Here is a 576716-nt window from a genome sequence, read left to right on the forward strand (position 1 = left end):
TTCAGAAATCGGAATGAGGAACTCGGAATGAGGAATGCGGAACTCAAAACGCGGAACTTGGAATGTGGAATTCGAAAATTTGTTGTTTTTGGTGCCTTCGGAGGAAAAATCGTGATTCCGCGGTCAGAAAAATTGCTGTTTTGGTAGCCAACTTTTTTTCAATCCGAATGCAAAAATGGAAGCTTGGACCAGATTCGTGGTTCAATTTCGTGCTTAGAAATGGTATTTCTTGGGGGTTTTGAAATTTTGGTGTTTTTGGTGAATTTGAAGGAAAAACCGTCAGAAAAATTGCTGTTTTGGAAGCCAATTTCTTTTCAAACCCGAATGCAAAAATGGAAGCTCGGACCAAAACACGAAATTTCTTTTAATAGAAAAAGTTTTACAACAACAATTAAATTTTTCCCCCTCCCCCCCTCCCTCCAAAACCCCCCTCCCCCCCGGACTTCCCGGAGCAAACACAAGGTATAGTTCCTTAAACAAAACAGTCATACATTAAATTTTTAAAATCTAACACAATTATAATCTTTCTCTCTCACATAACCTGACTTCTTCCATTAAAATCAAAAATAACATCCTTCATTCAAAAGCAATCCGAAATTTCTTAATCTGATATCTATTTTGAATATAATCAATCCAGTTCTTCCATTCATTTAAATATTTTTCTTGAGTACTGTCTTTCAAGAAGGCTGAGATTTTAGCCATCTCAGCCAAATTGGAAACTTTCAATATCCATTCTTCTATTGTGGGTAATTCTTTTTTCTTCCAATATTGTCCAATCAACAGTCGTGCTGCTGTTATTAAGTTCAAAATCAACTTAGTCTCAATCACTGTACAGTCCGTTGTTATTCCCAAAAGGAAAAATTGCGGTAGGAACTTTATCTTCTTCTTCAGAACATTCTGCATAATCCACCAGATTCTTATCCAGAAAGACTTAATTTTCTTACAAGTCCACCATACATGAAAATATGTAGCATCATCACAATTACATCTCCAACATTTCGCTTGCATATCTGGATACATACATGATAATTTTTTAGGATCTAAATGCCATCTATAAAACATCTTATAAAAATTTTTCCTTAAATTCTGCGCTTGCGTAAATTTAACATTTCTAACCCAAATTTTTCCCATGTTTCCAACATTATTGGTTCTTGAATATTCTGTGCCCATTTTATCATACAATCCTTTATTAAATCTCTTTCTGAATCTATTTCTATCAACACAGTATACAATCTCTTTATATGCCCCTGAGTTTGATTTCTAATTTGTTTAACCAGATTTTCTTCATTTTGAATGATACCAATTTTCTGATCTTCTTTCCATCTAGCCTTTAACTGTCCATATTGGAACCAAGTATAAGTCCTCCCTTCTTCTTTTAATGTATCCAAAGATTTTAGTTGTAAATTTCCCTCTCATTGTATAAAAGATCTTTATAAGTAATCATTTCTTGTTCCTGTTCTATATTTATATTCTCTACTGCGTGCGAGGACATACCCATATAGGAATTTTGTAATTTAACTTATAATAATATTTTTCCAGACACGCAGAAGAGAAATTCTCAACACATGATTCTTAAAAGCTTTATCTACTTTCTTATCATACAATAAATATGCATGCCAACCATATAATAAATCATAACCTTCTATATTCAAAATCCTTTCCTCCGTCAAATTAAACCAATCACTTATTACCGTAAGAACAACTGCTTCATAATACAGTTTTAAATTAGGCATTTTAATCCTCCTCTTTCCGTGTATCTTGCATTATTTTCATTTTGACTCTCGCTTTTTCCTTCCCATATAAATTTATTAATTCCAATCTGCCATTCATCCAAATTTTTATCTTTCTTAATTATTGGTATCATCTGAAACAAGAACAAGAATTTAGGCAAAACATTCATTTTATAGCTGCTATTCTCCTAACAAAGATAATTGTAATTTTTCCAAGTATTCATTTCCTTCTGAATTTTTTTCCATAACACATCATAATTATTCTTATACAATTTTCCATTTGATGAAGTAAGAAAGACTCCTAAATATTTAACCTTTTTTACAATTTCAAATCCTGTTATTTCCTCTAGTTTTTCTTTCTGGTTCTTAATCATATTTTTGGTTAACACTTTTGTTTTATTTTGATTCACTTTAAACCCTGAGACCCTTCCATATTGATTAATTACTTCCAACAAATATACACTCGAATTTATAGGCTGAGTCAACATAACAACCAAATCATCTGCAAATGCTCTGACTTTATATTCATATCTTCTAATTCTAATACCCTCTATCTTCCTTAACTCTCTTATCTTATCCAATAAAGGTTCCAAAGATAAAATAAACAATAAAGGTGATAAAGGACACCCCTGCCTTGTTCCTTTCGCAATTTTAAAACTATCTGTCAAACTACCATTAATTATTATCTGAGCTGTTTGCTCTCCATAAATTGCCCTAAGTATTCGTATAAAACCATTTCCAAATTGCATTTTGTCTGTTAATTTAAATAAAATTCCCAATGCAAACGATCAAAAGCTTTCTCTGCATCCAAGAATATAAACGCTGCCGAATCTGATTTTTCTTTTCCAAATATTCCAATAAATTCACTATCTGCCTAACGTTATTCCTCATTTGTCTCCCTTTATAAAACCAGACTGGTCAGTGTGAATCCTTTGTTGTACAATTTTCCATTAACCTATTTGCCATTATTTTTGCAAAAATCTTATAATCATTATTCAAGAGTGAAATCGGTCTATAATTCCCAGGCTTAGTACAATCCTGATCCTCTTTTGGTATCAATGAAATAAAAGTAGTCCTCCATGATGGTGGTACTCCTCCTCCCATCAGTATCTGATTAAATAACTCCATAAGTGGACCAACTATCTCATCCTGTAACTTTTTATAATATATTGCTGTAAGTCCATCTGTGCCCGGGGATTTCCCTATTTTTAATTGCTTTATTACCCAAATAATTTCCTCAGAAGTTATAGGCCGATTCAACTCTTCCCTTTGTTCATTAGTTAAACCTTTAACCTTATATTCTTTCAAATATTTATCAATATCCATATTCAATATTGTATCTCTGGCATATAAATTTGTATAATATTCCAAGAAAGCTTTTTTAATTTTATCCTGTTGAAATCGCACTTTACCCTTGTATTCAATTCCTTCAATAGTACGTGCTTTCTGTCTTTTCCTTAACATATAAGCCAACCACCTCCCTGATTTATTGGCATTACAAAAAGTATTATGTTTAGCATATTGTATATTGGTTGCCACCTGATCTGCCATTAACATATTAAATTGACTCTGTAGTATCTTTATCGCCTCAGTAGTTTTTAAATCATGTGGATTATATACCAATAATTGTTGTTTCCTCTGAATTTCCTCTTCTAAAGCCCTACGCTGTTTTTCTCCTCTGTCTACTATTAATATATATCAAATTTCCTCTCATAAAGGCCTTGCTTGCGTCCCACACCATTTCTATCGAAGTTCCTTTACCCAAATTATAATCAAAAAATTCTTTATTTGTTTTTTACATTGATTTACATTATCCTCATATCTAAACAAATTTTCATTTATTCTCCATGATCTTCTTCCACCTTCATATTGCAACTCCATCCATACTGGACTATGATCAGTTAAACACCTTGGAAATATCTTTGTTTTCCTAACCCTAGAAAGCAAGTCATTGGTAATTAATATAAAATCAATACGTGAAAAAGATTGATGCCTATCCGAAAAATAAGTATAATCTCTATCATCAAAATTCTGCCATCTCCATATATCTTTCAACTCAAAATCTTCCATCAAATCAAAAAAAGATTTAGGCAATTTTGCATGCATAGGAATTTTCTTAGAAAGAGTTCTTTTATCTTTTCTAATGTCCATTACACCATTCCAATCCCCTAATATAATAAATGTTTTATAGTCCCAAAAAGTCAATTTTTCATGTAACAGTTTATAAAATTTTTCTTGTTGTTGATTAGGTGTATATATGCCAATCACAAGTGTCTTTTTTCCTTCTAAAATCAATTCAATAGCAATATATCTTCCTTGAATGTCCGTTTCAATTAATTTACTTGATATATTTTTCTTCAAATATATAACTATACCATTTTTCTTATTCAGAGCAGAAGAAACAAAATGTTTACCTAATTTCGAATTAATCAAATATTTCTGATCTGATAATTTTATATGTGTCTCTTGCAAACATATCACATCATTTTTAAATTGTTTCAAATAATGGAATATTTTTCTTCTTTTCTGTGCTGAATTTAAACCATTAACATTCCATGTCAAAAATTTATTTGCCATCACTGGCCTCTTGAAGCTTCTGAGCAATTAGCTGAAGACTCTCACTCTTCGGCTTGGCTCCTCCCACAGCTTCAGTAGTAGAATCCCGTTCCTGTCTTTGAAGTCGTTCCTCTATCTCCTTACGCCTAATAGCTCCCCTTGTCACTCTTTGTTCTTGAGATTGTTCTTGAGGTACTGATATCACAGGTGCAGTTTCAGCTTCCCCACTCTGTTTCTCTTGAAGACTTTTATCCACTGTTTCTACATCCACTTTCAATACATTAAAAAGAAAATCTTTTGCTTTCAATTCAGTATCAATTCGATATCTCCTGCCTTGAAAAAATACTGTTAAACCAATTGGAACCTCCCATCTATATTGAATCTGATGCTTCTTAAGCTCTTGTGTAAAAAACCTAAAATCCCTTCTATCCTTTAACATTTTAGCAGGGATCTCTTTCAAAACCAACACCTCCTGTTCTGCTATTTGCAATTTCTTTTGGTATGTAGCTTGCAAAATCTGATTTCTTATTGTAGAAGTTAAAAAATAAATTACAATATCTCTTGGGAGCTTTTTCTGCCTCGCTACCCAAGAATTAACCCTATATGCCTTATCAATTTGAAAATCAACTTCGAGGGTCCATGCCTAACATTTCAGCTAAGGCTTCTGATATAACTTTTTAAGATCTTCTTCCTTCCGGTCTTGAAGACCCCTAATTCTCAAAGCCTTCTCCAACGCTCTATATTGCAATACCACCACATGATCCTCATTTTATCCACTTTATTTTGAAGCTCTCCAACTTTATTATCCAAATACTGATTTGCTTGACTAATTACTTCCACTTTATCCTCCATTACTTCCAAATTTTTTGCCAAACCTTGAAAAACCATCAATAAATCTTCTCTAATTTTTTTATTAGTCTCTTTAATTTCTTCCCTAAGTTGATCCTTCACACCATGAATATTATTCATAATTTCTTTAAATCGCTCTTCAGAAACTCTGTTCTGTTCCTTTAATATATCTTCTAAATTAGTTTCAGACCCCCTTCTCGTCATGGGAGCTTTTGGTGGCTTAGAAGCCATTTTATTTTAAGTAAAGTCTCTAATTAGAATTATAAAATCTCAAAGTCTCAAAAAGTCTCCAATTAAAGTTGTAAAATAAAAACTTTCACCTTGCCTCCTATGGAAAGCTTCTATTCAGCTAAAATCCACAAAGACGAACTTCGCTTTCTCTCACAAGCAGCCTCCAATCCACTTCCTCTCAGACGCCATTTCTTCCTTCACTAAGTTCAAGTGAGAAAAAGTTTTCCCCTTTTTTAAAAAGAAGTAGAAGTCAGCTCTCTTCTTGCTTCCCCAGTAATCGATCACTTGTATTTGTCCCGTCTGCTTTTAGTTATTCAAAACGGAATCAATTGAGCAGAAGTGGGCGTTTTCCTCTTGTCCTGCCTAATTAGCAGTATCGAGCCGAGTCTGGAGTATGGCTGGGTTAGGCAGGCACCCCTCCGAGACTCTGCATAAGAAAGCAGAGCCCCTGGGGCAATCTTTTGCTATCCAGCCGCTCTTGCTAATCTCTTTCACCCAGAGAAAAGCTTTGAAGCTGGCTAACAGCCGTTCTCCGCTGTTTCACCAGCTTTTACAGAATCTCAGTTCGGGATGCCATTCCAGACGTCCTCCGGGGAAAACGAAACCACCAGAAGTCCAAAACACGAAATTTAAAAAACCCCAAGAAATACCATTTCTAAGCATGAAATTGTTCCCCGAATCTGGTCCGAGCTTCCATTTTTGCATTTGGGTTAAAAAAAAATTGGCTTCCAAAATAGCAATTTTTCTGACCATTTTTTCTTCACCGTTTTTCCTCCGAAGGCACCAAAAACACCAAATTTCAAAAATGCCGCGGTCAGAAAAATTGCTGTTTTGGAAGCCAATTTTTTTTTGAACCTGAATGCAAAAATGGAAGCTCGGACCAGATTCGGGGTCGAATTTCATGCTTAGAAATGGTATTTTTTTGGGTTTTTGAAATTTCGTGTTTTTGGTGAATTCAGAGGAAAAACCGTCAGAAAAATTGCTGTTTTGGAAGCCAATTTTTTTCCGAACCCAAATGCAAAAATGGAAGCTCGGACCAAAACACGAAATTTCAAAAACCCCAAGAAATACCATTTCTAAGCATGAAATTGTTCCCCGAATCTGGTCCGAGGTTCCATTTTTCCATTCGGGTTCGGAAAAAAATTGGCTTCCAAAACAGCAATTTTTCTGACTGCGCGGCATCACGGTTTTTCCTCCAAAGGCACCAAAAACACCAAATTTCAAAAACCCCATGAAATTCCATTTCTAAGCATGAAATTCGACCCCGAATCTGGTCCGAGCTTCCATTTTTCCATTCGGGTTCAAAAAAAAATAGGCTTCCTAAACAGCAATTTTTCTGACGGTTTTTCCTCGGAAGGCACCAAAACCACAAATTTTCAAAAATGCCGCGGTCAGAAATATTGCTGTTTTGGAAGCCAATTTTTTTCCGAACCCGAATGGAAAAATGGAAGCTTGGACCAGATTCGGGGTTCAATTTCATGCTTAGAAATGGTATTTCTTGCCGTTTTTGAAATTTGGTGTTTTTGGTGAATTCGGAGGAAAAACCGTGATGCCGCGGTCAGAAAAATTGCTGTTTTGGAAGCCAATTTTTTTTTGAACCCGAATGGAAAAATGGAAGCTCGGACCAGATTCGGGGTTGCTCAAGTGTGATTTTGGGTTTCCAGACCCTGGGGAGCATGAATATGTGTTTCTTTTGCAAATCTGAGCTCCTTGTAAAAAGTTTGGTTTTCTGGTTAAATTGAGTCCCATTACCATTTCTGAGATACAGCTTGCTCTAACTTCTTAGGGAAAGCTCAGATGTGAAAATAAAGTGTGATTTGTAGTTTCCAGACCGTGAGGAACAGGAATATGTATTTCTTTTGCAATTCTGAGCTCTGTGTCAAAAGTGTAAATTTGTTTTGAAGTCATTGTTTCTTGTAAAAGAGTAATGTCATTTTCTCTTGCTATCATTATAGAATTCAGGATATTTTAATGAATGAAAATGGTCAGTCTTAATATTGTAGGCACAGAGAACTTTGCCGCAAGTAAAGCTGAGCTACAATAAAGGCTCTGGGATCTATTGGCGGTGGACATAACTGAATATTTGAAGGACACCTAGTTTCCTTTTGGTTAAATATTTTAATGTAAATATTTCTTAGTGGAAAATTATTTTAATAAATTAATGTAGCAACTTCCAAATTTTATTTATTTTTAACAATGAAAAGTTTAATAATTATTCAGACAGTACAAACACATGCGCACGAAACCTTAAAACACTTTAAAATATTGGCTCACACTTTTATTAAGCTATGTTTATTTGCATGGAAAAATATTTACTAACTATAGGCATCAACTATCCAGAGAAAATGTTTTTGAATTGAGATTGAAAAAGATATCTAAAAACCTTTCTGTGTTTATTGCAACAATACAAGAGTACCAGACACTCCTGCTTAATAAAATATGTAAAGGTAATTGTGAAAACAAAAATTGGTTACAAAACAATTTTTTCTGTTTATTTTTTTGTGATATAATTATATTACAATATTTTGTCCTACAGTTTTTGAATATTCTAATACTGTATTTGGTAACTGGGTTTACATATTTCTTTTTCAAAGCATTTTACAATTTATACATAATTTTACAGGTTCTGCCTGCTTTCATCATAACCATGTTGTCATATAGCTGCTCTTAATATTTGGTTCTTCCTTCAAGATGCTGATATCCTGCTCATTGTTTAGCATTTCTCTGGGGAAATCTGAGCCCTGCCCCTTGGTGGTTTTCCAGTCAGAAGGAGCAGTTTTGTTATTCAGCATAGAGTCGAAAGCCTCCTTTCTACCTTGCTTATTACTGTGAACTGTGCACTTTGCACTGAGATCATGTTTATTTAGCTCACAGTTCATAGCCAATGATTTATCTCCCAGTTCAATTACTTTCTTATGTTCTTCTGCTTGTTGATGGGACATTTCTTCAGAAATTGAATAAATGTTATTTGTACTGTGCTCAGTAGAGCTATTATTTGATTGTCTATGAAACAACCTAAGCTTTTTTACATCAGCTACAAAGTTTACTTTCCTTTGTTTTTCCTTTGTGGACTCAGTTGGCATCATTGCTGACCCATTGCTTTGGTTGTGTGCTTTAGAGACTTTTGCCACTACTCTTGGGTGAATCATTGTAGTTATTTTGAAAAGACTGAGGTTTTTCTTCATGATTTTTTCATTTCCTCCACTTTCACTTTCTTCATTAGATTCTGTCAAGGAGGAGACTTCTGTGCTTGTTTTAGAGTGTTGTAAATTAGCCAGTTTGTTTCCTTTTAAAAGACCCAATACTTCAAAGCGAAAACTGGAAATATCTTGCTTTAATTCCTGAAGAGGTAGAAGAAACATTATATATTAATAATTTTATTTTTGAACTATAATGCAAGTCATACATTAAACAGGTCTCAGTTGAAACTTTGTGATTCATTGTTTTTAAGTTGTTCATTTAATAACAATTAAATGAACTTACCTTAAAATTCTCTTCTGTTAGTCCCTCTTCAGTTTTAGCATCTCTTATCATTGCTGCTATGTATCTCTTAACCAAATTCCTCATCACCTCCTGAAATATAAGTACAGGTTGTCAAGGTTGTTGATTAGTATTTAATTAACAAGATTGTTCTGAAAAGTCTAAATGGTGAACCTCTGTGGCTAATGATATCATCTTCATCACACTGGCAAGGGAGTTTCTGTTGTCTCCTTGTTGTCTTCCATGTCCTAAAGATTGGGACTTTGTAGAGATCCAAGGTCATGGTTGCCCCAAAGGTGTTTTTTTTCAGGAGGCAACTAGACTTCTTTGGTTTTTTTTCTTTGAAGACATTTTGCTTTACATCCAAGAAGCTTCTTCAGCTCTGACAGGATAGTGGGAAATGGAAGGATTTATATTACTTGCAGACATCTGTCTTTCCATTCTCCACTATCCTGTTAGAGCTGAACAAGAAGAAGAAGCTTCTTGGATGTGAAATGTCTTCAAAGAAAAAACAAGAAAGTACAGTTTCCTCCTGAAAAAAAACCACCTTTGGAATAAAGATTGGGACATAGTTACTGAATTATTATAGATAATAATTATAGGCAATATTTATTATCATCTGTTGAAAATGCTCTTGTAGAAATCGAAAGACAAAGTTTTTTTTTAAATTTTGAATTTATATCCCGCCCTTCTCCGAAGACTCATGGCGGCTTACATTGTGTAAAGCAATAGTCTCATCCTATTTGTATATTTATATACAAAGTCAACTTATTGCCCCCCCCAACAATCTGGGTCCTCATTTTACCTACCTTATAAAGGATGGAAGCCTGAGTCAACCTTGGGCCTGGTGGGACTCGAGCCTGCAGTAATTGTAATTGCAGGCAGCTGTGTGTTAATAACAGGCTGCATTAGCCTGGTGAGTCACTTCCCAGCCCAGCAGATTGTTCCCCAATCTGCCTTATCTTAGTGAATAATAAATAAACAGCTCTGTCTCTCCTTATGAACTTCAGCTTTAATTATACTAGGTTGTGCACAAAGCAGTGACAAAATGCACTTGAGTATTATATATGTAGGAAGGATTTTTCAAGTCTTTTGTTATAATTTACATAATAGAAGGTGTATTTTACTGTCTTGAGTTATTTGTAAAAATAATAAAGGTGGGATATATATACATAAAAAAATACAATGAAGTTTAAATAAAATCACATCTTCTTGACTACTTGATTGCTGCACACTCAAATACAGAGATGTTAAATTAGGACTGCATTCATAGTAAACTCTGTTAGTTTAATTTTAAAATATTAATACATAATCCATTCTGTGATATTTTGCCATTACTATTTAAACATATCATGGCATTTAGTGACTATCTTGTAATTAATCTCATGCTGATAGGCTTGTGGGAAAGGTCAAATTGCATGCTATCTAAAGAATAAGGGACCTGAAATAACATTTGTCTAATATGTTAGAGCAAATTAGACAAATGTGCTTTTTAAGGGCATATTTGAAAATAGGCTTAAAAATCCATGGATACCAATGACCACTTTTAACAAGAAGAACATCTTAATGATGTTCTTCCATTAAAAGTGATCAGTGGCATCCATGGATGAAAACATTTTTGACCCTTCTTTCAAATATATCTTTTAAAAGCACATTCAGATCTTTTTTAAAAAATAAAATAAAAATGTTTTTCTCATAAATATATTTTAATTTTTAAAATTTTCAATTTTTAGCCCAAATCTGCAAAGATGACGTTAGGAAAGCTAAGGCTCATAATTAACTAAAATTTGCAACAAATGTCAGAAATAATAATTAAAATGTTTCTTTCAACATGGAAAAAACAAGAAGGCAGGAAGAAAGCAGAACTGCTTCATTCAATCCTTGCATCTGTCTTTTCACGAAAGGAAAAAATAGTCCAATCTATCAAAAGCAGTACCATAAAGGACAGATTAGGAATACAAGTCAAAATAGACAACAAAATGGTAAACTCAAGGTTGACTCAGCCTTCCATTCTTCCAAGGTCGGTAAAATAAAGATTCAGATTGTTGGGGATAATATGCTGACTCTGTAAATTGCTTAGAGAGGGCTTTAAAACAAAGTGGTATATAAGTCTAAGTGCTATTGCTGGATTAGTTCAAATCATCACGACATGGATTACATTCCAGGGTTCTGAAGGAGTTGGCAGACTTGATTTTGGAAGCACTAAACATATTTGAAAGAGTCTGGAGCACTGGGAAACTATGAGAGGACTGGAAAAGAATGGATGTGGTTCCAATATTTTTAAAAAAATGGACTCAGGAAATTACAGACCAATCAGCCTGATATCAATACCTGGGAAGAACTTGGGAAAGATAATCAAGCAATGGGCCAAGTAAAGCTAGAAGCTAGAAGCTTACTAGAAGCTAACACGAATATGACAAAAATTGAACATGCCAGAGACTAGAAGCTAACACGAATATGACAAAAATTGAACATGCCAGAGCTTTTTGCATTCTTTGACAAAATGGCTAAATTGGTGGGCCAGGAAAATACTCTGGACAGTTTACTTACTGTAGATTTCAGTAAGGCATCTGACAAAGTAGACCACAACCTAGTTCTTGATCAGATAGAAAAATGTGGCATAAACAGCATCACCACTGGATTAGTGACTGGCTGACCAAATGCACTCAGTGTGTAGTTCTCAGTGGAACTGCATCTACATGGAGGGAAGCATGCAAAAGGATAAAGTACAAAGAAGTTATTTTCCAACTTATTTTCCAAAGCACCAGAAGGAAGGACAAGAAACAATGGATGGAAACTAGGAAAGAAGCAACCTAAGGAGTTGCTTTCTCTAGAAAGTCTCTCAGGAAAAATTTCCTGAGTGTGAGAACAATTAACCAGTGGAACAGATTGCCTTCAGAAGTTGTGGGTGCTCCATCACTGGAGGTTTTCAAGAAGAGAATGGTCAGCCATTTGTCAAGAATGGTATAGGATCTCCTGCTTGTGCAGGGGGTTGATCTAGAAGATCTTTAAGGTTCCTTCCAACTCTGCTATTCCATTAAGGTCATTATAAGGTCCCCTACCTTATGCCCAATATTCTTCAATATCTTTAAAAACTATTTGGATGAGGAGATAGAAAGGGAACTCATAAAATTTGCAGATGACACCAAGGTGCCACCCACCGGGGGGGGGGGGTTGGTAACATCTTAGAAGATAGACTCACATTCAAAAGGATCTTGACAGACTTCAACATTGGCCTCTATCCAACAAAACACAATTCAATAGTGAGAAAAGGTAGTAGTACTTGACTCAATAGCAGTAACTATAAAAGAGATATAAGAATCCTACAGAGTAACTACTTAAATATGAGCCAGTAGTGTGCTGTGAAAAAAGCCAATGCAGTCCTAGTCTGTATGAACAAAGGGGTCATATTAAGATCACATGAAGAACTAGTATCACTTTATACTGAAGAACATGAAGAACTATAGTATCACTGTTTCAATGTTTGGAATATTGCCACCAGTTTTGATCACAACAATACAAAAAAGATAGTGAGAATCTAGAAAGAGTGCAGAGAAGTGTGACAAAAATGACTAGGGGATAGACTAACTAATGAAGACTAGGGTGACATGACAACAGTTTTCCAATATTGAAGAACTGAATAAAATAGTGTTGAAATATATTTGGCAGGGCAAAAATGCGAGGATAAAATTAAAATTGTTGCAAGATGCCAGAATACGAGGTGGGTGCCTAATTGGGAACTATACTATCAAGCAATAAATTTGTTGTGGATCAAGGAATGGATAACACTGAAAAATACTAGAATATTGACCTTAGAAGGACATGATTTGTTGTTGGGATGGCATGCTTTCTTATGGTACAAGGAAGCAAAAACACAGGGGTACTTCAGAAGACATTTTATATGAGAGGCCTTGTTATTAAATTGGGAGAAGATTAAGAAACAACATTATTTAAAAATTCCAGTCTGGTTATCAACTATTGAAGCATTCAATAGTTCATATTGAATATTCAATAATGTTTAGAAAGAAACAAATGGTTAGATATAGGGAACTATTTTTTTTTAATTAAAACGTCTTACAAAAATTTTTACCTTTACATCCCCTCCTCCTCCCACCAACCCACACCCTTCCCCCTCCCCTCTCCTCCCTTCACCCAGTCCCCCCAACCCTCCCAGACTTCCTAGAGCAATATATAGGATATAATATCTAACAATCATAAGCTAGAATACACAAACTATCCATAGATTCCCATCCATCCCCTAGAACCTTAACTCCCCTTCTCCATAGTAAAGAAAAAGAAAAAAGAAAATATACAGTACATTCTATTCATTCATAGGCTATTTGATAGTTCTTAATCCAATATTTGTTTTAAAGATAGTCGATCCATCTTCTCCTTTCCAATATCCATCTTTCTTGTAAATAGTCTTTCTGGTACACTGAAGTTTCTGCCATCCAGTAAGTTCACTGCTTTTAGCGTCCAGTCTTCAATGATAAGCAAATGTTCCATCTTCCAATATTGCACTACAATATTGGAAATTGTAATCTAGCTACAATTTACGCCCTTAAATGTTATCTTCTTCTTCAAAATATTTTGTATAATCCACCAAATTTATATATCTACCATATGTAATAATAAATAGTATCAGCCCAACCAAATCTCCAACATTTAAATTATAAATTCAAATACGTACACGCCAGTGTTTAGACTCTAGATACCATCTCTAAGAAATTTTACAGTTTTCCTCTTACATTTTTAACATATAAATTTAACATTTAACCCAATTTTCCCTTTTACCATACAATCTTTAACTAATTCCATTTCTTATTCTATTTGTATCAACACCTTATATAATCCCTAATCAATTTTTACCCAGAATAACTTAGTTTTTAACAAATTTTATTTATTTATTTTTATTTTTATTTTTATTTGCATTTATACCTCGCCCTTCTCCGAAGACTCAGGGCGGCTTACACTATGTTAAGCAATAGTCTTCATCCTATTTGTATATTATATACAAAGTCAACTTATTGCCCCCAACAATCTGGGTCCTCATTTTACCTACCTTATAAAGGATGGAAGGCTGAGTCAACCTTGGGCCTCGTGAGACTTGAACCTGCAATAATTGCAGGCAGCTGTTGTTAATAACAGACTGTTTAGCAGTCTGCGCCACTCAAGGACCCTTCCACCATATATAATCAAATAACATTTAAATTCCAAATACCATCTACAAAACCTTTAAAACTTAACTAGTTCCAGTCCTTATTCTATTTTTATCAACACCTTATGTTCCCAAAATCAATTTTTAACTTATTTTCTAATAGACCCACCACTTATAATCAAATAACATTACTACAAATTCTTCTTCAGGATTTAAACACATACACAGTACTTTTTAAATATATTCAAAAATTTTGGTTATGATTTACCCTTTCCCATAAAAAGAACTCTTTTCGCTTGATATTGCTGCTTCTTTATTCTTTGTTCTTTTCTTCTAATATCTATTCGAATCAATCTTTGCTCATTTAAATCCCCTACTTTTTCCAGTGTTTCCTCTTCAGCAATTGCCATCCCAACTTTAAGTTGTGTGTGCTTTGCTTCCTTCTCCCGCTTTTTCCCAATCTCTACTTCACTTCCCATCTTAGCTTCTAGCGGTGGTGAACTTCCAGCCTTTAATACATTAGTATAAAAATCTTTTGCTTTAAAAACTGTGTTAAGACGATGTTTTCTTCCTTTATAATTAACTGTTAGTCCAGCTGGAACATCCCATGTAAACTGCATCTGATGATTTCTAAGTTCATCCACCAAGAAAGTAAACTCCTTTCTAGATCTTAACATTTTAGGAGGAATTTCTTTGAACACTAATATCTCTTGTCCTGATATTTGAATTTTATTTTTTATAAAATACTTGTAAAATTTCATTCCAAATCCTCCTAGTTGTAAAATAGATAACAATGTCTCTTGGTAACTGTCTCTGTCTGGCAACCTAGGAGTTAACACAATAATTTTTTTTGATTTGAGTTACAAATTCTGCTGACTGTTCTTCAAATATATGTGCAAAAGCATCTGCAAACATATCTTTTAGGTTCTCGCATTTATTTTCTTTGAGACCTCTCACTCTCAGGGCAAACTCCATCGATCTATATTGCAACGAAACCAACTCCTCATCTGCCCTGTTCATCTTGGTCTGGACCTCCTCTATTTTATTTTCCAAATTCACATTAGCTTGATTAATTTCTTCCACTCTTCCATCCAACTGAACCATGTATTCAAACAATCTTTGAAATACTGCCACCACATCTTCCCTTATATCCTTATTCCTAGTTTCAATAATATCTTTTATTTGAGATATTTCCTCTTCAAGCTCCATACATTTTTGATCTATAACAGAGGTTTGAAAGTCTAGAGCTTCTTCTAAAAGACCTTTTAAAAAGTCCTTCAAATCTTCTTGTAGCTTTTGCATTTGAACTGGCAAAATCCCAACATCCTTAATAATACCAAGCTTTGTTTGCTTAGTAGCCCTTTTTCACTTTAATAACCGTCTCTATAAATTCAATAAATCTTCAAATCTTTTCATAAACTCTGTATTTGGGTTAGGTAAATCAATTCTATAGTCCTTCCATTCAGTTTAAAATCTCTTCATGTAAATGTAAAATCTGGCAAGTTTAAAGAGGACTGAGAGCGCAACAATGTTAACAAAGACTTCCTTAAGTTTCACTTTCACACCCTTTTAAGTACAGGCACCATTTCCTTTGTTCTTCTTAAATGCAGTCTGAGAACGGAGTTAAGGTCTGGTACTTGCCATTGCCAGCGCTCCTGTCATTGCTCTGTCTGCTTTAATCAAATTAAATCTTCATCTTGAAACAGAGGTAGTCGTGGTTATTTTGTTCTGCTCAAAAGCAGAAGTGTCCTGGATCTGGAGCTCTGTTGGGCTTTCCAGGGAGCTCTCACCCTTCTAGCCCCAGAATTATTCCTGGGGCTTTTTGGGGAGCTCTACCTCCGCCCAAATGCTCACCTTTCCTGATATAGCGAACTATTGAATGAAAAGGGTGAATTTAAATCTGTGCAAGAATTTGAAGTACAAGGTATAAAAAATGATTAGTTTTCTTATTTGCAAATAAATTCTAGATATGATAAAGATTCCAAGATGGAAGATTACTAACCTAATGTGACTAACCTAGATAAAATTTTAACAGGCATTGATGAAAACATAATTAAAAAATTATACAGATATTTATTAGAGGTTAAACTGGAAGAACAAGTTAAAGAAAGAATGATTGCTCAGGGAAAAAATTTTGGACATGGGATTGACTCAGAGAAATGGCAAAAATTGTGGTTGCAAAATTATAAAATTTCAATGTCAACTGCGTATAAAGAGAATTTGTATAAGATGTTTTACAGGTGGCATCTATCCCCAACGAGAATAGCCAGAATGTTCAAGAATAAATCCGAGAAATGTTGGAAATGTCATCAGATACCGGGCTCATATTACCATATGTGGTGGATCTGCGTAGAAGCTAAAAGGTACTGGACTAAAATCTATACATGGTTGGAAAAAATGATAAAAAAACAGATAGATTTTAAACCAGAGTTTTTTTTAATTGGGGATCATACCTAAAACATATAATAGAGAATTGCGATACTTGATTGTGAATGTAGTAACTGTCGTGTCCCACTCCTCCGCTGACGGCTGGGTCCGGGAAATCCGAATCAGGCTTGCCTCTGCAGCTCTGCCCAAAGTCCTAGCAAAGTCCTCAGAGCAGGCAGGAGACCAGTAAGTGACTTCAGCAAGATAAGTTTGACTTTTGCCTGACTCAGAGACTGCCAGAAAGTAGCTCCTTTATATAGGCCATGGGGTGTGGCTCCATGACTCAGCACTCATTAAGGCCTGCCTCCTTCCTCTGTTGCCTCCGCCTCTCCAATCTTCTGATGCGAGGGTCACTCCAATCAGCTGTTCTTGGGAGTAAACCCTCCTCAGGCTCACCTGCTGTGGAGGAGGGGGAGGGGTCTAGCTGCTCCGTTTGCCTGGGCATGGAGTCAGGGCTGGGGCAGGGAGATGCTCCTTCTTCTGCAGTTTGTGGGGGCATGGAGCCAGGACTTGGGCCGGAAGGCATACATTCCTCAGTGTTGGGGAGCAGGTAAGAAGGCCCCGGCTGCTCTGAGGGCGGGCAAGACACAACAGTAACAGTGGCTAGAATTGTGTTTGCTAAAAACTGGAAAAATGAGAAAATACCAATGCAAGAGGAAGTTATTAAGAAAATAATGGGGACTTCCGCTTGGCTCCGTTGGTGATGGCGACAGTCTTTTAGACCGCCAGCCTCTGGATCTCGTGGAACCTCTAAGACAGTGCAAATCAGATGCCTAGCGGTTCAGAAACACCACCCCCCCAGGAGAAGAGGGGGAGGTGAGCAGAAGGGCTAAGTTAGAGTTTCCCCAAAATTCCTGGGGTGATACCAGGAGTTTGAAGGGTAACGCGCCCTATAAAAGCCTGAAGTGCTCCGGATCCGAGGTGTTTCTGCCTCCGGCGGAATTAATCACCGCGTCCAGCTCTGGGACTGATATTGGATTACAAAAGGATTTTATACTGGACAGAACAGAAGCAGGAGGACTGTAATTGCAAGTAATGATTCTTAACTCTCTGCTATCTTGTTTCAACTTGAAAATAAGAAGGAAATGGCGCCATGAGCTTAACAAGTTAATGAGCGGAAAGTAAAAGTGAGAAAGCTGTTGTTACTTCGTGTCATGCTGCCAGAGACTATTGGAAGTTTTTAAATATAGGTATAAAAGGACAAAGGCAAGAGGTTTTAAGACTGTGTTTGTAGAAGACTTAAAAAGAATTATTATTAACTCTAACCTTAGGAAAATAAAAATTTAAAAGAAGTTGGCAGCCAAACAAATAAAAACAACTGTTACTAGAAGTGCTGGAGTATCCCCAGCCCACACAGCAGATACAAAAGCATTAAATTTAGAAGCATTACAGGAAAATTTGAAAGATTTTGTGAAAGAATCCCTGAATGATGCTATAAACCTGCAAACTTTTCTTATTGAAGAGAAATTTAAACAAATGGCAGATGAGATGTCAGAAATGAAAAATCAGATGTCAGAAATTCAAGAAGGAAATAAAGAAATTAAGGAAGGATTTGTAGCAATTCAAAGTCTGGCCTTAAATTTGATTCAATTGGAGGAAGAAGTAGAGGAAATTAAGCAATCTAATTTAAAGTTGGAAAATAAAATGGAGGAAGTTCAGGTTAAAGTGGAGAAAGCAGATGAATTTGCTTTAAGAATCAGAGGGTTGAAGGAAAATAAACAAGAGAATCTCAGAGAAATATTTTCTGAAGCCTTTGCAGAGATAATAGGTGAACAACCAGCAAATGTGGCATTTCAAATTGACAAAACTTATCGTGTGAATTCTTGGATTGCTAGACAGAAGCAGCTGCCAAGAGATGTGGTCATTTATTTTACAACCAGAAGAGTTGTAAAATGAAAATTTACAAGCCTCCTATAAGGGGGAAAAAATTCAAGTAGCTGGTCAAGAAATTTTAATATTGAAAGAAATTCCTCCTAAAATGCTGAGAAGTAGAAAGTAGAAATATGCATTTCTGGTGAATGAACTTAAAAAATGACAGATAGAATATAGATGGGATATCCCAGCTGGGATTATAGTGTTTCAAGCAGGAAAAGCACATCACCTTAATACAATTTTGAAAGCGAGAGATTATTACGCTAATGTACTAAAAGCTAGAAGTCCACCATCACCAGAAGGCAGGAGAAGAGATGTGCATGAAACAAAGAAGGGAAAAGAGGTGAAGCAGGCACAAGATCAAACTGGAGCTATAGTTATGGAGGAAGATTTACTGCAAGTCTTGGACATATCTAATGTGGGATCAGAAGGTGCAAAAGAACAAAGGCTGACAAGAGCAGCTATTAAACGTAAGGAACAAGAAGCAAAGGCCCAACAAATTCAAGTGGTACCTACCAAAACAGAAGCAGTGGGAGGAGCAAGGCTGAAAGCTAAGGCTGATTTGAACCTGATGCTCCAAAAGCTTCAGATTGCCAAAAATGGCAATTAGATTTTTATCTTGGAATGTTAATGGTTTGAATTCACCACAGAAGAGAAGGAAGATATCTCAGTATTTGAAACAATTTAAAAATGATATAGTTTGTCTACAGGAAACACATATTAGAACTTTAGATCAAAAATATCTGATAAACGCAAGGCTGGGTATACACTTTGTTGCTTCGGCTCCAGAGAAAAAGAATGGAGTAGTTATATATGTAAAGAAGGGTTTAGCAGCAAAGTTATTTGAGACGGACAATCAAGGAAGATATATTGCAATTGAACTTTTACAGGAGGGGGGAAAATACTTTTAATTGGTGTTTATGCACCTAATCAACAACAAGAAAAATTCTTTGCATTTTTACATAATAGAATAGTACATTGGGATTACAAATCATATATATTAATGGGCGATTGGAATGGAGTAATGGACACTTGAAAAGATAAAAAAGGCCTACAAAATATCTCAAGTCGTGCGAAATTGCCAAAGGCTTTTTTTGATATGATGGAAAATTTAGAACTAAGAGATATTTGGAGAGAATGTAATGTTGAAGAAAAAGATTTCACCTTTTTTTTGGATAGACACCAATCCTTTTCTAAGGTTGATTTTATTTTAATTACTAATGACTTGCTTTCTAGAGTAAAGAAGACCAAGATATGTCCAATAATTTTGTCTGATCATAGTCCAGTCTGGATAGAATTTGATCAGAAGAGAAGAACGTGCTAGAAGAACGTGGATGTTGAATGAGAATTTGTTTAAATATGAATAAAATGTAAAAGAATGTAAAAAACAAATGAAAGAATTTTTTGTTATGAATATGCAGAAGGGCACACCAATAGTGATGGTTTGGGATGCAAGTAAGGCTTATATGAGGGGAGTCCTTATACATATGAATAATAAATATAGAAATAGATTGCAGAAAAAGAGAATGGAGTTAGAGAAGGAAATTAAAAAGAAAGAGCAGCTACTTATAAATAATCCAGGAGATAAAAAAATAAAAGAATTAATAAATATATTACGAGGACAATTTAATATGATGGCAGATCAGGTGGCAACCAATTTACAATATGTAAAGCATATTACTTTTAATAATGCTAATAAGCCTGGAAGGTGGTTACCTTATTTATTAAGGAAGAAACAGAAAACGTGTATAGTTGGTAAGATAGAATATAGAGGTAAAGAAGTATATCAACAAAATTTGATTAAAAAAGCTTGTTTAGAATTTTACACAAAGTTATATGTTACAGATTCGATTAAAGATATAGATATAGAAAGATATTTACAGGAGCAAGACATTTATGAACTCACAGTAGAGCAAAGGGAAGTTCTGAATCAACTTATTACTGTAGAGGAAATAATCTTAGCAATTAAACAGCTTAAAATGGGTTAAGCGCCAGGAACAGATGGCTTAACGGCCGTTTATTATAAAAATTTACAAAATGAAATGGTAGAACCGCTTAAAGAATTATTTAATGGAATTCAACTTGGAGGAGAGGTACCTCCTTCGTGGAGGACGGCCTTTATTTTGTTAATACCGAAGGAAGACCAAGATTGTAATAAACCAGAAAATTATAGGCCAATAGTGCTTCTAAATACAGATTACAAGATTTTTGCCAAGATATTAGCAAATAGATGAATGCCAGTTATGAGTCAAATAATTCATAGTGATCAATCAAGATTTATCAGAGGGAGACAAATAAGATATAATATGAGACAAATTGTAAATTTATTGGAATATTTGGAAAGAAACAACCAAGTTTCAGCAGCACTCTCTTTTTTGGATGCTGAGAAGGCCTTTGATAGATTGAATTGGCAATTTTTATTTAAGTTAATAGAAAAAATGCAATTTGGAGACTATTTTATACAAGCAATTAAAGCAATATATCAGAGGCAAACAGCACAAATAATAATGGTAGTTTAATAGAATCTTTTAGAATTGAGAAAGGGACGAAACAAGGATGTCCCTTGTCTCCATTGCTGTTTATTTTAACTTTAGAAATTTTATTGAATAAAATACATGGGTCGAATCAGATAAAGGGAATTAAAATTAAACATCAAGATTAAAAGTTAAGAACGTTTGCAGATGACTTGGTTGTTACTTTATCTCAACCTATATATTCAGCTATATATTTAAAGGATAATTGATCAGTATGGTAAGGTATCCGGATTTAAAGTGAATCAACAAAAGACAAAGATGATAACTAAAAATATGAATACACAACAAAAAGAAGAATTAGAAAGAGTAACTGGATATGAAATAATAAAGAAGATCAAATATTTAGGAGTATATATTACAGCCTCGAATGTGAAATTATATAAAAATAATTATGAGGTATTGTGGCAGAAAGTACGAAAGGAATTGGAGAATTGGAAGAAGTTACAATTATCTTTGTTGGGAAGAATAGCAGCAATAAAAATGAATGTTTTGCCTAGGTTTTTATTTTTGTTTCAAATGATACCAGTTCTTAAAAAGGATGCAAACTTACAGGAATGGCAAAAAGGGATTAGTAATTTTGTTTGGCCGTGTAACGGGGTGAGCTCCCGTTACTTGTCCCAGCTTCTGCCAACCTAGCAGTTTCGAAAGCACGTAAAAATGCAAGTAGAAAAAATAGGGACCACCTTGGTGGGAAGGTGTTCCATGCGCCTTTGGCGTTGAGTCATGCCAGCCACATGACCATGGAGATGTCTTCGGACAGCGCTGGCTCTTCGGCTTTGAAACAGAGATGAGCAGAACCCCCTAGAGTCGGCAACAACTAGCACGTATGTGCGAGGGGAACCTTTACCTTTACCTTGGATGGGTAAAAAATCGAGAATAAAGTTAAAAAATAATGCAAGATAGGGGGTTGAAAGAGGGGGTTTAAAAATGCCTAATTTGAAATTGTATTATGAAGCAGTTGTTCTCTCATTAATTAGTGATTGGTTTAACTTAACAGAGGAAAGAATTTTTAATATAGAAGGTTATGATTTGTTATATGGATGGCATGCCTACTTATTATATGATAAGAAATTGGACAAGACTTTTAAAAGCCATATTCTTAGAAATGTTTTGATAAGGGTGTGGAAGAAATATCAATATATGCTAGATTACAAGATACCAATATGGGCAATTCCCAGACATATGATAGAGAATATAAATATAGAACAAAAACTGGAAGTGGTTACCTATAAGGAACTTCTTATTGTAGAAAAGGGTAAATTACAATTAAAATCTCTAAATAAAATGAGAGAAGAAGGGATAAATTATACATGGTTTCAGTATGGACAGTTACAAGCCAGATGGAGAACAGACCAGAAAACGGGTATTATGCAAAATGAGGAAAATTTGGTAAAACAAATTAGAGATCAAGGTCTCTAAGGGAATAATTGTAAATTTTTTTTTTTTGGTAAAACTTTTTCAATAAAAAAGGAGAAAATAATCAAATGTTCTGAAATGAGTAAATTGACATTTGAAATTAGAGAACAGGAAGATTTTTTTAAAAAATTTACATTTATATCCCGCCTTCTCCGAAGACTCAGGGCGGCTTACAGTGTGTAAGGCAATAGTCTCATTCTATTTGTATATTTACAAAGTCAACTTATTGCCCCCCCAACAATCTGGGTCCTCATTTTACCTACCTTATAAAGGATGGAAGGCTGAGTCAACCTTGGGCCTGGTGGGATTCGAGCCTGCAGTAATTGCAGGATGCTGTGTTTTAATAACAGGCTATCTTACAGCCTGAGCCACCACGGCCCCTGATGGACATTATCGTTTACTGGACGATAAACAGTATTATAAGTTATATTATATTATAAGTTATGAGACGTATTTTACCAATGGTTACAAAAAAAATATGGTAATGAACTTTGATACAGGTTTCTATAATTGTTGAAATACACAAAATATAATGTATTATTATTGGTTTGATTTAGGATGAAATGAATGATACAATATAAGCTATAATAATGCAATAAAATTTAGAACATTCAGTATGAAGCAAGTGAAGAAATATTTACAGTTAAATAAATGACTAATGGATCAAACAATTGGACACATATTAGATTGTGAAATATGTAAAATGTGAAATTGGATAAATTATAAGTTATGAATATGATGAAAATGCACAAAAGATTTGTAACCAACTGACACATTGTTGTATTTGTATTGAAGATGTTTTTATGTATGTCTGTCCAGAAAATAAAAAAATTAAAAACAAAGACATTTTAACCATGAGAAGCTAGTTAGGAAGGGGTCCAAACTGTATGTCCCCAACAGCTTGAGGCTGCAAGTCTTACAGTGCAGCCACGATTCATGACTGGCTGGCCATTTGAAAAACCCTTCACCTGGGCCGAAGACAGTTCTGGTGGCCGAAGATGAAAAAATTCCCTGCTCAGCCCCAACAAGCTATGCATCCATGGTGCCTGCATCAGCATCCTGAGAGAAGCAGAGAAGAAATGCCTCTGCTTGAGTGGGGGTGGGGGGCCCAGGAGAATGGTGAGACTCGGGGAGTAGGTCAGGTGAAGCTGGCTGATTCAGGGCTATTGAAAAGCTGCCCCCACACTTCCCAGAAGTTTGTGTGCCTCGGCTTCAGATGGACGCTAGCCAGATGAATAACTGGTAGGCAGATTTTTTTTTCCTATTTTCCTCCCCCAAAACAGCTGCGTCTTATACTCCGGTGCATCTTATACTCCGAAAAATACGGTATATAATGAGACTCTAGAACAGGCAAAACTACCAAAGACATGGATGGAGGTATTGATAATGCTTATCCCAAAAGATGATACAAATCCTCAACAAGTTATTCAAATGATATTTGAATATCGTCAAAATGCTTCAGGTATGAATTTTTTAAAAAAACCCAAGTTTTGGCAGGAAAGCTCATGAATAAAGGTTTTGGGAGTGCAGATGGTGTAATTCACTTGGATATCCTTAAACTATAAAATCAGAGCATCACATTACATAACTTTGAAACAATGATTAAGCAGAATTTGATAGGACAAGGAGCCATCCCAGAAGCAATTGCAAATATAGATTTCATTGTCTTATACCATCTGCCATACAGTTCAGATGTGCTATGTGACTTCTGCCTTTTCTCAAAATATGCAAGCATCTGTTTGATTCCCAGAAGGGGGCAGGAAGAATAGTTAAGTCCTCAGTAAGGGACAAAATGTGGAATTCTTCATAATGCCTCTAAGAAATTTGTCCATTGCTAGTATAAGTGTGCAATGAATTGTGGGGGAAAATGCAGGTAACACAAATGCTCATTCCAAGGATTTTCCCCCCTATTTCATATATTAACTATCTATATTTAAACTAAAGTAATAGAGGTGCAACTATTTCATTCCTCATTCCTCTTTGACAAAGTGACAACATTAGTGGACCAGAGGAATGCTGTGAATATAATTTACTTGGACTTCAGTAAGTCATTTGATAAAATAGACTACAACCTACTATTTGATAAGTTAGAAACCTATACTGTTAGATAGCATCACCACCAGATGGATTTGTAATTGGCTGAACAACTGCACTCAACATGTAATCCTCAACAGAACTGCATCTACATGGAGGAAAGTATTCAGTGGAGTACCCCAATGCTCTGTTTTAGGCCAAGTACTCTTCAAAATCTTCATCAATGATTTGGACAAGGGGATACATGGGAAACTCATCAAGTTTGCATACAACACCAAACTGGCAGGAATAGCCAACACTTCAGAAGATAGGCTTAAGATACAGAAGGATCTTGACAGATTTGAATTTTGGGTACTATCTAACAAAATAAAATTCAATGGTGAAAAAAAATAAGATTCTATATTTAGGTAAGAAAACAAAATGCACAAGTACAGTCTAGGTGGTACCTTGCTCAATAGTAGTGAGAGGGATCTTGCGGTCCTAGTGGACAATCATTTAAATATGAGCCAGCAGTGTGCTGCAGCTTTTTAAAAAAGCCAACACAGCTCTAGACTGCATAAACAGAGGGATAGAATCAAGATCACATGAAATATTAATACAACTTTATAATACCTTGGTAAGGCCACACATGGAATACTGCATCCAGTTTTGGTTGCCATAATGTAAAAAAGATGTTGAGACTCTAGAAAGGGTGCAGAGAAGAGCAACAAAGATGATTAGGGGACTGGGGGCTAAAACATAAAGAATGGTTGCTGGAATTGGGTATGTCTAGTTTAATGAAAAGAAAGACTAGCGGTGACATGAGAGCAGTGTTCTGATATCTCAGGGTTTGCCACAAAAGAAGATGGAAAAGCTATTCTCCAAAGCATCTGAGGGCAGGACAAGAAGCAATGGATGGAAACTAATCAAGGAGCGAATCAACGTAGAACTAAGAAGAAATTTCCTGACAGGAAATTAATCAGTGGAACAACTTGCCTCCAGAGGTTGTGAATGCTCCAACACTGGAAGATTTTAAGAAGAGATTGGACAACCATTTGTCTGAAAGTGTTTCCTGCCTAAGCAGGGGGTTGAACTAGAAGACCTCCAAGGTCCCTTCCAACTTCCATTCCATTCCATTCCATTCCATTCCAATGTTTTGTCTTAAATTTCTTGTACAAATATATACCCTGTTCTGTCCCCCCACCTCAGTCCAGGAGGCACAGGGGGGGGGGTGCCGCGGATCTTATAGGCGTTACGGAAATCTGGTTGGGCACTGAAGGGGGTGTGCCCCTTGTTGAAATGTGCCCACCGGGCTTCCGTGCATTCCATCAGCCGAGGGCTCAGGGTAGGGGGTGTGTGGCGGTTGTTATTAGAGAGAGTCTAGAGCCGAGGGAGACCACTGTACCTCAGATTGCCGGGTGTGAATCCCTCTTTGTGAGATGGGGTCATAGGTGTCAGATGTGCTTGTTTGTCGCGTACCTGGCTCCTTGCTGCGTGACAGCTGCCCTGCCCGAGCTCCTGGAGGTGCTTGCCGGGGTGGCAGTAGAGACCCCCAGACTTTTAGTCATGGGGGACTTCAACTTGCCATCTTCCGGTTCGTCATCGACAGCAGCTCGGGAGTTCATGGCTTCCATGACGGCCTTGGACCTGACCCAAGTAGTGGATGGCCCCACTCACATCGGGGGAGGCACACTGGACCTGATTTTTATCTCTGGTCAGTGGTTGAAGGATCTGGACTTGAGGGATGTAGTCACAGAACCTTTGTCATGGTCAGATCACTCTCTCCTTCGCCTGGACTTTCTGACCGGCACTCAACACTGCAGGGAGACGGAACCAATACGTTGGTTCCGTCCCAGGCGCCTGATGGACCCGGAGAGGTTCCGGACGGAGCTTGGGCCGTTCCCTGAGGGTCTGGCTCATGGCACGGCTGAGGAACTAGTTGTGGCCTGGGAACGGGCTGTGGCTGGGGCTTTAGACCGTGTCGTGCCTCTGCGGCCTCTGACCCAGCGTAGATCCCAACCGGCTCCTTGGTTCTCCGAGGAGCTGAGGGGGATGAAACGCTGGAGAAGACGCCTAGAGAGTTCCTGGAGGTCTAGCCATTCAGAGGCTGATTGGACACTAGTTAGGTCCTATAGTAGGACCTACCTAGTGGCACTGAGGGAAGCGAGACGTTGCTACGCCTCCTCCCTCATTGCGTCAGCAGATAACCGCCCAGCCGCCCTGTTTCGGGTGACTCGTTCCCTCCTTCACCAGGGGGAGCGGGATGACCCGTTGCAGGGACATGCTGAGGAGTTTAACGGTTATCTATACGATAAAATCGTTCAGCTTCGGGACGGTCTGGACCAAAATTGCGAAGATTCAGATGGGGCGTCTGAGGGCGGTCTTGTTGACATTGTTTGGGATGAGTTTGACCCTGTGGCTCCCGAGGACATGGACAGGTTGCTGGGTAGGTTGAATGCCACCACGTGTTTACTGGACCCGTGCCCCTCCTGGTTGGTACTGGCCACTCAGGAGGTGACACGAGGCTGGCTCCAGGCAATTAGGAGTGCTTCTTTGTTGGAGGGAGTCTTTCCGGCCGCCTTGAAAGAGGTGGTGGTGAGGCCCCTCCTCAAGAAGCCTTCCCTGGACCCAGCTGTTTTAGGTAATTATCGTCCGGTCTCCAACCTTCGCTTCGCGGCGAAGGTTGTAGAGAGTATGATGGCATGTCAGTTTCCCCGGCACCTGGATGAAACTGTCTATCTAGACCCGTTCCAGTCCGGTTTCCGGCCCGGATACAGCACCGAGACGGCTTTGGTCGCGTTGGTGGATGATCTCTGGAGGACCAGGGATAGGGGTTGTTCCTCTGCCCTGGTCCTATTAGACCTCTCAGCGGCTTTTGATACCATCGACCATGGTATCCTGCTGCGCCGGTTGGAGGGATTGTGTTCTGTTTCCCTTCCCCCAATACTCCCAGCAAAGAGTCCGTCAGAGGCCTTTCTTTTTTCCTTTTATTTACATAGATACATGTCCTGGCCACGTCTACCCACGGGCCTGCCAAGTTTCTGGAGATAACGAGGAAATTATAGATAAGGCCAGAATTACTCACGAATATATTCTTCCCTCCATTAAAACAGTTAGCTCGCGCCAATTCATTAGCTCGCGCCAACTCATTACTTTGTCCAAGACAAAAAACCAGAAAGTCCCGCCTCCTATTTATAGTCTCTGCAGATGTCACTGCATGACAATTATGACTTGGCTTTGTCCCAACTCTTCCGCTGCTGCGCACGCCGATCAAGCCTTCGTAATCTTGCGTCCCTCCAAAACTGTTCTTGGGGCGTTGCCAAATCAGAAGAAGGCCCGGGAGAATCAGGCCTTGCCGGCCCCTCCCTTTGAGTGGGTGCCAGGGAGGGAGAGGGCTCAAGAGAAGCAGGGCTTGCCAGGTCTTCTCCCTCATTTTCTGAATCATCCGAGTCCAGGAGTCTGGGTCCAGGAACCTGGGTCACAACAGATTGGGAGTGGGAGGCACCGTTTATCGGTGGTTCTCCTCCTATCTCTCCAATCGGTCGCAGACGGTGTTGACAGGGGGGCAGAGGTCGGCCCCGAGGCGCCTCACTTGTAGGGTGCCGCAGGGGTCGATCCTCTCGCCCCTTCTGTTCAACATCTATATGAAGCCGTTGGGTGAGATCATCAGTGGCTTCGGTGTGAGGTATCAGCTGTACACTGATGACACTCAGCTGTACTTTTCCACACCGGGCCACCCCAACGAAGCTATCAAAGTGCTGTCCCGGTGTTTGGAAGCCGTACGGGTCTGGATGGGGAGAAACAGGCTCAAGCTCAATCCCTCCAAGACAGAGTGGCTGTGGATGCCGGCATCCCGGTACAGTCAGCTGAGTCCGCGGCTGACTGTTGGGGGCGAGTCATTGGCCCCGATGGAGAGGGTGCGCAACTTGGGCGTCCTCCTGGATGAACGGCTGTCTTTTGAAGATCATTTGACAGCCGTCTCCAGGAGAGCTTTTTACCAGGTTCGCCTGGTTCGCCAGTTGCGCCCCTTTCTAGACCGGGATGCTCTATGCACGGTCACTCACGTCCTCGTGACGTCTCGTCTGGATTACTGCAATGCTCTCTACATGGGGCTCCCCTTGAGGGGCACCCGGAGGCTTCAGTTAGTTCAGAATGCGGCTGCGCAGGTGATAGAGGGAGCCCCTCGTGGCTCCCATGTGACACCTCTCCTGCGTAGACTGCATTGGCCACCTGTGGCCTTCCGGGTGCGCTTCAAGGTTTTGGTAACTATCTTTAAAGCGCTCCATGGCATAGGGCCGGGCTACTTACGGGACCGCCTGCTGCTACCGAATACCTCTCACCGACCCGTGCGCTCTCGCAGAGAGGGACTCCTTAGGGTGCCGTCGGCCAGGCAGTGCCGTTTGGCGACACCCAGGGGAAGGGCCTTCTCTGTGGGGGCTCCCACCCTCTGGAACGAACTCCTCCCAGGACTTCGTCAACTCCCGGACTTCCGAACCTTCCGCCGCGAGCTTAAAACACATCTATTCATCTGCGCAGGACTGGACTAGATTTTAAATTTATATTGGTTTTAATGGGTTTTACTATTTATATTGTTCTTTTTAATTAATTCGGCTATGTAGAATAAGTTTTTTAATTGTTATTTTACTTTGTATTTATATGTACCTTTTTATTTGCCTGTGAACCGCCCTGAGTCCCTAGGGAGATAGGGCGGTATACAAATGTGATAAATGATAATAATAATAATAATAATAATAATAATAATAATAATAATAATAATAATAATAATAAATGACTCAATTAGCCGGCAATTTAGTCCACGGCAACTATCAGCTCTGGCAGAAAACCAGCGAGCGTCTACCAAGGTTTTCTTTTATCTTCCTTGATGCCGGCGTGTCAACCAGGAAGTCAGGAACAAACAGCAATCCAAGCCAAATGCTCAGTCAAATAGTTCAGCTCAAGTTTTCTCCAGTCAGTTTGATTTGTCCGTCACAAAGTAATAGAGCAGCCTCTCCTGCTTTTATACCCTGTGGGGTGTGGCTCCGTGACTCAGCACTTTCTAGGCCTGCTCCACCCCTTCTTCTGTTGTTCCTGCCTCTCTTGTCTATGAAACCTGGGATTTAACCAGGACTGATTATCCACAGCTGGGTCTGAAAGCATTGCCTGGGCGGGGAGAGATACAGGAGACAGAGGCCTCGTTTCTTCCTCCACCTGGCCTGCCTCTGGCTCCTGGAGCTGAGCCAGAGAGGCCAGCCCTGAGGACGGGAGCCCCGATGGCCCTTCCCCCTCACTCTCTGAGTCACTCTCTGGCAGGGGGCCAGGCCCGGGGGGGAGAGGGGGCTGGAGCCACAACATACCCACCCAAATGAAATAATTGTCTCTTTTGCCAGAAAATGTATTTTTCTCAATATCTAAACTCTAGTGACATGATGGCAAATGCATCTGATTTTGTGACATTAATCAATTAAATTGTACAGGACAAAATAAGAAATTTGTCACCTGATACTGATGATGTCTTCTCAAATTATCTGCTGCACGTCTCTGAAAATGAAAAACATGTCATGAACTGGTACATATGAGCATCAATAGGTCCCATACGTTTTAATCAAAATTTTCAATGAGGGACATTGGACATCCTCCAAGAAGACATGCTGAGTAGTGGTGGTGGTGGTGGTGGTGGTGGCATTTGCTTCTCCTACCAACAAACAGTTGAATTTGCTGCTGGATGTTAACATCTTATTTGGCTGGGAACTATTTTCACTTTCCATATGGAAGCTAACAGCAACTTTCTGAATAGTGACTCTGACCAGATTGGATTTACCTCTACAGCAGGGGTGTCAAACTTGATTTCATTGAGGGGAACCTAAGGGCTGTGGTTGACCTTGGGGGGCCTGGTGGGCATGGCTGACTGGATGGATGTGGCTGACTTGGGATGGAACAAGTAATACCAGCTAACTTGATGTGAGGACAATTTGGTGGTTCAAAAGCTCGCCTCCCAAAACTGCTGGCAGTCAAGTACATGCACGCACATACACATATTCCACGTTTGGGTACATTTATTCAAATAGGAAGGAGAGGGCCTTCTCCCCAAGCCCAGGTATGATTGGCAGTTTCTAAGCTCAGATGTGGATAAGTCTCCAAGCTCGGAATGGTGTGTGTGTGTGTGTGTGTGTGTGTGTATGTCTGTGTGCACAACACACCAAAGGAGACGTTCTTCTCTCAATCCCAGACATCGTTGGCATTTCCCTGTCTGGTGCACCCTCCCAACGCCCCTGCTGTACGTGGAAACATGGAGAAAAAAGTTTGCAGGAAGCATTTTTGTTCTAATCCAACTTCTGCCTTGAGAGATCCAACTTCTGCCTGGAGAGCAAGAGGAGGTGGTAGGGTAGCAGTGTTCCTGGTCCTGCATGAGGGAGGCTGGCCCTTCTCGAAAGGGAATCCCTGTTTCTAATTATGAGTGGTAAGGATGCTAGCTTGTTGGGGCAGTCTTCCCTCATGCTGCTTCCCCACCATCCCCTCCTCCGCTCCAGATATGTTCCTATTGGTGGGTATTCCCGGCGGGAAAACATTCAAACCCTATTGGCTATCACCTAGTCCAGGTGTGTATAAAAGGAGGACTTTCTGCCTGTATTCTTTGTTGAAGTCACTCTGAATTAAAGAGCTGTTGTCACTGGTCTGGTCTTGTGTGTCCTCCATCACCCGATCTAACATTTGGCGACGAAGGTGGGATTGAGGACAACACGAGCCAGTTGAATGGACCAGCAACGGGAGAACCAGTCTGGCAAGCGTGAAGAGAGACCAGGGATCATCAAGATGTCCAAAAATGCCAAATCTCTGACGCCGTTTGACCCATCGGTCGAGAAATGGGGATTGTTCATGGCACGATTCCATTGTTTCCTGGAAGCCAACGACAATCACGGCTTACCGGACAATCGAAAAAGAGCACTATTCCTCCACAATTGCGGGCAAGCCATTTTCAATGTGGCGGAATTGCTTACCGATCCAACCCCGGTGCAAATGGTGGACTGGAATGTCCTGAAGGACACACTCCGAGCCCATTTCGTGCCGGCTCTGTCTAAATACGCCCAGCGGTTCGAGTTCCGCCAGCGGTTGCAGCACGAGGGAGAATCCATCAGCGCATACATTGCTGCCCTGCAGAAAGCAGCCACCCCCGGTGAGTACAAGGGATTTTTAGAAGAAGCCCTATTCGAACAATTCATTTGTGGGGTAAGAGACCCCCGATTGCGGTGGCAACTACTCTCCAAGCACGACTTAACCCGGCAAGTCACGATTGATGAAGCCAAAGGGCACGAGCTGTCCAGCAAAGCCGCTGAAACTATGCAACACCCCGGAGCAAGTAACGCGCTAGCCCTCGCAACGCCAATTCACCAAGCAGTCGCCCAAGTTGAACCCCAAGAATTCAACCAAACTGAGGATGGGGACGAAGAGATGGGCAGTTTTTCATACGGATCAATCCAACCGTGACAGTGGAAACATATGTTCCAGCTGTGGGCAAGATCATCACCGGAACAGCTGCCGTTTCTGCGATGCACTGTGCCGCTGGTGCGAGAAGAGAGGCCACCTAGCCCATGTATGCAGAGCAATGCAACCGATTCAACCTTCCCGCCAGAGAGACCGTGCGGAATGGAAGTTGGCTGGCCAGCCGCCATTTCCACGCAGGCATGGCCAAAATGGCCGCCCAAAAAAGAGCGCAAATTCAAACCAAGTCACAATCGGCCAGGCAAACGCAAGACCTGAAGACAAAACGTTTACAATGGTCGGCATTGACGGACAATGGATCAAGATGGAGATCGACACTAGATCATCCATCACGATCATTTCCTGGAACACAGTCCAAGAGTCACTCCCGCACATCAAAAAGCATTGACTACAACCCCAACAACTCCAGGTGTGAGATTTCCAGGCATCACCACCATCAATGTTACCTATGGTCCCTATCAAAAGAAGCTACCCATCACCATTGTCCACGGACACCTCCCGAGCCTCCTGAGCTGGGATTGGATCTGGGCTCTAGGGATGGGTCTCTATGGGTTTAGGGAGATTCAGACCAGCTGCGAGAGCATGAAGGACGACCTGCTACATGAATTCCAGGATGTCTTCACTGGAACCCTGGGCAAGTACGTGGGGACCCCTGTCTCTTTCAACCTGGACCCTGGGATAACCCCTATTAGACTAAAAGTCAGGTGGGTGCCTTTTGCCCTTAAACCAAAAATAGACAAAGAGCTGGACAAACTAGTCCAGCAGGGGGTTCTCATCCCCATCAACCATGCTCGATGGGAGACTCCCATAGTAACCCCCATTAAATCTGATGGGTCCATCCGCATCTGCGGGGACTACAAAGCGACCCTAAATAAGGCACTACAAAAGAGTGCCTATCCTGTGCCAATCGTGCAATATCTACTGCACTCCCTGGGACCAGGAAAGATTTTCGCAAAACTAGATCTGGACCAAGCTTACCAACAGCTGCCCATCAATGATGCCACAGCAGAGGCACAAACCATTTTAACCCATAGAGGCGCCTTCAAATGCACCCGGTTACAATTAGCCGCCAATAATCCACAACAAAAGGCCCCAATGGCTGGGAGGAGCTGAAAGTACCTCCGACCAGCATGCTTCCCCCACCAAAACTGAACTGCGCAAGTTAAGCAGACACAGGGAACGCCCTGGCTATTTATGCGATTACGTATGCTAATTTATGCAAGATCAAGGCAAAGTGCTTTCTGGGGGTGGGGAAGAGTGTTGTATATGTTCCTATTGGTGGGTATTCCCAGTGGGAAAACATTCAAACCCTATTGGCTATCACCTGGTCTAGGTGTGTATAAAAGGAGGACCTTCTGCCTGTATTCTTTGCTGAAGTCACTCTGAATTAAAAAGCTGTTGTCACTGGTCTGGTCTCATGTGTCCTCCATCACCCTATCTAACATCTTTCTAGGCAGAAGTTGGACTCTTGGAGGAAACTGCTACCAGCAAACTTTCACTGCATCAGCATTAGGGTTGCCCTCAAAGGGCCAGTTGCATGTAAGACTATTGTATCATATTAGTTCAGGAGTGTATTAACGTCGGCCAAACAGGATTAACATTTCAAATATGAACAAATATTTCAAATAAATCTGCAAAATTAAATTTAAAACAAAGAACAAACATAAGCTTTTAATATGCAAAAACAAATTTAAAACAAAAAAAACATCAGCTTTTTAGTTCTCTCTCTCTCATGCTGCTTTGTCCGAGCTGGATGCTTGGCATCTTTTATTGGCTACAAGTTTGTCTATGTTTGGAGTTAGGTTCTGAGCTGTGGAAACTCAGGATAGAGTGGAGGTGTGCATCAGTGAAAACACCTGTGTGCGTTTTTGTTCACCCTCATCATGGGGAAAAGTTGCTCACACAGGTGTTTACTTCCAAACATGCACAGCATTCAAGCAGTTTGTAGACAGAGTTAGGGCATACATTTCAGGGATGAAGCTGGTGAATTGTGTTGGCCCTACAGGATGATATTTTGCCTTAAGTGTTACACTGGAATTCTATCAGCTCCATCAGCTCCATCAACTCCATCTGCATGTTTACTCCACATCTGCATGCTTTCTCCACATCAACTGCAAATGGATTGCTGAGCAATCCAAAGTTGAATGTTTGTGCTTCAAAATCAATAAAGCGACGTGTAAACCCCATTTGACGTGTGCTCAGTTTATCAACAAAATCCGAGAACACGGCGGTGATGACTTGGCTGATGAGCATTTGGCAACAGGGAAAGTGACTCAAGTTTCCTTGCCGCATCTGAGCCTTCCACAGCCACAGCTTTACTTGAAAGGCTTTCACTGCATCATACATGTCCATGATCACACGGTCCTATTCCTGAAGCTGAAGGTTCAGTGCAGTGAGATGCTTTGTAATGTCACACAGAAAAGCTAATTCACACAGCCACATTATTGGGGAGTCTTTTCCTTTGCTTTCAACAAACTTACAGATTTCCATACACAACTCAAAAAAATCTATTGAGCACTTTTTCTCTACTTCTGTGCACACTTCAATCATGCAGCACTTCAAAAACTCCCCTAACCCTCTGTAAATGGCCAGGCTGATTTAGCTATCTTTTCTACCACTATAAAATTAGTGTCAGATTGCCTCCGATCAATACTCAAGAAAGGAAAACCCTGACTCCATTTGATTATAGAGAAAGTGTTGTGTCCTCCTCGCCTCTTTCTGAACAATGGCTTAATTAGCCGGCTCTTATCAGCTCTGGCAGCAAAAGAATCAGCGTCTGCCAAGAGCCCTCGATAGCTGCCAAGACACTGGTGAGTCACAACCTTCAGCTCTAGTCAATCCGTGGATTTGCCTGATACAAAGAGACACATGCCGGCACCCCGATACAGCCAGCTGCAGCTGCAGCTGACTATTGGGGGCGAGTCATTGGCCCCAAGGGAAAGGGTGCGCAACTTGGGTGTTCTCCTGGATGTACGGCTGTTGTTCGAAGATCATTTGATGGCCGTTTCCAGGAGAGCTTTTCACCAGGTTCGCCTGGTTCGCCAGTTGCGCCCCTTCCTTGATCGGGATGCCTTATGCACAGTCACTCATGCTCTCGTGACCTCTCACTTGGATTATTGCAATGCTGACTACATGGGGCTCCCCTTGAAGTGCACTCGGAGGCTTCAGTTAGTTCAGAATGCAGCTGCGCGGGTGATAGAGGGAGCCGCACGCGGCTCCCATGTAACACCACTCCTGCGCAGGCTGCACTGGCTGCCTGTGGTCTTTCGGGTGCACTTTAAGGTTTTGGTTACTACCTTTAAAGCGCTCCATGGCTTGGGGCCTGGGTACTTACGGGACTGCCTACTGTTACCCCATGCCTCCCACCGAACCGTATGCTCACACAGAGAGGGACTTCTCAGGGTGCCGTCCGCCAAGCAATGCCGGCTGGCGGCTCCCAGGGGAAGATCCTTCTCTGTGGGGGCTCCTACCCTCTGGAACGAACTTCCCCCTGGCTTGCGCCAAATACCTGATCTTCGGACCTTTCGCCGTGAGTTGAAAACATATTTATTTACTCGCGCGGGGCTGGCTTAAGTTTTTTGTTAGATTTTTTAAATTTTAAATTTAAATTTCTAGATGAATTTTAATGGGTTTTTTAGATTTTAAATGTTTTTAAATTTTCGGCCAACTGTATAATAAGTTTTTTAATTTTGTTTTTAATTGTTATATTGTTCTGTTCTTATGCTGGCTGTAAACCGCCCTGAGTCCTTCGGGAGAAGGGCGGTATAGAAATCTAATAAATAATAATAATAATAATAATAATACATCAGCTCTTGCTGCCTTTTATATCCTGTGGGGTGTGGCTCCATGACTCAGCACTTCCTAGGCCTGCCCCTCCCCTGTTTCTGTCGTTCCCTTCTCTCCTGCCTACGAAACCTGGGATTGAGCCAAGCCTGATTGCTGTCAGCTGGGTCTGCAGGCGTGGCCTGGGGGGGGGAAGAGTCAGGAGAAGGAAGCCTCGTTATCTCTTTCACCTGGCCTGCTTCTGGCTCCTGGAGCTGATCCAGGGAGGCCGGTGCTTCCGAGGTAAGTCCTGACGGCCCTTCTCCCTCACTGTCCAAATCACTTTCTGGCAGCAGGCCCGGCTCTGAGTCACTTTCTGGCAGCAGGCCCGGCTCCAAGGCACTTTCTGGCAGCAGGCCCGGCTCCAAGGCACTTTCGGGCATGGGGCCAGGTTCGGGGGTGGGAGCCACAACAGAAAGGTACTTTTACTGAGCACGTCTGATTGCAATAGAAGAAAAGCTAGAACTGAATAGGTGTGGCTTACAGATACATTTCCCCTCATTCATCCCTCCTCCCTCCAAAGGTCAGACAGATCTAGGCCAATGCCTTTCCCCTTATGAGTCACGTGGGGTTCCTTTGGTCTGGTATGCAGAGTCCATTGCTGGCTTCGCGCGTCTCACAGTTTGAATCTATGACTTCCTCCTCTTCTCAAATGAAAGCCAACACTCTTAAAGAGCCCCAACCCCATTTATCATGCATGAAAGCAAAGTAGCAATAAAACATTGGAAAAGATCATAAACACTTAACAAGGTAATAAAAGAGCTAAGCACTCTACTAAGTAATAAAACACTTAAACAGTGGAGATTGACGAGTGGAGGCTGACATTCAGCCCTCCTGCAACAAGGACGTTAGTCCTAGGAAAGAATAAAAAAACAGGTTAAGGTTTATCAGGATATTTCTCATAAAATTGAACTATCTTTTTGGTAGCATGCACGTCTTCCTTGTTCACCCATCCAGCTTGGGACAAGGGGAAATGTTTCCAAGCAACTAGATATTGGATTTTATTTCTATGTTTTCTAGAATCTAGGATTTCTTTCACTTCAAAATGTTCTCCTTCTATGAGAATTGGTACTGGGGGGGTGGGGAAGTAGACATGGCTCTAATGGGGGATGTGTGTTCAGGTTTCACTAAACTAACATGGAAAACAGGGTGAATTCTTCTCAATGTTTTTGGTAGTTCCAGCTGGACAATTACTGGATTGATAATTCTCACAATGGGGAAAGGACCAAGGTCCAAGTTTCTTTGATTTTTGAGTTGTCTGTAAATATTTGGTGGACAGATAAACTTTGTCCCCTACTTGATACTTCTTTTCAGGAGCCCTTTTTTATCGGCATGTTTTCTGTGTGAGCGATGCACGTCATCAATAGCTTTGCGAGTTATTTTCCAGGTACTTTGTAGTTGCTCTATCCATTCAGCCAGTGATGGATTAGAAGGTTTCTCTTCGGGAAGTTCTGGGATAGGGACAAACTCTTGACCAGAAGCTACCTTGAACCGAGTGAAACCCGTGCTATTATGAACCATTATAGGCCACTTCAGCAAAAGGTAGTAGGTCTGCCCAATTATCTTGTTGATAATTAATGTTTATTTATTTATTTATTTATTTATTTATTTATCAAACTTATATACCGCACCATCTCCCGTAGGACTCAGGGCGGTTCACAGGCATATTAAAAACAATATAAAAACAATATAATAAATAAACATTAAAACCCAGTTAAAACTAAATATTATCATAGCCTGATCACTAAAAAAGTAAAAACCAGTAAAACCCCCATTAAAATTTAAACTAAAACATTTTGTTCTTAGGCTAGTCCCGCACGCTGAAATAATAGAGTCTTCAGTTCACGTCTGAAGGTCCGGAGGTCAGGGAGTTGTCGTAATCCCGGAGGAAACTCATTCCACAGGGCTGGTGCTGCCACAGAGAAGGCCCTCCCCCTGGGGGTCGCCAACCTATATTGTTTGGTCGACGGCACCCTGAGGAGACCCACTCTGTGGGAGCGCACAGGTTGTTGGGAGGCAATCGGCGGCAGAAGGTGGTCTCGAAGGTATCCCGGTCCTAAGCCATGGAGCGCTTTAAAGATGGTAACCAAAACCTTGAATTGCACCCGGAAGACTACCGGTAGCCAGTGTAGGCCGCGCAGGATAGGTGTTATATGGGAGCAGCGCGGTGCTCCCTCTATCACCCGCGCAGCCGCATTCTGGACTAACTGGAGCCTCCGGGTGCTCTTCAAGGGGAGCCCCATGTAGAGAGCATTGCAATAGTCCAGGAGGGAAGTGACGAGGGCATGAGTGACCGTGCGTAAGGCGTCTCGGTCAAGGAAGGGGCGCAACTGGCGGATCAGGTGAACCTGATAAAAAGCTCCCCTGGCGACGGCTGTCAAATGATCCTCTAAGGACAGTCGATCGTCCAGGAGAACACCTAAGTTGTGCACTCCCTCCCTGGGGGTCAGTACTTCCTCCCCCACAGTCAGCGATGGTGTAAGCTGACTGTACCGGGACACCGGCACCCACAGCCACTCAGTCTTGGAAGGGTTGAGTTGGAGCCTGTTCCTCCCCATCCAGACCCGTACGGCCTCAAGACACTGGCCCATCACCTCAACGGCTTCATTGGGGTGGTTCGGGGTGGAAATGTACAGCTGAGTATCATCAGTGTACAGATGATAATCCACCCCGAAACCACGGATAACCTCACCCAGCGGCTTCATATAGATGTTGAACAGGAGAGGCGAGAGAACAGACCCCTGAGGCACCCCACAAGTGAGGCGCCTTGGGGTCGACCTCTGCCCCCCTGCCAACACCATCTGCGAACGGTCAGAGAGATAGGAGGAGAACCACCGATACACAGTGCCTCCCACTCCCAATTCCCCCAACCGTCGCAGCAGGATACCATGGTCGATGGTATCAAAAGCCGCCGAGAGATCTAATAGAACCAGGACAGAGGAACAACCCCTGTCCTGGGCTCTCCAGAGGTCATCCACCAACGCGACCAAAGCCATCTCGGTGCTGTAACTGGGTCTGAAGCCGGACTGGAACGGGTCCAGATAGACAATTTCCTCCAGGTGTCAAGGAAGCTGATTTGCCACCACACTCTCAACAACCTTCGCTAAGAAGCGAAGGTTGGAGACTGGACGATAGTTCGCTAAAACAGCCGGGTCCAGGGAGGGCTTCTTGAGGAGGGGCCTCACCACCGCCTCTTTCAAAGCGGCGGGGAAGACACCCTCCAACAAAGAAGCGTTGGTAACTTCCTGGAGCCAGCCTCGTGTAACCTCCCGAGTGGCCAGCACCATCCAGGAGGGACACGGGTCCAATAAACATGTGGTGGAGTTCAACCTGCCCAACAACCTGTCCATGTCCTCAGGAGTCACAGGATCGAACTCAGCCCAGATAACATTCTCAAGACCTGTCTCCGCCATCCCACCTGAATCTATCCAATCAGTGTCCAAGCCGTCCCGAATCTGAGCGATTTTATCAGACAGATACTGAACAAAATCCTCAGCGCGACCCTGTAAGGGGTCCTCCCGAGCCCCCTGCGTGAGCAGGGAGCGGGTCACCCTAAACAGGGTGGCTGGGCGATTATCTGCCAATGCGATGAGTGCGGAGAAATAGTTATGTTTCACCGACCTGATCGCCACTAGGTAGGTCTGAATATATGACCTTACTAGTGTTCGGTCAGGTTCGGAGCGGCTGGACCTCCAGGCGCTCTCTAGGCTTCTTTTCCGGCGCTTCATCTCTCTCAGCTCCTCGTTATACCAAGGAGCTGGTCGAGTTCGTCGCCGGGTCAGAAGCCGCAAATGCACGACGCGATCTAAGGCGCCAGCGGCAGCCTCATCCCAGGCAGCCACCAGCTCCTCAGCCGAGCCGTGGGCTAACTCCCTCGAAAATGGCCCAAGCTCCATCAGAAACCTCTCAGGGTCCATCAGGCGCCTGGGACGGAACCATTGAACCGGTTCCGTCTCCCTGCGGTGAGGTGTAGCGGTCCGAAAGTCTAGTTGAAGGAGTAAATGATCTGACCATGACAAGGGTTGAGATATTAATTCCCCTATCCCAGATCATTTAGCCACTGTCCCGAGATGAAAATCAAGTCCAGTGTGTTACCCCCAACGTGGGTGGGGACCGCAACTACCTGGGTCAGGTCCAAGGCCGTCATGGAAGCCATGAACTCCCGAGCTACCATTGACGAATCGCCTGCCGACGGCAAGTTGAAATCCCCCATGACCATAAGTCTGGGGGTCTCAACCGCCGTCCCGGCTATCATCTCCAGCAGCTCGGGCAGGGCTGCCGTCACGTAGCAAGGAGCCAAGTACATGATCAGCAAGCCCACCTGCACCCCCCGGCCCCACCTCAGGAAGAGGGTTTCACAACCGGCTATCTGCGGGACAGCAACCTCCCTCGGATCCAGACTCTCGTTAATGACAACCGCTACCCCCCCACCCCTACCCTGGGCCCTCGGCTGATGAAACGCACGGAAACCCGGCGGGCACATCTCAGTGAGAGGAAAACCCCCCTCCGTGCCCAGCCAGGTCTCCGTAATGCCCATTAGGTCCGCTCCCCCCTCTTGAATAAGATCGAATATGAGGGGGGCCTTATTCATGACGGACCTAGCATTACATAACATCAGCCGAAGGTCCAGGTTCCGGGGGATATGTAACATCTGAGATATTCTTCCAGTACCGAGTTCGAGCGTTCACAAGATCCATTAGTTTGAGGATGGTGGGAGGAGCTTAACCCTTGGGTGGAGCCAAGAAGTCATAAAAACTCTTTCCAGAATTGGGAAGTGAATTGCACCCCCTGGTCTGAGATAATTCATTCAGGGACCCCATGTAATCTGTAGATGTGCTGTACAAACAATTTTGCCAAGGTTTTAGCTGAGGGTATTTTAGGACACTGGATGAAGTGCACTTGTTTGGAAAACAAGTCCGTCACTACCCAGATTACTGTATTGCCCCCACTCTTGGGCAATTCCACTATGAAGTCCATGGATATTTCTTTCCATGGGGCTCCTGGGCGAGCAACTGTCCTGATGGTTTTCCTGGTGGTCTTTTTGCTGCTGCACACACAGTACAACTTGCTATGTAAGATTCAATGTCCTTTTTAAGTCCTGGCCACCAGAATTGTCTTTTCAGAAGGTGTAAGGTTTTCTTTTTTTTTTAATTGAAAAAGTTTTACAACAAACAAGTTTTTTTAAAAAAATCCCCCCCTTCACCCTCCACCCTCCCCCTTCACCCCTCCCCCCAGAGACTTCCCAGAGCAAAATACAGGGTATAACATCTAACAAACATACCCTAAAATACTACAAAAACCATATCCCATAATCCCTTCTCCCCCATTGATCCCTTAACTCCCCATTCCCCTTTTAAACTAATACCCAAATACAATACCATCCCTACCATCACTCATATGCTATTTGATACTTTTTGGTCTGATACTTATTTTGAATATAATCAATCCATTTTCTCCATTCCACTATGTATTGTTCTTGTGAGTAGTCTTTCAAATACGCAGATATTTTTGCCATTTCTGCTAAGTTTGAAACTTTAAGTGTCCATTCTTCAATTGTAGGCAGTTCTTCTTTCTTCCAATGTTGCACCACCAAAAGTCTCACTGCTGATATTAAGTTCAATATCAATTTAGTCTCTATTACTGTACAATCCGTGATTATGCCTAGTAAAAACAGTTGTGGCATAAACTTTATCTTCTTTTTCAAAATGTTCTGCATAATCCACCATATTTTAATCCAAAACGATTTAATTTTTTTACAAGTCCACCATATATGATAATAAGTAGCATCTTCACAATCACATCTCCAACATTTGGGTTGCACATTTGGATACATACATGCCAACTTCTTAGGATCTAAATGCCACCTATAAAACATCTTATAAAAATTTTCTCTTAAATTTTGTGTTTGAGTAAATTTAACATTCCTAACCCAGATTTTCTCCCACGTTTCCAACATTATAGGTTGTTGAATATTTTGTGCCCATTTTATCATACAATCTTTAACTAATTCCATTTCTGAATCTATTTCTATCAAAGCATTGTATTATTATTATTATTATTATTTTATTATTTATTTGATTTTTATACCGCCCTTCTCCCGAAGGACTCAGGGCAGTGTACAGGCAAGATAAAACCAACAATACAATATACAGGTTAAAATACCATTTAAAAAACTTATTTAAATTAGCCTGAAATTAAAATTTGCCGTAAACTAAAAACCCCGTTTAAGAATTAATAAAATTTCACATTAAAAAATCCAATTTAAGCCAGCCCCGCACGGATAAAGAGATGTGTCTTCAGTTCGTGACGGAATGTCCGAAGGTCAGGTATTTGGCGTAAACCCGGGGGAAGCTCGTTCCAGAGTGTGGGAGCCCCCACAGAGAAGGCCCTTCCCCTGGGGGTCGCCAGCCGGCATTGTTTGGCGGACGGCACCCTGAGAAGTCCCTCTCTATGGGAGCGTACGGGTCGGTGGGAGGCGTGTGGTAACAGCAGGCGGTCCCGTAAGTACCCAGGTCCTAAGCCATGGAGCACTTTAAAGGTCGTAACCAACACCTTAAAGTGCACTCGGAAGGCCACAGGCAGCCAGTGCAGTCTGCGCAGGAGCGGTGTTACATGGGAGCTACGCGTAGCTCCCTCTATTACCCGCGCAGCTGCATTCTGGACTAACTGAAGCCTCCGAGTGCACTTCAAGGGGAGCCCCATGTAGAGAGCATTACAGTAATCCAAGCGAGAGGTAACGAACGCATGAGTGACTGTGCATAAGGCATCCCGATCAAGGAAGGGGCGCAACTGCCAAACCAGGCGAACCTGGTGGAAGGCCCTCCTGGAGACGGCCGTCAAATGATCTTCAAACGACAGCCGATCATCCAGGAGGACACCTAAGTTGCGCACCCTATCCTTTGGGGCCAATAACTCGCCTCCGACAGCCAGCTGTGGCTGCAGCTGACTGAATCGGGATGCCGGCATCCACAGACACTCCGTCTTGGAGGGATTAAGCTTGAGCCTGTTTCTCCCCATCCAGACCCGTACGGCTTCCAAACACCGGGACAGCACTTCAACAACTTCATTGGGGTGGCCCGGGGTGGAAAAGTACAGCTGGGTGTCATCAGCGTACTGCTGGTATCTCACCCCGAAACCACTGATGATCTCACCCAACGGCTTCATGTAGATGTTGAACAGCAGGGGCGAGAGAATCGACCCCTGTGGGACCCCACAAGTGAGGCACCTCGCGGTCGACCTCTGCCCCCCTGTCAACACCGTCTGCGACCGGTCGGAGAGATAGGAGGAGAACCACCGATATACGGTGCCTCCCACTCCCAATCCCCCCAACCGGCGCAGCAAGATACCATGGTCGATGGTATCGAACGCCGCTGAGAGGTCTAATAGGACCAGGGCAGAGGAATAACCCCTGTCCCTGGCCCTCCAGAGATCATCCACCAATGCGACCAAAGCTGTCTCCGTGCTGTATCCGGGTCGGAAGCCGGACTGGAACGGGTCTAGATAGACATCTTCATCCAGGTATTGGGGTAGCTGTCGCGCCACAGCACTCTCTACAACCTTCGCAACAAAGCGAAGGTTGGAGACTGGACGATAATTACCCAAAATAGCTGGGTCCAGGGAGGGCTTCTTAAGGAGGGGTCTCACCACCGCCTCTTTCAAGGCGGCAGGGAAAACCCCTTCCAACAAAGAAGCGTTGATAATCCTCTGGAGCCAGCCTCGTGTCACCGCCTGAGTGGCCAGTACCAGCCAGGAAGGGCACGGGTCCAGTAAACATGTTGTGCCGTGAAGCCTCCCCAACAACCTGTCCACGTCCTCGGGAGCCACAGGGTCAAACTCATCCCAAATGGGCTCAACAAGACGTGCCTCCTCTCCCTCGCTTGGATCATCCCAAATTCGGTCCAGACCGTCCCTCAGCTGAGCGATTTTATCGTATAGATAACCACTAAACTCCTCGGCTCGTCCCTGCAAAGGGTCATCCCGCACCTCCTGATGTAGGAGAGAGCGGGTCACCCGAAACAGGGCGGCCGGGCGGTTATCTGCCGATGCAATGAGGGTGGAGGCGTAAGAACGCCTCGCTTCCCTCATTGCCACTAGGTAGGTCCTAGAATAGGACCTAACTAGTGTCCGATCAGCTTCGGAGCGACTGGACCTCCAGGTGCTCTCCAGGCGTCTTCTCCGGTGTTTCATTTCCCTCAGCCCCTCGGAGAACCAAGGGGCCGGATGAGATCTATGCCAGGTCAGAGGCCGCAAAGGCGCGACACGGTCCAAGGCCCCGGCCGCGGCCTGTTCCCAGGCCACGACCAGTTCCTCAGTCGTGCCGTGGGCCAGATCCTCAGGGAATGGCCCAAGCTCCGTCAGGAACCTCTCGGGGTCCATCAGGCACCTGGGAAGGAACCACCGTATAGGTTCCGTCTCCCTGCGATGGTGAATGGCGGTTCGGAAGTCTAGGCGAAGGAGAAAATGATCGGACCATGACATTGGTTCTGTTACTAAATCATCTAACACCAGATCATTTAACCACTGTCCAGAGATATAAATCAGATCCAGCGTGCCTCCCCGTGCGAGGGGCCATCATTTACTCGAATCAGGTCCAAGGCCGTCATGGAAGCCTGGAACTCCCGAGCTGCCGTCGATGACAAGCCAACTGATGGCAGGTTAAAATCCCCCATGACTATAAGTCTGGGGGTCTCAACCGCCACAGCAGCAAGTACCTCCAACAGCTCAGGCAGGGCTGTGGTCACGCAGCAAGGAGCCAGGTACGCGATCACCAGGCCCAGCTGATTCCTATAGCCCCACCGCACATAGAGGGATTCACAGCCGGCAATCTGAGGAACAGTGGTCTCCCTCGGCTCTAGATCTTCCTTAATAACAACCGCCACCCCCCCACCCCTACCTTGGACCCTCGGCTGATGAAATGCTCGGAAACCTGGAGGGCACATCTCAACAAGGGGGACACCCCCCTCTGGGCCCAACCAGGTTTCCGTAATGCCCATAAGGTCCGCGGACTCCCCCTGAATAAGATCGCAGATCAGGGGAGCCTTATTAACCACGGACCGGGCATTACATAACATCAGCCGAAGATCCAAGCTCTGAGGATCATGGCCACCCGAGGAACGGGTAGGGACTGAGGGGCCGGAGCACGTGATCGCTCTCAGACATCGAACACATGCTCCCACAACTCGGTACGGCCCCTCCCCCCCGCCATATCTGCCTCTCCCACTTACCGTACAGATCGAACAACCCTCTAAACCTGGAACGTCCTCCCCCCCTGCCTTCAGACAAGATGGAATAGTGTCGCAAACTAGCACAGGGGCTGGATCCCTCCCCGACGGGTTATCGCCCCCACCCGTCAAATCCCTCCCCCCCCTTAAAAAACCCTTATTTAAAACTATTTAAAAAACCCCACAAATTCTTCTTGGCCGCATGCCACCTCTCTGGGTCCCAAGACCCTTCGTTAAGGTAAGCCCTCGATAGCTTGGGGGGCCATTCCTGCGAGGCGGGGGAACCTCGCAGTCGTAGTAGTTCGGCAAATGAATATCTCATGGAGAAGTAGTCCATACAATCGCGGTAAAATGTCCATCCTTAGCCGTCGGAGATGTTATCGTCGTATCCAAAAATCGCCGGGACCCACCATTAGATGGTCAACCATGTGGGTCCTAGTCCGTAGGAGTCCGTGGGACCACAAGCTAAAAAGGTCTCCCTCGAATTCCCGGCTACGCACCCTTCACGGGAGAACAACCCGTGTAGTCCGTGTAGTACGATAATTGAAACGACTCCGCCGGTGCCCTCATGCCGTTCATGCCTCCACCACTAAGCTGGCAGATTAAACCTCTGGGCCCAATATGGTCCCAGCGTGCCGCTATGCCGCTGGTAAAAATTGTCTAGGCCAAGCCCCCTCTCCGTCGCTGATGGAAAGAGCAACTCAAAGAGAGGTAAACCGCTGATGGCAATTGCAGTATTTTGGCAGGCCATGGCAAAAGTCAGCAGTGGGGGAAAAGCGATGTTCCAGTCCATGAAGGGGGGGGGGCGATGTTCCTGCCCATCCAGGTTCCATCCCAGCAAACACAATTAACAGCAACCCAAAACACCCGGTATCCAGCATACCACCTTCGATGCCCTCCGTCGGTGTTCGGGGTGCTCCTTCGTTGGTATCCTTCCACGGCCCAAACGACCGGAAAAACAGCTGAATCATGCCGGGCGTCTCCTCAAACCCCTCCCCAACATGGCTGCCGCTGTTCGCTGCTCCGAAACCCCTCCGGCTCCGTACTCGGCAGCCGAGAGATCAATGAAGCCCAAGGACCTCACTCTCGGCGGCCGAGAAGATCATAAGTGCGGGGCCAGCGTGCAGGCAGCTAGGCGAGCGGCAGAACGGCATCACGGCCCAAGGATTTTCCAGCCGCCGTCTCCATGAGTTTCAAAACGCCGCCATAACGCGCATGCGCAGAAGAAAAATCCTTTTAATATGCATTTGACTTTGATCTCTAATTTGTTTTACCAAATTTTCCTCAATTAGCGCAATACCACTTTTCTGGTCCGCACTTCATATAGATTGCAGTTGTCCATACTGAAACCATGTATAATTTTTCCCTTCTTGTTTCAATATATTCAAAGATTTCAGTTGTAATGTACCCTTTTCCACAAAAAGAAGGTATGCAGTCCCCTTTTGTTTTTGTTCTATATTTATATTCTCTATCGCATGTCTGGGGATTGTCCATATAGGTATCTTATTATCTAATTTATATTGATACTTTTTCCAAACCCTTAACAAAGCTTTCCTGAGAATATGACTTTTGAAAGTATTACTTTCTTATTATATACTAAATAAGCATGCCATCCATATAACAAAACATGACCTTCTATATTCAACATTCTTTCTTCCGTTATATTAAACCAATCACTAATCAATGATAAAACAACTGCTTGATAATATAATTTCAAATTAGGCATTTTTAAACCCCCTCTTTCACATATATCTTGCATTATTTTTAGCTTTATTCTCGGTTTTTTACCCATCCAAATAAAGTTGCTAATTCCTTTCTGCCATTCCCGCAAATTTACATCCTTTTTCATGGACCCAAAGTGTCCAGCCATTTTAGCATCATGGCAGTGCTGAAGTATGGTTTCCCTTGCTGATGCAGGGACATAGAGTTTCGCCCCCACCCAGGCCAGTCCATCACGGAGAGTACATTCGTGCGAAAGGGCTAAGAACCAGTTGTCTGTGTCCAAGGCTTCCTTTAGTAACTTGGTGAGATCATCTGTTAGTGCTGCATTGGTTTTTGCTTTGGTTCAGGTAATGGCTGGGGCTGCTAGTTGTTGAACCGGGAGTATAGGGCGGGCCACTTCTGTGCGAGCACTATTGTATTGAGGCAAGTGGGAAAGAGCATCTGCCAGGAAGTTCTTGCCCCCCAGAATATATCGCAAGAAGAAATTGAAACTGTTAAAGTATTGGGCCCATCGAACTTGCTTTGGTGATAGTTTTCTGGGTGTTTTCAGGGCGTCTAAGTTTTTATGATCAGTCCACACCTCAAAAGGGTGTTTAGCTCCCTCCAAGAATTGTCTCCATGTTTGGAGAGACCAGTGAACCGCAAATGCTTCTTTCTCCCAGGTGGACCATCTCCTCTCTGTTTCAGTGAGTTTTTGAGATGTGTATGCACAAGGTTGAAGTTCTCCTTTAGCATTGTTTTGGAGTAGAATGGCCCCCACTGCTACATCACTAGCATCTGCTTGAACCACGAATGGGGACTCCATGTCAGGGTGCTTGAGGATAGGTTCGGCTGCAAATAGTCGTTTCAACTTTTCAAAAGCTGCTTGGCACTCCATTGACCGTTCTAGTGGTAAGGATGGTTTGGGCTTTGCGTTTCCTTTTGTTTTCAGGAGATTGGTGATTGGCAGGGTAATGTCAGCAAATGAGAAATGAACTGGCAATATAAATTGGCAAAACCCAAGAAACTCTGCAACTGTTTGCGGGTGCGAGGGGCTACCCACTCTAGTACTGCTTGGAGTTTCGCAGGATCCATTTCCAAACCCTCAGAGGATATACGGTATCCCAAGTAGTCCATTTTCATTTGATGAAATTCACATTTAGATAGTTTTGCATAAAGTTCTGTGGCCAGTAATTTTTTGAGTACTGCTCTTACTAGTTTCACATGTTCATCCATTGTCTCTGTGTAGATAAGGATGTCATCAAGATAAACAAGAACCCCGTTAAACAAATGTTCATGGAGCACCTCATTTATCAATTGCATGAACACTGCAGGGGCCCCTTGCAGTCCAAAAGGGAGCACTTGAAATTTGAAGCAGCCAAGGGGACAATTGAAAGCAGTTTTCCACTCATCCCCTTCCTTTATGCGCACTCTTTAGTAGGCTTCTCGTAAGTCCAATTTTGTGAAGAACTTCCCCTTTGCCAAATGGGCCAACATATCCTTCATTAGTGGCATGGGATACTCGTTTTCTATGCACACACCGTTTAAATTTCTATAGTCCACTATAAGACAATAGGTGCCATCTTTCTTCTCCCGGAATATCACCGGAGCCGCTACTCGAGGTTGGGCTGGTTGAATTAATCCTTGCTCCAAATTCTTGTCTATAAAGTTCCGCAACTGTCCTAGTTCCTTTTGTGTCATGGGGTAGGATTTCGGTTTCGGGAGCTTTACTCCTGGAACAATTTCTATGGCACAGTCCGTAGGCTATGGAGGGGTAGCATGTCTGAGGCCTTTTTGCTAAAAACCCAGTACTCTTTAGGAATCTTTTCCTCACCCTCTAGTCGCTCCATCACAGACCCCAGTAATTCGGCGGATGCAGACTTTTTTACTTTGGCAACTCTTTTCCCCGCCTTCTGTGACTTGGAGCGGAAGTGCAGAACCCCCGTTTTCCAGTTTATTTGCGGGTTCCACTTCTGGAGCCAAGACAGTCCCAACAAAACCGGTTGGTCCACCCCGTGTCATGATAAAGTTCATGGTCTCTCAATGGTCTCCTATGATCATCTCTATTGGTTCCATTATAAAATGGGCGGGGCCATCCCCAACCACTGATCCATCTAGCTGGCAAAAGGCGATGGGCCTACTCAAGGTTTTTAATTTTAGTTCCATCCTCTCCACCACCTCGGGGCTGATGACATACCTGGTACATCCTAAGTCTAAGAGGGAACATTTCCCTCTTAGACTTTTCCCCCTGTACTCCCGAGGATGGGACATGCAATTTAATTGGGATCATCAGGGGCCCCCCTTTCCAACTCACCAGAAGATCTTCATCAGATTCGGAAGTAGACTAGTTGTCATTGGAAATGATCGGAGTCCCCAGCTCTTCCTGGGTAGGAGGAGCACTCTTGACGACGTCCGCTCCCCTTTTTGCGGCCTCTCGCGTCTTGGGTGCCAGTTTTACCACTCCTTTTTCGCCGCCTGCTCGCCCTTCGCCTTTGGTCAGGGGCCGGGGCCCAGGGACGCCCCATTCCCTGAGGCCCCGGAGTCACCACCTGCGGGCTGGATCTGGTTTGACATCCCTGGTCTATAGTATATAGAGTTTAACTCTTAAAAAGCTTTAGTTAGGATTTTTTTTAAAAAATGATGGGACTTTTCCTTTTCCTTTTTTTATTCACACCTTCATTGTGAAAAATATTATTTTATTGTTCTCTGCAGCCATTTTGTTACAGTACATTTAAACTTTTTGTCTTGGAAAGGAATTCTTTTCATTGGTTGTGTAAGCTGAGATACAGGAGAATCTGCTCTATATTAAAAATGTGAACAATGCACAAATTTAAAGATAAAGCCTAGTGGGTTACCTTAAAAATGTTTTTTAATCTTCAAATTCAAATTGAAAGCTTGATAAAAAATATCTGGGTTTCAAATCAACCTAAAGAGGGTACCCAGATGCAAACAATTGCAAGCACACCAGACCTACAATTAGATGGACTGGAAATTAAGTCCTTGCTGGCAAATTTGAAGAAGGAGAAGTTTGGCTGGAAAACAGAAGGTCTGTTGCAGAAATTTGAAGAAGTTCTGGATTTTATAGGCTTAGAATTGGCAGATTCAATGAATGATGAATTGGACTCTCTTAAGATTTATTATATTTGATTGGTATTTATTATATTCGATTGGTAAACAATTTGGACTGGTGTCACGGTTCCAGAAAAACCTCTTCTGCATCAAAAAAACTCAGAAGCCATTGTCTTTCAGAGTTCTTTACTAGCATAAGGAAACTGGCACACGATGAGTGAAATTCCAAAACTGAACTTCCAGATTCTTTTCCCAGTTATACAAACCCCAAGAGTCCCACCCCCCTAACTAAATAAACTAAATAACTAAATAATAGCCGGGCTATTTACGGGACCGCCTTCTGCTACCGAATACCTCTCACCGACCCGTGCGCTCTCACAGAGAGGGACTCCTCAGGGTGCCGTCAGCTAGGCAGTGTCGTCTGGCGACACCCAGGGGAAGGGCCTTCTCTGCGGGGGCTCCCGCCCTCTGGAACGAGCTCCCCCCAGGACTTCGCCAACTCTCGGACCTTAGAACCTTCCGTCGTGAACTTAAAACACATTTATTCAGGTGCGCAGGACTGGATTAGATTTTTTTAGCTTTTAAATTTTAAATTTTATACTGCTTTTAATTGGTTTTATTATTTTTAGTTCAATTGGCCGGTTAAATATTTCATTTTAAAATTTATTTTAAATTCATTGTCTATCTATGTATTTTAATATGGCTGTACACCGCCCTGAGTCCTTCGGGAGAAGGGCGGTCTAGAAATTTGATTAATAAATAAATAAATAAATAACCCCTTTGCTGGTCACATGGTCCCACGTTCTCCCAGTTCATTCGAATATCTTCCCGCCACTCCTCCTGCAGATGTGAACACCATCCGACCTTGACCGCTTGAAGAATGTTACCATACCCCTCAACCCCCCTTCTTCCCCTCAGGGGAAAAATGTGGCAGCGTCTGGAACCCTAAGGCCTAGTATGGTTTCCAGGCCTGACAACTGGACTTTCCTGGGAAGATGGATTAATTTTGGAAAATGGATGTATTATATTATAGTCAGACAACTGACAAGATTTTATATTTTGTTCACAGTGAGACTGCTTCAACAATGGAGGTGATGAGCTGTCCAGTTGATGTCACAGCAGGAACAGCTGGAGAATAGCAGAGCTCCGCCGGGCTCTGTGAAATGCAGCTGGCAACTGCTTGTCAGGAGACCTATGGGGTCAAGCTGCCCTGGAGGGGTGGTGAAAGAAGGATTTCACTCAATTTCCTCGTTGATCCAAAGAAAGGTCTCAAGAACTGTACCAGGACAACAGGGATGATGGCCATTTTGATCAGTCACAAGCTGGGACAACCGGGACATTAAGATCTTGTGCTGGAGCGGTCCGTGGATAAAGCAGTGAAACTGGGTGAGATGACTTCCAACTTTACCTTAGAGATAACCCAAGTAAAAAAATTCCAAAAAACAATATCCAAATGCAAGCAGCAAGAGAAGATTAAAGACTAAAAACTAAAGAGAAAGATCAAAGATTAAAGACTCAGATGCAAAAGAAATACATAAAGGATTCTTTGAAACACAGAAAGCCTAGAAAAAGTTTAATAATATTGTGAAAAATGATTATTGGGAGAAACTGCTTTTCTAAACTCTATCTTTAACCCACTTGATTGGTTGACAATCAGCTGTTTTGACTTTTACACTCTGTTGAATTCTGGAATTGGGAGCAGGGGAGTCATCTACTGGAGGAAGAAGATTACTGCAATGTGGGAAACCAGTGAAAGTGATGAAAGAAATAGTAACAATAACAGAGTTGGAAGGGACCTTGGAGGTCATCTAGTCCAACTCCCTGCTCATGCAGGAGACCTTTGAACCACCGAACTGCCGAACTTTCTGATTGACAAGCTCAGTGTCTCAGCTAATGAGCCACCTAGCCTGATAGAGAACTGGACAAAAAAGGAGAGAAAGTAAACAACACCTGGAAGGCTATTTGACCTTGACTTTATCTTAGTAGGCAATTTGAATGCTTGGAAATATTTAATGAGCTTTTAGAAGATCTTTAAGGCAAACTGAACTGTAAATACTAAAACTTTATTGAAACTGTTCATTGTAAGGTAGATTTGAAAGATTTAAGAAACCTGATTGGCCAAGTTGGTTTACTAACATCACTTGATAGATCATCCTGTGAGGCAAAAGAAGAAAAGCAATGGAAGGAAAAATAAAAAGAAGAAAAGAGATATAAGACTTTGAAATTTGGACAATTGGGAAGGTGTAAACTGAAAATTATAAAGTATAAATTTATAGCTTTTAAAAGACTAGAAATTTAGGGAACATGGAGGAATAATTCTGGGATTGACTAAATTCTGGGATTGACTAAATCTGGGATTGACTAAATAATTACTTTTTTGGAGTTTTTGGATATTGGGATACTGGAATATTAGTAATGAGTAATATTGAGTAATTTTTAATATATTAAAATGGCTCAGCAGGAGACAATAAAATTCTACGAAAAAATGTTAGTGATAGTTAAAACTATTTACGAAAATGTGACAAAGAATCATAATGAGATGATGGGATTGTTCAAAGTTAAAGATGTGAATGTAGAAGACCCTCAACAAATGGTGGAAAAAGATGAACATAATATTCAGAAAACAGATGAGCAATTAGAATAGAATAGAATAGAATAGAATTTTTATTGGCCAAGTGTGATTGGACACACAAGGCATTTGTCTTGGTGCATATGCTCTCAGCGTACATAAAAGAAAAGATACGTTCATCAAGGTACAACATTTACAACAAATTAGAAGGAAATTAGAAGGAGTGGTATCTGGATTTAAAGTGAATCAACAAAAGACAAAAGTGGTGAATTACAAATTAGAAGGAGTGAATACAAATTAGAAGGAGTGGTGAATACAAATTATTAATATTATTAATAATTTGTTTAATTAATTTTATTAATTAATTAATTTGTTCAATTAATTTTATTAATTAATAAAATTAAATACAAATTAGAAGGAGTGGTGAAGGAGATAAATCAAAATAAGTTACAGGAAGACAAAAGCAATGAAAAAACAGTAACAATAAATACTAAAAATCAAATAGGTAATTCCTTAAGAGCTTACAATAGAACAGAGGAAAAAAGGAAGCTTTTCCAAAAATAATGAAACGGTTATGGATGGGTATCCAAATGATGCAGCAGAAGAAGATAAGGGGTAAGGCAGAGGGAACATTCAGTCTGTGCAAAAATGTTAGAAAGAAATACAGGACCCTGAGAGAGAAATATAAAAGAATCACCAAAAAGTCAATAAATGATGAAATTCTAAAAAAGCTGAGAGATGATGGATAGAGACATAATATTTTGTAATATTGTGACTTTATTAAAAACTAATAGAAATGTATAAATTGGCAAAACAGTAGCACATATATAGATATATAATAGAATTTATTATGACCACAAATATATTAAGGTTAGGAGGTAGTAGACTATGATTAGGGATATTTAAATGTATTATTATGATTAACAGTGTGCTAAAAATATACTGGAATTTAAAGCTTTCAAGGGCTATAAATTCAGGGGAATTAGAGATATAATCCCGAGACTGATTAAATCTTATTAATAATTGGTTTTATTGGTGATTATAAAAAATTGAGATATTGGAAATATGGTGGAACATTGCATAATATTTAAAATATTAAAATAGTGATTTAACAGGGGTCAACAAAGGTTATGTTGGAAGACAAAAATTATGTATATGTAATTGTATTATTATTGTTAGCATTGTGTAAAAATATATTGTTGGTTGTTAAAGGAAAATAAATAAAACATATACAAATAACAACAACAATGGATGTAGTGGAAATATTTACAGCAGAGGTTTAGGCAGGGTGAAATGTAAAATTTGTTACTACCAGTTCTGTGGGCGAGGCTTGGTGGTGGTGGGTTAATGTGACTGGGTGGGCGTGTCCAACTTTTTTTTTTAACTTTTAAAAGCATTTTTTCTACAACTTCTTTGGCTGAAGAGGTTGTAAAAATGCTTTTAGAAGCATCTGATGATCAGGCAACTCAGTTGGGATCGCCAGAGGAGCCTTTTAAAAGCATTTTTTCTTTGGCTGAAAAAATGCTTTTAAAAGTAAAAAAAAAAAAGCCTCTGATCCCATGGCTCAGCTGGGATCATCAGAGGCTTTTAAAAGCATTTTTTACAACCTCTTCGGCCAAAGAGGTTGTAAAAAATGCTTTTAAAATGCTCCTCTGATGATCCCAGCTGAGTTGCCTGATCATCAGAGGCTTTTAAAAGCATTTTTTCTACAACCTCTTTGGCTGAAGAGGTTGTAAAAAATGCTTTTAAAAGCCTCTGATGATCCCAGCTGAGCCATGGGATCAGAGGCTTTTTTTTTTACTTTTAAAAGCATTTTTTCGGCCAAAAAAATGCTTTTAAAAGTTTAAAAAAAACACTCTGATGATTGCATGGCTCAGCTGGGCATGTGGGGTGGGCAGGGATTTTTGCTACCGGTTCTCGGAACCACCCACCGCCATTGCTACTAGATTGGGAGATCCGGTCTGAACCAGGAGCATTTCACCCCTGGGTTTAGGGGATTGGAAGATGGGATATTGTTGGGAAAAGTTCCAATAAAAATCTTACAGGAAAGTTTTATTATTAAGAACCAAATGAAAGTATTTTAACAATTTAACAAGAGTTGAAAGAAACCCTGTAGATCATATAGTCCAACCCAAGCCGAAGCAGGAGACCCTATACTATCCCCCCAAAATGGCAATCCAATCTCTTCTTGAAAGCTGTTGTGGTCCATCAACAGCCTATGGTGCTGGCAACAGAATCAGACAGCGATGAGGCTGAAGTGAGGCCAGTACCATTGGGAGGTGAGGTGCGGACTCCAGAGCCTCCAGAGACTGATAATAGTGAGGAAGAGGAACTGGAGAGCCTGTTCCTAATGAACGCATGAGAAGAGCTGCCAAAATGCAAGAGCAGCTCAAGCAGAGAGGACAACTCGGGAGTAGGGCCAAGAGATGATTGGCCCCTCCCATAAGGCTTAATAATAGACCAGCACCGGTTTTCAGTTTGCTGGAAAACAACGTTGTAGGTGCGTCCTCTGCTTTGTGTTTTTGTGACTTCTGGACATTTATCAGGAAGGGTCTTTGGCAGTTTGCCTAATTGGAATCAGGTTTGAGATAACTGAAGAATTTGTGTTTGGGAGGCCTTTGCTTTACTTTGAGTTGAACGATGCTGGGAATGAAGTAATTCCCAGCTGTTCGAATAAAGTTTATTTTATCATTATACCTACTTGGGTCTGGGTCACAACAGTTTGTTTTCTGGCCCAAGAGGAGAAGTATCAAGAAACCTCTAACAATGGAGGAGCTCTGTGCCAAGAATGAGCAGCTTCGGGGCGTGGCCATGACCGTGGTGGGGTAAGGACCTTTCCTTCACTTCACAGGGCTTATTAATGAAGATTTATGAGGATTTATGTGTTTGGAATGCATCGTTACGGATGAAAGTTAATAAATCGTGAAGTGAAAGTGTTAACAGCCCATCAGACTGAATTTAAAACCGGTAGGTCATCTGAAACTGTTTGAATTATGGAGTTTTTACAGCGTGGGGGTGACCAGCCGGCCGGCAGACACGATTAAGTCTGGAATAAAGTGCTGTCTTTCGCTTTTGCTATTATAAATATCGTGTTCTGTGCTTTACTGCTGAGGTCAAGGTGTGAATATTAAAGACTGAATTTGTCAAGGAGAAGAATTTAATTGAAGATTAAATTAATTTTTTGTGTGGGAAACTTGACTGGAGCAGCAGGATTTTACTGGGCGTTGTCTTCTGATGGATAATTTTTTTTGAGAGGAAATTAACAGCTTGTTTATGTGCTTTTATGATCACAGACAATAAAGGAGAGGATTTTTCTCCGAAGTTTAAGTTGGAATGAAGCAGTAATTTTTTCTTTCTTTTTCCTTTGCTGACGTGGAGAAAAAATGGCGCTGATTATTGTTTAAAAGCTGTGAAGTTATCTGTGCTCTCTGTGGAGTGACTATGAGTCACAAGCTGTTGAGAGATAAACTTTCGAGTGCAAAATAAGCCGCTTCGGCTCCAATTAAAAAATTGCTGTCCCTTGATCTTCATTAAGACCCTCTGCAAAAGTGGTTTGAAATACTAGTTTGAAAACTTTTTAAAAACTTTTTAAAATGACTCAACAACCTTCAGAAATGCAGCAAGTTGCTGCAGCTTTAAACAAAATTGGGGAAAAAATAGCAGGATTATCGGAGCGTATGGATAATATGACATTGGAAATGACATTGGAAATGAAAAAAATGAAACAAGAAATGAATGAAAATTTTGCAAAGCAAACAGTAGAAATGACAATTATTAAAGATGAACTTGAGCAGATTCATGTACATGAGGCAAAAGTGGATCGGCAAATTGGTGAAATATTTTACAAAAATGAGCAGCAAGACAAGAGAATTTGTCTCCTGGAAGAAGAGATGAGGAAATATAATTTGGTTATCCGAGGGATTCCAGAAGAAAAGGTAGATAATTTGAAACAGCGGGTTTTAAAATGGATTAATGATCTCGACACGCAAATTACATTTACAATAGCAGATCTGGCAAGTGTTTTTAGAATTGGCTATAGAAGGCAAAATGGCTCCAACAGGAATGTGCTTGTCAGGTTTGCAAATCTTGGTGATAAGCTGGAAGTTATGGCCAAGGTGAGAGAGATGGGAGATGCTTTGAAGTTTGAAGGGAAGACTATTCAAGTCTTCCCGGATATATCAAGAGAAGAAAGGGCATGGAGATTTTTTTAAAAACCAATTACCAAGGTTTTGAGAGATAATGGAATTAGATATAACTGGAGGCCACCACAACAATGGAAATTTTTTTATAAAGGAAGGATGCGTACAATTACCCCAGACATAGATGCAATATTATATTTACGGGAGCTTGGACTGATCAAGGAGGAGGATTTAATGGAGATAAAAGATCAAATGCTTAAGATGGGTGGAATACACGTGGAAACATCAACCCCAGAAGAAGAAAAAGGGGCTATTGGGGGGCAAGACCCTAAAGGGTTAAAGAGGAAAGAAATATCACCTGTGTTGGTTGAACAGAAGAAAAGTCGTGAGGATACAGCAGGAGAAGAAGCAGATAAGAGTCTTGGAAAATGTGAAGCCGAATGCGGGAGAGAGCCATCACTTTCTTTTTTCTTGAGTGACAAATTTAAATAGACAGCCCGAAAGAAGTGACCCGGACATTGGCACGTCCCCTCTCCCCCATTCTCTTTATAGAGGCGAAACCGACGAGGATGTGGGGGAAGAAGATTGTTTGTTTTCTATTGTTTGTTTTGTTTTTTGTCTTTTTCTGTTTTTTTTTATTGTTTTCTTTATGCTAAATGTTGGTTATATGGGAGTTTAATGTTGGGTTTTGGGCACAGAAAGGAAGAGGCGGGGATAGGATTGAAAAATTTACAGTTTAAATGGGAGTCATAAAAATAATGTCATGGAATGTGAAGGGTACAGGAATCAGATTAAAGAAGAAGATTGGAATTTAAGATTAAAGAGATTTACCACATATTTTATTTTACAAGAAACCCATCAGAAATCTGAAGATTCAAATAGAATGTATATAAAAGGTATGCAAATATATGAAAAGCATTTGGAACTTCAAAAGCTAGAGGAGTTGCAACACTGATATCAGATAGGGTGTACTTTGAAAACATCAGGTAATTTTGGATGAAGATGGAAGATATGTAATAATTGTTGGAAATCTTAATGAGGAAAAAGTGACACTTGTTAATTTATATTTACCGAATGAGAAACAAAGAGAATTTCTTGAAAAATAACAAAATTTTGGAGAATGAAAGTGTAGGAAAGTAATTGTGGCTGGGGATTTTAATTTAATCAGAGATAAAATAGATAGTACTAACCCCACTCTGTGGAGGAGCAAATAAAATGGGGATTTTAAATACGTGGATGCTCGAAACAGGCGTGGTGGATGTGTGGAGAGAGGTCAAAGGAATGGAAAGAGTATATACTTTTTCTCTAAGATATATAATACATATTCTAGAATTGATTATATTTTTCTTTCTAAAGATTTGTTGAATAATGTGGATAAGGTAGATGTGGAATTTTAAAGATTCTGATCATGCAGAAGTTATGGTGGATTTAGATTTTAATTTTGAGAAAAAGAAGTTATTGGAGATATGAGGAGAAACTGTATAAAAATGAAAAGGATAAAAATGGATACTTAAAAATTGGAGGAAAGTTGGAGATTAAATGATAATGGGAGGTTAAATTTGAAATTGTTTGGGATGTGATGAAAGCTGTTTAGAGGAGAGTATTAAATTATCAAGTAGGAAATATAAAATTATAAAATTAAAATGGAAAGAGATAAAAATCAGATTAAAGAATTGGAAAATCAATTTTGCTTACTAAAGAAAAAAATTCTTCAGGAGCTTAATATGTTAAGAAATAAAATGATAGAAGAGGATACAGAGTTGGTAAAAGAAATTTGAGATATTTAAATAGGAATTTTTGAATTTAGTAATAGAAATTCTAAATTATTGGCAAAGATGGCGAAAAATAAAAGAGAGAAGAGAGAAATTGGAGCTTTGATAGATAATAAAGGTATAAGATGTTACAAAAATTAGAGAAATGTGAAGTGGTTAGAAATTTTTTCAGAATCTATATTCAAAGAAACCAGTTAATCGGGGAAAATTGCAAAGTTATTTAGAAAAATATGTGGTGAAAATTGATCAAACATATAAGGAATTGATGGAAGAAGATATAACACAAGATGAGATTAATGGAGTTATACAAAAATAAAATTAGGAAAGCTCCAGGTGAGGATGGATTACCTGTTGAGTTTTATAAAGAATTTAAAGAATTAATAATACCAAGATTGCAAAAATTATTCAATGGAATATTACATGGTGGAGAAGTACCTTCGTCATGGAATAGAACGGTAATATCCCTAATTCCTAAACCAGATAAAGATTTAGAAAGGATTGAGTCCTATCGGCCCATTTCTTTAATTAATCAGGATGCAAAGATATTTACTGCTATTATAAGTAAGTAGATTTATAGATAGATATATAAGTTATAATCAAGTAGGTTTTGTGAAGGGTAGATACATGAGTGATATTGTTAGAAGAGTATTAAATATTATAGATGTAGCTGAACATAATGGTGATAAAATTGGTATAGTATCATTGGACATTTTTAAAGCTTTTGATTCCGTACAATGGGAAGCTATTAAAGTAATTGTGGAGGCTTTAGGCTTTGGTAACAAGTTTATACATGTTATTTCAAAATTGTATCAAAAAAGTAGTGCAAGAGCGAAGGTGAATGGAATATTAACTGAAGAGATAAAATTAGAAGCAGGTACGAGACAAGGATGTCCCTTGTCCCCAACATTATTTTTATTGGCTATGGAAATCCTAACAAAAATGATAGAAAAAGATGAAGAATTAGAAGGATATAAGGGGTATAAGATAAATTTGTATGGATGATACTTTAATTATTTTGAAAAATATAGAGAAAGACCTGAAAAAGATATATAAGCATTTGAAAGAATTTGAGGAAATGACAGGTCTGAAAGTAAATTGGTCAAAATCAGAATTATTGATGGATAATAATGGTAATGCGCGCGAGAATATGCAAGAGCAATTTGGGATAAGGATTAAAAATACATTGAAATATTTGGGTATAGTGCTCTCACTCAAGGTTAAAGAATTGAAAAAACTTAATTATGATGTGGTGATGAATGAAATTGAGAAGAAGATAGATAAATATAAAATGTTAAAGTTGTCTTGGTTTGGTAGAATTGCAATGTGTAAGATGATGTTGCTGCCCAAGTTTAACTTTTTATTCGAGATGCTACCGTTAAATTTGACAGAGAAAGATATTGAAGGATATCAGAAAAAATTGGACAAATTTTGCAATGGTGGGAAAAGACCTAGATTAGTGAAGAAAATGTGGTATCAAAATCAAAAGGAAGGTGGATTAGGAATCCCCAAATTATTTAATTATTACTGTTTTTTGTTTTTTTTTTTGTTTACATTTATACCCCGCCCTTCTCCGAAGACTCAGGGCGGCTTACAATGTATAGGGCAATAGTCTCATTCTATTTGTATATATTTACAAAGTCAACTTATTGCCCCCCCAACAATCTGGGTCCTCATTTTACCTACCTTATAAAGGATGGAAGGCTGAGTCAACCTTGGGCCGGGCTCGAACCTGCAGTAATTGCAGGCTTTATGTTCTTAATAACAGGCCTTACCAGGCAGAGCTAAACCGGCCCCTGTGCATATGGTATCCGGATAGTGGTAAAAATACTTAAAGGTGAAGATAATCATTGGAGAGACTTAGAGTTAAGGGATATAGAGAAATTTAGATCAAGGTGGTTTTTAGATAAAGCAAACTTAAAATGTGTAATTATAAGTTATTGGTTAAAGGGATTAAGTAAAATGTGGAATAAATTTGTTAAAATTTTAATTCCGGATATAATCTTTTTGGGGAAGACAATTGGAAATTGGCCGATTAAAAATAATATAAGACGTAATGAAGTGATTAAAGATGAAAATATAGAAACTATTAGAGATTGGTTAAAAGTTTTAGAAAATGAAAGGAGGAACAAAGAAATTATTGAAAAATTAGGGTTAAGCTGGTTTGAAAAAATACAGATAGAAAAATGGACAAAAAAATTAAGGGAAAACTATTCGATAAATAGATGTGAAACTGAATTTGAATATTTAGTATCTCGGATTATGAAAGATGAAATTGGGCTAAAGGGACTCGTTAGCAGGGTTTATAAGATTATAAACTCTGATGAAAAACTACAAAGAGTGATGAGGACAAATTGGGAAAAAGATCTTAATATTGAAATACCAGAATCAGATTGGAATGTGAATTGGAATAGTAGAATTATGAGAACCTTATCTATAAGGATTAAAGAGCATAATTATAAAGTTGTTTGGAAATGGTATTTGATTCCAGTAAGATTGTCACAAATGGATAAAAAAATTAGTAAAAAATGTTGGAGATGTGAGATGGAATTGGGGACTTATGAACATATGTGGTATAAATGTGATAAGGTTAAAAAGTTTTGGCAACAATTGGAGAAAATGATATTTGAAATGATGGGGAAAGTAATAACATTGAGAGTGGAAACTATATTATTGTTGGTAATTAAGGAAATAGAATTAACAAAATATGAAAAAGAATTGATTAGAATTATGATTATAATAGGTAGAATTATAATAGCTAGATATTGGAAACTAGATGTGATTTTTAGAATAGAAGAGTGGAACTCTGAAATGTGGAAATTAGCTTTAAATGATAAAATGACATGTGATATTAAAATTAGAAGTGGTGTGTATAAAGAAGATATTTTCTGGAAGACTTGGAAAACATTTGTGGACTATGCGCTTGGAACATTGGACGCTTCGGTACTTGTACCTCGAGAACGTGGATTTTGGCAATCATGAGGATATATCCGAAGACCCAAATCTTCCTCTCTTTTTTTATGTATAGCACAAGGGTGGAAAATGTATTTTCTTTTTTTGTTTGTAATGTTAAAAATTTATAAAAATAAATAAATAAATAAAAAAGAATGAGCAGCTTCAGCAACAAGTAGCTTTGTTATCTGCACAGATGGCTCAGTTCCAAGCTTCAGCTTCTCCCTCTCTCCATAGAAGAGGTCATATTGCTGTGCCAGACAAGTTTGATGGTACTCAAGCCATGTTTCCTGCTTTTATGGGACAATGCCAGTTTTTTATCAGCCTGAAAAGGGAGGACTTTCCCACTGACCCGGATAAAGTGGGGTTTGTACTCAGCCTGCTTTCAGGCTTTGCAGCTCGCTGGGCCACACCCCTGCTGGTGCAGGCTAGTCCTTTGTTGGACGATTTAAAGGGGTTTTGTGAGCATATCAGACTGATATATGAGGACCCCATCAAAATGCAGACTGCCACCAGATGACTGAAGACTCTGAAGCAGGCTGGAAACCGCTGCAGGAATGTATCAGTGACTTTTGGCTGCTTAGCCAGATTCAGCCTGGAATGAGGCAGCTCTTATGGATGGCTTATCGGAGGAGTTGCAGGATGAGCTGGTCCGGGTTGATATCCCTCTGACCCTCAATGCACTGGTACATCTGTGCCTTAGGATTGATGCCTGGTTGCAGATACGAACCAGTCACTGTGCCCGCCAGGAGACCCGTGTGGTGCCAGTCAGGCATGAGACCCTGGCTCCACGGGAGGTGCCCATGGAAATAGGCGCAGCCAGACCCCATCGGTCGGTGCCTGAGTAACATAGATGGCGATCAGGGGGGTTGTGCTTGTATTGTATTGTGGGGAACCTGGGCACATAGCTGCCTCTTGCCCAAGAAGCAACGAGGGAAGCCAGCTCCTGTGCCTGCCCCAAAGCCACAGAAAACCTTGTCAGGAAATGCCCTGAGCCCGATCTAGGATTGGGCACGCACCAATACTAAGGAACACTCAGCAGACATGGACCCCGGACACCCCCCCCGGCACCTACTTTTGGCGGCAAAAATCTTCTTGTCCAATAGTCAGCAGGGGATTCCGGCACCCGCCTTGGTGGACTCCGGAGCCACAACTAATTTTATGGATGCGGCGTTTGCAGCCAAATATTCAGTCCCTCAGTGTCCGTTGGATTCTCCCATGCTCGTGGAGACCATTGATGGCTAGGTGCTTCTGTCTGGGCCTATTACAGCCACTACGCAACCCTTGCGCCTGACCATCAGGTCTCATAAGGAGGCCATTCAGTTTTATATTACCTCCGGCTTGTATTTTCCCATGGTTTTGGGCTTGGCTTGGCTCCGGACATGTGACCCGCAGATCTGTTGGTCCCAGAACTTAATTGCTTTTCCACACCTGCAATGTATGGACCCATCCGCCAAGTCTGCGCAGACCAGCTGTGGGTGTACTTGCCTTCCGACCTTGAGGACTTTGCGGATGTTTTCAGTGAGAAGGAGGCAGACCAATTGCCCCTGCACCCGCCATATGACTGCCCCATTGATTTGATCCCAGACGCGCCACTTCCAGTGGGGCATTTGTATTCGATGTCAGACCCTGAGTTGGCCGCATTACGGGACTTTGTGGACAAAAACCTGGCTCGGGGCTTTATCCAACCCTCATCATTGCCATTGTCTGCGCCGGTCCTGTTCACTAAATTGGATTTGCGAGGGGCCTATAATCTTGTTCGGATCCGTCCCAGGGATGAATGGAAGACAGCGTTCGGCACCTGTTATGGACACTTTGAGTATACGGTCATGAGGTTTGGGCTCCTGCTGTCTTCCAACATTTCATGAATGACATTTTTAGGGACCTCTTAGACAAGTTTGTCATCATTTATCTCAATGACATTCTGATCTACTCCCCCTCCCAGGAAAGCCATCAACAGCACCTCCTCCAGGTCATGCAATGTCTCTGGGAGAATCATCTGTATACGAAACTGGAAAAATGACAGTTTTTCCAGTCCACCATCGAGTTTCTGGGGCATCGCATCTCTCCCGAGGGCATCGCTATGTAGTTGAGCAAGGTAGAGTCTTTGTGTAGTTGGCAGCCTCCTCAACGAGCGAAGGATGTCCAGCGCCTTCTTGGGTTCACCAACTACTATTGGACCTTTATCCCCGGCTTTGCTACCTTGACCGCACCCCTCACTTGGCTTCTGCAGAAAAAGCTCCCGTTCTGGTGGGGTACCCCCGATAGCAGGCATTCCAGGCCTTGAAACAGGCCTTCATGAAGGAGCCTATCTTGAAGCATCCTGACCCCCATCATCCATTTGTGGTGGAAGCAAATGCATTGGATGTTGCTGTTGGTGCAGTGTTGCTCCAGGCTCGCACGTCCAGCTGTACTCTCCTCCCTTGCGCATATTATTCCTGGAAGCTCAACCCTTCTGAGCGCAATTACACCATCTGGGAGAAGGAGTTACTGGCCATTAAGATGGCATTTGAGGCCTGGAGACATCTTCTGGAGGGGGCCCAGCATCAAATTGTAGTCTGGATGGACCATAAAAACCTGGAGTTCCTACATACCACCCAGAAATTGAACCAACGGCAGATTCGGTGGTCCCTCTTCTTTGTCCGGTTTCATTTCCGCATAACATACATCCCCTGTAGCCGCAACCAAAGGACGGATGCACTCTCGAGAAAACCAAAGTATTTCCACATCGAAGACCCGCTTCCGCTCCGGACAGTGTTGCCTGTAGAATCTTTCTCCACGGTTCAGGAACCAGTGGATTTATGGGCTCAGATACGGGGAGCGCAGCAGCACGATGCTTATGTAGAGCAACGCAAGGAAGAGGTAGAGCCCGACTCTCCATGGACATTTCATGAGGAACTTTTGCGATACCAAGACAGGCTCTACGTGCCAGTAGGGCCACTTCGGGGACTTATCTTGTCACAGTGCCATGATAATCCTGCGGCGGGGCATTTCGGCCTCTTTAAGACACTGAATCTAGTTCCTTGTACTTTTTGGTGGCCTCGCTTGTGACACGATGTCCAGGCTTATGTCATGTCCTGTGTTCACTGCCGACAGACCAAATCAGCAACAGGAGCCCCTCCAGGGCTACTCCAGCCATTGCTAACACCAGAGAGACCCTGTGTTGTGACCCAGGTTCCTGGACCCGGACTCCTGGACTCGGATGATTCAGAAAGTGAGGGAGAAGACCTGGCAAGGCCTGCTTCTCCTGGGCCCTCTCCCTCACTGGCACCTCCCAAAGGGAAGAGGAGGGGCCGGCAAGGCCTGATTCTCCCGGGCCTTCTTCTGATTTGGCAATGCCCCAAGAACAGTTTTGGAGTGATGCAAGACTGCGCAGTCGTGACCGGCGCGCACAGCAGAGGAAGAATTGGGACAAAGCCAAGGAATGATGGTCATGCAGTGACATCTGCAGAGACTATAAATAGGAGGCGGGACTTCCTGGTTTTTTGTCTTGGACAAAGCAATGAATTTGCGAGGGCAAACTGTATCAATGGAGGGAAGAATATATTCATGAGTAATTCTGGCCTTATCTATAATTTCCTTGTTATCTCCAGAAAGTTGGCAGGCCCATGGGTAGACGTGGCCAAGATATTTATCTATGTAAATAAAGTAGAAGAGAATGCCTTTGACTGACTCTTTGTTGGGAGTATTGGGGGAGGGAAACAGAATATTTTGTCCAAGACCCCGACTAAACCATCTTCCACCAAAGATGGACCAGCAGCAGGTACAGCAGCAGTTACAGCAGCTACAAGCGGCAAATCAACAGCTACAGAAGCAAGTGGTTCACTTGGCAGGCCAACTTGCTGCCGGGAATGTGCCTGCAGCCCCCCCCAATCCTCCCACTCCTCCTCCTCGTCGCAAGTGCCCGATAACCATGCCGGATAAGTTTTCTGGGCAGCCTGAGATGTTCCCGACCTTCTTGGGACAGTGCCAGCTCTACATGGCTATGCGGCCAGAGGATTTCCCAGATGACCGGGCTAAGGTGGCCTTCGTGATTAACCTTCTTTCCAGCTCGGCTGCCCGATGGACCAACAGCATTTTTGGCAGCACCTGCGCATCATGTACGAGGACCCCGTTCGGACGCTGACGGCAACCAGGCGCCTTAAGGAACTCCGTCAAGGGAAACGCCCCCTGCAGGAGTACATCGCCGAATTTCGTCTTTAGTGCCAGGACTCTGACTGGAATGATGCAGCGCTGGTGGACGCGTTCCAGGAGGGACTCTCAGAGGAACTGCAAGACGAGCTGGCCCGGGTGGAGGCGCTGCGGACCCTCGACAACTTGGTGCCCCTTTGTCTCCGCCTCGACGCCCGTCTGCAATGTCGACCATCCCATCGCGCCCCCGGGACCCGCCGACGACATCTGCACCCCCGCTTCCTGTGCCACCAGCAACCTGGGTCGCCCCACGTTTTGTAACCGCTGCGGAAGAGCCCATGGAGTTGGGAGCGGCCAGACCTCGCCTGACAGCCCAGGAGCGGAACCGGAGGTGCCAAGGGGGATTGTGCCTGTACTGTGGGGAGCCTGGCCACTTCGCTGCTTCTTGCCCCAGAAAGCGAAATGGGGCATGCACGCCGGTCCCCGAATCACAGCGTGACCAATCGGGAAACGGAGCAGGCCCAACCTCGGGGAAACCCTAGGTCGGGCACGTACTAAGCCCCCACTGGATGTTGCGGAAGTAAGACTCTGGGCCCCCTCGGCATCTGATTCTGGACACACGGATATGGTTGGGGAACCAGTTGGACGGGCTCCAGGTGCATGCGCTGGTGGACTCACGGGCCACAACAAACTTTATGGACCAGGCCTTTGTGACCCAGTTTGCGGTCCCCGTGGTTCCGGTGGACCCTCCGATGTGGGTAGAGACAATTGATGGGCGAGAACTGGTGTCCGGCCCCATTAAATTGGCCACCCAGCCTTTGCGCCTGGCTATTGGGGACCATGAGGAGGCGATCCAGTTTTATGGCGGACCTTCATTTTCCCTTGGTCCTTGGGTTGGCCTGGCTTCGGACCCATGATCCTCAGGTGGCCTGGTCGCGGAATGCCATCTCTTTCCTGAGTCTGCAGTGCGTCGACCACATCCACCACACCTGTGCCGGCCAGAATGTCCCCACCGCTGCCATCTCCTTTCCTCCTCAGCTGATGGACTTTGCCGACATGTTCAGCGAGAAGGAGGTGGACCGACTACCCCCGCATCGGCCCTACGATTGCCCCGTGGACCTTCTGCCCAACGCACCACTGCCTATGGGATGCCTGTATTCCATGTCGGAGCCTGAGTTGGCCGCCCTCAGAGACTTCCTGGACAAAAATCTGGCCCGAGGGTTCATCCGGCCTTCAAAGTCCCCTCTCTCGGCCCCGGTCCTCTTCGTGAAGAAGAAGACAGGGGACTTGCGCCTGTGCTGTGATTACCGCCGGCTAAACGCCATTACGGTGCGGAATCGCTACCCCCTGCCGCTCACCCCGGAGCTGCTGGAGAGGTTGCGGGAGGCCACGATCTTCACCAAGCTTGATCTCCGGGGGGCCTACAACCTGGTGCGGATGCGAGAAGGAGACGAATGGAAGACGGCATTCGGCACCCGATACGGACAGTACGAATACACTTGTCAGGCCTGGAAACCATATTAGACTTTAGGGTTCCAGACGCTGCCACATTTTTCCCGAGGGGAAGAAGGGGGGCTGAAGGGTATGGTAACATTCTTCAAGCGGTCAAGGTCGGATGGTGTTCACATCTGCAGGAAGAGTGGCAAGAAGATATTCGAATGAACTGGGAGAACGTGGGACCATGTGACCATCAAAGAGGTCAGGGGGGTGGGACTCTTGGGGTTTGTATAACTGGGAAAAGAATCCGGAAATTCAGTTTTGGAATTTCACTCATCGTGTGCCAGTTTCCTCATGCTAGTAAAGAACTCTGGAAAACAATGGCTTCTGAGTTTTTTTTATGCAGAAGAGGTTTTTCTGGAACCTTGACATTCCAAAACTCCTAACTTTCTTTTGCTAACGGTACCCTCTCCTCCGCTCAGAGGGGGCCCGTTAGGGGGGTGCTGGGCCCCAGCCTCCGCAACCTCCTGCAAAGACCCAGCGAAGATGGAAGAGCAGCAAGCTGAAAGCGTAGAAGGAGCACAGAAACTTGAATCTAACGATTTAGCTGAAATCACCTACTTCCCATCGGAAGATATGACTCAAAAACCCGAAGTGGTAGAGCCTGCTTGTCAGCTTGGAGCACGGCCCAAAGACTCCGATTCATGGGTAAGCTGTCGTTCGGGAGAAAACATTTCCCCGGGGCGGAATGGAGAGCCCCCTCCCTCTTCTCAACCTCACTGGAGGACAGTAAAACCCGGAGAATCGGGAGAGTCACTGGATTGGGACCTGAGAAACCCCCTGAAATCCCAGTCCCTATTAGACCTCCCTGAAACTTTTGAGCATTTGGAAGTGAGGCCTCGTATAAGCTCAACTCACCCACCTCGAGAGCCTTTAGCTCAGCCTAAATTCACCTTCCCTCCCACCAGAGAGGGAGAAATTACTGAAGCTCAAAGCCGTTCCGATGAACGCAGGAGGACCTCCCTTCCCTCCTTCAGACGGCAGGGAGTTCAGGCAGCACCAGGGACTTGGGGAGAATCGCAATTCCCCCCTCCAATTGACTTTTCCCGCCAACAGAGGCCTACGCTGCCTCCAGCAGCTTCTATTCCTCCTGGTTGGGCATTTTATCCTGGACAAGGGTGGATCCAATACCAATGGCAACCAGCCAGTTCAGCACCTTTCTTTCCTGGGGGCCCCAGGCCGATTTTTGCCTCGTCAACTGAAGCATTTCAAGGACTTCCTTCTCAGCAGCCAGGGGGAATTCCACCCCCCTGCACAACTCAGCAACCAGCCACAACAGCAACGGCCATCCCCCAAATCCCTCTTCAACCGCAAGCAGGCCAGCTAAACCCACCTGCACCCCCTCACCCAGCCCCTCCCCCTTTCAAGCCAACCTTTGATGGAAATCCACACCACCTGGCTTACTTTCTCAGCAGAATTGAGGCTTACGTTGAACAATATAGACATCAATACCCATCAGAAAGAAGCCTAATCAACGCCATCTCGGATGGTATGAATGTGGGGCTAGCCTCAGAATGGATAGCTCAACTACACAATGAACGTGCACCAGAGCTAAACCATGTTCACGGATTTATGGCACTGCTTCGCAACCGGTTTCAAGATGATGACCTAATTGCAGAATGTGAAACCACCTTAAAAACGATGAAGCAAGGTAACAAGCCACTAAAACAATTTGTATGGGATTTCAGAAGGGTTGCTGGCAATCTTAGACATTGGCCAGATCGAGTTCTCCTCCACTACTTCAAAGATGCCATTGATCAAAACATCAGAAAAGCCTGCTCCACCAGAGGAATCCCAGAACAACTAAATGACTGGTACAACGTGTCCATCGCTCTGGACAGAGAATTCAACCCCCTCCAAAGCCAATCACCAACTACAACTCCACAACGACCACCTACAGGACCCTCCCTCTTAAGACCAACCACACCCTCCACCTTTCAGCCTTCAACAATAATCAAATGCTACCGTTGTGGAAAACTAGGACATCGGGCGTCAGTTTGCCTAGCCCCAACACCCCTCCCACAGTATCATCCACCAACTGCTACCCGACCACGCAAACCGATTGGTGGCGTTCCAGCGACCCAAATCACACAACTGGTTCGCTTAGAAATTGGAGCCCATCATGAACTTATAACATTCATAGTAATTCCAAAGATGTCAGAATTCATCATCCTGGGTTTAGCTTGGTTGGACAAATGGGAACCCACAATCAAATGGGAGGATGGATTCAGGAAAATTATATGGACTTTCAGACCCTTAGACCCAATTCCCCCTATCCAAAATGACCACCAGAAGGAACCAACAACCACCATATCCAATCCATCTCCTAATGAACCACGCATCCCTAAAGCATACATGGATTTATCAGACGTTTTTAGCGAGGATGAATGTAACCTCTTACCCCCCCACCGACAAACTGATTGCGCAATTGAATTGCACCCGGGGGCAAAATTACCAAAACCCAAAATGTATTCAATGACACCAGCCGAAATGTTTGAACTAAGAAAATACATTGACACTAACCTAGCCAGAGGGTTCATTGAACCAGCTGTAGCTGCGCCTGTGCTATTTAAACAAAAGAAAGATGGTTCACTTAGATTGTGTATTGACTTCAAAAATATCAATGCAATTTGCATACAAAACACATACCCTTTACCACTTATGCACGATTTGTTGAACCACTTATCAAAAGGCAAAATTTTCACCAGATTGGATTTAAGGGAAGCCTATTACCGGGTCCGCATCAAGGAAGGTGATGAATGGAAAACGGCTTTCAACTGCCCCTTGGGCAGTTTCCAATACCATGTCATGCCTTTTGGCTTCCAAGGAGCTCCAGCTGTTTTTATGCAACTAATTAATGAAACCCTGCACCCCCACCTCTACAATGGGGTTCTTGTCTACTTAGATGATATTCTTATCTACACAAACAATGTCGAAGACTATGTCCGGAGCTGTGCTACCTGCGCTACCATGAAGTCCAGACCAGGGAAACCCCCTGGACTCCTACAACCCATAGCCGAACCCACCAGACCCTGGGAAGAGATTGCCATGGATTTTATTGTTGAACTCCCATCTAGTGGGGGAAATACAGTGATATGGACCGTAGTGGACTTGTTCTCTAAACAGGCCCATTTCACTGCGTGCAGCAGATTGCCATCGGCGAGAAAATTAGCAAAGCTCTTCGTCAAACACATCTACAGACTGCATGGAGTTCCTAAAAGAATAATATCCGACAGGGGTGTTCAATTCACAGCCAAGTTCTGGAGGGAGTACCTATGGTCCATTGGGTCGTCTCAAGGACTTAGTTCTGGGTTCCATCCGGAGACCAATGGAGCGGCTGAAAAATTGAACTCGATGGTGGAACAATACATACGGTGTTATGTAAATTACCAACAAGAAAACTGGTCAGATTTGTTACCATTTGCAGAAGTCGCATATAATAATGCTGTACACAGCAGCACGGGGTTAACTCCTTTTCAAGTAACCACCGGCATGGACTTCGTTCCAATGCCTGAACTCCCTGTGCAACCCCCCACTTCCGTTTCCCTAACGGACTGGATGAATTCGTTGAAAAAAGGTTGGGAAAATACAAAAAAGGCCTTAGCTGTGACAGCTCGGAATTACAAAGCCCAAGCTGACAAACACCGTTCCCTTCAACCTCCTTTTCGCATTGGAGATAAAGTCTTTTTATCTACTAAGTATCTGAGGTTGAGAATACCCAGCAGAAAATTCGGTCCAAAATTTTTGGGTCCTTTCCCCATTGTAAAAATTATTAATCCCGTGACCGTCCAACTCAGGCTCCCTCGAATGTGGGGGAAAATACACCCGGTATTCCATACCAGCTTATTAAAACCTGCTAGACAGTCTGGTCTGAGACCTCAACCTGCCGCTCCCCCACCACCCTTGATAATCCAAGGTGAAACCCACTATGAAATCAAGAAAATCCTTGACTCTAGACTATACAGAGGTCAATTACAATATTTAGTCCACTGGAAGAGATATCCATTATCTGAATCTACTTGGGTCAAAAGTTGGAAAGTAAATGTGGACAATTTGATTAAACAATTTCACGACACTTTCCCTGACAAACCAAAAAAACCTCTTGGAGAGGGGAGGGGGGGTAGAAGGGAAGTGTGGACCACTGACACTCTTCTTTATCAACTCTTTGTTTTCTTTCCTAGGATATAGCTTCTTTTCCAAGGGGGGACGCCTGTCAGGCCTGGAAACCATATTAGACTTTAGGGTTCCAGACGCTGCCACATTTTTCCCCTGAGGGGAAGAAGGGGGCTGAGGGTATGGTAACATTCTTCAAGCGGTCAAGGTCGGATGGTGTTCACATCTGCAGGAAGAGTGGCAAGAAGATATTCGAATGAACTGGTGTCAGCCTCCACTCCAATCTTCATATGCTTTGGAATGATTATACCAGTAGATAGAATGTAAAATGTTTATTTCTGTATTATAAAACTCTTTAGGAAATGAGATGTATCATACCACCGTACAGGGTAAGGGAAAGGAGCCTATTAAGAGTGTCGGCTGACATAACAGGGGGGAGGGATGATTAACGACTGAGTGTTATCAGCGCGCGTTTTTCTAACAGTCACTGCATTCCTGAGATGACTGACATCTAGAGACCTGTGGAAGAAGATTACCACGAGGGGCTGAGAAGAAGCTGGCATTGGACCAAACCAGCCTGACCTCCGGGAGGAGGAGGGACAAATGGGGGGATATGATATGTTAGCCATATTTTGTCTCAGTTCCAACTTAGCTTGGCTGCTATCATGATTGTAAAAAGTAAAAGTACTTGTCTTTGTTCCAAATGAAGTCAAGGTGTATTCTTTCCTAATTATAATCGGAGGTAGCCTGACATTAAGACATTAAGAACCTATTTTAAAGCACCCTGACATGGATGTTCCTTTTGTAATACAAGCTGATGCAAGTGATGTAGCAGTCAGAGCCGTTTTGCTCCAAAACAATACTGATGGTAAACTACAACCCTGTGCTTTCACTTCGCGAAAATTGACTGAAACTGAAAGACGATGGGCTATTTGGGAAAAGGAAGCATTTGCAGTTCATTGGGCTCTACGGACATGGAGACAATTCTTAGAGGGTTCAAATCATCCTTTTGAAGTTTGGACTGATCACAAAAATCTAGAAGCTCTAAAGACTCCTAGAAAACTTTCACCTAAACAAGCTCGCTGGTCTCAATATTTTAACCGTTTTAATTTCACTTTACATTACATTCCTGGGGGGGAAAACTTCTTAGCGGATGCTCTCTCACGTTTGCCCCAATACAATTGCACTCGTTCCGAGGTGGTTCGACCAATACTTCCCGTGCAACAGTTGGCAGCCCCAGCAATAACTAGAAGCCACTCCAAGGCTGACCCCTCGCTCACAGATGAACTGACCAAGTCGTTTAAAGAAGCTTTAAACACCGATGACTGGTACTTAACGCATTCCCACGAATGCACACTCCGTGATGGACTAGCTTGGATTGGAACAAAACTATATGTTCCTCTATCACTCAGAGAAACCATCCTACAACGATGCCATGATGCTAAAATGGCAGGACATTTTGGATTTGTAAAAACTTTGCATCTTCTTAAAAGACAATTTTGGTGGCCAAGTCTTAAAAAAGACGTTCAAGCATATGTAGCAAGTTGTCCTATTTGCGCATCATCCAAAAGACCTCCGGGAAAACCTCCTGGACTGCTTCAAACGGTAGCCAGACCAGGAACCCCATGGAAAGAAATATCCATGGATTTCATAGTGGAATTACCTGAAAGTTCAGGCAATACTGTTATATAGGTGGTAACTGACCTTTTCTCCAAACAAGTCCATTTTATTCCATGTTCAAAAATACCCTCCTCAAAGACTCTAGCAAAGTTGTTTGTACAACACATTTATAGACTCCACGGAGTTCCTGATCGCATCATTTCAGATCGAGGAGTTCAATTCACTTCTCAATTTTGGAGAGAATTTTTACGACTCATTGGCTCCGCCCAAGGATTGAGCTCCTCCCATCATCCCCAAACTAATGGAAGCTGTGAACGTTCGAACTCTGTACTAGAACAATATCTGCGATGTTATGTTAACTACCAACAAGACAATTGGGCAGATCTCTTACCGTTTGCTGAAGTTGCCTACAACAACTCAATTCATAGTAGCACAGGATTTACTCCTTTTAAAATAGCTTCAGGTCAAGATTTTGTTCCTATCTCGGAACTCCCAAAGGAAGAAACTACTGTTTCCTCTTTGTCAGAATGGATAGATCAAATACAAAGCACATGGAAAATGACTCACAAAGCGATCGACGACGCTCATCGTGCGCATAAAAAACAAGCAGATAAAAAGAGGTCCCCTGAGAACAAATATCAAGTGGGTGATAAGGTTTATCTATCCACCAAATATCTTCAAACCACTCAAAAATCTAAGAAACTTGGACCCAAATACGTGGGACCTTTCCCCATAGTAAAAATCATCAACCCCGTAACGGTACAACTAGATTTACCAAAAACACTTAGGAGAATCCACCCCGTTTTCCATGTGAGTTTGCTGAAACCTGAACACACGTCTGCTTTCCGTCCTAACCGTACACCCCCTCCTATACCAATTCTCATAGAGGGAGAACAACACTTTGAAATAAAAGAAATTTTAGATTCAAGAAAACATAGGAATAAGGTTCAATATCTTATTTCCTGGAAACACTTCCCGTTATCCGAAGCTGAATGGGTGAACAAAGAAGATGTTTGTGCATCGGAAAAGATAGCACAATTCTATAAAAAATATCCTGACAAACCCTAACTTCTCTTTTTTCTTCCTAGGACTGACGTCCTTGTTGCAGGAGGGCCGAATGTCAGCCTCCACTCCAATCTTCATATGCTTTGGAATGATTATACCAGTAGATAGAATGTAAAATGTTTATTTCTGTATTATAAAACTCTTTAGGAAATGAGATGTATCATACCACCGTACAGGGTAAGGGAAAGGAGCCTATTAAGAGTGTCGGCTGACATAACAGGGGGGAGGGATGATTAACGACTGAGTGTTATCAGCGCGCGTTTTTCTAACAGTCACTGCATTCCTGAGATGACTGACATCTAGAGACCTGTGGAAGAAGATTACCACGAGGGGCTGAGAAGAAGCTGGCATTGGACCAAACCAGCCTGACCTCCGGGAGGAGGAGGGACAATTGGGGATATGTTAGCCATATTTTGTCTCAGTTCCAACTTAGCTTGGCTGCTATCATGATTGTAAAAAGTAAAAGTACTTGTCTTTGTTCCAAATGAAGTCAAGGTGTATTCTTTCCTAATTATAATCGGAGGTAGCCTGACAACTGGGAGAACGTGGGACCATGTGACCATCAAAGGGGTCGGGGGGGTGGGACTCTTGGGGTTTGTATAACTGGGAAAAGAATCCGGAAATTCAGTTTTGGAATTTCACTCATCGTGTGCCAGTTTCCTCATGCTAGTAAAGAACTCTGGAAAACAATGGCTTCTGAGTTTTTTTTATGCAGAAGAGGTTTTTCTGGAACCTTGACAACACTGTCATGCCATTTGGGTTGACCAACGCTCCCGCCGTTTTCCAGCACTTCATGAACGACGTGTTCCGAGACATGTTGGATTGGTTCGTGGTGGTCTACCTGGCGGACATCCTGATTTACTCCCGGTCCAGGGAAAGCCACCTTCGACACGTCGGTCTGGTTCTGCAACGCTTGCAGGAGCAACAATTCAATGCGAAGCTGGAGAAATGCGTCTTCTTCCGGACTTCCATAGAATTCCTCGGGCATATCATCTCGCCCAAAAGCATAGCCATGGACCCACACAAAGTAGAAGCTTTGTGTAGCTGGGAAGCCCCTCATCGGGTGAAGGATGTTCAGCACCTGCTGGGCTTCGCCAACTACTACCGGACCTTCATCCCGGGCTTCGCCACACTGACAGCTCCACTTACCCAGCTCCTCAGGAAGAAGGTCGCGTTCCAGTGGGGTCCCCCGCAGCAAGAAGCATTCACAGCCCTCAAGAAAGCCTTCGTCACGTAACCCGTCCTGAGGCATCCCGACCCGCTCTGGCCTTTTGTGGTGGAGACGGACGCATCCAATGTGGCTCTTGGAGCGGTGCTGCTACAGGCTCCGACGAATGGCGGCACACTTTTTCCCTGCGCTTAGTACTCCCGGAAACTCAATCCTTCTGAGCGCAACTACACCATCTGGGGAAAAGAGTTGCTGGCTATCAAGGCTGCATTCGAGGCTTGGTGACACCATCTGGAGGGGGGCCGACATCAGGTGGAGGTCCGAACGGACCATCGGAATCTTGAGCACCTCACCACAGCTCGGAAGTTGAACCAGCGGCAGATCTGGTGGTCGTTGTTTTTTGCCCGGTTCAACTTTCGCGTGACCTACATTCCCAGCGGTCACAACCGGAGGGCGGATGCCCTGTCCCGCAAGCCGGAGTACCTCTGCGCCAAGGACCTCCTTCCTCCACGGACGGTGCTGCCGGCAGAAGCCTTGGCCGCAGCACGGGAACCAGTGGACTTGCGGGCCCAGGTGCGAGAGGCGCAGCGCCAGGACGCCTGGTCGCAGCAAAGGAGAGCGGAGGTGGGCCCTGCGTCTCCTTGGACCTTGGAGGACAGCAGAGGAAGCGTTGGGACAAAGCCAAGGAATGATGGTCATGCAGTGACATCTGCAGAGACTATAAATAGGAGGCGGGACTTCCTGGTTTTTTGTCTTGGACAAAGCAATGAATTGGCGCGGGCAAACTGTATCAATGGAGGGAAGAATATATTCGTGAGTAATTCTGGCCTTATCTATTATTTCCTCGTTATCTCCAGAGACTTGGCAGGCCCGTGGGAAGACGTGGCCAGGACATTTATCTATGTAATTAAATTAGAAGAGAAGGCCTTTGACTGACTCTTTGTTGGGAGTATTGGGGGAGGGAAACAGAACACCCTGGGGTGCCATTTCCATGGACTTCTTGATGGATTTGCCTCTGTCTTCTGGATTCATGACCATGTTTGTGGTGGTGGACATGCTGACGAAGATGGTGCATTTCATTCCATGTCGTGGGTTACCGACAGCTCGTGCCACCACCCGCATGTTTATCCAACACATCTTCCGGCTCCACAACCTACCAGATAGGGTCGTATCGAACCGAGGGGCTCAATTTACTGCCCAGTTTTGGAAAGGACTGATGACGGCCTTGGATGTAAAGATTTGCCTGTCGTCAGCACATCATCCGGAAACTGACGGCGGGAGTGAGAAAGTGATCGGCATTCTGGAGCAATACCTGCGCTGCTTCGTGAAACAGCAACAAGACAATTGGTTGGAGTATTTGGCAGTAGCAGAGTTTGTGTTCAACAACTCGCAACACACCTTTCCTGGCTAATGTCGGATATCACCCTCGGTTCTTTCCCCTCACACAACTCAACTCCCCAGTACCCCAGTACCAGCAGCTAATGACAGAGTCGGAGTTGCAGGCCATCCATCAGTTGGTGTGACAGTATCTAGAGAAAGCCAAGGAGGACTACAAAAGAGTCGCGGACCGATCTCAACGGACGCCACTGCCACTGGCTGTGGAAGATTGGGTCTAGTTGTCCACCAAGCATCTTCCGTCTGACTGGCCAGTCAGGAAGCTAGACCACCAGTACCTTGGTCCATTTCAGTTTGAGGCGGTAATTAACCCGGTTGCCTACCGCCTGACCTTGCCATGCTCGATGCATGTCCACCCAGTGTTTCATAGATCCCTACTTGTCCCAGAATGGCCTGCCTGTCCACTCCATCAACCTGACCATCCTCAACCGGCACCACAGGATGGAGATGAACCACCCGAGTACAAGGTTGCCAGCATTTGAGACGTCCGGTGGCTCAAAGAACGGTTCCAGTATCTCATTGAATGGAAGGGATATGGGCCTGAGGACTTCACCTGGGAGGATGCAACCTCTGTGTATGCACCTGCCTTAGTGAAAGCCTTCCATTACCAATTCCCGTCCCAGCTGCATCCGGATCATCAGTCCCGCGGGAAGGGCCCTGCGGTGAGGGATAGTGTTGTGGTCCATCAGCAGCCTACAGTACTGGCAATGGAATCGGACAGCAATGAAGCTGAGGTGAGGCCAGGGCCATTGGGAAGTAAGAGGCGGACTCCAGAGCCTCCAGAGACTGATAATATTGAGGAAGAGGAACTGGAGGAGCCTGTTCCTAATGTACGCATGAGAAGAGCTGCCAAAAGGCAAGAGCAGCTCAAGCAGACGTAGGGACTCTGTCTTCTCCCTGATCTTTGGACCTTTAAGCGCAAGCTCAAGACCTTCTTTTTTCACCAAGCGTGGCTGGCCTGATTGATTTTAAATATTGTGCATTTTTAATGGGCTTTTAACAGGGTTTTTTTATCTTTCTGTAATTTTTATTTAACTATTTTTAACATACGGCATTTAAATTAGATTTTAAATTTGATATTGTATTTTAAAATTTTTCTGGTTTGTTGCTGTTTTTATCTGTTGTACACCGCCCTGAGTCTTCGGAGAAGGGTGGTATAAAAATGTAAATAATAAAATAAATAAATAAATAGGACAACTCGGGAGTAGGGCCAAGAGATGATTGGCCCCTCCCATAAGGCTTAATAACAGACCAGCACCGGTGTTTCAGTTTGCCGGAAAACAACGTTGTAGCTGTGTCCTCTGCTTTGTGTTTTATTTTATCATGGACTGAGTTTGTTGCTACCTACTTGGGTTTGGGTCACAACAAAAGCATCCAGTGATGAACCTCCCACAACTTCCAAAGACAAGCAGTTTCATTGGTTGATTGTTCTTACTGTCAGAAAAATTCTCCTTATTTCTAGGTTGAATGATCAATTTCCATCCATTATTGGCGTTCAGGTGCCTTGGAAAATAGCTTGACTCCTTCTCTATGGCAGCCCCTCAAATATTGGAACACTGCTATCAGGTCTTCCCTGGTCCTTCTCTTCACTACATTAGCCATGTCCAGTTCCCGTAATTGTTCTTCATATGTTTTAGTCTCCAGTCCCCTAATCATCCTGGTTGCTCTTCTCTGAACCTTTTCTAGAGTCTCAACATCTTTTTTATAATGTGGTGACCAAAACTGGATGCAGTATTCTAGCTGTGGTCTTACTAAGGCTTTATAGAGTGGCATTAGTACCTTACTTGATCTTGACTGTATCCCTCTGTTAATGAAATTTAGGATTGCATTGGCTTTTCTGGCTGTCGCTGCATACTGCACTTCCCCCACCCACCACCATACATGTACACGCGACCCTCCTGCACGTGCGCACATCTCCCGCATGCGCCCAGCCTCCCCTGCACATACCCAAAATCAGCTGGCTGGTGGGAGGCATGCATACAAGTGTGTAGAGCTGAGCTGGGTGATGGCTTGCGTGTCTGCAGAAAGGGTTCCGTGTGCCAGCTGTGGCATGTATGCCATAGGTTCACAATCAGGGATCTAGGGTGTTAGCTACTCTTGTCAGCTTAGTATTATTGCAAATTTCCCTTTCTATTCCCTCATCTAAGTTGTTTATGAAGATTGAAGCATACTGGGCCTAAGCAGAACCTTGTGGTACCCCACTGCATGTACCACATGTACATTAAGGACTACTCGTTGAGTACAGTTTGTCAGCCAGTTACAAATCCATCTGGTGGTGATGGTATTTAGCCCACTTTTTTCTAGTTTACCAAGAAGTAGGTTGTGGTCTACTTTGTCAAATGACTTGCTGAAGTCTAAGTAATCCCCTTCATGGATTACTGCCTTATCGTGGTGAAGGGGCATGAAGCTATGAGCTATGCCGTGCAGGGATATCCAAGACGGACAGGTCATAGCAGAGAGTTCTGACAAAACGTGATCCACTGGAGAAGGAAATGGCAATCCACTCCAGTATCTTGAAAACCCCATGGACAGTACAAAAAGGAAAAAAAGATATGATGCCAGAAGATGAGCCCCAGGTCGGAAGGTGTCCAGTATGCTACTGGGGAAGAGCAGAGGGCTAGTATTAGTAGCACCAGAAAGAATGAAGCGACTGGGCCAAAGCCGAAAGGACGCTCAGCTGTGGATGTATCTGGTGGTGAAAGGAAAGTCCGAAGCTGTAAAGATTTTTTCTCCATAGGAACTTGGAATGTAAGATCCATGAATCAAGGTAAGCTGGACGTGGTTAAACAAGAGATGACAAAACTGAACATTGACATCTTAGAAATCAGTCAACTAAAATGGGCAGGAATGGGTGAATTTAATTAAGATGACCATCAGGTATACTACTGGGGGCAAGAATCCCTCAGAAGAAATGGAGTAGCCTTCATAATCAATAAAAGAGTAGGAAAAGCAATACTGGGATACAATCCCCAAAATGACAGAATGATCTCAATTTGAATCCAAGGCAAACCATTCAATATCACAGTAGTCCAAGTCTATGCCCCAACCACTGGTGCTGAAGAAGATGAAATTGACTGGTTCTATGAAGCCCTATAGCACCTTATAGATATAACACCAAAAAATGATGTCCTTATCATCATGGGGGATTGGAATGCTAAAGTAGGAAGCCAAAAGATAACCAGAATAACAGGCAAGTTTGGAGTACAAAATGAAGTAGGGCACAGGCTGATAGAATTCTGTCAAGATAATACGATGGTCATAGCAAACACTCTTTTCCAACAACCCAAGAGATAACTCTACACATGGACATCACCAGACGGTCAACACAGAAATCAGATTGACTATGTGCTCTGCAGCCAAAGATGGAGAAGCTCTATATAGTCAGTAAAAACAAGACCAGGATTCGACTGTGGCTCAGATCATGAGCTTCTCCTTGCAAAATTTAGGCTTAAATTGAAGAAAGTAGGTAAAAGCCCCAGGCCACTCAGGTATGAACTAAATCATATCCCTGATGGATATACAGTAGAGGTGACAAATAGATTTAAGGAATTAGATCTGATAGACAGAGTGCCTAAAGAACTATGGACAGAGGTTTGCAACATTGTACAAGAGGTAGCAACTAAAACCATCCCAAAGAAAAAGAAATGCAAGAAAGCAAAATGGCTGTCTGAGGAAGCTTTGCAAATAGCTGAGGAAAGAAGGGAAGTGAAAGGCAAGGGAGAAAGAGAAAGATACACCCAATTGAATGCAGAATTCCAGAGAATAGCTAGAAGAGGTAAGAATGCATTCTTAAATGAACAGTACAAAGAAATAAAAAACAATAGAATAGGTAGGACCAGAGATCTCTTCACGAAAATTGGAGATATGAAGGAGATATTGGAGAATATTGGAGATATTTCATGCAAAGATAGGCATGATAAAGGACCAAAGTGGCAGAAACCTAACAGAGGCAGAAGAGTTTAAGAAGAGGTGGCAAAATTACACAGAACTATTATACAAAAAGGAGCTTAACGTCCCTGATAACCATGATGGGGTGGTCACTGATCTTGAACCAGACATACTAGAATGTGAAGTCAAATGGGCTTTAGGAAACCTGAACAACAACAAAGTTAGTGGAGGAGACAGTATTCCAGCTGAGCTATTCAAAATCTTAAAAGACGATGCAGTAAAAGCGCTACACTCAATTTGTCAGCAAATTTGGAAACTCAGCAGTGGCCACAGTATTGGAAAAGGTCAGTTTACATTCCAATTCCAAAGAAAGGCAATGCCAAAGAATGTTCAAACTATCGCACCATTGCACTCATTTCACATGCTAGTAAGGTTATGCTTAAAATCCTACAAGCTAGGCTTCAGCAGTATGTGGATCGAGAATACAAATAGAATGAGACTATTGCCTCACACACTGTAAGCCGCCCTGAGTCTTCGGAGAAGGGCGGGATATAAATGTAAACAAAAAAAAAAATTACCAGAAGTACAGGCAAGATTTTGAAGAGGCAGAGGAACTAGAGATCAAATAATAATAATAATAATAATAATAATAATAATAATAATAATAATAATAATAATAATAATAATAATAATAATAATAATAATGATAATGATAATAATTTAATTTTTATACCGCCCTTCTCCCGAAGGACTCAGGGCAGTGAACAGGCAGATAAAATAATACAATATATTACAATAAAAACACTCTTTAAAAAACTTATTCAATATGGCCTAAAATTTAAAATACAATACAAAATTACTGCAGGTTCAAGTCCCACCAGGCCCAAGGTTGACTCAGCCTTCCATCCTTTGTAAGGTAGGTAAAATGAGGACCCAGATTGTTGGGGGGCAATAAGTTGACTTTGTATATAATATACAAATGGATGAAGACTATTGCTTAACATAGTGTAAGCCGAAGATATCCCGGTCCTATACCAACATATGCTGGATCATGGAGAAATCTAGGTAGTTCCAGAAAAACATCTACTTCTGCTTCATTGACTATGCTAAAGCCTTTGATTGTGTGGATCACAACAAATTGTGGCAAGTTCTTAAAGAGATGGGTGTACCAGACCATCTTATTTGTCTCTTGAGAAACCTATATGTGGGTCAAGAAGTGAGAACTGGACACAGAACCACTGATTGGTTCAAAATTGAGAAAGGAGTCCATCAAGGCTGTATACTGTCACCCTGCCTATTTAACTTATATGCAGAGCACATCATGAGAAAGGCGAATCAAAAGATAAATCAAAGACTGGAATTAAGATTGCTGGGAGAAATATCAACAACCTCAGACATGCAGATGATACCATTCTAATGGCAGAAAGTGAAGAGGAATTAAAGAGCCTCTTGATGCGGGTGAAGAAGGAGAGTGCAAAGGTAGGTTTGTTTGTTTGTTTGTTTGTTTATATATATATATATATATATATATATATATATATATATATATATATATATATATATATATATATATATATAGGTCTTTGATTGTTCGGGTTTTCTCCCGTGTAAAATTGGAAGTGTCTTGGCGACGTTTTGAAGTCTCATTTGTCATCTTCAGGCTTCAGCCGTGCTTCTGGGAGCAATGTGTGATGCAGCTGTTTCTTCCTTTTAACTGCTAGTGGGGTTTGAACTGATTGGGTGGGAGCTTGGCTGTGCTCTGATTGGATGGGGTTTTCTGTGCTCTGATTGGCTGGGGTGTGTCCTGGACACAGGACACACCCAGCCAAAACCCATCCAATCAGCAATCAGTTCAAACCCCACTAGCAGTTAAAAGGAAGAAACAGCTGCCTGCTCCCAGAAGCACGTTGAAGCCTGAAGATGACGAATGAGACGGAAACGTCATGACACTTCAATTTTACACGGGAGAAACCGAACCAAAGACCTATATACAAACAGTGAAAACCTCAGAAAACAAATATATATATATATATATATATATATATATATATATATATTTCTAGACCACCATATAAAAGACAATATTACAAACATTAAAATAATTTAAAATGAAATATTTAAATTTAGGCTAACTCCTTAAAACCCATTTAAAATTCCCAATTAAAACTATCAGGCCAGTCCTGCGCGATGAAACAGCCATGTTTTCAGCTCGCGTCGGAAAGTCCGGAGATCAGGGAGTTGGCGAATACCAGGTGGTAATTCGTTCCAGAGAGTTGGAGCCCCCACAGAGAAGGCCCTCCCCCTGGAGGTCGCCAACCGACATTGTCTAGCCGACGGTACCCCAAAGGTTGGCTTGAAACTCAACATTAAGAAAACTAAGATCATGACATCTGGCCCTCTCAATTCCTGGCAGATAGATGGGGAAGAAATGGAGGTAGTGACAGATTTTATTTTCCTGGGCTCGAAGATCACTACAGATGGGGACTGCAGCCAAGAAATTAAAAGACGCTTGCTCCTGGGGAGGAAAGCTATGGCAAATATAGACAGCATACTAAAAAGCAGAGACATCATTCTGACAACAAAAGTGCGTATAGTCATGGCTATGGTTTTTCCAGTTGCAATGTATGGATGTGAAAGTTGGACCATAAGAAAGGCTGAGTGCCAAAGAATTGAGGCTTTGGAACTCTGGTGCTGTAGAAGACTCCTGAGAGTCCCTTGGACTGCAAGGCAAACAAACAAGCCAGTCCTAGAGGAGATCAACCCTGACTGCTCTTTAGAAGGCCAGATCCTGAAGATGAAACTGAAATACTTTGGCCACCTAATGAGAAAGAAGGACTCACTGTAGATGAGACTAATGCTAGGAAAGATTGAGGGCAAAAGAAGAATGGGACAGAGAATGAGGTGGCTGGATGGAGTCACTGAAACCGTAGGCATGAGCTTAAATGGACTCCAGAGGATGGTAGAGGATAGGAAGGCCTAGAGGAACGTTGTCCATGGGGTCGCAATTGGTTGGACACAACTTCGCAATTAACAACAACAAAGTTTAAGTCCACAGCAGGAGTGAAATGCTCCTGGTTTAGACCGGCTCGCGCGATCCAGTAGCAATGGTGGCTGCTAGTTCGGAGGACCAGTAGCAAAAATCCCTGCCCCCGCCTCCCCTGCCTCTGCTGAGGCACACCATCAGCAGAGGTGGGTTTTTTTTTACTTTTAAAAGCTGGTTTTTCTTCAGCCGAAACATGCCTTTAAAAGTAAAAAAAAGCCCTTGAGGATCCCGCCTCTCAGCTGAGATTGGCAGAGCCTTTAAATTAAAAAAAAATTTAAAGTCTCCTCTGGCAATCTCACCTGAGTTCCTCATCAGCAGAACCTTACTTGTACTCTTACTTGTAGAAAACATGTTTTCTAAAGTAAGAGTAGAGATTCTAAGGCACTTACCTGATTACTGATGAACACATGGCTTTTTTTCCAGCCCCAAAGCCCCAGTTTCACTTTCAGCCAGACAGAATCAATTGCTTAGCTAATCTATTTCCTCAGTGATCAACTAATGCTGGCTGGCTTTGTTGGCTGAGGAACTCTGGGAATTGAAGTCCACAATAAAATAAAATAATAAAATAAAATATTTGTGCAGCTTTCTGAGATTTGGTGTGTTTCTGTAGTGTTTCACTCTAACTACACAAACACACAAAATCTCAGAAAGCTATTATATTTGTTGTGTGTGTGTGTGTGTGTCAGTTGTGTGTGTGTAAAGTGTGAAAGTTGGTTTTTGAGCTTTTTGTGGCTGTGTGAAGTATGAAGTGCAGCTGCTTTTACATTGTGTGTGAGTCAGTTGTGTTGTGTTGTGTGTGTGTAAAGTGTGAAAGTTGGTTTTTGGTACCTCTTATGATTTTTTTATACTTTATTATTTTTATTATTTATCGTTATTGGCCACGCCCACCCAGTTAAGCCACGCCCACAGAACTGGTAGGGAAAATTTTTAGATTTCACCCCTGGTCCACAGAATTTCGCTGGTCTACTAATTTAGTCACTATGTTGAAGAATGAAATAAGATTGGTTTGGCATGGTCTATTTTTAATAAACTCATGCTGATTGCTAGTTATTACTTCACTCATTTCTCGATGTTGGCAGATCTGTTTTTCTTATTATTTTTTCCTGGGTATTGATGTTAGGCTGATTGGTCTGTAGTTTCCTGGGTCTTGATCTCTGATGGATTGGAGATAATGATTGTAGGATTTGTGGCAGATAAGAAACTATTATACACTTTCTATGAGTGTATAATATAGTAACAGATATTAACAGAGGGTTTTGAAGTTTAACTGCTGTTGATTTACCTGTTAATTATTTTGTTTTTACATATAGTAGATAGATGACAGAGTAAATTTGTTGTAATTAGATGTAGAAATTTATAGATTGTGGGCCTCTTTCTAAGAGGGAGAAACTAACACTGTTGCAATATATTTCTCATTAATCAATCAGGGAGGATAATGGACTGGACTGGACTGGACTGGACTGGACTGGACTAGACTACTTTATTGGCCAAGTGTGATTGGACACACAAGGAATTTGTTTTTGGTGCATAAGCTCTCAGTGTTCATAAAAGCTATAAGTGATAATCATGATCATAGTCATCATAAAAATACATTCATCATAAGTCATAAGATACAACACTTAGTGACAGTCATAGGATACTAAGTAAGCAATCAACATAATTCATACTAAGAAACTAAATAAAAATAAAAATATAAATCGTAAAGATACAAGCAACAAGGTCATAGTCATAAGTAGAATAGGAGATAGGAAAGATGAGAAGAAGAATAGTAATACAGCCTTACTTAATAGTTTGACAATGTTGTGAGAATTAGTTGTTTAACAGAGTGATGGCATGGGGGGTGGGAAACTGTCCTTGTGTCTAGTTGTTGTTCTGGTGTTCAGTGCCCTGTAAGTGTTGTTTTGATGGTAGGAGTTGAAACAATTTTATGTCCAGGATGTGAGGGGTCTGTAGATATTTTCACAGCCCTCTTTTTGACTTGTGCAGTATACAGGTCTTCAATGGAAGGCAGGTTGATGTAGCAGTTGTTTTTTCTGTGGTTCTAATTATTCGTTGAAGTCTGTGTCTGTCTTGTTAGTCTGTCTTGATAAGATATATCTGTCTTGCTTCTGGTTCAGTTATGGCGATACAGACACAGAGGAATGGGCTCCGCGTTCCCTGTACTGAACTCTTCATGTTTGTGAGCTTAGGAGGGAGCCTAAGCCGAATAGAATAGAATAGAATAGAATAGAATAGAACAGAATAGAATTCTTTATTGGCCAAGTGTGATTGGACACACAAGAAATTTGTTTTAGGTATATATACTCTCCGTGTACATAAGGAGAATAAAATAAATTCATCAAGATTAAAAAGATACAACACTTGGTGATAGTCAAGGTTACTAATAAGCGATCGTATCGTACTAGGAAACAAAACCCCCCGATATAATTGAAAGATACAAGCAACATGGTTATAGTAATAAGTTGGAAGAAATAGATACTAGTAGACAGAGAAGAATAATAGTAATGCAGTCTTAGTAAATTATTTGACAGTGTTGTGGGAATTAGGTGTTAAGCAGAGTGAAGGCATTTGGGAAAAAACTGTCCTTGTGTTTTGTTTTGGTGTGCAGTGCCCTATAGAGTCTTTTTGAAGGTAGAAGTTGAAACAATTTATGTGAGGGGTCTGTCGATTTTTAAACACCTCTCTTTTTGACTTGCGCAGTATATAGATCCTCAATGGAAGGCAGGTTGGTAGCAATTGTTCTTTTTTTTTGCAGTTCTATTTATCCATTGAAGTTGGTGTTTGTTTGTTTGTTTTGGTTGCAGAGCCAAACCAGACAGTTATGGAGGTGCAGATGACAGACTCAATAATTCCTCTGTAGAACTGAATCAGCAGCTCTTTGGGCAGTTTGAGGTTTTTGAGTTTGCATAGAAAGAACATTCTTTTTTGAGTTTTTTTGATGATGTTTTTGATGTTAGGTGTCCATTTTAAGTCTTGAGATATGATAGAACCTAGAAACTTGAAGGACTCTACTATTGATACTGTGTTGTCTAATATTGTAAGAGGTGTTAGTATGGGAGGGTTTCTCCTAAAGTCTACCACCGTTTCTACAGTTTTGAGTGTGTTCAGTTCCAGATTGTTCTGCTTGCACCACAAGGCTAGTTGTTCAACCTCCCATCTGTATGCAGATTGAATGTTGTCTTGAATGAGACAAATAACTGTTGTATCATCTTAAAACTTCAATATTTTAACAGAGGGATCTTTTGAGATTCTGTCATTGGTGTGTAGAGAGAAGAGAAGTGGAGAGACCACACAGCCCTGGGGGGCTCCTGTGCTAATTGTGCAGGTATCTGATGTACCTGCTGCTTCCGGTCTGTTAGGAAGCTTATGATCCATTTACAAGTGTGGTCAGGTACAGCTAGCTGATTTAGTTTAGTTAGAATATCTTGAATGATGGTATTGAATGCTGAGCTGAAGTCTACAAAGAGGATCCTTGCATAGGTCTTTGGAGATTCAAGATGTTGTAGGATGTAGTGAAGAGTCATATTAACAGCATCATCTGTCAATCTATTTGCTTGGTAGGCAAATTGCAAGAGATCCGTGGTTGTTCTCAAGTGGCTGAGCACTAGACTTTCAAAGGTAACCTCAGATATTAGAACACATTTCTTTGGCACTGGAATAATAGAGCATTTGAAGCAGGAAGGAACATAGCCCATTTCTAGTGATTCACTAAAGATGTGGGTGAAGATGGGGGCCAGTTGGTGAGCACAAGTTTTTAAGCAAGAATGAGTTATCTTGTCTGGACCTGGTGCTTTTCCTGGCTTTGCACTTCATTCTCTGTAATCTCTGTAATCACCTGTACATTCTCTGTAATCACCTCATTCTCTGTAATCACCAGAGGTGATGGGTAGGTTGTAGGAGGCTTAGCTGTTGTGTGTCTGAGATGGGGATTGTGGAGATGGGTGGTAGTAGTTTTCTCTCAAACCTGCAGCAAAAGATTCAGATCATCTGCCAGTTGTTGATTTCCTTCAGCTTGGGAAGAAGGCAAAGAGGGGTATCCTGTGAGGTCAGGGAGAGTCGTAGCTCTTCTGTCTGGCCTGCGGTCTTTTTTCCTCTCAGCCATGGCAAGAAGAAGAATCAGCCTAGGCTAGCTGTCATTGCGAACAGGTGTGTGAGTGGGCGCTCTGTGGAGCACAGCCAATTTCCATTCATCTGGCGATTTCAAAACCGAAGTTGCTTTGGCGGGGCAACAGGGGAGGAAGGGCATTCCTTTAATCAAATCTGGATGGTGGTCTGAATTGGGAATAATTCTTCTGGAAGGAGAATGGAGAAGACTCCAGCTAGTCCCTTGGACTGCAAGGTGATCAAACTGGTCAGTTCTAGAGGAGATCAACCCTGACTGCTCTTTAGAAGGCCAGATCCTAAAGATGAAACTCAAATATTTTGGCCAGAAGAAAGGACTCACTAATGAAGAGTGTAATGCTGGCAAAGATTGAGGGCAAAAGAAGGGGACAACAGAGAATGAGGTAGCTGGATGGAGTCACTGAAGGCTTGAGCTTAAATGGACTCCAGAGGATGGTAGAGGACAGGAAGGCCTGGAGGAACATTGTCCAAGGGGTCACAATGGGTCAGACACAATTTCGCAACTAACAACAACAACAAAATCCTTTTTAACATTCATAATCATGTTAAAGTCTCCAATTAAGCATATGGTTGTTGTTTTTTTGAATTTATATCCTGCCCTTCTCCGAAGACTCAGGGTGGCTTACATTGTGTAAGGCAATAGTCTCATCCTATTTGTATATTTATATACAAAGTCAACTTATTGCCCCCCCAACAATCTGGGTCCTCATTTTACCTACCTTATAAAGGATGGAAGGCTGAGTCAATCTTGGGTCTGGTGGGACTCGAGCCTGCAGTAATTGTAACTGCAGGCAGCTGTGTGTTAATAACAGGCTGCATTAGCCTGGTGAGCCACTTCCCAGCCCCAATTCTCTTATTTTGTTGTGTATCTGCTCTGTTTCCCTCCCCCAATACTCCCAACAAAGAGTCAGTCGAAGGCCTCCTTTTCTAATTTATTTGCATAGATAAATGTTCTGGCCACATCTACCCACGGGCCTGCCAAGTCTCTGGAGATAACTAGGAAATTATAGATAAGGCCAGAATTACTCACGAATATATTCTTCCCTCCATTGATACAGTTTGCCCGCGTAAATTCACTGCTTTGTCCAAGACAAAAAACCAGAAGTTCCGCCTCCTTTTTATAGTCTCTGCAGATGTCACTGCATGACTCATCATTCTTTGGCTTTGTCCCAACGCTTCCTCTGCTGCACGTGCCGGTCACGTCTGCACAGTCTTGCATCACTCCAAAACTGCTCTTGGGGCGTTGCCAAATCAGAAGAAGGCCCGGGAGAATCAGGCCTTGCCGGCCCCTCCTCCTCCCTTTGGATGGGTGCCAGGGAGGGAGAAGGCCCAGGAGAAGCAGGCCTTGCCAGGTCTTCTCCCTCACTTTCTGAATCATCCGAGTCCAGGAGTCCGAGTCCAGGAGCCTGGGTCACAACACTATCCCTCACTGCAGGGCCCTTCCCCCGGGGCTGACGATCGGGATGCAGTCGGGCTGGGTTCTGCTCATGGAAGGCCTGCACCAGGTCAGGGGCATGAACGTCGGAGGCATCTACCCAGAAGAAATCAGTCCCGTATCCCTTCCACACAATCAAATATTGGAAATGACCCTTCAGCCAGCGGGAATCTTGTACGCTGTGGACTTCGTATTCCTCCGACCCGTCCTCAACGACGGTGACGGGTGCTGTTGGGCACCAAAGGGGACTCGGTGTGGCATCAGGAACCAGAAGGGACCGGTGAAAGACGGGGTGGATCTGCATGGATCGTGGCAGGGTCAGTCGGTAGGCTAGTTGATGACTGCCTCGACAGGGAACGGGCCGATGAATCGGTGGTCCAACTTCTTTACCGGGCGGTCAGATGGGAGGTTTTTGGTGGAGAGCCATACCCGGTCTCCGACCGCCAGCGCGGGCATTGCCCGTCGGGAGCGGTCGGCGGATCGTTTGTAGTCCTCCTTCGCCCGATCCAGCTGCTGACGTACCAACTGTTGGACCGCATGCAATTCCTTCAGGAAGGTCTGTGTTTCGGGAACAGGAGAGTCCGGTGGTGCCAGAGGGAAGAGCCGCGGATGGTACCCCACATTGGCAAAGAACGAGGTCATCTGAGTAGAGGTGTGCTGAGAGTTGTTAAAAGCAAACTCCGCCAGGGACAGGTAATCGGCCCAGTTGTCCTGCTGCTGGTTGATGAAGCAATGGTTCCAGGATACTGATGACTTTCTCTGTACCCCCGTCGGTCTCTGGATGGTGTGATGACGACAGACACACCTGCACCTCCAATGTGGCCATCAGGCTCTTCCAGAAGCGAGCTGTGAAATGAACCCTGCAGTCCGAAACCACCCTGTCCGGTAGACCATGGAGGCGGAAGATGTGCTGCAGGAAGAGACGGGCTGTTCTATGGGCAGTCCGTGGCATGGGATGAAGTGTGCCATCTTGGTGAGCATGTCCACCACCACCAGCACTATGGTGAACCCAGAGGACGGCGGCAGGTCCGTCAGGAAGTCCATGGAAATCACCCCCCAGGGTCTGTCGGGTGTCGGCAAGGGCTGGAGGAGCCTGGGAGGGGCCCCAGTGGCGGCCTTCGCTTGCCGGCACAGTATGCAGGATGTCACGTAGGCATGTACATCATGCCACACTCGGGGCCACCGAAAGGTCCGTGTCACCAGGTGGAGGGTCTTGAAGAACCCAAAATGTCCTTCTGCAGGGTTATCGTGGCACTGGGTCATGACGAGGGCTCGGAGTGGTCCTGTGGGCACGTATAATCGCCCCTGAAACTTGAGTAAGTCCTCCTCCAAGCTCAAAGGAGACGCGGGGCCCACCTCCGCTCTCCTTTGCTGCGACCAGGCGTCCTGGCGCTGCGCCTCTCGCACCTGGGCCCGCAAGTCCACTGGTTCCCATGCTGCGGCCAAGGCTTCTGCCGGCAGCACCGTCTGTGGAGGAAGGGGGTCCTTGGCGCAGAGGTACTCCGGCTTGCAGGACAGGGCATCCGCCCTCCGGTTGTGACCTCTGGGAATGTAGGTCACAGGAAGTTGAACCGGGCAAAAAACAACGACCACCGGATCTGCCGCTGGTTCAACTTCCGAGCTGTGGTGAGGTGCTCGACATTCCGATGGTCCGTTCGGACCTCCACCTGATGTCGGGCCCCCTCCAGATGGTGTCGCCAAGCCTTGAATGCAGCCTTGATAGCCAGCAACTCTTTTTCCCAGATGGTGTAGTTGCGCTCGGAAGGATTGAGTTTCCGGGAGTACTAAGCGCAGGGAAAAAGTGTGCCGCCATTCGTCGGAGCCTGTAGCAGCACCGCTCCAAGAGCCACATTGGACATGTCCGTCTCCACCACAAAAGGCCGGAGCGGGTCGGGATGCCTCAGAACGGGTTACATGACGAAGGCTTTCTTGACGGCTGTGAATGCTTCTTGCTGCGGGGGACCCCACCGGAACGCAACCTTCTTCCTGAGGAGCTGGGTAAGTGGAGCCGTCAGTGTGGCGAAGTCCGGGATGAAGGTCCGGTAGTAGTTGGCAAAGCCCAGCAGGTGCTGAACATCCTTCACCTGACGAGGGGCTTCCCAGCTACACAAAGCTTCTACTGTGTGTGGGTCCATGGCTATGCCCTCGGGCAAGATGATATGCCCGAGGAATTCTATGGAAGTCCAGAAGAAGACGCATTTCTCCAGCTTCGCATTGAGTTGTTGCTCCTGCAAGCGTTGCAGAACCAGACCGACGTGTCGAAGGTGGCTTTCCCTGGACCGGGAGTAAATCAGGATGTCCGCCAGGTAGATCACCACAAACCAATCCAACATGTCTCGGAACACGTCGTTCATGAAGTGCTGGAAAACGGCGGGAGCGTTGGTCAACCCAAACGGCTTGACAGTGTATTCGTAGTGTCCGTATCGGGTGCCGAATGCCGTCTTCCATTCGTCTCCTTCTCGCATCTGCACCAGGTTGTAGGCCCCCCGGAGATCGAGCTTGGTGAAGATCGTGGCCTCCCGCAACCTCTCCAGCAGCTCTGGGATGAGCAGCAGGGTGTAGCGATTCCGCACCGTAATGGCGTTTAGCCAGCGGTAATCACAGCACAGGCGCAAGTCCCCTGTCTTCTTCTTCACGAAGAGGACCGGGGCCGAGAGAGGGGACTTTGAAGGCCGGATGAACCCTCGGGCCAGATTTTTGTCCAGGACATCCCTGAGGGCGGCCAACTCGGGCTCCGACATGGAATACTGGTGTCCCACAGGCAGTAGTGCGTTGGGCAGAAGGTCCACGGGGTAATTGTAGGGCCGATGCGGGGGTAGTCGGTCCGTGTTGTGTCTTGCCCGCCCTCAGAGCAGCCGGGGCCTTCTTACCTGCTCCCGAACACGGAGGAATGTATGCCTTCCAGCCCCAGTCCTGGCTCCATGCCCAGACAAACTGCAGAAGAAGGAGCATCTCCCTGCCCCAGCCCTGACTCCATGCCCAGGCAAACGGAGCAGCTAGACCCCTCCCCCTCCTCCACAGCAGGTGAGCCTGAGGAGGGTTTACTCCCAACAACAGCTGATTGGAGTGACCCTCGCATCAGAAGATTGGATAGGCGGAGGCAACAGAAGGAAGGGAGGGGCAGGCCTTAATGAGTGCTGAGTCATGGAGCCACACCCCATGGCCTATATAAAGGATCTACTTTCTGGCAGTCTCTGAGTCAGGCAAAAGTCGAACTTATCTTGCTGAAGTCACTTACTAGTCTCCTGCCTGCTCTGAGGACTTTGCTAGGACTTTGGGCAGAGCTGCAGAGGCAAGCCTGATTCGGATTTCCCTGACCCAGCCGTCAGCGGAGGAGTGGGACACGACAGTCTGCCTCCTTCTCACTGAACACGTCGGCGAAGTCTGTCAGCTCAGAAGGCAAGGAGATGGCAGCGGTGGGGACGTTCTGGCTGGCACAGGTGTGGCGGATGTGGTCAACGCACTGCAGACTCGGGAAAGAGATGGCGTTCCGCAACCAGGCCATCTGAGGATCGTGGGTCCGAAGCCAGGACAACCCAAGGACCAAGTGAAAATGAAGGTCCGCCGTGACATAAAACTGGATCGCCTCCTCATGGTCCCCAATAGCCAGGCGCAAAGGCTGGGTGGCAAATTTAATGGGGCCGGACACCAGTTCTCGTCCATCAATTGTCTCTACCTGCATCAGAGGGTCCACCGGAACCACGGGGACCGCAAACTGGGTCACAAAGGCCTGGTCCATAAAGTTTGTTGTGGCCCCTGAGTCCACCAGCGCATGCGCCTGGAGCCCGTCCGACTGGTTCCCCAACCATATCCGTGTGTCCAGAATCAGATGCCGAGGGGCCCCAGAGTCTACTTCCACAACGTCCAGTGGGGGTTTAGTACGTGCCCGACCTAGGGTTTCCCCGAGGTTGGGCCTGCTCCGTTTCCCAATTGGTCACGCTGTGATTCGGGGACCGGCGTGCGTGCCCCACTTCACTTTCTGGGGCAAGAAGCGGCGAAGTGGCTGGGCTCCCCACAGTACAGGCACAATCCCCCTTGGCGCCTCCGGTTCCGCTCCTGGGCTGTCAGGCGAGGTCTGGCCGCTCCCAACCCCCTGGGCTCTTCCGTAGCGGTTACAAAACGTGGGACGACCCGGGGTGCTGGTGGCGCAGGAAGCGGGGCTGCAGATGTCGATGGTGGGTCCCGGGGGCGCGACGGGACGGTTGCCGTTGCAGACGGGCGTCGAGGTGGAGACAAAGGGGCACCAAGTTGTCGAGGGTCCGCGGCACCTCCACCCGGGCCAGCTCGTCTTGCAGTTCCACTGAGAGTCCCTCCTGGAACGCGTCCACCAGCGCTGCATCATTCCAGTCAGAGTCCTGGCACAAAGAACGAAATTCGGTGATGTACTCCTGCAGGGGGCGTTTCCCTTGACGGAGTTCCTTAAGGCGCCTGGTTGCCGTCAGCGTCCGAACGGGGTCCTCGTACATGATGCGCAGGTGCTGCGAAAAACGCTGTTGGTCCGCCAGCAGAGGGTTGTCCTGGAGCAAGAGGGGCGTGGCCCATTGGGCAGCCGAGCCGGAAAGAAGGTTAATCACGAAGGCCACCTTAGCCCGGTCATCTGGGAAATCCTCTGGCCACATAGCCATGTAAAGCTGGCACTTTCCCAAGAAGGTCGGGAACATCTCAGGCTGCCCAGAAAACTTATCCGGCACGGTTATCGGGCACTTGCGATGAGGAGGAGGAGTGGGAGGATTGGGGGGGCTGCAGGCACATTCCCGGCAGCAAGTTGGCCTGCCAAGTGATCCACTTGCTTCTGTAGCTGTTGATTAGCTGCTTGTAGCTGCTGTAACTGCTGCTGTACCTGCTGCTGGTCCATCTTTGGTGGAAGATGGTTTAGTCGGGGTCTTGGACAAAATGTTCTGTTTCCCTCCCCCAATACTCCCAACAAAGAGTCAGTCAAAGGCTTCCTTTTCTAATTTATTTACATAGATAAATATTCTGGCCACGTCTACCCACGGGCCTGCCAAGTCTCTGGAGATAACTAGGAAATTATAGATAAGGCCAGAATTACTCACGAATATATTCTTCCCTCCATTGATACAGTTTGCCCGCGCCAATTCATTGCTTTGTCCAAGACAAAAAACCAGGAAGTCCCGCCTCCTATTTATAGTCTCTGCAGATGTCACTGCATGACCATCATTCCTTGGCTTTGTCCCAATGCTTCCTCTGCTGCGCGCGCCAGTCACGTCTGCGCAGTCTTGCATCACTCCAAAACTGTTCTTGGGGCGTTGCCAAATCAGAAGAAGGCCCGGGAGAATCAGGCCTTGCCGGCCCCTCCTCTTCCCTTTGGGTGGGTGCCAGTGAGGGAGAGGGCCCAGGAGAAGCAGGCCTTGCCAGGTCTTCTCCCTCACTTTCTGAATCATCCGAGTCCAGGAGACCGAATCTAGGAACCTGGGTCACAACAGTATCTTTTTATAAAATTCTTTTTGATTATCATTTGGTGCATATATTGAGATCAATAATATTGTTTTTTGTTCTGTTTTTATTTCGATCATTAAAATTCTTCCCTCCTTATCTGTGTATATTTGTTTTGATTTCAGTTGTTTTTTAATGTATATTGTGATTCCTCTTTGTGTGGGTGTGTTAATGATATGTAAACTGCACCTATTCTTGTTTATTCTAGTAGTTTTCTGTGCTGTTTCTTGATGTGTAGTTCTTGTAAATTTATAATGTTCATATCTAATTTTTGTAGTTGCGTGAATGTATGAGTTCTCTTAGCTAGTGAATTTTTCCTGTTTTCTTTTCTTTTTGTTCCTTGTTGTTCTCCTCTGTTTGGTATTCTTCCTGGCTCTTGCTCTCAACTTCATCTCTACTCTCTTGTTCTTCTGATGAAAAATGATGTTCAAAAAATTATTGAGCCTTATCTAGAATATCTATCTTGAATTTTTTCTCCTGCCAGGAGATCAGAATACCTTCTGGTATTAACTATCAGAACATGACATTATATTTGTTTAGTTGTGATGTCAGGAATTGATAATTTCTTCTTTGGCGTCTCACTCATCTTGGCATTTGTTTAAGGGTTATTTCCTTTCCTTTCTATAATATCAATTTTTCCCTCACTTTTTTATATATTTTGTCTTTTATCGTTTTTTTGTGAATCTAACATGTACTTCTTTCAGCAACTTGTGCCTGTGTGCATAGTTCGTGTGTACTCTGTACACTTCATCGATGTCTCTCCGTATGTCTTGTTTGTCTCTTTGTACTGCCTCTGCTAAGATTTTTGACATAAAGGATTTTCTCCCCTAAATCCTTTATTTTCCATAATGTTTTGAAATCTGAGGTAGAAGGATGCTTTTTCCATCTCCAGAAATAATATTGATTTTTTCTAAGTCTCTATTAGTTGTCATATATTTTTGTTCCAACGTTTCTATTTTCTTTCCTGTTTGTTCCATTTTTGTCTCTACTGTTTGGATCTTTTGTTTGTTTTTGAAGATGTTTTGTTGAATTTTTCTATTTTTTAATATCTTCTTTCATTTCTCCCATGTTGGATTTAAGGTCTTTGTGATTCTTAGTGATTGTGTCAGCCTCCGCTCGCTACAAGTTACTGCTTTATTGCTAGGAGTTAATTAGTTTATTGCGGTGGGTAATATATCTTTTGATTGTGGTCTAGCTTGCTACGGCTGTCATAGTAATGGGGGGAGGAGACAATGGAGGTTGGAAGAGAAACTAAACTTTAAAATGAATAGTTTTCTTCAAATGGGTTCATAGTTAGAAGGTGGGCTGATAACACACAGCTAACGGCCCGAGCATACCAGAGGGAAGTGAAACCATCTGAAGATGCACCTCACGTGGCACCTAAGGGGAACATGGATTGGACAAGACTGACTGGACTACCAGGGGGAGGGCTTGAGGCTTATTTCTTATATCTGTATTCCATGCCAATTACCTCTGAGTTTGCTTTTACTTTGTTTGCTTTCAGTTCATGCTCTCTACAAACCATGGAGTGGGGTTTTTCTTTTTTATTGAAAGGAGGCATTCCTGACATTAAGCAAGCTCTAACTCTTCAGCCATCCAGGAACCACACCATGGGGGCTGAGAAAAAAATGTCTGACCAAGGCAGCGACCAGGAAGATATGGGAGCTGCTGGTTCCTCTCTCCCTCAGACACAACCCAGCTGGGATGCTTCGGAATGGCTGGCAAAATTACAACTCGAAGAAAAGCTGGATGGTCTTTAGGAGTGGGGAGGCTGCCGGCACCGGGGGGAGGTCCCTCCTGGTGTGACAGTAACCAGACGTCGAGGAGGAATGCTCACCTGGCAGGAAGAACAGAAGGAAGATCTCCTGATCACCAAAGCGGTACAGCTGCTGAGAGAAGCCTCTGAGAGTCAAAGAGCTCATGAAAGGTATGAATTGCCTGCCCATGGACTCTCTGGAAGGGGAGGAGATGAACGTGGCCAGGGGGGAGCTCCACAAATATTATCTTGATTACTTTCAGTTGAATATTTATTTTATTAAGTCTGTGTAATCTTCACTCAGTCTTACATCATTCTCTGTCGATCGCCCCCTTTTTATCCTATCTGTCCTTTAGCCTCCTCTTCAGTTCTCTCCATTTGTAAAGTTTTTATCAGTCTCCAAAAATATCCACAATATCCAATTTCGACAGTCTTAATTAGCAATCACCAATCCTGTTGTTTTCCGCTTCTATTCCTTCTAGACAGCCATTAAATCCATCATGTCTCAAATCGCCGCTCAAATTCCACAGTTAATTATATCAAATTTTTTCAATCTTTAAAGTCTTCCATAAGTTTCACAGTACTAATAACAATAAAGAGATAAACGTATAGAGTTTATAGTCACCAGTTCACTCAGTCACAAAAATGTATCCAGCCAGAATTTCTTTCCTCTTTTCATCTGTTACTTCTCCTTTTTGCACTGTTACTGCTTGTCAGTTTATTTCCTTCGCTCCTCTCTGTCCTCCTAGTCGCCGTATTTATTTGGCAGTATTCCTGCCTCTAATTTTAGAATCTCAATATTTCAGCTCCACCATATGACAATATAGTTGTACCTCCTTTTTGGGGTTTTCTCTCCTATCAATTGCAGTTATGTTATTTTCTCGATCTTCGCTTCCTACTCCTTGGCTGTCAGCACTTTGGGCCAGCCAAAGAGGCTGGTTTCTTCCCTGCTGGAATCAAGAGGTTTCTCCTGAGCCTTCGGAGGAATTGCCTTTTTCCCCAAGGCCCTTTTTTCTATCAATCTCTCAGGGATTGATAGTGCCTATTTTAGGCTTCCTGGGTGGGAAATTCGGGCTTCAGGAATGGAGCCTCGTTCCCTCACTCCATTCACGCTGACGTCACTGCCGGAAGTCCCAGAATAAATAATTGTAAGTAATGCTGTTTTGAGTGCTCTGTGCTGTTCTAAGTGATATGTCCCTTTATATCGGGTCATGTGACCGTGTGGGTGATGTATGAAAGAAAATCATCAGGACTTTAAGTTGCTCATTGTAGAACTGGGCTGCATCTGATACGGTAGGGTAGGGTAGGGTAGGGTAGGGTAGGATAGGATAGGATAGAATAGAATAATCATAGGGATGGAAGGTATCTTATAGGTCTTCTAGTGCAATACTCTGCCCAAGGTAGAGACCTTGTACCTTGTACCTTGTACCTTGTACAATGGCTGTCCAAACTTTTTTAAAAACTCCAGGGATGCAGCACACACAATTCTGGGAGGCAAACTGTTCCATTCATTAATTATTCTCATTGTCAAGACATTTCTTCTAAATTTCAGATTAACCTGCCATCAGTTGGCTTGTCATCGACGGCAGCTCGGGAGTTCCAGGCTTCCATGACGGCCTTGGACCTGATTCGAGTAAATGATGGCCCTACGCACTCGGGGGGAGGCACGCTGGATCTGATTTATATCTCTGGGCAGTGGCTTAATGATCTGGTGTTAGATGACTTAGTAACAGAACCAATGTCATGGTCGGATCATTTTCTCCTTCGCCTAGACTTCCGAACCGCCATTCACCACCGCAGGGAGACGGAACCTATACGGTGGTTCCGTCCCAGGCGCCTGATGGACCCCGAGAGGTTCCTGACGGAGCTTGGGCCATTCCCTGAGGAACTGGCCCATGGCACGACTGAGGAACTGGTCACGGCCTGGGAACAGGCCGCGGCGGGCCTGGACCGTGTCGTGCCTTTGCGGCCTCTGACCCGGCGGAGATCTCGTCCGGCCCCTTGGTACTCTGAGGGCTGAGGGAGATGAAACGCCAGAGAAGACGCCTGGAGAGCACCTGGAGGTCCAGTCGCTCCGAGCTGATCGGACACTAGTTGGGTCCTATTCTAGGACCTACCTGGTGGCAATGAGAAGCGAGGCGTTTCTCGCCTCCACCCTCATTGCGTCGGCAGATAACCGCCCGGCCGCCCTGTTTGGTGACCCGCTCTCTCCTACATCAGGAGGTGCGGGATGACCCGTTGCAGGGACGAGCCGAGGAGTTTAGCGGTTATCTATCGATAAAATCGCTCAGCTGAGGGACGGTCTGGACCGAGTGGGATGATCAAGCGAGGAGAGGAGGCACGTCTTGTTGAGTCCATTTGGGATGAGTTTGACCCTGTGGCTCCGAGGGGCGTCGACAGGTTGTTGGGGAGGCTGCGGCACGACATGTTTACTGGACCCGTGCCCTTCCTGGCTGGTACTGGCCACTCAGGCGGTGACACGAGGCTGGCTCAGAGGATTATCAACGCTTCTTTATTGGAAGGGTTTTCCTGCCGCCTTGAAAGAGGCGGTGGTGAGACCCTCCTTAAGAAGCCCTCCTGGACCCAGCTATTTTGGGTAATTATCGTCAGTCTCCAACCTTCGCTTTGTTGCGAAGGTTGTAGAGAGTCCCGTGGCGCGACAGCTATCCCAATACCTGGATGAACATGTCTATCTAGATCCGTTCCAGTCCGGCTTCCGACGCGGATACAGCACGGAGACAGCTTTGGTCGCATTGGTGGATGATCTCTGGAGGGCCAGGGATAGGGGTTATTCCTCTGCCCTGGTCTTATTAGACCTCTCGGCGCGCTCGATACCATCGACCATGGTATCTGCTGCGCCGGCTGGGGGATTGGGAGTGGAGGCACCGATATCGGTGGTTCTCCTCCTATCTCTCGACCGGACGAGACGGTGTTGACGGGGGCAGAGGTCGACCGCGAGGGGCCTCACTTGTGGGGTCCCGCAGGGTCGATTCTCTCGCCTGTTGTTCAACATCTACATGAAGCCGTTGGGTGAGATCATCAGTGGTTTCGGGTGAGATACCAGCAGTACGCTGATGATACTCAGCTGTACTTTTCCACCCCGGCCACCCCAATGAAGTTGTTGAAGTGCTGTCCCGTGTTTGGAAGCCGACGGGTCTGGATGGGGAGAAACAGGCTCAAGCTTAATCCTCCAAGACGGAGTGGCTGTGGATGCCGCATCCCGATTCAGTCAGCTGCAGCTGCGGCTGGCTGTTGGAGGCAGTTATTGGCCCCAAAGGATAGGGTGCGCAACTTAGCGTCCTCCTGGATGATCGGCTGTCGCTTGAAGATCATTTGACGGCCGTCTCCAGGAGGGCCTTCTACCAGGTTCGCCTGGTCCGCAGTTGCGCCTTCCTTGATCGGGATGCCTTATGCACAGTCACTCATGCCCTCGTTACCTCTCGCTTGGATTACTGTAATGCTCTCTACATGGGGCTCCCTTGAAGTGCACTCGAGGCTTCAGTTAGTCCAGAATGCAGCTGCGCGGGTGATAGAGGGAGCTACCGTAGCTCCCATGTAACACCGCTCCTGCGCAGACTGCACTGGCTGCCTGTGGCCTTTCGAGTGCACTTTAAGGTGTTGGTTACGACCTTTAAAGCGCTCCATGGCTTAGGACCTGGGTACTTACGGGACCGCCTGCTGCTACCACATGCCTCCCACCGACCCGTACGCTCCCATAGAGAGGGACTTCTCAGGGTGCCGTCCGCCAAACAATGTCGGCTGGCGGCCCCCAGGGGAAGGGCCTTCTCTGTGGGGGCTCCCACTCTCTGGAACGAGCTTCCCCCTGGTTTACGTTAAATACCTGACCTTCGGACATTTCATCGCGAACTGAAGACCCATCTTTTTATTCGCGCGGGGCTGGCTTAATTGGATTTTAAAAGGGAATTTTACAAATTTTAAATGGGGTTTTAATTGATGATGATTTTTTAATATCAGGCTAATTCTGAATAAGTTTTTTAAGGGTATTTAAATTGTGTATATTTGTATTGTTGTTTTTATTTTGCCTGTACACCGCCCTGAGTCCTTCGGGAGAAGGGCGGTATAAAAATCAAATTAAATAAAAATAAATAAATAAATAAATAGATCTCTCTTTAATTAGCTTCCACCCCCCTTCTTGCCCTATCCACAGGTAGGTACTAAAAGTTGACCATCTCTTCTCTGTGATAGCCTCTCAATATTGGAAGACAACTATCATGTCACCCTTCTCTTCATTCGTTAGTTCAAACTATAATTTCAATAAGCCAGCTACTTTTGTTGGTATTGGACAGTTGGGTCTCTTTTAGGCAGGGGTGAAATGCTCCCAGTTCGGACTTGATAGCCTGATCCGGTAGCAATGGTGGTGGGTGGTTTGGAGAACTGGTAGCATAAATCCCTGGCCTCCTGCATGCCCAGCTGAATCGCGCGATCATCAGTGGGGTTTTTTTTACTTTTAAAAGCATTTTTTCTTCGGCCAAAAAATGCTTTTAAAAGTAAAAAAAGCCTCTGATGATCGTGCGGCTCAGCTGGGATTGTCGGAGCCTTTTAAAAGCATTTTTTTCTATAACCTCTTCGGCTAAAATGCTTTTAAAGAAAAAATGCTTTTAAAAGGCTCTGGCGATCCCAGCTGAGTTGCCTGATGGTCAGAGGCTTTTTTTCTTTTAAAGGCAAAAAAAATGGTTTTAAAAGAAAAGAAAGGCTTCTGACAATCAGGCAACTCAGCTGGGATCATCACAGCCTTTTAAAAGCATTTTTTAACAAGCTCTTTGGCCAAAGTGGTTGTAGAAAAAATGCTTTTAAAAGTTAAAAAAAAAGTTCCCCTAGGGGCTTTGTTTTTGTTATGCAGAGTCCCAAAGGGTTGAATCTCATTGAATCCTGCTATCTCCGATCTTCAGTGCGCTCCTGCAAAAGCAGGAAAAGAGGAAGGTGTCCACCTCTGCTCAATTGATTTCTTTTTGTGGATTTCTACATGCAGACGGAAGAAGCACGAGTGAACAATTATTGGATTGCAAGTATTTTTGATTTCTGACTTCTACCTTTTAAAAAGAGAAACATTTTTTCCTTTGTTTTAACTGACTCTTTAAAATGGCGTCTGAGAGGAAATGAAAGTAAAGTGAAGTAAAGTGAAAAGGAGCAAGCTGCGTAACTAAGAAGCTAGGAAACACTATTTGTGGATTGTAACGAATTGAGCTCTCCTATACTTAAAGGAAAAATGGCGTTTACTTGCTGAAAGTGAAAGTGAATGGAGACTTTATTTTATTGTGCTGGACTGTGGACTGTTGGATTATATTAGTTTGAATGGATTCGTGACTTTATACAGGATTATACAGAAAGAATGTATTTAATTATTCAAAATACGAATTGATAAAAATGGGGACGTTTTGGATGAGAGCTTGGAGAAATTAACCAGTGTAATCAGTACTTGGAAAATGGAAGGAGGTGCAAGCAAAAATGGATAAAAATGAAGATATGATCGTGAATAAACAAGATGTAAAAAGGCTCTGGCGATCCCAGCTGAGTTGCCTGATGGTCAGAGGCTTTTTTTCTTTTAAAGGCAAAAAAAATGGTTTTAAAAGAAAAGAAAGGCTTCTGACAATCAGGCAACTCAGCTGGGATCATCACAGCCTTTTAAAAGCATTTTTTAACAAGCTCTTTGGCCAAAGTGGTTGTAGAAAAAATGCTTTTAAAAGTTAAAAAAAAAGTTCCCCTAGGGGCTTTGTTTTTGTTATGCAGAGTCCCAAAGGGTTGAATCTCATTGAATCCTGCTATCTCCGATCTTCAGTGCGCTCCTGCAAAAGCAGGAAAAGAGGAAGGTGTCCACCTCTGCTCAATTGATTTCTTTTTGTGGATTTCTACATGCAGACGGAAGAAGCACGAGTGAACAATTATTGGATTGCAAGTATTTTTGATTTCCTGACTTCTACCTTTTAAAAAGAGAAACTTTTTTTCCTTTGTTTTAACTGACTCTTTAAAATGGCGTCTGAGAGGAAATGAAAGTAAAGTGAAGTAAAGTGAAAAGGAGCAAGCTGCGTAACTAAGAAGCTAGGAAACACTATTTGTGGATTGTAACGAATTGAGCTCTCCTATACTTAAAGGAAAAATGGCGTTTACTTGCTGAGAAAGTGAAAGTGAATGGAGACTTTATTTTATTGTGCTGGACTGTGGACTGTTGGATTATATTAGTTTGAATGGATTCGTGACTTTATACAGGATTATACAGAAAGAATGTATTTAATTATTCAAAAATACGAATTGATAAAAAATGGGGACGTTTTGGATGAGAGCTTGGAGGAAATTAACCAGTGTAATCAGTACTTGGAAAATGGAAGGGAGGTGCAAGCAAAAATGGATAAAAATGAAGATATGATCGTGAATAAACAAGATGTAAAAAGGCTCTTTTTAAAAAGTTTAGATGAAGTGCCTGAATCTGTGTTACAAGAGGATGCCTCCCGAACCGGAAAAATTCACAGGGTTAATGCTTTCCAAGAGTTCTCTTTCCGGACTGATGGAATATATGGCAGTAACTTGTGGATTGTTGGACATAAGGAACTATTAGGAAATATTGTGATTGACTTTTTAAAAGGAGTAATGAAGGAAAGACAGAGACTAATGCATCAAAAAAAAATGCCAAGAGATAAAAGTATTATCCTTGAAAGAAGCTTTTTTTGAAATATTAACAGATAAAAATATTACCGTTCCTGAAAGACTATATGTGAGAAAGATCTGGAAGAAATGGGTTGATTATATGTTTCACACCTATCATAAAAGACTAAATATTTGGATTTACATTGGATTTTGATGAGGAAGGACTAAAGTTGAATAGATACTGTAATTTCTTGTATTGAAATTATATAATGTGTTGTACTGAATTTCAAATAGAATATTCTCGAAAGATCTTATGTAAGAAAGATTTTGGGGGAAAATTATATGGTTATAGAAGCTATAAGGGAGATATTCTCGAAATTGGATTGGATTTTTAGGCATTACCTGGTTTTCAATACTTTAGGATTAATCTGTTCTATTGACTTATATATTTTATTACTGTTAATTGTTAAAAAAATTTTTTTTGAAGGATTTTGGTTATGTAAGGAGGAAGTCAGAGCTAGAGAGGGAAAATTGGTATAATAGTTTTGGGGGAAATTTTTTTTTAGCATATATTTGTTTTATTTTTAACTATACCTTGTGTTTGTTCCGGGAAGTCAGGGGGGAGGGGGGTTTGTGAAGGGAGGGGGGAGGGGAGCTGGGGGAAAGGGGAAAAAATTTTTTTGTAAAACTTTTTGAATTAAAAAAAAAAGTTGGCCACGCCCACCCAGTCACATTCCACCCCCCCAAGCCATGTCCACAGAACTGGTAGTAACAAATTTTACATTTCACCACTGCTTTTAGGTAATGCCTCCTTCTTCATCATATCCTTTTAATGTCAGTGTGTTTTTTGTGTTTTGGAGTTTACCCTTAGTTTTACATAAGTGTAGTGATGTTAACTGGTTAGAGGTGGGAGAGAAATGGAAGTTCCCTCTTTGCCCTACTTTTAATTCAGTTTCCCTGTGTTCCAAAGGCAGTACTAAGGAAGGAGGAAGGGCTAAGGTGCATGGACTTGCATCATGGCACACTGGCTAAAATAGTTCTTTTCCACTGGCTTGAACTCTTTCATAATGGAGGTTAATCAGTAACTAAACTTGAACTAAACTCCAACAACTAGATTTCTCCAAGGAGGAGTTCCTACTGGGGCTATGAGTGTGTACTCAGTGCATTTAAACAATATATTAAACACCAGAAAATTTAGCCAGACCTGTCTGTTCTGCCCAATAATGTTTTCTTGAGCAGTCAGGCTTTATCACCATAAACCAGTGAAATATTTATATAACTATAAATTTTGGAGGAACTAATTGTAGCAACTCTTGTGTTATACTTTAAGTTATACTTTAAACATCTCAGGACCCCTCCACAATTGGATAACAGCTTTCCTGTCAAACAGACAAGAAGTGATCAAAATTGGCAATACTCTTATCAAATCCTGTTCCTGTCAAAAGTGGCGTTCCCCAAGGCAGCGTTCTTGGACCAACACTCTTCATATTATACATTAATGATCTCTGTGACCATATTACAAGTAATTGTGTTCTCTTTGCTGACATTACCTTACAGATGACCCCCACCCTGTTAAAGACCTTGGAGTTTTCATATCAAATGATCTAAGTGCCAAAGCCCACTGCAACTACATCGCAAAAAAGGCTTTAAGAGTTGTAAACCTAATCTTGCGTAGCTTCTTCTCCAAAAACACTACACTACTAACCAGAGCATATAAAACATTTGCTAGACCAGTTCTTAAATATAGCTCGACTGTCTGGAACCCATACCACATTTCTGACATCAATAAAATTGAACATGTCCAGAAATATTTTACAAGAAGAGTTCTCCACTCCTCTGAATACAACAAAATACCTTATGCCACCAGACTTGAAATCCTGGGCTTAGAAAATTTAGAACTACGCCGCCTTTGACATGACCTGAGTTTAACTCATAGAATCATCTATTACAATGTCCTTCCTGTCGAAGACTACTTCAGCTTCAGTTGCAACAATACATGAGCACACAAAAGATTTAAGCTTAATGTTAACCGCTCCAATCTTGATTGCAGAAAATACAAGTTCAGTAGCAGAGTTGTTAATACTTGGAATATACTACCTGACTCTGTGGTCTCTTCCCAATATCCCCAAAGCTTCAACCAAAAACTGTCTACTATTGACCTCACCCCATTCCTAAGAGGTCTGTAAGGGGCATGCATAAAAGCACAAGCGTGCCTACCATTCCTGTCCTAGCGTTTCTTTTTGTTATATCCAATTAATATAGTTATTACATACTCATGCTTATATATATGCTCATATATTGTATAGTTATTTCATGCTTATGCTTATATATACTGTGTGACAAAATAAATAAATAAATAAATAAATAAATAAATAAATAAATAAATAAATAAATAAATAAATAAATATTTTTACTATCTTGAATAAAAATGAACAAAATTATATTTTGGATAGTACTTCCTATGTGGACCCAGGGCAGTTGCTTACATGCTTTGCAAAAGTCTTATTTTAAATTCCTATTATTTAAGAGACTTTTTGGCATTGTCAAAAAGCAGAAATATACATTCTTCTAGTTTCTGTAGGTAAGACTATCCATTCTCATAAGGATAAGGAATGAAATGGCTAATTTTGCTTACCCCAATGGTTCCAAAGCTTTTGGTTTTTTTTTTAATGTTTTGCCTGCATAGTTGTCTCCATAGCCATTTTAACAAATACCATAGAGATTTTGGACTTGGTATGACATTGAAAGGCGTGGGTAAAGTTCCTCCTTCTTCAAAGTAACTCATCCATAGCTTTGTACGAGCAAATTTCCATTCAATATCTGCATGATCCTGAATGAAAACATGAAAACACATTTTTATCTAATATTGGATAGGTTTATTGAATTAACACTATTAGAAATAAAGATAGAAGAATTGAAATCCAACATTCATCTATATTGATTTTTATACTGTCCATCACCTTTTCTTATAAGCAACTTGCCATGTTTTAAAGTGAAATAATAATAATGACTCAATAAATGGATAAAAATGCAAAATCTAGTCTCAATGTCTGGTTGATCATGTGACCAAACCTAATACTAATAAGACAAAGGAAATATGTATTAAACTAAACTAAACTAAACTAAATATGTATTTTCCCAATGCAGTTTTTTTTATTTTTTTTCTATTTAATCTATATAATTATGTTAGGATTATATTATATAGCTTTCTATTCTTTAGCTATATTGAAAATGGGGAAATAGTCAGAGCTGGTTTTGCATTTCAAACATGTCAAAATGATATACTCAATAAAGCAGTTCTTTGAGAAAGCTGAAAGTCTCAGAGTTGCTGGATTGGTTGGGTTCATTATTCAGAACCTTGACATTAAACCAGCTCTCTTTCTTAAGCTTTAATTAGCTACAAAATCCTCCAGGGTCCTGAGCCCCAGCTGCCTACTCAATCATCTTTGGGAGGACAGAGAAGATTCAGGGAAGATTGTAGAGATGAAGGCAGTGCCGAAGAGACATCAAGAATGGCATCCGCTATTGGAAGAAAGAAGAATTACCTACAATTGAAGAATGGACACTTAAAGTATCAAATCTGGCAGAAATGGCAAAAAACTCTGCTTATTTGAAAGACTATACACAAGAAAAATATATTTTAGAATGGAAAATGTGGATTGATTATATTCAGAATAAGTATCAGATAAAAAAATATCGAATAGCATATGAGTAAATTTAGGAAATATTTTGTATTAGATATATTTTTGAAGGAGAGGGGAATTGAGAGTGTGATTAAGTGTGGAGAGACTAGAGGTTATAATTTAGGAATTATTTTAGATTATGATTGTTAGTTTTGATACCCTGCATTTTGTTCTGGGAAGTCGGGTGGGGGCGGGGGTATGGGGAGGGAATTGGGGGTTGAGGCTAGTGATGGAGTGATGGTGAATGTACAGGGATTATTGAAGATGTATAAATATAATTAATGTAGGGTCGGGTCTGCCCAGTTACCATTTTAGAACGGTGAGGAGGGAGAAAAGAGAGAGTAGGAGGTAGGAAAGAGGAGAAGAGGAAGGAAGAGGGGTAGAAGAGGGAGAAGGAAGGTATAGGGTGGAGGGAGGAGAGGATGTAGATAAGAGAAGGAGAGGAAGGTTTGGAAAGAAGGCAGAAGAAGGTAGAAGAGGGAAGAGAGTTAAAAAGGGGGGTGGTGACTGGGCAAGCCCAACTAATTGTATATAATTGTACATTGGATGAATTATTAGATATGAATGTAAAAATAAAACTTTAAAAAAAAGAAAAAGAAAAAAAAGAATGGCATCCGCTGGTCCACATCTGCTCTGTGGTTCACATCTGCTCCCCCAGTCACCCCAGCCCGTGGAGCCATCCTATGCTTCCAGTGTGGCCAGCAGGGCCATAGGGCAGCTGAATGCTTGGTACCCACTCCCCCACCAAGAGGGGGAGCACCTGCTTCCACTGAGGCAAAGAAGCTGCAACAAGAGGGAAGGGAGAAGTCAAGCATGGCACACCAGGTCATAGAGCTCTCCTTCTCTCACAATGAGGGAGAGGGAACCCCAGCCAAGGGGGAACAGCAGCTGGCCCCTTATGAGAGCAAAGATGAGGGAGAAGATGACCCAATGGTAAGTGGAGCCATCCTCCCCTTCTCTATCCCAGTGAAGGTCATCGAGCCCAGGTTGGGAGCCCAGGGAGAATTGAAGGCACTCACTGATACAGGCTGCACCCGATGCTTGATGAGCATGCCAACAGTGCTGAAACTTGGAACATGAGTGAGAAAACTGCCCCAATCCATGAATTTCAAATAGGTGGATGGTTCACTGATAGGAGGCTCCCCTGTGATGCACCTAACAGAACCAGTATGTATCCACTTCATGATAGCACCAAAGATGATGGAGGTGGTTATCCTGGGACTGTGTCCTTGCTGGACAAGTGGAGCTGTATGATATGGTGACAAGATGGGGAGAGAAAGATGAGATTGAAGAAGGAGCTACCTCCCCTTGTTAAAGGCCCTAGTTGAAGAGCCGAGCAGTAGAGAGAGGAAGACCAAGTTTTTGAAGGCCACCTCGGAGCAGCTGCCAAGAATTCTGCTTGTTCCTACAGAGTACAGAGACCTTGCAGAGATGCCTTTCCGGAAGATGGCGACCAGGAAGGTTGCACCGGAGAAATGCTCTCTGTAAAAGGGCTCTTTTGAGCTCTTAGGAGAGCAGTTTCCCCGAAGATTCTTTGCTGGCGATACTCCAGAGCCGAAGGTTTTTCCAGGCTGCCGTGGATTGAGGCTGCCGAGGTTCTTCCAGGCTGCTGAGGACTCAGGCGGTGGGCGAAGAGTCGGAGACCGCCTGAGCCTGGACTGCCGCAGCCGTGAGGCCGTCGACTCAAAGAGGCTGGAGCCGCCCGCTACCGCCGGAGCCGCCGCCAGCCCTGTGACTGCCGCTGCCGCTTGTGCCACCACCGGAGCCGCTGCCAGCCCCGAGACTGCTGCTGCCACTGGTGCCGCCGGAGCCGCCGCCGGAGCCGTCGCCAGCCCCGTGAGTGCCACCGGAGCCGCCGCCAGAGCTGCCGCCAGCCCCGGGATTGCCGCTGCCGCTTGTGCCGCCGGAGCCGCCGCCAGCCCTGAGACCACCGCTACCGCATTAAAGGCGGCTAGAGACACCTGAAACCACAAAAGCCACCCCACCAGACCCGGGACTGCCGCTGCCGCTGCCGCTACCGTGAGTCGCACCGCTGCCATCACCGCCCTCCATCATCGCCCTCCCTCATTGCTACAAACTTTAAATTTCCCACCAAGGAGATAAAAGCCCAGCAACATTTACAACAACCCTAATCAACCTATCCCCCAATCGGCAGGACTGCTGCAGGACTACTGGTGAGTTCCTAGGAGACTCCAGTCTCCCGGCCTCTACTGACTTTTTGAATCTCCCGCCATTACAGCCACCTGTAAAGAAGCTTCTTCAACCACCCTATCTCACCATTTTAAATTTCCCGCCAAATCTCACTGTTACCATAGTGACTCCCCATTACCATAGCAACTGCTAAATTGACTACCATTTAAAGTTAAAGAGACAGATATAAAATCAAAGATAATTGATTAAGTGACAGACACTTAATCATTACTAAAATAAAATAATAATAAATAAATAAAATAAAATAAAATAAAATAAAATAAAAATAAAAATAAAACAAAACAAAGGAATAAGAAAGATCATCATTATGCCAGCCAGAAAATCAAACGCTGATAAAATCTTAGAATCAAGATTAACAACTATTGAACAAAACATAGATAAAAGATTACAAGCTATTGAACAAAACCTAGAAAAAAGAATTCAAAATATTGAACAAAACCTAGAAAAAAGAATTCAAAATATTGAACAAAACTTAGAAAAAAAAATTCTATCAGTTATTGAACAAAGTTTCACAGATTTGATAAAACAAATTTCAACACTAAAAAATGAAAACTCTAATGATCTAAATCTCTTCCAAACTCATCTATCACCACAAAATATACAACTTACAACTCAACCTAGACATCAAATTAATACAACACAACCCAAACAACAAACAACTACTAATCAACTAATCAGAGATGCAATGGAGAGAGGACAAAAAATAAATAATGCAATATTATTTGGACTTGAAAACACAAATGAACCAGATATCAATAAGATTCACAACATCATTGGAAATTATAATTCATCAACCATCTCCCCAAATGAAATAATTGCTGTCTCCAGAGATGGACCAGAATATAAAAACAGCGATGGGACAACAGCACCAAGATTTTGTAGAGTTATATGCACTAATGAGGACAGTAAACGCAAATTCATAAATACTATAAACTCAATTGCTAAATCCAACCCTACCTACAGTAAACTTAGATCACGTCCTGACCTATCCTTTCTACAAAGGATACGCTCTCGTGAACTTCGCACAGAACTTAAAAGAAGACAAGACAATGGTGAATCCAACCTATACATCGACTACCATGCTGATTGCATAAAAAATAAAACCTGCAATCAAAAAATCACCTCCAAACCCCCCATCACCCATAACAATCAACCAGCCATCCCAGTATTCAATCAAGTACCCATCCCCCTACCTCCCATTCAACCAACCATCTTACCAGCTATCCAACCAACAGCCATCCAACCAACAATCCAACCAGCCATCCAACCAACCATCCAACCAACCATCCAAACAGCCATCCAAGCAGCCATCCAAACAGCCATCCAAACAGCCATCCAAACAGCCACCCAACAATCCACCCAACCAGCCATCCAAACAACCATCCATCCAAACACCCAAACTACCATCCAACCATCTATACAACCATCTATTGTCCACAACCCCCAACCTACTAACACCCAAAACTAGGTATGCACGCCCCTTACCTCTTCAACACCAATCATATCAGATCTCAAATGCAAATTGATAAATGCAAGAAGCATAGTCAACAAATTACCTGAATTTATCCTCTTATTAAACAGTGGCACATTTGATATCATTTTTGTTTGTGAAACATGGCTGAATTCATCCTTCCTGACTCCATTATCTCAAACAAAGAATATCAAGTCTATCGATCAGATCGGGAAAACCAAGAGGTGGTGGAGTGGCTATCTTTACAAAAGACACTGAATCTAAAAAATATCCAAGTAGCACATAAACTCTCTCTTCCTGAAACTATAGTATGCGACCTATCCCTTGACACTACTCTTCGATTCTTACTATGCTACAGAGCCCCCGACTATGACATTACCCACGCAAATATGCTAACCTCAATGCTAACATGGACTACCTCTTGCCCATACCCTCTTATCTTCCTTGGTGACTTAAATCTACCTCTCATTAACTGGACAACCAATGAATGTTCAACTGACCCAATCCATACTACACTATACAACGCTGTTACAAACCTAGGTCTTGAACAACTTGTAACTAACAATACAAGACTCAACAACTGCCTTGACCTCATCTTCTGCAACAATCCAAACTCAATTTACGGACTACAAATTAAAGAACCTTTTTCAAACAGTGACCACTGCATGATTGATTTTTGTCTCAATATACGTCCATACTTAAATCGTCATAACACCAGAACTCCCAACTACAACTTCAAGAAAGCCAATTACGACCTTATAAACAACGATCTTTCACTTCTGAACTGGCAAAATCTGTTTGCAACCTGCATAACCGCTGATGACCTCTATAGAATCTTCCTACTTGAAATCAATAGAGTCATTAAATTATATGTACCACGAATGACTACCATGTCCAAGAAAACAAACTACCCATATCAATAAAAAGCTTCAATCAAAAAAAATCCTCTGGAAAAGAAACAAAAAGGCTATGTTACAAACTTCAGAAACCGTTACAGAAACATATGCAACCAAATAAAACTGAATGCACAAATTACCACACCAAGCAAGAAGAAAACCTTCTACGCACAAATTCCAATCGTGCCTTTTATAATTTTGTCAACAGTAAACTTAAAGATTCAAGATCCATCCCACCACTAAAAGATTCTAACAACAAAGAATGCAATGACGAAACAGTCAAAGCAAACCTCTTCAACATTTTCTTTGGCTCAGTTTTTGTTAACTCCGATAACACATATCCAACATTCCACAAACGAACCAGCAATGACTATGATGATTTAACTCATATAGATTTCACAGAAGACAACGTTGGTAAAGCTCTTCACAACTTAAAACCATCGCTTTCTATTGGACCTGATGGTCTATGTGCATATTTCTTAAAAAAACTTTCCATTAATATAGCTGAACCCCTAAGTATTATCTTTGATAAAGCTTTCACTACCAGTTCTCTTCCCAAACTTTGGTCACTAGCCACAGTCATCCCCATCTTCAAAAAGGAGACCCCAGCTTAGTCGAAAACTACAGACCGATCTCCCTTTGCTCGTCACCTGCAAAGTCATGGAATCTATCATCAATCAATCCATTACCTCACACTTAGAAACTAACAACCTACTCTCCAACAAACAATTTGGTTTCAGGAAAAGTTATCATGTAACTTACAACTTCTCCACTGCAAAAACATATGGACTTCAAATCTAGATCAAGGCAAATCAATAGATGCAATCTACATAGACTTCTGCAAAGCTTTTGACTCAGTAGTACACGATAAACTTCTCCTTAAACTAACATCCTATGGCATCTCAGGACCCCTCCACAAATGGATATCTGCTTTTCTGTCTAACAGACAACAAGTGGTCAAAATTGGCAATGCTTTATCAAATCCTGTTCCTGTCAAGAGTGGCGTTCCTCAAGGCAGCGTCCTTGGACCAACACTCTTTATTCTATACATTAATGATCTTTGTGACCATATCTCAAGTAATTGTGTTCTCTTTGCTGACGATGTCAAACTATTTAACACCACAGACAACACTTCTATCATTCAAAACGACCTTGACCATCTAACCGCTTGGTCTAAAATTGGCAGCTCAAATTTCAACCAGCAAATGCTCAGTCTTACATATAGGAAAAAGAACTCTAAAACTAAGTACATACTAGATGGACATTACCTTACAGACGACCCCATCCCGTTAAAGACCTTGGAGTTTTCATGTCAAATGATCTAAGTGCCAAAGCCCACTGCAACTACATAGCAAAAAGCTCTAAGAGTTGTAAACCTAATTTTGCGTAGCTTCTTTTCCAAAACACCACACTACTAACCAGAGCATATAAAACATTTGCTAGACCAATTCTAGAATACAGCTCACCTGTTTGGAACCCTCACCACATCTCTGACATCAATACAATTGAACGTGTCCAGAAATATTTTACAAGAAGAGTTCTCCATTCCTCTGAAAACAACAAAATACCTTATCCCACCAGACTTGAAATCCTAGGCTTAGAAAACTTGGAACTCCGTCGCCTTCGACAAGACCTAAGTTTAACTCACAGAATCATCTATTGTAATGTCCTTCCTGTCAAAGACTACTTCAGCTTTAATTGCAATAATACAAGGGCAACCAATAGATTTAAACTTAATGTAAACCGCTTTAATCTAGATTGCAGAAAATATGACTTCTGCAACAGAATCATCAGTGCTTGGAATACTTTGCCTGACTCTGTGGTCTCTTCCCATAATCCTGATAGCTTTAACCAAAAACTTTCTACTATTGACCTCACCCCATTCCTAAGAGGACCATAAGGGGCGTGCATAAGCGCACGAACGTGCCTACCGTTCCTGTCCTATTGTTTTTCTTTTCTTTTTCCTATATATGTTTATATGTGTATATACTATATAATCTTTTTGTATGATGTTGTGACAAAATAAATAAATAAATAAAATAAATAAATGTTCAGCAAGAAAGAGCATGATGTGTTACCCCCACCCCCACCTGACCGACTGCATAGTCGAGATCCTGCTGGGAGTGAAACTCCCCAAGCCAAAAATGTACTCCATGACCCCAAGAAGGAGTTGAGGAACTATATTGACAAAAACCTGGCCCGGGGTTTCAGCCAGCCAGCCAAATCCCATGTGATGGCCCCTGTGCTGTTTAAGGAGGACAGGTTGATGAGCCTATGCATGGATTTCAGGGAGATAAATGGAGTGTATGTGGAGAATATGTAGCCCCCCACCTCATGAAGGATATGTTAGGGCTCTTAGCCAAAGGGAAGATCTTCACTAAACTGTACTTGAGGCAGGTATACTATAGGGTGAGATAAAGGAAGATGATAAGTGGAAAACCACCTTCAATTGCCCAATAGGAAACTTCCAGTTCAAAATAATGCCATTCATCCTTCAGGGAGCCCCCGTGGTGTTCATACAACTGATCAATGAAGTGCGGCATGATCACCTGTTTAAAGGGATCCTGGTATCACTGAATGACATTCCATCATCTCGAGATGATGGAAGAGCATGTGAAACTAATGCAACAGGTACTCAAAAAACTTTTGGTGGCCAATCTGTATCCCAAACTATGCAAATGTGAATTCCACAAGCCTCGCTTAGACTACCTGGCCTACTGATGGACCCGGGTAAGATGAAGACCCCCCCGGACCCTGAAATAGATTAACAGAGTTGGAAGGGACCTTATAGGTAATCTAGTCCAAGCCCCTGCCCAAGCAGAAGACTACACCATTTCTTTTTTTTAATACAAGTTTTATTAGTTTTTTTAATTCTCCCCCTCCACACAGACACAATTCATGAATAGAGTATTGAAATTGTCTTATCTTATACAATTCAAAATATTCAAATATATTTTTCTTAGTTACAATTTTTGCCAAAATATTCTTTTTTTCCATAGTTTTTTATTCCTTTCCTAATATTTCCTTGCTCATTTTATTAAATCACATCTTTTTTCACCCTTCGTTTTCTAATTTCTTCATTTTTATTCATATTCATTCCCTTTCATTCCTTTTTTAAAAAACTATTTCAATTTTTATTCTTCGAATATTTTCCTCCGTTTCCTCTTCACAGCAATCTTTCCCTCTCTCCTTTCTTCGTACCTACTTTCTTCTCCCCTCCTCTCCTACCCCTTCTCTACTTCCCTTTCTCTTCTCCTCCTCCTCCCTACTTTCTCCCTATCTAACCTTCTCTCCTACACTTATTTCCCTTGCCTTACGTCCTCTCCTCTTCCCTTTCTTCTTTCTCTCTCCCACTTTCTCACTTCCGTCTCTCTTCTTATCTCTCTCCATTGCTGTATCTATTTTCAATATCTCTAATGTCCAGACATCCCCAGTTCTCTCATTTATTACACATATTTTCCAAACCTCCTCTCCTATATTTTAAACGTTAACATTGTCTTCATCTTATTCCATTTATATCATACAATCAATTAGTACAACTTTCCACCTCTTATTTTCTTAATATTTCTATTCAAGAGTCAATACTTACTATTTTCTTCCAACAATGTACATCATTTGCTAACATTTCAATTTTATTTCCTTTTACATCTTAAATTTCAATCATCTTAATTTGTAAATCGTGCCATTCCAAATTTCCTGTGCTGAGTTTTCCATTCTTTTATAAATTTAAAATTTTTCTTAATCATCAACTTCAATTTTTTCTCATTCCATGCATTGTCCAACACACACACACACACACACACCAAAAAAAAAAAGAAGGAAGCAAATTTATCACTACTTTGATTTCTTTTCTTTTATTCATTTTTCTCCTATTTTTAACCATTTTCTTTCAGTCTCTCCCAGATCCCATCTCTTAATATTTTTCTCCTTCTTCCCTTCTTTCATTTTCTTCTTTCTCCCTTTCTTGTTTCTTCTTTTCCACTTTTCTCTAACTTTTATTCTTTTGATGTCCCCCCTCATTTTTTCTCTATTTCCTCCTCTTCTTTTTAATCTTTCACTGCTAATCCCAGTGTAATCATGTTTTTTTCACTGTTTTTCTCACTTTTTAAATTTTCCTTCTCAATCTTTTCTTTTTCACACACACCCTTTTTAAAGTTTCTTTCCCTCTCTCCATTTTCATTTTTTCACTATCAGTCCTAATATGGTCATCTATATTGTCCTCACTAATTTCTTTTCCAGCATTATATCTCATAATTTCCTCATCTTCTCTTTTTTATTTTTAAGCCATAATTCAGCTTGTTTGTTTCCATTCAGACCATCAAAAGCATCTCCCATAATTCCTTCCAATTCTCCATATTTTCAATACAAGGAGAAAGACTGTCCATATATCTCTTTTCTTCTTTATTTTTGGGAGAGTCCAATTCCAAAATATTTTAAAACTGTTTCATTTTAAGTTTTTATTTGTTCTACTTCCCCTTTTCTTTTACAATCTCACCAGCTGTGAAAACAACTTCTTCCTGATTTTCCCACGTTGATCCAGATGGTTGATACTTTCTATCCTCCAGCAGATGTCTCTTTCCAATTCACAAATACTTCAGCAACAAAATGTCCGTTGTTAATCCACAAAGTTTTTTATTCCGTCTTAGTTCTTTTGTTAGCAAACAATGTTTTCTTTCAATTTTCTGTTCCTTTTAATATTTAATCTCTTCCAAAGCCGAATTAAAATTCAGATGGGAAGGGCTTTAATTACAAAGTTCTGTTTTACTTTTGTTTTCTTCTATTTATACTTCCACATGCCAATTCAGCTGCTGATTTCTAATTAAGAACTTCTTTTAAGCTTTAATAGGTTTTCTTCTTACCTATGCGTTGGCAAATCACTTTTCCAGTAAGAATACTCCGTTATATCACCTCTCTTGCTCCAATCTTTTGGTGTGGCTGCCCCAGCTTGTGACAGCTCTAGTGAGTGTCTTCCCATGCCGCAGAGTCAGAGGCTAATGTCAGCATCCAGGAAATTTGCCGCTTCCCTGTTCGCCCCAATCCATACCTACCTTCTTCGCTGTCTCTCCAAGACAGCTATGGTCCATTAAGGACCCTCAAAACAGCTGGAATATCGGCGTTTCTCTGGAGCCCCGGGGAATCACCATCCCACAGTGGCATTAGACATGCCCCCTCTCAGACTACACCATTTCTGACAAATGGCTGTCCAATCTCTTCTTGAAAGCCTCCAGTGATGAAGCTCCCACAACTTCCAAAGGCAGGTTGTTCCATTGGTTCATTGCTCTCACTGTCAGAAATTTTTTTAGTCTCCAGTTCCCTAATCATCCTGGTTGCTCTTCTCTGAACTTTTTCTAGAGTCTCAACATCTTTTTTATAGCGTGGTGACCAAAACTGGATGCAGTATTTGTTGTGTCTGTGGAGCTGCTGAAGGAGTATTGAGTGTGCTCACGTGATGCAATCTGATTGGTTTATTTCTGCATCCTTTCAGGTGAGAAAATTAGGGCTTTGCTATTGGTTGTTGTTTTGGACAGCTCAGTATTTTAAGAGCTGTCAACGTTTTTTCTAAGGTTGATTCTGTTCTGGAGTTGCCTTGTTGTCAATAAATGGTTCATGTTACAAGCCGTCTCCTCATTCATGCCAACCCTCACTGAGATTACAACAGTATTCTAGGTGTGGTGTTATTGAGGCTTTATAGAGTGATATTAGTACCTCATTTGATCTTGATTGTTAATGGAATTTAGGATTGCATTGGTTTTTTTGGCTGCTGCCACACACTTCTGGCTCATATTTAGCTGGTTATTAATTAAGATTGCAAGGTCCCTCTCACTTGTTAGTTGTGAAGTTGTGTCTGACCCATTGTGACCCCATGGACAATGTTCTTCCAGATCTTCCTCTACCATCCTCTGGAGTCTATTTAAGCTCACGCCTACTGCTTCAGTGACTCCAACCAGCCACCTCATTCTCTGTCGTCCTTTTCTTCTTTTGCCCTCAATCTTTCCCAGCATTATGCTCTTCTCCAGTGAGTCCTTCCTTCTGGCCAAAATATTTGAGTTTCATCTTTAGGATCTGGCCTTCTAAAGAGCAGTCAGGGTTGATCTCCTCTAGACTGTTTGATCACCTTGCAGACCAAGGGACTCTCAGGAGTCTTCTACAGCACCAGAGTTCAAAGGCCTCAATTCTTTGGCGCTCAGCCTTTCTTATGGTCCAACTTTCACATCCATACATTGCAGCTGGAAAAACCATAGCCATGACTATACACACTTTTGTTGTCAGAATGATGTCTCTGCTTTTTAGTATGCTGTCTATATTTGCCATAGCTTTCCTCCCCAGGAGCAAGCGTCTTTTAATTTCTTGGCTGCAGTCCCCATCTGCAGTGATCTTGGAGCCTAGGAAAATAAAATTTGTCACTACCTCCATTTCTACCCCATCTAATTGCCAGGAATTGAGAGGGCCGGATGCCATGATCTTAGTTTTCTTAATGTTGAGTTTCAAGCCAACTTTTGCACTCTCCTTCTTCACCCACATCAAGAGGCTCTTTAGTTCCTTTTCATGTCCGCCATTAGAGTGGTATGATCTGCATGTCAGACGTTGTTGATATTTCTCCCGGCAATCTTAATTCCAATTTTTGATTCATCTAGCCCTGCCTTTCTCATGATGTGCTCTGCATATAAGTTAAATAGGCAGGGTGACAGTATACAGCTTTGCCTAACTCCTTTCTCAATTTTGAACCAATCAGTGTTTCCATGTCAAGTTGTCACTGTTGCTTCTTGCTTATAGGTTTTTCAAGAGACAAATAAGATGGTCTGGTACTTGCTACTGCAGGCAGGAATCCCTCAAGAAATGGAGTAGCCATCATAGTCAATAAAAGAATAGGAAAAGCAGTACTTTGATACAATCCCCAAAATGACAGAATGATCTCAGTTCGAATCCAAGGCAAACCATTCAACATCACAGTAGTCCAAGTCTATGCCCCAACCATAAAGAAGCTATATACAGTCAGTAAAAACAAGACCAGGACCTGACTGTGGCTCAGATCATGAGCTTATCGTGGCAAAATTTAGACTTAAATTGAAGAAAGTAGGGAAAAGCACTAGGCCCATGATGGCGAACCTATGGTACGCATGCCAGAAGTGGCACGCAGAGCCATGTTGCCCGGCACATGTGGCATCACCCATTCCTCTTCCGGGTTTCCAGGGCACTCATGCGCACCAGCCAGCTAGTATGCTGGTTACTGGTGCACAAGCACACGCGATGATCAGCTGGCCTTCATGTCTTAGTGCTGTCATTACCTGCATGCAGCCTGGGACATTCACCCCTTGCCAGCCAGGAGCCCTGCTGCCAGTCGCTCCCCTGTGCCCGGTTGCCTTCCTGCCTTGTCACCGCCACTGCCAATGCGAGAAAAGGCCCCAAAACTGTGCTGCCTGGGATCCATGTGGGCTGCTGCGGGGGGAGGCCAGGTATGGCTGGCTGGATGCTGCCCTGTATGCAAGGCTGGCAGGAGGAGCTGCCACTGCCTCTTAGTCATTCTCTCTCCTTGCAAAATGCCTTGAAGAGGAATTCAAGACCTCAACAAACAATATTTTTAATGATAACCAGTCTCCAAAAGAGCACAAGGTGGCCAAGAAGGCTTCCCAATCTGCGTAACCCAAGGCGGCACCAGCTGAAACAAAATACTCACTTTTCTTATTGCTGCCTATCTCGCCCTGCCCCTCATCATCTGCCTATACATCGAAGCTTGCTCACGGCTGCCTTTCGCTTTTCTACCCCTTGGTTGCCTGGATGCCCATCTGCTCAGGACATGCCGGGCTGCGGCAGGGTTTTTCCTCTCCCTTCACCCCACGACGCATGGAGAATGGGGGCAGCGGGAGTGACCCGCTTAGACCTTTTCTGGAGGAGATGGAAAGGCCCAAGGCAGTGACATCGTCGGTGTAATCATTATTCTGAGGCAGGGCTGTTTGGCCCAACTGATTCTTGCTGTGTCTGTATGCAGTGGGCTTTCTGGTGAGCTGGCGGGGCTGTGCAGTTACCGCAGTGGCTTGTAAAGCTTGGGCTGAGCCTGTGGGCCACCAGGTCTGGAGCCGGCAGCAGCTTCTTCCTGTCACTCAGCCCTTGTCTTGATGTGACTTTTTCCGCATTCAGTCCTGAAGGCTAGCAGAGTCTTCCACTTTGCATGTGCTCAGAGGCAGTCTGCAGTCCTCTGTATCCAAGTCTTGGTGGGGCAGAGAAGGTGGTGGCAGGCCATTCACATCATATAAGAGACAGAGGCTGTTCCTGGAGCAGCCAGGAGAAGGAGAAGCTGCCCCAGGAGGTGAGGTGAGCTGCCCCAGGAGGATTGGAGGAGAGTGCAGCTCACTGCAGATCCACTGGCAGGGAAGCAATTGCAGTAAGCCGTAAGAGGTGCGCTGGCCAGGAAGCAGTCATGCTCCCTGGCAGGTGAGGGTTGCACCAACCTTTGCTGGTTTGAATGCCCTGCCTGCTTCACTTGGTGGGCAGCATCCAGCATATCTGACATGGTTGAATGCTGCCCAGAGCACATGGCTAGCAGGCCATTCGTGCTAGCAAAGTTTAGTTCAGGAGGCTTTCCAGGCCCAAAACAGGGCATGGGGGGGTGAAGCACATGTGCGGGGGTGTGCACACCTGGGGCACATGTGCATGCGCAATGCAGGGTGTATGTGCGGGGGAGTGGGGGGGTGTCATGCATGGGGGTTCTCATTGCATTATGGGTGCTGGCGCACACACACTTTTGGCACGCAACAAGAAAAAGGTTCACCATCACTGCATTAGGCCACTCAGGTATGAATTAAATCATATCCCTGATGAATATACAGTAGAGGTGACAAATAGATTTAAGGAATTAGATCTGATAGACAGAGTGCCTGAAGAACTATGGCTGGAGGTTCGCAACATTGTACAAGAGATAGCAACTAAAACCATCCCAAAGAAAAAGAAAAGCAAGAAAGCAAAATGGCTGTCTGAGGAAGCCTTAGTACTTGGTACCAGTGCGCTTGGGTACAAGTATTGGGTGTGTCATGCTTGTAAGGGCAGCTACTATACTGGCACATTTAGTGGCAAGGCATTGGGGTGCGCCATGCTTGGAAGGGCAGCCATGATACCAGCATACTTGGGTGCAAGGCGGGTGGGTGGGGTGCCGTGCTTGGAAGGGCAGCCATGATACCAGTGCGCTTGGGCGCAAGGCATTGGGGGTGTGCCATGTTTGGAAGGGTAGCCACAGTCCCAGCATGCTTGGGTGCAAGGCAGTGGGGGGGGGGCGCTTGGAAGGGCAGCAATGATACCGTTGCACTTGGGAGCAAGGCATTGGGCATGTGCCCTGCTTGGAAGGGCAGCCATGATACCAGCGTGCTTGGGTACAGGGCGATGGAGGGAGATGTGGATACGGCAGGGATATGGCTGGAGCACTCGTGAAGCATACCTGTACTTGCCTTTTCGGGGCAACAAGCATTTTGCCATTGCGAGAGCGCCTCATGGCTTCCAGCTCATGGGCTGCCCAATGCCTCATGGCCTGCCCAATGCCATTTTTTTTTTTACATTTATATCCTGCCCTTCTCCGAAGACTCAGGGCGGCTTACATTATGTAAGGCAATAGTCTCATTCTATTTGTATATTTATATACAAAGTCAACTTATTGCCCCCCCAACAATCTGGGTCCTCATTTTACCTACCTTATAAAGGATGGAAGGCTGAGTCAACCTTGGGCCTGGTGGGACTTGAACCTGCAGTAATTGCAAGCAGCTGTGTTTAATAACAGGCTTCTTACAGCCTGAGCCACACCGCGGCCATGAGGCTTTTGTCTCATGGCCTGCCCAATGCCTCATGGCTTTTGGCTCATGGCTTCATGGCCTGCCTGGCACTGTTTCCAGTGAGAATCTACCTGAGCAAGGTGTCTCAGAATCAGAGAGAGGGGGAGATAAACAGAGAGGGAGAGGGGGACAGAGAGGGATACATAGAGCGTGGGAGAGAGATCACCAGTTGTGAATCCCACCACTGGTCACAACCGCTAATCTGCAACACCCATTGGCATGTGATTTATTGAGCTTTTTTAACTCCTGTAGGCCAACCATGGATAAATGCAAGAAAAGAAAAGTGTCAGAAAAAAACAGAACAATTAATCACCATAGGAACAGTCATTTGTTTTCACTGCTGATGAGACTGGTTTAATATGTGGTGAGAAAATTTCAAACAACAAAAAGTGGAATGTTGCAAGACATTTCCAGAATAAACACCCTGCCTTTGTTGAAAAATATCCGGAAGGAGATGAAAGGAAAAAAGCCATTTCAGAACTGCTGCAGAAGTTTGATTGGAGCAGAAATCATTTCAAGACATGGACAAATTCAGCAAATTCAACTACATATGCTACCTTTGTGGCCACCCAGGAAATAGCCAGGCACGGGAAACTGTTCACAGATGGAGAATATATGAAAAAATATTTTCTTAAGATTTCAGAACATCTATTCTTGGACTTTAAAAACAAGCAGGAAATTGTGCAGAAAATCAAAGATATGCTTCTCTCTGCGAAGACTGTCAAAGACAGAATCATAAAAATGACAGAAAACATCATCAAACAGCAAATTAAAGACATTAATTCAGCTGTGTTGTACTCAATCACCTGTGATGGGTCGAAAGACAAAGGTGATATTGAACAAATAGCGCTCTTCTATCAATATTTGACCTCTGCTGGGCCACAGGAAGTAATGATTGAGTTGATACTACTAAAAGGCTGAACACGGGGGGAGGACATCTGTGATTCTGTCTTGGACTACAGTATCTAAGATCCAAAGAAATAAAAACCACACACCTGGTGTCAGTGGCTAGTGATGGGGCATTGAGTATGACAGGAGTGAAGAACGGCTTTGTAGCTTTACTGCAGAAGTTGCTGAATAGGACACTGCTGACAGTTCACTGCATCCTGCACCAAGAGACATTGTGCACCCAAACATTCCCTCCAGAATGCACAGAGGTAATGAATGTTGTCATTCAGATTGTCAATACAATAATGGCAAAAGCTTTAAATCACCATCAGTTCATCCGTTTGCTACTGGATGAGTATGTATTCTGATCTCCTTCTCTCTACACAACAAAGTCTGGTGGTGGTCCAGAGGGGAGATGTTGAAATGCTCTGCTGAGGTGAAAACTTTCCTGGGCAGCAAAAGCCTGATTTTTCCTGAGCTGGAACAGCCAGAATGGTTGGAAAATCTACACTTCATGGTGGATATGACAGTGCACCTGAATATGCTGAACACAACTCTTCAAGGGAAAGGAGGCACAGCCCTGAACATGCTGGAGGTGGTTTTGCCATTTGAGTGCAAGTTGACATTCATTGCCAGAGACTTACAGAGAAGTACAGTGTCTCACTTCCCCTCTTTGAGACAATACAAAGAAGCTCACAATATTATAAATTTGGAGTATTTGCAGTCTGCAGTCTCTGCAATGCAAACATTATTTGGGAAACAATTCCATGATTTCAGAGAGGGGAAAAAACATATCTTCCTTCCCTGTAACTGCCCTGATCATTGATCCATCCCTATTGAATGTGACTGCATTTGCAGGTGTAAGTCAACCTGATCTTGAGATGGAACTGGCTGACAAATATATGTGGGTATCCAAGTTCCAAGTCTTGGCATCTATTGAAGATGTTGCCCATCAGAAGGCTAGACTTGCTAAGGATCACAAATGGAGTGAAATTGAAAACCTTCCCAAAGCGGACAAAGTTTTCTTCGATATATGGAATACAATCGCTGACACATACACCAACATGTGAAGGGCCGTGGTGGCTCAGGCTGTAAGATAGCCTGTTATTAAAACACAGCAGCCTGCAATTACTGCAGGCTCGAGTCCCACCAGGCCCAAGGTTGACTCAGCCTTCCATCCTTTATAAGGTAGGTAAAATGAGGACCCAGATTGTTGGGAGGGCAATAAGTTGACTTTGTAAATATACAAATAGAATGAGACTATTGCCTTACACACTGTAAGCCGCCCTGAGTCTTCGGAGAAGGGCGGGATATAAATGTAAATTTAAAAAAAACATGAAAAAATTTGCATTTGAGACAAGGGTGCCCGTTATCACCTTTATTATTTATTCTAACATTAGAGGTACTGCTAATAAAAATCAGAGGCAAACAAGAAATAAAAGCCCTGAAAATAATAAAAAAAAGAGTATAAAGTCCAAGCATTTGCAGATGATTTAGCATTTATTTTAGAGCAACTGTTACAGACAGGACCCAAACTAGTGCAACAAATAGAAGAATATGGTAGAGTAGCAGGGCTTAAAATCAATAAATCCAAAACTAAGGCAATAACAAAGAACCTCACTAAACCTCACTAAACCTCACTACCTCTGCAGACCTGGATGAACTCACAGATACTGTAACATCATATGTCAGCTTCTGTGAAGACCTATGTGTACCTACAAGGAACTTGCGAATACACAGTAATAACAAACCTTGGTTTACACCTAAACTTAAGCAGCTACGACATTCCAAAGAGGAAGCCTACAGAAAAGGTGATAAAATGCTGTACAATCAGGCCAGAAATGCACTAACAAGGGAGATAAGAGCAGCAAAAAGAAGCTACTCTGAAAAGCTAAAGAATCAATTTTCAGCAAATGAACCAGCAAACATGTGGAAAACTCTTAAAAATATCACCGGCTATGGCAAACCTCCTTCCCAGGCTGAAGGTAATCAACAACTGGCAGATGACCTGAATGAGTTTTACTGTAGGTTTGAAAGGAAACTACAGCCACCTATCTCCACAACCCCCATCTCAGACACAGCAACAACAGCCAAGCCTCCTACAACTGACCCCATTTCATTGGGTTCACAACCCCTAGTGATCACAGAAAAGGAAGTGCAGGACCTATTTCACAGACAAAAGCCAGGAAAAGCTCCAGGCCCAGACAAGATAACTCCTTCTTGCTTAAAAGTCTGTGCTGACCAATTGGCCCCCATCTTCACCCATATTTTCAATAAATCACTAGAGATGTGCTATGTTCCTTCTTGCTTCAAACGCTCTACCATCATCCCAGTGCCGAAGAAGCCCACCATCAAGGAACTGAATGACTACAGACCAGTTGCTCTAACATCTGTAGTCATGAAAACCTTTGAAAGGCTAGTGCTTTCCTACCTGAAAACCATCACGAATCCGCTTTTAGACCCCTTGCAATTTGCATACCGAGCAAATAGATCAACAGATGATGCTGTTAATATGGCTCTGCACTACATCCTACAACATCTTGAGTCTCCAAAGACCTACCGTATATACTCGAATATAAGCCGATCCGAGTATAAGCCGAGGTCCCCAATTTTACCCCAAAAACTGGGGTAAACTGGGGACTCGAGTATAAGCCGAGGGTGGGAAATGAGGCACCTACCGGTTGGGGAAACCCTCCCTCCCTCAGCTGAGAAGGCTGGCGGCTCCCCCGCCCCGCCCTCTCACTGCACCGTCAGGGCTTCCCCGCGCCGTCCGGTAAAATGTGAAAAAAAGAAAAAAAAAAAACTCGAGTATAAGCCGTATATACTCGAGTATAAGCCGAGGGGCTTAAAAAAAAAACAAAACTCGAGTATAAGCCGTATAGACCCGAGTATAAGCCGAGGGGACGTTTTTCAGCACAAAAAACGTGCTGAAAAACTCGGCTTATACTCGAGTATATACGGTATGCAAGGGTCCTTTTTGTAGACTTTAGTTCAGCATTCAATACCATCATTCCAGACATTCTTCTAACTAAGCTAAACCAGCTACAGGTACCGGAACAGACTTGTAAGTGGATCACAAGCTTCCTAACAAACAGGAAGCAGCAGGTGAAGCTAAGCAAGATCACATCAAATACCTGTACAATTAGCACAGGGGCCCCCCAAGGCTGTGTGCTCTCCCCACTTCTCTTCTCTCTGTATACCAATGACTGCATCTCCAATGATCCATTTGTTAAGCTACTGAAGTTCGCAGATGACACAACAGTGATTGGTCTCATTCGAGACAATGACGAATCCGCATATAGACGAGAGGTCGAACGACTAGCCTTGTGGTGCAACCAAAACAATCTGGAACTGAACACACTCAAAACCGTAGAAATGGTGGTAGATTTTAGGAAAAACCCTTCCATACTTCCACCTCTCACAATACTTGACAACACAGTATCAACAGTAGAAACCTTCAAATTTCTGGGTTCTATCATATCGCAAGATCTCAAATGGACAGCTAACATCAAAAACATCATTAAAAAAGGACAACAAAGAATGTTCTTTCTGCGCCAACTCAGTAAGCTCAAACTGCCCAAGGAGCTGCTGATCCAGTTCTACAGAGGAATTATTGAGTCTGTCATTTGCACCTCTATAACTGTCTGGTTCGGTTCTGCAACCCAACAAGAAAAACACAGACTTCAGAGGATAATTAGAACTGCAGAAAAAATAATTGCTACCAACTTGCCTTCCATTGAGGACCTGTATACTGCACGAATCAAGAAGAGAGCCGTGAAAATATTTGCAGATCCCTCGCATCCTGGACATAAACTGTTTCAACTCCTACCCTCAAAACGACGCTATAGAGCACTGCACACCAGAACAACTAGACACAAGAACAGTTTTTTCCCGAAGGCCATCACTCTGCTAAACAAATAATTCCCTCAACGCTGTCAGACTATTTACTGAATCTGCACTACTATTAATCGTTCCATAGTTCCCATCACCAATCTCTTTCCACTTATGACTGTATGACTATAACTTGTTGCTGGCAATCCTTATGATTTATATTGATATATTGATCATCAATTGTGTTGTAAATGTTGTACCTTGATGAACGTATCTTTTCTTTTATGTACACTGAGAGCATATGCACCAAGACAAATTCCTTGTGTGTCCAATCACACTTGGCCAATAAAATTCTATTCTATTCTATTCTATTCTAAAAAACAGGAAAGTGAACTGGAAGATAGAATGGGCATTCAAACAACCAAAAAAGTAAAATATCTAGGAATTTGGCTATTAGCTAAATGTTCATCAATCAAAGAGTATAATTACAACAAACTAATACTACAGATAAAAAAGGATGTGGAAACCTGGAAAATATTACAATGTCTCTATTGGTGTTTCCAAGTAGCACCAATAAATTAGGGAAGAATTTCTTCAAAGATTTTGTCAGCTTCCACTTTATTTAAGTGTATTTCTCCTACTAGACTGTTTTACTGTTTTATTACTTCATTAAAGGTTTTCTTCTTACTGAAGGTCTTACATGATTTATGGAGGAGGGGGGAGTTTTGTAATCTGTTACCAGCGTTCGGCTGACATTGCATGTGTGTGTGGGGGGGAGATAGTCTTTCAAACAGATGTTTGAACTGATTTGCCAGGTGAATGTAATGGGGGTTGCCTGCTTCGCATTCCATTCAGAAGATTGACAGAGGGAGAATATTGGAAGTGAAACTACACGTGGCCAAGGAGGAAGACGACATTGGATTATGACTGTTTGAACTCTAGTGGGAGGAGGGTTCAGGAGAGGATATGACATCTGTGTTTTAGAATACTTTCAGTTCTGGCTTAGCTTTGTTTGCAATCTGACGTGTTTAGTAAAAATTACCAATTTCTTCAAAATGATGGAGTTGGGTCTTTATTTTCTTAAACACTGATCTGAGGCAAGCTGACAGATTTAAACAAACTAATAGTGAAATATATTTGGCAAGGGAAAAACCTAGGATTAAAATAAAATTATTGCAGGACAGCAGAGAAAAAGGAGGCTTCAGACTCCCAGACTGGGAGACATACTACTAGGCAACAACACTCACTTCAATTAAAGATTGGATTGAATTAAAAAATAAAAGAACTTTGACATTAGAAGGGCATGACTTACAGATAGGGTGGCATGCCTTCTTATGGGATGGAAAAAAACATTCTATAGCTACTTCCAGAGACATCTAACTAGAGATGTACTGCTACAAGTATGGCAAAGAATAAAAAAGAACCGTTACAATAAGATTCCAGATTGGCTATCAACTATGGAGGCATTAATCTACCCGAACGTATTGGACATAGATAAAATAAAAAGATATAAGGATCTACTAAACAACCAGTGGGAACTGAAAACAAGACACGAACTAAAAGGACAGGGCATAGACATTGATTGGTGGCCATACACGCAGATACTATCTAGATACAGGAAGAATTTAGAACAACATGGATTTAAAATGAACCACAAGAATTAGACAAGATTTTACTTGGCACAGAGGACAAACTGATTAAGAAAATTTATGATTATTTACTGAGATATAAAATGGAGGAGGAGGTAGTAAAAGAAACTACAATAATCTTGGCCAAAAATTTTGGTTATAATATTGAATTGGAGAAATGAGAGAAATTATGGAATAAAAACTATAAATTGATGATGTCTGTAGCCTACAAGGAAAACATGTATAAAATGTTTTATAGGTGGCACCTTCCACCAGTGAGATTGGCCAAAATTTTCCCCAATACTCCATCAACTTGTTGGAAATGTAAACAAAATCAGGGAACATACTACCACATGTGGTGGACGTGCCCCAAAGTAAAACAATATTGGAATAGAATAAGAATATATTTAGAAGAGATAACCAAACAGCGAATACAGATGAAACCAGAACTATTTTTGTTAGGAATACTTCCAGGAAATTATGACAAAAAATACAATACTTAATTATAAATATCACAACAGCAGCGAGAATAATATATGCACAAAATTGGAAAAATAATAATATACCAACAGAAGAAAATTGGATAAGAAAAGTTTTAGAGTGTTTAAAAGTTTTAGAGATGGATAAACTCACAAAAGAAATACAAGATAAGGAGGAAACAGAATACTACATGGGATAAATGGTATGAATGGTTAGAGGAGAGGTATAAAGGGCAAGGAAAGATTAAATGAGGAAGATACAGGAATTTGAATGTAGTAACAAACATGTGGAAATGGAACTAATGGAATGTATGATTATAATTTAGTACATTGATATTTTCATATATATATATATATATATATATATATATATATATATATATATATATATATATATTTGTTTTCTGAGGTTTTCACGGGTGTTTGTATATAGGTCTTTGGTTGTTCGGGTTTTCTCCCGTAAAATTGGAAGTGTCTTGGCGACGTTTAAAGTCTCATTCGTCATCTTCAGGCTTCAGCTTCGTGCTTCTGGGAGCAATGTATGATCGCAGCTGTTTCTTCCTTTTAACTGCTAGTGGGGGTTTGAACTGATTGGGTGGGAGCTTGGCTGTGCTCTGATTGGATGGGGGTTTTTCTGTGCTCTGATTGGATGGGGGTGTGTCCTGTGTTGGTGGGGGCTTGGTTGTGCTCAGTCTAATCTGTGCTGCAGGGGGATTTGAGCTGGTGAGCTGCATAGCTGTTGTTTGGCTTTGTGGTCGTGCTACATCTTCATAGTGGGTGTCAGTCTGCTGCATGAATGGATTGGAGGGGTTTGAAATGGCTAATGTTGCAGCTGCGGTCTGGCTTCTGGTCCTTGGTCGTGCTTCATGATCAGTGTGGGTTTGGGTCTGCTTTCTGGGTGGATGTGCGGTGGTGACATCCTGTGTGGACCTTGTGAGTGTGGGTCTGGTGTCATTCCTCGTGTTAGGGACTCGTTTGTCAATAAGGCGGGTTTCCAAATGGCTGGTAGGCGGAGGTGTCATCTCGTTTGTTCATGCTGTGTGGGCGTTTTCTATCTCAATGGCTTCTCTGATTATTCTGTTGTTAAAGTGTTCAGTTTTGGCGATAGTTCTGGTCTTTTAAAGTCAATATCATGTCCTGTGACTTTAAAGTGTTGGACCAGGGAAGAAGTTGGTTCCTCTTTTTTGAATGAGTTCTTGTGTTCTTCAATGCGTGCACTTATTCTTCTGTTGGTTTGTCCAATGTATGTGGTGGGGCAGGCGGTGCATGGGATTTCATATACTCCTTGATTTTCTAACTCAATTTTGTCTTTGGGGTTTCTTAGGATGGTGGATATTTTTCTGTTTGTGCAGAATGCTGTCTTGATGTTGTGTTTGTGGAGGATCTTGCTGATTCTGTCTGTGGTGCCTTTTATATATGGGAGGAGGGCTGTGCCGTTTTCTTGTTCTCTGTCTTGGATTTTAGTGGGGGGTTCTTTTTTGGATTAGCTTGGTAATCTTATTTGTTTGGAATCCATTGGATGTTAGTACGTTAGTGAGAGTGTCTAGTTCGGGTTTTAGGTGTTGTTCATCAGCTAAGCATTTTGTTCTGGAGATGAGTGTCTTGGCTACGGAGTTGATCTGTGCTGGGTGGTGGTGTGAGAGTGCGTGCAGATAGCGGTTTGTGTGTGTTTTCTTCTGGTAGATGGTGTGTCCTAGGGAGCCATTGGGTTTTCTGTAGACTAAGACATCCAGGAAGGGAAGTTGGTTATTAACTTCTGTTTCCATGGTGAACTGTATTTTGGGGTGTAGGCTATTGAGGTGTGTGAGGAAGTTGTCAAGTTTTTCTTTCCCGTGTGGCCAGATTATGAAGGTGTCGTCTACATATCTGAGCCAGAGTTTGGGTTTGTGATCAGATTTTTCTAGAGCTTGGGTTTCAAAGTGTTCCATGAAGAGATTGGCAATGACAGGTGAGAGGGGTGATCCCATGGGTGCTCCTTCTACTTGTTTGTATTTTTGTCCATTGTAGATGAAGTATGTGTTGGATAGGCAGTGGTTGGTCAGATCTAGGATGTGCTTGGGGGGGTTATATTTGTTTTGGATAGCACAACCAAGCCCCCACCAACACAGGACACACCCCCAGCCAATCAGAGCACAGAAAAACCCCCATCCAATCAGAGCACAGCCAAGCTCCCACCCAATCAGTTCAAACCCCCACTAGCAGTTAAAAGGAAGAAACAGCTGCGATCACACATTGCTCCCAGAAGCACGAAGCTGAAGCCTGAAGATGACGAATGAGACTTCGTCGAAACGTCGCCAAGACACTTCCAATTTTACACGGGAGAAAACCCGAACAACCAAAGACCTACATACAAACACCCGTGAAAACCTCAGAAAACAAATAAATATAAATATAAATATAAATATAAATATAAATATAAATATAAATATAAATATAAATATAAATATAAATATAAATATAAATATGAATATATATATATTAATTTAATATATATATATTATTTATAATAATATAAATAAATATTAGAATCACATGTATAGATAGTAAATCGAAATAAGGAAAATAGATATAAAAGAAATGAATACTGATGTGGAAATGTAAAGAAAAAAATTGTAAAAAAAAATTTTTTTTTTTTAAAACTGTTCAATAAAAATTATATAAAAAAAGAAAGAAAAAATATGGATCTGGAGTCCTGTCAATGTTCAGATCTACATACATTTGTGAGCAGGTCTTCTCCAACATGAACTACATAAAAAACAAACATCAGTCATGCCTCACAAGACAACAGCTTACAATCCTGCTGTAAGGATTGCCTCTCCTTCTAACTTAAGAAAGTAAAAACTCTTGAAACATAGTATTTCAAAAGGAACCTTTTATTAAGCAGAAATGACAGCAATGGATTCAAAGCAATGTCTGAATACCCTTAGGCAAGACAAGTAGGATTAAAGCAATAGAGACCCATTCCTTTAGCCAGAATGCAGAATTTTAGTCAATACCTGTGAAGAATGTGTGTGAATATGTGTGAAGATGTTTTCTTTACCAGATGCCCTGAGAACCGGATAAGCATGTATTCCCATTGTTATCCTCCATAATCCTTTAAAGTGAAAAATTCCACATGGCTGTCATAAACATTCCTCAATGTCAGGGCACTTTGGCACCAGGATATAGGTTGTAAAGTATCTGTTGACACAGGCAATGCTAATAAATCGAATCCAAGCCCCCCCCCTTCTCCCAATTGAATCGCAGTACCACTTTTAGGGATCTGACACTTCCGTTAAGATGAAGGTGACTTTTTACAGCCCTGATGCGCACACGCTGTGCACTGAGGTTCAGGAGAAAAAATCACATTAACCAGGTAAGCTAAATATTTTAATTGGCTATTATTTTGCAAATATATATTGTATATTGTTCAGTGAGATAGTCCTTTTTTAATTCAGGTTGAGAAATGACTCCATTGGATGAAAAACAACCATCACCCATGTCTCACAGACAAGCCCTCCTGCATGAAGATGCCCTGATGTATAGATGCTTTGCACTGAGCAAAAATCAATTAACCACTTTAATTAAATATTTTAATTATATTTTACATTGTTCAGCTCAATAGTCCTTATTTTGTTCAGTTTGATAGCTGACTGCACCCTCCAGTATACGTGTTCAAAATGTTTTGTGGCTGGGATTCGACCAGAAGCATCATGGTGAGACAGTTGGGGATTAGCAAGCTCTGATGAGCTTCGCAAAATCCCAGGCTGACAAACTGCTGTCCAGGGTGTTTGGACCAGATCTATCCTGTAGGGATGGAGAAGAAGAAGAGGCACCTCAGACGACCAAGAGGAACTGCCAAGTTCCTCAGAGGTCAGAGGAAACTCTTTGACTCAGCAGCGGGGGCGGCGGCCATAGCAGCTGCTATTAAGCTGGGGCAACCGGACTAGGTTTTTGAGCAGGAGCTCAAATTTGGATGGAGTATTGATGCTGGGTGAGTGATTGCCAGCTCACAGGTAAAACAAAAAAACCTTTTACATTGGTAAAAGGTGTCCCAGCATGGAAATAGCGGCTAATTGTAATAGGGGAACATGAATGCAGGAAGAAAAACAAAGCAGAAGTTTAAAGCTTTAAAGCCCGAAATGGAATTTTGAATTATAAATATGTGGAGACAGTCAAAATATCAGAAGAAAAAACCCATAATAGATGGAGAGAGGAACTGGAAAGAATTCTAAAATGCATTTTTGACCACTGAAGGAAGAATAGAGGGATTTATAAAAATAAAGCCCCGTAACATAAGTTTTTTTTTTTTACTTTTCCTCTCCCTTTTTAAATTGGACTTGGAACTGGATTTTAAACTGAACTTTGGGGAATAAAAGATTAAGAAGAAAAAGATAAAATGGTAAATATTGGCAACGTGGATTTAATAAGTAAAATGGATATCTTTGTAGCTTGTTGATTGGAATTGTGGATTGGAGAGAAACACCTTCAGGCAGAGGTAAAAATTACAACACAACTTGTATTTTGGAAAAAAAGTCTTTCAAAGTGATAAGACCGGTGGGAACTTTTGAGGAGGATTTGTATGCTTGCAAGCTGTTTGATTTCAATCACCAAAGAAGGTGGAATAAAATAAAACTTAAAATTGGAATAAAGACAACCCAGAAAGTACAAAATGGCGCAGGAATTAATTGAAATGATTAAAAGGATGCATACATCTTTAAAAATGGAAATAAATGAAATGATTACAATGTTGCATGAAAAACCTAAATTGGATAAACTAGAAACTGTGTTGGAATACACCCAAGAGGTTACAGAAATTATAAAGAAGAAGCAAGAGAGTGATATTGAAGACAAAAACATTGACTGTGAAAAATCAACTAATTATGTGGGGAGAATGAATTTGAAAGATTACATTGGGATTAACAATGATAAAAATAGAGAGGGTGGAAATAGACAAGGAGAGACGGAAGAGGGAAGAAAAAATATAAAAACCTCAAATGATTACACTGGGATTAACAGTGTGAAAATAAGGAAGATGGAAAGGGGAAGAAGGAGAGCAGATGGAAATGCAGGGCAAATTAGGAGAGTAGAGAAAAATAGAGAGGGTGGAAAGAGATAAGGAGAAAAAGAAGGGTGGGAAGATAAAAAATATAAAAAAGGTAAATGATTATACTGGGATTAACAGTGGGAAAGTAAGACAGATAGAAAGGGGAAGGAGGAGAGCAGATGGAAATACAGGGCAAACCAAGCAAGTAGAGGATTTTAAGAGAAACAAGAAAAAAAGAGAAAGAGAGAGAGAAAAGAAGTTGATGAAAAGGGAAATACATTTTATAGATTTAGAATTATAATTGAAACAAAATTTATAAATGAATTTTAGCAAGTTCAATATATGAGATTGTAATACTTTAAACGTTTTTAATAGTAATAATGGAATTTAGCTAAAACATCTGAAATTATAGAATATTTTTAACGGTAATTATGGAACTCACTTAAAGCATTTGAAATTATATTATATTATGAAGATCAACTAAGTTTTTGACTATGGTTCACTATGAAGAGATATAAACAAATATATACATTTGAATATTAATATTTGTAATTGGAACAGGAAAATTACTTAGAATTATAATTGAAATAAGATCTAAAAGTATAAATGAATTGCAGTAAATGTAGTAAATATGAGATTGTAATATTTGAAATGTTTTTAATTGCAAATATTCAGTCAAAACATTTGAAATTATATTATATTGTAAAGATTAACTTAGTTTAAAAAGCAATGGAAATGAATGATTTTAATGTTATATAATTAAGTGAGTTGTAGTAAGGTATTTGATTGCAGTATCTCAATAAGTTGTATATGTAATTGATGTATGAACATCAATTTTTGTGATTGGAATAATGGAATTTAGGGAAAATGATTGAAACTATATTTTAAGGTGAAAAGGGAATAATGGGAAAATATCTGAATAGGATGATTTAGTGTCAGGGTTAAATATTAGAAAAAATGATTGATTTGAAACTAAAGGGTTTTAACTTAGGGAAAGTAATGAGAGGAGGAAAAAAGAAAAAAAATTGATTAATGATTAGAGATTAGGGCAAATGGTAAGACTAGTTATATAATAGAAATAAGGAAAATAAAATAAAAATTAAAAAGAATATTATGGCAAAAAGTGAAACATGTAAATTGCATTGGAAGATAACTAAAAGTTGTACAAATTTGGGACTCGGCCAATACTCTGTTCAGAAAAAATGCATTGTTTGTTTGTGTGTGTTTATTAAAAAATAAAAAAGTTTAAAAAATGTTTTGTGGCTGGGTGGGAGTGATGTTGAGTTGGCCATCCCCAAAAGGCATGGTTGGGGGGGTATCATGTGACCAGGTGGGAGTGTTGTCTAGTAGGCCATGCCCATCCAGCCTTTGCTGCTCCCAGTGTTTTCTTTTCTGTGGGAAAGGGGTCCAAGTGGCTCTTTGAGTGTTTAAGGTTGCCGACCCTGCAAAATGCTAAAGCCTTTGATTGTGTGGATCACAACAAATTGTGGCAAGTTCTCAAAGAGATGGGAGAATCAGACAATTTTATTTGTCTCTTGAGAAACCTATATGAGGGTCAAGAAGCAACAGTGACAACTGAACAGGAACCACTGATCGGTTCAAAATTGAGAAAGGAGTTCGGCAAGGCTGTATACTGTCGCCCTGTCTATTTACCTTATTGTTATGGTCCACCAGCAGCCTGAAGAGCTGGCAATGAAGTCAGACAGTGATGAGGCTGAGGAAGAACATGGGCCAGTCCTGGAGGCTGGGGAAGGCCCGGATGAGGGTTCTGCATCAGAGGCAGAGGTGGGGCCAGGGCCATTGGGGAATGATGTGCGGACTCCAGAGCCTCCAGAGACTGACAATAGTGAGGCAGAGGAACACGAGGAGCCTGTTCCTAATGCACGCATGAGAAGAGCTGCTAGAAGGCAAGAGCAACTAAAGCAAAGAGGATGACTCAGGAGTAGGGCCAAGAGATGATTGGCCCCTCCCATAAGGCTAAAAAACCAGCAATGGCCTTTGGGCTCTTTGCAGAAAACAATGTTGATAGCTTTGTCTTGTTGCATTTGTTTCGTATCGGTGTATTCTGAACTTTTGCCAAGAAAGGCCATTGGCAGTTTGCCTAATTGGACCAAGGTTGGTAATAGGACTGAGGAATTGTGTTGGGAGGAATTTGCTTTAATTTAGTTGAACTATGCTGAGAATGAGTTAATTCTCAGCTGTTCTAATAAAGTTTGTTTGTTTTTAAACTGACTGAGTTTCCTACTACCTACTTGGGCCTGGGTCACAATGCTTATATGCAGAGCACATCATGAGAAAGGTGGGGCTAGCTGGAATTAAGATTGCCAGGAGAAATATCATCAATCTCAGATACCACTCTAATGGCCGAAAGCGAAGAGGAACTGAAGAGCCTTCTGATGCAGGTGAAGAAGGAGAGTGCAAAAGTTAGTTTGAATTAAGATAACATTAAACATTAAGATAACTAAGATCATGGCTCCCGGCCCTCTCAATTCCTGGCAAATAGACGGGGAAGAAATGGAGGTAGTGACAGATTTTATTTTCCTGGGCTCCAAGATCACCGCAGATGGGGACTGCAGCCAAGAAATTAAAAGATGCTTGCTCCTGGGAAAGAAAGCTTTGGCAAAGTTAGGCAGCGTACTAAAAAGCAGAGACATCACCCTGCCAACAAAGTGTGTATAGTCAAGGCTATGGTTTTCCCAGTTGCAATGTATATGTTCTGTTTCCCTCCCTCCAATACTCCCAGCAAAGAGTCAGTCAGAGGCCTTCTTTTCTCCTTTTATTTACATAGATATATGTCCTGGCCACGTCTACCCACGGGCCTGCCAAGTTTCTGGAGATAACGAGGAAATTATAGATAAGGCCAGAATTACTCACGAATATATTCTTCCCTCCATTGAGACAGTTAGCCCGCGCCAATTCATTGCTTTGTCCAAGACAAAAAACCAGGAAGTCCCACCTCCTATTTATAGTCTCTGCAGATGTCACTGCATGACAATTATGACTTGGCTTTCCCCCAACTCTTCCGCTGCTGCGCACGCCGATCACATCTGCGCAGTCTTGCATCACTCCAAAACTGTTCTTGGGGCGTTGCCAAATCAGAAGAAGGCTCCAGGGAATCAGGTCTTGCCGGCCCCTCCTCCTCCCTTTGAGTGGGTGCCAGGGAGGGAAAGGGCTCAAGAGAAACAGGGCTTGCCAGGTCTTCTCCCTCACTTTCTGAATCATCCGAGTCCAGGAGTCCGGGTCCAGGAACCTGGGTCACAACAGTATAGTTGTGAAAGTTGGACCATAAGGAAGGCTGAGCGTCAACGAATTGAGGCTTTGAACTATGGTGCTGGAGAAGATTCCTCTGAGTCCCTTGGACTGCAAGGCGATCAAACCGGTCAGTCCTAGAGGAGATCAACCCTGACTATTCTTTAGAAGGCCAGATCCTGAAGATGAAACTGAAATATTTTGGCCACTTAATGAGAAGGAAGGACTCACTGGACAAGTGCCTAATGCTGGGAACGATTGAGGGCAAAAGAAGAAAGGGACAGCAGAGAATGAGGTGACTGGATGGAATCACTGAAATAATTGGCGTGAGCTTAAATTGTCTCCGGGGGATGGTAGAGGACAGGAAGGCCTGGAGGAAAGTTGTCCATAGGGGTCGCAATGGGTTGGATACAACTTCATAACTAAGAGAAACAATCATGGGACTGCAATGATAGCAACTAGGACTTCCAAAACTGCTGTTGTAAGTTGATGGAGTTATAGGATGGGTATGCCTTATGACTGTGCCATTTAGCAACAGAATTCCTGATCCCAATTACTATCAGTAAGTGAGGATATCTGTATGCACCAAACTTCTATAGGAAAAATTATTGGATAAGTTTGAAATAAATCACATACTTCTGGAGGAACAGATAGAGTTTAGCTCAGATTTCCCTTTGAATTAGGCTAAAATGCTTAGCCAAGAAATATACTAGCAATTCTACTCTTCATTTATAAGTTATATTCATCAATTTTAAATTATTATATGATTCAATTTCTCTATAACATTATAAATGCCATTATTACCAAAGGACTATTCTGCTCTTTAGATTTCATGAAGACTCAGATGGCAGAAAGAGATGTGGTGGTGCAATGATTGGAATACAGTATTGCCAGTGGTGGGATTCTGCCGGTTCTAGGTGGTTCGTCAGAACCGTTTGTTAAATTGCCGGTTTGCCCCGCCCCTTGCCCCTCCCCTCCCCACCATTACTTACCGGTGTCTGTCAGCGGCCGCATGGCGCTTGGATCCGGTGCGCAGCGAGGCCACTGACTGAAGCAGGCCTCCATCTAAGCGTCTCTCTAGCCAGTGATTAAAGCGCCTCGCTGGCCACGTGGCCAGTGAGGCACTTTAATCGCTGGCTAGAGAGACGCTTGGATGCAGGTAGGCTTCAGTCGGTGGGGGCTTTAATCGCGTGGCGCTTGGATTGGGTGGGGAGCGGGGTGCATGGATCCAATCTGACAGAAGCCTGCCTGCATCCAAGCGTCTCTCTAGCCAGCCCATTAAAGCACCTTGCTGGCCAGCGAGACGCTTGGATACAGGCAGGCTTCGGCCGGCAGCCGCGTGATCAGGAGGGCAGAGGTGGATAGATCGGGGGGGGCAGCTGCCCTGCCTGCATCCATTACAAGCGTCTCTCTAGCCAGCCCATTGAAGCACCTCGCTGGCCAGCGAGACGCTTGGATACAGGCAGGCTTCGGCTGGCAGCCGCATGGCGCTCGGATCGGGAGGGCAGAGGTGGATAGATCGGGGAGGGCAACTGCCCTGCCTGCATCCATTCCAAGTGTCTCTCTAGCCAGCCCATTGAAGCACCTCGCTGGCCAGCGAGACGCTTGGATACAGGCAGGCTTCGGCCGGCAGCCACATGGCGCTCGGATCGCGAGGGCAGAGGTGCATAGATGGGGGGGGCAGCTGCCCTGCCAGCATCCAAGTGTCTCTGTAGCCAGCCCATTGAAGCACCTCGCTGGATAATTTTATTCAGCTGACACTTGACTCCCTACAGCTATTTTTTCACCTTCTGCCCAAAATCCAGCTCTCTGCAAAAGATTGAATGTTTTAGCCTTGTTCTCACTGGCTCTGTCACTTAATACGATGGCTGTACTAATAAACTAGCATCTAAAGTTGCAACAAAGGGGCTGCAAGACAGAAGGCCTGCCAACAAACCTTGCAGACTTTGGATCCTGGTTTATTAATATAGCCCCTGGATACAGAAATGAAACCAGCCTCTGGGATATATCCTAAATAAATGGACACCTTGTTGAGCTTTATCCAAAATATCACCGGGCATCGTATTGATAATATCTATCTATCTATCTATCTATCTATCTATCTATCTATCTATCTATCTATCTATCTATTTAGCTATCTATAATCTATTTACCTATCTATCTATCATCTATTTATCTATCTATTTATCATCTATCCATCATCTATTTAGCTATCATCTATTTAGCGATCTATCATCTATTTCTTTTTTATTTACATTTATATCCCGCCCTTCTCCGAAGACTCAGGGCGGCTTACATTGTGTAAGGCAATAGTCTCATTCTATTTGTATATTAATATACAAAGTCAACTTATTGCCCCCCCAACAATCTGGGTCCTCATTTTACCTACCTTATAAAGGATGGAAGGCTGAGTCAACCTTGGGCCTGGTGGGACTCGAGCCTGCAGTAATTGCAGGCAGCTGTGTTTAATAACAGGCTATCTTACAGCCTGAGCCACACCGCGGCCTATTTAGCTATCTGTCTATCATCTATTTATTTAGCTATCTATCATCTATTTAACTATCTATTATCTATAATCTATCATCTATTTAGCTATCTATCATCTATCTATCTGTATCTATCTACCTATTTATCATCTATTTATCTATCATCTATCTATCATCTATTTAACTATTATCTATCATCTATCTATCATCTATTTAGCTATCTATCATCTATCTATCTGTATCTATCTACCTATTTATCATCTATTTATCTATCATCTATCTATCATCTATTTAACTATTATCTATCATCTATCTATCATCTATCTAGCTATCTATCATCTATCTATCTGTATCTATCAACCTATTTATCATCTATTTATCTATCATCTTTCTTTCTATCTATCCATCCATCCATCCATCCATCCATCCATCCATCTTTCTATTTTTCTATCATATTGAGCTGAATGAAATTGCTCAACTGTTTTAAGTATGCATCAAAAATATACTGCTCTTTTCCAATTCCCATTCATACCATGGCTAAATGAAAAGAAAAAAACCTTGAAGACAATCTTTTCCCCCAAAACAAAGAATAGAATTACCATATTGCCAGCAAATGTAAGATGGGACATGCAACCTCTCGCCCTCCAATTTTAAAGAGAATTTTTTTCAGGAGCAGCATAGATTTCTTTTGGTTATAATGCAGCCATAACTCTGAGATACATTTTTATACCTAAGAGCTAATGGCTAATTTACCAATTACTGCAAAGACAACAAAGCACAAATCAATATGATAACTCTATCCCAATTGTGGAAGAACTGAGATGACTCTCTGGGCAGGTGTAATTGACAATTACTGTGATGCATTTTAAATAAAAAATCGTACATAACTGCTTGATTGGGAAAACAGTGTCATTTTATGAGACTCCACAACCGAATTCATATACAGGAAATTCTCAGGCAAGAAATGTTAGAATACCAGGGCAGGGCCAGCCTACCCTACCCCATTTGGAGAAAGAGCGATGGAGAGAAAGAGGGGGGCAGAAAATGATGAAGGAGAGAAAGAGAGATGAAGGATAGAAGGGGAGAAAGATGAAGGAGAGAAAGGAGGGGGAGAAAGATGGAGAGAAAGAGAAGGAGGGAGAAGGAGAGATTAAGGAGAGAAAGATTGAGAGAAGGGGGGAGAAAGATGAAGGAGAGAAAGGGGGGGAGAAAGATGGAGAGAAAGAGGGAGGGAGAATGGATTTGTTCTGGTAATTGGTTTAACAAGCATGGCACTGAAAAAGTGACTTATGACTGTTTTTCACACTTACGAACATTGCAGCAAACTGTCATTAGGGCAAAGAAGCTATGTTACATGACCACCTGGCCACGTCCACCCGGTCACATGAAGCACCGCAGTTGTGACATGAGTGACATGGCTATTAAAAATGCGGCAACAGGCATAAATGATGACCGGTCATAAGTGTGAGGACTGGTCAAAAGTGTGAGAACCTGTCAGAAACCACTTTTTTCAGTCCTCTGGGTAGTCCCTATGTGCATTTATGACGATCTTCACATTTATGCTTGTTGCAGCATTCTTAACCGTGTCACTCATTTCACAACTGCTTCTCTTCACTACGGTTACAAGATAGGGTGCAAAACATAAAATGTGAGGACAGTCATAAGTGCAAGGACTGGTCAAAAGTGCAAGGACAGGTCAAAAATAACTTTTTCAGCCCTCTGAGTAGTCCCTTGCACATAGGGACTACCCAGAGGGCTGAAAAATGTGATTTCTGACAGGTTCTTGCACTTTTGACCAGTCCTCACACTTATGACCGGTCATCATTTATGCTTGTTTGCAGCATTTTGTGCATAGGGACTACTCAGAGGGCTGAAAAAGTTATTTTTGACCTGTTCTCACACTTTTCACCGGTCCCCACACCTACGATTGTCCTCACATTTTACATTTTGCACCCTATCTTGTAACTGTGGTTAAGAGAAGCAGTTGTGAAATGAGTGACATGGTTGCTAAAAATGCTGCAATGGGCATTAATGTGAGGATGGTCATAAGTGCGCGGACCGGTCAAAAGTGTGAGGACTGGTCAAAAGTGCGAGGACTGGTCAGAAATGACTTTTTTTAGCCCTCTGAGTAGTTTCTATGCCCATAGCCATGGCCACCCGGTCAGATGACCAGCTAGCCACACCCATCCAGTCACATGACCAGCCAGCCACGCCTACCTGGTCACATGACCAGCCAGCCACACACCACCCGATCACATGACCAGCTAGACACACCCCAAAATAAGCCACGTCCACAGAAACGGTTGTTAAAAAAATTGAATCCCACCACTGAGTATTGCAGGCTAATTCTGCCAACTGTCAGAAGTTTGATTCTGACTGGCTGAAAGTTGACTCAGCTTTCCATTCTTCTGAGGTTGGTAAAATGAGGACCTAGATTGTTGGGAACAATATGCTGACTCTGCTTAGAGAGGACTGTAAACCACTATGAAGTGGTATATAAGTCTAAGTGCTATTGCTATATTTCAGGTTACCTCACAAAAGAAATTCCCTTGAGGGCAGGAGTATGATGGTATTATATTATCTTTATGTTCTCCAAATGCCCCAATGTCCAAACTTGGCCACTGGATAGCTCTACAGTTGAATGAGTGAAAACTGTTTAAGTCATTATTTTCTAGATAATAGGGAGGCAAAAGGCCTACTTGGATTATGTAAAACCAGTGCCTCACCACTGCAGCTCATGAAATAATTTCATTTTGCCAAATTGTATTTGCTGCATTAGACAAAGCACATTATTTTATAGGTTCATATAATAATATGGTTGCACTGGGGAGTATTCCGTTCAAATCCTTATAAATATATTTCAAACTGTTTGTTTCATTTCAAATGTAGCTCTGTGACTTAAAAAAGGCATCACCAAAGAGGAGGCTAACTTGCTTATAATGTTCTACTTATAACGTTATAAGTATATAACAATTTATGCTAAATTGGCTCATTTAATAGAAGTTAATATTTTTTAACTTCAGTTGGAAAAAAAAATACTGGACAAGAAAGTGAATTCTCCAAAGAGGTGATATCAGCATCTAAGAAAACCAAGCTTGTCTTGAACAAAGAAGACCAAAGGAAATAGGCCTCCTTTCCATGTAATACTGTATATTTGTATAAATATATTTGTAATATTGTATATTTGTACTGTATATATATACAAATACTGTATACTTGCAAATACCCTTTTTATAAAATGAAAACTTATTTAATGCATAAAGAAGGCCATTTACCCTAATTAATTTTATTGTTCTTCTTATATTGGTTATGAAGGAGGAATTTTTATTTTTTTATTTTATTTATGTAGAAAATTTATATAGCACTACTTGCTCGCAGCAACTCTAGGCAACTTACAAGCAATAAACAAGTATAGAAAAAAATAAAAATAAAAACACAATACCCCTCTCCCTAGCTACAAATGCAGTCAAATAAGCCATTTGATCAGGGGTAAAATGCTCCCGGTTTGGACTGGATTTCCCAATCCGGTAGTGATGGTGGCAGATGGTTCGGAGAACTGGTAGCAAAAATCCCTGCTCCCCCCCATGCCCAACTGAGCTGTGTGATCATCAGAGGTGTTTTTTTTTTTGAAAGAATTTTTTCTTCGGCAGAAAAAAAGCTTTTAAAAGTAAAAAAAAAGCCTCTGATGATCGCGTGGCTCAGCTGGGATCATCAGAACCTTTTAAAAGCATTTTTTCTACAACCTCTTCGGCCATGTCCCATTGGCTGGTACATTAGGGCTGATGTTCCTTCTGGTGGGGCACCAAATGGTCCCCATATCCAGTTGACTGGGGAGACTTGTACTGTGCCAATGCGGTCATACCCACCCAGGTGTGCTGACCTGTCCACATTGACCCAGCCACTCTCACTATCCGCATCAAACTGGATGCACCAAGTTTTTTTTTTTTTTTTGTTTACATTTATACCCCGCCCTTCTCCGAAGACTCAGGGCGGCTTACAATGTATAGGGCAATAGTCTCATTCTATTTGTATATATTTACAAAGTCAACTTATTGCCCCCCCAACAATCTGGGTCCTTTTGTGCTGAGTCATCTGTGCCAATGCAGCCATGCCATTCTGTCTGTTCCCAGCCATCTGCACTGACCTGGCCATGGTGAATTGCCCTAGACACCTGTGGAGGTATGGAGAAATATAATGAAATATTTAGTTTCATTTCTTTTTCTTACCTTATGCCTTTAGTTCCCTTGGCTTAGTATTTCTTACTCCCTTTCTGTACTGCTTACCCAAAAAGGCAATAGTATGATGAGAACAGGTAGCCTTTACGTATTGACCACTTGTTCAACAACTGTTCAAAGATATGACAGCACTGAACAAGAGGTATTTATGACTGGTTCTCAAAACCATGCCATCCATCTGTTAGATAGGGGGTGCAAAATAAGAGGAGGAACCCAGGTGGAAGTTTCAGCCCTTTTATTTCTAGCTGCGATCAGAAAAGCCTTGCCAGCAGGCTGCCAGAACTCTCTTTTAAAAGAGAGCTGTCAGTCGGCTACTGACAGCAATTCTTTTTTCCCCACCGCTAGATTATCAATCAGCAGTGGGCATGCAAATAGGTGCTTCGTACATCAGTATGTGACACCCCTCTCTTCCTAGATGTAACCTAACCAGTCAGGTTTGGACTTGAGTTATGTAGTCATGCAGGTAGGCAGGGTGCTTGAGGGCATGACCGGACCTGCTCAGTTCATTTGTTCTAGCAGCGGCTGCCTGGGCAGTCAGGCCTGCTGTTGCTCTTGAGTCCTTGAAAGGAACCTCCTGGAACAGTGCCATGGGCGTGGAGGACTCCACCCTGGCTCCTCCTTCTCTGGCTCCTGGATCACTTCGCTGGACTCCCACTTCTTCAGATAAGGGCTTGAGTCTAGGATTTCAGTGTTATTTGGAGTTAGGGCACTTTTCTATTGTGTGAGTTGCCGGGTGCCAGTTTGTATGTTGCTTGGGGTGGAGGATCATTTTGCAGTCGAGGATGGCCTGGGTCTAGTTGGACCACTGGGTCTTCTTGTTGCCTCAACCAGGACTCTCCCAGTTTATTCTGGAGTTGGTCAATGTGCCTTCTCCATACCCGGTCATCCTTGAGTTCCACTTAGTACAACTTTGGCCCCATTAAAGTTACTACCCGAGCTTGTACCCTGTGTAGTTTTGGGCAAATACTAGATCTCCCTTTTCGAATGCCCTGGTCTGCCTGGTCGAGTCCAGGGGTGTCTCGTGGTGATAATGGGGGTGCAGCCTATCTAACTGTGACTTTGATTTCCATCTCATCAATAACCCTGCCAGACTTCTGTTAGTGGTTGCACTGTGGGTAATATGTTGGCCTAAGAGAAATTTGTCTATTTTGTCCAGAAATTTGTCCAGGGCAAAAAGTGTCTCTTTTTTAGTGTCTCTTTGATCAGTCGCACCATTTGTTCCTTTTGACCATTACTTGACTGAACGGGGCAACCAGAGCATGCCTAATTCCTTGTTCTGCCAGGAACGATTCAATTGCCTTTGTAATCAATTGTGGTCCATTGTTGGATACAAATACGTCCAGTAACCATGGGTTGCAAAGGTTTTCCTTAGGGCCTGGATAGTTGCCTCTATAGTTAGGCATGGTGACTACCTCTAGCCATTTTGAATAATCGTCAACCACAATTAAGAATGTTTGTCCCCCCCATAGGCCCTGCGAAGTCGATATGAATCCATGACCATGCGCCCTTAGGCACTTCCTGCTCCCTGATGGGTGCCCAAGGTGGAGCTGGCCGGTTTTCCTGGCACAGTGTGTAGGTGGCCACCCATTCTGTAATATCCCGGTCCAAGTTTGATCACCATATATAACTTCGAGCCAACGCCTTCATTCTTACAATCCCCTGATGACCCTCTGGGGTTTTAGCCTGATCGGGGTAACACTAGGGTCTAGGTTAAAAGATACAGGTTTTCCTGTATATTTGCCTAGGCTCCTGTCGAAAACATCCCCAAAAATCTGCCAGCAGGTTGTAGGGTTTGCTTCCACTGATTTTGTGGATGCCGGTGACCCCTAATCCCAGGGGCTTGAACCACTTGATGCTCAGCAGGGTGAGTCTGTCATTTTTGATGATGGTCAGGGGAAGTTGGCCACAGAACTTGTTGAAAGTGACTTTCACTGATGCTTTTCCCAGCACTGGGATGCTATTTCCTTGGAAATCATTTAAGGTGAAGTTCTGCAGTTTGAGTTGCATTTTTTCTATGGTCGGGATGAGGCTCTTCAGTGTCCACCAGGACACAATGGTAAAGAAGGATCATGTGTCTAGCTCCATACTGCAAGGTGTTTCTTCTATGGGAATGGTGTCATGATATTTATTGGTGTCACATGCATCTGAGTGCCCCATGGTCATCTGATTTATTCCCCTCACTTCTTGGTAAGGTTCTTCCTGGCATTTGTTCCTTTTGAACCCTGGCTTTGCTTGCCCTTGTGTCCTTAGGCCAGGCTGGGATTAGGTTTGGTAGGGAATAGGTTGAGCGATTCTGCAGGCCTCGGCTATGTGGCCCTTTCTCTGGCACCGGCGGCAGATAGCCTGCTCTGTTTCCCCCCCCCCAATACTCCCAGCAAAGAGTCAGTCAGAGGCCTCCTTTTCTCCTTTTATTTACATAGATAGATGTCCTGGCCACGTCTACCCACGGGCCTGCCAAGTTTCTGGAGATAACGAGGAAATTATAGATAAGGCCAGAATTACTCACGAATATATTCTTCCCTCCATTGATACAGTTTGCCCGCGCCAATTCATTGCTTTGTCCAAGACAAAAAACCAGGAAGTCCCGCCTCCTATTTATAGTCTCTGCAGATGTCACTGCATGACAATTATTACTTGGCTTTATCCCAACGTTGCTTCTGCTGCGCACGCCGGTCACGTCTGCGCAGTCTTGCATCACTCCAAAACTGTTCTTGGGGTGTTGCCAAATCAGAAGAAGGCTCCAGAGAATCAGGCCTTGCCAGCCCCTCCTCCTCCCTTTGAGTGGGTGCCAGGGAGGGAGAGGGCTCAAGAGAAGCAGGGCTTGCCAGGTCTTCTCCCTCACTTTCTGAATCATCCGAGTCCAGGAGTCCGGGTCCAGGAACCTGGGTCACAACATAGCCTCTTTAAACTGGCAGGTGTCCTAGCATGAAACCTCATGCATCCAGAGCAATGGGATTGTTTAAAGTAATTGTCTTTTGGGCTTGCCCTTCTTTCCAGGTATATACAGTGCACTGCTTCCTCCTCCCACTCCTCATCGTATTCTGGGACCTCAGTCGCTCAGTCTGGTTTCCTTTGTGTGCGATGGACTCTGCTTGTCTTTTGGATGTCAGCAGCAGAGTTATCTGATGATTCTGTGGCTCTGGCATCTTTTTTTTTTTTGAAAAAGTTTAGCCACTATTTCAAGGTTTTTTCTTAAAATCAATCAAAGTGCCTCTTCGTGAGCTGTTGTTCACTCATCCGGCTTCAATATCCTGTTCAATTTCTCCGCTTCAACCTCCTGCATGTTCTTTTGGCAGCTGGTGATGGCTGCGATCCTCATCGCAGGATTGAAAGACAATGGCCGGCGCTACAGGGAATTTGCAACTTCCTTGTTCACACCGGCGGCTCCTTCTTTCTTCGCTGTCCCTGCAGGACAGCTATGGCCCATAGCGGACCCCCATACGACGGAATTTTTGGCCCTCCCCCCAGAGTCCGGGGGTTTGCGTCCATCTCGTCGCGACGTCGGCCACGCCTCCGGCTCTAGCATCTTTGACCACATCTTTGAATGTGACCCCTCTATGGATTAGCAGTTTCTTCTGTAGGGTCAGGTCTCTCATGTCCAAGTTGACTCAATCCTTCATCATCTCTTCTTGGTTGTCAAATTCGCATTTGTTTGCAATTTTCCACAGTTTTGCCACACAGTCATTTATCTTCTCTTTGCCACCAGTGATAAAATTCATTTCAGCTCACTATTGGGCTTGCAGTGGGAGCATAGTGGTCCTTCAAGACGTTCTGTAGGGTTGACCATGCTATTGATTTAATGTCCACGGGTGATGCAAGGGTCTTGTAGATCTTCATGCTGCAGTAGGTGAGAAAAAGGGCTCTTTTCCTGTTGCCATCTTCTTTGGGAATAATGGTAATTATTGCCTCTGTCCAAGTTGTCAGGATTTTTGCATTTTCTAGAGCATTGTTATATCGTTCTAGAATTATCTGTCCAAATATTTCCTGTGAGTTTTTATATATTTCCACCAGTAGTCCATCTGGACCTGGTGTTTTATTATTATTTTTTTTCAGTGCCAATTCAAACTCAAGTTTAGTTATTGGTCTATTTAATATTTCTTTTTGTTCTTCTGTAATTTTGTTCATTTCTGATCTTTCTATATATTGTTTAACTTTTTTTCCCTCTATATCTTCCTGATTATATAAATTTGAAAAAAGTGGATAATTTTCTTTTTAGATTCTCTTCTGTATGGCAGTACCCCATTCTCATCTTTGAGTTGATATATCATTCTTTTATCTTTTTCGTTTTTCAGTTTGTATGCCAGCCATCTACCAATTTTATTCGCAAATTCAAAATAGTTTTGTTTTGCCGTTTTTATTTTCTGGGCTACTTCCTTTTGAGTTATCAGATTTATTTTATATTTGGTTATGTTCCATTCCTCTCTTACTTTTTTATTTTGGGGATCTTCCTGTAATTTATATTCTGCTTTCTTTAGTTCTTCATATAATTTTTCTTGCTGTTATCTCCTTTCCTTGTTTTTTCTCCCTATATATGCAATAGTCAATCCATGTATATATGCTTTTGTCGTATCCCAAATGTTTTGTAAAGAGGTGTCTTCTTTTTTGTTTATTGTAAAGAATGATTCCAATTCCTTTTCTAGCATTTGTTTGTACTCTTTATCTCTACATATATTTTGGTTCATTGTCCATCTTCTAAATGTTTTTTGTCCCCTCCATTTTATGATTATTGGATTGTGGTCTACCCATTCATTTACCTCTATCTCTATTGTTTCTAAACCTGTCCGAATATCTGCAGTCATCCAGGCCATAGCTATTATAGACCAAGATTGGTGTGGGTAGGAGTAGAATGTATATCATGTATTTCCCTCCATACATCTCTCAATTTTAATTCCGATGCCATTTTAAAGAATTCTTTTGGTAATATTTCTTTCCTTTTTAAATTTTTCTTGTTGCTCTAATAATCTACTATAGAGTTATAATCTCCAATTCGACAAATATTTTCATATTCTAAATCTATTACTTTACTGTATATTTTTTTAAAGAATTCGTGTTGGTTTTTGTTGGGGGCATATATTACTATTAATAATGATTTTTTTTCTTCATTTCTAATTCTACCATTACGGTTCTATCTTCGTCGTCTGCATAGATTAGCTTTGATTTTATCCTTTCTTTTACATAGACCGCTACTCCTCTTTCCTTTTTTTTTGTATCAATAATGTGTATAATTTTCCTAATTTTGGATTCTCTAATAGTTTTTGATATCCTTTTTTAATATGTACCTCTTGAACACATATCACGTCTGCTTCCAATTTTCGTAATTTTGTGAAAGTTTGTGTTCTCTTCTTTGGTGCATTTAGTCCATTTATATTTACTGAAAAAAGTTTGATTGCCTCTTCCATTGCCTACTGTTGTTGTTTTCTTTTTATTCCTTGTCTCCATCTGTGTTCTTACTTCCTCCTCTTCTCTTTTGTCTCGTTCTTTTTCTGACTCTTTCTTATTTCTCTTTCTTGCTCCATTTCTTCTATTTGCTCTTCTTCCTGGTTTTTGCTCTCTGTTTCTTCTTTACTTTCCTGTTCCTCTTCCTGTGTAAAGTGCAGATTATAAAATTCTCTTGCTTTCTTTAATTCTACTTTATATTTTTTGCCTTGCCATGTTATTAAAATCCCATCTGGTGTCAGCCAGCTAAACATCATTTTGTACGTAATGAATTGAGTTGTTAGAAATTGATATTGTTGGCGTTGGTTCCTAATCCTTCGTGGTATTTGTTTTAAAATTATAATTTCTTTGCCCTTGTAGGTCAGTGTTTCTTCTCGTGATTTCTTATACTTCATCTCTAGTTGTTCTTTTTGTAATTCTAATATGTAATTCCCTTGCCAATCTGTGTCTTATATAATTAGTATGTACACAATAAATTTCATTTATTTGTCCTCTTATTTCTGTCTTATCTCTTTGTTCTATTTCTGACACTATTTCTGCCATCTTTTCACCCAGGTCTTCATTTTAGAGAACTTCTATTGTTTTGGAAGCACAGGAAATACATGGCTTTCTCCATTTCCAACACTGCTATCGAGTCTGATAATTCTTTATTTAATTGAAGAGATTTCTGCTCCATTGTCTCCATTTTTGTCTCTACTTGATCTATTTTTGTTTCCATTTTTTAATTCTTTGTTCATTTTCTGTTATTGAATGTCCCCAATTTTATCATTCATATTTTTAATATCCTCTTTTACTTCTCCAATTTCATTTTTAATTTCTGTATGGAATATTTTCATTTCTTCATGATAATCTGCAATTTTCTCTTGTGTTTTTAATAGGGCTTCTTGAATCATCTGGAACATGTTTTGCAAACTATTTGCTGTCACTTCCGGTTTTTCCTTTTCTTTTCCCATCATATTGTCTATTGTTCTCTGATTTAGTGGTGATGCCACTATATAGGGTTTGTAGTTGGCTTTTTCCCTGTTTTAGATAGGGTTGTTACGGTTGACATAATGCTATGGTTGTTTTAAAGCTCGTGTAAAGTTTTGCCACACTATCATATAATTATTAAACGTTAATTTTTTTTAGATACTCTTATTTCTATCATTTTTACTCATTCAACAACAATTATATTTCAACTTAATCTGAGTTCATCTATTATACAATATATTTAAATATTAATTTACAGTATATTTAAACAATACTATTCTTTTAATTACTTTTCTTCTAATTCTATTTGTTCTTTATATACTATTATAATTCACTTAATGACTTATTCATTCATTCAATAATTCTTTATGCTCTATATCATTCCACTCTTTCAATCTCAGTAGAATTACAATAATTAAATATAAATTTAATACATTACTTTTTCTTACTTTACTACATATCTCTATCTATCTATCTATCTATCTATCTATCTATCTATCTATCTATCTATCTATCTATCTCTATCAATATGTCTTTTATTTTTATTTTGTACTTCTTTGTCCATCTTTTCCCTTCTCATATTTAGCTTCTGGTTATAATTTTCTGCCGTGCTATTACATCAGTCTCTTTCAAATCTTTAGCTCCACCCTCAAGTACATCTATCCATTTCTTGTCTTTTCTTTTTGCTTTTTATATCTCAGTTTTTACAATCACCAGTCACAATTTAGATTTTTCAGATTTTTCAAATGTAAGTTTCTAAGTTTCTTCTTAGCCTCATGAGATAATTTTGGTTTCTTCCATTTTTTTCCACTCTCCGTTTCCCTCTGTCCCAGGGGTCCTATCTTTGCCACTAATCTTCCTCTCATTCTGTTGTTTCACTCTCTGGAATCCTCCTTTGTTCACACTAACTTCTTTTCCCGTCTGTCTTGTACAGCTTTGTCATCCAATTTGGTCGCCGCTTTATTGGACTTGTCTTGTTTGTCCCTTTTGCGTCTCCCTTGCTCTGCACCTCCATTTCTCCATTTTTTTTCTCGTCTCCTTCTTATGGGCCCACTCCGTTTGCCACTCAAAACTGTTTTTTCCACTCTTTGCTTCCACTCTATATAGCCACCATTGCTCCTGGTCCACCTTACAGGCTGACTTCTTCTCCACTGGTTTTAAGAAGATTTGTCCCTTGTCCTCCCAAATGATTGCATGTCGTCCGGGGGCTTCGGATCTTCCCCTTTTGTTTCCCAATCTCTACAGAATCGAGAATGCCATAGAAGAGCTCCTGGTAAAGAATTTTTGGGTTTCGGTTACGGCACCCTGTTCCCTCACCCTCTTCACAATGACATCACTGCCAGTAAACTGGTTTAACTGGTTTATTTAGTTATCAAAGAATTGTTTTAGGTTACTGTTTTATTACAAAGAGGACTCTTTGTAATTTTGAAAAGGTTGTGATTTTATTGTGTTGATACTTTCTATTTTGCAATTAGCCCAATGAAATACTATATTATGGTATTTACATTAATATAAATCTCTTTCATCTACTTCCTTTTTCCTAAGGTACATAATCCAATACCATCTTGAAGAGAATTGTTAAGAATGAAAAGAATAGCAGACTGTTTGAAATATGTTTTCTGAAAAAAGTGGCTGACTGTGTTATAGAACAGAGAAAAAGGTTTGTGAAAGGTAAATTTGCTTCTCGAAACAGCTGCCTGTCTATTTCTGTGGTTGGGGGGAAGATAAGAGGAGGATGTATTAGAAGGCAGACTCTCACATTGTAGAATGTATTACCATAGGAGGTGTGTCTGGGCCAAATTCTCATTGCCTTCTGGAAGGCAATTAAAATCATTTTATTTTCATGAGTATTTAGTTCATAGAATGGTTTTTGTTGGCTTCTGATTATGGTACTATTATTTATTTTATTAACTGCATTCTGATAATCAGCACCTAGAAATGAACAAGGTGATTACTAGAAGCCAGCATGGTTTGGTCATGTCAGACAAACCTTATTGGCTTATTTCATAAAGTGACTATATTACTGGACCAGCAAAATGCTATAAATATAATATACTTGGACTTCACTAATGCATTTGATAAAGTAGACTACAGCTTACTTCTTAGTAAGACAGAAAAATATGGGATAAACAGTACCACCACCAAATGGATTTGCAATTGTCTGACCAATCATATGCAGTGTGTAGTCTTAATGGAACTACATAAATATTGAGGGAAGCAATATTGAGGGCAGCTAAGATACTGCTTTGGGCTAATACTCTTCAACATCTTTATAAATTATCAAGAGAAGCAGATTAAAGGGGAACTAATCAAATTTGCAGACAACACCAAGATGGGAACTACGATGACACTTTGGAAGATAGATTCAAGATAGATTCAAGATTCAGAAGGATCTTGACAGCCTTGAGCACTGAGGCCTAGCTGAAGCAAATGAGGTCAGGAACAGCCCTATGATTTTATAAGCACTCAAAATGTCATCATATGACTGCACAGTGGGTGTGTACTGTGTGGCATAACTTTTTTATAGTGGGTTTATTGTAATTTAAAACAGTCTTTAAGCAACTGTTTGTTATTTGAGGACTACCTATATGTATTCAGCTGTAAGTAATTGAAAAAACAGGTAGGTCTCAGTTAAAAACCATAATTGTGACCAGTATCTGCATCACTAAGGGCTATTGTCACTAAGTATGACTATGACTGCCACAGGCTTATGATGTCTTCTCATTTGGTTGTTAAACAAAACACTGTAGTTACTAAGCAAGTAATAATAAGCAAGATATCACATGACCATGACTGGTGATTTTACTCTGTGTTTTCCATTAATTATGCTTATTGGAAGCTAGTTGTGAAACACAAGACTGGTGACACAAATAGTGACACAAATGGAGATCATGTGGCTGTGGGGTCATGTGACAGTTGTAAATGCATGGGCTAGTTTGTTACACTAGCCTCACTTGGAATAGTCACTAAATGAGGCAGTCATTGGTGAGGGAGAAGCAGGTGATAATGCTCAGCATAGTTTGATATGTTTAAACAGTTATTGATTAGTAGGGATATTTTGGTTAGGAAAAGTAATTTATATACTAGACTTTGCTGGATTGGTTTGGATATATGAATAGAGTTGTGAAGCTCACTAGTAGTCTTTCTGAAATTTGCAGTAAGTTGGTGTTTGTTTTTCTGGAGGTAGAGAATCTAAAATTGTAAACATACAAAAAATCATTGTCAACATTTCAGAATAAAATGCAAAATATTAAGTACTCACAGCAATAAGTTGGTAGGAATTATTCATCATGGCTATCAACATATTAAGCAGGACCACGAGTGAGATGACGTTGTAGGTGCCAAACATAGTGGCTCCAACAAACTCAGTGAATTCATGTCGAGCTTTAACATTGGTCACATACAAATTGATGAGTCCAAAGACTGACCAAAATAGTGACTGGAGAGTTTCAAATAAACTGGAAAAGAAAACAAACAAAAAAAGCAGCAAAGAATCATTATTATAACTTATTCCAGGTGGTTAGAGACCTACAGATATAAAGTAATAAAATGTAACTATTGCTTTTAAATAAAATATTATCTCATCATAAATTAAACAAGCCAATTCAATTACATAACAAATTCACTATGACAGCCAATTTTGTTGCTCTTGATCAGGAAAATGCACAGGATGACAATATAAGAATAGGATGACAATATAAGAATAGGATGCAGGCTTTTCCAGAAAATGCAGGGAAGTACAGGATGATGGGCTGCCAATATTAATGATAGACTGATACTTATTGTAATATCTACTTTCAGGTTACTTTTATTACTGCTAAAATCAGTTACAGAATATCAACTTTCATATTTTGGCTAATTAAATATTGCTAATGCAAAAGTTTTTCACAACACTAAAAGTAATATTTAAAGCATGACAGGATAATCTGTATATACCCTTTTGGGTCATTGTTTCAGAGATATGTCCTTACCTAAACAAAGAAACAAAATAACCAAGGGTGTAAAAAAAATGGAGCAGGAACAACTTCCAAATTCTTACTGGCTTCTCCATTGACTGGGGAATGTTGAGTATGAGCTATTACTGTTAACAAAGACTGAGCCAAAGAATGTGTTAAAGAGATTTGCTTTAACTGTTTCATCATTATATTATTTGTTGTTAGATCCTTTTTGTGGTGGGATGGATCTCGAGTCTTTAGGTTTGTTGTTCACAAAATTATAAAAAGCACAATTGGATTTTGTGCGCAGAAGGTCTTCTTCTTGTTTGGTGTGGTAATTGGTGCATTCAATTTTTATTTGGTTGCATATATTTTTGTAGCGGTTTCTGAAGTTGGCTACATAACCAGTTTTGTTTCTTCGCCAGAGGGATTTTTTTTTTTATTGGAGCTTTTTTATTGATATGGGTAATTTTTTCCCCTGATTTTGGTGGTGGTTTGTGGTACGTATAGTTTAATGACTCTATTGACTTCAAGTAGGAAAACTCTATAGTGGCCTTCAGCAGTGATACAGGTTGAGAATAGAATTTGCCGGTCAAGAGATGAGAGGTAGGTGTTCATAGTTGGCTTTTTTGAAATTGTAGTTTCAATTATTATACCATTATTATGAAGATTTTTGTAAATAGTTTGACAGTGTTGAGGGAATTATTTGTTTAGCAGAGTGATGGCCTTCGGGGAAAAACTGTTCTTGTGTCTAGTTGTTCTGGTGTGCAGGGCTCTATAGCGTCATTTTAAGGGTAGGAGTTGAAACAGTTTATGTCCAGGATGTGAGCGATTTGTAAGTATTTTCACAGCCCTCTTCTTGATTCGTGCAGTGTACAGGTCCTCAATGGAAGGCAGGTTGGTAGCAATTATTTTTTCTGCAGTTCTAATTATCCTCCGAAGTCTGTGTCTTTCTTGTTGGGTTGCAGAACCAAACCAGACAGTTATAGAGGTGCAAATGACAGACTCAATAATTCCTCTATAGAACTGGATCAGTAGCTCCTTGGGCAGTTTGAGCTTTCTGAGTTGGTGCAGAAAGAACATTCTTTGTTGTCCTTTTTTGATGATGTTTTTGATGTTAGCTGTTCATTTTAGATCTTGCGATATGGTAGAACCTAGAAATGTGAAGGTTTCTACTGTTGATACTGTGTTGTCTAGTATTATGAGAGGTGGAAGTATGGAAGGGTTTCTCCTAAAGTCTACCACCATTTCTACGGTTTTGAGTGTGTTCAATTCCAGATTGTTTCGGTTGCACCACAAGGCTAGTCGTTCGACCTCTCGTCTATATGCAGATTCGTCATTGTCTCGAATGAGACCGATCACTGTTGTGTCATCTGCGAACTTCAGTAGCTTAACAGATGGATCGTTGGAGATGCAGTCATTGGTATACAGAGAGAAGAGAAGTGGGGAGAGCACACAGCCTTGGGGGGCCCCTGTGCTAATTGTACAGATATCTGATATGATCCCGCTTAGCTTCACCTGCTGCTTCCTGTTTGTTAGGAAGCTTGTGATCCACTTACAAGTCTGTTCAAGTACCTGTAGCTGGTTTAGCTTAGTTAGAAGAGTGTCTGGAATGATGGTATTGAATGCTGAACTAAAGTCTACAAAGAAGACCCTTGCATAGGTCTTTGGAGACTCAAGATGTTGCAGGATGTAGTGCAGAGCCATATTAACAGCATCATCTGTTGATCTATTTGCTCGGTATGCAAATTGCAAGGAGTCTAACAGCGGATCCGTGATGGTTTTCAAGTAGAAAAGCACTAGCCTTTCAAAGGTTTTCATGACTACAGATGTTAAAGCAACTGGTCTGTAGTCATTCAGTTCCTTAATGGTGGGCTTCTTCAGCACTGGGATGATGGTAGAGTGTTTGAAGCAAGAAGGAACATAGCACATCTCTAGTGATTTATTGAAGATATGGGTGAAGATGGGGGCTAATTGGTCAACACAGACTTTTAAGCAAGAAGGAGTTATCTTGTCTGGGCCTGGAACTTTTCCTGGCATTTGTCTGTGAAATAGGTCCTGCACTTCCTTTTCTGTGATCACTAAGGGTTGTGAATCCAATGGGATGGGGTCACTTGTAGGAGGCTTGGCTGTTGTTGGTGTGTCTGAGATGGGGGTTGTGGAGATAGGTGGCTGTAGTTTCCTTTCAAACCTGCAGTAAAACTCATTCAGGTCATCTGCCAGATGTTGATTACCTTCAGGCTGGGAAGGATGTTTGCCATAGCCGGTGATATTTTTAAGAGTTTTCCACATGTTTGCTGGTTCATTTGCTGAAAACTGATTCTTTAGCTTTTCAGAGTAGCTTCTTTTTGCTGCTCTGATCTCCCTTGTTAGTACATTTCTAACCTGATTGTACAGCATTTTATCACCTTTTCTGTAGGCTTCCTCTTTGGAATGACGTAGCTGCTTAAGTTTAGGTATGAACCAAGGTTTGTTGTTACTTTATATTCGCAAGTTCCTTGTCGATACACATAGGTCTTCACAAAAGCTGACATATGATGTTACAGTATCTGTGAGTTCATCCAGGTCTGCAGAGGTATCTTCAAAAAAATTCCAATCAGTGTATTCAAAGCAAGCCTGTAGCTTTAACTTTGCCTCCTAAGTCCAAGTCTTCACTGATTTAATTGTTGGTTTTGTGGTTTTAAGTCTTTGCCTGTAAGCAAGTACAAGGTGAATCATGCAATGATCAGTGTCCTACAGCTGCTTGTGGTAAAGACCGATAAGCATCTTTTAGTGTTGTGTAGTATTCTTGCCTCTAGTGGGACAATTGACATGCTGAAAGTATTTTGGTAGCTCTTTCCTTAAGTTTGCCTTGTTTAGATCTCCCAAAATAATGGCCAGTGAATCAGGGTATTTGGCTTCAGCCTCCATAATTTGGTCAGCTAGAGTTCATAATGCCTTGTTTACACAGGCTTGTGGTGGGACATAAACAGAAATTAGAAGAAATGAGGAAAAATCATGAGGAGAATAGTATAGTTTGCAGTTATAATTAAAGTCTCTAAATTGTTGTCACAGAATTTGTAAATTACTTTTAAATCTTGACACCAGCTGCTGTTATTTTTTTTTATTGAAAAAGTTTTAAGAAACAAAAACATTTTTCCCCTTTCCCCTCCCCGCAAACCCCTTTCCCCTCCTTCACCCCCAGCTTCCCGGGTCAATCACAAGGTATTGTTATACATAAACCAAACATAGCATAAAATTTTCCCTTCTAATCCAATTAACCTCATCCAAATCTTTTCATTTCCTAACCCCCCCATTATATAAAATAATACATCCTAATTATTCAAAGGCAATCTGATATTTCTTAATCTGATATCTGTTTTGTAAATAATCAATCCATTTTTTCCATTCAATTAAATATCTTTCCTGCGTATTGTCTTTCAAAAAGGCTGAGATTTTAGCCATCTCAGCCAAGTTAGTAACTTTCAATATCCATTCTTCTATTGTAGGTAACTCTTTTTTCTTCCAATATTGTCCAATCAACAGCCTTGCTGCTGTTATTAAGTTCAAGGTCAATTTAGTCTCAGTCACTGTACAATCCGTTATAATTCCCAAAAGGAAAAATTGTGGCAGGAACTTTATCTTCTTCTTCAGGACATTTTGAATAATCCACCAAATTCTTATCCAAAAGGCCTTGATTTTCTTACAAGTCCACCAAATATGAAAATATGTAGCGTCATCACAGTCACATCTCCAACATTTCGCTTGGATATCAGGATACATACATGATAATTTTTTTGGATCTAAGTGCCATCTATAAAACATCTTATAAAAATTTTCCCTTAGATTCTGTGTTTGTGTAAACTTAACATTTCTAACCCAGATTTTCTCCCATGTTTCCAACATTATTGGTTCCTGAATATTCTGTGCCCATTTTATCATACAGTCCTTTACCAAATCCTTTTCCGAATCTATTTCAAGCAACACATTGTACAATCTCTTTATATACTCCTGGGTCTGATTTCTAATTTGCTTTATTAAATTTTCCTCCCTTTGCATTATACCAATTTTTTGATCTTCTTTCCATCTAGCACTTATTTGCCCATATTGAAACCAAGTATAATTCCTCCCTTCTTCATTTAATACCTGTAATGATTTTAATTGCAAACTACCTCCTTCAGCATACAAAAGTTCTTTATAAGTAATCATTTCCTGTTTCTGTTCTATATTTATATTCTCTATTGCATGTCTGGGGCTCACCCATATAGGAATCTTATAGTCTAGTTTATAGGAATATTTTTTCCAGACCCGCAAAAGAGCACTTCTCAACACATGACTCTTAAAAGCCCTATCCACTTTTTTTTCATAAAATAAATACGCATGCAATCCATATAATCAATCGATCAAAAGCCTTCTCCGCATCCAAAAAAATAAGTGCTGCTGAAGTATTCTTCTTTTCCAAATATTCCAATATATTAATAATCTGTCTAACATTATTCCTCATCTGCCTCCCTTTTATAAAACCAGATTGATCAGTATGAATTCTTTGTTGTAAAACTAAAATTAATCTATTTGCTATTATTTTAACAAAAATCTTATAATCATTATTTAAAAGTGAGATCGGCCTGTAATTCCCAGGTTTAGAGCACTCTTGCTCCTCTTTTGGTATCAGTGAAATAAAAGATGTTTTCCACGACGGGGGTATTCCCCCTCCTAATTGTATCTGATTAAATAATTCTTTAAGTGGGCCTAATATTTCATCCTGTAATTTTTTATAATAACTTGCTGTAAATCCATCTGTACCGGGGTTTTCCCCCATTTTTAATTGTTTAATTGCCTCCACTATTTCTCCAGTAGCTATCAGCTGATTCAACTCCTCCCTTTGTTCTAATGTTAAAGTATTAACCTTATAATCTTTCAAATAATCATAAATGTCCCTATTCGGTATTTTATCTTTCACATATAAAGTAGTGTAAAATTCTGAGAAGGCCTTTTTAATTTTATCCTGTTGATATATCTCTTTACCTTTATATTCTATTTTTTCTATGACACATGCTTTCTGTTTCTTCCTTAAGTTATATGCCAGCCACCTCCCAGGTTTATTTGCATTACAAAAGGTATTATGTTTAGCATATTGTATATTCGTTGCCACCTGGTCTGCCATTAACATATTAAATTGACTCTGTAATATCCTTATAGCCTCTTTAAGTTTGTGCTCTTGTGGGTTTTGAATTAATAATTGTTTCTTTTGAATTTCTTCTTCCAAGTACCTACACTGCCTTTGTTTATTATTCCTCTGCCTATTATCCAGATATATCAATATTCCTCTAATAAAAGCCTTACTCGCCTCCCACACAGTTCCTATCGGTGTCCCCTTATGCATCTTAAAATCAAAAAATTCCTTCATCTGTTTCTTACATTGATTTACTATCCTCATATCTAAACAAATTTTCATTTAGCCTCCATGTTCTACCACCTTTTTTCCCTTGTAATAATTCCATCCATACTGGGCTATGGTCAGTTAAACACCTCGGAAATATCTTCATTTTCTTCACCCTAGAAAGCAAGTCATTATAAATTAAGATAAAGTCAATACGTGAAAAAGATTGATGCCTATCGGGAAAAAAAGTAAAATCTCTCTCATCTGGATTCCGTAACCTCCATATATCTCTAAACTCAAAGTCTTCCATCATTTCAAAGAAGGATTTTGGTAATTTTGCATGTATAGGTATCTTCTTAGAAGAGGTTCTCTTATCATTTTTTGTGTCAATTACTCCATTCCAGTCTCCTAATAAAATAAACAAACTGTAATCCCAGAGGGTCAACCTCTCATGTACTTTTCTTGTTGCTGATTAGGTGCATAAATACCTATCAGTAAAGTCTTTTTTGCATCTATCACCAGTTCAATAGCAATAAATCTTCCTTGAATATCTGCCTCAATTAACTTAGCTGGTATATCCTTCCTGATATATACAACAATACCATTTTGCTTCTTATCCAAAGCTGATGCAACAAAATGTTTACCTAATTTTGAGTTTATTAAGTATTTTTGGTCTGATAATTTGATATGTGTCTCTTGCAAGCAAATCATATCATTTTTAAATTGTTTCATGTAGTGAAATATTTTCCTTCTTTTCTGAGCTGAATTCAAGCCATTAACATTCCATGACAAGATTCTATTTGCCATTACTGGCCTCCTGAAGCTTTGAAGCAGACAACAGAAGATCCTCCTCTGGTATCTTCCGTCTAGCTCCTCCCACAGCTTCCATTCTGGGGTCCTGACTTTTACTTTGAAGCTGTTGCTCTTCTTTACGCTTAAGAGCTCCTCTTGTCACCCGTTGCTCTTGTGGCTCCTCTAGTGCTGGCAGCAATGAAGCCTCTTGGGTCACCATGCCTTCTTGGATCTCTTGAAGTTTTTCTATCACTTCTATTTCAACTTTCAAGACTGTAGAAAGAAAATCCTTTGCCTTTAAGACAGTGTCAATTCTATATCTCCTTCCTTGATAAAATACTGTCAGACCAACTGGCACCTCCCATCTAAATTGAATCTGGTGTTTTTTAAGTTCTTGTGTAAAAAAAACAAACTCCTTCCTGCCTCTTAACATCTTGGAAGGAATCTCTTTTAGGACCTTCAGCTCCTGTTCTCCAATTTTCAAAGTTGTCTGATATGCAGCTTGCAAAATCTGATTTCTCATAGTTCTTTTCACAAAATAAACCACAATGTCCTGAGGAAGCTTTCTCTGTCTTGCGATCCAAGAATTAACTCTATATATTTTATCAATTTGATAAGCTAACTCTTGGGGTTCCACTTCAATAAATTCAGCCAATGCTTAAGACACATCTATTTATTTGCACAGGACTGGACTAGAATTTTAAATTTTAAATTTGGTTTTAATGGGGTTTTATTATCTTTCTGTAATTTTTTAATATTCGGCCTTATTTAATAAGTTTTTTATATGTATGTTTTATTAGGCTGTAAACCGCCCTGAGTCCCTTGGGAGATAGGGCGGTATAAAAATGTGATTAAATAAATAAATAAATAAATGATATGATTTTTCTTAGGTCCTCTCCTCTCTGTTCCTGCAAGCCACAGATTCTAAGAGCTCCTTCCATAAGTTTGTACTGCAATATCACAACCTGATCTTTATTTTCATCCACTTTTGTCTGAATACCTTGCATTTTATCTTCTAAGTGCTTATTTGACTGAGAAATCTGTTGCATCTCTTCTTCCAATCCCTCAACTTTTTTAGACAAACCTTGAAAAGCCAGTATAATATCCTCTCTTATTTTTTCATTATTCTCCTTCATCTGTTCCCTTATTTCTCCATTAAATTTTTCCATCATCTCCTTTTGCCTCTCTTCAGAAAGTTTTAATTGTTCTTTAAGTATATCCTCAAGATTTGCTTCAGATCCCCTTCTTCCAGAGGGCTTTAATGGTTTAGCCGTCATTCTATCTTCAAAAGAGTCAAGAATTTAAACTTAAAAACTTTCCTTTACTCCTTTCAGTATAGGAGAGGTCCGTTTATAACAATCCACAAATAGCGCTACTTTGTTGTACTAAAGAATTCATTTTCACTTTCAGACGCCATTTTAAAAGTCAATTAAGCAGAGACAAAGAAAAGTTTCCAATTTCAAAAGGGGAAGTCAGGATACTTGAGTGCTGTTTCTACTTCAAAGATCGAACGCTTGTGAAATCCTTCGTCTGCTTAGAAAATCAATCCATTTGACAAGTCCTTTTGAGCAGAAGTGACCCCTACTCCCTTTTCCTGACAAAACAGGAGCGCGTTTGAAGCCGGAGTACAGCGAGGCTCGGTGGGATCTCAGATCAAGAAATTTGCTCTTAAGAGCAAACCCCCTGGAGAGATCTACCACTCCCCCGCAGCTCTGCACACCCCCTTTTGCCCAAGTGGTATGCTAAGGTCAGTGAACAGTGATTTATACTGTTTCACTGACTTTTACGATCTTCTAACACGGAGCGCCCTGTTAGAGCGCCCAACAGTAGCGGTGATGTCACTGGAAGCCCACCAGCTGCTGTTAATATATAGGCATAAGCCTCCTCCCTTTTTTTTACCAGATGTTTCTGTAATTCTGTCTGATCGTTCAATCTGAAACCCTGGAATATGCAGGCTGCTATCTTCAATTGATTCATTTAACCAGGTTTCAGAGAAGCAAAGGACTGCTGAATTGTGAAAATCAGAATAGTATTTGTTTAAGAGGAGTATTTCATCAATCTTATTTGCAAGTGAACGTACATTTGTTAGGAAAATTGAAGGCAGAGGAGTTTTATTGCTTCTCTTTCTTAATCTGCTTAAGATCCTAGCCCGTTTACCTCTCCGCCGCTTCCGTTGTTTGGGGGTTTTTTTGGTAATCCATGGCTCCGGGGGAATTGCCTCTTCCTGTGTTAGAATCTCCTCCGCGTTTGTAAAGACAGGGGTGGGTGGAGATCACAGAAAGCTGCTCCTTAAAGAAATGTTGCTTAATTTTTAGCAGATGGTCTCGTGAATAGGAAATCCATAGTGCAATATGCAAAACATAATTTGTTTAAATAATTCTAATAAACCTGGAAAGTGGTTAGCATATTTATTAAGAAAGAAACAGAAACGACGTATAATTGATAAAATAGAATATAGAGGTAAGGAAGTATATCAGCAAAATTTGATTAAAAAAGCTTTTTTAGAATATTATACTAAGTTATATTCTAGAGATGTGATTAATGATAAAGATATAGATAGATATTTACAGGACCAAGGTATCTTAGAAATTACAGTAGATCAAAGGGAAGAGTTGAATCAATTAATTTCTTCAGAGGAAATAATGTTTGCAATTAAGAAGCTTAAAGCGAATAAAGCACCAGGTACAGATGGTTTGACAACTACTTATTATAAAAATTTACAAAATGAGATGATTGTACCACTTAAGGAGTTATTTAACAGAATACAAAGGGGAGGAGAAGCTCCTCCCTCGTGGAGGACAGCTTTTATTTCATTAATACCTAAAGAAGATCGAGATGGTGTTAAACCAGAGAATTATAGGCCAATATCGCTTTTAAATACTGATTATAAGATATTTGCTAAGATATTAGCGAATAGATTGATGCCACTGATGACTCAATTAATTCATAATGATCAAACAGGATTTATTAAGGGGAGACAGATGAGATATAATATGAGACAAATTGTAAATTTACTTGAATGTTTGGAAAGAAACGGCCAGGTCTCAGCAGCACTCTTCTTTTTGGATGCGGAAAAAGCTTTTGATAGATTGGATTGGCAGTTTTTGTTTAAAGTAATAGAAAAAATGCAATTTGGGGATTATTTTATTCAAGCAATTAAGGCTATATATCAAAAGCAAACAGCTCAAATAATAGTAAATGGTGGATTAACAGAATCTTTCAAGATTGAGAAAGGGACTAGATAAGGATGTCCCTTGTCACCGTTATTATTCATTCTAACTTTGGAAATATTATTGAGTAATATACGTGGTTTAGATCGAATAAAGGAATTAGAATTAAAAATCAAGATTATAAATTAAGAGCGTTTGCAGATGATCTGGTTGTTTCTTTATCTCAACCAATACATTCAGCTGTATATCTAAAGGAGACAATTGATCAGTATAGTAAGGTATCTGGGTTTAAAGTGAATCAACAGAAGACAAAAATGATAATTAAAAATATGAATACACATCAGAGGGAAGAACTAGAAAGAATAACTGGATATGAAGTAGTTAAAAAGGTTAAATACCTAGGAGTATATATTACAGCATCAAATGTAAAGTTATATAAAAATAATTATGAGGTATTGTGGGGAAAAGTAATTAAAGAAATGGAGAATTGGAAGAAGTTACAATTATCATTGTTGGGAAGAGTGGCAGCTATAAAAATGAATGTTTTGCCTAGATTTTTATTTTTGTTTCAAATGATTCCAATATTGAAGAAAGATGCAAATTTACAAGAATGGCAAAAAGGGATTAGTAATTTTGTATGGAAGGGTAAAAAACCGAGAATAAAGTTAAAAATAATGCAAGACGTTAGGGAAAGAGGGGGTTTAAAAATGCCTAACTTGAAATTGTACTATGATGCAGTTGCTTTAGCTTTAATTTCTGATTGGACTAATTTAACAGAGGAAAGGATTTTGAATATAGAAGGTTATGGTTTGTTATATGGATGGCATGCATATGTAATATATGACAAGAAAATTGATAAGATATTTAAGAATAATATGGTCAGAAGTGCTTTGTTGAGGGTTTGGAAAAAATATCAATATAAGTTAGATGGAAAGATACCAATATGGACTATCCTCAGACATATGACAGAGAATATAAATATATTACAAAAAATGGAGGTTATCACTTACAAAGAGTTTTTGACTATGGAAAAAGGGGAATTACAGTTAAAATCTAGGGAGAAATTGAGGGATGAAGGGAGAAATTATACATGGTTCCAGTATGGACAATTGCAATCTAGATGGAAAATGAATCAGAAAATTGGTATAAGGCAAAGTGATGATAACTTGGTAAAACAAATAAAAGATCAAGGTCAACAGCATATAAAGAGATTATATAATGTATTGGTTGAAATTGATTCAGAAATGGAGTTAAATCTTGGTTAAAGATTGTATGGTAAAATGGGCACAAAATTTTCAACAACCTATAATGTTAGAAACATGGGAAAAAAATTGGGTGAGGAATGTTAAATTTACGCAAGCACAAAATTTAAGAGAAAATTTTTATAAAATGTTTTATAGATGGCATTTAGATCCTAAAAAACTGTCATGTATGTATCCAAATGTGAAAGCAAAAGGTTGGAGATATGATTGTGAGGATGCTACCTATTATCATATATGGTGGACTTGCAAAAAAGTTAAAGCTTTTTGGATTAAAGTATGGTGGATTATGCAGAACATTTTGAAAAAGAAGATTAAGTTTGTTCCACAGTTCTTTTTATTAGGAATAATTCCAGATTGCACTGTTATAGAGGCAAAACTGATTTTGAATTTAATAACTGCTGCAAGACTATTGATTGCACAATATTGGAAGAAAGAAGACTTACCTACAATTGGAGAATGGATTAGTAAAGTATCAAATTTAGCAGAAATGGCAAAAATTTCTGCCTACTTGAAAGACTGTACACAAGAAAAATATATTTTGGAATGGAGAAAGTGGATTGATTATATTCAAAATAAGTATCAGATTAAAAGATATCAATTAGTTTTTGAGTGAAGTTAGGAATTGCTATGTATTAGAGTTTAAGAAAGAAGGGATTGATAGTGTGATGGTATGAAATGGAATATGTTTTATGTTATATTTTAGATTATGTTTGTTAGTTAGAATACCCTGTATTCTGTTCTGGGAAGTCGCGGGGGGTGGGGGGAGGAGGGGGAAATGGGGGGGGGGAAGGGGAAGATTATAAATTGATTGATTGCCGTTGTACAGGAATAATGGTAGAATTAAACAAGTTGGAATAGTGTAAAGTCGGGACTGCTCGGTAACCACTCCCGAAGGGAAAGGGTAAGGAAAGAGGAGTAAAGAAGGAAGAAAGTAGGTAGGTAGGTAGGTAGGTAGGTAGGAAAGAAGGGAGGGAGAAGAAAGGATAGGAGGGTTAGAAAGGATGGTAGTTAGAAGTGGGAAAGAGGAGGGGAAGTAGGAAAGCGAGGAGAAGGATGGTGGGGAAAATAGAAGAAGGATGAGAAGGGTAGAATGGATTAAGGGAGGGAGTGGCGGTCGAGCAGTCCTGATTGAGCATAATTTGAGTATAGGATTGATTGTTGGGTAAGTGATTGTATTGTACACTGGTCAAATTGTGGGAATTATTATGGAAAATAAAAAATTTTGCCCTGGGAAAAAAAAAGGAAATCCATAGTGAGTCGCAGAGAACAATTAGAAATATTAACCCATTAAGGTAGAAAGACAGGATCCAGGGCAATCATTTTAACTAGAGGCACACAAACAACCCCATCAAACTGTAGGAGCTTCAAAGGAAAATCAAGTATAAGAAGGCATGAGTTTGCCTCCTCCAATATGCTAGCAAGCCAGGAACGCTCAAGCTCTGTCATTTTTTGCTTCCTGCCTTTCTACATTAAAAGAATTCCACTTTCTGGCAGCTAGCTTCTGCATCCATTTTTTCTCAGCATCTGTGGTGTGTCCCAGTTGGGAACTAACTGGGGAAATTTCTTCCAATTGTCTCATGTTTTATGGCCACAGACCACAAAACTGGAGAACTGTGAATTCAAATGATCTAAGTGCCAAAGCCCACTGCAATTACATAGCAAAAAAAGCTCTAAGAGTTGTAAACCTAATCTTGCATAGTTTCTTTTCCAAAAACACCACACTATTAACCAGAGCATATAAAACATTTGCTAGACCAATTCTAGAATACAGCTCGCCTGTTTGGAACCCTCACCACATCTCTGACATCAATACAATTGAATGTGTCCAGAAATATTTTACAAGAAGAGTTCTCCATTCCTCTGAAAACAATAGAATACCCTATCCCACCAGACTTGAAATCCTAGGCTTAGAAAACTTGGAACTCCATCGCCTTCGACAAGACCTAAGCTTAACTCACAGAATCATCTATTGTAATGTCCTTCCGGTTAAAGACTACTTCAGCTTTAATTGCAATAATACTAGAGCAACTAATAGATTTAAACTTAATGTCAACCGCTTTAATCTAGATTGCAGAAAATATGACTTCTGTAACAGAATCATCAGTGCTTGGAACACTTTACCTGACTCTGTGGTCTCTTCCCATAATCCTAAAAGCTTTATCCAAAAACTTTCTACTATTGACCTCACCCCATTCCTAAGAGGACCATAAGGGGCGTGCATAAGCGCACAAACATGCCTACCGTTCCTGTCCTATTGTTTTTCTTTTCTTCTTTCTATATATATGCTTATACCTCCTTATATTTACCCATATATGTTTATATACTATATAATCTTTTGTATGATTCCTACATATATTGTTGTGACAAAATAAATAAAATAAAATAAATAAAAATAAATCCTGCTTTGGATATGAAGGCCAGCTGGATGATTTAGGGGTTATTTTCCCACGTCCTCAGCCCTAGGAGGGAGGCATTAGAAAATCATGAAGGAAATGAATAATAAGTTACTCTTTTATAAAAGTGTTTAATGTATTAAAAAGCTATAATGTTCTTACTGTTGCAAACTGACCACAAATTGTAATTAGTTGAGACAATGTGTTATGACTTGCTAAAAGCTCTCTTGGAGACAGGAATCTACGCCTTGGGCAAGATCACTATCAGTAAGAAAGGAACATCTGTTCAAGATTAAAATTAAAAGTAAACATGATAAGATAGTTGTTGTTAGGCAGGAAATGTCAAGATAACCCTTTAAAGTGTAAAACAACTTGGAGAATGACTTAGGAGAATAAAGGGGAGTTGGGAGGGCTTATTAGGCATGGCATGCATTGTGTAGGAGTATAAAATGTGTAGCTTGGAAACTGCTTTTTGAGCTCTTTGAACTCAATTCATTTTGGAAGGGTCTATTTTTCTTCATTTTATCACCAATAAACCTTTGATTTTGTGAACCAGACTTGTTTATGAATTGTGAGGATTAAAATATTTGGGTCTTATATCTCACAATCTTGGCACCCAACATGGGGCTTGAGGGCCTCAAGGGGGAGGGCTTTTCTCAGTAAATTCGGCGGGGGGCGCCTGGTGATTTCAACTGCCTAGAGTTATCTGAGACCTAGCTTCCCATTGCGGGCTCTGAGCCAAACTAAATTAACAACTCTGGTCTATGAAATCAAAGACGAAGAAAAAAGAAAAAGAGATAGTCAACAACTTAGGCCCAGGACCAGGTAACCCACTGGCCCAGGTAAATAAACTTTTGCCCCAAAGGAGGGACACACGCAATTGTACCTGGGTGGTCAGGAGAGCAATTGTGGGAGGTTCTGTGATAACAGAAGTGTGTGTGTGTTGGACTGTGATCTGGGAACACTGGTGAGTCCAAAGCAAGTGAGGACCTGAAAGGTTGCATTTCCTTACATGAGGGGGAAGGCCAGCCTGAAGAAGTGAACTGATGTGGTGGATTTTGAGTGGCCATTAAATTGAGAATCTCAGGGAACCATAATCAGGGACACTCTCAAGAGGATGGGCAATTGTTGTAGTTGTTGTAAACTTAAAGAAAAGAAATTGTAAAACTAACAAATTGGGAGGTAGAAATCCCTTTCAACAGTCCTTTAAGACAACTACTAAATCAATGGGATGATACTAACCTGGCTCCTTGGACATGTAAATTAAGAAGGGTTTGGATCTTTAAAAATAGGCCAGCGTCTGCTGGGAGATCGAGATAGATAGAGAAGAGTTTGGATCTTTAAAAATAAGCCAGTGCTGGCTGGGAGATTCAAGCTAGAATTAGAAGGGCAAAGACAGGTAGTAACAATCCAGTGCTTGAGCAGAAATGGGTGTAACTGAGTAAAAGTGAGAAGTTCATAAAACAATTAGGAAGAATCCCAAATTGTAAATAAACCTGACTAGTCCTTTAGGGAAAAATACTTAGAGGTTGGGGAAGCCCCGCCATATAGTAAGATGATTCAGAAGTTGGGACTGACCAAAGAAGATATGGTTAGTTTACATGCAGTAGGAAGACCCAGGAGTAGAAGAAAAGAAATACTGCAGTGTTATAAGATTCTATTTTAAAGATTTATTGTTCTTCCCACCTGTTTCATTTATAACAGGTTTTATTACCTGTTTAACAGGTAAAAAAAAAGATAAAGCCTGTCTAAATGGGAAGACTCAGATAATTAGACTTGATCAATTTGATGTAATTTCTGTTAAAAATTCTTAGATGTGCATCTATAATAATAATAGCATGTAGGATTGAATGGGTTTGAATTGAATTGATAAATTTGGCTGGCCGGCAAATTAAGTAAACTTCTCAGCTTGGGCTTGAAACTGTAGGAAACTGGCAGTAGTTAGGGCCCAAAATCACATTTTTGATTAGAACTACTTCCTGAGTTTTCCCACTGCTTGAAGAATGAGCTACAGATTGACCAAGGAAAGAAAAAGTGGAGATTTAAAAGGATGGACAAAATCTCCACAGATCTGGAAATCTTTAATGGTATACGTGTGTGTATGTGTCTGTGTGTAATCACTTCCAGACCTAGATGGAGGATGAAATCCTCTAATAATAGTACACAAAATTAGTTAGAAAATGGAGCTCATTGGCTTGTGAAAAAGCTGCCTGAAATAATTGTAATGATTGGTTTACATGAAAGGGGATTTTTGCATGCGAAATTGGTTTAAACAAGCAGTTTGTCTGCAGTGCAAATGTGAGTATGTTGAGGGTAAAAGTTGGTGTGAATGTACTTTGATTCCCTTTCATATAAAGAAATATTAAGTTGCAAGGAAGAGAAATGAGAAAGATCCCATAGAGAATGTGGGAAATGTGTGTGGTATACTAAAGCTAGAGATAAGGGGGAGAAACAGAAAATTATTTTGTTGAGAGAATGCTGGCTGGAAAAAAAGGGGTGTGATTTCTGTGTATTCTTTAAAAATATTTTTCCCTTGTCTTCACTGGTTGTTAACTCTTTTGGAAAAGAGACAGCAGCAGATAAAGGCGGGGGAGTGACGTCTGTCTGCTTGTTTTAACCCTTTTTTCTTTATCTTACCCCCCCTCTCTCTGCTGAGCCTGTCTGAGAAAGGCGGGGCAAATGGGTGACCTGCTCATGCAGCTTTGCCTTTCACTGTTTTGGTCTCTTTCATCTACATATAAAAGTATGCAGATATATTTTCTTTTCTGTTCTGAATACAATTTTGATTTTATTTTTACTGGAAATTTTTGGAAGTTTCATTAATTATGCTTTATGCTTAATTAAACCTATATAAAAGAAATTAGTTTGAAAGACTTTGCTTATATTTATAAATGTTTTAACTTACTCAATGAGAATTTACTTCCATCTCAATGGAATCAGAATCTGACTCACATTCTATTAAAATCAGAGGATTGACACTAAAGTTTAACTCAATATAGATTTCAGAGCATTGACCCCAAATATCCTATTTAGATTTTTTGTTTTATTCTTGAAGCTGTTCTTCTTACCTCCATTTTTTAATGTCTCAAGGTCTGTGTGCTTAGGAGTTAAGATGCCCCATCCTATGGCATTGTTGTTGATTAGCAGCACAAGTTGTTGCCATTTCAGGAATTGTTACAGAGGTGGGTTAGAAATTACAGTATGTAGAAAGAGGGAAGGTTTACCAAGAATTGAATAAAGACTAAATTGGTTAAAAATATGTACAGAAACTGTCCAGATGTGTTTCTCTTTTGTCACAGAAAGGTATTCTTGCGCAACCACCAAACAAAAGCTGTTGACTCCACCTAGGCAGTTGTTTGCAACATGATTTCCCTAGCATAGGTTACATCAGGGGAGTAGCCCCACATTTAACTTTTGAGGAAAATGTTATGGCAATTTTACTCGTTTTATGCTTTGAAGGCTGTTCTAGTTCCCTGAAAGCAAAAATTTTGTATACAATTTTTGTATATCTGCTGATCACTACAGATGCGGCACAGACTGCTCACCATTTCAGCTACAAGAAGATTGGCATTGCTGCATGATTGATTGACTTTGTCCTAGGACTGATGCTACATTAGCTTAATGGAACAGTGGGATGGTGAACATTTGAATACTGATTTGTATGTATGTAATTATTTGTATGCTTTCATTTATTATGTGTATTTCTTGTTGATGTTCCATGTATTTGATATGTATTTATAGGTTAGCTACACCTTAGAGAAACCCATCTTGTCAATGCATGTTGACTCTGCCAACTTTTATGGATGGGCAGAAAACATGAGAAGTAGATATGAAAATCTTTACACAATAGATGATAACCTGCTGGGTTATCTGAATTACACCTTTAAATATACCAGTAATCAGTGCAATTTGAAAAGCAATGTGTGACACTGACATACCAAGGAATGCAGATCACACTCTGCATCACTGCATTCTGGACTAGTTGAATCATCTGAGTGGTCTTCAAGAACAGACCCATCTACACTGTGTTGTAGTAGTCAAGACATGAACTGAGTAAGGTAGGAGTGACTGATTGAAGTGCCTTCCTATTCAGGAAGGTGTACAACTGGCAGGCCAGATGTACACCCTATGCTATGCAAAACCCTTCTTGGTCACAGTTGCCATTTATGAACAGGAGTTGAGAGTCAAAGGAGGCTCCTAATTCTTGGTTCACATATTGCTGAAACCTAGCTTGCAGGATTTTGGGCATGACCTTGCTAGCATATGTATCTGACCTTCTAAAGAACAGTCACAGCTGATTTCCTTTAGAATTGACTGATTTGATCTACTTGCACTCCAAGGAACTCTCAAGAATCTTTTCCAACACTACAGTTCAAAAGCATAAATTCTTTGGCACCCAGTCTTCTTTAGGGTCCAGTTCTCACAGCCATACATTACTACTGGGAAAACCACAGCTTGATTATACAGACCTATGTCAGCAAGGAGATGTCTTTGCTTTTTAAAATGCTGTCTAGGTTTGCCATAGCTTTCTTCCCAAAGAGCAAACATCTTTTATTGTACTTTTCAGAGTATAAGATGCACTTTCCCCACTAAAACTGGGTTAAAATTGTAGTGTGCCTTATATGCTGAATGTTGCCCACCCACCGGCCCCCACCCTTTAGTCATTTTTGGCCTCAGTGCATTGTGTTTTTGGCTTCCGCACGCCCTGTTTAGACCCATTCCAGGCTGCGGAGATTGCCACAGCACATCTCTGGTGATTGCCGCCTCCACGCATTGCATTTTTGGCCTTTGTGAGTCACGTTTTCAGCCTCCGTATGCCCCATTTTTGGCCTCTGTGTGTTAATCCATGCCACCTGGAACCGGTCAAAAATGTGTCACATGAAGGCCAAAAATGGGGCATGTGGAGGCTGAAAATGGAGTCACATGGAGGTCAAAAATGTGATGTGTGGCAATCTGCAGTGATGTGCTGTGGCAATCCCTGCATCCTGGAACAGGTCTAAAACAGAGCATGCAAAGGGCAAAAACGTGATGCATGGCAGCCAAAAATGCAATGCGTGGAGGCCAACATAATGTGTGGAGGCAGCGATGACCTCTGCCGATCTCCGCAGCCTGGAACAGCTGATTGGCGGTATTCTGGGATGCCGAGCCAACTGCCAAACATTCATGCTAAAATTTAGTTCATGCTAAATCAGGCTGTGATAACATGCTGAAGCTGACCAGGGTGTTTGCTGCAACGACACTAGCAAGATGAATACTGATGGATGCTGGTGGGCAGAGGCAGATTTTTTTTTCTTGTTTTCCTCCCCAAAAACTAATATGCATCTTATACTCCAGAGCATCTTATACTCCGAAAAATATGGTAATTGCATGGATGCAGTCATCTAAATGGCCACCCACTAGTGAGCCATCCTGGGGCTGCCATTTGGGGAGGGGAGGATCCACCATCACCACATGAGCCATCAGGTGAGAGGCAAAACGGCTGAGCTCTAGGTGAATGCCAAGCCACTGCTCCATTGGCCTGTGCACTGTTGGGAACGCCTCCAGATTTGCAGTCAGCTGGGAAGTGGATAGCCTGCAATCAGCTGGGAAGCAGAGACCGGCAGAAACCACTGAGCACCAGAAACTGGAAGCCAGGGCGGGTGTGCACGCAAAGCTTCTGCTGGACCAAATGTGGGCAGATTCCAGGGGGTGGAATAAATGCACATATATAAGGGTGAAGGGATAAACTGCAGTTTGACTTTGTTTTGCTTCTTTGCTTGTTGGTCACTTGGTTCCAGGTTTCACACTTCCGCTTGGCCAGCCCAAAGTTTTGACTTGATGGCAGTCATTGATGGGCCAGGGAGGACCAACCACTGAGGGGAGCTCTGCCAGGTCCTTCCTTTGCCAGGTACACCCTAGCCACTTGCAAGGTGAGGCAACAAAAATGGGGACAGTGGGCATCTGTGGATACCCCCTAGGCTGACCAGTCTGCCACCAGCTCAGCAGTGGGACGAGGAGAGAGGCACTGACAGTGGTTGGCCTGTGGGGTTCTGGCAAGGGCCCCTCCCACCATGGGAACCATCAGCACTGAGGGCAATGTTTGATTGGAGTCTCGATAAGGTGGCCCTCTTCTTAAGCCAGGTGGACCGATACGCTCACCTCTCCATGGGTCATGGTTATGGCAGCGACGGTGGTGTTAGAAGGTGAGGCTGCCAACTGGGTGGCCAACCTCTATAGTGAACATATCCTGGAATTGGGCAATGCAGGCCTGTTCCTTGCTGCACTGCATGAGCGATTCAAGGACCATACTAGATCCCAGACAGTGGAAGGGGAGCTGTTGACATTGCGGCAAAAGGGCAGGTCGGTGGTGGAATAGCTCTGCAACTTCTGACAGCTATCTGGTAAGTTGTGGGGCTGGCCAGAATGTTTACTAATGCACCACTTTAAGACCAGCCTTTACCGCATGTTACACCAGGCCTGCGCTTATCCGGGTTACAGCAGGGGTGAAATCTAAAAATTTTCCCTACCGGTTCTGTGGCCGTGGCTTAATTGGTGGGCATGGCTTGGTGGTCAGATGACTGGGTGGGCATGGCCAATAACAATAAATAATAAAAATAATAAATAAGGTATACAAAACAATAAGAGGTACCAAAAACCAACTTTCACACTTTACACTCCCACAATACAACACAACTGACTCACACACAATGTAAAAGCAGCTGCACTTCACCCAAAATGGCCCCTGCAACAAGCAGGAACCTCACATTTTCACACTTTACAACACAACTGACTCTATCTCTCACTCACACACACACACACACACACACAATGCCACAAACAGCTTTGTTAGATTTTGTGTGTTTGCGTAGTTAGAGTGAAACACTACAGAAACACACCAAATCTCAGAAAGCTACACAAATATTTTATTTTATTATTTTTATTTATTTTTTTAGATAAGGGGTATCCAACCTTAGTAACTTAGATTGTGGACTTCAACTCCCAGAGTTCCTCATTCAGCAAAACAGGAAGTCAAAGCAAGCTGTAATCAGTAGCTGAAGAAAAACGCATGCCGTATAGGTATGTGAGGAGGGGGAATTGGCTGGGCATGGGTGGGGGCTCTTGTAAGTGGGGGATGTTAAAAAGTGAGTTTAAAAGCTTGTGAGGATCAAGAAACTCCTCTGGGATTGCCAGAGGAGGCTTTTAAAACCTCTTTTTTTTCTTTTTTCTTTTCCCTTCGGCTGAAGAGGTTTTTTTTAAAAAACCCGCTTATTAAAAACAGCAATGTACACCGAACCATGGTTCAAAGCAAACCAGCAGTAAAGAGATAGACTGGCTTGGAAAGGTAACAAAATATATGTTCCCCACACTCAACGCATAGCTGTGCTGCGGTGGTGCCATGATGGACATTTTGGTGGACATTTTGGGTTCCTGAAAACCTATATTATTTAAACATAAAAATGTCTAACATCTGTAAACTTCTAATCTTTCTATTATTTTTATTCATTCTATAAACAATTTATGTTCTAATATTTCCCCTATCTAATTTTATTTCTGCCTCCTAGCTTACACTCAGGCTACTTTAATATTTAAAGGGCAATTTTTCTACCCATCATCTCTTCTCTTCCTTTAGTGCTTCAATTCTTATTCTTTTTTAAATTCAGCTCCTACATTCCTCATCTTTGTCTCTATCTTCATCTATCTCTTTTTTATTCAATGTAAACTTTCTTCCCAATACAATCTTGTATTGCCAATCTCTCAGTTATTTGCCCATATCCCAATCTCCTTATCAAAGGTCTTCCTGTCTCTCCAATTGTTGATTTATTGTTTTATTTTCTTCAATCTTTCTTCCTTTATCAGCTGATTTGTCAATCCTGTTTTTTTTTTGCTCCAGTCCTTGATTCATTTGTTGATGTGACCAATCCCTCTGTTCCTTTTGTTTATCATTTATCTGTTCCTCCTGTTCATCGAGTTGTTGCTTTATTTGCTGATTTTTCTGATCCATATTTTTTCCCTGTTCATGCTCCATTTATTGGCTTAAATAATCTATTTCATCCATTCTTTCTGCTGCTTCCACCAGTTTGTGGGCAATTTGGTCTTTGTTCCATGTTCTTTGCAGAATGTTTTCCATTTTCTGATCCATACGTCAACTAAGTTCATTATATCTTGAAACAACAAGATCATCTTATTGAGAAATCCTCTCATTCCCACAGCTGTTCCTTCAACTCCAGTCATAATAACAATACAAGTAGAATAAATAATCCCACCTCAATCAAATTCAAAGCTTCCAAAACCCTAAAAGTATTGTTAAATGGCATTCTCCTCTCCAATTTCCATACTTCCTTTTTTCCAGCAGATATTTATTTTACTCAATCTCCAATTATTTCAGAACAGGTGCGATTGTTTAAATAAACCCATTCCAGCATTTATTCAATGTTTTGATAGTCGAAAGTGTTCTCCAAATTCTTTAAATATACTCTGTGATTTTAATCTTTTGTTATAGCTTCCCAACGTCTCTTTTATAAGGTTTCTTTCTTATTTCTGGCTCTAGTGAGCATAAGACAATAAGCTAAAAATCACAGCCACCAAATGTCAAGTATTTTAGAAATCTGGAAGTCACTTTTCCTTTCTTCACTGGATGGTGCTGGATTTACTTTTCAGCATAAATCTCTTTTAAAAATATTTTTGTCCACTTAAACAGTTATATTTTTAGAGCCCCTTCTCTAGGGTTTTTTTTTTAAATTCTTGGGGTAGTTTATAAAGAAAAAAGAATCATCTCACCCAGCAACACAATCTCTGTTCACTGCTCTTATGCTCTTATCTTATGTTTTCTGACTGTCCCCAGCTTCATAACAGCCACTTTGCTGCCACTGCTCCTCGTCTTTGGAGGAGGGGGCTTTCTGAGACAGGGAGGAGAGATGCGGCTCTCCTCAACCTGCAAGGTGGTCCCCCTTTACTTCATCACCCCTCCAGGGTGGCTATGGCTCCAATTGGAGTCCTTTTGACGGAAAGAGCTCAGAACAGGGCCATGGAGCTCACGGTCCTCACTTCCGAAGAGGCTGTAAGTACAGATGGAATCCCTGATTCTGATTCTGTGCATTCCCAGTTGGCTTGCATAGTCTCATTGCAAGAAATCTCAGGCTCCTCTTTGGGAACTCCCAAAGGTGCTTTTCAAAATGCAGCTACACTGTCTTGGGTTTTTTCCTTGAAAATGTTTCACATCTCATCCAAGAAACTTCTTCAGTTCTGACTGAATGATGGACAATGGAAGGATTTATATTATTTGCAATCATTTAGCACTCTGAAGATTAGTTGTTACCTCTCTGAGAGTTGCTGAGGCCACTTAAGCCACCTCAGGGTTACCTGAATCTGGTACAAGTGGATGTGAAACCTTCTTGGGACTGCTGAAAGAATGCATTGTAGACAGGAGAAACGTGGTGACATTGAAGACAGGAGAAAGGTCTGTTGAGAGAGGGCTGTTTAATTTTAACATAGATAGAAGGTGCTTTGAAAAGCATCTTTTGGGCAGCCATGACCTGGATGATTGAGAATCTCCATAGACATTCGTTAAGAAGAGTTTTGGTCTTAGCACTCTCTTCCCTGCCTTGAAAATTTATCCCTTTCCTTCCTGTCTTGAAAGTATTTTTTATTTTCCCTTTCCTTTCTGCCTTCCCCTTCCTTCCACCTTGAAAGTGACTTTTTCCGTCTGATTTCCTGTCCTTTGATCACCTGGCCACTGCTAGGGTTCTTGGGTACAATATGTTTTGTGTCACTGGCCATTCTGCACCACTGAAATCTCTGCACTGCTGCTGCCACTATTATTATTATTATTATTATTATTATTATTATTATTATTATTATTATTAATTCGATTTTTATACCACCTTCTCCCGAAGGACTCAGGGCGGTGTACAGCCAAGGTAAAAACAGACAGTACAATATACAATTAAAATACAGATTAAAAAACTTATTATATAGTTGGCCTAAAAACTTTAAAATATATAAAACTAAAAAACCCCTTAAAATTAATAATAGAAAATTTAAAACCAATAAAATTTAAGCCAGCCCCGCGCGAATAAATAGATGTGTCTTCAATTCGCGGCGGAAGGTCCGAAGGTCAGGTATTTGGCGTAAACCCGGGGGAAGTTCGTTCCAGAGTGTGGGAGCCCCCACAGAGAAGGACCTTCCCATGGGGGCCGCCAGCTGACATTGCTTGGCGGACGGCACCCTGAGAAGTCCCTCTCTGTGAGAGCGTACGGGTTGGTGGGAGGCATGAGGTAACAGCAGGCGGTCCCATAAGTACCCAGGCCCTAAGCCATGGAGCGCTTTAAAGGTAGTGACCAAAACCTTAAAGTGCACCCGAAAGGCCACAGGTAGCCAGTGCAGTCTGCGCAGGAGCGGTGTTACACGGGAGCTACGTGAAGCTCCCTCTATCACCCGCGCAGCTGCATTCTGGACTAACTGAAGCCTCCGAGTGCACCTCAAGGGGAGCCCCATGTAGAGAGCATTACAATAATCCAAGCGAGAGGTAACGAGCGCATGAGTGACTGTGCATAGGGCATCCCGATCAAGGAAGGGGCGCAACTGCTGAACCAGGCGAACCTGGTGGAAGGCCCTCCTGGAGACGGCCGTCAAATGATCTTCAAACAACAGCCGTTCATCCAGGAGAACACCTAGGTTGCGCACCCTATCCTTTGGGGCCAATAACTCGCCTCCAACAGTCAGCTGCGGCTGCAGCTGACTGAATCGGGGTGCCGGCATCCACAGCCACTCCGTCTTGGAAGGATTAAGCTTGAGCCTGTTTCTCCCCATCCAGACCCGTACGGCTTCCAAACACCGGGACAGCACTTCAACAGCTTCATTGGGGTGGCCCGGGGTGGAAAAGTACAGCTGAGTATCATCAGCGTACAGCTGGTATCTCACCCCAAAGCCACTGATGATCTCACCCAACGGCTTCATATAGATGTTGAACAGAAGGGGCAGGAGGATCGACCCCTGCGGCACCCCACAAGTGAGGCACCTCGCGGTCGACCTCTGCCCCCCTGTCAACACCGTCTGCGACCGGTCGGAGAGATAGGAGGAGAACCACCGATACACGGTGCCTCCCACTCCCAATCCCCCCAACCGGCGCAGCAAGATACCATGGTCGATGGTATCAAAAGCCGCTGAGAGGTCTAATAGGACCAGGGCAGAGGAGTAACCCCTGTCCCTGGCCCTCCAGAGATCATCCACCAACGCGACCAAAGCTGTCTCCGTGCTGTATCCGGGTCGGAAGCCAGACTGGAACGGGTCTAGATAGACGGCTTCATCCAGGTATTGGGGTAGCTGTCGCGCCACAGCACTCTCTACAACCTTCGTAACAAAGCGAAGATAATTACCCAAAATAGCTGGGTCCAGGGAGGGCTTCTTGAGGAGGGGTCTCACCACCGCCTCTTTCAAGGCGGCAGGGAAAACCCCTTCCAACAAAGAAGCGTTGATAATCCCCTGGAACCAGCCTCGTGTCACCTCCTGAGTGGCCAGTACCAGCCAGGAAGGACACGGGTCCAGTAAACATGTGGTGGCGTGGAGCCTCCCCAACAACCTGTCCACGTCCTCGGGAGCCACAGGGTCAAACTCATCCCAAACAGACTCAACAAGACGTGCCTCCTCTCTCTCGGGATGATCTTGGATCATCCCAATTTCGGTCTAGACCATCCCAGAGCTGAGCGATTTTATCGTATAGATAACCACTAAACTCCTCGGCACGTCCCTGCAAAGGGTCATCCTGCACCTCCTGATGAAGGAGGGAGCGGGTCACCTGAAACAGGGCGGCCGGGCGGTTATCTGCCGACGCAATGAGGGTGGAAGCGTAGGAACACCTCGCCTCCCTCATTGCCACTAGGTAGGTCCTAGAATAGGACCTAACTAGTGTCCGATCAGCTTCGGAACGACTGGACCTCCAAGTACTCTCTAGGCGTCTTCTCCGGCGTTTCATCTCCCTCAGCCCCTCGGAAAACCAAGGGGCCGGACGAGACCTACACCGGGTCAAAGGCCGCAAAGGCACGACACAGTCCAAGGCCCCAGCCGCGGCCTGTTCCCAGGCCGCAACTAGTTCCTCAGTCGAGCCGTGGGCCAGATCCTCAAGGAATGGCCCAAGCTCCATCAGGAACCTCTCAGGGTCCATCAGGCGCCTGGGATGGAACCAACGTATAGGTTCCGTCTCCCTGCGATGGTGGGTGGCGGTTCGGAGGTCTAGGCGAAGGAGAAAATGATCTGACCATGACATCGGTTCTGTTACTAAATCATCTAATTCCAGATCATTTAACCACTGTCCAGAGATATAAATTAGATCCAGCGTGCCTCCTCCCATGTGTGTAGGGCCATCATTTACTCGAATCAGGTCCAAGGCCGTCATGGAAGCCTGGAACTCCCGAGCTGCAGTCGATGACAAGCCAGCTGATGGCAGGTTGAAATCCCCCATGACTATAAGTCTGGGGGTCTCAACCGCCACACCGGCAAGTACCTCCAACAGCTCGGGCAGGGCTGTGTTCACGCAGCAAGGAGCCAGGTACGCATTCAACAAGCCCAACTGATTCCTATGGCCCCACCTCACATAGAGGGATTCACAGCTGGCAATCTGAGGAACAGTGGCCTCCCTCGGCTCTAGATCTTCCTTAATGACAACCGCCACCCCCCCCACCCCTACCTTGGGCCCTCGATTGATGAAATGCTCGGAAACCCGGAGGGCACAGCTCAACAAGGGGAACCCCCCTCTCTGGGCCCAACCAGGTCTCCGTAATGCCCATAAGGTCCGCGGACTCCCCCTGAATAAGATCGCAAATCAGGGGAGCTTTATTGACCACGGACCGGGCATTACATACTAACCTCCAGTTCTTCCAATGCCTGGTTTTGCTACATCATTACCAGCTGTTGGTCAGTTGGACATCAGTTGCTCCAAGCCTCCATCATTCAGCAACATGTTTCTTGTTGGGCTGGTTGCCTGGATGCATCCTAGGCAGTCATGGGATTTCTTGTCTGCTGGGCTGGGGTTGCTGGGTAGGTAGCTAGTTTCCTTTCAGCATACAGCCAATCACACACCCCACCACTGTGCCACTGTTTTGCTGGCATTTTCCTCCTTCCCTTTACTTTTTGCTCTCATTTTCTCTAATCTTCCTTCTTTTTCTATTTTTGCTTCCTCTTCTCCTTCACCCTTCCTGCCCTTCTCTCTTACTTATTTTAATAACTTTTTCTCCCTGCAATGCAATGATGCCTCCACCATTATCGCCATCTTCAGGAATCTCTTTAGCATGAAATAAGACTGTTTATGATGGACTGATTAAAAATTAGAAAAAAAGAATGTCAGTAAATGTGCAATTTTCTGAATGGAAAGAAACTAAGAAGTAGAATGCTTGGAGGATCTGTGCTCACACTTAGCTTGATTTAGGATTAAAAGTGAACTGATCAGATTTGTTGATGCTATTCAGCAATTTAGGATGGTAAAATGAAAAGTGATTTTGAACTAAAATGAAAAGTGATTTTGAACAGCTCCAAAAGGATCTTACTACTACCATATTCTTATGTAAATGAATGACTAGCACTTTCTTTATCTACTTTCTTTATCTATTTTCAAAGAAATGTAGCTACTTGGCTGGTTATTTGTAAAAATATTTTGTTACAAGACTAAACTTGCTGACTTGAAGAATGTTGTTACTCTGTTTGAATTTGAAAAACTTTTGTAGATTATGATGATAAAAAGACAAGATGATAAAACTTGGAGGAGACTGTAGTTACCAGAATCAAAAAGCCATGAAGTCATGTGCATATTGTAATGTTACATTGCTTTGTCAATGTAACATTACAAATAAAAAGATTGCTTTTTTTGTCATTCTAAATATACCTCATTGGTACCAGAAATAACCTGATTTAGCTATTGGAGGCAAGCAACCAACTATAGGGATGATGATATGTCTGTCTGTCTGTCTGTCTGTCTGTCTGTCTGTCTGTCTGTCTGTCTGTCTGTCTATCTATCTATCTATCTATCTATCTATCTATCTATCTATCTATCTATCTATCTATTTATCTATCTATCTATCTATCTATCTATCATCCATCTCCCTCCCTCTCTATAATCTCAAAACTGATTCTGTAGTGGAACGTGGAAATGCTTTAGTAACATGTTTATGGAGATTCTTAATCACCCAAGTCATAGTTGTCCCAAAGGTGATTTTATTGCTTCTCAACCAAGAAGCAGTCAGAACTGAAGTTCTGAACTGTTCAGAACTGAATTGAAGAAGTTTTTGGATGAGAAGCAAAATGTTTTCAAAGAAAAAAAAACTAAGAAAGTTGAGTTGCCTTTTGGAAAAGCACTTGGGACTGGTTTAGCAATAGAAATCTAAATATAAATTTAGAGCAGGGATGTAAAACACAAGGCCCATGGGCCGGATCTGGCCCATGGGGTGTGTTCTGTCCCCCACTACCTCCCCTAAGAAAGCATGCCAGCTGAGGGCCATCTGCCAGCAATTTATTTACACTTGGCCAGGTTTTCTTTGGCAGCAAAAAGTTCTGGCAACGTTTCTTCATGTGCCTGCCAAGTCTCTATCAAGTAGCAGTGTACTGACGGACCATTGCCAGGGCAACCAGGAATCTGCAGGATGATCAAACAGTTACTCACGAAAAAATCCCAACCTTCAGTTCAAAAGCTGTCAGTAGCTCACACGAAGCAGTCCAAGAGTTAGTAGCTTGTAACTTTGTCTGACACAAGGGCCTACGGAGCAATTCCACCTGCTTTTATCCCCTGTGGGGTGTGGCTCCGTGACTCAGCACTCCCCGGGCCTGCCACACCTCTTCCTCTGATGTGCGCGCTTATCTCGGTGTCGCTGTCTTGGATCGAGCCAAGATTGATCCTCAGCAGCTGGCACTTGGGGCGTTGCCAGGGAGGAGGAGGAGGGGTTGGGGAAAGAGGCCTTGTCAGCTCCTCCTCCTGGCCTGCAGCTGGAACTTGGGGTGGTGCCAGCGAGGAGGGTCCAGCGAGGGTGCCAGCGAGGAGGACCAGTCTGGAATAGCAAAGGACTGGCATGCGGTGCCTTTGCTAGCAAAAATGGGGTGCAGGTGGGGTGCCCCCTGCAACTGCTTTTGGACTCCAGAGTGGTCCAGGAGGCCTTCCAGGCCCAACACGGGGCCTATGGGGTGGTCCAGGAGGCCATCCAGGCCCAAAACAGGGCCTTCAGAATGCTGCAGGAGGCTGTCCTTGACTCAGAAAGTTATAGAAGGGAGGAAAAGTAAAATATTTTACCTTTCAGGCTTGCAGGATTCTGCTACTATAACCTATGTCAATAATTTATAGTTCTAGTCTTCCTATGGAATCAGTTTCTTGATCTGGTCTCTCTCTCATAAGGTGATCAAGTAGATCAATAAGTATTAAAAATACTTATAGAAATATACGCCTCCCTATCTTTATAAGTTTATAAAACCATGTCTGTGGAGGTGTGGTCCTGTGTCACGGCCACCATGGCCAGACCCCCCCGGCCCTCCAAGGTCAAACCCAATCCCACAATGAAACTGAGCTTGACACCCATGATTTACGGCATTATAGATCAAATTAAGCTCTTAATGTTCATTTATAATAAATTGTTTACTTTTAACATAGCAGTTATAAATGGGTCATTCCATGTCAAGTGATCTGACGCTCCCAGCTCAACCATCACAGATTTTGATGAAATTTGGGGTGAACATGCACACACCTCCCCAATGAACATTGGTAAAGTGTTACATTTGCCAATGCAATATTTGCAGAGATATAGCCATTTGTTTGACCCCATATTCAGCCTTCTACAGTACGACTCTGAGGTTTCAGCAACTTTGAGAACATCTCCAGCAATATTTTGTTGAGGAAAACAAAACTTGGCCATCTTGTACAACTTGTTGTGCTCTATTAAACAAAATAATAAAAACATTCTCATGAGCGACTTCCATCTAAATAATTTGGAGCAAAGTTGATTAAAAATGACTGTGGTGCGAAAAAAGGGTAAAGTTTGGCTTCTTTATCTCTGGAAGAAAAGTATGAGAAACATGAAACTTTGTGCATAATAACTTAGCAACACAAGGTTGTCGAATATAAAATTTCATTCTCCTACTGCTTTCCAATAGTTCACAAATTGAGTGTAAAGGTGACAGTTTTTGTAAAAACACCAAAAATAGGGTATTTTCAGCCAGCTTTTAAAAAAAAAAACCTTTTGGAAACTCTGTTAAATCATTCTCATTAGAAAAAGCATGTTTCAACCCCTTCTAAGAAAGTAGGGTTGGTGTTTCATTGCTGATATATAACATAACATAACATAACATCAGAGTTGGAAGGGACCTTGGAGGCCTTCTAGTCCAACCCCCTGCCCAGGCAGGAAACCCTACACCATCTCAGTCAGATGGTTATCCAACATTTTCTTAAAAATTTCCAGTGTTGGAGCATTCACAACTTCTGAAGGCAAGTCGTTCCACTTATTAATTGTTCTAACTGTCAGGAAATTTCTCCTTAGTTCTAAGTTGCTTCTTTCTTTGATCAGTTTCCACCCATTGCTTCTTGTTCTACCCTCAGGTGCTTTGGAGAACAGCCCGACTCCCTCTTCTTTGTGGCAGCCCCTGAGATATTGGAACACAGCTATCATGTCTCCCCTAGTCCTTCTTTTTGTTAAACTAGACATACCCAGTTCCTGCAACCGTTCTTCATATGTTTTATCCTCCAGTCCCCTAATCATCTTTGTTGCTCTTCTCTGCACTCTTTCTAGAGTCTCAACATCTTTTTTACATCGTGGCGACCAAAACTGGATGCAATATTCCAAGTGTGGCCTTACCAAGGCATTATAAAGTGGTACTAACACTTCACGTGATCTTGATTCTATCCCTCTGTTTATGCAGCCCAGAACTGTGTTGGCTTTTTTAACAGCTGCTGCACACTGCTGGCTCATATCTAAATGGTTATCCACTAGGACTCCAAGATCCCTCTCACAGATACTACTATTGAGCAAGGTACCACATATACGGTCCTGGTGCATTTTGTTTTTTTGGCCTAAATGTAGAACCTTACTTTTTTCACTGTTGAATTTCATTTTGTTAGATAGCGCCCAATGTTCAAGTCTGTCAAGATCTTTCTGTAACTTGAGCCTATCTTCTGTTGGCTATTCCTGCTAGCTTGGTGTCATCTGCAAATTTGATGAGTTCCCCATCTATCCCCTCGTCCAAGTCATTGATGAAGATGTTGAAGAGTACTGGGCCTAAAACAGAGCCTTGGGGTACTCCACTGCATACTTCCCTCCATGTGGATGTAGTTCCGTTGAGGACTACACGTTGAGTGCGGTTGGTCAGCCAGTTACGAATCCATCTGGTGGTGGTGCTGTCTAACCCACATTTTTCTACTTTATCTAGTAGTAGGTTATGGTCTACTTTATCAAATGCTTTACTGAAGTCCAAGTAAATTATATCAACAGCATTCCTCTGGTCTACTAATTTTGTCATTTTGTCAAAGAATGCGATAAGATTAGTCTGGCATGATCTGTTTTTGACAAACCCATGTTGGCTTTTGGTTATTACTTTGTTTGCTTCTAGGTGTTCGGTGATTCGTTGCTTGATTATCTTTTCCAGAATCTTCCCCGGTATTGAGGTCAGACTGATAGGTCTGTAGTTTCCTGGATCTGTTTTTTCCCCTTTTTTGAAGATGGGAACTACATCAGCTCTTTTCCAGTCCTCTGGCAGCTCCCCTGTGCTCCAGGATCTTTGAAAGATATAGTTCAGTGGTTCTGAGATCACGTCTGCCAGTTCCTTCAGAACCTTGGGGTGTAATCCATCTGGTCCTGGTGATTTGAACTCGTCTAGGGTAGACAGGTGTTCACTTCCCATTTTCTTCCCTATTTTAACTTGTGTTTCTAATCTGTTTTTTGTAGTGCTGTTTTTGATAGGTTGGATTGTTTTTTGGTGACATATAAAGCCCTAAAAATAGGGACAAAGTTGAGGATGTTGCCATGGCAGCGTCACATGCATTCTATTATTGTTTCGTCTTGTTTGTTTTATATAGACATCATTACTATATTATATTGCATTGGTCCATGGTGACATTGTCACTACCATTTCAGGCACTTGACTCAGAAACCCCATCATCATAGGGCGCACGCCTGATAGCCATGCAATACCAGCCATAGGTGGGTTTCTTGATTCAGGATCCCAAGCCTGTAGTTTGGTTTCTTCCTCAAGGTTCCAAAGCCTTGTGTGGGTATCTGTCCGGTTCCCAAGCCAGCAATTGGGTAGCTTATCTTCGGTTCCCAAGCCTAAAGTGGGTATCTTATATGGTTCCCAAGCCGAAGTCTGTACTGTTTGTATGAATTGCCAAATTCCAATGATCACTTATTTATTATTGAATTTACGTGCCATGTTCTTTAGAGTTGCTTCTGGGAATTGATACTGTTACCTGATGATGTAACTGAAGGCACTGGAAGCATGCAAATAAGATGTGGTTCTGTAACCCAACAAACATCTTGTCTTTCAGGCCAATAAAATGAATGAGCATGGCCTCACAGATGTATAAATGTTACCAACACATCATTTTGTTCGATCAAAATTTCCACGACGTTGCCTAACTACCATTTTTTTGGCATAAATGCAGGCAACACAACAACCAGGAAATATGTTGGCCAATTTTAAATTCAGATTGACGGTATTGGACATTTTGGCCACAAAGTTAATTGTGTCATTTGAAACTTTGCTGACAGAAATCGAATTTGAATCAACTGGCACAAACTGGCAATGATCTCTTGTGCCAGCTATTGTCCTGCTAACTTTCCATCTTTCTTCTTGCAACATCCTGCTGTCTTCAATTTCTTCCTTTGGAACATATATATATTTAAATCCATGAATGTTTCTGTTACAAAAGTTGAACAGATCTGTCAGCATCAGTACTTGGTTGGTTGATGGTCACCGGAGGTTGGCTTGAGCAGCCAAATGTTTAGTTGTGCTGCCAACTCCATCGCATGGTGATTTGGTGAAACAAAATCACATGGTGAAATATTCCCCGCTACCTGGAACTGGCCAAAAATGCAATGCATGGAGGCAAAAGATGGGGTGTGTGGAGGCTGAAAACACGACGTGCAGAGATGGCAATCGGCAGCGATGTGCTGTGGCAATCCCCGCAGCCTGGAATGGGTCTAAAATGGGGTATGCAGAGGCCAAAAATGCAATGTGTGAAGACTGAAAATGGCCGGCGGGTGGGGGCCAGTGAGTGGGCGGGGGGCTTCAGGAACATTCGGTGTATAAGACGCACCACAATTTTCACCCACTTTTAGGGGAGGGAAGTGCGTCTTATAATCTGAAATGTATGGTAATTATTATAACATTCATAAACTGGAACTAATTCAATTATTCATGGCACTTCCTTTCTATTGGCCACCAGTGGAATGAATACCTCTTGCATAATTTAAATAGTGAATGGGCAGTGCCTAAATTGATAAATAAATAAAAAATACTAATTCCTGTTCCTTTGTAAAATTTTTGTATCCTAAAGTGACTTTATCAGCATCAACAACATTTCAGAATATCTGCATTGTTCATACTGTCACTTATTTAACTTTGGCCTTCATATATTTTCATATATTTCGCTTTATATTATTAATACTGCAAAATGGTTGAAACTTTTAAAATATCATGCTACCTTCTCATGAAGATTCCCTATCATTGCCATTCTGAGAATGGAAAAAAGATACAGATAAAATATGCAATTTTAAGCATGCTATAAAATAAGATTTTTAAAGTGTAACTTACGTTGAAAATGCATTATTTTGATTTTCACAGCGTATTCCTTTGCAGCGATCAGGTTCATTTGTTTCGTAATAAAAATATAGCTGGTTAAGTCCATTTGCAAAAGCTAGCAGTACAAGACAGTAGATGAACAGAAATTTTAAAATATCCAGTAGCATTCTTCCAAGAGAGATCTGCAGTGGTCCCAAGTGAGAATTTGCAGTGAATAATGATATTAAACGCAAAGAACTAAAAATATTTGCAATAGCAAACAGGGCCTCTGCAACCAGTGTTGGATGCCACATATCCCAGCTCTGTCTTGCAAGCAGCCCACTGTACTGTAAACAAAATAATGAGAGAATATTAACAAGTCTTTCTCTATTGTAGCAGACTTTTAAATGACACTTTTATTTTTTTATGAATTCAAGAGTATGCCCAAAATAAAGCCCATTCATTCATTCATTCATTCATTCATTCATTCATTCATTCATTCATTCAAAAGACAGTGTTGCATCTTTCTGCCAAATCTGGGCAGGTGCCAATTCATGCTAACATACCATAAACTAATCTCCCAACACTTGGGAGAAAAAACAGGTTTCTAAGATTTTGTGGAAAGTTAAATGGGTGGATGCCTATGATTTTCTGGGGGCAAAATGTTCTACAAGGCAGGGGCTGCCCTGGAAATGGAATACTTCCTAGCTTACATTAAATGACAATATTTGGGGAAAGGAACCAAGTAATGTGACCACACCATCTGGCCTGATAGCACACATAGATATCCTTAGGGAAAGGCAGTCCTGCAGGTAACCCGTCCTGTAAAATCACTTTAAAGATGGTAACCAGCATTTTGAATTGCACATAGAAAGAAACTGGAAATCAGCACAACTCATACAACAGAGATGTTACATGGGCAAACCTAGGGGACTTACTTTGTATGATGCTGCATTCTGGACCAGTTGAAGTTTTTGGGTGGCCTTCAAGGGCATTCCCATGTAGAATCCATTGCAGTAATCCAGACAGGAGGTGACCAAGATATGGGTGACCATGAGCAAGGCCTCCTGATACAGAAAAGGCAGGGGTGGGCTGCTGGGGGTTCGCAGGGGTTTGGGAGAACCTCTAGCTAAGATTCTGTGTAGTTCAGAGAACCCCCAAATTCCATTCCTGGCTGCCATCTAGTCCTCAAGCAGGAGCCATGAATCCAGGAGGATCCCCTAATTGCACATCGGTTCAGTTTGGAAGTAGCACCCCATCCAAAGTCAAAGATAAATGGGGGTAGGGACATAGCCACTCTGTCTTGCCAGGGTTGAGTTGGTCAGGTCCTCTCTATCCAGACCCTTATAGCCTCAGGCACTTGTCCAGCACCTCCACAGCATAACTTTTTGGATAGGGGTGAAGATGTATAATTGGGTATCATCAGCATACAATGATACCAAACTCCATACCAATGGAAGACCTCCCCTAGCAGTTTCTTGTAGACATTGAAAAAAAAATGACAAGAGGTTCAGGTCCTCACATTGCAGGGATGTAGGGCTTGACCTCTCCTCTCCTACCAACACCAGCTGGATCCAGCCATGGAGGAAGGAGGAGAACCACTTTAACACAGTTTTTCACACTCCAAAGCTCTGAAGCCAGTCCAGGATACAATAATTAATGATACTGAAAGCTGATGAGGGGGGCAGAATGGTTGCATAACTATCCCAGGCCCTCTAAAGCAGTAGTGGTTTCAATTCCTGGTACAACTGGTTCACTACCGATAGTGCGTGGGAGAATGTGCGCGCTTTGCGTGCACATAGTGCTTCTGTGCATGCACAAAGCATTGTTGATGACATCTGGGCAGGTGGGTGGAGCCTCCCACCGCTGCTACCAGTTTGCCTAAACCGGGGCGAACCGGTAGCAACCCACCACTGTTCTAAAGTTCATCAACAAATGTGACCAGTCCCATTTCAGTGTTATGCCCTGGCCTTAACCCAGACTGCAAAGGGTACAGATAATCCACCTTATCCAGAGTCTTTTGTAGGTCTACTCCAACCATCCTCTCAACAACTTCCCCTAAAAAGATGAAAACTGTCCAATATTGTGGGGTTGAAGGATGATCTCTTGAGAAGGAGGTATACCACTGCCTCCTTCAAGGCAGACAGTACCATCCATTCATGCAGAGAGACATTAATCACCACTTGGACCCAAGCATATGCCACCTCCTGGGGCATGGATCCAGAACACAGGTGCTCTCAACTCACAGCTCCAAGGACCCTCTCCACTTCCTCAAGAGTAACTGGCTTAAACTCCTCCCAGATAACAAGGATCAGAGATGTCTCCATTATGTCCAAGGAGTCTGCCCATTCAGAGTCCAACTCTGATTGAAGTTGAGCAGCTTTATCTAAAAGATGTCGAGAATATTCTTGCAAGGATTCCCCCAGTTCCTCCTTACCCAGGAGAGATCTGGTTATGTGAAAGAGGGCTGCTGGTTGGATATGAGCAAGAGAAGTACCATATTTTTCGGAGTATAAGACACACTTTTTCCCCTAAAAAAGAGGGTGAAAATCTGGGTGTGTCTTATACTCCAAATGTAGCCCTGCCCAGCTTCTCAAACGGAGGTTTCAGAGGCTGAAAAAAGCATCAGAAACAGAGCTTCAGAAAAAAAGTCCCAAATGGAGTTTAGAAAAAAAGCTCCAAACGGAGCTTCAGGAAAAAAGCCCCAAACGGAGCTTCAGAAAAAAAGCCCCAAACAGAGCTTCAGAGGCTTTTTTTCAGAAGCAGAAAGAAGTTTTTTCTGAAATGGAGTTTCAGAGGCAGAAAAAAAAGCAAAAAAGGAGCAAGGCATAGAGCTCACAACCAAGGAACCTGCTGCTAAAATTCATCTCTGGAAACAGCTGATTGGGGGTATTCTGAGAGGCCAATCCACCTGCCAATCAGCTTTTTTCTTATTTTCCTTCCCAAAAACTACCCACTCCAGTGCGTCTTATACTCCGAAAAATATGGTAATAACACTGCCACAAGGTAGAGCCTAATACAGGCTCTTATCTGTGTTTGGTTGGCCTCACTCCAGCAGCACTCTAGGTGTGTTTTATGTTGCTTCACCTCTCTGAGCCACTTGGTGTGTCATGGGGCTCTGTGAGATCCATTGATACAGAGAATCCCCATAGGTGCAATTTGGTCCATTGCTCCCATCACCTGTTCATTCCAAGCTGTGATGAAAGTGTCTGCTGAATCATGCCGAACCATGCAACAGAGTTTCAGGAAAAACCCTGAGCAGAGTTTCAGGAAAAATCCTATTGGGGTGTATCAGGTGCCTTGGAATGGGCAATGGAGGGTGATGCCTGTGGAGAATTCTAGCATCATGAGGAGTAGTTCATAGATGGCAGGGGAGTGAGGTCAATGTCCCCCAAATTCAGATTATGACAACACATAACCCCAATGCCATTTTTTACAAAGTGACAGCTATCTAGAGCTTCTTTCACCTATTTTACTGTTCTGTGACAGAACAGTAAATTCAGATTCTCTATGCAGAGAATAGGGATACCCTTCTCATAAAGGACTGCACATCACTGAAAAAATGTGACCTATGAACCAAATAAGTAAAAGTGTTAAAACAACTTAATCAAAAATCTATCTGTTAGATAGTTTTCATTTAGAAACAGCCCCATATCAACCTCTCTCACACTGCCAAGGAATGGGCAACTAGTAGCAAACAGTTGCTGTGAAACAGCATAAGACATAGTTTTATTCCTAAAGTAGGCTAGTCAAAGAGCAATTTCAGATACACTTGGGAGGAATAGTCACAAAAGTCACAAAAGAGTCACAAAAAAATTGGTAGAGAATAGATTTCACAGGAAATTATTTTCATTTTTTGTCACAGGGACTAAGAGGATTGATCACGGAAATGGATCACCACATATGTTTGGTTCCATTTCTGTCATTTTGATGCCTGAAATATGGAATGTTTAATATAAACCATGGAAAAAGAAGGCTATGTCACATCTTACAAGTAATAATAATATAAAATTGATCACTGGGAGAAATTAATGATATATACACATGGTACATGGAATAATTAAATGGGTTTTCTAACTTGTATGCCAATATAGAAGAGATGCAGAGTTCGTTGATTTCTAGGAAGCTGAAAGTGGCAATTTCCTACATTTCTTGTCCTAGACGTTGGATGTCTAAATAAACCTAAGTATAAACTTAAAAGAATTTGTAACCATAGACTGAGATGGTGAACACTTGCTGGTAGTTCTTGTTTAGCAACTGCCACATTTGGAGACAGTTCACAGTTACAACAGTGCTGAAAAAGTAACTTTATGATCAGTCCTCACATTTACAACCTTCACAGGTTTGTAAATCAAAGAGAAGCTGAAATAAGATCACAAGAACAGTTGTGGTTTCAACTTAGTGACTGTTTTGCTTAATGATCTGTGATAGTTAAACATGGACTACCTGTATTTACACTGATTAAAAAGAATAGATACAGAACAAAATACATTCAAAGAAAATGTCGAACATCTAGTATTTGTTAGGGTTTGTTACCTTTGAAAATGCAACTATTTTCAGTGATATTGTTGCCAGGTATAGAGAATTCATAACAAAATCCATCAGATTCCACCAGTCATGAATGTAATCTTGCAGGCCACCATCCCACATTTGTTTAATTTCACCCCAAATAAATCCTATAAATATAAAAAGACAAAGATTAATTACATAACTAATTATTTAAATAATCATTTTATAGTTTGTAGTTTAAGTCTAATTATTTCAGTTTCCATAATGAATAGAATCAGGGCTGCAGAAATATGGATAGCTAATAAATGGCAACAAAGAGCTACAAAAAATTCTAACTGTAATTTCCATCTAGATGTTCGCAAACCAGATCTGATAGTCTCAGCCATAGAAAGTTGTCTAGCATCAGTTGCTTCTGTTAAACTTGCAGTGCCATCTGTTTCATTCCCACTGGTTTAAAAGTGAGATCTCAGATTTATACCTGTCCTTAAAAACGTGTGTGTGTGTGTGTGTGTGTGTGTGTGTGTGTGTTGATCAATGAATCAATTCTCTGGTTATAGGATCTTTTTCTTTTCTTTCAAAGGTGTCAGGTGAATGACATTCAAAAGAAATTGCATGATGCCAAACAGGAAGTCCAGTTACCATTTTAGAACGGTGGGGAGGGAGAAAAGAGAGAGTAGGAGGTAGGAAAGAGGAGAAGAGGAAGGAAGAGGGGTAGAAGAGGGAGAAGGAAGGTGTAGGGTGGAGGGAGGAGAGGATGTAGATAAGAGAAGGAGAGGAAGGTCTGGAAAGTAGAAGGTAGAAGAGGGAAGAGTGTTAAAAAGGGGGGTGGTGACTGGGCAGGCCCGACTAATTGTATATAACTGTACATTGAATGAGATGTTTGACATGATTGTAAAAATAAAACTTTTTTAGGTAAAAAAAAATAAAATTGCATGATGAAAATTTTAGTCATCTACAATTAGCTTTAGAAAATAAATACTTTATAATTGAAAGCCATTAAAAGCACATGTTTAGTCTCCACAAACCATAACTGAATTGATATAGTTTTCTTGGAAATGATTATTTGTAATTAATAGATTTTATATAAGTTTGTGCTTTAAAAAAGGGTTAAAGTCAGTAGTAGTACCTACAGAAGTTTCTTTCTGCCCAAGAGACAGATCAAAAACAACATGAGAATGATCTTAAATACATTGGAATATGTATTCCAATGCATGGAATACACACACCTGGGAAAACAAATGGTGTCGATCTTCCTAGATGCACAGAAAGCATTTGATAACATAAGCTGACAACCAAAACTTATGGACTTGGTGAGAGATTTATGAGGCAATAAATCACAAGCAAATGGCAAAGGTGATGGTAAATGGAGATACAACAGAGAACTTCAATATAAAAAGAGCACATGGATGTCCACTATCTCCTTTACTAATATATTATATTGACATTGGAAGTGTTAAACAGAAATATTTGAGAAGTTCCAGAAATTAAAGGTATGGAAATAAAAAAGGAACAATATAAATTACAGGCAAAATGAACTTAAATTAATTAGGAAAATAGATAAATATGGCGAAGTTGCAGGACTGAAAATAAATAAAGAAAAAACCAAAATAATACTTTAAAATGTTACATACAGACAGAAAAAAACAGCTAATGAAGAGGATAGGCATTCAGATAGTCAAGAAAGCTAAATATTTAGGAATTCAACTAATGGCAAGATGTGTAACTATTAAAGAAGATAACTACTATAAACTGGTGCAAATAATCAAAATAGTTTGGAGAAGTGGAAAAATCTGCAACTGTCATTGATGGGAAGAATAGCTATTATAAAAATGAATATATTGCTGAGATTATTATATTTATTTCAAACAATACCAATAAAACTGAAAAAAAATACTTTGAAGAATTAAATAAAAAAATATTAAGATATATTCCAAGATGGCACCACTGAAGGCTGCCTTGGTGAAATGCTCTCTAATAGTTTCTTTATTTTTAATTATTTTCTGCGACTCATAAGGATTTCTTACTCACAAGACCATCTGCTAAAAAGTTTCTTTAAGGAGCAGCTTTCTGTGACCTCACCCACCCCGTCTTTACAATCGTGGAGGAGATTCTAACACAGGAAGAAGCAATTTCCCCAGAGCCATGGATTACCAAAAAAGCAAACAGAGGAAGCAAAGAAGCAGAGGATAAAGGGCGGGAATTTCAAATAGGTTAAGGAATAGGAGAAATAAAACTCCTCTGCCTTCAATTTTCCTAATCAACGTACGTTCACTTGCTAATAAAATGGATGAAATATTCCTTTTAAACAGATACAATTCTGATTTTTACAATTCAGCAACCCTATGCTTCTCTGAAACTTGGTTAAATGAATCAGTTGAAGATAGCAGCCTGATTATCCCAGGGTTTCAGATTCAATGATCAGACAGAATTGCAGAAACATCTGGTAAAAAGAAGGGAGGAGGCTTATGCTTATATATCAACAACAGCTAGTTTCAGGATATAACTATAATATATAAATTCTGTGAAGATATTATATTATCAACTGCAAACCATACTATTTGCCTCATGAATTTTCCTCATTTTTTCTAATTGCTGTTTATGTCTCACCACAAGCCTGTGTAAACAAGGCATTATGAACTCTAGCTGACCAGATTATGGAGGCTGAAGCCAAATACCCTGATTCACTGGCCATTATTTTGGGAGATCTAAACAAGGCAAACTTAAGGAAAGAGTTACCAAAATACTTTCAGCATGTCAATTGTCCCACTAGAGGCAGGAATACTTTAGACCTTTGCTACACAACACTAAAAGATGCTTATCTGTCTTTGCCATGAGCAGCTGTAGGACACTCTGATCATTGCATGATTCACCTCGTACTTGCTTACAGGCAAAGACTGATAACCACAAAACCAATAATTAAATCAGTGAAGACTTGGACTTAGGAGGCAAAGTTAAAGCTACAGGCTTGCTTTGAATGCACTGATTGGAATTTTTTGAAGATACCTCTGCAGACCTGGACAAACTCACAGATACTGTAACATCATATGTCATCATATTCTACCTACCAGGAACTTGTGAATATACAGTAACAACAAGCCTTAAGCAGCTACGTCATTTCAAAGAGGAAGCCTACAGAAAAGGTGATAAAATACCATACAATCAAGCCAGAAATTTATTAACAAGGGAGATCAGAGCAGCAAAAAGAAGCTACTCTGAAAAGCTAAAGAATCAGTTCTCAACAACTGAACCAGCAAACTTGTGGAAAACTTGTGGAAAACTCTTAAAAATATCACAGGCTATGGCAAACCTCCTTCCCAGGCTGAAGTTGTTGAACTGGCAAATGACCTGAATGTGTTTTACTGCCAGTTTGAAAGGAAACTACAGCCACCTATCTCCACAACCCCCATTTCAGACACACCTACAACAGCCAAGCCTCCTACAACTGACCCTATCCCATTGGGTTCACAACACCTAGTGATCACAGAAAAGGAAGTGCAAGACCTATTTCACAGACAAAAGCCAGGAAAAGCTCCAGGCCTAGACAAGATAACTCCTTCTTGCTTAAAAGTCTGTGCTGACCAATTGGCCCCGTCTTTCTTATTATTTATTTATTTATTTATTTATTTATTTATTTATTTATTTATTTATTTATTTGATTGATTGATTGATTGATTGATATACCGCCCTTCTCCCGAAGGACTCAGGGTGGTTTACAGCCAGGTAAAAAACAAAAATACAAACATTAAAAACATTTTAAAAAACTAAATTCAGTTTGGCTAAGAGAGACTAAAAACTCTAATAAAACCCTCATTAAAACTATTAGGCCAGCCCTGCGCGATGAAACAAAAATATCTTCAGCTTGTGGCGAAAGGTCCGGAGGTCAGGGAGTTGACGTAACCCTGGAGGCAGCTCGTTCCAGAGGGCAGGAGCCCCCACAGAGAAGGCCCTCCCCTTGGGGGTTGCCAGTCGACATTGTCTGACCAATGGCACCCTGAGGAGACCCTCCCTATGGGAGCGCACTGGTCGATGGGAGGCAATTGGTAGCAGCAGGCGGTCCCGTAAATAACCCGGTCCTATGCCATGGAGCGCTTTAAAGGTGGTAACCAGCACCTTGAATTGCACCCGGAAGACCACCAGCAACCAGTGCAGCTTGCACAGGAGAGGTGTTACATGGGAACCTCGAGTTGCTCCCTCTACTACCTGCGCAGCCGCATTTTGGACCAATTGGAGCCTCTGGGTGCTCTTCAAGGGGAGCCCCATGTAGAGAGCGTTGCAGTAGTCCAGGCGGGAAGTGACGAGGGCATGAGTGACCATGCATAAGGAATCCCGGTCTAGGAAGGGGTGCAACTGGCGTATCAGGCGAACCTGATAAAAAACTCCCCTGGCAACGGCCATCATATGCTCTTCTAAAGACAGCCGTACATCCAGGAGGACGCCTAGATTGCAAACTCTTTCCATGGGGGCCAATGACTCGCCCCCAACAGTCAGCGATGGAGTCAGCTGACTGTACCGGGATGCCGGCATCCACAGCCACTCAGTCTTGGAAGGGTTGAGTCGAAGCCTGTTTTTCCCCATCCAGACCCACACGGCCTCCAGACACCGGGACATCACTTCAACGGCTTTGTTGGGTTGGTTAGGGGTGGAAATGTACAGCTGTGTATCATTGCCTTACACAATGTAAGCCGCCCTGAGTCTTCGGAGAAGGGCGGGATATAAATGCAAATAAAAAAAATAAAAAATAAAAATCAGTGTACAGATGACATCGCACCCCAAAACCATGGATGATCTCACCCAGCGGCTTCCTGTAGATGTTGAACAGGAGAGGCGAGAGAACCGACCCCTGTGGCACATGAAGCGCCTCGCAGTCGAACTCTGCCCCCCTGCCAATACCATCTGCGACCAGTCAGAAAAGTAGGAGGAGAACCACTGAAAAATGGTGCCCCCCACTCCCAACCCCTCTAGCCGTCACAGCAAGATACCATGGTCGATCTTATCAAAAGCCGCTGAAAGATCTAATAGGACCAGGGCAGAGGAACAACCCCTGTCCCGGGCCCTCCAGAGATCATCTACCAACGTGACCAATGTCATCTCCGTGCTGTACCCAGGCCAAAAGCCGGACTGGAACGGGTCAAGATAGACAGTTTCATCCAGGTACCGGGGGAGCTGTTGCGCCACCACACTCTCAACAACCTTCGCCACAAAACGAAGGTTGGAGACGGCACGATAATTCTCTAAAGCAGCTGGATCCAGGGAGGGCTTCTTGAGGAGGGGCCTCACCACCACCTCTTTTAAGGTGGCGGAGAAGACACTCTCCATCAAAGACGTGTTGACAATTCCCTGAAGCCAGCCTCGTGTAATGTCCCGGGTGGCCAGTACCAGCCAGGAGGGACACGGGTCCAATAAACATGTGGTCGCATTAAGCCTCCCCAATATCCTGTCCATGTCCTCGGGAGCCACAGCATCGAACTCTTCCCAGATAACGTCATCAAGAACTACCTCCGTCATCCCGCCCAAATCTATCCAATCCGTGTCCAGACCATCCCGGATCTGAGCGATTTTATCATGCAGATATCGTCCAAAATCCTCAGCACGCCCTTGCAAGGGGTCCTCCCGTGCTCCCTGCAGGAGGAGGGAGCGGGTCACCCTAAACAGAGCGGCTGGGCAATTATCTGCTGATGCAATAAGAGTGGAAAAATACTCCCGTTTTGCTGTTCTTATCGCCACTAGATAGGTCTGAATATGAGACCTTACTAGTGTTCGGTCAGATTCAGAATGACTGGCCCTCCAATCACTCTCTTTTCCGGCGCTTCATCTCTCTCAGCTCCTCAGAATACCGAGGAGCCAGTCGAGATCAGCGCCGGGTCAGAGGCCGCAAAGGCACGACGCGATCCAAAGCCCCAGCCGCCGCGCTTTCCCAGGCGGCCACTAGTTCTTCAGACGAGCCGTGAGCTAGATCCTCAGGAACTGGCCCAAGCTCCATCAGAAACCTCTCTGGGTCCATCAGGCGCCTGGGATGGAACCAATGAATCTGTCCCATCTCCCTGCAGTGGGGGTTGGCGGTTCGAAAGTCAAGTCGAAGGAGTGAATGATCTGACCATGACAGGGGTTTGATGTCTAACTCCCCTAATTCTAGATCATTCAACCACTGCCCAGAGGCAAAAATCAGATCCAGAGTGTTTCCCCTGATGTGAGTGGGACACTTAACTAACTGGGTCAGGTCCAAGGCCATCATGGAAGCCACGAACTCCCGAGCCGCCGTGGATGATTCACCGACCAACGGCAGGTTGAAATCCCCCATAACCATAAGTCTGGGGGTGTCAACCACCATCCCGGCTATCACCTCCAGCAGCTCGGGAAGGGCTGTTGTCACGCAGCAAGGAGCCAGGTACGTAATCAGCAAGCCCACCTGCATCCCCAGGCTCCACTTCACAAAGAGGGACTCACATCCAGCTATCTGTGTTACAGTGACCTCCCTCGGCTCCAGACTTTCTTTAATAATAACCGCCACCCCCCCCCACCCCTCCCCTGGGCCCTCGACTGATGAAATGCACAGAAGCCCGGTGGGCACATTTCAACAAGGGGCACCCCCCCTTCTGTGCCCAACCAGGTCTCCGAAATGCCCATCAAGTCCGCACCCCCCTCTTGTATAAGATTGAAAATTAGGGGGGCTTTATTTACCATGGACCTGGCATTACATAGCATCAGTCAAAGGCCCAGGCTCTGAGGATTCAGACTACTCGGGGAATGAGGCAAGTCAGGGGGAACGAGGCAAGTCTTCACCCGTATCTTCAATAAATTGCTAGAGATGTGCTATGTTCCTTCTTGCTTCAAACAATCTACTATCATCCCAGTGCCACCATCCAGGAACAGAATGACTACAGACCAGTTGCTCTAGCATCTGTAGTCATGAAAACTGTTGTGTCCCACTCCTCCGCTGACGGCCGGGTCAGGGAAATCCGAATCAGGCTTGCCTCTGCAGCTCTGCCCAAAGTCCTAGCAAAGTCCTCAGAGCAGGCAGGAGACCAGAAAGTGACTTCAGCAAGATAAGTTCGGCTTTGCCTGACTCAGAGACTGCCAGAAAGCAGATCCTTTATATAGGCCATGGGGTGTGGCTCCATGACTCAGCACTCATTAAGGCCTGCCCCTCCCTTCCTTCTGTTGCCTCCGCCTATCCAGTCTTCTGATGCGAGGGTCACTCCAATCAGCAGCTGTTGGAAATAAACTTTCCTCAGGCTCCCATGCTGTGGAGGAGGGGGAAGGGTCTAGCTGCTCCGTTTGCCTGGGCATGGAGCCAGGACTGGGGCAGGGGGGTGCTCCCTCCTCTGCAGCCTGCTTGGGCATGGAGCCAGGACTGGGGCCGGGAGGCATACATTCCTCCGTGTTCGGAAGCAGATAAGCAGACCCCGGCTGCGGTGAGAGCGGGCAAGACACAACAAAAACCTTTGAAAGGCTAGTGCTGTCCCATGTGAAAACCATCATGGATCTACTGTTAGACCCCTTGCAATTTGCATACCGAGCAAATAGATCAACAGATGATGCTGTTAATATGACTCTGCACTACATCCCACAACATCTTGAATCTCCAAAGAGCTATGCAAAGGTCCTCTTTGTAGACTTTAGTTCAGCATTCAATACCATCATTTCAGATACTCTTCTAACTAAGCTAAACCAGCTCCTGAACACACTTGTAAGTGGATCATAAGCTTCCTAACAAACAGGAAGCAGCAGGTGAAGCTAAGCGGGATCACATCAGATACAATTTGCACAGGGTATTCCGGCCCCTCCCGGCCTCAGCCACGCAAGCTGGCTAAACGAGCCAGTAATTGAATTCACGGCTGCTATCAGTTCTAGCAGGGAATCTGCAGCTGCCTGCCCAAACTGTCCCTTATCTTGGGGTTGCCGGGCAACCAAGAAGTCAGTAATCCAGGCCAAATGTTCAGCTCAATTCTCCACAAGTCAAAGAGGTCAGCTCACTTCTCACGAGTCAAATAGTTTAGCTCAATTTTTGCTCGTCACGGAGCAGAAGAGCAGCCAGGGCTGCTTTTATACTCTGTGGGGTGTGGCTCCATGACTCAGCACTCTCTAGGCCTGCCCCACCCCTTCCTTTCTTGTAGCCGCCTCTCGTATCTCTGAAACCTGGGATCCAACCAGGCCTGATTGCCAGCAGCCGGGTCTGGAGGCATGGCCTGGGGGGGGAAGAATCAGGGGACGGAGGCCTCGTGATCTCCTCCAATTGGCCTGCCACTGGCTCCTGGAGCTGAGCCAGAGGAGCCGGTGCTCCAGAGGTAAGTCCTGATGGCCCTTCCCCCTTACTTTCCGAGTCACTTTCTGGCAGGGGGCCCGGCTTGGAGGGCGCAGACATAACACAGGGTGGCTCCATGACTCAGCACTCTAGGCCTGCCCCACCCTTCCTTTCTTGTAGCCGCCTCTCGTATCTCTGAAACCTGGGATCCAACCAGGCCTGATTGCCAGCAGCCGGGTCTGGAGGCATGGCCTGGGGGGGGAAGAATCAGGGGACGGAGGCCTCGTGATCTCCTCCAATTGGCCTGCCACTGGCTCCTGGAGCTGAGCCAGAGGAGCCGGTGCTCCAGAGGTAAGTCCTGATGGCCCTTCCCCCTTACTTTCCGAGTCACTTTCTGGCAGGGGGCCCGGCTTGGAGGGCGCAGACATAACACAGGGTGGCTCCAAGGCTGTGTGCTCGCCGCACAATTATTGAGTCTGTCATCTGCACCTCTGTAACTGCCTGGTTTGGTTCTACAACCCAACAAGACAGACACAGACTTCAGAGGATAATTAGAACTGCAAAAAAAACAATTGCTACCAACCTGCCTTCATTGAGGACCTGTATACTGCACGAGGCCTGTGAAAATATTTACAGATTCCTCGCATCCTGGACATAAACTGTTTCAATTCATACCCACAAAACGACACTGTAGAGCACTGCACATCAGAACAACTAGACACAAGAACAGTTTTTTCCCGACTGCCATCACTCTTCTAAACAAATAATTCCCTCAACACTGTCAAACTATTTGGAATAGAATAACAGAGTTGGAAGGGATCTTCTAGGTTTTCTAGTCCAACCCCCTGCTCAAGCAGGAGACCTATGCCATTTCAGACCAGTAGCTGTCCATTCTCTTCTTAAAAACCTCCAGTGTTGGAGCACCCACAACTAAAGGCAACTTCTGTTCCACTGGCTGATTGTTCTCACTGTCAGAAAGTTTCTCCTTAGTTCTTGGTTGCTTCTCTTCTTCCCTCCTCCTCTCCTCCTCCTCCAGTTTACATCTTCCTTTTATTCTGCATCCTTGGTGGAGTTATACTGTTCTTTCTTTCTTCCTTGGCAGGAGGGAAGTTGGTGCAATACCAATGGAAAAGCAATCTTAAAATTCTTTATTCATAATATCCAAAAAGGGAAGCCAAAACTATGGGATACAGCTCTGTTACAAAACATGGGATAGCAATAGTTTAACTTGCAACAATGTATCAAATTATGTGGTTTGAATAGATCAAAAAGCAATGCAATCAGCCTCCAAATTTCTTTTTAAATAGGAGGTAAACAATAGATCTCTCCAGCTATTGTTTGTCATCCGAGACAAGCCGGTGTCCGTCCCCTGAAGATATGGCACGAAGGACTCCTGCTCCTGGTAGATCCTGGGAACTCCAGGGCAAGGTCAGTCAAGGGTCTCACTCCCTTGATTCAGCATTATCTTCCCCAGAGGCCTATTACGGAAGGTGTAGATGAATTCACAGGCTGCTGCATTGTAATTAGGGATCAATTTGTTCACATTCCCTGTGCCAGTCAGGACCATTTACTAAGTCTGCACTACTATTAATCTTCTCATCATTCCCACCACCTATCTCCTTCCACTTATGACTCTATGACTGTAACTTTGTTGCTTGTATACTTACAATTTATATTAATATTGTTTCCTGATTGCTTATTTGTACCCTATGACAATCATTAAGTGTTGTACCTTGTGATTCTTGATGAACATATCTTTTCTTTTATGTACACTGAGAGCAAATGCACCAAGACAAATTCCTTGTGCATCCAATCACACTTGGCCAATATGAAATTCAATTAAAAGTCAGATATGAATAAAATTTGGAAGAACAGAAAAATACTAAAGAGACCAATAACTAATAAAACACCTGGCCCAGATACAAAAACTTAGAGGAAAATTGGGAGATATTATGTTAGAAGTATATAATGATGCTCTAGTAAATGCAAACATTCCAACAACCTGGACAGAGCAATAATCACCATAAACCCCAAAGAAGATATGGACCACCAGTTGATACAAAACTATAGATCAATCTCTTTATTAAATACCGACTATAAAATATTTGCAGCAATTATAGTGGAGAGAATTAAAAATGTTTTTGAACAACTACATACATCCAGACAAAAATGGATTCTTACTAGGCCGACAGATTAAGAATAAAATAAGATTAATAATAAACACACTAGAATTTTATGAATTACACACAGATAAACAAGCTTCACTGATTTTTCTTGACTCTCAAAAGGCATTTGATAATTTGAATTGGAATTTTCTACAAGAGCAACTAAAATTTATGCAGTTTGGGACAAAATTTGAAAAAATGATAGGGGAAATTTACACAAAACAAACAGCAAGAGTAATAATAAATGATGATACTACAGAACAATTTGGAATAACAAAAGGGGTAAGGCAATGATGCCCACTCTCTCCACTATTGTATATATTAACACTGGAGATGCTATTAAAGTATGTTAGAGAAGAGCCTTGATTGAATTGTCAAGACAAAAGTAGCTGCTCTTCTTCCGGTTTGGCTCTGCTTCGTTGATGGCAGTCTTTTTTAGACTGTTAACCCTGTAGTCTATAGAGTTGCCAGGACACCGTAAATCAGTTGTCTGGCAGCCTTGTAAATCTCCCCCTCAGGCAAAGAGGGAGAGTCGAGCATTCAGGCTGAAGTTAAGCCACCTGGAGAAGCCCCAGAAAAGTTTCTGGAGGCTTGAGGGGAGTGCTCCTTCCAAAGCCTGAAAGAAGCTCCCGACTCGGAGGGCATCTGCCTTTTGGCAGGAAAAAATGTAGCGTCCAATCTCTGCGGCAGAAATTGATTTGTGATGGATTGTAACGCAGACAGAGCAGAAACTGGAGTTCTAGCATTTGTTTGTAAGAAGATTGCAAGCCCCTAATAGAAGATACATTTGTTGCGAAGATAGGAGAGAAGAAAGCAAATGGCGTTTTGTGGAATGTAAGCAAACGGCGATTTGTGTATTGGAAACGAAAGTTAAGGAAATGCTTATTAACAGCTAGTGTGGAACTAGGAGATATACAAGAAGATACTGACTAAATGGAAGAAATGAGAATTTTATGATTTATATTTTTTCTTCTTCTTTGGGATTATTGTGATTTAGAAGAAAAGTTTTTTGAATCTTTCCTTTTTAACCTCTTTTTGTCCTCTGTTACTGGGTAGGTTATATTTTTAAAAATGGCTTTTAAGCAAATAGTACCAAAAGCCACTAAAAACTTTGAAATTTCTTCAGTTCAGATACGAAAATTAAAAGAAGAAATCAAAGAAGAATTAAGAAATTTTTTACAGGAGTTTCTGGAGACTCGTTTTTCAGAAATACATCAAAAATTTGATGAAATAGAGAAAGAGATGTTGGATTTTAAGGAAGTGGTGGAAGAGCAGAAGAGGGAAATGAAAATGGTAAAGGATACAATTTCGCAAATATTAAGGTCTTGTATTTATTTATTTTATTTATTTATTTTTATTTTATTAGATTTATAAACCGCCCTTCTCCCAAAGGACTCAGGGCGGTGTACAGCAAAGGTAAAAAGAAACAATGTACAGTTAAAAGTAAATTAAAAAACTTATTATACACTGTGGCCGAAATTAAAATGGTTAAAAATCTAAAAAACCCCAATTTAAAACTTAAATGAAATTTAAAATTTAAAATCTAGACAATTTAAGAAAGCCCCGCGCGAACAAACAGATATGTTTTCAGTTCGCAGCGAAAGGTCCGAAGGTCAGGTATTTGACGTAAACCAGGGGGAAGTTCATTCCAAAGAGTAGGAGCCCCCACAGAGAAGGATCTTCCCCTGGGGGCCGCCAGCCGACATTGTCTGGCGGACGGCACCCTGAGAAGACCCTCTCTGTGCGAGCATACGGGTCGGTGGGAGGCATGAGGTAACAGCAGGCGGTCCCGTAAGTACCCAGGCCCCAAGCCATGGAGCTCTTTAAAGGTGGTAACCAAAACCTTGAAATGCACCCGAAAGGCAACAGGAAGCCAGTGCAGTCTGCGCAGGAGAGGTGTCACATGGGAGCTACGTGAGACTCCCTCTATCACCCGCGCAGCTGCATTCTGGACCAACTGAAGCCTCTGAGTGCATCTCAAGGGGAGCCCCATGTAGAGAGTATTGCAATAATCCAGGCGGGAGGTAACAAGAGCATGAGTGACTGTGCATAGGGCATCCCGATCGAGGAAGGGGCACAACTGGCGAACCAGGCGAACCTGGTGAAAGGCTCTCCTGGAGACGACCGCCAAATGGTCTTCAAACGACAGCCATGCATCCAGGAGAACACCCAAGTTGCGCACTCCCTCCTTTGGGGCCAATAACTCACCCCCAATAGTCAGCTGCGGTATTCAGATGGAGGATATTTGGAAGAACTTAATAAAGTTAATTTAGAGTTGCAAAGGAAAATAGAGGAAATTCAAAAGAATCAAAACAATTGGAACTTCGATAATAAGAGGGAAGATTTACAGGCAAAGGTAGATAGGGCAGATGAAGAAAGAGTAATATTACAGTGTAGATTAATGGAATATGCCATAAGGGTTGAGGGCCGTGGTGGCTCAGGCTGTAAGATAGCCTGTTATTAAAACACAGCAGCCTGCAATTACTGCAGGCTCGAATCCCACCAGGCCCAAGGTTGACTCAGCCTTCCATCCTTTATAAGGTAGGTAAAATGAGGACCCAGATTGTTGGGGGGGGCAATAAGTTGACTTTGTAAATATACAAATAGAATGAGACTATTGCCTTACACACTGTAAGCCGCCGTGAGTCTTCGGAGAAGGGCGGGATATAAATGTAAATTTTTAAAAAAGGGTGAGGGGGTTGAAGGAAAGTAGGAAGGAAAATTTAAAAGAGATTTTTACGCAAGCTTTTGCTCAGATAAAGGGTGTGGAGCCAGAAGATTTTGAGATTAATATTGAAAGAATTTATCGTGTTAATTCTTGGTGGGCAAGACAAAATAGATTACCGAGGGATGTGGTTATTTATTTTACAACTAAAAATGTTAGGTATGAAATCTTGCAAGCCTTTTATAAAAATAAATTTCAAATATTGGGACAAGATATAAAAATGATGAAGGAAATTCCCCCTAAAACGTTAAGAAAGAGAAGAGAATTTGCTTTTTTAGTGCATGAGTTTAAGAAACATCAGATATATTTTAGATGGGAAGTTCCAATGGGTTTGTCAGTGAATTTTAGAGGTAGAAAGTATTTTCTTAGTACAGTTATGAAAGCAAGACACTTCTATATTAATGTTTTAAAGAGTGGGAATCCTTTGTTGTTAGATGCTAAGTTAACTGGTTTGGAGATGATGGAAAATAGAATAGGAGAGGGGAGGAATGTTTAAGATGTTAATATGATGATTATGGTTAATTTCTAGAATTCATTTGTTTAGGATATAAATTACTTACAAATAACAAATAATTTTTGTTATTTGTAAGTATAAACCTATGGGATGATATTGTCTAATTGTGAAGGATGGAAAGTAAAATTTATGAATTTAGCTAATGTTGTGACTGTAATGATTTTAATTGTTTACTGTTATATTGTGGATATAACTTAAATGATTATTCGTTTTAACTGATACGTTTATAGACACTAAAAGTTATGAAGTTAAGTTGGAAATATCGTATCTGAGAGACTTTATTCGTAATGATATTTGACTGATGGAGTAATATTGGAAGATCGGACATTAAATGTTATGACAATTGAAGGAATATATAAGTGATGAAAATTTGAGCTCGAGAAGATGGATTGTAAACTGTTTCAACTCCTACCCTCAAAACGACGCTATAGAGCATTGCACACCAGAACAACTAGACACAAGAACAGTTTTTTCCCGAAGGCCATCACTCTGCTAAACAAATAATTCCCTCAACACTGTCAAACTATTTAATAAGTCCACACTACTATTAATCTTCTCATCGTTCCCATCACCCATCTCTTTCCACTTACGACTGTATGACTGTAACTCTGTTGCTGGCAATCCTTATGATTTAAATTGATATATTGACCATCCTTTGTATTGTAAATGTTGTACCTTGATGAAGGTATCTTTTCTTTTATGTATACTGAGAGCATATGCACCAAGACAAATTCCGTGTGTGTCCAATCACACTTGGCCAATAAAAAATTCTATTCTATTCTATTCTATTCTATTCTATTCTATTCTATTCTATTCTATTCTTTTCTAATTTAAGAAATGGACTTATGAAATTTGAAGGAATATACAAGTGGAGAAAATTTGAATTTGAGAAGATGGACTAATTTTAAAAATGGACTGTAAGAAGAATGGACATTAAATGTTATGACAATTGAAGAAATATATAAGTGGAGAAAATTTGAATTTGAGAAGATGGACTGTAAGAAGAATGGACATTAAATGTTATGACAATTGAAGAAATATATAAGTGGAGAAAATTTGAATTTGAGAAGATGGACTAATTTTAAAAATGGACTGTAAGAAGAAGTAATATGTGAAGGGAAGATTGTATTGGTATTGTTCATTTTCTTTTTTCTTTTTTCTTATTCTTTCTTATCTCTTTATTTTTATTGTGAGGGGATTTAAAGTTTTAGAGAGGGGTGGGAGTTTATGTACATTTTGTATACTTTAGCTTGTGATTGTTGGTCATAATACCCGGTATTTGCTCTGGGAAGTCCAGGGGGGGGAAGGGGGGAGGGGGGAAAAAGGGGGGGAAATGATACATGGATTGGTTATTAATGTACAGTAATGATTAAAGATATAAAATTAAAATTTGAAATGATATTGGGGCTGCCCAACTGCCATTTCAGAAAGAAAGGGAGAAAGGAGTAGAAGGAGGGAAGAAAGTAGGTAGGAAAGAGTTGAGAAGGAGGAGGGGAATAAGAAGGTTAGAAAGGGTGGAAGAAGGGAGGAGTGGAGAAGGAGGAGAGGAAGTAGTAAAGTGAAGGAGATGAAGGAGGGGAAAGTAGTAGAGGGTAGAGGGAGGTTGTGAAGAAAGGAAGTGGCAGTCGGGCAGGCCCGAATCAGTAATAAATAAATTAATGATTAATGATGGATAACAGTTTGTACATAAATATGATGTTGGAAAATGGAAATAATTAAAAAAGAAAGAAAAAGAAAGAGAAGATCAGGAAATAAGGGTTCTAACAATAAAAAACAAGGAATACAAGGTTCAAGCCTTTGCCAATGACTTGGTATTCATAACAGAAGACCCAATAGAATCAGGACCAAAATTAATTAAAAAATTAGAAGCATTTGGAGAAGTCGCAGGACTTAAGATTAATAAAAATAAATCAAAATTAATAACTAAAAATCTTACAAAAAACAGGAAAGAGAATTGGAAATTAATACACAAATTCAAATAACTAAGAAGATAAAATATTTAGGAATTTGGCTGATGGCAAAAGGCTCCTCTATAAAAGAAGATAATTATGACAAATTAGTAAAAAAGATTATAAAAGATTTGGATAACTGGAAAAATTTACAAATATCACTATTGGGTAGGATAGCCATCATTAAAATGAATATATTACCAAAACTGCTATTCTTTTTTCAGGTTATACCAATAAAATTGGGGGGAAAAATCTTCGAAACATTAAACAAAATAACACCCAAATTCATATGGCAGAGAAAACGTCCAAGAATAAGACTTAAATTTCTACGGGATACAAAGAATAGAGGAGGAGGAGCACTCCCAGAATGGGAACTATTTTATCAAGCAGCAGGCATAACCTGGTTAAAAAAATTGGACAGAACTAAGGGATAAAAGAATATTAACAATATCAGCTTTAATTGCAATAATATTAGAGCAACTAATAGATTTAAACTTAATGTCAACCGCTTTAATCTAGATTGCAGAAAATATGACTTCTGTAACAGAATCATAAGTGCTTGGAATACTTTACCTGACTCTGTGGTCTCTTCTCATAATCCTAAAAGCTTTAACCAAAAACTTTCTACTATTGACCTCATCCCATTCCTAAGAGGACCATAAGGGGCGTGCATAAGCGCACAAACGTGCCTACCGTTCCTGTCCTATTGTTTTTCTTTTCTTTTCCTATATATATCTATATGCTTATACCTCCTTACATTTACTCATATATGTGTTTATATACTATATAATCTTTTTTGTATGATACCTATATGTATTGTTGTGACAAAACAAATAAATAAAAATAAATAAATAATAAATAAACAATAGAAGGACACAATTTACAGGTGGGGCGGCATGCATTTATTTGGGATGGAAAATATAAAACACATAGTTATTTCAAAAGACATATAATAAGAAATGCATTATTACAAATTTGGTTGAAAATTAAAAAACAGCACTACAAAAAATCCCAATCTGGCTTTCACCAACAGAAGCACTAAAACATTCAAATTTAACAGAATTAAATACGATAATAAGATATAGAGACCTAAAAGACCAACAAGGGAAACTAAAAACAAAACAAGAAATGGAGTTAGATTTAAATAGAGATATAGACTGGTGGACATATACTCAAATACAATCAAAAAACAAAGAAAACATAAAAAATTATGAAATACAAATAGAACAACATGGATTAGATAAAATTATACTTGGGACAGAAGAGAAGTTAATTAGCAAGATTTATAAATTTTTGTTGCGCTACAAAATGGAAGAGGAGATAGTGAAAGATACAATGATTAAATGGGCACAGAATTTTAATTATACAATAGATTTGGAGAGATGGAAGCAATGTGGCAAGTAAATTCAAAATTAACATTATCCGGAAAACCAGTTGAAGATGTTTTACAGATGGCACCTTCCACCTACAAGACTTGCAAAGATGTTTCCAAATAATAATTTAACATGTTGGAAATGCAAAAAAACCTCAGGGAATATATTGCCATCTATGGTGGATGTGTCCGGCGGCAAAAAAATTCTGGGCAAATATTAAAAAATGGCTAGAAACAGTAACAGAACAACCAGTTGAAAGCAAACTGGAAACATTTCTATTAGGAATCTTTACAAGAACATATACCAAAGAAATAAAATATCTGATTTTACACATTATGACAGCTGCACGAATAACATATGCACAAAATTGGAAAAAAGGAAAAGATACCAACAGATGAAGAAGTGATAGGGAAAGTTTTAGAGTGTGCTGAAATGGACAAGTTAACAAAAGAAATTAAAGAGAAAGAAGAGACAGATTATTATACAATCTGAAATAAATGGTATGAATGACTTGAGTCTAGAAATAAAGGAAAAAATAAAGGGGAGAAATTAGAATGTACAGAATGTATTAGGAATGTACAATATGTAAATAATAAACATATAAAAATCTAGAAAAATAAAGCTATTAATATTAGATAATTTAATGTAAATAAAGAAAAGGGGATAAGAAATAAAATAAAATAACAAATGTGATATGGGGGAAAGGTATAAAAGCAAAAGAAGACCACTAAGAAATGCTGTTTAGAAATCGGAAATATTTATATATTATAATGTGTGTTTGCCATTGTGTAAAAAAAAAAAATCTATTCTATTCTATTCTGCAAGGGAAAAAAGCAAGGATAAGTCTGAAAATGTTGCAAGATTCTAAAAACAGAGGAGGGTTTGGGCTGCCAGATTGGGAGTTGTACTATCAGGCTTTGGTATTTACTTGGATGAATGAATGGATTGGTTTGGGGCACAAAAGATTATTGACTTTGGAGGGACATGATCTCCAATTGAGCTGGCATGCTTTTTTATGGTATGAAAAAAACAAAATACATACCTGTAAGTATTTCCAAAGCCATTACATTAGAAACGCATTATTATTAGTATGGGAGAAAATTAAAGAACATCATTATTTGAAAATACCGGTCTGGCTCTCCACAATGGAGGCACTGATTCATCCAAATGTTATTGATATGGAAAATATTACTAGATATAGAGACATTCTGAATGAAAAGGGAGAACTTAAAACTAAACAGGAACTGAATGTTCAAAGGATTGATATAGCATGGTGGTTACAAGTGCAGATATAATCCCGATATGAGAAGGATGCTAAAATGTATGGTTTCTATAAAGAACAAACAGAATTAGACCAGATAGGGACTGGGACAGATTAAAAATTAATAAAGAAAATATATAGCTATTTATTAAGTATCAAGATGGAAGATGAGCAAGTAAAGGAGACAATGGCTGAAATTTTGGTTATCCAATTGAGTTAGATAAATAGCAGAAACTATGAGATAGAAATTATAAATTAATGATGTCAACTACATATAAAGAAAATCTTTATAAAATGCTTTATAGATGGCATTTTCCATCCTCAAGGTTAGCAAAGATGTTTAAGGATATGTCCGCAAAATGTTGAAAATGCCATCAGATACCTGATTTGAACTATCATAGGTGGTGGGCATGCCTAAAAGCAAAAAAATACTGGACAAGAATACATATATGGTTGGAAAAAATGGTAAAGCAACATATTGATTTGAAACCAGAAATATTTTTTGTGGGGCATTTTACCAGATAAGTACAGTAAGGGGAATACATATCTGATTTTACAAGTATTGACTGCAGCTAGAATTGTATTTTCACAACAATGGAAAAGTAAAGAGATCCTTACAAATGAAAATATGGTTTAAAAATACTAGAATGTGCAGAAATAGACAAGCTAACACAATTAATGAAAAGGAAGAAATTGAATACTTTTTGACCTGGGATTTATTTTATCAATGGTTAGCTGATAAAAACAGGAGTTACAAATAAGGAAAGGATCAATGATATAAGGGAGGTATGTTAAAATGGATAAGTAAACATCATCATCATCATTATTGAATCCATACTAATGTAATGAACACTGTTGTAAATATTCTGTTTACTATCTCCTAAAACTATTTGTACCCAGACAACACACAGTTTAATTGAAAATGCAATTTTTATGTTATAAAAAAAATGATTGAAAAAGTTTCTTTAGAAGGCATAATCTTATATTTAAATTCTGTATTAATGAACTATAAAGTGTGGTTATTAGCTCCATTATATTGTAAAAAATATCACTGCTTAAAAATAAATTTGCAATGAGAGGGCGGATGATGTCACGGTGACACTGTGTTTTCACGGGGCTCTGTGGAAATTCCCTGAATTCTACCTGCCATGAGGTCCTTTGGGACCCAAGTCACCCTGGAGGGATGATGAAGACAGAGAGGACAGAGATCACAAACTCCTTGTTTGATCCAGAGGTAGCTCTCAATCCGGCAAGATGAAAAAGATGGCCATTATGTGCCTGACCAAAGCTGTGACAGCTGACCAATGAAGCAATCATAAAATACTGAGAAACAGTGTGGCGGATCTGGGTGAGGCTTTTCCAACTTCTGTTGAGGAACTTGCCCTCATAACAATTAACCTGGGTGAAAGTGGAACTTAAAGAGGAGGAGGTGGAATTGTTTGTTTTCTCCTCCTAAGAAGAGCAGTGAGCAAGCTTGAGAGCTGTTTACAGATTCAGAAAAGGGAAAAGACAACTGTCTGAGAGAGACAAATGAGTTTGAAGCTAGGTAAATTGGATTGGTAATTTCAACAACTATATTAACTGAATTGAAAACCTTTTGGAATACGAAATTTTGATCCCTGGGATCACTAAAAAGTTTTGGATTGGATAAAATAATATAAGTCAAAAAGAGAGAAAAAGAAGAGAAATAGAGCAACAATGACATCTACAGGTGGAGAAAGACATTTAGAAGTGAAAGTGAGCAAAATGAACTGTCCTTGACTGTCTGCTGTTGATTAGCCTGTGTGCTACAATAGGCAAGTTATCTGCACCTGCAAATTGTTTATACTGGAGAGCAGAAACAGAGAATAAAACATAGTAACTTTTAAAATATTGTAGCTCTTTGAACTCAAATGGAAGCTAAACGGACAGAGTAAACTGAAGCTGGGAAACTGCAGGGATTTAATTTTAGATCAAGTGGAAAACTTTCTAAGCTCTCCTTTTTTGTGATTTATGAGCCTTTGTGGTTGAACTTTGGTGTTTAATGGGCCTTTGTGAATTACAAATTTATCAAGAGAAGAAAAGAACAGTTTTTGGAGAAACCCTGGGATTAACATACAAACTGATTTTGTGGATTACAACAGCAAAGAGTGTGAAGCTGTAATCTGAGAATAAGAAGAGGGGAAAAAGAAAAAAGGATCTTGTGGTGGATTGATTTTGATATACTCTTTAAAAGTGGGATGAGCTGGTTGGGGACTTTGGTGACGGTGGTGTAATATTTGATTTATTGTTTATTACTTTTCTTAAATCCCTTAAATTCCCTGAGATTACCCAAAACGACAAGTACCCCAAATTTAAGTAAAATAGCGGGCGGGGGAATGCATCTACACTGTCATCATCATCACCATCATCATCTAGTCCAGCAAGTCAACGATCATTGGACGACAGGGAAAAAAACCAGGAAAAAATGAATATGATTCAAACAGAAATGAAATCAATGTTCCAATTATTACAAGAAGCCATAGCAAAAAATCATGAAGACATGAGAGAAAGAATGATAAATATGGATGATAAAATGGAGGATATTCAACAAATAATAACTAAAAATGAACAAAGGATCCAGAAAGTAGAAAAGAATTCAGAACAAACAGAAAAAATACTGGAAGAGATGGAGCACAGGCTTATACAGGCAGACAAGGATCTAGAGAGAACTGTAATCACTTTGGAGATGGATAAAGCTGAATATTTCCTGAGATTCCAGAACATTGAGGAAGGGGAAGACCTTGCTGAGAAAATGTCAGAGTTGCTGGTGGATGCCTTGGAGATGAATAAACAGGAGTTGCTTGCTGGGATGGATGAAATATTCAGAATACCTACAAGTTATGCGACAAGGAATAAATCCCCGAGAGAGGACCACGTGAGATTTTCTAAGAAGGTAACAAGAATGGAAATACTCCAGAGATCATGAGATGAGCCGCTGAAATATAAAGGGAGAGAAATAGTAGTCCTGAAAGAGATTTGTGCGTAATAACTTAGCAACATAAGATTGTCGAATATAAAATTTCATTCTCCTACTGCTTTCCAATAGTTCACAAATTGAATATTGTGCTGCTAACTGCATCCTGCTGTCTTCGATTTCTACCTTTGGAAACTATATATATATTTAAGTCTCTGAATGTTTCTGTCGCAAAAGCTGAACAGATCTGTTGGCATCAGTATTTGGTCGGTTGATGGTCACTGGAGGCTGGAGTCATGTCACCATTTATAACCTTTGCTGTTTGTCTATGGTATAGTGTTTTAATCATGTTGGGAAATTCCTCTCCAAAATCCATAATTACTCTTAATAATGTCCATTTATAATTCATCATTACTCCCACTGTCAAAATTCTCCCCTTTTCATCTTTGTAAATTTGTTTGGATTCTATGGATTCTTTGATGTTGAGGGCCACCCCTCAGTTTATAGTGGTTCTTTTTATGTGTACTTCTTGGAGACAAATGAAATCTACGTTCAATTTTTTTTAGTTTATTTAAAAAAAAATCCTTTTCACTGCCAAATTCAGTCTGTTGACATTGACTGACATTAAAGTAGTTTCTTCTTCCAGTCCACTCTCTTCTTGAAACTCTCCAATGTTGAAGCTCCCACAGTTCTGAAGGCCAGCTGTTCCATTGGTTGATAGTTCTCACTGTCAGAAAATTTCTCCTTATTTTAGGTCCCTCCTTGATCAGTTTCTTTTTTTAAAAAAGTTTTATTTCCATTTTCCATCAACATATTCAATGTACAGTCTCTTATTCAACATCAATCATTAACTTTCATTTGTTACTTATTCGGGCCTGCTCAGCTACCCCTTCCTTCCTTAACACAACCTTTCCTCTTCCCTTCTCTACCTTCTTCCACTTTCTCCGTCCTTCCTCTCCTTCACTTTTCTACTTCCTCTCCTCCTTCCCCACTCCTCTTTTCTTCCACCCTTTCTAACCCTCTCTCTTTCCCCTTTCTTCTTCCTCTCCTTTCTACCTCTTCTACCTCTCTTTCCTACCTACGTTCTTCCTTCGGTCTCTATACTCCTCTCTCCCTTTCCATTCCCTTCTGAAATGGTAGCTGAGCAGCCCTGATTTCATTTCAAATTATTTCTATTTTTTAATTACATATCTTCAATCATTCCTGTACATTAATAATCCTTCATATTCCTCCCTCCCTCCCTCCCTCCTCCCTCTTTCCCCCCTCCCTCCCCCCGAGACTTCCCAGAACAAAGTACAGGGTATAAAATTAACAATCATAAATTAAAATACAATGTAAGTCATAATCCATAATCACTCCTCACCCTTTGTACCCTCAACTCCTCTCCCGATTAAACATATAAACTAATATAATACAATTCCTAAATTCACTCATAAGCTATTTGGTACTTTTTAATCTGATACTTATTTTGAATATAATCAATCCACATTCTCCATTCCGATACATATTTCTCTTGTGTATAGTCTTTCAAATACGCAGAGATTTTAGCCATCTCTGCCAAATTTGACACTTTAAGTGTCCATTCTTCAATTGTAGGCAAATCTTTTTTCTTCCAATATTGTGCAATCAAAAGTCTTGCAGCTGTTATTAGATTTAAAATCAGCTTAGTTTCTATCACTGTATGGCTGATTATTCCCAATAGAAACACTGTACGGCATGATTATTCCCAGTAGAAACAACTGTGGAGTAAACTGAATCTTCTTTTTCAAAATATTCTGCATAATTCACCATACTTTAATCCAAAATGATTTAACTTTTTTGCAAGTCCACCATATATGATAATAAGTTGCTTCATCACAGTCACATCTCCAACATTTAGCTTGTATATTCGAATACATACATGCCAACTTTTTAGGATCCAAATGCCATCTATAAAACATTGTGTAAAAATTTTCTCTCAAGCTTTGTGCTTGTGTAAATTTAACATTCCTCACCCAAATTTTTTCCCATGTTTCCAACATTATATGTTGTTGTATGTTTTGTGCCCATTTTATCATACAATCCTTAACTAATTCGTTTCTGAGTCTATTTCTACCAATACATTGTACAACCTCTTAATATGCTGTTGTCCTTGATCTCTGATTTGTTTTACCAAGTTATCCTCATTTTGCCTAATACCCATTTTCTGGTCTATTTTCCATCTAGTTTGCAACTGCCTGTACTGAAACCATGTATAGTTTATCCTTTCTTCCCCCATTTTATCTTTAGATTTTAATTGTAATTCCTCCTTTTCGATAAAGAGAAGTTCTTTATAAGTAATCACCTCCATTTTTAGAATAGAATAGAATAGAATAGAATAGAATAGAATAGAATAGAATAGAATAGAATAGAATTTTATTGGCCAAGTGTGATTGGACACACAAGGAATTTGTCTTGGTGCATATGCTCTCAGTGTACATAAAAGAAAAGATACGTTCATCAAGGTACAACATTTACAACACAATTGATGATCAATATATCAATATAAATCATAAGGATTGCCAGCAACAAGTTATAGTCATACAGTCATAAGTGGAAAGAGATTGGTGATGGGAACTATGGAACGATTAATAGTAGTGCAGATTCAGTAAATAGTCTGACAGTGTTGAGGGAATTATTTGTTTAGCAGAGTGATGGCCTTCGGGAAAAAACTGTTCTTGTGTCTAATTGTTCTGGTGTGCAGTGCTCTATAGCGTCGTTTTGAGGGTAGGAGTTGAAACAGTTTATGTCCAGGATGCGAGGGATCTGCAAATATTTTCACGGCCCTCTTCTTGATTCGTGCAGTATACAGGTCCTCAATGGAAGGCAAGTTGGTAGCAATTATTTTTTCTGCAGTTCTAATTATCCTCTGAAGTCTGTGTTTTTCTTGTTGGGTTGCAGAACCGAACCAGACAGTTATAGAGGTGCAAATGACAGACTCAATAATTCCTCTGTAGAATTGAATCAGCAGCTCCTTGGGCAGTTTGAGCTTACTGAGTTGGCGCAGAAAGAACATTCTTTGTTGTCCTTTTTTGATGATGTTTTTGATGTTAGCTGTCCATTTGAGATATATTTTTTGATATATATTTTTTGATATATATATTTTTTGATATATATTTATATTCTCTATCATATGTCTAGGGAACTCAGTACTGGAAAAATATATAAGATGTTACATTAATTATCAACAAGTTAATTGGGCGGACCTACTACCTTTTGCTGAAGTAGCCTACAATAATTCGGTTCATAGCAGCACTGGGTTCACCCCAGTCCAATATAACAGTAAACAATTAAAATCATTACAGTCACAACATTAGCTAAATTCATAAATTTTATGATTTATGATTTTGGTGGTTACAAGTGCAGATATAATCCCGATATGAGAAGGATGCTAAAATGTATGGTTTCTATAAAGAACAAACAGAATTAGACCAGATAGGGACTGGGACAGATTAAAAATTAATAAAGAAAATATATAGCTATTTATTAAGTATCAAGATGGAAGATGAGCAAGTAAAGGAGACAATGGCTGAAATTTTGGTTATCCAATTGAGTTAGATAAATAGCAGAAACTATGAGATAGAAATTATAAATTAATGATGTCAACTACATATAAAGAAAATCTTTATAAAATGCTTTATAGATGGCATTTTCCATCCTCAAGGTTAGCAAAGAACTCCATTGAATTCATTGTTGAATTGAGAGTTCTGGAAACACAGTGATCTGGGTTATCACAGATCTTTTCTCAAAACAAGTTTGTTTTTTTTATTTGAATTTATATCCCGCCCTTCTCCGAAGACTCAGGGCAGCTTACATTGTGTTAAACAATAGTTCCATTCATCCATTTGTATATTATATACAAAGTCAACTTTTAGTGCCCCCAACAATCTGGGTCCTCATTTTAGCTACCTTATAAAGGATGGAAGGCTGAGTCAACCTTGGGCCTGGTGGGACTTGAACTTGCAGTAATTGCAAGCAGCTGTCTTAATAACAGACTGCTTTAGTCTGTTGAGCCACCAGAGGCCCATTTCATCCCAAAGGTTCATTTCATCCCATACCAAAAGATCCCTATGGCTAAAGCCTTGGCTAAAATGCTTTTGGTCCACATTTATTGCTTGCATGGGGCCCCATGAATTATTATTTTGGACAAGGGGGTCCAATTCACATCCAAGTTCTGGAAAGCTTTTTTCAATCTACTTGGGACTGAGCAGGGACTTAGTTCTAGTCATCTTCTGCAGACAAAAAGGGCCATGGAATGAACGAACTCAGTTCTGGAACAGTACCTACACTGTTTTATTTTACCAATTACCAGTAGGACAACTGGACTGAACTACTGCCTTTTGCAGAAGTAGCCTATAATAATGCAGTTCACACTAGCACAGGTTTTACCCTTTCAGAGTGGCTACAGGGCAAGAATTTAATGCTACACCTGAGTTAACCTCACATGAACCAGATATATCTTCCTTGAAACAGTGGATCAGTCATTTCCAAACCATTTGGCCGGTAGTCCACAAAGCCTTGAATGAAGCCAAGGCTGCCGATAAAGCACAAGCAGAGAACAAACAAACAGAACCTAAACCTTATAAAGTGGGGGACAAAGTTTACCTTTCCACCAAGTTTCTAAAATCTTTGCAGCAGTCTAAAATGTTGGGTCCTAAATATATTGGGCCTTTCCCCATAGTTCGTATCATTAAACCTGTCATGGTGGAATTACATCATTACAGCAAGTCCACCCCGTTTTCCATTGTAACTTATTGAAGCCTAAAGTCACCTCTGATCTTCATCTGGCTACTACCCCTGTTCTGTTCCCTATTATGGTAGAGGGTGAACAACATTTTGAGGTTCAGGAAATTCTTGACTCTAGGAAATTCCATGGGACCATTCAGTAGCTGGTGGCTTGGAAACACCTCCCCTTCTCACACAATGAATGGGTTCACAAAAAACATGTGTGTTGCCCTAAATCAGTATGCATATTTCATCAATTGTACCCTGACAATCCTCATTGATTTTATGTTTCCTTTGTCTCCCCTTCGTTCTTTTGTTTTCTTTCAGGTGGACTTCCTGTTTTTCTAGGGGGGGAGCATGTCAGGTCCAAGATATTTCTACAGGGATGCTGGCATTTTGGTGGGAGGAAGGAGGGGGAAGGAATGGAGTGGTCTATATATGAAGTTTCAGTTTCCAGTTTCTGTTTCCTGCATTACTGTGCTAATCTCTATATGAAGTTTCTGTTTCTTGCATTACTGTATTAATCTCTATACGAAATCTCTGTTTCTGTTTCTCTGCAATGATGTAATGTGGATGGGGTTTGGTTAGCATTGCTTTAAATAGCTAGTTTTAAGTGAGAAGCTTCAGTTCTTGCCTAGATCTTCTGTTATCACAAACCTGCCAATAAAAGCTCTTTTTGGAACAACTACAGTTTCAGGAGTCCTGCTTTCTTGGGAAGATTGGAGAGGCAAGACCTTACATAACCAATTCTACATTCTCTGTAATATAGTTTATCATTTTGAGCACGAATTAGCAACCATATGAGGTAACATTAAATTTAAATGAAGATACATCCTCCCTTTTTGCTATTAATTTGAGGGTAGAAGTCCTCACCTATTTGAATGTGTATATTTTTATGTTTTTATTTTGCATTTTTTAAAAACCTGCCAAAGTTTAAAAAGTAAAGCTGTGGTGGGAGCAAGATATGGGATTGGGGAAACTTAACTTCCATGACGGCCATGGACCTGACTCAATTAGTGGACGGCCCTACCCACATCGGGGGAGGCACTCTAGACCTAATTTTCGTCTCTGGCCAGTGGTTGAATGATCTGATTTTAAATGATTTAGTTGTCGAGCCTTTGTCATGGTCAAATCATTCTCTTCTTCGTCTGGACTTTCGGACCGCTACTCAACAACGCAGGGAGATGGAACCAATGCGTTGGTTCCATCCCAGGCGCCTGATGGACCCAGAGTGGTTCCTGACGGAGCTTGGGCCGTTTCCTGAGGATCTGGCCCGCGGCACGGCTGAAGAACTAGTCGCGGCTTGGGAACAGGCCGCGACTGGAGCTTTGGACCATGTCGTGCCTTTGCGGCCTCTGACCCGGCGTAGGTCTCAACCAGCTCCTTGGTTCTCCGAGAAGCTGAGGGAGATGAAACGCCGGAGAAGACGCCTAGAGAGTGCTTGGAGATCCAGCCGTTTGGAAGCTGACCGGACACTAGTTAGGTCATATAGTAGGACCTACCTAGTGGCACTGAGTGAAGCGAAGCGTTCCTACATTTCCTCCCTCATTGCGTCGGCAGATAACCGCCCGGCCGCCCTGTTTCGGGTGACCTGTTCTCTCCTTCAACAGGAGGTGTGGGATGACCCATTACAAGGGCGGGCCAAGGAGTTTAACGGTTATCTATACGATAAAATCATTCAGCTTCGGGATGGATTGGATCAAAATTGGGTAGATCCAGGCGAGAGGTTCGAGACTTGTCTTGTTGAGACTGTTTGGGATAGTTTTGACCCTGTGACTCCCGAGGACATGGACAGGTTGTTGGGGAGGTTGAATGCTACCACATGTTTACTGGATCCGTGCCCCTCCTGGTTGGTGCTGGCCACACAGGAGGTGACACGAGGCTGGCTTCGGGGGATTATAAATGCTTCTTTGTTGGAGGGGGCTTTTCCGGCTGCCTTGAAGGAGGCGGTGGTGAGACCCCTCCTCAAGAAGCCTTCCCTGGACCCAGCTGTTTTAGGAAATTATCTTCCGGTCTCCAACCTTCGCTTTGTGGCGAAAGTTGTAGAGAGTGTGGTGGCACGTCAATTACCCCAATTGATTGGTTGTAGAGAGTGTGGTTGCATGGCACCTTCCCCGGTACCTGGATGAAGCCGTCTCTCTAGACCCGTTCCAGTCCGGCTTCTGGTCCGTTCACAGTACGGAGACAGCTTTGGTCGCGTTGGTGGATGACCTCTGGAGGGCCAGGGATAGGGGTTGTTCCTCTGCCCTGGTCCTATTAGATCTCTCAGCGGCGTTTGATACCATCGACCATGGTATCTTGCTGCACCGGTTGGAGAGTTTGAGAATGGGAGGCACAGTTTATCGGTGGTTCTCCTCCTATCTCTCCGACCGGTCGCAGACGGTGTTGACAGGGGGGCAGAGGTCGACCGTGAGGCACCTTACTTGTGGGGTGCCTCAAGGGTCGATTCTCTCGCCCCTCCTGTTCAACATCTACATGAAGCTGCTGGGGTCATCAGTGGTTTCGGGGTGAGTTATCATCTGTACACTGATGATACACAGCTGTACTTTTCCACCCCGGACCACCCCAACGAAGCTGTCTAAGTGCTGTCCCGGTGTCTGGAAGCTTACGGGTCTGGATGGGGAGAAACAGACTCAAGCTCAATCCCTCCAAGACGGAGTGGCTGTGGATGCCGGCACCCCGGTACAGTCAGCTGCAGCCGCAGCTGGCTGTGGGGGGCAAGTTATTGGCCCCAACGGTGAGGGTGCACAACTTGGGTGTCCTCTTGGATGGGCGGCTGTCGTTTGACGATCATTTGGCGGCCGTCTCCAAGAGGGCCTTCCACCAAGTACGCTTGGTGCGCCAGTTGCGCCCCTTCCTTGACCGGGATGCCTTATGCACGGTCACTCATGCCCTTGTCACTTCCCGCTTGGACTATTGCAATGCTCTCTACATGGGGCTGCCCTTGAAGTGCACCTGGAGGCTGCAGCTAGTCCAGAATGCAGCTGCGCGGGTAATAGTGGGAGCAACTCGTTGCTCCCATGTTGTCGTGTCCCACTCCTCCGCTGACGGCCGGGTCAGGGAAATCCGAATCACGCTTGCCTCTGCAGCTCTGCCCAAAGTCCTAGCAAAGTCCTCAGAGCAGGCAGGAGACCAGTAAGTGACTTCAGCAAGATAAGTTCGACTTTGCCTGACTCAGAGACTGCCAGAAAGCAGATCCTTTATATAGGCCATGGGGTGTGGCTCCATGACTCAGCACTCATTAAGGCCTGCCCCTCCCTTCCTTCTGTTGCCTCCGCCTATCCAATCTTCTGATGCGAGGGTCACTCCAATCAGCTGTTGTTGGAAGTAAACTTTCCTCAGGCTCACATGCTGTGGAGGAGGGGGAGGGGTCTAGCTGCTCCGTTTGCCTGGGCATGGAGTCAGGGCTGGGGCCGGGAGGTGCTCCTTCTTCTGCAGTTTGTCTGGGCATGGAGCCAGGACTGGGGCCGGGAGGCATACATTCCTCCGTGTTCGGGAGCAGATAAGAAGGCCCCGGCTGCTCTGAGGGCGGGCAAGACACAACACATGTAACAGCAATCCTGCGCAGTTTGCACTGGCTTCCTGTGGTCTTTCGGGTGCGCTTCAAGATTCTGGTTACCGCCTTTAAAGCGCTCCATGGCTTAGGACCTGGGTACTTACGGGACCGCCTGCTGTTACCTTTTGCCTCCCACCGACCTGTACGCTCACACAGAGAGGGCCTTCTCAGGGTGCCGTCCGCCAAGCAATGTCGGCTGGCGGCCCCCAGGGGAAGGGCCTTCTCTGTTGGAGCCCCTACGCTTTGGAATGAACTTTCCCCTGGCTTACATCAAGTGCCTGATCTTCGGACTTTTCGCCGTGAGCTGAAAACGCACCTATTTATTCAAGCGGGACTGGATTAAAATTTTATTGGGGTTATTTATATTTTAAGATTTTAAATTGTTTTAAATTTTCGGCCACAGGATAATATGTTTTCTTTTAATTTCTTTTAATCTGTATATAGTGTATTTTTACTTGGCTGTACACCGCCCTGAGTCCTTCGGGAGAAGGGCGGTATAAAAATCAAAATAAATAAATAAATAAATAAATAAATAAATAAATAAATAAATAAATAAATAAATAAATAAATAAATAAATAAATAATAAATAAATAAATAAATAAATAAATAAATAAATACCTGGATGAAACTGTCTATCTAGACCCGTTCCAGTCCGGCTTTCGACCCGGATACAGTACGGAGACGGCTTTGGTCGCGTTGGTCGATGATCTATGGAAGGCCAGGGACAGGGGTTGTTCCTCTGCCCTGGTCCTATTAGACCTCTCAGCAGCTTTCGATACCATCAACCATGGTATCCTGCTGCACCGGCTGGGGAGTTTGGGAGTGGGAGGCACCATTTATCAATGATTCTCCTCCTATCTCTCTGACCGGTCGCAGACGGTGTTGGCAAGGGGGCAGAGATCGACCCCGAGGCGCCTCACATGTGGGGTGCCGCAGGGGTCGATTCTCTCGCCTCTCCTGTTCAACATCTATATGAAGCCGCTGGGTGAGATCATCAGTGGTTTTGGGGTGAGGTACCAACTGTACACTGATGATACGCAGCTGTACTTCTCCACCCCAGGCCACCCCAACAAAGCTATCGAAGTACTGTCCCGGTGTCTAGAAGCCATACGGGTCTGGATGGGGAGAAACAGGCTCAAGCTTAATCCCTCCAAGACGGAGTGGCTGTGGATGCCGGTACCCCGGTACAGTCAGCTGCAGCCGCGGCTGACTGTTGGGGGTGAGTCACTGGCCCCGATGGAAAGGGTGCGCAACTTGGGCGTTCTCCTGGATGGGCAGTTGTCTTTTGAAGATCACTTGACGGCCATCTCCAGGAGAGCTTTTTATCAGGTCCACCTGATTCGCCAGTTGCGCCCCTTCCTTGACCGGGATGCCCTATTTATTTATTTATTTATTTATTTATTTATTTATTTATTTATTTTATTCGATTTTTATACCGCCCTTCTCCTGAAGGACTCAGGGCGGTGTACAGCCATATAAAAAAATCCACAATATACACATTAAAACAAAATTAAAACAAAACATATTACAAGGTGGCCGGAATTTAAAAGCAATTTAACAAACCTTAAAATATAAATTAACCCAATTAAAATTTAATAAAACTTTTAGGCCAGTCCCGCTTGAATAAATAGGTGCGTTTTCAGCTCACGGCGAAAAGTCCGAAGATCAGGCACAGTCACTCATGCTCTTGTTACCTCTCGCTTGGATTACTGCAGTGCTCTCTACATGGGGCTCCCCTTGAAGAGCACCCGGAGGCTCCAGTTAGTCCAGAATGCAGCTGCGCGGGTGATAGAGGGAGCGGTTCAGAGCTCCCATGTAACACCTATCCTACACAGACTGCACTGGCTGCCTGTTGTCTTCCGGGTGCGCTTCAAGGTATTGGTTACCACCTTTAAAGCGCTCCATGGCTTAGGACCGGGATATTTACGGGACAGTCTACTGCTGTCTGGTACCTCCCACCGACCTGTGCGTTCTCACAGAGAGGGACTCCTTAGGGTGCCGTCAGCCAAACAATGTTGGCTGGCGGCCCCCAGGGGAAGGGCCTTCTCTGTGGGAGCTCCTACCCTGTGGAATGAACTTCCCCCTGGACTTCGACAACTACCTGACCTTCGGACTTTTCGCCGCGAACTTAAGATTTATCTATTCCATCTTGCTGGACTGGCTTGAATTTTAATTTTTTAGTTGATTTTATGGGTTTTAATTTTATTAATTTTTATCGGGATTGATTGTATTTTAAAAATTGGGCCAAATTTAATAAGTTTTTTAATGTATGTTTTTAGTATTGTATTTGTCTTTACTGTTTTTATCTTGGCTGTAAACTGCCCTGAGTCCTTCGGGAGAAGGGCGGTATACAAATTAAAATATTATTATTATTATTATTATAATATTAATGAAACAGCAAGTTCATTTTTCAAGGAAGAAAGAACATTAGGAGAAAAGAAAGTTGTCTATTCTTCTAAAAATAGTTAGTAACTTGCCAGGAGTTGCTCCAACAGTGAGATGGGTGACCTATAAATATAATAAACAAAGATTCTGTTCCAAGAGGCACAAATTATTTCAGTCCCCATTCTCTCCAACATGGCTATTTTTTTTTCGTGAGAATACAGAATAGAGAATAGAATTAGGTCTAAACTCTGAAATTGTACAAAGAGAAGCCAGTTCTAAAATATATAATAAAGGTATGAAATAGTTAAGGATTAACATTCATGGGCAAATTCTGAGCTATTGATTGCTGATACTATCATTAACAAAAGAAAACACTCATGACTGAATACATTTGTTTGTTATAACTCTTAATTGGTATTCACCATGTTTTGGATATAAATATTACATTGGGATGGGAATAATAAAATGATTGACTTACACCAGTTTCTGCTAGTTCTTTAAAAACAATTTTGATTTGAATTGAATGTTATTGTCCTGAATGGCTACAGATGTATTATTGAACTAATATGTAATTAAAAATTTGAAATTTTCCAATGATCTGCATCACCTTTCTCTTGTGTAAGTCAATTACTCCAAACACAAATATTAAAGGAATACATAAACCAAATACTATATATTTGGTTTACCTTTATATTTTATATTTATAAATATTAATATTTTACTTTATATTATATTATTTTATATTTATATTTACCCAAGACCCATGGTAAGATCATCCATTCAACGATGGTTGGTGGAGGCCCTTGCATATTCAGATCTGACCTGTCAATGTGCTGAGAGGCAAGTAGAAGAAGAAACAAGAAAGTCAAGTAGGAAGCAGTGTGGCAGATGAATTTGATGAATGGTTTCCTGATGAACAGTCCCAGTCGGCTCTTGGGAGCTATCAAGTAGCAGACAGAGAATACGGGAAAAAGGAATCCAACAATGATGCAAGTCAGCATCTTCACAGCCCAGTGGTGTCTCCTCCAGCCTGGGAACTCATCATACCAACGAGAGGCAAGTAGCTGTTGACAGTTTGGTTGGGCAACAAACTAACACAAAACAAAAGAAATAATCAAAACTCTTCTATCTAGTAAATTCTTATATAAAAAATGTAACATGCAAAAAGAAATTCAAGGGATTTAACTGCATTTTTACTAGATGAAATTCCTTGTACATTAAAGTACACAATTATTAGGTATTAACATTAAAGACAAAAAAACTTTGTTCTCTGGTATATCCTCATATCTATTATATTTATATATATAAATATATATATGCGAGTAACACACACACACACACACACACACACACACACACACACACACATTACCTGCAACAGCCCACAGTTCAAGAACAATGACCTACTTCTTCATAAGCTAGAAAAAAGTGGGATAGACAGCGTCACCATCAGATGGATTCACAATTGGCTGGCAAACCGTGCTCAATGAGCAGTCCTTAATGGGTCTAAGTCTACATGGAGGGAAGTAAGCAGTGGGGTGCCACAAGGTTCTGTCTTAGGCCCACTACTCTTCAATAACTTCATAAATGACTTAGATGAGGGAATAGAAGGGAACTCACCAAATTTGCAGATGATACTAAGCTGGCAGGAATAGCTAACACCCCAGAAAATAGGTTCAAGATCCAGATGGATCTTGGAGAGGGCGGAGATAACGTCATGACGGTTTGACGGGCGATCTTGAAGCTCCAAGATCGCCGTCGGTATCTTTGCCGCTGGATGGTCCATTTTGGACGGTGATAGAGAAGGGCAAATCCTGTTGATCCCAGGGACACTGCAAAGTCCCTGGTTTATCAGGAGAAGCCCTTTATTCAGGCGGCAAAGAGGCAGCCGTTAAAGCTGCTGAAGTTGGGACAGCTCTGGAACGGCAGAGATTGAGAGAAAGTGTGTGGGCTTGGTGAGAGAAATTTTTTTAAATAGACTATTAGAGAGAACACCCTGGGATTAAAAGGAAGTTAAAATTGAAGACAGAAGATGAAACAGCAGAATTAAACCTGAGTCTAAGGTATTTTCCCCTATTTTTAAACCTATTTTTATATGTGGATGTCTACGGATGATTTTATTTTTTTAACCTGGACTGGACTGGATTGAAGATTTCCGTTTTATTTATTTATTTATTTTTATATATAATTTTTTTTATTTCCATTTTCCAACATCATATTTATGTACAATCTGTTATCCATCATGAATCATTAATTTTTATTTATTGCTGATTCGGGCCTGCCCAACTGCCACTTCCTTTCTTCACAACCTTCCTCTATCCTCTACTACTTTCCCCTCCTTCATCTCCTTCACTTTACTACTTCCTCTCCTCCTTCTCCACTCCCCTTCTTCCACCCTTTCTAACTTTCTTATTCCCCTCCTCCTTCTCAAGTCTTTTCTACCTACTTTCTTCCCTCCTTCTACTCCTCTCTCCCTTTCTTTATGGAATAGCAATCGGGCAGCCCCAATATCATTTCAAATTTTAATTTCATATCTTCAATCATTACTGTACATTAATAACCAATCCATGTATCATTTTCATTTCCCCCCCTTTTAAGAGGTTAAAAAGGAAAGATTCAAAAAACTTTTCTTCTAAATCACTATAATCCCAAAGAAGAAGAAAAAATATAAATCATAAAATTCTCATTTCTTCCATTTAGTCAGTATCTTCTTGTATATCTCCTAGTTCCACACTAGCTGTTAATAAGTATTTCCTTAACTTTCGTTTCCAATACACAAATCGCCATTTGCTTCATTCCACAAAATGCCATTTGCTTTCTTCTCTCCTATCTTCGCAACAAATGTATCCTCTATTAGGGGCTTGCAGTCTTCTTACAAACAAATGCTAGAACTCCAGTTTCTGCTCTGTCTGCGTTACAATCCATCACAAATCAATTTCTGCCGCGGAGATTGGACGCTATGTTTTTTCCTGCCAAAAGGCAGATGCCCTCCGAGTCTGGAGCTTTTTTCAGGCTTTGGAAGGAGCACTCCCCTCAAGCCTCCAGAAACTTTTCTGGGGCTTCTCCAGGTGGCTCAACTTCAGCCTGAATGCTCATCTCTCCCTTTGCCTGAAAGGGAGATTTACAAGCTGCCGGACAGCTGATTTACGCTGTCCTGGCAGCTCTACAGACTACAGGGTTAGCAGTCTAAAAAGGACTGCCATCAACGAAGCGGAGCCAAACTGGAAGCCCCCAAGATTTCTGTTTTATTTTTATTTTTCCTACTCTTAGTGCCTTTTTAGAATAATTTCTCTTTGGTTCTGTTTTTGTCTATTTTTTATCTTTTCTTTTTTCTCTATTTTTATTCTTTTGTGTATTGTGTACTGGATATGAGAAGGAGGGAAAGTGGAGAAAATAGGTAACACTGCCACCTACTGGATTGGAAATATTGTTTCTCTTTTTCTCTTTTTTTATTATTATTTTATTATTATTATTTATTGAATTTTTATACCGCCCTTCTCCCGAAGGACTCAGGGCGGTTTACAGCCAAGCTTTGGTTTAAGAAAGTAACAAATGTGCATATTTCAAGGACTCTGAGCCTATTCTAGATAAAATAGTGGGGAGAGCATCAAAGACTGTCTGCAGGATTGTTTATTCAAGTGCTCTTCTGGGAAATTATCAGTGGCAGGAGTCTGAAACTAAAAAATAGAAGATTGCAGTGACTCTGGAATGAGAGCTATAAATTTTATTTGAGAATCTACAAAAGAAATTTTCTCCTTTTCCCATCGATTTTTTTCCCTTGATTGGAGACTGAATATGGTCAACCTCCTCTTTGGTTAATTGGATTAAGACATACAAGAGTCTGAAGATTTTTTCTGTTTTCTTTTTTCTTTTTTTCTCTCATGTTTTTCTTTTTTCTCTTTTTGGCCTTTCCGTTTTTTGCTGTTAGTTGGGAGAATAATTGTCCTACATATAAGTGGATTAAGGTATAGAAGAACCTGAAGACTACATTACAGAGATGAGTAGAAAGGCAACAGCTGTTGGTTCTACCACATCGACTCCCTCCTCTTCACCATCTGGAGGACAACGATTGATACAGATGATGCTACAACAGGAAAAGGAAAAGGAACGAAAGAAGGAGAAGGAAGTGACATTACAGATGATTTGGCAAGGAATCCAAAAGATACAAACAATAGTGGAGAATATTGAACAGAGAAAACAGATTAAAAGGTGGAGAATATACATCAAATGTTAGAAAAAATAAGGATATACTACAAAAAATTGAGGAAAAGTAAGAACAAAGAGATAAAAAATCAATGACATTGAAAGTAGATTAGATGAGGTTGAATGAGTTAAGAGTGGAATATTGGGATGGGAGATGGACAGATCAGAATTCTAACTCAGATTTCAAAATATAGAAGAAGAAAAGGGAGAAAATTTGGCAGAAAAAATGATAAAAATTCTAGCAAAAGCATTAGAAATCACCAAAGATAAGATGATGGATGGCGGAGATGAGATATTTTGAGTCTATACAAGATATGCAATGAGAAATAAGTTACCAAGAGAAGTCCACATAAGATTCACTAAAAAATTAAAAAACAAATATTGTAGATTGCAAGAGAGAAAGCATTAAAATATAAGGACAAGGAAATTGTGGTGCTGAAGCAAATACCGAGAAGATTGAGGGAGATGAGAAGATAATATCATTTTTTCACTAAAATACTACTGCAGAAAGGCGTGAACAGATGGCTGATACCAGAAGGCTTGGTGTTTACATGGCAACAACAAAAATATAGAATCGATTCAATTGATAAAGCCAAAGCATTCTGGGCAGAGTACCTCAGAGAGGAAGAAGTGGAGACAAGAAGAGAAGACTCACTGATTGAATTACAAGAAGAATTCCCAGTAATGACTGAAAAAGAAGAAGGTGCAGTGGGTGGTAATGTGGAATATAAAGAACAAAGTGAGCTGAGATTGACAAGAGCAATAAACCCATCTTATAAAATATGAACATGGAAGAGAAAAAATTGATTATAATAAAACATAAATGGACTTATTTAGCTACCAAAAGAAGAAAAATATTCCATAAATTAGAAAAATTAAAATTTGATATAATTTGTCTACAAGTACATATCAAAAAGCAACATGAATTATTGGTACAGCCAAAATTAGGGAAAATATTTACTTCACTGCCACAATGTAAGAAAAGAGGAGTAGCTCTATATATAAGAGATACAATCTCGGCAGAGCAAGTCTAAACAGATGAAGATGGAAGAATTTTGATAGTGCAAATAACAGACAATAACATGAAAATACTTTTAATAGCAATATATGCTCCAAATGATAATCAAGAAGATTTTTATAAAAAATTACATTTGAAAATAATCAATTTGGATTATGAAAATATTTGCATGATGGGAGACTTCAATGGTATAGTGGATGAGAAATTAGATTACAATACACAGAAGACAACAAAGCAAAGTAGAAAGATTCTTCCGAAATCCTTTTTTAAAATGATAGAGGAGATAAACTTAAAAGATGCATGGAGAGAAAGAAATGTAAAAAATAGACAATATACTTTTTATTCAAATAGACATTTATCGTGGTCTAGAATAGACATGATATGGATGACAATGGAATTGTCTTCTAATATAGAAGAAATTGATATAGAGGCCAATACCTGGGCAGACCATAAGCCAATGACAAAGGAGAAAATCTAGATGGACCTTAAATAACACAGTTTTAAAAGAAAAGAAATTTGTACAGAAAATGAAGAAAGAAATTGCCTTTTAAAAAAAAAGAAAATAGAAAAGAGGACACATCAATACAAAACATATGGGACACAATGAAAGCCTATGCTAGAGGTCTGATTATAGACTATACAAGAAAAAGAAATACTAAGAAAAGACAATCTTAAAAAACTAGAAGATGACTATTAAGAAATTTGAGAAAGAATTACAGAAATTTCCACAAAAAAGGACTTTAAAATAAAAATGGACACAATTAAACATAGAATGGGATTAATAGAAAAAGAGGATTTAGCGCAAAAAAATAGAAGTGCTAAACAGAACTATTTTGAAGATGCTAATAAGTCAGGTAGATGGTTAGCATACAAACTGAAAAAAGAGAGAGAATCAAGAAAAATAATACGACTAGTGGATGACCAAGGACAAATTAGATATGGGAATGAAGAGAAGAAAAAAATATACAAGATTTTTACAGCAAATTGTATGAGCAAGAGAATATAGAGGAGGAAAGTGTTAAACGATACTTGCAGAAAGCGAATCTACCCCAGATTTCTAAAGACACAGAAATGATGTTAGAAGGAAATATAATGATGATGGAATTATTTGAAGCACTCAAAAAACAAAAAAATGGAAAGGCACCAGGCCCAGATGGATTACCAGTTGAATATTATAAGACACTACAGAAGTTGTTGAGCCTCCCATTGTTAGAGGTCATGAATGAAGTCACATCAAAGAAGAAATTACCTAAGTCATGGTCAGAAGCGTATATTACACTTATTCCAAAGGAATAACAACAAATCAAGAATTATAGGCCTATATCACTGTTAAATGCAGACTATAAAATCTTTGCTTCAATATTGGCAGAAAGACTTAAAAGATATCTAAATAATTTTATACATTCTGATCAAATGAGTTTCTTCCAAAAAGACAGATTAAAGATAACATGAGGATAATTCTGGATACTTTGGAATATTATGAAGCACACCTTGAAAAGCAAATGGCTTTGATATTTCTAGATGCACAGAAAGCCTTTGATAATGTGAATTGGCAATTTATGTTAATACAGCTGGAACAGATGGGCTTTGGTAGAAAGTTTATTCAAGCCACAGAAGCCATATATCATAAACAAACAGCAAAAGTAATGATAAATAGAGAACTGACAGAGCCTACTGAAATAAAAAAAGGAACAAGACAAGGCTGTCCACTGTCACCCCTGTTGTTTGTGTTAATATTAGAGGTGTAAAATAGAAATATTAGAGAAGAAAAAGATATAAAAGGCATGAAAATTCAAAAGGAAGAATACAAATTGCAAGCATTTGCTGATGACCTGGTTTTTATTCTTGAAGATCCATTAGAATCAAAAACTAAACTGATAGACAAGATAGAAGAATATGGAAAAGTAGCAGGTTTGAAAATAAATAAAGATAAAACGAAGATTTTGACAAAAAATATGTTAATAAAACAAAAAGAAGAGCTGGCGGAACTATCAAAGATGCAGGTCACAAGTAAGGTCAAGTATTTGGGAATATATTTAACAGCAAGATGTAGTACACTTAAAGAGAATAACTATAGTAAACTTAAACAACAGATAGGGACAGATTTGGAAAAGTGGGAGAATTTACAACTGTCACTGATAGGGAGAATATCAATGATTAAGATGAATATATTGCCTAGAATTTTATATTTGTTTCAGACAATTCCAATTAGGTTGGGGAAAGAATATTTTGAAGAATTGAATAAAATAGTGCTGAAATATATTTGGCAGGGTAAAAAAGTGAGGATAAAACTAAAATTGTTGCAAGATGCTAGAATATGAGGAGGTTTTGGATTGCCTAATTGAGAATTATATTATCAAGCAACAAATTTGATGTGGATCAGGGAATGGATAATGCTAAGAAATACTAGAATTTTGACTTTAGAAGGACATGATTTGTTGTGGGGATGGCACGCTGTATAAGGAAGTAAAAACATAGGGAAACTTTCAAAGACATTTTATACGAGAGGCCTTGTTATTAAATTGGGAGAAGATTAAGAGATAACATTATTTAAAAATTCCAGTCTGGTTATAAACTATTGAAGCATTCTCATATTCAATAACATTTAGAAAGGAACAAATTGTTAGATATAGTGAATTATTGAATGAAAAGGGTGAACTTAAATCTATGCAAGAATTAGAAGTACAAGATATAAAGATGAATTGGTTTTCTTACTTGCAAATACATTCTAGATATGATAAAGATTTTAAGACAGAAGTTTTTTACAATAAATTGACTAACTTAGATAAAATTTTGACAGGTACTGATGAAAACGTAATTAAAAAATTATACGGATATTTATTAGAGGTTAAACTGGAAGAAGAACAAGTTAAAGAAACAATGATTGCCTGGGGGAAAAATTTTGGACATGGGATTGACCTAGAGAAATGGCAAAAATTGTGGTTGCAAAATTTTAAAATGACAATGTCAACTGCATATAAAGAGAATTTGTATAAAATGCTTTACAGGTGGCATCTACGCCCGATGAGAATAGCCAAAATGTTCAAGAATAAATTCGAAAAATGTTGGAAATGTCATCAGATACCGGGCTCATATTACCATATGTGGTGGACGTATGTAGAAGATAGTACTAATACCACTCTATAAAGCCCTAGTAAGACTACACCTAGAGTAGAATATAGTTTGGTCACCACGCTATAAAAAAGATGTTGAGATTCTGGAAAAAGTGCAGAGGAGAGTAACCAGGATGATTAGAGGACTGGAGACTAAAACATATGAAGAATGGTTACAGGAACTGGGCATGGCTAGTATAGTGAAGAGAAGGACTGGGGAGACATGATAGCAGTGTTCCAATATTTGAGGAGCTGCCACAGAGAGGAGGGGGTCAAGCTATTTTCCAAAGCCTTGTTTGGCTTTCCTGAAGGCCAAGCAAGGAATAAATGTTGGAAATTGACCAAGGAGAGATTCAACCTAGAAAGAAAGAGGAACTGTCTGACAGTGAGAACACTCAACCAATGGAATGGCTTGCCTTCGGAAGTTGTGGGAGCTTCATCACTTGAGATTTTCAAGAAGAGATTGGACTGCCATTTGTCAGAAATTGTGTATGGTCTCCTACTTGAGCGGGGGTGGGTGGGTGTTGGACTAGATGACCTGTAAGGTGCCTTCCAACTCTGTTAATCTGTTAAATCTGTTAAACAACAGCTTGGTGGCCCCATGCTTCTGTAGAATCGTTTGCAAGAGTGAAACCAAAAAACGCAAATTCATCTACACATTAAACTCACTCGTAAAAAGCAGTACTAATCATAAGAAACTTTGCTCACGGCTCGACCTGTCAATACTACAACGTGCCCATGCTTGCAAACTCCACTCAGAGCTTAAAAGACCCTGGAGCACAGTGAGACAGATCTATACATTGACTAACACGCTGACTGTATCAAACGCAAGACCACATCACATGTCCCACTAACTCCCCCAACAATCAAAACTAGGCATGTACACCCCCAAGTTCTTCCAGGTCCACCACTACAGACCTTAAATGCAAGCTACTAAATGTAAGAAGCCTTGCAAATAAAATGCCTGAATTCCTACTACTACTAAATGCGGTCTTTTTTGATCTAATCTTTGTCTGCGAGATGTCGTTGAATATATCCTTTCCAGACTCCATTACTACAGTACGTGACTATCATGTTTTCCGATCTGATCATGAAAGCTGTAGAGTGGGTGACATTGCCATTTTCTATAAAAAGTCCCTAGATCTGAAAAAGATTCAAGTTAAACAGGAGGTTGCTCTTCCTGAGACCATCATCTGCGATCTGTCCATAAATAGATGGACTTCACTTCTTACTATGTTACAGAGCCCCTGATTACGAACTCAATCATGCAAACAAGCTACCGTATTTTTTGGAGTATAAGACGCACCAGAGTATAAAATGCACCTTAGTTTTTGGGGAGGAAAATAAGAAAAAAGCTTATTGGCAAGTGGATTGGCCTCCCAGCTGTTCCCAGAGGTGAATTTTAGCGACAGGTTCATTGGTTGTGAGCTCTGTGCCTTGCTTTTTTTTGCTTTTTTTTTCTGCCTCTGAAACTCTGTTTTAGAAAAAACTTTTTTCTGCATCTGAAAGCCTCTGAAACAGAGCTTCAGAAAAAAAGACTCTGAAGCTCTGTTTGGGAGCTTCTTTTCTGAAGCTCTATTTGGGGCCTTCTTTTCTGAAGCTCTGTTTGGAAGCTTCAGTCTCTGAAACCTCAGTTTGAGAAGCTGGGCGGGGCTACATTCAGAGTATTTATTTATTTATTTATTTATTTATTATATTTGTATACCGCCCTTCTCCCGAAGGACTCAGGGCGGTTCACAGCCAATAAAAAACACAATACATAGAATACAAATTAAAAACTATATAAAAAACTGATTCAATAACGGCCTAAAAATTTAGATACAATTTAAAACCCCATTTAAAACCCCCAATTAAAACCCATAAATTTAAAAAACTAACCCAGTCCTGCGCAGATGAATAAATGCGTTTTAAGCTCGCGACGAAAGGTTCGGAGGTCCAGAAGTTGACAGAGTCCCGGAGGGAGTTCGTTCCAGAGGGCGGGAGCCCCCACAGAGAAGGCCCTTCCCCTGGGCGTCGCCAGACGACACTGTTGCGCCGACGGCACCCTGAGGAGTCCCTCTCTGTGAGAGCGCACGGGTCGGTGGGAGGTATTCGGTAGCAGTAGGCGGTCCCGTAAATAGCCCGTAAATAGTATAAGATGCATCCAGATTTTCACCCTCTTTTTTGGGGGAACAAGGTGCATCTTATACTCCGAAAAATACAGTTACTGCACTATTAACGTGGGCAGCCTCCTGCTCACAACCTATTATCTTTCTTGGTGACTTCATTCTACCTCTAATTAATTTGACCCTAAACAAATGTACAACTGAAGCTATATATACAACTCTGTACAATACCATTACTCTTCTGGGATTGGATCAATTAGTAACAAATAACACAAGAGTCAACAACTGCCTTGATCTCATCTTCTGCAACAGTTTAAACACAATTTATGAACTACAAATAAAAGAACTTTTTTCTAACAGTGACCTCAGCATGTTTGATTTTGTATCAATTTACGTCCCTGCAAAGAAGGTCATAATGATGGGACTCCAAATTTATAACTTTAAAAAAGCCAACTATGATCTCATAGCTACCGACCTCTCATCTCTTGATTGGCAAATTCTGTTCACTGGCTCTAATACTGCCGAAGACCATTATAACACTTTTTTTGCTTGAAATCAAAAGAGTCATTAAACTATACATACCAATAGTAACCCCCAAAACCAGAAAAAAACAAATTACCCATAACAATAAGGAAGCTCCAATAAAAAAAAATATCTTTGGCGAAAAAACAAAACTGGCTAGGTAGCTAACTTTAAAAGCCACTACAAAACCTTATGCCATCAGATAAAGGCAGAATGCACCACTTACTACTGCAAACAAGAGGAAAAACTGTTGCACACAAAATCCACCCCCACCTTCTATAATTTCATAAATACCAAATTTAAAGACTCAAAAACTATGTCACCCCTAAAAGGGCCTGTTCTGTCCTCCCTTGCCTCCGTCCGAATGATGGCTTAATTAGCCGTCACTATCAGCTCTGGCAGCAGAATAGCCAGCGTCTGCCAAGAGCCTCCGTTATCTTCCACGACGCTGGTGAGTCACCTAGAAACAAACTTCAGCTTTTAATCAGTAGATTTTCCTGTTACAAAGAGACACAGCAGCTCTGGCTGCCTTTTATAGCCTGTGGGGTGTGGCTCCATGACTCAGCACTTCCTAGGCCTGCCCCACCCTTGCTTCTGTTGTTCCCTCCTCTCCTGCCTACGAAACCAAGCCTGATTGCCGTCAGCTGGGTCTGCAGGCATAGCCTGTGGGGGGGGGGAAGAGTCAGAGGATGGAGGCCTCGTTATCTCTTCCACCTCGCCTGTTTCTGGCTCCTGGAGCTGAGGTAAGTCCTTACCCAAGGTAAGTCCTGACGGCCCTTCCCCCTCACTGTCCAAGTCACTTTCTGGCAGCAGGCCTGGCTTGGGGGGCGCAGACACAACAGGGCCTAACAGGAAAGACTGTAATGATGAAGCTGTTAAGGCCAATCTTTTCAACACATTCTTCAGTTCAGTCTTTATCAACAGCAATGGCTCATGCCCCACATTTCCAAATCGTACCACAACTAATTGCAACAATCTGATATGTATTGATTTTACAGACCATCTCTATCTATTACCCCTGATGGATTATGTGCATACTTCTTGAAAAAGTTTTCCACTGCTATAGCTGAACCACTAAGCACAATCTACGAGATCTTTTAGAACAGGGGTCCCCAACCTTTTGGACCTCAGGGACCACCAAGTCCATAATTTTAAATCCCGGGGACCACTAATACGAATCCAGCGCGCCGCTTGCTGAAGCGCCTGGACTCCCAGTGACAGGATGGGGTCCTTCAGGCACTGTCCGTCCTCTCTCTTTCCTGCTTTCTCCCCCCTCCCCTCTCTCTCCCACTCTTTCTCTCTCATTCTATCTCCACCCTCTCTCTCCCCTCTCTTTCTCTCTCTCCCACTCATTCTGTCATCTCTCTTTCCCTCCCCCCTTTCTCTCTTTCTCCCCACTCCTCTCTTTCTTTCTCTCTCCTCTCTCTTTCTACCCTCTCCCTCCTCTTTCTCTCTCCCACTCATTCTGTCACCTCTCCCCTTTCTCTCTCTCTCCCTCTCCGCTCTTTTCTCTTTCTCTCTTTCTCCTCTCTCTTTCTCTCTCTCTCTCCCCACTCTTTCTCTCTCCTCTCCCCTTTCTCTCTCTCTCCTCCACTTTCACTTTCTCTCTCTCCCCTCTCCACCCTCTTTCTCTGTCTCCCACTTATTCTGTCATCTCTCTTTCTCTCCCCCCTCTCATTCTCTCATTCTCTCTTTCTCTCCCCCCACTCTCTCTCTCTCATTCTGATTCTCTCTCTCACTGATTCTATTTCATTCTGTTTCTCTCTCATTCTGTCTTTCTCTCTCATTCCAATTCTCTGCGTGTCCCTTTCAGAGCCAGGCGGCTTCGAGCAAGAGCTGCAGACTTCTTCTGCATATGCCCAAGATGGCGCCGCGTTTTTGTTGATGGGGAATGGAGCGACGACCCTTCCCAGCCGGTCCGGACCAGGGGAGACCACTTTGACATCTTGGGTCCCCGGCCCGGCTGGAGGAACGATTTTGCAGCTGTGGGGAGTGCGGCTGGCTTTGGACGGCCCCAGATGAGGTCAGCAATGAGGGGTGGTTTCCAGCGGCCCTAGTCGGCCTAGTTGGCGGCCGGGTTGGCCCAGTCAGGCGCCCGGGTGGATGGTGCCGACAGCAGCGGTGGCATCGACGGGGACCAAGGATGGCATTGACGGGGACCGAGGATGGCATCGACGGAGACCGAGGATGGTGGCGGTGGCAGGGCAGTGTCCTCGATGGCGGCGATGCGTTGGTGTTGCGGCGGTTTACGTGGTCTTTGTGGTCTTTGTGGTCTCCGCCGATAGCGGCGGTGGTGGCGGCAATGGCGGGGTCCTTCTTCCAGATGGCCGGCTGGTCGGCCGGGCTGGGCAAATGACATTGACATCGACGGCTGCATCAATGTCGGCGTCGGCAGGGAGTGGTGGCGGTGGTGGCAGCGATGGTGGCAGCGGGGGGTTATTACCCCCGGCGGTGGCAGCGTGGCTTCACCGCTGCTGCTGGTCCTTAGTTGACGATGGTGGCGATGGCAGTGACAAGACCACCCTTGTGGAGCCCATGGATTTTACAGGCTCCCCCCTCTCCCATGGACCACCCATGGATCATCCATGGACCACCCATGGAGCCTTACAGAGCCTCAGGTTTTTCCATCGGCGGCGTGTCTGCGACTGTGATTTACCGAGGCAACAGTGGTGGTGTTGGAGATGGTTGTGGCTGTGGTGAACGGCTGGACTGGGTGGTGGCTACTGTAAACATCATTTCCCACCCAAGACTGAATTCCATTATTGTTTCCTAGCCGGAGAACTGGCGGTTTACCATCTTGACCGGCTGAGACGGGACTATTCACCACTCTCCGAAATGCATATGTACTCGGCGGCGGATCTTCTTGGTCTGCGAGATTCCCCCCTCTTGCAGATTTGGCCCTCCACGCTATCGAGGGCCTACCTTTATGACGGATTTTGGAATCCCAAGAGGTGGCATGCGGCAAAGAGAGAACTTAGGGGCTTTTTAAATTTGCGTTTTAATGGGAGGGGAGGGAGGGGGAGATTGGGTTTGGGGGGAAACCCACCTGGGACAGGGGTTGGGGTTGGGATATGGCCAGATCCTACGAGGGCTCGCGTCGTTGACATTATAGGTTCGGAGGCGAAGGTGGAGGCAGGTGCTCGATTCCACGAGGGCCATTCCATCAGCACGGTAATTGGGAGGGGCAGATATGGCGGAAGCGGGGGACCATATCATGTTCGGGGAGTGCGTGAGCGTTATTTGCGAACGATCTCGCACTCCGGTCCTTTGGACCTTTCCCGTTCCCCGGGTGGTTGGGATCCTCAGAGCCTGGACCTTCGGCTGATGTTGTGCAATGCCAGGTCTGTTGTAAACAAAGCCCCCCTTATTTACAACCTTATACAAGAGGGGGGTACGGACCTGCTGGGCATCTCGGAGACCTGGTTGGGCACGGAAGGGGGGGTGCCCCTAGTTGAAATGTGCCCACCAGGTTTCCATGCATTTCATCAGCCGAGGGCCCAGGGTAGGGGTGGAGGGGTGGCGGTTATTATTAACGAGGGTCTGCGACCGAGGGAGGTCACTACCTCAGATAGCCGGATGGGAATCCCTCTTTGTGAAGTGGGGTCAGGGGAAACATGTGGATCTGCTGATTACGTACCTGGCTCCTTGCGGCATGACAGCAGCCCTGCCCGAACTGCTGGAGGTGATAGCCGAACTGGCGGTTGATACCTCCAGACTTATGGTTATGGGGGATTTCAACCTGCCATCGCTCAGTGAAGCATCTGCTGCAGCTCGGGAGTTCATGGCTTCCATGACGGCCTTGGACCTGACCCAATTAGTTAACAGTCCCACTCACATTGGGGGAAACACTCTGGACTTAATTTTTGTCTCCGGACAATGGCTGAATGATCTAGAAGTAAGAGATTTAGTCATTCAACCCTTGTCATGGTCTGATCATTCGCTCCTTCGGCTGGACTTTCGAACCGCCAACCCACACCGCAGGGAGACAGAACCAATGCGTTGGTTCTGTCCCAGGTGCCTGATGGACCTGGAGAGGTTTCTGACGGAGCTTGGGCCATTTCCTGAGGACCTAGCTCACGACTCGGCTGAAGAACTCATCGCCGCCTGGGAAAGGGCTGCGGCAGAGGCCTTGAACCATGTCGTGCCTTTGCGGCCTCTGACCCGGTGCCGATCTCGACCGGCCCCTTGGTATTCTGAGGAGCTGAGAGAGATGAAGCACCGGAAAAGACGCCTAGAGAGTGGTTGGAGGGCCAGCCGTTCCGAATCTGATCGAACACTAGTAAGGTCTCATATTCAGACCTACCTAGGTGGCAATAACAGTGGCGAAACGTGAGTATTTCTCCGCTCTTATTGCATCGGCAGATAACCGTCCAGCAGCTTTGTTTAGGGTGACCCGCTCTCTACTTACCCAGGGAGCCAGGGAGGACCCCTTGCAAGGTCGTGCTGAGGACTTTGGACAATATCTGCACAATAAAATTGCTCAGATCCGGGATGGGCTGGACACAGATTGGGTAGATTCAGACGGGATGGCGGAGGTGGATCTTGAGGTTGTCACCTGGGAGGAGTTTGACACTGTGGCTCCCGAGGACATGGACAGGATACTGAGGAGGCTGAATGCAACCACATGTTTGTTGGACCCGTGTCCCGCCTGGTTGGTACTGGCCACACAGGAGGTTACACGAGACTGGTTTCAGGGAATTGTTAACGCTTCTCTGAGGGAGGGTGTCTTCCCCACCACCTTGAAAGAGGCGATGGTAGTTTACCCCGCAGTTCTTTTTACTAGGAATAATTATGGATTGTACAGCTATAGAGACTAAATTGATTTTGAACTTAATAACAGCCGCAAGACTTTTGATTGCTCAATATTGGAAGAAAGAAGAATTACCTACAATTGAAGAATGGACACTTAAAGTATCAAATCTGGCAGAAATGGCAAAAATCTCTGCTTACTTGAAAGACTATACACAAGAAAAATATATTTTAGAATGGAAAATGTGGATTGATTATATTCAAAATAAGTATCAGATAAAAAAATATCAAATAGCATATGAGTAAATTTAGGAAATAATTTGTATTAGATATATTTCTGAAGGAGAGGGGAATTGAGAGTGTGACTAAGTGTGGAGAGACTAGAGATTATAATTTAGGAATTATTTTAGATTATGATTGTTAGTTTTGATACCCTGCATTTTGTTCTGGGAAGTCGGGGTGGGGGATGAGGGGTAAGGGGGAGGGGAATTGGGGGGTTGAGGCCAGTGATGGAGTGATGGTTAATGTACAGGGATTAGTGAAGATGTATAAATATAATTAATGTAGGGTCGGGTCTGCCCAGTTACCATTTCAGAACGGTGGGGAGGGAAAAAAGAGAGAGTAGGAGGTAGGAAAGAGGAGAAGAGGAAGGAAGAGGGGTAGAAGAGGGAGAAGGAGTGTAGGGTGGAGGGAGGAGAGGAGGTAGATAAGAGAAGGAGAGGAAGGTTTGGAAAGTAAAAGAAGGTAGAAGAGGGAAGAGTGTTAAAAAGGGGGGTGGTGACTGGGCAGGCCCGACTAATTGTATATAACTGTACATTGGATGAATTATTTGATATGATTGTAAAAATAAAACTTTTTTATTAAAAAAGAAAAAGAAAAGAAAGAGGCGATGGTGAGACAACTCCTCAAGAAGCCTTCCCTGGATCCAGCTGTTTTGGCAAATTACCGTCCAGTCTCCAACCTTCGTTTTGTGGCGAAGGTTGTTGAGAGCGTGGTAGCACATCAGCTCCCTCAGTACATGGATGAAACTGTCTATCTGGACCTGTTCCAGTCCAGTTTCCGGCCTGGGTACAGCACAGAGACGGCGTTGGTCGCGTTGGTGGATTATCTTTGGAGGGCCCGGGACAGGGGTTGTTCCTCTGCCCTGGTCCTATTAGATCTCTCAGCGGCTTTTGATACCATCGACCATGGTATCCTGCTGCGACGGTTGGAGGGGTTAGGAGTGGGGGGCACCGTTTTTCAGTGGTTCTCCTCCTTCCTCTCTGACCGGTCGCAGACGGTGCTGGCAGGGATGCAGAGATTGACCGCAAGGCACCTCTTGTGTGGGGTGCCACAGGGGTCAGTTCTCTCGCCCCTCCTGTTCAACATCTATATGAAGCCGCTGGGTGAGATCATCCGTGGTTTTGGGGTGCAGTGTAATCTGTACGCTGATGATACACAGCTGTACATTTCCACCCCTAACCACCCCAACAAAGCCGTTGAAGTGATGGCCCGGTGTCTGGAGGCCGTGCGGGTCTGGATGGGGAAAAACAGGCTCCAAATCAACCCATCCAAGACCAAGTGGCTGTGGATGCCGGCATCCTGGTATAATCAGCTGACTCCATCGCTGACTGTGGGGGGCAAGTCATTGGCCCCCACAGAGAGGGTCCACAATCTGGGCGTTCTTCTGGATGCACGGCTGTCGTTCGAAGAGCATACGATGGCCATCGCCAGAAGAGCTTTTTATCAGGTTCGCCTGATGCGCCAGTTGCGTCCCTACTTAGACCGGGATTCCCTGTGCACAGTCACTCATGCCCTCGTCACGTCCCACCAGGACTACTGCAACACTCTCTACATGGGGTTCCCCTTGAAGAGCACCCGGAGGCTCCAACTGGTTCAGAATGCAGCCGCGCGGGTGATAGAGGGAGCGACACATGGCTCCCCTCTCCTGCGTAGGCTGCACTGGTTACCGGTAGTCTTCCGGGTGCAATTCAAGGTGTTGGTTACCACCTTTAAAGTGCTCCATGGCATGGGACCAGGTTATTTATGGGACCGCCTACTGCCACCAATAGCCTCCCATCGACCAGTGCGCTCCCATAGGGAGAGTCTCCTCAGGGTGCCGTCGGCCAGGCAATGTCGGCTGGCGACCCCCAGGGGGAGGGCCTTCTCTGTGGAGGCTCCAACCCTCTGGAACGAGCTTCCACCAGGGATCCGCTAACTCCTTGATCTCCGGACCTTTTTTTTTTTTTAATAAATAATTTTTATTTCCATTTTCCAACATCATATTTATGTACAAACTATTATCCATCATTAATCATTAATTTTTATTTATTACTGATTCAAGCCTGCCCGATTGCCACTTCCTTTCTTCACAACCTCCCTCTCTAACCCTCTACTACTTTCACATCCTTCATCTCCTTCACTTTACTACTTCCTCTCCTCCTTCTCCACTCCTCCCTTCTTCCACCCTATCTAACCTTCTTATTCCCCTCCTCATTCTCTACTCTTTCCTACCTACTTTCTTCCCTCCTTCTACTCCTCTCTCCTTTTCTTTCTGAAATGGCAGTCGAGCATCACCAATATCATTTTAAATTTTAATTTCATATCTTCAAAAATTACTGTACATTAATAATCAATCCATGTATCATTTCCTCCCCCCCTTTCCCCCCCTCCCCCCCCAGACTTCCCAGAGCAAATACCGGGTATTATGACCAACAATCACAAGCTAAAGTATACAAAATATACATAACCTCTCACCTTTAAAAATTTAAAACTTTAGATCCCCTCACAATAAAAATAAAGAGATAGGAAAGAATAATAAAAAGGAAAAAAGAAAAGAAACAATACCAACTTCACATATTACTTCTTCTTACAGTCCATTTTTAAAATTAATCCATCTTCTCAAATTCAATTTTTTCCCCACTTGTATATTCCTTCAAATTTCATAAGTCCATTTCTCAAATTACAGTCCATCTTCTCAAACTCAAATTTTCATCACTTATATATTTCTTCAATTGCCATAACATTTAATGTCCGTTCTTCTTACAGTCCATTTTAAAAATTAGTCCATCTTCTAAAATTCAAATTTTTTTCACCCACTTGTATATTCCTTCAAATTTCATAAGTCCATTTCTTAAATTACAATCCAGCTTCTCAAATTCAAATTTTCATCACTTATATATTTCTTCAATTGTCATAATCTTCCAATACTACTCCATCAATCAAATATCATTTCGAATAAAATCTCTCAAATACAATATTTCCAGCTTAACTTCGTAACTTTTACTATCTATAAACGTGTCAATTAAAACAAATAATCATTTAAACTACACCCACAATATAACAGTAAACAGTTAAAATCATTACATCCACATTATCTAAATTCATAAATTTCACTTTCCATCCTTCACAATTAAATAATATCATCCCATAGATTTATACCATACAAATAGCAAATAACAAAAATCCTATAATTTATATCCTAAACAAATCAATTCCAAAAATTAACCATAATCATCATATTCACATCTTAAACATTCCTCCCCTCTCCCATTCTATTTTCCATCATTTCCAAACCAATTAACTTAGCATCTAACAACAAAGGATTCCCACTCTTTAAAACATTAATATAAAAATGTCTCGCTTTCATAACTGAATTAAGAAAATACTTTCTGCCTCTAAAATTCACTGACAAACCCATTGGAACTTCTCATCTAAAATATATCTGATGTTTCTTAAACTCATCCACTAAAAAAGCAAATTCTCTTCTCTTTCTTAACATTTTAGGAGGAATTTCCTTCATCATTTGATCTCTGGACCTTTCGATGCGAACTGAAAACGTTTTAATTCCATCGTGCAGGACTGGCCTAATGGTTTTTTAAATAGGTTTTTTTATTGGATTTTAGAGTTTTTAGCCAATTCAAATATTTGTTTTTAAATCTGTTCTTAATTTTTGTATCTTGTTGTTTTTATTCTGGCTGTAAACCGCCCTGAGTCCTTGGGAGAAGGGCGGTATAAAAATCAAATAAACCTAACCTAAACCTAACCAAAGAGAGTGCCCCCACCAGGCGACATCCCCTGGTAAGCAACCCAGAGACTCCGGGAGGAGGAAGAGGAGGCGGGCAGAAGCGGGGGGGGGAGTGCTTGGGAGAAACAAGGCGCGCTGGGAAGGAACGCTGCCTGCTGCGTCAACATTGCAAAATTCAGGTGCGGGGGTCAATACTTAATGCAAGACATCCCCCTTCGGCCCCACCCCCGCACTTCTTCCAAGAAACGATGTTCTCGCTCTCTCTCATTCTCTCTTATTCTCTTTCTCTGTCTCTCATTCTCTCATTCTGATTCTCTCTCCTCTCTCTCTCTCTCGTTCTTTTTCTCATTCTCTCTCTTTCATTCTGTCTCTTTTTCTCTATTTCATTTTGCGCAGTATCAGCATTCTGCCTCGGTATATTTGCCCAGCTGGTAGAGCAAAGCAACCCTCGTCTCCTGCCGCTTGGGACTCGGAGCTATAAACAGTGTCTGATCAGGGGAGCAGCCGGATTTTGCTCTCCATTGCAGACGCCAGATCAGCCTCATGCAAGCTCCCATCTCTTGAAAAGCCTGGCTGAAGTTTCCCACGCCATTTCAGCGAGCGGTCCACGTGAGACAAGAGCTTGCAGGGAACCGATTTGGCATCCGCAATAAAGAGCAAAATCTGGCTGTTCCCCGGACCAATCGCCATTTACCTCTCTGAGTCCCAAGCGGCAGGAGACGAGGGCTGCTTTGCGCCACCGGCTGGGCAAATATACCAAGGCGGAATGCTGATACTGCGCAAAATGAAAGAGAGAAAAAGAGACAGAATGAAAGAGAGAGAATGAGAAAGAGAATAGTGAGAGAGAGAGAGAGAGAGAGGAGAGAATCAGAATGAGAGACAGAGAAAGAGAATGAGAGAGAATGAGAGAGAGAGAGAGAGAACACCGCTACTTGGAAGAAGTGTGGGGATGGGGCCGAAGGGGGATGTCTTGCATTAAGTATTGACCCCCCACCTGAATTTTGCAATGTTAGCGCAGCAGGCAGCATTCCTTCCTGGCGCGCCTTGTCTCCGGAGCACTCCGCCCCCCTGCTTCTGCCCGCCTCCTCCTCCTCCCAGAGTCTCTGGGCTGCTTACTCAGCCGGAGGGAAAACTCTGCTGCCCGGCTTGCCCGCATCCCCGGGGATGTCGCCTGGGGGGGGGCAGTCTCTTTGCAGCTCTTATTTACCGCTCCATGTCCCAAGCGGCAGCAGATGAGGGCTGCTTTGTGCCACCAGCTGGGCAAATATACCAAGGCGGAATGCTGATACTGCGCAAGTGCAAATAGTGCTTCCCTCCCACATCTTCCAGCCATCATAATGGCTGCTTCGGCCCGCTTGCGCCACAGCTCCTCTACCAGGGTGGACTGGCAAAAATACGAAGATTTCTCCATGGACCACCAAAATTTTCACGCGGACCACCACTGGTCCACAGACCACCGGTTGGTGACTGCTGTTTTAGAACCAGCTCTTTGCCTGACTGATGGTCATTAGCCACAGTCATTCTTATCTTCAAAAAGGGAGACCCCCAATTTGGGTGAGGAATGTTAAATTTACACAAGCGCAAAATATGAGAGAAAATTTTTATAAGATGTTTTATAGATGGCATTTAGACCCCAAAAAATTGTCATGTATGTATCCTAATGTACAGCCTAAATGTTGGAGATGCGATTGTGAAGATGCCACTTATTACAATATATGGTGGACTTGTAAAAAAGTTAAAGCATTTTGGATTAAAGTGTGGTGGATCATGCAGAATATTTTGAAAAAGAAGATTAAGTTTACCCCGCAGTTCTTTTTACTAGGAATAATTATGGATTGTACAGCTATAGAGACTAAATTGATTTTGAATTTAATAACAGCCGCAAGACTTTTGATTGCTCAATATTGGAAGAAAGAAGAATTACCTACAATTGAAGAATGGATACTTAAAGTATCAAATCTGGCAGAAATGGCAAAAATCTCTGCTTATTTGAAAGACTATACACAAGAAAAATATATTTTAGAATGGAAAATGTGGATTGATTATATTCAAAAGAAGTATCAGATAAAAAAATATCGAATAGCATATGAGTAAATTTAGGAAATATTTTGTATTAGATATATTTTTGAAGGAGAGGGGAATTGAGAGTGTGATTAAGTGTGGAGAGACTAGAGATTATAATTTAGGAATTATTTTAGATTATGATTGTTAGTTTTGATACCCTGCATTTTGTTCTGGGAAGTCGGGGTGGGGGGTGGGGGTAAGGGAGGAAATTGGGGGTTGAGGTTAGAGATGGAGTGATGGTTAATGTACAGGGATTATTGAAGATGTATAAATATAATTAATGTAGGGTCGGGTCTGCCCAGTTACCATTTTAGAACGGTGGGGAGGGAGAAAAGAGAGAGTAGGAGGTAGGAAAGAGGAGAAGAGGAAGGAAGAGGGGTAGAAGAGGGAGAAGGAAGGTGTAGGGTGGAGGGAGGAGAGGATGTAGATAAGAGAAGGAGAGGAAGGTCTGGAAAGTAAAAGAAGGTAGAAGAGGGAAGAGTGTTAAAAAGGGGGGTGGTGACTGGGCAGGCCCGACTAATTGTATATAACTGTACATTGAATGAGTTGTTTGACATGATTGTAAAAATAAAACTTTTTTATGAAAAAAAAAAAGGGAGACCCCAGCGACTTCCGGTGGCTCCGCTTCGTTAATGGCGGTCTATTTCAGACCGCCAGTTCTGTGTGATTCTGTAGAGCCACTCAGACAGCGTTAATCTGCTGTCAAGTGGCTTGAAAACCTCTTCCCTCAGGCAAAGAGGGAGAGGTGAGCATTCAGGCTGAAGTAGAGCCCCCAGGAAAGCCCCAGGAGAGTCTGGTGGCTTGGTGGGAACGCTCCTTCTATAGCCCGAAAAAAGCTCCAGAATCTGGAACGCTTCTGCCAAATGGCGGAACAAAACGCAGCGTCCATCTCTGCGATTGAAATGGATTACTGAAGGATTGCTAACGCGGACAGAGTTGAAACAGGAGTGTTGGCATTTGATTGTAAGAAGATTTTAACTCCCTGACAGAGAATGTATTCGTAGTCAAGATTGGAGATGATGAAAGGAATTGGCGTTTTGTGTATTGGGAGTAAATGGCGTTTTGTGTATTGGAAGTGACAGCTAAGGAAATGCTTATTACAATTGCTGGTGTGGAACCTTTAAGAAGAATATAACGATATATTTTTTTAAATGGAATTTTTTTTGTCTCTTTTTTTTATCTTTTTATTACAGTGTTTAAGAAGAAAAGTTTACTGAATTTTTCTTTTTTCTTTTTTCTTTTTTCTTCTTCTTCTTCCATCTTGGTATTACTTAGTTTAAAAATGGCTTTTAAGCAAAGAGATTTAATTACTTCTAAAATATTGGAAATTTCTTCAATTCAGATATGGAAATTAAAGGAAGATATCAAAGAAGGTCTAAGGAATTTTTTACAGGAGCTTATGGAGGCTCATCTTTCAGAAATAGATCAAAAATTTAATGAAATGGAGAAAGAAATACTGGATTTTAAAGATATGGTGGAATAGCAGAGGAGGGAGATGAAAAAATTAAAGGAATCAATTATGCCATTATTGCTATCTAGTATTCAGACCGAAGAAAGATTAGAAGAACTTAACCAAATTAATTTAGATTTGCAAAGGAAGATAGACGAGGTTCAAATTAATTTTAATTTAGAAAATAAAATAGATGATATTCAGGTTAAAGTAGATAGGGCAGATGAAGAAAGGGTTATATTACAATATAAATTAATGGAATATGCTATAAGGGTGAGGGGATTAAAAGAATGTAAGAAGGAAAATTTGAAAGAGATTTTTTACTCAGGCCTTTGCTCAGATAGATGGAGTGGAACCAGAAGATTTTGAAGTTAATATTGAAAAAAATTATCATGTTAATTCTTGGTTGGCAAGACAGAAGTGTTTACTGAGAGATGTGGTTATTTATTTTACAAATAAGAAGATTAGGTATGGAATTTTGCAAGTATTTTATAAAAATAAATTTCAAATATTAGGACAAGATATAATAATGATGAAGGAAATTCCTCCTAAAATGTTAAAGAGAAAAGAATTTGCCATTTTAGTGGATGAGCTTAAGAAACATCAGATATATTTTAGATGGGAGGTTCCAGCTGGCTTAACAGTGAATTATAAAGGAAGAAAGTATTTTCTCAATACAGTTTTTAAAGCACGAGATTTCTACACTAACGTATTAAAGATTGGGAATCCTTTATCGATAGATGTTAAGTTGAATGGAGAATAGATGGTGGGAAATGTGTAAGACAGAAGATAAGGGGAGGGAGAATGTTTAATTTTATTATATATGATTATGGTTAATTTTTGTAAATGATTTATTTTGGATATAAATGTGTAATTTTAGGGGTACTATTTGATATATTTGAGGTATAAAGGAATAGGAAGATGTTATATTGTTTAATCTTGGAGGATGGATAGTAAAATTTAGGAAATTGGATTAAATATTATATTTGAGAGATGGATGTAATGTTGTTATATGTTTAACTAGAATTTAATTGTTATAACTGATATATTTTGGATAAGTTATAGGTGTAATTTTAATAATGTTATTTGATATAAGCAAGGTAAAGTGAAGATTTTAATTATTACAACTGATATATTGTGGAGATAATATAGGATTAATAATAATATTTGTAATATTATTTGATGTATGTAAATGATACCTAAGATATGACAAGATGGATTATTTTTTACCTTTGGAGGTTGGACAGTAAAATTTAAGAAATTATTTTTTACCTTCGGAGGCTGGACAGTAAAATTTAAGAAATTAAGTTGGAAATACGAACTATTCTTGAGAGACTGCTTAATGAAGAAAGATATTATAGAAGAATCCTTGGTGAATATTGGAAGATGGAACGTTCTTTTGGTATTGATAGATGAAGGTTGGATATCAAAAACTATGTACTTTATTGAAGAACAAACACCAACTCAATTGGAAATTTCTGAGAACTTTAGGAATGGAATGGTCTTATATATGATGGATTGGAAGAAATGTATTTTCTTTGTTTCTGGAAGGGGAGTTGAGATTTTAAGGAGTGACTATGGATTATGATTTGTGTTATATTTTAATTTTTGACTGTTAGTTTTATACCCTGTATTCGGTTCTGGGAAGTCCCGGGGTGGGGAGGAGGAAGGAGGAGGGGTGAATGAGGGTAGAAAATGGATTGATGGTTAATGTACAGAGATGATTGAAGATGTATACTTAATATAAGATCGGAGCTGCCTGGCTACCATTTCAGAATGATGGGAAGGAGGGAAGGAGAAGAGAGAAGGAGGTAGGAAAGAGAAGAGGAGGAAGAGGAAAGGAAGGAAGAGGGATAGAAGAGGGAGAAGAAAGGAGTAGGGAGGAAGGAGGAGAGGATGTAGATAAGAAAAGGAGTGGATGGTTGTGGAAAGTAGAAGAAGGTAGAGAAGGGAAGAGAGTTAAAAGAAGGGGGTGGTGACCAGGCAGGTCCGATTATTTGTATATGATGGTACACTAAATATGTTACTGGATATGAATGTTAAAATAAAACTTTTTTTGGGGAAAAAAAAAAGGGAGACCCCAGCCTAGTCGAAAATTACAGACCAATCTCATTATGTTGTCTCACCTGAAAAGTCATGGAATGAACCATCAACCAATCTATTACCCTCCACTTAGAGACAAACAACCTACTCTCTAACAAACAGTTTGGTCTCAGGAAAAAAATGTCCTGTAATCTACAACTCCTACACTGCAGAAACATTTGGACTACACAACTCGACCAGGGTAAAGCAATAGACGCAATTTACATAGACTTCTGCAAAGCCTTTGATTTAGTGCTACATGATAAACTATTGTTAAAACTACACACTTATGGCATTTCTGGATCCCTGCACAAATAGATAGCTGCATTTCTGTCAAACAGGCAACAAGTAGTCAAAATAAGGAGTGCCCTATCAAATCCTGCACCAGTTAACAGCTGTTCTGTCCCCCCACCTCAGTCCGGAGGGCATGTAAAATGACTCAATTAGCTGGCAATTTAGTCCATGGCAGCTCTGGCAGCAAACCAGCGAGCGTCTGCCAAGGTTTTTTTTTATCTTCCTTGATGCCAGCATGTCAGAAGCTCGTTACCGGAGCAACCAGGAAGTCAGGAACAAACAGCAATCCGAGCCAAATGCTCAGTCAAATAGTTCAGCTCAAGTTTTCTCCAGTCAGTTTGATTTGTCCATCACAAAGTAGTAGAGCAGCCCCTCCTGCTTTTATACCCTGTGGGGTGTGGCTCCGTGACTCAGCACTTTCTAGGCCTGCTCCACCCCTTCTTCTGTTGTTCCCACCTCTCTTGTCTACGAAACCTGGGATCTAACCAGGACTGATTGTCTACAGCTGGGTCTGGAAGCATTGCCTGGGTGGGGGGAGATACAGGAGACAGAGGCCTCGTCACCTCCTCCACCTGGCCTGCCTCTGGTTCCTGGAGCTGAGCCAGAGAGGCTGGCCCAGCTGAGGGGAGCCCTAATGGCCCTTCCCCCTCACTCTCTGAGTCACTCTCTGGCAGGGGGCTGGGCTCAGGGGGGAGCTGGAGCCACAACACTATCCCTCACCGCAGGGCCCTTCCCCCGGGGTTGATGGACAGGATGTGGTTGGGCTGGGTTCTGCTTGTGGAAAGCCCGCACCAGGTCAGGGGCAGGAACATTGGAGGCATCCACCCAGGTAAAATCTGTCCCCTATCCCTTCCATGCGATCAAGTACTGGAAGCGCCCCTTCAGCCAGTGGAAGTCTCGGACGCTGTGCACCTTGTATTCCTCCGCCCCGTGCCCGGTGACGGTGACGGGCGCCACTGGGCGCCGAAGGGGACACAGTGGGGCCTCAGGGACCAGAAGGGACCGGTGAAAGATGGAGTGGATCCGCATGGATCATGGCAGGGTTAGCCGGTAGGCCACCGGGTTGATGACCACCTCGACGGGGAACGGGCTGATGAACCGGTGGTCCAGCTTCTTCACCGGGCGGTCATATGGTAGGTGTTTCGTGGAGAGCCACACCCAGTCTCCGACCACCAGCAGAGGTGTCGCCCGTCGAGACCAGTCGGCGACCCATTTGTAGTCCTCTTTTGCCCAATTCAGCTGCCGACGCACCAACTGCTGGACTGCATGCAACTCCAACAGGAAGTTCTGCGTCTCAGAAACAGGGGAGTCTGGAGGAGCCAGAGGGAAGAGCCGCAGATGGTACCCCACGTTGGCAAAGAACGGGTTCATCTGGGTGGAGGTGTGCTGGGAGTTGTTAAAGGTGAACTGTGCCAGGGACAGGAAATCGGCCCAGTTGACCTGCTGCTGGTTGACAAAACAGCGGAGATACTGCTCCAGGATGCCGATGATCTTTTCCATCCCACCATCGGTCTCCGGATGGTGCGCTGATGACAGAAACACCTGCACCTCCAACACGGCCATCAGGGTCTTCCAGAAGTGAGCCGCGAACTGAACTACGCGGTCCGAAACCACCCTGTCCGGCAGACCGTGGAGGCGGAAGATGTGCTGCAGAAAGAGACGGGCCGTTTTTGCGGCTGTGGGCAGTCCGCGGCATGGGATGAAGTGTGCCATCTTGGTGAGCATGTCCACCACCTCCAGCACCGTGGTGAACCCAGAGGACGGCGGCAGGTCTGTCAGGAAGTCCATGGAGATCGCCCCCCAGGGTCTGTCGGGTGTCGGCAGGGGCTGGAGGAGACCAGGAGGGCCCCCCGTGGCGGCCTTCGCTTTTCGGCACGGCACGCAGGATGTCACATACGCGTGGACATCATGCCGCACTCGGGGCCACCAGAAGGTCCGCATCACCATGTTGAGGGTCTTGAAGAACCCGAAATGTCCCACTGCAGGGTTATCATGGCGCTGGGCCATGACGAGGGCTCGGAGTGGTCCCGTGGGCATGTACAATCACCCCCGGAATTTGAGTAGGTCTTTCTCCAAAGTCCAAGGAGATGTGGGGCCCACCTCCGCTCTCCACTGCTGAGTCCAGGCATCTTGGCGCTGCGCCTCTCGCACCCGGTCCCATAAATCCACCGGTTCCCATGCTGCGGCCAAGGCTTCTGCTGGCAGCACCGTCCATTGAGGAAGAGGGTCCTTGGGGCCAAGGTATTCTGGCTTGCGGGACAGGACATCCACCCTCCGGTTGTGACCGCTGGGGATGTAGGTCACGCGAAAGTTGAACTGGGTGAAAAACGACTACCGGATCTGCTGCTGGTTCAACTTCCAAGCCGTGGTGAGGTGCTCGAGGTTCCGATGGTCCGTTTGGACCTCCACCTGATGTCGGGTCCCCTCCAGATGGTGCCGCCAAGCCTTGAACACGGCCTTGATAGCAACTCTTTTTCCCAGATGGTGTAGTTGCGCTTGGAAAGATTGCATTTCCGGGAGTAGTAAATGCAGGGAAAAAGAATGCTGCCATCCGCCAGGGCCTGTAGCAGCACCGCTCCAAGGGCCACGTTGGATGTGTCTGTCTCCACCACGAAAGGCCGGTGTGGGTCGGGGTGCCTCAGGACGAAGGCCTTCTTGAGGGCTGCGAATGCCTCTGCTGCGGGGGACCCCACCAGAACAGGACTTTCTTCTGGAGGAGCGGGATAAGTGGAGCCATCAGCGTGGCGAAGCCCAGAATGAAGGTCCGGTAGTAATTGGTGAAGCCCAGCAGTTGCTGAACATCCTTCACCCGACGAGGGGCTTCCCAGCTGTATAAGGCCTCCACTTTGTGTGTGTTCTGTTTCCCTTCCCCCAATACTCCCAGCAAAGAGTCAGTCAGAGGCCTCTTTTCTGATTTATTTACATATATATAAATGTCCTGGCTACGTCTACCCACGGGCCTGCCAAGTTTCTGGAGATAACAAGGAAATTACAGATAAGGCCAGAATTACTCACGAATATATTCTTCCCTCCGTTGATACAGATTGCCTGCGCAAATTCATTACTTTGTCCAAGACAAAAAACCAGGAAGTCCCGCCTCCTATTTATAGTCTCTGCAGATGTCACTGCATGACAATTATGACTTGGCTTTGTCCCAACTCTTCCGCTGCGCACGCCGGTCACGTCTTCGTAATCTTGCATCACTCCAAAACTGTTCTTGGGGCGTTGCCAAATCAGAAGGAGGCTCCATGGAATCAGGCTTTGCTGGCCCCTCCTCCTCCCTTTGAGTGGGTGCCAGGGAGGGAAAGGGCTCACGAGAAGCAGGGCTGGCCAGGTCTTCTCCCTCACTTTCTGAATCATCCGAGTCCAGGAGTCCGGGTCCAGGAACTTGGGTCACAACACTATCCCTCACCGCAGGGCCCTTCCCCCGGGGCTGACGATCGGGATGCGGTCGGGCTGGGTTCTGCTCATGGAAGGCCTGCACCAGGTCAGGGGCATGAACGTCAGAGGCATCTACCCAGGAGAAATCAGTCCCGTATCCCTTCCACGCGATCAAATATTGGAAACGACCCTTCAGCCAGCGGGAGTCTCGTACGCTGTGGACTTCGTATTCCTCCGATCCGTCCTCGGCGACAGTGACAGGTGCTGTTGGGCATCGAAGGGGACTCGGTGTGGCCTCAGGAACCAGAAGGGACCGATGAAAACGGGTGGATCCGTATGGATCATGGCAGGGTCAGTCGGTAGGCTACCGGGTTGATGACTGCCTCGACAGGGAACGGGCCAATGAATCAGTGGTCCAACTTCTTTACCGGGTGGTCGGACGGGAGGTGTTTGGTGGACAGCCACACCCGGTCTCCAACTGCCAGCGGGGCGCGTTGCCGGGAGCGGTCGGCGGACCGTTTGTAGTCCTCCTTTGCCCGATTCAGCTGCTGGCGTACCAACTGTTGGACCGCATGCAATTCCGTCAGGAAGGTCTGCGTTGGGAACAGGAGAGTCCGGTGGTGCCAGAGGAAGAGCGCGGATGGTACCCCACATTGGCAAAGAACGGGTCATCTGAGTAGAGATGTGCTGAGAGTTGTTAAAAGCAAACTCCGCCAGGGACAGGTAGTCGGCCCAGTTGTCCTGTTGCTGGTTGATGAAGCAACGGAGATACTGTTCCAGTATACCGATGACCTTCTCTGTACCCCCGTCGGTCTCCAGATGGTGCGATGACGACAGACTCACCTTCACCTCCAACGTGGCCATCAGGCTCTTCCAGAAGCGGGCTGTGAACTGAACTCCATGTCCGAAACCACCCTGTCCGGTAGACCATGGAGGCGGAAGATGTGCTGCAGAAAGAGGCGGGCGTTTTGCGGCTGTGGGCAGTCCGCGGCATGGGATGAAGTGTGCCATCTTGGTGAGCATGTCCACCACCACCAGCACCGTGGTGAACCCAGAGGACGGCGGCAGGTCTGTCAGGAAGTCCATAGAGATCGCCCCCCAGGGTCTGTCGGGTGTCGGCAAGGGCTGGAGGAGCCCGGGAGGTGCCCCCGTGGCGGTCTTGGCTTGCCGGCACGGTATGCAGGATGCCACGTAGGCATGTATATCATGCCGCACTGGGGGCCACCAAAAGGTCCGTGTCACCAGGTGGAGGGTCTTGAAGAACCCAAAATGTCCTGCTGCAAGTTTGTCGTGGCACTGGGTCATGACGAGGGCTCGGAGTGGTCCTGTGGGCACATATAATCGCCCCCGAAACTTGAGTAAGTCCTCCTCCAAGGTCCAAGGAGACGTGGGGCTCACCTCCGCTTTCCTTTGCTGCGACCAGGCGTACTCTGGCTTGCGGGACAGGGCATCCGCCCTCCGGTTGTGACCGCTGGGAATGTAGGTCACGCGGAAGTTGAACCGGGCAAAAAACAACGACCACCGGATCTGCCGCTGGTTCAACTTCCGAGCTGTGGTGAGGTGCTTGAGATTCCGATGGTCCGTTTGGACCTCCACCTGATGTCGGGCCCCCTCCAGATGGTGTCGCCAAGCCTCGAATGCAGCCTTGATAGCCAGCAACTCTTTTTCCCAGATAGTGTAGTTGCACTGGGAAGGATTGAGTTTCCGGGAGTAGTAAGCACAGGGAAAAAGTGTGCCGCCATTCGTCGGAGCCTGTAGCAGCACCGCTCCCAGAGCCACATTGGACGCGTCCGTTTCCACCACAAAAGGCCGGAGCGGGTCGGGATGCCTCAGGATGGGTTCCGTGACGAAGGCTTTCTTGAGGGCTGTGAATGCTTCTTGCTGCGGGGGACCCCACCGGAACGCAACCTTCTTCCTGAGGAGCTGGGTAAGTGGAGCCGTCAGTGTGGCGAAGCCCGGGATGAAGGTCCGGTAGTAGTTGGCGAAGCCCAGCAGGCGCTGAAGATCCTTCACCCGACGAGGGGCTTCCCAGCTACACAAAGCTTCTACTTTACATGGGTCCATGGCTATGCCCTTGGGCGAGATGATATGCCCGAGGAATTCTATGGAAGTCCGGAAGAAGACGCATTTCTCCAGCTTCGCATTGAGTTGTTGCTCCCGCAAGTGTTGCAGAACCAGACCGACGTGTCGAAGGTGGCTTTCCCTGGACCGGGAGTAAATCAGGATGTCTGCCAGGTAGATAACCACGAACCGATCCAACATGTCTCAGAACATGTCGTTCATGAAGTGCTGAAAAACGGCGGGAGCGTTGGTCAACCCAAATGGCATGACAGTGTATTCGTAGTGTCCGTATCGGGTGCCGAATGCCGTCTTCCATTCGTCTCCTTCTCGCATCCGCACCAGGTTGTAGGCCCCCCGGAGATCGAGCTTGGTGAAGATCGTGGCCTCCCGCAACCTCTCCAGTAGCTCCGGGATGAGCGGCAGGGGGTAGCGATTCCGCACCGTAATGGCGTTTAGCCGGCGGTAATCACAGCATAGGCGCAAGTCCCCTGTCTTCTTCTTCACGAAGAGGACCGGGGCCGAGAGAGGAGACTTTGAAGGCCGGATGAACCCTCGGGCCAGGTTTTTGTCCAGGAAGTCCCTGAGGGCGGCCAACTCGGGCTCCGACATGGAATACAGGCGTCCCACAGGCAGTGGTGCGTTGGGCAGAAGGTCCACGGGGCAATCGTAGGGCCGATGCGGGGGTAGTCGGTCCGCCTCCTTCTCACTGAACACGTCGGCGAAGTCCATCAGCTCAGGAGGCAAGGTGATGGCAGCGGTGGGGACGTTCTGGCCGGCACAGGTGGGGTGGATGTGATCGACGCACTGCAGACTCGGGAAAGAGATGGCGTTCCGCGACCAGGCCACCTGAGGATCGTGGGTCCGAAGCCAGGCCAACCCAAGGACCAAGGGAAAATGAAGGTCCGCCATGACATAAAACTGGATCGCCTCCTCATGGTCCCCAATAGCCAGGCACAAAGGCTGGGTGGCGAATTTAATGGGGCCGGACACCAGTTCTCGTCCATCAATTGTCTCTACCCGCATCGGAGGGTCCACCGGAACCACGGGGACCGCAAACTGGGTCACAAAGGCCTGGTCCATAAAGTTTGTTGTGGCCTCTGAGTCCACCAGCGCATGCGCCTGGAGCCCGTCCGACTGGTTTCCCAACCATATCCGTGTGTCCAGAATCAGATGCCGAGGGGGCCCAGAGTCTACTTCCGCAACGTCCAGTGGGGGCTTAGTACGTGCCCGACCTAGGGTTTCCCCGAGGTCGGGCCTGCCCGCTTCCGATTGGTCACGCTGTGATTCGGGACCGGCGTCGTGCCCCACTTCGCTTTGTGGGGCAAGAAGCGAAGTGGCCGGGCTCCCCACAGTACAGGCACAATCCCCCTTGGTGCCTCCGGTTCAGCTCCTGGGCTGTCAGGTGAGGTCTGGCCGCTCCCAACTCCATGGGCTCTTCCGCAGCGGTTACAAAACGTGGGGCGACCCGGGGTGCTGGTGGCGCAGGAAGTGGGGGTGCAGATGTCGACGGCAGGTCCCTGGGGGCGCGACGGGACAGTCGCTGTTGCAGACGGGCATCGAGGCAGAGACAAAGGGGCACCAAGTTGTCGAGGGTCCGCGGCGCCTCCACCCGGGCCAGCTCGTCTTGCAATTCCTCTGAGAGTCCCTCCTGGAACGCGTCCACCAGCGCTGCATCATTCCAGTCAGAGTCCTGGCACAAAAGACGAAATTCGGCGATGTACTCCTGCAGGGGGCGTTTCCCTTGATGGAGTTCCTTAAGGCGCCTGGTTGCCGTCAGCATTCGAACGGGGTCCTCATACATGGTGCGCAGGTGCTGCCAAAAACGCTGTTGGTCCGCCAGCAGGGGGCTGTCCTGGAGCAAGAGGGGCGTGGCCCATCGAGCAGCCGAGCCGGAAAGAAGGTTAATCACGAAGGCCACCTTAGCCCGGTCGTCTGGGAAATCCTCTGGCCTCATAGCCATGTAGAGCTGGCACTGTCCCAAGAAGGTCGGGAACATCTCAGGCTGCCCAGAAAACTTATCCGGCACGGTTATCGGGCACTTGCGACGAGGAGGAGGAGTGGGAGGATGGGGGGGGGGCTGCAGGCACATTCCTGGCAGCAAGTTGGCCTGCCAAGTGAGCCACTTGCTGCTGGAGCTGTTGATTAGCCGCTTGTAGCTGCTGTAACTGCTGCTGTACCTGCTGCTGGTCCATCTTTGGTGGAAGATGTTTTAGTCAGGTCTTGTTGTGTCTTGCCCGCCCTCAGAGCAGCCGGGGCCTTCTTACCTGCTCCTGAACACTGAGGAATGTATGCTTCCCGGCCCAAGTCCTGGCTCCATGCCCACACAAACTGCAGAAGAAGGAGCATCTCCCGGCCCCAGCCCTGACTCCATGCCCAGGCAAACGGAGCAGCTAGACCCCTCCCCCTCCTCCACAGCATGTGAGCCTGAGGAGGGTTTATTCCCAACAGCTGCTGATTGGTGTGACCCTCGCATCAGAAGGCTGGATAGGCGGAGGCAACAGAAGGAAGGGAGGGGCAGGCCTTAATGAGTGCTGAGTCATGGAGCCACACCCCATGGCCTATATAAAGGATCTGCTTTCTGGCAGTCTCTGAGTCAGGCAAAAGTCGAACTTATCTTGCTGAAGTCACTTACTGGTCTCCTGCCTGCTCTGAGGACTTTGCTAGGACTTTGGGCAGAGCTGCAGAGGCAAGCCTGATTCGGATTTCCCTGACCCGGCCGTCAGCGGAGGAGTGGGACACGACAGGTCTTGGACAAAATGTTCTGTTTCCCTTCCCCCAATACTCCCAGCAAAGAGTCAGTCAGAGGCCTCTTTTCTGATTTATTTACATATATATAAATGTCCTGGCTACGTCTACCCACGGGCCTGCCAAGTTTCTGGAGATAACAAGGAAATTACAGATAAGGCCAGAATTACTCACGAATATATTCTTCCCTCCGTTGATACAGATTGCCCGCGCAAATTCATTACTTTGTCCAAGACAAAAAACCAGGAAGTCCCGCCTCCTATTTATAGTCTCTGCAGATGTCACTGCATGACAATTATGACTTGGCTTTGTCCCAACTCTTCCGCTGCTGTGCACGCCGGTCACGTCTTCGTAATCTTGCATCACTCCAAAACTGTTCTTGGGGCGTTGCCAAATCAGAAGGAGGCTCCATGGAATCAGGCTTTGCTGGCCCCTCCTCCTCCCTTTGAGTGGGTGCCAGGGAGGGAAAGGGCTCACGAGAAGCAGGGCTGGCCAGGTCTTCTCCCTCACTTTCTGAATCATCCGAGTCCAGGAGTCCGGGTCCAGGAACTTGGGTCACAACAGTGTGGGTCCATGGCAATTCCCCCCGGGCGAGAGGATGTGCTCGAGGAACTCCTTGGAAGTCCGGAAGAAGAAGCATTTCTCCAGCTTTGCATAGAGCTGGTGCTCCCGCAGGCGTTGCAGAACCAGACGGACGTGCTGAAGGTGGCTTTCCCTGGACTGGGAGTAGATCAGGATGTTGTCCACCACGAACCGATCCAACATGTCCCGGAACATGACGTTCATGAACTGTTGGAAGACGGCGGGGGTGTTGGTCATCCCGAACGGCATGACGGTGTATTCGTAGTGTACGTACTGGGTGTCGAATGCCGTCTTCCATTCGTCCCCCTCACACATCCGCATCAGGTTGTAGGCCTCCCGGAGATCGAGCTTGGTGAAGATTGAGGCCTCCCGCAACCTCTCCAGCAGCTCCGGGATCAGTGGCAGGGGGTAGTGATTCTGCACCGTGATGGCATTCAGCCAGCGGTAATCACAGCACAAATGCAAGTCCCCCGTCTTCTTCTTCACGAAGAGGATCGGGGCTGAGAGAGGGGACTTCAAAGGCCGGATGAACCCTCAGGCCAGGTTTTTGTCCAGGAAGTCCCTGAGGACGCCCAACTCGGGCTTCGACATGGAGTACAGGCATCCCACAGGCAGCGGGGTGTTGGGCAGGAGGTCCACGGGGCAATCGTAGGGCCGATGCAGGGGTAATCGGTCAGCCTCCTTCTTGCTGAACACATCGGCAAAGTCTATCAGCTCAGGAGGCACGGAGACAGCCGGGGTGAAGACGTCCTGGCTGGGACAGATGTGGAGGATGTGGTCGATGCACTGCAGGCTCGGAAACGAGATGGCGTTCCGCGACCAAGCCACCTGAGGGTCGTGAGCCCAAAACCAGGCCAGACCAAGGACCACCAGGAAATGGAGGTCTGCCGTCACATAAAACTGGATCGCCTCCTTGTGGTCCCCAATGGCAAGGAGCAAAAGCTGAGTGGCAAATTTAATGGGGCCGGCCACTAGTTCCCTCCCATCGATCATCTCGAAACTCATCGGAGGGTCCACCAGTACCAAAGGGACATCTAAATGGTCCACAAAGGCCCAGTCCTTAAAGTTCGTTGTGGCCCCCGAGTCCACCAGCGCGTGCGTCGGAATCCCCTCCGACCAACTGCCCAACCACACCCGGGTGTCCAAAACTGAGGGGGCCCAGGGTCCGCTTCCGCAACGTCTGGTGCGGGCTTGGTACGTGCCCGACCTAGGGTTTCCCCGACGCCTGGCTGCCCCGTTTCCTGACTGGTCACACCGGGATTCGGGGATGCGTGTCCCACTGTGCTTCCTGGGGCACACGGTGGTAAAATGGCTGGGCTCCCTGCAGTACAAACACAACCCCCCTTGGCGCCTCTGGCTCTGCTCCTGGGCCGTCAGGCGAGGTCTGGCCATTCCTAACTCCATGGGCTCCTCCGCAGTGGCCACAGAGTGGCCCGGGACGGGGTGGCACGGAATGCGGGGGCGCAGCCATCGTCATCGGTTTCTGGGGGGTGACAGGAAGTTTGTCATTGGAGACGGGCATTGAGACGCAGGCAGAGAGGCACCAGATCGTTGAGGGTCCGTGGTGCCTCCACCTGGGCTAGCTCGTCCTGGAGCTCCTCTGAGAGGCCCCTCTGGAATGTGTCCACCAGCGCCGCATTATTCCAATCCATGTCTTGGCATATCAGGCGAAATTCGGCGATGTAGTCCGGTAGGGGGTGCTTCCCTTGCCGGAGGTCCCATAAGCACCTGGTGGCCATTAGGGTCCGAACAGGGTCCTCATACATGAGGTGCAGTTGCCGCCAAAACCCCTGGTAGTCCACCATCAAGGGGCTGTTCTGCAGCACTAGGGGCATGGCCCATCGGGAAGCCGAGCCAGACAGAAGGTTCATGACAAATGCCACCTTGGCCCGGTCTGCGTAGTCCTCTGGCTGCATCGCCATGAAGAGCTGGCACTGTGCCATGAAGGCCAGGATCATCTCTGGCTGCCCAGAAAACTTATTAGGCACTTGCGATGATGAGTGGGAGGACGGAGGCAGAGGGGGCTGCAGGAGAATTCCAGGCAGCAAGTTGAGCTGTCAGGTGAGTGACTTGCTGCTGCAGCCTTTGATTGTCAGCTTGCAGTTACTGGAGCAGCTGCTGCAGCTGTTGCAAGTCCATCTTGATAAAAAGATGGTTTCGTTTGGGGTGACGGACAAGATGTTCTATCCCCCCACCTCAGTCACCTGAAATGACTCAATTAGCCAGCAATTTAGTCCATGGCAGCTATCAGCTCTGGCAACAAACCAGCGAGTGTCTGCCAAGGTTTTCATCTTCCTTGATGCCGGCGTGTCAGAAGCTTGTTACCGGAGCAACCAGGAAGTCAGGAACAAACAGCAATCCAGGCCAAATGCTCAGTCAAATAGTTCAGCTCAAGTTTTCTCCAGTCAGTTTGATTTGTCTGTCACAAAGTAATACAGCAGCCCCTCCTGCTTTTATACCCTGTGGGGTGTGGCTCTATGACTCAGAACTTTCTAGGCCTGCTCCACCCCTTCTTTTGTTGTTCCCACCTCTCTTGTCTACGAAACCTGGGATCTAACCAGGACTGATTGTCTACAGCTGGGTCTGGAAGCATTGCCTTAGTGGGGGGAGATACAGGAGACAGGGCCTCGTCACCTCCTCCACCTGGCCTGCCTCTGGCTCCTGGAGCTGAGCCAGAGAGGCCGGTCCTGTGGATGGGAGCCCTGACGGCCCTTCCCCCTCACTCTCTGAGTCTCTAGCAGGTGGCCAGGCCCGGGGGGGGGGGAGCTGGAGCCACAACAGCGGTGTTCCGCAAGGCAGCATTCTAGGACCCACTCTCTTTCTAATTTACATAAATGACCTTTGTGATCATATTATAAGCAACTGCATCCTCTTCGCTGATGATGTAAAACTATTTAACACCAATGACAATACTGCTGCTCTATAAAGCAACCTTTTTTTTTTATTCAAAAAGTTTTACAGAAAAAGTTTTCCCCCTTTCCCCCTCCCTCCCCTCCTTCACAACCCTCCCCGACTTCCCGGAACGAGCACAAGGTATAGTTAAAATAAAACAAACATATGCTAAAATTTTCGTCCCAACTTAATTATAACCCTACAATCATCAATTCCTAACTTCCCCCGAAAACAATCAAAAATAATACATCATAATCATTCAAAAACAGTCTGATAACTCTTAGTCTGATATCTACTTTGAATATAGTCAATCCATTTTTTCCATTCCTTTAAGTATCTTTCTTGCGTATTGTCTTTCAAAAAGGCTGATATCTTCGCCATCTCAGCCAAATTGGCAACTTTCAATATCCATTCTTCTATTGTAGGTACTTCTTTTTTCTTCCAGTATTGTCCTATTAGTAATCTTGCTGCTGTTATTAGATTTAAAATCAATTTAGTCTCAATTACTGTACAGTCCGTAATAATTCCCAACAAAAAAAATTGCGGCAGGAACTTTATCTTCATTCAAAACATTTTGTAAAATCCACCAAATTTTTATCCAAAAGGCCTTTATATCCTTACAAGTCCACCAAATATGAAAATATGTAGCATCATCACAATTACATCTCCAACATTTTGCTTGCATATCTGGGTACATACACGATAATTTCTTAGGATCTAATGCCATCTATAAAACATTTTATAAAATTTTCCTCAGATTCTGTGCCTGCGTGAATTTAACATTTCTAACCCAAATTTTTCCCCAAGTTTCCAATAATATTGGCTCCTGAAAATTTTGTGCCCACTTTATCATACAGTCCTTTACCAAGTCCCTTTCAGAATCTATTTCAAGTAACACATTATACAATCTCTTTATATGCTCCTGAGACTGATTTCTAATTTGCTTTACCAAATTTCCCTCGTTCTGCTCTATACCAATTTTCTGATCTTCCTTCCATCTAGCACGTAGTTGCTCATATTGAAACCAAGTATAATTTTTCCCTTCTTCTTTTAGTACGTGCAGAGATTTTAATTGCAAATTACCTCTTTCAGTATACAAAAGATCTTTATACGTAATCATTTCCTGATTCTGTTCTATATTTATATTCTCTATTGTATGTCTAGGACTTGCCCATATAGGAACCTTATAATTTAGTTTGTAAGAGTATTTTTTCCAAACACGCAGAAGAGCAGTTCTTAACACATGATTTTTAAAGGCCTTATCCACTTTTTTGTCATAAATTAAATATGCATGCCATCCATATAGCAAGTCATAACCTTCTATATTCAAAATTCTTTCCTCCGTTAAATTAAACCAATCACTTATTGCAGAGAGAGCAGCTGCTTCATAGTATAATTTAAAATTGGGCATTTTTAAACCTCCCCTTTCCCGGGAATCTTGAATTATTTTCATTTTAACCCTAGCTTTTTTACCTTCCCATATAAATTTATTAATTCCCTTCTGCCATTCCTCAAGATTCTTATCTTTCTTAATTATTGGTATCATCTGAAAGAGGAATAAAAATCTAGGTAAAACATTCATTTTAATAGCAGCTATTCTCCCCAGCAAGGATAATTGCAATTTTTTCCAAATAGTCAACTCCTTCTGAACCTTTTGCCATAAAACCTCATAGTTATTCTTATACAATTTCACATTTGACAATGTAATATAGACCCCTAAGTATTTAACCTTCTTTACAATTTCAAATCCTGTTATTTCCTCTAGTTTTTCTTTCTGTTGTCTGGCCATATTTTTTATTATCACTTTTGTCTTTTTCTGATTTACCTTAAACCCTGAAACCTTCCCATATTGATCAATTATTTCCAACAAAGATTTACTAGAGTTTATAGGGTTTGTTAAGGTAATCACCAGGTCATCTGCAAAAGCTCTCAGCTTATATTCATGTTGTATAACTTTAATTCCCTCTATCTCCTTTACTTCTCGTATTTTATCCAATAATGGTTCTAGAATTAGAATAAATAATAATGGTGATAAAGGACATCCCTGTCTTGTTCCTTTCGCAATCTTAAAAGGTTCTGTTAAGCTACCATTAATTATAATCTGTGCTGTTTGCTCTCCATAAATTGCCCTAATTATTCTTGTAAAACCATCTCCAAATTGCATCTTTTCTATTAATTTAAATAAAAAATCCCAATGCAATCGATCAAAAGCTTTCTCTGCATCAAGAAAAATAAATGCTGCTGGAATAAAAATTTTCTTTTTTAAATACTCCAGTAAATTGACAATCTGCCTAACATTATTCCTCATCTGTCTCCCTTTTATAAATCCAGATTGATCATTATGAATTCTTCGCTGCAAAATCAACATTAATCTATTAGCTATTATTTTAACAAAAATCTTATAATCATTATTTAAAAGCGAGATTGGCCTATAGTTCCCAGGTTTGGAACAATCTTGTTCCTCTTTTGGTATCAATGAAATAAAAGAGGTTCTCCATGAGTGGGGAATTCCCCCTCCTAATTGTATCTGATTAAATAATTCCTTAAGGTCTGGACCTAACATCTCATCCTGTAAATTCCTATAATAACTAACTGTGAGCCCATCTGTACCAGGAGTTTTCCCCGTTTTTAATTGTTTAATTACCAAAATAATTTCTTCAGAAGTTATAGGCCGATTCAGTTCATCCGTTTGTTCTAAAGTTAAATTTTTAACCTTATATTCCTTCAAATAATTATCAATATCCCTGTTCAATATATTATCTTTAAGATATAAATTTGTATAATATTCTAAAAAAGCTTTTTTAATTTTATCCTGTTGGTATCTCTCTTTACCTTTATATTCTATTATTTCTATAGTACGTTGTTTTTGTCTTTTCCTTAAGGTATATGCTAACCACCTACCAGGTCTATTTGCATTACAAAAAGTATTATGTTTAGCATATTGTATATTTGTTGCCACCTGATCAGCTATTATCATATTAAATTGATTCTGTAATAACTTTATTGCATCTTTAAGTTTTTAATCATGCGGGTTTTGTATTAATAATTGTTGTTTCTTATAAATTTCCTCTTCTAGATACCTACGCTGTCTTTGTTGCTTATTTCTCTGTCTATTATTAATATATATTAATACACTTCTCATAAAAGCTTTACTGGCGTCCCAAACCATTTCTATCGATGTTTCGTTATTCAAATTATGATCAAAAAATTCTTTCATCTGCTTTTTACATTGATTTACATTATCCTGATATCTAAACAAATTTTCATTTAATCTCCAAGTTCTTCTACCTTCTTTTCCATATTGCAATTCCATCCAAACAGGACTACGATCAGACAAACATCCTGGAAATATCTTAGTTTTCTTCACCTTAAAAAGCAAATCATTAGAAATTAAAATAAAATCAATACGTGAGAAGGATTGATGCCTATCAGAGAAAAAAGTATAATCTCTTTCCTCCAAATTCCGCAGTCTCCATACATCTCTCAACTCAAAATCTTCTATCATGTCAAAAAAGGATTTAGGCAGCTTTGCATGTGCAGATATCTTCTTAGAAAAAGTTCTCTTGTCCTTTCGTGTATCTATTACTCCATTCCAATCTCCCAATATAATACACGATTTATAATCCCATAGAATCAATTTATCATACTGTCAAGGTTCCAGAAAAACCTCTTCTGCATAAAAAAAACTCAGAAGCCATTGTTTTCCAGAGTTCTTTACTAGCATGAGGAAACTGGCACACGATGAGTGAAATTCCAAAACTGAATTTCCGGATTCTTTTCCCAGTTATACAAACCCCAAGAGTCCCACTCCCCTGACCCCTTTGCTGGTCACATGGTCCCACATTCTCCCAGTTCATTCGAATATCTTCTTGCCACTCTTCCTGCAGATGTGAACACCATTGAAGAATGTTACCATACCCCTCAGCCCCCCTTCTTCCCCTCAGGGGAAAAATGTGGTAGTGTCTGGAACCCTAAAGTCTAGTATGGTTTCCAGGCCTGACAGGCGTCCCCCCTTGGAAAAGAAGCTATATCCTAGGAAAGAAAACAAAGAGTTGATAAAGAAGAGTGTCAGTGGTCCACACTTCCCTTCTACCCCCCCTCCCCTCTCCAAGAGGTTTTTTAGGTTTGTCAGGGGAAGTGTCGTGAAATTGTTTAATCAAATTGTCCGCATTTACTTTCCAACTTTTGACCCAAGTAGATTCAGATAATGGATATCCCTTCCAGTGGACTAAATATTGTAATTGACCTCTGTATAGTCTAGAGTCAAGGATTTTCTTGATTTCATAGTGGGTTTCACCTTGGATTATCAAGGGTGGTGGGGGAGCGGCAGGTTGAGGTCTCAGACCAGACTGTCTAGCAGGTTTTAATAAGCTGGTATGGAATACCGGGTGTATTTTCCCCAATATTCGAGGGAGCTTGAGTTGGACGGTAATGGGATTAATAATTTTTACAATGGGGAAAGGACCCAAAACTTTTGGACCGAATTTTCTGCTGGGTATTCTCAACCTTAGATACTTAGTAGATAAAAAGACTTTATCTCCAATGCAAAAAGGGGGTTGAAGGGAACGGTGTTTGTCAGCTTGGGCTTTGTAATTCTGAGCTGTCACAGCTAAGGCCTTTTTTGTATTTTCCCAACCTTTTTCAGCAATTCATCCAGTCCGTTAAGGAAGCGAGTGGGGGTTTGCACAGGGAGTTCAGGCATTGGAACGAAGTCCATGCCGGTGGTTACTTGAAAAGGGGTTAACCCCGTGCTGCTGTGTACAGCATTATTATATGCGACTTCTGCAAATGGTAACAAATCTGACCAGTTTTCTTGTTGGTAATTTACATAACAACGTATCTATTGTTCCACCATCGAGTTCAATTTTTCAGCCGCTCCATTGGTCTCCGGATGGAACCCAGAACTAAGTTCTTGAGACGACCCAATGGACCGTCGGAATTCCCTCCAGAACTTGGCTGTGAATTGAACACCCCTGTCGGATATTATCCTTTTAGGAACTCCATGCAGTCTGTAGATGTGTTTGACGAAGAGCTTTGCTAATTTTCTCGCCGATGGCAATCCGGTGCACGCAGTGAAATGGGCCTGTTTAGAGAACAAGTCCACTATGGTCCATATCACTGTATTTCCCCCACTAGATGGGAGTTCAACAATAAAATCCATGGCAATCTCTTCCCAGGGTCTGGTGGGTTCGGCTATGGGTTGTAGGAGTCCAGGGGGTTTCCCTGGTCTGGACTTCATGGTAGCGCAGGTAGCACAGCTCCGGACATAGTCTTCAACATCTGATTTCATTTTTGGCCACCAGAATTGTCTTCTAGCCAAGTGGAGAGTCTTTAAAAATCCAAAGTGACCTCCTAGGCGAGAATCGTGTCTTCTCTGTAGTATAGGCAGCCCCATAGCGACGGGTACATAAATCTTGGTTCCCTTCCAGGGTATCCCATCTCTTAAGGTGAGGTCTGGCAAGTTTTCTTTAAACCAAGCATCGTCAGTGAGTGCTGATTTTAATTCCGCTAGTAGTTTATTTGGTGGGATGTTAGTACTATGGCGTGAACGCGGTCGAGTAAGTGCTTGGCTTTGGAGGGGGTTGAATTCTCTGTCCAGAGCAATGGACACATTGTACCAGTCATTTAGTTGTTCTGGGATTCCTCTGGTGGAGCAGGCTTTTCTGATGTTTTGATCAATGGCATCTTTGAAGTAGTGGAGAACTCGATCTGGTCAATGTCTAAGATTGCCAGCAACCCTTCTGAAATCCCATACAAATTGTTTTAGTGGCTTGTTACCTTGCTTCATCGTTTTTAAGATGGTTTCACATTCTGCAATTAGGTCATCATCTTGAAACTGGTTGCGAAGCAGTGCCATAAATCCGTGAACATGGTTTAGCTCTGGTGCACGTTCATTGTGAAGTTGAGCTATCCATTCTGAGGCTAGCCCCACATTCATACCATCCGAGATGGCGTTGATTAGGCTTCTTTCTGATGGTATTGATGTCTATATTGTTCAACGTAAGCCTCAATTCTGCTGAGAAAGTAAGCCAGGTGGTGTGGATTCCCATCAAAGGTTGGTTTGAAAGGGGGAGGGGCTGGGTGAGGGGGTGCAGGTGGGTTTAGCTGGCCTGCTTGCGGTTGAAGAGGGATTTGGGGGACGGCCGTTGCTGTTGTGGCTGGTTGCTGAGTTGTGAAGGGGGGTGGAATTCCCCCTGGCTGCTGAGAAGGAAGTCCTTGAAATGCTTCAGTTGACGAGGCAAAAATCGGCCTGGGGCTCCCAGGAAAGAAAGGTGCTGAACTGGCTGGTTGCCATTGGTATTGGATCCACCCTTGTCCAGGATAAAATGCCCAACCAGGAGGAATAGAAGCTGCTGGAGGCAGCGTAGGCCTCTGTTGGCGGGAAAAGTCAATTGGAGGGGGGAGTTGTGATTCCCCCCAAGTCCCTGGTGCTGCCTGAACTCCCTGCCGTCTGAAGGAGGGAAGGGAGGTCCTCCTGCATTCATCAGAACGGCTTTGAGCTTCAGTAATTTCTCCCTCTCTGGTGGGAGGGAAGGTGAATTTAGGCTGAGCTAAAGGCTCTCGAGGTGGGTGAGCTGAGCTTATATGAGGTCTCACTTCCAAATGCTCAAAAGTTTCCGGGAGGTCTAATAGGGACTGGGATTTCAGGGGGTTTCTCAGGTCCCAATCCAGTGACTCTCCCGATTCTCCGGGTTTTACTGTCCTCCAGTGAGGTTGAGAAGAGGGAGGGGGCTCTCCATTCTGCCCCAGGGAAATGTTTTCTCCCGAACGACAGGTTACCCATGAATCAGAGTCTTTGGGCCGTGCTCCAAGCTGACAAGCAGGCTCTACCCCTTCGGGTTTTTGAGTCATATCTTCCGATGGGAAGTAGGTGATTTCAACTAAATCGTTAGATTCAAGCTTCTGTGCTACATCCATGCTTTCAGCTTGCTGCTCTTCCATCTTCGCTGGGTCTTTGCACCGCTGTGGAGGTTGCGGAGGCTGGGGCCCAGCACCCGCCTAACGGGCCCCCTCTGAGCGGAGGAGAGGGTACCGTTAGCAAAAGAAAGTTAGGAGTTTTGGAATAATGTCAAGGTTCCAGAAAAACCTCTTCTGCATAAAAAAAACTCAGAAGCCATTGTTTTCCAGAGTTCTTTACTAGCATGAGGAAACTGGCACACAATGAGTGAAATTCCAAAACTGAATTTCCGGATTCTTTTCCCAGTTATACAAACCCCAAGAGTCCCACCCCCCTGACCCCTTTGATGGTCACATGGTCCCACGTTCTCCCAGTTCATTCGAATATCTTCTTGCCACTCTTCCTGCAGATGTGAACACCATCCGACCTTGACCGCTTGAAGAATGTTACCATACCCCTCAGCCCCCCTTCTTCCCCTCAGGGGAAAAATGTGGCAGTGTCTGGAACCCTAAAGTCTAGTATGGTTTCCAGGCCTGACACATACAACATTCTATAAAAATTTTCTTGTTGCTGATTGGGTGCATATATATAGCAAACAAAAGGGTCTTTTTTGTTTCTATTGTAAGTTCAATAGCAATATATCTTCCGTGAATATCTGCCTCTATTAACTTGGCTGGTATATCTTTTCTCAAATAAACCACTATGCCATGTTTTTTGTCCAAAGCAGAGGCAATAAAATGTTTACCTAACTTTGAGTTTATTAAGTACTTTTGATCTGATAGTTTAATATGTGTTTCTTGTAAGCAAATTACATCATTTCTAAATTGTTTCAAATAATGAAATATTTTTCTTCTCTTCTGAGCTGAATTCAAACCATTGACATTCCAGGTCAAGATTTTATTTGCCATTACTGGCCTGCTGAAGCTTTTGAGTGATCAGCTGAAGATCGTCCTCCCGTATCTTCGGCCGTGCTCCTCCCACTGCTTCTGTAGCAGAATCCTGAATTTTACTTTGAGTTTGTTGCTCCTTTTCTTTACGCTTAAGAGCTCCCCTCGTCAGTCTTTGTTCTTGTGGTTGTTCCTCAGATGGTAACATCACTGGAATCACCTCAGCTTCCACACCCATTTGAGTCTCTTGAATTCTTTTCTCTATTATTTCTACTTCAAATTTCAGCACGGTGGAAAGAAAATCTTTGGCCTTAAGCACTGTATCAATACGATATCTCCTTCCTTGATAATACACTGTCAAACCAACTGGAACCTCCCATCTAAATTGAATCTGGTATTTCTTAAGTTCTTGTGTAAAAAATGTGAAGTCCTTTCTATCCCTTAACATCTTGGGAGGAATCTCTTTCAAAACCTTCAGCTCCTGTTCTCCTATTTTCAAGTTTTTCTGAAATGCAACTTGCAAAATTTGATTTCTCACTGTTCTTTTCAAAAAATAAACCACAATGTCTCTAGGAAGTGTCTTCTGCCTAGCAATCCAGGAATTAACTCTATAAATTTTGTCAATTTGATAAGCAACCTCTTGTGGATCAAGTTCAATAAATTCAGCCAGAGCTTCTGATAAATTTTTTTTTAAATCTTCCCCTTTCTCCTCATTCAATCCCCTAATTCTCAGAGCTCCTTCCATCATTCTATACTGCATCACCACCACTTGATCTTCATTTTTGTCCAATTTAATTTGCATTCCCCCATTCTATTTTCTATTTGTTGATTTGACTGAGCAATTTCTTGCACCTCCTCCTCCACCACCTCCAGTCTTTTTGCCAAACCTTGGAAAGCCATCAGAATATCTTCTCTTATTTTTTTATTATTCTCTTTTATTTCTTCTCTTATTTTCTCATTATTATCGATCATCTACTTAAACTTTTCTTCCAAAACTTTCCCTTGTTCTTTAATCAAATCTTCTAAAGCTGGTTCAGAACCCCTTCTACCCCCAGTCTTAGGTGGTTTAGTAGCCATTTCAGTTTTTAAGATTCACAAAATATAAGTCTAGAAACTTCTCTTTTCCCCTTTAAGTATAGGAGAGCTCACTTCACTTCATTAGAATCCACAGATAACATTTCTTAGCTTCTTAGTTACACAGGCTGTTTAGAATTCCATTCTTCACTTTCACTCCCTTTCAGGCGCCATCTTAAAGAGTCAGTTGAAACAAAGAAAAAAAGTTTCTCTTTTTAAAAGGGTAGAAATCAGGAAATAAAAAATACTTGCAATCCAGTAGTTGTTCACTCGTGCTCATTCCGTCTGCTTATAGAAATCCATAAAGATAAGACAATTAGCAGAGATGGACACTTTCTTCTTTTCCTGCTTTTGCAGGCGCGCACTGAAGAACGGAGCTTGGCAGGATGATTTATGGGACTCGACCCTCAGGGCTCTGCTTAATAAAAAACAAAGCCCCTGGGGAGGTCTACCACACCCCCGCAGCTCTTATCTTTCCCTTTCATCCAGGGAAAAAGATTAAAGCCGGCGTTTTCCTGGCTTTTAAGAAGTTGAGTACGGAGCTCCTTAATTAGGAACTCATCGAAGAAGGTGGCGCCACCGGAAGCCAAAGCAACCTTGACTATATGTCAGAATGATCGAAAAATTGGCAACTTCAAATCTCAACCAACAAATGCTCTGTCTTACATATTGGCAACAAAAATCAGAGCACTAAATACAAACTGGGCAGATATGACCTTGTAGAAGACTCTCACTCTCTCAAGGACCTAGGAATACTCATTTCAAAAGATCTAAGCCCAGAGTTCACTGTAACAGTATTGCCAAAAAGGCATTAAGAGTTGTTAACCTAATCTTGCGAAGCTTCTTCTCCGGTAATATTGTACTGCAAACCAGGACATACAAAACCTTTGCCAGACATATTCTCGAATACAGCTTAGCTGCCTGGAATCCACACTGTACAACGGACATTAATACAATTGAGCAAGTCCAGAGGTATTTCACGAGAAGAGTACTCACTCCTTTGCTCGCAATAGAATACCATATGCCACCAGTCTTGAAATTTTGGACCTGGACAATCTAGAACTACGCCATCTATGGTCTGACCTAAGCTTAGTACACAAAATTGTCTGGGTGGATGTGTGGTGGTGGCATCCTGTGTGGACCTCATGAGTGTGGTTCTGGTGTCATTCCTCATGTTAAAGTGTTCAGTTTTGGCAATAATAACAATAGAATAATCAGAGAAGCCATTGAGATAGAAAAACGCCCACACAGCATGAACAAACGAGATGATACCTCCTGCCTACCAGCCATTTGGAAACCCGCCCTTATTGACAAACAAGTCCCTAACATGAGGAATGACACCAGACCCACATTCATGAGGTCCACACAGGATGTCACCACCACACATCCACCCAGAAAGCAGACCCAAACCCACACTGATCAGGAAGCACGACCAAGGGCCAGAAGCCAGACCGCAGCTGCAACATTAGCCATTTCAAATCCCTCCAATCCATACATGCAGCAGACTGACATCCACTATGAAGATGTAGCACGACCACGACCACGAAGCCAAATAACAGCAATGCAGCTCACCATCTCAAATCCCCCTGCAACTCAGACTGCAACTGATCCCCCTGCAACTCAGACTGCAATCCCCCTGCAACTAACTCAGAACACAACCAAGCTCCCACCCAAACAGGACACATCCCCAGCCAATCAGAGCACAAAAAACTCCCCCATCCAACCAGAGCACAGCCAAGCTCCCACCCAATCAGTTCAAACCCCCACTAGCAGTTAAATGCGAATGAGACTTCGTCAAAATGTCGCCAAGACACTTCCAATTTTACGTGGGAGAAAACCCGAATAACCAAAGACCTACACACACACACACACACACACATATATATATATATATATTTGTTTTCTGAGGTTTTTGCGGGTGTTTGTATGTAGGTCTTTGGTTATTCGGGTTTTTCCCGTATTGGAAGTGTCTTGGACGTTTGACGAAATCTCATTCGTCATCTTCAGGCTTCAGCTTCGTGCTTTGCTCCCAGAAGCACGAAGCACGAAGCTGAAGCCTGAAGATGACGAATGAGATTTCATCGAAACGTCGCCAAGACACTTCCAATTTTACAATTTTACGCGGGAGAAAACCCGAATAACCAAAGACCTACATATATATATATGTTTATACCTATATGTTATGTTCGTACTTATACTTGTTTTTCTCATACATGCTTGACAATCTAACTAACTAAATAAAATTAAATAAATATTTATCCTCATCTAAGAGATGAGGTTTTCTGCTTATAGTTATAGAAAATGAAAGGAGGGGCTAACTCAAGGCAGGAAACATATCTAACACACCTTCCTCCTGTTTTCCTCACAACTTTTGCAATATTTCAGTGCCTACTAGACCCTAATAACCTAAAATGTGAATTAAAAAGTGAAAGATAATGAAATAATGAAGAACAGAAGATTTGAACTGCATTTGGTCTTATTTAGGAAGCATGTTATCTCATTCATTATTGTAATAAAATCCACTAACATTTTATCTATATACCTACCTCTTTTTGATGGTATTTAATTGCCAGTTTTAATCTTGCCAAATCATTTTCATTCTGCTCTTCTAGTAGACTGTTATCATCTCTGTAATTAAGAATAATTTCCAATTCTCTTGAACTTCGAGTCTGATCCAACAAATCTTTTGCAAACTGCTTGCACTGTTGTGACAATTCTTCATATTCTGATTTAAACTCATTTTCCATTTTGCTCAGTTCTTGAAGTTCCCAACTTAACTGGAATGCTGTAAGAAATGGGTCCTCACTTGATAGAGCAATTAAAGATGGGCTTGCAAGAGCCTTGTAGATATTTAGTCTGGATCGGGAATGGCGAAGGCTATCCACATCTGAACTGGAGACACATTCCACACAGTTACAGCGAACTTCATGTGGTCTGGGAACAGACACACCTTTCTGGACTAAAAGTTTTATGATCTCATAATTGTTTGTATGGGCAGCCAAGATAATGGGTGTTATATCTGGTGTAAATTCAGAGAACTGTGTATCCAGTAACGTGGGTGGTACCTGTGGGGATGGGAAAAGAATACTATTCATTCATTCATCGTATATATAATGACGTATTTACAGAATGAAATAAAATAAAATATAGGTAGTCCTTTTGTAGCAACTATCTGCAGTTGCAACAATGATGAAAAAGTTAAATTTTCAACCAATCCTTGCATTTATAATCTTTACAGGTCCATAAAGCAAAGAAAAGTTGTTGTAAGATAATAAGCATAGTTGCAGTTTCATTTAGGTACCAAGTTGCCATTCCCAATTGTGGTCATGAAACAAGGCTTAATTGTATAATCCCTTGGGGGCAGAATCAAATGACAGAAGATTTCACTGTATTGCTGGCTTCAAAAATGAAATTGAGAGACTTAGAAAGAATATAAAAAATGTGAGGGAAGTGGGCTTCATCAAACTCTTGATTCAGCCCCATACAAGAAGGCTAAGGATGTTTGGGGAAAGGTGAGAAAGAATTTGAGGAAAGCTGTTTTACTTACCTTAAAGCATTTTTTTAAAGCATCAAGTTCATTTTCCCAACAGATACGTTTGGAGTTTAAAAAATTGTTATGATATATAGTGCAGTTAGTCTCAAATTATCTTCCTATGTTAAATGTATATGCCACCCAACTCCCAGCAACTCTGGGAATTATCTTGGTAATTTTTTCTCATTCACACTAGTCCAGTGCTACTGTGCACTTCAGTTTAGAGTGCTTCTCTTTGGGCTGCAGGGGGCACCCACAGTATTCATGCAGTTGATTAATGAGGTCCTGCATGGACACCTGTACAAAGGGGTGTTGATATATCTGACATGGAAATAAAAGCCAAGTACATGAAGCTGGTCAGAGCTGTTCTACAGAAGCTCCAGGCTGCTCAGTTGTATGCCAAATTGTCTAAATGTGAGTTCCATCAGGACAAGATTGACTATCTGGGCTATTGAATCTCCCATGAAGGAACTGAAATGGATCCAGAAAAAGTATGAGCAGTGCTGGAATGAGCACCACCATGTACCAGGAAGCACCTATAAAGCTTCCTAGGGTTCACCAACTTCTACTGACAGTTCATCCCTTCTTTTGTGCAGATAGCACTTCCCATTATGAACTTGTTGAAAACAAAGGGCAGGTACAAATCTAAACCCATCCAATCACTGAAATGGACTATGGAGTGCCAGATGGCATTTGAAAAACTCAAACAACTTTTTTTTGCTCAAGCATTCAGATCCTGAAAAACTGGATGCAACTGTCATCCAGGTAGACACCAGTGATGTAGTGATACATCAGCCTGTGCTGATGCAATAAAATGAGCAGGAACAGTTGCAAACCATCAATGCTGGGTGACATGGAAGAAAGAGGCTTATGCTCAGGGATGGGCTTCAAAAATTTTAGCAAGGGGTTCTCTGCCCGGGTGCTGGGTGGGCATGGCCATGGTGGGCATGGCCTAGTTGGCTTCCTGTACCACAGTGGGGGAGGGAGGGGACATTTTGCCCTCCCTGGGCTTCGAAGGCTTTCTTCGAGCCTCCGGGAGAACAAAAATGGCCTCTCCAGGCACCGGAGGCCCTCTTCCTGAACTTCCGGTAGGCCTGTTTTTCACCATCCCCGAGGCTCCGTGCATGCCCTGCACTTACCTGCATCCAAAACGGGCTCCGGGGAGGGGTGGGCGGGGCCAGCCAGGAGAGGGATTTGGGGATTCTCTGAACAGCACAGAATCTTAGCTAGAGGTTCTCCCGAACCCTGCGAACCCCCAGCAGCCCACCCCTGCTTATGCTGTTAGGTGGGCACTCTTTTCCTGGAGGCATTTCTTAGAGGGCAGTAAAATCCCTTTCAAGATATGAACTGATCACAAAAACCTGGAAACTCTAAAAACCCCGTGAAAGCTCTCTCCTAAGCAGGCGTGATGGACCCAGTACTTTCAGTGATTCAACTTTATTCTACACTACCTACTAGGTGGGAAAAATTTCCTTGCTGACACTTTGTTGAGGATCCCTCAATACAACAGCACTAAAGCAGAAGTAGTAAAACCTATGCTCCCATTGCACCAGTCAAAACAAAATACTTTCTCCTGGGAACCAAGGACATTCCCTCAGGTGGTCAGGGAGAGGAGGAGTGAAGTTACCAGGCAACTGGATGACAACCTTTTCCCCCGTTAAAGTTTTTTATTTTGTAACATATAAAAATTCAATTTTCAGTTAAACAGTCTGGGTACAAATAGTTTTAGGAGATAGTAATCCAAATATTTACAACAGTGTTAATTACATTAGTGTTGAAATAATAATAATAATAATAATAATAATAATAATAATAATAATAATAATAATTATTATTATTATTATTATTATTATTATTATTATTATTATTATTATTATTATTATTTAACAGAAACCTTCAAATTTGTAGATCTGATGGCATTTACAACATTTTACAGACATATCCTTAAACATTTTTGCTAACTTGAGGGTGGAAAATGCCTCTGTGGCTCAGGCTGCTAATGCAGTCTGTTATTAACAACAGCTGCCTGCAATTACTGCAGGTTCTTGTCCCACCAGGCCCAAGGTTGACTCAACCTTCCATCCTTTATAAAGTAGGTAAAATGAGGACCCAGATTGTTGGGGGCAATAAGTTGACTTTGTATATAAATATACAAATAGAATGAAGACTATTGCTAACATAGTGTAAGCCGCCCTGAGTCTTCGGACAAGGGCAGGATATAAATGCAAATTAAAAAAAATAAAAAAATAAAAAAATTATAAAACATTTTATAAAGATTTTCTTATCAAAATCCTCTATTTCCTGCAATAATACAGTTCCTGTTTCTAATGGTTCTTCTATAAAAAAGAAAAGAGGTTTTTCTGGAACCTTGACACCAGATTGTCTGCAAATGCCTGTGTTTTATATTCTTCTTTTTTTAATTCTTAATCATTTTATCTCCTGCTCCTGTCTAATCTGTGTTAGCAGCACTTCTAATGATAAAATAAATAGTGGACATCCTTGTGTGACCTCTTTATTTATATTGACTTTCTCTGTTAATTCTCCATTTACTATTATTTTGGCAATTTGATTAGAATATAGCGCTTTAATCATCCCTACAAATTTTTCTCCAAAGTTCATACTAATTAGTTGGGCAATAAGAAACTGCCAATTTAAATTGTCAAAAGCTTTTTGTGCATCTACAAATATCAACACTATTTGTTTCTCGGGATAGGCTTCATAATCTAATATGTTCATAATCATTCTTCTGTTATTTTTTAATTGTCTTTTTAGGAGGAACCCATTTTGGTCAGGGTGAATAATTTCATTCAATACTTTTTAAAATATTTCTACTATAATTATAACAAATATTTTATAGTTGGCATTTAACAATGAAATTGGTCTGTAGTTTTTAATCTGTTTATTATTGGCATTTTCTTTGGGTATTAATGTTATAAATGCCTCAATCCATGAATTTGGTAGTCTGGCTCACTCTAAGACTTCATTACAGTTCCAGCATTATTCCCTCCAGTGGCTCTTGAAATTTTTTGTATGACTCTGCCGGGATCCCATCTGGTCCTGGTGTTTTGTTATTTTTTTTGCTTCTTTATTACCTCCTTCATCTCCATTAGGGTTATTTTATCGTTTAACATTTTCCCAGTTTCCTCCGGTATTTTCGGCAGTATTGCCGAAATTTTCTAAGTATTGCTTAATATTTTCTTCTGGGATATCTTTCTTCACCATATTCTTCTATTTTCCTAATTAATTTAATTTCATTTTGTTGTGGGTCTTCCAAGATAAAGAGCAAATCATTTGTGAATGCCTGTAATTTATATTGTTCCTTTTTTATTTCCACACCTTTAATTTCTATATCTTCTCTAGTATTTCTATTTAACACTTCCAATGTGTTAAATAGAATGTGTTCTAATCAGTGGTGGATTGCTACCAGTTCGCCCCTGTTCAGGCGAACTGGTAATAGTGATGGCGGGAGGTTCCGGCCACATTATCAGATGTTTTCTGCGTGTCTAGGAAGATCAACACCATTTGTTTTCCAGGGTGTGCTTCATAATATTCCAATGTATTTAAGATGATTCTCATATTGTTTTTCATCTGTCTCTTAGGCAGAAATCCATTCTGGTCTGAATGTATACATTCATTCAAAACCCTTTTTAATCTCTCTGCTATTTTTGAAGTGTATATTTTGTAATCAGCATTCAATAAGGATATAGATCTATAATTTTTTATTTGCATTAAATCTGAATCTTCTTTCGGTATAAGGGTAATATTTACTTCCATCCACGAGTTTGGTACCTTCACTTCTAACAATACTTTTTATAAACTTCCAACATTGATAGGCCTAAAGTGTCCTGTAAATATTTATAAAGTTCTGCCGTTAGCCCATCTAGTCGTGGTGTTTTATTATTCTTTTGCCTCTTAATCACTTCTATCAATCCCTTCATTGATATTCATTCATTTAACATAGCTTTCACTATTCAGGTACTTTAGGTAATTCAGCTTTTTCCAAATATTGTTTTACTCTCTTCTGAAATTTTCTCCTAGTCATACAGAGTTTCATAATAGTCTTGAATTATTATTTTTGTTATTCTCGTTTTGATAATAGAGAGTTTCTTTCCCATTCCTTTCCCAATTGATGTATCAATTTCTTCTCTTTCTCTGTTTTCAATTTGTATGTCAACCATCTTCCTGGTTTATTCACATTTTCAAAGAAATTCTCTTTGGCGCTTTAATTTTTTGTGCCAATTCTTCCTTATCAAGTAAATTCAGTTTATGTTTTATTAATTCCATTTGATTTCTTAGATTCTTTTTTTGGTGTTTTTTTTTCTGTAGTTCTAATTCCAGTCTTTTGTGTTTTTCTTGTAGTATCTTTTGATTTTGATTTTGTTTCTTTTTCTTATTTTTCTTTCCTGTATAAATCCCCAAATATACGCCTTAGCAGTGTCCCAAAACTTTTGCGGTGAAGTTTCTTCTTTCCTACTCTCCTTAAAGAAGTAGTCCAATTAATTTTCCAAAGTTTGTATGAATTCTTTATCTTTTATTGATTGATTCAAAATCAATCTCCATTTTCTCTTTTGTCCTTTCCACTTAACTTTCACTGAGTTGTGGTCTGCCCAAATGCTTGTTTCTATTTCTATTTCTTGCACATTTGATTTTAACTCCGGTGACATCCATACCATAATTATTCTTGACCAAAACATATGTCTATTTGAGTAAAATGAATATTGATTTTTTTTTCAGGTATATCTCTCACCATACATCTTGAATACCTATTTCTTCCACCACTTTGAAGAAGGTCTTTGGAAGTGTTTTTTTTTAAGCTTTTTGACTACTTTACTACTTTTATAATCAAGTTCTGCATCTACAATTGCTTTGAAATCTCCTACCACACAAATATTTTCATATTCCCTGAGGAATTTTTCCGTTCCCTGAGGATCTTGCCCACGGCACGACTGAAGAACTAGTCGCGGCCTGGGAACGGGCCGCGGCTGGGGCTTTGGACCGTGTCGTGCCTTTGCGGCCTCTGACCCGGCGTAGATCTCAATTGGCTCCTTGGTTCTCCGAGGAGCTGAGGGAGATGAAACGCCGGAGAAGACGCCTAGAGAGCACCTGGAGGTCTAGTCGTTCCGAGGCTGATCGGACACTAGTGAAGTCTTTTACTAAGACCTATCTAGTGGCAATGAGGGAGGTGAAACGTTCTTACGTTTCCACCCTTATTGCATCGGCAGATAACCGCCCGGCCGCCCTGTTTCGGGTGGTCCGTTCCCTCCTTCATCAGGAGGGACGGGATGACCCCTTACAGGGACGTGCCGAGGAGTTTAACGGTTATCTATATGATAAAATCGTTCAGCTACGGAATAGTCTGGATCAAAATTGCAATGATCCAAGCGGGATGACGGAGCCTCGTCTTGTTGAGGTTATTTGGGATGAGTTTGATTCTGTGGCTCTTGAGGACGTGGACAGGTTGCTTGGGAGGTTACATGCAACCACATGTTTACTGGACCCGTGTCCCTCCTGGTTAGTACTGGCTACTCAGGAGGTGACACGAGGCTGGCTCCAGGGAATTATAAATGCTTCTTTGATGGAAGGGGTTTTCCCCGCTGCCTTGAAAGAGGCGGTGGTGAGACCCCTCCTCAAGAAGCCTTCCCTGGATCCAGCTATTTTGGGTAATTACCGTCCAGTCTCCAACCTTCGCTTTGTGGCGAAGGTTGTAGAGAGTGTGGTTGCATGGCAGCTTCCCCAGTACCTGGATGAAGCCGTCTATCTAGACCCGTTCCAGTCCGGTTTCCGGCCCAGTCATAGCACAGAGACAGCTTTGGTCGCGTTGGTAGATGACCTCTGGAGGGCCAGGGATAGGGGTTGTTCCTCTGCCCTGGTCCTATTAGATCTCTCAGCGGCGTTCGATACCATCGACCATGGTATCTTGCTGCACCGGTTGGGAGGTTTAGGAGTGGGAGGCACCGTTTATCAGTGGTTCTCCTCCTATCTCTCCGACCGGTCGCAGACAGTGTTGACAGGGGGGCAGAGATCGACCGCGAGGCGCCTCACTTGTGGGGTGCCGCAGGGGTCGATTCTCTCGCCTCTCCTGTTCAACATCTACATGAAGCCGTTGGGTGAGGTCATCAGTGGTTTCGGGGTGAGTTACCATCTGTACGCTGATGATACGCAGCTGTACTTTTCCACCCCGGAGCTGTCGAAGTGCTGTCCTGGTGTCTGGAAGCCGTACGGGTCTGGATGGGGAGAAACAGACTCAAGCTCAATCCCTCCAAGACGGAGTGGCTGTGGATGCCGGCACCCCGGTACAGCCAGCTGCAGCTGCAGCTGGCTGTCGGGGGTGAGTTATTGGCCCCAATGGAAAGGGTGCGCAACTTGGGCGTCCTCCTGGATGGGCGGCTGTTGTTTGACGATCATTTGGCGGCCGTCTCCAGGAGGGCTTTTTACCAAGTACGCTTGGTCCGCCAGTTGCGCCCCTTCCTTGACCGGGATGCCTTATGCACGGTCACTCACGCTCTTGTCACTTCCCGTTTGGATTATTGCAATGCTCTCTACATGGGGCTGCCCTTGAAGTGCACCCGGAGGCTGCAGCTAGTCCAGAATGCAGCTGCGCGGGTTATAGTGGGAGCAACTCGTTGCTCCCATGTAACACCAATCCTGCGCGGCTTGCACTGGCTTCCTGTAGTCTTTTGGGTGCACTTTAAGATCCTGGTCACCACCTTTAAAGCGCTCCATGGCTTAGGGCCCGGGTACTTACGGAACCGCCTGCTGTTACCTTATGCCTCCCACCGACCCGTACGCTCACATAGAGAGGGTCTTCTCAGGGTGCCGTCCGCCAAACAATGCTGGCTGGCGGCCCCCAGGGGCAGGGCCTTCTCTGTGGGAGCTCCTACGCTCTGGAACGAACTTCCCCCTGGATTACATCAAGTGCCTGATCTTCGGACCTTTCGCCGTGAGCTGAAAACACATTTATTTATTCAAGCGAGACTGGCCTAATATTTTTAAATTTTAACTGGGGTTTTATCATTTTAGGGTTTGAAATTTTAAATTTTAAATTTTTAATACTGGGCATTTTTTCTAATTTGCTCGGTTTTAAATTGTTGTTTTAATTGTATATTTTTATATTTCTTATCTTTTGGCTGTACACCGCCCTGAGTCCCTTGGGAGAAGGGCGGTATAAAAATTTAATAAAACTAAAACTAAACTAAACTATTCCAATTCTATAATTTTCTTATGAATTTTATCATAGAAATCTTCTTGTTTATAGTTTGGTACATATATTGCTACCAAAAGTATCTGCTTATAATTCATTGTTACCTCCACCATCAAAATTCTCCCCTCTTCATCTCTAAAAATTTGTCTAGCCTTTGCATTGCATTGGCAACCTTCAGTCTCAAAAGACTACGGTATCGTGCTCTGGAAAGAGGTCCTAAAACAGCATCTGGTGTGACTAAAAAGACCAATTTGAGAGTGGCAATCCCTTCCACACTGAGGGCAGATATATTCTGTCCCCTGCCCAGCCCCCAGATTTCTCTGGTTCTGGGACTGTCTCTTTGCCTCAGCTTGCTGAACAAGTGTCTCTTCAAATTGGAGAAGGCCGTGCTGCGTCTTTAGCCTCCAAACTGAATTATCAGAGGTCAAGGTTTCCCAGTCATTAATGCCCATTCCCAAGGCCTTTAGATCCCTCTTGCAAATATCCTTAGAGGGAGCTGTGGTCTCCCTGCACTAATTCTCCATATAGGAAATCTTTTGGAATCCAACCATCAGCCATTCTCACAACATACCCAAGCCAGTGTAGATGTTGCTGTTTCAATAGTGTATACATGCTAGAAATTCCAACACATTCCAAGACTGTGCTATTTGGAACTTTGTCATGCCAGGTAATGCGAAGAACAAGTCAGAGACAGCTCATATGAAAGGTGTTCAACCTTCTCTCCTGCCATGCATAAAGGCAGTACTGCAGTACATGAGTGTGCTCAGGACATAGGCTCTATAGACATAGATCTTTGTATGTTCTGCCAGCTTCTATTAAGCCATACTCTCTTTGTAAGTCAGGAGAATGTAGTGGACACTTTACCAATACGTTTATTCAGCTCAGTATCTAAAGAGAGAGAATCAGATATGGTTGAACCGAGGTCCACAAAGTCATGGACGATCTCCAGTTCTTGTGCAGAGATTGTAATACAGGGAGATAAATCCACATCTTGACCCATGACTTGTGTCTTTTTCAGGCTGATTGTTAGTCCAAAGTCTTGGCAGGCCTTGCTAAAACAGTCCATAAGTTGTTGAAGGTCTTTGGTAGTGTGAGCAGTAATGGCAGGATTGTCACCGAAGAGGAAATCTCATAAGCATTTCAGCTGGACTTTAGACTTTGCTCTCAATCTAGAATGATTAGAGTTTTCTGTCTGCTCTAGTTTGGAAATAGATACCCTCTGTTGCAGTTCCAAAAGCATGCTTCAGCATGACAGCAAAAAAGATCCCAAATAAAGTTGGCGCAAGGACACAACCCTGCTTCACTCCAATTCGAATGTCAAAGGAATCTGATGTTAGGCTATCAAAAACCACAGTGCCCTTCATTTCCTCGTGAAGGACCTAATGATGTTAAGGAGCTGAGGTGGGCATCCAATCTTGGAGAGAATTTTATAAAGACCATCACTACTAACCAAGTCAAAAGCCTTCGTAAGATCTATGAAGGCTATGAAAAGTGGCGGTCTTTGTTCTCTGCATTTCTTCTGCAGCTGTCTAACGGAAAATACCATGTCAGTAGTGGACCTGTTGGCTCAAAATCCACACTGTGATTCTGGATAGATTCTCTCTGCAAGCACCTGGAGCCTCTTCAGTATGACACGGGCAAGCAGCTTCCCTATGACACTAAGAAGAGAGATGCCACGATAGTTGTTACAGTCACCCCTGTCGCCTTTGTTCTTATACAGTGTGACAATATTTGCATCCTTCATGTCCTGTGGTACTCCACCTTCCCTTCAACAAAGAAAGAAGATTTCATGCAATTCAATGGAGATTATTCAATTCAATGGAGCACTTATTGTTTCTTTAATATATAAGACCTCTTTTCTTTTGCTGTGCTAATGAAAAGTATAATTTCCCAATTTTAGGATATTCCAATAATTTATTATGTTGCTTTTTGATGTAGACCTCTTGGAGATAAATTAAATCTAACTTTAGTTTTCCTAATTTGTTAAAAATCCTTTTCCTTTTCATAAAATAATTCAGTCCATTTATGTTAATTGACAGCAGTTTTATTTCTTCTTTCATCACTTTACTTATAAATAGATTTTGTTGTTCTAATTGCTCTTATTTCTCTGTTCTTTTATCCTTGTGCCTTCTCATTCTGCTCTTTCCTCTAGCTCTATTTTGTCTTCTTTTTGTTGTGCATTTCCCCTTCCTGATGCTTCCTCTTGTTTTTTTATCATCTTTTTCTTTTTTCCTCATATGACCCAAAATGCTCGTCATAAAGTTGCTCTGCTTTTTCTATAGAATCCAGTCTATGTTTTTGTTCTATCCAGGTCACCAATATTCCCTCAGGTATCAGCCATCTGAAATTTACTCCATGTTTAATTAGTTGTCTTGTCAAAAATTTGTATTGTTTTCTTTTATCTCTTACCCGTCTATGGATCTGTTTCAGAACTACTATTTCTCTCCTTTTGTATTTAAATGGGTCATCTCTTACTCTTTGAAGTATCTCTGCTCTTATTGCTTTCTTAGTAAATCTCACATGTACCTCTCTGGGAAGCTTGTTCCCTGTCGCATATCTTGTATCTATCCCAGCAAGCATTTCCTGTTTATTCACCTCCAAGGCATCCGCCAACAGTTCTGCCATTATCTCTGCAAGATTTCCCCCTTTTTCTTCCTCAATGTTCTGGAGCCTCAAGAAATATTCAGCGTTATCCATCTCCAAAGTAATTACTGTTCTCTCCAGATTCTTATCTGCCTATGTAAGTCTATTGTCCATCTCTTTCACTTTTGTTTGTTTGTTCTGATTTCTCTTTTACTTTCTGGATCCGTTGTTCATTTTTAGTTATTATTTGTTGAATATTCTCCATTTTATCATCCATCTTTTCCATTCTTTCCTTCATGTCTTCATATTTTTTTGCTGTGGCTTCTTGCAGTAGTTAGAGCATTGATTTCATTTCTGCTTGCATCATATTCATGATATCCAATGATCTTTGACTTGCTGGAATAGATGCTGCTGCTGCTGATGGTGCAGTTGTGTTTCCCCCCTAATTTAATTAAATTTGAAGTACTTGTCAATTTGGGTGGTCCTAAGTGAATTTAAAGGTAAAGGTTCCCCTCGCACATACATGCTAGTCGTTGCTGACTTGGTGCTCATCTAGGACGTTGAGCTTGTCAATCGAAAGGTTGGCAGCTCAGCAGTTCAAATCCCTAGTGCTGCCGTGTGATGGGGTGAGCTCCCATTACTTGTCCCAACTTCTGCCAACCTAGCAGTTTTGAAAGCATGTAAAAATGCAAGTAGAAAAAATAGGGACCACCTTTGGTAGGAAGGTAACAGTGTTCCGTGTGCCTTTGGCATTGAGTCATGCCGGCCACATGACGACGGAGAAGTCTTCGGACAGCGCTGTCTCTTCGGCTTTGTAACGGAGATGAGCACCGCCCCCTAGAGTCGGCAACGACTAGCACGTATGTGCGAGGGGAACATTTACCTTTTAAGAGAATTTACGGGATTTAAAAGAGATAATCAATAATAACTAAAAAAAAGTATTTTCAAAAGTCAAACCACCACAAGACCGCTTTTTCTTTTCCCCCTCTTCTTGTTCTCAGTCTCTAAGCAATTTTACACTTCCTGTTATTGTAGTCCAAAAAAGATGGTTTGTTAGTCCCCAAGTTCTTCAAAAACTGTTCTCTTCTTGATAAATTTTTAATCCACATAGGCCCACCAAGCCTCAGAGTTCAACCACAAAGGTTCATAGATCATCAAAAGAAGAGTTCAGAAAAAAAATAGTTCCCTGCTATTTCCCAGGTTCTGTTTACTTTGCCTGTTTAGCTTTCATATAAGTTCAAAGAGCTACACTGTTTAAAAAGTTACAATGTTTCACTCTCTGTCTCTGCTATCCCATATAAACAATTTGCCAGTGCAGGTGTTATTTTTAGCAAACAGGCTAATCTTCAGCAGACATCTTTTCACTCACTTTCACTTCTCAGTGTTTTTCTCCACCTGTAGATGTTACTCTTTTTCTCTCCTTTAGGAAAAGGAGAGAAATACAGTATTATTAGCTTATATTGCATTATCCAATCCAAAACTTTTTAAAAGTTCTAGGGGTCAGGGTTTTATATTCCCAAAAGTTTTCAACTTAGTCAATATTGTAGTTAAAATCCCCAGTCCGACTTTCCTGGCTTTAAACTTCTTTCTCTTTCCTAAATAGTTCTCTTTCCCCTGTTTAAAGTTCTATAGATAGCTCTCAGCCTTGCTCACTGCTATTCTTGTGAGGTGGAAAACAAACAATTCCTCCTCCTCCTCTTTGAGTTCCACTTTTACCCAGGCTAGCTTTAAGGGGGCAAGTTCCTCAACAGAAGTTAGAAAAATCTCGCCTAGATTGACTACACTTTTCCTTAGTCTTTTATGATTACTTCATCAGTCGGCTGTCACAGCTTCGGTCAGGAATGCAATGGCTGTCTTTTTCTTCCCACTGGATTGAGAGCTTCCTCCGGATCAAACAAGGAGTCCTTGTGACTGATGAAGTGTCCTCTCTGTCTTCCTCACCCCTCCAGAGTGACTTGGGTCTCTGTTATGTCTTCCTTGCCTCCGTCCAAACGATGGCTTAATTAGCCGGCTCTTATCAGCTCTGGCAGCAAAAGAGCCAGCGTCTGCCAAGAGCCCTCGTTAGCTGCCAAGACGCTGGTGAGTCACAACCTTCAGCTCTAGTCAATCAGTGGATTTGCCTGATACAAAGAGACACACCAGCTCTTGCTGCCTTTTATATCCTGTGGGGTGTGGCTCCATGACTCAGCACTTCCTAGGCCTGCCCCTCCCCTGCTTCTGTTGTTCCCTTCTCTCCTGCCTACAAAACCTAGGATTCAGCCAAGCCTGATTGCTGTCAGCTGGGTCTGCAGGCATGGCCTGGGAGGGGAAAGAGTCAGGGGAAGGAGGCCTCGTTATTTCTTTCACCTGGCCTGCTTCTGGCTCCTGGAACTGAGCCAGGGAGGCCGGTGCTTCCGAGATAAGTCCTGACGGCCCTTCCCCTTGTCCAAGTCACTTTCTGGCAGCAGGCCTGGCTCTAAGGCACTTTCGGGCATGGGGCCAGGTTCGGGGGCGGGAGCCACAACAGTCTCTCAGAACCTTCTGGCAGGTTGAATTTGGTGCGATTCTATGGAGCCCCGTGTGTCAGCCCTGGAGGCCATCTTTCTCTTTGGATCTTCAGGGCTGCCACATTTAGTGCACAGGCCTGCTGTGGGAAAATGGTAGGATGGTTGCATGGAGTGGGCAGAGGTATATAGCCACAACAACATTCTTTCCTCTGGGAGTCAAGGATGTTCAGCCTGCACCTGAAGAGGCGTGACTGGGAAACATCTCGAGTTGGGACGGTGGATTGATTGGACCATGTGATGGATATGTGGGTGCAGGGGAAGGGATTTTGACTTTCCTTTGGGTGGGGAAAACCCAGGAGCTTTCAGATTTGGGTTTTTCCTGATGTGTCAATATGACATCTCTAATAAAATGGAACTTGGAGGGAATGTCTGGCTCGGAGTCTTATTTGATTGGGGATGTTACTTGGAACCCTGACATTAACCCAAATCTGTTTTAAAACCTCAACCCCATTAGGGGGTACTGTCCGAGGTCCGGAGCCCCAAGCACTGACCCAATTGCCAGGTGATGCAAAGACTCAGGGAAGATGGAGATGAAGATGGCAACTACGGACAGAGCTACTGGGACTGGTTCGAGGCCGCAGAGGCTGAACTCTGGCAAGGCACCCAGCCCAAACGCCCAGCTCCTGGACAAGTCGTGCAGCTGGACCCTTCCCTATGGAGAGAAACTGTGCCACCTCAGAAGTCGGAATGAACATCACAGGGACCTCTGATTGGAGTGAACAGAGAGGAGCAGGCCCATATTTTCGAATGGAGAGAAACCAGGCCTCTGGAGCCCAGTGACTCCAGAGAATGGGGTCTCCTACCACCGTTGTGGAGCCAGTCATTAATGGGTCTTCTGGAATGGTTTGACCAGCTCAGCATGGGCAGCATTGCACAGGCTCCCCCCACCAGCCAACCCAGCTGGACCTTGGCTAAACCAACATTCACCTTCCCAGCCCAGGAGCTGTGCCCATCTAGAATGGAGCTTCAGTTTCACTGCACTCAACATGAAGCAGATCGCATCTTAGCCTCCCTCGTTGGACCCAGTCCACCAGGATGACAGCACCTGCAGGAAGCAGTGTCATGCAGCAGCAAGGGCCCCTAGGCCAGGCCAGCCCGGGATGGCCAGGAGAACTTTTGAGGCTGCCAAGACCCAACACCCCCCCCCCCTCCAGCTGGTCATCAGGCTGCCTCCTGCTGACCAGATTCCCCCCTGGTTGGGCCTCTACCCTGGCCAGGGATGGGTGCAGTACCAATGGATGCCAGCCCCGGCACCTGCACAGTGCCTGCACAGCCAGCCTCCCCTCTCCTATGATTCAGAGCAACTTTTGACAGACCCCGGGGATGCTGGCCTATTTCTTCAATTGGATCTGGTCCCACATTGATCATTATGGGGACCAATATCAGACCGATTGGGATATTGTGTCAGCAATCGCTGACAACATGAATGAGGGGGACATAGTGAACTGGTTAGCCCGGCTACATATCCAGAGCTAGAGGACACTGCCAAGTTTGTCTAGCTGCTCTGGGCCTGGTTTGAGGACACAGCCCATTGAGAGGAAGCTGAGGCTCAAATCAAATTCCTGAAGCAAGTGAACTGACCTCCCAAAGACTTTGTCTGGGAATTCTGGAGGGTGGCTGGAAAACTGAGAGACTGGCCTGAATGCCTTCTCATCTATCACTTCAAAGAGGCCCTAGACCAGGACTCAGGAAGGCTTGTGGCATTAGGGGAGTCCCGGACCGTATACAGAACTGGTACAAGTTGGCCATAACCTCACATCAGAATCCCTCAGAAGAAATCGAGTAGCTGTCATAGTCAATAAAAGAGTAGGAAAAGCAGTACTGGAATACAATCTCCAAAATGACAGAAGGAACTCAATTTAAATCCAAGGCAAACCATTCAACATCACAGTAGTCCAAGTCTATGCCTCAACCACTGGTGCTGAAGAGGCTGAAGTTGACTGGTTCTATGAAGACCTACAACACTTTCTAGAATTAACACTAAAAAAATGATGTCCTTATCATCATGGGGGATTGGAATGCTAAAGTAGGAAGCCAAAAGATAACCAGAATAACAGGCAAATTCGGTCTTGGAGTACAAAATAAGACACGGCACAGGCTGGTAGAATTTTGTCAAGAGAATACGATGGTCATAGCAAACACTCTTTTCCAACAACCCAAGAGACGTCTCTACACATCGACATCACCAGACGGTTAACACAGAAATCAGATTGATTTTGTGCTCTGCAGCCAAAGATGGAGAAACTCTATACAGTCAGTAAAAACAAGACCAGGAGCTGACTGTGGCTCAGATCATGAGCTTCTCCTTGCAAAATTTAGGCTTAAATTGAAGAAAGAAGATCAAATTGCCAACGCTGGATCATGGAGAAAGCTAGGGAACATCTACTTCTGCTTCATTGACTATGCTAAAGCCTTTGATTGTGTGGATCACAACAAATTGTGGCAAGTTCTCAAAGAGATGGGAGTACCAGACTTATTTGTAAGTACCAGTAAGTACCAATACTTATTTGTCTCTTGAGAAATCTATATGAGGTTCAAGAAGCAACAGTGAGAACTGGATATGGAACCACTAATTGGTTCAAAATTGGGAAAGGAGTCCGGCAAAGCTGTATAATGTTGCCTTGCCTATTTAACTTATATGCAGAGCACATCATGAGAAAGCTGGGGCTAGATGAATCACAAATTGGAATTTAGATTGCCAGGAGAAATATCAACAATCTCAGATATGCAGATGATACCACTCTAATGGCAGAATGTGAAGAGGAACTAAAGAGCTTTCTGATGTGGGTGAACACAACAGTTGGCTTGAAACTTTAAGAAAACTAAGAAAACTAAGATCATGGCTCCTGGCCCTCTCATTTCCTGGCAAATAGATGGGGAAGAAATAAAGGTAGTGACAGATTTTATTTTCCTGGGATCCAAGATAACTGCACATGGGGACTAAAGCCAAGAAATGAAAAGACGCTTGCTCCTGGGGAGGAAAGTTATGGCAAATCTAGACAGCATACTAAAAAGCAGAGACATCACCCTGCCAACAAAAATGTGTATAGTCAAGGCTATGGTTTTCCCAGTTGCAGTGTATGGCTGTGAAAGTTGGTCCATAAGGAAGGCTGAGCATCAAAGAATTGAGGCCTTTGAACTATGGTGCTGGAGAAGACTCCTGTGAGTCTCTTGGACTGCAAGGTGATCAAACTATTCAGTCCTAGAGGAGATCAACCCTGACTGCTCTTTAGAAGGCCAGATCCTGAAGATGAAACTGAAATACTTTCACCACTTAATGAGAAGAAAGGACTCACTGGACAAGAGCCTAATGCTGGGAATGATTGAAGGCAAAAGAAGGAGACGACAGAGAATGAGGTGGCTGGATGGAGTCACTGAAGCAGTTGGCATGAGCTTAAATGGACTCCAGAGGATGGAGGACAGAAGAAAAGGACAGGAAGGCCTGGAGGAAAGTTGTCCACGGAGTTGCGATGGGTCAGACACGACTTCTCAACTAACAACAACAACAAAAGTTTTCACAAAACAAAATGAGTGGCTAATCTAGACTCATGACGGGCTTCCATAGCTTTCAATCTTTTCTTAGCTGGGACATACAGTTTGTCTCCCACCCAATGTCAGGGTTCCAAGTAACCCAAAGCAATCAAAACACTGAGGCCTAGGTTTCTCAAAGTATGAATTTATTAGGAATGTCATATTGGCACAACTGGAGAAAACCTCACTCTGAAGGACCCATGGTTTCCCCCATCCAAATCAAAACCCCAAGTTCTTGGCTCCAGGTCACAAGTCAGTCACATGGCCCAATCAGGGCCCAGTCCCAGCTCTGGCTGGTTCTTGTCTATGCCTCTCCAATACCTAGTAGAGCATCCTTGGCTCTCAAGGGAAGGAATATTATTTTGGCTACCCATCCCCCCAGGTATCTCTATCTTCCCTCCTCATGTTCCCACAGCTCCAACCGGCCTCACTGTGGCAGCCCTGAAGATGCTTCCAAAATGGCTTCAGGGCTGTCAGGCTGCCCCCCCCCTTGGTTGAGAAGGACCTTCTGCAAGGTTAATCCACAATACCTTCAACCTCCCCTTCCTCCCTCCCAGTGGGCCTTTGGACTTATGAGGGTGTTTGTCATGGAACTGTTTAATCAGCCTGTCAGCTTTCACATCCCAACTCTTAATCCAGGTGGCTTCAGATAGGGGGTATCCCTTCCAGGAGACTAAGTATTACAGGCAGCCCCTATGTATACGCGATTCTAGGATCTTCTTCACATTGTAGTGGGTGTACTTGTACTATGATGGGTTTCAGGGCTGCCCGGTCTACCAACCTTAGCCAAGAGTTTACAGCCAGATTTAACAGACTGCTATGGAACACTGGATGCACTTTCCCCAACAAGCACGGGAATCTAAGCTGAACAGTCACCAGGTTTATCACTTTCACTATTGGGAACGGCCTTATGAACTTTGGACCCACCTTTTTACTTGGTAACTTCAGTTTTAAATACTTTGTTGACAAGTATACTTTGTCTCCGATCTGGGTGGAGCAGCATTTGTCGGCTTGCTTTTTATAGCTTTTTGCCACTTCTACTAAAGCTCGCTTCATATTTTCCCACTCCTGTCTCAACAAGTTCATCCATTCCCCCAAGGACATGAAGGAGGGCAGCTCCCTGGGTAATTCAGGCATGGAGACAAGCTCCATGTTGCTGGTGACCTGGAAAGGGGTCAGTCCAGTGCTACTGTGCACTATAATTTGTAGGCTATCTCTGCAAAGGGCAGCAAGTCCACCCAGGTAGATTGCTGGTAGTCCACATAACACCTTAGGTACTCTTCTACCATGGCATTTGCTCATTCCACCATCCCATTCATGTTCGGATGAAAAGCGGAGCTGAGTCCCTGGGTGGACCCTATCACCCGTAGGAATTCCCTCCAGAATTTTGCAGTGAATTGGACCCCATAACTAGTCAGAGATAATCCTGCAGGGCACCCCATGTAGCCTGTATATCTGCTTTATTAACATCCTAGCTAGTTTCTTGGCTGAGGGTAACCCCGAGCAGGCTGTAAAGTGGGCTTGCTTTGGGAATAATCCAATCACGGTCCTAATGACCGCGTTACCACCACTCTCTGGGAGCTGAAATATAAAATCCATGGCAATTTTTTCCCAGGGTTGGACTGGGTCTGCCACTTGCTGCAGAAGGCCAGGGGGCTTTCCTGACCTCTTCTTCATGGCGGCACAGGTGGCACATCTCTTTACATAGTCCTCCACATCTGCTTTCATTTTTGGCCACCAGAATTGCCTCCTGGTTAAGTGCATGGTTTTTAAGTAATCAAAGTATCCAGCAAGCTTGGCGTTGTGGCCACACTGCAGGACTTGAAGTCTCAAACTGGTAGGGATGTCCAGCTTGGTTCTCTTCCAAGCTAGTCTGTCTTTGAGGATCAGGGCGTCCTTGTTGTCGTTGAACCACTGGTTGGTCAGGAGTGCAGCTTTTAAGATCTCTGTCATTTGGTCCCCCCCGGGGTTGTCCTGGCACCTGGGTTGAGCCGCTGCCTGGGAGGAGGTCATGATGGTGTGGATCACATCTTCATGAAGGCTACTGAATGGTGGTTTTCTGGATAAGGCATCAATGAGTAGGTTCTTTTCCCCCAGGATGTACTTTAATTTGAAGTTGAACCAATTGAAGTAGTGTGCCCAGCAGACTTACTTGGGAGAGTGTTTTCAGAGGGTGGGTGTCTTTAGGGATTCTAGGTTTTTGTAATCAGTTTAAACTTCAAACAGTACTTGGCTGCCCTCTAGGAAGTGTCTCCAGGTGAAGAGGGCCCATTTGATGGCATAGGCTTCCTTTTCCCACACTGCCCACCACCTTTCAGTGCTGGTGAGTATTTTGAAAATGTAAGTACAGGGTTGTATTTGGTCCTGGGCATTGAGTTGCAGCAGCACTGTTGCTATGGCCATCTCACTGGTGTCTGCCTGGACTACAAATTGCTTTTTGTGATCAGGGTGTTTGAGGATGGGCTCCTCTACGAACAGCCTTTTCAGTCTTATGAATGCCCACTGTTTGCCCCTCCCCCTGTCTTCAATAGTTCTGTCAGTGGTAGTGCCACTTCAGTGAAGGCAGGGATGAACTGCCTGTAAAAACTGGTGAGCCCAAGGAAGCTTTGGAGTTGTTTGCAGGTGTCTGGGGGTTGCCAGTCTAGCACCGCTTTTACTTTTTCTGGGTCCAGTGGCCCAGGTAGTCTAGGGAGGTCTTGTGGAACTCGCATTTTGACAGCTTCATGTATAACTTAGCCACTAGGAGTTTCTTCAAGACCTGGCACACTAGCTTAGTGTGCTCTTCTAGCATCTCACTGAATATGAGAATGTTGTAGGCTAGAATGCCCTTGTAGAGATGTTCATGCAGCACCTCGTTAATCAATTGCATGAAGACTGCAGGGGTGTCTTGCAGTCCAAATGGCAGCACTTTGAACTGGAAGCTGCTTAACGGGCAGTTGAAAGCTGTCTTTCATTCATCTCCCTCTTCACATCTGGTAGTAAGCTTCCCTTAGGTCTAGCTTGGTAAAAACCTTCCTCTTCACCAGATTACTTAGCATGTCCTTCATCAAAGGCAGGGGGTAGGTATTTTCTATGCATACCATGATAATTCCTCTAAAATCAACGCAGAGCCTCATTGACATGTCCTTTTTCTCTTTAAAGAGCACCAGAGCAGCCATCCTGGATTTGGTAGGCTGGATGAATCCCCTGGCTAGGTTGGTGTCAATGTATTTATTAAGCTCGTCCATTTCCCTGGGGGTCATGGAGTACATCTTTCATTTGTGTAGCTTAGCTCCTGGCATGAACTCTATTGCACGGTAGGTGGGTTGGTGGGGTGGTAAGGTGTTGCTTTGTTGTTCACTGAATCGTCGGCCAGATCTTGATATTCTTTGGAAACCTGGGGGCAACCCAGTGGCGAGTCAGCAGTGGTGGCACTTTCTTGTGGGTGCTGGGGCTGTGTGGCGGTTCCGACTGTTGGGCGGCAACAGTCCCACTCCTATTTTTAACTTTCTTTTTTTTTTGGTATTTTTATTTATGGGGTTTTTTTCTTCAACATACTTAGTATAGTACATTGTCTGGGTCAATTTATTCTATACAAAATACTGGTAACAATAATAGTATTATTTAGATATACATAATAGTCTTTCAGCTTCGTAGTACAAAAAATGGAAAGAAGGACACATAACTAAGGCAGAAAATCAGCAGATAGCCAGAATCTGCAAATACGATGTCAGGAAAACAAAGCTTCAGAATGAACAAAGACTTGCAACAAAAATCAAAGATAATTTAAAAAGTTTCTTCCAACATATAAATAAGAAAAAAAAATCAAGGAAATAGTCGGTTCACTAAAGATAGAAGACACTAAAGGAAGTAACAGGCAGCAGAGAAAAAGCAGCGCTGATTAACTCATTCTTTCCATCGATCTTCACGCAAAAAGAAACCAGTGCAACCCATCAAAAACATAACTGTAAAAGACAGACTAGAAATAAAAGTTAAAATAAACCAAAAAAATGGTAAGAGAATACCTGTCTGATCTTGATGAATATAAGACACTGGGACCTGACAGATTACATCACAGAGTTCTAAAGGAGCTGGCAGATGTCATCTCAAAATCACTGCACCTTATATTTCAAAGATCCTGGAGCACCAGGAAACTATCACAGGACTAAAAAAGAGCTGATGTGGTTTCCACCTTCAAAAAAGGGGAAAAAACAGACCCAGGAAACTACAGATCAATCAGCCTAACATTAATACTTGGGAAAAAATAATAAAAAAACAGATCTGCCAACATCTATAAATGAGTAAAGTAATAACTAGAAGTCTACATGGGTTTGTTAAAAACAGATCATTCCAAAGCAATCTTATTTCATTCTTCAACACAGTGACTAAAATACTAGACCAGTGAGATACTGTAGACATAATATACTTAGACTTCAGCAAGGTATCCGACAAAGTGGAGCACAACCTACTTGTTGGTAAGTTAGAAAAAAGTAGGATAGATCATCTTCAGATAGCTTTTTAACTGAATGATGAACCATACTCAATGAGTAGTCCTTAATGGTACTAAATCCACATGGAGGGAAGTAAGCAGTGGGGCATCGCAAGATTCTGTCTTAGGCCCAGTACTCTTCAATACCTTCATAAACAAGTGAGATGAGGGAATAGAAGGGGAACTTACCAAATTTGCAAATGATACTAAGCTGGCAGAAATAGCCAACACCCTAGATGATAAGCTCAACATCCAGCTGGATCTTGACAGACTTAGATAAATATTAACAGAGTTGGAAGGGACTTTGTAGGTCATCTAGTCCAATCCACAACCCAAGCATACTCTATATCATTTCTGACAGTTGGCAGTCCAGTCTCTTCTTAAAAGCATCCAGTATGAAGTTCCCACAAGTTCTGAAGGCAAGCTGTTCCATTGGTTGATTGCTCTGCCAGAAATGTTCTCCTTAATTCCAGGTTGAATCCCTCTTTGTTCAGTTTCCATCCATTATTCCTTGTCTGGCCTTCAGGTGCTTTGGAAAATAACTTGATCCCCCTCCCCAGAGGTGGGTTTCAGCAGGTTCTAACCAGTCCTGGAGAACCAGTAGCAAAAATTTTGAGTAATTCAGAGAACTAGTAAATACCACCTCTGACTGGCCCCACACCACATCTATTCTTTGCCTCCCGAGTTCCAGCTGATTGGGAGGAAATGGGGATTTTGCAGTAACCTTCCCCTGGAGTGGGGAGGAAATAGGAATTTTGCAGTAACCTTTCCCTGGAATGGGGTGGGAATGGAGATTTTACAGTATCCTTCACCTGCCACGCCCACCAAGCCACATCCACAGAACCAGTAGTAAAAAAATTTGAAACCCACCACTGCCCCTCCCCCCTCAAATATTGAAACATTGTTATCATGTCTACCCTGGTCCTTCTCTTCACTAGACACGCTAACTCCTGTCTGTTTTGGCTTGTGGTTGGAAAGCAGGTCGCTGCTGGTCATCTTCTCCCCACCCCCTCATGGGTCTTTCTCTTGGCTTGAATGTGGCATGTGTTCCCCTCATGGACCCAGCAGCAGTGGCTCACAGTGGTAGTGAGGTGCATCGGGTGCATGAGAGGGATCCTTTGCCAGTAGACCTGGCAGCAAGCTGGGGAGGTGCGATGCTTCCCTGCCTGCTATCAGACCCAAAATGCAGGTCTGAAGCATGGTGGGTGGCAGGGTAGGAAGCAGTGCCTGTCCCAAGGCTGGATGAAGAGGACTTTTGAGCCCCAAGCACTGGTTCAGGTAGTGTCCTGCTGACTCACCCACTTGCATGGAGGGAAGCCTCGCTACCCCTAAGCTGCCCTGCTGCTTACCAGGCACCGCAACCAAGCTGCGCCTTCTGGAAATGCTGGCCAAGTGGGGAATTTGGCTGCAACCCTCAGCTCGGAATGGAGATGTGGCAGGGGGGCTTCAGTCCAGGGAAGGGACCATAGGCTCGGAGGCTCTGTTTGAAAGAGCTGTGTCAGTTGGGCAGTGCCCTGAAAGTGCTCTGGAGCTGCTTCCTCACAGGGCAGGGCTCAGGTTTCCCTGCCAAGCAGTCCCAGTGAAGGAGGTGAAGCAACCAGCTAGAAAGGCCAAGTAGGGATGGACAAAAGCCAGGAAAAGCTCCAGGCCCAGACAAGATAACTCCTTCTTGCTTAAAAGTCTGTGCTGACCAATTGGCCCCCATCTTCACCCATATTTTCAATAAATCACTAGAGATGTGTTATGTTCCTTCTTGCTTCAAACGCTCTACCATCATCCCAGTGCCGAAGAAGCCCACCATCAAGGAACTGAATGACTACAGACCAGTTGCTTTAACATCTGTAGTCATGAAAACCTTTGAAAGGCTAGTGCTTTCCTACCTGAAAACCATCACGGATCCGCTGTTAGACCCTTTGCAATTTGCATACCGAGCAAATAGATCAACAGATGATGCTGTTAATATGGCTCTGCACTACATCCTACAACATCTTGAGTCTCCAAAGACCTATGCAAGGGTCCTTTTTGTAGACTTTAGTTCAGCATTCAATACCATCATTCCAGACATTCTTCTAACTAAGCTAAACCAGCTACAGGTACCGGAACAGACTTGTAAGTGGATCACAAGCTTCCTAACAAACAGGAAGCAGCAGGTGAAGCTAAGCAAGATCACATCAAATACCTATACAATTAGCACAGGGCCCCCCCAAGGCTGTGTGCTCTCCCCACTTCTCTTCTCTCTGTATACCAATGACTGCATCTCCAATGATCCATCTGTTAAGCTACTGAAGTTCGCAGATGACACAACAGTGATTGGTCTCATTCGAGACAATGACGAATCCGCATATAGACGAGAGGTCGAACGACTAGCCTTGTGGTGCAACCAAAACAATCTGGAACTGAACACACTCAAAACCGTAGAAATGGTGGTAGACTTTAGGAGAAACCCTTCCATATTTCCACCTCTCACAATACTTGACAACACAGTATCAACAGTAGAAACCTTCAAATTTCTGGGTTCTATCATATCGCAAGATCTCAAATGGACAGCTAACATCAAAAACATCATTAAAAAAGGACAACAAAGAATGTTCTTTCTGCGCCAACTCAGTAAGCTCAAACTGCCCAAGGAGCTGCTGATCCAATTCTACAGAGGAATTATTGAGTCTGTCATTTGCACCTCTATAACTGTCTGGTTCGGTTCTGCAACCCAACAAGAAAAACACAGACTTCAGAGGATAATTAGAACTGCAGAAAAAATAATTGCTACCAACCTGCCTTCCATTGAGGACCTGTATACTGCACGAATCAAGAAGAGGGCCGTGAAAATATTTGCAGATCCCTTGCATCCTGGACATAAACTGTTTCAACTCCTACCCTCAAAACGACGCTATAGAGCACTGCACACCAGAACAACTAGACACAAGAACAGTTTTTTCCTGAAGGCCATCACTCTGCTAAACAAATAATTCCCTCAACACTGTCAGACTATTTACTGAATCTGCACTACTATTAATCGTTTCATAGTTCCCATCACCAATCTCTTTCCACTTATGACTGTATGACTATAACTTGTTGCTGGCAATCCTTATGATTTATATTGATATATTGATCATCAATTGTGTTGTAAATGTTGTACCTTGATGAACGTATCTTTTCTTTTATGTACACTGAGAGCATATGCACCAAGACAAATTCCTTGTGTGTCCAATCACACTTGGCCAATAAAAAATTCTATTCTATTCTATTCTATTCTAAAGTATGCCCAGGCCCAGCAGGTAAAAAATGGCCACCGCGAGTGGGGAAAGCCAGATCCCCAGTGGCAGCCTGGCCACCAGGCCCAGCAGAGATGCAGGCAGAAGCATGCAATCCCAGTTGGGCTTCGGCAGCCATGGTGCCAATAAGGGGTCATAATATCTGCCTTTTGCCTACTGGGAATGGGCATGATATGGGTATACTATGCCACCTCTACTTGGCCTTTCTAGCTGGTTGCTTTGCCACATTTGGACTTGGTGCCCTGGGCTGCGACAGCAGTGGCCTGAAGGACCTGTGTGAGCTGCTGGCGGCCTAGCTAGTGCCAAGGTGCATTGGGTGCATGAGGGGAATGTGCTCTACACACAGACCAAGGGCAAGACCCCCGAGGGGCCAAGTAAATGACCAGCAACCTGCTCGCCAAACACAAGCAAAATAGACGGGCTGGAGTAAGCAGGCCGATGGTGTCTGGCAGCAGCTGCCCCACACCCTCTTCACCTTGTCTTGACTCACAGCCGCAGACAGAGGCAGAGGCACAGGGCAGAGGCACAAGGTCTGGCCTGCTGGATATGCCAGGCAGCCATTTACCTGCCCCAGCCACATGGGATGGTGGCAGGTTCATTCAGTGGTATGTATAAATGCCTCCCCAATTCTGCCTGCTGCCGGCACTAGGGCCGATGTCACCACGTCTGTTTCTTGGAGGCCAGCTGAGGAGTCCCTGCTGCCAGACACTTTCCCCCCCATGCACACACACCTGAAAGGCCAGTAAGTGCAGCTGTCCTGGAAACGGTAAGGGGACAGTCAGTGTTTCTTCGACCCTGCCCATCTCAGCAGGTGCACATGTGTGCAGGAATATGGCAGGTGCATGCACACACAGTCCCAGCCCACCCCTTTCCAGCATGAACAAATGTGCCAATTTCCTCCTGTGTGCCCATACACTTGCTGGGATGGCATGGTCTGATCCTGTATGCACATGTGCCCACTGCCACTTGTGCACATGTGTGCCCACCGGGATGGGATGGGCCGGCCCAAAGTGATGCGGGTTGGCCCCTTACCATTTGCAGGATGGCTACATGGCAGGATGGCAACCACATCGCAGGCCACAGTCCTTGAGTTTGACACCCCTGGTCTAAGCTAAGCACCATTCCTGAAAAACAAGCTGATAACTCATATGAATTATCCTTGCAATCAAAAAATTTGTTTTTAACACAAGGTATGACAGATTAATATTTGATACTTGAGAAACAAAAGTACTTTGCATATGAGTAGAAATTCTAATTTAGAATTTCTTCTATGCTCTAATTAGTACAGACGATCAACTCAATACAAAGAAAATTGTAGACAATTGCAGTGAGGGACCCCTATAAATTACACTACAACATAGGTGATTCCATTCCTAAAGTGATTCCACTTCATCTGATCTATGGTTCCCAATGAGCACAGCACAAGGGACCTATGCTTCTTGGTGAATACATCTTGGGTATTCCAAGATGGTGACAATAGGAGAAGCACTGTTACATCGCGAGGAGAACAGTTGCTATTAAACTAAGATAAAATGGTAGGCAGCGAGATTGTGAGGGAAAAATAACTCATAGAAAAAGAAAAAAAACTGGAGAAAGGAAAAGGAAAGGAAGATTGGAGAAATTAAGAGAAAGAGAAGCTCAGCTGCACCCGAAAGGCCTACCTAAGAGAGAGGAGGCTCACTGAAATGAGGTGAGCAGAGAGGCAAACCAACTATGGGCAGCAAAGCCAATCAGTGGAGAATAAAGAGGTAAGTCAATGAGCGAGTGGAACCAGCTGCGGAGCAGGAAGAAAAATCAGCTGGGTGGTGGAGAGGCCAGCAGACAGAAGGCAGCACAATGACCAGCAGAGGACAAAGAGGTGAGCCAGTGAGAGAGCAGAGCAGGGAGGAGGAGAAGAGAGGAAAGGTGAGCTTGTTGTAGATTATCCAGGCCAATTGTTTGCTGGTGGAAGCAGCGTCCCAGTGTGACGGATCAGCAAATGGGAGCCACATGGCTGCAGAGCAAAAAGCAACAGCAGCAGAGAGGAGAGCCAGCAGCAAGGGGCACTGCAGCGAGCTAGAGCCTGAGAGCAGCACAGAATGAAATGGAGAAAGAGATGGTGGAGCTGAGTGGAGGGCTGAGTGGAGCAGATCAGAATAACGGAGCTGAGCCGACCAGAAAGCTGAATGGCAGACCGAGAGAGCTGACCAGAGCACGTACAAGGCCAAAAAGACCGAAGCATCAAAAGACAGAATGGAGCTGGCAGAGAAAATGATAAGGGGCTGGAATAGTGAACAACAGAAGAGAAGGCAACAAATTAAGCCTGAGGTTCCAGTAGACATGGAGGGAAGATCCCAGGAGAGAATCAGAATAGAGCTGGAAGGGACCTTGGAGGTCTTCTAATCCAGTCTGCTGATTAAGCAGGATATCCTGTACCATTTCAGACAAGTGACTGTCCAGTCTCTTCTTAAAAACCTCCAGTGATGAAGCACCCTCAATGTCTGAAGGCAAGCTGTTCCATTTGGTTAACTGTCCTCACTGTTAGGAAGTTTCTCCTCAATTCCAGGTTGCTTCTCTCCTTGATTAGTTTCCATCCATTGTTTCTTGTCCTGCCCTCTGGTGCTTTCAAAAATAAATTGACCCACTCTTCTTTGTGGCAGCTTCTCAAATACTGGAATACTGCTATCATGTCCCTGCCCAGTCCTTCTTTTCTCTAGACCAGGGGCAAAGGTGGGATTCTACCGGTTTGAATAGAATAGAATAGAATAGAATAGAATAGAATAGAATTTTTTATTGGCCAAGTGTGATTGGACACACAAGGAATTTGTCTTGGTGCATATGCTCTCAGTGTACATAAAAGAAAAGATACGTTCATCAAGGTACAACATTTACAACACAATTGATGATCAATATATCAATATAAATCATAAGGATTGCCAGCAACAAGTTATAGTCATACAGTCATAAGTGGAAAGAGATTGGTGATGGGAACTATGAAACGATTAATAGTAGTGCAGATTCAGTAAATAGTCTGACAGTGTTGAGGGAATTATTTGTTTAGCAGAGTGATGGCCTTCGGGAAAAAACTGTTCTTGTGTCTAGTTGTTCTGGTGTGCAGTGCTCTATAGCGTCGTTTTGAGGGTAGGAGTTGAAACAGTTTATGTCCAGGATGCAAGGGATCTGCAAATATTTTCACGGCCCTCTTCTTGATTCGTGCAGTATACAGGTCCTCAATGGAAGGCAAGTTGGTAGCAATTATTTTTTCTGCAGTTCTAATTATCCTCTGAAGTCTGTGTTTTTCTTGTTGGGTTGCAGAACCGAACCAGACAGTTATAGAGGTGCAAATGACAGACTCAATAATAATAACTGGTTTGAACCAGTTCGCTAGAACCAGTTGTTAAGTAGTTAAGCAGTTTGGAGAAGACTGTTGTTAGAAGAAATCTCCTTTTGTTTTTTTCTACTTTAAAGGGTTAATCCTGTAAGGAATTACAACAGTCTGGTGTTTCTAGCCTAATCTTTATTGCCCTGTTTACAGAAACTGCCTCTCCATTAACCCTTATTACATTCTTGGCAGTACGCCTAGACTTAGTGTCATCTCTGGAGCTTCTAGGAGGTTTTTTCCCCCCTTGACTTTCTTAAAAAGGGGAAGGGGTTGTTTTAAGCTTTTTACACTGCTGTTGGGAGGAAATACTCCCCTGTTGGAGTTCTTCCAGACGGGATGCAATGATCAGCAATTTGAAGAAATAATTGAATAATGAAGCAGAGCTGCCAGAAAGAAGCTTTTAATGACAAGGAACCAAGATGAGTGACATTCAGCAAAACTTCTTGGTTAGCTAGAAAGATTGACATTCAAACATGAGTTTATGTACCTTTTCTGATTTTTTATCTAAAACTGGTTTTTGATGAAGTTTAATTCTGTGCTTGGTGATGTATAATCCTGTGTTTATTGATGGGATAATTTTCCATATTCAGCTTTGTTTGGAAGAAAAAATGTTAATATCTTTTCCTGAAAAGAAGCAGATTCAGAAATCTGGCTAGTTCCTCTAATTGTTCTGGTAATTGGTTTAGCAATTGCTCCTTTGCTTCATTCTAGTGTAATTGCTTTCTTTGTAATTAGGGTTATTTCAAGTCCTTTTTCTATCTGGGGAGGGGGTCTTCCTTCACTGCTTTAGTGGTTCTTGGCACTGTCCTTTTGGGGGTGTACTTCCAAGAGGCAGGATGCAAGCTTGGCACTGATAATTTTACTGCCTTTCTGGTGGCATGTGATCTGGATGATTTCCTTGGATATTTTATGAAGTGAATGAGACCAGCTGGTATCTTTAAGTGATGCAAATGGATCTAAGGATTGCTTCTCCTGGGTGTGCTCTTTCTGGAGAGTTTAAATGACCTCTCTGCTAAAGGGTTTCACTTTATGAGCAAGAGTTGGCTGCTGATAGTTATCATTGCATTTTAACTATTTTAATTCCTCAAGGTGCTCTGGCACCCTGCCTGATTTGTAACTCCAACTTGCAGGTATTTCTAATCTAATTATTGGTATTTAGGCCAGCTTTTTGCAAGCAAAGAAGCTCTTCGTATTTTTGTACAGGTAATCCTTGACTTACAACAGTTACAATGGCACTGAAAAAAGTGACTTATGACATTTTTCACACTTACGTCTGTTGCAGCAAACTATCATTAGGGCAAAGAACCGATGTCGAGTTGGCCATGCCCACCCAGTCACATGCCAGGCAACACCCACCTGGTCACATGAAGCACCACAGTTGTGAAATGAGTGACACGGTTGTTAAGAATGCTGCAATGGGCATAAATTTGAGGATGGTCGTAAGTGTGAGGACCGATCAAAAGTGCAAGGACCAGTCAGAAATTAATTTTTTCAGCCCTCTGAGTAGTCCCTATGCATGTAGCCATGGCCATCTGGTCACATGACTAAATAGCCATGCCTACCTGGTCACATGACCACCAAGCCATGCCCCCAAATATGCCATGCTCACAGAAGCAGTTGTTAAAAAATTTGAATCCTACCATTGACCAGGGGTCAGCAATCCGCGGCTCTGGAGCCGCATGTGGCTCTTTTAAACCTCTGCTGTGGCTCCCTCCTTTCATCCCTCTGCTGTGGAGAAAAGAGGCTGATGCCACTGCTGTTGCTGCCTCCATGGCCTGCTGACTGCTCTTGCAGCACCTTGTTTTTTATTTTTATTTATTTATTTTTTATTTTATTTATTTTGTCACAACAATATATATAAGTATCATACTTATATATATTTATATACTTTATATAAAATATATATAAGTATATATAAAGTATATAATACTTTATATACTTTATATACATACTTGTGCAGCACAATGAAATTTAGCACACTTCACAATGAGCGAGATGGGGTCCCCTCCTCCTCCTGGAACCCATTACGATGCAAAGCCACAATGTGACCCTGGCCCACTCGTCCCTGGCAACAGCAGCGGTGTTGACCGCAGCGTGGGGCACTGTGTTGGGGCGGAGAGCAGGTTGTGTGTCCAGCACCAACAAAGGCCAGAAGTAGCCACCTGCTGTTTCCTGCTGCAGCCTTTTGGGCAGCGAGAGACACACACACAGAGAGAGAGGCAGGCAGACAGACAGATTCAGCTCGATTCGGCTCCGTCTGCTCTTCTCTCTCTGCTTTTGCACAGTTTTTCAAGGATTCAGTGGATGCTGCTGTCAACCTCCACTCCAAGCTTCACTCTATTTGTGTTATATGTGTGCAATTTGTATTCAGTAGTTAGATTGCAGTATCAGTATGTTAACATAAAATAGCCATGAACCTAAGATGTATACTATCCTATTCAGATTAACAGAAGAGGGCCCTTTAAGAGTGTCATCTGACATAAAAGAAGGGGAGGGGGGCAGCAAATGTTTGAATCAGCATAAACAGCAGACGCGCGGGCTTTCCAACGTATCCTGCATTCCTGAGATAAGAAACTGCCGGAGACCTTCGGAAGAAGATTACCACGGGGGGCGAGAAGGACCAGGCCTGCCTGACCTTTTGTGGGAAGGAGGGACTAACGAGGGGATATGGGATGTTAGCCATATTCTGTCTCAGATCCAACTTTACACTGCTGTTGTCCGGATGTATTTAGTAAAAGTACTTTTCTTTATTTTCAAATGAAGTCAAGGTGTATTCTTTCCTAAATATAATCAGAGGCAGCCTGACATTAAGTTGGATCTCAGACTATGTCGACCAACCAGGATTTAAACCTAAATACTGCGGGGGTCGAAATGAAAACTTTGATGGGAAGCCAGCCAGCTGCTGAACTGGAGGAGCCGCCCGGAGGTATTTCTTCTGTTAGTTTTAACCCTGAACTGGAGGATTGCAGAGCCCGGTGGATGGAACAATTGCAACTGGAAGAAAAAATGTGGCAGCCAGATCCTGAAGAGCTTCCTTCTGGAGTGACTAAAAGGAAAAAGGGGAAGGCCAGACTTTCAGATTGGAAACAAGAGCAGGAAATCAGAGACTTCCTGTTGGAACCAGTTGGACGAGGCATTGCGTCTTTACCGTGAGGTGAAAGGCAAGCAGCTCGCCAAAGGTATGAATCCCCTATTCGGTCCTCCAGGGGAGAGGGAGAAGAGGATGAAGAAATTGCCAGGGGAGCAACTGGGGGAGTTTCCCAATGCATAGAGATTTTGGAAGAACCAGAACCAGAAATCCCCTTCCCAGAGGCAGCTGAGTCGGATGGAGGGCGTACGCCACTTGCTGGCCAAGTGAGGCTGCGCAGAGGAAGGAAAAAGCCTAAAATTTCCCCCCATATCTGGGAAATTTGATGGAGATGCCAAGGAGCTAGGACTATTCCTGGCATTAGTGAATAACCATATGATGGACTGGGGGGAAGAATATTGGTCGCAGGCGGCACAGGTTAGAGCTGTGACCCAAAACCTAACTGGAAGAGCAGCTGCGTGGTTTGTGTTGTTATACAGCGGGCACTCCCCCTTACTGCAAAACTACGAGCATTTCATGACTGCACTTAAAAGGAGGTTCGAAGACCCCCTGGCAGAGCAGAAGGCCAAAGGCCGGATGAAAACCATCAGGCAAGGGAGGAGTTTAGTGATCTGGTTCCCTTGATGAGAGGATGGTCGGAGGTGACCCTTGTGGACATTTACAAAGATGGCCTGAATGGAGATCTGTATGCACTGTGCTGGGCACGGGCCTCTCCAACCACATTGTACAGCTGGTATACCCTGGCAGCGGAGATGGAAATCGAGCTGGCAAAGGATCGCAGTCGAGCAGAGCACACAGGAAGGCAAACCCCCGCCCATTTCCCTAGAGGCCCTCCAAAGGACGCCCTTATTACGGAGAGTGGGAGGCAACGTTCCACCACTTGCTTCAGATGTGGAAAAGAAGGCCACCGAGCAGCTGACTGCTGAGTGAAGCTGGTGTCGAAGACAACCCCTAGTGGTGGAAAGGAACCAGGCAAGCCAACTAAGAAGGCGCGAGAGCCGGCAAAGGTGGGAGTAGGTGTCGCCAAGAAGGCCACTCCCATCGAGGAGGAGCATGAGACGCCGACCAAGTCCAATGACAGCGAAACCACGTCCGATTCCGATGAAGACCTTTTGGTGAGTTGGAAAGGGGGCCCCTTGACAATCCCGATCAAACTGCATGTCCCTTCCTCGGGGAATAAAGGCGAAATGTTAGCGCTCCTAGACTCCGGGTGTACCAGGTGCATCATCAGCCCTGAAGTAGTTGAGAAAATGGAACTAAAACTAAAAACCTTGAGTCGGCCTATAGCTTTTTGCCAGCTAGATGGCTCTGTGGCAGGGGGAGGCCCTGCCCACTTGGTTACGGAACCCATAGAAATGATGATGGGAGACCATCGGGAGGTCCTAAATTTTATAGTAGCCCCGGGAATGGACCAACCTCTGCTGCTAGGCCTCTCATGGCTCCGAAAATGGAACCCACGTATTAACTGGAAGACGGGGGTTCTACGTTTTTGCTCTAAAGCACCAAAAGTGAAAGAAAGAGACACTAGGGATGAGCCTGCTGTGCCCCACGACGTGATGGGGGCAATGACGGAATGGATAGAGGGGGAGGAGAAAATCCCCAAATACTGGGACTTACGAGAAGTATTTAGTGAAAAAGCTTCCAATGCTCTACCTCCCCATAGGCCTACTGACTGTGCCATAGACATACTCCCAGGAGTAAAGCTCCCAAAGCCAAAAGCTTACCCCATGACCCAAAAGGAATTGGGGGAGCTACATAAATTTATAGACAAAAATTTAGAGTGGGGTTTCATTCAACCGGCTAGACCTCGGGTGGCAGCACCAGTGATGTTCCGAGAAAAGAAAGATGGCTCCTTTTGTCTTATAGTCGACTATAGGAACTTGAACACCATTTGCGCCGAAAACGTATACCCCATGCTGCTCATGAAAGACATGTTGGCCCATCTAGCGAAAGGGAAGTTTTTTACCAAGTTAGACCTACGAGAGGCATACTACACAGTTCGTATAAAGGAAGGGGATGAGTGGAAAACCGCTTTCAACTGCCCCTTGGGATGTTTTCAGTTTCGAGTGCTTCCATTTGGCCTGCAGGGGGCTCCCACAGTTTTCATGCAGTTTTCATGCAACTGATAAATGAAATACTCCATCAACATTTGTTTAAAGGAGTCCTCGTTTATCTTGATGATATACTTATTTACACAGAAACCATGGATGAACACATAAAGCTAGTAAGAGCAGTGCTCAAAAAATTACTCGAAGCAGAACTCTATGCCAAGCTATCCAAGTGTGAATTTCTAGTGTGATAGTCTATTTTCAAACAAAAATAGACTATCTAGGATACCGCATTTCAGCGGACGGATTAGAAATGGACCCAGAGAAGGTAAAAGCAGTCTTGGAATGGGCACCCCCACGCACGCGCAAACAGTTGCAGAGCTTTTTGGGATTTGCGAACTTTTATCGTCAATTCATCCCCTCCTTTGCTCAAATTGCTCTCCCTATCACCAACCTCCTAAAAACTAAAGGAAATGCAAAACCCAAACCTTCATTACCCCTTGAATGGACAATGGAATGTCAAGCAGTGTTTGAAAAGTTAAAATGACTGTTTGCTGCTGAACCTATCTTAAAACACCCCGACATGGCTGTAACCCAAAGCCATACCAAAACCGAAACATCACTACCAGATGAATTAACTAAATTGTTCAAAGAGGCTCTGAACACAGATGACTGGTTCGTGGCTCATTCTCATGAATGCACGCTCTGTGATGGACTAGCTTGGATTGGAGCAAAACTATATGTTCCTGCATCACTCAGAGAAACCATACTACAACGATGCCATGATGATGGCAGGGCATTTTGGTTTTGTGAAAACCTTACACCTTCTTAAAAGACAATTTTGGTGGCCAGGACTTAAAAAGGACATTCAATCTTATATAACAAGTTGCCCTATTTGTGCATCATCTAAAAGACCACCAGGAAAGCCTCCTGGATTGCTTCAAACAGTAGCCTGGCCAGGAGCCCCCTGGAAAGAAATATCTATGGATTTCATAGTGGAGTTACCCGAAAGTGCGGCCAATACAGTAATCTGGGTAGCTACAGACCTGTTCTCCAAACAAGTCCACTTCATCCCATGTTCCAAAATACCTTCTTCAAAAACTTTGGCAAAATTGTTTGTACAACACATTTACAGACTCCACGGAGTTCCAGAATGCATAATCTCGGATCGAGGAGTTCAATTCACTTCTCAGTTTTGGAAAGAGTTTTTGCAGTTGATAGGCTCCACCCAAGTATTAAGCTACTCCCATCATCCCCAGACTAATGGAAGTTGTGAACGCTCGAACGCGGTACTAGAACAATATCTATGATGTTAGATAAATCATCAACAAGACAATTGGGCGGATTTACTACCTTTTCCGGAAGTAGCCTACAATAACTCAATTCATAGTAGCACAGGATTCACTCCTTTTAAAATAGCCTCTGGTCAAGACTTTGTTCCCATCTCAGAACTTCCAAAGGAAAAAACCACAATTTCATCGTTATCAGAATGGATAGATCAAATACAAAGTACATGGAAGATGACTTGCAAAGTGATTGATGACGCCCACCGAGCACACAAAAAACAAGCTGATAAGAAAAGATCTTCAGAGAACAAGTACAAAGTCGGAGATAAGGTTTATCTCTCCACCAAATATTTGAAAACCACTCAAAAGTCTAAAAAACTGGGACCTAAATATGTGGGACCTTTCCCAATAGTTAAAATCATAAACCCTGTGACTGTACAACTAGAATTACCAAAACCCTTGAGAAAAATTCACCCCGTTTTCCATGTTAGCCTACTGAAACCAGAACACACGTCTCCATTCCGTGCTAACCATACACCCCCTCCTCCACCAATTCTCATAGAAGGCAAACAACATTTTGAAGTAAAAGAAATCTTAGATTCCAGAAAACATAGAATTAAGATCCAATATCTTATTTCTTGGAAGCATTTCCCTTTGTCCCAAGCTGAATGGGTGAACAAAGAAGATGTTCGTGCTCCAGACAAAATAGCACAATTCTATAGAAAATATCCTAACAAACCCTAACTTTTTTTTTCTTTTCCAGGACTAACGTCCTTGTTGCAGGAGGGCCGAATGTCAGCCTCCACTCCAAGCTTCACTCTATTTGCGTTATATGTGTGCAATTTGTATTCAGTAGTTAGACTGCAGTGTCAGTATGTTAATGTAAAATAGCCATGAACCTAAGATGTATACTATCCTATTCAGATTAACAGAAGAGGGCCCTTTAAGAGTGTCATCTGACATAAAAGAAGGGGAGGGGGGCAGCAAATGTTTGAATCAGCATAAACAGCAGACGCGCGGGCTTTCCAACGTATCCTGCATTCCTGAGATAAGAAACTGCCGGAGACCTTCGGAAGAAGATTACCATGGGGGGCGAGAAGGAGTTGGCATTGGACCAGGCCTGCCTGACCTTTTGTGGGAAGGAGGGACTAACGAGGGGATATGGGATGTTAGCCATATTCTGTCTCAGATCCAACTTTACACTGCTGTTGTCCGGATGTATTTAGTAAAAGTACTTTTCTTTATTTTCAAATGAAGTCAAGGTGTATTCTTTCCTAAATATAATGAGAGGCAGCCTGACAGCTGCCTTGGTGATGGGTGTGTGTGTCATCCCATTCTTTACCTGCCAAGCATCTTCGGGGGCACCCAGGAACTATATTTTCCAGCCACTTTGGACTGAGTTGCAGGATGCATATGCGTGCCTGCGTGTGTGCTGCTGCTTGGTATAATGCTTCTCTGAAGTGTGTGCAGTGATCAAAGTCGGCAACGTCATGGCACTGTGATGTAACAGCCTGACAGTCACTCCTTTTGCAATGTAAAGTTTATTTTTGTATCTTTCTAGAGACAGAGAGAACATGGACAAAGTTCCTGTAGGCTTATTCCCTGGGAGTGTAGGTTGGGAAGTAGAGGTGGGGAGTGGGGGAGAGGGAGGGAGTGGGGAGAGAGAGAGAGGGAGGAAGAGAGATGAGACAGAGAAAGAGAGAGAGAGAGAGAGAGAGAAGAGCACAACACACCCGAGGCCAGGTTGGTAAGAGGTGGCTGGAAGGATACGGTTGAGGCAAGGCAAATAATATAATAACTGGTTCTCTGCCTAATGACCGACTGGGTAGGCGTGGCTGAGAATCGTGACTGGGTGGGACTGAGTGATGTCAAGTTGCCATGCACACCCAGTCACACCCAGTTAAATTATTGGCTCCTGCTGTTTTCTTTTCTGTGGGAAACAGGTCCAAATGGCTGAATGTTTAAGGTTGCAGACCCCTGCTCTAGACTAGCCAAACCCAAATCCTAAAACCGTTTTTCATATGTTTTAGCCTCCAGGCCTTTAATCACCTTAGTTGCCCTTCTTTGCACTTTTTCTCAAGTCACAACATCTTTTTTGTAATGTGGTAACCAAAACTGGATGCAGTATTCCAGATGTGGTCTTACCAAGGTTTTATAAAGTGGTACTAATACTTCATGTGATTTTGATTCTATGCCTCTGTTTATACAACCAAGGATTGTGTTAGTTTATATATATATATTAACCCCCTGCCCAGGCAGGAAACCCTACACCATCTCAGTCAGATGGTTATCCAACATTTTCTTAAAAATTTCCAGTGGTGGAGCATTCACAACTTCTGCAGGCAAGTCGTTCCACTTATTAATTGTTCTGTCAGGAAATTTTTTTGGCTTTTTTGGCTGCTGCTGTACACTGCTGACTCATGTTTAAGAGATTGTCCGCCAAGACTCCAAAGTCCCTCTCACATTGTTTTGGAGCCAGATTTCATCTAATCAGTACTTGTACCTTTGGTTTTTTCAGCCCAGGTGTAAAACTTTGCTTTTCTCTACATTAAATTTCATTTAGTTGGATAGGGCCTAGTGTTCAAGTCTGTCAAGATCTTTTTTGATTCTGAGCTTGTCTTCTGGGGTGTTGGCTATTCCTGCCAGCTTAGTGTCATCTGCAAATTTGATGAGTTCTCCTCCTACTCCTCATCTAAGTCATTTATGAAGATATTGAAGAACACTGGGCCTAAGACAGAACCCTGTCGTACCCCACTGCTTACTTCCCTCCATGTAGCCGTAGTATCATTAAGGACTACTCATTAAGCCAGTTAAAAATCCATCTGATGGTGATGCTATCTACACTTTTTTCTAGTTTACCAAGTAGTAGGTTGTGGTTTATTTTGTCAAATGCCTTGCTGAAGTCTAAATATTCTATGTCCATAGCATTTCACTGGTCTGCTAATATAATCACTTAAATAAAAATAAAAACAGGACAGAAAATAAAAGATACATAAATAGGCAAATAATGAAAAGAGTGGAAAATTAGAAATCAAAGCAGAATAGGATTAATAAAGATCAATCAAATAAATTAGGCAAACATTATAAGATAGGGAGGAATTGATGCTCAAAATCTTCTAAAAAAATACAGGAAAGAAAAGGATAAATAAATAACAGTAAGCAAGTTAAATAAATAACCAGGCAGAAAAACAAGCACAAAAAGGCAGAAAAAAAGATAGAAAAAATTAAGATGCAAAACTTTTTACCCTTAAAAGAACCAGCAAAAAGAAAGAAAATCATGGAACAGGTATGCAACGTGTATTTCATGTACGAGCTTATGCCCAAAGAATACCCAAATTATACATGTATTAAATGTAAACTATGTGAGCAGGGGTGTCAAACGCAAGGCCCGTGAGCCAGATTTGGCCAGTGGGGTGCTTATAACTGGCCTGTGGATCTGGCCTGGTAATTGTAAAGGACTGCCTCTGTTAGCAAAAACGGGGCATGAGGGGGCTGCATGCAGTTCCCCGCACCCTGTTTTCAGCCTGGATAGCCTTTCACAAGACTCTGCCAGACAAATAGGGGCACAGGGGCCTCCAGAGGTCTTATTTATTTATTTATTTATTTATTTATTTATTAATTAATTAATTAATTAATTAGATTTTTATACCGCCCTTCTCCCGAAGGATTCAGGGCAGTGCACAGCCAAGTAAAAACAACATGCACATAGACAAAAACTAAAAAGCATATTAAAAAATTGATTATACTAGTTTTACCTAGATTTTTATTCCTCTTTCAGATGATACCAATAATTAAGAAAGATAAGAATCTTGAGGAATGGCAGAAGGGAATTAATAAATTTATATGGGAAGGTAAAAAAGCTAGGGTTAAAATGAAAATAATTCAAGATTCCCGGGAAAGGGGAGGTTTAAAAATGCCCAATTTTAAATTATACTATGAAGCAGCTGCTCTCTCTGCAATAAGTGATTGGTTTAATTTAACGGAGGAAAGAATTTTGAATATAGAAGGTTATGACTTGCTATATGGATGGCATGCATATTTAATTTATGACAAAAAAGTGGATAAGGCCTTTAAAAATCATGTGTTAAGAACTGCTCTTCTGCGTGTTTGGAAAAAATACTCTTACAAACTAAATTATAAGGTTCCTATATGGGCAAGTCCTAGACATACAATAGAGAATATAAATATAGAACAGAATCAGGAAATGATTACATATAAAGATCTTTTGTATACTGAAAGAGGTAATTTGCAATTAAAATCTCTGCACGTACTAAAAGAAGAAGGGAAAAATTATACTTGGTTTCAATATGAGCAACTACGTGCTAGATGGAAGGAAGATCAGAAAATTGGTATAGAGCAGAACGAGGGAAATTTGGTAAAGCAAATTAGAAATCAGTCTCAGGAGCATATAAAGAGATTGTATAATGTGTTACTTGAAATAGATTCTGAAAGGGACTTGGTAAAGGACTGTATGATAAAGTGGGCACAAAATTTTCAGGAGCCAATATTATTGGAAACTTGGGAAAAAAATTGGGTTAGAAATGTTAATTCACGCAGGCACAGAATCTGAGGGAAAATTTTTATAAAATGTATTATAGATGGCACTTAGATCCTAAGAAATTATCGTGTACGTACCCAGATATGCAAGCAAAATGTTGGAGATGTAATTGTGATGATGCTACATATTTTCATATTTGGTGGACTTGTAAGGATATAAAGGCCTTTTGGATAAAAATTTGGTGGATTTTACAAAATGTTTTGAAAAAGAAGATAACGTTCCTGCCGCAATTTTTTTTGTTGGGAATTATTACGGACTGTACAGTAATTGAGACTAAATTGATTTTAAATCTAATAACAGCAGCAAGATTACTAATAGGACAATATTGGAAGAAAAAAGAAGTACCTACAATAGAATGTATATTCTATTGAAGAATAGAATGGATATTGAAAGTTGCCAATTTGGCTGAGATGGCGAAGATATCAGCCTTTTTGAAAGACAATACGCAAGAAAGTTACTTAAAGGAATGGAAAAAATGGATTGACTATATTCAACGTAGATATCAGACTAAGAGTTATCAGACTGTTTTTGAATGATTATGATGTATTATTTTTGATTGTTTTCGGGGGAAATTAGGAATTGATGATTGTAGAGGTATAATTAAGTTGGGACGAAAATTTTTTAGCATATGTTTGTTTTATTTTTAACTATACCTTGTGCTCGTTCCGGGAAGTCGGGGGGGGAGGGGGGGTTGTGAAGGGAGGGGGGAGGGGAGGGGGGGGGAAAGGGGGGAAAATTTTCTGTAAAACTTTTTGAATAAAAAAAAATTGATTATAAAATGGCCAATTAAACTTAAAACTAAAGTAAAACAGTCCTAAAACCCCACTTAAAATTTCATCAAGCTAGCCCCGCACGGTGGAATAAGAAAGTCTTGAGCTCACGTTTAAAAAACCGGAGGTTGGGGAGTTGATGCAATCCTGGAGGCAACTCATTCCATAGGGCTGGAGCCCCCACAGAGAAGGCCCTCCCCCTGGGGGCCGCCAGTCGACATCGTTTGACTGACGGCACCCTGAGGAGGCCCTCCCTATGGGAGCGCACAGGCCGATGGGAGGCTATAGGTGGCAGTAGGCGGTCCCGTAAGTAACCCGGTCCTGTGCCATGGAGCACTTTAAAGGTGATGACCAACACCTTGAATTGCACCTGGAAGACCACCGGCAACCAGTGCAGGCTGCACAGGAGAGGTGTTATATGGGAGCATCGCGGTGCCCCTTCTATTACCCGTGCAGCCGCATTCTGGACCAGTTGGAGCCTCCTGGTGCTCTTCAAGGGGAGCCCATTGATGGCTGAAATGAAGCCTCTGTGGGCCAAATCCAGCCCTCTGAGGCACTGTTTGGCCCTCTGTGGGCCTCCCCTGGTCTGTTACTGGCCAAAATGGAGCCTCCATGGGCTGGATCTGAGGCTCCGTTCAGACTTCCAGATGCCTCCCCTGGCCTGTTATAGGCTGAAATGGAGCCTCCATGGGGTGGATCTGGCCCTCTGAGGCTCCATTTGGCCCTCTCTACAGACTGCCTCCTTTGCTAACATCCTGGATTCCACTTACTCCTCCCCACCCCATTTCCCATGGCTTTATTGTACATACTTTTTGAAGAGCTCCAGAAGAGGCTGACCCATGTGGCAGAGAAGCTAAAGTATTTTATACAGAAGCATGTGAAGCTGTAACAACATGAGATGTAAGGAAAACAGCATTCCCCATCTGAATAAGAGACTGGCTTCTCTGCCATGAGGGCCTGCAGGCTTAGTTTGGGTTGAACCTTGAGCCTGGTGAGATATGAATTGCCAAATCGCAGTCAGCCAGCAGTCAGCAGAAGTAGTCTGCAATACTGCATTCTAACCACTGTGTCACTGTGGTGTATAAGCATTTATATGCTCAAAGCTTGGGGAAACAAACAGGGTGAACTAGAAGCAATAGTACACAAGGTATGACATACCTAGTTGCCACTACAAAAACCTAGTGGGACGAAACCCATGACTGGAATGTACATATGGTTGAATATAAATTATTCAAAAGAAACAGATCTACAAAAAGGAGTGGAGTTGCACTATATGAAACTGATCACTACATATCTTCAGAAACGCACATTATCAAAGATAAAACTTCTCCAGAATGAACTGTATATTCAGAACGGTGCACAGCCCCATTGCGAACTGGTAGTAAAGGTAAGTACAACCCACCCCTGGTTCATATTGAGAGAAGTAAGTAATGGGTTACCACAAAGCTCCGTCTTAGGCCCAGTACTCTTCAGTTTCTTCATAAATGACTTAGATGAGGGAATAGAAATTAAATTTGCCAATGACACTAAATTTGCAGATGACACTAAACTGGCAGGAATAGCTAACACCCCAAAAGACAAGACACGGTGTTCTGTTTCCCTTCCCCCAATACTCCCAGCAAAGAGTCAGTCAGAGGCCTCTTTTCTGATTTATTTACATATATATAAATGTCCTGGCTACGTCTACCCATGGGCCTGCCAAGTTTCTGGAGATAACAAGGAAATTACAGATAAGGCCAGAATTACTCACGAATATATTCTTCCCTCCATTGATACAGATTGCCCGCGCAAATTCATTACTTTGTCCAAGACAAAAAACCAGGAAGTCCCGCCTCCTATTTATAGTCTCTGCATATGTCACTGCATGACAATTATGACTTGGCTTTGTCCCAACTCTTCCGCTGCTGCGCACGCTGATCACGTCTTCGTAATCTTGCATCACTCCAAAACTGTTCTTGGGGCGTTGCCAAATCAGAAGGAGGCTCCATAGAATCAGGCTTTGCCGGCCCCTCCTCCTCCCTTTGAGTGGGTGCCAGGGAGGGAAAGGGCTCACGAGAAGCAGGGCTGGCCAAGTCTTCTCCCTCACTTTCTGAATCATCCGAGTCCGGGAGTCCGGGTCCAGGAACTTGGGTCACAACACTATCCCTCACCGCAGGGCCCTTCCCCCGGGGCTGACGATCGGGATGCGGTCGGGCTGGGTTCTGCTCATGGAAGGCCTGCACCAGGTCAGGAGCATGAACGTCGGAGGCATCTACCCAGGAGAAATCAGTCCCGTATCCCTTCCACGCGATCAAATATTGGAAACGACCCTTCAGCCAGCGGGAGTCTCGTACGCTGTGGACTTCGTATTCCTCCGATCCGTCCTCGGCGACAGTGACGGGTGCTGTTGGGCATCGAAGGGGACTCGGTGTGGCCTCAGGAACCAGAAGGGACCGGTGAAAACGGGTGGATCCGCATGGATCGTGGCAGGGTCAGTCGGTAGGCTACCGGGTTGATGACTGCCTCGACAGGGAACGGGCCGATGAATCGGTGGTCCAACTTCTTTACCGGGCGGTCGGACGGGAGGTGTTTGGTGGAGAGCCACACCCGGTCTCCAACTGCCAGCGGGGGCGTTGCCCGTCGGGAGCGGTCGGCGGACCGGTTGTAGTCCTCCTTTGCCCGATTCAGCTGCTGGCATACCAACTGTTGGACCGCATGCAATTCCGTCAGGAAGGTCTGCGTTCGGGAACAGGAGAGTCCGGTGGTGCCAGAGGAAGAGCGGATGGTACCCACATTGGCAAAGAACGGGGTCATCTGAGTAGAGGTGTGCTGAGAGTTGTTAAAAGCAAACTCCGCCAGGGACAGGTAGTCGGCCCAGTTGTCCTGTTGCTGGTTGATGAAGCAACGGAGATACTGTTCCAGTATACCGATGACCTTCTCTGTACCCCCATCGGTCTCCGGATGGTGCGATGACGACAGACACACCTGCACCTCCAACGCGGCCATCAGGCTCTTCCAGAAGCGGGCTGTGAACTGAACTCCGCGGTCCGAAACCACCCTGTCCGGTAGACCATGGAGGCGGAAGATGTGCTGCAGAAAGAGACGGGCCGTTTTTGCGGCTGTGGGCAGTCTGCGGCATGGGATGAAGTGTGCCATCTTGGTGAGCATGTCCACCACCACCAGCACCGTGGTGAACCCAGAGGACGGCGGCAGGTCTGTCAGGAAGTCCATAGAGATCGCCCCCCAGGGTCTGTCGGGTGTCGGCAAGGGCTGGAGGAGCCCAGGAGGTGCCCCCGTGGCGGTCTTGGCTTGCCGGCATGGTACGCAGGCTGTCACGTAGGCATGTATATCATGCCGCACTCGGGGCCACCAAAAGGTCTGTGTCACCAGGTGGAGGGTCTTGAAGAACCCAAAATGTCCTGCTGCAGGGTTGTCGTGGCACTGGGTCATGACGAGGGCTCGGAGTGGTCCTGTGGGCACATATAATCGCCCCCGAAACTTGAGTAAGTCCTCCTCCAAGGTCCAAGGAGACGTGGGGCCCACCTCCGCTCTCCTTTGCTGCGACCAGGCGTCCTGGCGCTGTGCCTCTCGCATCTGGGCCCGCAAGTCCACTGGCTCCCGTGCTGCGGCCAAGGCTTCTGCCGGCAGCACTGTCCATGGAGGAAGGGGGTCCTTGGCGCAGAGGTACTCTGGCTTGAGGGACAGGGCATCCGCCCTCCGGTTGTGACCGCTGGGAATGTAGGTCACGCAGAAGTTGAACCGGGCAAAAAACAACGACCACCGGATCTGCCGCTGGTTCAACTTCCGAGCTGTGGTGAGGTGCTCGAGATTCCGATGGTCCGTTCGGACCTCCACCTGATGTCGGGCCCCCTCCAGATGGTGTCGCCAAGCCTCGAATGCAGCCTTGATAGCCAGCAACTCTTTTTCCCAGATAGTGTAGTTGCGCTCGGAAGGATTGAGTTTCCGGGAGTAGTAAGCACAGGGAAAAAGTGTGCCGCCATTCGTCGGAGCCTGTAGCAGCACCGCTCCCAGAGCCACATTGGACGCATCCTTTTCCACCATAAAAGGCCGGAGCGGGTCGGGATGCCTCAGGAGGGGTTCCGTGACGAAGGCTTTCTTGAGGGCTGTGAATGCTTCTTGCTGCGGGGGACCCCACCGGAACGCAACCTTCTTCCTGAGGAGCTGGGTAAGTGGAGCCGTCAGTGTGGTGAAGCCTGGGATGAAGGTCCGGTAGTAGTTGGCGAAGCCCAGCAGGCGCTGAACATCCTTCACCCGACGAGGGGCTTCCCAGCTACACAAAGCTTCTACTTTACATGGGTCCATGGCTATGCCCTCGGGCGAGATGATATGCCCGAGGAATTCTATGGAAGTCTGGAAGAAGACGCATTTCACCAGCTTCGCATTGAGTTGTTGCTCCCACAAGCGTTGCAGAACCAGACCGACGTGTCGAAGGTAGCTTTCCCTGGACTGGGAGTAAATCAGGATGTCCGCCAGGTAGATCACCACGAACCGATCCAACATGTCTCGGAACACGTCGTTCATGAAGTGCTGGAAAACGGCGGGACCGTTGGTCAACCCAAATGGCATGACAGTGTATTCGTAGTGTCCGTATCGAGTGCCGAATGCCGTCTTCCATTCGTCTCCTTCTCGCATCCGCACCAGGTTGTAGGCCCCCCGGAGATCAAGCTTGGTGAAGATCGTGGCCTCCCGCAACCTCTCCAGTAGCTCCGGGATGAGCGGCAGGGGATAGCGATTCCGCACCGTAATGGCGTTTAGCCGGCGGTAATCACAGCATAGGCGCAAGTCCCCTGTCTTCTTCTTCATGAAGAGGACCGGGGCCGAGAGAGGGGACTTTGAAGGCCGGATGAACCCTCGGGCCAGGTTTTTGTCCAGGAAGTCCCTGAGGGCGGCCAACTCGGGCTCCGACATGGAATACAGGCGTCCCACAGGCAGTGGTGCGTTGGGCAGAAGGTCCATGGGGCAATCGTAGGGCCGATGCGGGGGTAGTCGGTCCGCCTCCTTCTCACTGAACACGTCGGCGAAGTCCGTCAGCTCAGGAGGCAAGGTGATGGCAGCGGTGGGGACGTTCTGGCCGGCACAGGTGTGGCGGATGTGATCGACGCACTGCAGACTCGGGAAAGAGATGGCGTCCCGCGACCAGGCCACCTGAGGATCGTGGGTCCGAAGCCAGGCCAACCCAAGGACCAAGGGAAAATGAAGGTCCGCCGTGACATAAAACTGGATCGCCTCCTCATGGTCCCCAATAGCCAGGCGCAAAGGCTGGGTGGCGAATTTAATGGGGCCGGACACCAGTTCTCGTCCATCAATTGTCTCTACCCGCATCGGAGGGTCCACCGGAACCACGGGGACCGCAAACTGGGTCACAAAGGCCTGGTCCATAAAGTTTGTTGTGGCCCCTGAGTCCACCAGCGCATGCGCCTGGAGCCCGTCCGACTGGTTCCCCAACCATATCCGTGTGTCCAGAATCAGATGCCGAGGGGGCCCAGAGTCTACTTCCGCAACGTCCAGTGGGGGCTTAGTACGTGCCCAACCTAGGGTTTCCCCGAGGTCGGGCCTGCTCCGTTTCCCGATTGGTCATGCTGTGATTCGGGGACCGGCGTGTGTGCCCCAGTTCGGTTCCGCTCCTGGGCTGTCAGGCGAGGTCTGGCCGCTCCCAACTCCATGGGCTCTTCCGCAGCGGTTACAAAACGTGGGGCGACCCTGGGTGCTGGTGGTGCAGGAAGTGGGGGTGCAGATGTCGACGGCGGGTCCCGGGGTGCGACGGACGGTCGCCGTTGCAGACGGGCATCGAGGCGGAGACAAAGGGCACCAAGTTGTCGAGGGTCCGCGGCGCCCACGCGGCCAGCTCGCCTTGCAATTCCTCTGAGAGTTCCTCCTGAACGCGCCCACCAGCACTGCATCATTCCAGTCAGAGTCCTGGCACAAAAGACGAAATTGGCGATGTACTCCTGCAGGGGCGTTTCTTGACGGAGTTCCTTAAGGTGCCTGGTTGCCGCCAGCATTCGAACGGGTCCTCATACATGGTGCGAGGTGCTGCCAAAACGCTGTTGGTCCGCCAGCAGGGGCTGTCCTGGAGCAAGAGGGCGTGGCCCATCGAGCAGCCGAGCCGGAAAGAAGGTTAATCACGAAGGCCACCTTAGCCCGGTCGTCTGGGAAATCCTCTGGCCTCATAGCCATGTAGAGCTGGCACTGTCCCAAGAAGGTCGGGAACATCTCAGGCTGCCCAGAAAACTTATCCGGCACGGTTATCGGGCACTTGCGACGAGGAGGAGGAGTGGGGGCTGCAGGCACATTCCTGGCAGCAAGTTGGCCTGCCAAGTGAGCCACTTGCTGCTGGAGCTGTTGATTAGCCGCTTGTAGCTGCTCTAACTGCTGCTGTACCTGCTGCTGGTCCATCTTTGGTGGAAGATATTTTAGTCAGGTCTTGGACAAAATTTTCTGTTTCCCTTCCCCCAATACTCCCAGCAAAGAGTCAGTCAGAGGCCTCTTTTCTGATTTATTTACATATATATAAATGTCCTGGCTACGTCTACCCACGGGCCTGCCAAGTTTCTGGAGATAACAAGGAAATTACAGATAAGGCCAGAATTACTCACGAATATATTCTTCCCTCCATTGATACAGATTGCCCGCGCAAATTCATTACTTTGTCCAAGACAAAAAACCAGGAAGTCCCGCCTCCTATTTATAGTCTCTGCAGATGTCACTGCATGACAATTATGACTTGGCTTTGTCCCAACTCTTCCGCTGCTGCGCACGCCGATCACGTCTTCGTAATCTTGCATCACTCCAAAACTGTTCTTGGGGCGCTACAAATCAGAAGGAGGCTCCATGGAATCAGGCTTTGCCGGCCCCTCCTCCTCCCTTTGAGTGGGTGCCAGGGAGGGAAAGGGCTCACGAGAAGCAGGGCTGGCCAGGTCTTCTCCCTCACTTTCTGAATCATCCGAGTCCGGGAGTCCGGGTCCAGGAACTTGGGTCACAACACACGGATTCAAAAAGATCTTGACAGACTTAATGGGTCCTATCCAACAAAATGAATTTTAATGTGGAGAAAACCGAAGTTTTACATTTAGGCAGGAAAATCAAACGTATAAGTACAGATTAGGTGAGACCTGGCTCAAAAACAGTAACTATAAGTGGGATTTTGGAGTCCTAGTGGATGATCACTTGAATATGAGCCAGCAGTGTGCAGCAGCAACCAAAAAAGCTAATACAATCCCGGGTTGTATAAACCAGAGGCATTGAATCAAAATCACATGAAGTATTAGTACTACTTTATAAAACCCTAGTAAGACTACACCTGGAATACTGCAACCAATTTTGGCCACCATACTACAGAAAAGATGTTGAGACTTTGGAAAACGTTCAGAGAAGAGCAACTAAAGTGACCAAAGGCCTGGAGATGAAAACATATGAAAAATGGCTGCAGGATTTGGGTTTGGCTAGTCTAAAGACAAGAAGAATTAGGGGCAACATGACAGCCGTATTCCAGTATTTGAAGGGTTGCCATAAAGAAGAGGGGGTCACATTATTCTACAAAGCAGGGCAAGATATAATGGTTGGAAACTAACCAAAGAGACCTAGAATTCCAAGCAACCTGGAATTTAACTTGTGTGATTTTGTGAGGTTGCTGCAAGCAGCAACAAGGAACATTTCACGTGAAGTCCAGCTGCTTTCACATTGTGTGAGACAAGTTGTGTAGCTTTGTGTGAGTTTGTGTGTAAAGTGTGATTTGGTTTTTGAGCGTCTACAATTGTGTGAGGTTCCTGCTTGTTGCAGGGGATATTTTACGTGAAGTCCAGCTGCTTTTACTTTGTGTGAGACAAGTTGTGCGGCTTTGTGAGATTCTGGTGGCTTTGTCTTTCCTGTTCTTGGGGTTAGGGTTGGGGTTGGGGAAAAACTGATTTTATCTGCAGTCTTTTGAGGGAAAACTGTTTTTATTCTTTTGATGTTTTTCTAGCACTAGTTTCTAGTTTTGGGGTATGTGTGTGTATGTTCCCTATACCTTCCTACACATTAATGATCACTAACAATATTTGCTTATCCATTTTAGTGAACTTTCCTTATATAATTTGTATTTTCTTTTTTACTTTTAGATTTGTTTCTGTTAGTTAGCCATTGATAAAGCAAATCCCATGTTAAAAATTATTCAAAGCCTTCTCCTTAATTTTAATCATTTAAAGATCAAACAGGTTTTTGAAGCACTTAGCTAACAATTTTATCTCCCAAAGTTGAAGGTGGGTACTAGACAGTCAGTACACTGAACTTAATCCTTAGTAATAGGGTTGAAATGGTGGTAGAGACTTTTGGGGAAAGAAACCATGTCATACTAGAATTCACCATAATGAAGACATAGGTGACTGAACAAAGTCAGACTAGTGTTTTAGACTTTAAAAAAGCTGACTTCAACAAATTAAGAGACAAAACAGGAAGGATTCTATGGATGGAAATTTTAGAGGGAAAAACAGTACAGGATGCATGGAATACTCTGAAAAATGAGATAATAACGATCCTCCCCCTAAAAAAGAATACCATGGAGAAATAAAAACAAGAGACTTCACATGAGACCAGCATAGTTGCACAAAGAGCTGTCTGACAAACTGAGGGATACAAAGGACAAATATAAAAAAAGGAAAGAGGAGCATATAACTAGAGCAGAAAAGCAGCAAATAGCCCAAATCTGCAAAAATGGAGTCAAGAAAACTAAGGCTAAGAATGAACTAAGATTTGCAACAAATGCAAAAAATATTACACAAAAAATTATTTCAATATATAAGGATCAAGAAGAAAGTCAAAGAAATGGTCAGTCCACTAATGGGAGAAAATGGCAAGAAGATGATGGGCAGCAAGGAGAAAGTAGAACTGTTTAATTCTCTTCTTTCCATCTGTTCATAAGCAAAAGGAAATAATAGCTCAACCTATCAAAACAGAATTATGGAAGACAGAACAGGAATGCAGGTCAAATAGTTAAGGAATTGGTAATGTTGTGGCCTGCCAGTGGCCAGAAGAGCTGGCAGCAGATTCGGACAGTGAGGAGGTTGGGGAGGAATAGGGGCCAATCCTGGAGTCCCGGAAAAACTCAGACAATGGCTCTGAATCAGAGGCAGAGAGAGGGCCAAGGCCATCTAGCAGTTCTTTGCTGCCTCTGGAGTCTGACATCAGCGAGGCAGAAGACCAGCGTGAGCCTGATTCCAGTGTGCACATGTGCAGAGCTGCCAGGAGACAGGAACAAATAAGGAAACAGGGTCAACTTGGGAGTAAGGCTTGGAGATGATTGATCCTTCTCATAAGACATAAAAGAGAAGCGAATGGGATGTGAGCTTTTGCAGGAAGCAATTAGTTCATCTGGCCGATTCAAGATTTGAAAATTCTGTTTGTGACTCTGTGCCAAGTTTGGCCTTGCCCTGCATCTGGAAATTAGCTCTTTGACAGCATTCCACATGAGATAGGTGGGTGTTGATAACCTTCCTCTGAAAGACTGTTTATCAAGCCTTGTGGATTGTAAATGAAAGTAATTACAGCTGTATGAATTAAAGAGGTTTGCTGGGACTATGTTTGTGCTGTTTAATTTCTAAGGAAGCCTAGGTCAGAACAGGTAAGAGAATACCTATCTGTTTTGGATGAGTTCAAATCTCCAGGACCAGAGGGTTCTGAAGGAACTGGCAAATGTGATTGCAAAATCACGGAATGAAATCTTTTGGAGCTCTTAAGAGCACAAAGGAACTGCCAGAGGATTGGAAAAGAGAATCAATACCTGGGAGAATTCTGGAAAAGATAATCAAGAGGTGGATTTGTGAGCATCTATAGATGAACAAGACAATCACTGGAAGCCATCACAGGTTTGTTAATAGAGATCATGCCAGACAAAACTTATTGCCTTTTGTGACAAAGTGACTAACTTAGTGGACCAGGGTAATGCTATGAATATTGTGTACTTGGATCCCAATAAGGCATTTGACAAAGTAGAACACTGCCTCCTTCTTGGTAAGATGTGGAATAGACACTACTACCACCAGATGGATTCACATTTGGCTGACCAACCACACTCAGCATGTAATCCTCAATGGAGCCACCTCTGTCTGGAGGGAAGCGTGCAGTGGGGTATCTCAAGGTTATGTCTTGGGCCTAGTGCTCTTCATTATATTCATATATAATCTAGATTAGGGGATAGAAGGGGAACTCATCAAACTTGTTAGCTGGGAGAATAATAATAATAATATAATAATAATAATATTTTAATTTGTATACCGCCCTTCTCCCGAAGGACTCAGGGCGGTGAACAGGCAGATAAAATATAAATACACACAATAATTTAAAAACAACCCTTAAAAAACTAATTTAAATGCCCAAAACGTTAAAAAACATACTCCCCTGTAAAATAACACAATTTTAAAAACCCATCCAATAAAAATAAAAATCAGGCTAGTCCAGCCATATGAAATAAATAAGTTTTAAGTTCGCGGCGAAAGGTCCTAAGGTCAGGTAATTGTCGAAGTCCGAGGGGAAGTTCGTCCCACAGGGCCGGAGCCCCCACAGAGAAGGCCCCCCCCCGGGGGGCCGCCAGTCGACACTGTTTGGCTGACGGCACCCTGAGGAGTCCCTCTCTGTGGGAGCGTACCGGACGATGGGAGATAGAAGCCGGCAGTAGGCGGTCCCGTAGATAGCCCGGTCCTAAGCCATGGAGCGCTTTAAAGGTGGTAACCAATATCTTGAAGCGCACCGGAAAACAACAGGTAGCCAGTGCAGTCTGCGCAGGATAGGTGTTATGTGGGAGCTCGAGACGCTCCTCAATAACCCAGCGCAGCGTTCTGAACTAGCTGAAGTCTCCGGTGCTCTTCAAGGAGCCCCATGTAGAGAGCATTGCAGTAGTCCAGGCGAGAGGTAACAAGGGCATGAGTGACTGTGCATAAGGCATCCCGGTCCAGGAAGGCGCAACTGGCGGATCAGGCGAACCTGATAAAATGCTCTCCTGGAGACGGTCGCCAAATGGTCTTCAAAGGACAACCGCCATCCAGGAGCACGCCCAAGTTGCGTACCTTCTCCATCGGGCCAATGATTCACCCCGACAGACAGCCGCATCTGCAGCTGACTGTACCGAGGTGCCGGCATCCACAGCCACTCCGTCTTGGAGGGATTAAGTTTGAGCCTGTTCCTCCCCATCCAGACCCGTCGGCTTCCAGACACCGGGACAACACTTCGACAGCTTCACTGGGGTGGCCCGGGGTGGAAAAGTACAGCTGAGTGTCATCAGCGTACAGTTGGTATCTCACCCCAAAGCCACTGATGATCTCACCCAGCGGCTTCATATAGATGTTGAACAGGAGGGGTGAGAGGATCGACCCCTGCGGCACCCCACATGAGGCACCTTGGAGTCGATCTCTGCCCCCCTGTCAACACCGTCTGCGTCCGATCAGAGAGGTAGGAGGAGAACCACCGATAAACGGTGCCTCCCACTCCCAACCCCTCCAACCGGAGCAGCAGGATACCATGGTCGATGGTATCAAAAGCCGCTGAGAGGTCTAATAGGACCAGGGCAGAGGAATAACCCCTATCCCTGGCCTCCAGAGATCATCCCCCACCGCGCCCAAAGCTGTCTCCGTACTGTATCCGGGCCGGAAGCCGGACTGGAACGGGTCTAGATAGACAGCTTCATCCAGGTACTGGGGTAGCTGACATGCCACCACACTCTCTACAACCTTCGCCGTAAAGCGAAGATTGGAGACTGGCCGGTAGTTCCCTAAAACAGCTGGGTCCAGGGAAGGCTTCTTGAGGAGGGGTCTCACCACAGCCTCTTTCAAGGCTGTGGGAAAGACCCCCTCCCGCAGAGCAGCATTTGTAATCCTGAGCCAGCCTCGTGTCACCTCCTGAGTAGCCAGTACTAACCAGGAGGCACGGATCCAGTAAACATGTGGTGGCGTTCAGCCTGCCCAGCAACCTATCCATGTCCTCGGGAGTCACAGGATCAAAGTCATCCCAAACCACCTCAACAAGACGGGCCTCGGAACCCTCGCCTGGATCTACCCAATTTTGATCCAATCCGTCCCGAAGCTGAACGATTTTGTCGTATAGATAACCGTTAAACTCCTCGGCACGCCTGTAGGGTCCTCCGCCTCCTGTTGGAGGAGCGGCGGGTCACCGAAACAGGGCGGCCGGGCGTTATCTGCCGACGCAATGAGGGAGGAACGAGGAACGCAACCTTATTGCCACTAGGTAGGTCCTACTATAAGACCTAACTAGTGTCCGGTCAGCCTCAGAGCGACTGGATCTCCAGGCACTCTCTAGGCGTCTTCTCCGGCGCCTCATCTCCTCAGCTCCTCGGAGAACCAAGGAGCTGGTTGAGACCGACGCCGGGTCAGAGGCCGCAAAGGCACGACACGGTCCAAAGCTCCAGCCGCGCCCGCTCCCAGGCCGCAACTAGCTCTTCAGTTGAGTCGTGGGACAGGTGTTCGGAAACGCCCAAGCTCCGTCAGGAACCTCTCCGGGTCCATCAGGCGCCTGGGACGGAACCAACGCATTGGTTCCGTCTCCCTGCGATGGTGGGTAGCGGTCAGAAAGTCTAGACGAAGGAGAAAATGATCTGACCATGACAAAGGTCATTTAAAACCAGATCATTAAACCACTGGCCAGAGATAAAAATCAGGTCTAGGGTACCTCCCCCGACGTGGGTAGGGCCGTCAATTAACTGAATCAGGTCCATGGCCGTCATGGAAGCCATGAACTCCTGAGCTGTCGAGGATGCTACGCCGCTGATGGCAAATTGAAATCCCCATGACCAGCAGTCTGGGGTCTCAACCGCCAACCCGCCAGCAACTCCAACAGCTCAGGCAGGCTGTAGTCACGCAGCAAGGAGCCATGTACGTGATCAACAAGCCCACCTGAGTTCTACGACCCCACTTCACGAAGAGGGATTCACACCCAGCTATCTGAGGCACAGTGGTCTCCCTCGGCTCCAGACTCTCCTTGATGATAACCGCCACCCCTCCACCCCTACCCTGGGCCCTCGGCTGATGGAATGCTCGGAAGCCTGGTGGGCACATGTCCACTAGGGGAACCCCCTTGGTGCCCAACCAGGTCTCCGTAACGCCCATAACGTCCGGTCCCTTCCTGAATAAGATCTGAAATCAGGGGCTTTATTAACCATGGACCTGGCATTACATAACATCAGCGGGAGGCCCAGGTCCCGATTATCCTGGCCACTCGGGTCACGGGAAATTTCTGGGGCCGGAGCACTAATCGTCAGAACAGCGAGGGCGAGCCTCAAACCTGATGTGGCCCCCTTCCGTCATATCTGCCTCTCCCACTTACCGTAGTAATAGCTCGACCCTGACAAACTGGAACGACACCTCGCCATAACCCCAGGACCTATTAAGTTACCACAACACATGGTGGACCTAGCCCCTTCCTGACGGGCCCATCCACCCCCAGAACCAAACCCGTCAGTTTCCTCCCCTTAAAATTCCCTTAAAACTCCCTGGTAAAACGATTAAAACAATTCATTAAAATCCCTAAGCCTCCTAGATTTCAGATGCCAACTCGGGGTTCCAAAACCCGTCCTCGAGATGTGCCCTCGATAGTGTGGAGGCCAGACCTGCGAGAGGGAATCTCGAGGGCAAGAAGGTCCAGTTGAAAATCTTCGCATCAATAAAAATACAGTACAGTCAGCAGTCCATCCAAGCCGGTCAAGATGGCAAAATGTCATTGCAGCAAGACTAGACTTCCTGGCTGGCGAGATGGACCATGGACTTCCAGGATTCCGTGGGGCCGTTATTCTACCCCCAAACCCAAACGGCCCCACTTTCCCAGGTCCAGATGACAAGCCATTCTCCTCCAAGTCAGTCCGTACGGCCTTGGTGTTACAGTCAATCTGGGCCTTGATGTCAGAAAAAAGGGGTCTAAAAGAGGGCCAGCCTCGCCTCAACTCCTCCCTCAGCGGGCCGAACCCTCCAGATGACACATCCGACCCCCTGCGCTACCACAATAGCCAATACTTGGAAAATAGAACCTTGAGTATTGGGTCCTAGCCAATAAGATGCAGTTCAGTTCAACTTCCAAAGGCAAGCTGTTCCATTGGTTGCTTGTTCTCACTGTCAGAAAATTTCTCCTTATTTCTAGGTTGAATCTCTCCTTGTTCAGTTTCCATCCATTATTCCTTGTCTGGCCTTCAGGTGCTTCAGAAAATACCTTGACCCCTTCCTCTCTGTGGCAGCCCCTCAAATATTGGAACATTGCTATCATGTCTCCCCTGGTCCTTCTCTTCTCTTCTCTTCTCTTCTCTTCTCTTCTCTTCTCTTCTCTTCTCTTCACTAGACTAGCCATGCCCAATTCCTGTAACCATTCTTCATATGTTTTAGTCTCCAGTCCCCTAATCATCGTGGTTGCTCTTCTCTGCACTTTTTCTAGAGTCTCAATATCTTTTTTGTAATGTAGCAACCAAACCTGGATGCAGTACTCTAGGGGTGGTCTTACTAAGGCTTTATAGAGTGGTATTAGTACCTCATTGAGCTTGACTGTATACCTCTGTTAATGGCAATTTAAGTGGCAGTTAAAAAGCAAAAAGAAAATTGCCTTCCAAAACTTCCAAAAAAGCATTGGCTTTTTTGGCTGCAGCTGCACACTGTTGTGCAGTGTTGGCTGCACACTGTTGGCTGCACACATTTAGCTGGTTGTCCACTAAGACTCCAAGATCCCTCTCACAGTTACTGCTATTAAGCCTGGTTTCACCCAGTCTATATGTGTACTTTTGGTTTTTCTTGCCTAAGTGTAGGACTTTACTGTTCTCTACATTGAATTTCATTTGTAAGATAGGACCCTATATTCAAGTCTGTCAAGATCTATCTGGATCTTGAGCCTATCTTCTAGGGCAGGGGTTGGCAACCTTAAACATTCAAAGAGCCATAAAGGTCCTAACAGGAATCCCCTATTCAGTTCTGGAGCCAACCGGAAGTCCGTTTCTTGGAATGACAGGTAGACAGGTAGATCACCACTGCCCTCTTTTATGCGCCGGCTATGCCGGTGCACCCCATTGTCTGCTGTCACTGTGCCAGAGGGACTTGCCTGGGCAAGTCTAAGTGGAGTGGCGCAGCAGGCAATGGGGTGCATAGAAGAGGGCAGCAGTGGAGTGTTCAAGAGGCGGAGCAGAGCCAGAAGTAGGTAATTTTCACTGCATGAAGCCTGCAGCCATCGTGTCTTTTTTTCAGTGAGGCTGAAAAATTTAAAATGCTTTCCTAATTTGATTTTATCTTTCTTCTAACAAAGAGAACATCTGTATGAAATGTATAACAAAACATTTTTAATACATCTAAATAAAGGTAATTCTTGCTTAATTCTCCTTAAACTAACATCCTATGGCATCTCAGGACCCCTCCACAAATGGATATCTGCTTTTCTGTCTAACAGACAACAAGTGGTCAAAATTGGCAATGCTTTATCAAATCCTGTTCCTGTCAAGAGTGGTGTTCCTCAAGGCAGCGTCCTTGGACCAACACTCTTTATACTATACATTAATGATCTTTGTGACCATATCTCAAGTAATTGTGTTCTCTTTGCTGATGATGTCAAACTATTTAACACCACAGACAACACTTCTATCATTCAAAACGACCTTGACCATCTAACCGCTTGGTCTAAAAATTGGCAGCTCCAAATTTCAACCAGCAAATGCTCAGTCTTACATATAGGAAAAAAGAACCCAAAACTAAGTACATACTAGATGGACATTACCTTACAGACGACCCCCATCCCGTTAAAGACCTTGGAGTTTTCATGTCAAATGATCTAAGTGCCAAAGCCCACTGCAATTACATAGCAAAAAAAAGCTCTAAGAGTTGTAAACCTAATTTTGCGTAGATTCTTTTCCAAAACACCACACTACTAACCAGAGCATATAAAACATTTGCTAGACCAATTCTAGAATACAGCTCACCTGTTTGGAACCCTCACCACATCTCTGACATCAATACAATTGAATGTGTCCAGAAATATTTTACAAGAAGAGTTCTCCATTCCTCTGAAAACAACAAAATACCTTATCCCACCAGACTTGAAATCCTAGGTTTAGAAAACTTGAAACTCCGTCGCCTTCGACAAGACCTAAGTTTAACTCACAGAATCATCTATTGTAATGTCCTTCCTGTCAAAGACTACTTCAGCTTTAATTGCAATAATACAAGGGCAACCAATAGATTTAAACTTAATGTTAACCGCTTTAATTAGATTGCAGAAAATATGACTTCTGCAACAGAATCATCAGTGCTTGGAATACTTTACCTGACTCTGTGGTCTCTTCCCATAATCCTAAAAGCTTTAACCAAAAACTTTCTACTATTGACCTCACCCCATTCCTAAGAGGACCATAGTTTGTGCATAAGCGCACAAACGTGCCTACCGTTCCTGTCCTATTGTTTTTCTTTTCTTCTTCCTATATATGTTTATATGTTTATATACTATATAATCTTTTTGTATGATGTTGTGACAAAATAAAATAAATAAATAAAATAAATAAATAAACTGTTCAAAGTTACGACCAGAAGATTTATGCTGATCAAGGAGATATCTTGGAATTGTGACAGTCATGGCATCTGCAATCCTGTGATTGCGATTCAGGTGCTTGGCAGTCAGTGCACAATTATGGTGGATGCAGCACCCTGTGGTCACATGATTACCATTTGTGACATTCACTGCTTGCTTCCAACAAGCTATCAATGGGGAAGTGTAGTAGTCACTCAATTCTATGACTATGGAAGAGGAACAATGCTGTTCTACTGCTTTCACAGTTCAAATATAGAGAGCCTCCATAACTTAATTTAAGAATCGATTATCTGCATATACACAGCTTGCAACATGCAAATAGACATTGTTAACAGAAGCATCTGTTTCTTGAGACTGTGAACACACAAGACACAGACAATACCTCTTCCATTTGCATCTCTGACTGCAAAATATTGTGGATTATTGCATTGCAAATTCTCGGTTACCCCAAATCTTGAGCATTACTTGGAAACAAAGTTTCTTCTGTTTTGTTTACACTATAGATCCATGCTGGCGAACCTATGGCACGTGAGCCGTCACACCAGTTCAGCTCTGCCATGCATGTATGTGTGCCTCCCATCGGCCAGCTGGTCTTTAGGTCTCTGCCGCGCATGCAGAGGGCAGGGCCATGTGGGGACCTGCGTGAGCCTGCACAGGGTGTGTGTGTGTGTATGCATGCACAGGGGCAGGGCACATACGGGGCAGGGCACACATGTGTGGGGCAGGGCGCATGAATGGGGTTGGGGTGCATGCACAGGAGTGGGGTGCATTCACAGATCTGCATGCATATTGCATTTTGGGGGTTAGAGTGTGCATGTGCATCGGTCCAGAAAAGGTTAGCCATCACTGCTCTAGATGAACATACTTTTTTTGTTTTCTAGTTTCCTGGTCCATATTTTTTCCAGCCAAATCGGGAGGTATGTATTTCAATGTTATAATACCAAACTGAAAACCAACAAGTATAAAAAATTACTAAGTTTGTAGAGAAAATTAACTTCATCATCAATACTGATATGTCAATCATGAAGCTATTTGCCAACTGCAGCCACCAATCAAATACATTCAAAAATATGTGAGAAATTCAAGGACTAGAGTATATGGAATATATAGAAGAATCATAGGACACGGTGGCTCAGTGGCTAAGATGCTGAGCTTGTTGATCGAAAGGTCGGCAGTTCAGCAGTTTGAATCTCTAGTGCTGCATAATGGTGTGAGCTCCCATTATTTGTCCCAGCTTCTGCCAACCTAGCAGTTTGAAAGCACATAAAAAGTAGAAAAATAGGGGCCAACTTTGGTGGGAAGGTAACAGCATTCCGTGTGCCTTTGGCGTTTAGTCATGCCAGCCACATGACCATGGAGACGTATTCAGACAGCACTGGCTCTTCGGCTTTGAAATGGAGATGAGCCTAGAGTCAGGAATGACTAGCACATATGTGTAAGGGGAAATTTTAGGTAAACTATATGAAAGAATGTACTGGGGGGGGGGGAGAAGCTGTTACACCTGTTAAAATGGGAAGCATCTTTTTCTTTTCCAATGAATGTATGCAATGCTAGAAGCAGACATGGGGAGCAATAAGCAGTGACTGACTGACATTCTTCAGAGGATGGTCTGCCGCTTTGCCCTTAGCTTCAGTATATTCAGAAAATGTTTCAAATCAAATCTCTTGTACAGTTCTGTGTATTTCTTACTTTCATTATTACACACAAAAAGCAGAGACAAGAATTTTCATTTATGGTTGCAACAAACCATAGTTTCTTTTTACATAACTTCACTAAATTGAGTTTGCCTACTAGCCAGAATAAAACAATGATTTGGCATTATATGTAATTTTATCCATATTGTTTAGAATAATGCAATCCCAGATCTACCTCCTTGCCTTAATTTTAACTTTTCTCCCCCTACTGCTGTTGGTTCCTGCTGCAGTCATCAAGACCTGTAGCTTTCTTCTTCCTTTCTGCTCTGGCTTCCTCAATCAGAACATAGTGATAATTTAGTCAGAAGACAGCAGAAATAAAACTGATATATGGAAGAAGAAAATAATGTGTTGCAGATTAGAGAGGAAACTCAATTATGATTTAGGCTGTCACAAATAGGAGCAGGTTAATTTAATTTCTAAAGCACTAGAGAGCAGGACAAGAAACAATGAATGGAAACTAATCTAAGGAGAGAAGCAACCTGGAATTGAGGAGAAACTTCCTAACAGTGAGGACAATGAATCATTGCAACAATTTGCCTTCAGATGTTGTGGGTGCTTTATCACTGGAGGTTTTTAAGAAGAGATTGGGCAGTCACTTGTTTGAAATGGTATAAGATCAGGGGTAAAATGCTCCTGGTTCAGACCGGATCACCTGATCCAGTAGTGATGGCGGCGGCTGGTTCGGAGAACTGGTAGCAAAAATCCCTGCCCCCACGGCATGCCCAGCTGAGCCACGCAATCATCAGAGGGTTTTTTTTTTTTAACTTTTAAAAGCATTTTTTCTTTGGCTGAAAAAATGCTTTTAAAAGTTAAAAAAAGCCTCTGATGATCGTGAAGCTCAGCTGGGATCGTCTGAACCTTTTAAAGCATTTTTTCTCAACCTCTTCGGCCGAAGAGGTTGTAGAAAAAAATGCTTTTAAAGGATTCTGGGAATCAGGCAACTCAGTTGTGATCGTCAGAACCCTTTAAACGGGTCACATTACCCTCCACCACCACCAAGCCAGTAGTAACAAATTTTACATTTCACCCCTGTATAAGATCTTTTGCTTGAACAGGGGGTTGGAGTAGAAGACCTCTAAGGTCCCTTCCAGCTCTATTCGGATTCTGATTAAGCTAACTTGGGAAGAACAATTTTCTTTAAAGTCAGGTTTTAAAGTTATATGAGAATATGCAGTGAATGCATGGTGTATACACACTAAGTTGAGAATGGGTATATCTGGCCTCTTTTTCTTATAATGATGCTACAAAGATGATTTGCCAATATTTTATTTGGTAAAATGCATATTTTGATGCTAGTCTCTTGCCCTGGGATTTCCTAGTGGTGTCCCATTCAAGTGCTAAACAGTCCAACCCTATTTAGCTTTTTTAAAGGACAACTAGAGGTTCAGAGATGGACTAATTCAACATATATGTACATATATTTAGTATATAGTGACTACAATAATTTTACTGCCCAATTTCTTCATTCATTCCAAGGAAAATGTTTTGCACCTTTATCACAGAGGTCCTTGTATCAGAGGTTAAAATGAACAGAATTTGGGATGTAAAACTGAATGAATAGATGCTAACAATGATACTGAAATTGGCTTTTGGAATGTGATTTAATATATAGTTTCTTTTTTGAGATTTCCCCCAACATCTAAGTTAGTGGCTGAAATAATAGGAAAGAAGAGAGTTATAGGTCTTGTCAGCTGTAGCAAGAATATATATTTTTTTAAAAGGAAGAGATTCAGGACTCTGGGGCGTTCACCCCTCATTCTGAGGAAACTATAATATTCTGCCAAATAATCGTGTTCATTATTTTTACTGGCAAAGATTTAAGGATTTGTGTAAAAAAAATATTTTTTGGCACATGCCATAATTTTTACATTATTTCTTTCTTTACATGCTTCTCTCTGTAGTCAGATGATTTATTTAGTCACATTGGGGGGTTATGAATTTAAGGAAATAATTATCAAGAAAAGAAGCAACAAAATAAAATAGTACTGAATATGCATGCTCCACATTTTCAACCTTCATGAATTACTGTCACAATCAAGCCTACTGATTCACACACACTTGATCTTAGGCTAAGATCTACTGATTCTATTAGATATTTCTTTGGAATAGTTGACAGGAGTGAAAGCTCACTCATAAACTGGTAGCTTCCCCAGATACCTGTTTTTCCCCACTGGGTTTCTTGTGATTGAGGAGTAGCTCAACTGCACCAACCACCTCTTTCCTTATGGCATGTAACAGAGCATCTCCAACATAGACATTAAAACTCAAGAGCAACTCTATGAACTCCAAGTTTTCATTTTCTATTGCGATGAGAAGAGCTGTTCTTCCAAGAGGATCAATGCAATTAATATTAATCTTGAAATAAATTTCTGCTTCTTCCAAGACTTGCTTCACACTGGCATAATCTCCTTTTTCTACAGCATTCAAATAGGCTTTCTCAGCAGGGGAGAGTTCAGATTCTGCTCGTACAATGCGAAGAGGGATGCGATCTCTGTAAGGGGCATTGATGCTTCTCTTATAATAGAACTGGGCCATAGTTTAAACAACCATCACCATGTAATTCTGCAACAGAATAGAAAGAAGTCATCAGTTGCATACTGAAGGAATATAGCACTGTGAATACACTATGGCTGTAGCAGCCCAATTCCATTAAAAAAAAAGTGTTTAGCAGTAGGAAGACAAAAACAAAAACACCCTTCCCCCATATGCAATGAATGCTTATGTTCAAATTCTTTTAAATTTTTGTATCTTCCAGTAACATTTTTTGAATGAGGAATATATACATATTGTTCTTTCTCTACAATGTACTTTGAAATATGTTCTAAGACACAGAAACACCTTAACATGTCCATTAATTTGTGTAACTAAAGCAAAATAATACAAGATATACTGGGAGATTTTATTTATTTATTTAATTTATTTATTTATTTTGTCACACAGTATACATAAGCATAAGCATGAAATAATTATACAATATATGAATATGAGTATGAGTATGTAATAACTATATTAATTGGATATAATGAAAGGAAACAATAGGACAGGAACGGTAGGCACGTTTGTGCTCTTATGCACGCCCCTTACAGACCTCTTAGGAATGGGGTGAGGTCAATGGTAGATAGTTTTTGGTTGAAGCTTTGGGGATTTTGGGAAGAGACCACAGAGTCAGGTAGTGTATTCCAAGCATTAACAACTCTGTTACAGAAGTCATATTTTCTACAATCAAGATTGGAGTGGTTAACATTGAGCTTAAATCTATTGTGTGCTTGTGTATTGTTGCAATTGAAGCTGAAGTAGTTTTCGACAGGAGAAGGACATTGTAATAGATGATTCTATGAGTTAAACTCAGGTCATGTCGAAGGCGGCGTAGTTCTAAATTTTCTAAACCCAGGATTTCAAGTTTGGTGGCATAAGGTATTTTGCTGTATTCGGAGGAGCGGAGAACTCTTCTTGTAAAATATTTCTGGACACGTTCAATTGTATTGATGTCTGAAATGTGGTATGGGTTCCAAACAGTCGAGCTATATTCAAGAATTGGTCTAGCAAATGTTTTATATGCTCTGGTTAGTAGTGTAGTGTTTTTGGAGAAGAAAACGCAAGATTAGGTTTACAACTTTTAAGGCCTTTTTTGCGATGTAGTTACAGTGGGCTTTGGCACTTAGATCATTTGATATGAAAACTCCAAGATTTTTCAGTGCAGAAAAGAATAAAAATATTTCATTATTTGAGACAATTTAAAAATGATGTGATTTGTTTACAAGAGACACATATTAAACTATCAGATCAAAAATACCTAATAAACTCAAAATTAGGTAAACACTTTGTTGCTTCAGCTTTGGATGAGAAAAATGGTATAGTGGTATATTTGAGAAAAGATATACCAGCCAAATTAATTGAAGCAGATATCCAAGGGAAATATATCGCTATTGAACTTGTGTTAGAAGGAAAAAAGACACTCTTGATTGGTATATATGCCTAATGACCGACTGGGTAGGCGTGGCTGGGAATCGTGACTGGGTGGGACTGAGTGATGTCAAGTTGCCACGCACACCCAGTCACACCCAGTTAAATTATTGGCTCCTGCTGTTTTCTTTTCTGTGGGAAACAGGTCCAAATGGCTGAATGTTTAAGGTTGCAAACCCCTGCTCTAGACTAGCCAAACCCAAATCCTAAAACCGTTTTTCATATGTTTTAGCCTCCAGGCCTTTAATCACCTTAGTTGCCCTTCTTTGCACTTTTTCTCAAGTCACAACATCTTTTTTGTAATGTGGTAACCAAAACTGGATGCAGTATTCCAGATGTGATCTTACCAAGGTTTTATAAAGTGGTACTAATACTTCATGTGATTTTGATTCTATGCCTCTGTTTATACAACCAAGGATTGTGTTAGTTTATATATATATATATTAACCCCCTGCCCAGGCAGGAAACCCTACACCATCTCAGTCAGATGGTTATCCAACAGTTTCTTAAAAATTTCCAGTGGTGGAGCATTCACAACTTCTGCAGGCAAGTCGTTCCACTTATTAATTGTTCTAACTGTCAAGAAATTTCTCCTTAGTTCTAAGTTGCTTCTTTCTTTGATCAGTTTCCACCCATTGCTTCTTGTTCTACCCTCAGGTGCTTTGGAGAACAGCCTGACTCCCTCTTCTTTGTGGCAACCCGAGATATTGGAACACTGCTATCATGTCTCCCCTAGTCCTTCTTTTTATTAAACTAGACATACCCAGTTCCTGCAACCGTTCTTCATATGTTTTAGCCTCCAGTCCCCTAATCATCTTTGTTGCTCTTCTCTGCACTCTTTCTAGAGTCTCAACATCTTTTTACATCGTATGACCAAAACTGGATGCAATATTCCAAGTGTGGCCTTACCAAGGCATTATAAAGTGGCACTAACACTTCACGTGATCTTGATTCTATCCCTCTGTTTATGCAGCCCAGAACTGTGTTGGCTTTTTTAGCAGTTGCTGCACACTGCTGGCTCATATCTAAATGTTTATCCACTAGGACTCCAAGATCCCTCTCACAGGTACTACTATTGAGCAAGGTACCACATATACGGTACCTGTGCATTTTGGTTTTTTTGCCTAAATGTAGAACCTTACTTTTTTCACTGTTGAATTTCATTTTGTTAGATAGCGCCCAATGTTCAAGTCTGTCAAGATCTTTCTGTAACTTGAGCCTATCAAGTGTTGGCTATTCCTGCCAGCTTGGTGTCATCTGCAAATTTGATGAGTTCCCCATCTATCCCCTCGTCCAAGTCATTGATGAAGATGTTGAAGAGTACTGGGCCTAAAACAGAGCCTTGGGGTACTCCACTGCATACTTCCCTCCATGTGGATGTAGTTCCGTTGAGGACTACACGTTGAGTGCGGTTGGTCAGCCAGCTACGAATCCATCTGGTGGTGGTGCTGTCTAAACCACATTTTTCTACTTTATCTAGTAGTAGGTTATGGTCTACTTTATCAAATGCTTTACTGAAGTCCAAGTAAATTATATCGACAGCATTCCTCTGGTCTACTAATTTTGTCATTTTGTCAAAGAATGCAATAAGATTAGTCTGGCATGATCTGTTTTTGACAAACCCATGTTGGCTTTTGGTTATTACTTTGTTTGCTTCTAGGTGTTCGGTGATTCGTTGCTTGATTATCTTTTCCAGAATCTTCCCCGGTATTGAGGTCAGGCTCATAGGTCTGTAGTTTCCTGGATCTGTTTTTTTTCCTTTTTGAAGATGGGAACTACATCAGCTCTTTTCCAGTCCTCTGGCAGTTCCCTTGTGCTCCAGGATCTTTGAAAGATATAGTTCAGTGGTTCTGAGATCACGTCTGCCAGTTCCTTCAGAACCTTAGGGTATAATCCATCCGGTCCTGGTGATTTGAACATATATATATATATATATGCAAATGTCAAATAAAGTATTTTCTTATGAGTTGGTGTTCACTCACTTGACTTCAACATTCTATCCAAATCACTGATCCTGCTCAAAATCTTGGTCTGGTTGCCACAGCTTAATGATGGCTGCTGTAGCCACTGCCACCGCCATTGAGTGGAAGAGCTTTCCTCTGACAGAGGAACTTGCTGGTTCCTCTTGGTCATCTGAGGTGCCTCTCCTTCTTTCCCATCCCTACAGGACAGTTCTGGTCCAAAGACCCATCAAACAGCTGTTTGTCGTCCCGGGGAATTTGTAAAGCTGGGCGGAGCTCGCTCTTCCCCGTCTGTCTGGCCGCAATGCTTCCGGGTTCTCCAATTAGGATTCTTTCTCAATCAAGTGTGGGACTTTATAGAAGAATATGAGAAGTGGGCCCAAGCTCTCTACATGGGGCTCCCCTTGAAGGGCATCCGGAGACTGCAGTTAGTTCAGAATGCGGCTGCGCGGGTTATAGGTTATACACCTATCCTGCGCAGGCTGCACTGGCTACCTGTGGCCTTCCGGGTGCACTTCAAGGTTTTGGTAACCACCTTTAAAGCGCTCCATGGCATAGGGCCGGGTTACTTACGGGACCGCCTACTGCTACCGAATGCCTCTCACCGACCCGTGCGCTCTCACAGAGAGGGACTCCTCAGGGTGCCGTCAGCTAGGCAGTGCCGTCTGGCGACGCCCAGGGGAAGGGCCTTCTCTGTGGGGGCTCCCACCCTCTGGAACGGACTCCCCCCAGGACTCCGTCAACTTCCGGACCTCCGAACCTTCCGTCGCGAGCTTAAAACATATTTATTCATCTGTGCAGGACTGGACTAGATTTTAAATTTATAGGGGTTTTAAATTGGTTTTAATATTTATATTATTTTTTAATAATTTGGCTTTTAGAATAAGTTTTTTAATGGTTATCTTAATTTGTACATAAATGTTTTTATTTGCCTGTGAACCGCCCTGAGTCCTTCGGGAGATAGGGCGGTATACAAATACGAATAAATAAATAAATAAATAAATAAATAAATAAATAAATAAATAAATAAATAAATAAATAAATAAATAAATAAATAAATAAATAAATAAATAAAAGTATGTTGCATCATGGAGGGTGAGGCAGCTGCCTGGGCAGTTACTCTGTACAATGAGGAGGCTGATGAATTGCATGATTTTGATGCTTTCTTGCTTACACTGTCAGGATTCCAAATAATAGACGCATAGCAAACATAACTCTTGAGGCAGGTAGATTCCTCAAAGAATAGTTTTATTTGGATATATCATGTTGGCACAGGCTGGTAAAAACTGACTTTGAATGTTCCTGAGGTTTTCAACTAATTAAAAGCAAAAGTTTTCTCCCTTCACCAAACAGTCAGTCACATGGTCATTTTTGGCACCACTATGAACTGGATCAGCTCTCAGTGCCAGCCCATCTCTACCCTTACGGGTTCAGTGAGGGGTGTGGCAAGGACTGCCCCTATTAAGCATCCATTGACTTGTTCAAAGTGTATGGGGTTGACTAGGGGCTTCGTCCTGATTCTTAGCTTCAGGACTGTGGGCAGACTGATCAGACAACAGGTACAGCCCCTGTCTATGATTGCTTCTATTTCCCCCTGTGCTCTGTCTTAGGTACTACTAGCCTCAGCTGAATGACCAATGGATGGATGGTTTCACTTACCATCATGTCATCCTTGCTGTTGTCATTGCTGTCATAAGCTGCTGGCAACTTCCAGGACCGGAGTTCCCTCTTCCCCACTGAGGGGAGGGGGGACCTCAAAAGCTTGACAGGCATATTTTCAGCTTGGTCAGTTTTTTCAGCTTGGTTGACTCTGAGGTCTTTGCTTGTGGGATGGGAGCTGGAGACAGGCACTCAGCTAAATTGGTGGCCACATCAGAAGCACTTAAGCATTGTGCTGCTTTTCCACTTGGTGGGGACTGGATCACTGGCCGAGTTGTTGCTGTTCAGTTTGGCTTGTGGATTTATCATTCAAGCCTCCCTCCTTGTGCTGGTGGAGATCGAGGTCCATGGCCACTGCCATCCAGTACCACTTGTGGATTTAGTTGGAGACCCCCTCGGCAGATGCAGGTATGGAGCAGCTCCTTGTCCAAGCCCTTCTTTAAAACTAGGAGCTACTTGGGCCAGCTACTTACCAGCAATTCTCCTGAATTCTTGTACATACTCTTTGGCTGGGTGGCCCCTTTGCTTGACTCCCTTGATCTCCTCCTCAGCTTCCTGGGCTTCAGATTTGTCCTTGAATCTGGCCCTCAGCTTCTGCAGGAAAACATTGATGTTTACCAAGTTTGGCATGTCCTCTTTGTGCAGTTGGGTCACCTACTCAGCCACTTCTTCCGTTAGGTTGTTAGTGATTGCCCAAATTATCACGTGATCACTGGGGTAGTCATCTCCGTATTCATCAATGTGGGCCCACACCCAGTTCAGATAGAATGCCAGCTTGTCTGGTCTCCATTGAAAGTAGCTTTGAACTGTGGCAGAGCGACAGGCTGGGCTGACGGTGGAGGCTGCACTGGCACTGGGACAGGGCTCCACTGGGCTTGGACCCATCCATGCCCCAGGTGGTAGGCCCAGCCGGGTGGCACCTGCCAACCCTGTGGAAGTTGGGGCTGCCCAGGTCAGCTAGCTGCTGTTTGGTGTCTCGGTGGGCTCCGCTGTTGTTGTGACCCAGGTTCACGGACTCGGACTCCTGGAGGAGGATGATTCAGAGAGTGAGGAGGAGGAACTGGCAAGGCCTGCTTCCCCTGGGCCCTCTCCCTCCCTGGCACCCACCCAGGAGGAGGAGGAGGGGCTGGCAAGGCCTGATTCCCCAGGCCTTCTTCTGATTTGGCAACGCCCCAAGAAAAATCTTGGCTTGATGCAAGACTGCACAGACGTGACCGGCGCGTGCAGCAGAGGAGGCGTTGGGACAAAGTCAAAGAATGATGAGTCACGGAGTGACACCCACAGGGACTATAAAGCAGGAGGCGGAACTTCCTGGCTTTTTGTCTTGGACAAAGCAGTGAATTTGTGCGGGCAAACTGTTTCAATGGAGGGAAGAATATATTCGTAACTCTGGCCTTATTTATAATTTCCTAGTTATCTCCAGAGACTTGGTAGGTGCGTGGTAGACATGGCCAGAACATCTCTGTGCCAGAAGGAATCCAGCCAAATGTAAATAAACTTGAAACGAAGGCCTTTGACTGACTTTTTGTTGGGAGTATTGGGAGAGGGAAACAGAACATCCGTGGTCTTGGGCTCGACTGTGCTGAAGGAATCAGTGGAGGGCTAGTCGCCCTGGGTGCTTTGAAGGTAGATTGGTCCCGCTTGAGAGGATGCAGTCCTGAGCTCAATTCGCTGGGTGAAGCAGTGTAGGGCTGGCCAGCCAGGTTGCTACAGTGGTGGACTGGTACCACTGGGGAGGAAATATCAAAGTTGGCTGGTTCAGGATCATCTGATTATATTCAGGCTGGTGCAATCACTCCAAGTTGCCAAGGCTTAGCTAGTCGAACCTTCCCGGCAACTCCTCCAAGGTCTGGTTGCATACTGCGGTCTGGTATCTCCAGTCTCGGGAGTCATTCAGGTCCAGTGGTCCCCTCACCCTCCATTCAAGGATTGTTGTCCTTGATTCCCTTGTCAATGTCACTGGATGGTCCCTCACTGGCACCTGGAATGAGCATCAGTTGCCAAAGTCTTCCTCTGCCTGATACAGATTCCCGGTTACAGGCTCTTTGGTGTGGACTTTGGGCCAGGCACCCACCTGATGCACAACCTCTGCCACCACCTCTGCCACTCATTGGGTATCTGAGGGGACCTGCAGGCTCTCCAGGACCACACAACAGGCTCCTACGGTCTTGTCCCCTCTCTTCTCCATCCCATCGTCTTCCCTGAGTCTTCCTGCTCCCAACCAAATACATAAGACTAAAGCTGCCTTGTAAGAAGCTAGGACCTAAATCTTTAGATCCATTCCCAATAGTGAAAGTAATTAACCCAGTGACAGTTCAATTTAACCTCCCTTGCATTCTAAGGAAAGTGCATCCCATTTTTCACTGCAATCTGCTGAAGCCAGCCATAGGGTCCAGATTAAAACTGCAGCCTCAACCACCCCACAAGCCTATGGTGGTGCAAGGGGAAACCCATTACGAAGTAAAAAAGAGCTTAGATTCCAGATTGTATAGAGGTCAATTGTAATATTTAGTACATTGGAAGGGGTACCCTTTGTCTGAAGCTACTTGGGTTAGGATTTGAAAGCAGACAGACTAGTAAAACAATTCCATGATAAATACCCTGATAAGCCAAAGCCCCCCCCCCGGGGGGGGAGAGGTGATTAGGCCTTTGGAGTAACCCTCTGTATTATTCTCATTGTAGGGCATGATCTTCTGATGAGGGGGGTGGCCTGCCACATTTACTACTGTGGTAAAATGGGAGGGGAGATTGTGATATATAGTCATAATAACATTCCTTTCTCAGAGAATCAAGGACATCTTGCCATCCCAACTGGGAGACATCTCCAATTGGGATGGTGCTTTGATTACACCATGTGATGGACATGTGGGTGTTGGGCAGGGACTTGGGACTTTCCTTTGGGTGGGAAAAAACATGGAAGCTTTCTGATTCGGGTTTTCCCAGATGTGCCAATATGACATCTCTAATAAAATGGAACTTTGAGGAACTTCAAGCCCAGAGTCTTCTTTCATTGGGGGTGTTACTTGGAACCCTGACATAGCCCTTCATTGCAGAGTTGTTACCAAAACAATTTCTTTTAATGTAATTGAACAATTGGGAGATAACAGGGGAGGGGGAGAGGAATGGACAAAGGAAAGTTAACTGAAAAACTCTTGTGCACAAAACTTTAGACCTCATTTTGCTACACTGTAACCACTTGACTTTTAGTAAAAAAAAATATCTTTTGCACAAATGAAGTTGAGGATCTTTCTTTATTGAAGAAATAAAGTTGGGGCAGGTGTGATATTAAACCAGAACTGCGGTAACATTCCACCTAGAGATAGCAATTACTGGGGCTGTGCAAGCCATATCTGTTCCTGAAGGGGAACAAGAGGAGATGGAGAATTGGGGAAAGGCTGCCTTGAAGCCAGGGACCAGCAGAGAGAACCCCTGGTTGGAAGGAAAAACTGGAAACCTGGGAACTCAACTGGAAACCCGGAGCAGCCAATTTGAGGTCAGTGCTCAGCTGATGACCTCAGAGGAGAGATAAATGCCTCCACCCAGAGTTCCTAAAAGGTGGCAAGAACTCTTGCTGGAGGGGGCCAGACCCCAGTGGTCCCTGTGGATCGGGAGACAAAGAGCTGGAGGAAACCCCTCCAGAACTATCTTTCACCTGAGGGGCTAGAACCAAAGCCCATCACCCCCATGGCTTTGTTTGAACTAGCACTAGCTGAGAGAGACCCCCAAGCCACAAGACTCAAGCAGGCAATCAACTTCAAGAAGTTCCTGGAATTCAGGCTTTGCGACCTTCCTGATTGGCCAGCTCCAGCACCCAGTTGTGGCAGTTATTCAACCTGCTCCCATTCCACCAGCACCAACAGCAGCAACAGAAGCCACCCTCCAAGGTAGGGAGAAATGCTGATCACCTGGGCTGGGAATAAGTTCAATGGAGATGTGAAGCAGTTGGTATTCTTCCTGACTCAAGTTTGGAAATACATGGATGAGTACAGGGCAGACCTCTTAGGCAATGTGACCAGAGTGCACTGTGTATGCAGGGCTGAAATATATGAGACCAAGTCTAGCTCCCTGCTTTGTGGGTGACCCTCCCAGAAGAGGCATTATTGGTCTGACAGGAAAGGAGAACAGAGGGTAAGTCATGGAAAGATGGAGAGGGGTGATAGCTTGCAGGCAGGGTTTGAAGAGACATTAATATTGTAGTTGTTAAAGAAACAGATAAACCAATCACAACAAAATGGGAATACCACAGATGAGAAAAAAGAGGAGCTGGATTCTGGTAATAAGGCAAAAATGTCTGGGGATGAAAGAGAACAAGAAAAGACAAAGGGTGACACATCTGAAACTGAACAAATGCAACATAAATTTTGTAAAGCACATATTAAAGAGGCCTTAAGGACTAGCAGTTTGAGAATGCTGGGCAGCTTGAAAATGCTGACAGTTCCAAATAATTTTATAAGTTAAGTATTTTAATGTGTACAATTTGTAAGGGGCACAGAGAATCTATCTTTCACATTTGTTTTAAAATAGACCACATTATTTTAGAAATTAGAAAATGCTTATAGTATGTTCCAGGATTAGTTTCATAGTAGTTTTATTGATTACTGACAGGATAATAAAAGTAACTTAATAAGAACAAGGTTATTTCCCTGCACAAGCAAACTTGAGTTCATGAGGCTCCTTTGGATGGACATATCTCATATTTCAGGAAAAGAATAGACAGATAAAACCCAATTACAACACATACAGAAAATGCACAAATAAAACTTTTCCTCTAAATGAGCTTAAACATTCCCTCCTGGCAATCTTGGGGTGTTTTTAAAAGTACAGAGAGGGAAGAAAAAGAGGAACACAGTTCTCTTCACCCTATTTTACTGGCCAGGCAAACTAAGGTTTTTCTTTTTATGGTTTATTTTAACTTTTTTTAACAGAATTTAAAATTCTTGTCTCTAGGGATTAGAGACATTTAAAAGTTACATTTACCTCAAGGACACACAAAAACAAGGGAAAGAAAAAAGAAAAGAAAAGAAAAGAAAAGAAAGGGAAAACAGAACTCTCAGGTTTACACACCCTGTTCATTCTTAATCTCAGTTAATCTAAATCATAAATCTATATCTATAAATCTATTTCATAAATCTCAATCTAAATTAGGAAAAGCAAAAATCTAGAAGGGAAGAAAGATCAATGTTACTATATTTTTCCTTTTCTTTTAAGTACCTTTATTTAACCAAATAGGTTTTCCTGCTTCAACCCTGATCAAAATCCATCTCCTGCATAATTGGTGTGATGTTTCTTTTTCATGGACGGGTAACCGCTTTTGATCCCAGGCTTTTAGCAGTCTCCCTAAAGCAGGGGTCCCCAAACTTTCGGACTTCAGGGACCACTAAATTCATAATTTTAAATCCTGTGGACTACTAATATGATCCGCCTAATGGCCAGCTATGGGGGAGTGGCAAGGTGGTCATGTGACTGGGTGGGCATGGCCAACTGAATGTCACTCACGTTGAGGGGCGCCTTGCCAGCCTCTATTTGTTACTCCTCATCTGCCCGCCTGGGCTCCTTAGGGCTCCAACAGGAAGTAGTTGTTGGAGCTAAGCAGCCACTAAGAGAAAGAGTTTGCAAAACAGCTCAGTTCAAATTGGATCTGGCCGAGAAGGAGGCTCAGCACAAGCACCTCACTGAGGACTAAGAGCATAGGCTTTCCAAACAGAGGAAAGACCTGCAGGAGTGCAAGGCCAGGTACAGGCACCTAGAGGCTCAGCGGGCTGGTCAGCCAGTTTCAGGACATGATACAGTCCCACTGGAATGAGGCCTTCCAGTTCTTTGCCACTAGCGTTGGTTTCCTCCAGCCTTCACCCAAAGCCTCGCACCAGGAGGCTGAAGCAGACCCCAAGTTGGAATTTCTGTCGCCCTCAACCTACACAAGAAGACCCTGAAGGGGAGACTCTCTGCAGCAACACAAACGTTCATTGCACGTATCCATCCCAGGGGCTACAGTTTGAGGACCCCTGATTTAGTGCAATATAAAAAATGCAAATAATTTTTCTGTGGAGCACCAATATTTTCTTGCAGACCACCAGTGGTCCATGGACTACTAGTTGGTGACTGCTGTGCTAGAATATATGGCACACTTTTGGTCCAACACCTCCTTTATTAGTTACAATTACTGTTGTAGTAAGCAATAATTTCAGGTTTGTTACTATCGGGATCGGTATATTCATTATGATGCATCAAGGATACTAAACATACTATACAATTTTTCTTCAGAACAAAGAGGGCTATTTCTTTTGTAAGTGTATAGGAAGGAAATGCCAATAGCTTTCCTTCAATGCAGAAGAAATGAAGGAGGAATTTCAGCTTTATTTTTCTTCAGAGTCCCTACATAAGTCAAGCCTCTGTGTCGGCCTCCACTCCAAGCTTCACTCTATTTGTCTTATATGTGTGCAATTTGTTTTCAGTAGCTAGAGTGCTATGTCAGTATGTTAATGTAAGATAGCCATGAACCTAAGATGTATACTATCCTATTCAGATTAACAGAAGAGGGCCCTTTAAGAGTGTCATCTGACATAAAAGGAGGGGAGGGGGCAGCAAATGTTTGAATCAGTAGAAACGGCAGACTTTCCAACGTACCCTGCATTCCTGAGATAAGAAGCTGCCGGAGACCTTCGGAAGAAGATTACCACGGGGGGCGAGAAGGAGCTGGCATTGGACCAGACCTGCCTGACCTTTTGTGGGAAGGAGGGACTAACGAGGGGATATGGGATGTTAGCCATATTCTGTCTCAGATCCAACTTTACACGGCTGTTGTCCGGATGTATTTAGTAAAAGTACTTTTCTTTATTTACAAATGAAGTCAAGGTGTATTCTTTCCTAAATATAATCAGAGGCAGCCTGACACTTCTTCTCCTAATTCGCAAACTATCTGTCAGTTTTGGAAGACAATTTTCTTTTTTGCTTCCTAACTGCCAGATATTTTAGCTGGGGAAGTTTGGAGGGGGTTGTTGGAGCGGTAAAGTTAGTCATTAACAATATTCCGTATTCAAGGACTTTTGCCTGCGTTTGATGGAGACTACCTGAAGATTGTATCCAGTTGATTGTGAAGAGTTTATTTTATTTTATTTATTTTATTTATTTGTCAAACACAACAGTATATAAGTATAACAGTATATAAGCATGAAATAACCATAGGAATTGGATACAATCAAAGGGAACATTATGACATGAACGGTAGGCACGCTGGTGCTCTTATGCATGCCCTTACAGACCTCTTAGGAATGGGGTGAGGTCAATAGTAGATAGTCTTTGGTTAAAGCTTTGGGGATTTTGGGAAGAGACCACAGAGTCAGATAGTGCATTCCAGGCATTAACAACTCTGTTACTGAAGTCATATTTTTTACAATCAATGTTTAAACTTAATATTTAAATATTAAGTATTTAAATATTTAAACAATATTTAAACTTAATGTTTAAATAGATTTAAACATTAAGTTTAAATCTATTGTGTGCTCGTGTATTGTTGCGATTGAAGCTGAAGTAATCTTCGACAGGAAGGACATTGTAGCGGATGATTTTATGAGTTATACTCAGGTCATGCCAAAGGCGGCGGAGTTCTAAACCCAGGATTTCAAGTCTGGTGGCATAAGGTATTTTGTTGTGATCAGAGGAGTGGAGAACTCGTCTTGTAAAATATTTCTGGACACGTTCAATTGTATTAATGTCTGAAATGAGGTGTGGGTTCCAGACAGGCGAGCTGCATGTAGTTGCAGTGGGCTTTGGCACTTAGATCATTTGATATGAAAACTCCAAGGTGTTGGAGTGAAGGTCATCTACAAGGTAATGTCCATCAAGCTTGTATTTAGTGTTCTGATTCTTTTTTCCAATGTGTAAGAGCACTGGCTGGATTGGCAGTTGAGACCCCTAGACTATTGGTCATGGGGGATTTCAATCTGCCATCAACTGGCGCGGCATCCTCGACTGCTCGGGAGTTCATGGTTTCCATGACGGCCATGGACCTGACTCAATTAGTTGATGGCCCTACCCACATCGGGGGAGGCACCCTAGACTTGATTTTTATCTCTGGCCAGTGGTTGAATGATCTGATTTCAAATGATTTAGCTGTCGAACCTTTGTCATGGTCAGATCATTTTCTCCTTCGTCTGGACTTTTTGACCGCTACCCACCACCGCAGGGAGATGGAACCAATACGTTGGTTCCGTCCCAGGCGCCTGATGGACCCAGAGAGGTTCCTGACGGAGCTTGGGCCGTTTCCCGAGAATTTGGCCCACGGCACGACTGAAGAACTAGTCGCGGCCTGGGAACAGGCCGCAGCTGGAGCTTTGGACCGTGTCGTGCCTTTGCGGCCTCTGACCCGGCGTCGGTCTCAACCAGCTCCTTGGTTTTCCGAGGAGCTGAAGGAGATGAAACGCCGGAGAAGACGCCTAGAGAGTGCCTGGAGATCCAGCCATTCTGAGTCTGACCGGACACTAGTTAGGTCCTATAGTAGGACCTACCTAGTGGCATTGAGGGATGCGAAGCGTTCCTACGTTTCCTCCCTCACTGCGTCGGCAGATAACCGCCCGGCCGCCCTGTTTTGGGTGACCCGCTCTCTCCTTCAACAGGAGGGGCGGGAGGACCCATTACAGGGACGTGCCGAGGAGTTTAACAATTATTTATACGATAAAATCGTTCAGCTGCGGGACGGACTGGATCAAAATTGGGTAGATCCAGGCGAGAGTTTCGAGACCCGTCTTGTTGAGACCGTTTAGGATAATTTTGACCCTGTGACTCCCAAGGACATGGACAGGTTGCTGGGAAGGCTGAATGCCACCACATGTTTACTGGACCGTGCCCCTCCTGGTTGGTGCTGGCCACACAGGAGGTGACACGAGGCTGGCTCCGGGGGATTACAAATGCTTCTTTGCAGGAGGGGGTCTTTCCTGCTGCCTTGAAAGAGGTGGTGGTGAGACCTCTCCTCAAGAAGCCTTCCCTGGACCCAGCTGTTTTAGGAAATTATCGTCCAGTCTCCAATCTTCGCTTTACGGCGAAGGTTGTTGAGAGTGCGGTGGCATGTTAGCTACCCCAGTACCTGGATGAAACTGTCTATCTAGACCCGTTCCAGTCAGGCTTTCGGCCTGGATACAGTACGGAGACAGCTTTGGTCGTGTTGGTGGATGATCTCTGGAGGGCCAGGGATAAGGGTTATTCCTCTGCCCTGGTCCTATTAGACCTCTCAGCGGCTTTTGATACCATCGACCATGGTATCTTGCTGCACCGGTTGGAGGGTCTGGGAGTGGGAGGCACCGTTTATCGGTGGTTCTCCTCCTACCTCTCTGACCGGACGCAGACGGTGTTGACAGGGGGGCAGAGATCGACTCCGAGGCGCCTCATGTGTGGGGTGCCGCAAGGGTCGATTCTCTTGCCTCTCCTGTTTAACATCTATATGAAGCCGCTGGGTGAGATCATCAGTGGTTTTGGGGTGAGATACCAACTGTACGCTGATGACACGCAGCTGTACTTTTCCACCCCAGGCCACCCCAACGAAGCTATCGAAGTACTGTCCCGGTGTTTGGAAGCCGTACGGATCTGGATGGGGAGGAACAGGCTCAAGCTTAATCCCTCCAAGGTGGAGTGGCTGTGGATGCCGGCACCCCGGTACAGTCAGCTGCAGTTGCGGCTGTCTGTTGAGGGCGAGTCATTGGCCCCGATGGAGAGGGTGCGCAACTTGGGCGTGCTCCTGGATGGATGGCTGTCTTTTGAAGACCATTTGACAGCCGTCTCCAGGAGAGCTTTTTATCAGGTTCGCCTGATCCGCCAGTTGCGTCCCTTCCTGGACTGGGATGCCCTATGCACGGTCACTCATGCTCTCCTTACCTCTCGCTTGGACTATTGCAATGCTCTCTACATGAGGCTCCCCTTGAAGAGCACCCGGAGACTCCAGTTAGTCCAGAATGCGGCTGCGCAGGTTTTTGAGGGAGCAGTTCGAAGCTCCCATGTAACACCTATCATGCGCAGACTGCACTGGCTGCCTGTTGTCTTCCGGGTGCGCTTCAAGGTGTTGGTTACTACCTTTAAAGCGCTCCATGGCTTAGGACTGGGATATCTACGGGACCGCCTACTGCCATCGTCTATCTCCCAACGACCGGTGCGTTCTCACAGAGAGGGACTCCTTAGGGTGCCGTCAGCCAAGCAATGTCAACTGGCGGCCCCCAGGGGGAGGGCCTTCTCTGTGGAAGCTCCTACCCTGTGGAACGAACTTCCCCCTGGACTTCGACAATTACCTGACCTCAGGACTTTCACCGCGAACTTAAAACTTATTTATTTCATGTTGCTGGACTGGCTTGAATGTTTAATTTTTAATATTTTAAATTGATTTTATGGGTTTTAATTTTTGTAATTTTATAGGGAGATATTTTATTTAAGGCCAATTGAATAAGTTTTTTATGGGTTGTTTTATTATTGTATATGTAGTTTTTGTTTTTATTTTGGCTGTGCACCGCCCTGAGTCCTTCGGGAGAAGGGCAGTATACAAATTAAATTATTATTATTATTATTATTATTATTATTATTATTATTATTATTATTATTATTATTATTATTATTATTATTATTATTATTATTATTATTATTTGCTGGTTGAGATTTGGAGTTGCCAAATTTTTGACCATTCCGACACAAAGTCAAGGTCTTTTTGAAGGATAGCCGCATTGTTGGTAGTGTTAAATAGTTTAACATCATCGGCAAGGAGAACACAATTACTTATAATATGGTCACAGAGGTTGTTAATGTATAATATGAAGAGTGCTTGTCCTAGAACACTGCCTTGGGGGACACCACTATTGACAGGAGCGGGATTTGATAGGGCACTGCCTATTTTGACCACTTGTTGTCTGTTTGACAGGAACGCTGTTATCCAATTATGGATGGGTCCAGAGATGCTGTAGGATTTTAGTTTTAGAACAAGTTTGTCCTGTACCACTGAGTCAAAAACTTTACAGAAGTCTATGTAAATTGCATCTATTGCTTTGCCCTGATCAAGATTTGTAGTCCATATGTTTTTGTAGTGAAGAAGTTGTAAATTACAGGATAATTTTTTTTCTGAAACCAAATTGTTTATTAGAGAGTAGGTTGTTTGTTTCAAGATGGAGGGTGATGGATTGGTTGATGATTGATTCCATTACTTTGCAGGTGACGCAGCATAAACAAATTGGTCTGTAATTTTCAACTAGGCTGGGGTCTCCTTTTTCTGAAGACAGGAATGACCATGGCTAGTGACCATAGTTTGGGAAGGGAGCTGGTCCTGAAAGATTTTTCAAAGATTATGCTTAGAGGTTTTGCTATAACAGTGGAAAGCTTTTTTAGGAAGTATAGACATAGACCATCAGATCCAATAGATAGAGATGGTTTCAGTCTGCAAGGGGCCTTTTCAACATTATCTTCTGTGAAATCTATTTGTGTTAGATCGTTGTAATCATTGTTGGTACGACTGGGGAATTTTGGGTATGAGCCATTACTGTTAACAAAGACTGAGCCGAAGAATGTGTTAAAGAGGTTTGCTTTAACTGTTTCATCATTACATTCTTTACCGTTAGATCCTTTTAAGGGTGGGATGGATCTCGAGTCTTTAAATTTGTTGTTTACAAAATTATAGAAAGCGCGATTGGATTTTTGTACATAAGGTCTTCTTCTTGTTTGATGTGGTAATTCACTCTTTATTTGGTGGCATATATTTTTGTAGCAGTTTTTAAAGTTGGCTACATAGCCAAGTTTTGTTTTTTTGCCAAAGGGATTTTTTTTTGGATTGGAGCTTTTTTATTGAAATGGGTAGTTTGTTTTTTCTGATTTTTGTGGTGGTTTGTGGTACGTATTTATTTTTTTTAAATTTATTTTATTTATTTATTGAATTTTTATACCGCCCTTCTCCCGAAGGACTCAGGGCGGTGTACAGCCGGAGATAAAATACAAAATATGTACAATTAAAACAAATTAAAACATATCAAAATTACAAAAACGGCTAATAATTAAAATTAAATTTAAAATATTTAAAAATATTAATAAAACCCCAATTTAAAATCAAACTATTATGCCAGTCCCACTTGAATAAATAAGTATGTTTTTAGCTCACGACGGAAGGTCCGAAGATCAGGCACTTGACGTAGGCCAGGGGGGAGTTCATTCCAGAGCATCGATGCTCCCACAGAGAAGGCCCTACCCCAGGGGGCCGCCAGCCGACACTGTTTGGCGGACGGCACCCTGAGGAGACCCTCTCTATGAGAGCGTACGGGTCGGTGGGAGGCATAGGGTAACAGCAGGCGGTCTCGTAAGTACCCGGGTCCTAAGCCATGGAGCGCTTTAAAAATGGTAACCAAAATCTTGAAGCGCACCCGAAAGACCACAGGAAGCCAGTGCAGACTACGGAGCAGTGGTGTTACGTGGGAGCCACGAGCGGCTCCCATTACTACTCGCGCAGCCGCATTCTGGACTAACTGCAGCCTCCGGGTGCACCTCAAAGGCAGCCCCATGTAGAGAGCATTGCAGTAATCCAACCGAGACGTAACCAGAGCGTGAGTGACTGTGCATAAGGCATCCCGGTCAAGGAAGGGACGCAACTGGCGGACCAAGCGGACTTGGTAAAAGGCCCTCCTGGAGACGGCCGCCAGATGTTCATCAAAGGACAGCTGTCCATCCAGGAGGACGCCCAAGTTGCGAACCATCTCCTTTGGGGCCACTAACTGCTTCAACAGCCAGCGGCGGATGCAGCTGACTGTACCGGGGTGCCGGCATCCACAGCCACTCCGTCTTGGAGGGATTGAGCCTGAGTCTGTTTCTCCCCATCCAGACCCGTACAGCTTCCAGGCACCGGGACAGCACTTCGACCGCTTCGTTGGGGTGGTCTGGGGTGGAAAAGTACAGCTGAGTATCATCAGCGTACAGATGATAACTCACCCCGAAACCACTGATGACCTCACCCAGCGGCTTCATATAGATGTTGAACAGGGTAGGCGAGAGAATCGACCCTGAGGCACCCACAAGTGAGGCGCCTGGACGACCTCTGCCCCTGTCAACACCGTCTCGATCGTCGGAGAGATAGGAGGAGAACCACCGATAAACGGTGCCTCCCACTCCCAATCCCTCCAAACGGCGCAGCAAGATACCATGGTCGATGGTATCAAAAGCTGCTGAGAGATCTAATAGGACCAAGGCAGAGGAACAACCCCTGTCCCTGGCCCTTCAGAGGTCATCCACCAACGCGACCAAAGCCGTCTCCGTGCTGTAACCGGGTCGGAAGCCGGACTGGAACGGGTCTAGATAGACAGCTTCCTCCAGGTGCCGGGGGAGCTGCCACGCAACCACACTCTCTACAACCTTTGCCACAAAGCGAAGGTTGGAGACTGGACGGTAGTTTCCAAAAATAGCTGGGTCCTGGGAAGGCTTCTTCAGGAGAGGTCTCACCACCGCCTCTTTCAAGGCGGCGGGGAAAACCCCTTCAACCAAAGAAGCATTTATAATCCCTGGAGCCAGCCTCATGTCACTTCCTGAGCAGCCAGCACTAGCCAGGAAGGACAGGGGTCCAATAAACATGTAGTTGCATGCAACCTCCCCAGCAACCTGTCCATGTCCTCGAGAGCCACAGAATCAAACTCATCCCAAATAACCTCAACAAGACGTGTCTCCGCCATCTCGGTTGGATCATCGCAATCTTGGTCCAAGCTATCCCGAAGCGGAACAATTTTATCGTATAGATAACCGTTAAACTCCTCAGCCCGTCCCTGTAGGGGGTCATTCCATCCCTCCTGATGAAGGAGGGAACGGGTCACCCAAAACAGGGCGGCCGGGCAGTTATCTGCCGATGCAATGAGGGTGGAAACGTAGGAACGTTTCGCCTCCCTCATTGCCACTAGGTAGGTCTTAGTAAAAGACCTCACTAGTGTCCGATCAGCCTCGGAACGGCTGGACCTCCAGGTACTCTCTAGGCGTCTTCTCCGGCGTTTCATCTCTCTTAGCTCCTCGGAAAACCAGGGAGCCAATTGAGATCTACGCTGGGTCAGAGGCCGCAAAGGCACGACACGGTCCAAAGCCCCAGCCGCGGCCTGTTCCCAAGCCGCAACCAGTTCTTCAGTCGTGCCGTGGGCAAGACCCTCAGGGAACGGCCCAAGCTCTGTCAGGAACCTCTCCGGGTCCATCAGGCGCCTGGGACGGAACCAACGTGTTGGCTCCGTCTCCCTGCGGTGGTGAGCGGCGGTCCGAAAGTCTAGGCAAAGAAGAAAATGATCTGACCATGACACCGGTTCTTTCACTACATCTCCTAAATCCAGATCATTAACCCACTGACCAGAGATAAAAATCAAGTCTAGCGCGCCTCCCCCAATGTGTGTAGGGCCATCAGTTACTTGAATCAGGTCCAAGGCCGTCATGGAGGCCTGGAACTCCTGAACCACCGTTGATGACAAGCCGGCCGATGGCAAGTTGAAATCCCCCAAGACTAAAAGTCTGGGAATCTCAACCGCCACGCCAGCAAGCACCTCTAGTAGCTCAGGTAGGGCTGTAGTCACACAGCAAGGAGCCAGGTACGTGATCAACAGCCCCATCTGATTCCGATGGCCCCACTTCACAAGGAGGGATTCACAGCCAGCTATCTGAGGAACAGTGGACTCCCTCGGCTCCAGACTTTCTTTGATCACAACCGCCACCCCCCCACCCCTACCTTGGGCCCTCGGCTGATGGAATGCACAGAAACCCAGAGGGCACAGTTCAACCAGGGGTACACCCCCTTCTGTGCCCAACCAGGTCTCCGTAATGCCCATAAAGTCCGCGGACTCCCTCTGAATAAGGTCACAAATCAGGGGAGCCTTGTTGACCACGGACCGGGCATTGCAGAGCATCAGCCGAAGACCCAAGCTCTGAGGGTCTTGACCATCCGGGGAACGAGTGAGGACTGGGGGGCCGGAGCACGTGATTGCTTTTAAACATCGACCACGTGCTCCCAAAGGACGATACGGCCCCCTGCCTCCGCCATATCTGCCCCTCCCACTTACCGTACAGATGGAATAACACTCTCTGCTCTGTACAAACCCCTCCCCCCTGTCTTCGGACCAACTGAAATAGTGTCGTGACTGGGACTGGACATACCCTCCCCGACGGGTTTCCCCCAACACCCACCCTCCCTCCCTCCCCCCCAACCCACGCCCGTCAATTTCCACCCTCCCCGTAAAATTCCCATTAAAAGTCCCCTTAAAAAACGGTTAAAACAATTAATTAAAAATCCCCTAAGTCTCCTATTCTTGGCATGCCATCTCTCGGGGTTCCAAAACCCGTCCTCAAGATGGGCCCTCGATAACGTAGAGGGCCAAACCCACGAGAGAGGGGAAATCTCGTAGGGCAAGAAGGTCAGCCGCTGAAAATGTCCGCATGATGAAAAAACACGGCAAGCAGACCCATCCTGGACGGTCAGGATATCTCCGGGTGGGAAAAGTCGATGGAAATCCATCTCAGTCTCAGTCTCAGTCTCGGGCGGTAGATGAAATAGTCACCGCCTTATACAATCACTCAGCACCGCAACGGATCACCCCCGTCCCCATCGACGTATAGTTTATTGACTCTATTGACTTCAAGTAGAAAAAAGCTATAGTGGTCTTCAGCAGTGATACAGTTAGAGAATAGAATTTGCCAGTCAAGGGATGAGAGGTCGGTGTCTATAAGATCATAGTTGGCTTTTTTTGAAATTGTAGTTTAGTATACCATTGTTATGGAGATTATTGTAAGAGTGTATATTGAGACAAAAGTCTATCAGGCTGTGGTCACTGTTGGAAAAGGGTTGTTTTATTTGTAGTCCATAAACTGAGTTTGCATTGTTGCAGAAGATGAGGTCAAGGCAGTTGTTGAGTCTTGTATTGTTAGTTATTAGTTGATCAAGACCTAGATTTGTAATAGCATTGTACAGGGTAGTATGGATGGGTTCAGTTGTACATTTGTTTGTTATCCAATTAATAAGAGGTAGGTTGAGGTCACCCAGGAAGATGAGAGGATAAGGGCAAAAAGCAGCCCTAGTTAGTAGTGTGGTTAACATGTTCGCATGTGCAATGTCGTAGTCAGGGGCTCTGTAGCATAGCAAAAAGCAAAGTGTGATGTTAAGGGACAGTTCACAGACAATAGTTTCTGGAAGAGAGATGTGCAACTTGAATATTTTTTAGATTCAGTTACTTTTTGTAAAAGATAGCCACTCCACCTCCTCTGCAGGTTTCGCGATCAGACCGGAAAACATGATATTCTCTGTCTGAAATGATGGAGTCTGAGAGGGATGAGTTCAGCCATGTTTCGCATACAAATATAATGTCGAATGTACCAGTATTTAACAAGAAGAAAAATTCAGGCATTTTGTTTGCAATGCTTCTTGCATTTATCAGTTTGCATTTAAGTTCTGTAGTGGTTGGTATAGAGGAAATAAGGGGCATGCGTACCTAGTTTTGGATGATGGCTGGTTGAAAGTTCTGTATGATTTGATTTCTGTACGAGTTGATTGGACAATGTGATGAACTTGTGGGTGTGGGGCAGGGCTGTAAACTGTCAGCTGGGTGTGGAAAACCTGGAAGCTTTCAGATTCGGGTTTTCCCAGCTGTGCCAACATGACATCTCTAATAAATTGGAAATTTGAGGAACCTCAAGCCTCAGAATTTTACTTTGTTGGGCGTATTCCTTGGAACCCTGACACTACCTCAGTCGAACTAAACCAGTTTCAGCAGTTATATTTCTATTAGTACGAAATAAAGGTTTGGCTAATCTCAGTAGATATCTCAATACAATATTGAGTAGGTTTGGAAAATTTGCGGTCCTCCTCTGATAAAGATTGTCCATATGAATTCTTGCCTAAATATAAATAACCACTGAAAAAATAACTATTGTGAAAATTTGTAAGGCATAAGAGCTTTAGCCCATATTTGTCAGGTTTTAGTGGAAGGTACATTTTGAATTTGCATCTCCCACAAAATCCAATTAACATCTCCTCAATGGTGGCTGATATCCTAATTGTATAAGCTTCCTGACAATTTTTTACAAATTGTGCAAAAGTTACTGCAATCAGGCAGAGGGATCCAATGCCCGTCGTTCCTTTCGATCATCTGGATTATCAAATTAAAGACATCGAAGAAGAACAGCAAATCTGTTTTGATTCATTACAAATCTAAAAATTTCTCAACCAGTTCCATCAGTAGCAAAATGATATTCAATGTTTTCATGGTTGGATCTAAAAACTGATGTATAGAGCAGTAAACTTAAAAATGTATTGATCTCTATCAAATCCACATTGCGCAGGTCACTTTTTGTTTCTCCATCCTTGAACTTCAATCTTTCTGCCCAAATTTTTATATTGGTTCACTGAATGATGGTCCTAATAATTTATTTAGAAAATAATAATTTCCAAATCTCTAGGGGAGGTCAATTTCCGAGATTTCTAGCTGCTGGCTGTAGTCCAGGTAATTGCACTACAATATTGTGACTAGCGGTTCTGGATCTATTGCTTCCAAAAGGTGCTCTTCGGCCAAAAAGCTTGTAGAAAACATGTTTGTGGCTCTGGTAATGAGGCAACTCAGCTGGGATCACCAGAGGAGCCTTTTAAAACCCTTTTTTTATAACCCCTTCAGCCAAAGAAGTTGTAAAAAAGAGTTTAAAGGGTTCTGATGATCCTAGCTGAGCCGCAGGATCATCAAAGCCTTTTTTTTTAACTTTTAAAGGCATTTTTTCAGCTGAAGAAAAACTGCTTTTAAAAGTAAAAAAAACCCTCTGATGATCCCGTGGCTCAGCAGGGACAGGGGGCGGGGACAGGATTTTTGCTACTTGTTCTCCAAACCAACAGCCGCCATCGCTACCAGATCGGGCGAGCCAGTCCGAACCGGGAACATTTCACCCCTGGGCTGGAGTATAAATTACTTTGGTGGAATACAATTAATCTTTGATATCATAACTGTAGAAGGAGAAGAAAAGAAGAAACTAAAATAGTTTTACAAGAACTCTTGGGATATTCTGTGAAAGATTGTTGGAGATGGATGAAACTTTTTGAGTCCATACAGGCTATGCAAAGAGGAATAAACTCCCAAGAGAAGTACACATTAGGTTCTTGAAAAAAGACAACGAGAATGGAAATACTTCAAAAAGCTAATGGAAAGCCAATGGTGTATAAAGAGAAGGAAATAACTATTCTAAAACAGATACCGAGAAGAGTGTGATATATAAGAAAATAATACCAATTTTTGTCAAGAAAATTGATTAAATATGATGTGCACTTCAGATGGTTGATAGCTGAAGGCTTATTGGTGACTTGGCATGAGAAAAGATACAGGTTAAATTCAATAGACAAGGTAATTGAATTTGATGATCAACACTTCACCATGGAGGAAGAAAACGAGAAAACAGAGAAAACAGATAAGAGACAAGAAGTATGGTTCAGAAAGGAACCACTACAGTTAAAAGAGAGTGAAATGGAGCAAAAAGAAAGAGCAGAACAGGAAGGAGTTAGAGCAGAGAGAAATAAGATTTCTCTCTTATTGCAATAAGATTATCTAATCTTATTACATTCTTTGACAAAGTGACAAAATTAGTAGACCAGAGGAATGCTGTTGATACTTGGACTTCAGTAAAGCATTTGATAAAGTAGGCCATAACGTACTACTAGATAAAGTAGAAAAATGTGGGTTAGACAGCACCACGACGAGATGGATTCGTAACTGGCTGACCAACCGCACTCAACGTGTAGTCCTCAATAGAACTACATCCACATGGAGGGAAATATGCAGTGGAGTACCCCAAGGCTCTGTTTTAGGCCCAGTACTCTTCAACATCTTCATCAATGACTTGGATGAGAGGATAGATGGGGAACTCATCAAATTTGCAGATGACACCAAGCTGGCAGGAATAGCCAACACTTGATAGGCTCAAGTTACAGAAAGATCTTGACAGACTTGAACATTGGGCGCCATCTAACAAAATGAAATTCAACAACGAAAAAAGTAAGGTTCTACATTTAGGGAAAAAAAAAATGCACAGGTACCGTATATGTGGTACCTTGCTCAATAGTAGTATCTGTGAGAGGGATCTTGGAGTCCTAGTGGATAACCATTTAGATATGAGCCAGCAGTGTGCAGCAGCTGTTAAAAAAGCCAACACAGTTCTGGGCTGCATAAACAGAGGGATAGAATCAAGATCACGTGAAGTGTTAGTGCCACTTTATAATGCCTTGGTAAGGCCACACTTGGAATACTGCATTCAGTTTTGGTCACCACGATGTAAAAAAGATGCTGAGACTCTAGAAAGAGTGCAGAGAAGAGCAACAAAGATGATTAGGGGACTGGAGGCTAAAACATATGAAGAACGATTGTAGGAACTGGGTATGTCTAATTTAATGAAAAGAAGGACTAGGGGAGACATGATAGCAGTGTTCCAATATCTCAGGGGCTGCCACAGAGAAGTGGGAGTCGGGTTGTTCTCCAAAGCACCTGAGGGTAGAACAAGAAGCAATGGGTGGAAACTGATCAAGGAAAGAAGCAACTTAGAACTAAGGAGAAATTTCCTCACAGTTAGAACAATTAATAAGTGGAACGACTTGCCTGCAGAAGTTGTGAATGCTCCAACACTGGAAATTTTTAAGAAAATGTTGGATAACCATCTGTCTGAGATGATGTAGGGTTTCCTGCCTGGGCAGGGGGTTGGACTAGAAGGCCTCCAAGGTCCCTTCCAACTCTGTTGTTATTATTATAAGAACCACTAGAACAATTAGACCTATTTACAAGTAAAAAGATGGAATAAGAAATTACTTTATTGTCAGTTAATGTTAATGGATTGAACTCTTCAGTGAAAAGGAATTTTTTTTAACAAATTAAAAATTGGTATTCTTGGGGGCGTGGCCATGACCGTGGTGGGGTAAGGACCTTTCCTTCACTTCACAGGACTTATTAATGAAGATTTATGAGGATTAATGTTGTTTGGAATGCACCGTTATAGATGAAAGTTAATAAATCATGAAGTGAAAGTGTTAATAGCCCAGCAGACTGAATTTAAAACTGGTAGGTCATCTGAAACTGCTTGAATTAAGGAGTTTTACAGCGTGGGGGTGACCGAGCCGACTGGCAGACACGATGAGTGTTGTCTTTTGCTTTCTTTATTATAACTATCGTGTTCTGTGTTAAAAAAAAAAATTTTTTTATTGCTGAGGCTAAGGAGTGAATATTAAAGACTGAATTTGTTAATGAGAAGAATTTAACTGAAGAGAAACCGATCTTTTGTGTTGGACTGACTGGCAGCAATAAGATTTCACTGGGCGGATAATTTTTTTTTCTTTTTTTTTCTTTTGAGAGGAAATTAATAGCTTGTTTATATTACAGAAAACAAAAAAAGGACTTTGTTTTGAAGTCCAAGCTGGTTTTTTTTTCTTTCTCCTTTGCTGATGTGGAGAAAAAATGGCGCTGATTAATGTTTAAAAGCTGTGAGGTAACTGTGTTTCTTTGTGGAGTGAATATGAGTCATAAGTTACTGAGAGATAACGAGTGCAAATAAGCCGCTTCGCTTCAATTAAAAGATTGCCGTCCCTTGATCTTCATCAAGACCCTCTGTAAAATTGGTTTGGAATCCTAGTTTGGAAAAATTTTTAGGTTTTTTCAAAATGACTCAACAACTTTCAGAAACGCAGCAACTTGCTGCAGCTTTAAATAAAATTGGGGAAAAAATAGCAGGACTATCAGAGCGTATGGATAATAGGACATTGGAACTGACATCTGAAATGAAAAAGATGAAAACAGAGATGAATGAAAATTTTGCAAAGCAAAGAGAGGAAATGACAATTATTAAAGATGAAATGGAGCAGATCCATGTACATGAGGTAAAAGTGGTCCGGCAAATTGGTGAAATATTTTATAAAAATGAGCAGCAAGATAAGAGAATTTGTCTCTTGGAAGAAGAGATGAGGAAATATAATTTGGTTATCCGAGGGATTTCAGAACAAAAGGAGGACAAATTGAAACAGCGGGTTTTAAAATGGATTAATGATCTTGATACGCAACTTACGTTTATAATAGCAGATCTGGCAAGTGTTTTTAGAATTGGATATAGAAGGCAAAATGGCTCTAACTGGAATGTGCTTGTCAGGTTCGCAAATCTTGGTGACAAGCTGGAAGTTATGGCCAAGGTGAGAGAGATGGGAGATGCTTTGAAGTTTGAAGGGAAGACTATTCAAGTCTTCCCGGATATATCAAGAGAAGAAAGGGCATGGAGATTTTTTTTAAAACCAATTACAAAAGTTTTGAGAGATAATGGAATTAAATATAATTGGAGGCCACCACAACAATTGAAATTTTTTTATAAAGGAAGGATGCGTACAATTACCCCAGACATAGATGCACTATTATATTTACGGGAGCTTGGACTGATTGAGATGGAGGATTTAATGGAGATAAAGGATCAAATGCTTAAGATGGGTGGAACATACGCGGAAACATCAACCCCAGAAGAAGAAAAAGGGGCTATTGGAGGGCAAGACCCTAAAGGGTTAAAGAGGAAAGAAATATCACCTGTGTTGGTTGAACAGAAGAAAAGTCGCGAGGATACAGCAGGAGAAGAAGCAGACAGGAGTCTTGGAAAATATGAAGCCGAATGCGGGAGAGAACCATCATTATCTTTTTTCTTGAGTGAATTTAAATAGACAGCCCGAAAGAAGTGGCCCGGACATTGGCACATCCCCTCTCCCCCATTCTCTTTATAGAGGTGAAACCGATGAGGATGTGGGGGAAGAAGATTGTTTGTATTTTATTGTTTGTCTTGTTTTTTTTTTTGTTTTTTTTTTCTTATCTTTTTTTATATGTTAAATGTTGGTTATATGGGAGTTTAATGTTGGGTTGTGGGCACAGAAAGGAAGATGCGGGGATAGGATTGAAAAATTTATATTTTAAATGGGAGTCATAAAAATAATGTCATGGAATGTGAAGGGTACAGGGAATCAGATTAAAAGAAGAAGATTGGAATTTAAGATTAAAAGAGATTTACCAGATATCTTATTTTTACAAGAAACCCATCAGAAATCTGAAGATTCAAATAGAATGTATATAAAAGGTATGCAAATATATGAAAAAGCATTTGGAACTTCAAAAGCCAGAGGAGTTGCAACACTGATATCAGATAGGGTGTATTTTGAAAAACATCAGGTAATTTTGGATGAAGATGGAAGATATGTAATAATTGTTGGAAATCTTAATGAGGAAAAAGTGACACTTGTTAATTTATATTTACCGAATGAAAAACAAAGAGAATTTCTTGAAAAAATAACAAAAATTTTGGAGAATGAAAGTGTAGGGAAAGTAATTGTGGCTGGGGATTTTAATTTAATTAGAGATAAAATAGACAGTACTAACCCCACCCGCTGTGGAGGAGCAAATAAAATGGGGATTTTAAATACGTGGATGCTTCGAAACAGCGTGGTGGATGTGTGGAGAGAGGTCAAAGGAATTGAAAGAGTATATACTTTTTTCTCTAAGATATATAATACATATTCTAGAATTGATTATATTTTTCTTTCTAAAGATTTGTTGAATAATGTGGATAAGGTAGATGTGGGAATTTTTAAAGATTCTGATCATGCAGAAGTTATGGTGGATTTAGATTTTAATTTTGAGAAAAAAAGAAGCTATTGGAGATATGAGGAGAAACTGTATAAAAATGAAAAGGATAAAAAATGGATACTTAAAAAATTGGAGGAAAGTTGGAGATTAAATGATAATGGGGAGGTTAAATTTGAAATTGTTTGGGATGCGATAAAAGCGGTGTTTAGAGGGGAGAGTATTAAATTATCAAGTAGGAAATATAAAAATTATAAAACTAAAATGGAAAGAGATAAAAAACAGATTAAAGAATTGGAAAATCAATTTTTGCTTACTAAAGAAAAAAAAATTCTTCAGGAGCTTAATATTTTAAGAAATAAAATGATAGAAGAGGATACAGAGTTAGTAAAAAGAAATTTGATATATTTAAATAGGAATTTTTTTGAATTTAGTAATAGAAATTCTAAGTTATTGGCAAAGATGGCGAAAAATAAAAGAGAGAAGAGAGAAATTGGAGCTTTGATAGATGACAGAGGTATAAGATGTTATAAAAAATTAGAGAAATGTGAAGTAGTTAGAAATTTTTTTCAGAATTTATATTCAAAGAAACCAGTTAATCGGGGAAAATTGCAAAGCTATTTAGAACAATATGTGGTGAAAATTGATCAAACATATAAGGAATTGATGGAAGAAGATATAACACAAGATGAGATTAATGGAATTATACAAAAAATAAAATTAGGGAAAGCTCCAGGTGAGGATGGATTACCTGCTGAGTTCTATAAAGAATTTAAAGAATTAATAATACCAAGATTGCAAAAATTATTCAATGGAATATTACATGGTGGAGAAGTACCTTCGTCATGGAATAGAACGGTGATATCCCTAATTCCTAAGCCAGATAAAGATGTAGAAAGGATTGAGTCCTATCGGCCCATTTCTTTAATTAATCAGGATGCAAAGATATTTACTGCTATTATAAGTAATAGATTAAATAGATTTATAGATAGATATATAAGTTACAACCAAGTAGGTTTTGTGAAGGGTAGATACATGAGTGATATTGTTAGAAGAGTATTAAATATTATAGATGTAGCTGAATATAACGGTGATAAAATTGGTATAGTATCATTGGATATTTTTAAAGCTTTTGATTCCGTACAATGGGAAACTATTAAAGTAATTGTGGAGGCTTTAGGTTTTGGTAATAAGTTTATACATGTTATTTCAAAATTGTACCAAAAAAGCAGTGCAAGAGTGAAGGTGAATGGAATATTAACTGAAGAGATAAAATTAGAAGCAGGTACGAGACAAGGATGTCCCTTGTCCCCAACATTATTTTTATTAGCTATGGAAATTTTGACAAAAATGATAGAAAAAGATGAAGAATTAGAAGGATATAAGGGGTATAAGATAAATTTGTATGCGGATGATACTTTAATTATTTTGAAAAATGTAGAGAAAGACCTGAAAAAGATATATAAGCATTTGAAAGAATTTGAGGAAATGACAGGTCTGAAAGCAAATTGGTCAAAGTCGGAATTATTGATGGATAGTAATGGTAATGAGAGTGAGAATATGCAAGAGCAATTTGGGATAAGGATTAAAAATACATTGAAATATTTGGGTATAGTGCTTTCACTCAAGGTTAAAGAATTGAAAAAACTTAATTATGATGTGGTGATTAATGAAATTGAGAAGAAGATAGACAAATATAAAATGTTAAAGTTGTCTTGGTTTGGTAGAATTGCAATGTGTAAGATGATGTTGTTGCCCAAGTTCAACTTTTTATTCGAGATGCTACCGCTAAATTTGACAGAGAAAGATATTGAAGGATACCAGAAAAAATTGGACAAATTTTGTAATGGTGGCAAAAGACCTAGATTAGTGAAGAAAATGTGGTATCAAAATCAAAGGGAAGGTGGATTAGGAATCCCCAAATTATTTAATTATTACTGTGCGTATGGTATCCGGATAGTGGTAAAAATATTTAAAGGTGAAGATAACTATTGGAGAGACTTAGAGTTAAGGGATATAGAGAAATTTGGATCAAGGTGGTTTTTAGATAAAGCAAACTCAAAATGTGTAATTATAAGTTATTGGTTAAAGGGATTAAGTAAAGTGTGGAATAAATTTGTTAAAATTTTAATTCCGGATATAATCTTTTTGGGGGAGACAATTGGAAATTGGCCGATTAAAAATAATATAAAACGTAATGAAGTGATTAAAGAGGAAAATATAGAAATTATTAGAGATTGGATAAAAGTTATGGAAAATGAAAGGAGGAATAAAGAAATTATTGAAAATTAGGGTTAAGTTGGTTTGAAAAATACAGATAGAAAATGGACAAAAAATTAAGGAAAATTACTTGATAAATAGATGTGAAACTGAATTTGAATATTTAGTATCTCGGATTATGAAAGATGAAATTGGGCTAAAGGGACTCGTTAGTAGGGTTTATAAGATTATAAATTTGATGAAAAATTACAAAGAGTGATGAGGACAAATTGGGAAAAAGATCTTAATATTGAAATACCAGAGTCAGATTGGAATGTGAATTGGAATAGTAGAATTATGAGAACTTTATCTATAAGGATTAAAGAGCATAATTATAAAGTTGTTTGAAATGGTATTTGACTCAGTAAGATTGTCACAAATGGATAAAAAAATTAGTAAAAAATGTTGGAGATGTGAGATGGAATTGGGGACTTATGAACATATGTGGTGTAAATGTGACAAGGTTAAAAAGTTTTGGCAACAATTGGAGAAAATGATATTTGAAATGATGGGGAAAGTAATAATATTGAGAGTGGAAACTATATTATTGTTGGTAATTAAGGAAATAGAATTAACAAAATATGAAAAAGAATTGATTAGAATTATGATTATAATAGGTAGAATTATAATAGCTAGATATTGGAAATTAGATGTGATTTTTAGAATAGAAGAGTGGAATTTTGAAATGTGGAAATTAGCCATAAATGATAAAATGACATGTGATATTAAAATTAGAAGTGGTGTGTATAAAGAAGATATTTTCTGGGAGACTTGGAAACCATTCGTGGACTATGCGCTTGGAAAATTGGATGCTTCGGTACCTGTACCTCGAGAACGTGGATTTTGGCAATCATGAGGACATATCCGAAGACCCAAATCTTCCTTTTTTTTATGTATAGCACAAGGGTGTAATAATGTATTTTCTTTTTTGTTTGTTGGAAAAAAGTAATAAAAAAAAAAATTAAAAAAAAAATTGGTATTCTTATATCTCGCACTCTTCTGGTATCTGTTTTAGAATCGTTATTTCTCTCTCTTTATAGACCATTAGCTTTTTGAAGTATTTCCATTGTCACCATCTTTTTCAAGAACCTAATGTGTACTTCTCTTGGGAGTTTATTCCTCTTTGCATAGAAATGATAAATAGAATACAATAACATTTGTATTGTGGGAGATTTCAACGCAATGGTTGATGTAAAATAAGGCTATAAAAGTAGTAAAACAAACCAAAAAGCTAGGCAAACCTTATCAAAGACCTTTTTCAAAATGATTGAGGAAATAGGAATTAAAGATACTTGGAGACTGTCAGCCTCCACTCCAATCTTCGTATACTTTTCTACAATATATATCAGTAGATAGAATACCTCCGGATACCGTCAGCTAAACAATGTCGGCTGGCGACCTCTAGGGGGAGGGCCTTCTCTGTGGGGGCCCCTACCCTCTGGAACGAGCTTCCTCTGGGGCTTCGTCAACTCCCCGATCTCAAGTCCTTCCGCCGTGAGCTGAAGACGCTGCTGTTTCGAAGAGCAGGACTAGCTTGAACGTAGTTTTAAACTTGGGATTTTAAAAAAAAGGGTTTAAATGAGGTTTTAAATTTGTATTTAAAAGTTAGAGCATCAATTGAATTTAACTGTCTATTCTTTTAGCTTTTTATGTATTATATGTTTTTCTGTTGTTTTTGACTGTGAACCGCCCTGAGTCCTTCGGGAGATGGGCGGTATACAAATATAATAAATAATAATAATAATAATAATAGAATGTGAAATGTTTATTTCTGTATTATATAACAGTTAGGGAAATGAGATGTATCATAGCACCGTACAGGGTAAGGGAAAGGAGCCTATTAAGAGTGTCGGCTGACATAACAGTGTGGGAGGGGTGATTAACGGCTGAGTGTTAAGAACGCGGGCTTTCCAACAGAAACTGCATTCCTAAGATGATTGACAACTAGAGACCTGTGGAAGAAGATTACCACGAGGGGCCGTGAAGGAGCTGGCATTGGACCAGACCAGCCTGACCTCCTGAAGGAGGAGGGACAATTGGGGGGATATGATATGTTAGCCATACTTTGTCTCAGATCCAACTTTACTAAGCTGCCATCAAGACTGTAACTAGTAGAGCTTCCGGGTGGCTCCACCTCTTCGCTGAGCCCTAATTAAAGGGGCTCCGCACTGAACATTGTAAAAGCCAGGAAAAGCCGGCTTTAATCTTTTTCCCTGGATGAAAGGGGCAAGATAAGAGCGCAGGAAATGTTGGTAGACCTCCCCAGAGGCTTTGTTTTAATTAAGCAGAGCCTCGAAGGGTTGACGGGTCCCATAAATATTCCTGCCATCTCCGACTTCAGTGCGTGTCTGCAAAAGCAGGAAAAGAAGAAGGTGTCCATCTCTGCTAATTGTCTTATCTTTATGGATCTCTTTAAGCAGACGGAATGAGTGCAAGCGGACGATTATTGGATTGCAAGTATTTTTGATTTCCTGACTTCTACCTTCTAAAAAAGAGAATTTTTTTTTCTTTGTTCTAACTGACTCTTAAAGATGGCGCCTGAACGGGAGTGAAAATGACGAATGGAATTTTAAACAGTCTGTGCAACTAAGAAGATAAGAAATGTTATGTGTGGATTTTAATGAAGTGAACTGAGCTCTCCTATACTTAAAGGGAAAAGAAGTTTCTAGACTTATATTTTGTGAATTTTAAAACTGAAATGGCTACTAAACCACCTAAGACTGGGGCAGAAGGGTTCTGAACCAGCTTTAGAAGATCTGATTAAAGAGCAAGGAAAGTGTCTGAAGAAAGGTTTAAGGAGATTATGGATAATAATGAGAAAATAAGAGAAGAAATAAAAGAGAATAATAAAAAATAAGAAGATATCTTGATGGCTTTTCAAGGTTTGGCAAAAGACTGGAGGTGGTGGAGGAGGAGGTGCAAGAAATTGTTCAGTCAAATCAACAAATAGAAAATAGAATGGGGAATGCAAATCAAATTGGATAAAATGAAGATCAAGTGGTGGTGATGCAGTATAGAATGATGGAAGGAGCTCTGAGAATTAGAGGTTTGAATGAGGACAAAGGGGAAGATTTAAAAAAAAATTTATCAGAAGCTCTGGCTGAATTTATTGAACTTGATCCACAAGAGGTTGCTTATCAAATTGACAAAATTTATAGAGTTAATTCTTGGATTGCTAGGCAAAAGAAACTTCCTAGAGACATTGTGGTTTATTTTTTGAAAAGAACAGTGAGGAATCAAATTTTGCAAGTTGCTTTTCAGAAAAACTTGAAAATAGAACAGGAGTTGAAGGTTTTGAAAGAGATTCCTCCCAAGATGTTAAAGGATAGAAAGGACTTTACATTTTTTACTCAAGAACTTAAGAAATACCAGATTCAATTTAGATGGGAGGTTCCAGTTGGCTTGACAGTGTATTATCAAGGAAGGAGACATCGTATTGACACAGTGCTTAAGGCCAAAGATTTTCTTTCTACAGTGTTGAAATTTGAAATAGAAATAATAGAAAAAAGAATTCAAGAGACTCAAATGGGTGTGGAAGCTGAGGTGATTCCAGTGATGTTACCATCAGAGGAACAACCACAAGAACAAAGACTGACGAGGGGAGCCCTTAAGCGTAAAGAAAAGGAGCAACAAACTCAAAGTAAAGTTCAGGATTCTGCTATAGAAGCGGTGGGAGGAGCACGGCCGAAGATACGGGAGGACGATCTTCAGCTGATTGCTCAAAGGCTTCAGCAGCCCAGTAATGGCAAATAAAATCTTGACTTGGAATGTCAATGGTTTGAACTCAGCTCAGAAGAGAAGAAAAATATTTCATTATTTGAAACAATTTAAAAATGATGTTATTTGCTTACAAGAAACGCATATTAAATTATCAGATCAAAAGTACCTAATAAACTCAAAGTTAGGTAAACACTTTGTTGCTTCAGCTTTGGAGAAAAAACATGGCATAGTGGTTTATTTGAGAAAAGATATACCAGCCAAGTTAATAGAGGCAGATATTCACGGAAGATATATTGCTATTGAACTTACAATAGAAACAAAAAGGACTCTCTTGCTTGGTATATATGCACCCAATCAGCAACAAGAAAAATTTTATAGAATGTTATATGATAAGTTGAATCTATGGGATTATAAATCGTGCATTATATTGGGAGATTGGAATGGAGTAATAGATACACGAAAGGACAAGAGAATTTCTTCCAAGAAGATACCTGCACATGCAAAGCTGCCTAAATCCTTTTTTGATATGATAGAAGATTTTGAGTTAAGAGATGTATGGAGACTGCGAAATTTGGAGGAAAGAGACTATACTTTTTTCTCTGATAGGCATCAATCCTTCTCACGTATTGATTTTATTTTAATTTCTAATGATTTGCTTTTAGAGTGAAGAAAACTAAGATATTTCCAAGATGTTTGTCTGATCATAGTCCTGTTTGGATGGAATTGCAATATGGAAAAGAGGGTAGAAGAACTTGGAGATTAAATGAAAATTTGTTTAGATATCAGGATAATGTAAATCAATGTAAAAAGCAGATGAAAGAATTTTTTGATTATAATTTGAATAATGAAACATCGATAGAAATGGTTTGGGACTCCAGTAAAGCCTTTATGAGAGGTGTATTAATATATCTTAATAATAGACAGAGAAATAAGCAACAAAGACAGCGTAGGTATTTAGAAGAGGAAATTTATAAGAAACAACAATTATTAATACATAATCCACATGATCAAAAACTTAAAGATGCAATAAAGTTACTACAGAACCAATTTAATATGATAATGGCTGATCAGGTGGCAACAAATATACAATATGCCAAACATAATACTTTTTGTAACGCAAATAGACCTGGTAGGTGGTTAGCATATACTTTAAGGAAAAGACAAAAACAACGTACTATAGAAAAAATAGAATACAAAGGTAAAGAGAGATATCAACAGGATAAAATTAAAAAAGCTTTTTTAGAATATTATACAAATTTATATCTTAAAGATAATATATTGAATAGGGATATTGATAATTATTTGAAGGAATATAAGGTTAAAAATTTAACTTTAGAACAAACGGATGAATTGAATCGGCCTATAACCTCGGAAGAAATTATTTTGGTAATTAAACAATTAAAAACGGGGAAAACTCCTGGTACAGATGGGCTCACAGTTAGTTATTATAGGAATTTACAGGATGAGATGTTAGGTCCACTTAAGGAATTATTTAATCAGATACAACTAGGAGGGGGAATTCCCCCCTCATGGAGAACCTCTTTTATTTCATTGATACCAAAAGAGGAACAGGATTGTTCTAAACCTGGGAATTATAGGCCAATCTCACTTTTAAATAATGATTATAAGATTTTTGTTAAAATAATAGCTAATAGATTAATGTTGATTCTGCAGCGAAGAATTCATAATGATCAATCAGGATTTATAAAAGGGAGACAGATGAGGAATAATGTTAGGCAGATTGTTAATTTATTGGAGTACTTAGAAAAGAAAAATTTTATTCCAGCAGCATTTATTTTTCTCGATGCAGAGAAAGCTTTTGATCGATTGCATTGGGATTTTTTATTTAAATTAATAGAAAAGATGCAATTTGGAGATGGTTTTTTAAGAATAATTAGGGCAATTTATGGAGAGCAAACAGCACAGATTATAATCAATGGTAGCTTAACAGAACCTTTTAAGATTGCGAAAGGAACAAGACAGGGATGTCCTTTATCACCATTATTGTTTATTTTAACTCTAGAACCATTATTGGATAAAATACGAGAAGTAAAGGAGATAGAGGGAATTAGAGTTAGACAGTATGAATATAAGTTAAGAGCTTTTGCAGATGATTTGGTGATTACTTTAACAAACCCTATAAATTCTAGTAAATCTTTGTTGGAAATAATTGATCAATATGGGAATGTCTCAGGATTTAAGGTAAATCAGAAAAAGACAAAAGTGATAACAAAAAATATGGCCAGACAACAGAAAGAAAAACTAGAGGAAGTAACAGGATTTGAAATTGTAAAGAAGGTTAAGTACTTAGGGGTTTATATTACGTCGTCAAATGTGAAATTGTATAAGAATAACTATGAGGTTTTATGGCAAATTTGGGTTAGAAATGTTAAATTCACGCAGGCACAGAACCTGAGGGAAAACTTTTATAAAATGTTTTATAGATGGCATCTAGATCCTAAAAAATTATCGTGTATGTATCCAGAAATGCAAGCAAAATGTTGGAGATGTAATTGTGATGACGCTACATATTTTCACATTTGGTGGACTTGTAAGGACATAAAGGCCTTTTGGATAAAAATTTGGTGGATTTTACAAAATGTTCTGAAAAAGAAGATAAAGTTCCTGCATAATTTTTCTTGTTGGGAATTATTACGGATTGTACAGTAATTGAGACTAAATTGATTTTAAATCTAATAACTGCAGCAAGATTACTAATAGGACAATATTGGAAGAAAAAGAAGTACCAACAATAGAAGAATGGATATTGAAAGTTGCCAATTTGACTGAGATGGCGAAGATATCAGCCTTTTGAAAGACAATACGCAAGAAAGATACTTAAAGGAATGGAAAAATGGATTGACTATATTCAACGAGATATCAGACTAAGAGTTATCAGACTGTTTTGAATGATTATGATGTATTATTTTGATTGCTTTTGGGGAAGTTAGGAATTGATGATTGTAGGGTATAATTAAGTTGGGACGAAAACTTTTAGCATATGTTTGTTTTACTTTAACTATACCTTGTGCTCGTTCCGGAAGTCGGGGGAGGGGTTGCGAAGGGAGGGGGGAGGAGGGGGGGAAAGGGGGGAAAAAAAATTTTGTAAAACTTTTTGAATTAAAAAAAAAAAAAAAAAGACTGTAACTAGTAAAAGTACTTTTCTTTATTCCAAATGAAGTCAAGGTGAATTCTTTCCTAGTTATAATCAGAGGTAGCCTGACATTAAGTTGGATCTCACCAGCATGTCTACCAACCAGGATTGCAATCGCAATACCGAGGTGGGAGAGAGGAAAAATGTGATGGAAGGCCAGCTGCCGGCTGAGCTGGGGGAGGCGTCCGGAGGAATTTCTGCTGACACTTTTAACCCTGAGCTGGAAGATTGCAGAGCTCGGTGGATTGAGCAATTAAAGCTGGAAGAGAAAGGGTGGAAACCAAGCACTGAAGAGCTTCTGTCTGGGGTAACAAAAAGAAAAAAAAAGGGGACGGTGAGACTTTCGGATTGGAAGGAAGAGCAAGAGATAAGAGACAAACTCCAGTTGGAGGAAGCGTTGCGTCTTTTCCGTGAAGTGAAAGTAAGGCAAGCAGCTCGCCAAAGGTATGAATCCCCTATTCGGTCCTCCAGGTGGGAGGGAGAAGAGGAGGAAGATAATACAAAGGGGCCAGCTGGAGGTGATTCCCAGGGCGGAGAGATTTCTGAAGAGCCAGAGCAGGAACCCTCTCCCAGAGGAAGCTGAATTGGATGGGGTCATGCCACCTGCTGATCAAGCAAGGCTGGGGAAAGGAAAAAGCCAAAATTCCCCATATTAGAGAAATTTGATGGAAATGCGAAGGAGCTGGAACTGTTCCTGGCGATAGTGAATGACCACATGATAGACTGGGGGGAAGATTATTGGTCACAGGCAGCACAAGTTAGAGCTGTGACCCACAATTTGACCGGAAGAGCAGCTGCATGGTTTGTGTCACTATATACCAACCACTCCCCCTTACTGCAAAACTACGAGCATTTTATTACTGCACTGAGGAGGAGGTTTGAGGACCCCCTGGCAGAGCAGAAGGCCAAAGGTCGAATGAAAAGCATCAGGCAAGGGAGGAGACCGGTGGCTGATTATAGCCAGGAGTTCAGTGATTTAGTTCCCTTGATGAGAGGGTGGTCGGAGGTGACCCTTGTGGACATTTACAAAGATGGTCTGAATGGAGATCTCTATGAACTGTGTCGAGCACGAGCCTCTCCAACTACGTTGTACGGCTGGTACACCCTGGCAGCAGAGATGGAAATCGAACTAGTGAAGGACCGTGGCAGAAGACAGCGCACTGAAGGACCATACCCTGCCCGTTCTCCTGGAGGCACTTATAGGGACGTCCCTAGATCGGAGGGTGGAAGACCACGTTCGTCTGCGTGAAAGAAGGCCACCGAGCAGCCGACTGTCGGGTGAAGTTGGTGCCAAGCGCGACCTCTGGTGGTGAAAAGGAACCAGTGAAACCAGCTGCTAAGGCGCGTAAGCCGGCAAAAGTGGGGGAGGGCGTTGCCAAGAAGGGCACGCCCATCAAGGAGGATGGCGAAGCGTTGACCGACACTGATGACAGCAAAACCACATCAGAGTCCGATGAAGACCTTCTGGTGAGTTGGGCACGGGGCCCCTTGGACATTCCAGTCAACCTACATGTACCCTCTTTGGGTAATAAGGGGGAAATGTTAGCACTACTAGATTCTGGATGTACTAGATGCATGATCAGTCCCGAACTAGTAGAGAAGATGGAACTAAAACTGAGAACCCTAAGTAGGCCCATAGCATTTGCCCAGTTGGATGGCTCTGTGGCAGGGGGAGGACCCGCCCATTTCGTAACAGAACCCATAGAAATGATAATAGGAGACCACCGCGAGATTCTGAACTTCATAGTAGCCCTAGAATGGACCAACCCTTGTTGCTAGGCCTGTCATGGTTGCGAAAATGGAACCCCCATATTAACTGGAGAACGGGAGTCTTACGTTTCCGCTCAAAAACATTAAAAGGGGAAGAACCCAGGAGGAGATCTACCGTGGCCATGTTCCAAGATACGTTGGGGCAATGATCGAACGGATAGACGGGAGGAGAGGATACCTAAGGAATACTGGGACTTAGAAGTCTTTAGTGAGAAAGCATCAGACGATTTCCTCCCATAGGCCTATTGACTGTGCCATAGACATCCTTCCGGGGTAAAGCTTCCAAAACCAAAAGCATCCCATGACCCAAAAGGAATTGGGGAGCTACGCAAATTCATAGACAAAACCTAGCGGGCTTTTCCAACCGACCTCGCGTGGCTGCGCCAGTGATGTTCCGGGAAAAGAAAGATGGCCTTTCGTCTGATAGTTGACTATAGGAATCTAAATGCGGTGACCAAAAACATACATGCCGCTCATGAAAGATATGTTAGCACATTTAGCAAGGAAAGTTCTTCACCAAATTGGACCTCATGAAGCTTACTACAGAATTCGTATAAAGGAGGGGGATGAATGGAAAACCGCTTTCAACTGTCCACTAGGATGTTTCCAGTTTCGAGTACTGCCCTTTGGACTGCAGGGGGCGCCCACAGTTTTTATGCAACTAATAAATGAAATACTCCATCAGCATTTGTTCAAAGGGATTCTTGTCTACCTTGACGACATACTTATCTATACAGAAACAATGGAAGAACATATTAAACTAGTAAGAGCTGTTCTCAAAAAGTTATTATCTGCAGAACTGTATTGCAAGCTATCCAAATGTGATTTCCATCAAACTAAAATAGACTACTTAGGGTATCGCATTTCAGCTGATGGATTAGAAATGGATCCAGAAAAAGTGAAAGCTGTCTTGGAATGGGCCCCCACGCATAGCAAGCAACTGCAAAGTTTTTAGGATTAAAATTTCTATCGTCAATTCATCCCCTCCTTTGCTCAAATTGCTTTACCAATCACCAACCTCTTGAAAACTAAAGGAGACACAAAACCCAAACCATCATTACCTCTCGAATGGACAATGGAATGTCAGGCAGCGTTTGAAAAATTGAAACGACTCTTTGCCGCCGAACCTATTTTAAAACAACCTGACATGGATGTTCCTTTTGTGATACAAGCGGATGCCAGTGATGTAGCAGTCGGAGCCGTTTTACTCCAAAACAATGCTGATGGTAAACTACAACCTTGTGCTTTCACTTCTCGAAAATTGACTGAAACTGAAAGACGATGGGCTATTTGGGAAAAGGAAGCATTGCATTCATTTCACGGACGTGGAGACAATTCTTAGAGGGTTCAAATCATCCTTTTGAAGTTTGGACTGATCACAAAAATCTAGAAGCCCTGAAGACTCCTAGAAAACTTTCACCTAAACAAGCCCGCTGGGCTCAATATTTTAACCGCTTTAATTTCACTTTACATTACATTCCTGGGGGGAAAAACTTCTTAGCGGATGCTCTCTCATGTTTGCCCCAATACAATTGCACTCGCTCCGAGGTGGTTCAGCCAATACTTCCCGTTCAACAGTTAGCAGCTCCGGCTATAACTAGAAGCCACTCCAAAGCCGAAACCTTACTCCCAGATGAACTGACCAAGTCGTTTAAAGAAGCTTTAAACACCGATGACTGGTACTTAGCGCATTCCCATGAATGCACGCTCCGTGATGGACTAGCTTGGATTGGAACAAAACTATATGTTCCTCTATCACTCAGAGAAACCATCCTACAACGATGCCATGATGCCAAAATGGCAGGACATTTTGGATTTGTAAAAACCTTGCATCTTCTTAAAAGACAATTTTGGTGGCCAAGTCTTAAGAAAGACATTCAAGCATATCTAGCAAGTTGCCCTGTTTGCGCATCATCCAAAAGGCCTCCAGGAAAACCTCCTGGACTGCTTCAAACAGTAGCCAGACCAGGAACCCCATGGAAAGAAATATCCATGGATTTCATAGTTGAACTACCTGAAAGTTCAGGCAATACTGTTATATGGGTTGTGACTGACCTTTTCTCCAAACAAGTCCATTTTATTCCATGTTCAAAAATACCCTCCTCAAAGACTCTAGCAAAATTGTTTGTACAACACACTTATAGACTCCACGGAGTTCCTGACCGCATCATTTCAGATCGAGGAGTTCAATTCACTTCTCAATTTTGGAAAGAATTTTTACGACTCATTGGTTCCACCCAAGGATTAAGCTCTTCTCATCATCCCCAAACTAATGGAAGTTGTGAACGCTCAAATTCTGTGCTAGAACAATATTTACGATGTTATGTTAATTACCAACAAGACAATTGGGCAGACCTCTTACCTTTTGCTGAAGTTGCCTACAACAACTCAATTCATAGTAGCACGGGATTTACTCCTTTTAAAATAGCTTCAGGTCAAGATTTTGTGCCTATCTCTGAACTTCCAAAGGAAGAAACCACTGTTTCCTCTTTGTCAGAATGGATAGATCAAATACAAAGTACATGGAAAATGACTCGCAAGGCAATCGACGACGCTCACCATGCACATAAAAAACAAGCAGATAAAAAAAGGTCCCCTGAAAACAAATACCAAGTGGGCGATAAAGTGTATCTTTCCACCAAATATTTACAAACCACTCAGAAATCTAAGAAACTTGGACCCAAATATGTGGGACCTTTCCCCATAGTGAAAATCATCAACCCCGTCACAGTACAACTAGAATTACCAAAAACACTGAGGAGAACTCACCCCGTTTTCCATGTGAGCTTGCTAAAACCAGAACACATGTCTACTTTCCGTACTAACCATACACCCCCTCCTATACCAATTCTCATAGAGGGCGAACAACATTTTGAAATAAAAGAAATATTAGATTCAAGAAAACAGAAATAAAATTCAATATCTCATTGCTTGGAAACACTTCCCTTTATCCCAAGCTGAATGGGTGAATAAAGAAGATGTTCGTTCTTCAGAAAAGATAGCACAATTCTATAAAAAATATCCTGACAAACCCTAACTTCTTTTTTTTTCTTTCTAGGACTAACGTCCTTGTCGCAGGAGGGCCGAATGTCAGCCTCCACTCCAATCTTCGTATACTTTTCTACAATATATATCAGTAGATAGAATGTGAAATGTTTATTTCTGTATTATATAACAGTTAGGGAAATGAGATGTATCATAGCACCGTACAGGGTAAGGGAAAGGGGCCTATTAAGAGTGTCGGCTGACATAACAGTGTGGGAGGGGTGATTAACGGCTGAGTGTTAAGAACGCGGGCTTTCCAACAGAAACTGCATTCCTAAGATAGAATAGAATAGAATAGAATAGAATAGAATTTTATTGGCCAAGTGTGATTGGACACACAAGGAATTTGTCTTGGTGCATATGCTCTCAGTGTACATAAAAGAAAAGATACGTTCATCAAGGTACAACATTTACAACACAATTGATGATCAATATATCAATATAAATCATAAGGATTGCCAGCAACAAGTTATAGTCATACAGTCATAAGTGGAAAGAGATGGGTGATGGGAACTATGAAACGATTAATAGTAGTGCAGATTCAGTAAATAGTCTGACAGTGTTGAGGGAATTATTTGTTTAGCAGAGTGATGGCCTTCGGGAAAAAACTGTTCTTGTGTCTAGTTGTTCTGGTGTGCAGTGCTCTATAGCGTCGTTTTGAGGGTAGGAGTTGAAACAGTTTATGTCCAGGATGCGAGGGATCTGTAAATATTTTCACGGCCCTCTTCTTGATTCGTGCAGTATACAGGTCCTCAATGGAAGGCAAGTTGGTAGCAATTATTTTTTCTGCAGTTCTAATTATCCTCTGAAGTCTGTGTTTTTCTTGTTGGGTTGCAGAACCGAACCAGACAGTTATAGAGGTGCAAACGACAGACTCAATAATTCCTCTGTAGAATTGGATCAGCAGCTCCTTGGGCAGTTTGAGCTTACTGAGTTGGCGCAGAAAGAACATTCTTTGTTGTCCTTTTTTAATGATGTTTTTGATGTTAGCTGTCCATTTGAGATCTTGCGATATGATAGAACCCAGAAATTTGAAGGTTTCTACTGTTGATACTGTGTTGTCAAGTATTGTGAGAGGTGGAAGTATGGAAGGTTTCTCCTAAAGTCTACCACCATTTCTACGGTTTTGAGTGTGTTCAGTTCCAGATTGTTTTGGTTGCACCACAAGGCTAGTCGTTCGACCTCTCGTCTATATGCGGATTCGTCATTGTCTCGAATGAGACCAATCACTGTTGTGTCATCTGCAAACTTCAGTAGCTTAACAGATGGATCATTGGAGATGCAGTCATTGGTATACAGAGAGAAGAGAAGTGGGGAGAGCACACAGCCTTGGGGGGCCCCTGTGCTAATTGTACAGGTATTTGATGTGATCTTGCTTAGCTTCACCTGCTGCTTCCTGTTTGTTAGGAAGCTTGTGATCCACTTACAAGTCTGTTCCGGTACCTGTAGCTGGTTTAGCTTAGTTAGAAGAATGTCTGGAATGATGGTATTGAATGCTGAACTAAAGTCTACAAAAAGGACCCTTGCATAGGTCTTTGGAGACTCAAGATGTTGTAGGATGTAGTGCAGAGCCATATTAACAGCATCATCTGTTGATCTATTTGCTCAGTATGCAAATTGCAAGGGGTCTAACAGCGGATCCGTGATGGTTTTCAGGTAGGAAAGCACTAGCCTGATTGACAACTAGAGACCTGTGGAAGAAGATTACCACGAGGGGCCGTGAAGGAGCTGGCATTGGACCAGACCAGCCTGACCTCCTGAAGGAGGAGGGACAATTGGGGGGATATGATATGTTAGTCATACTTTGTCTCAGATCCAACTTTACTAAGCTGCCATCAAGACTGTAACTAGTAAAAGTACTTTTCTTTATTCCAAATGAAGTCAAGGTGAATTCTTTCCTAGTTATAATCAGAGGTAGCCTGACAGAGACAATCAAAACCAGAGGGGAAAAAATACATTCTATTCAAATATGCATAAATCATGGTCAAGAGTTGACACGATATCAATTGCAAGAGAATATACAAGAAGTAGAAGTGAAGTCAAGTATTTGGGCAGACCATAATTCAATAAAAACTAAATGGAAAGCACAAATAAGAAAACCAAGATGGACATTAAAGCAGTCAGCACTTAAAGATAAACAGTTTATACAAAAAATAGAGACGGAAATGGATTTTTTAAAAAAAAGAATAAAAATGGAGAAATGTCCCTGCAAAATATATGGGATATAGCCAAAGCATATTTTAGGGGATTAGCAATCTCCTTTTTAGGAAGGAAAAATAAGAAGAAAAGATGAAAGGGATTAGAAGAAGAATATAAAAGACTCGAATTGGAATTACTGAGAGACCCACAAAAATGAAATGGTAAAAACCAAACGGAATTTGTAAAGCATGAATTAAATATTTTAGAGAAAGAGGAACTGGCACAAAAAATTAAAGCAGCCAAACAGAACTTTTTCGAAAATGCAAACAAGCCAGGGAGATGGTTGGCATTCAGACAAAAAAGAGAAAGAAAAGAAATTGATACATAAACTGTGAGACAAGACGGGTACGATTTGAGGACTTCCGGTGGCTCCACTTCGTTGATGGCGGTCTATTTAAGACAGCTAGCTCTGTGATTCTGTAGAGCCACTCAGACAGTGCTAATCAGCTGTCTAGTGGCTTGAAAATCTCTCCCTCAGGCAAAGAGGGAGAGGTGAGCATTCGGGCTGAAGTAGAGCCCCCAGGAAAGCCCAGGAAGATTTCTGGAGGCTTGATGGGAACGCTCCTTCTGTAGCCCGAGAAAAGCTCCGGAATCTGGAACGCTTCTGCCTAATGGCGAAACAAAACGCAGCACCCATCTCCGCAACTGAAATGGATTAGTGATGGATTGCTAATGCGGACAGAGCAGAAACAGGAGTGTTGGCATTTGTTTGTAAGAAGATTTTAACTCCCTATCAGAAGATATATTTGTAATCAAGATTGGAGATGAAGAAAGCAAATGGCGTTTTGTGTATTGAAAGCAAATGGCGCTTTGTGTATTGGAAGTGAAAGTTAAGGAAATGCTTATTACAGTTGCTGGTGTGGAACCTTTAAGAAGAATATAACAAGATATTTTTTAAATGGAATGATTAATTGCTTCTGATTTTTCCTTTATTTCTCTTTTTTTTATTACGGTGTTTAAGAAGAAAAGTTTATTGAATTTTTCTATTTTCTTTTTTTCTTTTTCTTTTTGGTAGATTACACAGTTTAAAAATGGCTTTTAAGCAAACAGAATTAACCACTTCTAAAATATTTATTTATTTATTTATTTTATTTATAATTAAATTTTTATACCGCCCTTCTCCTGAAGGACTCAGCCATCTTAAAATACAGCAAATAAATAACAAATTTAAAAAGAATTTAAAAACAAATATTTCACAAGGCAATCAACTAAAACGGTCTAAGACCGGCTTAAAACCCCTTAAAATTATAATTGAAATACACTTAAAATATATTTAGGCTAGTCCCGCCCGATGAAATAATAAAGTCTTTAATTCCCGCTTGAAGGTCTGGAGGTCGGGAAGTTGGCGTAAACCCAGAGGCAACTCATTCCAAAGGGCTGGTGCTGCCACAGAGAAGGCTCTCCCCCTGGGGGCCGCCAGCCGACATTGTTTGGTCGACAGCACCCTGAGAAGGCCCACTCTGTGGGAGCACACAGGTCGTTGGGAGGCTATAGGTGGCAGAAGGCGGTCTCGTAAATATCCCAGTCCTAAGCCATGGAGCGCTTTAAAGGTGGTCACTAACACCTTGAAGTGCACCCGGAAGGCTACCGGCAGCCAGTGCAGGCCACGCAGGATAGGTGTTATATGGGAGCAGCGTGGTGCTCCCTCTATCACCTGCGCAGCCGCATTCTGGACTAGCTGGAGCCTCCTGGTGCTCTTCAAGGGGAGCTCCATGTAGAGAGCATTGCAATAGTCCAGGCGGGAAGTGACGAGGGCATGAGTGACCGTGTGTAAGGAGTCCCGGTCAAGGAAAGGGTGCAACTGGCGAATCAGGCGGACCTGATAAAATGCTCCCCTGGCTACGGCTGTCAAATGTTCTTCTAAAGACAGCCGATTGTCCAGGAGAACGCCCAAGTTGCGCACTCTCCCCCTGGGAGCCAATACTTCACCCCCAACAGTCAGCGAAGGCGTAAGCTGACTATACTGGGACACCGGAACCCACAGCCACTCTGTCTTGGAAGGGTTGAGTTGGAGCCTGTTCCTCCCCATCCAGACCCGCATGGCCTCAAGACACCGGACCATCATCTCGACGGCTTCGTTGGGGTGGTTCGGAGTGGAAATGTACAGCTGAGTATCATCAGCGTACAGATGATATTCCACTCCGAAACCACGGATAACCTCACTCAGCGGCTTCATATAGTGAGGCACCTTGAGGTCGATCTCTGCCCCCCTGCCAACACTGTATGTGAGCGATCAGAGAGATAGGAGGAGAACCACCGATAAACGGTGACCCCTACCCCCAATCCCTCCAACCGCCGCAGGATACCATGGTTGATGGTATCAAAAGCCGCCGAGAGATCTAAAAGAACCAGAACAGAGGAACATCCCCTGTCCCGAGCTTTCCAGAGGTCATCCACCAACACGACCAAAGTCGTCTCAGGGCTGTATCCAGGTCTGAAGCCGGACTGGAACGGGTCTAGATAGACAGTTTCCTCCAGGTATTGGGGAAGCTGATATGCCACCACACTCTCAACAACCTTTGCCAAAAAGCGAAGGTTGGAGACTGGACGATAGTTTGCCAAAACAGCTGGGTCCAGGGAAGGCTTCTTGAGGAGGGGCCTCACCACTGCCTCTTTCAAGGCAGTGGGAAAGGTACCCCCCGACAAGGAAGCATTGGTAACTCCCAGGATCCAGCCTTGTGTGACCTCCCATGTGGCCAGTACCAACAGGAGGGACACGGGTCCAATAAACATGTGGTGGGATTCAGCCTACCCAACAACCTGCCCATGTCATTGGGAGTCACAGGATCAAACTCAGCCCTATCCAATCAGCGTCCAGTCTGTCCCGAATCTGAGCGATTTTATCAGACAGATACTGTACAAAGTCCTCAGCACGCCCCTGCAAGGGGTCCTCCCAAGCCTTCTGCGTAAGCAGGGAGCGGGTCACCCTAAACAGGGTGGCTGGGCGCTTATCTGCCAATGCGATAAGGGCGGAGAAATAATTATGTTTCGCCATCCTTATCGCCACTAGGTAGGTCTGAATATGTGACCTCACTAGTGTTCGGTTGGATTCGGTGCAGCTGGATCTCCAAACACTCTCTAGGCGTCTTTTCTGGCGCTTCATCTCTCTCAGCTCCTCGTTATACCAAGGAGCTGGTCGAGTTCGGTGCCGGGTCAGAGGCCGCAAAGGCACGATGCGGTCCAAAGCCCTGGATGCCACCTCCTCCCAGGCGGCCACCAGTTCTTCGGCCAAGCCGTGGGCCAATTCCCTAGGAAATGGCCCAAGCTCCGTCAGAAACCTCTCTGGGTCCATCAGGCGCCTGGGATGGAACCATCGAATCGGCTCCGTCTCCCTGCGGTGTGGTGCAGCGGTTTGAAAGTCTAGCTGAAGGAGTAAATGATCTGACCATGACAGGGGTCTAAGAACTAACTCCCCTAACTCCAGATCATTTAGCCACTGTCCCGAAACAAAAATCAGGTCCAGAGTGTTGCCCCCAGTGTGGGTGGGACCATTAACTACCTGGGTCAGGTCCAAGGCCACCATGGAAGCCATGAACTCCCAAGCTGTTGTCGGTGATTCGCCGGCCGACAGCAAGTTGAAATCCCCCATGACCATAAGTCTGGGAGTCTCAACCGCCGTCCCAGCTATCATCTCCAACAGTTCAGGCAGGGCTGCTGCCACGTAGCAGGGAGCCAGGTACATAATCAGCACGCCCACCTGCACCCCATGGCCCCACTTCACAAGGAGGGTTTCACAACCGGCTATCTGTAGGACAGTGATCTCCCTCGGTTCTAGCCTCTCATTTATCACAACCGCTTCCCCCCCACCCCTACCCTGGGCCCTCGGTTGATGGTATGCACGGAAGCCTGGTGGGCACATCTCAGTAAGGGGAACCCCCCTTACTGGAAATTTCTTCAGCTAAGATACGGGAATTAAAAGAAGATATCAAGGAAGGTTTAAGGAATTTTTTACAGGAGCTTATGGAGGCTCATCGTTTAGAAATAGATCAAAAATTTAATGAAATGGAGAAAGAAATACTGGATTTTAAAGATACGGTGGAAGAGCAGAGGAGGGATATTAAAAAAGTAAAGGAATCAATTACGCCATTATTGGTATCTAGTATTCAGACGGAGAAAAGACTGGAAGAACTTAACCAAATTAATTTAGATTTACAAAGGAAAATAGAGGAAGTTCAATTAATTTGAATTTAGAAAATAAAATAGATGATATTCAGGTTAAGGTGGATAGGGCAGATGAAGAAAGGGTTATATTACAATATAAATTAATGGAATATGCTATAAGGGTGAGGGGACTAAAAGAATGTAGGCAGGAAAATTTGAAAGAGATTTTTACTCAGACCTTTGCTCAGATAGATGGAGTGGAACCAGAAGATTTTGAAGTTAATATTGAAAAAAATCTATCGTGTTAATTCTTGGTTGGCAAGGTAGAAGCGTTTACCGAGAGATGCGGTTATTTATTTTACAACTAAGAAGATTAGGTATGGAATTTTGCAAGCATTCTATAAAAATAAATTTCAAATATTAGGACAAGATATAATAACGATGAAGGAAATTCCTCCTAAAATGTTAAGAAACAGAAAAGAATTTGCTTTTTTAGTGGATGAGTTTAAGAAACATCAGATATATTTTAGATGGGAAGTTCCAGCTGGCTTAACAGTGAATTATAAAGAAAGAAAGTATTTTCTTAAAACAGTTTTCAAAGCAAGAGATTTCTATACCAATGTATTAAAGATTGGAAATCCTTTATTGCTAGATGCTAAGTTGATTGGTGAGCAGATGGTGGAAAATGTGTAAGATAGAAGATAAGGGGAGGGAGAATGTTAAATTTTACTAAATATGATTATGGTTAATCTTTGTAAATGATTTATTTTGGAAATAAATATGTAATTTTAGGGGTACTATTTGATATATCTGAGGTGTGAAGAAATAGGAAGATGGAATATTGTTTAATTTTGGAGGATAGACAGTAAAATCTATGAATTTGGATTAAATATTATATTTGAGAGATTGTTTATGGATGTAATGTTGTTATGTGGTTAAATAGAATTTAATTGTTACAATTGATATATTTTGGATATGTTATAGGTGTAATTTCAATAATGTTATTTGACATAAGTAAGGTAAATTGAAGATTTTAATTATTACAATTGATATATTGTGGATACAATATAGGATTAATATTAATATTAGTAATACTATTTGATGTATGTAAATAATACCAAAGATATGAAAAGATAGAATATTGCTTATTTTTGGAGACTGGATAGTAAAATTTAAGAATTTAAGTTGGAAATATGAACTATTCTTGAGAGACTGTTTAAGGAAGAAAGATATTACAGAAGAATTTCTGATCAATATTGAAAGATGGAACGTTGTTTTGGCGTTGATCGATGAAGATTGGACATTAAAAACTATGTACTTTATTGAAGAAGAAATCTCAATCCAATCAGAAGATTCTGAAGACTTTAGGAGTGGAATGGACTGATATATAAGGGACTGGAAGAAGGTTTTTTGTTTGTTTGTTTGTTTCTGGAAGGAGAGTTAAGGTTTTAAAGAGTGACTATGGATTATGATTTATGTTATATTTTAATTTATGATTGTTAGTTTTATACCCTGTATTCGGTTCTGGGAAGTCCTGGGGGGGAGGGGGAGGGAGGGGGAGGGAGGGGGAGGGGGATATGGGGGGGAATTTTTTGTAAAACTTTTTAATAAAGAAAAAAGATGGGTACAATTTTACACAAAAATGAAGATAAGAAAAAATATAATAAAAGAATTGTATAAAAAACTATACAGTAAAGAAAATGTGCTAGAAGATAAAATTAAACAATATATGGAAGAAAACAACTTACCAAAAATGTCGGAAGAAGTGAAGACAATGTTGAAGGAAAGAATAACAATGATGGAATTAACAGAAGCAATTAAAAGGCAAAAAAATGACAAAATATCAGGACCAGATGGCATACCGGCAGAATTTTATAAGTATTTACACATTTGTAACACAATGGACAATGGACAATGGACACATTTTGTCCATTTATAATGAATGGTCCATTAATGAAGCAAAGATTCCCAAAACATGGATGGAGGCAATTATAAAACTGATACTTAAAGAAGACTCTGATTCACTATAAATAAAAAACTATAGATCAATATCATTGTTAAATGTAGACTATAAAATTTATGCCTCAATAATTGTAAGAAGACTGAAAATTTTTTTGAGTGACTTTATAAATGTAGATCAGAATGTATCTTTACCCAAAAGGCAAATTCAAAATAATATGTGGATGATTCTGAATGGCGACCAGCAAGGTTGCCTCGGAGGAACGCTCTCTGTAAAAGAGCTAAAGCTCTTTAGGAGGGCAGTCCCCGAGGCTTCAAATTACCCTTAAAACCGAAAAATCAAACTTTAAAACCTAAAAATCAATTGCCACTGGGACTGTTGCCGCCACCGCCACCGGGATTCAAGCGACTGCTGCCGCCAAGATTCAAGTGGTCGCGGCCAGGACTCAAGCGGCCGCCACCGCTGTGATCCAAGCAACCGCTGCCTCAAGCGATTCAAGCGGCCACCGCCACCACGATTCAAGCAGTCGCAGCCAGACTAAAAACAACCACTGCCACCGACCACCGCAGATCCATGCCACCCGCAGCCACAATTCAAGTGGCCGCCGCCGCCATGATTCTAGCAGCCTCTGCAGATACACACCACTTTTGAAGTGGCCTCCCCCACCACCACCGATTCCACGCCGTAGCCGGGAATTAATGTCGCAACCGGGAATTAAGCGACCTTCCCACCACCACCACCCACCACCGATTCATGCCGCATCCAAGAATTAAGTGGCCTACGCCACCATCGCTGCCCACCGCTGAGCCACGCAGCAGCCAGGATTTAAGGATAGTAGCAGCTACCATCAATGTCCATCGCCAAATCGACCAATAAAGCTGACGCTGCCACCGGGGCTACGTCCGAGTAAAAGAAATATAACTCCACTTTTGAATTTCCCGCTGAATAGAACCTGGGTGAGTCTCTTGGAAACCACATCCATTCCGCACCACTTCCTTCTCTACTACCGCCAACATCCAATGTCCCCACTAACTCTATCATCACAGTCTTTAAAAACAAACAAACACCAAACATGTTATCTGAAAGAGTAAAGGAGAGAGAGAGAAAAATTGAGGGAGAGAAATTAACAGAGAAATACTACTTCACTATTGTCCATCCACCATATATCCATCCTCCATATTCCAAACACTGCCATCTTGTGGAAAGAGAGAGAGAATCTAACATCCTACCTTACCATCTATTAACATTAGTATAATTACAGTAAAATTACTGTAAAATACTAACAGAACATCAACCATGCTGAGCAGAAATTCCAACAAAAATACAAAACGCTCTCGATCAATAGATGCCACTGCAAATAATGACCAACATGAATCAAAAATATTTAATAACTGTAATAACCCTATATCTGATAATACGCAAACCTTGGATACAAATATAAAATCTCAACAAAATATCGTTGAAACTATTCAAGCTAACCTAGAAAAAACTATTACTAACTCCATTCTAACGAACATAGAAAAAACTGTTATTAACATCATTCAAACAAACCTAGAAAAAACTATCATTAACACCATTCAAACAAACTTAAAAAAAATTACTAGCACACCTTGAAACACGTTTCACAAACCTTGAAAATAAAATTATGGCACAAATAAATGGAAAAGCAAATGATCAAAAACATTTCCCAAACAGTGCCTTGTACTCAAACTATTATTATTATCATTTATTAGATTTCTATACCGCCCTTCTCCCGAAGGACTCAGGGTGGTTTACAGCTGAAATAAAACACAAACAATATACAATTAAAAACAAAATTAAAAAACTTATTATACAATTGGCCGAAACTTTAAAACATTTAAAATCTAAAAACCCATTAAAATTCATATAAAATTTAGAAATTTAAAAAATTTAAAATTTAAAAATTTAACAGAAACTTAAGACAGCCCCGCGCGAGTAAATAAATACATTTTCAATTCACGGTGAAAGGTCCGAAGATCAGGTATATGGCGCAAACCAGGGGGAAGTTCGTTCCAGAGGGTAGGAGCCTCCACAGAGAAGGATCTTCCCCTGGGAGCCGCCAGCCGACATTGTTTGGCGGACGGCACCCTGAGAAGTCCCTCTCTGTGTGAGCATACGGGTCGGTGGGAGGCATGGGGTAACAGTAGGCGGTCCCGTAAGTACCCAGGCCCCAAGCCATGGAGCGCTTTAAAGGTAGTAACCAAAACCTTAAAGTGCACCCGAAAGACCACAGGCAGCCAGTGCAGCCCGCGCAGGAGTGGTGTTACATGGGAGCTACGTGGGGCTCCCTCTATCACCCGCGCAGCTGCATTCTGGACTAACTGAAGCCTCCGAGTGCACTTCAAGGGGAGCCCCATGTAGAGAAGCATTGCAATAATCCAAGCGAGAGGTAACAAGAGCATGAGTGACTGTGCATAAGGCATCCCGATCAAGGAAGGGGCGCAACTGGCGAACCAGGCGAACCTGGTGAAAAGCTCCGCTGGAGACGGCCGTCAAATGATCTTCAAACGACAGCCATTCATCCAGGAGAACACCCAAGTTGTGCACCCTTTCCCTTGGGGCCAATAACTCGCCCCCAACAGTCAGCTGCGCCTGCAGCTGACTGTATCGGGGTGCCGGCATTCACAGCCACTCCGTCTTGGAGGGATTGAGCTTGAGCCTGTTCCTCCCCATCCAGACCCATATGGCTTCCAAACACCGGGACAGCACTTCAACAGCTTCGTTGGGGTGGCCCGGGGTGGAAAAGTATAGCTGAGTGTCATCAGCGTACAGCTGATATCTCACCCCAAAGCCACTGATGATCTCACCCAACGGCTTCATATAGATGTTGAACAGGAGGGGCGAGAGAATCGACCCCTGTGGCACCCCACAAGTAAGGCGCCTCGCGGCAGACCTCTGCTCCTCTGTCAACACCGTCTGCGACTGGTCAGAGAGATAGGAGGAGAACCACCGATAAACGGTGCCTCCCACTCCCAACCCCCCTAACCGGCGCAGCAGGATACCATGGTCGATGGTATCAAAAGCCGCTGAGAGATCTAACAGGACCAGGGCAGAGGAATAACCCCTGTCTCTGGCCCTCCAGAGATCATCCACCAACGCGACCAAAGCTGTCTCCGTGCTATATCCGGGTCGGAAGCCAGACTGGAACGTGTCTAGATAGACAGCTTCATCCAGGTATTGGGGTAGCTGCCGCACCACGGCACTCTCTACAGCCTTCGCAACAAAGTGAAGGTTGGAGACCGGACGATAATTACCCAAAATAGCTGGGTCCAGGGAAGACTTCTTGAGGAGGGGTCTCACCACCGCCTCTTTCAAGGCGGCGGGAAAAAACCCCTCCGACAAGGAAGCGTTGATAATCCCCTGGAGCCAGCCTCGTGTCAAAATTGGAAACGCTCTATCAAACCCTGTTCCTGTCAAAATGGCATTCCCCAAGGCAGCGTTCTTGGACCAACTCTCTTCATACTATACATAAATGATCTCTGTGACCTTATCTCAAGTTATTGTGTACTCTTTGCTGACGATGTCAAAATATTTAACACCACCAACAATACTACTACCCTTCAAAAAGACCTTGACATTCTATCTGATTGGTCTAAAACTTGGCAACTCCAAATCTCAACCAGCAAATGCTCAGTCTTACATATTGGAAAAAAGAACCCTAACACTAAGTATAAGCTTGATGGACATTACCTTACAGATGGCCCCCACCCTGTCAAAGACCTTTGAGTTTTCATATCAAATGACCTAAGTGCCAAAGCCCACATAACAAAAAAAGCTCTAAGAGTTGTAAACCTAATTTTATGCAGCTTCTTTTCCAAAAACTCTACACTTCTAACGAGAGCTTATAAAACATTTGCTAGACCTATTATTGAATACAGCTCACCTGTCTGGAACCCATACCACATCTCAGACATTAATATAATTGAACGCGTCCAGAAATATTTTACAAGAAGAGTTCTCCACTCCTCTGAAAAAAACAAAATACCTTACACCACCAGACTCGAAATCCTAGGATTAGAAAATGTAGAACTCCGCTGACTCCGACAAGACCTGTGTTTAACACACAAAATCATCTATTGCAATGTCCTTCCTGTTAAAGACTACTTCAGCTTCAACCGCAATAATACAAGAGCAAACAATGGATTCAGACTTAATGTTAACCACTCCAAACTTGACTGCAGAAAATATGACTTCTGTAACAGAGTTGTTAATGCTTGGAACACACTACCTGACTTTGTGGTCTCTTCTCAAAATCCCAAAATCTTCAACCAAAAACTGTCTACTACTGACCTCACCCCATTCCTAAGAGGACTGTAAGGGGCGTGCATAAGAGCACAAAAGTGCCTACCGTTCCTGTCCTATTGTTCCCTTTCATTATATCAAATTAATACTTTTGCTTATATATATATACATATTTTAGCCCATATTTTATATTTTATACATATTCTAGCCTATTATACATACATACATACATACATACATACATACATACATACATATATATACATATATACATATATACATATATATATATATATATATATATATATATATATATATATATATATATATATATATATATATATATATATATATATATATATATAATATAGTTCTGGTAATTATGACGCGACGAGTTCACATTCGCTTCAGCCGTTGCTTAGCACAGATCGCAGCTGTTTCTTCCTTTTAACAGTTAAAAGGAAGAAACAGCTGCGATCACACATTGCTCCCAGAAGCACGCTGAAGCCTGAAGATGATGAATGAGACTCAAACGCCGCCAAGACACTTCCAATTTTACACGGAGAAACCCAACAACCAAAGACCTATATACAAACACCGTGAAAACCTCAGAAAATATATATATATATATATATATATATATATATATATATATATATATATATATATATATATATATATATATATATATATATATATATATGATGTGTTATTGTTTTTATGACAATATTTGCATATACTATTGTGACAAAATAAAAATAAAAATAAACATTGGAATACTATGAGACGCACTTCTGAAAGCAGATGGCATTGATTTTTCTTGATGCACAGAAAGCTTTTGACAATTTGAGCTGGAGGCTTATGTTTTTACAATTAAAACATATGGACTTCAGAGAGACATTTATTAGTATGATTAAGACACTATACCATAAAGGGACTTCCAGCTTGGCTCCGCTTCATTGAAAAAGCAGTCTTGTTTAGACTGCTAACCTCGTAGTCTGTAGAGCTGTCAGGACATCGTAAATCACGTCCGACAGCTTGTAAAATCTCTTCCCTCGGGCAAAGAGGGAGAGATGAGCATTCAGGCTGAAGTTGAGACACCCAAAAAAGCCACAGGCTTGAGGGGAGAGCTCCTTCCATAGCCTGAAAAGCTCCGGACTGGGGGGGGGCCTGCCTTGGCAGGAAAAAAACGTTGCGTCCAGTCTCCATGGCACAAATTGATCTATGATGGATTGTAACATGGACGGAGCAGAAACTGGAGTTCTAGCATTTGTTTGTAAGAAGACTGCAAGCCCCTGAGGATATATTTGTTGCGAAGATAGGAGAGAAGAAAGCAAATGGCGTTTTGTGGAATGTGTGTACTGGAAACGAAAGTTAAAGAAATGCTTACTAACAGCTAGTGTGGAACTAGAAGATATATAGGAAGATACTGACTAAATGGAAGAAATGAGAATTTTATGATTTATATTTTTTCTTCTTCTTTGGGATTATAGTGATTTAGAAGAAAAGTTTTTTGAATTTTTCTTTTTTAACTCTTTTTGGTCCATTATTAGGTTATATTTTTTAAAAATGGCTTTTAAGCAAATAGTACCAAAAGTCACTAAAAATTTTGAAATTTCTTCAGTTCAGATTCAAAAATTAAAAGAAGAAATCAAAAAGGAATTAAGAAATTCTTTACAGGAGTTTTTGGAGAGTCGCTTTTTAGAAATAGATCAAAAATTTGATGAAATAGAGAAAGAGATGTTGGATTTTAAGGAAGTGGTGGAAGAGCAGAAGAGGGAAATGAAAATGGTAAAGGATGCAATTGCGCAAGTATTAAGCTCTTGTATTCAGATGGAAGATAATCTTGAAGAAATTAATAAAGCTAATTTAGAGTTGCAAAGGAAAATAGAGGAAATTCAAAAGAATCAAAACAATTGGAACTTAGATAATAAGATGGAAGATATACAGGCAAAGGTAGATAGGGCAGATGAAGAAAGAGTAATATTACAATATAGATTAATGGAATATGCTATAAGGGTGAGTGGTTTGAAGCAAAATAGGAAGGAAAATTTAAAGGAGATTTTTACGCAAGCCTTTGCTCAGATAAAGGGTGTGGAGCCAGAAGACTTTGAGATTAATATTGAAAGAATTTATTGTGTTAATTCTTGGTGGGCAAGAGAAAATAGAGTACCGAGGGATGTGGTTATTTATTTTACAACTAAAAAGATTAGGTATGAAATTTTGCAAGCCTTTTATAAAAATAAATGTCAAATATTGAGACAAGATATAAAAATGATGAAGGAAATTCCTCCTAAAATGTTAAGAAAGAGAAGAGAATTTGCTTTTTTAGTGGATGAGTTTAAGAAGCATCAGATATATTTTAGATGGGAAGTTCCAATGGGTTTGTCAGTGAATTTTAGAGGCAGAAAGTATTTTCTTAATTCAGTTATGAAAGCAAGACATGTTTATATTAATGTTTTAAAGTGTGGGAATCCTTTGTTGTTAGATGCTAAGTTAACTGGTTTGGAAATTATGGAAAATAGGAGAGGGGAGGAATGTTTAAGATGTGAATATGATGATTATGGTTAATTTTTGGAATTGATTTGTTTAGGATATAAATTATAGGATTTTTGTTATTTGCTATTTGTATGGCATAAATCTATGGGATGATATTATATAATTGTGAAGGATGGAAAGTAAAAGTTATGAATTTAGATAATGTGGATGTAATGATTTTAACTGTTTACTGTTATATTGTGTATGTAGTTTAAATGATTATTTGTTTTAATTGGAAATATTGTATTTGAGAGATCTTATTTGAACTGATATTTGATTGATGGAGTAGTATTGGAAGATTGGACATTAAATGTTATGGCAATTGAAGAAATATATAAGTGATGAAAATTTGAGTTCGAGAAGATGGGCTGTAATTTAAGAAATGGACTTATGAAATTTGAAGGAATATACAAGTGGAAAAAAAATTGAATTTGAGAAGATGGATTAATTTTAAAAATGGACTGTAAGAAGAAGTAATATGTGAAGTTGGTATTGTTTCTTTTCTTTTTTCCTTTTTATTATTCTTTCCTATCTCTTTATTTTTATTGTGAGGGGATTTAAAGTTTTAAATTTTTGAAGGAGGGGAGTTATATATATTTTGCATACTTTAGCTTGTGATTGTTGGTCATAATACCCGGTATTTGCTCTGGGAAGTCTGAGGGGAGGGGGGGAGGGGGAAAAGGAGGGGGGGAAATGATACATGGATTATTAATGTACATTAATGTTTGAAGATATGAAATTTAAAATGATACTGGGGCTGCCCGACTGCCATTTCAGAAAGAAAAGGAGAGAGGAGTAGAAGGGGGGAAGAAAGTAGGTAGGAAAGAGTTGAGAAGGAGGAGGGGAATAAGAAGGTTAGATAGGGTGGAAGAAGGGAGGAGTGAAGAAGGAGGAGAGGAAGTAGTAAAGTGAAGGAAATGAAGGATGTGAAAGTAGTAGAGGGTAGAGAGGGAGGTTGTGAAGAAAGGAAGTGGCAGTCGGGCAGGCCTGAATCAGTAATAAATAAAAATTAATGATTAATGATGGATAATAATTTGTACATAAATATGATGTTGGAAAATGGAAATAAAAATTATTAAAAATTAAAAAAAAAGACACTATACCATAAAAAAACAGCAAAAGTATAAATGGTGATATGACTGAGAACTTTATTATAAGGAGGCAAGGCTGGCCTTTATCCCTACTGTTATTTATATTAACCTTAGAGGTGTTAGTTAGAAATGTTAGACAAGATTATGAAATAAAAGGCATGAGAATAAAGAAGGAGGAGTATAAATTACAGGCATTTGCTGATGACTTGGTATTTATTCTAGAAGATCCATAGGAAACAGGACCTAAATTAATTGCAAAGATAGAAGAATATGGTGCAGTTGCAGGACTGAAAATAAACAAAGAGAAAATGAAAATATAAACAGATATAAACAGAAAATATAAACAAATATAAAAGATTAAAAAGAAGAATTTACAAGAATGATGAACATGCAGATTGTAAAGAAAGTTAAATATTTAGGAGTCACATAACAATTAACAGCAAGATGTGTATCTCTCAAAGAAGATAACTACGATAAACTGAAAGCACAAATTAAAACAGACCTGGAAAACTGGAAAAACTTACAATAGCTACAGTTAAGATAAATATCCTGCCAAGATTATTGTAACTGTTTCAGACAATCCCAATAAAGCTGGAGAAAAATATTTTGAAGAATTAAATAAGATAATATTAAAATTTGTATGGCAAGGTAAAAAAGCAAGAATAAAATTAAAAATGCTACAAGATATTAAGAGTAGAGGAGGTTTTGGTCTTCTGGATTGGGAGTGATACTACCAAGAATCGGCACTTATGTGGGTGAAAGAGAGGATTAATTTGAGGAATACACTGGAGGGTCACGATTTGCAATTGGGATGGCATGCCTTTTTATGGTACAAGGGTAAGATACGTAGCTATTTCCAGAGGCACTACATTAGGAAGGCATTACTGCTAGTATGGACCAAAATCAAAGAGCAACATTATCTGAAAATACCAGTTTGGTTATCTACAATGGAGGCGGTGATACACCCAAATGTCATAAATATGGAAAAAATCATAAGATACAAGGACATACTAAATGAAAGGGGAGAACTAAAAATTAAACAACAACTAAACAGATTAGGGATTGACCTATCATGCTGGCCACAATTACAGATACAATCCAGATATGAAAAAGATTGGAAGGCATATGGGTTTTATAAAGAACCAAATGAACTAGATCAGATGTTAATGGGAGCAGATGAAAAATTAACTAAGATGATATATAATTATTTAGTAAGCATTAAATTGGAGGAAGAACAAGTAAAAGAAACTATGATAATTTGGGCTAAGAATTTTGGCTATACAATTGTCTAATACAATTAGACAAATGGCAGAAATTATGGAATAGAAACTACAAACTTACAATGTCAACAGAGTATAAATAATAATAATAATAATAATAATAATAATAATAATAATAATAATAATAATAATAATAATAATAATAATAATATCAGACCTCTTGGAGGTCTTCTAGTCCAACCCCTTGCCCAGGCAGGAAACCCTACACCATTTCAGACAAATGGCTATCCAACATTTTCTTAAAAATTTCCAGTGTTGGAACATTTACAACTTCTGCAGGCAAGTTGTTCCATTGATTAATTGTTCTAACTGTCAGGAAATTTCTCCTTAGTTCTAGGTTGCTTCTCTCCTTGATTAGTTTCTACCCATTGCTTCTTGTTCTACCCTCAGGTGCTTTGGAGAATAGTTTGACTCCCTCTTCTTTGTGGCAACCCCTGAGATATTGGAACACTGCTATCATGTCTCCCTTAGTCCTTCTTTTCATTAAACTAGACATACCGAGTTCCTGCAACCGTTCTTTATATGTTTTAGCCTCCAGTCCCCTAATCATCTTTGTTGCTCTTCTCTGCACTCTTTCTAGAGTCTCAACATCCTTTTTACATCGTGGCGACCAAACTGAATGCAATATTCCAAGTGTGACCTTACCAAGGCATTATAAAGTGGTATTAACACTTCATGTGATCTTGATTCTATCCCTCTGTTTATGCAGCCCAGAATTGTGTTGGCTTTTTTGGCAGCTGCTGCATACTGCTGGCTCATATCTAAATGGTTGTCCACTAGGACTCCAAGATCCCTCTCACAGTTACTACTATTGAGCAAGGTACCACATATCCGGTTCCTGTGCATTTTGGGTTTTTTTGGCCTAAATGTAGAACCTTACTTTTTTCACTGCTGAATTTCATTTTGTTAGATAGTGCCCAATGTTCAAGTCTGTCAAGATCTTTCTGTAACTTGAGCCTATCTTCTGGAGTGTTGGCTATTCCTGCCAGCTTGGTGTCATCTGCAAATTTGATGAGTTCCCCATCTATCCCGTCATCCAAGTCATTGATGAAGATGTTGAAGAGTACTGGGCCTAAAACAGAGCCTTGGGGTGCTCCACTGCATACTTCCCTCCATGTGGATGTAGTTCCATTGAGGACTACATGTTGAGTGCGGTTGGTCAGCCAGTTACGAATCCATCTGGTGGTGGTGCTGTCTAAACCACATTTTTCTACTTTATCTAGTAGTAGGTTATGGTTTACTTTATCAAATGCTTTACTGAAGTCCAAGTAAATTATATCGACAGCATTCCTCTGGTCCACTAATTTTGTCACTTTGTCAAAGAATGCAATAAGATTAGTCTGGCATGATCTGTTTTTGACAAACCCATGTTGGCTTTTGGTTATTATTTTGTTTGCTTCTAGGTGTTCGGTGATTCGTTGCTTGATTATCTTTTCCAGAATCTTCCCTGGTATTGAGGTTAGGCTGATAGGTCTGTAGTTTCCTGGATCTATTTTTTTTCCTTTTTTGAAGATGGGAACTACATCAGCTCTTTTCCAGTCCTCTGGCAGTTCCCCTGTGCTCCAGGATCTTTGAACGATATAGTTCAGTGGTTCTGAGATTTCGTCTGCCAGTTCCTTCAGAACCCTGGGGTGTAATCCATCCGGTCCTGGTGATTTGAACTCGTCTAGGGTAGACGATGTTCACTTACCATTTTTTTCCCTATTTTAACTTGTGTTCCTAATCTTTTTTTTGTGGTGCTGTTTTTGATAGGTTGGATTGTTTTTTCCTTTTGTGTAAAGACAGATGCAAAATATGAGTTAAGTAGATCTGCTTTCTCCCTGTTGCTTGTCACCTTCTTGCCACTTTCTCCCAGCAATGGGCCAATTGTTTCCTTGACTTTTTTCTTGTTTTTAACATGTTGGAAGAAGCTTTTTTTGTTATTTTTTACTTTTGTCGCTAGCCTTTGTTCATTGTGACCCTTAGCTTTCCTCACTTCATCTTTACAGGCTCGGGCTATTTGCTGATATTCTGCCTTAGTTATTTGCCCCTCTTTCCGCTTTTTATATGTGTCCTTTTTGTCTTTCAATTTGTCAGATAGTTCTTTATGCATCCATGCTGGTTTCTTTTGAGATCTATTATTTTTCTTCCTCTTTGGTATTGTGCTAGACTGGGCTTTTATAATCTCACTTTTCAAAATTTCCCAAGCTTCTTGAGTTGTTTTCCCCTTGAAGATTCTCATCCATGGAATCCTTCTCAAGCTCTGAGTTTATTGAAATTAGCTCTCTTGAAGTCCAAGACTGTAGTTTGTTCTACTACTTGTGTTTGCATAATGTTGAATTCCAATACTGTGTGATCACTTGCCCCCAAGATTCCTATAGCTTCAACACCTTCTATCATTTCATCTCTGTTAGTGAGAACTAAGTCCAATATGGCTGATCTCCTTGTTCCCTTCTCTACTTTTTGGGAAACAAAGAGATTATTTATTTATTTATTTATTTATTTATTTATTTATTTATTTATTTATTTATTTATTCAATTTGTATACCGCCCTTCTCCCGAAGGACTCAGGGCGGTTCACAGCCAATAAAATGCATATAATACTGATTAAGAACAGTATAAAAAACTTATTCAATATATGGCATAAAAACTAAAATAAGAATAAAAACTCCATTTAAAACTACATTTAAGCTAGCCCTGCACGATGAAACAGAAGCGTCTTCAACTCGCGGCGAAAGGTCTGGAGGTCGGGCAGTTGATGAAGCCCCGGAGGCAGCTCATTCCAGAGGGCCGGAGCCCCCACAGAGAAGGCTCTCTCCTTGGGGGTCGCCAGCTGACATTGTTTGGCTGATGGCACCCTGAGGAGGCCCTCCCTGTGGGAGCGCACAGGTCGATGGGAGGCTACTGGCGGCAGTAGGCGGTCCCGTAAGTAACCCGGTCCTATGCCATGGAGCGCTTTAAAGGTAGTAACCAACACCTTGAATTGCACCCAAAAAAATCACCGGGGTGATAAAGATAATCTCTATAAAATGTTTTATAGATGGCACTTGTCACCTGCAAGAATAGCGAATATGTACAAAGATAAATCTGTCAAATGTTGGAAATGTAACCAAATACCAGGTTCATATTATCACATGTGGTGGATGTGTCCCAAAGCAAAAAAATACTGGAAGAAAATTTGCATATGGCTGGAAGCTATGATAAAACAACACATAGACTTGAAACTTCAGATATTCCTGCTGGACATGCTACCAGTAAATTATAATAAAGGTTTATTTATTTATTTATTTATTTATTTATTTATTAAATTTTTATACCACCCTTCTCCCGAAGGACTCAGGGCGGTTTACAGCCATGATAAAACAACAACAGGGTACACATAAAACCATAATTTAAAAAACTTATTTTACAAATGACCGAATTAAAACATTTAGAATAAAACCCAAATTTTAAAATGTTAAAACATTGAAACTAATTAAAATCCTATCAAAATCCTATGCCAGTCCTGCACGAACAAACAAATAGGTCTTCAGTTCTCGGCGGAAAGTCCGAAGGTCTGGCAGTTGCCGAAGTCCAGGGGGAAGTTCGTTCCAAAGGGTGGGAGCCCCCACAGAGAAGGCCCTCCCCCTGGGGGCCGCCAGCCAACATTGCTTGGCGGATGGCACCCTAAGGAGTCCCTCTCTGTGCGAGCGTACAGGTCGGTGGGAGGCATTCGGTAACAGCAGGCGGTCCCGTAAGTACCCTGGCCCTAAGCCATGGAGCGCTTTAAAGGTAGTCATCAACACCTTGAAGTGTACCCGAAAGACCACAGGTAGCCAGTGCAGACTACGCAGGAGAGGTGTTACATGGGAGCAATGTGTGGCTCCCACTACACCCGCGCAGCTGCGTTCTGAACCAACTGGAGCCTCCGGGTACTCTTCAAGGGGAGCCCCATGTAGAGAGCGTTACAGTAGTCCAAGCGAGAGGTAACCAGAGCATGAGTGACCGTGCATAAGGCATCCCGGTCGAGGAAGGGGCGCAACTGGCGAACCAGGCGAACCTGGTAAAAAGCCCTCCTGGCGACAGTCATCAAATGATCTTCGAAAGACAACCGTCCATCCAGGAGGTCGCCCAAGTTGCGCACCCTTTCCACTGGGGCCAATGATTCGCCCCCAACAGTCAGCTGCGGCTGCAGCTGACTGTACCGGGGTGCCGGCATCCATAGCCACTCCGTCTTGGAGGGATTGAGTTTGAGCCTGTTTCTCCCCATCCAGACCCGTACAGCTTCCAAGCACCGGGACAGCACTTCGATGGCTTCGTTGGGATGGCCTGGGGTGGAAAAGTACAGCTGCGTGTCGTCAGCGTACAGTTGGTACCTCACCCCAAAGCCATTGATGATCTCACCCAGCGGCTTCATATAGATGTTGAACAGGAGAGGCGAGAGAATTGACCGCTGCGGCACCCCACATGTGAGGGGCCTCGCGGTCGATCTCTGCCCTCCTGCCAACACCGTCTGCGACCGGTCAGAGAGATAGGAGGAGAACCACCGATAAACGGTGCCTCCCACTCCCAGACTCCCCAGCCGGTGCAGCAGGATACCATGGTCGATGGTATCAAAAGCCGCTGAGAGGTCTAATAGGACCAGGGCAGAGGAACAACCCCTGTCCCTGGCCCTCCAGAGATCATCCACCAACGCGACCAAAGCTGTCTCCGTGCTGTACCTGGGTCGGAAGCCAGACTGGAACGGGTCTAGATAGACAGATTCATCCAGGTATTGGGGTAATTGACGTGCCACCACACTCTCAACAACCTTCGCCACAAAGCGAAGGTTGGAGACAGGACGGTAATTTCCTAAAACAGCCGGGTCCAGGGAGGACTTCTTGAGGAGGGGCCTCACCACCGCCTCTTTCAAGGTGGCGGGGAAAACACCCTCCATCAAAGAAGCATTTATAATCCCCTGGAGCCAGCCTCGTGTCACCTCCTGTGTGGCCAGCACCAACCAGGAGGGGCACGGGTCAAGTAAACATGTGGTGGCATTCAACCGCCCCAACAACCTGTCCATGTCCTCGGGAGTCACAAGGTCAAATCCATCCCAAATAATCTCAACAAGACGTGTCTCCAGCCCCTCACCCGGATCTACCCACTGTTGATCCATTCCGTCCCTAAGCTGAACGATTTTATTGTATAGATAACCACTAAACTCCTCAGCACGGTCCTGTAAGGGGTCATCCCGCACCTCCTGATGAAGGAGGGAGCGGGTCACCCGAAACAGGGCCGCCGGACGGTTATCTGCCGACGCAATGAGGGAGGAAACGTAGGAACGCTTCGCTTCCCTCAGTGCCACTAGGTAAGTCCTAGTATAGGACCTAACTAGTGTCCGGTCAGCCTCGGAACGGCTGGATCTCCAGGCACTCTCTAGGCATCTTCTCCGGCATTTCATCTCCCTCAGCCCCTCGGAGAACCAGGGGGCTGGTTGAGATCTGCGCCGGATCAGAGGCCGCAAAGGCACGACATGGTCCAAAGCGCCAGTCGCGGCCCGTTCCCAGGCCACAACTAATTCCTCAGCCGTGCCATGGGCCAGATCCTCAGGAAATGGCCCAAGCTCCATCAGGAACCTCTCCGGGTCCATCAGGCGCCTGGGACGGAACCAGCGTGTTGGTCCCGTCTCCCTGCGGTGTCGAGCAGCGGTCTGAAAGTCTAGACGAAGGAGAAAATGATCTGACCATAACAACGGCTCGGTAATTAAATCTTCTAAATCCAGATCATTTAACCACTGTCCAGAGATAAAAATCAGATCCAGTGTGCCTCCCCCCATGTGAGTAGGGCCATCAACTATTTGTGTCAGGTCCAGGGCCGTCATGGAGGCCATGAACTCCTGAGCTGCCGTTGATGACAAGCCGGTTGATGGTAGGTTAAAGTCCCCCTGGGGGTCTCCACCACCACCCCGGCAAGCACCTCCAGCAGCTCGGGCAGGGCTGTAGTCACGTAGCAAGGAGCCAGGTACGTGACTAGCAAGCCCACCTGCACCCTATGACCCCACTTCACAAAGAGGGATTCACAACCGGCTATCTGAGGCACAGTGGTCTCCCTCGGTTCCAGACTCTCTCTTATAACAACAGCCACCCCCCCACCCCTACCTTGGGCTGATGGAATGCTCGGAAACCCGGTGGGCACATTTCGACAAGGGGAGTTCCTCCTTCTGTGCCCAACCAGGTCTCCGTAATGCCCATAAGGTCTGCGGATATACATATTTAATTCTACATATTCTAACAGCAGCCAGGATTGTATACGTCCAATATTGGAAAAGTGAAGAAACCTCCACAGATGAGAATATAATCAAAAAAATAATGGAATGTACAGAAATGGATAGGTTAACTCTAAAAATCAAAGAAAAAGAAGATTCTGAATATTTTATGACACGGGAACTGTTTTACAAATGGTTAATCAATAGATACAGAAGTCGGATGGATGGAGTTATGTGAAAATATGGATAATATGAGAAAGTAAAATTGATTAGTAAACATTTTGATGCTTATGTAATTGATGTCAATATGGAAGATAGTATACTTTATAACAATGATTGATAGTATCTACTATATGTTTGTATGTTGATACGATCATAATGATTATGAGGATGTTTAAATTTTAACACTTTTGTTACTTAGAAAATATATTGTTCAATTTAGAAATGGAATTTGCAATATATAAAAACAATTTAAAAACTTAAAATTTAGAGGTACTGTTGCAATATTAAGCCATATGAACTCCTTTGAGAAATTGCTTATGTGCAAAAATCAGCATAAGTAACCTTTGTGAGATTGCTTATGTGCAAAGATCAGCATAAGTAAGTCTGGCTAATTTTATCATGTAAGCAGAAATTTGTTTGATGCCAAGGCTGCAAAGATGTTTTGCCTCTACGATGGTGTGAAATGTATCAACACTTTTGTGATAGCCACAGGACATTCCTTTTCTGATAAGGTTACGTTCACAAAGCTTCTTAGAAGTTTCTCCTACACACAATTATATGAGATTTATTAACATGCAGGGTTAGGATGTTACAAGATGAATTTCTGTTTGTTACTGTGATTTTGCTACACAAGAATGTGCCTTTGTTGCTATGTGATTGATGCATGCAAGCCTGCCTTTGATGTAAACGCCTTCTGATAAGAATCCTAATAAAAGGAGAGGCTAGAATTCTGTTCGATGCTCTCTCATCTTGAGGAAAACTGCGTGTTTGACTCATTCCCTCATGAGAAGCCCACCAGATGCTTGATGCTTCGACAAGGTACTCATCTTCTTTCCAAGCAGCCATCAAACTCAAGACTCAAACTCCCTTTAATACCTTTGCTCCAAACGGGCAAGGTCTGGGAAATCCACCCACAGACACAATGGGTCTGCTGCCAGCAAGGTGGGGGCTTACCTGGGCCAGGTCTATTGGTCAGGTTAGTTTGGAGTCCCATCTTGTTTGCCAAACTGTTGGAAGAAAAATCTGGACTAGTTCCAAGTCGGGAGAAAAACACTGGAAATAAAATGGAGGCAGGCTGCAGAGAAAGAAGATCTCTGTTTATTTGGATACCAGATAACAGGGTGGGTGAGTGGCTGGATTTTTATAGGGTTTTGAGGTTTTGTGATTGAGATGCTCCAGGGGATTGTGCAATGTAGTGAGCCGTGTGTCTTTTGCTATTCTAATGGTGGCGGGTAAATCCTATTATGTCCTTTCCTTAGAATTTGGGTGGGGAAATGTAAATTCTTAATCCCATCCGCTCCAGTTCTCTGTGGGAGCTGTGGTTGAAGTTGTTTTGTTTATGAATAGATTGGCCCAGACTTTCTGAATGAAAATCTGCATTCCTAAAGGCCAGCCTCTTCAAGCTTCTTAGTTTGAAGTTGTTTTCCTATGGCAGGAAGACTGAGGTTGTTTTCTGCCTTTGTTAAGATTTTTTCCCATTTCTTCTTTGGGGAAATATAATATTTTGCCTCTTTTAATATCCCCCAAAATATTTCATTCTCCAGGAGTAGGGGGGGCTTCCCACAATTCCACATTTGTTTTCTGAATAAAATATTATCCTGTTTTTTCAATTCAAAGAATGTGGAAAATTAGGATTGCCATCATAAAAGGTAAAGGTTTCCCTCGCACATACATGCTAGTCGTTGCCGACTCTAGGGGGCGATGCTCATCTCCGTTTCAAAGCCGAAGAGCCAGCGCTGTCCGAAGATGTCTCCGTGGTCATGTGGCTGGTATGACTAAACGCCAAAGGCGCATGGAACGCTGTTACCTTCCCACCAAAGGTGGTCCGTATTTTTTCTACTTGCATTTTTACATGCTTTCGAAACTGCTAGGTTGGCAGAAGCTGGGACAAGTAACGGGAGCTCACCCTGTTACACAGCAGCACTAGCCATCATAAGCTGCACCAATTACGTACAGTCAGGCTCCTTCACATGCCTCTAATGCATTGTTTCTCAACTTTAGCAACTATAAGATGTCTTGATTCAATCCACAAAAGTTTGGAAATTGAAGTCCAGATATTTTAAAGTTGCCAAAGTAAAGAAACAATACTCTAATGTGATATATTCTATTACCTGCCAGCATAATGCCTCTCTGAATTGAAACAAACCAAACTTGGCACAAATGATTAATGGACAAAGTTAACTTCAGGACTCAAAACAAGGCTAAATTAATACTAGATCATTTCAACCACCCAGAACATTCCATTACAGATGGGAGTACCATTTTGGAAAACAAGAAACTTCACTGGCATGGTTAAACAAGAAATTGCTGAACTCCTCTCTCAATAAGCTTTCAGGCTACCTCAGAAAGCACACATGACACATGACAACTATTAATTAATCAGGTACCTGTAATCTGTTTTACCTGTAGCCTGCAAACACCCTGTCTCACCCACTCTTTCCTTCCTCCTCATCCCAATTTAATCTTACATCAGTTTACCCACTCCACACATCTAATGAAGCTTCTGGCTTTTAGTAAAATATGTGCATCTTTTGGCTGCTTTTGGCTGATTACTTCTATGGTTTTTGTGTGTGTGTGTGTGTGTGGTTTTTTTTTTAGAAAATTAGTGTAAGAGACAAAACAATCATGTAGACAGCATAGATACAGATACAGATATATTGATATGATAGATCTACAAAAATAGGCATCATTTACAACTAATTCCCTGACAGGTGTACATATTGCATAAACACTTTTCACAAAATGGTTCAGTCAGTTATTGCAAGCTCACATAAGATGGATTCAGCCAGAGGTGGGTTTCAGCAGGTTTTGACCAGTTCTGGAGAACCGATAGCAGAAATTTTTAAGTAGCTCAGTAGGAAAAATTCTGACTGGTCCCACCCCCATCTATTCTCTGCCTCCCAAGTCTCAGCTGATCGGGAGGAAATGGAGATTTTGCAATAACCTTCCCCTGGATTGGGGAGGGAATGGAGATTTTGCAGTATCTGTCAGGCATGCCTCCTTTCAAAACTCAAGAAAGAAAAACCCCAACTCCATGATTTGTAGAGAAAGGTATCTTTTACTGAGCATGAACTGAAAGCAATGAAAGTAAAGCAAGTTCTGAATAGTAGGAGTGTCTTACACATACATATCCCTCATTCGTCGCTTCTCCCTCCAAAGGTCGAACAGCCAGGTCTAATCCATTTCTCCTCAGGTATCACGTGGTGTTCTTCTTCCGATGGTTTTCACTTGTCTGGTATGCAGAGTCTGTTGGCATAAGCCCGCTCTTGGAATTTGAATCAATGTGTTTCGGTTCAAGATAAAACTCCTCTCCCCCCCCCCCCCATGGCAGCCAAAGCAGCCTTAAAGGAATATTACTCCGTTCCGAGTACTTAACACTAAAGAAATCAATATAACAGTTAAAACAATTAACTAAGCAGTAAAACAATTAACTAAGTAATAAAACAATTAAAGTAGCATGCGGAGGCTGATATTCGGCCCTCCTGCAGAAAGGACATTAGTCCTAGAAGGAAAAGAGAGATTAGTTAAGGTTTGTCAGGATACTTCTCATAGAATAGTGCTAGTTTGCTGGGGGCCCACACATCCTTCTTGTTAAACCATTCTGTTTGGGACAAAGGGAAATGTTTCCAGGCCACTAGGTATTGGACTTTACCCCTGTGTTTTCTAGAGTCTAGAATCTCTTTAACTTCAAAATGTTGTTCTCCTTCAATGAGAATTGGCACTGGAGGAGTAGTAACTAAAGATCTAGTAGAGGATGTGTGTTCAGGTTTCACTAAACTAACATGGAAAACAGGGTGAATTCTTCACAAAGTTTTTGGTAGTTCCAGTTGAACGGTAACTGGATTGATCACCCTCACAATGGGGAAAGGACCAACATATTTCTTTGATTTCTGAGTCGTTTGTAAATATTTGGTCGAGAGGAAAACTTTATCTCCCACTTGGAACTTTTTCTCTGGAGCTCTTTTCTTATCTGCTTGTTTCTTATGCGCTCGATGTGCATCATCTAAAGCCTTGTGAGTAATTTTCCAGGTGCTTTGTAACTGTACTATCCAATCAGCCAGCGATGGAATTGATGGTTTCTCTTCAGGTAGTTCTGGGATTGGAACAAAATCCTGACCAGAAGCCACCTTGAATGGAGTGAAACCAGTGCTGCTATGAATATTTATTTATTTATTTATTTATTCATTCATATTTTTATATGATAAAATAGAGTTATTGTAGGCCACCTCCGTAAAAGGTAGTAGGTCCGCCCAATTATCTTGTTGATAGTTAATGTAACATCTCAAATATTGTTCCAATACAGAATTCGATCTCTCACAAGATCCATTAGTCTGAGGATGGTGGGCGGAGCTTAACCCCTGGGTGGAGCCTAAGAGTCGTAAAAATTCCTTTCAGAACTGGGATGTGAACTGAACCCCCCGATCCGAAATTATTCATTCAGGGATACTATGTAGTCTGTAGATGTGTTGGACAAACAGCTTGGCCAAGGTTTTCACTGAGGGTATTTTTGAACATGGGATGAAATGCACTTGTTTAGTTAACAAGTCAGTTACAACCCAAATTACTGTATTTCCTCCACTGTCGGGCAATTCCACTATAAAGTCCATGGATATCTCTTTCTATGGGGCTCCAGGGCGAGCAACTGTTTGAAGCAATCCTGGTGGTTTTCCTGGCAGTCTCTTAGCTGCTGCACACACATGACAACTTGATATGTAAGATTAAATGTCCTTAAGACCCGGCCACCAAACTGTCTTTTCAAAAGGTGCAGGGTTTTTACAAACCCAAAATGTCCAGCCACCTTGGCATTATGGCAACGCTATAGTATGGCCTCCCTAGCACACGCCGGGACATACAACTTAGCCCCCACTCAAGCCAGACCATCGCAGAGGGTACATTCCTATGAATGGGCCAAAAACCAGTCATCTGTATTTAAGGCCTCCTTCAACAACTTGGTTAGGTCATCTGGCAGTGATGCATCAGTCTTTAACTGGTTCCGTGTCACTGCTGGGGCTGCAAGTTACTGCACTGGGATGATCAGGCGGGCCATATCTGTGTGAGTGCTATTGTATTGAGGCAACTGAGAAAGAGCATCTGCCAGGAAATTCTTTCCTCCCGGAATTTAACGCAAGGAGAAGTTAAAACGGTTAAAGTACTGGGCCCATTGAGCTTGCTTTGGCGAGTTTCCTGGATGTTTTCAGGGCCTCCAAATTCTTGTGATCAGTCCAGACCTCAAAAGGGTGTTTAGCTCCTTCTAGAAACTGTCTCCAGGTTAAAAGAGCCCAACGAACAGTGAACACCTCATTTTCCCAGATAACCCACCTCCTCTCAGTTTCAGTCAGCTTCTGAGATGTATACACACAAGTTGCAGCTTCCCTTCAGCGTTGGTTTGGAGCAGGACAGCCCCCACCGCAACGTCACTGGCATCTGCTTGAATCACAAATGGGACATCCATGTCGGGGTGCTTGAGGACCGGTTCGACCGCAAACAGCCGTTTCAGTTTTTCAAATGCTGCTTGGCATTCCATCAACCATTCTAATGGCAAGGACGCTTAAGTTTCTCATTCCCTTTAGTTTTCGGGAGATTTGTGATTGGCAAGGCAATCTTAGCGAAAGAGGGAATGAACTGGTGATAAAAACTGGCAAATCCTTAAAAACTCTGCAACTATTTTCGGGTGCGCGGGGTGCCCATTCTAATACTGCTCGGACTTTCTCCGGATCCATTTCCAACCCCTCAGGAGATATACAGTATCCTAAGTAGTCGATCTTGGTTTGATGAAATTCATATTTAGACAGTTTTGCATAAAGTTCTGCAGCCAACAGCTTTTTGAGCACTGCTCTAACTAGTTTCACATGTTCGTCCATGGTCTCCGTGTAGATGAGGATGTCATTGAGGTAAACTAAGACCCTGTTGAACAGGTTGTTTTTTTTTGTTTGTTTGTTTGGTTTTACATTTATATCCCGCCCTTCTCCGAAGACTCAGGGCGGCTTACAGTGTATAAGGCAATAGTCTCATTCTATTTGTATATTTTTACAAAGTCAACTTATTGCCCCCCCAACAATCTGGGTCCTCATTTTACCTACCTTATAAAGGATGGAAGGCTGAGTCAACCTTGGGCCGGGCTTGAACCTGCAGTAATTGCAGGCTACTGTGTTCTAATAACAGGCTCTAACAGCCTGAGCTATTCCGGTGCTCATGGAGTACTTCATTTATCAATTGTATAAATACCGCCGGGGGTCCTTGTAGGCCGAATGGGAGCACTCTAAATTGGAAACACCCCAGGGGACAATTGAAAGCCATTTTCTATTCATCCCCTTCCTTAATGCACACTCTATAGTACGCTTCTTGTAGATCCAATTTGGCGAAATACTTCCCTTTTGACAGATGGGCTAACATATCCTTCATGAGTGGCATAGGATACACGTTTTCTACACACACAGCATTAAGGTTTCTGTAGTCCACAATTAAACGAAAAGACCCATCCTTCTTTTCCCGGAACATCACCGGTGCCGCAACCCGTGGCCTAGCCGGTTGAATGAATCCTCACTCTAAGTTTTTATCTATAAAGTTCCGCAATTCCCCCAGTTCTTTCTGTGTCATGGGGTAAGCTTTTGGTTTTGGGAGCTTCACCCCCAGAAGAATTTCAATGCTACAGTCCGTAGGCCTATGGGGGGGGGGTAACACATCAGAGGTCTTCTCAGTAAATACTTCCCAAAGGTCCCAGTACTCCTTGGGAATCTTTTCCTCCCCACCCAAACGTTCTGTCGCTGACCCCAATAGTTTGGCGGGTACAGCTTCCTCTCCCTTGGCAACTCCTTTCTTCACCCTCTGTGGCTTTGAGCGGAATCATAATATTCCCGTTCTCCAATTTATCCGCGGGTTCCATTTCTGGAGCCAGGACAATCCCAACAGGACAGGCTGGTCCATCTCTGGTGTCACGATAAAGTTCAGGATTTCTCGGTGATCTCCTATGATCATTTCTATTGGTTCAGTTATAAAATGGACAGGACCTCCACCTACCACTGACCCATCTAGCTGGCAAAAGGCTATGGGCCTACTTAAGAGTTTTCAATTTGAGTTCCATTTTCTCTACCACCTCAAGGCTGATGACACAACTGGTGCACCCCGAGTTCAAGAAAGCTAACATCTCCCCCTGGGCTCCAGTAGAAGGGACATGCAATTTAACTGGGATGGTCATGGGCCCCTTTTTCCAACTCACCAAAAGGTCTTCATCAGATTCGGACCCGCATCTGCTGTCATTGGAGCTGGTCAGGCTTCCCAGCTCCTCCTTGGTGGGAGGAGCGGCCTTGACGACATCCACTCCCCTTTTTGCAACCTCTCAAGTCTTTGCAATAGGCTTCACAGCTCCTTTTCCACCACCAGGGGTCATCTTTGGGTCCAGCTTGACCACACAATCGAATGCCTGATGGCCTTCCTTTCCACATCTGAAGCACACCTGTCGTGTCCCACCCCCACTCCGACAAACGAGTCAAGGAAGCCTCTGCAGCTTGCCAAGTTCCTTCGAGGTTTATCAGGGCAGGCAGGAGTCCAAGTTGTGACTTCAGCGATAGGGTCCGGTATCAGCAAACTAGATAAGACTTTGCTTGACTCAAGGTTGGAATGCCAAAAGCAGGTCCTTTATATAGGCTGTGGGGTGTGGCTCTATGACTCAGCATTTATCCAGGCCTGCCCCACCCTTCCTTCTGCTGGCGTTGCCTCTCAGATCTCCAGAAGCAAGGGTCCACCCACTCTAAATTGTCTTCAGCTGGATCTGCTGTCAGCGTCTGAGAAAGGGAGGGGTCAGAGGGAGCAGGCCCAGGTAATTCTACCACCTGGCTGGCTTCCTGCTCTGAAGGCTGAGACAAAGGAACACACGCTGTATGTTTATTGGGCTTCTCCTTTCACTCCTTGAATCCTCTCCAGGCATGGGGCCAGGGCCAGGGGCTGGAGTAATGACAGGCCATTCATCTTCATTATCAGACTCGGAGTCTGATAAAAGGCCCCGTTGGAGACGGGAGGGGCCCGGCTGAGGAGAGGAGGGAGGACGAGTCACAACAACACCGTGGATCTCTGCTTACTGCTTACAGTCGCACCCGGGCCCTTCGGCGGCCCTTTCTGGGGTTGGAAAGGGGTTTGCTTCTAGGTACGGCCACCTGGGATGTGATCCTTGGCCAACTTGATCTCCATCTCCGCTGCCAGGGTAAACCAACCATACAGGGTAGCGGGGGATGCTCGTGCCCGGCATAGTGCATACACATCTCCATTCAGGCCATCTTTGTAATTTTCCAATAAAGCTACTTCTGACTACCCTCTCATGTGGGGCATCAGTTCACGAAATTCTTGGTTGTATTCAGCTACTGGTCTTCTCCCTTGCTTGATGTATTTCATCCAGATCCTGGCTTTCTGCTCAGCCAGGGGATCCTCAGATCTCACTCTTAGGGCCGCCATGAAGTGGTCATAATCTCTCATTAGTGGGGAGTTCTCATTGTGAAGGGTCACACACCAATCAGCTGCCATTCCCTCCAGGACTTTAGTCACACACCTCATGCGGGCTGTATCAGACAAAAAGTCCTCTCCCCAGTCCTCCATGTGACTGCACACTAGGGCTAAGAAATGTCCAAGTTCTTTTGGGTCTCCATTGAATTTTCCAGGGAGTGGGGGGATTTTGGGTTTCTTCTGCCTGCGTGGCAACGCCTGACCAGCAAAGGGCCTTCGGTCTCTATCGAAATCTGAGAGCCCAGGGGATCGAATTTCTTGCTCCCGGTCTCCAGCTGCCTCTTTACCATAATCCACCCCTCCAGTAGCTCCCGAGCCTGGCTCTTCTTCCCCCTCCCCCAGGGTGATCTGGGTGGATATCTCATACCTTTCACAGCCTGTCATCTTTGGATTGCATCTTTATAAAATCTCACAGCTTCTGCGATTTGTAGATCCTCCTTAATTTTCTCTTCTTGCTGCCAGGTAGAAAGTCTCCCCTTACATTTTCTTTTTGTAACGCCAGAAGGAACTTCCCCCAGTTCTGGTAATCTGCCAACTCCTACGGATGACTTTGGTTTGTCATGTAGTTCCTCTAATTTCAACTTCTCCAGCCAGGCTGCTGAATCACCTTCAGCCTGAGATGTGTGTGATGCAGCAGCCACCCCCACCTTTTCCACTTCGCATTCCACGTCTGTATTTTTTTCCCTAGTGTTATCATTTCAGCCCCCCCCCCCCGAGTAGGTTCCTGGATGGCTGATAACTAATGGAGAACTTGCTTAATGTCAGGTGTGCCTCCTTTCAAAACTCAAGAAAGAAAAACCCCAACTCCATGATTTGTAGAGAAAGGTATCTTTTACTGAGCATGAACTGAAAGCAATGAAAGTAAAGCAAGTTCTGAATAGTAGGGGTGTCTTACACATACATATCCCTCGTTCGTCCCTCCTCCCTCCAAAGATCAAACAGCCAGGTCTAATCCATTTCTCCTCAAGTATCATGTGTTGTTCTTCTTCCGATGGTTTTCACTTGTCTGGTATGCAGAGTCTGTTGACATAAGCCCGCTCTTGGAATTTGAATCAATGTGTTTCGGTTGAAGATAAAACTCCTCCTCCCCCCTTATGGCAGCCGAAGCAGCCTTAAAGGAATATTACTCCATTCCCAATACTTAACACTAAAGAAATCAATATAACAGTTAAAACAATTAACTAAGCAGTAAAGCAATTAACTAAGTAATAAAACAATTAAAGTAGCATGCAGAGGCTGACAGTATACTTCCCCCGGAGTGGAGTGGGAATGGAGATTTTATAGTATCCTTCCCCTGCCACGCTCACCAAACCACGCCCACCAAGCCACACCCACAGAACCGGGTAGTAAAAAAAATTGAAACCCACCACTGGATCCAGCAGACCACTTTTTATAACTCTCATAATACCTAACCAACATTACTGTTTGCAACAATACACTCAATCATTATTAAACTTCAAATACAATTAAGGCAAACCGTACAAGATTTGTGGGTACCATTTTCCATCTTCAAATAATTCAGCAATTTCAAGAAGAGATCTGTGCTCATTAAGGAGCTGGATTATATACTCAAAAAAAGTTAATCAACATGAAAGTAATAGCAGTTATGAAGTGTACAGTTTTAAAAAGTATTTCAGAATTACAGAATTGGAAGTGACTTTAGAGATCACCTAATTCAATCTTCTGCTTAGTGCGGTGTCTGCTAAATTAATACAATTTCAGCTAAAAGTAATCCAACCTTGCTTGGAGATTTATTGTGGGAATGCAAGCATTATTCCATAATCTGTTCTTTAGTAAAAGCCACTCCATGTCTTCTTAATTCTATTATCTTTCCAATCATACAGTAACGTTCATACCACCCATTCTATGGGATCTGGAACATTTGGGTAATGCTCCCCAGTTAAGGCACTTTTTCCACAAAAGGAATTTCTTTCTCTGAGGATCATCCTTTATGAACATTGCTACCAGCAGTGTTGCCAAAAAGTACAGAATTGATATAAATAGCATTTGGTCTCTCTTCCCTCCTCCCACTATCTTTCCAACACTATTACAGTACTACTCATCAGAATAATATCCAGACTCCTTCCTTTAGTGTTTAACTGAAATAAAGATTGCTTTCAAATAACAGAACTATTTACATAAGGAGAAAAAAGAATATGGTTTGGACTGAGTTTTTAATGTTTCCCATTTTGATGTAATCAGTATTTTGGATAAATGCAAAAAATTTTAATGAATACGGTTTGATCTGGGTTTTTTAATTATTTTGCATGCTTTCACCAGTTTAAATAACATTGAAGAGAAAGTATATGAAATCTTTCCCTTTCTTTTTGTTGTTAATTAATTTATTTGGAATGCTTAATCATAAATAATACATTGTATATCGGACATTAATACAATTGAGCAAGTTCAGAAGTATTTCACAAGAAGAGTACCCCATTCCTCTGCTCACAACAAAATATCTTATGTCACCAGGCTTGAAATTTTGGGCTTAGACAATTTAGAACTATGCCGCCTTCAGTCTGACCTAAGCGTAGTGCATAAAATTATCTGCTACAACGTCTCTCTCGCGCTCTCTCTCTCTCTCCCTCCCTTCCTTCCCTTCCTCCTGAAATGCCAGCAAAACTCAACACTTTGCTCCTAAAGTGGCTTAGGGCAGGGGTCTCCAATCTTGGCAACTTTAAGATTTGTGGATTTCAACTCCCAGAGTTCCTCAGCCAGCTTTGATGGTGGGGGGGATGTGGCAAGTGACCGGGATGGGGGGGGGGGCTAGGGCGACTCACATGCTTACCTGTAGGTAGGAGGAGGCAGTTCAGTTGGGGTGCAAGGCAGGCACCCTATGGGAAGGCAAGCCACATAGCAGATTGCGCATGCGTGAGTGCCACACAGTGTGCTCTGCTGCCTGGGAGGTGAGGAGTGACTGGGCGGGGCGAGCAGGCGAGACAAGCGAGCAGTGAGCGGGCAACCGGGTTGGGGGCGTGGCCAGCCAGCCATTGCCAGTGGTTTGGCGACCAATGACAAATTATTGCTACTGATTCTCCCGAACCGGTGCGAACTGGTAGCAACTCACCACTGACATACACCATTTTAGCTATTCTCTCTTCACTGCAGGAAAAGGCCTCTTCTGCATGTTTCCAACTCATACAGTCCTGAGCTTTCTTTTGCTAATTGGGCCTGCAATACTTGATATCATTGATCCATTTTGTTTTAGGTCTCTTTTGTAGATGCTTTTTATCAAGTGGAATCCATTCTAAGATTGCCTTGGTCCACCCTTTTACTCTCTTGATGATCTCGTACACTTTCATTTGATATCTAATCCAAGTGCAGGTCTTTTTATCTTGTCTTGCAATGCCAAGCATGTATCTTTCCATGGCTCTTTGCGCCACTCGTAGCTTTTGTATCAGTTGTGAGGTTAGTGTCCATATTTCACTGGGATATATTAGACCAGATAGCACACAGATTGAAATCTTTTCTCTTCAGGTATAGGGGGAGGTTGTTCTTGAAAATTATGCTTAGCTTGCCAAATATATATATATATCTTTTTAACAACTGTAATCCCTTGCATCAGAGTGGAGATGGGGCAATGGAATGGAGCTGAGTGGTTAAGAACTAGATGTCCTTTTCTTTCTTTTTGCATAAAGCTTTTTTATTTTTTAACATGTCAAAATTTCATTTTCAATTAAACAGTGTATTGCTTGGGTATAAATAGTTTGAAAGATAGTAATCATAATGTTTACAACAATATTCATTATATTGATATTAATTCTACAATAATAAAAATAATAATCATAATATTTACTCTATTTTAAGAAATCTTCCATATTTCATTAATCTTTTTCTTATATTTCCATTTCCATTTCTAACTTCTGCTTTTGTTATCTAACCATTGATAAAATAAATCCCATATTATAAAATATTCAGTTTGTTCCTTTTTCTTAATTGCAAGTATTAATTTATTCATTTCTGCACATTCTAATATTTTTTAAATCACATTTTCTTTATTAGTTTTTCATCTGTCTCTGTTGGTATTTGATCTAGTTCTGTTAATTCTTTATAAAAACCATACATTTTAGTATCTTTCTCATATCTAGACTGTATCTGTGCTTGTGGCCGCCATGCTATATCAATCCATTGACCACTCAGTTCCTGTTTGGTTTTAAGTTCCCCCTTTTCATTCAAAATATCTTTTTATTTAGTAATATTTCCCAGATTAATAACATTTGGATGGATCAGTGCCTCCATTGTGGAGAGCCAGACTGGTATTTTCAAATAATGTTTTTCTTTGATTTTCTCCCATACTAATAATAATGCATTTCTAATATAATGTCTTTGAAAATAGCTATGCATTTTGTTTTTCCCATACCATAAAAAGGCATGCCAACCCAGTTGAGGTTCATGTCCCTCCAAAGTCAATAATCAATCAATTGCCTCAAACCAATCCATTCTTTCACCCAAATTCATACCAAGGCCTGATAATACAACTCTGAATCTGGCAAACCAAAACCACTTCTATTTTTCTAGAGTCTTGCAACATTTTCAAGCTTATTCTTGCTTTTTTCCCTTGCCAAATATATCTTAATATTATTTTATTTAGTCCTTCAAAATATCTTTTTTCCAGATTTATCAGAATTGTTTGAAAGATATAGTAGTCTCCGCAGGATATTCATTTTTATGGTAGCTATTCTTCCTGTCAGTGACAGTTGCAGGTTTTTCCACTTCTCCAAGTCTATTTTAATTTGTTGCATCAGTTTATAGTAATTATCTTCTTTAATAGTTACACATCTTGCCATTAATTCCTAAATATTTTACTTTCTTACGAGATGCCCTTTTCTGATGTCCGTGTGGTGTTCACAACAGACAATAACTCATTGCTCCCAGAGAGAAAAATATCTGCTGTTACCTAGGATCAAACTAACTTAAGTGAATGGATGACAGTTATGCATTCAAAGGTACTATTGTTATAGAAAAATTGCATTAAGTTTAATAAGATGCAACATTAATGGATAACTATCTGTATGTACAAATTCAGACTGGATAAGTGCATGTGTCTTACTCTATTTTTTACAATCTTAGATACACTAAGAAAGAGGTTCAGGAAAACATTAAGGAAATATTGCACAGACATACAATTAAATCCAGTTGATAAACAAAAACACCAGCCTACTTTACTGGATTGATTGCTTGGAAAAGGATTTACAGCAATGTACCTAGAATTTGCATCTATCAAAAAATGATCCTCACCCAAAGAATAAGAGCAATACTTTACTAGTTCTGAAATGTGTAAATTCATTGAAGCAGTTTTGGAGTAAATCAGATCGGGAACCCAGTGGTGTTGGAGTACAAGTAGAAGCATTAGTATCACTCTACCACGTTTCCCTGAAAATAAGACCTAGGTCAGCTTTGGAAACCATATTAAGCTCAGAAGCTTCCACGCTGCCATCTTCTTGCACTTGGGAAAGTAGGAGGGGGGATTTAGTAGAGGACTTAGTTAGACATAATAGCATTCTTCTTTTTGGTCAAGGTCAGGGTGTTCCTGCATTTGGAGGAGGAGTGGTTGTAGTGGTGGCTCAAGTTGGGACAGATGGTGATTGGGCCATGTGATGGACTGATGGGTATAGGGGCTGAATTTGGGGTTTTGATTTATTGAGTGAAAACCTGGAACTCTCAGATTCGGGTTTTCCCAGATGTGCCAGTATACTTATTCCAATAAATTTGGGATGACATTCATCTTGGAGTTTTTCATTGGAGTTGGGTTGTTCTGGAATGCTGACATTAACCTGAACCCCTAAACAATAACGGCACCCCCAAAAGGGGGTTGTCCAGGGTGCTGAGACCCAGCGCCAGCCTAAACATTGGGTGGCACAAAGACTCAATAAAGATGGAGGAGGAAAAAGAGATCACTGAGGGAGCCATGGGGATTGATGCCGAAGGACTCAGCAAGTCCCGGTATTCTTCTAAAGAAGAAGTGGTATGAGCCCTAGAAGCTGCAGAGACGACGCAAAGGCTGGGCGCTCGGCCCAAGGAGTCGGATTCCTGGAAAAGTTGCTAGTCTGATCCAATTCCAGAATTGGGACTGAAAGAAAGACTGCCTGAATCTTGTGCCACCTCCAGCCCACTGTGGTCGCCCCATGAGCCAGAATGGAGAGAGGGAGTAGTGTTGGGGTCCAGCAATTCCCGAGTCTAGAACCTGCTGGCTCTGTCTCAAAGCCAATTACTGACCAGGCTCCTGGAGCATTTTGAGCAGCTTGAAGTGGGAAGTTATGCCCACAGTCCCAACTTCCTCAAGTGAGATGGAGCTTAACACAACCTACGTTCACTTTTCCTGATCCAATACCTGGCAGTGGAACTAGGGGGATACTGGCAACTTCCCACACAGCCATGGTGGACTGGAGGATTGGATCAGCACAACTGATCCAAGCGGCAGGAGGGAGACAGCAAATGCAGCCGGCATGGGGACTGCTATCCCCCCCACACCAACCTGCCCCCCCCCCACACCAACCTGCCTTCATGCTACCCCCTGTGGAGTATATCCCCCAGGCTGGGGATTCTATCCCAGCCAGGGGTGGGTCCAGTGCCAGTGGATGCCAGCACCTTCTGCTAAATTATTACTGGGATCCCTATAGGTCCAATTTGCCCCAATGATCCTGACACAGCAGTGGGGCCTGATCCAGCAGCATCCATCCCCCCTTCTGCAGCCCAACAACCAGCACAGCAGCCAGCTCCTATTCTGCTGCCAGCCTCAATCCAGCAGCCAGCAGCAGCTCCATCGCAGGTTCCAGCTCAGCTGTCGGTGTTCACCCCACCACCTGCCACAGCGCAAGCAGGCCCCTGCTCCACTGCCCATCGCCATGGCCTTTCCCCCTGCAAAGCCACCACCACCCAGTTTTACAGTCACATTCGATGGTAAAGCCTACCAAACTGGCTTACTTCCTCAGCCAAGTCTGGGCCCATATAGATCAGTATGGAGAACAATACGAAAGAGATCGCGACTTAGTATCTGTGAATTCAGAAGGGATGAATGAAAGAGACGCTTTGGACTGGATAGCCCAGCTGTACAATGAGACAGCTGCTGAACTAAATGATGCTGAAGGTTTTGTTCAGCTGCTCCAGGCCAGATTCGAAGACCCTGACTGGATCAATGAGAATGAAGCCACAATAAAGGAGATGACACAAGGCAATCAATCCATAGAAGACTTTGATGAGTCACAGGGAATCTTGGCCATTGGCTGGACCGTACTCCTACATTATTTTAAAGAAGCCATTGATCAAGAAGTCAGGAAAGCATGTGGCATCTAAGGTGTGCCAGAGCAACTGCAGGACTGGTATACCATGTCCATAGCTTTGGATAGAGAAATCAACTCACACTGCAAACCCTCAGCAGAAAAGCCACCTTGGAGGACTTTGGCTAGATGTCCTCTAAATCTGCTGAGACCACAGATGGGTTTCAGCAGGTTCTGACCATTTCTGGAGAACCGGTAGCAGAAATTTTGAGTAGTTCGGAGAACTAGTAGTAAAAATTCTGACTGGCCCTATCTATTCTCTGCCTCCCCAGTCCCAGCAGATCAGGAGGAAATGGAGATTTTGCAGTAACCTTTCCCTAGATTGGGGTGGGAATGGATATTTTACAGTATCCTTCCCCTGCCACGCCCACCAAGCCACACCCACAGAACTGGTAGTAAAAAATTTCAAAACCCACCACTGGCTGAGACCCCTGCTTCTCAACTTATTGAGGCTATCAAGTGCTACCATTGTGGACAAACACGTCATCGAGCTTCTGAGCTCAGGGGTGAAATCCAGCAGGTTCTGACAGGAGAACTGGTAGTGAAAATTTTGAGTAGTTTGGAGAACCGGCAAATACCACCTCTGGCTGGTCCCAAAGTGGGGTGGGAATGGAGATTTTGCAATATCCTTCCCCCAGGAGTGGGGAGAGAATGGGGATTTTGCAGTATCCTTCGCCTAGAGTTGGATGGGGTGGGAATGGGGTGGGAATGGAGATTTTGCAGTATCCTTTATCCTTCCCCTGCCATGCCCACAAAGCCACGCCCACAAAGCCACACTATGCCCACTAAGCCACGTCCACAGAACCGGTAGTAAAAAAAATTGAATTTCACCACTGGTCTAGCTCCTGCGCCAGTTCCATAACCACGTCTTCCCATGGCTACCAGAGGCAAAAGGGCTTCACAAAAACCCCCAGACATCAGCCAATTTTCCCAACAAGGTTCCCCTCCCCATCAAAGAGGGCAAGGAACCTCCGGCCAAAGGAGCCCCTCCCAGAAATCCAAACAATGAGGATGACCCAATGGTGAGTGCAGCCACACCCCTTTTTCAATTAAAGTGAAATTGGTGGAGCCTGAGACTGGGGAGGAAGGAGAAGTATCAGCAGTAATAGATACAGGCTGCACCAGATGTTTAATTGGCCGTCTGCTTGTTGAACAATTAGGAATAAAAACTAGAGCCCTAAAATGCCCAATTAAGTTTGAACAGGTGGATGGAATGTTAATTGGAGAGGCTCCAGCCACCAAATTACAGAACTTGTAAAATTAGAAATGGGGTTGCATCATGAACTTATACAATTTATAGTAGCACCAAAGATGTCAGAATCCATCATAGTAGGCCTTGCATGGCTCAACAAATGGGCCCCTACCATTAAATGGGAAGACGGATAATGGAAGATCATAATTGGCGTTGGCCCACTGTCCCTGATTCCTCTTCCCAAGAGACTGCCAAACTATAGGAGCCAAATGCCAGAAGCAGCAGCAGCCACTGCAGACTTAACCACCAGGTGAGCCCCAGATTCCTAAGGAATATAAAGATCTACTGAGGCATTTAGTGAGGAGGAATGTAATATCCTTCCCCCTCATTGAGCCACTGATTGTGCCATGACCTGGGGCCAAGTTACCAAAACTCAGAATGTACTCCATGACACCTGCGGAAATGACCAGGTTGAGAAAGTACATTAATACCAACTTAGCCAGAGGATTCATCGAGACTGCAAAATCTAAAGTGGTAACCCCCATATTGTTTAAAGAGAACAAAGATGGAGGGCTCAGATTATGCACTGACTTTAGAGGTGTGAATGCAATTTGCATACAAAATACCTACCCCCCACCCCTAATGAAGGACTTGCTGAACCACTTGTCAAAAAGCAAGACCTTCACCGAGCTAGATCTAAGGAAAGCCTATTACCGAGTCCACATAAAAGAGGGGGATAAATGGAAAATGGTGTTTAACTGCCTGCTGGGCAGCTTCCAATTCTAAGTCATGCCTTTTGGGCGTCAAGGGCCCCCCGCAGTATTCATGAGGCTAATCAATGAGGTGCTACATGAACACCTGTATAAAGGAGTCTTAGTTTAGCTAGATGACATTATTATATTCAGCAAAAATAGGGAAGAACACATCAAAATAGTCAGACAAATACTGAAAAAACTCTTAGCAGCCAAACCTTATGCTAAACTGTCAAAATGTGAGTTCCGTAAGGAGTCCTTGGACTACCTGCGCTACTGGGTGTCTAATCAAGGAATCGAAATGGACTTGGGAAAGGTGAGGGCTATGCTAGACTGGCAACCCCCATGAACACATAAGCAACTTCAAAGCTTCTTGGGGTTTGCAAATTTTTATAGACAATTCATCCCTTCCTTTGTTGAGATTGCGCTCCCTTTGACAGATTTACTAAAAACGGGTCCATCTCCAACCAAGCCAAAACCTAGCCAACCCCTAGCTTGGACAATGGACTGTCAGAAATCCTTTGAATAATTAAAACCCTGATCCAAATAAGCCCTTCATAGTTCAAGCTGATGCCAGTGACGTAATGGTCGCAGCTGTTCTACCGCAGAGGAACATTCAAGATGAATTAATGCCTTGTGCGTATGTGTCGAAAAAGTTAATGGACAAGGAACACAGGTGGGCAGTTTGGAGAAGGCGGCTTTTGTGATGCGATGGGATCTCTTATCCTGGAGACATTTCCTAGAGGGGGTTAAGGAGCCTTTTGAGGTGTGGATTGATCACAAAAACCTCGAGGTGATAAAGTCCCCTCAAAAGCTTTCCCCCAAGCAACCAGGCTCTGTTCTGACCTCCCTGGAGATAAGTTGACAGCAGAGTTAAAACCTGTGCTATCAGACAATATTTGGTTTAAAGAGAAGCAGATGGAATTAATGTTGCAGGAGGGACTGGTTTGGAAAGGGAATAATATTTATGTGCCCAGCTCCATGAGACTGCTAGTGCTAAAACATATCATGACTCTCAACTAGGGGGCCACTTTGGGTTTTTAAAAACCCTTCATTTGGTTAAAACAGTGGTAGTCAACTTGGTCCCTACCACCACTAGTGGGCATTCCAGCTTTCATGGTGGGCGGTAGGGGTTTTGTCCAATATTGAAGCACTTTCCTTTTTTTTAATTTAATTGACTTTTTAAAAAATTTTCATAGCATTATTTAAAAACATTTTCATTAGGTTTTCATAAAATTCCCTGTGACAATTAAAATTTCTGAAAATATACTATTTGTATTGCCCACGCACAAGTTTAGTTCACGTTCAACTTAAATGAAACTAAATGGTGCTATAGTGCAACCGCAAACAAGAGTCTCGTCCCAGAATAGGTTGCACATCTTCCCCCACACCACCCAGCTGTAACAGACAAGCAGAACTGGTAGCCGGCGCCCCCTCCCCCAAACCCAATCCACGATGTGCGAGAGGCATGCATAGATGATGATACACGGCGCATTACTGTGGAACCGGTGGGCGGTTAGAAAATTTTACTACTAACAGAGATACAAAAGTGGGAGGTAGGTATAAAAAGGTTGACTACCCCTGGATTAGAAGGCAATTCTGGTGGCCAAGGATGAAAACTGATGTAGAGGACTATGTAAAAAGCTGTGCTACCTGTGCTACCATGAAATCCCAACCGGAGAAACCCTTTAGTCTTCTCCAGTAAGTGGCCGAATCTACAAAGCAATGTGAGGAGATTGCAATGGACTTTATTGTTCAACTACCAGAAAGCGGGGGAAATAAAGTTATTTGGACTGCCATTGATTTATTCTCCAAACTAGCACACTTCACTGCCTGTAAAGGAATACCCTCTGCCAAAAAACTGGCAAAACTTTTCGTGAAGCACATCTACAGGCTACATGGTGTTCCGCAGAGAATAATATCAGATCGTGGAGTCCAATTTACTGCTAAGTTCTGGAAGGAGTTGCTGAGGTCCATTGGGTCATCCCAGGGGTTTAGCTCAGCTTTTCATCCATCTACCAATGGATCGGCTGAACGATCTAACACAATGGTGGAACAATACATTAGGTGTTATGTAAACTAGCAACAAGAAAACTGGAAGGATTTGTCAATCACAGAAGTGGCTTATAATAATGCAGTACACAGTAGTACAGGGTTGATTCCATTTTGAATAACTATTGGCATGGATTTTGTGCCTATGCCTGAATTGCCTAGGGAACCACCAACTTCCAAGTCCCTAACAGAATGTATAACCTCCTTGCAAAAGGGGTGGGAAAATACTAAGAAAGCTCTAGCAGAAGCAGCTGAAAAATATAAAACTCAGGCAAACAAACACCAGTCTCTCCACCCGCCTTTTTGAATAGGAGATAAGGTGTATTTGTCAATGAAGTACCTAAGGTTGAGGCTACCCAACAAGAAATTCAGATCAAAATTCATCGGTCCTTTCCCTATAGTGAGTGATTAACCCGGTAACTGAGCCTCTGACTGAGGGAGATGAGCCTCCCTCGTATACTTGGGAAAATACATCCTGTATTTCACAGCAGCTTGTTGAAACCAGCAGTAGGTTCTACTTTAAGACCCTTACCAGCTGCTCCCCCCCATGATAGTACAGGATGAAATTCATTACAAAATCAAAAAGATTCTTGACTCTAGGTTGCAATGGGTCAGTTACAATATTTAGTACTCTGGAAAGGGTATCCGTTGTCAGAAGCTACATGGATAAAAAGTAGGGATGTGAAAGCTGACAGACTAGTAAACAATTTAATGATAAATTCTGTGACAAGCCAAAGAATCGTCTGGGGGGGGGAGGGGATTAAGCAGTTTTATGAATGATGTATTAACCCCTTTTCTGTGTTTTGTCTATTTTATTTTCCAGGGCATGTTTTTTCCTTCGGGGGGGATGCCTGTCAGCTTTGGAAGCCATATTAACCCCAGAAGCTTCCACGCTGCCACCTTCTTGCACTTGGGAAAGTAGGAGGGATGATTTAGTAGAGAGGTCTTAGTTAGACATAATAGCATTCTTCTTTTCAGTCAAGGTCAGGGTGTTCATGCATCTGGAGGAAGAGTGGTTTCAGTGATTGCACAAGTTGGAATGGATGATGATTGGGCCATGTGATGGGTGCAGGGGCTGGATTTGGGGTTTTGATTTATTGAGGGAAAACCCAGAACTCTCAGATTCGGGTTTTCCCAGATGTGCCAGTATACCTATTCCAATAAATGAAAGATTAGGGATGATGCTTATTTTGGAGTTTTTCATTGAAGTTGGATTGTTCTGGAATGCTGACAATCTATCCAGAAAATAAGCCCTAGCATATTTTCTGCACTTGCACCTAGTAGAAACCCTCCCTCCAAAATAAGCCCTACTTAAGCATCTGCACAGCGGGCTGCCCACCCGTTCCATCTGGTTTCTCGTGGTGTTGCCAATACAAGGTGAGGTGAGGCAAGGGGGGATGGAGCTGCCCCAAGTTCCCAGCAGCTTACCTCAGGGCCACCGCAGCCAGACCATCTATGACGTGACAACTGCCTTGCATCAGGGCAGCGCCTCAAACAGCCCCGTTAAGATCCTGCATGGCCGTCAGCCCACTTCTGCTTGGTTATGGCCGCATCAGAACAGGAGGCCATGTGACATGCCAGTGCCCCAACTACAAGGTGAGACAGGTGTCAGGGCATGGATGGCCTGGCTGTGGGGGCCCTGAGCTGAGCCAGTGTGGGGTGTGTGGGGCAGCTCCACCCACCCATCTCATGGTGGCAACACTCAACCAGAAATAAGAAATCCCAAAAATAAGCCTTAGTGCTTATTTTGAAGCCCAAAAGAAAATAAGACTGGGTCTTATTTTTGGGAAAACATGGTATATTGCACTAATGAGGCCAAACCTGGAATACTGTGTCAAATTCTCATCACAATACAAAAAAGATGCTGAAACCATTCTTCATACAGTTTAGCCTTCAGACCCTTTATCATCTTTGTTGCTCTTCTCTGCAATCTTTCTAGGATTGCAGAGAAGAACAAAGATGATAAAGGGTCTGAAGGCTAAACTGTATGAGGAATGGTTAAGGGAATTATGTATTTCTAGGCTAAAGAAGAGAAGGAATAGGGTAACATGATAGCTGATTTCCTCTACTTGAGGGGTTGTTACAGGGAGGACAGCATTCAATTATTCTCCAAAGCACCTGAGGAGAGGACAAGAAGTGGGTGGAAACTTATTGCAACTATGTACCTCAAAATGTGAAAGATATACAGGTTTTGCTCATTTTAATTAGAAGTTTGTCACTAATTTTGCAGGCTATCAATGGCCCTGTCTCAATTCCTAAGGTCTCTCATAGCAGCTTTTAATATGAATCAATTTCTAATGTGATGACTGAAATACTTCTCCTCCAGTCAGAGAAGGGGTGGGGATAAATTTCAAATTTCTTATCACTGCATTTTATTCCAGACTGCTTCAAGCACTGGCATGGAACTATTAATTACTTAAACTATCAAGTAAAGCTGGGATTTCAACATCCATTGAAGTAGAGAAGGGGTACTTTTACTGAGTTTGAAATGATAACAATTAAAGCAAGGCAAGATCTGATTCAAAAGGTGTGAAAGTTACAGATTGAAAGTTTCCCCAAATCCCTCCCCACAGGTTCCCAGGTTGAATGTCCAATCCACATCCCTCATAATGTCATGTGAAGCTCATCATCAGGTATTTTGCCCATCCAGACTTCTAGGATGATTGGCCTTGACTGGGTGTAAACAATTCCACTCAGCAGTTCAGTAATTCTTGAGAGCAAACCTCCCTTTTTGTTCACATGGACCTTCACTACAACAGTTCACTTCCCACGCCCCATGCCACCCCCGGCAGCCAATAGCAAGCATACATCAAAGGAAAATCCCCTGCTGGAGAGCCAGCTGACAGTGGAAGAATAGAGCATTGGCAGAAATGTAATTTCTAAATCATGAGAAGTAATCACTTTATTTCACTTTGATCAAACTATACCTGACTTTTGTGTGCTGTTCTAACCATCACCCCTTCTCTACTTCAGTGGAGTCAGGGGTTTTCTTTCTTGGATTTTGAATGGAGCCAGGCCTGACACACTCACTATTTTGGAAAAGAAGAGAGAAGACAAAATTGAATGAACTTCCATTGTATACTCAGTAGTGGAGTTCTATTTAACTTCTTAAATTTCACCAATATGAACTTTATATCTACATTACTTATCAGAGGTTAGACCACCTAAAAACTCTTTCTTAAAACTGCCCAGCAATCACATAGACAATTTCTTCCTTGCATAGGAATAGTCCTGAACTCACAAAGACTATTCCCCCTTATCATCTTCCTCTGCCTCTAAATCAATAACATATATTTAAATTTTTTCCATCTAATCAGTTTTAGTACCAAACAAAAGTTTAACATTTTTAAAAGGGTAATTGCTAATTATTTACCCCAGTTATTCCTCCATTGTGTTTAACTGTTTCCTTAGAAGTTTTTATCAAATCATTTTATTATCTTACTTATTCTTAAAAGCAAGAAAAAAAATAACTTTTTCCTCTGCATAATAACACTCATTTCCCTCTTGTCCAGTTTATTCTACAGTCTTTCCCTCCATTTCCCAAAGCATCATTATTATTTTAATTATAGTTGTCACTTGTATTTTAACATAGATATTAACATTTTCTAATTAAATTCTTAATATAAATCTAAGAGCAGCCATGAAATCCTTTCTAAAAAATGTCGTGTGACCACATCAACAGAGCCTTCTTCATGGGAATAGTCCGCTATTCCATTCTTGCATTCTTCCTCTGCCTCTGGATTCTTGCTTAAAATCTCCGCTTAATTCTATAATCCAAAGACAAGCCATCTAAAGTCTTCTTTTAAAACTGTTGTGTAGTCCCAGCAACACCAATCCTCATGGGAATAGTCATTAGAAAGCTATTCGACTCTTACAATCTTCCTCTGCCTCTAGATGTCTCTCTTTAAAACAATTGCAAATCACAAATAATAAGTAGCCATTTTGGTGATAAAGTTTCTTTGTTCTCAGATGTTTTAGTACGTGGAGGTCAATTTTCCAAGATTTTTTCTTTAATTATATTTTAAAGTTACATTGTAGATGTTTTAAATCCAGAGAAACAGTTTCTTTCTTTCATTTTTCTTCTATCTTTAATTGTCTTCTTTTTAAATTACGATCTCAATTTGGCATAGTGTCCATTTTATTTCTGTCTCAGTTTATTTGTCTTTGTCCAAGTTCTTGTCTCCTGATAGTTTCTTTAAATTTCCATAAGTTTAGGATAGAGGGATTTGAGATATTCCCTTAAAATCAATACAGTATTTTCTTTAACTCTTTTCTCTTATTTCTTTTATTTCCTGTATAATCCATTAAAACTTCCAGGGATCTTAGAATCATTGCTTAATTTAAAATTTTATTTTTTTCTTTCCTTATTTAATTAGGGCTCTACTTACAATCCAAGCCCCGTCAGAACTCATTCACTTCCAGAATGTGTATTCTTTAAATTGGTTCCTTCTACTTTCACTTCTCATTCAATTTAGCTGCCAGTCTAAAATTTTTCCCCAAGGCTTGTGCCAGGTTTAAAGTACAATTTCTTTGTGAGATAGTGACTCACCCGACTTCAACAATTTGTTTCCTTAGTGCTTCTTCCTCCTGCTCAATCTTGCAGCCGCAGCGGCTTTGGTGCAGCTGATGGTGGCCGCATTCCTCCCTGCTGGGTTGGGGGAAAGAGATCCGGAGTTGTGGGGAGTTTGCAATCTCCCCCTTCGCTCTGGCGGCTCCCCCATTCTTCGAGGCAGCTATGGTCCAATCCTAAAATTGGACGGACTCCCAAGTCGGGGGCGATATCGGTGCATAACCCGGAGACACCGGGGTTTGTGACCATCTCGCCCGCAACGCTGGCCACGCCTCCAGTATGCCTGATATTTCTAAGAGTCTTCCTAAATGTAGTATCTAGGATACTATAGTAATAATCAAGGGAGCTATTTAGATTTTTAAAAAATTGTCTTTGGGTTAATATCAGGAGTATACACGTACAAATAAATGCATTACAAAGTTTCAACCTCATTTCTTGGCCTACTATTTTGTTCCTCCTTCTTAAAACTTAATTATATTTTCAGCCAGCCACATTTAATCTAATGCATTCCACCTAAGAATGCATAAAGGATTTAAGCCTAATCTCTTAATCAGCCTAGCCAATGTCTAGGTTGGCTAGGGAATTTTGGGACTTGGAGCCCAAATAATTTGGGGTCCCAATTCCCTCTGGAAGGTATCAAAGGCACTAGCGTATACACCTTCCTGTCAGCAGTTTCATTTTCTTAAGCACAAATGAGAATTAACTTTCACTTTTTGAATTTATTGTTTTATTTTGCTTTTTTGCTTTAAGAGATTAGTGGTTGAATGCTGATTTATTTCACCCTCTTGCTGGACTCTAATTGTTTTTCTCTTTTTTTTGTTTTTGATGTATGCTGTTTGATGTATGCTGTTCTCTCCCCTTTGTATAGAAACATGGGCAGGCATTTGTGTGTGCGTGTGAAGAGTTTTTAGATTTTCACCACTGGATTTCTGTATTTTTTTGAATTTCCAAAATATCTGGAGTTTATTTCTATTGAATTGTTCTTATAACCTTGGATTGAAATATAGAGGAAAATATATCTTCTTTGTTCTCTGTTCCCTGATCAAGTTTTAGATTAAAATGGCTGAACAATGGCTGAAACCTAAGAAAGGAGAGTGGGGAATATGCAACTCTTAGCTGAATTTCTCTTTAAAAAGCTTGATGAAATGATAATGATCTTGCAAAATATGTTAGGGCATGGAACTTTGGCTAAAGATACACAAAAGGACTTTGATCCAGTTCCAGACCAAAGAAATATTCTCATGGCTAGAAAGTACATTTCATCTGTTGCTCTGAAGTTTAAATATGCATCTTCTTCTTCCTAGCATTATTCCCATGCTATGGCAGGGGCTGCTTGTCAGGAAAGCTGTCTCCATTTGGGTTGATTCAAGGCATATTCACTCTTCATTCCACCACCAAACTTGCTTATCCTGGATTTGTCTTTCCAAGTGAAAGAGAAACCCCAATATAGATACCCCAAGATCAGATATTACCAACTTGTATAAAAGTCAATGTGTCACTTAGAAAGCAGAAGTATACCATTGGGCAGGTATATGGTGTTGCAAGCTTTCGGGAAAGTGCAGAAATATTTCTACAAACTGTTCTTGTAACCTGTTCCAGTAACTATGTGGCAAAGAGGGGGGGGCATCGAGATTAACACATGTATCCAGAAGGTGTATGATAAGAGTAGACCATATATGGGCTTTTGTTTGTTTCAACCAATTAGGATAACTTCTTCTTTTTTCTTATGGCAATGTCTGTAACCAAAAGTATAAAAGATTATGCTTAAGCTTTGCTCGAAGCTCAGACCTTTGTTTTCCATGTGAGTGGGGGTCTATGTCCTATTTGCGCAAATAATAAATCAATTCTTGTTTCTCAAATCCTTGTGGTATTGTCTCCTCGATTTAAGATGTAAGTTTTCTACAACATTTATTGGTGAGCCAAGCCAGGAGGCAAGGGGTTTTTGAGACCCTCTGAGTGGGGGCCTTGCCCACTGCCCCAGTCCTAGTGGGTCAGGGAGAACATCCTTTTCATTGGCGCCACCAGACCATTATTCCAAGGGACTTCTCGCTGGAGCAGAGCAGAGGCAGTTGCGGCAGCTTCCACAAGAACCACAGGAGAAGGAGGACGAGACAAGAACAAAGCCAAGGAACTGGCCAGAGGAAAACATCAGCCTGCAGGCAAGTATAAGGGAAATAGGAAAACCCTCCCTTTTTAGCAGGGACAGTTGAGGAGGACTGATTACCCTCCCTGCAAGGAAAAGGTGGGAGGCTTGTCGTGTGTGTGTGAAGTGTGTGAGGTCTGCAGCTCCCACGAGAGACCGTCGAGTTTTCCGGCTCAGTGGGTCAGACTTGTATGAAGTGGCAAACTATTTCCTTGTGTCTCCTGAGAGGAAAGGACCCCTTACCTTCCTCTCAAAACCCCTCTCCCTATTTGTCTTGTCTGGTGTCCTGGGAGGATCATGGGAGGAGGAGGTAGTGTACCCTTAACTCCTTTGGAGTACATGCTGAAACATTTTAAGACAGGATATGAGTCCCAAGATTATGGTATTAATTGGAGCAAGCAGAAACTGAAAACTTTCTGTGAAGCAGAATGGCCAACCTTTAAAGTTGGATGGCCGTAAAAGGGAACTTTGGACACATCAATAGCTGTGAGGGTACATCAGATAGTTTTCCACCCCACACTAGGTCATCCGGATCAGGCACCATACACTGATATTTGGGTAGACCTTTTGAAACACCCCCCCAGTCTGGTTAAAACAATACAAGGAAGGACAGTGCAAGCTCTTAATCTCCTGAACCATCCAACAGTCAAAGAGTAGGAAGTGTCCCCCTCCAATTTTACCTAACTGCCCAGAAGAATTACCCCACCTGCCTCCATATGTGCCCCATCAGGACTGGGATGAAGGGTCCATGAGGACCAGAGGATCCTTAGTCACTAGCGGAGAAGCAAGGCGGCAGGTCATGCTACCCCCGATGTCAAAGGAATCAAGGGAAAGGAAGGGCAAGAGTGTTGCTAAGCCAAGGTCAGAAAGTCAAGATGGGTCCGGTCAAATGGGGCCCTCACCGAAAGCCTCCACCCCGACCAAGAGGATGAAGATGAACGGGAGGGAGCAAGAGCAGGGCCAGCCACAGCTGAACCAATAGCTGAAAGAACAAGGGCAAAAGTGGAACAGCCTATCTTGAATGCCCCCCTTAGATAAATAGACCAAATGATTGTCAATAAAGATGATCCAACCAAAACAGACAGAGCCTCTCTCTTCCAACATATCCCATTTACCACCAGTGATCTCCTGAATTGGAACTCCATTATGGCCCATATAGTGAAAAGCCCAATGAAATAGCTGACCTAATTAAGACTATAGTCGATGCCCATAACCCCAACTGGATGGACTTTCAACAGTTAATGGGAACATTGTTTAATCCAGAGGAAAGAGAAAAGATCAGAATTGAAGTGTCCAAGATTCTGAAGTCAGGTAAACCCATGCAATATACAATGGAGGAATGGGTGGACCGGCGTTTCCCCTCAAAGGACCCCTGATGGGATCCGTACAGGCACCTGAGAGAATTACAAGAATACCAAGGACTGGTTGTTAGTGCAATCAGGGGAGCAGGAAAGCCTGCTACTAACATGTCCAAACCCTCATTGGTTATCCAGGAAGCTAACGAAAGCCCTGAAGCTTTCTATACCCGACTAATCGAGGCGTACCGGGTCTATACTCCTATAGATCCAACTGACCCACAAAACGGTCGAATGCTGGCAATGGCTTTTATCTCCCAAAGTGCCCCTGATATAAGGAGGAAATTACAGCATCTTGAGGGGGCATTGGGGAAGCCCATGAGTGAATTGATGGAGATAGCACAGAAAACGTTTGTTAACAGAGATAAGGAAGAAGAAAGAAAACAGAACCAGAAAATGCAGAGGAAGGCTGAATTGTTAGCCATTGCCCTCACAGGAATGCCAAAAGGGAGGGGAGCAGGAAGGGGCCGAGGATATGAGATGAGTCTGGGACGAAACCAGTGTGCGATCTGTAAGAAAGAAGGACACTGGAAAGGGGAATGCCCAGAAAAGGAGAAGGAGAAGGAAGAAAGAGGAAATAGGGGAAGGTTTGTGAAGAATTTCAGAGGCGGCCTAGGATGAAGCCAGAGGGGGAAGCCAAACAGAGGTGGATTTACAAGGCCCCCTCTCGTAGGATTGGCAGAAGTGGAGGAATGGGACTGAAGCCGACCAGGCTCAAGACTCTGGGAGCCTATGGTCTGCCTGAATATAGGAGGCAAGCCTATCCCCTTCCTAGTGGACACAGGTGCAACGAGATCGGTTTTAACAAAACCTCTGATCCCTGCTTGCCCTCACTCCATTAGTATTCAGGGTGCAACTGGAAATATATTGCAAAGATCAATCCTAGAACCTTTAACCTGTGTCACGGGAGGCTGAACTATTACCCACCAATTCGTATACATGCCTGACTGCCCAGTCCCCTTGATGGGGAGAGATTTGCTATGTAAATTAAGGGCGCAAATCTCTTTTGAAGAAGATGGGACAATGGCAATCAAATATGGGAAGGTGAAGGTGGAAGTGCCCCAGGAAGAGGGATGGAGAATGATGATGCTGGTGCAAGAGATAATTGAAGACACCAGATGGAAAGAATTTGAGGTCCCTTACCTTTGGGCCGAAGATACTTACAGGACCGCCTGCTGTTACCTCATGCCTCCCACCGACCCGTACGCTCACACAGAGAGGGACTTCTCAGGGTGCCGTCCGCCAAACAATGTCGGCTGGCGGCCCTCAGGGGAAGATCATTCTCTGTGGGGGCCCCTACTCTCTGGAATGAACTTCCCCCCGGTTTACGCCAAATATCTGACCTTCGGACCTTTCGCCGCGAACTGAAAACATATTTGTTTGTTCGCGCGGGGCTTTCTTAAATTGGGTAGATTTTAAATTTAATTGTTATTTAGTTTTAAATTGGGGTTTTTTTAGATTATATATTTTAATTTATCGGCCTAACTGTATAATAAGCTTTTTAATTTATTTTTAATTGTACATTGTTTATTTTTATCTTGGCTGTAGTCTAGTCCTTCGGGAGAAGGGCGGTCTAGAAATCTAATAAAATAAATAAATAAATAAATAAGATAATCCTCCAGGCTTCGCATGTCACCATCCTCTGATAATAGTAGAAGAGATCCCTGGGAAATACCCAGTGAGAGTTAGGCAACGTGCATATCCACGACCCATCATGCAGGCTGTTCAGAAGATCATAGACTTTTACCTCACCCATAACATTCTAGAACCTATAGAGTCCAAATGGAACACCCCAACCTTACCAATCTCTAAGGGTGAGGGGAGGTTCAGGCTGGTCCAGGTGCTTCAAATTGTGAATAACTCAACAGTCACTATTCATCCAGCTGTCCCCAACCCGTATGTAATCCTGGGATTGATCCCTCCTACAGCCTGTTGGTTCTTAGTCATAGACCTTAAAGATGCCTTTTTCACCAGACCAATACATGAAAAAAGCAGGCATTGTTTGCTTTCAAATGGGAAGACCCAGTAGCTGGGAGAAAGCAACAATATGCATGGACCAGGCTGTCACAGGGGTTTAAGAATAGTCCCACGCTATTCGGCACGGCCCTAGGCAAGGATCTGCAGAGGTTACAAACCCCTCCACCGGATGTAGTGCTTCAATATGTGGATGATTTATTAGTGACAGAAAAAACAGAGGAGGACTGCTGGCAAAATACATATGAGCTGCTTCATCTCTTGCAAGAATGTGGTTACAAAGCATCCAGGAAAAAGGCACAATTAGTCTCCACTGGGGTTAGATATCTAGGATATGACATAGAGCAAGGGAAACAGACTCTGTGTCACGAAAGGAAAGAAGCCATCTGTCGGTTACCAAACCCCAAAACCAAGAGGGAGTTACAGAGATTCTTGGGTGCAGCAGGCTTCTGTAGAATTTGGATTCCAAACTTCAGCTTAATTGCAAAGCCTCTGTACAAAGCAACAAGAGGAAGTGATAAGGATCCGCTGATATGGGGAAAACAGGAAGAGAAAAGTTTCACAACCCTCAAAGACGCTTTACTACAAGCCCCGAGCTTAGGACTGCCAAACTTAGATAAGCCTTTCCAGTTATATGTGGATACCAAGCAAAACGTTGCAGTAGGGGTGCTGACCCAGAAATTGGGAACTTGGCTTAGACCAGTTGCTTATCTCTCGAAGATTTTGGATCATGTGTCCCGGGATTGGCCAACTTGTTTGAAAGCCATTGCAGGAACAGCCTTGCTAACACAAGAAGCTAACAAGTTAACTTTTGGTCAGGAAATTGAAATTCACAGACCCCACGCTTTAAAGAGTATCTTAGAGGCAAAAGGACATTTATGGCTAACGAATCCTCGCATCCTTCGTTACCAAGCTTTGATCACGCACAACCCAATGGTCAAAATAATTCAGTCAACCGCCTTAAACCCGGCTACTTTGTTGCCTGAACCAAAATTAGGCACATCCCATAACTGCATTCACACCATTGAAGAAACGTTTGCTAGCCGCCCAGATTTGAAAGATGTGCCCTTCCCTGAGCCAGATTATACCTTGTATACAGATGGAACAAGCTTCTACCATGAAGGGACACAGAAAGCAGGTTATGCAGTTGTAACTTTGCAAGATGTTTGGGAAGCTGAGCCCCTCCCTCCAGGCACAAGTGCCCAGCTTGCCGAACTGCATGCCTTAACCAGAGCACTAGAACTATCAGAAGGATTGTGTGTTAATATCTATACAGATTCAAAATACGCCTTCATGACAGTGCAAGTACACTACACGGAGCTCTGTACAAAGAAAGAGGCCTCATAACCGCTGGAGGAAAAGAAGGCAAGCATGGACTTCAGATTAGGCGGCTGCTAGAGAGTGTATGGGCCCCGCGGAAAGTAGCTGTTATACATTGCAAGGGACACCAGCGGGGAATGTCAGACACCATTCTAGGAAACAATAGGGCTGATCAGGAAGCACGCCACGCAGCAAATAAACCTGTCTCTATAGAAACATCTTTAGCTCTCTGGGTCCCTGAAGAGGGAGTTAAACCTTGCTACCCTTGGGAAGAATCAGAACAGGCCCAGGCACTTCAGGCAATCAAGAGCAGGCGTAGTGGATCTTACCTGATCAGAGAGTTTTTGTCCCTCAGAACCTGGCATGGGATGTAGTACAACAAGTGCACAGACACCTCCATTTAGGGAAGACAGCCTTGGCTAATGCATTACTACAGGAAGTTTACATTAACAAAATCCACAGTATAGCAGCCAACGTCTGCACCAGGTGCCAGGTCTGTGCAGCCAACAACCCCAAGCAAGGGCCCCAGCCCCCGTGGGGACATCAACCAAGAGGAAGTTACCCTTTTGACTCCCTAATGATAGATTTCACTGACATGCCCAGATCAGGTTCATATAGGGCTATGCTAGTTATCATTTGTACTTACACCGAGTGGCCCGAATGCCTACCAACCAGGACAAAGAAAGCCTCTGAGGTAGCCAGGGCATTACTACAACTCATTATCCCTAGATATGGTCTGGCCTCTAGGATCTCCTCTGACAATGGCCCTGAATTTATACATAAACCCACTCAGAAGCTAGCCACTACCTTGGGGATAACATGGAAGCGGAAAGTGGAGGTCTTGTTGAAAGGGCCAACAGGTTTATTAAGGACAAAATAGCAAAAATTTGTCAGGAAACACACCTAAAGTGGCCCGATGCCCTTAACATGGCACTTGTTGCTGTACGCTGCACACCACAAAAAGGCCTAAGGGTGTCTCCATTTGAGTTTCTATATGGTAGGGTCCCAAACTTGGTCCAACCCCATGTCCCCAATAGTGACCACATAGCTGACACCATTAAGGCCAAGCAATTGGTAGCTTTGAGCAACGTAGTTAAAAGACTACAGAAATATGTTTTAACCTGTAGACACCAGATGCTGGTCACAGCTACCCATAACATCTGCCCGGGAGATGAGGTTTGGGTGAAAGATTGGAAAAGGGAGGTTCTAAGCCCCAAGTGGAGAGGACCATATACTGTTGTCATGTGTTCTCCCCTTGCTGTTAAGGTAGCTGAGATCAAACCCTGGCTTCACTGGTCCCGTGTTAAGTTGGCTGCTCCGACTCAGTGGGAAATAAAGAGGGACTCTTCCCAACTGCTTAAACTAACTTTTAGGAAGAAATGAAGAAAGAACGGGAACCTCATTCCTCCTGGTGACACCCCAGGAAGCTGTCCCTCAACGGACGAATGAGGTGAAGAAATTTTCTGCAGGTGTCACTTCCGGAAATGTGACACCCGTCGCACGGGCTATAGCAGGAAATTTCCGGGGAGCTGTGATCACAGATACAATCTATTTAAAAGGACACTTGATTGTGTAGAAAAAAAAAAAGGGGGGGGAGAGCTAAGATAGCAAACAATGGAATCTAACCAGAGGTTGCACCAGACCACTTACATCTGCAGAGGTGTGATAACAACCACATGGATCGTGATGATCCTACTGCTTATCAGTATTGTCATTCATTTCAAGCTTTTGAATGCCAAAGAGGGGGGAAATGTCGAAATGAGTCCCTTAAAAGAGGAGGAACTTAGATATCAAAGGGAAAGGAGTGCACATACCCATGTCCCAGAAGGGCGGGGGGAAATGATGATCCCGGTACCCACTTACAAATACCCTGCGCCACAAAATAGGGAAGCTAGAATTTTAACATCCCTGAAGACGGAAACTGTGTCACAACAGTATTCTCAGTGTGAACATTGTTTTGTTAACGCTCCAACAGAAAAACATTTTTATACAGCATTGCCAAATTACCTAACTGTCCAATTAACAATCTTCCACCTTGCATACACTGTGGAATGTATTTCTGGCAATGTGCATACAATGCTACCATAAAATGCCATCTGCTAAACACAACTTGGATCCCCAAACACTTGGAGGCTCGAAAACAGGCTAGAGTCCCACAACAGGCACCATTGAAGGGTCAGACTGTGAGGTGTGACTCATGCATCCAGGGCAACGCTTTTTTATACAATCCAATTCTGCCCAAGGAATGCAACAATAAGGGAACCTGTCAGTATGACAAACGGATGTACACAACCTGCCTCTCTGGAGGAATAACCAAGTGTTATAATGGTTCCTTAATCCCTAGAATTCTCCCCAAACACACTCTGGGAGGACCTATCCCAACCCCTCCTGATAACTCCCCATGTCCTAACAATTGCACAACCTGCATAAAAACTGTACTTCGAGGTAGTACAATTACTACTACTTTAATCTATCGTACTCATTATAGATGTGAGGGAAAACGTACCCCTTGTTGCTATAAGGGAACGTGGTATACTATTTGTGACCAGAAGGCTGAATGTTATGATCCAAGAATAAATCCAGCCCAGACTTGATTGATAGCTAGAGCTAAGGGCTCAAGTAGTGGGCCTGTGATGGCACAAACTCAGATATTATCAACTACACATTCTGGCACCTTACAATTCGATATTTGCAAAATAGCTTATTGGCCCACATCCTGTGGCGACCTGGCAAGGCATAGGTTTCTCACTCAGAATGACATTTACATTTGATGTCGTGTCCCACTCCTCCGCTGACGGCCGGGTCAGGGAAATCCGAATCAGGCTTGCCTCTGCAGCTCTGCCCAAAGTCCTAGCAAAGTCCTCAGAGCAGGCAGGAGACCAGAAAGTGACTTCAGCAAGATAAGTTCGGCTTTGCCTGACTCAGAGACTGCCAGAAAGCAGATCCTTTATATAGGCCATGGGGTGTGGCTCCATGACTCAGCACTCATTAAGGCCTGCCCCTCCCTTCCTTCTGTTGCCTCCGCCTATCCAGTCTTCTGATGCGAGGGTCACTCCAATCAGCAGCTGTTGGAAATAAACTTTCCTCAGGCTCACATGCTGTGGAGGAGGGGAGGTCTAGCTGCTCCGTTTGCCTGGGCATGGAGCCAGGGCTGGGGCCGGGGGGTGCTCCCTCCTCTGCAGCCTGCTTGGGCATGGAGCCAGGGCTGGGGCCGGGAGATGCCCCCTCCTCAGCCTGTCTGGGCATGGAGCCAGGGCTGGGGCCGGGGGGTGCTCCCTCCTCTGCAGCCTGCTTGGGCATGGAGCCAGGGCTGGGGCCGGGAGATGCCCCCTCCTCAGCCTGTCTGGGCATGGAGCCAGGGCTGGGGCCGGGAGGACATTCTTCAGCATTCGGAAGCAGATAAGCAGACCCCGGCTGCGGTGAGAGTGGGCAAGACACAACATTTGCCCCTACCAGTGGCCCTCAGGATATGGAATTGGAAAATGGGACTGTAGTAATACTGAGGAGTTGTATTGTCCCTATTGGAAGTGTGCCGCATGGGTGACCTTCTTCCAAGACCAAGGCAAAGGAACCTACCTCAAAATATCTAGAGTTCCTACCCTCTCTGATTGTCAAAAATATCAGTGCAACCTGGTAAATATCACCATCCCCAACCCTCAGGCGTGGATCGCCAGGTACTGAAATTCTATGGATATTAGGCTATGGGCATCAGGTACTGATCCAGGGGGCCTTATTCATCTATTCTTGGAAACAAGATATCATCCTACTAAGAACTATACTAGATATTTCTCTGAATTTTGGAAGGAAGTAGAAATCGAATTTCAGCCCTCTCAGCAGGCTCGTAATTTATTCTTGGAATTGGCTTCCACCATTGCACACACCCTCAATGTGTCTAGTTGTTATGTATGTGGGGGAACAAAAATGGGTGATCAGTGGCCCTGGGTGGCTCAAGAGTGGAACTACTCCAATCCATATAACATGTCTGCAATGCCAGCACACCAACCTGAGTCGAGATGGGAATTACAAACGGCCATTGTAGCTTAATGGTGTCTGGCCAGCTCTAACAGAACTGGACCCCAGGTGGACAATACTAGCTGTCTGGAAACTCATGAGTGGAACCAAACCACTAGAGAATGGCTCTATTGGCCTAATCAAACTATTAACTTCTCATCAAACTTCTCATTAGACAATATCATTGTAGCCCCTCCGGGGGTACATTGGATTTGTGGGTACATTGCATACAGTAGCCTTCCAACAGGATGGAAAAGCACATGTACATTGGGAGTAGTGAACCCTGCTTTTTTCATGCTGCCCCTGGACCGCTCGCAGGTATTGGAAGCAGGCCATTGGCAGAGAAGAAAGTTGAAAGCAGGCTTTAAGATAGGTGGTAATCAAAAATGTAGGGAAGATGAATGGCCTGCGGAACGCATAATACAGGTGTATGATCCTGCCACGTGGGAAAATGATGGCATGTGGGGATATCAGACCCCAATTTATATGCTCAACCGCATTATTAGACTACAAGCAGTGGTAGAGCTTATAGCCAATGAAACTGCCCAATCTCTGCGAACATTGGCCCAACAACAGAGAAAATTTAGGGATGCAATCTATCAGAACCATTTAGCTTTAGATTACCTCCTGGCTGCTGAGGGAGGTGTATGTGCGAAATTCAATTTCAGCAACTGTTGTTGGAATTTGATGTGGGAGAAATCATTGAAAATAATGCTCGTCGTATAGAAAAAGTTGCCCATGTCCTGGTTCACCACTGGAAAGGGTTCGAGTGGGGCAACCTTTTTGGATCATGGGTTCCTAAGCTCCCTGGGTTACAGGCTATTGTAGCCTTAATTGGCTTGATTGCAGCAGGATGTGTTATTTTACCTTGTATTCTCCCCATCTTTGTCCATACAATTTCAAAGAGCTTGTCTTTGCTAGTAGACAAGAGAGCTACAGACAAGGTTCTGGTCTTGTGGGAATATGAACAAATGACTACTTCTGGTACAGAACCCAATGTATATGAAACTACCCTGTAATCAGATGATAATTGGGTAGTTCCAAGAGGGGGGAATGAAAGAGAAACTCCAATATAGATAACCCCAAGATCAGATATTACCAACTTGTATAAAAGTCAACGTGTCACTTAGAAAGCAGAAGTATACCATTGGGCAGGTATATGGTGTTGCAAACTTTCGGGAAAGTGCAGAAATATTTCTACAAACTGTTCTTGTAACCTGTTCCAGTAACTATGTGGCAAAGAGGGGGGGGGCATCGAAAGTAACACATGTATCCAGAAGGTGTATGATAAGAGTAGACCATATATGGGCTTTTGTTTGTTTCAACCAATTAGGATAACTTCTTTTTTCTTATGGCAATGGCTGTAACCAAAAGTATAAAAGATTATGCTTAAGCTTTGCTCGAAGCTCAGACCTTTGTTTTCCATGTGAGTGGGGGTCTGTGTCCTATTTGCGCAAATAATAAATCAATTCTTGTTTCTCAAATCCTTCGTGGTATTGTCTCCTTGCTTTAAGACATAAGTTTTCTACAACACAAGGAGAGCAGTCACTGAAACATGAATTTGTCTGACCAATTTGTCCCATGTGGCTGATGTTGGCTGGTCCATGTCTGTACTGATGGGACCAAAGGCAGCTACAAACTGAGATTTGTGCTCTCAAATCAGTAAGAGCCACCATTTTATTCACTCTACTCCAGTGATTTCAGCCTAGAATATTCAATTGGAGGTCCATGAAGAGGGGGCGGTGCTGTGAGGTGATTGTTTCTGAAGGATTACTTCTATATTGGTCATCAATTTCAGTTCCAGACCAAAAAGATATTCTCATAGCTGGAGAACTAACGAAGTGGATTTCATCTATTACTCTGAAGTTAAATCATCACATTTTTTACATATCAGGATTCTGATTGAAAAGGGAACTGACAAATTACTTTTTTCTACAAAGAATGAGGGATACTGGATGGATTTATTACAATTAACTGATAACCATTTCTATTTGGACTTTGATCATAAGATAGACTTATTCTGGAGACTGAATCTATTAAATAAGGGCCGCGGTGTGGCTCAGGCTGTAAAAAGCCTGTTATTAAACACAGCTGCTTGCAATTACTGCAGACTCGAGTCCCACCAGGCCCAAGGTTGACTCAGCCTTCCATCCTTTATGAGATAGGTAAAATGAGGACCCAGATTGTTGGGGGGGCAATAAGTTGACTTTGTATATAAATATACAAATAGAATGAGACTATTGCCTTACACAATGTAAGCTGCCCCTGAGTCTTCGGAGAAGGGCGGGATATAAATGTAAATAAATTTAAAAAAATTTAATTAAATAATTGATAAGAGATTGTAATAATAACAACAACAACAGAGTTGGAGGGACCTTGGAGGTCTTCTAGTCCAACCCCCTGCCCAGGCAGGAAACCCTACACCATTTCAGCCACATTTTCTTAAAAATTTCCAGTGTTGGAACATTTACAACTTCTGCAAGCAAGTTGTTCCATTGATTAATTGTTCTAACTGTCAGGAAATTTCTCCTTAGTTCTAAGTTGCATCTTTCCTTGATTAGTTTCCACCGATTGCTTCTTGTTCTACCCTCAGGTGCTTTGGAGAATAGTTTGACTCCCTCTTCTTTGTGGCAACCCCTGAGATATTGGAACACTCACCGTATCGAGAGTTGGGAGCACGTGCTCGATGTTTGAAAGCGATCACCTGCTCCGGCCCCTCAGTCCCTACCCGTTCCTCGGGCGGCCATGATCCTCAGAGCTTGGATCTTCAGTTGATGTTATGTAATGCCCGGTCCGTGGCTAATAAAGCTCCCCTGATTTGCGATCTTATTCAGGGGGAGTCCGCGGACCTTATGGGCATTACGGAGACCTGGTTGGGTCCAGAGGGGGGATCCCCCTTGTTGAGCTGTGCCCTCCAGGTTTCCGAGCATTTCATCAGCCGAGGGCCCAAGGTAGGGATGGGGGGGTGGCGGTTGTTATTAAGGAACATCTAGAGCTGAGGGAGGCCACTGTTCCTCAGATTGCCGGCTGTGAATCCCTCTATGTGAGGTGGGGCCATAGGAATCAGTTGGGCTTGTTGATCGCGTACCTGGCTCCTTGCTGCGTGACCACAGCCCTGCCCGAGCTGTTGGAGGTACTAGCCGCTGTGGCGGTTGAGACTCCCAGACTTATAGTCATGGGGGATTTCAACCTGCCATCAGCTGGCTTGTTATCGACAGCAGCTCAGGACTTCCAAGCTTCCATGACGGCCTTGGACCTGATTCGAGTAAATGATGGCCCTACGCACATGGGGGGAGGCACGCTGGATCTGATTTATATCTCTGAACAGTGGTTAAATGATCTGGAATTAGATGATTTAGTAACAGAACCGATGTCATGGTCCGATCATTTTCTCCTTCGCCTAAACTTCCGAACCGCCACCCACCATCGCAGGGAGACGGAACCTATACGTTAGTTCCGTCCCAGGCGCCTGATGGACGCCGAGAGGTTCTTGACGGAGCTTGGGCCATTCCCTGAGGATCTGGCCCACGGCACAACTGAGGAACTAGTTGTGGCCTGGGAACAGGCCGCGGCTGGGGCCTTGGACCGTATTGTGCCTTTGCGGCCTCTGACCCGGCGCAGATCTCGTCCGGCCCCTTGGTTCTCTGAGGGGCTGAGGGAGATGAAACGCCGGAGAAGACGTCTAGAGAGCACCTGGAGGTCCAGTCGTTCCGAAGCTGATCGGACACTAGTTAGGTCCTATTCTAGGACCTACCTAGTGGCAATGAGGGAGGCGAGGCGCTCCTACGCCTCCACCCTCATTGCGTCGGCAGATAACCGCTCGGCCGCCCTGTTTCGGGTGACCCGCTCCCTCCTTCATCAGGAGGTGCGGGATGACCCTCTGCAGGGACGTGCCGAGGAGTTTAACGGTTACCTATACGATAAAATCGCTCAGCTCCGGGATGATCTGGACCGAAATTGGGATGATCCAAGCGAGGGAGAGGAGGCAAGTCTTGTTGAATCTGTTTGGGATGAGTTTGACCCTGTGGCTCCTGAGGACGTGGACAGGTTGTTGGGGAGGCTTCACGCCACTACATGTTTACTGGACCCGTGTCCTTCCTGGCTGGTACTGGCCACTCAGGAGGTGACACGAGGCTGGCTCCAGAGGATTATCAACGCGTCTTTGTTGGAAGGGGTTTTCCCTGCCGCCTTGAAAGAGGCGGTGGTGAGGCCCCTCCTCAAGAAGCCTTCCCTGGACCCAGCTATTTTGGGTAATTATCGTCCAGTCTCCAACCTTCGCTTCGTTGCGAAGGTTGTAGAGAGTGCTGTGGCGCGACAGCTACCCCAATACCTGGATGAAGCCGTCTATCTAGACCCGTTCCAGTCCGGCTTCCGACCCGGAGACAGCACGGAGACAGCTTTGGTCACATTGGTGGATGATCTCTGGAGGGCCAGGGACAGGGGTTACTCCTCTGCCCTGGTCCTATTAGACCTCTCAGCGGCTTTTGATACCATCGACCATGGTATCTTGCTGCGCCGGTTGGGGGGATTGGGAGTGGGAGGCACCATGTATCGGTGGTTCTCCTCCTATCTCTCTGACCGGTCGCAGACGGTGTTGACAGGGGGGCAGAGGTCGACCGCGAGGTGCCTCACTTGTGGGGTACCGCAGGGGTCGATCCTCTCGCCCCTCCTGTTCAACATCTATATGAAGCCGTTGGGTGAGATCATCAGTGGCTTTGGGGTGAGATACCAGCTGTACGCTGATGACACCCAACTGTACTTTTCCACCCCGGGCCACCCCAGTAAAGTTGTCGAAGTGCTGTCCCGGTGTTTGGAAGCCGTACGGGTCTGGATGGGGAGAAACAGGCTCAAGCTTAATCCCTCCAAGATGGAGTGGCTGTGAATGCCGGCACCCCGATTCAGTCAGCTGCAGCCGTGGCTGACTGTTGGAGGCGAGTTATTGGCCCCAAAGGATAGGGTGCGCAACTTAGGTGTCCTCCTGGATGAACGGCTGTCGTTTGAAGATCATTTGACGGCCGTCTCCAGGAGGGCCTTCCACCAGGTTCGCCTGGTTCGGCAGTTGCGCCCCTTCCTTGATCGGGATGCCTTATGCACAGTCACTCATGCGCTCGTTACCTCTCGCTTGGATTATTGTAATGCTCTCTACATGGGGCTCCCCTTGAGGTGCACTCGGAGGCTTCAGTTAGTCCAGAATGCAGCTGCGCGGGTGATAGAGGGAGCTACGCGTAGCTCCCATGTAACACCGCTCCTGCGCAGACTGCACTGGCTACCTGTGGCCTTTTGAGTGCACTTTAAGGTCTTGGTTACTACCTTCAAAGCGCTCCATGGCTTAGGGCCTGGGTACTTACGGGACCGCCTGCTGTTACCGCATGCCTCCCACCGACCCGTACGCTCTCACAGTGAAGGACTTCTCAGGGTGCCGTCCGCCAAGCAATGTTGGCTGGCGGCCCCCAGGGGAAGGTCCTTCTCTGTGGGGGCTCCCACACTCTGGAACGAGCTTCCCCCGGGTTTACGCCAAATACCTGACCTTCGGACCTTCCGCCGCGAACTGAAGACACATCTTTTCATTCGCGCGGGGCTGGCTTAAATTTTATCGATTTTAAATTTTATCGATTTTAAATTTTTTAATATTAATTTTAATGGGGTTTTAGTTTTATATATTTTAAAGTTTTTTAGGCCAATTATAAAATAAGTTTTTTAATTTGTATTTTAAATTGTATATTGTATTGTCTGTTTTTACTTTTGGCTGTACACCGCCCTGAGTCCTTTGGGAGAAGGGCGGTATAAAAATCTAAATAATAATAATAATAATAATAATAATAATAATAATAATAATAATAATAATAATAATAATAATAATAATAATAATAATACTGCTATCATGTCTCCCGTAGTCTTTCTTTTCATTAAACTAGGCATACCGAGTTCTTGCAACTATTCTTCATATGTTTTAGCCTCCAGTCCCCTAATCATCTTTGTTGCTCTTCTCTGCACTCTTTCTAGAGTCTCAACATCTTTTTTACATCGTGGCCACCAAAACTGAATGCTTGTCGTGTTTGGGGAGCTGGGTCAGAACAGGCCATTGCTCGGCCTGGCCTGGATCTTCGTCAATCCTCTTTCTTCCCTCTTATCACAATTTAGCCACCCTCCCAATTCTGTGGCTCCTTTCCCTCGACCCAAAACGTACTAAAGAGCCTGGGACTCAGCAAGTCCTATCGGGGTGGGGTCACTCAGGCAACGGAGAGGCCAACAGAGGCATGATAATATAATTCCAAGTGTGGCCTTACCAAGGCATTATAAAGTGGTATTAACAGTTCACGTGATCTTGATTCTATCCCTCTGTTTATGGCTTTTTTGGCAGCTGCTGCACACTGCTCATTCATGTCTAAATGGTTGTCCATTAGGACTCCAAGATCCCTCTCACAGTTACTACTATTGAGCAAGGCACCACATATCCACTAACTGTGCATTTTGTTTTTTTGGCCTAAATGTAGAACCTTACTTTTTTCACTGCTGAATTTCATTTTGTTAGATAGGACCCAATTTCTAATCTGTCAAGATCTTTCTGTAACTTGAGCCTATCTTCTGGAGTGTTGGCTATTCCTGCCAGCTTGGTGTCATCTGCAAATTTGATGCGTTCCCCATCTATCCCCTCGTCCAAGTCATTGATGAAGATGTTGAAGAGTACTGGGCCTAAAACAGAGCCTTGGGGTGCTCCACTGCATACTTCCCTCCATGTGGATGTAGTTCCGTTGAGGACTACACGTTGAGTGCAGTTGGTCAGCCAGTTACAAATCCATCTGGTGGTGGTGCTGTCTAACCCACATTTTTCTACTTTATCTAGTAGTAGGTTATGGTCTACTTTATCAAATACTTTACTGAAGTCCAAGTAAATTATATCAACAGCATTCCTCTGGTCCATTAATTTTGTCACTTTGTCAAAGAATGCAATAAGATTAGTCTGGCATGATCTGTTTTTGACAAACCCATGTTGGCTTTTGGTTATTACTTTGTTTGCTTCTAGGTGTTCGGTAATTAGTTGCTTGATTATCTTTTCCAGAATCTTCCCTGGTATTGAGGTCAGGCTGATAGGTCTGTAGTTTCTTGGATCTGTTTTTTTTTCCTAAATTGTATTTAGAAACAACATAGATATTTGATCCAGGACAAACTATTTATAACTTTTGGGATGACTTGGGATAGATAAGATGCTGTGGTAAACTTTCTACAAGTGATGTCAAGCTTTCAGGCTATTTTAACTTTTACTGCTTCACAACTTGCCAACAGGCCGGGGGAAAGGGACAGATAATAACAAGAAACTGTCTCCTGGGAACCAAGGACATTCCAGCAGGTATCTGCCAGAGTTGTGGAGGTTTTCCAATAACAACATCTGGACACCTAATTGGACAATCTGACATGCACTAATGGGGGGGGGGAGGGAGCATTCTATACTTTAACTATATTGAATGGTCCAGAAATTAGCCAGAAAAGGTTTTTGCCCTTTTGAGCAAGCTGCAATGAAATATGGGGTGTATTTTTCCCAATATGTGGGGGAGGCTTAGCTGCACCATCACAGGATTAATTATCTTTACGATAGGGAAAGGACCTAGGAACTTCGGTCCTAACTTTCTGCTCCGCAGCCTTAATTTTATGTATTTGGTGGAAAGGAAAACTATCCCCCACTCAAAAGGGGGGTTGCAGTGAGCAGTGTTTGCCTGTTTTTTATATTCTACAGCTTCTTCAGAGAGGGCTTTTTTCGTAATTTCTCACCTCTTTTTTTAACGATTCCATCCATTCTGCTAATGACATGGATGTGGGGGGTTCTCTTGGCAGTTCAGGCATAGGGACAAATTCCATGCTGCTGGTGACTTGGAAAGGGTTGAGTCCTGTGCTGGAATATACAGCGTTGTTGTATGCAAATGGCAATAGTGCCCAGTCCTCCTGTTGGTAATCCACATAGCATCTGAGATATTGTTCCACCATGGCATTCGTACGTTCAGTGGCCCTGTTCGTGCTTGGATGGAAAGCCAAACTGAGCCCCTGGGTGGACCTGATGGACACCAGGAACTCTCTCCAAAACTTGGCAGTGAATTGGACTCCTCTATCTGAGATTATGTGGCAGGGAGCCCCATGTAGTTGATAGATGTATTTGATGAAGAGTTTGGCTAGCTTCTTTGTGGAGGGTAGTCTGGAGCAAGTGGTGAAATGGGCTTGTTTGGAAAACAGATAGATGACGGTCCATATCACTGTGCTCCCCCCACTCTCTGGGAGTTCTACTATGAAGTCCATTGCGATCTCCTCCCATCCTGCTAGGATATGCCACTTGTTAGAGAAGTCCCGGCAGCTTGCCAGGTCTGTTCTTCATAGCTGCGCAGGTGGCACAACTCTTAACATAGTCCTCCACCTCCACTTTCATTTTTGGCCACCAGAATTGTCTTCTGGCAAGGTGCAAAGTTTTCAGGAATCCAAAGTGACCAGCTTGTTTGGAGTCATGGCTACATTGGAGAATTTCTAGTCTTAGGCTGGCTGGGACATATAGTTTCGATCCTTTCCATGCCAGCCCCTCCCTCATGGTGAGGACACCTTGGTTGTCATTGAGGAAAGGGTCTGTGGGCAACTTTGCTTTTAATTTGGCTGCCCATCCCTCATGATTGGGGTCAGGTGGTCACCAGGTCTGGCTTCTCGTGGCAACTTGGGCGACGGGCTAGGAGGAGGGGGGGATTATGGCGTGAACCACCTCCTCCCAGTGGTTGTCAAATTGGGGTTTTCTGGAGACCGCGTCCACCAGCATGTTTTTTTTTTAATTTGCATTTATATCGCGCCCTTCTCCGAAGACTCAGGGCGGCTTACATAGTATTAAGCAATAGTCTTCATCCATTCGTATATTATTTACAAAGTCAACTTATTGCCCCCAACAATCTGGGTCCTCATTTTACCTACCTTATAAAGGATGGAAGGCTGAGTCAACGTTCTTCCCTGCCAGTATGTACTTCAGTTCAAATTTGAAGCACCTGGAGTATTCAGCCCACCAGACTAGCTTGGGGGACAATTTCCTGGGGGTCTTTAGGGCCTCTAGATTTTTGTGATCAGTCCAGACCTCAAAAGGTATTTTCCCCCTTCCAGGAAGTGTCTCCAGGAAAGCAATGCCCATCGAATGGCATACACCTCTTTTTTCCAGATGGCCCATCACTTCTCCATGTTGTTGAGTTTCTTGGACATGTAAGCACATGGCAGCAATTGCCCCTTAGAATCCCTCTGTAGGAGCACAGCGACAACAGCCACATCGCTGGTGTTGGCTTGAATGATGAACTGCCACTCCACGTCTGGGTGCTGCAAGATCAGTTCTTGTGCGAAAAGACCCTTTAGGTTCTCAAACACCCTTTGGGACTCCGTAGTCCAGGCAATGGGCTGCAATGGCTTGGGCTTCACCATTGGAGACCCCATTTTCAACAGTTCAATCAGGAGTAGAGCCACCTCAGCGAACACTAGGATGAACTGCCTATAGAAGTTGGCAAAGCTCAGGAAGCTTTGAAGCTGTCTTCGGGTGCGTGGGGGTTGCCAATCTAAAATGGCCCTAACTTTGCTGGGATCCATTTCTATGACTTCACTGAAAATTCGGTGGTCCAGCAAAGTTTTGTGAAACTCACACTTTGACAGCTTCATGTAGAGCTTGGCGGCAAGCAGTTTTTTCAACACTTGTCGGATGAATTTTACGTGTTCTTCCAGCGTTTCGCTGAATATAAGAATGTCATCTAAGTAGACAAGAATCCATTATACAGGTGATCATGCAGAATCTCATTAATGAACTGCATGAAGATGGTGGGGGCCCCTTGCAGTCTTAATGGCATCACCTTGAGCTGGAAGCTGCCAAGCGGGCAGTTGAATGCAGTCTTCCACTCATCCTCCTTCCTAATCCTTATGCAGTAATAGGCTTCCAGTTTATTTATTTATTTATTTATTATTTATATTTTTATACCGCCCTTCTCCGAAGACTCAGGGCGGTGTACAGCCAGAATAAAACAGTAACACAACAGTTAAAAACAATATATCAGTAAAAATCTAATTCGATTTGGCTAAAAGTTAAAAATTATAAGATAAAAATTATAAAAGACCCTATAAAATCCTATAAAACCCCATTAAAATTCCCATTAGGCCAGCCCTGCTTGATGAAATAAGAAAGTCTTGAGCTCGCGCTTAAAGGTCCGGAGGTCAGGGAGTATGCGTAGCCCCATGGGTAGTTCATTCCACAGGGCAGGTGCCCCCACCGAGAATGCTCTTCCCCTGGGAGCCGCCAGCCGGCATTGTTTGGCTGATGGCACCCTAAGGAGGCCTTCCCTGTGAGAGCGCACAGGTCGATGGGAGGCTGTTGGTGGCAGTAGGCGGTCCCGTAAATATCCCGGTCCCAAGCCATGGAGCACTTTAAAGGTGATAACCAACACCTTGAACTGCACCCGGAAGACCACCAGCAACCAGTGCAGCCTGCGCAGGAGAGGTATTATATGGGAGCTACGAGATGCTCCCTCTATACCCCAGGCAGCCGCATTCTGTACCAGTTGGAGCCTCAGGGTGCTCTTCAAGGGGAGCCCCATGTAGAGAGCATTGCAGTAATCCAGGCGGGAGGTAACGAGGGCATGAGTGACCGTGCATAAAGAATCACGGTCCAGGAAGGGACGCAACTGGCGAATCAGGCGTACCTGATAAAAAGCTCCCCTGGCGACGGCCGTCAAATGTTCTTCTAAAGACAGCCGCACATCCAGGAGAACGCCTAAGTTGCGAACCAACTCCCTGGGGGCCAACGACTCGCCCCCCCCGTCAGTGATGGAACCAGCTGACTGTGCCGGGATGCAGCCACTCCGTCTTGGATGGGTTGAGTCGAAGCCTGTTCGTCCCCATCCAGACCCGAACAGCCTCCAAGCACCAGGACATCACATTGACGGCTTCGTTGGGGTGGTTCGGGGTGGAAATGTACAGCTGAGTATCATCAGCGTACAGTTGACAACTCACCCCAAAACCACGGATGATCTCCCCCAGCGGCTTCATATAGATGTTGAACAGGAGAGGCGAGAGGATTGACCCCTGTGGCACCCCAAAAGTGAGGTGCCGTACGGCCGACCTCTGCCCTCCTGCCAACACCGTCTGTGAGCGGACAGAGAGGTAGGAGGAGAACCACTGAAAAACGGTGCCCCCCCACTCCCAAACCCCCCAACCGCCGCAGCAGGATACCATGTGTTCTGTTTTCCTCCCCCAATACTCCCAACAAAGAGTCAGTCAAAAGCCTTCTTTTCTAATTTATTTACATAGATAAATGTTCTGACCACGTCTACCCACGGGCCTGCCAAGTCTCTGGCGATAACTAGGAAATTATAGATACGGCCAGAGTTACTCACGAATATATTCTTCCCTCCATTGATACAGTTTGCCCGCGCAAATTCACTGCTTTGTCCAAGACAAAAAGCCAGGAAATTCCGCCTCCTGCTTTTATAGCCTCTGTAGATGTCAATGCATGACTCATCATTCTTTGGCTTTGTCCCAATGCCTCCTCTGCTGCGCACGCCAATCACATCTGCGCAGTCTTGCATCAAGCCAAAATTGTTCTTGGGGCGTTGCCAAATCAGAAGAAGGCCCGGGAGAATCAGGCCTTGCCGGCCCCTCCTCTTCCCTTTGGGTGGGTGCCAGTGAGGGAGAGGGCCCAGGAGAAGCAGGCTGTTCTGTTTCCCTTCCCCCAATACTCCCAGCAAAGAGTCCGTCAGAGGCCTTCCTTTTTTTTTCCTTTTATTTACATAGATACATGTCCTGGCCACGTCTTCCCACGGGCCTGCCAAGTTTCTGGAGATAACGAGGAAATTATAGATAAGGCCAGAATTACTCACGAATATATTCTTCCCTCCATTGAAATAGTTAGCTCGCGCCAATTCATTAGCTCGCGCCAACTCATTACTTTGTCCAAGACAAAAAACCAGGAAGTCCCGCCTCCTATTTATAGTCTCTGCAGATGTCACTGCATGACAATTATGACTTGGCTTTGTCCCAACTCTTCCGCTGCTGCGCACGACGATTACGTCTACGTGACCTTGCATCGCTCCAAAACTGTTCTTGGGGCGTTGCCAAATCAGAAGGAGGCTCCATGGAATCAGGCTGTGCCGGCCCCTCCCCATCCCTTTGAGTGGGTGCCAGGGAGGGAAAGGGCTCAAGAGAAGCAGGGCTGGCCAGGTCTTCTCCCTCACTTTCTGAATCATCCGAGTCCAGGAGTCCAGGTCCAGGAACCTGGGTCACAACACAGGCCTTGCCAGGTCTTCTCCCTCACTTTCTGAATCATCCGAGTCCAGGAGACCGAATCCAGGAACCTGGGTCACAATACCATGGTCGATGGTATTGAAAGCTGCTGACAGGTCTAATAGAACCAGGACAGAGGAACAACCCCTGTCCCGCGCCCTCCAGAGATCATAGGTGAACACCTTGCCCTTTAACAGATAGTGGAGCATGTCCTTCATAAGGGGTAGGGAGTAGGTGTTCTCCACGCATACGGCATTAATTCCATGAAAATCCATGCAGAGTCTCATCCCATCATCCTTTTTTTCTTTAAAAATCACCAGGGATGCCACTTTGGACTTGGTGGGCTCTATGAACTCCCACACCAGATTTGCAACTATGTATTTCCTCAATTCCCCCATCTCGCCTGGCATCATTGAGTACATTTTTGGCTCCCGGCTCAAATTCTATAGCGCATTCAGTTGGGCAATGAGGGGGGAGGAAGTTGCAGTCCTCCTCACTGACCACCCCCCCAAGTCCTGGTATTCCTTTGGCATTTGTTGCCTGCCCAGTGGGACGTCCCAAGCTGGCTCCGGAGGGTTCTGTCCTTTTGGGATCACAATCTCTGGGGTGGGGTATCCACGCCTCATTGGTGGCAGTGGCCCAGTCCAATGACTATTTTTCTGTGGGTGCCATCCCAGGAAATCATAGGTCCCCATTTATTGAGCCAGGAGAGGCCCAGGATTACTGAGTCTGTCAGTTTTGGGGTGATTATGAACCGGAGGAGCTCTTTGTGGTACCCCATCTCTAATCTGACGAGTTCCGTGAGTCAGGTGGCCGGTGCCCCACCAATTAGCAAACCATCCACTTGTTTGAAGCTGATGGGCTGGTGTAGGGGGTGCGTGCATATGCCTAGTTACTCGACTATGTGGGGGCTGATTAGGCATTGCTTGCAGCCTGTGTCTATGACCGCCTCCATTTCCCCATGGGTCCCTGTCTCGGAGCTTATTAGGATGATCTCAAGGGCAAAGGGACAGATGGCTCCACTCACTATTGGATCGCCTTCGCCGCTGCTTTCCCCCGGAGAGGGTGGAGGAGATTTCTCAGCTGGGCTCTTCTCCGATTCCGCGGGCTGGATGGGGCTGTCATTGGCTTAGTGCTCCATCCCCTGTCCGGTGACTTCCACGGGGTCCTCTTCAGCCCAGCCTGTGTGGGGGACTTTGCTCGGGGCACGGAGGCTGGTGCCAAGCACTCGGATGCCCAGTGGCCTTGTTGGCCGCACCGACAGCACTTGATGGTCCCAGGTTTTGCGGGTGGCAGCTCCTCAGGCTTTTTTGGCAGCGTGTGGTAGCCGAGGGGCTGTTTGGCTGGTTTTTCCACAATTGGCTTTTTTGGGGGGTGGAGGTCCAAATCAGTGCTACCCCATTCTTGTACCATGCCTGTATTTGGTTCGGAGTCCCCCTTATGCTGCAGGCCTGTTACAGTTCCGGATCCAATGCGTTTTTGAAAGTATTGATCACCAGTCTCTCTGGGCAGTCTCTTAGCTTCCTGGTGAGTCTCCAAAATTCCCACACTAGCTCCTTGGCAGTCCTCCCATCCTGCCTTAGAACGGTGATCTGGGACTCCACTTCCTCTTGCTGGGTGATATTGCTGAACCTCACTCTCATCAGCTGGATGAACTCGTCTGCGTCATCTAGCTCTGGTGCCCCCTCATCGTGGAGTTTGGCTATCTACTCTGACGCCTCCCCCCTCATTCATGCCCTCTGCGATGGCTGGGATTAACTCCTGGTCAGAGGGGTACTGGTTCCCATATTGGTCGATGTGGGCCCAAATGTGGTTCAGGAAATATGCCAGGTTCCCCGGGGTCCTATCGAAGGTCACACGGAAGGGGGGGGCATCGTGGTGGGTGCTGGCAGTTGGCCAGGTCCTTGCTGCGAGAATTGCATCTGTGGCAGCATCCACTGGCACTGCACCCACCTGTGACCTGGGTAGTAAGCTCACTTGGGAGGGATCTGGTCCACCAGTGGGAATCCCATCCCAGGCAGTGGCTGTGGGCCTGGCAGGGTCCCATCCCCAGGTGGCTGGTGGGGACTCCATGGCCTGTTTGGCTGGCTGGGAGGGTGGTCGTCCTGGAGCCAAATATGGAAAAGCAAGGATACCAACCTGGCAACAAATGTAGGTTAGTTCGCTGTTCCTCATAGTTAACCTGATTGTGAAAGTTGGACCTTGAAAATGCAAGACATGAAGAAAACTGACTCATTTGAGCTGTGGTGCTGGAGAAGGGTCCTGTGTATTCCTTGCACAGCAAAAATGACTAACAAGCAAGTGTTGGAGTGCATTACACCAGACTTATCACTAGAAGGCAAAGTCGTGAAACTGTATCTCACTTACTTTGGCCATGTCCTGCAGAGGAATTCACTGAAGAAAGCAATTTTGTCTGGAAGAGTTAGCTTTCATAGAATCACCAAGAGTCAGACTCAGCTGAATGGATAACCTCGTCATCTTATTCAGCCTTCCATCCTTCCGAGGTTGATAAAATGAGGGCCCCGATTGTTAGCAGAGGTGTCAAACTCGATTTCATTGCGGGCTGCATCAGGGTTGTGTTTGACCTCAAAGGACCAGGGGTGTGGTGGTGGTGGGTGTGGCCATGGTGGGTGTGGCCATGCTGAGTGTTTGACACAGGCTCAAAATGCATTTTTTCCCCTTTGTATTCAAAACAAAACAATTCCAGACAAAGGGAGATTTACTTTCTGGCACAAATAGTCTCAATTCCATAATGTAGAGATTAAAGACATATAGAGTCCCCAGCTGTTATCGGGCTTGACTCTTTTGTATAGGAGCAGAGCATAAATGAACTGACAATTTCTCCAGATGTCTCTAAAAACTGTCTGTCCAACAGTCTATCAATCTTTGTTACTACCTCCATCACAGCCCTAGAGGAGGACAATATTAGTAATAATTTACAAAATTCATATACCACCCGATTCTTAATGACCCTGGGTAGCTCACAACAATCAAAAAATTACAATTAAATCAATCACAAGTAAAAGATTAAGATAAAAGATGACAAACTCAGTGATACAAGGGGGCTCACTCTCTTTCTTCAAAGACCTGTGTGAAGAGCCAGATGTTTTTGGCTCTTCTGAACAACAGCCACCCAGATCTCGGAGGGTACCTAGTTCTAGTTGGCAGACTATGCTAAAGAGAAAGTGAAGAAGGCGCTGCCTCTCGCATCACTCTGCCAGCCAAAATGGCCCATGGGGTGCCTCTGCCTCCTGCAGCACTCTGCCTCCAGCCCACAGGACCGACCTAGAAATATCAAAGGACCAGCCCACGGTGCTTCTGCTGGGCAAAACGGGGCACAGGGGACACATGTGGCCTCTCCCCAGCCCATTTTAAGCCTCCATTTTGGCCTCCTGCAGCACTCTGCTGGCCAAAACAGGATGTAGGGGGCCCACGCACAGCCCCCCATGCCCCATTTACAACCTCCATGGCCTCCTGCAGCACTCTGCCAACCAAAAATGGGCTGTGAGGGGCTGTGGGAGGCCCCCCATGGCCCATTTTCTCCTGGCAGAGTGTTGCAGGAGGCCCTGGAAGATGAAAACAGGCAGCGGGGAAAGCCCACAAGATGCCCCCACAGCCCATTTTGGCTGGCAGAGGCACTGTGGGTTGCTCCTTTGGTATTTCCAGACTGGCCCTGGAGGCCAGATCTAAGCAACCTGTGGGCTGGATCTGTCCCGCAGACCTTGAGTTTGACACCCCTAGTTTAGAGAGTGCTGTAAATAAAGCAGTATATAAGTCTAAGTGCTATTGCTATGTTCTGGGGAGGATAAGCAAGTAAAGAAGATAGATTGTCCATGGCATATATTTTTCTCATCAAAGAGATACCTCAACACAGGGAGCATCTGTATATATATTGCATCAAAACTGATTGGAGAATCCTACATTTCATATTCATATCAAATTATAAAAATACAGGTTTTAATTCATCTGTTTTCAGTCACATTGGTTGTATCTGAAAGCAATGATAGTTTTAGAGAAATATTAGTTGAATATACTTAACATTTCATTTTCTTCCACAAGGTTTGACATTTTGTATTTAACATTATAGGTGGTTCACATATCTTTTATATAGGTGTTCAGATTTTAAAAGGTATAGGAGCTTTTTCTGCAGGTTGCTGTCCTATGATTACAGGGCTCTATTCTTTCCAAACCAATAAATGAAATATTTCTCAATGCATTCCATCCCTGCTTTGTTCCCTGTTACATGACACAAAGCAGAACATGTATGGCCTACCATATGCTTCCCTAGGTACAGATGTAAATACACACAGATGCAGTACTGACCCTGATTATATCTTCCCTCTCGCACACACTAGCAACATCGCTGTTCCTACTGTGCTTAGATTTCACAGGTTCTTGTGTATGTGCAGATACACACAGGGGCAATACAAATAGGTGGTACCTGGCTCAACAATAGTAACTGAAAGAGAACTAGGTGTCCTAGTAAAGCACCACTTAAATATGAACCAGCAGTGTGCTGCAGCTGCCAAAAAAGCCAATGCAGTTCTAGGCTGCATCAATAGCATTAAGATTGTAAGAAGTTGTGAGAAGTTCAATAACGGTAAATCCCATAAAAAGGAAACAGCAATCATGAACAAGTGTAAAACAAGTTTATTTCAAAAAGATATATATCTAAAGCTTTTGCAAAAGGGTTCTCGCAAAGGGAGAGAACGTCTGACAGCTCTGAATACATGGTTTAAATACATTTTCAGACAATCAACAGGGCAGTTATAATGTCCCCACCTGTCATTGTTTTTCACACATTACATAACATTTCTGGCTTATTCAGCACCATCTTCTTCCTCTGGAAAGTCCCCCAGAGATCATACTTTCTCCTTATGTCATTTAAAGAACAATTAAATGGAATATGATTTTGCTTAGGCCAGCCTGTCCTGCTCAACAGGTACAAACATTATTTTATGGCTTGTTTCCTCAGAACAGGCATTACACAAACTTCTCCTTATTAAATGTCTTACACTGCTAAAATAGCTCAGGTTAACTCAGGTTACAGTAAGGGTACAATATGGAGTTACTTAGGCTATATTCTTTACAGGAATAATTCTAGGAATAATTCCATTTTTCACAGAAGAGATAGCATCTCTTTATGCTGCACAGGTGAAACCATGCTTGTAATACTGCATCCAGTTCTGGGCACCATGATATTGAAAAGATGTTGAGATGTTAGAAAGAATGCAAAGAGCAACAAAGATTATATAAGGGTTCTGGAGGCTTAACCATATGATGAATGATTGAGGGAGCCAGGTATGTCTAGTAATATGGTGAGCAGAGGTATAACAACATCTCTCCTCACCAATGACCAGATATAGTCTTTTCAAAAGTCTCAAAAACTCTAAACAAGCACAGAATTGTGCCCACAAAAAAAATGAGTGAATGGTGAAAAGACTGGATTTGGAGTAAAGAGAAGGCTTTCTAGGAAACAATGTTCTATTTGGATGTAAAGTTTTACTCTGCTGAATTCAACTGAGTAGCAGGGCTGTCAGCACTCTTTCTTAGGAAGAGAGGAACCCTTCCCTTTTTAATGCTGAAGAGAGAGGAAACAAATCACACCAACTTAGCAATTATTATCTCTTTTTTGTTTTATATAAACTGCAAATTTTTATCTATAAATTTACTCATTTTAATTTCTCACTATTAACTGCATAGTTTTTTTACCATTAGCCATGCATACTTTAAAGGTTTATAATTCGAAAAATAATTGGATGAAATCTGTGCAAAAAATTTTTTCCTCCAACCATAAGCACTGCATATTTATAAGGGTTATAATCCCTGAACTGAATTTATATGAACTAAATGATACGAATGAACTGAATATGGATTTTTACATACTGAATGATCCTGCAAAAACTCAATGATAATTTATTCAAGACTTTGTTAACACTACAAGGCTCTGTTCTCTGGATGTTACAAGGCAAGGTTTGTTTACACTAGCCACAAAGCAAGACTGCAAATTTTTGAGGAATGTAAACTGTTTTTTTTAAATTTCATTTTATCACAACAGTATACACAAACATCGACATAAAACGACAATACATCATAAAAGAAAAATATATGTATAAGCAAAAGTATGCAACAACTATGTTAATTTGATATAATAAACGGAACAATAGGACAGGAATGGTAGTGTCAGCTTCCGCTTTAATTAAGTGCATTTCTCCTACTAGATTGTTTTACTATTTTATTACCTTGTTAAAAGTTTGCTCTACTGAGTGTCTTACATGATTAACAGAGGAAGGGGGAGGTTTTTACTGTTCCCAGCGTTCGACTGACATTGCACGTGTGGGAGAGGGAGATAGCCTTTTTAAACAGACGTTTGAACTGTTTTGGCATGTGAATGTAAAACTGCTGCTGGCTCCACATTCTATCCAGATGATTGATGGAGGGAGAATATCGGAAGTGAAACTACACGTGGGCAAGGAGGAAGATGACATTGGATAATTACTGTATGACCTCTAGTAGGGGGAGGGATCAGGAGACAATATGACTCAGTGGTTTTGATTTAATTCCAGTTCTGGCTTTGCCTGTCCTGCATTTCAGACTTGCTTAGTAAAAATTACCAATTTCTTCAAAATGATGGAGTTGGGTCTTTATTTTCTTAAGTACTGATCTGAGGCTTATTGACATTAAGCCAGAACTCCCGGATCACAACCAAGGAGACTGAAAACTTTTTCTTAACGATGTCGGAGCATGAATGTGAAACTGATAATGAGCAGCTACCAGAGACATCAATCACCTCCCAGCTGGAAGACTTCTCATCCCAGAAATTTTCCGGAGGAGCTGATAATGAATCTGTTCTGGGAAAAAAGCCAATCCCAGAAAGGGAACTGGAGGATGAGGGAGGAGGCTTGGCTGTCGTATCACACACTCCTCAGCAAGAAGGAAAAGTCCCTGTGGAATAGCAAAAGAAATTGGAAACAGTGGTGAGACGACTGAAGGAAGGTTTGGCCCTACAGATTGAAAACCTCCCAGGACCGGGTGAGTGGCCATCCCTCAACACTCAGCACGTTACAACACGTAAACAGGAGAAGAAAAGGATCTCCAACTGGCAGCATGAACAGCAAATTAAGGATAAATTGCAGATCTCTCAGGCTGTCACACTGTATCGGGAAGTGATGGAGTGACAAGCAGATCGTGAAAGGTATGAGACCCACACCCAAAATCCCTGGAGGGAGGGGGAAGAATTGGAAACAGAAATTTTGACAGCCACCAGGGGAGAGACATACAGCAGAGAAATTCTGGAGGAACGAGAGCCTGAGCTGCGTTCTCCAGGGGCTGCAGATCTTGATAGAGGCCAGGGGACCCCTGCTGCACAAATGTTGCCTCGCAGAAGGAAAAAACCTAAAATCCCCCCAATTCCTGGGAAGTTTGATGGAGACCCTAAGGAATTAGGTTTATTCCAGGCTATACCTGGATGAAGCCGTCTATCTAGACCCGTTCCAGTCCGGCTTCCGACCCGGGTATAGCATGGAGACAGCTTTGGTCGCATTGGTGGATGATCTCTGGAGGGCCAGGGACAGGGGTTATTCCTCTGCCCTGGTCCTATTAGACCTCTCAGCGGCTTTTGATACCATCGACCATGGTATCCTGCTGCGCCGGTTGGGGGGATTGGGAGTGGGAGGCACCGTGTATCGGTGGTTCTCCTCCTATCTCTCTGACCGGTCGCAGACGGTGTTGACAGGGGGGCAGAGGTCGACCGCGAGGTGCCTCACTTGTGGGGTGCCGCAGGGGTCGATTCTCTCGCCCCTTCTGTTCAACATCTATATGAAGCCGTTGGGTGAGATCATCAGTGGCTTTGGGGTGAGATACCAGCTGTACGCTGATGACACCCAGCTGTACTTCTCCACCCCAGGCCACCCCAATGAAGCTGTTGAAGTGCTGTCCCGGTGCGTGGAAGCCGTACGGGTCTGGATGGGGAGAAACAGGCTCAAGCTTAATCCCTCCAAGACGGAGTGGCTGTGGATGCCGGCACCCCGATTCAGTCAGCTGCAGCCGCGGCTGACTGTTGGAGGCGAGTTATTGGCCCCAACGGAGAGGGTGCGCAACTTAGGTGTCCTCCTGGATGAACGGCTGTCGTTTGAAGATCATTTGACGGCCGTCTCCAGGGGGGCCTTCCACCAGGTTCGCCTGGTTCGGCAGTTGCGCCCCTTCCTTGATCGGGATGCCTTGTGCACGGTCACTCATGCGCTCGTTATCTCTCGCTTGGATTATTGTAATGCTCTCTACATGGGGCTCCCCTTGAAGTGCACTCGGAGGCTTCAGTTAGTCCAGAATGCAGCTGCGCGGGTGATAGAGGGAGCTCCGCGTAGCTCCCATATAACACTGCTCCTGCGCAGACTGCACTGGCTGCCTGTGGCCTTTTGAGTGCACTTTAAGGTGCTGGTTACGACCTTTAAAGCGCTCCATGGCTTAGGGCCTGGGTACTTACGGGACCGCCTGCTGTTACCGCATGCCTCCCACCGACCCGTACGCTCTCACAGAGAGGGACTTCTCAGGGTGCCGTCCGCCAAGCAATGTCGGCTGGCGGCCCCCAGGGGAAGGTCCTTCTCTGTGGGGGCTCCCACACTCTGGAACGAACTTCCCCCGGGTTTACGCCAAATACCTGACCTTCGGACATTCCGTCGCGAACTGAAGACGCATCTTTTTATTCGCGCGGGGCTGTCTTAAATTGAATTTTATCAAATTTTTAAAAAATTCTTATTAATTAATTTTAAATGGGGTTTTTAGCTCACTGTATATTTTAATTTTCAGGCCAATTTTAAAATAAGTTTTTTAATTGCATTTTAAATTATATATTGCACTGTTTGTTTTATTTTTGCCTGTACACCGCCCTGAGTCCTTTGGGAGAAGGGCGGTATAGAAATCAAATAAATAAATAAATAAATAAAATAAATGGTGGACAGCCACATGCAAGAATGGGGTGAAGATTATTTGTCAGAAGCCTCTAAAGTGAGAAGCATGACCCAAGTCTTGATTGGAAGGGTGGCTTCCTGGTACGTGTCCTTGAACCAAGAGAATTCCCCTCTCTTAAGGAACTACCACCACTTTATGGCAGCCCTGATAATGAGGTTTGAGGACCCCTTGGCAGAGCAGAAAGCCAGATTCGCATGAGGTCCATCAGACAAGGGAGGAGAAAAGTGGCTGACTACAACCAAGAGTTCAGCGATCTGGTACCTCTCATGAGAGGGTGGACGGAAGTGGCTCTTTTGGACATATACAAAGACGGCCTAAACGGGGATTTGTATAAGTTGTGCAGAGCCCGAGCGTCCCCGACTATCCTGCATGGCTGGTACACCCGGTTAGCAGAAATGGAGATCGACCTGGCCAAGGACCGCCTGCGAAGTGATCGGGTTTGGAGGCAAACCCCAACTCAGTTCCAGAGGGAACTGGCCAAAGATTCTATTGCAGCGGAGAGTGGGAAGAAAAAACCCACGGGCTGTTTCAGATGTGGAAAAGAAGGCCATCGAGCGGCTGATTGTCGTGCGAAACTGCCACCAAAGACGACCCCTAGTGGCAAAAAAGCAATGGTGCAGGTGGAACCAAAACCACGAGAGGTCGCAGAGACGGGAGCGGATGTCGCCAAAAACATTCCTCCCATGAAGGAGGAACTTGGGACTCCTTCCGGGTCAGATGACAGTGAGCCATCATCGGAATCAGACGAGGATCTCCTGGTGAGTTGGAAAGGGGGGCCCCTTACAATTCCAGTAAAATTGTGTGTCCCATCCTCGGGAATGCAAGGGGAAATGCTAGCCCTCTTACTCTGGGTATACCCGATGTATCATCAGCCCCGAGGTGGTGGAGAAAATGGAACTAAGACTAAAAACATTGAGCAGGCCCATAGCCTTTTGCCAGCTAGATGGGTTGGTGGCGGGGAGAGGCCCAGCCCACTTTGTGACAGAACCCTTAGAGATGACCAAAGAAGACCACCGAGAAATCATAAACTTCATAGTGGCCCCAGGGATGGATCAGCCTCTCGTACTGGGTCTTTCATGGTTCCGAAAATGGAACCCGAAAATAAACTGGAGAACAGGGGTATTGCGACTCCGCACAACAGCACAAAAGAAGGAGAAGATAATTTAAAAAAACCCTGACCCTGATTCCCCTGAGATACTGGGGTCAATGTTTGAACGGCTGGAGGGGGAGGAAAAAATTCCTAAAGAGTACTGGGACCTACGAGAGGTGTTTAGTGAAAAGGCCTCTGACGTGCTGCCTCCCCATAGGCCCACAGATTGTGCAATAAACATTCTACCAGGGGTGAAACTGTCGAAACCAAAATCTTACCCCATGACCCAGAAGGAATTGGGAGAATTACGAAAATTTATAGATAAAAATTTGGAGCGAGGATTCATTCAACCGGCTAGGCCTCGGGTTGCAGCCCCAGTCATGTTCCGGGAAAAGAAAGATGGCACCTTTCGCTTGATAGTTGACTATAGAAACCTGAACTGTGTGTGCGTGGAAAATGTCTACCCCATGCCTCTTATGAAAGACATGCTCGCCCACTTGGCCAAAGGAAAGTTCTTTACCAAACTGGAAGAAAGTTCTTTACCAAAACTGGCTCCACATTCCATCCAGATGATTGACAGAGGGAGAATATTGGAAGTGCAACTACACGTGGCCAAGGAGGAAGACGACTTTGGATAATTACTGTATGACCTCTAGTAGGGGGAGGGATCAGGAGACAATATGACTCAGTGGTTTTGATTTACTTCCAGTTCTGGCTTTGCCTGTCCTGCATTTCAGACTTGCTTAGTAAAAATTACCAATTTCTTCAAAATGATGGAGTTGGGTCTTTATTTTCTTAAGTACTGATCTGAGGCTTATTGACATTAAGCCAGAACTCCCGGATCACAACCAAGGAGACTGAAAACTTTTTCTTAACGATGTCGGAGCATGAATGTGAAACTGATAATGAGCAGCTACCAGAGACATCAATCACCTCCCAGCTGGAAGACTTCTCATCCCAGAAATTTTCCGGAGGAGCTGATAATGAATCTGTTCTGGGAAAAAAGCCAACCCCAGAAAGGGACCTGGAGGATGAGGGAGGAGGCTTGGCTGCCGTATCGCACACTCCTCAGCAAGAAGGAAAAGTCCCTGCGGAATAGCAAAAGAAATTGGAAACAGTGGTGAGACAACTGAAGGAAGGTTTGGCCCTACAGATTGAAAACCTCCCAGGACCGGGTGAGTGGCCATCCCTCAACACTCAGCACGTTACAACACATAAACAGGAGAAGAAAAGGATCTCCATGGCAGCATGAACAGCAAATTTAGGATAAATTGCAGATCTCTCAGGCTGTCAGACTGTATCGGGAAGTGATGGAGCGACAAGCAGATCGTGAAAGGTATGAGACCCACACCCAAAATCCCTGGAGGGAGGGGGAAGAAGTTGGGTCTTTATTTTCTTAAGTACTGATCTGAGGCTTGTTGACAGGTAGGCACTTTTGTGCTCTTAAGCATGCCCCTTATAGTCCTCTTAGGAATGGGGTGAGGTCAATAGTAGACAGTTTTTGGTTGAAGATTTTGAGATTTTGAGTAGAGACTATAGAGTCAGGTAATGAGTTCCAAACGCTAACAACTCTGTTACAGAAGTCATATTTTCTGCAATCAAGTTTGAAGCGGTTGACATTAAATTTGAATCTATTGTTTGCTCTTGTATTATTGCGATTGAAACTGAAGTAGTCTTTTACAGGAAGGATATTGCAATAGATGATTCTGTGTGTTAAACACAGGTCATGTCGGAGTCGGCGGAGTTCTAAATTTTCTAATCCCAGGATTTCAAGCCTAGTGGCATAAGGTATTTTGTTGTTTTCGGAAAAACGAAGAACTCTCCCAGTAAAATATTTCTGGACGCGTTCAATTGTATTAATGTATTAATACATTTATTAGTATGAATGTATTAATACATTTATCGATTGTATTGATGATTTATGAGAATTGTAAAACTGTGCTCTAAATTGCAAGAAGACATCACAGATTTATATTTATCTGCAGTTATCATTACTTTCTTCTGTGAATTACAAACTGTAAAGATGAGAACATTTTTAAGGGAAAGAAGCATTTCAATATTACTACAAATCATTATTTTTCTATAACCTTTCGCATTAATTACAATAAAATGATATTTCATTTTTTATTTTCAGCTGAGATTTTGTTTTTCTTTTAATCTTTTTATTCATCCGTCATTTTTATAGATCTATGGATTGCAAACTGTATTAGAGTTCAACCTCACTTGCATTTAATTTCTATTTCAACATTATCCATAGGAAGAACCAAAAGATTAACATTTAAGAACAGATGTTTTTAGTTCAATTTTTTTTAATCTAAATTTTTGGGAATTTTGAAAATGTTTGAAATTTTTGATTTTTAGATGAACTTCTAGATTTTTTAAAATTAAAAAACCCTTTCAAATTTTAAACAACTTTTGAAAATTGAAAATAAATTAATCATTTACATTATTTTTTAGAATTTTCAAATTTTAAATTTAGAGGGGTTTTTTTAAAAAATGGAATTTTTTTTTACATTTGTTGAACGTCTTGGAAATATTTTAAATTTTTAAATGAACTAGTCATGGCAAGTAATTCATTTACAAGAAGAGTTCTCCACTCCTCTGAATACAACAAAATACCTTATGCTACCAGACTTGAAATCCTGGGTTTAGAAAACTATGCCGCCTTCGACATAACCTGAGTTTAACTCATAGAATCATCTATTACAAAGTCCTTCCTGTCGAAGACTACTTCAGCTTCAATTGCAACAATACACGAGAACACAATAGATTTACGCTTAATGTTAACTGCTCCAATCTTGATTGCAGAAAATATGACTTCAGTAACAGAGTTGTTAATGCTTGGAATGCACTATCTGACTCTGTGGTCTCTTCCCAAAATCCCCAAAGCTTCAACCAAAAACTATCTACCATTGACCTCACCCCATTCCTAAGAGGTCTGTAAGGGGCGTGCATAAGAGCACAAACGTGCCTACTGTTCCTAACCTATTGTTTCCTTTCATTATATCCAATTAATATAGTCATTACATACTCATACTCATATATATGCTTATATATTGTACAATTATTTAATGCTTATGCTTATATATACTGTGTGACAAAATAAAATAAAAAAATAAAATCATGGAAAAGAGATATTGTTATGGTTTACATAATATACCATGTTTCCCTGAAAATATGACCTACCCGAAAAGGAAGTCCTAGCTTGATTTTTACACATGTGCCCAATATAAGCCCTACCCCCAAAATAAACACTTATTAAGACCCCACCCTCTCCTGTATGCATGGATAAAAATTAAGCTAGGGTGGGGATGTGGGGGTTGAGCTGTCCTACTGCTTACCTTCAGACAGATTAACAGAGTTGGAAGGGACCTTGTAGGTCATCTACTCCAACCCCTCACCCAAGCAGACCCTACACCATTTTTGACAGATGGTAGTCCAGTCTCTTGTTGAAAGCTTCCAGTGATGAAGCTCCCACAACGTCTGGAGGCAAGCTTCCCCATTGGTTGATTGTTCTGTCAGAAAATTTCTCCTATTTCCAGATTGAATCTCTCCTTGTTTAGTTTTCATCCATTACTCCTTGTCTGGCCTTTGGGTGCTTGGAAAATAGCTTGACCTTTCCTCTCTATGGCAGCCCCTCAAATATTGAAACACTTCTATCATGTTTCCGCTGGTCCTTCTCTTCACTAGACTAGCCATGCCCAGTTCCTGCAACCATTCATCATATGTTTTAGCCTCCAGTCATCTAATCATCTTGGTTGTTCTTCTCTGCACTCTTTCTAGAATCTCAACCTCTTTTATAGTGTGGTGACCAAAACTGGATGCAGTATTCCAGGTGTGGCTTTAGGGGTCTTTGGTGCTGAGTTTGCTTGTTTTCTTGCAGACATTTCATTACCCAAACTAGGTAACATCAGTGCTAGTAAAAAGTGTGATTTGCTGTCAGTTTATATTCTAGTGGCTTGCCCTGGCAAGTGTTGGTGGGGGTGGTCTTAAGAGTTTCTTTGGTTGGGCTGTTTACTGTTGGTTTCTTTGGCAGTTTCTTGATTGGGTTATTATTTATTTGGTTGTTGGTCTGATGTTAACCTTGGAGTTAATCTCTGCTGATCTGGGTGCTGATTGCTGGTGGAGAGGTGTTTGGATCTTTTTGTTCCGTTTGGCTGGTTTATGGTGTAGAAAATGTGTACCCACTGCTCTGATTTCTATTTTCTAATTTCACCAAGATAGAACTGATTACCTGGGTTACCACATATCAAATGAAGTAGTGGAAATGGATCCAGAAAAGGTGAAGGCAGTGCTAAAGTGAGCCCCTCCCTGCACTAGGAAGCAGTTCCAGAGCTTCCTAGGCTTTGCTAATTTCTATCTGCAGTTCATCACCGTCAAGAACTGATTTGGCTTTCACCTACATTTTCTCCTTTGCTCAAATCTTGACAAAGAAAGGTGGTAGTGGTGGAATGGAATGCGAAGCTGGGAGGGATGGTATCTAGGCAACCAAAGCCTTTCTGGAAGTTTTCAATGTCTCGGAGCATGGCTAGCTGTTTTCTCATAACAAAATGAACAGAAGTGATTGGCGAGCATAATGGACAGTGTGGGCTCAGAGGGAAAGGGAACAATAACTATGCTCGTGTTTGCACAGAAAATCCAGAGCTGGTTTTGCTTCTTCTGTGCCAATGTAGTTTGGCTTGATGGGCATGGCTTGGTAGGCATGGCAGGGGAAGGATACTGTAAAATCTCCATTACCTCCCCACTCCAGGGGAAGGTTACTGCAAAATCCCCATTTCCTCCCAATTAGCTGGGACTCGGGAGGCAGAGAATAGATGGGGGCAGGGCCAATCAGTGTTGATATTTACCAGTTCTCCAAACTACTCAAAATTTCCACTACCAGTTCTTCAGAACTGGTCAGAATCTTCTGACTACCACCTCTGAAGCCAAAGCTGGGACTCAGGGACCAGCACATGTAGCCCTAGAGGCAGCCAGCATCCCCATTTGAGCACCCTAGACAGCAGTTGGATTGCCACCCTGATATGCCTTAGTATGAAAGGACTGAGCGCTGCCACTCTGAGCGCTGCCACTCTGAGCACTGCCTCTAGTATGAAAGGACTGAGCGCTGCCACTCTTAGCAGTTCACTTCAACAGGCAGCCCAACAACTTGGCCTACTTCCTGACCCAGGTCTGGAACTATATGGAACAAGGATGGTTCCATAAAGAGAAGAGAGACAGGTCTCTTAGGCTGTGCATGGATTACCATGGACTGAATTGTATCTGTGCAGAGAATATGTACCCCATTCCCCTCCCCCTCATGAGGGACATGCAGGGTTACCTATCCAAGGGGAAGGTTTTCACCAAACTAGACCTGAGGGAAGCTTATTACTGTGTGAGGATTAAAGAAAGAGATGAATGGAAAACTGCATTTAACTATTCTCTGGGTTGCCACCAATTTTGAGTAATGCCATTTGGGTTGCAAGGAGCACTATCAGTATTCAAGCAGTTAATAAATGAGGTTCTACATGAGCACCTGTACAAAGGGGTACTAGTGTGACATTCTAATTTATACTGACACCATGGAAGAACATGTGAAGCTAGTGAGAGCAGTACTTGAAAAGTTGCATAAAGCCCAGTTGTATGTGAAGTTAACTAAATGCAACTTCCACAAGAGCAGCCTAAACTACCTGGGGTATCACATCTCCCAGGATGGGGTGGAAATGGACCCAGGTAAGGTGAGGGCAATTCTAGAACAGGAGGTCCCTCGAGCCAGGAGGCAGTTACAAAGTTTCCTGGGATTTGTGAACTTTTACCAGCAATTCATCCTCACATTTCCCCAGATTAGCCCTGCCTATCACCAACTTGCCTAAGATGAGGGATGGGGGGTGAAGCCCAAACTGAGTCAGTCACTAAACGGGGTGTGTGTGGAGAACTTTCTAGCAGATGCCTTCTCTCGTATGCCTCAGTACAGAAGTGCCTGAGAGGAAGTACTTAACTCCATCATCCTGTCCAGGCAGCTCGCAATGCCAGCGCTTACGAGACAGCAGAGAACAGCCTCTTTGCGGCTGGCTGGAGATTTGTTGATGCAATGGTTAAAAGATGCCTGGGGGCCAGATGAATGGTTCCAGAGACATAAAGATGACCTGATGACAAAGGAGGGCTTGGTGTGGAAGGGGAGTATATTGTACATCCCAGCCAGCCAAACAACCTTGGTCCTGCAGAGGAGCCATGATGCAAAGCCTGCAGGGCACTTTGGATTCATGATGGTGAACACAGAGTTCTGGTGGCCAAAGATGAAAAGGGACATAGAATCCTATGTGTCCTGTTGCTCCATGTGTGCCTCCATGAAGCACCTACCTGGGATGCCTCCAGGCTTGCTACAGCCTGTAGCCAACCCAGCTAAACCGTGGGAGGAGATATCCATCATGGAGTTTATTGTGGAGTTGCCAGAGAGTGCTGGAAACACAATAATTTGGACGGTCATCAACCTATTTTCAAAGCAAACACATTTTGTGGCATGCCTGAAGATTCCTTCAGCCCAGGCCCTTGCCAAGATGTTTGTGCAATACATCTACCAACTACATGGGGTCCTGAAGTGCATTATCTCAGATAAGGAGGGGCGCAATTTTGATGGGAATTCTTGAAAATAGTAGGCTCCTCTCAGGGACTTGCTCCATCTATCATCCAAGTACCAATGGGATGGCTGAATAAGCCAATTCATTAGTGAAGCAATACTTGTGCTGTTATATAAATTATCAGCAGACTAATTGGGCTGAATTCCTGCCTTTCGCAGAGGTGGCATATAACAACTTGGTGCACAGTAGCACAGGTTTTTGTCCCTTTCAAGGTGGCCATGGGGACAGAGTTCATGCCCATACCAGAGCTCCCACAGGAAGCCTCATCCTCAGTGTCATTAGCTGACTGGATGGATACATTAAAAGTCACATGGCTCACTGTGCATGAGGCACTGAATAAGGCTAGGGAAAGTGAAAAAAAGCAAGCAGATCAGAAGAGAGCCCCCCCCCCCAAAGTGAGAATTTAGAATGGGAGATAAGGTGTATTTGTCCACCAAAAATCTATAACTGAGGCAAGCTTGAAAAAAGTTCCGTTCCAAATACATAGGGCCTTTCCATATTGTCCAGATCTGGATCTTTTCAGAGGGTCTGTATGTCAAGACTGATTCACCTTTCATCTGCATTTTCTCTTTTGCTCACATCTTGACAATGAAAGGGGGCAGTGGTGGAATGGAATGCAAAAGTGGGAGGGATGGTATCTTGTCAGGGAAATTCTTTAAGAGCTGACCATCTGCTACAATGATATAAGGCAGGGAATGAGTCAGCAAGATTTTTGGGCTGATGTGTGCTTCCCTGCTGTAATTGACAATTGTAGATAAACCACTATTTGAAAGACAAACCTCTGTTTACTGTATTTTGCTCCTGAGTTGTCTCAAAATACTCACACTGTGTACATTCTGACATATCTAGGTAACCGAGGCATCTCTGGAAGTTTTCAATGTCTCTGAGCATTGCTAGCTTGTTTCTCATAACAAAATGAACAGAAGTGCTTGGTAAGCATAATGGACTGTGCGTGGCTTGGAAGGAAAGGGGGAAATAATTATACTTGCATTTTTGCAGGAAATCCAGAGCTGGTTTTGTTTCTTCTGTGCCAATGCAGTTTTTTCAGTGAAGTATTGTACTTTTGGAAAAAATATGTTCCAGGAGTTTCTTTTTCTGGAAATGCCAACTGGACAGCTGACAACTCCCTCAAAGGGAGAAGGGTTGCCTCTTCTGTGGTTGCCTCACATGCACTAGTGCTGCAAGTTGTCTGGATGGGATGATACAATTAACTATGTTTTCCCTAGTGCTTTTGTATTGTGGCAGGTGCGTGAGAGCATCTGCTAGGAAATCCCTCCCCCAGCAATAGAGAAGAGTGAAATTGAACCGGCTAAAGTACTGGGCCCACCAGACATGCTTAGGGCATAATTTCCTTGGGGTCTTCAGTGCTTCCAGATTTTTGTGGTCAGTCCAAACTTCAAATGGGAGTCTAAGAATTGCCTCTAGGTGAGGAGAGCCCAGCAGAGGGCATAAGCCTCCTTCTCCCAGATTGTCCATCATCTCTCGGTGTCAGACAGTTTCTGAGATGTATAGTCACAAGGCTGCAGTTCCTCCCTTTCATTTCTCTGCAGTAAAACTGCCCCCATGGCCATGTCACTAGTGTCTTCCTGGATCATGAACAATTTCTCTGGGTTCAGGTGTTTCAAGACTAGCTAAGCAGCCAAAGATTTATTTAGTTTTTCAAAAGCCACTTGGCATTCAACAGTCCAGTTTAAGGGTTAAATCAGTCTGAGATTCACCCCCTTTCCCATTTTTAATGGGTTCATGATGGGCAGTGCTATCTGTGCAAAATGAATTGCCTATAGAAGTTCACGAAATCTAGGAACTCCACAGTTGTCTTCTGGACCATGGACCATCCCATTCTAGGATTGCTTTCATCTTCCCCTGGTCCATTTCTACCCCTACTTTGGAGATATGGTACCCTAGGTAGTTTATGCTGATTTTGTGGAAGTCACACTTGGATAGCTTCGATTATAGCTAGGTTTTAACTGGCTTCCTTAGCATAGTCCTCACTAGCTTTATGTGCACTTCCATGGTCTGTGTAAATTAAAATATCATCCGAGTACACTAGCATTCCTTTACATAAGTGTTTATGTAACAATTCATTCACCAGCTGCATGAACACTGTTGGCATCCCCTGCAATCCAAACAGGATCACCTACAATTGGTAGCATCCTGGGGTGGGATTCTACCAGTTCACATCTATTCACTTGAACCTGTTAACTTTCTAAGCAGTTCGGAGAACTGGTTGTTGGAAGAAATCTCCTTTTGTTTTTTCCCCCCACTTTACAGGGCTAATCCTATAAGGAAGGCATTCTGGTGTTGTTTCTAGTCTAATCTTTATTGCCCTGCTTACAGAAACTGCCTCTCAGTAAACTCTTGTCTTAAACTCCATCTAAGAACAATCAAGCATTTCATGCTGCGATACTGATGCAGAGACTTTACAATATTAATTTGCAATATTCAGATTAAATACTGATGCTGATCTTACACATTATCTTTCCTTTTATCATTCCTCTCTAACACTTACATTTATTCTTCAGAAATGTAGCACAATTTGAAAAAATTCTATGATATATGGCATTTTGCCACAACAAATTTGGATGCATTCTGCGCATGCGCGTAATGGCGGTGGCGTTCTGAGGCTCGTGAAGGCAGCGGCTGGTGTTCCCAGCCGTGATGCCGCTGGGCCGCTTGCCGGGCTGCGTGGACTTCGGCCCCAGGTTGGTCAACATGCCGGCAGTCGAGAGCGAGGTCTTTGGACCTCGGTGGTCTCTCGGCTGCCGAGAGCGGGGCCGGAGTCCTGGGCAAGCAGCGGATGGTGGCGGTGGCCATTTTGGGGTTGGGGCGGCCGTCCCGGACTGGCTTTGGAGATCCCCGGCCGTGAGCAGAACACTGGCGGCAGTGTGGTGGGCCATTCGGGATGGAGCTTTGGAGGGCCCGAAGATCGGCCGTTTCTCCCCCCCCAGCTGACTTTTGGGCATGTTTAGCCCCTGCCGCATTTTTCAGCAGCGGCAAGATTTTGGGCCGCATTTCTACCGACTGGTGAGTCAGCAGATCAGCGGATGGCGGCGGCCATTTCGGGGTGGGGTAGCCGCCCGGACAGGCCCTGATTCGATCCCTGGCCGCGCACAATGTCAGCGGCAGTGTGGTGGGCCGTGCAGGCTTGAGTTCTTGAGGGGCCGAAGATCGGCCATTTCCCCCCCCCCAGCTGACTCTTGGTTAGGCCTAGCCTGTGCCGTAATGTCTATCAACAGCTTAGGCTTTTTTCATCAGCGGCACATTGGCGGCATGTTCAGGATTTCCATCTGCGGCAGGCTGGATCATGAACTTAACACAGATCCAGCGTGATTAATGGCGGCCATAGGAACGGCGGCGGCAGTGACAACATTAGCGGCAATGGTATTAGTACGTGTGGCTTTCCATCTGACCACCGAACTGCACGAGCCCCTTCCCCAGGATGGAGTGAGCCCGGGACTCCGAGGGACATTATGTCATCTTAGCGGTCGGCAACCGAGGAAGATATTATTGTACCAACTTTTAGGAGGGAGGCCATTAGATTTGGCCGGACCTCTGGTCCCCTTGGCTGTTTCCTGGATCATCTGGACTTGGGCCGGTTTTGTTCCCCGGATTTCAACGGATTGTGGGTTTGGCATCTTAGCCTCCCTTTCTCCGTCTGTGATGAGGATAGGGGCGAAGTGGACAAGTCTGTGGGCCTAGAACTTGCTTAACATCTATGCCGGCTCGGGATGTACACTTTCTGCTGTCTTGAATTTGATATTCTCATGAGATGTTCGTCCACCGACCTATTACAACTGCGAGGTTCCCCCGCCTCGCAGGAATGGCCCTCTAGGCTATCGAGAGCCTACCTTAACGAAGGGTCTTGGAACCCAGAGAGGTGGCATGTGGCCAAGAAGAATTTTTGGGGATTTTTAAATAGGTTTTTAAAAAGGGGTCTTTTAAGGGGAGGGAGGGATACGACGGGTGGGGGGATTAACCCGTCGGGGAGGGATCCAGCCCCTGTGCTTGTTCGCGGCACTTTTACATCTGGTCTGAAGGCAGGGGGGGAGGGTTTTGTTCCAGGACTAGAAGGTTGTTCAATCTGTACGGTAAGTGGGAGAGGCAGATATGGCGGAGGGGGGGGCCGTATCGAGAGTTGGGAGCACGTGCTTGATGTCTGAAAGCGATCACGTGCTCCGGCCCCTCAGTCCCTACCCGTTCCTCGGGCGGCCATGATCCTCAGAGCTTGGATCTTCGGTTGATGTTATGTAATGCCCGGTCCGTGGCCAATAAAGCTCCCCTGATTTGCGATCTTATTCAGGGGGAGTCCGCGGACCTTATGGGCATTACGGAGACCTGGTTGGGTCCAGAGGGGGGGTCCCCCTTGTTGAGCTGTGCCCTCCAGGTTTCCGAGCATTTCATCAGTCGAGGGCCCAAGGTAGGGGTGGGGGGGTGGCGGTTGTTATTAAGGAAGATCTAGAGCTGAGGGAGGCCACTGTTCCTCAGATTGCCAGCTGTGAATCCCTCTATGTGAGGTGGGGCCATAGGAATCAGTTGGGCTTGTTGATCGCGTACCTGGCTCCTTGCTGCGTGACCACAGCCCTGCCCGAGCTGTTGGAGGTACTAGCCGCTGTGGCGGTTGAGACCCCCAGACTTATAGTCATGGGGGATTTCAACCTGCCATCAGCTGGCTTGTTATCGACAGCAGCTCGGGACTTCCAAGCTTCCATGACGGCCTTGGACCTGATTCGAGTAAATGATGGCCCTACGCACATGGGGGGAGGCACGCTGGATCTGATTTATATCTCTGAACAGTGGTTAAATGATCTGGAATTAGATGATTTAGTAACAGAACCGATGTCATGGTCCGATCATTTTCTCCTTCGCCTAGACTTCCGAACCGCCACTCACCATCGCAGGGAGACGGAACCTATACGTTGGTTCCGTCCCAGGCGCCTGATGGACCCCGAGAGGTTTCTGACGGAGCTTGGGCCATTCCCTGAGGATCTGGCCCACGGCACGACTGAGGAACTAGTTGTGGCCTGGGAACAGGCCGCAGCTGGGGCCTTGGACCGTGTCGTGTCTTTGCGGCCTCTGACCCGGCACAGATCTCGTCCGGCCCCTTGGTTCTCCGAGGGGCTGAGGGAGATGAAACGCCGGAGAAGACGCCTAGAGAGCACCTGGAGGTCCAGTCGTTCCGAAGCTGATCGGACACTAGTTAGGTCCTATTCTAGGACCTACCTAGTGGCAATGAGGGAGGCGAGGCGTTCCTACGCCTCCACCCTCATTGCGTTGGCAGATAACCGCCCGGCCGCCCTGTATCGGTGACCCGCTCCCTCCTTCATCAGGAGATGCGGGATGACCCTTTGCAGGGACGTGCCGAGGAGTTTAGTGGTTATCTATACGATAAAATCGCTCAGCTCCGGGACGGTCTGGACCAACATTGGGATGATCCAAGCGAGGGAGAGGAGGCACGTCTTGTCGAGTCTGTTTGGGATGAGTTTGACCCTGTGGCTCCCGAGGACGTGGACAGGTTGTTGGGGAGGCTTCACGCCACTACATGTTTACTGGACCCGTGTCCTTCCTGGCTGGTACTGGCCACTCAGGAGGTGACACGAGGCTGGCTCCAGAGGATTATCAACGCTTCTTTCTTGGAAGGGGTTTTCCCTGCCGCCTTGAAAGAGGCGGTGGTGAGACCCCTCCTCAAGAAGCCCTCCCTGGACCCAGCTATTTTGGGTAATTATCGTCCAGTCTCCAACCTTCGCTTCGTTGCGAAGGTTGTAGAGAGTGCTGTGGCGCGACAGCTACCCCAATACCTGGATGTAGCCGTCTATCTAGACCCGTTCCAGTCCGGCTTCCGACCCGGATACAGCACGGAGACAGCTTTGGTCGCATTGGTGGATGATCTCTGGAGGGCCAGGGACAGGGGTTATTCCTCTGCACTGGTCCTATTAGACCTCTCAGCGGCTTTTGATACCATCGACCGTGGTATCTTGCTGCGCCGGTTGGGGGGATTGGGAGTGGGAGGCACCGTGTATCGGTGGTTCTCCTCCTATCTCTCCGACCGGTCGCAGACGGTGTTGACAGGGGGGCAGAGGTCGACCGCGAGGTGCCTCACTTGTGGGGTGCCGCAGGGGTCGATTCTCTCGCCCCTTCTGTTCAACATCTCTATGAAGCCGTTGGGTGAGATCATCAGTGGCTTCGGGGTGAGATACCAGCTGTACGCTGATGACACCCAGCTGTACTTTTCCACCCCGGACCACCCCAATGAAGTTGTTGAAGTGCTGTCCTGGTGTTTGGAAGCCGTACGGGTCTGGATGGGGAGAAACAGGCTCAAGCTTAATCCCTCCAAGACGGAGTGGCTGTGGATGCCGGCATCCCGATTCAGTCAGCTGCAGCCGCAGCTGACTGTTGGAGGCGAGTTATTGGCCCCAAAGGATAGGGTGCGCAACTTAGGTGTCCTCCTGGCTGAACGGCTGTCGTTTGAAGATCATTTGACGGCCGTCTCCAGGAGGGCCTTCCACCAGGTTCGCCTGGTTCGGCAGTTGCGCCCCTTCCTTGATCGGGATGCCTTGTGCACAGTCACTCATGCGCTCGTTACCTCTCGCTTGGATTATTGTAATGCTCTCTACATGGGGCTCCCCTTGAGGTGTACTCGGAGGCTTCAGTTAGTCCAGAATGCAGCTGCGCGGGTGATAGAGGAAGCCTCGCGTAGCTCCCGTGTAACACCGCTCCTGCGCAGACTGCACTGGCTACCTGTGGCCTTTCGGGTGCACTTTAAGGTTTTGGTTACAACCTTTAAAGCGCTCCATGGCTTAGGGCCTGGGTACTTACGGGACCGCCTGCTGTTACCACATGCCTCCCACCGACCCGTACGCTCTCACAGAGAGGGACTTCTCAGGGTGCCGTCCGCCAAGCAATGTCGGCTGGCGGCCCCCAGGGGAAGGTCCTTCTCTGTGGGGGCTCCCACACTCTGGAATGAGCTTCCCCCGGGTTTACGCCAAATACCTGACCTTTGGACCTTTCGCCGCGAACTGAAGACATATCTTTTCATTCGCGCGGGGCTGGCTTAAATTTTATTGATTTTAAATTTTTTACTACTAATTTTTAAATGGAGTTTTAGTTTTTTATATATTTTAAAGTTTTAGGCCAATTATAATAAGTTTTTTAATTTGCATTTTAAATTGTATATTGTATTGTCTGTTTTTACTTTTGCCTGTACACCGCCCTGAGTCCTTCGGGAGAAGGGCGGTATAAAAATCAAATAAATAAATAAATAAATAAATAAGATGGTTGTGGTATGGTGAACAAATTAAAAAATCATTCAGACTAAAGATTCCCCTTCCACAAAATTCCTTGCATCCCTTTTTTCTTTTAAAAATCGACAGACTTTTCAATATGGGCAACTATGCCTATAATTTTTTTTTTTAAAGTAACAGCTATTGATTGATTTCATTACTGTCTATGGTAAGAGATGAGATATTTAAGATTTTTAGCTCATTGCCGATTCAAACAAGTTGAAATGGGCATAAAGTGAAATTAATAATTCAGTTTTATATGGAATTTAAAGAGTGTCAAGTTTAGCATCAGTTACATAACAGTCAAGAATTGAAGAATTAGAATCAAGAAGTTCAGGTTTTACAAAATGTAAAATTTACTTATGATTTAAGAATGAAATTTTAATTTATTAGTAAATATTACATACATCTACCGAACTCCTCAGTATTTTTAAAAGGTTGGACTTTATGTTGGATTTTATGTGTGTGCCACAAGAAACTTGAGGGCTCATAGAATTTGCTCAGTCATAGTTTTTTGTTTGAAGTCGTAATATATACAACAATTAGAAAATATATAATAATCTCAAAGCGCTCTTTGCGATTGGCTGACATGCAGAGAACAACATATATGTATACCTGCCCTCAGTGTATACTTGAGTGTCCTCAGTGTATACCTGCCCTCAGTGTATACTTGAGGACCTCATGGCAGTGCAATAAAATGCAATTAATATTGCTAGTTTCTGGGAAGGATCTGTTTAATTTGCACATATTTTAATCTTATATTTTACATTTTAAATGTTATATAGTATGCCTTATTTTAATGGTGATGCTTCTGATATAAACAAACAAACAGCAAGACATTTGTGATTGTATGTATATAGATAGGGATGCAGTGGCTCAGGGGCTAGGACATTGAGCTTGTCGATCGAAAGGTCGGCAGATCAGCGGTTCAAATCCCTAGTGCTGCCATGTAATGGGGTGAGCTCCCGTTACTTGTCCCAGCTTCTGCCAACCTAGCAGGTTCAAAAGCACGTAAAAATGCAAGTAGAAAAAATAAGGACCACCTTTGGTGGGAAGGTAACAGCGTTCCGTGCGCCTTTGGCATTGAGTCATGCTGGCCACATGACCACGGAGATGTCTTCAGACAGCGGTGGCTCTTCGGCTTTGAAACGGAGATGAGCACCGTCCCATAGAGTCGGCAACGACTAGCATGTATGTGCGAGGGGAACCTTTACCTTTATCTAATGTATATAGGATCTTTCATTACTGTATAAACACTACAGTATTACTTTCTGTTGGGGTTGCAGCCATTTGTTTTCCACATTGACAATATTTTTTTAAAAAATTGAATAGGGCAACCTCCAAATAAATCCAAATCAAATCAGGACTCAGTCTGATGTTCCCAATGAAAATCTGAAGCAAATTGTGATTTTATTTCCATTGTTCCACAATGTATTTTATTCAGACTGATTCTATTTTCCAGAGTGCCAGGGTTACTTTTTAAAACTGGATCTTTAAAAACTCACACACTCTTCTGAAGTCATCTTTTTCTCAATATTGTAGGATCATAATAAGTCTGAAATATATATTTAAACTACATATAATAGTGGTTGATCCTTTCATGTGTGAATTTCATGAAACACTGAACTTTCCAATATAAATTTCAGCAAAAATAAATACCAAATTACCAGAAGCTTAGCAATAATAGTAAAATATAGGTATACATATCAGTTGATCTTCATTCGCAAATGATTCATTGCATTTCACTAGATTTCACTGCATATTTCCACCCTCATTGTGTAACTAACTATTTCAATTGAATGTTTTAGTATTGCATTTTGCAATGTTATCCTTATTTCTCTTCTCAACAATTCTTAACTGAATAAAAACAGCAGACAATTAAAACCATGATGGGATTCAAATTTTTTACTACCGATTCTATGGGCGTGGCTTCGTGGGCGTGGCATGGCATGGCTTGGTGGGCATGGCAGGGGAAGGATACTGTAAAATCTCCAGTCCCACCGCACTCCAGGGGAAGGTTATTGTAAAATCTCCATTCCCTCCCAATCAGCTGGGACTCAGGAGGCAGAGAATAGATGGGGGTGGGGCCAGTCAGAGGTGGTATTTACCGGTTCTCTGAACTATTCAAAATTTCCGTTACTGGTTCTCCGGAACTGGTCAGAACCTGCTTAATACCACCTCTGGTTAAAACTCTGCATGATCATTTATACAGTCTTCATTCTCCTGCCTAATCATTAATACTGAAATGGCATAAGGGTCTGTAGAAATTCTCAGTCATCCAGGTCATTCTTGAATGAGAAGCAAAATGTCTTCAAAGAAAAAAACAAGAAAGTCCAGTTGCCTGCTGAAAAAGTACCTTTGGGACTGAAATGGCATCTTCAAATTTATTATAAATTTATTGATTATTCTATAGAATCTTTTAAAAATTCCTTCAGAGATTCTTGTAAACCTTCCAAGTTTACGGCTTGTGGATTAGCCGTATGAGCTGGAGAGCCCCCAGCACTTTGGAAGAATTTGGAAGAGTCCAGGCTTTAGTTGTTTAGAAGCCATCTTGCTTTAATTATACTTAAATACCTCCAGTAAGTCCAATTCTCCTTAATTCTTCCAAAGGCAAGATGATTGAATTAAGTAAATACTAATCTTTCAAACTGTCCAGGTTAATGTAAAAAACAGCAGCCTTAAGAAATGCTGAGGGCGCTACCAGCTTTAACAAGCAGTTCCTTAACTTTCACTTTCCCGCCCTATTTATAACAAGTGCCATTTTCTTTGTTCTTCTCGAGTTAATTCAAAAGGAAACAGTTTGGAAACAAAGTTAAGGTTTTTTACTTGCAATCACAAATGCTAGTTCTCCTGCTTTTGTTCTGTCTGCATTGAAATCAATTTGAAGCTAATCATAGACACAGAGGTGGTCGCGGCTTCTTGTTCTGCATAAAGCAGAAGCGCTCTGGGTGCGGTGCTCTGCCAGGCTAAAGGGGAGCTCTCACCCTTCGATCTCCTGGCTTTTCCCCAGGAGATCTCTGGAAGCTCTACCCACGCCTGACTGCTCTGCTTTCCCTCTTCTCCCGAGGGAAAGCTTTCCAAACCGTCAGACAGCCAATTTGCGCTGTCAAAACGGTTTTAAACGCAACCACAGGGCTGGCAATCCAAAGGACCGTCTCCGAAGCCTGCGGTGCCACCGGAAGTCCTTCATATTGCTGTTATAGGAGAAAAATTTAAAGAGTTTTCAGAGGAGATGTCAGCTCACAATAAAGATATAAGAGAAGACATAGTGACTGCATTTCAAGGCTTGGCATCCTAATCCAGTTGGAGGAAAGGGTGGAAGAAATTAATCAATCTAATTTGAATTTAGAAAATAAAATGGAGGAGGTTCAGACTAAGGTGGAAAAGGCAGATGATGAAATGGTTTTGTTACAATATAGATCGATGGAGTTTGCTGTAAGAGTGCGTGGGTTGCAAGAAAACAAACAGGAAGAACTTAAGAGAAATTTTTTCAGAAGCCTTTGCACAATTGTTGGAGGAGCAACCAGTAGATCTTCAATTCCAAATTGATAAAATCTACCGTGTTAATTCCTGGGTTGCTAGACAAAGGCAATTGCCAAGAGACATTGTGATTTATTTTACAACTAGGAGGATTAGAAATGAAATTTTACAATCATCTTACAAAAATAAAATGCAAATAGCAGGACAAGAGGTATTAGTTTTGAAAGAAATTCCTCCTAAAATGTTAAGAAACAGAAAGGAGATTGCTTTTTTGGTGAATGAACTTAGAAATTGACAGATGCAATTTAGACGGGATGTTCCAACTGGACTAACATTAATTTATACTGGAGAAAAATATTGCCTTAACACGGTTTGGAAGGCAAGGGATTTTTATATCAATGTTTTAAAGTCTGGAAGTCCACCATCGCCAGATGCTAGGAGGAGAGGAGAAGCAGAGTTAGCAAAAAAGTATGAGGAGGAAGGAAAACAGATACAAGCGCAAGCAGAAGCTGCAATTACTGAAGATGATTTGTCTCAATCACTGGCTATTTTCCAAATATCAGAAGTAGGTGAAAATATAGGGGATATTAAAGATCCAAAAGAGCAAAGACTGACCAGAGCAGCTACTAAACGTAAAGAACAAGAAAAAATGCAGCAATCTCAAACAAAAACTCAAGAAACTCCTAAAACAAGCTGTTGGGGGGGCCAGGCCGAAGAGGAAGATTGGGGAAGATCTTCAGCTGATGTTCCAAAAGCTATAAAAATTAAAATATTATTATTATTAAAAAAATATTATTCACAGTGCCAAGAATGGCAAATAGATTTTTAACTTGGAATGTTAACGGCCTGAATTCACCACAAAAAAGGGGAAAAAAAGATAATTCATTATTTGAGACAATTTAAAAATGATGTAATTTGTTTGCAGGAAACACATATCAGAGTGATAGACCAAAAGTATTTGATAAATTCGAAACTAGGTACACATTTTGCTACATTGGCTCCAGAGAAGAATGGTGTAGTTATATACCTAAAGAAAGAACTAACAGCCAAATTAATTGAGGCAGATGTTCAAGGAAGATATATTGCTATTGAACTTTTAATAGAGGGAAAGAGAACACTTTTAATTGGAGTATATGCACCTAATCAGCAGCAAGAAAATTTTTACAAACTTTTACATACTAAAATAATACAGTATTATTATTACAGTAATACAGTAATATTAAATAATACAGTAATACAGTAATATTAAATAATAAATCGTTTGTATTAATGGGCGACTGGAACCGAGTGTTGGCTATTAAGAAAGATAAAAAGACTATTTCTCAAAATATTTCAAGTCGTGAGAAATTGCCAAAAGCTTTTTTTGATATGATGGAAGATTTGGAGCTAAGAGATATTTGACGAGAAAGGAATGTTGAAGAAAAAGATTTTACCTTTTTTTCTGATAGACATCAATCCTTTTCCCCAATTGATTTTATACTAATTTCTATTGATTTTCTTTCCAGGGTGAAGAAGACCAAAATATGTCCAAGAACTTTAACTGATCACAGTCCAGTGTGGGTGGAATTCAATCAGGAAAAGTCAGATAGGAGATCTTGGAGATTAAATGAGAATTTGTTTAGATATGAAGAAAATGTAAAGGAATGTAAAAGACAAATGAAAGAGTTTTTTGTTATGAATATGAATAAGGGTACTCCGATAGAAATAGTTTGGGATGCAAGTAAAGCATATATGAGGGGAATTTTAATATAGATGAATAATAAACACGGAATTAGACAGCAGAAGAAGCGTAGGGAACTAGAAGAGGAAATAAAAAAGAAAGAGAAACTACTTATACTTAATCCAGAGTTAGAGAAGCAATAAATATACTGCGAGGACAATTTAATATGCTTACAGCTGACCAGGTCGCAACTAATTTACAATATGTTAAGCACAATACATTTTGTAATGCTAATAAGCCAGGCAGGTGGTTAGCATATGTAATAAGGAAAAAAACAGAAAGACAGAATATAAAGGTAAAGAAGTATATCAACAGAATTTGATTAAAAAAGCTTTTTTCAAATTTTATACAAAATTATATGCTAGTGACTCAATTCAAGGTATAGATATAGATAAATATTTACAAGAAGGGAATATTGATGAACTTATGTTAGAACAAAGGGAAAGATTGAATCAATCTATAACATCAAAAGAAATTATTTTAGCTGTTAAGCAGCTAAAAATAGGTAAAGCCCCAGGAACAGATGGACTAACTGCTGTTTATTATAAAAATTTACAACTTGAAATGATGGACCCTCTTAAGGAATTATTTAATAAAATTCAATTCGGAGGAAATGTACCTCCATCCTGGAGAACTGCTTTTATCTCACTGATACCAAAGGAGGATCACGATTGTACTAAGCCAGAAAATTATAGGCCCATATCACTTTTGAATGTTGATTATAAGATCTTTGCTAAAAACTAGCCAATAGATTAATGTTGGTTATACAACAAAAGATTCATAATGATCAATCAGGATCTATAGAAGGGAGACAAATAAGAAATAATGTTAGACAAATTGTGAATTTACTAGAATATTTGGAGAGAAACAACCAGGTCCCTGCAGCTTTTTTTTCCCTTGGATGCAGAGAAGGCTTTTGATCGATTGAACTGGGAATTTTTATTTAGAGTAATAGAAAAGATGCAGTTTGGGGAATGTTTTATACAATCAATTAGGGCAGTATATCAGAGACAAATAGCTCAAATAATAGTTAATGGTAGTTTAACAGAAGTTTTTAAAATTGAAAAAGGAACTAGGCAAGGATGCCCTTTGTCACCATTATTGTTTATTTTAACGTTAGAACCTCTATTGAATAAGATACGTGGGTCAATTAACATAAAAGGAATTAAAATTAGACATCAAGATTATAGATTAAGGGCATTTGCAGATGACCTGGTGGTTACTTTATCCCAACCAATACAATCGGTTATATATTTGATGGATATAATCAGTCAATATGGGAAGGTATCTGGATTTAAAATAAATCAACAAAAGACAAAAATAATAACTAAAAGTATGACTATACAGCAAAAAGTACAATTAGATAAAATACCGGGATTTCAAATAGTAAAAAAGGTCAAATATTTGGGAATGTATATTGAAGCCTCGAATGTGAAATTATATAAAAATAATTATCAAGTTTTATGGAAAAAAGTGCAAAAGGAAATGGAGAATTGGAAGAAGCTAGAGTTATATTTACTGGGAAGAATAGTGGTTTTAAAAATGAATGTTTTACCCAGGTTTTTATTTTTGTTTCAAATGGTACCAATACTTAAAAAAGATGCAAATTTGAAAGAATGGCAAAATGGAATTAATAAATTTATATGGGCTGGTAAAAGACCCAGAATAAAATTGAAAATAATACAGGATATACGTGAAAGAGGGGGTCTTAAAATCCCTAATTTAAGACTATACTATGAAGCAATTGCCCTATCTTTAATTAGTGATTGGTTTAACTTAACAGAAGATAGAATATTGAATTGAGAGGGTTATGATTTGTTATATGGTTGGCATGCTTAATTACTGTATGATAAAAAAGTGGATAAAGTTTTTAAAGCTCATATTTTAAGAAATGCTTTGTTACGGGTTTGGAAAAAGTATCAATATAAGTTAAACTACAAGATACCTATATGGATGTGTCCTAGACATGCGATACAGAATATAAGTACAGAACAAAAACAAGAGGTAATTACCTATAAAGAACTTCTTTTTATGGAAAAGGATAAGATACAATTGAAATCTTTAAATATATTGAAAGAGGAAAAGATAATTCATACTTGGTTTCAGTATGGACAGTTGCTAGCCAGATGAAAAGAGGATCAGAAAATTGGTATCATGCAAAATGAAGAAAATTTGGTAAAACAAATTAGAGATCAAAGCCAATCACATATTAAAAGATTGTATAATGCATTGTTAGGCTCAGAAACGGAATTAGTTAAGGATTGCATGATAAAATGGGCACAAAATATACAAGAACCTATAATGATGGAAACTTAGGAGAAAATCTGGGTTAGAAACGTTAAATTTACATAACCACAAAATTTAAGAGAAAATTTTTATAAAATATTTTACAGATGGCATTTAGATCCTAAAAAACTAGTGTGTATGTACCCGAACTTGCAAGCTAAATGTTGGAGATGTGATGGGGATGATGCTACTTACTTTCATATACGGTGGACTTGTAAAAAAATTAAGCCATTTTGGATAAGAATTTGGTGGATTATACAAAATATTTTGAAAAAGAAGTTAAAATTTACTCCACAATTGTTTTTATTGGGTATAATTATGGATTGTATTAAAATAGACACTAAATTGATCTTAAATTTAATATCAGCAGCCAGATTATTGGTTGCGCAATACTGGAAAAAAGGAACATTTGCCTACGATTGAAGAATGGATATTAAAAGTTGCAAACTTAGCAGAGATGGCAAAAATCTCAGCATTCCTGAAAGACTGCTCACAAGAAAGATATACTGTATATACTCGAATATAAGCCGATCCGAGTATAAGCCGAGGTCCCCAATTTTACCCCAAAAAACTGGGGTAAACTGGGGACTCGAGTATAAGCCGAGGGAGGGAAATGAGGCAGCTACCGGTCAGGGAAAGCCTCCCTCCCTCAGCCGAGAAGGCTGGCGGCTCCCCCGCCCTGCCCTCTCACTGCACCGGCAGGGCTTCCCCGCGCTAATGCAAAAGCCCGCCAAGTTTGCACCATCCGGTATAATGTGAAAAAAAGAAAAAAAACAACAACTCGAGTATAAGCCGTATATACTCGAGTATAAGCCGAGGGGACGTTTTTCAGCACAAAAAACATGCTGAAAAACTCGGCTTATACTCGAGTATATACGGTATATTGGAATGGAGAAGATGGATTGACTATATTCAAAATAGATGCCAGACTAAGCAATACCAAATAGCTTTTGAATGAACAGTTTACAAGAATTATGTTTATGTTTTTTCTTTGTAAAAGGAGAATTATCGTTCTAGGGGAGGATGGGAGTTTACAATAATTAGCATAATTTAGTTTATGATTGTTAGATTTAATACCCTGTATTTTGTTCCGGGAAGTCCGGGGGGGGGAAGGGGGTTTGGGAAAGGGAGGGAGGGGGGAAGGGGGAGGCTGGGGAGGGGGGAGGGGAAAGGAGGGGTAAATCTTTGTAAAACTTTTTCAATAAAAAATTTATTATAAATTTATTATAGGATTGTAGCATGCTAAAATTAAAAGGAACATCTTCCAGAAGAAAAATGGTTGAGCTGCTACTGCTACTTTTCATGTAAATACAATTTGTCTGGTAAAGAAATTTCTGTTTGCTTGACTGGAATGTAAAGTTTTTCTTGGCTAAAATTAAAGTTGTTTTTTTTTAAATACAGAGTTAGTAATCACTAAGACTTGCTAGAGTTCTATAAGATAAGAGTACATTTTTCAATTTCCATTCCAGTTAGGGCTTAAGTACTGTTCACACTTGCTGTCATAATAGCAGTGATGCCTGGATGAGCCATCATAAATTTTATTTATTTAATTTATTTATTATTCGAATTTTTATACCGCCCTATCTCCCAAAGGACTCAGGGCGGTTCACAGCCTTATAAAAACATAAGAATAAATACAAGTTAAAACAACATTTAAAAAACTTATTACATTAGGCCGAATTTAAAACTATCATTAAAATAATACAAAACCCCATTTAAAACTAACTTTAAACTAAACTCTAGGCCAGCCCCGCACAAATAAATAGATGTGTCTTAAGCTCGCGGCGGAAGGTTCGAAGGTCCAGAAGTTGGCGAAGACCTGGGGGAAGCTCGTTCCAGAGGGTGGGGGCCCCACAGAGAAAGCCCTTCCCCTGGGTGTCGCCAGTCGGCACTGCCTGGCGGACGGCACCCTAAGGAGTCTCTCTCTGTGAGAGCGAATGGGTCGGTGGGAGGCAGTCGGTGGCAGTAGGCGGTCCCATAAGTAACCCGGCTCAATGCCAATTAATAATAATAAATAATAATAAAATTAATAATGCAGACAAATTGTTCACATTAGGACTACTGAGACACAACTATTTTTTAGTGGAGATAGCTCAACACAGTTGTGTTGAGAAATGGGAACTACTTCTTTGCTGAACTACAGATAGAAATAATGAATGCTTTCACATGCTACTCTTACTCTCAAGCAAAATAATATAAGTTGATGTTAGAACAGAACATGATTCATTCTGTAGCAATTAAAAGGATCTATATGTACCAAAACACAAGGAAACCACATCCAGTTCTTGGTTTACTGCACCCCTTTAAGATGTCAACAACAAAAAAATAAAGCAGTCATCTTGAAATGGATATACAGACCATTTGCTGCAATATATAAGGTATTTGCTAGTAGTCTTTAACAAAAATATATTCTTAAAATATATATTTGAAAGCAATAGAATACAGCTCGCCTGTTTGGAACCCTCAACACATCTCTGACATCAATACAATTGAACGTGTCCAGAAATATTTTACAAGAAGAGTTCTCCATTCCTCTGAAAACAATAAAATACCTTATCCCACCAGACTTGAAATCCTAGGCTTAGAAAACTTTGAACTCCGTCGCCTTCGACAAGACCTAAGTTTAACTCACAGAATCATCTATTGTAATGTCCTTCCTGTCAAAGACTACTGCAGCTTTAATTGCAATAATACTAGAGCAACTAATAGATTTAAACTTAATGTCAACCGCTTTAATCTAGATTGCAGAAAATATGACTTCTGTAACAGAATCACCAGTGCTTGAAATACTTTACCTGACTCTGTGGTCTCTTCTCATAATCCTAAAAGCTTTAACTAAAAACTTTCTACTATTGACCTCACCCCATTCCTAAGAGGACCATAAGGGGCGTCCATAAGCGCACAAACATGCCTACCGTTCCTGTCCTATTGTTTTTCTTTTCCTCTTCCTATATATATATATGCTTATACCTCCTTATATTTACTCATATAAGTGTTTATATACTATATAATCTTTTTGTATGATACCTACATATATTGTTGTGACTAAATAAATAAATAAATAAATAAGTAACATTATCTGAGACAATTGTCCACAAATTTGTGTTCCATATTTATCCTAGTTTTCTCAATACTGATTGGCACATTTGTTTGACCAGATAAAAAATTCAAAGTAAAATCAATTTTTATTAAGATTAAGGGCAAACCTAGAAGCTAAATTCTAACAACAAAAATCTTCATTCAGGTTGTTTGAAAACATCACCTCACTCTCCAAACTGGATTAAGGTTCCTGTTGCAAAAATGGGCTGCTTGTGGAATAGTCTCTGCATGTGCTCAAGTGCACTCTCAATTTCTACTCTTATTTCAGGGTTGAGCACCATCAGTAGAAAAGGAAAATACCTATTACACTCTTCTTTGTTGCAAGAATTTAAACTGTACAGCATAAAAGATGGGGGGGAGCAGTGTGGTGGATGGGTTTCTCTGTTAAAAGTATTACATCAATTGAGCATGAATACTTACAGTACAATCTTTCTCGTCAACTTTAACTTTTATTTATTTTTATTTTATTTATTTATCAAACCGTATAAGATTACAGATATAAGTATAAACATTATGAATACAGGATAAGGATACGAATAAATGGGAACAGTAGGACTGGGATGGTAGGCACGTTGGTGCGCTTATGCACTTTCTCCTTTTTTTCGAAAATTCCCCTCCAAAGGCACGCTACTGCCTTCAAATCGTAAGAACCTGTCCCGGAGGACAAAAAGCGGCCCTCTCCCACTCTCCCTACGTGTCGACGTTCGGAGGAAAATAAGAAAAATTACTTACTGGCCGTGAAAACTAGAGGTCGGCTGAGCAACACAGCTGCATTTTTCCAGAGCTTGCACCTCCCTCCCTGCCTGGCAAATCTGTCGGCACGGAGGTGTTCCCAAGTTCGCGCTGCCCTGTCCCAGAGAATCTCGGTAGTAGACGACTACTGAACAGCCTCTGATTGCGACTCTTGCGCCTTCCTCTTGCTCTCGCCTTCGCGCAACAGATGTGGAGGAGCAGAGAATTGTTTCTGCTCGAGGGAGAAAGCCCGCGCCTGCTCCTTAGCGTAGAAAAGGTAAGTGCGCTCGTCTTAACAACAGAAGCTTCGGGAGAAGAATTCTGCAGCTGTGGTTCTGATTGCTGAGAGGACTAAAGATTTCGCTCGCTGAGAGGCGCACCTGGGCGGCGAAAGGAAGCGTTGTATTTCCCGCGCCCTCTACAGGCTCAAAGAAGGATAGCATCCTTTCAACTCCTGAAGAGAAAAGGTAAAGCGTCCGCCTCTGCGTTACACAAGAACTCACTTCCGCCTTTGGATTTAGGCGTGGTGGCTATCTGCCTGATCTCCCTCCAAGATGTCTCTCAATGCATTGAATCCTTAGCGGCTTTAAAACGGTGCTCGGACAACAGTGTGTTCCGTATTGAAGCCGTGGTATGGAAGAGTACTTCGAGAGCTTGGCTCGGGCGACAGAAGATAAGACTTCTGTTGGAAGAAATATCCATCTGGGTTCAGTTCCAAGTGGGGACAAAGACACTGGAAACATGGAGGCTGCTTGGAAAGATGATTTAATGGTGGTCAGGATCACATGGCTTGAGATCCTGAACAGAAAAAGGCTGAGATCCTGTGTGCTCCCTGGCTTTATGCTTTTTCTGAGCTTTGAACTTTCTGGGGCACAGGAAGAGTATCCTGATTGGTTGTCAAACTCCCAGGTGGTCTAGGAGTCTTAGTTAACATTGTAGGTTGTCCCTCAAGCTTGCCTGAGCCTTGCCATGTGGTGAGTTTCTGTTGCTAGATGGGTCCTATTATGTTGCAGATGATGATGGCCCATTGACAAAGGTGGGGAGAATGAGTTTCTACCTCTGACCCATTGACAAAGGTGGGGGGAAATGAGTGAGCTTGGCTGAGGCTTTAATGGCCCATTGACAAAGGTGGGGGGGAGTTGCTTTGTCTTTAAAACATGTTTCTCCATTTCTCTTCCAGGGAAATATATTCTGCCTTTTAAATATTTTCTAAAATATTTCATTCTTCTAGGAGGGGGGTGGGTGCTAAATTCCTACACTTCCTTGTCTCTGCAGCCTCCACACTCCACACCCACGGGAAGAACATGAATTCATCGTCACGGCTTTCTTTTTTCGAGCTCATTTGCTTTTTAAACTTTGAAAGCTTTACCCGCTTGGTAGTAACACGTTTTGGGGAACAAAATACAGTCATCTATCTTGAGTAGCAAACGCTATTTTTGTAGTGAGTCGGGAGCTAGGGCTCTTTCCCTCTGATCGCAGAACAAACACGCTGTCATTTTGTCATGATCTTATGAAGTTGCCTTTGTCTCATCTCCAGTTTAAAGCCAGCCTTAGCTATTCTAGTTTTAAGTAGTATTTCCCGCATCTCCCAACCCAGTGTTCACAGTAGACCAGCTTTCTTGGTGTGGTTTAATGAAGCAATGGTGGAGGGCAGGGGCTGGAAGGAGCTCAGTTCTTGGACATTTTATGCTGCTGTATATGCTCTAGTTTGGGGGCATCGCTCTCCATGGCCATTTGGCTTGGATTGTGGGAATCTCCAAAAATCTTACATGTGTAGATGCATTTATTTGTGGAACTGGTGCTTTCTTTAAGATTTGTTATATCTCTTCCAAACTTATTTTTTAAAAACCTGGATTAAGTGGTTGTTTGCATGAGCTTCAGATTTGAGTTGCACAGATTTAAATTAAACCATGGAACACAGATGGATTCTGGCAGCTTTGTATTAGCCACATTACAGAATTTTGCATGGCAGTTTTTAATTTTATTTTCATTTATGTAATGCAGGAAGAATCATAAGACACCCCACATTGATTCTACCCTTCACCCACCAGAAAAGGTGACGAAAAAGCCATGCTTAGGATTTAGACAATCCCCGAAAAGCAGCCTGTTGCTTAAGAGTCATAGTGGCAACCATGGAAATAGTTAAATGATCAAGAGATTTGGTCTTCAGCTGCCCACTCACTTTAAGAGTCCCCCCACAATGTCTATGCCATCCTTCTCAAGTCCCAGACCCAGGCTTTCATCCAGCAGTGGCTAACCCTGACGCAGAATTCTTCACCAATGGGTTGTCCTATATACATGAAGGGAAGCAATTTTCAGGAATTGCAGTCACTTCCCTTTATGAAACTGTTCAGCCTAAGCAGCTGAACCCTTAGCCTTGGCAAAAATGTGTGAAGCTGCAAGGAATCTGTCTGCTAATACCATGTTTCCCTGAAAATAAAACATCCCCTGATAGTAAACCCAATCCCAAAATAAGCCCTCTCCAAAAATATTTAACTGCATCCCTGCCATTTCCTTTGGTTAGGGTTAGGGAGACACAGCTGGAAATCAGGTAAGATGGCAAGAGTCCCATCTTGCTCCATGTGCCCCCAGATAATAAGATCTCCCTGAAAATAAGGCCAAGCAGGGTGGGGGAAGCACTTATTTCGGGGTTCAAAAAATATAAGACAGGGTCTTATTTTCAGGGAAACACAGTATATGCACCAATTCCGGATATGCATTTGGCATCTACCATGCAATGGGAGCTTTGTGGAAACAACAGGGCTTCCTAACTTCCACCATCGTCCATGTAACCTTGTTCTCCAAACTACTGCAAGCCATCAAGCTCCCCTTAGCCCTAGCTTTCATCCACTGCAGAGCTCACCAGAAAGATGACTCCCAGGTCACAAAAGGCAACCAGTACACAGATGGCACTGCAAAGTGGGTTGCTACACAATCCCTACCCTCATCCACTTCCCTCCCATCTATAAGGGTTGGTGTGGGGACCCCTTAAAAGGACCTCCTAGGAAACAGGGAAACAGGAAAACAGAGTTTTGGGGGAGAAATTTGAGATGAGTTCTGGTGAGTCCTAGACAGCAAATCAATAGCCTCTCACCATCTGCTGCAGCTCATATGCCAGCAGTTACACTCAAAGGGCCATTGCAGGGCTCAGGCTATGGTAGATACAAATTAATAGAGTTGGAAGGACCTTGTAGGTCATCTAATCCAACCCCCTGCCCCAGCAAAAGATCCTACACCATTTCTGACAGATGGCAGTCCAGTCTCTTGTTGAAAGCTTCCAGTGATGAAGCTCCCACAACTTCTGAAGGCAAGTTGTTCCATTGGTTGGTTGCTCTCATTGTCAGAAAATTTCTCCTTATTTCCAAGTTGAATCTCTCCTTGATCAGTTTCCATCCATTATTCCTTCTCTGGCCTTCAGGTGCTTTGGAAAAAAGCTTGACCCACTCCTCTCTGTGGCAGCCCCTCAAATATTGGAACACTGCTATCATGTCTCCCCTGGTGCTCCTGTTCATTAGGCTAGCCATGCCCAGTTCCTGCAACCGTTCATCGTAGGGTTTAGCCTCCAGTCCCCTAATCATCTTGGTGGTTCTTCTCTGCACTCTTTCTAGAGTCTCAACATCTTTCTTATAGACCAAAACTGAAAGCAGTACTCTAGGTGTGGTCCAGGGGTGAAATGCTCCCGGATCGGACGGGATCGCGTGATCTGGTAGCGATGGCGGCTGCTGGTTCGGAGGACCGGTAGCAAAAATCCCTGGCCCCGCCCACCCTGCCTCTGCTGAGCCGCACCATCTGCAGAGGTGTTTTTTTTTTAAACTTTTAAAAGCCGGTTTTGCTTCAGCCGAAACAGGCCTTTAAAAATAAAAAAAAGCCTTTGAGGATCCTGCCCCTCAGCTGAGACCGGCAGACACTTTAAACTTTAAAAAGAAAAAATTTAAAGTCTCCTCTGGCGATCTCACCTGAGTTCCTCATCAGCAGAACCTTACTTGTACTCTTACTTGTAGAAAACATGTTTTCTACAAGTAAGAGTAGAGATTCTAAGGCACTTACCTCATTACTGATGAACGCATGGCTCTCTTTCCAGCCCGAAAGCAGTTTCAGTTTCAGCCAGACAGAATCAATCGCTCAGCTAATCTATTTCCTCGGTGATCAACTGGCTGGCTTTGCTGGCTGAGGAACTCTGGGATTTGAAGTCCAAAATAAAATAAAATAAAATAAAATATTTGTGCAGCTTTCTGAGATTTGGTGTGTTTCTGTAGTGTTTCACTCTAACTACACAAACACACACAAAATCTCAGAAAGCTGTATGTGGCATATTGTGTGCGTGTGTGTGTGTTAGTTGTGTGTGTGTAAAGTGTGAAAGTTGGTTTTTGAGCTTTTTGTGGCTGTGTGAAGTGCAGCTGCTTTTACATTGTGTGTGTCAGTTGTGTTGTGTTGTGTATATGTAAAGTGAGAAAGTTGGTTTTTGAGCTTTTTGTGGCTATGTGAAGTGTGAAATGCAGCTGCTTTTACATTGTGTGTGAGTCAGTTGTGTTGTGTTGTTTGTGTGTGTAAAGTGTGAAAGTTGGTTTTTGGTACCTCTTATTGTTTTTTTATACTTTGTTTATTATTTTTATTATTTATTGTTATTAGCCATGCCCACCCAGCCATCTGACCACCAAGCCACACCCACCCATTAAGCCACGCCCACAGAACCGGTAGGGAAAATTTTTAGACTTCACCCCTGGTGTGGTCTTAATAAGGCTTTATAGAGTGGTATTAGTACTTTCCTTGATCTTGATTGTATCCCTCTATTAATGCAATTTAGGATTGCATTGGCTTTTTTGTGTGATTAGATGCCATCAGATGCCATCAGGTGAGTCAGGCCACCCACATACAGTAGCTAAAAACAGTCAAACATGTCAAGCCAACAATGCCTCCTCCAGAAAGGCCATACACAGGGGAGGGATGTTCCCAGGATCTTCTTCCACTTTCAACAAACTGAAACAATTCACATGGCCCTCCATTCTTATTACATTCCACAGAAGATGAGAATACTGCAGGGCACTTAGGCACCAGGAAAAAGGTTCTAAAAATAAACTTATTCCCATGCTCCCCCCTCCCTCCATTTGAATGGCAGTATCACATTAAGGATCTGACACTTAGGGACTTCTCACACATAAGTGTGTACTCTACTATCTTTAACAGGGGGGTTAACACCGACATTAAAGATGAGACCATGTATGTGCTATGCATGGCAATTGTCACCAGCACAGCCATGTTTCAAAATGGCAGGCTGCCAAATCCCCAAAGTCTCAATGTACCAAAACCTCTGTAACACTGAGTTGATCTGCAACCACACGGAAACCATCCCCTTCACATATAGCCATGTAAAACTCCCCCTGGGATGGTTCTTGCTGTGTGGGATAAAAGCCTATTCTTACCTACTAGAACACTCTATAGGATGCCATGTACCCTAGGACAGCTAACCATTCTCATGCCTTCACTACAGAGATGGCAGAGGAGAGATGCAAATATCAAAAGGATGATTAGAACCTTCTAAGAATTGTCTCCATGTGCGAAGAGCCCAATGAACTGCAAATGCTTCTTTCTCCCAAATAGCCCACCTTCTTTCAGTTTCAGTCAATTTTTAGAGAAGTGAAAGCACAAGGTTGTAGTTTACCATCGGCATTGTTTTGGAGCAAAACGGCTCTGACCACTACATCACTAGCATCGGCTTGTATCACAAAAGGAACATCCATGTCGGAGTGTTTTAAAATAGGTTCAGCAGCAAACAGTCGTTTCAACTTTTCAAACACTGCTTGACATTCCATTGTCTATTCGAGAGGTAATGATGGTTTGGGTTTTGTATCTCCTTTAGTTTTTAAGAGGTTGGTGATTGGCAAAGCAATTTGAGCAAAGGAGGGGATGAATTGACGATAAAAGTTCGCAAATCCCAAAAAACTGCAGCTGTTTGCATGTGCGTGGGGGGGGGGGCATTCCAAGACAGCTTTCACTTTCTCTGGGTCCATTTCTAATCCATCCGCCAATATGCGGTATCCTAAGTAGTCTATTTTTGTTTGATGGAAATCACATTTGGATAGCTTGCAATAAAGTTCTGCAGATAATAACTTTTTGAGAACTGCTCTTACTAGTTTAATATGTTCTTCCATTGTTTCTGTATAGATAAATATATCGTCAAGGTAGACAAGAACCCCGTTAAACAAATGTTGATGGAGTATTTCATTTATTAGTTGCATGAAAACTGCGGACACCCCCTGCAGTCCAAACGGCAGCACTCGAAACTGGAAACATCCTAGAGGGCAATTGAAAGCGGTTTTCCATTCATCCCCCTCCTTTATACGAACTTTGTAGTAAGCCTCTCGTAGGTCTAATTTAGTGAAAAACTTTCCTTTCGCTAGATGCGCTAACATATCTTTCATGAGCGGCATGGGGTATACGTTTTCGGCGCATACCGCGTTAAGGTTTCTATAGTCAACAATAAGACAAAAAGAGCCATCTTTCTTTTCTCAGAACATTACTGGTGCGGCCACACGAGGCCTAGCCGGTGTTGTGACCCAGGTTCCTGGACCCGGACTCCTGGACTCGGATGATTCAGAAAGTGAGGGAGAAGACCTGGCAAGCCCTGCTTCTCTTGAGCCCTTTCCCTCCCTGGCACCCACTCAAAGGGAGGAGGAGGGGCCGGCAAAGCCTGATTCCCTGGAGCCTTCTTCTGATTTGGCAACACCCCAAGAACAGTTTTGGAGTGATGCAAGACTGCGCAGGCATGACCGGCGCGCGCAGCAGAGGAAGAGTTGGGACAAAGCCAAGTCATAATTGTCATGCAGTGACATCTGCAGAGACTATAAATAGGAGGCGGGACTTCCTGGTTTTTTGTCTTGGACAAAGTAATGAATTTGCGCGGGCAAACTGTATCAATGGATGGAAGAATATATTCGTGAGTAATTCTGGCCTTATCTGTAATTTCCTCGTTATCTCCAGAAACTTGGCAGGCCCGTGGGTAGACGTGGCCAGGACACTTATATATATGTAAATAAATCAGAAAAGGAGGCCTCTGACTGACTCTTTGCTGGGAGTATTGGGGGAAGGGAAACAGAACAGCCGGTTGGATAAACCCCCGCTCTAAGTTTTTGTCTATAAATTTATGTAGCTCCCCCAATTTTTTTTGGGTCATGGGATAAGCTTTTGGTTTTGGAAGCTTTACCCCTGGAAGTATGTCTATTGCACAGTCAGTAAGCCTATGGGGAGGTAGAACATCTGATGCTTTCTCGCTAAAGACTTCTTGCAAGTCCCAGTATTCCTTAGGTATCCTCTCCTCCCCTTCTATCCGTTCCGTCATTGCCCCCATCACGTCATGCGGCACGGCCACGGCAGATCCCTCCTTGGTTTCTCTTTTCTCCCTCTTAGCGTCTTGGAGCGAAAACGTAAGACTCCCGTCTTCCAGTTAATATGGGGGTTCCACTTCCGCAGCCATGACAAGCCTAGCAACAGGGGTTGGTCCATCCCCGGGGCTACTATGAAGTTTAGGATCTCACGATGGTCTCCCATCATCATTTCTATGGGTTCTGTTACAAAATGGGCGGGGGTGGCCTCCCCCTGCCACAGAGCCATCCAGCTGGGCAAAGGCTATAGGCCTACGTAGTGTTCTCAGTTTTAGTTTCATTTTCTCTACTACCTCGGGACTGATGATGCACCTAGTACACCCAGAGTCTAGAAGCGCTAGCATTTCCCCCTTATTACCCGAAGAGGGGACATGCAGTTTGACCGGGATGTTCAAAGGACCCCGTGTCCAACTCACCAGAAGATCTTCATTGGATTCTGACGTGGTTTCGCTGTCATCAGATTTGGTCGGCATTCCATGCTCCTCCCTGATGGGAGTGGCCTTCTTGGCGACGCCTTCTCCCACTTTTGCCAGCTTTCGCGCCTTAGCATCTGGTTTCACTGGTTCCTTTCCACCACTAGGGGTCGTCTTAGGCACCAGCTTCACCCGACAGTCAGCTGCTCGATGGCCTTCTTTTCCACATCTGTAGCATGCAGTCGAGCATTGCTTCCCACTCTCTGACGTAAGGGCGTCCCTTGGAGGACCTCTAGGAAAATAGGCAGGGTTTGGCCTTCCAGCGCACTCTCTTCGGCTACGATCCTTCGCTAGCTCGATTTCCATCTTCGCTGCCAGGGTACAGGGTACAGTGCCACGCTGTACAACGTGGTTGGAGAGGCCCGTGCCCGGCATAATTCATACAGATCTCCATTCAGTCCATCTTTGTAAATGTCCACAAGGGTCACCTCTGACCATCCTCTCATCAGGGGAACCAGATCACTGAACTCCTGGCTGTAGTCAGCCACTGGTCTCCTCCCTTGCCTGATAGTTTTCATCCGGCCTTTGGCCTTCTGCTCTGCCAGGGGTCCTCGAACCTCCTCCTCAGTGCAGTCATAAAATGCTCGTAGTTTTGCAGTAAGGGGGAGTGGCCGCTATATAATGACACAAACCACGCAGCTGCTCTTCCTGTTAGGTTTTGGGTCACAGCTCTAACTTGTGCTGCCTGTGACCAATAATCTTCCTTCCAGTCCATCATATGGTTATTCACTAATGCCAGGAACAGTCCTAGCTCCTTGGCATTTCCATCAAATTTCCCTGATATGGGGGGGATTTTTGGCTTTTTCCTTCCTTTGCGCAGCCTCACTTGGTCAGCAGGTGGCATACGCCCTCCATCCAATTCAGCTGCCTCTGGGAAGGGGTTTTCTGGCTCTGGGCCTTCCGAAATCTCTACGCCCTGGGAAACTCCTCCAGCGGGCCCCTTTGTAGTTTCTTCCTCCTCTTCTCCCTCCCACCTGGAGGACTGAATAGGGGATTCATACCTTTGGCGAGCAGCTTGCCTTACTTTCACTTCACGAAAAAGACGCAATGCCTCTTCCAACTGGAGGCTGTCTCTGATCTTCTACTCCTCTATCCACTCGGAAAAACTGCGTGGTTTCTCCTTTCTCCTTGTAGTTACTCCAGAGGGAGGTTCTTTGAAGTCTGGTAGCCTCCTCTCTTCTTCCAGCTGCAATTGCTCCAGCTCCCGGTCTCTGCAATCCTCCAGTTCAGGGTTAAAACTGACAGAAGAAATACCTCCGGTTGCCTCCCCCAGTTCAGCAGCTGGCTGGCTTCCCATCAAAGGTTTTCTGTCGGCCCCCTCGGTATTTTGATTAAAATCCTGGTTGGTCGACATGCTGTGAGATTCAACTTAATGTCAGGCTGCCTCTGATTATATCTAGGAAAGAATACACCTTGACTTCATTTGCAGATAAAGAAAAGTACTTTTACTAGATACATCTTGACTGCAGCAGTATAAAGTTGAATCTGAGACAAAATATGGCTAACAATCTATATCCCCCCTGTTACTCCCTCCTCTTCCCCAAGAGGTCATCAGGTCTGGTCCAATGCCAGCTCCTTCTCGGGGCCCCGTGGTAATCTTCTTCCGCAGGTCTCTGGCTGTCAATCATATCAGGAATGCAATGTCCGTTAGAGTTCGCGCTCAAACATTCCTGTTGAATTCAAAACATTAATCTCCCCTCCCCCCTTAATTATGTCAGACCGACACTCTTAAAGGGCCCTCTCTACTTAACTTGAATCCAAGAGCTATTTACATTAGAAATAAAACCCCATGCTATCTAACAACTGAATATAAGGAGTACAAAAAGATGTGAAGATTGGAGTGGAGGCTGACACTACCATTCCCTGTCCTATTGTTCCTCTTCATTATATCCAATTAATATAGTTATTACATACGTATGCTCATATATATGCTTATATATTATATAGTTATTTCATGTTAATGCTTATATATACTGTAATGACAAAATAAATAAAATAAAAATAAAAAAGTTTGATTCTTTCCTAGAACAGATTAGTGGGGTGGGGAGGGAATGGGGATTTTGAAGTAACCTTCCCCTGGAGTGAGGAGGAAATGGGGATTTTAGGCTTGCTGTCGAACATCAGCCATAATACTAATGACTGTTTTGAACAATATGCAGGTTGTATTACATGAATGGCTATTTTATATGTGAAATTATGACTGAAACCTATATAGGTTCACACTGTCAGGAAGTTTGTCCTTAGTTTTAGGTTGCTTCTCTCTTTGTTGAGTTTCTATCCATTGCTTGTTTTGCCTTCTGGTGCTTTGGAAAATACTTTGCCCCCCCACTTCTTTCTAGCAGCCCTTAAAACCCATTGCCTATCACACTCTTGGGCAAAGCATGTGAGCCATTTCCTCCTTTCAGTGGTCCATGAAAGTGCATCTATAACCTTGGCCACTTTAAGACTTTAAGACAGCAAAGGCTGAGGAATTCTGGGAGTTGAAGTCCACAAGTCTTAAAGTGCTCAAGTCTGGAGACCCCTGATCTATAGTATGTAGATAATAAAGTTGAAAAAAGGTGAACAACATTTTTGCAGAACTATAGATACATTGAGGCTGGGTGTGACAAGGAATGACTGGGAGGGGAGGGGCCAGGCAAGGTACTCCTTGACGTGAGTGACATTGAGTTGGCCACACCTACCCAGTCACATGACCATCAAGCCACACCCACTATCACATGACCAACAAGCCATGCCCACAAAATAAGCCACGCCTGCAGAACCGGTAGTAAAAAACTTTAGAACCCATCCCTGCTCCTTTCCAAGCAGCTTGCCTCCTGTCCTCTCATTCTGTTTGTTGCATTGGCTTCATCTTCCTGGATGGGGAACAGTGAGCCAGTCTTTTTACATTCAATAGTAGCTACTTAAGCTGCATCTTATACCCACATTTATCCATATCATTGTGATATAGCTTCCTATTTATCACTGCTTTGAGTTCAAAATTTGCTTTTGAAAATGCAAGGGACTTGGTAAATTGTACCCATGTTTTGTACCCTTAAAATAATTCTAGCACTAAAGGCTGGGACGTCTGCAATGATAATCATCAACATCAAAATGGCTGGTGCAATCACACAATCACAGTCTTGATGTTTTTTTTAATGTGTGTGACATATTAATTAAAAATGCATCATATATATATAAAGTATTTGATTGCCTGGCTGTAGCTGCCATTTTGATGTCATTGATTGCTGTTACAGATAACTCTGATTACATGATCACTTTCCATAAATATTGCTTCTATTGTACTTTCCTTTTCTCTGCTACACTATTTCAATTTCTATTTCCAAACTAGTGATTTTTGACATTTTGCAGGCCTTTCCTCAAACGCCTGCAAATCTAACTAACTATCGCATCTAACTATGGTACAAACATGTCATAGCAAGTTTTCTTCTGTTGTATTTTCTTACGTTTTCTATATTATAGTATATATCAGGGATAGTCTTCAATTATCCCTAGCACTAACAGGTAATCTTTCAAATATGACCATAATGGAGCTCCCCCATCCCTGCTCTCCTCAATGAAACATTAAACAAACATGTGAGTCATTAAGTTGAGTATGAGGTACCTCCTGAGTGGGGCAGGTTGTTGGAGATCTAGCACAGCACAGCTTTGCCTGCTCTGGCCTTCCTAAGGCCTCCACCCAATCCCAAAATGCCTCATGCTTTACTTTCTGTGCCTTGAGTCCCAACAGGCCTTTTCCTACTCCCACTGGGTCTGCCAGGCCTTAGGTCTGATTTCTACCCCACCAGTCAAACATCATTTTGAAGAATTCTGAGGCCTTCTATAGCACTGGAATGAGTTACTTCTTTACATGGTCACATAGCACAATTCTGAAAACAGCTGCCATTTTGTTCTGTTATGGAATTCAAAGGACTGACAAGGAATTCCGGGATCAAACAGAAAAGGTTTAATCATGCGCAGGATCAGTGGTTTTGTGCAAATATAACCCATTGAACAACGAGGTGTTCTGATGTACATATCTTTATACTTGAGACAATACAGGAAACAGGAAAATGAAAAAAACATCTTTCTCTATATGGTTGTACAAGCATATATCAGAGCATGATTGGCTTATTGACAGCCCACTATCTCAGTTGCCCCCCCTAAATGTTGCTATAAGCTTATTTCATGTGTCCTTCTGCTAACTAGGGCACAGGTGTCTTACAAAGCGATCTAAGTTCAGTTACCTGTCAAGCTGTCTGTGGTTTCGGCTATGAACTTCCTGTAGTTATAATTGTGGTTAAGCACTTTAACATTTTTTTGACTTGTCTGCATAATATGAATCTTCTAATACTAAGAGTGGAATTTGAATACAATTCATTAGGATTCTAATGAATCCCTTTTCCCATTTTATTCCATGTTATTCCATCTTATTCTCCCCTTTGGAAGTTTATTTTTATGCAGAAACTTCCATTATCCAAGGTCTTTAGTAGGATAACATTCCACAATTCTTAATAAACAAAGCAAGCATATAATCTTTAGCATAATATACCTAATTCAGGTTTAGAACATATAGCAAAGAAAAGGAAAGGATAAAACCTTTGCATGTAGAGCCATGGACATGAATATGAATATACCTAATAAAACTCTCTTTTTTCTTCTTGGTCTTGGTAAGACTGCTCTTTCTGGTCTTTCGTAGTGCATAAAGAGGCGGAAGTGTGGGGGGTACTGCCTTAAGACAGAACTCTGTTCTTTTGTTTTCTGCTCTGCACAGGAAGCGCAGCAGCACAGTCTTAAACAGAGTTAGGAGGGACCCTGCAGGTCATCTAGTCCAACCCCGCCCAGGCAGGATACCCTACATTATTCCAAACAGATAATTCTTAAGAATGTCCAATGTTGGAGCATTTACAACATCTTGATAAGTGAAGCAAGCCTATAATATGTAGCATAACATAATCAACCCAGGTTGAGAATACTTCAATAAGAAGAAAAGGGGTAAATGATATACATGAATGACCCTCAATTCCCATTTTCTGGGGGTAATCTCTGCAATTCCCAGGGTTCTAGTTGCACATATGTTCCTGTATCAGAATCATCATCTTCATCAAGGGGTTTGGAGCCAGTTTGTAGGCAAACACAAATATGCATTCCCCCCACATAAGAAGAAAACTCCATTTTCCCAAATACATACACCTACGTTCATAGAAAAGGCATGATCTCAGTGGTTCTTTTCATTAGTCCAAACCCCAAAAGTCCCTGCCACTAGCATGCCACTTCTAGTGAAGGGTTCTTTTGTTGATCTCTGAGAATTGGACCTTCGAAAAGATACCTGGAAGTGGTATTTCCAGGGGGAAAGAGGATACATAAACCTGATTTAACACGAATGGAGAGCCAGATAGGGAGTTGAGGTGGCTGAAATATTTTTGGGCAATTTTCCAAAGACAGATTTCATCCTCCCCATCTCACGAAGGAGACAAACGGTGTTCGTGTGAAGGAGACCTTTTGTTGAAATAAGTGGTGGGCGGAAGGAGACATATCCCTGGTTAATTTTACATCCATAAGGGGTATGTTATGAGTGAAGCTTAGTTCTGATGGACATTGTTCTCCTGTCAGGGACCCTACTCGAATACCAGCCTCTTGATGTCTCTTCACACACAAGGTGGGTGAGCCTAGACTCTCCATACCAATGGCTATTGGGCCAACAAGGGGAAGGCGGCTCACTCCCAGTCTCCTGAATGCATGATAAAAGTCTCCTTGCAATTTGGCCGCTGCCCCATGGGTTCTCCTTCCAATATCTTTCTCAAGGAATATTGTGGCTTTGGTTTTGGCCCAAAGATCTGGTTCAACTGGAACAGCATGATAGAATAGAATAGAAGAATAGAATTTATTGGCCAAGTGTGATTGGACACACAAGGAATTTGTCTTGGTGCATATGCTCTCAGTGTACATAAAAGAAAAGATACGTTCATCAAGGTACGACATTTACAACACAATTGATGGGCAATATATCAATATAAATCATAAGAATTGCCAGCAACAAGTTATAGTCATACAGTCATAAGTGGAAAGAGATTGGTGATGGGAACTATGAAACGATTAATAGTAGTGCAGATTCAGTAAATAGTCTGACAGTGTTGATGGAATTATTTGTTTAGCAGAGTGATGGCCTTCGGGAAAAAACTGTTCTTGTGTCTAGTTGTTCTGGTGTGCAGTGCTCTATAGCGTCGTTTTGATGGTAGAAGTTGAAACAGTTTATGTCCAGGATGTGAGGGATCTGTAAATATTTTCACGGCCCTCTTCTTGATTCGTGCAGTATACAGGTCCTCAATGGAAGGCAGGTTGGTAGCAATTGTTTTTTCTGCAGTTCTAATTATCCTCTGAAGTCTGTGTTTTTCTTGTTGGGTTGCAGAACTGAACCAGACAGTTATAGAGGTGCAAATGACAGACTCAATAATTCCTCTGTAGAATTGGATCAGCAGCTCCTTGGGCAGTTTGAGCTTACTGAGTTGGCGCAGAAAGAACATTCTTTGTTGTCCTTTTTAATGATGTTTTGATGTTAGCTGTCCATTTGAGATCTTGCGATATGATAGAACCTAGAAATTTGAAGGTTTCTACTGTTGATACTGTGTTGTCAAGTATTGTGAGAGGTGGAAGTATGGAAGGGTTTCTCCTAAAGTCTACCACCATTTCTACGGTTTTGAGTGTGTTCAGTTCCAGATTGTTTTGGTTGCACCACAAGGCTAGTCGTTCGACCTCTCGTCTATATGCGGATTCATCATTGTCTCGAATGAGACCAATCACTGTTGTGTCATCTGCGAACTTCAGTAGCTTAACAGATGGATCATTGGAGATGCAGTCATTGGTATACAGAGAGAAGAGAAGTGGGGAGAGCACACAGCCTTGGGGGCCCCTGTGCTAATTGTACAGGTATTTGATGTGATCTTGCTTAGCTTCACCTGCTGCTTCCTGTTTGTTAGGAAGCTTGTGATCCACTTACAAGTCTGTTCCGGTACCTGTAGCTGGTTTAGCTTAGTTAGAAGAATGTCTGGAATGATGGTATTGAATGCTGAACTAAAGTCTACAAAAAGGACCCTTGCATAGGTCTTTGGAGACTCAAGATGTTGTAGGATGTAGTGCAGAGCCATATTAACAGCATCATCTGTTGATCTATTTGCTCGGTATGCAAATTGCAAGGGGTCTAACAGCGGATCCGTGATGGTTTTCAGGTAGGAAAGCACTAGCCTTTCAAAGGTTTTCATGACTACAGATGTTAAAGCAACTGGTCTGTAGTCATTCAGTTCCTTGATGGTGGGCTTCTTTGGCACTGGGATGATGGTAGAGCGTTTGAAGCAAGAAGGAACATAGCACATCTCTAGTGATTTATTGAAAATATGGGTGAAGATGGGGGCCAATTGGTCAGCACAGACTTTTAAGCAAGAAGGAGTTATCTTGTCTGGGCCTGGAGCTTTTCCTGGCTTTTGTCTGTGAAATAGGTCCTGCACTTCCTTTTCTGTGATCACTAGGGGTTGTGAACCCAATGAAATGGGGTCAGTTGTAGGAGGCTTGGCTGTTGTTGGTGTGTCTGAGATGGGGGTTGTGGAGATAGGTGGCTGTAGTTTCCTTTCAAACCTGCAGTAAAACTCATAGGATGAAGGACCAGCTGACAAACATAGCCAGCATTTTTGACCCAAGGCAGGGTTAGACTGGTTAACGAGGCTATGTCCCAATTCCAAGATCCTCAACAGGTAATCCCCTTTTCTCAGTTGTTCAAAGGCCCGTTCTCCCTTTTGTCTACTCCTCCCTTCACAGGAATTGTCAGGAGCTTCTCTTTAGGCCTAGGAGTAGGTCTAGGTCGGTATCTACGCCACCTATCAGAAATGACACATTGTTGATGAGAGCGGACCTGATCCAAGGCGACCCCACTCTGTGACCTATTTTTGTCCAGCTCCACATCCCCGAATCCTCCTTTTGTCCAGCTCCACATCCGGATTTCATGGGCCTTTTCACAACCTTGGGAACTACTGTTCAGGGCACTATCACTCAGCAAGCTCCCTGTCAATAACATCCCAAGCTACAGAAAGGTCATGATTGTCTTCTCTCTACTCTCACAAGACCTTATTCACTCCCTAAACCTTTTGTTTACAAAATCACCACGTCAGGAAGGGGTTTAGAAGTATATGTGACTTGTAGGGGAAGATCAGTCTTAGGTAGCCCACAAAACCAGTCCTTGTTTGTTATACACAATGTCCACAGACCTAGGAGTAAGACAGTGGCCCAGAGTCCCCACTCCCAGGTTTCCTCAAACATAAATATCTACAGGAATGTCGAACTGGTCGCTATCACAATCAATGGTTGTTGACTTAGTACCAGTTCCTTTGTGTTGGTGGTGACCCCAAAAGAATAACTGTCCTACACAGCAAAGCACAAGTAACACAATCAAGTTCACTATAACCAAAGCTACTGCTACTATAGCTGCATATGTTCAAGCAAGCATTTCTTAAAACATATTAAATCTTTTTCACGGTGTGTTCCACATCCAAATTCTTCGGCCTTGCGCCGGGAATCAGCTTCCGGAGTGATTCGGCAAGGCTTGTTGTCTCAGACTGTGCGTAGAGAATCCATTGCCGGTAGGATTCAGCAAAGTCTATCTTCACATCATACGTTGAGAACCCTTTTCCGGTCAGGTCCAGTATGATGCTTTTTAGTGAATCTTAGTACTAGGGGTCTATCTGTCCTCTGCACTTGATATTGTACTGGGTCAGAATCTTTTGCCGCCTTCAGTCTGGTCCAATGGATCCAGCTCTTCCCTTCTAGGGTTTTAAGTGCTAATAGAGAGCACATTATAACAGTGTAGGGCCCTTTCCATCTAGGCATCAGGGGTCATCTTTCCAATGCTTGACCCATACCCTATCTCCTGGTTTAAAGGTATGTGTTGGAGTAATTGTTGGGGTGGAACCTGTTCTAGGACATAATTCCTTAATTTGTTCACTTGGTAGTGATGCAATTGTAGTTGCTTGACTAGTTTTTGGGTCTCTATACCCCCCTTATGCCCCAAGTCGGGATATCCCTGAATAGGGGTGAAAAGTACTGGGGGTCTGCGAGTCCACGTATATTGGGTCTTTACTCTAGTTTTAGGATTAGTCCATTCAAAAGCAAACAGGTTCTGGCTCCCTTCTGCTAATGGAATAGTGAAGAAGGCATCTTTCAGATCTACTACTGAGAACCAGGCTGCAGAGGCAGGCAATGTGCTAAGTAAAACATAGGGATTGGAGACCAAAGCGTGTAGAGTGACTACCTGCCTGTTAAGGGGTCTTAGATCTTGGGCTGGCCTCCATTTTCCATTAGGCTTTCTCACAGGCAAAATAGCAGTGTTCCATGGAGATCAGGTCTTACTCAGAATACGGGCGTTAAGATATTTTTCTATTAAGTCCTGGATTGCTTGTAAAGCTTCTGTGGAGTAATATCTTTGTGGGACATTTACTGGGTAATAATTGGGCTGGAGTTGCACCTCTACTGGAATTGTGGCAAACGCGGGGGGGTTATCTTCAGCCCATAAATTTGGTACTTTGAACTGTTTCCAATCTATCCCACAACTAGTTTTTATTGCCATCATTAATCTCCATGTCTCTGTCACTGGATGTTGTACTATTAATTTTTGTCCTTCTTTATCGAATGAAATTGTAGCTTGCAATTTACTCAATAAATCTCGTCCCAGGAAAGGTATTGGGCATTCAGGGATATACACAAATTGGTGGGTTACTGAACCTTTTCCTACTTGAACATTTGAGTGGGTTTAAAATTAATTTGATACTGGCATTCCCTGACACGCCTTGTATTTTTATTGACCTCTCCGATGGGGTTCCAATCATTTTATTTAATACGGATCGACTTGCACCCGTATCTATTAACATTGAGACCATTTGTCCTCCCACACTCAATTTTACTATGGGTTCGGGGCGTGGGGCCTCAGAACCCGGACCCCTTCAGTCTTCCCAATCTATTTCAGCCAGTCCTATCATTTCTTCATTTTGACTGTTCTGGTGATATGGCCTTTGCCTCATTCCTCTTCCTCTTCCTCCACTATATGACGGCTGCCTACGACGGTCTCTGGGTCCTCTCAATCCTCTTCCTCTCATTCCTCTTCTGGGACATTCATCCTTCCAATGGCCTTCCTGTTTACAGTTGGCGCACTGGTTGGGACCGATCTTCATTCCTCCTAAGGCTACTGCCAACATTTCCACTTTTTTCTTCTCCTGTACATCCCATTTCTTTTCTTCTTCTCTGTCTCTATTCCTATATACCTTCTGGGCTATCTCTGATACATTCTTCCCTAGGGTTCCTTCTGTCTTCTATAATTTTGCTCTGATATCTGGAGCACTCTGAGTTATAAACCTTTCAATTAGCAGAGCACGGTTTTGGGGATCTTCAATATTAATTCCTGTATTTATCTTATAGGCATTAATTAATCTGGCTAGGAAGGATGCTGGTGACTCAGTCTTTTCCTGCCATACATGTGTCACTGCATTGTAATTAATGGGCCTCACAGCTACTTCTCTTAAGACTTTTAGACATAACTCACGATACTGACCCAGCTCAGTCATGTGTTGATTATTTGCTGGGTTCCAATGGGGATCTGCTTCTACAGTAGCCATATCACGCTGCTGGTGGACTCCTCGCAGATCATTAGGATATCTCCTTTTAAGGACCTTGTCCTTTGCCAATCTATATTTTTCTCTCCCTTCCAGATTTAACAATGTGGACAGAAGTTGTTGCATGTCCTGCCAGGTTGGTTTATGGCTTTCTATGATTGTAGACATGAGATCAATTATCTCTTGTGTCTTTTTGCTTGACACTGAGTCATCGGAACTAACCGAAGATACAGAGGCTTTTCTCTTCTTGTCTTTGTTATGTTTCAGATCAACTGCTTTTGGCTGTACAGCGATCAGTTCAGTCTTAATAGCTGGAGGGGCCATTGGTCTTATTTGGCTGGTATGCCTCCACCTGGTCTAGGAATGTAGGGAGGAGGTCTAACAAGGTCCTCCCTATCTTCCTGGCTCAAAACCTTTGGTACTAAGGTCTTCTTTCTCCCTGCCTGTTTAAACTTCACCAAGCAAACTCTTGCAAATTCTGCCTGGCACTTAAGCAGCCATGGGGGTCCACTGATCAATATAGGGATATTGGTCCCAATGTCCATCGCCCGTCACTTTTTGGTGAACTCTTGACATGAGTTCTGGGTCCAAGGACCCACTCATTGGTCACGTTATGCCAAATGTGGGCCCTGGCCACCTTACGCCAAAGGTGGGCCATTCTGAGGAGTCGCCATCCTCAAGGTGAATGGGGGCCACTGGGTCACCATCATCCCTAGAATAACCAGCTGGGGTGGAACTCCAACCCACAATCCCTGGCTTAGGATTTATCCAACATGCATTGCAGAGGTGTCCGTGGGCCACCTCTTTTGCTACTCTTTCCACCCACACAGAATCCTACCTACTTGAAGACTTAGGCATGACGACCCGTCTCCTGGAGGATCAGTCCTCCCTTCCCAATTCAAAAGTGATTGGGGTAACACTCTCTTACAGAGACTTCTACATACTTGGAGGCTTAGGCACGACCACCCATCTCCTGGAGGAGGATCAGTCCTCCTTTCCCAGTCCAAAAGTGATTGCAGGCTGTCTTCTTGGTCCGTGGACTGGAAAGCCAATTCTGTTTGTCCTCAAGGATCCTTGAGTGGAGTGCTTCGCTGGTGGGCGTGTCCTTCGCTAGCGGGTGTGTCGATGAAGTCTCCCCGTAGGCAAGGGCTACGGAGCCGGCTTGGAGCTTTCAAACGCTGGGACAGCGGTTTACCCACCAGGGCAGTCCGTCTGGAAGGTCAACAGCCTCTTCCTGTCAGTCCCTTCGTGGTCGCCAGAATTTGTTATGGAATTCAAAGGATTGATAAGGAATTCCGGGATCAAACAGAAAAGGTTTAATCATGCGCAGGATCAGTGGTTTTGTGCAAATATAACCCACTGAACAACGAGGTGTTCTGATGTACATATCTTTATACTTGAGACAATACAGGAAACAGGAAAATGAAAAAAACATATTTCTCTATATGGTTGTACAAACATATATCAGAGCATGATTGGCTTATTGACAGCCCACTATCTCAGTTGCCCCCCTAAATGTTGCTATAAGCTTATTTCATGTGTCCTTCTGCTAACTAGGGCACAGGTGTCTTACAAAGCGATCTAAGTTCAGTTACCTGTCAAGCTGTCTGTGGTTTCGGCTATGAACTTCCTGTAGTTATAATTGTGGTTAAGCACTTTAACGTTTTTTTGACTTGTCTGTATAATATGAATCTTCTAATACTAAGAGTGGAATTTGAACACAATTCATTAGGATTCTAATGAATCCCTTTTCCCATTTTATTCCATGTTATTCCATCTTAGTTCCATCCACAAATTGGTGGCCACATTTGAGTCACAGCTGCATAGTTGGAAAACAAACTGCTTCATTTTCTTATCTTAACAAGGTCCTCACAATGCTACAGAAGCTTTCTGCAACATGCAGATACTTGTGCAGACCTCCTAGTAAAACAAATTTATCTGGCAGCTGCCATTTTGTCCCTGCCCACAAGCTGATGGGACAAAATTGTGTCTGCATTTGGATCACTGCCATGCTGCTGGAGGACACATGGCCTGACCTCCTTCCACAAGGTCTAGAGAGCTTCAATCAATCAATTGATCAATCAGAATTGAGCTGGAAGGGACCTTGGAGGTCTTCAAGTGGTGGGCTGCTGCCAGTTCAGACTGGTTTGGGTGAACTGGTAGTTCCGACGATCAGCTGGCCCCAGCCACCTGCCCCCACCGTATCCTGTCCTATATTTCCTTATTTCTGGCTCAGCTGATTCATGTGGCACAGCTGATTTTTGCACCTCCGCGGTTCTACTTACCAGGGCTGCCTTAGAAGGTAAGCAGATGAGCTTCATTACTGTATTTTGAATCTGTGCACAAGTGTGTTAGGTGCGTGTGCACAAAGCACGCACTCACCGAACCAGTTGTTAAAACCAGTTGCAGCCCACCACTGAGGTCTTCTAGTCCAACCTACTACTCAAGAAGAAGACCCTGTACTATTTCAAACAAGTGACTGTCTGGTCTCTTTTTAAAGCTTCCAGTGATGAACCACCCACAACTTCTGACAGCAAGCTGTTCCACTTGTTAATTGTTCTCACTGTTAGGAAGTTTCTCCTTAATTCCAGGTTGCTTTTCTCTTGATTATTTCCATCCATTGTTTCTTGTCCTGCTCTCTGGTGCTTTGGAAAAGAAGTTGACCCTCTCTTCTTTGTGGCAACCCCTCAAATACTGGAATACTGCTATCATGTCCCGTTCTCCCCCTCAGTCCTTCTTTTCTCTAGACCAAACCAAGCCAAATCCTGCAACTGATCTTCATATGTTTTAGACTCCAGGCCTTTAATCTTCTTAGTTGCTCTTGTCTGCATTTTTTCCAGTCTCAACATCTTTTTTGTAATATGGTACCAAAACTGGATGCAGAATTCCAGGTGTGGTCTTACTAAGGCTTTATAAAGCGGTACTAATATTTCATGTGATTTTGATTCTATGCCTCTGTTTTGACAACCAAAGATTGTGTTAGCTTTTTTGACTGCTGGCACACACTGCTGGCTCGTGTTTAAGTGATCATCCACTAGGACTCCAAGATCCTTCTCACAGTTACTGTTTTTGAGCCAGGTTTTACCTAATCTTTACTTGTACTTTAGATTTTCCCACCTAAGTGTAAAACCTTGCTTTTCTCCACATAAAATTTCATTTTGCTGGATAGAACCCATTATTCAAGTCTACCAAGATCTTTTTGGATCCTGAGCTTGTATTCTGGGGTGTTAGCTTAGTGCCAGCTTAGTGTCATCTGCAAATTTAATGAGTTTCCCTTCTATTCCCTCATCTAAGTCATTAATGAAGATATTGAAGAGTACTCGGCCTAAGATGGAGCCTTGTGGTACCCCAAAGCTTACTTCTCTCCTTGTGGATGTAGTACCATTAAGGACTACTCGTTGAGTATGGTTTGTCAGCTAGTTACAAATCCTTCAAGTGGTGATCCTCTCTATCACACATTTTTCTACCTTACCAAGAAGTAGGCTGTGGTCTATTTTGTCAAATGCGTTGCTGAAGTCTAAGTATACTATCTCCACAGCTGGTCTACTGATTTAGTCACTTTGACAAAGAATGAAATAAGATTGGTTTGACATGATCTTTTTTTTTAACAAACCCATGCTGGCTTTTAATTATAAATTTATTTGTTTCTAGATATTCACAGATTGGTGGTGTTATCTTTTCCAGTATCTTCCCAGGTACTGATGTTAGTTTGATTGGTCTGTAGTTTTCTGGGTCTGGTTTTTTTCTTCTTCCTTTTGGAAGCTGGGAATCACATCAGCTCTTTTCCATTCCTTGGGTAGTTCCCCAATGTTCCAGGATTTTTTTTATTTTATTTTGTCACAACAGTGTACACAAACATAATATGTAAGCAAAAGTATGCAACAACTATATTAATTTGTTATAATGAAAGGGAACAATAGGACAGGAACGGTAGGCACGTTTGTGCTCTTATGCACGCCCCTTATAGTTCTCTTAGGAATGGGGTGAGGTCAATAGTAGACAGTTTTCGGTTGAAGTTTTTGGGATTTTGAGAAGAGACCACAGAGTCAGGTAGTGCGTTCCAAGCATTAACAACTTTGTTACAGAAATCATATTTTCTGCAATCAAGATTGAAGCAGTTAACATTAAGTTTGAATCTATTGTTTGCTCTTGTAATATTGCGATTGAAGCTGAAGTAGTCTTTAACAGAAAGGAAATTGCAATAGATGATTCTGTGTGTTAAACACAGGTCTTGTCGGAGTCGGCAGAGTTCTAAGTTTTCTAATCCCAGGATTTCAAGTCTGGTGGTATAAGGTATTTTGTTGTTTTCAGAGGAGCGGAGAACTCTTCTTGTAAAATATTTCTGGACGCGTTCAATTGTATTAATGTTAGAGATGTGGTATGGATTCCAGACAGGTGAGCTGTATTCAAGAATAGGTCTAGCAAATGTTTTGTATGCTCTGGTTAGTAGTGTAGAGTTTTTGGAAAAGAAGCTGCGTAAAATTAGGTTTACGCAGATATGGTACAATGGTTATGAGATAACATCTGCCAACTCCTTCAGAAATTTGGGATGGATTCATCAAGATCAGAGAGGTGTTCTCAAACCATTTTTTTTGTTTATTTTAATTTTTATTTCTAGTCATCTTTTTCTGTTATGTTTTTAGTGGGTTTCTTTTTGCCTGAAGACTAATCTAAAGAATGAGTTAAGCAGTTCTGCTTTCTCTCTGCTGTCTGTTACTTCCTTGCCATCTTCTCTCTTTATTGGACCCACTGTTTCCTTGACTTTTTCCTTGTTATTTATATTTTGAAAAAAACTTTTAAAAAATTATCTTTGACTTTTGTTGCACATCTTTGTTCATTCTGAGCCTTTGCTTCCCTGACTTCATCTTTGCAGATTCGGGCTACGTGCTGACAGTCTGCCTTAGTTATGTGTCCCTCTTTCCATTTTTTGTACTTGTCCTTTTTGTCTTTCAGTTTATCAGAAAGATTTTTGTGCAACCATGCTGGTTTCTTCTTGGATTTCTTGTTTATCCTTTTCAGTAGTATTGTGCTGGACTGGGCTCTTATGATCATATTTTTCAGAATTCCCCATGCTTCTAGAGTTGTTTTCCCTTTTAGGATTTTCATCCATTGAAGCTTTCCTAAGCTTTCTCTGAGTTTGTTAAAATCAGCTCTTTTAAAGTTTAAGACACTGTTTGGATTATGTTCTTTTCCTGCCCAAAGTTTTTTATTTTTTTTACAAACACATCATTGTGTGAACAGTATGGCACTGGAGTGTCTTACATTTTATACAAATAAAACAATATTCTTCATATTTAATACAGTTAACAATCTTATATAGTTCTAGCAATAATACACATAATTTGTTGAATTGTAATCTTTCATTATTTGATTATTTGACATTTCAGTATGTTATTTTTATGCCACCTCCATATTCTAAATGTCACTCCTTTTATTACAAATAAAATATCAATAATCATATTTGTTGTATTTAACATACATATAGTTCTAATACGAATACACACATTTATATTAAATTATAATCGTTTATCCCCTTTCTAATCTTTAATTATGCCATTGTTATGTTTAAAAATATTCCCTTTTCTCCGCGCTGAAATCTCGTAAAAGCCGGCAAAACAGTGAAAATCAGCTGTTCGCCAGCTTCAACTAGCAATAATACACATAATTTGTTGAATTGTAATCTTTCATTATTTGATTATTTGACATTTCAGTATGTTATTTTTATGCCACCTCCATATTCTAAATGTCACTCCTTTTATTACAAATAAAATATCAATAATCATATTTGTTGTATTTAACATACATATAGTTCTAATAGTAATACACACATTTATATTAAATTATAATCGTTTATCCCCTTTCTAATCTTTAATTATGCCATTGTTATGTTTAAAAATATTCCCTTTTCTCTGCGCTGAAATCTCGTAAAAGCTGGCAAAACAGTGAAAATCAGCTGTTCGCCGGCTTCACCTTCTCTCCCTGGGAGAAAGGGAGAGGATAGAGTGGCAGGAGAGTGGTAGATCTCCCCAGGGGCTTGGCTTTGTTAAGCAAAGCCCCGGAGGGTTGAGTCCCACTGAAACCCTGCCGAGCTCCGAACTTCAGCGCGCTCCTGCAGATGCAGAAAAAGAAGAAAGTGTCCATCTCTGCCCAATCGATTTTTTCTGTGGATTTCTACATGCAGACGGAATAAATGCGAGTGAATAATTATTGGATCGCAAGTATTTTTGACTTCCTGACTTCTACCCTTTAAAAAGTGGGGGGGGGGATTTTTTTTGCCTTAACTGACTGTCTAAAATGGCATCTGAGAGGAAGTGAAAGTGAAGTGAAGTGAAAGTGGAAGCTGGCTGTGTAACTAAGAAACATTATTTGTGGATTGCAACGAATTGAGTTCTCCTATACTTAAAGGGGAAAAGAAAAGGTTTAAACTTAAATTTTGTGACTTTTGAAAACTGAAATGGCTAACAAAACCACCTAAGACTGCTGGCAGAAGGGGATCTGAAGTAGCTTTGGAAGATATGCTTAAAGAGCAAGGGAAAATGTTTGAAGAGAGGTTTAAGGAGTTGGTGGAAAATAATGAGAAGATAAGAGAAGAAATCAAAGAGAATAATAAAAAAATAAGAGAAGATTTAGCAAAAAGACTGGAGCGGTTGGAGAAGGAGGTGCAAGAAATTGCCCAGTCAAATCAGCAATTAGAAAATAAAATGGGAGGAATGCAAATAAAATTGGACAAAAATGAAGATCAAATGGTGGTGATGCAGTATAGGATGATGGAAGGAGCACTGAGAATTAGGGGTTTACAAGAGGAAAAAGGTGAAGATTTAAAAAAAAATTATCAGAAGCCTTGGCTGAATTTATTGAATTTGATCCACAAGAGGTTGCTTATCAAATTGATAAAATATACAGAGTTAATTCCTGGATTGCTAGGCAGAAGAAACTCCCTAGAGACATTGTGGTTTACTTTGTGAAAAGAACAATGAGAAACCAGATTTTGCAAGTTGCATATCAGAAAAAGTTGAAAATAGGAGATCAGGAATTGAAGGTTTTGAAAGAGATTCCTCCCAAGATGCTAAGGGACAGGAAAGACTTTATATTTTTTACACAAGAACTTAAAAAGTACCAGATTCAATTTAGATGGGAAGTTCCAGTTGGTCTGACGTGTATTATCAAAGAAGATATCGTATTGATACTGTGCTTTAAGGCCAAAGATTTTGTTTCTACTGTGTTGAAAGTTGAAATAAGAGAAGATTTGGCAAAAAGACTGGAGCGGTTGGAGAAGGAGGTGCAAGAAAAAAAATTCAAGAGAGTCAAATGAGTGTGGAAGTGGAGGTGACCCCAGTGATGTTATCATCTGAGGAACAACCACAAGAACAAAGAGTGACGAGGGGAGCCCTTAAGCGTAAAGAAAAGGAGCAACAAATTCAAAGTAAAGGTCAGGATTCTGCTACAGAAGCGGTGGGAGGAGCAAGGCCGAAGATACAGGAGGATGATCTTCAGCTGATTGCTCAAAAGCTTCAGGAGGCCAGTAATGGCAAATAAAATTCTGACCTGGAATGTTAATGGTTTGAATTCAGCTCAGAAAAGAAGAAAAATATTTCATTATTTGAAACAATTTAAAAATGATGTGATTTGTTTACAAGAGACACATATTAAATTATCAGATCAAAAATATTTAATAAACTCAAAATTAGGTAAACATTTTGTTGCTTCAGCTTTGGATAAGAAAAATGGCATAGTGGTATATTTAAGAAAGGATATACCAGCTAAGTTAATAGAGGCAGATATTCATGGAAGATATATTGCTATTGAACTTACATTAGAAACAAAAAAGATTCTTCTGCTGGGTATATATGCACCTAATCAGCAACAAGAAAAATACTACAGAATGTTGTATGATAAGTTGATTCTATGGGATTATAGATCGTATATTAGATTAGGAGATTGGAATGGAGTAATTGATACATGAAAGGACAAGAGAATTTCTTCTAAAAAGATACCTGCACATGCAAAGCTCCCTAAATCCTTTTTTGAGATGATAGAAGATTTTGAGTTGAGAGATGTATGGAGATTGCGGAACTTGAACTATACTTTTTTCTCTGATAGGCATCAATCTTTTTCACGTATTGATTTTATATTAACCTCTAATGATTTGCTTTCTAGGGTAAAGAAAATTAAGATATTTTCAAGATGTTTATCTGATCATAGCCCAGTTTGGATGGAATTGCAGTATGAAAAAGAAGGCAGAAGAACATGGAGATCAAATGAAAATTTGTTTAGATATCAGGATAATATAAATCAATGTAAAAAGCAGATGAAAGAATTTTTTGATTATAATTTGAATAAGGAAACATCGATAGAAATGGTTTGGGATGCCAGTAAAGCTTTTATGAGAGGTGTATTAATATATATTAACAATAGACAGAGAAATAAGCAACAAAGACAGCGTAGTTATCTAGAAGAGGAAATTTATAAGAAACAACAATTATTAATACATAATCCGCATGATCAAAAACTTAAAGATGCAATAAAGTTATTACAGAGTCAATTTAATATGATAATGGCTGACAACAAATATACAATATGCCAAACATAACACTTTTTGTAATGCAAACAGACCTGGTAGGCGGTTAGCATACATTTTAAGGAAAAAACAAAAACAATGTACTATAGAAAAAATAGGATATAAAGGTAAAGAGAGATATCAACAGGATAAAATTAAAAAAGCTTTCTTAGAATACGATACAAATTTATATGCTAAAGATAATATATTGAATATGGATATTGATAATTATTTGAAAGATTATAAGGTTAAAAGCTTAACTTTAGAACAAAGGGAAGAATTAAATTCGACTATAACTTCTGAAGAAATTATTTTGGTAATTAGATAATTAAAAATGGGGAAAACTCCTGGTACAGATGGGCTTACAGTAAGTTATTATAGGAATTTACAGGATGAAATGTTAGGTCCACTTAAGGAATTATTTAATCAAATACAATTAGGAGGGGGAATTCCCCCTTCATGGAAAACTTCTTTTATTTCATTGATACCAAAAGTGGCACAGGATTGTTCTAAACCTGGGAATTATAGGCCAATTTCACTTTTAAATAATGATTATAAGATTTTTGTTAAAATAATAGCAAATAGATTAATGTTAGTTTTACAACGAAGAATTCATACTGATCAATCTGGATTTATAAAAGGGAGACAGATGAGGAATAATGTTAGGCAGATTGTAAATTTATTGGAATATTTAGAAAAGAAAATTTTTATTCCAGCAGCATTTATTTTTTTGGATGCAGAGAAAGCTTTTGATCAATTGCATTGGGATTTCTTATTTAAATTAATAGATAAAATGCAATTTGGAGATGGTTTTGTAAGAATAATTAGAGCGATTTATGGAGAGCAAACAGCCCAGATAATTAATGGTAATTTAACAGAAGCTTTTAAGATTGCGAAAGGAATAAGACAGGGATGTCCTTTATCACCATTATTGTTTATTTTAACTCTGGAGCCATTATTGGATAAAATACAAGAATCAAAGGAGACAGAGGGAATTAAAAGTTAGACAACAGGAATATAAACTGAGAGCTTTTGCAGATGACTTGGTGATTACTTTAACAAATCCCATAAACTCAAGTTTATCTCTGTTGGAAATAATTGATCAATATGGAAAGGTTTCAGGGTTTAAGGTAAATCAGAATAAAACAAAAGTGATAATAAAAAATATGACAAGACAAAAGAAAGAAAAATTAGAGGAAATAACAGGATTTGAAATTGTAAAAAAGGTTAAATATTTAGGGGTTTATATTACACCATCAATTGGGTGGCTCAGGGGCTAAAACAGCTGAGCTTGTTGATCGAAAGGTCGGCAGTTCGGCGGTTCGAATCCCTAGTGCTGCTGTGTAATGGGGTGAGCTCCCGTTACTAGTCCCAGCTTTTGCCAACCTAGCAGTTTCGAAAGCACGTAAAAATGCAAGTAGAAAAAATAGGGACCACCTTTGGTGGTAAGGAAACAGTGTTCCGTGCGCCTTTGCCGTTGAGTCATGCCGGCCACATGACCACGGAGACGTCTTTGGACAGCGCTGGCTCTTCAGCTTTGAAACGGAGATGAGCACCGCCCCCTAGAGTTGGCAACGACTAGCACGTATGTGCGAGGGGAACCTTTACCTTTACCTATATTACACCATCAAATGTGAAATTGTACAAGAATAATTATGAGGTGTTATGGCAAAAAGTTCAGAAGGAGTTGATTGTTTGGAAAAAATTGCAATTATCGTTGCTGGGGGGGAATAGCTGCTATCAAAATGAATGCTTTACCTAGATTTTTATTCCTCTTTCAGATGATACCAATAATTAAGAAAGATAAAAATTTGGAGGAATGGCAGACTGGAATTAATAAATTTATATGGGAAGGTAAAAAAGCGAGGGTTAAAATGAAAATAATTCAAGATTCCCGGGAAAGGGGAGGTTTAAAAATGCCCAATTTTAAATTATACTATGAATCAGCTGCTCTCTCTGCAATAAGTGATTGGTTTAATCTAACGGAGGAAAGAATCCTGAATATAGAAGGTTATGACTTGCTATATGGATGGCATGCATATTTAATTTATGACAAAAAAGTGGATAAGGCTTTTAAAAATCATGTGTTAAGAATTGCTCTCTTGTATGTTTGGAAAAATACTCTTATAAATTAAATTATAAGGTTCCTATGTGGGCGAGTCCCAGGCATACAATAGAGAATATAAATATAGAACAGAATCAGGAAATGATTACATATAAAGATCTTTTGTATACTGAAAGAGGTAATTTGCAATTAAAATCTCTGCACGTATTAAAAGAAGAAGGGAAAAATTATACTTGGTTTCAATATGGGCAACTACATGCTAGATGGAAGGAAGATCAGAAAATTGGTACAGTGCAGAATGAGGAAAATTTGGTAAAGCAAATTAGAAATCAGTCTCAGGAGCATATAAAGAGATTGTATAATGTGTTACTTGAAATAGATTCTGAAAGGGATTTGGTGAAGGACTGTATGATAAAGTGGGCACAAAATTTTCAGGAGCCAATATTATTGGAAACTTGGGAAAAAATTTGGGTTAGAAATGTTAAATTTACGCAGGCACAGAATTTAAGGGAAAATTTTTATAAAATGTTTTATAGATGGCATTTAGATCCTAAGAAATTGTCGTGTATGTATCCAGCTATGCAAGCAAAATGTTGAAGATATAACTGTGATGATGCTACATATTTTCATATTTGGTGGACTTGCAAGAATATTAAGGCTTTTTGGATAAGAATTTGGTGGATTTTACAAAATGTTTTGAAAAAGAAGATAAAGTTCCTGCCGCAATTTTTTTTACTGGGAATTATTACGGACTGTACAGTAATTGAGACTAAATTGATTTTAAATCTAATAATAGCGGCAAGATTACTGATAGGACAGTACTGGAAGAAAAAAGAATTACCTACAGTAAAAGAATGGATATTGAAAGTTGCCAATTTGGCTGAGATGACAAAAATCTCAGCCTTTTTGAAAGACAATATGCAAGAAAGATACTTAAATGAATGGAAAAAATGGATTGACTATATTCAAAACAGATATCAGATGAAGAGATATCAGACTGCCTTTGAATAATTAGGATGTATTATTTCTTTTCTTTTTTTTTAAATAATTTTTATTTCCATTTTCCAACATCATATTTATGTACAAACTATTATCCATCATTAATCATTAATTTTTATTTATTACTGATTCAGGCCTGCCCGATTGCCACTTCCTTTCTTCACAACCTCCCTCTCTACCCTCTACTACTTTCACATCCTTCATCTCCTTCACTTTACTACTTCCTCTCCTCCTTCTCCACTCCTCCCTTCTTCCACCCTATCTAACCTTCTTATTCCCCTCCTCCTTCTCTACTCTTTCCTACCTACTTTCTTCCTTCCTTCTACTCCTCTCTCCTTTTCTTTCTGAAATGGCAATCGAGCATCCCCAATTAGTCCATCTTCTAAAATTCAAATTTTCCCCCCACTTGTATATTCCTTCAAATTTCATAAGTCCATTTCTTAAATTACAATCCAACTTCTCAAATTCAAATTTTCATCACTTATATATTTCTTCAATTGTCATAACATTTAATATCCAATCTTCCAATACTACTCCATCAATCAAATATCATTTCGAATAAAATCTCTCAAATACAATATTTCCAGCTTAACTTCATAACTTTTACTATCTATAAACGTGTCAATTAAAACAAATAATCATTTAAACTACATCCGCAATATAACAGTAAACAGTTAAAATCATTACATCCACATTATCTAAATTCATAAATTTTACTTTCCATCCTTCACAATTAAATAATATCATCCCATAGATTTATACAATACAAATAGCAAATAACAAAAATCCTATAATTTATGTCCTAAAAAATCAATTCCAAAAATTAACCATAATCATCATATTCACATCTTAAACATTCCTCCCCTCTCCCATTCTATTTTCCATCATTTCCAAACCAATTAACTTAGCATCTAACAACAAAGGATTCCCACTCTTTAAAACATTAATATAAAAATGTCTCACTTTCATAACTGAATTAAGAAAATACTTTCTGCCTCTAAAATTCACTGACAAACCCATTGGAACTTCCCATCTAAAATATATCTGATGTTTTTTAAACTCATCCACTAAAAAAGCAAATTCTCTTCTCTTTCTTAACATTTTAGGAGGAATTTCCTTCATCATTTTTATATCTTGTCCCAATATTTGAAATGTATTTTTATAAAAGGCTTGCAAAATTTCATACCTAACCTTTTTAGTTGTAAAATAAATAACCACATCCCTCGGTAATCTATTTTGTCTTGCCCACCAAGAATTAACACGATAAATTCTTTCAATATTAATCTCAAAATCTTCCGGCTCCACACACTTTATCTGAGCAAAGGCTTGCGTAAAAATCTCTTTTAAATTTTCCTTCCTACTTTGCTTCAAACCCCTCACCCTTATAGCATATTCCATCAATCTATATTGTAATATTACTCTTTCTTCATCTGCCCTATCTACCTTTGCCTGTATATCTTCCATCTTATTATCTAAGTTCCAATTGTTTTGATTCTTTTGAATTTCCTCTATTTTCCTTTGCAACTCTAAATTAGCTTTATTAATTTCTTCAAGATCATTTATTTATTTATTTATTTATTTTATTAGATTTTTATACCGCCCTTCTCCCGAAGGACTCAGGGCGGTATATATAGGCGGTATCTTCCATCTGTATACAAGAGCTTAATATTTGCGCAATTGCATCCTTTACCATTTTCATTTCCCTCTTCTGCTCTTCCACCACTTCCTTAAAATCCAACATCTCTTTCTCTATTTCATCAAATTTTTGATCTATTTCTAAAAAATGACTCTCCAAAAACTCCTGTAAAGAATTTCTTAATTCCTTTTTGATTTCTTCTTTTAATTTTTGAATCTGAACTGAAGAAATTTCAAAGTTTTTAATGACTTTTGGCACTACTTGCTTAAAAGCCATTTTTTAAAAATATAACTTAATAACGGACCAAAAAAAAAAAATTCAAAAAGAAAAATTCAAAAAACTTTTCTTCTAAATCACTATAATCCCAAAGAAGAAGAAAAAATATAAATCATAAAATTCTCGTTTCTTCCATTTAATCACTATCTTCCTATATATCTTCTAATTCGACACTAGCTGTTAGTAAGCATTTCTTTAACTTTCGTTTCCAGTACACACATTCCACAAAACCGCCATTTGCTTTCTTTTCTATCTTCGCAACAAATATATCCTCAGGGGCTTGCAGTCTTCTTACAAACAAATGCTAGAACTCCAGTTTCTGCTCCGTCCACGTTACAATCCATCATAAATCAATTCCTGCCGTGGAAATTGGACGCTATGTTTTGTCTGCCATAAAAGGCAGATGCCCTGCCCCAGGCTGTAGTTTTTCAGGCTATGGAAGGAGAGCTCCCTGCAAGCCTCAGAAGCTTTTTCTGTGGCTTTATTTGGGTGTCTCAACTTCAGCCTGAATGCTCATCTCTCCCTCTTTGCCCGAGGGAAGAGAATTCCAAGCTGTCAGACCATATTTACGATGTCCTGACAGCTCTACAGACTAGGGAGTTAGCAGCCTAATCAAGGCTGCTTCTCAATGAAGTGGAGCCATACCGGAAGTCATGATGTATTATTTCTGATTGCATTGGGGGAGGTTACGATTTGATGAGAAATGCAGGAGTATAATTGAGTTAGGAGCAAAAATTTTTAGCATATGTTTGTTTTATTTTTAACTATACCTTGTGTTTGTTCCGGGAAGTCAGGGGGAGGGGGGAGGGGGGGTTTTGAAGTGAGGGGAGAGGGGGGAAAGCTTTTTTTTGTAAAAACTTTTTCAATAAAAATAAAAATAAAAAATTCCCTTTTAAAAATATTCCCTTTCTAATCACATTTTAATTCAATATTTCAGTATTATGCCGCTCAAATTCTAAATATCATTCCTTTTACTACAAATGGAATGTTAGTAATCATATTTGTTACATTTAACAAACTTATATAGTTCTACTAATAATACACATATTTATGTTATAATCTTCCATTGCTTGATTGTTCAATATTTCAATATATTATTTTTATACCCATTACCATATTATTCAAACATATTCAGAATTACCATAATTAAAATTCTAAGTTCCCTTCTTGTTATCACTTTTTTTTTATTTATTTACATTTATATCCCGCCCTTCTCCGAAGACTCAGGGCGGCTTACATTGTGTAAGGCACAACTTCACCTTGTAATGTAAAAAATATATATTCCATTAATCCCCCTTTCTCTAGCTTCCAACCCTATTTTAACTTATATCACTATTGTTTTTAGGAAATGTTCCCTTTTTTGTCCATCATCTCTCAACCCATTTTAAATCTTTAATTATTCGTTTCTTAGCTTGTCTCCCATATTCCTCTCTTGAATATTTATCTCTATCTGCTTCCACTTCTTGGACAATCCTCTCAAACATTTCTCCCTTTTCTACCCTGTTCCATTGTCTGATTTTCAAGTTGTCTACTCTTATCCCTATGTCTCTCCCAAAAAAGCTTCCTGCAGTTCCAGTTCCTGTTTAACTTCCCTTAAAATACTCTCCCCTTGGTTTATTTCATCAATCATTATTATTTTTATTTTTATCTCCTTCTTGTCATTTCTTTTTATTTGTTGTTTTGTCTGTTCTATTTTTTCAGCTTCTCTTTCCTCTTTCTGGGCGCCCTGGTTTCTCCTTGTTCTTTGTGTTCTTTGTGTTATACTTTCCAGCTCTTCATCTATACTCTGCATTTTGTTCATAATCTCCTTGCATCTTCTTGTCAAGGTATCTTTAATACTTTGAGTTATCAACGTGATTTCTTCCTAAATTCCACTCATTTCTTGTTTTTGTTTATTTTGTTTCTTTTTGTCCAATAGTTCAAGAGCCTTATATTGAAACCTAAGACCACTTCCCCCAAAAAATTCAGTGTCTAATGTCCAAGAGTTTTTATATCCCAAAACTAATCAGCCTGTTTCTTTAGGTAGACCAAGAGTGGAACCTTCATAAATCCTTCTGCCAGTTCAGTCTTGTATTAAAACTTTCAGGGGTCATTTTAATAATAACGTTTTTCTTATTCTCACACTTAGATCTCCAAAAACCAAGTCTTTCCAGGATTTTGGGAATATGCTGTACCTTCCTTTGACAGCAGGTGGCCCTCTTAAATCAGATTTCAATATTAACCATTTTATCCAATTTTACTGGAATATTCTAAAATATAAATATAGTGTTAGCTTTTTATATATAATAGCTCCAGCATTTTAAAATGCCTATCCAAAACCAATGCCTGTCCAATTTAAAAATCCAATTTTCTGTATTTTTAGCAACGTTTTAGCAAAAGTTTTCCTCAAGGTCACAGCCACTTTAAAAATAATTATGAGTCTCCCTTTTCCTGGATATTCTATCGGGGTTACACTTTAAATAAAAAGGATTCTTCTCACTCAGTTCCAGACACTGTTCACCAATTCTGTTCCAGCACTCTTCTTAGTTGTTAAGCTTTCTTCAGCTTTATGGAAGCCATCTTAGGCTGCCTCTTCTACTTGCTGTGGCATAAAGGGAAGAAAAAGCCCTGGGGTTCTGCAGGAGAATTGCGATTTCCCCTGCGATTTCACAGGACACCCTTCTTATCTTCGCTGCCCCTACAAGGCAGCTTTGGCTCATTTCGGAGCCCACAAACCAGGGAGAAGTCAGCACAGGGATGGAAAGCTCCGTTCCACTGCGACTGGTATTACCATGACGTCACTTCCTGAAGCTCATGGTTGAATTATGTTCTATTGCTTTTGTTTGCATTATATTGAATTCCAATATGATGTAGTCACTCTTGTCCAAAGTTCTGGCAACTTCAATTTCCTCTATCACCTCTTCTCTATTAGTAAGAATTAGATCCAGTATAGCTTTTCCACTAGTTCTCTCCTCTACCTTTTGGATGACAAAATTGTCAGTTAGGTTAGTTAGGAATTTCTTCGATCTACCATTTGCTGCAGAGTTTGTCTTCCACTTGATATCAGAGTAATTAAAATCTCCTATTAGTACTGTGGTATATTTCCTACAAACATTCATTAATTGATTAGCAAAAAGTTCATATATTTCTTCTGGTTGGTTGGGTGGCCTACAGTAATATAATAATGTATATAATACATTATATACCTATATAATACACCTATATAATACACTATTGCAATTTGCATACCGAGCAAATAGATCAACAGATGATGCTGTTAATATGGCTCTGCACTACATCCTACAACATCTTGAGTCTCCAAAGACCTATGCAAGGGTCCTTTTTGTAGACTTTAGTTCAGCATTCAATACCATCATTCCAGACATTCTTCTAACTAAGCTAAACCAGCTACAGGTACCGGAACAGACTTGTAAGTGGATCACAAGCTTCCTAACAAACAGGAAGCAGCAGGTGAAGCTAAGCAAGATCACATCGAATACCTGTACAATTAGCACAGGGGCGCCCCAAGGCTGTGTGCTCTCCCCACTTCTCTTCTCTCTGTATACCAATGACTGCATCTCCAATGATCCATTTGTTAAGCTACTGAAGTTCGCAGATGACACAACAGTGATTGGTCTCATTCGAGACAATGACGAATCCGCATATAGACGAGAGGTCGAACGACTAGCCTTGTGGTGCAACCAAAACAATCTGGAACTGAACACACTCAAAACTGTAGAAATGGTGGTAGACTTTAGGAAAAACCCTTCCATACTTCCACCTCTCACAATACTTGACAACACAGTATCAACAGTAGAAACCTTCAAATTTCTGGGTTCTATCATATCGCAAGATCTCAAATGGACAGCTAATATCAAAAACATCATTAAAAAAGGACAACAAAGAATGTTCTTTCTGCGCCAACTCAGTAAGCTCAAACTGCCCAAGGAGCTGCTGATCCAATTCTACAGAGGAATTATTGATTCTGTCATTTGCACCTCTATAACTGTCTGGTTCGGTTCTGCAACCCAACAAGAAAAACACAGACTTCAGAGGATAATTAGAACTGCAGAAAAAATAATTGCTACCAACTTGCCTTCCATTGAGGACCTGTATACTGCACGAATCAAGAAGAGGGCCGTGAAAATATTTGCAGATCCCTCGCATCCTGGACATAAACTGTTTCAACTCCTACCCTCAAAACGACGCTATAGAGCACTGCACACCAGAACAACTAGACACAAGAACAGTTTTTTCCCGAAGGCCATCACTCTGCTAAACAAATAATTCCCTCAACACTGTCAGAGTATTTACTGAATCTGCACTACTATTAATCGTTTCATAGCTCCCATCACCAATCTCTTTCCACTTATGACTGTATGACTATAACTTGTTGCTGGTAATCCTTATGATTTATATTGATATATTGATCATCAATTGTGTTGTAAATGTTGTACCTTGATGAACGTATCTTTTCTTTTATGTACACTGAGAGCATATGCACCAAGACAAATTCCTTGTGTGTCCAATCACACTTGGCCAATAAAATTCTATTCTATTCTATATAATACAGCTATATACACCTATATAATACACCTATATAATACACCTATAATAATGTCATTCTTTTTCTTTTTTCTTTTATATTGACCCACATGGATTCTAGGAGGTTTTCATTGTTGGTTTTGTGGATTTCTGTAGAGATGTGGTGATCTTTCATACTCCACCTCCTCTTTTGTTAGGTCTGTTTCAGAATGGAAATATGCAGGGGTGGGATTCAGCCAGTTCGGACCGATTTGGGTGAACTGGATGCTAATTTTACATTTGGTTTCCCAAACCAGTAGTTGCAAGGACTGGCTGGCCCCGCCCACTCCTCCCCTCCGCTCCCAGGAATCTCCACGTGGCCCATTTTAGATGACAGGTAAGTGCAGGGCCTGTGCAGAGGTTCTGGGAGGGCAAAAAATGGGCCTCTTGGAAGTTCTGGAAGTTTGGAAATGGGCCCAGTCCGGCCTCGGAGGGTCTCCAAAGCCCGGGGAAGGCCGAGGCTTGAGAAAAATCTCTGTAGCCAGTGGAGGGTGAAAAACAGGCTTCCTGAAAGTTCCAGAAGTCCAGAAACAGGCCCATTTCCAGGCTCCGGAGAGCCTCTGGAGCCCGGGGGAGGCTGTTTTCGCCCTCCCAGAGGCTCAAGGAAATCCTCTGGAGCCTGGGGAGGGCAAAAACATTTCTCTCCCCCACCCCACCATGGTGCACAAGGTCAAGTAGGCAATGCCAACCATGGCCATGCCCACCCAGTAACCGGGCAAAGAATCAATTGCTAAAATTTTTGAATCCCACCCTCGGAAGTATGGTGTGTGATAGGTGTGTGGAGAGCAGGCCTATGTTCTACAGGGTTCCAGGGGAGTGGGATGGCTGAGAGGTGAGAAGGCATTGCATTGAGTCTGTGGTGGGTTGTAGCAGGGCTTTTGCAGCCATCATAACTTTGAAATTGGGTTGTATGTACCTTTTGGGGGGTCTACTGTAACTTTGAAAGTTCGTTAGCTTTTGGGTATCTGGTATAACTTTGAAGATTTGTTAAATTTTCTGTCATATGTAGAGGACTCCATATATTAAATTTACAGTGGAAAAGGTCCTTCATTTCCTGATTTACATGCAGCTAGATATATTTGTGGGCTATTGGGATGTAGATTGTATTTTGATGCTCAGTTACATGAATATGAAAAACTCTAAAAATAAAATGTTTTATTAAAATGCACGGCAGATTTCAGAATAGCTATTTTAAATCAATTATATGTCAATGATTATTATAAGATTTTTCAACAATTATATGTATAAATATATATATATATATATGTATAAATATATATATAGCAGTCCTATGCTTCTCTGAAACCTGGTTAAATGAATCAATTGAAAATAGCAGCCTGAACATTCCAGGGTTTCAGATTAAATGATCAGACAGGGTTCCAGAAACATCTGGTAAAAAGAAAGGAGGAGGTTTATGCCTATATATTAACAGCAACTGGTGTCAAGATTTTAAAATAATTTACAAATTCTGTGACAACAATTTAGAGACTTTAATTATCATCTGCAATCCATACTATTCCCCTCGTGAATTTTTCCTCATTTCTTCTAATTTACTGTTTATGTCCCACCACAAGCCTGTGTAAACAAGGCATTACAAACTCTAGCTGACCAAATCATGGAGGCTGAAGCCAAACACCCTGATTCACTGGCCATTGTTTTGGGAGATCTAAACAAGGCAAACTAAAGGCAAGAGCTACCAAAATACTTTCAGCATGTCAATTGTTCCACCAGAGGCAAGAATACTTTAGACCATTGCTACACAACACTAAAAGATGCTTATCGGTCTTTACCATGTGCAGCTGTAGGACACTCTGATCATTGTATGATTCACCTTGTACCTGCTTACAGGCAAAGACTTAAAACCACAAAACCAGCAATTAAATCAGTGAAGACCTGGACGGAGGAGGCAAAATTAAAGCTGCAGGCATGTTTTGACTGCACTGATTGGAATATCTTTGAAGATACCTCTGCAGACCTGGATGAACTCACAGATACTGTAACATCATATGTCAGCTTCTGTGAAGACCTATGTGTACCTACAAGGAACTTGCAGTAACCAGAAACCTTGGTTCACACCTAAACTTAAGCAGCTACGACATTCCAAAGAGGAAGCCTACAGAAAAGGTGATAAAATGCTGTACAATCAGGCCAGAAATGCACTAACAAGGGAGATCAGAGCAGCAAAAAGAAGCTACTCTGAAAGGCTAAAGAATCAGTTTTCAGCAAATGAACCAGCAAACATGTGGAAAACTCTTAAAAATATCACCGGCTATGGCAAACCTCCTTCCCAGGCTGAAGGTAATCAACAACTGGCAGATGACCTGAATGAGTTTTACTGCAGGTTTGAAAGGAAACTACAGCCACCTATCTCCACAACCCCCATCTCAGACACACCAACAACAGCCAAGCCTCCTACAACTGACCCCATTTCATTGGGTTCACAACCCCTAGTGATCACAGAAAAGGAAGTGCAGGACCTATTTCACAGACAAAAGCCAGGAAAAGCTCCAGGCCCAGAAAAGATAACTCCTTCTTGCTTAAAAGTCTGTGCTGACCAATTGGCCCCCATCTTCACCTGTATTTTCAATAAATCACTAGAGATGTGCTATGTTCCTTCTTGCTTCAAACGCTTTACCATCATCCCAGTGCCAAAGAAGCCCACCATCAAGGAACTGAATGACTACAGACCAGTTGCTTTAACATCTGTAGTCATGAAAACCTTTGAAAGGCTAGTGCTTTCCTACCTGAAAACCATCACGGATCTGCTGTTAGACTGCTTGCAATTTGCATACCGAGCAAATAGATCAACAGATGATGCTGTTAATATGGCTCTGCACTACATCCTACAACATCTTGAGTCTCCAAAGACCTATGCAAGGGTCCTTTTTGTAGACTTTAGTTCAGCATTCAATACCATCATTCCAGACATTCTTCTAACTAAGCTAAACCAGCTACAGACTTGTAAGTGGATCACAAGCTTCCTAACAAACAGGAAGCAGCAGGTGAAGCTAAGCAAGATCGCATCAAATACCTGTACAATTAGCACAGCGGCCCCCCAAGGCTGTGTGCTCTCCCCACTTCTCTCTGTATACCAATGACTGCATCTCCAACGATCCATCTGTTAAACTACTGAAGTTCGCAGATGACACAACAGTGATCGGTCTCATTCGAGGCAATGACGAATCCGCATATAGACGAGAGGTCGAACGACTAGCCTTGTGGTGCAACCAAAACAATCTGGAACTGAACACACTCAAAACCATAGAAATGGTAGTAGACTTTAGGAGAAACCCTTCCATACTTCCACCTCTCACAATACTAGACAACACAGTATCAACAGTAGAAACCTTTAGATTTCTAGGTTCTATCATATCGCAAGATCTAAAATGGACATTTAACATCAAAAACATCATCAAAAAAGGACAACAAAGAATGTTCTTTCTGCGCCAACTCAGTAAGCTCAAACTGCCCAAGGAGCTGCTGATCCAATTCTACAGAGGAATTATTGAGTCTGTCATTTGCACCTCTATAACTGTCTGGTTCGGTTCTGCAACCCAACAAGAAAGACACAGACTTCAGAGGATAATTAGAACTGCAGAAAAAATAATTGCTACCAACCTGCCTTCCATTGAGGACCTGTATACTGCACGAATCAAGAAGAGGGCCGTGAAAATATTTACAGATCCCTCACATCGAGGACATAAACTGTTTCAACTCCTACCCTCAAAACGACGCTATAGAGCACTGCACAACAGAACAACTAGACACAAGAACAGTTTTTTCCCGAAGGCCATCACTCTGCTAAACAAATAATTCCATCAACACTGTCAGACTATTTACTGAATCTGCACTACTATTAATCGTTTCATAGTTCCTGTTAAGTTCGGGAAGTAACGAGGCTGGAGACCAGGGTAGTGACAACAGCTCTTTAATATAGGGTGAACCCAGCAACAGGCTGGGGGAAAAACCTCTCCTTTTATACAGTTCTGCTGGAGGCTTCGTCCAATCAGCAACGTGCTGATTTCCCGCTCAAATATTTAAAGATACAAACATGAATACATAACACTCCTCCCCTCCCAGAAAACACTTTGCCTCTATTTACATATTTATTTACATGTTATTTTTCGACGTAGTCACGCAAATAACCTGGGCGTCTCCTAGTTCTTTCTGACCTGCGCGGTTCAGTTCTGGGTGGTGTTTTGAGCTGGTCGGAGGGGCTGTTTTCTCCTCCCAGCTCTCTCTCTGAGCCAACGGGCTCTGGATTATTGGCTGACTCTTTTTCTTGGCCATCCGGCCTTGGATTACTTCTGAAACTTTCCCAGCTGTTTCCCTCGGGAACCTGATGGCGTCGCTGGAACTCTGGGACCTCAGCTAAGTCTTGCGCCTCCCCCGGGTCATTGTCAGCTGTGAATTCAAATTGGTATTGGTCATGATTTGTTTCATTTGGTTCGGTTTGATCAGTTATTCGTTTCCTTAACTGATCTATGTGGCGCCTCCACACTCGGTTGTCTGGTAGCTCTACCACGTACGATTTTGGCCCGGTTATCTTTATTATTTGGCCTGCGAACCAACTAGGGCCGTCCCCATAGTTTCGGGCCCACACCCGGTCGCCTATGCTCATTTCCCTTGTCTTTTCTAGTTCCCCCTTGTAACCCTCTGGTGTGTAATGGGGATTCAAACGGTCAAGTGGGCACCGGAGTTTCCGTCCCATTAGTAATTGCTGGGCTTTTGCCGGTGGCCGTGCTTGGGGTTCTGTGCTGGACGGCTAGGAAAAAGTCTATCTTTGTTTGCCAGTCACCTGGCTTGAGCCTGGACAATGCCTCCTTAGCGCTCCGGACGGAACGCTCTGCAAGGCCATTCGACGCAGGGTGGAAAGGCGCAGAGAGGGCATGTCGGATGCCCTCCTCTGCCAGGTATTCTTCAAACTGGGCTGCCGTGAATTGAGGCCCATTGTCGGACACCAGAGTGTCCGGCAGCCCGTGAGTTGCGAATAGGTGGCGCAGGGCTGCGATTACTGCTTCGGCCGTAGTGGATTTCATGAGTATGATCTCCAACCATTTAGAGAATGCATCAGCAACCACTAGGAACGTTTGGCCGTGGAAAGGGCCAGCAAAATCAATGTGGATTCTTGACCAGGGCCCTTGGGGTTTTTCCCATTCCCTGACTGGGGCCGTTGGGGGTAGAGGTCTGGACTCTTGGCAAGCCTGGCATTTCCCTACCCTCTCAGCAATCTCTGTGTCCATGAGTGGCCACCACACATAGCTTCTAGCCAACCCCTTCATCCTTACGATCCCTGGGTGACCCTCGTGGAGGAGATCCAATACCTTTCCCCTTAACTTATCAGGAATTATTACACGATCACCCCATAACAGGCACCCCCCTTGAGCCGAGAGCTCATCTCGTTTTTTAACAAATTCTTTGAACCGTTCGCCCGGCGACACCCTCTCTGTACCCAACCGAGTACAGTTCTTAACACAATGTCCCGGTATGATGCCCGAGCCACTTCCTTAGATGTGACTGGGCCAGAGTCCAAAGAGTCAATAAGTAGGATGGGCGTCCCCGGGGTGGGGTCTTCGGTCGCCCCTGGTAGTGGGCATCGGCTTAACGCAGGGGTGTCCAAACTTTTTTGAGTGAGGGCCAAATACAGAAAAATAAGCAAAGGCCCGGGCCACCGGGGGGGGGGGAATGGGCGTGGCTTATTTTGGGGTGTGGCTTGGTGGTCATGTGACTGGTGGGCGTGGCTAACTGCTCATGTGACTGAGTGGATGTGGCTATGGGCATAGAAACTACTCAGAGGGCTAAAAAAAGTAATTTTTGACCAGTCCTCACACTTATGACCATCCTCACATTTATGCCCATTGCAGCATTTTTAACAACCATATCACTCATTTCACAACTGCTTCTCTTCACCACAGTTACAAGATAGGGTGCAAAATGTAAAGATAGTTGCGTGTGAGGACCAGTCAAAAGTGTGAGAACCTGTCAGAAATCACTTTTTCAGCCGTCTGGGTAGTCCCTATGCACAGTTTAGGCTTAAGTATACTATATGTGTGAGTTATATATATGTGCATGTGTATCTCTATGTTTGTGTACGTGTGTGTTTGTGTTATGTTGATTTTTAATGTAATATTTTTAAATATAATTATTCAGAAAGGCATGCGGCTGGACAACAAACAGTATATAAGCCTAGTAAATTCATGTGTGGCCCGGGCCACACACAAGAGGTGACATATTGACACATGATTACTGTGTGTATTTCTAACTCGCCTATAATGTGAAGAACATTGCTCTCAGTGGGAGCAGTGATGCTGTCCTTTGGATTGAAGGATGGCTGGGATGTCAGGAGAAAGTTTGGTGGTTGAGACACGAAGGACTTCACAGAGATGGCTATCAGTCATTCTGGATCTCAGTCTGCTTTTGTTCTGATTTAACAGAGAAAATGTTTGTTCACATATGTATGTTGAGCGAACAGGCTCATCATTCTTTGCATGGCGTCTCATCAGAGGAAACTTGGCATGATCCAAATTCTGATAGAAGTCAGGAGGAGAGAAGCTGATGTTGACTCTTCAGAGAATCATCACATTGCATTTCAATCAGTTCTAACTGCAGACTCTCCTCCACTTCTTCTGCATCCACCAGGAAGGGGTCGAGAACAGCTTGATTTGTTTTCAATGACAGAAAAATCTTGAAAAGCGCTGAATTCTGTCACGAGAGATGTAATTACAGAAACATATTTCTCCTTTTTAGCAGAAAGGTCTGCCTTTGGAAAAGCAGACTTGATTTCAGACAGCGCAGGGAAGTGTACAGCATTAAAGCTTAGTAGTTGTGTCTCAAACAGGGAGCTTTACACAGAAGGCTTTCATGTGCGCATACAGGTGTGATACCAGCTGTTCTTTGCCTTGTAGGTTCTTGTTCAGTGTATTCAGATGATGAGTAAGATCAACTAAAAATGCCAGGTCTGCCAGCCACAGAGGGTCACTCAGTTCATGAAGAGTCGGTCCTTCTCTTCAAAAAATTGTCGATTTCTGATCTCAGCGAATAAAACCGCTGCAGCACAGAGCACGGCTGAGCCAGCGCACATCAGAGTGGTAGAGTACATCCCTTATTCAGCATCCACGTCAGATAAGAAAGCTTGAAATTCCTGTGGTACAGTCCTCTAGCTCGAATTATGTTGACAGTTTTACAACAGTGTTCATCACATTGCCCAGCTGCACAGTCTTGGCACACAGTGCTTCTTGGTGGATTATACAGTGCATCCTAACAGCCTCACCTCCTCTCTTTTACCTTGACGCACCATGGATGCCATTCCTTTGCGCTCACCCGTCATGGCGGAGCTCCATCCGTTGTTACTCCACAGAGCTTGTCCCATTTAAGCCCCATCTTTTCAACTGCCTCTGACACAGCGTCAAAAATATTTCCACCTGTCGTTGTGCCTTTTAGGCTCATCATATCAAGCAGCTCCTCCGTACAGCAAAAATTATCATCGACTCCCCGCAAAAAAATTAAAAGCTGTGCGGTGTCTGTGGCGTCTGTGCTCTCATCGCATGCTATTGAGTAAAAATCAAAAGCATGCTTTCTCTCTCAGCTGAAGTTTCAGGGTAGCTGACAAGTCCTCGATTCTCCGCACCACTGTATTTCTGGATAAGGTCACGTTGTTGAAATCCTGCACTTTTTCCGGGCACATTACTTCTGTGACTTTGATGAGGCGCTGCTTTATGAAATCACCGTCTGAGAACGGTTTGCCATGCTGGGCAATAAGTTTTGCGACTTCATAGCTTGCTGCTGTGACGTTTTCCTGTATTTTGTTGTACGAAATAAAAACTGTTGTTGAGCTTGCAGGCTAGCTGCCATTTGCTTGAATTTCTGTGCTCGTTTGGCACCTGTATCGATGCGTAGCTCTGATGCTTGGTCTCATAGTGCCGATGGACATTATACTCTTTCATCACGGCAACATCTTCATTGCAAATCAAACAGACACACTTTCCGTTGATTTCTTTAAAGAAATATTCATTTTCCCACCGTGTTTGAAATCTTCTACACTCACTTGCTATCTTGCGTTTCTTGGTGCTGCCATTTCTGGTGACTCGTGGTAAATAGACTATATCAGAGGCCTGAAAACCTGGGACATTACAATACAGATGGATACAGTCAGTCTACTAAAAGCAACAATATGTGGATATCATCTTCAATTAAGGGGAAAATGTTTCATATTCATTCATCTTGGCCAGGGTGTCAAACTTGGTCATAAGACTTGTGGACTTCAACTCCCAGAGTCCTCAGCCAGCAAAGCTGGCTGAGGAACTCTGGGAACTGAAATCCACAAGTCTTAAAAGACCAAGTTTGGACACCCTGATCTTAACTTTGTTTTGTATTTGGTATGAACTTGAAACTCCTTCGTTATTCCCTGCCCAAGGGGTGGGCGCGAGGAGCCTCACCAGGCGGCCGAGGCGAGGATAGAACTGCTGGGCCGGGCACGGCCAGCAGCCTCTTCGCGCTTGCCGCGCCTCCCCCTCCTTCCGTTATTCCTGCCCGAGGAAGGCGAGACAGAGCTGCTGGGCCGGGCACGGCCAGCAGCCTCTTCGCGCTGCCGCGCCTCCCCTCCCGTTGTTCCTGCCCGAGGCGAGGACAGAGCTGCTGGGCGGGCACGGCCAGCAGCCTCTTCGCGCGCCGCCTCCCCCTCCCGCGTTATTCCTGCCGAGAAGGCGAGGACAGAGCTGCTGGGCGGGCACGGCCAGCAGCCTCTTCGCTTGCCGCCGCCTCCCCTCGCCGTTATTCCCTGCCCGAGGAGGCGGGGACAGAGCTGCTGGGCCGGGCACGGCCAGCAGCCTCTTCGCTGCCGCCGCCTCCCCTCGCCGTTGTTCCTGCCCAAGGAAGGCGAGGACAGAGCTGCTGGGCGGGCACGGCCAGCAGCCTCTTCGCGCTTGCCGCCGCCTCCCCCTCCCTTCGTTGTTCCCTGCCCGAGGAGGCGGGGACAGAGCTGCTGGGCGGGCACGGCCAGCAGCCTCTTCGCTGCCGCCGCCTCCCCTCGCCGTTGTTCCTGCCGAGGCGGGGACAGAGCTGCTGGGCGGCACGGCCAGCAGCCTCTTCGCGCTTGCCGCCTCCCCCTCGCGTTATTCCCTGCCCGAGGCGGGGACAGAGCTGCTGGGCGGGCACGGCCAGCAGCCTCTTCGCGCTTGCCGCCTCCCCCTCCTTCATTATTCCCTGCCGAGGAAGGCGGGGACAGAGCTGCTGGGCGGGCACGGCCAGCAGCCTCTTCGCTGCCCCGCCTCCCCTCCCTTCGTTATTCCTGCCCGAGGCGAGGACAGATCCCCTCCTCACCTGTTTCTCGATGGCGGCCCGAGGGAGGCGAGGGTAGAACTGCTGGGGGCAGGCACGGCCAGCAGCCTCTTTCCCGCTCGCCGCCTCCTCTGCCCCCTCCCTTCATTATTCCCCGCCCATGGGAGGGGCATGACCTCATGAGCCAGGCCATTTTAAATTATACTTCCAGAATTTGCTGCGGGCCAAAAAAAACTGACCCGTGGGCCGCAGTTGGCCCGCGGGCCGTAGTTTGGACACCCCTGGCTTAACGCGTCTGCATGCCCCACTTCTTTTCCTGGTCGATGCTGCAGCTTGTACGAATAAGCGGCTAAGAATATAGTCCATCGGGTCAAGCGTGGCGAAAGTGCCACAGGCGTTGGGCGGTCGCCAGCCAGTATTCCTAGTAACGGTCTGTGGTCAGTCACGATTTCAAAATTCCGCCCAAAGACATATTCGTGGAATTTTTTAACCCCTGACACAATGGCTAGTGCTTCTTTGTCTAATTGGCTGTAGTTTCTCTCTGGGGAGGACATCGTTCTAGAGTAAAAAGCTATAGGGGCTTCTGTGCCGTTTGGAAGTCTATGGCTGAGTACAGCCCCCACCCCATAAGGGGAGGCATCGCAAACCAACACTAGGGGTAATGAGTTGTGATATTGTATGAGCAGGCTATCACTTGAGAGCAGGTTCTTTACTGCTTCGAAAGCCCTATTTTCTGTCTTTCCCCAAGACCAAACAGTATTTTTCCCTAAGAGCCTATGCAGCGGTTCCGCAACGGTTGCTTTGTTCTTTAAAAAGACCGCATAGAAATTCACCAACCCCAGGAATGCCTGCAGCTCTGCTTTATTTTTAGGCGCTGGAGCCTTCCTAATTGCCTTGACCTTGCTCTCAGTAGGGTGAATTCCTTTCTTGTCTATCCGGTAGCCCAAGAAATCGACGGATTCGACCCCTATCTGGCATTTGTTTGCTTTGACTTTTAATGCGGCTGTCGGAAAATCCCAAAACCTTTCTTAAACGCTCCCCAATTCCTCCATGTTTTCCCTGAAATGAGGACGTCATCAAAGTAGGAACTACCCTGGGAGCCCCTGCAGTAGTCGTTCCATTAGGTTTTGGAACAACCCTGGTGCCACACTGACCCCAAATTGCAATCGGGTGCACTTGAATGCCCCCTGTGCGTTACAATTGTTTGGGCTTCGCTGTGCGGGCGTCTACGGGCAGTTGCTGGTAGGCTTGGGCTAAGTCTAACGCAAAGACTTGTCCTTGCCCCAAAGAGTGCAATAAGTGTTGCACCACGGAACCGGTAAGCGCTTTTCTGTAAGGCTTTGTTAGCGTCGCCTTGTAGTCAGCGCAAATTCTAATTGACCCGTCCGACTTAATTGGGGTGACGATTGGCGTCTCCCACTTTGCGTGATCGACTGGCACCAAAATCCCCTGATTTATGAGCTTGTCCAGCTCCTTATCGATTTTCGGTTTTAGGGCAAAAGGGACTCTCCTCGCTTTAAGCCTAATGGGGGCTACCTGGGGGTCTAAGTTGAAGGAAATAGGGGTCCCCTTGTACTTGCCCAGGCAGTCCTTGAAGACATCTTCGAACTCGTTAAAGAGAATGTCTTTCAGGTTACAGTCACTTTGTAGATGCCAGTCACTCCCATGCCCAGGGCACGAAACCAGTCTAGTCCCAACAGACTGGGCAGAGTTCCTTCGACGATCGTGATGGGCAGGGTCTTCTTGTATGGACCGTACTCGACTCGGACGGAGGTGGTCCCTCGAACAGGGATGCGATTCCCCTGGTAGTCGTGGACTCGTAGCCGTTGTGCTTGCAGGTGGCGCTTTGCGACGGACGGCAGCGACTTCGCCAAAGTGTCCCAGGACATGATGGTGATCGCTGATCCCGTGTCTACTTCAAGCCGGCACCGTACTCCCTCTATTTTTGGCTTAGTGAAGATCTTCTTCTCCACTTGGGTCGAGGCGCGGCCTATGACCACCGTTGTTTGGTTGGAATCCGCGCCTTTTTTGTTTGAGCCAATCGCGGGTCGCCTTGCCGATTCCGCGCTCTGATTGGCCGATTTGAATTTTCGGCGGGAAGGTTGGGCCGCTCGACAAACTTGGGCTAGGTGCCCTTTCTTCCCACACCGACATATCGCGTCCTTAAACTTGCAGCGTTGGCGCTGGTGTTGACCCCCGCAGCTTCCGCACTCGTCTCGGTCCCCTTTGTCGCGTTTCTCGGTGCGGCAGACCCCTTCCTCATCTTCACCGTCGGATTCGGTCTGAACCTCCTCCTGGTGCACCGGAGTTGCCTTCGCGCTCGCCTTCTGTGGGACCGGCTTCTGCAGTGTCTCTGCCGCTTGGGAGGACATTTCATGTGCTCTGGCTTCGTCCAGAGCGTTGGCCAGCGTCAGGTTGCTCTTTGCTAGCAGCTGTCGCCGCAAACGGATGTCTTTGACCCCTCGGATGAGTTGCTCGAGGAGCACCTCGTCTAGGTCACGGTATCCGCAGTCCTTGGACGCTTTTCTTAGGCGGCCATGTAGTCACCGATGGATTCGCCTCCATCTGCCTTCGCCTCTCAATTCAAACCGCCGCCGCGTATTTGGACGGCGTTGGTGCAGTGGTTTTTAGTAAAGTCTGTAAAGTTGGCCACGACACCGACTGCAGCGTTGGCTCTGCCAGGGCTTCCGCGATATCAATGACCTCCGGACCACAATGGCTTAAGAAGTAAGCCCTTTTTCGGTTATCTGGAACTCCTTGCAGTTCGTTGGCTTCTAGAAAGCTTTCGAAACGGGTCATATACGTTCCCCATTTCTCTTTAGCCGGGTCAAACGGTGCGGGCGGAGTGTAACTGGCCATCTCCGCTTTTCTGCCCTGGGTTTGCTGGGTTCGGGTCTATCGTGCTTCAGCTCGGTTCTGGTTCTCCTTAGCCTCGATATCCCACCTTCGTCGCCAATGTTAAGTTCGGGAAGTAACGAGGCTGGAGACCAGGGTAGTGACAACAGCTCTTTAATATAGGGTGAACCCAGCAACAGGCTGGGGGAAAAACCTCTCCTTTTATACAGTTCTGCTGGAGGCTTCGTCCAATCAGCAACGTGCTGATTTCCCGCTCAAATATTTAAAGATACAAACATGAATACATAACAGTTCCCATCACCAATCTCTTTCCACTTATGACTGTATGACTATAACTTGTTGCTGGCAATCCTTATGATTTATATTGATATATTGACCATCAATTGTGTTGTAAATGTTGTACCTTGATAAACGTATCTTTTCTTTTATGTACACTGAGAGCATATGCACCAAGACAAATTCCTTGTGTGTCCAATCACACTTGGCCAATAAAATTCTATTCTATTCTATATATGCAGGAGGTTGGACTAGAAGGTCTCTTCCAAGTCTGCTATTCTGTGATTCCATAAATTAAAGATAGAATTGCCTAATACATGTCAACAGAATTACAGTGTTTAAAGGATGATATTAAACATGTTTTGATTTCTTAATGCAAATAATGTAACCTTTATCAGGCCAATCATTTATGATGCAGTTAGTTTCTGAAATCAAACCAAATCCAAAATATTTTTAAAGTTGAAAATATGAAAATGTTATAATACAGGATAATAGGACAATTAATGGATGGAAGTCTTTAAAATGTTACATTTGCTTCTTTGAACTTGAACTTAATTTACCAAAAACTTATTTCAGGTTCTGATCCACTTTATTGATTATTTTGTGGTGGTACTGTCAGGATAATAGAGGTGAAAACAAACAAATATCTTTTGGTCACTTAAAGCTGGTATGTGCAACCTCCTCTTTTATTCTTTTAGCCCTGTCTATAGGACCATTTTGCTTTGGGGGAGTCATAATGTCTAATCGTTTGAACCAGTCTACTTGTGCTGACCAAGTCTCTAAACTGATCCTTGGATCAGAGATCTGGATTAGGGTGAACAGCTGGTAACTAACAGTGGGAAAGAGCTGCACAGTGAAGTAGGAGAGAGAAACATGACTGTTTCTCTACCACTTCATCATGAAATTCATTTAAAGACTGCCAGCTATTGCTCACTATTTTTGAGTTTCTATGCAATAACTTGCCACTTGCACAGCTTAAAAGATAAAAGAAACTGCTCTCTGCAATTGTTCTCCACAGTCACCTAAGCCCACCACACATTAAGAATAATTATTGATGGTGGTTTCCCTGATGGTGAGTAATGCTAGCTACACAAATGTAATTCATGTATAAGTATATTTAACTTTTCGTTTTTCTGATCCTATTTTTTAAAAAAATGCAACATTGCATAATGAAACTTTTTTTCCCCTTCTCTTCCTGGGGTATAATGATTATCGCTGAAACTAAATAAATGTCATTTGGCTCCAGGAATGAAAGCAGGTAGACTTCTCTGATACTTCATTATTTCCTTCCAGATTCATGTAATTTAAAGCATAGAGCTAATAGATCTATGACAATTATACAAAACAATAACCATACTCTTTGAAATTACAGTGGCGTGGTACTTACGTTTTCACTTACATTTTGTAGGCTGAGCAGTTAACTCAGAACAGGATGTAGGAGCTTTTCTACTGAATTTATTTTGGTCTGTAACATTAACAAAATTTCTTTCTCTGCTTACCTCCAGCCTTTTAAGAGGAAACAGAGAAGAGCTTTGTGCCATTTGATTTTAAATTATTAAAATTACTTCTGATTTCAGCTGCTCCCAAAGCTTCAAAATCTATTATTATTATGGTTCATTACACAGTTAGCCAGATATTCAGACTGGATTTGGCATTTTTGTTTACTTATTGAGTCCTTTCCAAGGACCTAGGGTAGGCAGAACTAGACGTTTCATGGTATAACAGATATTGTCTCAGAATGTAAGCTGTTCTGAATAAAATAACTTTTTGCAATTGACTGATGGTGATGGTGTTTAAGTGGTGCTTCAGTTGTTTTGGAGTTGCACCCAAGGCACCTACTGTGTTTCTCTGAAAATAAGACCTGGTCTTATTTTCTTTTGGGCTTGAAAATAAGGACTAGGCCTTATTTTTGGGTATGTCTTATTTTTTTCACTTACAGGAGGCGGCAAGCATGGGGGCCGACAGGAGTGGGAGCACTGCTGCCACTGGCCCCACCCTCTGTCCCAACATCTACTTGCCTGTGGCTTCAAGAAACCAAACTCTTGGCATGCCCTGCCCTCCGCCCTCCCTGGATGCTGGCCCTGCTGCTGCTGGGACACTGGAGCTTGGGTTTTGTTCAGACTGCTGCTATGATTAGGCAGAAGGCCATGTGGCACATTAGGATCACCTCTCTCCCCAGTGCCTCTGCCGAGTTTCTGGGCCTACTGCACCTGCTGCTGCTGGCCTCGCTGGGCTCCTCCCCTCCAGGTCACGCAGCTCTCATCAGCCCTACTGGACTGCTCCTGCCTGGCATGGGGCAACTTTTGTGGCGCAAAGGAAGGAGGAGCGATCTCCCTTCCCTCCGCCATTTGTCCTGCTACAGGGCTTCCACAGAGCTCCTGCCCACCAAAGCAATAGCTCACACAACCCACTTTCTGCCGGCATGTAGATATGCAGATGAATGAGACAGCCAACAAGATCTGAGGAGTACCCGCAATTCTGCCTCCCTGCTCCACCCTACTCACCTAAACCAGATCCCCCCTCTCTTGCTGCACACACACACATCAAAAAAATGTTCCCTCCATGGCTTTGGCATAAATCATCCCCAAGAAAAGGAGGCTCAGCAAGAAGATGTGGGGAGGAGGGATTTTCCTGCTGATCAGCAGGAAAATCCCTTCCCCTCCCTTTTCCTGCCAATTCTCCTTTCCCTGGGGATGATTTACATGAGAACAAAGGAAACCAATTCCGTCTAACTGCATATCTACACACCAGCAGAAAGTGGGTTGAGTAAGCTACTGTTTCAGAGGGCAGGAGCTCTGTGGCAGTCCTGCAGCAGGACAGAAAGATGGAGGAGGGAGGGGAGATTGCCCCTTCATCCTTTTCACCCCCAAAATTGCCCCACACCAGGCAGGAGCAGACAGATGGAGAAGGAAGGGGTGATCTGCTAAGAGCAGTGTGGCTAGGAGGATGAAGAACCCTCACAAAGCCAGCATTAGCTGGTGGCAGCTGGGCAGAGGTGGGACAGAGCATGCAACCCACCACATGGCTTTCTGCCTCATCGTAGCAGCAGCCTACAGAAGACCCAAGTTCCAGGCCTGACAGAGTGCAAACCATTGTTGCTGCCTGCTCCAGAGCCACAAGGTGAACTGCAGAAGAGAGGGGCCCTCAGCTGCAATGTCGCCTGGTGCTGTGAGCAGGGCTGGGGTTGGTGAGAGTGTGACGGAAACACCTCCAGGAACCCAGAGAGACAAAACAAGAGGCAGCCCTCAGCCCACACTGGCTCAGCTTATACGCAGGGCCATGATTAAGGGGCTGAGCCTCTGTGAGGTGATTGGGGAAGGGAAGGAGCCACCATGCCTGAGGGATTGTTGCCCGTGTTTGTGAGGGGACATTCAGTTGGGCTACCTCCTGTGTTGGCCATGCCCACCCCTTCACTAGGGATTATTTTTGGGGTAGGTCGTATTTTGGGGAAAACATGGTATTTCTATTACCGTGTTTTCCCAAAAATAAGACCCAATCTTATTTTCTTTTAGGCTTATTTTTTGGGAGATCTTTTTTTTTTTGACATGCAGGAGGCAATCACAGTCAACTCATGGTGGCTTGGCCTCTTAATTGTGGTCTGTGAATCAGCTGAGACAGTGAGGGCCAGGAGCTGCCTCTTGTTCTGTCTCTTTGGGCACCTTGAGGTGTTACTGGCACACTCTTGCCAACCCCAGCCCTGCCCGCAGCACCAGCCAATCTCGCAGCCAAGGGCCTCTGTCTTCCCCAACTCATCTTGTGGCTCTGGAGCAGGCAGTGACCATGGTTTGCATTCCACCAGGTCTGGAGCTCAAGCTGGTCAGGCTGCTGCTACATTGAGGCAGAAGGCCATGTGGCATGTTGGAATCAGCTCCCCCTTACCTCTGCCTGGCTGCTTAGTCTGCTGCACCTGCTGCTGCTGGCCTCATTGCCCTCCTGCCTGCACTGCTCTCAGGCTGCTCCTGCCTGGCATGGTAGGCCCAGCTCTCTGGAGCATCTCCCCCACTGCTGGCCTGCCAGGGCCCCCTTCGCCAGTGGTCACACTTTCCTGTACGAGCTCTGTGGCAGCTCTGCAGTGGGATGGAGGAGGGAGGGGGAGATCACTCCTTCCTCCTTTGCACCCCAAAACCCCATCTTCTCTTGCACTGTTGCCAAGCCCCCAGCTTGCACCCATCTCGCTGCACCATTATCCGCAGAGGCCTTTGCCTTCCCTGCACAAGGTTGCAAGGCTGAAGGCTTCAGATGGAGCCTTTTAGGGATGTGCATCTGTGCTGGTCTCAGGGAAAGGATGATTGGCAGAAAAATGGGGGAGGTTTAGGGTTAGGAGCTGCCACTCTAGGATAGCTTTCACTTTTGCTCTTGTTTTTGTGAGACAAAGTTACATGCTATCCTCTGAGGCTTATTGGATAGTTTGCAGAAAAAGGGCTGACCCCAGCAGAGAAGCCGCCTTGGAGAGCTTTAGCTAGACAGCCACTTTCAAAGCCTGCTGAAGTCTCCCCCCCCAACCTGCAGGAGTGATTAAATGCTATTGGTGTGGACAGCTGGGACATCGAGCTTCTGCCTGGACCCTGCACCAGTTCCACAACAATGTCCGGCCACGGCCGCCTGAGGCAGAAGGGCTCCAAGATACCAGTTGATACCAGACAAGCCGTAGAGATTCCCCTCCCCACCAAAGAGAGCGAGGAATCTCTGGCCAAAGAAGCCCCTCCCAATGAGGCTAACAGAGAAGATGACCCAATGGTGAGTTCATCCATCCCCCCCTTTTCAATTAAAGTGAGAATGGTGGTGCCAGAGTCAGGGGAGCAAGGAGAACTGCCAGCAATAATAGATACAGACTGTACCAGATATTTAATTGGACCTCCAATTGTTGAATAATTAGGGATAAAAACAAGAGCCTTAAAACACCCAATTAAGTTTGAACAGGTGGATGGGACATTAATTGGAGGAGTCCCAGCCACCCAAATTACTGAACTGGTTAGATTAGAAATTGGAAAACATCATGAATTTATACATTTCATAGAAGCGCCAAAGATGTCAGAATCAGTTATATTGGGCCTTGCTTGGCTGGACAAATGGGCCTCCACCATTAAATGGGAAGATGGATATCTTAAAATCATAATTGGCATCGGGCCACTGCCCCCTGTCCCTTCCCCCAAGAAACTGCCAATAAGGGCCAGCTGCCAGAAACAGCCACCACCATTTCAGACAGGCCTCCAGGTGAACCCCAAATTCCTAAGGTATATACAGACTTAGCTGAAGCATTTAGCAAGGAGGAGTGTAACATCCACCCCCTCATCAAGCCATGGATTGTGCCATTGAGCTAGAACTGGGAGCCAGGTTACCAAAGCCCAGGATGTACTCCATGATGCCTGCTGAAATGACCGAGCTGAGGAAGTACATTAACACCAACTTAGCCAGAGGTTTCATCGAGCCAGCAAAATCTAGATTGGCCGCTCCCTATTGTTTAAAGAGAATAAAGATGGGGGGGTTGAGGTTATGTGTTGACTTTAGGGCTGTGAACTGCATTTGCATACAAAATACCTACCCCCTACCACTAATGAAAGACTTGCTGAACCACTTGTCAAAAGGCAAGATTTTCACCAAGCTAGTTCTAAGGGAAGTCTACTACCAGGTTTGCATAAAGGAGGAAGACAAATGGAAGACTGCTTTTAACTGCCCCCTGGGCAGTTTCCAATTCTGGGTCATGCCTTTCGGACTTCAAGGCCCCCCTGCAGTCTTCATGCAACTGATCAATGAAGTGCTCCATGAATACCTGTATAAGGGGGTCCTTGTTTACCTGATTGATATTCTTATATTCAGCGAAAATATAGAAGAGCATGTCAAAGGCAAGTGTTGAAAAAATTCCTAGCAGCCAAACTTTATGCAAAGCTGTCAAAATGCAAGTTCCATAAGAAGTCCTTGGACTACCTGGGCTAGTGGGTATCGAATCAAGGAATTGAAATGGACCCGAAGAAGGTGAAGGCATTGCTAGACTGGCAACTCCCACGAACACATAAGTAACTTCAAAGCTTCCTGGGGTTTGTAAATTTTTACAGACAATTCATCCCTTCCTTTGCTAAGGTTGCGGTCCATTTGACGGAATTACTAAAAACTGGTCCTTCTCTGACCAAGCCAAAACCTAGCCAACCCCTAGCTTGGACAATGAACTGTCAAAAATCCTTTGAACAATTAAAATGCCTATTTGCAGTGGAGCCAATCTTCCAGTACCCTGACCCTAATAAACCATTTATAGTCTAAGCTGATGCTAGTGTCATGGCAGTAGCAGTTATTCTACTGCAAAGGAATGCTCAAAATGAACTAATGCCTTGTGCTTACGTATCGAAAAAGTTAACAGACACTGAGTGCAGATAGACTGTATGGGAGAAGGAGGCTTTTGCGGTGCGATGGGCTTTCTTATCCTGGAGACACTTCCTAGAGGGGGTTTAAGAAGCCTTTCGAAGTGTGGACTGACCACAAAAACCTTGAGGCATTGAAGACCCCTTGGAAACTTTCCCCCAAGCAAGTTCGCTGGGCTCAGTATTTTAAACGCTTTAACTTCAACCTGAAATACATTCGGGGGGGGGGGGAACACCTATTAGCTGATACTTTGTCCAGGAAGCCCCAGTTTGACAACCCATAGGAAGAGGTAGTACATGCCATGATCTCTGAAAAATCCAACCAGCAGCCTAAGCACACACTAGAGCACAAACGCGCCGTGGTTCTGACCTCCCAGAAGACAAGTTGATGGCAGAGCTAAAAGCGGTGCTCTCAAATGATGAGAGAAAAACCAGATGGACTGAACCTTAAGGGAGGGATTGGTTTGGAAGGGGAGGAGGATTTATTTGCCCAGCTGCATGCGACTCTTGGTGCTAAACCATAGTCATGATTCTCAACTAGGAGGGACTTTAGATTTTTACAAACCCTCCATTTGACTAGAAGACAATTCTGGTGGCCAAGAATGAAAACCAACATAGAGGACTATGCTAGAAGCTGCGCCACCTGTGCCACTATGAAGCCCAGACCAGGGAAGCCCCCTGGGCTTCTCCAGACGGTGGATAAACCCACAAAACCCTGGGAGGAGATTGCTATGGACGTTAGCATCGAACTCCCTGAAAGCGGAGGAAATAAGGTGATTTTGACTGTCATTGATTTATTCTCCAAACAAGCACACTTCACTACCGGTAATGGAGTACCCTCGGCCAAGAAGCTGGTAAAACTTTTCATGAAGCATATCTATAGACTACATGGGGTTCCAAGGAGAATAATATCAGATTGAGGGGTCCAATTTATTGCTAAATTCCTGAGGTCCATTGGGTCATCCCAGGGGCTTAGCTCAGCTTTCCACCCATATACTAATGGATCTGCTGAAAAATTGAATGCAATGGTGGAACAATACATTAGATGTTATGTAAATTATCAATAAGAAAACTGGGCAGAGTTATTACCATTCACAGAAGTGGCTTATAATAATGCACTACAGAGTAGTACAGGGTTGACTCCTTTTCAAATAACTATGGCATGGATTTTGTGCCGATGCCTGAGTTGCCTAGAGAGCCACCCACTTCCATGTCCCTAACCAAATGGATAATCTCATTACAAAAGGGTTGGGAGAATACTAAGAAAGCTTGAGCTGAAGCAGCAGAGAAATATAAGGCCCAGGCAGGCAAACACCGATCTCTCCAACCACCTTTCTGAATAGGAGATAAGGTGTATTAGTCAACCAAATACCTAAGATTGAGGTTACCTAGCAAGACGTTTGGACCCAAATTCATAGGTCCCTTCCCTATAGTGAAAGCGATTAACCCAGTGACTGTCCAACTTAGCCTCCCTCGCATATTAGGGAAAGTGCAATCAGTGTTTCATAGTAGCTTATTGAAACCAGCAACAGGATCTAATTTAAGGTCCTTACCAGTTGCTCCCCCCTCCTTTGGTAGTACAAGGGGAGACTCATTATGAAGTTAGGAAGATCCTTGACTCTAGACCAGGGGTGTCCAAAGTTTTTTGAGTGAGGGCCAAATACAGAAAAATAAGCAAAGGCCCGGGCCACGGGGGGGGTGGTGAAATTTTTTTGTACCAGTTCTTTGGGCGTGGCTTATTTTGGGGTGTGGCTTGGTGGTCATGTGACTGGTGGGCGTGGCTAACTGCTCATGTGACTGAGTGGATGTGGCTATGGGCATAGAAACTACTCAGAGGGCTAAAAAAAGTAATTTTTGACCAGTCCTCACACTTATGACCATCCTCACATTTATGCCCATTGCAGCATTTTTAACAACCATATCACTCATTTCACAACTGCTTCTCTCACTTGCTATCTTGCGTTTCTTCGGTGCTGCCATTTCTGATGACTTGTGGTAAATATTTAGGACTATATCAGAGGCCTGAAAACCTGGGACATTACAATACAGATGGATACAGTCAGTCTACTAAAAAGCAACAATATGTGGATATCATCTTCATTTAAGGGGGGAAAATGTTTCATATTCATTCATCTTGGCCAAGGGTGTCCAAACTTGGTCCCTTAAGACTTGTGGAGTTCAACTCCCAGAGTCCCTCAGCCAGCAAAGCCTTCATTATTCCTTCGTTATATCCTTCGTTATATCCCTTCGTTATTCCATGCCCAAGGGGTGGAGGCGCGAGGAGCCTCACCAGGCGGCCCGAGGAAGGCGGGCCCGAGGAAGGCGAGGATAGAACTGCTGGGGTCGGGCACGGCCAGCAGCCTCTTTCCCGCTTGCCGCCGCCTCCTCCGCCCCCTCCCTTCGTTATTCCATGCCCAAGGGGTGGAGGCGCGAGGAGCCTCACCAGGCGGCCCGAGGAAGGCGAGGATAGAACTGCTGGGGTCGGGCACGGCCAGCAGCCACTTTCCCGCTTGCCGCCGCCTCCTCCGCCCCCTCCCTTCGTTATTCCATGCCCAAGGGGTGGAGGCGCGAGGAGCCTCACCAGGCGGCCCGAGGAAGGCGAGGATAGAACTGCTGGGGTCGGGCACGGCCAGCAGCCACTTTCCCGCTTGCCGCCTCCTCACCTGTTTCTCGATGGCTGTCACTGCCGCCACGCGTGTCCGACATGGGGAGGCGCGAGGAGCCTCGCCAGGCGGCCCGAGGAAGGCGAGGGTAGAACTGCTGGGGTCAGGCACGGCCAGCAGCCTCTTTCCCGCTCACCGCCTCCTCCGCCCCCTCCCTTCATTATTCCCCGCCCATGGGGAGGAGCCGCGAGCCTCGCAGCGCGAAAAGGGCCATATTAAATTATACTTTCAGAATTTGCTGCGGGCCAATAAAAACTGACCCGCGGGCCGCAGTTGGCCCGCGGGCCGTAGTTTGGACACCCCTGCTCTAGACTATACAGTGGTCAGTTACAGTATTTGGTACAGTGGAAAGGGTACCCGTTGTCTGAAGCTACTAGGGTGAAAAGTTGGGATGTGAATGCTGAAATTGTAAAACAATTTCATGATAAATTTTCGAGGAAACCAAAGAGTCCTCCTGGAGGGGGGAAAGGGGGTTGTGAGGTTTTATGTACCCCTTCTTTTGTGTTTTGTCTATTTTATTTTTCAGGTTATGTTTTTTTCTGCAAGGAGGGGATACCTGTCAGCTTTGGAAGCCATATTAGGCTGGAAGCTTCCACACTGCCACCTTCTCATGTGTGGAAAAGTAGGAGGGGGGATTTGGTAGAGGAATTGTCTTTAGACAAAATAGCATCCTTCCTTTCCGTCAAGGTCAGGATGGTCCTGCATCTGGAGAAAGAGTGGTTGGAGTGCTGTCTCGGGATGGGACGGATGGCAATTGGAGCATGTGATCGACTGATGAGTGAGGGGGTGGTTTGGGGTTTTTTGATTTACTGAGGGAAAACTCGGAACTCTCAGATTTGGATTTTCCCAGATGTGCCAGTATACCTACCATATTAAATAAAACTTTGAGAAAATGTTTGTTTGTTTGTTTGTTTGTTTACATTTATACCCCGCCCTTCTCCGAAGACTCAGGGCGGCTTACAGTGTATAAGGCAATGCTTGCTTCAGAGTTTTTAATTGGAGTCAAGAGGGAGTTTCTGGAATGCTGACACTCGCATCTTCAACCCAAAGCCTAACAAAATACTCTCATATGGAGCCCTTACATCTGCCTGTGTACATGCCTCCATTATGTTGGTGCATATAGCTGCCTGTCAAGTCTCCAGTTTGCATGCCCTTTCTCAAAAAGAGGAGGGAGGTGCGTTATTATTTAAAAGGAATGTATATAGTCTCGCTTATTTCTTAACAACAGAATTAAAGGAGTAAAGGAGGAGAAAATGATTTTACAAATGCAAAAAGCATTAATTTTTCTTTCTGATTTAGGACTAAAGGACTGCCTGTCCTTTTCCCACGCACACTTACTAGCGTTTTATATATTTAGACACCATGGAAAATGTCTAAAGGGTACTATTTTTGTTGTTTAAAATCATTCTAATTCCACAGCTTTCAACAGGCAATATCTTGCTGATTCTTTGCTGGTTCTTTTTGCTCTCAAACTAAATGGTGAGATGGGATGTTGATGGAGCAAGTGGGATGACAGCCTGCTTCACCCTATATTTTAGTGTAAGTGGGGAAAAGAGAAATAGTTTTCATATAGCATTTTGCCTGTGTTTTCATGAGAGAGAAGTTTAAAAATCCCAAACCAAAATAGTTGGTGTCACCAATGGGATTAGACAAGTGTTGTTTGCATTCCACAAATCTATTTTGCAGGGCTGTGGCAGGTGCAGACAACTTAATACCATTGCATCCATCAAGTCTATACTTCTCTGCTCGCACTTTTGTTATCTCAAACACCAAAAGAATTAGTGCATTCACTCTGTCTCATGCAATCCAGGAGGGTCCCATTTGGAGGCAAACTACATTTTAAAGCAGGGGTGTCCAAACTTGGTCCCTTTAAGACTTTTGGACTTCAACTCCCAGAGTTCCTCAGCCAGTCTTAAAGGGACCAAGTTTGGACACCCCTGTTTTAAAGGGAGTATTTCAATATTTTTTATTATGATTATTTATTTATTTATTTATTTATTTATTAAATTTCTAGACCGCCCTTCTCCCGAAGGACTCAGGGCGGTGTACAGCCTTATTAAAATACATAGATAGACAATAAATTTAAAATAATTTTAAAATGAAATATTTAACCGGCCAATTTAACTAAAAATAACAAAACCAATTAAAATCAGTACAAAATTGCTTACCCCTGAAGGTTGGACAGAAAAATTAAAGAAACTAAGTCGGAAATATGAACTATTTTTGAGAGATTGCTAAGGGAAGAAAGACATTTTAGAAGAAACCTTGGTGAATATTGGAAGATGGAACGTTGTTTTGATATTGATTGATGAAGGTTGGATATTAAAAACTACGTACTTTATTCAAGAATAAACACTAACTCAATTGGAAACTTTGGAGAATTCTAGGAGTGGAATGGTCTGATATATAATGGAGTGGAAGAAAAGTATCTTCTTTGTCTTTGGAAGGGGAGTGGAGGTTTTAAGGAACGACTATGGATTATGATTTGTGCTAGATTTTAATTTTTGTTGTTAGTTTTATACCCTGTACTCGGTTCTCGGAAGTCCTGGGGGTGGGGGAGGAAGGAAGGAGGGGGTAGAAAATGGATTGATAGTTAATGTACAAAGATGATTGAAGATGTATAATTAATGTAAGATCGGACCTGCCTGGTTACTACTTTAGAATGAAGGGAAAGAAGGAGTAGAAGAGAGAAGGAGGAAAGAGAAGAGGAGGAGGAGGAAAGGAAGGAAGGAAGAGGGGAAGAGGGAGAAGAAAGGAATAGGGAGGAAAGAGGAGAGGATGTAGATAAGAGAGTGGGAGGATGGTTATGGAAAGTAGAAGAAGGTAAAGAAGGAGAGTAAAAGGAAAAGGAAGGGGGTGGTGACCAGGCAGATCCGATTAATTGTATATGAGGGTACATTAAATATGTTATTGGATATGTTATTGGATAAGAATGTCAAAATAAAACTTTTTAAGGAAAAAATAAAAATAAAAATAACAAAACCAATTAAAATCAGTACAAAATTTAAAATTTAAAATTTAAAAAACTAAAAAATCTAATCCAGTCCTGCGCACCTGAATAAGTGTGTTTTAAGTTCACGACGGAAGGTTCTAAGGTCCGAGAGTTGGCGAAGTCCTGGGGGGAGCTCGTTCCAGAGGGCGGGAGCCCCCGCAGAGAAGGCCCTTCCCCTGGGTGTCGCCAGACGACACTGCCTAGCTGACGGCACCCTGAGGAGTCCCTCTCTGTGAGAGCGCACGAGTCGGTGAGAGGTATTCGGTAGCAGAAGGCGGTCCCGTAAATAGCCCGGCCCTATGCCATGGAGCGCTTTAAAGGTGATCACCAACACCTTGAAGCGCACCCGGAAGGCCACAGGTAGCCAGTGCAGTCTGCGCAGGATAGGTGTCACCCGGGAGCCACGAGGGGCTCCTTCTATCACCCGCGCAGCCGCATTCTGGACTAACTGCAGTCTCCGGATGCCCTTCAAGGGGAGCCCCATGTAGAGAGCATTGCAGTAGTCTAGGCGAGACGTCACAAGGGCGTGAGTGACCGTGCATAGGGCATCCCGGTCTAGAAAGGGGCGCAACTGGCGCACCAGGCGAACCTGGTAAAAAGCTCTCCTGGATTTAATAAAGCAAATTAGAAATCAGACCCAGGAGCATATAAAGAGATTGTATAATGTGTTGCTTGAAATAGATTCGGAAAAGGATTTGGTAAAGGATTGTATGATAAAATGGGCACAGAATATTCAGGAACCAATAATGTTGGAAACATGGGAGAAAATCTGGGTTAGAAATGTTAAGTTTACACAAGCACAGAATTTAAGGGAAAATTTTTATAAGATGTTTTATAGATGGCACTTAGATCCCAAAAAATTATCATGTATGTATCCTAATATCCAAGCGAAATGTTGGAGATGTGATTGTGATGATGCTACATATTTTCATATTTGGTGGACTTGCAAGAAAATTAAGGTCTTTTGGATAAGAATTTGGTGGATTATTCAAAATGTACTGAAGAAGAAGATAAAGTTCCTGCCACAATTTTTCCTTTTGGGAATTATAACGGATTGTACAGGGATTGAGACTAAATTGATTTTGAACTTAATAACAGCAGCAAGACTATTGATTGGACAATACTGGAAGAAAGAAGAGATACCTACAATAGAAGAATGGATATTGAAAGTTATTAATTTGGCTGAGATGGCTAAAATCTCAGCGTTTTTAAAGACAATACGCAGGAAAGATATTTAATTGAATGGAAAAATTGATTGATTATTTACAAAACAGATATCAGATTAAGAAATATCAGATTGCCTTTGAATAATTAGAAAGTTATTTTATGTAATGGGGAGGGGGTTGGGAGACGAAAAGCTTTGGATGTGGTTATTTGGATTGGAAGGGAAAATTTTATTCTATGTTTGGTTTATGTATAACTTTACCTTGTGATTGACCCGGGAAGCCGGGGGGTGGGGGAGGGAGGGGGGTGTTTTGTTTTTGTTTTTTTTTGGGAGGGAGGGGGAAAAAAGGGGGAAAAATGTTTTTTTTTTTTTAAACTCTTTCAATAAAAAAAAAAAAAAAAAAAGCTCTCCTGGAGACGGCCGTCAAATGATCTTCAAAGGACAGCCGTTCATCCAGGAGGACGCCCAAGTTGCGCACCCTCTCCATCGGGGCCAATGACTCGCCCCCAACAGTCAGCCGCGGCTGCAGCTGACTGTACCGGGATGCCGGCATCCACAGCCACTCTGTCTTGGAGGGATTGAGCTTGAGCCTGTTTCTCCCCATCCAGACCCGTACGGCCTCCAGACACCGGGACAGCACTTCGATAGCTTCATTGGGGTGGCCCGGTGTGGAAAAGTACAGCTGGGTGTCATCAGCGTACAGCTGGTACCTCACACCGAAGCCACTGATGATCTCACCCAGCGGCTTCATATAGATGTTGAACAAGAGGGGCGAGAGAATCGACCCCTGCGGCACCCCACAAGTGAGGCGCCTCGGAGCCGACCTCTGCCCCCCCGTCAACACCGTCTGCGACCGATCGGAGAGATAGGAGGAGAACCACCAATAAACAGTGCCTCCCACTCCCAATCCCTCCAACCGGCGCAGCAGGATACCATGGTCGATGGTATCAAAAGCCGCTGAGAGGTCTAATAGGACCAGGGCAGAGGAACAACCCCTATCCCTGGCCCTCCAGAGATCATCCACCAACGCGACCAAAGCCGTCTCAGTGCTGTAACCGGGCCGGAAACCGGACTGGAACGGGTCTAGATAGACAGTTTCATCCAGGTGTAAGGGAAACTGATATGCCACCATACTCTCTACAACCTTCGCCGTAAAGCGAAGGTTGGAGACCGGACGATAATTGCCTAAAACAGCCGGGTCCAAGGCAGGCTTCTTGAGGAGGGGTCTCACCACCGCCTCTTTCAAGGCGGCCGGGAAGACTCCCTCCACCAAGGAAGCACTCGTAATTGCCTGGAGCCAGCCTCGTGTCACCTCCTGGGTGGCCAGCACCAACCAGGAGGGGCACGGGTCCAGTAAACATGTGGTGGCATTCAACCTACCCAACAACCTGTCCATGTCCTCGGGAGCCACAGGGTCAAACTCATCCCATAAAATATCACCAAGACCACCCTCGGACGCCTCCCCTGAGTCACTGCAATTTTGGTCCAGACCGTCCCGAAGCTGAACGATTTTATCGTATAGATAACCGTTAAACTCCTCAGCACGTCCCTGCAACGGGTCATCCCGCTCCCCCTGGTGAAGGAGGGAACGAGTCACCCGAAACAGGGCGGCTGGGTGGTTATCTGTCGACGCAATGAGGGAGGAGGCGTAGAAACGCCTCGCATCCCTCAATGCCACTAGGTAAGTCCTAGTATAGGACTTCACTAGTGTCCGATCAGCCTCGGAACGGCTAGACCTCCAAGAACTCTCCAGGCATCTTCTCTGGCGCTTCATCCCCCTCAGCTCCTCGGAGAACCAAGGAGCCGTTTGGGACCTGCGCCGGGTCAGAGGCCGCAAAGGCACGACACGATCTAAGGCCCCCGCCGCGGCCCGTTCCCAGGCCGCAACCAGTTCCTCAGCCGTGTCGTGGGCCAGACCTTCAGGAAATGGCCCAAGCTGATCTACCATTACAAAACAAGACAGCCATTTGGAAGGTGCAGACAGCTTTTTCAAAATATTATGTACCTTTGGAAGGAGACTTTCCTGCAAGAACTCAAGATTTTCTTACTGTGCTTTAAATTACCCCTTGACTTCTATTCTTCTCAAGGAAAGTGATACTTTATTTCTTTACATATTTTTATATCTGATGGTTCAATAGATAGAGCTCTGGAGACGGGTTATCTGGTCTGTTTCAATTTGGCACTGAGACAGAGAATCACCTTTATCAATGACCTGAAACAGAATTTGGATAGAAGTGCACCCAAACTGAGGCTCAGTCAATCAAGATGGAGTGGATATGGGTTTAGAAATGATCTTGAATTGATTGAGAACTGGGGGTAAAACAATTGGTCCATGAATGGGATAAGATGGAGAGGAAGTAACAGAAAATAGAAAGAAAGCAGAACTGCTTAATTCATTATTTGCATCTGTCTTCATGTAAAAAGAAAATGCAACCCAACTTAACAAAAACAAAGCCGTAAAAGATAGACTAGAAAAACAAATTAAAATAAGCAAGAAAGAGGTAAGAGAACATCTGCCCACTCTAGATGATTCAAATCACCCAGTCCAGACAGCTTAAATCCCAAAGTTCTGAAGGAACTGGCAAATGTGATCTTGCAACTATTGTACCATATCCTTTGAAGTTCTTGGAGCACCGGGAAATTACCTGAGGACTAGAAAAGAGATGATTCTTCCAAAAGTGAAAAAGGAAAAAAACCCAGACTCAGGAAACTACTGACCAATCAGCCTGACATCAATAGCTGGGAAGATCCTGAAAAAAGATAATCAAGAAAGAGAGCTGTGAATACCTTGAAGTAAGCAAAGTTATTACCAGAAGCCTACATGGATTCATCAAAAACAGATCATGCCAAAGAAATTTTATTTCATTCCTTGACAAAATGTCTAAATTAGTGGATCAGCAAAATGCTGTGTTTGCGAGTGATCGTGCATTCCGGTCTCTCTGACTTCTCCCGTTCCCCGAGTGGCTGGAATCCCCAGAACCTGGACCTTCGGCTGATGTTATGTAATGCCAGGTCCGTGGTGAATAAAGCCCCCCTTATTTTCGATCTTATACAAGAGGGGGGTGAGGACCTGATTGGCATTTCGGAGACCTGGTTGGGCACGGAAGGGGGGGTACCCCTTGTGGAAATGTGCCCACCGGGCTTCCGAGCATTTCATCAGCCGAGGGCCCAAGGTAGGGGTGGGGGGGTGGCGGTTATTATTAACGAAGGTCTGGATCCGAGGGAGGTCACTGTACCACAGATAACTGGCTGTGAGTCTCTCTCTGTGAAGTGGGGTCAGGGGATGCAGGTGGGCTTGCTGATTATGTACCTGGCTCCTTGCCGCATGACAACAGCCCTGCCCAAGCTGTTGGATGTGATAGCCAGGATGGCGGTTGATACCCCCAGACTTATGGTTATGGGGGACTTCAACCTGCCGTCGGTTGGTGAAGCATCAGCGGCAGCCCGCGAGTTCATGGCTTCCAAGACAGCCTTGGACCTGACCCAGTTAGTTAATGGTCCTACTCACATCGGGGGAAACACTCTGGATTTGATTTTTGTCTCTGGACAGTTGAATGATCTAGAATTAGGGGACTTAGTTATCAAACCCCTGTCATGGTCAGATCATTCAGTCTTTCGACTCGACTTCCGAACCGCCATCCAACACCGCAGGGAGATGGGGCCGATTCATTGGTTCCGTCCCAGGTGCCTGATGGACCCGGAGAGGTTTCTGATGGAGCTTGGGCCATTTCCTGAGGATCTAGCTCATGGCTCGGCTGAAGAACTTGTTGTTGCCTGGGAAAAGGTGGCGACGAGGGCTTTGGACCGTGTCGTGCCTTTGCGGCCTCTGACCTGACGCCGATCTCGACTGGCTCCTTGGTATTCTGAGGAGCTGAGAGAGATGAAGCGCCAGAAAAGACGCCTAGAGAGTGGAAGGAGGGCCAGTCGTTCTGAATCCGATCGAACACTAGTAAGGTCTTATATTCAGACCTATCTAGTGGTGATAAGAGCGGCAAAACGTGAGTATTTTTCCGCTCTTATTGCATTAGCAGATAACGGCCCAGCCACCCTGTTTGGGGTGACCTGCTCCCTCCTTCATCAGGAGGCACGGGAGGCCCCTTGCAAGGGCGTGCGGAGGATTTTGGACAATATCTGCACAATAAAATCGCTCAGTTCCGGGATGGTTTGGACTCAGACTGGGTAGATTCGGATGGGATGACGGAGGTAGGTCTTGAGGATATTATTTGGGAAGAGTTCGATACTGTGGCTCCCGAGGACATGGACAGGATACTGGGGAGACTGAATGCGACTACATGTTTATTAGACCCATGTCCCTCCTGGTTGGTACTGGCCACACAGGAGGTTACACGAGGCTGGCTACAGGGAATTGTCAACGCTTCCTTGATGGAGGGTGTCTTCCATACCGCCTTGAAAGAGGCGGTGGTGAGGCCCCTCCTCAAGAAGCCCTCCCTAGACCCAGCTATTTTAGCGAACTATCATCCTGTCTCCAACCTTCGTTTTGTGGCAAAGGTTGTTGAGAGTGTGATGGCGCGTCAGCTCCCCCAGTACCTGGATGAAACTGCCTATCTTAACCCGTGCCAGTCCAGCTTCAGGCCTGGGTACAGCACAGAGACGACTTTGGTCGTGTTGGTAGATGATCTCTGGAGGGCCCGGGACAGGGGTTGTTCCTCTGCCCTGGTCCTATTAGATCTCTCAGCTGCTTTTGATACCATCGACCATGGTATCTTGCTGTGACGGCTGGAGGGTTTAGGAGTGGGGGGCACTGTTCTTCGGTGGTTCTCCTCCTATCTGTCTGATCGGTCGCAGACGGTGTTGGCAGGAGGGCAGAGATCGGCCGCGAGGCACCTCATGTGTCGGGTGCCACAGGAGTTGGTTCTCTCGCCTCTTCTGTTCAACATCTATATGAAGCCGCTGGATGAGATCATTCGTGGTTTTGGGGTGCAATGCCATCTGTATGCTGATGATATTCAGCTGTACATTTCCATCCCTAACCACCCCAACGAAGTCGTCAAAGTGATGTCCCGGTGTCTGGAGAAAATGTGGGTCTGGATGGGGAAGAACAGGCTTTGATTCAGTGGCTGTGGGAGGATCGAGGCTCCCATATAACATCTCTCCTGCGCAAGCTGCACTGGCTTCCGGTGGTCTTCCGAGTGCAATTCAAGGTGTTAGTTATCACCTTTAAAGCGCTCCATGGCATAGGACCAGGTTATTTACGGGACTGCCTGCTGCTACCAATAGCCTCCCATTGACCTGTGCGCTCCCATAGGGAGGGCCTCCTCAGGGTGCCGTCAGTCAAACAATGTCGACTGGCGACCCCCAGGGGGAGGGCCTTCTCTGTGGGGGCACTTGGCATCTGGAATGAGCTCCCTCCAGGGATACGACATCTCCCTGACCTCCGGACCTTCCATCGCGAGCTGAAGACTTTTTTGTTTTCCCGCGCAGGGCTGGCTTAAAGTAATTTTAACATGGGTCTATTATGGTTTTATTATAGTTTTAAAATTTTGTTTTGGCCTAATTGAATCAGATTTTTAAAATCGTTTTAATTTTTGTGCTATTGTGTTTTTATCTGGCTGTAAACCGCCCTGAGTCCTTCGGGAGAAGGGCGGTATATAAATTCAATTAATAAATAAATAAAATAAATAATAAACTTGGATTTCAATAGGCAATATGACAAAGTAGACAACAACCTACTTCTTGGTAAGTGAGAAAAATGTGGAATAGACATCACCATCACCAGATGGATGTGTAACTGGGTAACAAACTACAGTCAATGTGTAGTCATTAACAGAACTATATCCACATAGAGGGAAGTAAGTGGGCTGTCACAAAGAAGATAGGTCAACCTATTTTTCAAAGCATCAAAAGGCAAGACAATGGATGGAAACTAAACAAGGAGAGAAGCAACCTATAACTAAGGAGAAATTCCTAATGGTGAGAACAATTAATCATGTGAGTTTGACACCCCTGCTCTAACATATCTCTGTTCCTGCTTGTAAGTGTTGATGAAACATTCCAAGTAACATTGGGCATGTTGAAATCACCCATGATTACAACCTCTCCTTCATTGCCATCTGGATTATCTCCTCAACCAGAACCACTCCCCCACAGCTCTTATCCCTCCCTTTCATCCAGGGAGGGAAATTAAAGCCGGCTCTTTCCTGGCTTTTACGATGTTCAGTACGAAGCGCATTAATTCGACACTCAGCGAAGAAGGTGGCGCCATCGGAAGTCCTCTCCCGAGCCTTCTTCTGATTTGGCAACGCCCCAAGAACAGTTTTGGAGTGATGCAAGACTGTGCAGATGTGACCAGCGCGCGGAGCAGAGGAAGTGTTGGGGCAAAGCCAAGGAATGATAGTCATGCAGTTACATCTGCAGAGACTATAAATAAGAGGCAGGACTTCCTGGTTTTTTGTCTTGGACAAAGCAATGAATTGGCGCGGGCAAACTGTATCAATGGAGGGAAGAATATATTCGTGAGTAATTCTGGCCTTATCTATAATTTCCTCGTTATCTCCGGAAACTTGGCAGGCCCGTGGGTAGACGTGGCCAGGACATTTATCTATGTAAATAAAGTAGAAGAGAAGGCCTTTGACTGACTCTTTGTTGGGAGTATTGGGGGAGGGAAACAGAACATTTTGTCCAAGACCTCGACTAAACCATCTTCCACCAAAGATGGACCAGCAGCAGGTACAGAAGCAGTTACAGCAGCTACAAGCGGCTAATCAACAGCTCCAGCAGCAAGTGGCTCACTTGGCAGGCCAACTTGCTGCCGGGAATGTGCCTGCAGCCCCCCCCTTCCTCCCACTCCTCCTCCTCATTGCAAGTGCCCGATAACCGTGCCGGATAAGTTTTCTGGGCAGCCTGAGATGTTCCCAACCTTTTTGGGACAGTGACAGCTCTACATGGCTATGCGGCCAGAGGATTTCCCAGACAACAGGGCTAAGGTGGCCTTTGTGATTAACCTTCTTTCCGGCTCGGCTGCCCGATGGGCCAAGCCCCTCTTGCTCCAGGACAGCCCCCTGCTGGCGGACCAACAGCGTTTTTGGCAGCACCTGCGCATCATGTACGAGGATCCCATTCGGATGCTGACGGCAACCAGGCGCCTTAAGGAACTCCGTCAAGGGAAACGACCCCTGCAGGAGTACATCGCCGAATTTCGTCTTTTGTGCCAGGACTCTGACTGGAATGATGCAGCGCTGGTGGACACGTTCCAGGAGGGACTCTCAGAGGAACTGCAAGACGAGCTGGCCCGGGTGGAGGCACCGCGGACCCTCGACAACTTGGTGCCCCTTTGTCTCCGCCTCGATGCCCGTCTGCAATGGAGACCATCCCGTCGTGGCCCCTGGGACCCGCCGTCGACATCTGCACCCCCGCTTCCTGCGCCAGCAGCACCCCAGGTTTCCCCACGTTTTCTAACCATTGCGGAAGAGCCCATGGAGCTGGGAGCAGCCAGACCTTGCCTGACAGCCCAGGAGCGGAACCGGAGGTGCCAAGGGGGATTGTGCCTGTACGGCTCTGCGCATGCACAAGATGGTGCGGCGCTGAAGATTGTGCTCCGGCGTTTAAAACGGCCCCCGTGGATGGCGATGCCTGGGCCGCCTGCCTAGCTGCCTGCCCTTCCTGGTCTGGAGGACCATCTCTCGGGCAGCCGTGGGAGAGGTCTTTGGACCTTTTAGCACCCGCGGCTGCTGAGAACGGGACCGGGACCGGGAAGGTGAGCGGTGGATTGCGGCGGCCATGTTTTTCAGGCCCGGAGGTGGGGCGGTGAATCAGCTTTTCCGGGCCGGTCGTTTCGGCCGATTTTCGGCCGGTTTTCCCAGCCTGGTCTTCGGCTTGCTCCTTTGTCGTCCCTGCTCTGTTTTGGTCAGTTTGGACTGCGGGGATGTGTTATTTGTTCCATCTGCCATGATGTCTTCATTTGCTCCATCTGTCCTGATGTCGTGGCTTTTCCGGTTTCCTTCCTGCTGCCATATTCGGACTTGGCGTCCTTCACATCCTCCGGCCTCTCGGAGAGGTTCCAGCCCTTCGGACGGGCCTGGCTACTTGGAGGGAGAGGTTTGGAGAGTTCTAGCTCTCGAAATGGCTGGATGTACTAGGGGGGTGATAGAGATGGAGGTGACCCCCTGGACGGTATTTCTGGCTAATTCTGGAGGCGGATGTTGGAGGACTGCGGGGAGGCAACAGAGCCATTCCCGATTTGTCCCCATCTAGTCATCCTGAGACTGTTGCAGTACCATCTTTGTCCCTTTCCGGCCTTTTGGGATCTTTATGGGCATTGTTGGTCCTGTTTGGACTAAATTGGGAGTACGTAGGAGACTTGTTTGGGGACGGAGGAGGACATAGTTTGCAACCGAAGCACCCCCACCCCTTGTTCCATGATGTCTGGACAAAGATTGGACAGTTTACCATCTAGACTGTCCTCTTGTTTCCCATTCTATACCCGTCCTTATTCTGGACTATCATCATATGTTAACACCTTATCCATTCGGAGATGGAGCCTTTTTATCGCCGATTTTTATCTTTGCAGTTCTTATCTTCAGTCGTCATGCGCTATTCGTCTTGTGAACTCTTGCGCCTGCGAGGTGCCCCCGCCTCGCAGGAATGGCCCGCCTCGTTACCAAGGGCCAGCCTCAATGACGGGTCTTGGGACCCACAGAGGTGGCATGCGAAGAGAAAGAGCCTTTGGGGTTTTTTAGATAGGGCATTTTTAAGGGGTGGGAGGGTTAGGGCGGGTGTTGGGGGTAGCCCGTCGGGAGGGAAACCAGTTCCTGCGCGTGCTCGCGGCGGTTATTTAACGGGTTCGGAGGTTATGGGGGGGAATGCGTTCCTTTTTGTGAGGATGGTTCTATTTGCACGGTAAGTGAGAGGGGCAGATATGGCGGAAGGGGGGATCGTATCGGTTTATGGGGGCGCGCGCTCGATGCTTGCAGACGATCGCGCGCCCCGATCCCTCTGACTTCTCCCGTTCCCTGGATGGTCAAGACCCTCAGAGCCTGGGCCTTCGGCTTATGTTATGCAACGCACGGTCCATGGTCAATAAGGCCCCCCTAATACATGATCTTATTCAGGGGGGTGCCGCGGATCTTATAGGCGTTACGGAGACCTGGTTGGGCACTGAAGGGGGCGTGCCCCTTGTCAAAATGTGCCCACCGGGCTTCCGCGCATGCCATCAGCCGAGGGCTCAGGGTAGGGGTGGGGGGGTGGCGGTTGTCATTAGAGAGAGTCTGGAGCCGAGGGAGACCACTGTACCTCAGATTGCCGGGTGTGAATCCCTCTTTGTGAGATGGGGTCATAGGTGTCAGATGGGCTTGCTTGTCGCGTACCTGGCTCCTTGCTGCGTGACAGCTGCCCTGCCCGAGCTCCTGGAGGTGCTTGCTGGGGTGGCAGTAGAGACCCCCAGACTTTTAGTCATGGGGGACTTCAACTTGCCATCTTCCGGTTCGTCATCGACAGCAGCTCGGGAATTCATGGCTTCCATGACGGCCTTGGACCTGACCCAAGTAGTGGATGGCCCCACTCACATCGGGGGAGGCACACTGGACCTGATTTTTATCACTGGTCAGTGGTTGAAGGATCTGGACTTGAGGGATGTAGTCACAGAACTTTTGTCATGGTCAGATCACTCTCCCGCCTGGACTTTCTGACCGCCACTCAACACGCAGGGAGACGGAACCACGCTGGTTCCGCCCCAGGCGCCTGATGGACCCGGAGAGGTTCCGGAGAGCTTGGGCCGTCCTGAGGATCTGGCTCACGGCACGGCTGAGGAACTAGTCGCGCCTGGGAACGGGCTGCGCTGGGGCTGACCGTGTCATGCCTTTGTGGCCTCTGACCCGTGTAGATCCCAAGCTCCTTGGTTCTCCGAGGAGCTGAGGGGATGCGCGGAGAAGACGCCTAGAGAGTTCCTGGAGGTCAGCTCCAGAGTTGATCGACACGGGTCCTATAGTAGACCTACCTAGTGGCACTGAGGGAAGCGAGACGTTTACGCCTCCCTCATTGCGCCGGCAGATAACCACCCAGCCCTGTGGGTGACCCCCTGTTCTTTCCTCCCCAATACTCCCAGCAAAGAGTCAGTCAGAGGCCTTCTTTTCCTTTTATTTACATAGATATATGTCCTGGCCACGCCTACCCACGGGCCTGCCAAGTTTCTGGAGTGGAAATTATAGATAAGGCCAGAATTACTCACGAATATATTCTTCCCTCCATTGAGACAGTTAGCCCGCCAATTCATTGCTTTGTCCAAGACAAAACCAGGAAGTCCCGCCCTATTTATAGTCTCTGCAGATGTCACTGCATGACAATTATGACTTGGCTTTCTCCCAACCTTCCGCTGCGCGCGCCGATCACGTCTGCAATCTTGCATCACTCAAAACTGTTCTTGGGCGTCATCAGAAGAAGGCTCCAGGAATCAGATCTGCCACCCCTCCTCCTCCCTTTGAGTGGGTGCCAGGAGGAAAGGGCTCAAGAGAAACAGGGCTTGCCAGGTCTTCTCACTTTCTGAATCATCCGAGTCCAGGAGTCCGGGTCCTCCCAAAAACAATTCTCCTTCACCAGGGGAAGGGATGAACCGCTGTAGGTGCTGAGGAATTTAACGTTATCTATATGATAAAATTGTTCAGGGACGGTCTGGACCAAAATTGCGCGATTCAGATCCTGAGGCGGTCTTGTTGGCATTGTTTGGGATGAGTTTGACCCTGTGGCTCCGAGGACATGGACAGGTTGCTGCAGGTTAAATGCCACCACGCGTTTACTGGACCCGTCTCCTGGTTGGTACTGGCCACTCAGGAGGTGACAGGGGCAGAGGTCGCCCTGAGGCGCCTCACTTGGTTGCAGGGGCGATTCTCCTGCCTCTTCTGTTCAACATCTAAGAAGCCTTTGGGTGAGATCAGGTGGTTTCATGAGGTACCAGCTGTACGCTGATGACACCAGCTGTACAGCCACCCAATAAGCAATCAAGTGCTGTCCCGGTGTTTTGTCAGACTCTGATGGGAGAAACAGGCTCAAGCTCAATCCTCAAAGACAGAGTTTCTTTAGACGCTGGTAAAAGCCTGTTAAGAACACAGTAGCCTATACTGCAGGTTGAGGCCTGGACTCTATTCCATCCTTTCATAAGAAAATGAGACCCAGATTGTTGAATGTTGACTTTGTAAAACATACAAATAGAATGAGACTATTGCCTTATGACTGTAAGCCTGAGCTGGAGAAGGGCGGGTATCAAAAACGGTGGCTGTGGATGCCGCAGCATGACAGTCAGCTGAGTCCGCTGCTGACTGTTGGACAGTCATGGGCAGGGTGCGCATCTTGGGCGCCCTCCTGATGAACGCTGTCTTTAAACCAGGACGCCGCCTCAGAAGAGTTTACCAGGTTCTGGTTCGCCAGTTGCGCCTTTCTGACCGGGATGCCTGCATTACTCACATGTGACGCCCGCCTGGATTACTGCAATGCCTCTACATGGGGCCCCCTTGAGGGGCATCCAGACTTCAGTTAGTTCAGAATGCAGCTGCGAAGAGGGAGCCTCGTGGCTCTGACACCTCCCGCGCAGACTGCACTGGCTACCTGTGGCCTTTGGTGCGCTTCTGTTTTGAACCATCCAAAGCGCTCCATGGCATAGGGCCGGGCTCAGGGACCGCCTGCTCAATACCTCTCACCGACCAGCGCCTCACAGAGGACCTCAGGTGCTGCAGTGCCGCTTGGACCCAGGAAGGGCCTCTGTGGGGCCCCACCCTCTGACAACTCCAGGACTCATCAACTTCCTGACCTCCAACCTTCCTGCGCATCAGAGGACTGGATTAGATTTTAAATTTATATTGGTTTTAAATGGGTTATTTTATAGCTTTTAAGGCCATGAGAATAAGTTGGAGGAATAGCACCCGCAGAACCGCTGAGCCCAGGAGATAGGGCGATATATTGTGCTTAAATAAATACTGTGGGAGCCCGCCACTGCCGCCTTGCCCCAGAAAGCGCACGCCGTCCACGAATCACAGTGACCAATCGTGGAGCAGGCCTGACCGGGGAAACCTAGGTCGGCATACTAAGCCCCCACTGGACGCTATGGAAGTAGACTCTGGGCCCCCTGGCATCTGATTCTGGACACACGGATATGGTTGGGGAACCAGGACGGGCTCCAGGCGCATGCGCTGGACTCAGGGGCCACAACAAACTTTATGGACCAGGCCTTTGTGACCCAGTTTGCGTCCCTGTGGTTCCGTGGACCTCCGATGCGGTAGAGACAATTGATGGTCGAGAACTGGTGTCCGCCCCATTAAATTCGCCACCCAGCCTTTGCGCCTGGCTATTGGGGACCATGAGGAGGCGATCCAGTTTTATGTCACGGCGGACCTTCATTTTCCTTGGTCCTTGGGTTGGCCTGGCTTCGGACCCACGATCCTCAGGTGGCCTGGTCGAACGCCATCTCTTTCCCGAGTCTGCAGTGCCGATCACATCCGCCACACCTGTGCCGGCCAGAACGCCCCACCGCTGCCATCACCTTGCCTCCTGAGCTGACGGACTTCGCCGACGTGTTCAGCGAGAAGGAGGCGGACCGACTACCCCCAAGATCGCCCCACGATTGCCCGTGGACCTTCTGCCCAACGCACCACTGCCTGTGGGACGCCTGTATTCCATGTCGGAGCCCGAGTTGGCCGCCTCAGGGACTTCCTGGACAAAAACCTGGCCCGAGGGTTCATCCGCCTTCAAAGTCCCTCTCTCGCCCCGGTCCTCTTTGTGAAGAAGAAGACAGGGACTTGCGCCTATGCTGTGATTACCGCCGCCAAACGCCATTACGGTGCGGAATCGCTACCCCTGCCGCCATCCCGGAGCTACTGGAGAGGTTGCGGGAGGCCACGATCTTCACCAAGCTCGATCTCCGGGGCCTACAACCTGGTGCGGATGCGAGAAGGAGAATGGAAGACGGCATTCGCACCGACACGGACACTACGAATACACTGTCATGCCATTTGGGTTGACCAACGCTCCGCCGCTTTTCCAGCACTTCATGAACGACGTGTTCCGAGACATGTTGGATCGGTTCGTGGTTATCTACCTGACGACATCCTGATTTACTCCCGTCCAGGAAAGCCACCTTCGACACGCCAGTCTGGTTCTGCAACGCTATGGGAGCAACAACTCAATGCGAAGCTGGAGAAATGCGTCTTCTTCCGACTTCCATAGAATTCCTCGGCATATCATCTCGCCCGAGGGCATAGCCATGGACCCATGTAAAGTAGAAGCTTTGTGTAGCTGGGAAGCCCTCGCCGGGTGAAGGATGTTCAGCGCCTGCTGGGCTTCGCCAACTACTACCGGACCTTCATCCCGGCTTTGCCACACTGACGGCTCCACTTACCCAGCTCCTCAGGAAGAAGGTTGCGTTCCGTGGGGTCCCCGCAGCAAGAAGCATTCACAGCCCTCAAGAAGCCTCTCACGGAACCCGTCCTGAGGCATCCCGACCCGCCCGGCCTTTTGTGGTGGAAACGACGCGTCCAATGTGGCTCTGGGAGCGGTGCTGCTACAGGCTCCGAAATGGCGGCACACTTTTTCCCTGCGCTTACTACTCCCGGAAACTCAATCCTTCCGAGCGCAACTACACCATCTGGGAAAAAGAGTTGCTGGCTATCAAGGCTGCATTCGAGGCTTGGCGACACCATCTGGAGGGGGCCCGACATCAGGTGGAGGTCCGAACGGACCATCGGAATCTCGAGCACCTCACCACAGCTCGGAAGTTGGACCAGCGGCAGATCCGGTGGTCGGTGGTTTTTGCCCGGTTCAACTTCCGCGTGAGCTACATTCCCCGCGGTGACAACCGAGGGCGGATCCCCTGCCCCGCAAGCCAGAGTCCCTCTCCGCCAAGGCCCCCCTTCCCCCACGGACAGTGCTGCCGGCAGAAGCCTTGGCCGCAGCACGGGAGCCAGTGGACTTGCGGGCCCAGGTGCGAGAGGCGCAGCGCCAGGACGCCTGGTCGCAGCAAAGGAGAGCGGAGGTGGGCCCCACGTCTCCTTGGACCTTGGAGGAGGACTTACTCAAGTTTCGGGGCGATTATATGTGCCCACAGGACCACTCCGAGCCTCGTCATGACCCAGTGCCACGACAACCCTGCAGCAGGACATTTTGGGTTCTTCAAGACCTCCACCTGGTGACACGGACCTTTGGTGGCCCGAGTGCGGCATGATATACATGCCTATGTGACATCCTGCACTGCCGGCAAGCCAAGGCCGCCACGGGGCCCCCCGGCTCCTCCAGCCCTTGCCGACACCCGACAGACCCTGGGGGCGATCTCCATGGACTTCCTGACAGACCTGCCGCCCCCTCTGGGTTCACCACGGTGCTGGTGGTGGTGGACATGCTCACCAAGATGGCACACTTCATCCCATGCCGGACTGCCCACAGCCGCAAAACGCCCGCCTCTTTCTGCAGCACATCTTCCGCCCATGGTCTACCGGACAGGGTGGTTTCGACCGCGGAGTTCAGTTCACAGCCCGCTTCTGGAAGAGCCTGATGGCTGCGTTGGAGGTGCAGGTGTGTCTGTCGTCATCGCACCATCCGAGAGACCGACGGGGTACAGAGAAGGTCATCGGTATCTGGAACAGTATCTCCGTTGCTTCATCAACCAGCAACAGGACAACTGGGCCGACTACCTGTCCCTGGCGGAGTTTGCTTTTAACAACTCTCAGCACACCTCTACTCAGATGACCCCGCTTTGCCAATGTGGGGTACCATCCGCGCTCTTCCTCTGGCACCACCGACTCTCCTGTTCCCAAACGCAGACCTTCCTGACGGAATTGCATGCGGTCCAACAGTTGGTACGCCAGCAGCTGAATCGGGCAAAGGAGGACTACAAACGGTCCGCCGACCCCCGACGGGCAACGCCCCCGCTGGCAGTTGGAGACCGGGTGTGGCTCTCCACCAAACACCTCCCGTCCGACCGCCCGGTAAAGAAGTTGGACCACCGATTCATCGGCCCGTTCCCTGTCGAGGCAGTCATCAACCCGGTAGCCTACCGACTGGCCCTGCCACGATCCATGGGGGTCCCCCCCCTCTTTCACCGGTCCCTTCTGGTTCCTGAGGCCACACCGAGTCCCCTTCGGTGCCCAACAGCACCCGTCACTGTCGCCGAGGACGGGTCGGAGGAATACGAAGTCCACAGCGTACGAGACTCCCGCTGGCTGAAGGGTCGTTTCCAATATTTGATCGCGTGGAAGGGATACGGGACTGATTTCTCCTGGGTAGATGCCTCCGACGTTCATGCCCCTGACCTGGTGCAGGCCTTCCATGAGCAGAACCCAGCCCGACCGCATCCCGATCATCAGCCCCGGGGAAGGGCCCTGCAGTGAGGGATAGTGTTGTGACCCAGGTTCCTGGACCCAGACTCCTGGACTCGGATGATTCAGAAAGTGAGGGAGAAGACCTGGCAAGCCCTGCTTCTTGAGCCCTCCTCCCTGGCACCCACTCAAAGGGAGGAGGAGGCCGGCAAGGCCTGATTCTCCTGGAGCCTTCTTCTGATTTGGCAACGCCCAAGAACAGTTTTGGAGTGATGCAAGATTACAAGGCGTGATCGGCGCAGCAGCGGAAGGGTTGGGGGAAAGCCAAGTCATAATTGTCATGCAGTGACATCTGCAGAGACTATAAATAGGAGGCGGGACTTCCTGGTTTTTTGTCTTGGACAAAGCAATGAATTGGAGCGGGCTAACTGTCTCAATGGAGGGAAGAATATATTCGTGAGTAATTCTGGCCTTATCTATAATTTCCTCGTTATCTCCAGAGACTTGGCAGGCCCGTGGGTAGATGTGGCCAGGACATTTATCTATTTACATATTTACATAAAGTAGAAGAGAAGGCCTTTGACTGACTCTTTGTTGGGAGTATTGGGGGAGGGAAACAGAACAGGAGGTCCCAGGGTAGGGGTGGGGGGGTAGTGGTTGTTATACACGAGGGTCTAGAAACGAGGGAGGTCACTGTCCCGCAGATAGCCGGTTGTGAAACCCTTCTGGTAAAATGGGGCCGTGGGGTACAGGTGGGCATGCTGGTTACATACCTGGCTCCTTGCTGCGTGACAGCAGCCCTGCCCGAGCTGTTAGATGTGATAGCCGGGACGGCGGTTGAGACCCTCAGACTTATGGTTATGGGGGATTTCAACCTGCCGTCGGTGGGCGAATCATCTACAGCAGCTCGGGAGTTCATGGCTTCCATGGCGGCTTTGGACCTGACCCAGGTAGTTAATGGTCCCACCCACACTGGGGGTAACACTCTGGACCTGATTTTTTTCTCACGACAGTGGTTTAATGATCTGGATTTAGGGGAGTTAATTGTTAAACCCTTGTCATGGTCAGATCATTTAGTCCTTCAGCTAGACTTTCGAACCGCTACACCCCACCGCAGGGAGACGGAGCCGATTCGATGGTTCCGTCCCAGGCGCCAGATGGACCCGGAGAGTTTTCTGATGGAGCTTGGGCCATTTCCTGGGGAATTAGCCCACGACTCGGCTGAAAAACTGGTGGCCGCCTGGGAGGAGGCGGCCGCCGGGGCTTTGGACTGCGTCGTGCCTTTGTGGCCTCTGACCCGGCGCCGAACTTGACCAGCTCCTTGGTATAACGAAGAGCTGAGAGAGATGAAGCGCCGGAAAAGACGCCTAGAGAGTGTTTGGAGGTCCAGCCGCACCGAATCCGACCGAACACTAGTTAGGTCACATATTCAGACCTATCTAGTGGCGATAAGAACAGCGAAACATAACTATTTCTCCGCGCTTATCGCATCGGCAGATAATCGCCCAGCCACCCTGTTTAGGGTGACCCACTCCCTGCTTTTGCAGGAGGCTCGGGAGGACCCCTTGCAGGGTCATGCTGAGGATTTTGTACAGTATCTGTCTGATAAAATCGCTCAGATCCAGAGCAGTCTGGACGCTGATTGGATAGATCTGGGAGAGATGACGGGACCGAGTCTTGTGGACATTACCTGGGCTGAGTTTGATCCTGTGACTCCCGACGACATGGACAGGTTGTTGGGTAGGCTGAATCCCACCACATGTTTATTGGACCCATGTCCCTCCTGGTTGGTACTGGCCACACGGGAGGTGACACTAGGCTGGCTCCTGGGAGTTACGAACGCTTCTTTGTTGGGGGGCATTTTCCCCACCGCCTTGAAAGAGGCAGTGGTGAGGCCCCTCCTCAAGAAGCCTTCCCTGGGGCTTCCGGTATGGCTCCGCTTCGTTGAGAAGCAGCTTTGATTAGGCTGCTAACTCCCTAGTCTGTAGAGCTGTCAGGACATCGTAAATCTGGTCCAAGAGCTTGGAAATCTCTTCCCTCGGGCAAAGAGGGAGAGATGAGCATTCAGGCTGAAGTTGAGACACCCAAATATAGCCACAGAAGCTTCTGAGGCTTGCAGGGAGCTCTCCTTCCATAGCTCGATAAGCTCCTGGCTGGGGGAGGCATCTGCCTTTTATGGCAGACGAAACGTAGCGTCCAATTTCCACGGCAGGAATTGATTTATGATGGATTGTAATGTGGATGGAGCAGAAAGTGGAGTTCTAGCACTTGTTTGTAACAAGACTGCAAGCCCCTGAGGATATATTTGTTGCGAAGATAGAAGAGAAGAAAGCAAATGGCGGTTTTGTGGAATGTGTGTACTGGAAACGAAAGTTAAAGAAATGCCTACTAACAGCTAGTGTCGAATTAGAAGATATATAGGAAGATAGTGATTAAATGGAAGAAACGAGAATTTTATGATTTATATTTTTTCTTCTTCTTTGGGATTATAGTGATTTAGAAGAAAAGTTTTTTGAATTTTTCTTTTTGAATTTTTTTTTTTTGGTCCGTTATTAAGTTATATTTTTAAAAAATGGCTTTTAAGCAAGTAGTGCCAAAAGTCATTAAAAACTTTGAAATTTCTTCAGTTCAGATTCAAAAATTAAAAGAAGAAATCAAAAAGGAATTAAGAAATTCTTTACAGGAGTTTTTGGAGAGTCATTTTTTAGAAATAGATCAAAAATTTGATGAAATAGAGAAAGAGATGTTGGATTTTAAGGAAGTGGTGGAAGAGCAGAAGAGGGAAATGAAAATGGTAAAGGATGCAATTGCGCAAATATTAAGCTCTTGTATACAGATGGAAGATGATATTGCAGAAATTAATAAAGCTAATTTAGAGTTGCAAAGGAAAATAGAGGAAATTCAAAAAAAATCAAAACAATTGGAACTTAGATAATAAGATGGAAGATATACAGGCAAAGGTAGATAGGGCAGATGAAGAAAGAGTAATATTACAATATAGATTAATGGAATATGCTATAAGGGTGAGGGGTTTGAAGCAAAATAGGAAGGAAAATTTAAAAGAGATTTTTACGCAAGCCTTTGCTCAGATAAAGTGTGTGGAGCCGGAAGATTTTGAGATTAATATTGAAAGAATTTATCGTGTTAATTCTTGGTGGGCAAGACAAAATAGAGTACCGAGGGATGTGGTTATTTATTTTACAACTAAAAAGGTTAGGTATGAAATTTTGCAAGCCTTTTATAAAAATAAATTTCAAATATTGGGACAAGATATAGAAATGAAGGAAATTCCTCCTAAAATGTTAAGAAAGAGAAGAGAATTTGCTTTTTTAGTGGATGAGTTTAAGAAACATCAGATATATTTTAGATGGGAAATTCCAATGGGTTTGTCAGTGAATTTTAGAGGCAGAAAGTATTTTCTTAATTCAGTTATGAAAGCGAGATATTTTTATATTAATGTTTTAAAGAGTGGGAATCCTTTGTTGTTAGATGCTAAGCTAATTGGTTTGGAAATGATGGAAAATAGAATGGGAGAGGGGAGGAATGTTTAAGATGTGAATATGATGATTATGGTTAATTTTTGGAATTGATTTGTTTAGGATATAAATTATAGGATTTTTGTTATTTGCTATTTGTATGGTATAAATTTGGGTATAAATCTATGGGATGATATTATTTAATTATGAAGGATGGAAAAAATTTATGAATGTAGATAATGTGGATGTAATGATTTTAACTGTTTACTGTTATATTCTGGATGTAGTTTAAATGATTATTTGTTTTAATTGACACGTTTATAGATAGTAAAAGTTATGAAGTTAAGCTGGAAATATTATATTTGAGAGATTTTATTCGAAATGATATTTGATTGATGGAGTAGTATTGGAAGATTGGACATTTTAGAAGATGGACTAATTTTTAAAATGGACTGTAAGAAGAACGGACATTAAATGTTATGGCAATTGAAGAAATATATAAGTGATGAAAATTTGAGTTTGAGAAGATGGACTGTAATTTGAGAAATGGACTTATGAAATTTGAAGGAATATACAAGTGGGAAAAAAATTGAATTTGAGAAGATGGATTAATTTTAAAAATGGACTGTAAGAAGAAGTAATATGTGAAGTTGGTATTGTTTCTTTTCTTTTTTTCTTTTTATTATTCTTTCCTATCTCTTTATTTTTATTGTGAGGGAATCTAAAGTTTTAAATTTTTAAAGGTGGGAGGTTATGTATATTTTGTATACTTTAGCTTGTGATTGTTGGTCATAATACCCGGTATTTGCTCTGGGAAGTCTGGGGGGGGAAGGGGAGGAGGGGGGGAGAGGGGGGGAAATGATACATGGATTGATTATTAATGTACAGTAATTTTTGAAGATATGAAATTAAAATTTAAAATGATATTGGGGATGGAGGGGAATAAGAAGGTTAGATAGGGTGGAAGAAGGGAGGAGTGGAGAAGGAGGAGAGGAAGTAGTAAAGTGAAGGAGATGAAGGATGTGAAAGTAGTAGAGGGTAGAGAGGGAGGTTGTGAAGAAAGGAAGTGGCAATCGGGCAGGCCTGAATCAGTAATAAATAAAAATTAATGATTAATGATGGATAATAGTTTGTACATAAATATGATGTTGGAAAATGGAAATAAAAATTATTTATTAAAAAAAAAAGAAGAAGCCTTCCCTGGACCCAGCTGTATTGGCGAAATATCGTCCAGTCTCCAACCTTCGCTTTTGGTAAGAAGGTTGTTGAGAATAATAATGGCATATCAGCTTCCCAATACCTGGAGGAATCTGTCTTTCTAGACCCGTTCAGTGACTTCAGACCTGGGTACAGCACTGAGACTTGGTCTTGGATGACCTCTGGAGGGCTCGGAACAGGGGATGTTCCTCTGTCCTGGTCCTTTTAGATCTCTCGGCGGCTTTTGATACCATCGACCATGGTATTCTGCTGCGGCGGTTGGAGGGATTGGGGGTGGGAGGCACTGTTTATCAGTGGTTCTCCTCCTATCTCTCTAACCATTCGCAGACGGTGTTGGCAGGGGGGCAGAGATCAACTTCTAGGTGCCTCACTTGTGGGGTGCCTCAGGGGTCGGTTGTCTCGCCTCTCCTGTTCAACATCTACATGAAGCCGCTGGGTGAGGTTATCTGTGGTTTTGGGGTGGATTATCATCTGTACGCTGATGATACTCAGCTGTACATTTCCACTCCAAACCACCCCAACGAAGCTGTCAAGGTGATGGCCTGGTGTCTTGAGGCTGTGTGGGTCTGGATGGGGAGGATGGGGAGGAACAGACTCCAGACTCCAGCTCAACCCGACCAAGACAGAGTGGCTGTTCCTCCTGCAGACTGTTTTAATTCCCCAAAAGTGCACAACTTTTTCTCCTAATATCGGCTGTCTTTAGAAGAACAACTGATGGCCGTCAAGCATTTTATCAGGTTCGCTATTAGCCAGTTGTGCCTTTCTTGACTGGGACTCTCTCACTCACACTTTCTCTCGCCTGGACTATTGCAATGCTCTACATGGGGCTCCCTTGAAGAGCACCAGGAGGCTCAGTTAGTCAGAATACTGGTAATAGGGGCACCACGTTGCTCATATAACACCCATCCTGCGTGGCCTGCACTGGCTGCCAGTAGCCTTCGGGTGCAATTCAAGGTGTTAGTGACCACCTTCAAAGCACTCCATGGCTTAGGATATCTATGAGACCGCCTTCTGCCACCAATAGCCTCCCAGCGACCTGTCGCTCCCATAGAGTGGGCCTGCTCAGGTGCTTCACAAACAATGTCGGTTGGTGGCCCCAGAGGAGAGCCTTCTCTGTGGCAGCACTGGCCCTTTAATGAGTTACCTCCTGTTACGCCAAACCTCCAAACCTTCAAGCAATTAAAAACTTTATTATTTAATCAGGGACTAGCCTAAATGTATTTTAAATGTATTTTAAATGTATTTTAATATAAATTCATAACATAATATAATATAACATAACATAATATAATATAATATATAATATAATATAATATAACATAACATAACATAACAAACAACAGAGTTGGAAGGGACCTTGGAGGCCTTCTAGTCCAACCCCCTGCCCAGGCAGGAAACCCTACACCATCTCAGTCAGATGGTTATCCAACATTTTCTTAAAAATTTCCAGTGTTGGAGCATTCACAACTTCTGAAGGCAAGTTGTTCCACTTATTAATTATTCTAACTGTCAGGAAATTTCTCCTTAGTTCTAAGTTGCTTCTTTCTTTGATCAGTTTCCACCCATTGCTTCTTGTTCTACCCTCAGGTGCTTTGGAGAACAGCCCGACTCCCTCTTCTTTGTGGCAACCCCTGAGATATTGGAACACAGCTATCATGTCTCCCCTAGTCCTTCTTTTTATTAAACTAGACATACCCAGTTCCTGCAACCGTTCTTCATGTGTTTTAGCCTCCAGTCCCCTAATCATCTTTGTTGCTCTTCTCTGCACTCTTTCTAGAGTCTCAACATCTTTTTTACATCGTGGCGACCAAAACTGGATGCAATATTCCAAGTGTGGCCTTACCAAGGCATTATAAAGTGGTACTAACACTTCACGTGATCTTGATTCTATCCCTCTGTTTATGCAGCCCAGAATTGTGTTGGCTTTTTTAGCAGCTGCTGCACATTGCTGGCTCATATCTAAATGGTTATCCACTAGGACTCCAACATCCCTCTCACAGGTATTACTATTGAGCAAGGTACCACATATACGGTACTGGTGCGTTTTGTTTTTTTGGCCTAAATGTAGAACCTTACTTTTTTCACTGTTGAATTTCATTTTGTTAGATAGCGCCCAATGTTCAAGTCTGTCAAGATCTTTCTGTAACTTGAGCCTATCTTCTGGAGTGTTGGCTATTCCTGCCAGCTTAGTGTCATCTGCAAATTTGATGAGTTCCCCATCTATCCCCTCGTCCGAGTCATTGATGAAGATGTTGAAGAGTACTGGGCCTAAAACAGAGAATTGGGATACTCCACTGCATACTTCCCTCCATGTGGATGTACTTCCGTTGAGGACTACATGTTGAGTGCGGTTGGTCAACCAGTTATGAATCAATCTGGTGGTGGTGCTGTCTAACCCACATTTTTCTACTTTATCTAGTAGTAGGTTATGGTCTACTTTATCAAATGCTTTACTGAAGTCCAAGTAAATTATATCGACAGCATTCCTCTGGTCTACTAATTTTGTCATTTTGTCAAAGAATGCAATAAGATTAGTCTGGCATGATCTGTTTTTGACAAAAACCCATGTTGGCTTTTGGTTATTACTTTGTTTGCTTCTAGATGTTCGGTGATTCGTTGTTTGATTATCTTTTCCAGAATCTTCCTGGTATTGAGGTCAGGCTGATAGGTCTGTAGTTTCCTGGATCTGTTTTTTCCTTTTTGAAGATGGGAACTACATCAGCTCTTTTCCAGTCCTCTGGCAGCTCCTGTGCTCCAGGATCTTTGAAAGATATAGTTCAGTGGTTCTGAGATCACATCTGCCAGTTCCTTCAGAACCTTGGGGTGTAATCCATCCGGTCCTGGTGATTTGAACTCCTAGGTAGACAGGTGTTCACTTACCATTTTCTTCCCTATTTTAACTTGTGTTTCTAATCTGTTTTTGTAGTGCTGTTTTGATAGGTTGGATTGTTTTTTCCTTTTGTGTAAAGACAGATGCAAAATATGAGTTAAGTAGATCTGCTACCTGTTGCTTGTCATCTTCTTGCCACTTTCTCCCAGCAATGGGCCAATTGTTTCCTTGACTTTTTTCTTGTTTTTAACATGTTGGAAGAAGCTTTTTTTGTTATTTTTTACTTTTGTCGCTAGCCTTTGTTCATTGTGAGCCTTAGCTTTCCTCACTTCATCTTTACAGGCTCGGGCTATTTGCTGATATTCTGCCTTAGTTATTTGCCCCTCTTTCCACTTTTTATATGTGTCCTTTTTGTCTTTCAATTTGTCAGATAGTTCTTTATGCATCCATGCTGGTTTCTTTTGAGATCTATTATTTTTCTTCTTCATTGGTATTGTGTTAGACTGTGCTTTTATAATCTCACTTTTCAAAATTTCCCAAGCTTCTTGAGTCGTTTTCCCCCTGAGGAGTCTCATCCATTGAGACTCATCATCTCATCTCTCTAAGTTTATTGAAATTAGCTCTCTTAAAGTCCAAGACTCTAGTTTGACTTTGTTTTACTACTTGTATTTGCTTAATGTCGAATTCCAATATTGCGTGGTCACTTGCCCCCAAGGTTCCTGTAGCTTCAACACCTTCTATCATTTCATCTCTGTTAGTGAGAATTAAGTCCAATATGGCTGATCCCCTTGTCGCCTTCTCTATTTTTTGGGAAACAAAGTTGTCTGCTAGGTTTGTTAGGAACCTGTTGGATCTTCCACTTGGTGCAGAGTTTGTTTCCCAGTTGATGTCAGGGTAGTTAAAATCCCCCATTACTACTGTGATGTGCTTCCTACATACCTTAGTTAGCTGACTAGCAAAAAGTTCATCTACTTCCTCTGTTTGGTTGGGTGGCCTATAGTCTATATTATATCGTTTTTCACCCCTTTTATATTGACCCAAATACATTCAAGATGATTTTCATCATTGTTGTGCTCTATTTCTGTAGAGATGTAGTTATTTCTTATATATAGTGCAACTCCACCTCCTCTTTTATTTGGTCTATTTCTTTTAAATAATTTATATCCCTCTAGCCGTATGTTCCATTTGTCAGTTTCATCCCACCAAGTTTCCGTAATGGCAACAATATCATATCTACTCTCATTTACTTGAATTTCTAATTCACCCTGTTTATTCCTCATACTCTGTGCATTGGTGTATAGACATTTGAGTCCATTTGGATTGACCTTGTGTTTACTGTCTACATAACCTGTGTTGACTGCCCCTACTTTCTTGCCACCTGTTGGTTTAGTGCACATGGTACGGCACTCACTGTTAAATGCTTGGTTTTGCTTGATAGCAGGGTTGATAGTCTTACCCATACAGACATCTATGTTACATGCACTGATAACCCTTTTAGTTTTCGATTGCTGGGGACAGAAATTTTCTATATCAGTTAATTCTCTGTCCCCACTGTTCAGTTTAATTATAGTTTTTAAATTTTAAAGGGTTTTATGTCGGTTTTGACCGTTTTAGTAAATTGGCCAATTAATATATTCGTTTTAAATTTTTTTTAATTTGTTATTTATGTTATGTGTACTTTTGTGTTTTTAATATGGCTGTAAACCGCCCTGAGTCCTTCGGGAGAAGGGCGGTATAGAAATTGGATTATAAAAATAAATATAAATTAACTTAAATTTTAGAACATTTTGTATGAAGTGAGTGAAGTAGTAGCCATAGTTAAGTAAATGATTAAGGAGGCTAAAAATATTTGGATATATACTAGATTGATAAAATGTGTAATTAGGTAAATTACAAATTATGAATATGGTGAAAAAGCACAAAAGATTTGTAACCAACTGACACACTGTTCGTATTTGTAATTGAAGATGATATGTTTTTATGTTTGTTTAAAAATAAAAAAAATAAAAAAAATAGTTAATTGGGGGTTTTTAAGGAGTTTTTTTAGACAGCAATGTAAACTTAAGGAAGTTTTAAATTTAGCTGCTTTTATCTAAAAAATATAAATAAAAATAATAATAAAATAAAATATTTGTGCAGCTTTCTGAGATTTGGTGTGTTTCTGTAGTGTTTCACTCTAACTACACAAACACACAAAATCTCACAAAGCTGTATATGGCATTTTGTGTGTGTGTGAGTCAGTTGTGTTGTGTTGTGTGTGTGTAAAGTGTGAAAGTTGGTTTTTGAGCTTTTTGTGGCCGTGTGAGGTTCCTGCTTGTTGCAGGGGCCATTTTGGGTGAAGTACAGCTGCTTTTACATTGTGTGTGTGTCAGTTGTATTGTGTTGTGTTGTGTATTTGTAAAGTGTGAAAGTTGGTTTTTGGTATCTCTTACTGTTTTGTGTACTTTGTTTGTTATTTTTATTATTTATTGTTATTGGCCATGCCCACCCAGTCACCTGACCACCAAGCCACGCCCACCAATTAAGCCACAGAACCGGTAGGGAAAATTTTTTAGATTTCACCCCTGAGTAAGATCCCTTTTGAAGTCTGGGCTGATCACAAAATAATAATAATAATAATAATAATAATAATAATAATAATAATAATAATAATAATAATAATAATAATAATAATAATAATAATAATAATAATTTAATTTTTATACTGCCCTTCTCCCGAAGGACTCAGGGCAGTGAACAGCCAAATAAAACAATACAATATATTACAATAAAAACTATTTAAAAAACTTATTGAATATGGCCTAAAGTTAAATATAAAATACATAATATAAAATAAACCCCATTTAAAATCGAATTTAAAACCCCTATTAAGCCAGTCCTGCTCGGAAGAATAGATACGTCTTCAGCTCACAGCGAAAAGTCCGGAGGTCAGGAAGTTGTCGAAGTCCTGGGGGAAGCTCGTTCCAGAGGGTAGGTGCCCCCACCAAGAAGGCTCTCCCCCTGGGGGTCGCCAGCCGACACTGTTTGGCTGACGGCACCCTGAGGAGACCCTCTCTATGGGAGCATACCGGTCGGTGGGAGGCATGTGGTAACAGAAGGCGGTCCTGAAGATATCCCGGTCCTATGCCATGGAGCGCTTTAAAGGTGGTAACCAGCACCTTGAAGTGCACCCGGAAGACCACAGATAGCCAGTGCAGCCTGCGCAGGATTGGTGTTATATGGGAGCTACGAGTGGCTCCCTCTATCACCCATGCAGCTGCATTCTGGACCAACTGAAGCCTCCGGGTGCTCCTCAAGGGGAGCCCCATGTAGAGAGCATTGCAGTAGTCCAGGTGAGAAGTGACGAGGGCATGAGTGACCGTGCATAAGGCATCCCGGTCTAGAAAGGGGCGCAACTGGCGGACCAGGCGAACCTGGTAAAAAGCTCTCCTGGAGACGGTCGCCAAATGATCTTCAAAAGACAACCGTCCATCCAGGAGAACACTCAGATTGTGCACCCTCTCCATTGGGGCCAATGATTCGCCCCCAACAGTCAGCCGCAGTTGCAGCTGGCTGTACCGGGATGACGGCATCCATAGCCACTCAGTCTTGGAGGGGTTGAGCTTGAGCCTGTTTCTCCCCATCCAGACCCGCACGGCCTCCAACACTTTGACAGCTTCATTGGGGTGGTCAGGGGTGGAAATGTACAGCTGGGTGTCATCCGCGTACAGTTGATAACTCACCCCAAAACCACTGATGACCTCACCCAGCGGCTTCATATAGATGTTGAACAGAAGAGGTGAGAGAACCGACCCCTGTGGCACCCCACAAAGGAGGCGCCTCGAGGTCGATCTCTGCCCCCCTGCCAACACCGTCTACGATCGGTCGGAGAGATAGGATGAGAACCACCGAAACACGGTGCCTCCCACTCCTAAACTCCCCAACCGTCGCAGCAGGATACCATGGTCGATGGTATCGAAAGCCGCTGAGAGATCTAGGAGAACCAGGGCAGAGGAATAACCCCTATCCCGGGCCCTCCAGAGGTCATCCACCAACGTGACCAAAGCTGTCTCCGTGCTGTACCCGGGTCGGAAACCGGACTGGAACGGGTCTAGATAGACAGATTCATCCAGGTACTGGGGTAACTGATGTGCCACCACACTCTCAACAACCTTCGCCACAAAGCGAAGGTTGGAGACTGGACAATAGTTACCCAAAACAACTTGGTCCAGGGAGGGCTTCTTGAGGAGGGGCCTCACCACCACGTCTTTCAAGGCGGTGGGAACAACACCCTCCCCCAAGGAAGCGTTGACAATTCCCTGGAGCCAGCCTCGTGTAACCTCCCGGGTGGCCAGCACCAACCAGGAGGGACACGGGTCCAATAAACATGTGGTGGCATTCAGCCGCCCCAGCAACCTGTCCATGTCCTCGGGAGCCACAGTATCAAACTCCTCCCAGATGGTCTCAACAAGACTAGCCTCCATCACCTTGCCCGAAACTACCCAATTTTGGTCCAGACCGTCCCGAAGCTGAGCGATTTTGTCAAACAGATACCTGCTGAAATCCTCAGCACAACCCTGTAAGGGATCATCGCACCCCTCTTGATGAAGGAGGGAGCGAGTCACCCTAAACAGGGAGGCTGGACGGTTCTCTGCTGACGCAATGAGGGTAGAAACATAGGCCCACTTGGCCTCCCTCAATGCCACTAGATAGGATCTTGGTAAAAGACCTAACTAGTGTACGGTCAGCTTCAGAGCGGCTGGACCTCCAAGCGCTCTCTAGGCGTCTTCTCCGGTGCTTCATCTCCCTCAGCTCCTCGGAGAACCAAGGAGCTGGTTGAGACCTACGCCGGGTCAGAGGCCACAAAGGCACGACACGGTCCAAGGCACCCGCCGCGGCCTGTTCCCAGGCTGCAACAAGCTCCTCGGCCGAGCCCTGGGCCAGATCGCCAGGGAACAGCCCAAGCTCCATCAGGAACCTCTCCGGGTCCATCAGTCGCCTGGGATGGAACCAACGCATTGGTCCCGTCTCCCTGTGGTGTTGAGTGGCGGTCCGAAAGTCCAGATGAAGGAGAGAGTGATCTGACCATGACAAAGATTCAGTGACTAATTCTCGTACTTCTAGATCACTCAACCACTGTCCAGAGACAAAAATCAGATCCAGTGTGCTTCCCCCAACGTGGGTGGGGCCGTCAACTAGTTGGGTCAGGTCCATGGCTGTCATGGAGGCCAAGAACTCCCGAGCCGCCGTTGATGACACACCGGCCGATGGCAAGTTGAAGTCCCCCATGACCATAAGCCTAGGGGTATCAACCGCCATCCCGGCTATCATCTCCAGCAACTCGGGCAGGGCTGTTGCCACGCAGCAAGGAGCCAGGTACGTGATCAACAAGCCTACCTGCATCCTACGCCCCCACTTCATGTAAAGGGATTCACAACCGGCTATCTGAGGTACAGTGCCTCCATCGGCTCTAGACTCTCTTTAATAACCACCGCCACCCCTCCACCCCTACCTTGGGCCCTCGGCTGATGAAATGCCCGGAAACCCGGTGGGCACATCTCCACCAGGGGCATCCCTCCTTCAATGCCCAACCAAGTCTCCGAAATGCCCATAAGGTCCGCAGCCCCCCCCCCTGTATAAGATCATAAATCGGGGGGCTTTATTTACTACGGACCTAGCATTACATAACATCAGCCGAAGGAGGAGACTGGCCACTCGGGGAACGGGAAAAGTCTGAGGGGCCGGAGCGCGCAATCGCTCTTAAACAGCGAGTACACACCCCCTGAACATGATACGGCCTCCCACTTCCGCCATATCTGCCTCTCCCACTTACCGTACTGATGGAACAGCCCACTGGAACTGGAACAAGAGGCTTCCCCTTTTTTCCAAAAAATTTGGAAGCTCTAAAAACCCCAAGGAATCTCTCCCCAAAACAGGTCAGGTGGGCTCAATATTTCAAACGTTTGACTTTACCCTTAAGTAAAGTATGGCATTAATATGCCTGCAGTCACCATCCATAGTACCTGCTCGACACTTTAAATCCTCTTAATTTAAAAAAAATATTTTAAACAAAATTTATTTTGAAACAAACTATCTGACTTTCTGTTGATTCTCATGGTTGATATACCCCACCTTCAAACATTTCTCAGGAAAGGTGGGTCTTAAGGTGGGAGAGAAGAGTGTATAACCTGGCATAAACATTACAATTTCTTCAAATGTCTCCTGCTGTCGTGTCCCACTCCTCCGCTGACGGCCGGGTCAGGGAAATCCGAATCAGGCTTGCCTCTGCAGCTCTGCCCAAAGTCCTAGCAAAGTCCTCAGAGCAGGCAGGAGACCAGTAAGTGACTTCAGCAAGATAAGTTCGACTTTGCCTGACTCAGAGACTGCCAGAAAGCAGATCCTTTATATAGGCCATGGGGTGTGGCTCCATGACTCAGCACTCATTAAGGCCTGCCCCTCCCTTCCTTCTGTTGCCTCCGCCTATCCAATCTTCTGATGCGAGGATCACTCCAATCAGCTGTTGGTAATAAACCCTCCTCAGGCTCACATGCTGTGGAGGAGGGGGAGGGGTCTAGCTGCTCCGTTTGCCTGGGCATGGAGTCAGGGCTGGGGCCGGGAGGTGCTCCTTCTTCTGCAGTTTGTCTGGGCATGGAGCCAGGACTGGGGCCGGGAGGCATACATTCCTCCGTGTTCGGGAGCAGATAAGAAGGCCCCGGCTGCTCTGAGGGCAGGCAAGACACAACACCTGCACCTTTTGCTGACAGATCTGGAAACAATAGGACAGGAATGGTAGGCACGCTTGTGCTCTTATGCACGCCCCTTACAGACCTCTTAGGAATGGGGTGAAGTCAATACTAGACAGTTTTTGGTTAAAGCTTTGGGGATTTTGGGAAGAGACCACAGAGTCAGGTAGTGTGTTCCAAGTATTAACAAAGTCAAGGTCTTTTTGAAGGGTAGCTGTATTGTTGGTGGTGTTAAATATTTTGACATCATCAGCAAAGAGAACACAATTACTTATGATCTTTCCTGTTATTCCCTTCAAGTAATTTTCCCTGACTAGTCATTTTCTCTCATAGCTATTTTTACAGCTTGTATTCTTACTTTTCCCATTCTGAAGACCCAGCTAATTTTTATATCCTGACTTTATACTACTATTTCCTCACTCCCATTTTCCCTGTTTCTTTGACAGGCTTGTTTCTCACTCAGTAAGTTTCCACTACACAGAAGATTCATATTTAAAATTTTCTTTCAACATTACATTTTGAATACCATTCACTTAATCCTATCAAGATCATCAGTGTCCAATAGCAGTTCAGTTTGATGTTTTGGGAACCCCTTTGAAGCCAGGTCACATTCTTTCCTAGGCCTGGCTTCCTTGAGGTGGCTGTGATAGCTTGGTCTGACACTTGTGGTTCATGTCAGTACCCTCCCCAAACTCCTCTTCTTCTTTCCTTCTGCACAGCTTCACAAAATTCCTTCCCTCTCAAATTTCTCCCCTCCCACTGTTTATGGCAGGATGCCAGCAAGGACAACTAAGTGTAGAAAAGATGGCACAGCTGACATTTGCCTCCTTGAATGCTGACTTCTCATAGAATACCAATAGTTGAATGCAGATAGAAGTATTTTCATGATAAGTCAGTGATCAAAAGTAGATTTTAGCAGACAATTAGTGCAATAGCTAACAACCTTTGGAAGTTGTGGATGCTTCATCACTGGGGTTTCTAAGAAGACGTTGGACACAGATTCTAAGTTGAACTCCAAATTTTTACTTTTTACATTTAAATTTATATGTTAACACTTGAGGTTCATTTCTAATGTAACAAGTTTGCCCTTTAGATGAGCTGAACTATATTATCCATAGGCACATCTGAAAGACAATACAGTATGAGGCAGACTGGCCAGAAATGACTGTTCTAAAACTCCCTAAATACATTGTCTCAATAAAATGCCTCTCCAAGAAATCACTCTAAATGGTGTTGGTATTCAATAGATTTTACTACATGCACACATTTTGGTGTTTGTTTTTCTCTCCCTGGCTAACATGAATGCTACAGATCAACTGTTTCCATGGTTATAATTTCAGCAGTAGCACCATTATCACTATCATATTCTGCTTGGCAAGGATAATAACATAATTGTGGCTTTGAATCCAAAGTATTTGTAAGTTATTATGTAGTTTGTCTTTTTTATATTTAGTTCACAGAACATTTGGTATTCATTTTCCAGAGAACCCTTCCTATCTTAATAGCCAACAAATGAGAAGACATTGTGTTATTCCATTTCTTTTTCCTGAGTTGGTTCTTTTGATTAAAAAAAAAAGATAAAAGGAACAGCGAACAAACACAAGATTAAATCTGGGACATATTACCATCACCCCTAAACTCTATGAATCAGACAAGAACATGATAAAAGATTCATATGGAACCATCCTTCATTAATTGTTGATAACTCTGTCTCCTTGTTTATTTTCTTATATAGAGCTTTCCAGATAAATCAGTTCTTATGAGAGGGGAATGCATTCTGAGGTCAAGGCCTTTATATGTCATGCCAAGGATCACCTGACACGTGGATGGGGCCAAGACAAAATCAAAAATTTTGGGAAAAGTTCAACAAAAGCTTTGGACGGTTACATATAACTTTCAAATTGTTCAGCTTCTGTTATAGGAAGTATCTTTAAAAATGTGACTGTTGTTATTGAATCTATATGGGTTTTCATCAGGAGTGAAATGTAAAATTTGTTACTACCGGTGTGGGCGTAGCTTGGGACAGTAATGTGGCCACTTTTTTTTTTTTTACTTTTAAAAGCATTTTTTTACAACTTCTTCTGCCGAAGAGGTTGTAGAAAAAATGCTTTTAAAGGGTTCTGACAATCCCAGCTGAGTTGTCTGATCACCAGAACCCTTTAAAAGTATTTTTTTACAGCCTCTTCAGAAGAAGAGGTTGTAGAAAAAATGCTTTTAAAGAGTTCTGACAATCCCAGCTGAGTTGCCTGATCGCCAGAACCCTTTAAAAGCATTAAAGTAAAAAAAAAACAACCCTCTGATGATCGTGCGGCTCAGCTGGGCATTCGGGGGTGGGTGGGGGCAGGGATTTTTGCTACTGATTCTCTGAACCACCCACCGCCATCGCTACCAGATTGGGTGATCCGGTCTGAACCGGGAGCATTTCACCCCTGACTTTCATAGTGTGTTTAACCCTTAAGTAAATGACTTGATTTTTAAATAGTAGGATGCAAATCATGAATACTTCTGGGCATATGTAAGCATAGTGATATTCATATCCCAAAATATGTAAGTCTACATAAACTATGGCCATTCTAATTTAGGTTCAGTAGATCTAATTCTATTCACTGCTCCCATTTCAACTGAAAAAAAAAATCCCAGTAATGGTAACAAAGAATGAATCTGACTTGAACAAGCTCAGCCACTGGTAGCTTCTGGAAATCAAAAGAATTCTGGTGAATATGCTCAAAATCTATATACTTCAGTATATGTATATATTTTCTATTCAAAATCTCTGTTGAAAATCTATACCTAAACATAAAGTAGGATTTACAATTAGTTATATAATATTGTAAAAGTAGCTGTAAAAAAAATCTATACAAGTTAAATGGATTCTTGATAATAACTATGGAAATGAGCAAACTGTGTAACCAATAATTGGCTCTTTGTATTTGGTAAATTATAGTAATTATGTTGTGTACATTTTGTTATTTTTATGCTTGAAGAATTTAATTACGGCATACAGGGCATATTATCTACAAGTGTTCTTCTGACACAATCTTATATAGAGTCCTGTGATGTGAACCTGGATAAGTGTGGCTCACATTCTATAGCTGCAAGATCAGACTTGGGTAGATAAGGGAAAGTAAGAAAGAAGGATTGCCTGAGAAAGCTTTAGAAACTTGAATAATAGAATAAAGGAGTTGGAAAGGGCCTTCTAATCCAATCCCCTGCTCAAGCAAGAAACTATATACCATCTAACAAGATGCAGTTAGTGGTGAGAAAAGTAAGATCTTGCACCTGGGCAGGAAAAACCAAATACATAGGTACAGAATAAGTGGTACTTGGCTCAATAGTAGTAACGGTGAGAGAGATCTAGGTGTAAGGTCCTGCCTCTCCCTCCTGTTCAAAAAAGCATGGACTCTCAAAACTTTAGCCTTTCAAAAGGAAACTTTTATTGAAAGGAAGTTAATACAAGACAATGCAAAGCAGGATCTGAGTTCCCCCACCCCCAGGCAATTCCGTTAGGATAAGGTGATTAGAAACCCCTCCTCTCAGTTTGATGTTGAATGAGCCAATCCACAGGTGAAAAGATGTTATGGAAACGGTCATCCTGAGAAAGAGATAAGGATTCATTCCCATGTGTTTCTTCTGTGAGGCTTCCAAACTGAAAGAAAACAGATGGCCTTCCCTCTTGTACATCCCCCAAGGTAAATCAAAGCACAGGGCAGTATAGGTGACAGGGTAAAAGTTATACAGTTGTGCTCATAAGTTTACGCAGAAAATGATATGGTAGAATTTATGATTTCCTGTCCATTTCTCAGAGAATATGAATGATAACACGAAAACCTTTCTGTCACTCATGGTTAGTGTTTGGCTGAAGCCATTTATTATCAATTGACTGTGTTTACTCATTTGCAATCATAATGACAACAGAAACTACCCAAATGACCCTGATCAAAAGTTTACATACCCTAGTGATTATTGCCTGATAACATGCACACAGGTTGACACAAAGGGATGTGAATGGCTAATAAAGGTAGCCCATCCTCAACTGTGATCTGTTTGCATGTAATTAGTGCATGTGTATAAAAGGTCAATGAGTTTCTGACCTCCTGACAGACTCTTACATCCTTCATCCAGTGCTGCACTGACTTTTCTGGATTCTGACTCATGGGCAAAGCAAAAGAATTGTCAAAGGATCTGTGGGAAAAGATAGTTAGGCTCCAGTGACGTCACCGCTCCTGCTGGGTGCTCTAACAGGGCACTCCGCGTTAGAAGATTGTAAAAGTCAGTGAAACAGTATAAATCACTGTTCACTGACCTTAGCATACCCTCTGGGCAAAAGAGGATTATGCAGAGCTGTGGAAAAGTGGTAGATATAGACAGGGGGTTTGCTCTTAAGAGCGAATTTTCCTGGATTTATTATCCCGCCGAATTCCGCTACCTCCAACTTCAAACGCGCTCCTGTTTTTTTTTCAGGAAAAAGGAGTAGGAGAGTCGCTTCTGCTCAAAAGGACTTATTAAATTGATTGATTTACTAAGCCAATTTCACGTTGGATCTTTGATGTAGAATCAACACGGAAGTACCGACTCCTTTGAAACCTGAAACCTTTCTGTCTCTGATTAATTGACTAAAATGGCATCTGAGACTTCCGGTGGCTCCACCCTTAAGCCCTAATTAAAGGGGCTCCGCACTGAACATCGTAAAGCCAGGAAAAGCCGGCTTTAATCTTTTCTCTGGATGAAAGGGAAAAGATAAGAGCAGGAATGTTGGTAGACCTCCCAGAGGCTTTGTTTTAATTAAGCAGAGCTTGAAGGGTCGATGGGTCCCATAAATATTCTGCCATCTCCGACTTCAGTGCGTGTCTGCAAAAGCAGGAAAAGAAGAAGGTGTCCATCTCTGCTAATTGTCTTATCTTTATGGATCTCTTTAAGCAGACGGAATGAGTGCAAGCGGACGATTATTGGATTGCAAGTATTTTGATTTCCTGACTTCTACTTTCTAAAAAGAAAAATTTTTCCTTTGTTTTAATTGACTCTAAGATGGTGCCTGAACGGGAGTGAAATGACGAATGGAATTTTAAACAGTCTGTGCAACTAAGAAGATAAGAAATGTTATGTGTGGATTTTAATGAAGTGAACTGAGCTCTCCTATACTTAAAGGGAAAAGAGAAGTTTCTAGACTTATATTTTGTGAATTTTAAAACTGAAATGGCTACTAAACCACCTAAGACTGGGGGAAGGGTTCTGAACCAGCTTTAGAAGATCTGATTAAAGAGCAAGGAAAGTGTCTGAAGAAAGGTTTAAGGAGATTATGGATAATAATGAGAAAATAAGAGAAGAAATAAAAGAGAATAATAAAAATAAGAGAAGATATCTTGATGGCTTTTCAAGGTTTGGCAAAAGACTGGAGGTGGTGGAGGAGGAGGTGCAAGAAATTGTTCAGTCAAATCAACAAATAGAAAATAGAATGGGGGAATGCAAATCAAATTGGATAAAATGAAGATCAAGTGGTGGTGATGCAGTATAGAATGATGGAAGGAGCTCTGAGAATTAGAGGTTTGAATGAAGACAAAGGGGAAGATTTAAAAAAAATTTTATCAGAAGCTCTGGCTGAATTTATTGAACTTGATCCACAAGAGGTTGCTTATCAAATTGACAAAATTTATAGAGTTAATTCTTGGATTGCTAGGCAAAAGAAACTTCCTAGAGACATTGTGGTTTATTTTTTGAAAAGAACAGTGAGGAATCAAATTTTGCAAGTTGCTTTTCAGAAAAACTTGAAAATAGGGAACAGGAGTTGAAGGTTTTGAAGAGATTCCTCCCAAGATGTTAAGGGATAGAAAGGACTTTACATTTTTTACACAAGAACTTAAGAAATACCAGATTCAATTTAGATGGGAGGTTCCAGTTGGCTTGACAGTGTATTATCAAGGAAGAAGATATCGTATTGACACAGTGCTTAAGGCCAAAGATTTTCTTTCTACAGTGCTGAAATTTGAAATAGAAATAATAGAAAAAAGAATTCAAGAGACTCAAATGGGTGTGGAAGCTGAGGTGATTCCAGTGATGTTACCATCAGAGGAACAACCACAAGAACAAAGACTGACGAGGGGAGCCCTTAAGCGTAAAGAAAAGGAGCAACAAACTCAAAGTAAAGTTCAGGACTCTGCTACAGAAGCGGTGGGAGGAGCACGGCCGAAGATGCGGGAGGACGATCTTCAGTTGATTGCCCAAAGGCTTCAGCAGCCCAGTAATG

The 576716-nt window shown here is 43.0% G+C and overlaps 1 protein-coding gene across 1 annotated transcript; it reads right to left on the reverse strand.

The window, feature by feature from the left end:
• Positions 1 to 7590: 7590 nt before the first annotated feature.
• TRPC4 (transient receptor potential cation channel subfamily C member 4) lies at positions 7591 to 479444 on the reverse strand. Its single transcript, XM_058166773.1, has 13 exons — positions 478822 to 479444; positions 418841 to 418942; positions 330335 to 330739; positions 270256 to 270774; positions 222338 to 222674; positions 189762 to 189901; positions 186164 to 186292; positions 185259 to 185572; positions 151858 to 152053; positions 104928 to 105122; positions 29763 to 29804; positions 8850 to 8939; positions 7591 to 8707 (listed from the first exon to the last, which is right to left on the reverse strand). The coding sequence occupies exons 3-13, from the start codon at positions 330710 to 330712 to the stop codon at positions 8006 to 8008; spliced, it is 3042 nt and encodes a 1013-aa protein (XP_058022756.1). The 5' UTR covers positions 330713 to 330739; positions 418841 to 418942; positions 478822 to 479444; the 3' UTR covers positions 7591 to 8005.
• Positions 479445 to 576716: the final 97272 nt, after the last annotated feature.

This window comes from Ahaetulla prasina, chromosome 2 (assembly GCF_028640845.1).
Source record: "Ahaetulla prasina isolate Xishuangbanna chromosome 2, ASM2864084v1, whole genome shotgun sequence".
In the NCBI taxonomy this organism is placed as follows: domain Eukaryota; kingdom Metazoa; phylum Chordata; class Lepidosauria; order Squamata; family Colubridae; genus Ahaetulla; species Ahaetulla prasina.

Coding starts and splice junctions, on each gene's coding strand:
- TRPC4 (XM_058166773.1), bottom strand. CDS start 330,712: ATGGCCCAGTTCTATTATAAGAGAAGCATCAATGCCCCTTACAGAGAT. Junction 222,675..270,255: donor TTAAATACCATCAAAAAGAG/GTAGGTATATAG, acceptor GTTTTGTGTTAG/TTTGTTGCCCAACCAAACTG. Junction 29,805..104,927: donor AAAGCTTTGGAACCATTGGG/GTAAGCAAAATT, acceptor TTTCATTTTCAG/AGACGTGCAGCAGATAATTT.